Source organism: Musca domestica, unplaced genomic scaffold (genome assembly GCF_030504385.1).
Source record: "Musca domestica strain aabys unplaced genomic scaffold, Musca_domestica.polishedcontigs.V.1.1 9, whole genome shotgun sequence".
NCBI classification, from domain to species: domain Eukaryota; kingdom Metazoa; phylum Arthropoda; class Insecta; order Diptera; family Muscidae; genus Musca; species Musca domestica.
In genome coordinates this window covers 13,741,658-14,318,373 of record NW_026712435.1, presented here as the reverse complement: position 1 = coordinate 14,318,373, position 576,716 = coordinate 13,741,658, and the positions used below count along the sequence as shown (strand labels likewise).

Here is a 576,716-nt window from a genome sequence, read left to right as displayed (position 1 = left end):
CATTGCAAATTTTGGAGATGTTAAACAAATATGAGTTTTTTTCGTGTACCACACCCCTGCTTATAAAAATAGGACTTCCACGAACGAACCGGTTAAGCCTTCAGTCATATGGGTAATGAGGTTGAATATAATTTGACGCGACCAAAATGTACCTCATTGAAACAAAAGTTAAAATCCTAGGTGTCTTTAGTCGAAATCCGTATCAGCACATTTGGGATCGATATAACTCTCGAGAGGGCCATTCGATATCTCCAAATTTGGTAGCAAATATAGGTATAGTTCGAAGGTGGGATATCTTGATCCACTCTTCTAGAAAATAATAATGACACACTTAAAGTGTGCAATAGATTTCTCCGCTGATTCTTATACTTTCCATAAAAAACTTAAAATTTTCGAAAAATATCATATCTTTTATACCTATAACAGACAAAAATATTTGTACGTTTGGTTGTTCCTTTGTAATTTAAAGACTCAAAAACCGCTGAACAGATTTTCTTGAAAATGTCCAAATATAATGTAGCATCTCCTGAAAGTAACACAGGCCGTATACATTTATGAAATTTCATTTGGAACTGGAGATATAGCATCAGAATTGAAAGTACCTCCAAAAATTTTAGATTTTGTATGCACATTTCTATTGATCGGTTATAGATACGGTCCTCATATTTGGATTGTGTAACGAAATTTGGCACACAAATTGATTTGCAAAATTGTATTGAAATCACTTCAGGGTTAGATACAGCACCCCGATATATTTTCCTCCAATTTTAGTATTTAATGCACCAAAATTTGGAATGTGTGTTGAAATTTGGTTTGAAAATTTATTTGATATATTGTATTGAAATCGGCTCATACTTTGATGTAGCCTCTACACATATTTTCGATCGATTTCATATTTTAGCCGATTTGGTGTATTTTATGTACCAAAAACGATATGTATGTCAAATTTCAATGTCGTTGGAAGTGTGTGACAGAACTTGGTCCATAATTCTAACTGTAAAAAGAGTACACAACAACTTAATTGAGACTACGATTACTACGGGGAAAGTATGTAGGTTCATATGTATTGCTACCACAAATCTCACTAAAATCTGAAAAATGCGGTTAAACTTTTAAAAATTCCAGTCTCCTGTACACTTTTGCATTTCCTATGAAAATTAATAAATCACAAGGACAAACTCTTCGTGTACACGCACCAAATCTAGTACGTTTTTATACCCTTGGTACATTGTAATATTATTGTCGAACAATCGAGTTCGGAGAAAGGTAACATCGGTCCACTCCTTCTGGTACCTCCCCCACAGAAACTCAACATTATCAAAGAAAATAATTTACTGCACAGAAAGATAAAGGATAATTCGATTTTACTCCAACTTTGCAAATCTTAATATTTGCGTCGGTGCTACGTCAGGTGCGAAAATGGACAATATCCGCCCACTCCATCAAGTACCTCCTACACAAAGGGTCAATTTTGAATAATTACAACTCTTATAAATGTGATGTAAGAGTCCGATTGCCTTTAAATTGCACATCACAATATTTTCATTAACCCAAGGTCCGGTGTGAAGATGGAATATATCGGCCCACTCCCCCAGAAAGAGTCAAAATTTGAATATTCATGAAGATTATAAATAACGAAATTAACATCCGATTCCATTCAGACTTGGCACATCTCAATATTTCCATAAACACAAGACATGTTATAAAAGTGGTAGATATTCGACCATTCCTTCTGGTGCCTCCTCCACAAAGGGTTACAATTTTGAATAACCAAAACGATCATAAAATCCGAAATAAGCATCCGGTTCTCATGGTATTTTTATTAAACCAAGGTCTGACGTGAAGATGGGATATATCGTTCCACTCCTTCCGGTACCTCCCCTACAAAGGGTCAAAATTTTGAGTATCCATGAAGTTCATAAAACGCAAAATTAACAGCCCATTCAGACTTGATACATCTCAATATTTCCATCAACACAAGATCTTTTATAAAGAAGGTGAAGATCGGACCATTTCTTCTGGGACCCCACATAGGGTTCGATGCCAATATTTTTATCTGTATTAGATGAAGTATGAAAATTTAATACTTCTGTCCGCTATATCTGTTACCTTACGCTTATTTCCACTTTTTCCAAAAAATTTGCACATATCTCATATAAAGTATTCGATATAGTCCAAATCTGGCACGATGTAATATTTATATCAGTCTTAGGTCAGATATGAGTTGGTCAATATTGTCCAATTGCTTCGGAACCTCCCCCAGAAAGTGTCAACAGTTTGAATAATCATAACTCAAGGCATTTGTCGGCAAAACCGACTTTCTGTTTACATTACAATAAATACGTCTTTTTTAACCCTACAACACTATGTGTTAGGGGTCAACAATTATGTAACACCTCGAAATATATGTTTCCCACATAGGAAAGTATATGTGGATCTTCCTATCTATGTATGTCCATCCGTCCGTCTGTCCATGTTAATTTGTAATCACTCTACAGGTCGCAATTATAGCCCGATCTTCACGAAATTTAAAATGGAGGTGGGTCTAGGGCCAGAATAGCTAGCTCTTGGAGATGATCGCATAAAATTTAGGTTGAAATGGACCAACAACTGGAAAATTTCATGATTTTGCAGTTGCTCTACAGGTCGCAATTATAGACCAATCGACACGGAAGTTAGCATGGGGCTAAAGTTTAGGGCTGGGCAGAAGCTTTCTAATTTTGAAGCCTTTTCCAAGTCATCGGGTAATATTTAGCATTAACATTAACAAAAGTTAATGTTTCCATTAAACCGCGAATATTTTTAATCCCGGCGGTAAGGTCAATTCTGGTCATTACGTAGATGCCGATAATAATTATATCGGATATATATGACGAAATATATACAATGCATTTATACAAAAGAAGGGGATGTTAGCTAGAATGCTTATATCTCAAGAATGGCCGGACCGATTTTGAGAAATTTTGTAAGTTTAGAATGCCCTTTTGGCATAAAAGTATAAAATCTGAAAAAATCGCATAAAAAGATGTCAATAATGATGTTAATATAGATTTTGTAGTATTTTGTGACATTTTTTTATTTTTGATCGCATGCGTTTGTTTCAATTTGACCTAGAATAATATTGAAGTGAAAATTTTGTAATACTTTTTCATCTTACAACACCAAATGGACCAACAACTAAAAATGTTCCTGATTTTGCAGCAACGTCACAAATATTAGCCAAAGGACAGCGGGTTGAATGGACCACAACTTTTGCGTGAAAAATACCAACATTACCTACACAAAAGGCGAAATACACAAAAGCCGAACTTCTGGCTTTCGCCGAAGAATATAGCCAAATATCGTAGACAAGCAAATCATATAGATGAGTCTAAATTTGCTTTTGGAGATGATCGCAAAATATTTAGGTTTAAATGAACCAAAAACAGAAAAGATGTCCTGATCACACAATTGAAACCAATCAACAAGCCTGAGAAGAGAGTTAATGCCAGGGAAGAATTCTAGCATTTTGGATGACCATTGGATTATATTTAGCTGTAAAATGGACCACATTAACTAACAGCACGACGGAGTGCTTAAATATTGGGCAAATGTCCCTGGTGCATTATTTCAAAAGCGGAATCTTCCAAAATGGATTTTGACATAAGGGGGCTTCTAAAATATTGTAGTGTTGTAGGGTATCACATGGTCGGTCTCGCACGACTATAGCCTTTGCATGCTTGTTAATTCTTGCATTTGTTTTTCTTTTTTTAAACTAAGAAATATTTGTATATTAAAGTTTGAATGCATATGTATATGTTTATATATTAGGTTCTTAAATAAACGTCAGTTGAAAAATCCCCAAAGAGGGTATATTTTAACATATGATCAAATTTTGAGAATATACATATGTCGGTAAACCTAACTTTTAAATTTTAACATTGTTGATTAGATTCCCAAGAACTTTACATTTAAATAAAATAAGATATGTTCGCTTATTTTTATTTAAACAAAAATAAGTTTAAGGTCATAAAAGGAGCTTATAGCTGAAGTTTTAGATCGTCAATAAGGTTGTGGTCTTAGCTATTTGAAACAATATTTGTGGTGAATTTTGAACTTTTCAACAATGTCTCTTATCGATTTTCTCGGCATTCCTCCGCCACCAATAAAAGTTAATCTCCACTAACAGTGAAGCTTTGACTCACAACCATATCCAACCCATTAAAAATAACAGAGCGTTCACATGTATGCACCATGCAATACCCATTGGCTTCAAAGCGAGCACCAAACCCCCCCAAACAACCAACCCATGATCAACAATACAATTGTGCTGGGGCCAACTGCTATGGTCTGACGCTATGTCCGCTGTTAATTTAGTAAAAACCCAACGAGCATAACTTCATTCAGTCGCTAGCTTTGAATCTCTCAGAACTGTTGGCTGCTCTGTTTATTGTTCACTCTCAATATTCGATAGAAATGACTGCCTTAGAACTTCGAGCACCAAACGTACTAAGATAGTCTATCAGTTAGTCAGAGTTTCTCGTAACTAGTGGAGGTGCTGATTAAGTGCGATTCGTTTTGTCGTTTGTTTTTTTTTTTCTCGTTTTCGTTGTGGCGGTCTTCTTGAGTGTTAGGAAAACGTTTTGTTTTTGCAAATCAAACAAATAAACAAAAATATTTTGTTTTGTGAAACTGAAATCTAACCAAAATTGGAATATTCCCATAAAGAGAACCTCGTTTCTGAAGATAATTGATTTGTGATCGATAAGAGCGCTATTAAGACATCAAAAAAATAAATAAATAATACGTAATATAGCCATAATCAGTGAAGAATTATCTGGAATCGGTCATAGAGAAATTTTGTCCAGTTTCAATGCTTATTTGGTAATTTCGAAGAAATCTGCATTCTGTCATCTTGGATAGTTAGTCATTGCTGCATTCATTTACAGTTCGTGAACATTGAAATTCCAAAAATCTTGAGTAAGTAGCAGAAGAAAACTTTTAAATAAAAAATCGAAAAAAAACTCAAACCAAAACTTACCTCAACTTTGTGAATTATTAACTCCAAGCATTACACAAAATTGTTCTTCCATATGACTGACTGCCCATCCAAAATGCAAAGGGTGCACAGTGGTATCAGAAGCCGTCAATAATAAAATATTTTTGTAATAAGATAATATATCATGTAGTACATATGTATAGGATTGATAAGCTATAATTCCAAAAGTTTTTATCTATGTCCGTCCGTCTGTTGATAGAGTCAATATTTTATCACCCTCCACCATAAAAAGGTGGATGTTTGGTATTAAAAATGAATTATATTGATCAACCTTGAGGTATAACCCCTATATAATCTGACAATTGTGGTACTCTCTAGGATGGTTTACTTTTTGCAAAAAAATATTTATATCCTGACCCACTTTTCGGTGTAGCCCCCATATTAGGGTGCCTCTTGATTTTTTCAAATTTTGGAGCTTTCTGCTTTAACTTCGATAAAAATCTATATATTTATAAAGAATAGTGAAATAACTGACAGATGAAGAATCAACGCCCACACAAAACGGCAGAAGCTATAAATTTTGGGAAGGGGCAGTCTTGCTGGGTAGGCGTTTAAAAAGTTTACGAAAAGTGCAAAAATGTACTAAAAATTTAATACTTTGTATTGGACAAACCGAATTAGACAAATTTGGAATGAGAGCCATTGACGCATTGCAGGATTGATGTACTAAAGGGTTTTCGGAAATTCGAAAATAGTACTGAGCCTCTAAAATTACATCATTTGGTATTATGTGAACGGATATTGTCAAAAACTTGAAATTTGGATAAAGATAAAATTCAGAAATTTAATATTAGATTACTGAGTCTATATGTGTTTGGTATTGTGGAAATGTGGCCTATGTTTGTATGAAAAGTACTAAATTGTACTAAATTTGAAATTGAATGAAGGGGTAGGGCTGAAATCTTACATGTGCACAAAAAGTACTAAATAGTATTATATTTGGTATAGGGTGAAGACATAGTGTTTGAAACCTGAAATTTGATATAAGGATCTCTGTTCATGAGCAGCCTGGTCATAAGGAGCTGGTTTCGGAAATGTGTACTATAATTGTACAAAAAGTACTAAATGGTACTATATGTGTTATTGGGTGAAGGGATAGGGAAAAAATCTCAAATTGGATATTTAGATTACTGATTTTATCTGTGTTTGAGATTTGACGGTATTTTGAAAACGTGATCTATATTTGTATGAAACGTACTAAATGGTACTAAATTTGGAGTTGGATGGAGGGATAGGGCTGGATTCCTCAAATTTGGTGTGGGTTCCTAGAATTGAGATGGTTCCGAAAATGTGTACTACAAGTGCAAGTATAGTACTAAATAGTACTGCATTTGGTACAATTTTTCAGTGGGTGAACATATAGTGCTTGAAACCTAATATTTGGTATTAGGGTCGCTGTTCGAAAAAAGTACTGAATGCTACTATTTTTGGTATTAGGTGAAAGGATAGAGATAAAATTCTGAATTCTGTTTGGGATTTGACGTATTTTGAAAATGCGTCCTTTATTTTTATGAACAATACTAAATGATACTAAATTTGGAATTAGATGAAGGGATAGGGCTAAAATCCTCAAATTTGATGTGGAAGTCTCTATAGAATTGAGATGTGGAGGTGGTTTTGGAAATGTGTACTACAAGTGCACGTAAAGTACTAAATAGTACTATATTTGATACAAGTTGCTAATGGGTGAACAGATAGTGCTTGAAACCTGAAATTTGGTGTAATGTTCGCTGTTCATGTGTAGCATGGACATATGGAGGTTGTTTTGGAAAATTGTACGAAAAGTTCTAAATGGTAGTAAATTTGGTATTGGTTGAGAAGATAGGACTGGAATCTTCAATTTGAGGTTGAGGTTGGTATCTGGAATCGAGATGTGGAAGTGGTTTTGGAAATGTGTACCATTATTGTACGAAAAGTACAAAATAGTACAAAACTTGGTATTGAGTGAAGGGATAAAGACGGAACAGTGAAATATCAGATATCGATAACTGTTGGCGTCTAGGATTGAGATATGGAACGATTTTGCAAAAGAGTACTAAAATTATACGAAAATTACTAAATGTTACTAAATTCGGTATTGGGTTAAGGAATAGAGATTAAATTCTGAAAGGGGATAATTAGATTACTGATGGTATCTGTGTTAGAGATTTAAAGGTGGTTTCGGAAATGCTTCCTTTATTTGTGAGAAAAGTTCTAAATGGTGATAAATTTGATATTGGGTGAGGAGATAGGACTGGAATCTTAAATTTAAGGTTGAGGTATCTGTTTTGTTTTTGGAAATGTGCACTATTATTGTACGAAAAGTACTAAATAGTACCAAACTTGGTATTGAGTGAAGGGATAAAGACGAAACACTGAAATTTTATCTTTCGATAACTATTGGCGTCTAGGATTGAGATATGGAACGGTTTTGCAAAAGAGTACAAAAATTATACGAAAAATACTAAATGTTACTGAATTTGGTAGTGGGTGAAGGGAATCCCGAAAATTTAATCGGATGCCAGTGTTGGTGTCTGTGGTTGCGAAAATGATCTGTTTTTTGGCTAAATGGTACTAAATTTGGTAATGGGGGAAAATTAAAGTGCTGGAATTCCGAAATTTGATTGGTATCTGGTGTTGAGACTTGGTGGTGGTTTTACAAATGCGTACTATTATTGTCCGAAAAGCACTAAATCGTGCTAATTTTGCCTTCTTCTTGGTATCGAGGTTGGAGAGATATAGATTGTTTTGGATATGCGTACTAAATGTTACATAATTTGGTATTGGGTGAAGGAATAGAGCGGAAATTCTGAAATTTTATATTGTTGGCGTCTGGGGTTAAGAGAAGGAGTTGTTTGTGGATACGCGTATAATAATTGTACTAAATTTTGTACATTATTGTTCGAAAAATACGAAATGCTACGAAATTCGGTTCTGGGTGATAGGATAGAGTTGAAAATCTGAAATTTGATATTGAAGTTACTGTTGGTTTCTATGCCTTACATATGTATACGTTGAAACAGCTTTGAACAGAAAAATTGGATGTGGAACCATGATGCAATGGTATTACTTATATCCTCCTCGGTTAACTTCAAAATGAACAATTTTGAATTTTTTTGGTGTAAAAAGTTCGACATATGATTTTTTTATTAAAAAATTTTGTCAAACTGAACAAATTGTGCATTTTCAGTACTTAAAGACATGAATTGTTCGAGCATATCTAAAATTTAGATGAGCTGACATTCATAAATAGGCTTATTCATCAAACCATTCAACGGAACAATAAATTTTTCCTCTGAAAATGTGGTGGAAACTAAACACCAAACAGGTTGTATAGTATTCACATCCCATCATTTTTTAAAAAAATCTTTCACTTTTTGAGAACGGCATGTAAAAATTTAGCATTCTCTGTTGAGCTGTTAATTACCACTGTCTCAATTGATTCTCAAGTAGGGCGTCGTTTGCGACTGCTCAAGCTTTTGTGAACGTGATGAATCTGGGAGGGAGGAATTTCACGGAAAGGCCTTCAAAAAAGTTTCATATTCAGTTTATTGTCTGTAAATGAGTGCATACAAAACATGACAACACACCATTGTACATTTACATATGTACGTATTAATGGATCTACAAATGTACATACACACATATATATCTGTCTTGAAAGAGGTTATCAAGATAAATGTAAATTGGTTTATTATGGGGAGAAGCAATGGTAGATTACTTTGAGTAGAACAAATATTGAATTGGGCGAAGAAGATCGTCGTGACAACACAAGACCACCCAACCAACCAAGCGAACTATGAAACATCTGTTTGAAACCTATTCAACTTTCTCAATAGATTTTAAAATTTGTCATCATCACCCATCAGCAGGCAGCCGGCAATAAACGAAACCATTGAACTTTGCATTTATTTGTTTCTGTAAAAAGTTAAAATATATTTGTGAATTCTTATCGAATTTTCGTTTCGTTTTATTTTATTTTTTGATTTGTTTATTTTTGAAAGTGATAGTCTTTGTTATTGTTGTCATCGCCGCCGCCGCCGCCGTTTGCTAGTTAAGCTCTTTTGTGTCCCCAGCTTTCGATCGACAAGCAATACAATCGATCAAAGTGGCACATGATGCCATTCTATACCGTCTTTGGCGGGTTGTACTTTCGGTCATTGTTTATTGTGTATGCATATCAGTCAGACAGTCAGTCAGTTAGTCGTGGCGTCGTCATTTAGCCACTCAGTTTGGAACGTTATCGAAAGACGTCACATATTCTGATACCTGTGATTCATTCATCCATTCATTCGCTCATTCCAATGAAGTTTTTGTTTTGCACATTTCTTTTTATGGTCGTATCAAACATTGGAGTTTACAAAATGGAAAATAAAATTACACGTTTTAAGTAAAACATAGTGGTTGTCCAATCTGTGGCACTTGTAAGCGAGTAAGAAGACTTATGGAATTTAATACAATACGCAATGAAAAATAATAATTCGATTTAAATCGGCTGATAAATATCTTTAATTTGGAGCTGTTTATTTTAGTTATGAAGCGCAAATAGCTATGAAAATGTCTCTAGAATCTTAATATTTTCAAAATAGAATGTACCAATCTGGGGCGCAATATTAAACAGTAAACCTTTGCTTGTCATTTTGCAAAATTTGTCTCAAAAGCAATAAGAACCCTAAAGTCAAATTAACTCAAAGCGGCAGATTACACTGTGTAACAAAAAAATAATCAAGGCGAAAATGCAGCAGATTATGAAAGCAAAGCTAAAAAAGAAGTCACTTGTATCGGCATTTCGAATGTTTACATCGCAAAGGAACCTACATAGAGAGGGCTAGTGCCCCATCCTCTGCCACACTTTTGGCAATTTTCGGATTAACATTCCTCGTAAACTGTACATTTTAGGTACATAGTGTCTTCGGCAATATTGCAGATAAAACCAGTAAGGAAAAGTCGGGCAGGACCGACTATATGATACCCTACACTACTTTGCATATTTAGTAGAACTAACGTAACAAAAGAATTTATTTCAAGTAGATCATACCATCTATCAACATTTGGCTTTAGGACAGTTATAGTATGCCATAGGGTTGCATCATATCACTTGGAAAAGGATTATATTGAAAAAAGTAAAAAAGCAAGTAAAAGCAGTTAAAAACCCTCCACCATTTTTAACGATTTAAAAAAAGTTAAAAAAAAATAAAATCCATTAAAACTTCTGTTAAAATCTTTAAAATACCTAATATCGGAAGGTACCGATATATGGGGGATATGCGATATTGAGGAACTATATGCACAAATTATATGGGGGCTATACGATATCGTGGACCTATATAGATAATTATCTTTCAAGGGATAAAGTACCCATAAGGCACTCCTTGTGTGGATTTTCAGACCATTACATTAGAAACTGTGGCTAAAATCATGAAAATACCGAATATCGGGGGGTACCGTTATATGGGGGCTAAACGATATCATGCACCTATATAGATAATTCTCTTCTAAGGGATAAAGTACTCATAAGAGACTCCTTGTGTGGAACTTCAGACAATTCCATTGAAGAATGTGACTAAAATGATCAAAATACCGAATATCGGGGGATACAGTTATATGGGGACTATACGATATCGTGGACCGATATAGCCCATCTTCGAACTTGACCTGCCTGCAGACAAAAGAGAGATCTGTGCAAAATTTTAGCTTTCTATCTTATTTCGTTTTGACTGTAGCGTGATTTCAACAGAGGGACAGATAGACGGGCGGACAGGGCTAAATCGTCTTAGAATTTTACGCTGATCAGGAATATATATATACTTTGTTGGGTCTAAAATGATATCGTACGTACGTCCCGAAATTCACTCCATTTGGGCTGATATTAGTCATTATGTGCACAATAATCATGAAATCGGATTAAGGATATTTCCGAGCTCTATAAGATATCTGGTACCAAATATCATTGTTGTCGAATGCATATTACGAATGTGAGGGACTTAAACATCAAATCCGATGAAACATATATACGGTAGCTTATATCTGAACCGATTTTCTCCAAATTCGATGTACTTGCTTCCAGACTGAATTCGATCGGATATGCCAAAATACAGGTGATTTGGGCTGATATTGGCTATTTGGTGCACAATTAACCCGAAATCGGTTGAGGATATATATGGAAGCTATATCCAAATCTGAACCGATTATCACCAATTTCAATAGGGTTCGTCCTTGGGTCAAATAAATATTGTGTGCTAAATTTCATCTCAATTGCATAATAAATGCGACCTGCATTGTGTTCACAAAAATACATGGACGGACGGACGGACGGACAGACAGACGGACTGACATGCATAAATCGAGTCAGAAAGTGATTCTATGAAGATCCTCAAAAGTAAATATGGGTCTTTCTCGCTTCCTTCTCCATGTTACAAAGATATAATACCGTTACCGCTATGTTGTGTGGTGTATAAATACGAGGAATATGTTGGTTGGGAATATTGATTGGGAAAAATGGAATGAACCGCACAACAAATAAAATCAGGGCTGTACCAAAAGCTGGAAAGGGACCTATATATAAACATAGCGAAATTTACAACATATCCAAATCTGAAGCAATCTCGATAACATTTTGCAAAAGTATTTCTGAAGTGTATTTATTAGATTTCCTCGAATATTGTTGTTACGGAGTGCACATTACGGCTGTGTAGGAGAAATTTGTCAAATCGGATGAAGAATATACATGGGAGCTATAGCTCTATCTGAACCGATTTTCAGTCAGATGCTTATTGAAAATTATTCAAACATTTTGACCAGTTGTGACAGAAGTACCCAAGGAGTGGGCCAATATATACCATCTTCACACCAGATCTTGTGTCGCTAGAAATATTGAGATGTGTGAAATTCGAAGATAATTGAGCGTTTATTTCACATTTTATAAGAATTAAAATAAAAATATTGACCCTTTGTGGGGTAGGTACTCGATGGACTGGGCCGATATTTTCCATTTTCTCACCTGACCTAGGACTGATAACAAATATTAAGATTTGCAAAGTTTAAACAAAATCGGATGTGCCTTTTACTTCTATTAAGACAATTATTTTATTTGAGAACATTGACCTTTTGTGGGAAAGGTAGCAGAAGGAGTGGGTTGATATTGCCCATCTCGGAACTAGAACTAAGTTTGATAATAATAGTACGATGTACCAAATTTGGACAAAATCGGATACTTCCATCGGGAATTATCGTACACACCAGGGGCCGTTTCTTCGAGGAGGCACCTTTTGACCGTATCAAATGATTTATACCATCTCTTACCATATGGCTGAGGGGATACAATCGAAATCCACTTCTTCGTATAGCCCTCATATAGGGCTACATCCCCATATTCGGTATTTTGATGATTTCAGCAACATTATTCACCGACATTTTTTCAAATTTTGTATTTGAAGTTTGTAATGGGTACTGCAGCCTGTGACAGAAAATTGCCTATCGCTAAATTCATCAAAATTACATAAAGCCACCACACAAGTATCGCTACATGGGGGCTATATGGAATTTTGAGGAATTTGGCGACATTATTCACCACAATAAAGACATGGACCTGCATAGGCAATTTTCTGTCACAGACTGTAATACCTATTACGAACTGCAAATCCAAAATTTGAAACAATTTAGGTGAATTATGAAGCTAAAATTATCAAAATACCCAATACAAGGGGGTTCACCTGAATTGTTTAAAATTTCGTATTTGAAGTTCGTAAAGGGTACTGCAGCCTGTGAAAGACAATTGCAATATAGCTGTAACTGCCAAAATTTGGTATTTTAATATTTTAGCAGTAGTTTTCAAAGGATTTTTTTTTTTGAATATTTGCAAACTTCTTCCAAATAGTGAACGATATTCAAAGTTCGGCACGGCCGAACTCATTGCTTTTTTACTTGCTGAAATTGCATTAGATAATTTCATTGGAAACTTTTTTGTAACTTTATTTTAAGAAGCGTAGTTAGCTCATTTCCAATATGATCAACAATTACCAAATATATTATTTAAGTAGTCAAAAAATTACATATAGATTTTTTAATCACTTGATCACGTAACGAAAACAAAAATATGTATGACAACGAACCAGAAATTGCATAAGATCATCATTATATTAATAATAATAATAATATTTTTTTTTAATAATTTGACTACATATTCAAAATAATGTCATCGCTTTCTCCATATTTACTGCAATAAAATTCTTTTGATTTTTGTTTTTTTTTTTTTAATTTCTATGCGTGGGATGATATCACAACACAACTCAATATTACCTCATACAAATACTAAATTTTGGAAGTTCAATTTTATTACTCGATAAATAACAACAAAACAGGATTTTACACATTGAGTGTATGTATAGCGGACAAAGTGCAATAACAACATTGATGGCCAACATCTGCAATAATTGAAGACAAGTTTTTAATGCCACACAAACGAAGAAAACAACATAAAAATATCTCCTCGTAGGCCGAACAAGTTGAACTTGAAAAATAGTTGTTTTGCATTTTTCTGCCTCTTTGCTTCCTAGTACCCTAGCAAGCATTTGGTAGTTCCCTTATTGCAACAAGTTTGTCCAGCTCAGACTTCTAGATTACCCATCTATCTCACACATGTGTAAACAGAACTAATAGTTTGTTGTTGAAGAGCAGAGTTGCCATATTCAAAGTTTTCACACGAAAACCGGTCGAAAAGATATAATGTCTAAGTTGGTCAATTAAAACGGAAATGCTTTTTTTTAGCCTTTAAATTTAAAGCAGACTTTAAATTAATTGTTTGTCATGATATTAAGTCATATTAGCCTATGTTTTGATTTAAGAAGTTTTGAAGCTTATATCAACATTTCCAAATAGATTTGAAGGAATATTCTTGTTTCTGTTGTCCTAGTGATGCGAATATGAAAAATTGTTAGATTTGAAAGACTGATGTCAAATTTAGGCTACACAAAATATCAATTCCCGTAGGTACAATGACCCACAGGTCAAATTTGAAAATTCTAGCTTAACTTCTTCGCATTTAGTACTACTGGTACCAGATTTAGTACCCAAATGTGTGAATCTTTTATTCAAATTTCACAAATCACGTTAATGCCGTACGATAAAACTATATTCCGACTTGTAGAATTTAAAATGAAATACTATAATATTTTGTACAAACCATATTGTGTACAGTACCATATTCAAAATACTCCATCTTATCTAATTTTTGGCACAAATAGTGTGAAATGGCAAGACTCAGATGCTAAGATTACAAATTTTTGGATACACATTTTACCACATTTCAAAATGCAGTATTTTAGTACATTTCAGTATTTAGTACTTTTAAGTACAAAATTCCACAGACACAGCAGTTTATGTCCCCATAAGTGACCCATGAAAAATTTAGGACTTCCATCAATTCAACGGAGGTACCGTTTTATGAGGGATATACGAAAACGTAGTACCCATTACGACCTCTAAATTGAAATACCAAATATCGGAAGGAATCTGGGGTCTATACGAAAACGTGGAGCTCAAAATGGTTCGAAAGATAGCGTGATTACAGGAGACAGACGGACAGGCAGACATTGCTAGATCGTCTTAGAATTTTACGCTGAATATTTCGAGGAGTTACAAACGGAAAGACAAAACCAATATAACCTCCATAGAATGGTGGAGGATATAAAAAATTCAGTTAAAAATAACGCTAAAATTATTTATATACCGTAGCGGATGGATGTACCAAACGGTTTTTGGAAATTCGAAAATAAAAGTTATGATAACTTCCAAAATGGTACTAAACATCTTAAATGGTACCACTTGGTATTATTTGAACAAATAGAGCTAAAACCCTGAAATTCGGTGTGAAAGTAAGTTTGATATACGAAACTGTTTTGAAAATGTACAATGAGTGTGTGAACTGTACAGAATTTGAAACAGTTTGGTTTAGACCGAACAGATGAAGCAGGAATTTGGAAATTTTGTATCGTCGTCTCTGCTGGTGATGTTGATAAAGAGGTGGTTTTGGAAACGAGCTCTACAAGTGCACGAAAAGTACTATTTATAACTATACTTTGTACGATTTGGTATTGGGTGTACAAATAGTGCTTGAAATCTGAAATATGATATTAGCGTCGTTGTTCATGTCATGCCTGGACATATGAAGGTTGTTTCGAAAATGTGTACTATAAATGTACGAAAAGTACTGAATCATACAATATTTGGTATTAGGTGAAGGGACAGAGAAAAAATTCTGAAATTTGATATTAAGATTTCTGTCTGTATCTCTATTTGAGATTTGGCGGTGATTTGAAAATGCTTCTTATTTTTGTACGAAAAGCTTTAAATGGCACTAAATAAGCAATTGCTGGAATCCTCAAAATAGATTCTGAGGTCTCTGTTGGTTTCTGGTACTAAGATATGGAGGTGGTTCAGAAATGTGTGCTATAATTGTACGAAAAGTTCTAAATGGTACAAAATTTGGTATAAGGTGAAGGAATAGAGCTGAAATAGTTTCCTGAAATTTTATATCAAGGTCACTGCTGGTACCTGGGATTTAAATATAGAGGTGGTTTTGGAAATGTGATAGATAGAGTTGAAATCCTGAAATTTGATATGGCTGTCACAGTTGGTGCCTGTGGTTAGGAAAAGGTGCTGGTTTTGGAATGCGTACTATAAACATACGAAAAGTGCAAAATGTCACAAAATGTGCCGTTGGGTGTTGGGATAGTGATGAAATTCTGAAATTTGAGGTCACTGTTGATATCTGGAATTGAGATATGAAGGTGCTTTTGGAAATGTGTACTATAATTGTACGAGAAGTACAATATTTGATATTGGATGAAAAAGTAGATATAATTGGATATAGATAAGAAGAGCTGTATAACGAAGGTATATAAAAATCTGAACCGATATCGAAAAAATTGGCAGGGATATTTTCGAGCTGAATCTGATGTCGGGTATCAAATATCCTTGTTGTGGCGTACATATTACGCATGCCAGGGACTTAAGACCCCAAATCGAATGAAACACATATATGGCACCTATAGGTATATCTGAACCGATTTTTCACCAAATTTGAAGTACTTGTTTCTAGGATGAATTCAGTCGGAATTGCTGAAATTCAGTTCATTTGGGCTGATATTAGTCTTTTGGTGCACAATGAACGTGATATCGGATAAAGATATCTATGGATATCGGATGTGCCAAAGTTCATATCATTTGGACTGATATTGGCCACCAAATTAACCCGAAATGGGTTGAAGATATATATGGGTGCTATATCCAAATCATAACCGATCTTTACAAAATTCGAAACACTTATTTCAGAGCTTTATCTGACATTTGGTACCAAAGATCATTATTGCGGAGTGCATATTATTCTTGTGTTGGACTTTAAACCCCAAATCGGATAAAACATATATATTAGAGCTATAGCTATATCTGAACCGACTTACATTAAAATTTGATTTACTGATTTCTAGGATGAATTCAGTCGGAATTACCAAAATTCCGTCCGATTGGGCTGGCATTAGCCATTTGGTACACAATAAACCTGATATCTGATAAAGATATATATGGGAGCTATATCCTAATCTAAACCGATCTCGAAAAAAATTGTCAAAATGTAGTTCATTTTGACTGATATTGATCATTTGGCGATACCGATACCATTCTATGATACCGATTCTCATCAATTACAATAGGGTTCGTCCTTGGGCCAAACAAATACTGTTTGCAAATGTTCACCTCAATCGGATAATAAATGCGATCTGCATTTTGTTTACAAAAATACATGGACAGATGGACGGACGGACTGACATGCATAAATCGACTTAGAAAGTGATTCTTTGAAGAACCTCAAAAGCAACTATGGGTCTATCTCGCTTCCTTCTCCATGTTACAAACAATTGCACAAAGACATAATATGTGGTGTAGAGTATTAAAACAGGAAAGTCTGAAAATTTAGTACAATGTATGAAGTTTTGATTAAAAATTTTGTCAAACTTAACCAATTGTGAATTTTGAGTACTAAAAAGGCCTAACACGAAGGTGGACTTTTTGCTGACGAAGCAGCTGGCACTTGCTAGTCCCATATATAAAATTAGAAGACTACTGCTTTGAAATAATTGATTTTTTTTTTAACGAAAAATATAAATTATGTGATATTCGTTTGGGGCTACTTTCAGAAATAGAAATGCGCATTGGCAACTCCGGCAAATAGTTTGTATAATTGCTAAGCGGCAAAATCGTGTCTTAAACACAATGTTAATATGCATAAATTATTAACAATTTTGTTCGAAAATGAATGAAAACAAAACACGGCGTACGAGCAGAGCGTTTGTCGTAAAGTTCGTTGTAGGCGTTAATTTAGAATTTTCCGCATTCGGTGTTGTTTGTTGTGTTTCTTTCATTCAATTAATAAAAAACCGCCAACATGTTGTAATTGTTTATATAACGCCAGTCTTTGGACGGACATTTGAGAATTGATATTTGTAGATGTGAAACTCGTCGTTGGCGAAGACAACACGGTTACAATCATTGATTAATACATTCATTCGTATAATTACAAAAACAACGCAGAACGTTTCAGTCTCGTGTAAATATTTTTATAAATTTCATTTGAAATTTAATTGACAATATTTGCACAGCATTTAGCGAATCTAGAACAAACTGTGGCGTATGTGTGTGTATGCGCGTGAGGTTTCGCGTGAGATGCACCAAAACTGATTAGGCGATTGATTGAACGACCGGTTTGGATCAAAGCAACTTTTTTTTGTTGACTTGCAGCATTCCGGTTTGGGCATTTGGCATTTTCGTCGATAACAATTTATGGCTGTTATTATTTTTATAGCATATTTCTTTTGTTTCTCATCACAAACCTGCTTAAAACATGACCAACCCCACAGAATGAATTATTATGACGTTTATTTCATTTGTTTCAGAAAAAAAATATCGAAAAAAAAAACTGTGAGACGCGTTTAAATATTGCATAATTTCAATTAATACCCCATTAGCAAGTTTTTTTTTTATAAAAATAACTTGTTTATTGTATTATGAATATGAGGAAAATTTCAATTATTGGTGGTCTTTTAAGAACTGCTCGCGGCCATTTTTTGAAGTTTGACATTAAAATAAATCCTCATAAAGTAGGTTACCCAGAAAAAAAGCAAGCCTTTAAAAACTCGTTGAAGAACCCGTAAAAGCAAATCAGCTGTTCTCAGTGGGTGGTCTATCTTCTTGCACAAAACATATAAGTCCACTCCAATCCACCCCTGATTTTCGAAAGGTTTGGTCGTAACTTTCTACTATATAATTTGACATTTTCGCATTTCGCATCTTCTGGGAGGAATTGCTCCTGCTTTTTCTAAAAATAAATATTTTGGGCGACTGTTGCAGAAGTCATTATTCAGAATATACCATAAAAGAAGTGGAATTTAATGAATACAACATCTAAATATAACCCGCAAAAACTTTTGCGATCTCTGCCTAGTTACTTCTTTATATATGGTCTAGCAAAACGATTTGGTCGTAATATATACTTTATAACAATAATAGTTGGTACAGGATATCAGTACAGCCTAGGATTAATACTGTGTTCTAATACATTTGTTCTAAATTTTTCGGAATTAGATATAGTTCCAATATATAATTCCTTTCGATATGAAGTTAATGGTGCACCAGCCATGCTTCTTTTTTCCGTTAAGATAAATTTTGGATTATGCGATCGAGTTACGACTAGAATAAATGAAATGTGCTATAATTCAGGTTAATATATAGGTTCCATATAAAATACTAGCAAGTGCCCGCTACCGCTAAAATACTAGCAAGTGCTCGTCAGCGAAAAGTCTACCCTAAAATTGTCGATTTATTCAAATATTTCGCTTTAGACATTTTTATGCCCTCCACCATAGTATGGAAAGTATATTAAGTGGTAGACCCTACAAAGTATTTATATTCTTGAACAGCATAAAATTCGGTGTCCGTCCGTCTGTCTGTCTGTCTGTCTGTCCTTCTGTGGAAATCACTGTAGTTTCCGACAATAAAAGAAGTAGGTTGACACAATTTTACTCACATGTATGTCAGATCTGCAGGTCTTCTGTTATTAAAAATGTGCTATATAGGTCCACGTTATGGTATAGCCCTCATATAACTTTACCGACAGATTTTAGGTATTTTGGGTGGTTTAGTCACAATTTTATTTCGAATTTGCTATACCTTGGCTGCATGTGTTCCCATTATGTACGAAACATTCTTGCATAAAACTGTCCATATCCGTCCAAGTAGTTCCCATATAACTATACCTCCAGATATTCGGCATCTAAATGATTTGTGTCACACTTTTTAACGGGAATGTGTCAAATTTGGAATTTGAAGTTCCTAATGGGTACTACAACCAATGACCGAAAATTGAGTATGTAGGTTCACGCCTTCGTATAGCCCCCATATAACGGTATACCGTATATTCGGTATTTGGTCGATTATAGCGACATTATTCACCGGAATTGTTTCAAGTTTCGTATTTGAATTTCCCATTTTGCTATAACAAAAATTTCATATACATGCCCACGCCTTCGTATTTTTATGATATATATTTTTCAACGGAATTTTTTCCAATTGGTGGGGGGTTTTAAAAGATCGGCCTGGCCGAACTTAGTTGTTTTTTACATGTTTGTACCAAATATGTTTGTTCTGCTTTTTAATCAAAACTTCATACATCGTACTATATTTTCAGAATTTTAAAGTTTTATATATTATTCAAATTTTTCCTCTTTCCGAAAGAATAATAGGGCACTTTTTACCTTTTACAACAAAAAGTCTACAAAATCCTTCGTTTCGAAATTTACCAAGGATGATTTCTTATTAACTTTATTTTGGCTTAAGGTCAATTGAAAAACATCAGTGTTTTATTTTTATAATTTTGATTTTTATTTTCCGATATTTCGACTGTCTTCGACAGTCATCTTCAGGGAAAAAAACTACAAATATACAAAACAATTAACAATTGGGATAACAATAATAACACACAATTTTACTTTTTATTGAGAAAAGCAACAGTCTTGTTTCACCGTCTATGCTAAACTACATTTTTGTCTGTCTATGCTTTTGAACTAAGTTCCTATAAATGTGTGCACAGTGGTCAGTATCAGTTTTATAGTTCATTCTAACATCTGTTGGTATGTTTCTAATATTTAACATTTCTAGAGTAAAACGTCTTTTATAATTATTTTCTTGTGTCAGTATTTCAACGTCTTTAAAATTTGGTTTATGGCCAGTCATCGTGCAATGTGCCGCAAGCGCCGTCTTTTGTTCTAGTGGTTTGTCCGTTTTTTGATCTGACTTATGTCCAGATAGTCTAGTCTTAAGTTTGCTTTTTGTTGTACCAACATATACCTTCTGGCATATGTTAGTTTCGTCCCCTGCACATTTTATCTTATATACTACATTGCACTTATCTTCTTTTTTTATTTTCGATTTTGTTTTGCTAAATAAAGAGTTGACGTTATTCTTCGATTTAAAGGCTAATTGATACTTGTCCTTATTATAAATGTTGGAGTTGCAGAATCGCTCCGAAAGTCCAGATATGTATGTAACTGGCTTGTATAATTTTTCCATTGTATCCCTCGTTTTGATTTTGTTATTGTTTTTTGCGCCTTTTAAAAGATCGTCAATAGTGTTATTCGGGAAGTCGTTGTTTTGAAGGATATTACGTATTCGCTGTTCGTTTTTTTGTTGAAATCTTTCGTCGCTTATGCTATGTACCCTTTTAATAAAATTTACGGCTGTATTTATTTTTATTCGTCTTGGATGTTTTGCATAATAGTTGATAAGTCGTCCTGAAGCTGTCGTTTTTTGATACCAATCAAGGATCAGTTCATTGCCTTGTCTAATTATAAGGGCGTCCAAGTATGCTAGCCTTCCTTGTTCTTCGCTTTCGTGGGTAAATTGCACATTTCTATCATAGGAGTTTAAAACATTTAAAGTATTGTCAATTTTCGTTTTCTTTACAATGCAAAATAGGTCGTCAACATATTTAATCAATATTTTTGGCTTTGTCATCATTTTTCCAATTGTAGCGTCCAATAACTCCTCCATTACGATATCCGCAATAATCGGTGACGCCGGAGATCCCATAGGAAGTCCTTTTTTCTGTTCATACACCTTGTCATCATACATAAAATATCTTGATTCTTTTATACAAAGAGTCAGTATTTCTATGAAAAGGTCCTTCGGAATATGTGTATGTGTTTTAATAATGTCCCATTTTTCTGTTATTGTCTTCAAAGCTAAATGTATAGGTATGCTGGGAAATAGCGATACAACGTCAAATGATAATAAGAAATAGAAATACTGACTCTTTGTATAAAAGAATCAAGATATTTTATGTATGATGACAAGGTGTATGAACAGAAAAAAGGACTTCCTATGGGATCTCCGGCGTCACCGATTATTGCGGATATCGTAATGGAGGAGTTATTGGACGCTACAATTGGAAAAATGATGACAAAGCCAAAAATATTGATTAAATATGTTGACGACCTATTTTGCATTGTAAAGAAAACGAAAATTGACAATACTTTAAATGTTTTAAACTCCTATGATAGAAATGTGCAATTTACCCTCGAAAGCGAAGAACAAGGAAGGCTAGCATACTTGGACGCCCTTATAATTAGACAAGGCAATGAACTGATCCTTGATTGGTATCAAAAACCGACAGCTTCAGGACGACTTACCAACTATTATTCAAAACATCCAAGACGAATAAAAATAAATACAGCCGTAAATTTTATTAAAAGGGTACATAGCATAAGCGACGAAAGATTTCAACAAAAAAACGAACAGCGAATACGTAATATCCTTCAAAACAACGACTTCCCGAATAACACTATTGACGATCTTATAAAAGGCGCAAAACACAATAACAAAATCAAAACGAGGGATACAATGGAAAAATTATACAAGCCAGTTACATACATATCTGGACTTTCGGAGCGATTCTGCAACTCCAACATTTATAATAAGGACAAGTATCAATTAGCCTTTAAATCGAAGAATAACGTCAACTCTTTATTTAGCAAAACAAAATCGAAAATAAAAAAAGAAGATAAGTGCAATGTAGTATATAAGATAAAATGTGCAGGGGACGAAACTAACATATGCCAGAAGGTATATGTTGGTACAACAAAAAGCAAACTTAAGACTAGACTATCTGGACATAAGTCAGATCAAAAAACGGACAAACCACTAGAACAAAAGACGGCGCTTGCGGCACATTGCACGATGACTGGCCATAAACCAAATTTTAAAGACGTTGAAATACTGACACAAGAAAATAATTATAAAAGACGTTTTACTCTAGAAATGTTAAATATTAGAAACATACCAACAGATGTTAGAATGAACTATAAAACTGATACTGACCACTGTGCACACATTTATAGGAACTTAGTTCAAAAGCATAGACAGACAAAAATGTAGTTTAGCATAGACGGTGAAACAAGACTGTTGCTTTTCTCAATAAAAAGTAAAATTGTGTGTTATTATTGTTATCCCAATTGTTAATTGTTTTGTATATTTGTAGTTTTTTTCCCTGAAGATGACTGTCGAAGACAGTCGAAAATAAAAATCAAAATTATAAAAATAAAACACTGATGTTTTTCAATTGACCTTAAGCCAAAATAAAGTTAATAAGAAACAATATACAGGTCAACAATAAAAAACAACAAGGATGATTTTAGTAAAACTATTCCACAATGGAACCACATTCAATTTTCCTGTCCAAAACTGTTACAGCCTCTCCCTATGTAAACACTAAAAACCAACAGCGACCTCAATATCAAATTTCAGAATTCCATCTCTATTCCAAAACCCAATGGCACATTTTGTGCAACTCGCACTCTTCGTACGTTATAGCTCGTATTTTTTTAGAACCAACTCCTCTCAAATACGGATACGAAAAGTGATATCCACATCAAATTTCAGCCAATACCATATTTAGTACTTTTCGTATTTCCAAACCACCACAATTCTGAAATTTGGAAAAGGAGTCACTGATGGAGAGCAGGATAGAAGCACCAAAGGGTTATTGGAAATTCGAACTTTAAATTTAGGAAATGTTTTAAAATGTTACTGAACATCTAAAACATTTAGTGCCTCTTTACCTCGGCTCTACTTCTAACCTTGATTTCCATTCCAAATTTCAAGTTTTGCTCTAACCGTTTACATAATACCAAATAGAAGCAAATGTAGTATATTTTAGTACTTTTCGTACACTTATAGTGAGAGGGTTTTTTGAAATCCTTTGGTACATCTATCATACACGGCTCTCATTCTAAATTTAAGAGTACTAGCTCTACTCCTTCCTCAAATACAACGGGTTTCATATTTAGTGCCATTTAATTCATTTCGTACTATTCTAGAACAAATTTCAAAAATCCATCTTTATCTTCCAAATTCGGACCAAGAGTGAAACCCATCCAAAATTTCTAGTTCGCAATGGATACCACAGTCTGTAGCAGAAAACTGGGTATGCAATTTCACGCCTTCGTGTATTCCCCACATAACGGTTAATCCCTATATTCGGTATTTTTTTGTTTTTGTCACATTTTTTACCAGCATTTTTTTTAGTTTCGTGTTTGAATATTGTAATGGCCTATGACAAAACTCACCTATGCAGGTCCACGTTTTCGTTAAATATATTAACTCCCTATGTTCGGTGTTTTTATACCCACCACCATAGTATGGAGGGTATATTAAGTTTGTCATTCCGTTTGTAACACCTCGAAATATACATTTTAGACCCCACAAAGTATATATATTCCTGATCAGCATAAATTCTATGTCGATACAACCATGCCCGTCCGTCTGTGGAAAACACTCTAGCTTTCGAACGAAATGAAGTGAGTTGATAAAAATTTACTCAAATGTGTATTATGTCTGCAGCACTTTTGGTATTGAAAATGAGCCATGTAGGTCGACGTCTTCGTGTAGCCGCCATTTAACAATACCTCCCAATATGCGGTATTTTGATGATTCTAGCGACATTATTTACCAGAATTGTTTCAAAATTGGTACTTGAAGTTCGTAATCGATACTACAGAATAAGAGAGAAAATGGGACATGTAGGTCCACGTCTTCGTATAGCCCCGTAACGGTTCCCCGCGATATTCGGTATTTTGATGATTTTAGCGACATTATTTACCGGAGTTATTTCAAATTTAGTATTTAAAGTTCGTAATGAATACTGCAGCCTATGACAGAAAATTATCTGTGCAGGTCCACGTCTTCGTATAGGCCCCATATAACAGTACCCCCGATATTCGGTATTTTGATGATTTTAGCGACATTATTTTCCGGAATTGTTTCATGTTAACATTTGATGTTCATAATGGATACTACAGCCTATGTCAGAAAATTGTGACAAAAGTTGCGTATGCAGGTCCACGTCGTCGTATAGACCCTAATATTTTTTTTGAAAATTGCCAAATTTGTACCATTTTGTGGAGGGTATTCAAAGTTCGGCCCGGCCGAAATTATTGCTTTTTTACTTATTTTTATTATCTTCCTGGTATGCTTCATTTTCCCCCCATCTAACAATTCCCACAGTAGACCACATTTCTTGCATTGCCCCCACTGGAAGAACGCCTATTAGAAGATTAAGTGGAATCAATTAATTTTAATTTTACTTTGTATTGGGACACCTTGCCATGTGATGTTTTATGGCACTTGAATATCATTATCGATACACTTTCAATTGTTGTTATTTTTAATTAAATATCAAGTTATTATCAATCGGATAGAAAAAAAAACTCGACATAGATTGTGAACACCCAGCCGAATATGGATCTGTCGTCATTTCGGTCAACTGTTTTCTGGCACAGAAATAACTACAGTAATAAAAATAATTATAACAACAATTTCATGTTTTTTTTTTTGTATGTACGAAGATTGTGATCGTTAAGGTGGTGTTGGTGATTAGAATGCGGATGGAATCGATAACGATGGCGATGTAAATTGCCCACAAAAAAAGAAACCACAAATTGTTATAAAAATAATTTCCTGTAAAAGTGCATTGTAGTGCTACATTGTTGTTGTCGTTATCGATGTAATTATAAATTTACTTAGTAAATTAATCGAATAAAGGGTTGTTGGTTGAACATTCCAAAATTGGCAAAGTGGGTTTTCCCACATCAAAGATGTTTCATAGTTTTGTTTAGTTCCACATCACTTTTAACTTGTCTCGATTGGGGTTTCTTTGTTGGCAATGAAATTTTTCACTTTTTAAGAATACATGACACAATTGTGGGTAATTGTTTTGTGGTAAATGCTCAAAAGGGCATCCATTGTGTAGGTTTTCCAAACAGAAATAATATTATTTTCCAGTAGTAGTTTTTTGCGTATTTTTTCTATATGACGTTGCTTTACGAATTGTATGTATTCTTGATAAACGTTAAATTCTGAGACGATTTACTCATGTCTGTGCTTAGTAATCACCTAAAACACGAAAACTTGGCTCAAGATCGTATTATGTCCGGTATTTTCAATGCTTTGGAATTTAAGGATCCCAATGAGATCTCAAACTCTTTACAAACTAATTTTAATTTTACCGTTTTATGGGGAATATTAACGCACCGACCGATTTTAGGTATTTTGAAGGTGTTCGAATGTAATTTTCTAGAATTTAATCTTTGAGGTTCTTATTCAATATTTGAAGGTATTGACCCCATTTTGCAACGGAATAAGCTATAATTCCACACAAAAATCAACAGTATTGGCTAAAATTTAGTATTTGAGGTTCTCATAGAATGCATTATCTGTGTTTGAAAAGCTTAAATATTACACTGTGCGATAAAATCCATTTTCAAACCCTCCGTCATAGTATGGCTTATATTAAGTTTGTGATTCCGTTTGTAACACCTCGAAATATACATTTAGAACCCAAAAAGTATATATATTCTTGGTCAGCATAAAATTCTATATCGATTTAGCGATGTCCGTCTGCGGAAGTCTCTTTAACTTCCGAACGAAATGAAGTAGGTTGATCAAATTTTTCGGTATTGAAAATGGGTCATGTAGGTCCACGTTTTGGTATAGCCCCCATATAACGGTACCTCCCGATATTCGTTATTTTGATGATTTTAGCGACGTTATTCACCGAAATTGTTGCGAATTTGGTATTTAAAGTTCGTAATGGATACTACAGCCTATGACAGAAAATTGTCTGTGCAGGTCCACGCCTTCGTATAGCCCCCATATAACCGCACCTCCCGATATTCGGTATTGTGATGATTTTAGCAACATTATTAACCGGAATTGTTGCATGATTTGGTATTTAAAGTTCACAATGAATACTACAGCCAATGACAGAAAATTGTCTGTGCAGGTCCACGTTTTGGTATATCCCTCTTAAATGGTATAGTTCTTAATATAACGGCTACGTTCGGTAATTTTAACATTTTAACAGAATATTTAAAGATTTTTTTTTGAGAATTTCCAAATTCGTTCCAAATGGTGGAGGGTATTCAAAGATCTGAAAAGATCGCCTTTCGAAAATATTCAATATGTTGAAAAGTTTTCGTACACAATACATGAAGATTTTCAACTCAGCTAATTTTAGTGTCAAGGGAACTGGGCTGGAAGAACTCTTTTCTATTGAGAACACAAACTGCCAAGTTATAGCTAAATTATACATGCCTTTAGGAGCACTCCTGGGCTTAGAAAAATAAAATAGATCCTGCTTTGCATGTTTTCTAGAGAGACTAAATTCCTCGCAAAATCGAGCAGATTTTACTATTGCCGAGTACTCTCATAGTTTTTGTCATGCCATAGAAAGTATATTAATTTTCTCTGTCCAAAACTTCAAACGAAACAAAGTCAAACTCATTGAAGAGCATTGTCGCCCAACTGTACATAAAAGGAAATATGTTGTAACTTGTGTTATTTTTATACAACTCCTGGTTTTTGCTGTGTTTCTCTTCTTTGCTTTTTTACACGGTCCACCCACAATCCACAGCAACATCCAATTCCGTTTACAACTTAACACACACACACGAAGATACAAATCACCAAAATTTTATACACTCGATCTTATTCTTAGAGTAAACTTACTCTGTCTCGATTTTACTCTGTTTCGAGTATTTCGATTCCCACTCTAATTTTTGCAAACACAAGTAAGTTTCACATAAACAAAAGAGCGCAGAGTAAAACGCTTGCGAGCAAAATTCACTCGGGAGTAAAAACAAACCATTCTGCTCTCTGAATTTATCAAATCACTGACTAATGTTAATGACGGGTGCTATAAAATTCCAAAAAAAAATCCACTTTAAGTTGATGATTCAATACCAGGTCAAAGGTTAATTCCCAACAGCAAAGCTTAACACCACAAGGTGGTCAGGGTATTATATCTTTGTGCATTTGCTTGTAACAGGCAAAAGGAAACGAGATATATCCATAGTTCCTTTTGATGATCTGCATTGAATCACATTCTGAGTTGATTTATGCATGTCCGTCCGTCCAAAGTACAGTTCGCATTTATTGCCCAATCCAGATGAAATTTTGCATAAACCATTTGCTTGGCCCAAGTACGAACCCTTTTGAAATTGGAGATGTAACTCCTATAAATATCTTCGTCCGATTTGCCTTTTATTGTGCACCAAACGTGTAATTTCAGCAAAATGTAATTTATGCAAAATTTGATCGAAATCAGTTCAGATATAGCTATAGCTCCCATATATATTGTTCATCCGATTTGTTATTTTTGTCCTCCGCAGCCGTAATATGCACTCTGTAACAACAATATTTGGAGAAATATATCAAATACAGCTCAGAAATACCTTTGCTAAATTTTATCGAGATCGGTTTAGATTTGGATATAGCTCTCATATATAACTTCGTCCGATTTACCTTTGATTGTGCACCAAACGTTTAATATTTGCCCAAATGGGATGGAATTTGGCAATTACGACCGAACTGAGTCTAGAAGCTAGTATATCAAATTTTGTGAAGATCGGTTCAGATATAGCTATAGCTCCCATATATATTGTTCATCCGATTTGTTATATTTGTTACCCGCAGCCGCAATATGCACTCCGTAACAACGACATTCAGGGAAATATATCAAATACAGCTCAGAAATATCTTTGCCAAATTTTATCGAGATCGGTTAAGATTTGGATATAGCTGCCATATATATCTTTATCCGATTTCAAATTAATTGTGCACCAAATGGGCAATACAAGTCCGAATTTAAAAGATACAAATGCTTCGGCATATTTAGTTCTTTGAACTTTAAATTATAATTATAACCATAGCGTGTATGATTGAATTCTCCCATAAAAAATTTTAATTGTTATGTGGAGCTCTACTAAATTAGCCAAGTGGTGTAGGGTATCATACAGTCGGTCCCGCCTGACTTTAGGACTTTCTTTACCGGTTTTAGACTACTCCATTACGAAAATGGAATACATTCTTTAAAAGGGCAATAAAATAACCAATAACTTAAAAAATGGGCAGTCTATAAACGCCATTATATCGTGTTTTGCGTAAGGAGCCAGTTTACACTGTTAACTGAAGGCGGTCGTTATCAAGAATGTCGCTTATTTGCTGATTGTGTCCTTGAAATGTATAAAAAGGTCCGAAAATCTATCGGAAAAACGTCTTAACTTAGCAGTCTCATTTTTCTATCAGTGACTACGTAAACATTTAAAAAGTAACATCTGTGATTTGGTAAAACCAAAAGTTATTGTTGAGAAGCCTCTCCATCATAGTGATGCGCTTTTTGGTCCAGCAGGATTGTTGGACCAGCCCAGTATTGGTTTAAGATCTCAAAGATGAAATTCGTGGACATAGGGTAACCAATTTTCCATTCAGCTTGTTTTGAAAAACAAATGTATACTAGCAAGTAGCCGCTACTTTGTCAGCAAAAAGTCCACACTCAATTTTTAGATTCGTTCCAAAAGTTCGTGTTAGGCCTTTTTAGACCCTCCACCATACATAGTGTGGATGGTATATTAAGTTCTTCATTCCGTCCGTGTGTTGTAATCACACTAGAGTCAAAACGAATAAAGATAGGAAGCTAAAATTTTGCACAGATCCCTCTTTTGTGTGCAGGCAGGTCAAGTTCGGGGATGGGTTATATCGGTCCGCGATATCGTATGACTCCCATATAACGGTAACCAATTTTTTCAATGAAATTGTCTGAAAATCCACGCAAAGACATCTTTCTATGCACTTTACCCTCTGGAATGGATAATTGTGTTAATAGGTCCACGATATCGTATAGACCCCATACAACGGTATTCTGAATTTTTATGATATGGACATTATTCACCGAAGATGTTTCAATTTTTGTATTTACAGTTCGTAATGGGGTTTTTACTGGTTTTTAATTAGTTAAATTCTGATTTTACAGCTAAAATAGATTTTCCATTACTTGGGTGCAGTGAGTATTTAATACATATTCCCCGATCGACGAGAAAATGCTACATTTTTCCAAAGTGTGATTTTAACTCACAATAGACTGTGTGAAGTTACTTTCTACAAATCGATATGCCCTATATCCCCTTTTAATAGAGTTTTTACTTTCTTCTATATATGTCACAGAGTGACAAAAAATTACTACATCATTCGGATATTAATTCTCTTATTGATTCCCAACAAAAATTGTTCACACAATTTTCACTTGCTCAACCCATTCTTTAATCAAAACACGAATTGTCACAATTAACATGAAATATTTCTACACTTCAACAACAAGTAGTAAAAATTTTAATTAAAAACCGCTAAGGCTTTTGGCGTAACGAAACCAAAAACAATTCTCACAGGTTACAATCACCGACAGACTGCCAGCCAGCCAGCCACTCTTTTGATATATATGACGACGATGCCGTTTATTGCCGGTACGCCGACTGACATACATATTTGTGCGTCTTTTGCCATGAGCCGACGCCAAAGAGGGTGACTGGGTTATTGTGTGTTTTGGTTTTGAGGTTTTCGTTTTTTTTTTTTTGTTTTTGTTTTTTTGCTAAGGTGCAATTGCGAAAATTAAAGTTCATTAATAGACAGAAAAAAAGCCGCAATTTAAACGAAAACAATTTTTACGATATTTTGATTGGTGTGTTTTTGTGTCGTTTCTTTCTTTCTAGAAATAGTGTTTATCATTCTAACGGTGTACCGGCATTTTTAATAAGTCCTAACGGAGGAACCAAACCCAACAAACAACATTTATAACCGAAGATAGGAAATACAAATGCTAAACAACAACTACAACACTTTTTTGGAAGCCCTCATAATTTAAGCTGATTAAAAGACCGGAATACAGACGAAAGAACACCAATCAAACACCATCACGCAGACATCTTAGACTCTAACTAAGCGGAAACAAAAACATCGTTCAGCACAATCCGAAAATCGCATGAAATAAATTATTACAGCAAGTCATTAAGTGATTATCGCCGTCATTGTTTTCTTATTTGACCGACAAAAAAGAAGAAAACGTCAAGAGAAGAGGTAGAAGAAGAAGAAGAAGGCGGACGAATAAACCAAGTCTGAGAGGAACGTGTGAAATGCTAACGAATCGTCTTCATCATGACAGCCTTTAAGTTAACCGAAGTGAAAGCTGACATCTTCCAAATTCCCCAGTCGTATTCGTTGGCCTTTAGCAGCACCGCTGATTTCTATGCCGAAAAGGGCAAATTAGCATGGAAGGTCGGAGTGATTTTTGGCCAGTACGATGAACTTAGTAGCCAGTACATTACGAGTGGTAACGTTGCCGTTTTGGAGGATCATGCCCGTTTTATCTATCTACTGGTGACCAAAGATAACATGTACCACAAGAGTAGCTATGGCGATGTGGAGGCATCGCTGATATGTCTGCGACATCATATGGTAAGTTCATACACACACTTATATATAATGAATATATAATCCCTCCACCCTTCTATGGAGGGTATATTAACTTCCGTTCCGTTTGTAACTCCCCCAAAAATGCATAATAGACCCTACAAAGTATATATATTTTGGATCAGCGTAAAATTCTAAGACGATCTAGCGTTGTCCGTCCGTCTGCCTGTCTGTTGTTATCACACTTTCGTTGTCATCTTTCGAACGAATTGAGATAGAAGGCTAAAATTTTGCACACATACAGGGTTGCCCATATTCGACGGACCTTTGGGCCCTTTGGGCCCATTCCAATCGACGAGGCTTGTCCGCAGGCAACATTCTTTGCGTCAATTGAATTTTGTACGGGAACAAATGCAAATCAATGCGAATAATCCGTTGTAAAGTGGACCGAAACATGCCCAACTGCTAAGAACGGCGTTTTTGGGATGTTCTTGGGGACCTCTCAACACTGGCTCGTACGGCAGCGATATTCTCGGCCGATCGCCTTGGTCGACTTTTATATGGCCTCTTTGGATTAGAAAGAGCCTTACCAGTTGAAAATTTTTCGTATAAACGCTTAATGGTGTTCATAGAAGGCGCACTTCTCACACTTTTTAATGTTTTAAAAGCACGTTGAGTTTTCACAATTGACTTCTTCTGTTGAATGTAAATTTCAACTATTTCAGAGCGCTCGCGTGACGTGTATTGGTTCATGGTAAAAATCTGCTTGGACTGACGCTTCAAACGCGGTATGTCATTAAGCGATGTGACATCTCTGTCAAAAGTTATGGCGTTGCCAGATGGGTCCGTCGAATATGGCAACCCTGTACATAGTTTACCAGTAGGCAGGTTACATGGGCCATGTCGGTTCACGTTTTCGTATAGCCCCCATATAACGGTACGTCCCGATATTCGGTATTTTCATGCTTGTAACGACATTATTTACCGGAATTATTTCGAATTTCGTATTTGAAGTTCGTAAAGCGTACTACAGCCTATGACAAAAGTTTTTATATACAGGTCCACGTCTTCGTATAGTCCCCATATAACGGTACCTCCTGATAGTCGGTATTTCGACGATTTCAGCAACATTATTTACCGGAATCCTTTCAAATTTCGTATTGAAAGATCTTAATGGGTACTACAACTTATAGCAAAACAATTCGTATGCCGGTCCACATCTTCGTATAGCCTCCATACGACGGTGCCTCTCCATACTCCGTATTTTCATTATTTTTGCGACATTATTTGCCGTAATTGTAATAAGTTTCGTATTTGAAGTTCGTAATGGGCACTACAGCCTATAACAAAAAAGTTAGTGTGCAGGTCCACGTCTTCGTATAGTCCCCATATAACGATTTTCATTTGTGTGTTAGTTTTCGGAATATTTTTTGAAATTTTTCAATTTCCTTCGAAATGGTGGAGAGTATTAAAAGTTCGGCCCGGCCGAACTTAGCTGCTTTTTTACTTGTTAATATTCGAACAAATGGAATTGATTTCGGGACATCCGAGCGAATTAAGCTCAAATGAGTGAAAATTCAAATCCAGTGAAAATTGGTTCAGACTTTGCCACAGCTTTTATAAATATTTTAGTCTTGTTTAAGGTTTTAAATCCCTCACATGCGTAATATGCACTCCACAAGAAATATGTTTGGTACCGGATAACTTATGGAGCTCAAAAATACCTATGTAAATGTTTATAGAGATGGGATCCGATATAGGATATAGCTCCCATACATACCTTTATGAATTTTGAAACATCCGACCGAAAAAGTATTTCAAATTTGGTGCTTAAGTCCCTCACATGCGTAATATGCACTCCACGACAATGATGATACCGGGCATGAGATACTGCTCGAAAATACATCATGCGAATTCTAATTCGAGCTGCTAAACATGCATAATGGTGTAAGATATCACATAGTCGGCCGCGCCCGAACATTCCTAATATAGGTTCACTACTTTAATATAGATTCCCTATATCCTCGCCATGTTTCGGGCATTTTAAAGGTACCAGTCAGCAATAATAGACAGGAACGATTCAAACCCAGACCAAATTGTTCAAAATAGGCACAACATCTAAGTATCAGTACACAAAATATTTATAAATGATTTGTGCCAATATTGACATATTTATCTTTTTATATCCTCAGCTATATGGCTAAAGAGGGAGTATATCATTAGATACGGCCAAAACGTGCGTCATCGGAATAATGGTTACAGACCCTAGGTCTCTTTGCATCAAAACCGTTTCAGGACGTTTGGAGACGATCTAAGGGTGTCCGTCGGTCTGCCTGTCTGTCTGGCTGGTTGGTGCACACGATAATTCTCGAAGAGAGTATCTGAGTCGATCCAAAGTTGGTACATGGTCATATTATTGTCAAACTTAGATCGAGTTCGGAGATGGGCAGTATCGGACTATTTCCCACAAATATGTTCAAAAAAAATTTGTTCACCTCATAAAGGATCATCCAATTTTGTTCAAAATTTGCAAAACCTAATATTTGTGTTAGTGTCGGGTCGGGTGTGAAAATGGACAATATCGGTTAAATCTATAAAGTAATGGCCGACTCCTTCGGTACCATCCCAATAAAGGGAACACATTTTGAACAATCAAGTCAAAGTATATTTTATTATAAGACATAAGCAGAGGGTATATATCTGTCCACAAAACCAAAACATACAGGGTCCACGTTTAGTTATAGCCCCCATATATAGGTACCTCGCTATATTCGGTATTTTAATGATATTACTGACATTATTTACCGGATTTGTTTTAAATTTCGTATTTGAAGTTCCTAAGGGGTACTTCTGTATATGACAGAAAATTGTCTGTGCAAGTCCACGTCTTCGTATAGCCCCCATATATCGGTACCTCCCTGTATTCGGTTTTAGCGATATTATTCACCGTAATTGTTTCATATTTCGTATTTGAAGTTTGTAATGGGTACTATAGTCTATGAAAAAATTGTCTATGCATGTCTAGGTCTTCGTATAGTCCCCATATAACCGTACCTCCCCATATTCGGTATTTTCTTGATTTCAGCGACATTATTTTGTATTTGAAGTTCCTAATGGGCACAACAGTCTATGACAAAAAATTGTCTATAGGGTAAGTGTACCAGTAGTCGGCACTTTTAGGATTTTCGCGCTTTTAATCCCTCACCATTATGAGTGGAATATTTCAATTATTATAAAGTTAATTTATTCAGATTCGAAATTTTGTATAGTTTTTGCAATAATAAATAAAGTTTTAATAACTTTTTATTAAATTTCATAAATTTGTAGTTTTATTAAAACAATGTTTTTTTGCCAGTAGTCGGCACCACTTGCCAATTATCGGTATGGCATTTTCCAACAGTCGGCATACCAATTTTTTTGTAAGAATAATTAATAATAATAAATTAATTAATTAAAATATAATATTTTTGTTTAGTTAAACTGATTCGACGTCTTTATGGTACTTTTCTTAAGAATATGAATTGTTGAGGACCTTCACAGACAAAAATTTAATTTTTATTAGAAGAATTCATATTTTCTTAGCAAAATTGTGCACAAAGATAGCGGACAATATATTTGAAGTAAACAAAATACATTTAGTCATAATAGTTTCATTTGTTTGGGCTTAAAAATAAAAAGTGCCGACTACTGGGACATGCCGAACTTAGGCACACTTACCTTACATGTGCAGGTCTTCGTATAGCCCCTGAATATCGGTTCCTCCTTATTCAGCGGAATTGTTTCAAATTTCGTATTTGAATATTGTCATGGCCTATGACAAAAAAATGTTATGCAGGTCCACGTCTTCGAAAAGCCTCCAATATATAAGGTAACTCCCTATATTAGGAATCTGAAATTTTGAAAATATCTCAATTTGTTTCTAATGGTGAAGGGTATTCAAAGTTCGGCCAGGGCGATCTTATTGTTTTTTTACTTGTTTTTTTTTTTTTTTTTTTTTTTTGGAAACAATTTTTTTATCCCTATATACAAATATTTAGAGATTGCAACTAAAAAGAATATCAATAATTTTATTTAATATATATTTTTAGCAAAATCATGGGGTTCACAAAGTCGCCATGCCCCGGATCTGTTGCGGCAGTGATGGTTTGGAATGGCCACAAATCAAGAAAATGATCTCAAGAATTTTTGCACAAGAATACAATACGGAAATTATGATTTGTAATTATCGACCGGCAAAGGTAAGTTCTATCAAAATCGTTGTCTTCGTTTTTGTCATAATCTGTAGTTGCTGAGTTTATTCACATTTATAGATCACAACACCCAGATGCCGTTTCACTGAGCAAAGGGGTAATAATGTGTCGGCACCGGATAACTGTGCAGTGGTTCACACTATCAGTGCAGATTTTGCCATGTGTCCCGGTATTGGTGTCCAGTTCAATTGCAAAAACACCCGTGTCACAGAACAACTGAGACAGGATAAGCACACCGGCAATGTGGCAGTACTGAAAGATCAAAATCGTTATGTCTACAATTTAGTGACCAAAGAACGGAATCATGAGCGCGGAACATATGTGGCATTGTTTTATGCTCTAATTGCTACCAGAGATCATATGGTAACTAAGACAATATAATAATTATATTTTCATGTGGCATATATAATTTGGAATTTGTTTGAATTTTAGCGTAAAAATGGTGTCACCAAATTGGCCATACCACGCCTGGGTTGTGGCATAGATCGCCTGGATTGGTTGCGTGTTCGAGACATTTTGGAAATTGTCTTTGTTGAGGATGCTGTTGAAATTAGAACATATGCCCATGAGCCTTTGGTGTCTATGGCCAGTCGTGAATCCTTGCACATGCATTGTATGTCCTGTAAGAGGGCTTTCTGACACGGGCGCAAAGCGTCGAAGCCGCTGCCGCAGAAAAAGCCACCCATTTGGAAATAATGTGTTGTTAAAGCTTTAAAACAAACTTTACTAAAATAGAATTAGAAATCTCACTTTTTTTGTGGCAAATGAAATTGGATTGTCATCATCAAGGTGAATATTAGCTTTGGATATTATGATCATCACAGACCTGGTCATAATTGGAACGAAAAACAGTCCACGTCAAAGTCATAGCTGGAAAGTTTTAATGGCATCACATCAGCCACCGTGAAAAATGATGGCGGGGATGCATGACAATCAAAATGATGTCACTTGTTTATATCTTTTTTCGCACCTGTAACCATTTTCCATTGTATTATTGTAATTAACTTATACAAAAACAAAAAAAAAAGACAAAAAAAAAACGGAAAAATAAAACTTCGTATATATTTATGTTTGTTTTTTGTGAATAATAAATATGTATTTAGTTGTAAACAAATTAAAAACGTAGGACACTTTTTGCCGTATTTGATTTCATTCAACTGTGATGCAGTGGAAGCGCTAAGACAACAACAACAGTTTTATGACCACATTTAATTGCTTACAGTGGCAAAGATGACACGAAATGTTTTGAATAGATAATAACGGCATGACGTTGCTGTTTAAACCAATACTATGTACTTTTTTGGGATTTCAAATATTTGTGCAATTGTTTGTAAAATAACTATATGATTTGTTTTGGTAACAAGTAAAAAAAAATCTGTTTAAAAAATTCTGTTTAAATTTTTAAGAATACCGAATATAGCCGTTTATTGGGGTCTGTACGACGTGGACCTACAAAGGCATTGTTTGTCATAAGCCATTACCATATTCAAATTCGATAAATTGATATATACGGTGAATAATGTAGCTAAAATCATCAAAATATCGTATATAGGGAGGTACCGTTATATCGGAGCTGTGTGAAGACCTGGACCACCCCGACAATTTTCTGTCAGAAGCTGTAGCATCCATTACGAAGTTTAAATACGATATCTCAAACAATGTCGGTGGGTATTGTACCTAAAATCAAAATACCGAATATAGGGAGGTACTGATATATGGGGCCTATACGAAGACCTGGACCTGCGCAGACAAATTTGAAACAATTCAGGTGAATAATGTCGCTAAACTCATCAAAATACCGAATATAGAGAGGTACAGGGGGTTATACGAAGACGTGGACCAGCACAGACAATTTTCTGTCTTAGGCTGTAGTATCCATTACGAACTTCAAATACCAAATTTGAAACAATTCCGGTGAATAATGTCGCTAAAATCATTAAAATACCGAATATCGGGGGGTACCGTTATATGGGGGCTATTTGAAAACGTGGATCTACATGGCCCATTTACGAACCTGTCTACTGGCAAAATAAACATGTGTGCAAAATTTTAGCCTTCTATCTCAATTCGTTCGAAAGATAGCGTGATTACAACAGACTGACAGACGGACATCGTTAAATTAGAATTAGACTTAGAATTTTACGCTGATCAAGAATATATACTTTGTTGGGTCTGACATGAGTATTTCGAGGAGTTACAAACGGAAGGCAAAGTTAATATACCCTCCATAGTATGATGGAGGGTATAAAAAGCAGTAATTTCGGTCGGATCGAACTTTGAATACCCTCCACCATTTGGAACGAAAAAAAATGTTTTCCAATAAATAAAATTTGTCAAAAAGTCTGTTAAAATCTAAAAAATGCCGAATATAGCTGTTTTGACTCTAGCGTCATAACAACAGACGGACGGCTGGACATGGCTAAATCGTCTTAGAATTTTACGCTGATAAAGAATAAATACACTTTGGTGTATATAAAAATTATTATTGACGAACTTAATATACCCTCCATAACATGTATGATGGAGGGTATAAAAAAGTAGACTACAAGTTTTAACAAGATGAAATTGCTAATAATTCCCCAAGTTGAAATCTTAAAAAAGTCATTTTGACAGCAAGGGCTGTTCGAAAACCCGAATTTGTATTCAATATTTTCCAGAATGATTTTTATTGGAGGAATACAGCAACAATTTTGATTTAATACTAAAATGAAAAAAAAAAATAACATGCAAGGATAATTTACTCTGCAAAAAATTGGGATCTATATGATCAGAATATCCCATTTAAAGGTAATATTAACAGCCTGTCTCCACCATTGACGCTAGGTTGAAAATAAAGGGTCATTCCACAAAAAAAAAAAAAAAAAATGAGTGTGTGTGTTTGTACGTAGTTATGGTTGCAACAATTGTTTATGAGAGCAATGGCTAGTTAACGGAGTTTCCGGCTGGGAGGATGGGATACATTTCAATTTCAAGTTTTTAGTTCTTGCAATGTCAGCCCAATCTATGAAATATGTCAGAATTTGAAACAAGTAAAAAAAATGTATGTTCGACCGGGCCGAACTTTGAATACCCTCCAGCATTTGATACAAATTTAACAATAAAATAAACAAAAAAATAACATCCGTTAAAAATTCTGTTAATATCTTGAAAATACCTAATATAGCCCTACATTAGAGTCTATACGACTACGTGGACCTGCATAGGAAACTTTTGTCATAAGCTATTACAATATTCAAATGCAAAACTTGAAAGAAAAAAATCTGTTTATAATGTAGCTAAGATCATCAAAACACCGAGTATGGGAAGGTACCGTGGTGGTTATAAAACGTGGATCTATACAGACAATTTTCTGTCAAATGCTGTAGTATTCATTACGAACTTCAAATGCGAAATTTGAAACAATTCCGGTAAATAATGTCGCTAAAATCATGAAAATACCGAATATCGGGGGGTACCGTTATATGGGTGCTATACGAAGACGTGGGCCTACATGGCCCACATTCAATACCAAAAGTCCTGCAGATATAGTACACATTTGAGTAAAATTTTATCAACCTACTTCATTTCGTTCGGAAGCTAGATTGATTCGCTATATCGACATAGAATTTTATGCTGATGAAGAATATATATACATACTTTGTGGGGTCTAAAATGTATATTTCGAGGTGTTACAAACGGAATGACAAACTTAATATACCCTCCATACTATGGTGGAGGGTATAAAAAATGTGATGAAAATGTTCGATTATTTAGCACACATCAATATTTCTACCACCTCTGTGTTTAGTATGTAGGGAAACTGACTGAGGGTATATGTACATCTGCCGGCGAAACCGACTAACTTTCTTTAAATTGTTATTCTTGATACTGTTAGCTTAAATATAATGCAGAAACAAAATTAAATTTATATCAATTTGACACCAAATTCCAACAAAATTGATAATGACTACAATTTTCAGGTGTCACAAAATATCTTATAAAAATCATATTTTTCATTTATTTTACCAGAAAGTCCTCCCAAAAAGGTACTTTAAGGTTAATTAAATTGTCGTTTTAAAAAATAGGGACTAATTATTATACCTTGGGGGAGTTTTTCAAAAAAAAAAAAAATGCAGCAGAAAATATATCGAGGTTATGGTCGCGCAGCAAATTTTCCATTGTATCGATTTTGGTTCGATATTTTTGGTAAATTTTACATGCAAATGTGTTTTTTTTTTTTTGGAGGGGTCCACGGAATTGGTTTCGAGTAGTAACCTTACAAGTCTAAGGCCAATGGGAAATTGGCCACTATACATAGTATGGATGGCATGTTAAGTTTGTCGTTCCGTTTGTAACTTATCGAAATAATAATTATAGACCCAGCAAAGTATATATATTCTTGATCAGAGTAAAATTATAAGACGATTTACCCCCATCCGGCCGTCCGTGTGTTGTGTCCAAATTAAGATATGAAGCTAAAATTTGGCACAGATTAGTCTTTTGTCTGCAGGCAGATCAAGTTCGAAGATGGGCTATATCAGTTCACGAAATCATATAGCCCACATACAGCGGTACCTAGCGATATTCGGTATTTTCATGGTTTTATCCACATTTTCAATGGAGTTGACTTAAAATCCACACCAGGAGTTTCTTCTGAGTACTTTGCCCCCTGGAAAAGAATTGTTTATATAGGATTATATAGGTCCATATAACGGTAACCTCCGTTATTCGGTATTTTGATGATTGTAGCCAAATTTTTCAATGGAATTGTCTGAAAATCCACACAAGGAGTGGAAGAGAATTGTCTATATAGGTCCATTATATCGTATATCCCCCATATAACGGTATTCGATATTTTGGTGATTTTATCGACATTTTTACCGAAAATGTTTCAAATCTCGTAATGGGTACTACAGCATATGATAAAAAATTGCTTATGCAGGTCCACGTCTGCATTTAGCCCACATATAACGGCACCTCCTGATATTCTGTATTTTGATGATTTTAGCCAAATTTTTCAATGAATTGTCTTAAAATCCACACCAGGAGATCCTTCTGAGTACTTTGCCCCCTGGTCTTTTTTGACCGGAATTGTTTCAAATTTCGTATTGAAAGTTTGAAGGTCGTATTGAGTACTACAAACTGTGACGGAAAATTGTCTATGCAGGTCCACGTCTGTGTATAGCCCACAGAGACCGGTATCTCCTTTTATTCGGTATTTTGAAGATATTAGAGATATTATTCACTGTGATTGTTTCAAGTTTGATGATACTAGCGACATTTTTACGGAAATTGTTTAAAATGTCTTATCTTAGTTCGTAAAGGCTACTACAGCCTCTGACAAAAAAAATTACTTATGCAGGACCACGTCTTCGTACAGCCCCTATATAACGGTTTTCCTTTGAGTGGCATTTTCCGACGGAATTTTTTGAAAATTCTTCAAATTCCTTCAAAATGGTAAAGGATATTAAAAGTTTGGCCCGGTCGAACTTAGCTTCTTTTTAACTTATAATTGAATTTTTTGTGAATTTTATACTTTCCCTGCCGTTTTCTATCTTACTTGATTTATTGTTTGATTTTATTTGGCAAACCATGATTAACCTTGAGAAAGATGTGTTGCCAGAAATCATTCGAAATTTTCAAGTACACCAACAATATCCCTATGAACCATTACAGGTAAGTATTATTTAACAACTCTGTAATATTATATCTCTGTGTAAAAGATTTTAAACATATAAATCTTATTTGATATTTGTTTAATTGGCCAACTATCAGCAGAATTGTAACGTTTGAAAGCAATGCAACTAGTCAATTTCGACATATTCCATAGTTGATATAAATAAACGGAGGTAGTAACCATTTCCACAGAGAGATATATAAATAATTGCAAGCAATGTTAGACAGCTTGGTTTTAATTCTAATCCTGGCATTGATCGAAGGTAGTAAGTCCTTCCTAACTGAGGTAAAGCCATCGCACCGACTTCTGCGGAGATTTTATTAAATCCGAATCTACATTTTGCAGCGCACTTACGACATGAAAGTCGTGGCAATGTATTCCTCTAGACCCGATCTTTTCTCCTTTACCGACTGGAAGGTGGAACGTGTTAGCCGCGGAGTCTTTGCATTTTTCGGTAAATATACAGTAAATATGACAGTCGAAGTCGGCGATTGTAATGAGGTGAAATGAATGTTGCAATTTATTGGAACAACAATGACATTCTCTTTAAAAATAATCTCTCTTACAGATCGAAGTCCTTACATATCGCAGTGAAAATGGTGTTAGAGATTTTCGCCTATTACCATTCAAAGTCGAACGCCAGCATATTTTTGATTATATGAGTGGTTTCTATAGAACGTATGTAATGAATACCATCAAAACATGTTCAACCATGCCAGTTTTTGAGGGACGATTTCAGCCACCATTCGAAAAGAGAGACTACGTTTTAGATAAATGTCAGTTCAATTTGGATGATTATCCATATGTGCCAGAAGGTTTCTACAAAGTTGCTCTAATTGGTTATGGCGATGTAAGCTGGTCAATGAATTTTACAGGGCACATAAATGTGTGGTAAAATTATATCAGAAGTTAACTCCAAACCAATTATAGTCTTATGTAATAATAATTCTAGAATATTTGAAAAAAATTAAAATGAAAAAAGGAATCAGGTAACTTCCAACAGAAAATTGCCGGATGTGTACTTTTATTTGGTTTAAAACTATTGAGCAAAAGTAAGTTACACGGAAATTTAGTATCTTCTTTAAAATAAAAATTAGACAATATTTCATTGATGACATTTTTAAATTTTTTTAAAAATACTTATGTAAGTTTTTTTATTACTCGAATCGTTTTGAATTTAGACTTATTTTTTTTATTTTTTTTTTTTTGGGATGTAACTTCGATAGCCACAGTTAACAGTGCAGTATTAATTTGGGAGTTTTTTATAGACAGCATAATTTTCGAGAAGTGAGTATATTTTTCTTTAGTTATTTACATAAAAATCTAGTTTTTAAAAAATTAAATATAGAGAGGTACATTGATATAGGGGCTATACGAAAACGTGGTGGACCTCTGTAGGCAATTTTCTGTTACAGAAGGTGGTACCCATTACCAACTCCAAATACAAAATTTTAAACAATTCCGTAAAATAATGTGACATAAATCACCAATCTGGTGATGGATTTATGTGGGGACAAGAAACAACTTGGATCTTTATGGGCTGTTCTCTGCAAGGATATTTCCTACATACTGGGAACACAAAAATGCCAATTTACAGCAATTTCGATAGAAAATGTTGACTAGAAAATCCAAACCACATTAATTCTGCCGGTACAGTAATATGGGGCCTAGCCCAAAAATTCTATGAACCTCAAGTACTTCTGAATAAATGTTTATCAACCTATTTCATTTCCTTCGGAAGATAGATTAACTGACTGACCGAGAATCAACGCCCAGACAAAATGGCTGAAACAAGATTCCTGAAAATTTCTACGCATCGTAAGCGTGTAATGAGGCTGGATTTTTGCAAATTCGTACTTAAAGGTTACTAAAAGTGCTAAAATGTACTAAAAGTTGAATACTTTGTAGTGGACAAATGCAATGAGATAAATTTCTGAAATTTGAAATTATGAAAAGTGGCACTAAACTTCTTCTTCATTTTGTATTATGAAAACCGATAGAGCTAAAAACTTGAAATCTGGAATGAGGAAGGTTGGTAATTTTATATATAAAGGTTTTGGAAATGTGTACTATAACAGTTCGGGTATAATTGGGTATTGAGTGAAGGGATAGCTGAAATCCCGAAATTTGATATTGACATCTCTGTTGGTATCTGGGATTGAGATATGGGAATGTACACTGTAATTGTTCGAAAAGTACTAAATTCGGTATTGGGCTAAGGACAAGAGTTGAAATTCTGAAATTTGATGTGGTGTCTGCGTTGAAAAAATGGAGGTGCTTTTGGGAATGTGTAATATAATTGTCTGAAAAGTACAAAGTGGTACTAAATTGGGAATTGCATTAAGGAATAAAGCTGGAATCCCGAAATTTGACATTAAGGTCTCTGTTGGAATTGAGATAAGGAGATGGTTTTGGAAATGTACACTATAATTGTACGAAAAGTATTAAACAGTACAAAATTTGGTATATATGATTGGATTTGGTATATGGACTAAAGTTGATTTGGATATAAGTGTTGGTGTCTGTGTTCATGGTTTTGAAACATTTTGCTATTATTTTTTGAAAAGTACTAAGTGGTACTAAATTGGGTATTGGGCGAAGGAATGAAGTTAAAACCCGAAATTGAATATCAAAGTCACTGTTTTTATCCGATTGTGCGAAAAGTACTAAAAGCTACTAAATTTGGTACTGTGTGAAGGGATGGTGCTGAGATTTGAAAATTTGATAGTTAAGTCGCTATTGCTTCCTATGGTTTACATATGGAGATATTGAAATAGTTTTAGACAGAAAATATGGATTCGACTCCATTGTGCAATGGTTTTACTAATATTCTCATCGGTAAACTTCAAAATGAAAGATTTTGAAGATTATTTGTTGTGAACAGAAAACATTTTCATATTATTCTTTCTGAAAAAAGAAAAACTTGAACTTTGAAGGTCTGAAAATTTAATACAATGTATGAAGTTTTGATTGAAAAATTTCGTCGAACTGAAGAAACTATGCATTTTGAGTATTTAAATGGGCTAACAGAAACTGTTGAAGCGAATCTAAACTTTTAAGGTGGACTTTTCGCTGACGAAGTAACGGACACTCGCTAGTACTTCATAAAACAATAACAGTATAAGAGCCTACACAACATTTTACAGTAGGAAGAGGTGATATTTTTTGCTCGGAAACACTTGCAATTAATACATACATATTTTCAGATATCAACATTTTCTAATGATGGGAATGGGGAGGGGATTAAATATTAATGAGATCGTACGTTTCCAATTTTAGGATACCCTACATCACTTAGTTGTAAGGGTATTATGTCTTTGAGCATTTGTTTGTAACATGAAGAAGGAAACTTAATTTTTGAGTCGATTTATGCATGTCAGTCCGTCCGTCCGTCTGTCCATGTATTGCACAAATTCCAGGTCGCATTTATTATCCGATTGAGATGAAACTTACCAAACAATATTTTTTTGGCCCAAGGACGAACGCTATTGAAATTGGTGATAATCGATTCAGATTTGGATATAACTCCCATACTCCCATAGCTTCATCCTATTTCGGGTTAATTGTGCACCAAACGACCAATATCAGTCCAAATGATCTGAGTTTTGGCACATCCGACCGATTTACGTTTGGAAGCAAGTACATCAAATTTGGAGAAAATCGGTTCAGATATAGCTATAGCTCTCATATATATGTTTCATCCGATTTGTTGCTTATGTCCCCCACATTCGTAATATGCATTCGACAATAATGATATTTGGTATTAGATATCATATTGAGCTTGGAAATACCTTAGCCAAAATGGAGTGAATATCGGGAACTTGGCTCCGATATTTTTTTAATATAATCCTTCTCGAAGTGATATAATGCACTCTATAGCTATGTTATTTGGTACAAAAGATAAAACTATCTCCGTCAAATTTAGTGAAAATCGATTCAGAGTTGCATATGCCTCCCATATATTAGTTGCCTCTGAAGCCAAATTATAACTGCCCTAAAGCCAAATGTTGATAGGTGGTATGATCTGCTTCAAATATTTTTTTTTTATTACGGAAGCTCTACAAAATATGCATAGTGGTGGTGTAGGGTATCATATAGTCGACCCGCCCGACTTTTGATTTTTCCTTACTGATTTTATTTTATTAATATGCTTATTTATATTGATCTTGCGCCTAAGAATATGCTACGATATTATTGAACACAAGGCCTACGTTAATGTTAAAACTAAACATCTGCCACGATAGTGTTGTTATTTCCACACAATATTTAAAATACAAATCGTGTGAAACACAGGAATCTACCCAAAAGGATATAATATACATTATTTTACCAATTGAACGGGTGAAATAAAAATGTGGAGTCGGCTGAAATGCAAAAATCGTTCTCGTTCTATGGAAATCACAGAAAGAAACAATGTATGTTGCAAATAAATTTAAGCCCTGTACCATGACGTGGGGTGTTAAAACTGAGGTGTAGTTTAGATTTTACTCATTGAACTACTGCTATTTTTGCTCTTGGTCACAGTTTGGTAGGTACACAAATCTACTCGAAAATAAGGCGCTACGTTGCTGTTTTGAAAGTAGTTATTTACGCCAAAGTATACTTAATAAATTCAATACTTTCTCACGACATTTTCTTTCGGGTTTTGACTAATAGAGACTAATTTGAGTTTCTAGTAGTCCAGCTAGTTTAATTTCTACATAAATTTGCTTCAAGCAATAGCAAGTATTGAAGAAACTTAATTGAAAAACACACAAAAAAGTAGCACCATTTGGTAGGACATAATTAAATAAATGAAAAAAAGCCGTCGAAAAAATACCTTTAAAATGAAACCGTTTTATTACAGCTATACGAAGACGTGGATTTGCTCAATAATTTTCTGCCGATTCGGAACTTCAAATACGAAATTTTAAAGAAATTCCAGTGAATAATGTCGCTAAAAACATAAAAATACCGGTACCGTTAGATATGGGCTATACGAAGATGTGGACCTGCTGTGCGAAGAAGTGGTCCATTTACGCAAAATGTTAGCTCTCCACCTCAATTCGTTCGAAAGATAGTGTGATTACAACGGAGAATCACAGATAAACTTAGATAGACTTAGACTTAGAATTTTACACTGATCCAGAATATATATACTTTGTAGGTCTAACATAAGTATTTCGAGGAGTTATCAGCGGAATGACAATGTTAATGTACCTTCCATAGTATGGTGGAGGATATAAAATTCTCTAAAAATATAAAATATTGCATATTTAAAATGTTGAATTTTCTTATTTCAACCTTCACATCAACAACACTGCCTCAATTTAATTAAGTTCATTACAGCTTTCTTGTCAATGCAATTAAATAAATTGCGACAGTATTTTCTTTTAATTAAATGGAAAGGCATTCCCTTAAGTAATAAATAAACCAAATAAGAAACATTCTAAGTTATTAATCTTGTGACAAAATAGTAAAACGCACACACTTACAATGACAGTATAAAAAGGGTTAGTGAGGGCCATATAGTATTTCATTATTAGTGAATATGACAATTTAGAGAATAGTCATAATTTCCTTGACACTTACATTCGTGTGTGCCTTCCCCGACCCTAAAAAGGAAATATTTCTATTCTTTCTTAGGTATTCGAATGGGACGCGTGCAATTCTAGCATATTAGCGTCTTAGCAAGTGTTGACATAATTTCCGTTTCCTTTAGATTCTTTTGTAGATATTTTTCAACCCTTTTGAAAGGAAACAAAAGCATCCGTCGGAGAAAGGGGTTAATCCGGCATAGATGTTGTAAAAAATGACTTGAAGTTAGTAAAAAAATATAAGACAATACGCTTATGACACATCGAATGGGATACGGTTTACAAATCGAAGGGATTTGTATAAAAGTATGTTATGGCTAATGATGATCTTAAAAAAATGAAACTGTGCAAAGCAGATTGATGAGGTTGGAAGCGATTAAAGAAAGTACGGTCATTAGTACGATGCGACTTAAGTATTAAAGCGTAACAAATTTATCAGGAAAGTGTATTCGTGTACTGTTAGTTTCTGAAATATAGAAAATTTCTAGTCGAACTATTTTTTGTTGGAAGTTTAAGCGCTCAAGCGGTTCCAAAAAGGGGTATTTATAATTCTTTTTTTCAATATGATTAAAAACTTCCTTTAAACGGGATCCCAGAAAGTTCAAATATAAAACATAAAATAAAATGTAAACCTGTAAGGAAAGATTAAAAGTCGGCGGGCCGACTATAAGGGTATCATATAGTCGGCCCGCCGACTTTTAATCTTTCCTTACAGGTTTACATTTTATTTTATGTATTATATTTGGACTTTCTGGGATCCCGTTTAAAGGAAGTTTTTAATCATATTAAAAAAAACACCACTGTGCGTATTTAGTAGAGCTCACGTAACAAAAAAAGTTTATATTGGGAATTTATGTGAAGTTGATCAACTGTGAACCAAATAACATTGCTGTATAGTGCATGACATGACTTCGATATGAATTATATGAAAACAAGTTAAAAAGAAGTAAGTTCGGCCGGGCCGAACTTTTAATCCCCTCCACCATTTGCAACGAATTTGGAAATTTTCAAAAAATAAAATCCTTAAAAAATAGCCGTTATATTGGGGTCTATACGACGTGGACATACATAGACAACTCTCTGTCATAAGCCATTACCATATTCAAATTCGAAACTTGAAATAAACGGTGAATAATGTAGCTGAAATCATCAAAAGATCGTATATAAGGAGGTGCCGTTATATTGGAGCTGTGCGAAGACCTGGACCAGCATAGACAATTTTCTGTCACAGGCCGAACATCAAATACCACATCTCAAACAATTTCTGTGGGTATTGTACCTAAAATCGTCAAAATACCGAATACCGAGACAATTTTCTGTCTTAGGGTGTAGTATCCTTTTTGAACTTTAAATACCAAATTTGAAACAATTCCCACGAATAATGTCGCTAAAATCATCAAAATACCGAATATCGGGAGGTACCATTATATGGGGGCTATACGAAGACATGGACTTGCACAGACATTTTTCTATCTTAGAGTGTAGTATTCATAACGAATTTCAAATACCAATTTTGAAACAATTCCGGTGAATAATGTCGCTAAAATCATGAAAATACCGAATATAGGGAGGTACCGTTATATTGGGGCTATACGAAGACGTCGACCTCCACAGAAAATGTTCTGTCTTAGGGTGTAGTATCCATTTTAAACTTCGAATACCAAATTTTAAATTATTTCCGGGAAAAAGGTCGCTAAAATCATCAAAATACCGAATATCGGGAGGTACCGCTATATGGGAGCTATACGAAGACATGGACTTGCACAGACAATTTTCTATCTTAGGGTGTAGTATCCATTTGGAACTTCAAATACCAAATTTGAAACAATTCCGGTGAATAATGTCGCTAAAATCATCAAAATACCTAATATAGGGAGGTACCGTTATATGGGGGCTATATGAAAACGTGGGCCTACATGGCACATTTACGAACTTAACCTGCCTACTGGAAAAATAAACATGTGTGCAAAATTTTAGCCATCTATCTCAATTCATTCGAAATATAGCGTGATTACAACAGACAGACAGACAGACGGACATCGCTAAATCGACTTAGAATTTTACGCTGATCAAGAATATATATACTTTGTTGGGTCCGACATGAGTATTTCGAGGAGTTACAAACGGAATGACAAAGTTAATTTACCCTCCATAGTATGGTGGAGGGTATAAAATATTTATCGGAGCTGTAGATATACCGGACCGCGTTTCATCAAATGGTAAAATTCAATTGAATATAAAAAACTCTATTCAATTTGGGCTGATATTACATATATAGTGAGCAATAACCGAAAAATCGGATGAAGATGTATATCGAATCTAAACCGATCTCGATGCATTGCGGCTGGTACTCGGAATATCATCGTCATCAAAAAAAATGGTTCGACGTCGCTGTGACTCTGCCCTCTCAAAGTGGGTACGGAATTTTTTCATCGCTTCCTTAAATTTTTTGTCTTTGGACTATCTCCGTCCATAATCGCAGTGTGTTGTGAGATGTAGATAACAATTTCAAAACTTATCTTAAACACGTATTTGTTATTATATTTATATATTTTCTTTCTTAAATTACTTTTTGGCTAATACCGTCGTTGTCTAAAAGAACAAAAAAAGAAAACAAAACAATGAAACACACAAACGGTCTAAATGATAGAGGAATATTAAGTTATAGACCTTCTACATAAAGCCTCTCCGAAATAATGTTTTAATTTATTCGAAATACTTCTTAAGACCACTGACATGTACTGTACGCATGTCCTTTTCGTTCGCCCTGACCACCACAATTACTGGTGATTTAAATTTTTCCACCACATATGGGCCCCCATATTTCGGGGCCAGTTTCGCCGCAAAGTTATCGATGGCTCTTGATTGGGGGTGCAATCTAATAAGAACCTTTTCCCCAATTTTTGGTTTCCATGCCCGATGTCGGAGATTGTAGTGTCGTTTCTGATTTTGTGCTGCTTTGGCTAGATTTCGTCGGACTATTATAAATATTTCCCTTAATTCCAGTGCTCGGTCTTCAGGTAAAACTATTCTGGCACCTGTTCCAGTTGTAACTTGGTCGTATAAGGCCTGTGGTAGTCTAGGTTCACGGCCTTGTGTTAGAAATGCCGGGGAATATCCTGTGGATTCGGAGGCACTAGTATTAATAGCCAACATAATTTCAGGCAACGCGTCGTCCCATTTATTATGATGTTGCCGGGATACTTGCGCAATCATAGTCTTAACAGTTCTGTTAGTTCTTTCAGTAGGGTTCTCTTGGGGAGTATATGGCGCTGTTAGCTGGTGTTTTATGCCCATTTCCTTCAAGAATTTCTCCCACTTTGCACTGGTAAACTGGGCGCCATTATCCGTAATAATCATCTTTGGTACGCCATACCGGGAAACTATCCTCTCTCGACAACCTTTGATTAGACCATCCGTTGTGGCTTTTCTAAGGGGTATTAGTTCTGTCCATTTCGAGAAACGATCCATAATTACCAACAGCATCGAGTTTCCGTGAGTCGACCGCGGAAGAGGTCCCACGAAATCCGCACATATTGTGGCCCATGGTTCCTCGGGGACTCGAGTTAACATTTCGCCAGCCGGTTGTTGTTGGCTTGATTTATATTTTTGGCACAATGCACATTTTCGTACATATCGTTTTATATCCTGGAACATACCCGGCCAGAAGTATCGGTTAGCCACTTTGTGACTAGTTTTCCGCATGCCCAGGTGACCACCGGCGAGACTATCGTGATTTTCCTCTAGTACCCTCTCCCTGGATGTGATTGGTACACACAACTTCCACGGAGGGCAGTCGTCGTCGTTTGCTTGCCGAGGTAAATGCCGATATACGTGGTCATCAATAAGGGTATAATCCGGATATTTTTTTGGATTCTTTACGATACCTTCCTTCAATTTGTCTATCCAAGGACATCCATTCTGACTTTCCTTGATGGTAGCTAATTCCAAAATCTCCACTGGTTGCCTCGAGAGTGTGTCTGCTACAACATTTTGTTTTCCTCTACGGTATTTCACAACGAAGGAATATTGTTGGAGCTCGAGGGCCCATCGTGCCAATCTTCCTGAAGGACTCTCTATTGAGTTCAACCATTTAAGCGCGAGGTGATCCGTAATTACAATAAATTGGTAGCCCTCCAAAAATGGGCGCATTTGCCTTATGCCCCAAATTATAGCGAGACACTCTTTTTCGGTAGCCGAATAGTTCTTCTCAGCCCCGTTTAAGTGTCTGCTGGCATACGCTATCACCCGCTCCTCTCCCTCTAATTCTTGAGTGAGGACTGCTCCTAATCCATAATTACTGGCATCTGTCTGGAGGGTAAATGGTTGGGTGAAATCTGGACATGCCAATACGGGGGCCTCGGTTAATTTCGCCTTAAGTGTTTCGAATGCCATTTGTTGTTCCTGTCCCCATTTCCAATGCTTACCCTTCTTTAATAGGCTGGTTAGTGGCTGTGAGATTGTTGCAAATTGTGGAACAAATCTTCTATACCACGATGCAACTCCGAGGAAGCGCCGTACTTCCTTTACTGACGTCGGGGATTTCATTCCTTTGATGGCCGCCACCTTGTCCGGATCAGTTTTGATACCATCCCCGCTAACTACGTGGCCCAAATACTTTATCTCCTTGAAAAACTCGCATTTGTCCATGTTAATTTTAAGGTTAGCGGCCCGGAGTCGGACAAATACATTCCTCAAATTTGTAAGATGCTCCTCGAATGTTCTTCCTATGACTATAATGTCATCCAAATACGCAAAAGCATTTGGTTCCATTTCCGGCCCGATGACACTATCTAGGGCTCGCTGGAAAGTTGCTGGTGCCGAGTGCAATCCAAACGGCATAACCTTCCATTGGTAGAGTCCTTTCCCGGCGACTGCAAACGCAGTATACTTTCGACTTTTCGTTCGTAGAGTTCCGGTTCGTAGAGTGTCACGCTGAGTCCGGCACAATAAATCGTAGTGGGGAATCGCTTGAAAAATTCCAGACCAATGATGATATCTTCTTTGAATTTGGGCATTATTAGGAATGGCATTTCTGTACTTTGACTTCCAAAAATTACGTGGAGCGTAATTGACTTGGTAATATTAACAGCGGTCCCATCTGCAAGAATAACATTTGTTTGGTGTCGATTATACACTGGATTTTGCTTCAATTCTTCGGCTAACTCCTTTTTTATAATACAACTTGTGGCCCCCGTGTCCACTGTAGCGGTTACTAGTCGTCCTTCAAGGACCATTGTGGCGGTTAGTCGGTTTGCCTCGCAATTAAATGAAGTTTTGTAATTTCTTTTTGAGACCGGCTCTTCCGTAGCCCAATAATTTCTTTCTATTCGGTGAGAGTTAGGTTTTGAATAATCTGTATTTCGATTGAAGTTCTGGTAATGGCGTGGTGGTTCATGTCGGACGGTATTTGGAATACTTTCCATGTCATCTGCTAGCTTAATCAATTCCGACAAGGAGTTAAAGTCTTTGCGTCTTATGTACCACTGGTATTCTGCTAGGAAAATTTCTAAAAACACGTTCCAGCTTTTGTTCTTCCGTCATTTCCGCGTGTTGCATTAGCTTCTGGATGGCCAAGACGTACTCCTTGAAAAATTCCTTGGGTCTTTGTACTCTTTTTCTGATTTCGTCATCTAGTTTTTCAAAATATCTTGGAGGTAAAAAGAAATTTAGGAAATCTCTCTTGAATTCTTTCCAGCTTATCCAGTGTCCGTTATTGTTCCTCAGCCATATGAGAGCCTTATCCTGAAAGAGTTCCGGCATAGTTTTTATAAGATGGTTTAATTCTACTCCGTAAATTAGCGCTAGTTCTTCTATGCGTTCTATAAACTCTATAGGATCCCTGCCCTGGTTAAATTTGATGTTCCACTTATGTATTTGATCAAGCAGGTTGACTGAACGCTGAATCGGACTATGCTCCGTTCCAGGAAGGTTAGCTAACGGAGGAACGTTCTCGGTTTTCAGCGTTGATTCTTGGCTTTGCCGGTCTTCACTGGTCACTTTAGTTGGATCCATGGTTTGATAAACGGGGTAGGTTGATTTCTCAGCTTTTACTGGCGATTTATTGATTGTATCACTTGGGGAAATAGTAATCATCGGCAGTTTTGACGGAGAGCGGAAAGTTGATGTGGATGGAATGTTCCCGTTTTCATTTTTATTTTGCAATTCATGCAATCTTTTCCTTGTTGCTTCGTCGTGATCTTGATTTAAGAACTTCGCCCATCGCTTACGAAGATCGTCCACTCTCCCAGTAGAATCTAGTTGAAATTCCAAAAGATACGCCACTAGATCTTCTTGTTTCAAGGTGTATGCCCAGGATACTCGTAACATCTTTACTATTTTGTAATTCGGTTTTCCTTTGTTTTTTTTCACGAATTTATTTATTTTTACACCACGGAATGTTTATCACTGTCTCTAAAGTCTTGCTTCTTCTAGGTGTCAATATTTTATTTTTTTCTCATTTAACACGTTTATAGATATTGTTGTTTTTTCTCTCTCTTAAGGTCCCTGCTCGGGCGCCATTGTGACGACATGTTTTCACTTTGAAGCTGGGATAGTTCAACGGAGGGCCAGGGTCGTCACAAGAATTTATTTATGTTGTGGGACATATAAGAGAGGAAGACTGTTTATTTTTTTATCAACGTTATAAAATTTATTGATTTCACTAAATTATTCATTTCACACATTTGTAGTTTTGATAACACACAACACACTGTAGCAGCACGGCGAGGACGACACCCGAATATTTGCGGTAGCGGCAGTCCGATGACAGCAAACGAAGATCGTCGATAGCTAGGCAAGGCAGCAGCCCGATGACGACGCACGCAGAATGACGGCAGCAAAGCACAGCGGCAGCCCGATGACAGCACTCGAAGGTTGGCAGCAGCTAGGCACAGCGGTAGCCCGATGACAGCAAACGAAGATCGTCGATAGCTAGGCAAGGCAGCAGCCCGATGACGACGCACGCAGAATGACGGCAGCAAAGCACAGCGGCAGCCCGATGACAGCACTCGAAGGTTGGCAGCAGCTAGGCACAGCGGTAGCCCGATGACAGCACACGAAGAATAACGGCAGCCCGATGGCAGCACACGAAGGTTGGCAGCAGCTAGGCACAGCGGCAGCCCGATGACAGCACGAGTCGAGGGAACGTTTAAAACCCCACTCAACCCTACCGACTGCTCTCACTGCGGTCTGAGAGAGGAGGGAACGTTAAAACCCCGCTCCACTCAACAGCCGAGACACTCACACAAACCTTAGAGCCGAGGGAACGTTAAAACCCCACTCAACTCTAAAGCCCACACCAACATATGTCTGGAGAGGGAGGGAACGTTAAAACCCCACTCCACTCAACAGCCGAGACACACACACAAAAACCTTAGAGCCAAGGGAATGTTAAAAACCCCACTTAACTCTCTAGACTACACAAACTAACTAAATTTACTGCCAAGGGAACGTTAAAAACCCCACTTAGCACAACAGCCATCCACAGAAGACTGTCCCCATTGTGTCGATTTCGCCTCCTTTTATACTGTTTCAGTGGCTCGATGTCGACTGATTATATTTTGACGCCGTACGGATCTCATCGTCGTTATTCAGGGTTAGTCTATCATATGACCACTAGGGGGATCAGTTTGACCGTTAATTTCAAAAACAAAACCGAATACCATAAATTTCATATATTTTCTTTAAATAACTAGTAATTCAATTATTGTGTCACATAACATAAAACATGATTCCAAATAAAATATTAATACATTTATAATTCAAATATTTTATTTAATTTTGTGGCCCAAAAACGAGGTTCCGACTTTTGGCCCGTCACAATATGTCTTCATCCAAATAGAAGGGATTTGGTGAAACTAGATTCCCATATATCTATTGCTCCGATATATACTTTTTATACCACCACCACCTCCACCACATATATAGTGTGGAGGATACATTAAGTTCGTCATTCCGTTTGTAACTCATCGTAATAATAATTTTAGACCCAACAAAATATATATATTCTAGATGAGCGTAAAATTCGAAGACGATTTAGTTCCGTCCGTCCGTCCGTTGTATCACGTTAGATTCAAAACAAATAAAGATTGAAAGCTCACATTTTGCACCGATCGTTCTTTTGTCTGCAGGCAGGTCAAGTTCGAAGATGGGCTATATCGGTCCACGATGTCTTATATCGGGGCTATAAGACATCGGTATTTTGAAAATTTTAACCACGTTTTTCAATGGAATTGTCTGGAATTCTCCATATGGAGTTCTTCGTGACTACTTTACCGCCTTGAAAAAGATATCGGATAGCCCCCATATAACGGTGCACACGATATTCGATTCGATGATTTAAGCCACATTTTTTTAATCAAATTTTCTGAAATTCTACACAAGGAGTTCTCCGTGAGTACTTTATCTCCTGATAGAAAATTGTCTATAAAGGTCCACGATATCGTATAGCCCCCCTTAAATGGTGCCCCCGATACTGGGTATTTTAATGATTTCAGCCACATTTTTCAATGGAATTGGCTTAAAATCCACACAAGGAGTTCCTTCTGAGTACTTAGCCCTCCGAAAGGGGAGCCCGAGAGGGGGTCCAAGATATCGTATATCCAAGATTTTCGCGACATTATTAACCGGAATTGCGTCAAATTTCGTAGAACAGTGTTGGTTTTTTGTTCGGGATACCATAGTATTTTGTTGTTGCAAAATGGTCAGGCTTAATCCCTTTATTGTTGTTTTTATAAAAACAAACGTTTGTTTAATGGTGGAGAACTGTTTTACCAGGGGGTATACAGGGAATACCTAGGTTTCGGAAAGATCCACCACTTCCCATCAGTTCCCTTGTTTTTTGTCTGGGATATTCTCCACAGAAGTTATTTTAAAAATAATAAAATATCTTCTGGGGAGTTTGTAATGGGTACTACAACCTATAACGGAAAATTGTCTATGCAGGTACACGTTTTAATATAGCCCCCATACAATGGTACCTTTCTTTATTCGGTATTTTGATGATATTAGCGACATCATTTACCGGAATTGTTTCGAGTTTCGTATTTGAAGTTCGGAATCGTTACTGCAGCCTATGACAAAAATAAATATCCAGCTTCGTATAGCCCCCATAAAAGTTTTCATTTGAGCGGTGTTTTTCAATGGATTTTTTTTTTTTTGAAATTTTTCAAGTTCTTTCCGAATGGTGGAGGGTATAAAAAGTTCGGCCCGACTGAACTTAGCTGCTTTTTACTTGTTAAAATATAATCCTTCTCGTTGTCATATTATGCACCCTATAGAAATGTTATTTAGTACAAGGGGTACAAATGCATCCGCCACATTTGGTGGAAGTCGATTCAGGGTTGCATATACATCCCATATATAACTTCTCTCTGATTCCAAATTATAATTGCTCAAAAGCTATAATACGCATTCGAAATAGGTTCATAATTGATATGATGCACTTCACATTAATTCCCAATATAAACGTTTAATAATAATAACGGGTAGCACTACAAAATATGCATAGTGATGTGGTCAGCCCCGTCTGACTTTTGACCTTTCTGTACTGTTTTTTATGTAATTTTTAAAACTTAATCCCAATTTTTAAAATTGTTGTTATATATTACTTCCGGAAATAATTCAAAATAAGCCATATCAAAGAAAGCATAAATATATGTCTGCGTCCGGTTTCTTTAAATACCCCAAATCTTTCTAAATACCAACACGTTTCAAATATACAACACAATGCCAATTTCAAATGGAATATTTTTTCTTCTAAAGGGCGAATTGCATTCCGCTCAGACATGCAACTGATGGAAAGCCTTCAAACACATGAAGAAGGATGTAATCAATCTTTCTTTCAATTCCACCCCTTTGTTGTATCCAGTCTGACGATATGTGAGCTGATTTTGTATTATTCTTCTTTTCTACAGGCCAACAACACTTGTTTCCATTTGTCATGTCAGTTGTGGGCCCAATGTTGTTGTGATTTACAATTATTACATTTTAATTTATTGTTAGCGATTTGTAAAATTATTTCAAATTTGTCATTTTCAAATGGAATCAATACGCGTCAATTTGAAATATCCGCTTTTAGTTGGACCTTTTGTGTTGTGTCATTAAAGCCATTTGCTGTTGCTGTTCCTGTTACATTATTTTAAAACATTTGTCAATGATTTCAAATATGGGTGCCGGGTTTCTTTAAAATGTAACAAATATCGTTCGAATTGATTGGTGTTGGATGGAATTGATTCCATCTGTCCAACATTAAGGGAAGACGTGATTTGTTTTATCTATATGAAGAATTTGATATAAGATGATAATTAAAATGTTGTCACTTTGATTCTAAATAAAAGTTTTTCAATAACGACTTTGGTTAACTTGATGTGAATAGCAAAAAAGGAAAGATGTTACACTTGAGATTAAATAGTAGGCCAACGGGAAAAGGTGAAACTGAATAAAAAATATATTAACAGAAGTAATAACTCAGAAGATTATTAAAGTATAGCCAATACTAAAAGAAAAACAAGTAAAAAAAACAGCTAAGTTCGTCCGGGCCGAACTTTTAATACCCTCCACAATTTGAAAGAAACCTGAAAAACTTAAAAAAATCGTCGAAAATACGGTTTAAATAAAAACCGTTATATGGGGACTAAACGAAGACGTGGACATGCATAAGTAATTAATTATTGTGGAGGGTATATTAAGCTTGTCACTCCGTTTGTAACACCTCGAAATATACATTTTAGACCCCACAAAGTATATATATTCTTGATCAGCATAAAATTCTATATCGATTTAGCAATGTCCGTCCGTCTGTCCGTCTGTGGAAATCACTCAAGCTTCCGAACGAAATGAAGTAGGTTGATATAATTTTACTCAAATGTGTATTATGTCTGCAGGACTTTTGGTATTGAAAGTGGGCCATGTTTTTTTCACGTCTTCGTATAGCCCCCATATAACGGTACCTCCCGATATGCGGTGTTTTGATGATTTTAGCGACAATATTCACCGATTGTTCCAAATTTGGTATTTAAAGTTCGTAATAGATACTACAGCTTAAGACTGAAAATGGGCCATGTACGTCCACGTCTTCGCATAGCCCTCATATAACGGTACCACCCGATATTCGGTATTTTGATGGTTTTTGCGACATTATTTACTGGAATTGTTTCAAATTTGTTATTTGAAGTTCGTAATGTATTACATCCTATGACAGAAAATGAGCCATATAGGTCCTCGTATAGCCCCCATATAAACGTACCTCCCCATATTCGGCATTTTTATGATTTTTGCCACATTTTCAACAGATTTGTCTAAAAATTGGCATTTGTAGGTCATAATGGGTTCTAGCTTGTGTGGCGAAACATTGTGTGTATACGTCCACGTTTTGATATAGTCCCATTATAACGGTACCTCCCGATATTCGGTATTTTGATGATTTTTGCCACGGATTTCTCTAAAAATGAGTCTTTGTAGGTAATAAAGAGTTCTAGCTCGTGTGGCGAAACATTGTAAAGGTCCACGTTTTGTTATAGCCCCCATATAACGGTACCTCCCGATATTCGGTATTTTCATGATTTTTTTAAAATTATTTCACGGATTTGTTTAAAAAGTGGTATATGCAGGTCATAATGGTTTCTAGCTCGTGTGGCGAAACATTGTACGTATACGTTTTGGTATAGCCCCCATATAACGGTACCTGCCGATATTCGATATTTTGATGATTTTAGCAACATTATCTACCAAAATTGTACCAAATTTCGCATTTTCAGTTTCTAATGGGTGCTTTAGTCTATGACAGAAAATTGTCTATGCAGGTCCAGGTCAGGCCAGGTCGTTCGTTTGATGATTTTAGCGACATTATTCACAGGAATTCATTCAAATTTCGTATTTCAAGTTCGTAATAGGTACTACAGCCTGACAGAAAATTGTCTGGGGGAGGTGCACGTCTTCGCATAGCCCCAATATAACGGTACCTCCCTATATTCAGAATTTTGATGATTTTAGCTACATTATTCACCGATTATTTTTATTTAGGTTTCACATTTCAATATTGTAGTGGTTTATGACAAAAATTGCCTATGCAGGTCCACGTCGTCGTATAGACCCTAATAAATTCGGTATTTTTAAGAATTTAACAGAATTTTTTACGAATTTTTTTTCCTGAAAATTGCCAAAATCGCTCCGAATTGTGGAGGGTATTCAAAAATTGGCTCGGCCGGAATTACAGGTTTTTCTAGTTTTTTTTTTTTTCAAGTTTCGAATTTGAATATTGTAATGACTTATGACCATGCAAGTCCACGTCGTCGTATAGACCCTAATTCATAATTCTTTTATTCGGTTTAGCTGACTCCACATGCCTAATTTAAACATCCAACAGAAGACCAGCCAAACCAAGCGGTATGTTTTAAAAATTCTTCTGGTTTCTCGAATTTCGTCAACCTTTCACCTTAAGTTAGTGTATCTTTAATATTTAGCATTACAAAGATTTTTATTGGAATCTTTCATGAACTGTTCTCTCCCTGCCATCGAACAATAAAAATCGTTTACAGATCATTTCCTTAAAAGACTACAAATGTTTCTTGCGTTGTGTAACAAATTAAATGGAAATTTGCATTTTCTTTAATTTATAACAGACCAATTTTAATTTATTTTTACATGAAAAAATGCTCACTCAAACGGGACAAAAAAAAAAAAAACAGAAAAAAAAAACAATACGACCAGCCAGAAAAGTGGACGATAAAAAATTACTTCGATGAAGGAATTTCAAATAAGACCGTAACTGAAACAAATAAAATAACATGCGACCCAAAACAATAAAAATTAGGCTGCTACAAAAGAAATGTTAATTTTTTCGAGAAAAAAAACCAAAAAGAAAAAAAAAACAAACATTAAAAACCATAAAAATAAGTTTCACACCTCCTCATCTGGGCTATTTACGGGAGTTAAGCAACCACCGCTCTAAAGGTCAGGGCAGACATAACACAGCCTCCGGGCTATAGAACTTTGTCTTGCAGGCAATGTAAACACCACCTGTTAGGGTAAAAAAAAATGCTCTTTTTGTTCGAAATTTCTTTCGCATCCAATACAAAAAAAAAAAGAAAAAAAACGACAAAAAATGTGTTAAAAATCATCGACACAAAGAAGAGGGAGAAAATGTATTATTTTCATTTAAATTTGCATAAAAAGTGAATGAAATTAGTCGCCCTCAGGCATTCATTTCATGCCATTGTTTTTCATTTGAACATTTTCACTGCTGACTTTTTCCTGTAGGCAAATTTTCCATGGGGTCGGAAAAACAACATTGTCGTTGTTATGGATTTTAAATGGAAGGGTTGCAGTGGGATGTCGAAAATTATGGTTATTGAACATTTTACAAAAGTGGACATATTTTCACGTGTTTTTAATGGGTTCAATATTGCGAACTGATGGAAAAGGACGATTTTCCTCCGTCTGCGATACGCCCTACTTGGCTTTGGAAAAGAAAACAACACCTGTGGGAGTAATAGAGCAGGCTACAGAAAATGCACTAATTACAGTTGTTGTCGCCGGCATTAAACAAAGCCAATTGTAAAGAAGTGACAAACAAAATGATCCGTTGCGGAAAAGGATTGAAATCATTCGAATCAGAATTACTGGGAATGCAAATTTTATGAATAAGGGATGGTGGTTGTCCAAAGAGATTTAAAAGTAACTCCGCTCTGTTGCACATTTGTTTTGCGTATCAACGGAAATGCATGGTAATGTTCAATGAGTTTAGGGTACCTAGGATAGGTCTGTTTTACACAGCTGTAATGAAAATCACTTTAAAAAACAAGTAAAAAAACATTAAGTTCGGCCGGGCCAAACTTTTAATACCCTCCACCTTAGGGTAAAAGAAACATTAGAAGAAATGTGGCAAAAACCAATAAAATGCCGATTATGGGGAGGTACCGTAATATGGGGGCTACACCAAAACGTGGAACTATAATTACAATGTTTCGCCACACGAAGTAGGACCCATTATGACCCACAAATACCAATTTTTAGACAAATCAGTGAAAAAAATGTGACAAAAACCATCAAAATACCGAATATCGGGAGGTACAGTTATATGGGGGCTATATCAAATCATGGACCCATGCAAGCAATGTTTCGCCACCGAAGCTTGAACCAATTATGACCAACAAATACCAATTTTCAGACAAATCCGTGAAAAAATTTTACAAAAATCATCAAATTACCGAATATCTGGAGATACCGTTATATGGGGACTATACCAAAACGTGGACCTATAATTACAATGTTTCGCCACACGAACTAGGACCCATTATGACCCACAAATACCAGTTTTTAGACAAATCAGTGAAAAAAATGTGGCAAAAGCCATCAAAATACCGAATATCGGCAGGTACCGTTATATGGGGGCTATACCAAATCATGTCATCATACATGGAGGTACCGTTATATGGGGCTATACCAAATTATGGACCCATACATGCAATGTTCCGCCACCGGAGCTGGAAACCATTATGACCCACAAATACCAATTTTTAGACAAAACCGTGAAAAAATGTGGTAAAAAAAACTAAAACACTGAATATCGGGAGGTACCTTTATATGGGATGTTACAAACGGAATGACAAAGTTAATATACCCTCCTTTCCAAGGTGGAGGGTATAAAAATAAAGTGGAAATAGGGAAGAAATAGATGCGGGAAAGTTAATTCCATCTTAACGTTTTGATGGCGTTTATGATACATAGGAGGTTTCTTCTTTACAAAAGAGGAAACTGTTTGATATAGCCTCTAAAAAACCCATTTTCAGCAGCAATTGGCATTTAAATATTTTGTGAGGAAAAAAAATTCGTTGCACATATTTTGGGCATAATCCATACTTGAACTATAGCTTCACCGCAACATTTTTTGGAGCCGCATCAATAAACCAGTCGAATAAACCATTTTAAGCTAATCAGCACAATCAGGAATTTCATTATACCCTCAGTGATATGGCTAGAGAGGGTATATATCATTTGATATTAGTTGAAATAACGGTTTAAGACCCTAGGTCTCTTTGGACCAAATCCGTTTCAGAACATTTGGACTCGATCTAGCGATTTCCGTCTGTCTGTCTGGCTGGCTGGTGCGCACAATAACTCTCGAAGGGAGTATCCGATTTGGTGCAAACTTGATACATGGTACATCAGATGAGCAATATCGGTGCACTCCTTCTGGTACCTCCCCACAAAAGGTCGACATTTTCAAAAAGAATACTTTCTACACAGAAATAGGAAGGATAATCCGATTTTTCTCCAAATTTACAAATCCTAATATTTACGGTAGAGATCGGACCATTAATTCTGGTACCTCCCCAACAAAGGGTGAAAGTTTTAAATAACCGAAACGTTTATAAGATCCGAAATAAGCACCAGTATCTGTTTATATTTCACATATACAAACATTTTTGCTAACACAAGATCTGTTATGAAGAAGGGATATATCGGTCCTCTCCTTCTTGTACCTCCCCCACAAACATTTTGAATATACATGAAGCTCATAAAAAGCGAAATCTACATCCGATTCCATTCCAGACTTGGAACATCTCAATATTTTCATCAACACAAGATCTGTTATAAATATTGTAGAGATCGCACCATTTCTTTTTCTTCATGCCCCACATAGGGTTCAAGATTTTGAAAAACAAAACGCTCAAAGAAAGCGAAATAAGCATACAACTTTCCTCAAATTTCACACACATTTTTGCTAATACAAAATCTGTTGTGAAGATGATATATATCTGCGAATCCCTTCTGATACCTCAGCCACAAAGGGTCACAATTTTCAATATATTTTACTATTCATAAATTTCGAAACAACTCAGCGATTCTTTACAACTTGCTATATCTAAATATATGTCTCTCAACCAGAATCCTGAGATGAATATGAAATTTATGATTTCCGATAAATTGGATATAATAATTGTTCGATTTAATTATAATTTTGGCCATACCAATATTTTTATCTGTATTAGATGAAGCATGAAAATGGTATATTTCGGTCGACTATATCTGGTACCTCACGCACATTTTAACATTTTCTAAAAATTATCAAATAGCTCATGTAAAGTGAAGGAAGTCACCAATATAGTCCAAACCTGGCACGCCTCAACATTTATATCATATTTATTTAGGTCCGATACGAAATAAACAATATTGGCCCATTCTTTTAAAACCCCTCCATAGAGTACCAAGAGTTTGAATTATCATAACAAAAGTCAAAATATTTTGAAATAATCGAATATTAGCTGAGGGTATACTTGTACTTAAAAAACTAGTACAGAAAGGCCAAAAGTCGGCCGGGTCAACTTTATGACCACTTTGCTTATTTAGTGGAGCTATCCATAACAAATAAACGTTTCTATGAGGAATTTATGAGAATTAAATCATATCAAATACGATCGTTTTTGAATGGGTATTATGGCTTCAAATCAGCTATAATTTAAAGCGACTAATTTATGGGAAGAGTATCCCCATCTTAATTTCTACTAAATTTAACAGAAGCATTTGTGTCTAAACTAATATTCATCAAAATCCATCCTATTTAAACTGATATTAGGCTTTTTAGGCACAATAAACGTGAAATCAGATAAAAATATATATGGGAGCTATATTAAAAGCTGAACCGATCACTATAAAATTAACAGAAGTATATGTATACTATATCTTATAGCTAACATCAAATAAAGTTGCGTAGAGAGCATTTTACGGGTGTGAGGACTTAAATTCAAAATCGGATGAAGTATATATATAGGACCTATAGCTATGTCTCAACCGATTTTCATCGAATTTGATACACTTTCATACAGGCTAAATTCGAAACATGAAATTGAAAGATATATCTAAGCTGTATTTGATATAATTTCCCGAATAACTTTATTACGGAGTGGATATTACGGCTTTGGAGTAAAAAATTCAACAAATCGGATGTCTTAACTGATTTCCAACAAATTTGACATACTTATTTCTAGGCTGAATTTGGTCAAATGTACCAAATTGCATCCAGTTTATACGAATATTGCACATATGGTGCACAATAAAATACAAATCGGACGCAAATGTATATGAAAGCTGTATCCAAATTTTGACCGATTATCTCTATTTTCAATAGGGTGCGTCTTTGGGACAAGCAAATAATATGTGCAAAATTTCATCTTGATTTGGAAATAAAAGTGATCTGTACTTTGAACGGACGGACGGTTAGTCAGAAAGGCATGCATTAATCGACTCAGAATGTGATTCTATGCAGATCATCAAAAGGAACTATGGACCTATCTCGCTTCCATCTCTATTTTACCAACAAATGCACAAAGTAAGGGTATAACAAGTAAAAAAGCTGTAAGTTCGGCCGGGCCGAAATTAAATACTCTTCGCCATTTGGAACGAATTTGGCACTTTTGAAAAAAATAAAATCATTTAAAAATTCAGTTAAAATCTTAAAAATAATGTGGCCTTTATATTATGGTCTATACGACGACTTTTATCATAAGCTATTACAATATTCAAATGAACAAAAATCGGTGAATAATGTAGCTATAATCATCAAAATACAGAATACATAGACAATTTTCTGACATAGGCTGTAGAATCCATTACGAACTTCAAATTTGGCATTTGAAACAATTTCGGTGAATAATGTCGCTAAAATCATCAAAATACCGAATATTGGGAGGTACCGTTATATGGGGACTATACGAAGACGTGGACCTGCACAGACAATTTTCTGCCTTAGGCTGTAGTATCCATTGCGAACTTCAAATGCCAAAATAATGTCGCTTAAATCACCAAAACACCGAAAAATGGGAGGTACCATTATATGGGGGCTATACCAAAACGTGGACCTACATCACCCATTTTCAATACCAAAAGTCCTGTATACATGGTACACATTTGAGTAAAGTTTTATAAACCTACTTCATTTTGTTCGGAAGCTAGAGTGATTTCCACAGACGGAAAGACGGATGGACATCGCTAAATCGACATAGAATTTTATGCTGATCAGGATTATATATACTTTGTGGGGTCGAAAAAGTATATTTCGAGGTGTGTCAAACGGAATGACAAACTTAACATACCCTCCATACTATGGTATACAAATAAGAAGCCACTTCAATAAATTATATTAAATTTGTATTAATTTCTCAGTTCAAATTGTGTGCAACTAAAACTTGTAAATTCAATATTAAACTTCATCTTTTAATGAACATCGCTAAACTTGCAAACTTTAACGTAATAACGAGGTTTAGGTGTACACCGGGAGGATATTATTTTCCATTGATAAAACACCAGACATTGTCCTAAAGCAACAATGCCATATTCTCATACATTATGTAGTATAGGACACATTTTTATGATTGCATGTCTGTTAGTAATTCCAAAGAAGATTTTTAACCTCTCACCCTAATTTGATTTGGCCATATTCATTTTAAAAAACTAAGTTGAGTCTATGACTATGTAATAGCATGACTATTACAGAAGAATATCGATCATATCTATTACAAATACTATGTAGTTGTAAAATACTCTATAGTTGCCTGAATAATTCGAACAACGGTCATAACAGAGAAAGAGTAGTCCTAAAGCCCTTACACTAATATTTTATTCTTAAAAGTAATTCCTAACTGAAAATTCCAACTTCGCAGTTTCTTCATAATTTCACATATTTTCATTTTTTACTTCATTATTTCACATATTTTTATTTTTACTGCTCCGCTAAACTGCTTACTTATTAAAAAATTAGAAAAAAAGCCTGTAATCACTTTATGTACTAAGTATTCTCAATTACTTACCCCAGGCAGCAAATAACATGAACATTCTATGCCGAATGGAATTTTGAAAATTTCCCCTTTTTTGCCAACCATCGACCAGACATTCTTCGAAGAAATATTTAAGGATAATAATGTCGGATTAATATGATTTACACCAAATTGGAATGTTCATTTGTAGTGGAGTTGCATTCATTTGCTTCTTCATTAGAAGGGCACACGACTCCACAACCAGCCATCCAACTTTGCGACCAAACCGAAAAGTAATAAAGAGTAATCACATGCCAGTGTCTACCGAGGAATTTCTTTCAAAGTTATATCTTTCTTGTCTTTATTAATTCCAGACATTCGGTGAAGTACTTTTGCGGCTGTTGGTGGTTGTATGCGTTCTAGTATTGAAAAGGGGGAGGTGTAGCGCAAAAGAAGAGGGCAATATTTCTCCGCTGTTTGTAGTAATAATGATATATTGACTTTAGATTACTTTAACGTCGAACTGAAATGACATAAACGTAAATAAGCTTAAAAATAATATTTGACAGCTAGACAAAATTAAAAGTATTCGTGTTATATGTCAACGAAAACAAAATCAGATCACACGAAGAAAAATTAATTTATTAATATACAAACAGACTATTGAGCAAAATAAACGAATGTGTGTTTGGAAAATTTAACAAGATTTATTAGATGTATAGATAATGTTATGTGAATGTTATTGAAATTATTGAGGTGTATATTTGCCAACCTTTTTAGGTGGTGTCGAGAGACATACATTCCTTTTGTTGAAACTTTAGATGTGAACTTTATATATTTTTATACCTTCAACCTTGAATAGAAGGGTATGTTAGCTTTGTTGTTGTTGTTATAGCAGTAGTACATGCATGTGTTTGCGTTCTGCTTATCTGGTTCCAGCTCCAGGTTCAGAAATTCGACTACTTTAATGGGCTGTAGCCAGAGATCTTCTGGAGTGAGTTGGATAGGTTTGGCTGTGCAATTAAAGAGGTGTAGCGTATTGTGCGGGCCTGTATCGCACGCCGGGAAGGCGCACATCTTCATCAATTGGCGCCCAATACGAACTGAGACGACTACATCATCCTGAACGTAATTGCGCCAAAACTACCCTGGTTTGTCTAATGGATGGGGGCTGGACTTCGAGGACGGCATTCACTTTATAACTGCTAATAGCATCCGCGACTGCATTGGTATGAATGCCACTCAGGCCTGCCTGATAGGCTTCTTGATCTAGAGGTTCTCTCTTGTAGCGCTGGACCTCCCTCTCTAGATTATGTATGTCCTTCCTGACACGCCTGGGTGGGGGAGATTTATCCACCATATGATGGTTGGGATGAATCTCACGGTAACACCCAAGCAGGTACTGAAACAAAAGGGAAGGAAGATATGGCGTCTATATCAAAACGTGGACCGATATATCTCATTTTCAATACCAACCATCCTAGACATAATAAAAATTGCTGTGCCAAGTTTTGATGATCTACGTAAAATAATGTGTTTTGTATCGGGATTTCAACAGACAGACAGACGGACATCGTTAAATAAACTTAGAATTTTATGCCGATTATGAATATACATACTTTATGGGGTCTACGACGAATATTTATAACAAATGGAATAACAAAGCTAACATGTACAAACATGTAAACATGTCCGTCTGTCTGTCTGTTGAAATCCCGATACATCCCACATTATTTTACGTAGATCATCAAAACTTGGCACAGCAATTTATATTATGTCTATGATGGTTGGTATTGAAATATAGGCATCATGTAACGCTCCCTCCCGATATATGGTACTTTCATGATTTTCTACACACTTTTGCTAGGATTTGCCTAAAAATTGGTATTTGTAGGTCGAAATGCATTCGAGCTCCGGTGCCGGAACATTGTATATATAGGTCCACGATTTCGTATAGCCCCATATGACTGTACCCACCGATATTATTTTTGATAATCGTAGTCACATTTACCCACGAAATTGTTTCAAATTTGGTATTTAAGACTCGTAATAGATAACAATCCTTGTAGTATAATGTTGTCTATTTAGATTCCTATTATGCTATGGGCCCCATATAACGACTTCACCCACCTTATGATACCCTCCACCGTCTGTGGAAATAACTCTAGCTTCCGAACGATTTGAAGTAGATTGATAAAATTTTTCTCAAATGTATGTTATGTTTGCAGGACTTTTGGTACTGAAAATGGGCCACGTTTTGGTATTGCCCCCATATAACGGTACCCCCCGATATTCGGTATTTTGGTGATTTTAGCGACATTATTTACAGGTATTGTTTCAAATTTAGCATTTGAAGTTCGTAATGGGTACTACAGCCTATGACAGAAAATTGTCTGTGCAGTTCCACGTCTTCGTATAGTCCCCATATAACGGTACCTCCTGATTTTTGGTATTTTAATGATTTTAGCGACATTATTCACCGGAATTATTGGTATTTAAAGTTCGTAATGGATACTACAGCCTAAGACAGAAAACTGTCTGTGCAGATCCACGTCTTCGAAAAGCCCCCATACAACGGTACCTTCCTATATTGGGTATTTTAATGATTTTAGCGACTTTATTCACCGGATTTTTTTTTTTAAATTAATATAATGGATACTACAGCCTATGACAGAAAATTGTCTGTGCAGGTCCACGTCTTCGTATGTTGATGATATTAGCTAAATTATTGGCGATTTTTTTAAGTTTCGCATTTAAATATTTCAATGGCTTATGACAAATGTTACCTATGCAGGTCCATGTCGTCGTCGTCGTATAGATATAACAGCTACAGTCGGTATTTTTAAGATTTTACTAGAATTTTTAACGGATTTTATTGTTTTTGAGAATTGCCAAATTCGTTCCAAATGTTAGAGGGTATTCAAAGTTTGGCCCGGCCGAACTTACAGCTTTTTTACTTTTTTTCTAATAAGTAAAAAAATGTTATTTTTTAATGGCAAATTTTGAAAATATATTTCGTTTCAACTTAACAAAACACTAACATGGGGCGGTACCAAAAAATTTTGGCTTTTAAAAAATTTGGGTTTTATGAAACCATTGCAAAAAAATCCATTGAGAGTACCGTTATATGGAAACTGGGACCTATCTAGATAATGTTCTTTCAAAGGCTTCTGTACCTATGAACGGCATATCCATTAAGAAATGCTGTTAAAAGCATTGAATATCGACGAATATGTTATATCCAACCATAAATTTCCTTCCATAGGAATTAATACCTGTTAAGAACTTCAGTGGCCGAAAAAGTGGTCATCGCAGTGGCCGAGAAATGGCTCGTGAGCTGAACATATCGCAATATTCCATTCGGCAAATATTGAAAAATGAGCTCGGGGTAAAGCCATTAAAATTCCAAAAAGTGCATGAACTTAAACCCAACAGAAAGAAAATAGACTCAAAAGAGCTAAAGAATTGCTTCGCCTGTAACTGCCGAAAGTGGTGAACTGCCGAATTTCGTTTTCTCCTATGAGAAAACATTGGCTGTCCAGCAGTTTGTAAACAAACAAAATGATCGTGTTTACTTGCCAAAGATGTCAGCTAAAAATGTGCATCTTCGGTTGGCCACCAGAACTCAAGCGCAGGCCATGGTGATGGTGTGGGCCGCCATAACAGCCGATGGTCGCTCTCCGCTCGTACAATCGACCGTGGCATCAGAATAAATGCCGAATATTATCGCGAAAATATTCTGGAGGGCAACATTTCCAACAGGACTCAGCACCATCGCACTCAGCACGCGCCACCCAAAATGGTTATAAAATGAGGTTCCAGCCCACAATGGCCACCAAAATCTCCGTATACCAATCCGTTGGACTTTTGTGTTGGGGTATTTTGGAAAGCAATATTGGCACTAAAAAGTACCAAAGTGTCGATCACCTCAAGCATGCTCTTCGTCGGAAATGGGCCAAAATACCGTAGAGCAATATTCGAGCAGTGTGCCAAAGGTGACCAATTCGAACAAATTTAAACTTATTCTAAAATTTGATGCTATTTCCGACTTTTTTGCTTTCATTCCATAAACTTAAAAAAAAATGTAAAAATTATGGCTTTTGACTTCGTTGCAGTTTTTTTTATCTCAGCCTGTATAACAATTTTGAATAGAATCACTGACTTGTTTCGTAATTATGAGATACATAAGTATTCAAAATTATGAGCTTTTGTGTGGGTCAAAATGCTTTTGTACGCTTGCAAATAATATACTAAGCTGTCACTGAAATAATTTTAATGCTTAGAAAATTTTACAAATTATATTGAAATCGGTTAAGATTTGGATATAGCTCCCAAGTATATTTTTGGCTGACTTCACATATTTGATGCACCAAATACGATATGTATGTCTGATTTCAATAAAGTTTGGAATAAGTGACGGAATTTAGTACAACAAAAAATGCCAAATTGAATTGAAATCGGTTGAGGTTCGGATATAGCTCCCATATAAATTTTCTGCCGATTTCACATATTTGATGCATCCAACACTATATATGTGTCTGATTCCAATGAAATTTGGAATAAGTTACGGAATTTGTGATATAATATTGAAATCCGTTGATATTCGGATATATAGGGTTGCTCATATTCGACGGACCCATCTGGCAACGCCATAACTTTTGACAGAGATGTCACATCGCTTAATGACATACCGCGTTTGAAGCGTCAGTCCAAGCAGATTTTTACCATGAACCAATACACGCGAGCGCTCTGAAATTTACATTCAACAGAAGAAATCAATTGTAAAAACTCAACGTCAAAGACCATATAAGGGCCATATAAAAGTCGACCAAGGCGATCAGCCGAGAATATCGCTGCCGAACGAGCCAGTGTTGAGAGGTTCCCAAGAACATCCCAAAAACGCCGTTCTCAGCAGTTGGGCATGGCTCGGTCCACTTTACAACGGATTATTCGCATTGATTTGCGTTTGTTCCCGTACAAAATTCAATTGACGCAAAGAATGTTGCCTGCGGACAAGCCTCGTCGATTGGAATGGGCCCAAAGGGCCCAAAGGTCGTCGAATATGGGCAACCCTGTAGCTCCCATAATCAATATCAAAACGTGTGTTGGAATTTGGTATAAAAATTAACTTTCCAAATCCACGCATGGTTATTGCTATAAAAATAATAAATCCGAAGAAGAAACGATGAAACTCTTCGTTTATGCGGACTAAAATTGGCATGTTCCTGCTTTTGTCATGGTCAGATGTGCCTGGTAGACCGAGTGATTTGTTTGTTTTCGCATTAAACAATAATTACGTTTTTTAACTTTTTTGAATTTATTTTATATTTTTTTAAACCCCAAATATACTTGTGTATAAAATTTTGAATGCATATATAATCAAAAGGGGCAGCGAAGCGCACCGGGTTTTTTTTTTTTTTTTTTTTTTTTTTTTCTCGATCGTTCCCATCGCCACACTTTCCCGCCCCTGCCGACCGAGGGGGCCACCTCCCCATAACGAAGGGAGCGCGTACACCCTATAGTCCGAAATATAGGGGGTTAGTAGGCTAGGGGAAACCGGCTACAGTAATTATCAGCCGGCTAAACAATAAAGTACATTAATATACACAATACAGACATATAGACTACAACAAAACTAAAATCCAATTAATTATTTCTGGCAACTGTTTCTACATTTTAAGAACACAAGATAGATTTTTTTATAACATGCAAGGGTTCAGATAAAGACATTATATTGTATAGTTTGTTATATTCATCACATAAAGACCGCAGAGGATTACATAGTTCGTAATTAGATTTTGCTATTGTCAATTTAAGAGGCAAGTAGTTTCGCGTGCTACGCGAAGGGACATTAAAGTTTATTTCGCTTAAGAGAAATTCAGATTGAATTTGCCCGCGCAAGAGTTTTATTATGAAAATGCATCTTAGCATTTGACGCCTTTTGTGAAGTGACGGAAGATCTATAAGTTTTAAGCGATTTTCATAAGGTGGAAGAGCTTCATTCGAATTCCATCCTAAGCCTCTAAGAGCAAACAGAAGAAATTGAATCTGTACAGATTCTATCTTGTCAGAATATAATTTATAGAAGGGACTCCAAAGTACACAACCATACTCCAAAGTTGGTCGAACAAGACTAATGAATAAACGTTTAGTAACATAAGGATCATCAAATTCTTTAGACCAACGTTTTATAAATCCAAGCAACGACTTGGCTTTATTAACACAAGAATCTATATGTAAATTGAAGCTAAGTTTTCTATCCAGAATTACACCCAGATCTACAAAGGAGTCTACATTATCCAATTTATATGAGCCAATAAAATAGTCACTTTTAACAGGCTGGGATCTATAGAAAGATAGCTTTTTACACTTTTTTAAATTTAATGACATCCCATTTTCACTACACCAATTCACAAGACAATTTAAATCGCATTGAAGATTATTTAATTGGTTATAAGACTCGAGATTAGAATATAATTTAACATCATCAGCAAACATCAAAATTTTAGAGCGACGAATAACAGATGGAAGGTCATTTAAGTAAAGTACGAAAAGTAGTGGACCTAAATGACTACCTTGAGGAACTCCTGAGTTTACATTTATATTATTAGAAAGAATATCTTTAAATGATACTTTTTGGGTACGTTTCTGTAAATATGTCAATATCCATGATAAGAGTATTGTAGGAAACCCCATGGAATCAAGTTTATAAATTAATAATTCATGTGCAACGGTATCAAATGCTTTACTGAAATCTGTATAAATAACATCAGTTTGACACTTATTTGAAAAACCATTGTGCACTTGACAAGTAAGTTCTAATAAATTCGTCAAAGTAGATCTAGCTCTAACAAAACCATGTTGTTGAGGTGATATTACAGGTGAGACAAAATGAGTTATTCTACGTGTGACCAAAAGCTCAAAAAGTTTGGGAATAGCACTTAGTTTTGCTATGCCTCTATAATTTTCAATAACACATCTACTATTGGATTTATGTAAAGGAATAATATAACTAGAACGCCAAAATAGAGGAAAGTAACCTAATGTCAATGAGTCATTAAAAATTGTCGTTAGTGGTCTATAAAGTTCATGAGCACATGAGATTAAAATAGATGTTGGTACACCATCAGGACCTGGTGAGTTAGAATATTTCAATGATAATAAACCGTTTAATACGTCAGTCTCCGTGAATGTGATACGAGGGAACTGATTTAGCTTATTAACATTATAAGGGTAAGTAGTAAAATTTGAGGTAAATTTAGAGTAGGTATTCTGAAAGAATTCTGCAAACATATTTGCGATTTCTTTAGGGTCACATGATTCTTTACTCCCGAGCTTCATGTTTCTAGGATATTCCCGGACTTTTCTCTTTGAATTCACGAATTTGTAAAAATATTTTGGATTTCGGTTTAAGTTAACTCTCACTCTTATTAGATAATTAGAATAACATTTAGTATTTTGAATGTTGTAGATATTTCTGGCTATAGTGTAATTACTAAAGTTTATCGTTGTACAGCATTTTTTAAATTTTTTAAATAGTCTACTTTTTACATTTCGCAACCGTCTCAGATGTGGGGTAAACCAAGGTGGGCCCATATCTGAGCACAAGATTTGGACAGGAACTGAGACTTTAAATGCATCATTAAGTTTATTATAGAAACACGAGACTCGAGAATCAATGTTACCTTCACAGACCCAATTAATATTGGATAATGTAGTACGTAGCTGATCCACATTTGTCTTACTAAAGTTAAACTTTCGTGTTTTAGAAGACGATAATGTCTTAATCATAGGAATATTTTTTAGTTCAAGGTTTATCGATAGAGTAGGGTGATACAAGTCTTCAGGCTCGGAGAAAGGAGAAATTCTACATACGGAAGAGTTTGTAGTCGATGAAAACACTAAGTCCAAGAGTTTACCTCTCGCATTATAGATGTTATTTATTTGATACAGACATTGATCAGAAATGTTTTCCCAGAACTGTAACATATCAGAGGATAATTCTGAGGATGAAATGGGTACATAATCAACATTGTTATCACCTGGGACCCAAGTTAAACTGGGCAAATTAAAATCACCAAAGCAAATCAATTCTGAATTTAAAGGCCGACACGTTGAAACTTCTTTTATTAGGTCTGAATGTTTAAGATAAATATCTACATTTGAATTTGGAGCAATATAAGAGCACGTAAGAATAAACGTATTATTTAAATAATTTAGCTTAACACAAACAAATTCTATATTAGGACATTCTGTAAGCAAAATGCGCTCCGAGGCAATAGAATTGTGGACGGCAATGAATACTCCTCCACCAACTTTATTCAATCTGTCTTTCCGGTAAATTTGGTACTGATCAGACAAAATCTCAGTGTCACGTATGCCTGGTTTGAGCCAAGTTTCCGTGAAAACGAGAATTTTGAAATCACAGCAAAAGGATTTTAAATAAATATTTTTCAGTTTAGAATTAAGGCCCCTTACATTTTGGTAAAGAATAGATAGAGAATTGATTAGTTTTTTGAGACCGGCACACTTGAAGGGATCTTGACAGGTTTATTAGCATTAGTTTTCTCTCTAAACACAAATTCCTTTACAAGAACACCATCTGGCCAAAAAGATCTATTTAACAATGTATCAAACATATCATGAGGCACGATTATTTTGAACGATGATATATCTCGTGGTAATGACGAATTAAATTTAATAATTCTACAGTCATTATCACCCAGGTTTTGCACTTTAGATTTTAAGTAATTAGATATGTTATTTATAGTTGTATTGGAATGTAATCTAGATATAAAAATACTTTTCCTGGGAGCAACTACAACTAGTTCATTACTACTCCCAGATTGACAAGGACCAATTACAGTTTTTGCGGATGAATTAGGAGCTGAAGCATCAACATTTGAAATAGGATTAACAACTATTGATGGTACAGTCGGACTTAGAGGACCTAAGGGCATTATGGGTACGGATTCAGAAGATGGAGTTTCAATCGTTGAGAATTCATTAAGACTTGAAACTTGACTTGAAACGATTGGCAAGGGTGAACACAGCGCCGGTGGCGCCAAATGGCTTTCCGACGGTAAAGACTCAGCAGCATTGCGTGGCGGAGCCACAACTGGTGTGTTTAGGGATATTAAATTAACACCGGAAGCAATAGCTGAGAATTTTTTACGTTTCGGTGAACCATCTGCGTATTCAAATTTTATAAACATTTTTTCAAAATTTTCAAGTTTGGAAGTAACGACACTAAACTCTTTCTTCATGGCAGCTAATTCAATTTTAGATTCCTTGAATAGACGATAAAAATCTACTTCAAGGGACCTACAATTGTCACATGACCAGCGAAGCCCATATTTGCGATCAGTTATGATATCAAAATGCTTACCATTAAAACCTAAGCATTTCAAATGTTCATGCTTCTCGCACAACCAACAAGTCAACAAGCGTTCTTTTAGACTTGTAATTTTGCAGTCTTTATTTAAACATTCCATTATCAAAGAATAATTTTTTTAATATATATATATTTTTTTTGAAGGGTTATATAAGGGTTAAAATTTATTGTGGGTTAAAGAGTTAGTAAGGCTTAAATAGTTACCGCCTGAAAGTATGCTCTGAAATCTGAAAACTAGTAAATATAAGAACAAGTAAACACAGAACGATAAGATGACAAACGTCAAAATGATGAACAAAACAAAATAATCACTGAAAGCGAACTCAGACAGACACAAAATTAAAATCAATATTCTGTAAAAACTAGCGCGTTTTACAACAGACTATCACAAACCACTTAACTGGCAAAATTAGATTTAACAAATTTTTAGAAACTTCACCGGGAAAAATCACAATTAACACAAAATATATTAAAATTATTTTAACACTTTGTTAGACACAAAAATAGCACGACTAGACACTTCAAGAGTTGCCAGTGTTTTTTTGGGTTCATCTTGTGTACTTATATTCGTCACTGCAAATATTTTTTCGGCAGTTGTGGTAAAAGCGAGAGCACAAGTAAATATAAATGCATGTTTGGATTTGTTCGGAATTTATTTATGTGCCAATATACGTGCCCATATATTCATCGTTCTTAATTCGAATTACAATTTCAGTAATTTGTAAAAGAAAACCACACAATCATATTAAATACAATAGCATTAAAATTATCATTTCATTTTTCATGTAAATGTTGCAGCATACGTATATTGTTTTGTATATAAGTATACAAAACCAAAAATTCTGCTTATTGTATTAAGTATTTCGTTTCGGTTGTTTGCAAATTAATTCAATTTTAAAATTATTCCAAAAACTTTTCATTACTAATTATACTCTTCTCATGAAAACAAATACTCGACACTGCCAACAGGGCATCATCGAACTGTAACGAGAAGATGATGATTATGTGTTCCGTAAGGAAGGGTAAACTAATTTGAGTGTATGTTTGTAAGAATCTGCCCGGGAGACAAACCTCGACTTCATTTGCATAGTCAATTAGTTTAGGTAGAATTTCGATTTTGATTTGGTTGCATATATTTCGGTATGGCCTCACATTGCGGAAGAGGATGTTTCAACAATCGAAAATACATTACAAATTCAGAAAGTGTTCCAAAAACAATTGAATTAATTCTTTGCCGTATTTGTGTAGGTATTTCTTTTCATTCAAATAATTATTCCAGCTTTAATTAAAGGCTGGTAGTATTTAACTTTGATTTAAAATAATAACAATTTATTTTGTAGCAAGTATATTGCTATATATGTTGCAAGAACTATCTGGATGCAAATACTATGTAAGTTAGATAAATAAATTTGGTTATTATATGTTTTAAGCATTTGAGTTGAATTCCGCTGAAATAACAAAACGAAATAACAAAAAAAAACAGGTTAGAAAGCAGTAAGTTCGGCCGGCCGAACTTTGAATACTCTCCACCATTTGAACGAATTTGAAAATTAAAAAAAAAAAAAATAAAACCCGTAAAAATTCTGTTAAAATCTTACAAATACCAAATATAGCCGTTACATTGGGGTCTATACGACGTGGACCTACATTGGCATTGTTGTCATAAGCCATTACTATATTCAAATTCGAAACTTGAAATAAACGGTGAATAATGTAGCTAGGAGGTAGGGAGGTATCGTTACATCGGAGCTATACGAAGACCTTGGCTTGTATAGACAATTTTCTGTCCCAGCCTGTAGCATCCATTACAAACTTCAAATATAACATCTCAAACAATTTCGGTGAATATTGTACCTAAAATCGTCAAAATACCCAATATAGGTAGGTACTCATATATGCGGCCTATACCAAGACCTGGACCTGCATAGACAACTCTTTGTCATAGGCTGTAGTATCCATTACGAACTTCAAATGCCAAAATTGAAACAATTCCGGTGAATAATGCCTCTAAAGTCATCAAAATACCGAATATCGGGAGGTACTGTTATATGAGAGCTATACGAAGACGTGGACCTGAACAGACAATCTCCTATCATAGTCTGTAGCATCCATTACAAACATCAAATACCAAATTTAAAACAATTCCGGTGAATAATGTCGCTAAAATCAGGAAAATAACGAATATTGGGATGTACCGTTATATGGGGGCAATACGAAAACGTGGACCTGCACAGACAATCTCCTGTCATAGGCTGTAGCATCCATTACGATCTTCAAAAACACATTTGAAACATTTCTGGTAAATAATGTCGCTAAAATCATCAAAAGACCGAATATCGGGAGGTACCGTTTTATGGGGGCTATATGAAAACGTGGACCTGCCTGCCTACTGGCAAAATAAACATGTTTGCAAAATGTTAGCCTTCTAACTTGATTCGTTCGAAAGATAGCGTGATTACTACAGACAGACAGACGGTCATAGCTAAATCGACATAGAATTTTACGCTGATCAAAAATATATATACTTTGTTGGGTCTTACATGAGTATTTCGAGAAGTTACAAATAGAATGACAAAATTAATATACCCTCATAGTATGGTGGAGGGTATAAAAACGAGTCAGTCAAGCTATTTTTATACTCTCCACCTTGGAAAGGAGGGTATATTAACTTTGTCATTCCGTTTGCAAAATCCCTAAATATTCGTCATAGACCCCATAAAAAATATATATCCATAATCAGCTTAAAATTCTAAGTCGATTTAACGATGTCCGCCTGTCTGTCTGTTGAAATCACGATACAACCCACCATATTTGACGTAGAGCGTCAAAATTTAGGATGGTTGGTAGGAAAATGAGATATATCGGTCCACGTTTTGGTATAGTCCCCATGTTTATATAAACATGTTTCATTTACCCTAAGATGGAGCGTATTAAAAGTTCGGCGGGGCTGAACCTAATGTTTCGTTTACTTCTTAAAATTCATGGTGTTGTTTTTACATCTGTCTGTACTCAGCCAAACATATCTTGCAAATTTTGAGTCATTGATTCCAACCTTAAGAACTTTAATTTGATATTTAGGGTCAAGGTACTAGTATTGAGGTCGCTTACTATCAAATCATAATACCTAGTACTGCATTTATAGAAATATACCTTGTCAAATTAAACTTCAATGAAAACAGGTTACCATCTTTGATTTTGTGTACATATATAAAAAGGTGTAAACATATGATTGCTCTAGGTTACCTTTTCAATTCTACCAATGTTAAGAACTTTCAGTATGTGAAAAGCAAAAAAAAATTGGTTCAGCAAAGTATCTTTTATGATATGTCAGAATTGTAAACAAGAAAATATTCCTTAACATTCAAAATTGGAGACATGACCTATAAGTTTGCTGTCAAAATACATATTGTGATTTGATATTTAAAGAGAGTTAAATCATAATAGTGCAAAAGCTACTCAGTTTATTGTCAAGTCATTGTCAAAAATAGTCTGCCAGGCCGACTTATGTAGGTTTTGATTTGAAGAATTGCCGACAGATGTATATCCTTAGCCTATGACCGTTTAATAACATATATTTTGAATTGCTTTGTGGAGGAGAATATAAGTCTGATATAAATTCCATATCGACATCAGATCTCTAAATAGAAATATTGTTTCGCAAGTTATTAGAGATATAAGTATTGAAAATGTGGGAAAAGAACCAGGAAGGGGTGCGCCAATATCTATCATCTTTATACTATATCTTGGGAAAAGTGAGCGTTTTAATTATTCAAAATGTTTACCCATTTTGGAGGGTACGAGAAGTAGTTTGGCGACATATTCTATCATCACGTCAGATCTTGAGTTAATAGAAATATGAGGATGTGCCAAGTTTAAAAGGAATCGCAAGCTCATTTCGCGTTTTATAAGCTTCATGATTATTCCAAATGTAGACCCTTTGTGGAAGAGGTATCAGAAGGAGTGGAGCGATATTGATCATTTTCGCACCTGAGCTAAGACTTATAAATATATTAGGATTTGCAAAGTTTTCACAAAAATCAGTAACTTCGAAACCAATAATTTGTGTATAAAAACGAGTAAAAAAACATTAAGTTCGGTGGGGCCCAACTTTTAATACCCTCCACCTAAGGATAAAGGAAACATCAGAACCCATTATGACCCACCAATACCAATTTTTCATGGGAAAATGTGCCTATACAAAAATGTGGACCTATACATACTATGTTTCGTCAAAGGAGCTAGAACCCATAAGGACCCACAAATACCAATTTTTACACAAATCCGCGAAGAAATGTGGCGAAAACCATGAAAATACCGAATATCGGAAGGTACCGTTATATGGGAGCTATACCAAAGCGTGGACCTTTATACACAACTAGCTGAACCCGGTGCGCTTTGCCACCCCTTTTGATTTGATATATGCATTCAAAATTTTATTTACGAATATATGTTGGATAAAGAAAAACAAATTTAAAAAAAAAAAAATATTGCACTAATTTAATGCGTTAATAAACAAAATCATTACAAAAGCAGTAACATGACATGCATACACGTAGGGTTTGGCCTTCGGATTTATTTATTTCATAGCAAATACCAAGCGTGCAGGAAACTGCAATTTTTTTAAGTAGAGTGGCATTTCTATTGCAATTAGTGAATTCGAGATAGCAACATACTTCGCCGTAATAAGCGTATTTCAAATAAATTGTTGTGTTGTTTTTTAGTGTTAGCCTAAGGCGTTGTGGGTCAATGGTTCTTATTAAAATCATATCCCAATCTGATCCGATTTAAATATAATTTTAAAAAAATTACTTTTACACCAAACTTCGCCACACCTTTCATATTTAATTGAAATTGGTGCGTCAAATATGTGAAATCGGCCGAGAATAAATATATGGGAGATATATCCAAATCTTAACTAATTTCCAATTAATTTATCACATTTATTATTATAACCAAATTCCGCCACACATTCTGAATTTCATTGGAATCGGCCATATATATCGTGTTTGGTGCATAATATGTATGAAATCGGCCGAAATATATATGTTAGCTATATCCAAACCTCAACTGATTTCAATATAATTTGGCAATTTTTGCTGGTGCCAGATTTTGTCTCTCTCGCTTTGGGTGCATCAAATATGTGAAATCGGCTGAGTATATATATGGGAGCTATAATCACACCTGAGCGTATTTGAATATAATTTCTCAAATTTATTTTTGTACCAAATTTAGCCACTCATGCCGAATTTCATTGGAATCGGAAATACGTATCGTGTTTTGTGCATCAAATATGTGAAATCGGCGGAAAATATATATGGGAGCCATATCCAAATCTGAACCGATTTTAATACAATTTGACTAAGTTATTTTCTAATCAAAATCCCGTTACATATTCCAAATTTCTTTGGAATCGAACATACATATCGTGTATGGTGCATAAAATACATGAAATCGGTCGAAAATATATATGAGAGCTATATCCAAATCTGAACCGATTTAAATATAATTTGACAAATGTATATTTGTTTTAATTTCCGCTACACATTCCAAATTTCATTGAAATTGGGGATACATAGCGTGTTTGGTGCATGAAATCGGCCGAAAATATATATGGGAGCTATATCCAAATCTGAACCGATTTAAATATAATTTGACAAATGTATATTTGTTTTAATTTCCGCTACACATTCCAAATTTCATTGAAATTGGGGATACATAGCGTGTTTGGTGCATCAAATGCTTGAAATCGGCCGAAAATATATATGGGAGCTATATCCAAATCTGAACCGATTACAATATAATTTGGCAAACTTATTTTTGTTCCAAATTCCGTTACGTATTCCAAATTTGGAGACTGTATATAAAATCTAAATTTTTGGGAGGTACCTCCGATTCTGATGCTATATCCCCAGTTCCAAGTGGAAATTCATAAATGTATATAGCCCATGTTACTTTCAGGCGATGTTGCAGTATATATGGAAATTTTCAAGAAAATCTATTCAGCGGTTTTCGAGTCCATAAATTACAAACAAACAAACAAACAAACATACAAACATTTTCCTCTTTTTTAGATATAGAAGAAGATGTTTCGCCGTACGAAAAATGTGGCGTTACGTGATACTGGTAGCGTAGCCCGACGTCAAGGAAGTGAACGGAAGTAAGCAACAACATCAGCAGAAATGGTTCGAAAAGTAAAGAAGCGATTTGATCGAAACCCACATTGCAGTGGCCGAAAAATAGCACGTGAGCTGAACATATCGCAATATTCTATTCGGAAAATATTGAAAAATGAGCTCGTGGTAAATCTATTGAAATTCCAAAAAGTGCAAGAACATACACCGCAACAGAAAGAAAATATATTCAAAAGAGCTAAAGAGTTGCTTTGCTTGGTCGAAAGTGGTGAACTGCCGAATTTGGTTTTCTCCGATGAGAACACATTCGTTGTCCAGCAGTTTGTAAACAAACAAAATTATCGTGTTTACTTGCCAAAGGAGTCGGTTGGGCACCAGAACTCAAGCGCCGGCCATGGTGACGGTGTGGGCCGCCATAACAGCCGATGGTCGCTCTCCACTCGTATTAATCGACCGCGGCATCATAATAAATGCCGAATATTATCGCGAAAATATTCTGTAGGGTGTATTATTGCCTTGGGCACCCAAACATTTTGGCTGCAGACCTTGGATATTCCAACAGGACTCAGCATTATCGCACTCAGCACGCGCCACCCAACAATGGTTACAAAATGAGGTTCCTCGCTTTTTTTCCAGTGCACAATGGGCACTAAAATCTCCGGATACCAATCCGTTGGACTATTGTGTCCAGAACCAAAGTGTCGATCACCTTAAGCAAGCGCTTCGCCGGGCCAAAATACCGCGGAGCAACATTCATTGGCCATTTGAAGACCATATTTCGTGCCAAAGGTGACCAATTCGAACAAATCTATACTTATTCTAAAATTTGATGCTATTTCCGACATTTTTTGCTTTCAAAAAATAAAAGTAAAAATTATGGCGTTTGACTTTGTTGCGGTTTTTTAACTCTCCCTCTATATATAACTACATTTTATGTTGATTTTTATTTATAAACACTTTTTTTTCACATTATTTCTCTTTGCAAAGTTGCCAGGCTTAAATATAAATGTTTCATAACCTTTCGTTAGTGCATAACCTACGATAGACATTCACCCAGATATGTAAGAGTGTCCTTCTAATTTGTTTATCTGACAGATGAAAACACATGTTGATTTGAAAATCTAATGAAAATTTATTGCCAACTTGGGGTTCACTGAGCAAATGTTATGTGCCACAGAGAAGAGGGACAATTAAATTTAATTTGTTATGTCGTTGTTTTGTGGTTAATATATCATGACCACAAACATGCTACTGATGTTGCTCTCAGGCGCACATATGTTTGAGTGTGTGTGACACAACCAATGTATGTGAGGACTTGTAGTCCATAATTCACACTTGTTACAAGGCTTGACTAATTCCAAAGGAGTGGGATAAGCTATGGATGTAGAGGACTAATAATTTACATCAAAAGTAGACAATATTCTCTAAGATGGAATAGAATGTGGGATTTTAAACAATAATGTCATGAACAACATAGAGTCAGAGTTTTTAAACATTTTGATAAAAAACAGTAAAGAAAGTCTTAAAGTCGGGCGGGGCCGACTTTATGGTACCACTATGCTAATTTAGTAGAGCTCATACACATACACAATCATACACGCGATGATTATAATTATAATTTAAAGTTCAAAGGACCTAATATGCCGAAGCATTTGTATATTTTAAATTTGGACTTGTATTGCCCATTTGGTGCACAATTAATTCGAAATCGGATTAAAATATATATGGGAGCTATATTCAAATCGGAACCGATCTCGGTAAAATTTGGCAAAGATATTTCTGAGCTGTATTTGATATATTTCCCTGAATATCGTTGTTACGGAGTGCAAATTACGGCTGTGGATAACGAATACAAAAAATCGGATGAACAGTAGATATGGGAGCTATAGCTATATCTGAACCTATCTTCACCAAATTTGACATACTAACTTCTAGACTCAATTCGGTCGTAAGTTCCAAATTTCATCCAATTTGGGCAAATATTAGACGTTTGGTGCACAATCAAAAGTAAACCGGACGAAGTTATAAATGGGAGCTATATCCTAATTTGAACCGATCTTGATAAAATTTAGCAAATGTATTTCTGAGATGTTTTTGGTATATTTCCCCAAATATTGTTGTTACAGAGTGATTATTACGGCTGCGGAGGACAACAATAACAAATCGGATGAACAATATATATGGGAACTATAGCTATATCTGAACCGATTTCGATCAAATTTGGCATACTTATTCAATCTGATCGTACTTGCAAAATTCCATACTATTCGGATTGATATTACAGGTTTGATGCACAATAAAAGAAAATCGGACGAAGATATATATGGGAGCTATATCTAAATTTTGAACGATTATCTCCAATTTCATGTGGATAGGGCAATAAATGCGAACTGTACTTTGTTTACAAAAATACATGGACAGACGGACGGACGGACGGACATGCATAAATCGACTCAGAATGTGATTCTATGCAGATCATCAAAAGGAACTATGGATCTATCTCGTTTCCTTTTGCCTGTTACAAACAAATTCACAAAGACATAATACCCTGACCACCTTGTGGTGTAGGGTATAAAAACATAAAGCCTAAACTGTATACATAAATATTTATATTCACTTCTGAACGAATATTTACAATTTGCCAATTTATAATATAGATCAAACTTTAAATAACTGGGAAGAGCAAAATTTCCAAGTAGAAAAAATCATGTGAGGTACAGATATTTCCTTATTATTCATTGAAGAAAAAAATTACGTTCACCAATACAGCTAAGGGATGAAATTCACCCCACCCTGTTTTTTGAAAATAAAAACATGCATTCTATGCCCCTTTGAAGATGAGACAAATTGCGAATTGTTTAAAATGAAATAAATGGTGTAAAAAATTTTCAAATTTTTTATTGCTTCCCTGTTTTGATGGGCACGCTTATTGTCATGCCATTGTTATTGCGATTTTTAAGTGTTAACAAAACATTTTGTTCTAATGTTGTCATGGTGGCTGCCAAACAACACAAAAATCGTCAATAAACAACAACTGTCGCCAAAAGATACAAGCATCGGGTAGTTGCTCTCGTCTCTAATCGCTATCCTGTTTTTTACTCGTATGAGTCGAAGCGTATTGTCTTATCATATGCATGATAATGACTGTTAAATTTAAAATTGGATACCCTACCATGGGCATTGTTTGAAGACAGTCAAAGAAAGGTTTGCGAAATATTAAACTTTAAAGTGGCTGTCTATGGTAATCACTTTATCTTCTGAAAAAATGAAGTAGGAAACGGAATATACAGGGTGAGATAAAAAAACTCAACAAAGTGAACCTTGGAAGGGAGGGTATATTAACTTTGTCATTCCGTTTGTAACATGTCTAATTATTCGTCGTAGACCCCATAATGTACATATATTCATATTCAGCAAAAAATTCTAAGTCGATTTAACGATGTCCGTCTGTCTGTCTGTTGAAATCACGATACAGCCCACATTATTTGATGCAGAGCACCAAAATTTTAGTTCGGCCCGGCAGAACTTAATGTTTTTTACTTGTTTTTATTTTTTTTTTTTTTTCTAATTTTATTGAATGGATTAAATTTTATTGATGAATTATTTAATTGAATGAAAAATGTCGGAAATAGCATCGAATTTTAAAATAAGTATAGATTTGTTCCAATTGGTCACCATTGGCTCGAATTATGGTCTTCAAACGGCCAATGAAACCATCACACGCTGCCTGAATGTTGCTCTGCGGTATTTTGGTCCATTCCCGCGAAGCGCTTGATTGAAGTGATAGACACTTTGATATTTTTTCGTGCCAATCTTACTTTCCAAAATACTTCAGACATAATAGTTCAAGGGATTGGTATCCGGAGATTTTTGTTCGCGGGAAATGAAGCGAGGAACCTTATTTTGTAACCATTCTTGGGTGGCGCGTGCGATGGTGCTGAGTCCTGTTGGAATGTCCAAGGTCTGCGGCCAAAATGTTTGCGTGCCCAAGGCTTTAATACACCCTCCAGAATATTTTCGCACGGTCGATTAATACGAGGGGAGAGCGACCATCGGCTGTTATGGCGGTTCACACCATCACTATGGCCGGCGCTTGAGTTCTGGTGGCCAACCATTTTCAGCTGACCTCTTAGGCAAGTAAACACGATCATTTTGTTTGTTTTCCAACTGCTGGACAACGAATGTTTACTCATCGGAGAAAACAAAATTCTGCAGTTCACCACTTTCGGCCAAGCGAAGTACCACTATAGCTCTGTTGAGTCTATTTTCTTTCTGTTGCGGTGTAAGTTCTTGCACTTTTTGGAATTTTAATGGCTTTAACCCGAGATTATTTTTCAATATTTGCCGAATGGAATATTGCGATATGTTCAGCTCACGAACCATGTTTCGGTCAATGCGAAGCGGATTTCTATTAAGTCGCTTTTTTACTTTTTGAACCATTTCAGCTGATGTTGCTGTTTTCTTCCGTTTACTTCCTTGTCGGGCTACGCTACCATTATCACGGTAACGAGCGATGGTGCGAGACACAAACAATTTCAAAAGCTTCATTTAAATGCTGGAGTGCTCTAACGATAGCCACTTGTGGTTTTCCAGCCAAATATAAAGAAATCATACTATCACGCTTAAATTCCATCACGAATAACTTTTTTTCTGAAAATTCTCACCAAAATGCTTTTGTACGCTTGTAAACAATATACAATAGGTATCACTGGAATAACTTTAACAACAGTGGCTGAGAAATAACAGCAGTCTGAAGTTGGTTGCAGTTTTTGTATCCTTCACCATAGTATGGAGGGTATATTAAACATTTTAGACACCACAAAGAACATATGTTTTTGATCAGCATAAAATTCTATGTCGATTTAGCAATGTCCGCCTATCCGTCTGTGGAAATCGGTCCGGCCAAGCTTACAGCTTTTTTACTTGTTTCATCTTACCCTGTATTTTCGGCCCCGCCTGATTACCTTCCCTTACTGGTTTAATCTTGAAAATTATTGACTGTTTCTTTTTTAGTGATGGCGAACATACATATGTACTTTATGAGGACCAGATGTTGCAAACCGACTGATAAATTCTATATACTCACTATTGTTCGTTACGAACACTTAACTCTCCATTTTTACTCATATGTATGATGTAGGGTACTGAATCATAATAACCAAACTGTGCGTTATTTACGGTTTGTCAAACAGCATAAAATCGTTAAAAACACAACTTGTACGAAACAAAAAATTCAAAGTTCAAAATCACGAACGTTAAAAATGACTACGAATTTATCAAATGCCAGGCCTTCGCAAACATTCTCCAAAGCTATTGATTGCAATGCTACCCATGCCTCTAGCATATGAAAGGATAAATTGATGGAACAGTCAGTCACTCTGTCAGACGGGCAGCCAGTCACCCAGTCGTTTATTGCTTCAACATGATTGTGCCAATTTCACGCCTCTTTTGTTTATGTTTAGCAATATTTTATTGCAAAAAGCTCTACCTTCCTTCCGGTGAATGGAAGAAAATTTAAATAAAATTGCAATTTTTAACATATTGCGTTTTCGTTTACAATTTTTCTCTCGCTGCTCTTTCAAAGGATAATAGATGATACTTGTGTTGAGGCGCTAGAGTGTGATGATGGTGGTGGATAAATAAAATGAAATGAGCTGTGAGTTTGCGAGATTGCAAGTTGCTATTTATTTTTATACCCTCCAGCATATTAAGTTTGTCATTCCGTTTGTAAAACCTCGAAATATACATTTTAGACTCCACAAAATGTGTATATTCTTCAGCAGCATAAAATTCTATGTCGATATAGCGATGTCCGTGCGTCTGTGGAAATCAATCTAGCTTCCGAACGAAATGAAATAGGTAGATTAAATGTTAATCTGCAGGGCTTTTGGTATTGAAAATGGGCCATGTAGATCCACGTATTGTTATAGCCCCCTCCGGATATTTGGTATTTTGATGATTTTAGCGACATTATTCCCCGGAATTGTTTCAAATTTGGTATATGAGATTCGTGATGGTTACTACAGCCTATAACAGAAAATTGTCTGTGCTGGTCCCCGTCTTCGTATAGCCCCCATATAACGATACCTCCCAAAATTCGGTATTTTGATGATTTTAGCATCATTATTCACCGGAATTGTGTAAATTACGTATTTAGAGTTCGTAATGGAAACTACAGTCTATGACAGAAAATTGTCTATGCAGGTCCAGGTCTTCGTATAGGCCCCATATATCAGTACATCCCTATATTCGGTATGTTAACGAGTTTAGGTACAATACCCACCGAAATTGTTTGAGATGTCGTATTTGACCTTCGTAATGGATGATATAGCCTGTGACAGAAAATTGTCTATGCTGGTCCAGGTCTTCGCACAGCTCCGATATAACGGTACGGTTTTTGATGATTTTAGATATATTATTCACCGTTTATTTCAAGTTTTGAATTTTAATATGGTAATGGCTTATAAAAAACAAGCCTATGTAGATCCACGTCGTATAGACCCCAATATAACGGCTATATTCGCTATTTTTAAAATTTTAACAGAATTTTTAACGGATTTTATTTTTTGAAAATTTCCAAATTCGTCCCAAATGGTGGAGGGCATTAAAAGATCGGCCTTGCCGAACTTACGGATTTTTAACTTGTTTTCTTCTCTGTAGTATTCTCCATAGAATACTGCAGCCTAAAGCAGAAAATTGACTGTGCAGGTCCACATTTTGTTATAGCCCCCATATAATAGCTTTTTTACTCGTTTTTTTTTTCTTCTCCAACTTTATTCACTACCCACGCAAGTAATGGCATCACATACACTCTACGTTTCCACTACACCACCAATATATTCCGGACTCGTTAGTTAAGCTCCTCATTAGAGTTTCGTGTGTTCTGTCTTTGTTGGTGTTGTTGCATTTTGTGTGTGTCTCTTTTATAGATGTTTGGCAATGGTAAGGGTAATTATTTTACATCCTTTTACTTTCCATCCCTTTAATACTTTTTTTCTTCTTCCTTCTTGCCATGCACATCGTTTGTTGTTGGTATTTATGAATGGTAGATGTTGGTAATATAATCCCAGTTCCGTCCTTTTGTATTCATACATTTGTTCTATTTCAGTGTGATATTCCTTGAAATATGCGAAAAACTGACCAAGCCATAATTAATCCTAAACAACAGTCCATTTAACTGGTTGGAAGGTTTTCACAAGGCTACGACAATGTTCAGTGTGCACAGTGGTTCCAGACTATGATAAAAGTTGAAAACCATTATGAAAAATTAATGTCTTCTATTTTTTGAATGGGGTAATTTTTATTGATCATTAAAGACTTTATAGCCTAATATGAATCAGCCTTGAAACACAAAGCAAACTTCATCATGTCGAAAACATGATGGTCGCAGTCGCAATAGTACAAATGCAAATATTTGAAATTACATATCATATGTAGATGTATTCCCTTGAAGTTTTATTAAATGGTGTTTTGGTGGTTACAATTTAGTAGAAAGTCCACAGATTTAAATTCAGTTCATATTCCAGATCCAAATTTGCCTAGCGATTAATAGTTTTCTTTAGATAGCATGGTTTTTGAAAGAGTATACAAATTATACGGCAGTTTCACTTCACAAATCCATTTACCGACTTTGTAAATTTTTTAAAAGAATTTCGAATTCCAACGGTGGTCATACTTTAATTTGTGCAGAAGGTTTGCATCTACCAATACTGAAGTTTATTTTAGTTGCATTATTTTATGCAAAACACAATAATTTCGGCCAGGCCGAACTTTAAACAGCCTCCACCATTTAGAAGAAATTGGCGGATTTTCCAAAAACAAAACCAGTAAAGAAAGAGTTAAAGTCGGGCGGGGCCGACTTTATGATACCCTACACCACTTTGCTAATTAAGTAGAGCTCCACATAACAATTAAAAGTTTTTATGGGAGAATTCAATCATACACGCTATGATTATAATTATAATTTAAAGTTCAAAAGATTAAATATGCAGAAGCAAGCACAAATAATTTGAAATCGGGTAAAGATATATATGGGAGCTATATCCAAACCTGAACCGATCTCGATAAAATTTGGCAAAGATATTTTTGAGCTGTATTTGATACATTTCCCTGAATATCGTTGTTACGGAGTGCATATTACGGCTGTGGGTAACAAATATAACAAATCGGAGGAACAATATATATGTAAGCTATAGCTATATCTGAACCGATCTTCACCAAATTTGACATACTAGCTTCTAGACTCGGTCGTAAGTGCCAAATTTCATCCAATTTGGACAAATATTAGACGTTTGGTGCACAATAAAAGGTAAATCGGACGAAGTTATATATGGGAGCTATATCCAAATCTGAACCGATCTCGATAAAATTTAGCAAATGTATTTTTGAGCTGTATTTGATATATTTCCCCAAATATTGTTGTTGCATAGTGCATATTACGGCTGCGGTGGACAAAAATAACAAATCGGATGAACAATATATATGGGAGCTATAGCTATATCTGAACCGATTTCGATCAAATTTGGCATACATATTTTCGGGCCTAATTTGGGTGTATTTGCAAAATTCCATACAATTCGGGCTGATATTACACGTTTGGTGCACAATAAAAGGCAAATCGGACGAAGATATATATGGGAGCTATATCTAAATTTTGGCCGATTATCTCCAATTTCAATAGGGTTCGTCCTTGGGCCAAAGAAAAGATCTTTGCAAAATTTCATCTGGATCGGGCAATAAATGCGACCTGTACTTTGTTTACAAAATTACATGGACGGACGGACGGACGGACGGACATGCATAAATCGACTCAGAATGTGATTCTATGCAGATCATCAAAAGGAACTATGGGTCTATTTTGTTTCCTTCTGCCTGTTACATCCGGTGAATAATGTCGCTAAAATCATCAGAATACCGAATATAGCGAGGTACCGCTAAATCTGGGGGTACAGTTATAGGCAGGCTATACAACAAACGTGCACCTATACATGGTGAGATGAAAAAACTGCAACCAACTTCAGACTGCTCTCATTTCTAAGCTACTCGTCCGACAGCTGCTAAGATTAATCCAGTGACAGCTCATTATATTGTTTACAAGCGTACAAAAGCATTTTGGTGAGAATTTTTCCGAAAAAAAGTTATCCGTGATGGAATTTAACCGTGATAGTGTGATTTCTTTATATTTGGCTGGAAAACCACAAGTGGCTATCGTTAGAGCACTCCAGCATTTAAATGTGAATAAATCTTTTGTGTCTCGCGCCATCACTCAGGAAGTGGACGGAAGAAAACAGCAACATCAGCGAATGGCGAGAAGCGACTTGATCTTGACAAAGAAGCGTCGCAGTGGCCAAATAATGGCAAATATTTAAAAATGAGTTCAGGGTAAAGCCATTGAAATTCCAAAAAGTGCAAGAACTTACACCGCAACAGAAAGAAAATAGACTCAAAAGAGCTAAACAGTTGCTTCGCTTGGCCGAAAGTGGTGAACTGCCGAATTTGGGTTTCTCCGATGAGAAAACATTCCTTGTCCAGCAGTTTGTAAACAAACAAAATGATCGTGTTTGCCAAAGAGGTCAGCTGAAAATGTACACCTTCGGTTGGCCAACATAACTCAAGCGCCGGCCATGGCGATGGTGCCGGCCGCCATAACAGCCGATGGTCGCTCTCCATTCGTATTAATCGACCGTTCGTATCGATCGCGAAAATATTCTGGAGGATGTATTAAAGCCTTGGGCACGCAAACATTTTGGCCGCAGACCTTGGACATTCCAACTGGACTCGGCATCATCGCACTCAGCACGCGCCACACAAGAATGATTACAAAATGAGGTTCCTCGCTTCATTTCCAGTGCACAATGGCCACCAAAACCTCCGGATACCAATACCAATGTTAGACTATTGTAGCTGGAGTATTTTGGAAAGCATTGTTGGCACTAAAAAATACCAAAGTGTCGATCATCTCAAGCAAGCGTTCGCCGGGAATGGGCCAAAATACCGCAGAGCAACTTTCGGGACATCGTGTGACGGTTTCATTGGCCGTTTGAAGGCCATACTTCATGCCAAAGGTGTCCTATTCGAACAAATCTAAACTTATTCTAAAATTTGATGCTATTTCCGACAATTTTTGCAAAAAAATTGTAAAAATTCTTTGTTGCAGTTTTTTTTATCTCACCCTGTATGTGTCCAAATTTTTGAAAAACTCCCCATATAACTGTGCTTCCTGATATTCGGTATTGTCCTTTCAATGGAATCTTCTCTGGCATATAATTGGATGTAGAGGTCCACTTTTCGTATAACCCCACATACGATTTCCCCGCATTTTCCCTCGCAACACTGTGCAAAACAATTAATGAATTTCCCACATTGTTGATTTGATGGCAACATACATACATACAGGTTCATACATTATTCATTACATGTGTCAATGGATTTGCACCCACCCTGCACCCATCGACGCTGATTGTGATTGTTTTCCCTTTCACAAAGAAAAAATCGTTTAATTTTCTCATTTTTAATTTCTCTTATTTTGCCGTTGATTTGCACTTTTTTTATTCGGAGCTGATGAACTTTTTTTTTGGGATTTTCTTATATCGATAACGAGCTTCCTGCTTAGCTATGAGTTTCTTTGTGTTTTCCCTTTTATCCTTTTTTGTTCGTTGTTTTAGCTTTATTTAGACATCAAGTGCTTGTTTTATTTCTGCTTCATCAGCTCAATTTGATTTGTTATCGTGTTCAATAATGGCCAAAAACAGTCATTAGAAGATACGTGAAATAGGTTATAATAATGTTATACGATTTTGATGTGTGAAATTTATATTAATAAAAGGAAGATGCCCAGACTAAACGGCTAAATGTAGAATATTGAAATTTTGGGTGAGGGTCACTCGTACTAGAACGGTACAAAAAGTACTAAAAAATACTGAATATGGTACCCTATGTATTTGACGAACAAGTAAAACTAGAACTAAAAATTTGGAATGAGGAAGTTTTGGAAATTCGCTCTAAAAGTATACAAGAAGTACTTAAATGTACTATACTTGATACCATTTCGTATCATGTGAACGGTTGGATCTAAAAATTTGAAATTTGGAATGGGAATCAAGGTTGAGAAGTAGGGTCGATGTATTTTTGGAAGTGTGTACTCATGTATACTAAAAATACTAAACGGTACTAAATTCGGTACAATTCGAATTTAGAGGAACTGATACAACTGGAATCCTGAAATTTGAAATTAACATTACTGGCGGACAGTCCGATTGAGATATGAAAATAGTTTTCGAAATTTTTTCTTATGTGCTCGAAATGTACTAAATGGTACTAAATTTGGTACAATTCGCTGAAACTTGGAAATAAGATTACTATTGTATTGTTGGACTGACGTATGTAGGTAGTTTTGGAAAATCATACTTATGTCAACTGAATGTTAAATTTGGATTAAGGCGGACCAATATAGCTGGTGTCCTGAAATTTGGAAATAAGATTACTGATGTAGGAAGTTTTTGGCATTTGTTCTTATATGTTTAGCATAAAAGCCAGAAGTTCCCATTTTGTTGTGTATTTTGTATATCGCCTGTAAGTTATTTTCAGCGTTTAGTAGTCCATTCAACCCGCTGTCGTGAAGATCGGAAGATAATTGCAATCTGTATATAATAACCCCAACCTGTGTTGTAAGCTGAAAAAATATTACAAAATTTATATTTCAATGTTATAAGTCAAATTGAAAAAATCGCATGCGATAAAAAATATGAAAAAATAAAAAAACTAACAAAATTCTATAAAGTCTATTGGTCAATTTCAACCCCTAAATATTATGCGATCATCTCCAAAAACAATAGACTTATATTCTAGCCTTAGCCCCTCCTTGAAGATGGGGCTATAATTGCGACCTGTAGCGTGATTACAAATTAACTTGGATAGAAGGACTGACGGACATACATAGCTAGATCGACTCAGCTCGGCGAGATAGGAAGATCCATATATACTTCCCTATGTGGGAAACCAATATTTCGAGGTGTTACATAATTTTTGGCTTATAATTACCCCAATACATAGTGTTGTAGGGTATAATGATAGATTCATTTAAAATGTCACACATCCCACTAGGCTTACTAAAACAAGATCTGATGTGAAGGTGTAATATATAGGACCACTCCTTCTGGTATCTTACTCACACAGTGTCAAAATTTTAAATAATTGTATCTCTAATAAAATGCGAAATAAGCATCCGATCGTCTGCAAATTTCACACATCTCAATATGTTTGATGAAACAAGATCTTGTGGTGAATATAGAATATATATGAGCACTTCTTCTGGCACCTTCCACACAAAAGATCGACGTTTTTAATAAAAGTCTTTGTTATAAAGTGCGAAATAAGCATCCGATTGTCTTAAAATTTCACATATCTGGTACTTCCTCCACAACGGGGCACAAGTTGGAATAACCCTAACTATTTATCTAAAAAGTTCTCACAACCAAAGATTTTATATTAATATGCAATTTATCGGTCCACTCCTTCCGGTACCGGTCTCACAAGGGATCAGTATTTTTAAATAATTATAACACATATAAAATCGAAACAATTCAGTCAAGCTTCGTGTATAGATATTTCGGATCACTCCTTCTGGATAAACTTTTGACCAACAATTATTTCTATAGAATTGTGATTAAGTGTTCGATTTCCATTAAAATTTGCAGATCTCAATATTTATAAATCGGAAATGGCGCACATTTGATCATTTTTCACATATCTCGTATAAAGTACAAGAAGTAGTCGATATAGGCCAAATCTGATACGAAATGGACAGTTTTGGCCAACCCTTTCATAGCCCCCCATAAAGGGTCAAAGGCTTGACAAATCATAACGCAAGTCAATATATACGTATACAAACTGAGATTGGCTGAGGGTATATGTCTGTAGGCAAAACCATGATGCCGTGATTCACCAAAACAGACTGTCTCATCTTAAACGGATTCCGCTTATTTTGACATATAAATTGTTTATAGTATTAAGTGATATATAACCGTCAAGTTCGGAGCATAACAAAAATGTGCAAATCTTTTAAGGATTTGTTTTTTTTTTTTTTTTTTCATCCAAAATAAATCGCTTAAAGTTAATCTTTAAAATACAATGATCTATTTCTTGTGATTGTACCATGATTTAAAGAAGTTCTTCGAAGAATGTACATCGATTGCCGAATAATGATATGTAATGGATTTTATTATCCTCGTATCCATTGCCATTAAAGACCAACTCCTCCCAACATAGTCCTGTTTAGTTTAGTCGATGTCAATGTTGTTTTGCTTGACAATACGAACAATCCTGATTGGCCTTCATAGAAATGCAACAGTCCATAGAGAATGCCGTTGATAATCGTTTTATTATGCATTCATGTGTAAGTAAACGAAGTTAAATTGACAAAAATGTATTTTTTTCCATATCTTCGACACTATTTCTATTCCCCCTATAACAATATTCAATTGCAGATAATATCATTCACATCGAAATGAAGATCAGAGTTCCAAATGAATGCCCTTTTAACATTCAATGTTATGGCACCATTGAAGATGACAATCACTGAAATTCTATTGAAATTATCAGATTGAGTGAGAAACGCTTTTGCATTGCACAAAGGACTTCGTTGAAGGACATACGAAACAATTTTAAGATGTTGTCTACAAACAAAAGAATGTATTCTGTCATTATGTGAACCATAAAGATGGTTGTGCTTTGTATTAGGTATTTCTCTGTAAATAGTAAAAGCTATTATTCCTTGAGTATATATGTTAGTATGTATATGTGTAAGTATGTGTTAAAGATATGTTTCCTAATGGACAGTGTTTGAGTGTTTGCCACATGCCTTGAAATGGCTTAAATGCATTATGAAACTAACATCACTAATGGATTTCCTAAAGAAGCACTATTAAAAGTATTTTAAGAAATGCATAAAATGCATAAAACCATTTCCCAAAATACTCATAACAAAGTTATGTTTTATAGTTCACATCTTTGTGGCATATCTTTGCCGTACTTTCAACAAAAACAAAAAAAAATAAAAGTCTGTTCAGATTTTCCTTTAGAAAATAAACCAAAAACTTTACATTAACAATGATAAGAAAGCATAACTTGTGTGTAAGTAAAAAAATGTAAATGTTACACCACCTTAATTCAAAAGTCATATTAAGGGTGCATACGAGGGTGGAATCAACGGCAATGGGAATAATATTCACGGTATGTGAAAAATCCACATTGATTTATATACTTTTAATACAATCAAATTTATTTTTCAATATTTGGCTAAAAGTGCTAAGTCGTGTGTAAAAACTTTCCAACCATCTTCTTCTATAGCCATAAAAGAGGAAAATGTTTTACCTTTGATTGTTTGTAATTGATGAACTCCAAGACTGCTGAACAGATTTTCTTAAAAATTTCCAAACATTCTTTGGCATTGCCTAAAAGTAACGAAGGTTATATACATTTCTGAAATTCCACTTGGCACTGGAAATATAGCATCAGAATCGGAGATACCTTTAAAAAAATTAGAATTAATAAGCTATTTATCGATGACAAACATATTCTACAAATTTGGAATGTGTAACGAAATTTGGAACAATAAGTAAAAAAGCAGTACGTTCGGCCGGGCCGAACTTTGAATACCATCCACCATTTGGATCGAATTTGGAAATTTACAAAAATATAACATTCGCCAAAAATTCTGTTAAAATTTTTAAAATACCGTATATAGCCGATAAGTTGGGGTCCATACGAAGACGTGGACCTACATAGGAAATTTTTGTGATAAGCCATTACAATATTAAAATGCTAAACTTGAAAAAAAACGTGAATGATGTAGCTAAAATCATCGAAATACCGAACATAGGGAGGTACTGATATATGGGGCTTGTATGAAGACATGGTTCTGCATAGACAATTTTCTGTCATAGACAGTAGTTCCAATTACTAATTCTAAATACGAAATTTGAAACAACTCCGGTGAATGATGTCGCTAAAATTATCAAAATACCGAATAAGTTACCGAGTTTGATTAAAATGTTTTTTTGCCAGTAGTCGGCACCACTTGTCAATTGTCGGTATGACATGTTCCAACAGTTGGCATTCAAATTTTTTGTAAGGATAATTAATAATAATAAAAAACAAGTAAGCAAAAGCTATAGTCGTGCGGGGCCGACTATGTGATACCCTACAACACTACAATATGTTAAAAGCCCCCTTATACCTAAATCCATTTTGAAAGATTTCGCCTTTGAAATTATGTCACGGATAAATTTAATCTAATGGTCAACCAAAATACTAGACTTCTTCGATGTCCTTAACATTCTTCTCAGGCATGTCGATTGGCTTCAATTGTGTAATCAGGAATATTTTTCTGTTTTTGGTTCATTTGAACCCCTAACTATTTTGCGATCATCTCCAAAAGTAAAAGGCCCCTCTGTATCTCCAAATTTAGACTCATCTACATGATTTGCTTGTCTACGACGTTTGTATGGTATTTTTTCACACAAAAGTAGTGGTCCATTCTACCCGCTGTTCTAAACTTTAACTTCATACGAGATTTCGTGTCCTTTGGATTCTATTTGTGACCTTTATAACGGCTACAAAATCAGGAACATTTTTAGTTGTTGGTCCATTTCAACCCCTAAATATATTGCGGACATCCTTGAAAACAATAGGCCTAACCCTTCTGAGCCTAACCCTACCTTTTTTCGTGAGGATAATTGTAATCTATATATAATAACCACAACTTGTGTTGTAAAATGAAAAAATATTATAAAATTTATTCTCAATATTATAAGTCAAAATGAAAAAATCGCATGCGATATAAAATATGAAAAAATAAAAAAAGTCACAAAATACAACAAAATCCATATTAACATCATTATTGACATCTTTTTATGCGATTTTTTTAGATTTTATTCTTTTACGCCAAGAGGGCATTCTGAATTGACTAAATTTGTCAAAATCGGTCCAGCCATTCTTGAGGTATAAGCATTTTAGCTAACATCCCCTTCCTTTGTATATATGTATTGTATATATTCCGCTATATATATCCGATATATTTACTATCGGTATCTACGTAACGGTCAGAATGGACCTGTTCGTCTTTTTATAATTTTGCCGCGATTAAAAATATTCGCGGTTTAATGGAAATTCGACTTTTATTTAACATAAATGTTATGGCCTTTTTCACCCACTAAATATTACCCGATGACCATCAAAATTGGAAGGCTTCTGCCCAGCCATAAGTTTTAGAATCATACCAACTTCCGCTTCGATTGGTCTATAATTGCGACCTGTAGAGCAGCTGCAAAATCAGGAAATTTTTCAGTTTTTGGTCCATTTCAACCCCTAGATATTATGCGATCATCTCCAAAAGCAATAGGGTTCTATTCTGTCACTATCCCCACCACCATTCTCAATTTCGTGAAGATCGGGCCATAATTGCGACCTGTAGAGTGATTACAAATTAACGGACGGACATACATAGCTAGATCGACTCAGCTTGGCGAGCCAGGAAGATCCATATATACTTTCCTATGTGGGAAACCAAAATTTCGAGGTGTTACATAATTTTTGGCCCAATCAAACTAATAATACCCCAACACATAGTGTTGTAGGGTATAATTAATTTATTAAAATATTATATTTTTGTTCACGCACAAACATTTCACAGACAAAAATTTAATTTTTATTAGAATAAATCATCTATTCTTAGCGAAATTGTACACAAAGATAGCTGACAGTTAATTCGAAGCTAACAAAAATTTCTGTTTACATAAAGTCATAATTTTTTTATTTATTTGAGCCGACAACTGGAAAATGCCGAACTTAGGCAAACTTACCCTATTCACTTATTTTCTGATTGACATGAAATTTACCACAAATCATTTGTGATTATGAGGGGTCAGGAGTGTTTAACCCTTCTTTGCATGATTTTTTCTATTTTGATGAAATTAAGCTGGGTGATGTAGTTCATGATCTAAGTTACAGGAAAAATATTAAATAAATATTTGTTTATATATACGGGCAAAATTATGTATAATTATGAAATTTCAAAATTAAAACCTAACTCTGAAAAATTTCGCCCTAGCCATTTCTTGAGCTGACCATCAGCAATAGTTGGAATTCTGCAATTGTTTACCTAATTCTCATCTATGGTCTATTGCGCTAATCTCCCTCTCTCTCTCTTTATAGTATAGAAAATGTTTACAAGAGTTTCTGATATGTTACAATCCGATAAGACATATTTGTTGCTCGCATATTTATATTTTATCCAATTTCAAATTTAAATCATATTGTGGACTTCGCCATATTTTTTTTTCTTTCCATGAAAAATGCAAATATATTTACATGTTCTTGTTACCCATACCTCGTACATGGACATAATAAGGACATTTGCCAACAATTACCAGAGAAAAAGGATTTCATTAGCATAAAAAGTCATTATAATTTTTGGATAAAGCCGAGAATGGGCAATGCTCTAACAGTGTGGCTTTGTGTCCTGTTGTATCATCATTGTGTCCCGCATGTGGTAAATTAACTCAAACACACGTATGAACATGTACTGCGTTGAATGTGTTGTATCCCCCACTCACTCACACACAAGCACACACACACGCTTACGACAATGTCCCATTGCAGGAAGAACAATAATAAAAACAATAATAATAATAATAATAATTATGTCTCTTTAAAAGTATCCTTGGTCGGATTGTTCTAAACCATGTCTAATGTGTTTATCGTAATATTTTGTATGAAATATGACATATTTTATGACTTTACACATGTAGAACTTTGGTTGGTATTTGGCATCCCCACAGGAAAAAGTCATTCCTTCGCCGGCATAAGGGAAAGGGTTCGGATTAGATGATGTTTATCTCTTATTTAAATTGCTATTTGTGTAATTTGAGTATAATTGTTTTTTAAAATGGAACAGCGCACATGAATATGTAAAATCCTGTTCATGGATATTTTGTTTAAATTTTTGGCTGAAATATATATTAAACACTTAGAAAATTTAAAGCACTATTGTGTCAGAATAAGCAAGTAAAGAAACAGTTAAGTTCAGCTGGACCGAACTTTGAATACTCATAAATTCGTACTGTCAAGGCTATATTATACATTGTTTCTGAGATGCAAAATCTACCCTTTTCCTATAATTTAAAAGATTTTTATTTACTAATAATTCTGAAATATATTTACAACATCAACATATCAAATGCCAAACTTTAGATAATTTCATTGAAAAGGTGCATTAAGTCTTCAAGCTACCGAATACCGGAAATGATATATGACCGGTAGGGAATTTATTGGGGCCGATTTTATGATACCCTACACCACTTTGTTAATTTAGTTGAGCTCCACATAACAATTAAAAGTTTTTATGGGAGAATTCAATCATACACGCTATGATTATAATTATAATTTAAAATTCAAAGGACTAAATATGCCGAAGCATTTGTATCTTTTAAATTCGGACTTGTATTGCCCATTTGGTGCAAAATTAATTTGAAATCGGATAAAAATATATATGGGAACTATATCCAAATCTGAACCGATCTCGATAAAATTTGGCAAAGATATTTCTGAGCTGTATTTCATGTATTTCCCTGAATATCGTTGTTGCGGAGTGCATATTACGGCTAAACAATAAATATGGGAGCTATAGCTATATCTGAACCGATTTCAATCAAATTTGGCATACTTATTTTCAGGCCTAATTTGGTTGTGTGTGCAAAATTCCTTACTATTCGGGCTATATTACATGTTTGGTGCACAATAAAAGGCAAATCGGACGAAGATATATATGTGAGCTATATCTAAATTTTTACCGATTATCTCCAATTTCAATAGGGTTCGTCCTTGGGCCAAACAAATGTTGTTTGGAAAATGTCATCTCAATCGGATAATAAGTCCGACCTGCATTTTGTTCACAAAAATACATGGACAGACGGACGGACTGACATGCATAAATCAACTCAGAAAGTGATTCTATGCAGATCATGAAATGGAACTCTGGGTCTATCTTTTGCCTGTTACAAACAAATGCACAAAGACATAATACCCTGACCACCTTGTGGTGTAGGGTATAAAGAAGAATTATGAAAATACAGGATACTTGGAGCTAATTTTACATAACATTTATACGATACTAGCTGAACCCGGTTCGCTTCGCTAGCCCTGTTGCTTTTAAATGCATTCAAATTTTTATATGCGAATATTTTGTTATTTTAAGTCGGACGAAAATATATATATATATATATATATATATATATATATATATATATATATATATATATATATATATATATATATATATATATATATATATATATATACTATACCTAAATCTAAACAGATTTCTACTACATTTCAAATTGTACTAAATTTGGAAGAATTTGGTTTAGGTTGAACTGATGAAGCGAGAATTTTTATTGGGGTCCCTGTTGATAGTAGGTTTTTAATAAAAAGGTGGTTTTCGAGCTATACTTGGTACAATTTGGTATAGGGTGAACAGATAGTGCTTAAAATCTGAAATTTGGTATTGGGGTCGCTGTTCATGGATAGTCTGGACATATGGAGGTGGTTTCGTAAATATGTACTATAATTGGACGAAAAGTACTGAATGGTAATATATTTCTGTATTGGATGAAGGGGTAGAGATAAAAATTCTGAAATTTCATAATTAGATTACTGATGATATCTCTGTTTGAGATTTGGCGGTAGTTTGGAAAAGTGTCCTATATTTCTACGAAAAGTACTAAATGCTACTACATTTGGTATTAGGTTATGGGATGGGAATTCTCAATGTTGATATTGAGGTCTCTGGAATTAAGATGTGGAGGTGGTTTTGGTGTACTATAATTGTACGAAAAGTACTGAATAGTACCAAATTCGGTTTTGGCTGAAGGGATAGAGCTGGAATCCTGAAATATGATATGGATGTCACTGTTGGTGTCTGTGTTTGAGAAAAAAACTGGTTTTGGATATGCGTACCATAATTGTACTAAATGGTACACAATTTGGCAATAGGGGCAATTCCAGACTGAGTTTTTTGTTGGTATCTGGTGGTGGTTTTGCGAATGCGTACTATAATTTTCGAGAAGTACTAAATGGTACTAATTATGCCCTCCACCTTGGAAATGAGGGTATATTAACTTTGACATTCCGTTTGTAACATCCTTAAATATTCGTCGTAGACCCCACATAGTATATATATTCATAATCAGCATAGAATTCTAAGTCGATTTAACAATGCCCGTCTATCTGTCTGTCCTCTGTCTATCTGTACTCTGTCTGTCTGTCAGATAAATCCTACATTATTTGACGTAGAATGCCAACATTTAGCAGAACAATTTGTATTGTGCCTAGGATGGTTGGTATTGACGGTTGGTATCACGTTTTGGTACAGACTCCATATAACGGTACCTCCCGATATTCGGTTTTTTGATTATTTTTGGCACATTTTTTCGTGGATTTGTCTAAAAATTGGTATTTGATGGTCATAATGGGTTCAAGTTCCGTTGGCGAAACATTGCATGTATAGGTCCACCGTGTGGTATAGCCCCCATATAACGGCACCTCCCGATACTCGGTATGTTGATGGTTTTTGCTACATTTTTTCACTGATTTGTCTGAAAATTGGTATTTGTAGGACATAATGGATCCTAGTTCGTGTGGCGGAACATTGTAAGTATAGGTCTATGTTTTGGTATAGTCCTCATATAACGGTACCTCCCGATATCCGGTATTTTGATTATTTTTGCCACATTTTTCGCGAACCAAGTTTTTGTATAGTCCCATATAGCCGCATTTCCAGATATTCGGTATTTTAATGATTTTTGGCACATTTTACCATGAATATGCCTACAAATTTGTATTTGTGGGTCATAATGAGCTCTAATGTTTCCTTTACCCAAAGTGGAGGGTATTAAAAGTATTTCCCGGCCGAACTTAATGTTTTTATACTTGTTTTGTATTACAGGTGGTGTCTAGGTTGGAGAGATGTATATTGTTTTGGATATACGAACTAAATGTATCTAAGTTTGTTATTGGGTGTGGAGATAGTGCTGAAATTTAATATTGAGGTTATTGTTGGTTTCTAGGGACGTTGAACAGTTTTGGATAGAAGAATTGGATGTGGGTCCACTGTGCAATTTTTCTACTAATATCCTCCTCAGTACACTTCAAAATGAAGGATTTGTAAGACTTTTTACTTTGTAATAGGTAAACATATATAACATTGAAAGTTTAACAACACAGTTCGATGAAGTTTCGATCAAAAATTTTTTGTCAAACTGAACAAATTGTGCTCTTTGAGTACTGAGAAGGCCTAACGAATTCTGAAACGAATATATAATTTTAAGGTAGACTTTTCTCTGATCATTTAGCGGGCACTTTCTTCTATAATATAATCAACCCATAGTGTTGTAGTGTATCAAAAGCATAAGCACCGCCATAAACTCTAAATTGAAATTGTAGGACATTTTATGTGTTTGAACAAGATTTGGAAATTTATTTTTATCGATTTTAACTATTTAAAGCGGATTAATTGAACGACATTTTCTATGCCTGCCTTAATCTTACTGTTAATACTTAAGACTTGAAAAAATGCATCAAATCTTACTCTCTAGGTAGGCAAACAAAGCTCATTTACGAATTTCACATGATTTCAAACATAAGAGTTTTTTGAAAACTTTCATTCAACAGATGATGGGAGTTCATGGCCCCCCATCAAATAGTAATAAAATAAAAACATTTTTAAATATTTATAGATTAGACCAATAAATTTCCATTACCTTTATCATAATTGCACCCCAAAAACTTTATTATTCCGAAATATTACACCGAACCCACAATTGTAGTATATCTCAAAGGCAATAAAATTACAATAACTTGTCCCCACAACCCATTACTTATTTCATCCTCCACATCCCTGTTCAACCCCTTTTTTTACCGCAAAAGGGTCAAGGAAATTTTCAAAAACCAAAGAATATTAAGTTACCACCACAGAGCAGTAATAAATCTTTGGCCACGATAAGGACAAAGACTATTGTGCACACCAGAACAAGGGATCCTAGTCTAACCAAGGAGGCATTAAATTGAGACCCCAAATAGAATTTTTAAAAATATTGCAAAGCACACAAATCGTGGCAACAAATCTCAATTTCGTTACCAAGGAGTGTCTCCCTAAAAATCCAATAAATTTGCACTGACTACTCGATCTGATATTCCAAACTAATTCATGGCCATTGGAATTTGTCCCAGTGATGCCATTTTCTTATCTTAATGACTTTACAATTGTTACAGACAGGGTGAAGCGGCATTTTTTTCTTTGTGGCCAATTTGTTGCATGAAGTTCCAAATTGTTTTATTATGCCAAATAATTGTTCTGCCACAACATTTGTTAGTGAATAATTAATTTAAATTGCCAGCAATGCGACCGACAAATGTTAAATGGGAATGAGAAGTTAATCTACTGCCTTAGTTCAACAATCAAGGCGATTTTGTAGGGGTTGAGAAGGGGGGAAGTTAATCATTGGCCATAAATTTGAAATGTAAATTTATGTTTTGTTTTTTGTTTTTGACCAAATTTATTATTTTTGAAATAAACAAATCTACATATAAATAGAAAACTGGAATGAAAAACTATCTCTCTCAGTGGCACTATTTTGAATATTTCTAAATTCAGACAAATTTATTTGCTTTAAATGGATGCCGTTCAAAGGAGTATGACAGATTTGAACCTTATATACATGCCGGTCAAGGGCTTAGGATACAAAACACTTTGATTGATAAATAATTATTTCAAAACACTCCGAACATATACATGGTGAGATGAAAAAACTACCACCAACTTCAGACTGCTGTCAATTCTAAGCCACTCATCCGAAAGCTGTTAAAATTATTCCAGTGACAACTCATTATATTGTTTATAATCGTACAAAAGCATTTTGGTGAGAATTTTCCAGAAATAAAGTTATTCGTAATGGAATTCAAGCGTGATAGTGTGATTTCTTTATATTTGGCTGGAAAAACACAAGTGGCTATCGTTAGAGAACTCCAGCATTTAAATGTGAATAAATTTTTTGTGTCTCGTATCATCGCTCGTTACCGTGATACTGGTAGCGTAGCCCGACGTCAAGGAAGTGGACGTAAGAAAACAGCAACATTAGCAGAAATGGTTCAAAAAGTAAAAAAGCGACTTGATCGTGTCGCAGTGGCCAAAAATGGGTGGTGAGCTGAAAATATTTCAATATTCCATTCGGCAAATAATGAAAAATGAGCTCTGGGTAAATTGCAAAAGGTGCAAGAACTTACACCGCAACAGAAAGGAAATAGACTCAAAAGAGCTAAAGAGTTGTTTCGCTTGGACGAAAGTGGTGAACTGCCGAATTTGGTTTTCTCCGATGAGAAAACATTCGTTTTCTCTTGCCAAAGAGGTCAGCTGAAAATGTGCACTTTCGGTTGGACACCAGAACTCAAGCACCGGCCATGGTGATAGTGTGGGCCGCCATAACAGCCGATGGTCGCTCTCCGCTCGTAATAATCGACCGTGGCGAAAATATTCTTGCGCACGCACTCAGCACATGCCACCTAGGAATGGTTACAAAATGACGTCCTTGGCTTCATTTCCAGCGCATAATGGTCACCAAAATCTCCCGATACCAATCCGTTGAACTATTGTGTCTGAAGTATTTTGGAAAGCAAGGTTGGCACTAAAAAATACCAAAGTGTCGATCATCTCAAGTAAGCGTTTCGCCGGGAATAGGCCAGAACAACATTCGCGCAGCGTGAAATGGTTTAATTGCCCGTTTGAAGGCCATAATTCGTGCCAAAGGTGAACTTTTCGAAAAAATCTAAACTTATTTTAAAATTTAATGCTATTTCCGACATTTTTATACCCTCCACTATACTATGGAGGGTATATTAATTTTGTCATTCCGTTTGTAGCTCCTCGAAATACTCATGTCAGACCCAACAAAATATATATATTCTTGATCAGCGTAAAATTCTAAGACGATTTAGCCATGTCCACCTGTCTGTCCGTCTGTCTGTTGAAATCACGCTATCTTTCGCACGAATGGAGGTAGAAGGCTAAAATTTTGCACACATGTATATTTTGCCAGCAGGCAGGTTAAGTTCGTAAATGGTCCAAGTTCTCATATAGCCCCCATATAACGGTACCCCCCGATATTCGGTATTTTGATTATTTGAGCGACATTATTTACCGGAAACGTTTTAAATTTGGTATTTGAAGTTCGTAATGGATACAACATCCTAATAGCCCCCATATAACGGTACCTCTCGATATTCGGTATTTTGATGATTTTAGCGGTATTCGGTGTTTTGATGATTGTAGCGACATTATTTACCGGGATTGTTTCACATTTCGCATGTGAAGTTCGTAATGGATACTTCAGCCCATGCCAGAAAATTGTCTGTGCAGGTCTACGTTTTCGTATAGCTCCCATATAACGGTACCCCTTATATTCGGTATTTTGATGATTTTAGCTACATTATAAACAGATTTTTCTTGAAGTTTCGCATTTAAATATTGTAATAATTTATGACAAAAGTTGCCTATGCAGGTCTACGTCGTCGTATAGAAATTCGGTATTTTAAGATTTTAACGGATTTTGTTGTTGCAAAATCGTCAGGCAAAATCCCATTATTGTTGTTTTTATAAAAATAACGTTTGTTTATGAGTTTGTTTTTAACGGATTTTACTTTTTTTTATTTATTTATTTATTTATTTTTTTTTTTTGGAAATTGCCAAATTTGTACCAAATGGTGGAAGGTTTTAAAAGTTCAGTCCGGCCGAAATTACAGCTTTTTTACTTGTTTTCTTTCATTCAATATAATCTAAGAAAAGTAAAAATTATGTTGTTGCAGTTTTTATACCCTCCACCTTGGAATAGAGGGTCTGTCTGCTGAAATCACGATACAGTTGCCGAAAATCGAGTTGTACCCCTACATGGTTGCTATATGAAAACATAGACTGAGTGTATACATCTGTCGATAAAACAGACTTTTACTTTGCATATGGTTTCTGACAAACTTGTCCTATTTTGTAATATTTGCACCATTCATTCGTATCTTAGCTCAAAAAAATTTTTTTTCACACACGACAACTGCATAAAGTTCTTCCTGCTAAAGCCTAAGAGCTAACTGTTCATGCAATCACACATATATTGAACAATTTCCATAGCAATGACAGGTTATCTCAAATGGTTTTCAGTTCGGTCGGTGTTCTATTACTCTACGAAATAATTGATTGAATTTGGTCGCTACATTTTCGCATGGGAATACCCTGTGGTCATAATAAACGAAAAATAGGAAATTCTGGTGTTGGATTCACTTTTCACCATTTATTTCAATTTGTTGCGGCTCACATCAATTTGTGTCAATTTGTAACACGACTCTTTGCCCTTCTCAACTTTCGGTATTTTTTGCCTCAGCAGTAATCGAAAGCATTCGAATAACTTTTAATGATGTGTGATGCAAAGTTGACACTTGTGTAACACCCTCAGACCATGTACATATGTGTAAATGTATGCATTTGGGATGAATGTCTGGTCTAGTCAACTGTCTATCGCAATACAAAGGATTATTAATGTGTTATTACAAAAGTGTACCAAAGAATGCAAGTGTATTTATAACAAAAATGCGGTTATAAAAGCATAGAAAATTTGTCCTAAAAACATAAGTTATTGACTTCAACTTTAAAATATTTATAATAATGACTATGCTAAGGGATTTTTCAGCAGGAGTTTTTCTATACTAATCCATTATGAAAATGGAAGAATACATTTGGTAAAGAGGCAATGAAATTACCAAAAATTCGTAAAAATATTGACATTCTATATAGTGTTTTGCGTCAATTGACAAAGAACTGAAGCTGGGCCACGTTGCTGGGTTGTGTATTGTGTCCTTGAAATGTATAAAAGGCCCGAAAATCTATCGGAAAAACATCTTAACAGCCTCATTTTTCTATCGGTGACTATGTATACATGGAAGAAGAAGAAGACATGAGAAGCCTGTCCATCCTAGTGATGCGCTTTCTGGTCCAGCAGACTGTTGGACCAGCCCAGTATTGGTTTTAGATCTCAAAGATGAAATTCGTGGACATAGGGTAACCAATTTGCCATTCGGTTATGCAAAATAATTTATTTCTTAACGGCATTCCTTCCTCTTTATTACAAAATAAACATTCGATCATTTATCTCAAATTTGCCTGTTTTGAAAAACAAATGTATACTAGCAAGTACCCGCTACTTTATCAGCAAAAAGTCCACACTCAATTTTTAGATTCGTTCCAAAAGTTCGTGTTAGGCCTTTTTTATCCTCCATAGTATGGATGGTATATTAAGTTCGTCATTCCGTCCGTCTGTTGTAATCACGCTAGAGTCAAAACGAATAAAGATAGGAAGCTAAAATTTTGCACAGATCAGTCTTTTGTCTGCAAGCAGTTCAAGTTCGAACATGGGCTATATCGGTCCACGATATCATATGACTCCTATATAACGGCGACCATTTTTTCAATGAAATTATCTGAAAATCCACGCAAAGAGTTCTTTCTATGCACTTTACCCTCTGAAATGGAGAATTGTCTAAATAGGTCCACGATATCATATAGCCCCCATACAACGGTACCCCCCGATATTCTGATTTTTTATGATTGGGACATTATTCACCGAAGTTGTTTCAAATTTTGTATTTATAATTCTTAACGGGTACCATAGCTTATTAAAACAAGTAAAAAAGCAGTAAGTTCGGCCGGGCCGAACTTTGAATACCCTCCACCATTTGGGACGAATTAGAAAATTTTCAAAAAAATAAAATCCATTAAAAATTCTTTTAAAATCTTTAAAATATCTAATATAGGAATGTGCCGATATATGGGGGGATGTGCGATATTGTGGACCTATAAAGACAAATCTATGTCTGCGTGTAAAGTACTCACAAGGAACTCCTTGTGTGGATTTTCAGATAATTCCATTCGGAAAAGTGGCTAAAATCATCAAAATACCGAATATAGGGGAGTACCGTTTTATGGGGGGATATACAATATTGTGGACCTATATAGACAATTCCGTTTCAGGGGTAAAGTGATTACAAAGAACTCCGTGTGTGGATTTTCAGGCAATACGATTGGAAAATGTGGCTAAAATCATCAAAATACCGAATATCGTTAACCTATATAGAGAATTCTCTGTCGGGGGTAAAGTGCTCACAAAGAACCCCTTGTGTACAAAGAGCCCCTTGTGACCATTCCGTTGAAAAATATGGCTAAAAACATCTAAATAACGAATATCGGGGGTACCGTTATATGAGGGCTATACGATATCGTGGACCTATATAGATAATTCTCTGCCGACCCACAAGGAACTCCTTGTGTGGATTTTCAGACAATTCCGATGAAAAATGTGAGTAAAATCATAAAAATACCGAATATCGGGGAGTACCGTTATATGGGGGATATACGATATCGTGGACCTGTATAGACAATTCTCTCTCAGGGGGTAAAGTACTCACAAAGAACTACTTGTGTGGAATTTCAGACAATTTCATTGAAAAATGTGTATAAAATCATCAATATACCAAATATCTGGGGTTCCGTTATATGGGGGCTATACGATATCGTGGACCTATATAGATAATTCTCTGCCGAGGTATAAAGTACCCACAAGGAACTCCTTGTGTGGATTTTCAAACAATTCCGTTGAAAAATGTGGGTAAAATCATCAAAATACCGAATATCGGAGGGTACCGTTATATGGGGGCTATACGATATCGTGAACCTATATGAACAATTCTCTGCCGAGGTATAAAGTACCTACAAGGAACTCCTTTTGTGGATTTTCAGACAATTCCGTTGAAAAATGTGGGTAAAATCATCAAAATACCGAATATCGGGGGGTACCGTTATATTGGGGCTATACGATATCGTGGACCGATATAGCCCATCTTCGAACTTGACCTGCCTGCAGACAAAAGAGAGATCTGTGCAAAATTTTAGCTTCCTATCTTAATTCGTTTAGACTGTAGCGTGATTACAACAGACGGACAGACGGACAGACGGACAGGGCTAAATCGTCTTAGAATTTTACGCTGATCAAGAATATATATATACTTTGTTGGGTCTAAAATGATTATTTCGATGAGTTACAAACGGAATGACGAGATTAATATACCCTCCATACCTTTTTTGGTGGAGGGTATAAAAATTGCGTATGCGGCCCCACCTCTTCTGGGAGCTATACTCCCATATAACGGTACCTCCCAATTTTCGGTATTTTGACAATTTTAGGTACAATATTCACCGAAATCGTTAGAAATTTCGTATTTGAAGTTCCTTATAGGTACTACATTTGAATATTCTAATGGCCTATGACAAAAGTTATTTATGCAGGTTCACGTCTTCGGTATTTTTAAGATTTTCGGCCCGGCCGAACTTACTACGTTTTTTATTAGTTCCTACTCAAAATGCTAAATTTATTTATTTTTATCAATACTTTATACACGTACTAAATTTTCAGGCTTCCAAAGTTTTATTTTTTATTGAAACTTTTTTTTTTCGAAAAAATTATAACGAAATGTTTACCTTTTACATCAAAAAGTCTTTAGAATTTTTCATTTTGAAGTTTATCGACAATGTGCACAATGAAGCCACATCACATTTCTTCATATGTAAACCCAAGAAACCAAAATTGATCAAATTTCAGAATTCCAGCTCTATCCATTCACCCAAAACCAAATTTAGTAACATTTAGTACGCATATACAAAACAATCTGCATCCTAAACACCAACAGTGATCCAAAATTAGAACCACTTAGCACTTTTCCAACAATCTAGTGCGAATTTGCCAAATCACCACCACATCTCAATCCCAGATACCAACATAGACCTTAATTTCGGAATTCCAAATCTATCCCTTTACCCAATTAAGTACCACTTAGTACTTTTCAACCAATGATAGTACACATTTCCAAAACGACCTTCATATCTTAATCACAGATACCAAGAGTGATATCTACAGGGTGAGATAAAAAAAACTGTAACAAAGTCAAACGCCACAATTTTTATTTATTTTTTTTTAAATTTTATTGAATGAAAGCAAAAAATGTCTGCAATAGCATTAAATTTTAGAATAACTTTACATTTGTTCGAATTGGTTACCTTTGGCACGAATTATGGCCTTCAAACGGCCAATGAAACCGTCACACGCTGCCCGAATGTTGGTCTGCGGTATTTTGGTCCATTCCCAGCGAAACGCTTGCTTGAGGTGATCGACACTTTGGTATTTTTTAGTGTCAACCTTGCTTTCCAAAATTCTCCAGACACAATAGTCCAACGGATTGATATGCGCTGGAAATGAAGCGAGGAACCTCATTTCCTAACCATTCTTGAGTGGCGTGTTTTGAGTCCTGTTGGAATGTCCAAGGTCTGCGGCCAAAATTTTTGCGTGCCCAAGACTTTAATACACCCTCCAGAATATTTTCGCGATAATATTCAGCATTTATTCTGATCGGCTGTTATGGCGGCCCACACCATCAACATGTCCGGCGCTTGAGTTCTGGTGGCCAACCGAAGGTGCACACTTTCAGTTGACCTCTTTGGCAAGTAACCACGATTATTTTGTTTGTTTACAATCTGCTGGGCAACGAATGTTTTCTCATCGGAAAAAACCAAGTTCGGCAGTTCACAACTTTCGGCCAAGCGATGCAGCTGTTTAGCTCTTTTGATTCTATTTTCTTTTTATTGCGGTGTATGTTCTTGCACTTTTTGGAATTTCAATGGCTTTACCCCGAGCACATTTTTCAATATTTGCCGAATGGAATATTCCGATATATTCAGCTCACGAACCATTTTTCGGTCACTGCGAAGCGGATTTCGATCAATTCGTTTTTAATTTTCGAACCATTTCTGCTGATGTTGCTATTTTCCTCCGTCCACTTCCATGACGTCGGGCTACGCCAGTATTAGGGAAACGAGCGATGGTACGATGGAACACATTTAAATGCTGGAGTGCTCTAACGATAGCCACTTGTGGTTTTCCAGCCGAACATAAAAAAATCACACTATCACGCTTGAATTCCATCACGAATAACTTTTTTTCTGGAAATTCAAAATGTTTTTGTACGCTTGTAAGAAATATAATAAGCTGTCACTGGAATAATTTTAACAGCTGTCGGACGAGTGGCTTAGAAATGACAGCAGTCTGCATTTGGTTGCAGTTTTTTCATCTCACCCTGTATTTCCACATTTTTCAAAAAATTGCACATATCGTATATAAAGCATAGGAAGTAGTATTCACACATTTTCCAAAAAATTACACAATTATAGTTATAACTCAAGGCTGGGGTGTACATCTGTCGGCAAAACCGACTGATACTATTTAGCTTGTTACTTTTCGAGATTATTACACATACGATAAGAGCATATACCGGTTTATCCATATTAATCAATTTTTGATAAAGCCTCCATATAACTTAACCTCCACAGAGGATACAAGTCCTCTATGAGCTAGCTTTATAAAAAATATAGATATTTTTCAATAATTTTTCTAATTTTAAGCATAATTTTGGCGATGACTGTCCATCGGCCCATGTATATAAAGTACAAGTCGCATTTATTGTCCAATGGACAGGAAATTTTGAACAGTTTATTTGGTTGGTACAAGGTCGAATTGGCGATAATCCAAATCTGATGAAGTTTACACTTTACTGAATTTAGCTTAGAAACTCGTTTGCAAAATTTGGTGAAAATCTATTTAGGTATAGCAATAGCACAATTATAAATGTTCCATTCAATTTAATATTTAAGTTCACCATAGCCGTAATATACACTCCATTATTATAATATTTGGTACATGATACAGCCTGTCTATACCTTCGCCAAATTTTGCATACATAGATAGATGTCAATTTGGATATAGTTCCCATATATATCTAAGTCCGACTTCAAATTTATTTTTTGCCAAAAAAATGGAAAACGTTTCAGATAAAGCTACAGTACCCATATATATGTTTCATATTTAGGCCCTCCATGTTCGTAATATGAAGTCCATAATAATAAAATTCGTTGCAGGGTATGAGATAGATCCTAAAAATATATTTGTCAAACTTTGTAGAGATCGGTTTAGATTTGGATATAAACGATACACCAATCACGCTACATTTGTCCAAAGAGTTTGAATTTTGGGATCACACGATGAAGTTCCAAATGCTATTAAGTCCAAGACGTTTTAAATATAGCTGTAGCTCTGATATATTTCATGCAACTTTAATTGAAATCATCTCAGGCATAACATGCACTCAAAAACAATAATAATTGGTACAAGAGGTCACATACAACTTTAAAATGCTCTAGTCAAATTTAGTGGATATCGATGGAGACACAACTTCCCTGTGTTAGATCCATTTCAATAACATTTGAATAACCGTAGAACGCAAACACTAACGATGACTTATTTCACATAAACTCCCAATGTAAACTTTTATTTGTTACGGGTCGAGAGAAATCGCCTAAGGCCAATTCCCACATATGAAGTAGAAAATGTGATTCCCAACACAACAACACAATTTCACCTCATTGTCCCAAAATCTGAAAATAACATTCATCCAACATTATTGGCCACAAATCACATATGAATACCGTTGAAAAGGAAACCATGCATAACGTCGTATGTGAAAAATCACAGATAGAAATTAGCTATGAAACAAAGTCGATGAAGCATACCAGAATTGCCGATTCCACATAAGGCCAATCAATCTGAATGCAAAATTTCACAACAATAGTTTCTAATGACAGGAAAATCCTAATCAAACATTTCAACGTCATGACAAAAGCAAGGCGAGAAGTAAAAGTTCAAATAATACAAAACTTGAAACATTGTTATTTCTCGTCCTCAAAGAAAATACGTATTTTTCCAGTCAATATTAAGATATTCACTGCTGCTCTGGTGGTGGTGGTCGTGGTGAAATCAATTCGTAAACTCAAACAAGTGAGTCGGTAGTGTGTGGCTGTCAGTGTGTAACAATCAGCTTCATTTAACTTTCACTGGAATTGAGTTATTCCCATACCCGTCCATCGACCAGCCAACCACCACACTCCCTCAAAAGTTTCTTGTTTCGTTTTGCTCCTGTCGGCTGTCATTCAATACTGTCTGTTTTCATTGCCGTTCCGACGACACATGCCTGTTGACAGGAGTTACACAGTTAATTGAGGAAGCTTTGGGATGTCACACCACAAACATGACCACAGATATTGTTCAAACATCAATGAGTCGTGACCCCCAAACCGTGTCAGCGCCGTGCGTATTTATGTTTGTGATTAGTGGGAGTTGCCCCCTGTAATTGCAAAAGAAATTTTACGATAATACGAAAACAAAATAACATCGAACAGTCTGAAATTAAAGTAACTTCCTGAAAAAGGCTGTCACTTTTGAAAGAAAGAACGGCGGATGGGAGGAAATTTCATAGGTGAAAGTGCGTTTTGGATGTGAATGCTAGTGTGCCACAATAAGTTAAACCATATTAAAATGTTGAATTTCCAAGTTATAGTTTTTAGCCGTCTAAGGACATGAAATTATGATTTTAAAGTTATTTTTAATGCTAAATTCATTTTATAAATTGTTAATTGAATCGAGATATTTCATCATTATCAAAATGTCAATATAACAATTTAAAAAGTATCAGTCGGTATTGCCGACAGGTATACAGCTGTTTGTTTATTAAAATATATTTTGACTTGCGTTATAATTATTCCAACCGCGGTCCCTTCAAGGGAGAGATAAGGACTGGACCAATATTGTCCATTCGTTTTATATAGACACTAGCTGAACCATACTCATGTCAGGCCCAACAATGTCTATATATTCTTGATCAGAGTAAAATTTTAAGTCGATTTAGCTATGTCCGTCTGCCTTTCTATGTGTCTCTCTGTCTGTTGTAATCAAGCTATCTTTGGGACGAATGGAGACAGCATGCTAAAATTTTGCACACATGCGTTTTTTGCCAGTAGGAAGGTTCAAATTGGCCATGTCGGTCCAGGATTTCGCATAGACCCATATAACGGAACCGCCCTATGTTCGGTATTTTGATGATTTTAGCGACATTGTTTACCGTAAGTATTTCAAATTTGAAATGAAATGACAAAAAAATTACCTATGCAGGTCCAAGTCTAATTCAAAATTCGTATTTGAAGTTCGGAATAGGGGGGTTAATCTATATATATAAAAATCAATTGTTGTCTGTTGGTAACGAAATCAATTGAAAATAGCTGGACCGATTTGCATAATTTTTTTTACAAACGTTTTTCATACTCCGAGTTAGGTTTTTAAAGAAAACCACGCCTCTTTTTACGTCCACTATTTCGATGTATCTAAAATCCTTATATTTCCAAAATAAACAAGATATTAGTTTAAAAATTATTACACGAGATACTGTTGACCTTCCCTCCAACCCTAAGTATTTGTTTGGGGGCTAAGGAACTGACCACTCATACTTTTTAATCTATAGATCTATATATATAAATGAAAGTTGTGTTAGTTACTACGCTTACAACTTAAGAACCGCTGAACTGATTTTAATGATTCATACAAATTCGGAATTGTTTCTTATCCGAAAAGTATAATATCCAAAAAATCGCGTAAAAATGTGATATATTAACATTTTCATTTTGACTTTTCAAATGTACAATAGTAATGTTTTGTTTTGCATGATTTTTTCCATTTTGACTTACTTTTTTCTAATGTACATTTGTAGTGTTGTTTATATTTTATTTTTGAATTCGAATATTAATAGCAATTTATTTAGTTGACTTGATTTCTTGAGAACTGAAATTGATGGCGGGTTACATGGAACTGTAGTACCGAATTATGTGGTGGCGAAACGGAATAGATGATACCGAAATTATTTAATGCGGTCACACCAAAGTTAAAAGATAATTACTTTTTCAAAATCGTAAAAAAATCACGAAAAAAGAGATCTCATTGCAACAATTCTCAAAACGGGAAAAATATCGAAAAAAATTTCCAATGGAATTGAATTTTAAAATAAAAGTACATTCTATTGACAAACTTTGTAAGGATCTTTAAACAGTTGCTGTAAAAAATCAGCGAACAAGTTGAAGATTTTTTCAATTTGTTATTCTTCTTTTGTCATTTTTTTTTCAATTTGTATTATCATATTGAATTCAGTGGATTTTTTGTGAACAAAATAAAGAATAATTTTTCACTATATACAATTTTTCACCAAAAAAATGAAATAAGTGCGACATACGATGGTAACTGACATCTACCTTTCAACTACAGGGCCGACATCGTGCTTCAGCTGGAAGATGCACAGACATTTAAACAAACAAAAATGACCGAAAAAGACTAATGGGGCTTATTTCAAAGCGTGGCCCTACTTCTTTCATGTGACAATAATCCGTCCAATGAGAGCTCAAAATGCAAAAATTTTTGGGAGTACAATCAGTAAAATACCAAATATAAAGGGTGCCAAATAGTAGAGCGGATGGGACTTTTAGTAAGAAAATGATTTCTATCCTTCCAAAAATTCTTCCTGAACATTTAAGATACCTTAAATCGCTTTTACAGGTCATGATATAGATCATAAATAACCATCGTATGATTTAAGCCATTTTTGGAGTCTTCGACACTTTCATCTATTTTTGGCCCTTATTTGGCATCTTTGTTTCTAACTGGGTAGAGAACCTCTTCGCATAAAATTTTCGGAGTAGGGCCCATATTGGTCTTGACCACTAAAAAATTGTATTTATGCTACCCTGGGGTAAGGAACCATCGTACAGATAATTGCCACATAGAAATTTATTCATGTAAAGTCCCCACATTGGAGTATCCCAAAGTCCACTTTCACATCTAATGTGTGGTCAGAAAAGAAAAATTTGTATTCTATTGAATTTGTAACCCCCAAGAGAATATTGGTTAGGAACGTAGATTTGGGATATACTTCTATATGAAATAAATTGTGAAAACATGAACAAATTACAAATATAAGAAAGTAGCACGGGACCGAATATTTGTTGAATCGTCATTGAATTATACTATGATGAAAAATATGGACTTTATGGGGTCTCCAATTTACAATTTAAATGACAAATAAAATTAGTTCCAGTATTACGGTAATGGGTGTAAAATAGTAATTATATTTGACTATTCTGTAATCAGTCTGACCTCAATTATGAGGTGGATAAAACTATTTTGCAACAACAAAAAATTTTTTTATTTATTTAAATCACGTGATTTTTTTTTTCAGTTTGGCATGTTATGTTGTTCTGCTATATTTTCGATTTGGCCTCAATTTGTCATCTTGGATTATAAGGGGTGAAGAAAGTTTTCAATGTAGGTCGATGTTTCGCATTTTACCATATTTCAATGGATTTGGCTAAAAATGTGTATTTCGGGGTGAAAATTTTACACAAAAATTTGAACATATCTACAAATTTTAGAATTTTTTCCATGTAATGGTACCCCCTCAAGTCCACCTTTTGGCGGACAAACAGACCGACATGGTTAGGGGGACTTTGAGGACTCTAATACACAATCTGAGGTGCTGATGGGTTTAAAAAAGTAATTAACTTTGGCTATTCTTAAATCAATTTACCCCTTAATTATTAGTTGTACAAAGTACAGTAAATTCCAAATTACTGCTCATTTGACTAAAAATTAAAAACTAATCGACCAGTACGTGAACATTTATAACATTCATATCTTTGAATAATTATGCTTTGACAAATATGCATAATAGACAAAAACTACGGGCCGGCAACGCGGACCGAGCCAGCTAGTTTCATGGCTATTCAACACTTTTACTCGTTGTTGGGGTGGTACCAGAAAGTGAAACCCATATTCACAACAGATCTTGTATGGATAAATATATTAGGATGTATGAACTTTGAAGACAAACGGACTCTTATTAAGAGTTAAGAGTTATAATTATTCCAAATTTTGACCATCTCTGGGGAAGGTACTTATTTTTTTCTTTTTCTTAATATTTGGTTTTGCAAAAGTTGAACAAAATTTAATAATCCTTTCTTGTTCTATGAGATAAATTATTGTCTATGTAAATTTTGACCTTTCGTGTGTGAGGTACCAGAAGGAGCAGACCGATATTGATCATCTCCAATGTACCAAGTTTGGATCCAATCGGATACTCCTTTCGAGAGTTATCGTGCGCACCAGCCAGCCAGGCAAACAGACAGATGGAGATCCATATATCGACTCCAAATGTCCTGAAACGGATTTGGTTCAAAGAGACCTAGAGTCTAAAACCGTTATTTCTTAGTGGCACGTTTTGACAGTAACAAAAAATGTGTCAAGGGAAAAAGTCAGAATTGCGGGTTGCAATTGCATTCTGGTTTGGACAGGAACCAACTTTGGTCTTCAATTCAAAATCAAAAGAAAATATTGAATATTCTGCAACATTATTTATAAGCACAATATGCTTAAATTTTCTCAAGTTAATTTAAAAACTTAATATCCAATGTATGAAAGATTAAATATTATGTATATAAAACTCCACATATAAATATTTATGCATTTAAATAGGGTTTGTCGATTGTTTTAGGACATTTAGGGTCAATCTAGGGTTGTCCGTACGTCTGTCTGGCTGGTGCTCATCGTAATATTATTATTAAACTTATATCGAGATGGGAGATTGGCAATATCGGTCCACTTCTTTTTATGAATTCAACCGCCCCTTCCAAATTTTTATAGAAAATTATTTACCTCATAGAACAAGAAAGAATCATACGATTCTTATCAAACTTTGAAAATTTTAATATTTGTGTCTGTGTTAGGCCAGGTGCAAAAAAAGAGCAATATAGACCTACTGCTTCCAGTTCCTCCCTCACATAGGGTCATTGCTTATAAAATTTGTAATAAGAATCCACTTTTCTTGAAATTTCTAAGTTTGGTATGAAGATGCGTTCGGTCGGACCAATCCTTCTGGTACCTAAGCTACAAAAGGGGTTTAAAATTCTAAATAAATGTTTTGCTCCTTCCACTATTTTTACCAGTATCCGATGAAAAAAAAACATCGGTCCTCTATATTTAGCACCTCATTCACATTACAACAGTTTCCAAAAGTTCTCACAAATCTCATAAAAAGTGATAATATTGGCGCACTGCTTCGGAGCCTCTCCCATAAAGGCTCAACATTTAGTGTAATCATAACGCAAGTCAAAATATATTTCAATAGACGAACTTTAGCAAAACCGATTATATTTTCAACAAATCTTAATTTATCTTTATTATCAAATTTTCATGTTGATATCTGGTGAAATTAAGATGTTGCAGCGTTTTTAATAAAAACAAGTGAAAAAGCTGTAAGTTCGGCCGGGCCGAACTTTTAATACCCTCCACCATTTGGTACAAATTTGGCAATTTCCAAAAAATAAAATCCATTAAAAATTCTGTTAAAATCTTAATAATACCGAATGCTTATACGACGACGTGGGCCTGCATAGGCAACTTTTGTCATAAGTTATTACAATATTTAAATGCGAAACTTGAAGAAAAATCTGATTATAATGTAGCTAAAATCATCAAAATACCGAATATGGGGGGTACCGTTATATGGGGGCTACACGAAGACGTGAATATGCACAGACAATTTTCTGGCATGGGCTGAAGTATCCATTACGAACTTCACATGCGAAATGTGAAACAATCCCGGTAAATAATGTCGCTAAAATCATCAAAATAACGAATAACGGGAGGTACCGTTATATGGGGGCTATATGATAACTTGGACCTACATAGCCCATTTACGAACTTAACCTGCCTACTGGCAAAATATACATGTGTGCAAAATTTTAGCCTTCTATCTCAATTTGTTCGAAAGATAGCGTGATTACAACAGACAGACGGACAGACAGACAGACGGACATGGCTAAATCGTCTTAGAATTTTACGCTGATCAAGAATATATATACTTTGTTGGGTCTGACATGAGTATTTCGAGGAGTTACAAACGGAATGACAAAATTAATATACCCTCCATAGTATGGTAGAGGGTATAAAAACGGCATATTTAGTTTTTAATCAACCTAAATAGTTCAAGTTTCGACTTTTATTTAGAGCTGTTGTCTAGAGACCTCTTCGCCATTAATAATCTATTTAGTTGTATTTACTTTTATGTAATAATATTTTTTATTTCGGAAGTCAAATTTTAATCGATAACTTAAAATGCGATTTAACGTTTGAAGAGATTTTTGGAAAACATTAAAATTATCAATTTTTTCCCAAAATAATAATCTTTGATAAATTTCTCGAATATAACATCGCTAAAATCATGAAAATATCGATTTTTCTTCTTCAAAATATTAATTTTGACGAACCAGTTTCTTACTGTTTAGGGAGAACCAAAGCAAGGTTTATTTAAAATGTCACACGGTAAGGTCAGCCGTTGCAGCCATTTGCTGTCAAAATACAACATTTTGATTAAACAGAAGTAGAAATATCTAGTTTCTGACCAAAAATATATACATTTAAAACATTAAACAAAAAATAAGTAAAAAAGCCGCTAAGTTCGGCCGAGACGTACCTTTATACTCTCCACCATTTTGAAGGAACATGAAATTTTTCAAAAAAAAAAAAAACAAGTAAAAAAGCTGTATGTTCGGCCGGGCCGAACTTTTAATACCCTTCACCATTTGGTACAAATTTGGCAATTTCCAAAAAATAAAATCCGTTAAAAATTCTGTTAAAATCTTAAGAATACCGAGTGCTTACCGAGGGCTATTCGACGTGGGCCTGCATAGGCATATTTTGTCATAAGTTATTACAATAATTTAAATGTGAAACTTGAAGAAAAATCTGTTTATAATGTAGTTAAAATCATTAAAATACCGAATATGGGGGGGGGGGGTACCGTTATAAGGGGGCTATTCGAAAACGTGGACCTGCACAGACAATTTTCTGGCATGGGCTGAAGTGAGTATTTCGAGGAGTTACAAACGAAATGACAAAATTAATATACTCTCCATAGTATGGTGGAGGGTATAAAAAATCCATAGAGAAATACCTCTCAAATGAAACCCGTTATATGGGGGTCGTGGTTTTTCATACGACATTTTTTGTTATAGGCTGTATTACTGATTCCGAACTTATGAATGCCGCTAAAATCATCAAAATATCGAATATCGGGATGTACCGTTGTATGGGAGCTATGCGAAAACGTGGACCTGCATAGTAATGCCGATAAAATACCGAATATCGGGCTGTACCGTTATATGGGCGCTATACGAAGACGTACACCCGCATAATAAATTTTTTTGTAATAGGTTGTAGCATCCATTACGAACTTTAACTACGAAATTTGAAACAATTCCACTAAAAAGTGTCGCTAAAATCATCAAAATACCCAATATCAGGAGGTATAGTTATATGTGGGCTATACTGTAGTACCTATCACGAACTTTAAATACGAAATTTAAAACAATTCCGGTAAATAATGTCGTTATATGGGGGCTATATAGCCCATTTGCAATGCCAAAAGTCCTGCCGAACAAACACACATCTGAGTTAACTTTTATCAACCTACTTCAATTCGTTCGGAAGCTAGAGTGATTTCCACAGACGTATAGACATACAGACAGACGGAGATCGCTTAATCGACATAGAATTTTATGCAGATCAAGAATATATATACTTTGTGGGGTCTACAATTTATATTTGGAGGTGTTACAACCTGAATAAAGAAATGTAAAGTTTCGGAAATATTTCTATGTATTTTCTTGATGGATTCTAAGCAGAAAAATGCAGTTAAATTTGATCAGGTAAACGACAAAGAATGCAGAGCCGGACATGCATATTTCAAATAATTTTGCCTCCTTAATTCTACCATGAGCATTTCTTTAATTTTCTTCCAAAAAAGCCAAAAGTACCTTAATTTACTCACATATATTTTTATCTCTAAACATTTTATTGCCAAAGTCTTATTAGTTCTTTTTTACGAACTGTTTTGCCAGCTAATCACCCATTACAGTCATTTGGGGGAAATTTAATTTCATTATTTCACCAGCTATAAAGTTTTCAGGTTTCTTCTTCATCTTCTGTTGGTTACTTTTAAGAAATGCTGTTTTCTTATTCCCCGTGTTAATCGTAATAATTACAAATGGAAGTAATTTCTTTTTATTATAAGTGAACGACACGCATACATACACACGCATATATATGACAACTTTCGTGGCACACATGAAAGGATGCTGTTCAAAGACGGGATAACATAAAACCGAATCCCTGCTATCTCCCATATGCGTGGATGATGGCAAGATTATTCATGAGCTGAAATGCAAATTGTCTTTTGGTCTGTTGCAGCAGTAACGTGGGTCCTGATAAAGGGTGGATGGATGGCTGCGTGCCTGCGGAGGACTCGTGCGTGCCATAAAATATGTCATATATTAACAATAATTCCAATGAATCCATTTGCACACCATGCTGTGTGGGTCGTTGAGCTTGGAACATAGTCGCCCACCTTTATGTCTAAATTAGCATTGGAACTATCTTTATGAGTAGAGTTTAATTATATTTGGTGGTTATAAAGATATTCACATGCGGATATACTTACATATGTATGCCAACCTTCATTTACTTCTACATTGTAATCAATGAAAACTTGTGACTCGTTTTAAATAACATCACATAAATGGTTGGAAATTATGTAGTCTGCGTTAGTGTTACTACGTACTTTAAATTAAACAAGTGAAAAATCAGTAATTTCGGCCGGAGCAAACTTTGAATACGCTCCAACATTTGGATGAAATTTGCAAATTAAATTAAATTAAAAATTCTGTTAAAACCGTATATTAGGGTCTATACGACGACGTGGGCCTGCATGGGCAACTTTTGTCATAAGCTATTACAATATTCAACTGCCTAACTTGAAAAACATTCTGTTTATAATGTCGCTAAAATCATAAAAGGTACCATCAAAGGAGGTACCATGTGGATTATAAAACATGGACCCCCACAGAAAATTTTCTGGCATAGGCTGTAGTATCCATTACGAACTTCAAATACCAAATTTGAAATAATTCCAGTAAATTATGTTGCTAAGATAGTCAAAATACCGAATATCTGGAGGTAGCGTTATATGGGGGCTATACGAAGACGTGGACCGGCACATACAATTTTAATTCATAGGCTGTAGTATCCATTACGAACTTCAAATATCAAATTTGAAACAATTCCGGTGAATAGTGTCGCTAAAATCATAAAAGTACCGAATATCTGGAGGTACCGTTATATGGGTAGACGTGGACTTGCATAGACAATTTTCTGGCATAGTCTGTAGTATCCATTACGAACTTCAAATAGCAAATTTGAAACAATTCCGGTGAATAATGTCGCTAAAATTATCAAAGATCCGAATATCTGGAGGTACCGTTATGTGGGGGCTATACGAAGACGTGGACCTACATGGACCATTTTCTAAACCAAAAGTCCTGCACTGAACACTTTTTACTAAATTTTTATCACGAAATGAAGTAAGTTCGGGAGCTAGATTGATTTCCACAGACGGATAGACAGAATTTTATGCTGATATATAGAATATATATACTTTGTGGGGTCTAAAATGTATATTTCGAGGTGTTACAAACGGAATGACAAGTTTAATATACCCTCCAAACTATGCGGGAGAGTATAAAAAACAACTTAAAAAGTATCAGTCGTTTTTGCCGACAGATGTACACCCTTAGCCAATGTTTGATTACTTAAATATATTTTGACTTCTGTCCTGATTATTCAAATTTTGACCGTCTATGGAGTAGACTCCAATGGAATGGACCAATATTATTCATTTCGTATCGGACCTAAATAAATAAGTATTGCGACGAGCAAGTTTTTGACTATATTCCTTCATATGAGATAAGAGTATGTGATCATTTTTAGAAAATGTTAAAATGTGCATGAGGGTCGACGGACCCACCTGGCAACGCCATAACTTTTGACAGAGATGTCACATCGCTTAATGACATACCGCGTTTAAAGCGTCAGTCCAAGTAGATTTTTACCATGAACCAATACACGCCACGCGAGCGCTCTGAAATAGTTGAAATTTACATTTAACAGAAGAAGTCAATTGTAAAAAAAAAATGTGAGAAGTGCGCCTTCTAAGAATACCATTAAGCGTTTCGACTGCTAAGGCTCTTTCTAATCCGAAGAGGCCATATAAAAGTCGACCAAGGCGATCGGCCGAGAATATCGCTGCCGTACGGGCCAGTGTTGAGAGGTCCCCAAGAACATCCCAAAAACGCCGTTCTCAGCAGTTGGGCATGGCTCGACCACTTTACAACGGATTATTCGCATTGATTTGCACAATTGACGCAAAGAATGTTGCCTGCGGACAAGCCTCGTCGATTGGAATGGGCCCATGGGTCCGTCGAATATGGGCAACCCTGTATATTCGAACGAAGTATTTTATACATCATCTTGTACAGCTAAAAATATTGGTATGGGCAAAATTACAAGAAAATCCAAGATCATTTATATCCAATTTTATGCGAAATCATAAAATCCATGTTCATTCCAGGTTTCTGGTTCAGGGAAATATTTAGATATAGCAAGTTGTAATGAATCGCTGACTTGTTTCGCTAGTTATGACAGTTTAAATAATTTAAAATTGTGACCCTTTGTTGGTGAGATACCAGAAGGGGTTCGCAGATATTTATTATCTTCACAACAGATCTTGGGTTAGCAAAAATATTTTTGTCTAAAATTTGAAGAGAGTTGGATGCTTATTTCACTTTCTTTTAGCGTTTTGTTTTTCAAAATCTTTAACCTTATGTGAGGGAGGTACCAGAAGAAATGGTGCGATATCTACCATATTTATAACAGATCTTGTGTTGATGGAAATATTAAGATGTACTAAATCTGAATGGAATCAGATGTTAATTTCACGTCTTATGAGCATCATGGATATTCAAAATGTTGACCCTTTGTGTGGGAGGTGCCAAAAGGAGCGGACCGATATATAAAATATTCACAGCAGGTCTTGTGTTAGTAGAAATAATGGGATGTGTGAAATATGAAATGAACCGAATGCTTCTTTCGGATTTTATAATCGTTTTCGTTATCCAAAACTTTGATCCTTTGTGGGGGAGGTACCAGAAGAAATCGTCAGATCTTGTGTTGATAGAAATATTGAGATGTACCAAGCCTGAATGGAATCAGATGTTAATTTCGCATTTTATGAGCTTGATGGATATTCGAAATTTTGACCCTTTGTGGAGGGGTACCAGAAGGAGCCACCTTAACACCAGACCTTGGCTTAATAAAATTATTGGGATGTGGGAAATTTGAAGACAATCGGACTCTTACATCACAGTTTATAAGAGTTGTATTTTTTTCAAAATTTTGACCCTTTGTGCGGGAGGTACTTGATGGAGTGGGTCGATATTGTCCATTTTCGCACCTGACTTAGCATTTGCAAAGTTGGAGCAAAATTGAATAATTATTTCTCTTTCTGTGCAGTAAATTTTTTTCATTGAAAATTTTAATATTTTGTGGGGGAGGTACCAGAAGGAGTAGACCGATATTGCCTATCTCCGAACTCGATCTAAGTTTGATAATAATATTACGATGTACCAAATTTGGATCAAATCGGATACTCCCTTTGAGAGTTATCATGCGAACGGACAGCGCTAGATCGACTCCAAATGTCTTGAAACGGATTTGGTCCAAAGAGACCTAGGGTCAAAAAAAAACCTTATTTCGATGAGGCCATATTAAATTATATATACCCTCTCTGTCCATATGGTTGAGGGTATAACTATCCTGAGGGTATAAAAACAGTTGAAAATACTGCAAAATCATGAAAATACCGAACATACGAAGAGGTGGACCTATATATGTATGCAATTCTTATCACAGGTCATTGCGATTTTCAAATACTAAATTTGAAACAATTTCGGTGGATCATTAAAATAACGAATTTAGGGACATACCGTTTATATAAGGCCTATACGAAGACCAGACCTGCATATACAATTTTCTGCCATAGACTGTAGTATCCATTAAGATCTTCAAATACGAATTTGTAAACAATTCCGGTGAATAATGTCGCTAAAATCATCGAAATACCGAATATACTGAGGTACCGTTATATGAGTTATATGAGGGCTATAAAAAGACCTGGATCTGTATAAGCAATTTTCTGTCGTAGGAACTTCACATTCCCAATTTGAAACGTTTCCGGTGACACAATTCATCAAAATACCGAATGTTTATAGGTACAGTTATATGGGGACTATATTAAAACTTGGACATATATTGACAGTTTAACACAAGGATGTTTCTTGTACAATGGGAACACATGCTGCTAATTTACACATTTCGGGTTAAAATTGTGACTAAAACACCCAAAAAATCTTTAGTCTGTCAGTACAGTTATATGGTGGCAATACCAAAACGTAGACCTATGTATTCAATTTTCAATACCGACAGTCCTGCAGACCTAACACACATCTGAGTGAAATTGTGTCAACCTACTTCATTTCGTTCGGAAGCTAGAGCGATTTCCACAAACGGGCGGGGGACGGACGGATATCGATTAATCGACATAGAATTTTATGCTGATCAAAATAAATATATACTTTATGGGGTCTAAAATTTATATTTTGAGGTGTTACGAACGGAATGACAAACTTAATATGCCCTCTATGCTATGGTTTATACCCTCCAAAAAATTAGAATAATTTTTTATTCGATTTGAATTTCATATTTACAATACTTTATATGTAAGTATGTTTCAAAAAGCACAAAGTAGTGATTTAAGTTAAAACGACAAAACACTTTAAAATACTTCTTCACAACGTTTGCCAACAACGCGAAGAAAGTTGCGACAAAGGTCATCAAGCTAATCCCATAAACATTAAAGGTGAGAAGAGGGCAATAAAAAATGTCGATTACCATAAAAACTCATTTGTTCTCAAACTCCCTGTTGGCATCGAACAAGTAAAAGCTGCTACACAATGTTGGTAAGCTTGTAAAAAAAGTTTACAAACATTAAAAACAAATAAAGATTAATTACTTTTCAAAAGGTGATGCGGCAGACAGTGGGCTATTGATGAGTGGAATTTTGATATAAGGAACGATTTGAAGTTAATCTAATAAAATATTGAAGCAACGATGAGAGTGAGTAAAAACTCTGATCAGATACTAAAAACTCCGAAACCACCATATGGCAATCACAAATTTGAAAGAATCAAAGGATTTTAAAGTCGACCGGGCTACATTTGAGACAAAATGAAGATAAAACAAGCTTTCAATTTTCATATTTTGTTAGCTTGTAGTTAGTGATTAATGTTACAAACTTGTGGTACTTGCATCGTACTACACTCTTAAATTCTACTTTTCTTAAGCGATTAATATATTATCATTGTCTGTATTTGACACTGTTTATATTAAGTTTTATCATTCCATTTCTAACTCCTTGAAATACTCATTTTAGACCCAACAAAGTACATATAATCTTGATAAGCGTTAAATTCTATATCGGTATAGCGACGTCCGTCCGTCTGTTGTAATCACACTACCTTTCAAACGAATTGAGATAGAAGTCTAAATTTTTGCACATATGTGTATTTTGTCAGTAGGCAGGCTAAATTTGTAAAGTTCGTAACCCCATTTAACTGTACCTCCTCATATTCGGTATTTTACAAATTTTAACCACATTTTTTAGACGGAATAATTTTTAATTCCGTTCATAGATTTGATAATGGATTCTACCTCTTGTGGCAATATATTGTCTATATAGGCCCATGTTTCCCTATAGCCCTCATATCACGGTACATCTCGATATTGATGAGATTTTGACGATTTAAATTTCTCTTTCTAACAGAGTTGTTAAAGATTGGATAGTAATTTGTAATGGATTCTACCTTCAGTGGCAGAACATTGTCTATATAAGTCACGTTTTCTTATAGCCCTCATATACAGCACATCCTGATATTCGGTATTTGGATGATTATGGCAACATTTTCAAACAGAATTGCTTAAAATTTGGTACTTAGAGTTTGAAATGGGTTATATTTCATATGACCGATCATTGCTTATATAGCCATATTAAATTATATATACCCTCTCTGTCCATATGGTTGAGGGTATAACTATCCTGAGGGTATAAAAACAGTTGAAAATACTGCAAAATCATGAAAATACCGAACATACGAAGAGGTGGACCTATATATGTATGCAATTCTTATCACAGGTCATTGCGATTTTCAAATACTAAATTTGAAACAATTTCGGTGGATCATTAAAATAACGAATTTAGGGACATACCGTTTATATAAGGCCTATACGAAGACCAGACCTGCATATACAATTTTCTGCCATAGACTGTAGTATCCATTAAGATCTTCAAATACGAATTTGTAAACAATTCCGGTGAATAATGTCGCTAAAATCATCGAAATACCGAATATACTGAGGTACCGTTATATGAGTTATATGAGGGCTATAAAAAGACCTGGATCTGTATAAGCAATTTTCTGTCGTAGGAACTTCACATTCCCAATTTGAAACGTTTCCGGTGACACAATTCATCAAAATACCGAATGTTTATAGGTACAGTTATATGGGGACTATATTAAAACTTGGACATATATTGACAGTTTAACACAAGGATGTTTCTTGTACAATGGGAACACATGCTGCTAATTTACACATTTCGGGTTAAAATTGTGACTAAAACACCCAAAAAATCTTTAGTCTGTCAGTACAGTTATATGGTGGCAATACCAAAACGTAGACCTATGTATTCAATTTTCAATACCGACAGTCCTGCAGACCTAACACACATCTGAGTGAAATTGTGTCAACCTACTTCATTTCGTTCGGAAGCTAGAGCGATTTCCACAAACGGGCGGGGGACGGACGGATATCGATTAATCGACATAGAATTTTATGCTGATCAAAAATAAATATATACTTTATGGGGTCTAAAATTTATATTTTGAGGTGTTACGAACGGAATGACAAACTTAATATGCCCTCTATGCTATGGTTTATACCCTCCAAAAAATTAGAATAATTTTTTATTCGATTTGAATTTCATATTTACAATACTTTATATGTAAGTATGTTTCAAAAAGCACAAAGTAGTGATTTAAGTTAAAACGACAAAACACTTTAAAATACTTCTTCACAACGTTTGCCAACAACGCGAAGAAAGTTGCGACAAAGGTCATCAAGCTAATCCCATAAACATTAAAGGTGAGAAGAGGGCAATAAAAAATGTCGATTACCATAAAAAACTCATTTGTTCTCAAACTCCCTGTTGGCATCGAACAAGTAAAAGCTGCTACACAATGTTGGTAAGCTTGTAAAAAAAGTTTACAAACATTAAAAACAAATAAAGATTAATTACTTTTCAAAAGGTGATGCGGCAGACAGTGGGCTATTGATGAGTGGAATTTTGATATAAGGAACGATTTGAAGTTAATCTAATAAAATATTGAAGCAACGATGAGAGTGAGTAAAAACTCTGATCAGATACTAAAAACTCCGAAACCACCATATGGCAATCACAAATTTGAAAGAATCAAAGGATTTTAAAGTCGACCGGGCTACATTTGAGACAAAATGAAGATAAAACAAGCTTTCAATTTTCATATTTTGTTAGCTTGTAGTTAGTGATTAATGTTACAAACTTGTGGTACTTGCATCGTACTACACTCTTAAATTCTACTTTTCTTAAGCGATTAATATATTATCATTGTCTGTATTTGACACTGTTTATATTAAGTTTTATCATTCCATTTCTAACTCCTTGAAATACTCATTTTAGACCCAACAAAGTACATATAATCTTGATAAGCGTTAAATTCTATATCGGTATAGCGACGTCCGTCCGTCTGTTGTAATCACACTACCTTTCAAACGAATTGAGATAGAAGTCTAAATTTTTGCACATATGTGTATTTTGTCAGTAGGCAGGCTAAATTTGTAAAGTTCGTAACCCCATTTAACTGTACCTCCTCATATTCGGTATTTTACAAATTTTAACCACATTTTTTAGACGGAATAATTTTTAATTCCGTTCATAGATTTGATAATGGATTCTACCTCTTGTGGCAATATATTGTCTATATAGGCCCATGTTTCCCTATAGCCCTCATATCACGGTACATCTCGATATTGATGAGATTTTGACGATTTAAATTTCTCTTTCTAACAGAGTTGTTAAAGATTGGATAGTAATTTGTAATGGATTCTACCTTCAGTGGCAGAACATTGTCTATATAAGTCACGTTTTCTTATAGCCCTCATATACAGCACATCCTGATATTCGGTATTTGGATGATTATGGCAACATTTTCAAACAGAATTGCTTAAAATTTGGTACTTAGAGTTTGAAATGGGTTATATTTCATATGACCGATCATTGCTTATATAGGTTCACATTTTGGTATAGCCCCCCATTTTTCAGTACTTCCATATATTGGGAATTCTTATGATTATAGCCCACATATTACAGTACATCCCGAAATTTGTTATTTGGATGATTATGGCAACATTTCCAAACGGATTTGTTGGAAATTTAGTACTAAGAGTTCGCAATGGGTTATATCTCATATGACAGATCATTGCCTATATAGGTTCATATTTTGCTTTAGCCCCCCATTTTTCAGTACTTCCATATATTGGGAAATGCGGTAAGTTTTGGTTAAAATGCGGTAAGGTTTGTTATGGATTTTATCACTCATAAGGCGGTGCCTCCGAATATTTGGTATTTTAGACACATTTTTTAGGAGATTTTTTATATCCTCAGTCATAACATTTGATACGGCCGGAACGTACCTCATTGAAATTACATTTTAAGACGCTTTGGATCAAATCCGTCTGAGAAGATTAGAAGTCTATTTAAAGGTATCTGTCCCTTTTTCTCTCTGGCTGGCTGGAGCGCACCATAACTCTCGAAGGGTCCAAACTTGGAACATCGTAATATTATTATCAAATATCGTAATATTATTGTCAAAATTAGATCGAGTTCGGAGATGGGCAATATCGGTCTTCTGCTTCTTGTACCTCCCCCTCAAAATTTAACATCTTCATAGACAGAGAATATTATTAAAATATAGAAAATGCTAATATTTTCATTAGCATCAGATACCTTTCAAACTCGGCACTAGATATGTTGTAAAGAAGGTAGATTTCGGCCTGCTCCTTCTGGTACCTTCCCCACAAACATTTGGAACAAGCATCTTAAAATGCGAAATGGACATCCGATTCTCTTCAAATTTCACACATCCCAATATTTTCACATCTAGTGTGTAAATGATAGATATCAGCCCACTCTATCTGGTATCTCCTCCACAAAGAGTCACAATTTTCAATACTTATATTTCTCAAAAGTTGCGAAACAAGTCAGCGATTCTTTGCAACTTGGTATATCTAAATATTTCTTTCAACCAGAGATCTAATGTGAATATGGAATTTATAGGTCAACTCTTTCTGGTAAAAACAACACCCCCTCCCCCAAAAGGATCAAACTTGAAGTAAATTTTCGATCTTCTTTAAATTTTTCACATCCCAGCGTTTTTATTTGATATTCAACGAAGAGGAATACATCGGTACTCTATATCTTAAGTTATATCTGAATCGATTTTTTAAAGTCTGAATACGGCTTTAATGTCTAAAATCCGTTCAATAATTTTCATATATTTTTCCAATGTGCTCTTTCTCAATTCAGTTTTCAGCTTTCCGGTATATGCTCGAGTTTTCGCAATATTTGCGTAAAACCGCAATTATTATATAAATAGATTAATAGAAAACCATTAAAAAAGCAGTAAGTTCGGCCGGACCGAACCATACACCATTTGGACGAATTTGGAAATTTTCAAAAAATAAAAGCCGTTAATAATGCTGTTAAAATCTTTAAAAATACCGAATATAGCCGTTATATTGCGGTTTATACGACGTGGACCTACATCAAATTCGAAACTTGAAATAAACGGTGATTAACGTAGCTAAAATCGTCAAAATACCGTATATAGGGATGTACCGTTATATCAGAGCTATACGAAGACCTGGACCTGCATAAACAATTTTCTGTCACAGGCTGTAGCATCCATTACAAACTTCAAATACGACATCTCAAACAATTTCGGTGAGTATTGTATCTAAAATCGTCAAAATACCGAATATAGGGAGGTATTTCCCTGTAGGAAGACCAAGACCTGCATAGAAAATTATCTGTCACAGACTGTAGTATTCATTATGAACTTTAAATACCAAATTTGAAACAATTCTGTCACTAAAATCATCAAATATAGGGAGGTACCGTTATATGGGGGCTATACGAAGATGTGGACCCGCACAGAAAATTTTCGTTGCAGAATTTTACGTTGATCAAGAATATATATACTTTATTGGGTCTGACATGAGTGTTTCGAGTTAATATACCCTCCATAGTATGGTGGAGGGTATAAAAATAGCTCAAAAATCAGAATATTGTTTTGATTTGGAAATTATGAATTCTTAGTTTCAAAGATCAGAAAAATTGTAGTATATTTGTTCCATATGGTCCACAATGTTCTGCAATTATATAAATTTTTTATTCCTTCCGACACAAGTCTAAAATTTTCTATGGATCTCTATGTATTATTTTTAACAACTCCAATCTGCCATATTAACATTGTTTTTAATTATCGCTAATTTTAGATGCAAACTTTAAAATGAGTTTTTCTTAAAACAGGCAAATTGCTTATGGAACATTTAATCGGGACACGGACGACACTTGGGAGCGATCATCAAAAGTAATAACAGATGTAAAATTGGTAGAGCTCCCTTCTCACATTGTAGTGTATATCATAAACTTACTCATATTAACGTACATATCTATTTTTTTGTAAACACAAAATACATTAAGTCCAAATTAAATTTCTACATTATTAAATATTTAAGAAATCTACTAAAGTTCAAGAACAAAAAGTATATGTCATTGAGTTTATATCTTCCATTACAGATGTTTTTCAGTTTGTAAAAATAAAATTGCCAGTTTTCTTATTTACCAGAAAAAGACAAGAGCACAAACTCAGTTTATTTTGTCATTTATTTCCAATGATATAAAGTCTGTCAAAACAACGAAAAAAAGAAAACACGAACGAAATAAAACAAAATAAAAAAACTATTATCGTAAAAATGCTTTATGGTGCAACAAAAAGAAGAACAAAAACCACCTAGAATACGAAGAACAAAGAATAATAAACTATATTCGAGTGAAACGGCTTCCAAGGATATTTGTTATGGACCAATATTTTTTCTGTAGTTGTATGAAGATGAAGAAAGAGACAACTATAGTTCATGCTACAAATGAAAACAGGCATCAAAAGGAAGTTCAAAAGTCCTTTGGATGTTTTGTAGCTACTACAAAACTACATAAAGCAACCCCCATTAGTGGTGACATAATGTTTGGTTGGTAAAATGGGCGGAGCTTTGCTCAGATGAGAGTAAGTGAATAGACAGCATTGTTACTGACAATATATTCAGCTCATAAAATTCATTGCTTTTTGTTATGTTTTATTCTCGTTTTAATGGCAATGAGTCTTTTTTCGCCACATATAAACTTGGGTATATATGTACATGGCATTCTATGTATGTGTGCATGGAAAGAAAACAGTCAATAAGTCACATAACGCCCATTATCACTTACTTTTTGCTTTGCTAAATGTTTTCCATTATCCTGTTTCTTCTCAGTTACATATGCCTTTTCCTTCCAACAAAACATAATAAATAATGGGTAGAAAGAAAAAAAAACAAAGTCATCCTTTGTCATTGCTCATCAAACATAGCTCATATATTGAACTGATAAAGTACCTAATTTGAAAAAAAAAAAACACAAAACAAAACCTTAAACCTGAAAAACATTTACTGGACATTTGGTTTGAAATGATTTCTATGTGCTGGGAATATTAAAAACAAAAGTTTTTGTTGTGTTAGCAAAATTGACCTTTTTGTGTCAGGTTCACTTCGATCTCTATTATTTCTCTGGTTATTTTCGAGAACTCATATGACATATTGATTTTTAACATTTATCATAAACAAAAAAATAATCCTTGACCTAGATCACATATTTTTAAATTATTGAGGTATAGATTACAATTAAAAACAAGTCAAAAAGTATCAGTCGATTTTGCAGACAGCCAATGTCCTTTTATTTAGACATATTTGACAGACGTTATGATTATTGAAACAGTTGGCCATTTATGTGGGTGGTTTCGAAGGAGTTGTCCACCTCGTATCTGATTTAAGTCTGATATAAAAATTGTAAGCTTTTGCGGCGGAGGTTATATATTATATTATATACCAGATCTTGTGTTAGTAAAAATATTGAGATATGTCAAATTTGAAAAGAATCGGATAGTTATTTGGCGGGTTATGAGAGTAATAATTGTTAATCAATTTTTTTTGTGGGAGAGGTAGGAGTTAGAGTAGGCCGATAAATTCCATATTCACATCAGATTCCTAGTTGAAAAAAATATTAAGACATGCCAATTTGAAAAGAATCGCTGACTTATTTCGCAAGTTATGAGAGAGAACATGAGAAGTTTTGAAGGAATCAGATGCTTATTACGCATTTTATGAGCATTTTGGTTTTTCAAAATTAAAATTGTACTAGAAAATCGGGCCGATATATACAATCTTCACAACAGATCTTATGTTAATAGAAATATGTGTGAAACATGCCTCTTAATCGGCCTCTTAGTTCATATATTATAAAATTGAGCCAATTTGTCTATTTTCGCACTTGACCTAGCACTGATGTGAATATTGGGATTTGCAAAATTTGAACAAAATTGGATGATCGTTTCTTGTTTTGTTAGGTAAACAATTTTCTATTAAAATTTTGATCATTTGTCGGGGAGGTAGCATAAGGACTCGACCGATATTGCCCATCTCCGAACTCGATCTAAGTTGGACAAAAATATTAGGATGTGCCCAGTTTGGACCAAATGGGATACTCCCTTCGTGTTATCCTGCGCATCAGTCAAGCAGAGAGACGGACGAATGGACGGACACCTCTAGATCAACTTCAAATGTCCTGAAACGGATTTGAAGAGACCTAGAGTCTTACAAATCTGGGAAATATAGATCCATAACAGCCAACAAATCAAAATACCAATATAGGGAAGGACCGATATATGTTCGCTATTATTACAAGTAAAAAAGCAGCTAAGTTCGGTCGGGCTGAACTTTTAATACCCTCCACCATTTTGAAAGATCTTGAAAATTTTTCAAAAAAAAAAAAATCCGTGGAAAAATACTACTTAAATGAAAACCTATACGTACACGTGCACCTGTATAAATAATTTTTTGTTATAGGCTGTAGTACCGATTCTGAACTTTATATACGACATTTTAAATAATTCTGTTGAATAATGTTGCTAATACCATCAAATTTTTGAAACAATTCCGGTGAATAATGTTGCTAATATAATCAAAATATGGAATATCGGGGGGGGGGGGGGTACCGTTATATGGGCGTGGATCTATATAGACAATTTTCTTCCATGGGGTAAAGTACCCAGAAGAAACTCCTTGTGTGGATTTTCAGACAATTCCATTGAAAAAAGTGGTTACAATCACCAAAATAGCGAATACCTGGAAGTACCGTTATATGGGGGCTATACGATATCGTAGACCTATATAGACAATTCTCTTCCAAAGGGGAAAAGTACTCAGAACGAACTCCTTGCGCGGTTTTTCAGACAATTCCATTGAAAAAAATTGGTTACAATCACCAAAATACCGAAGGGCAAATTAGAAGATAGGACATTTAAGGTAAATTTCCAACCGATATCGTTAGAAAATTTCCTTGAAATTTTTAATTAGGTTATGATTAATTTTCAACAACTATGTCTCGAAAATAAAATCTAATTTGTTTTTTTTTTCTGTCATTGTCAAGTTATTATAAAAGTACACATTTGGTTATATATTATCATAAAATCATTATTAAAACATAATTTTGATAATATATCAAACATCATCATGGGGGCAAAAAATTTATACTCTATGTTATCATAGTAGAAACCCATATTGAAAATGCCGTATAATTCCTTTGAAACATGTCGCTTTCGGGAACTACTCTCATTCCAGATTTTCAATAATTTATGCAACTTACCCGCTCGTCGTCTTCATCAATTCTGAATTCATATTAAAATTTCACGGTGTCTAAAGATGGATTTTCAGATTCAGGTTCCTTTTCATGGTGTAACAACAAATATTTGGGGGCATTTAGGGAGACCAACATGCCACCAGTCTAGTTATATATATATCGATAAAATGTAAATTTCCCCGTATATCTTGAAACTGTTTCTTTCTTAAACTTTTTCTCGAAATGATATGCAAGCCAACACAATATTCAATTTTTGAATTTCAAATATTTTTAGAATATTTGTCATATTTTCAACAATATACTTGGCATACTTGGTTGTCATGAAATTGTCATTATTTTATTTCTTCTCTTTTCATTTCATTTCATTTGGTCAAGATATATAAATAACAACACCAATAAAAACATTACAAGCTCAATTTACTTTTGGGGCAATGTTCTGTAAAACCAAATTCTCTAGAGACTGCGGCTTTTCTGGCCAAACACCAACAATAAATGACATACGACCGGCACACGCAATGCTAGTGAATTGGTTGGTTGGGACCAACCTTCGGCCACTCATAAATTGTGGTGGTCATCTTCAATTTTCGCAAAAAAAAAAAAAAAAAAAAAAAAAAACAACATTCAATGGACAGATGTTTACATCGTAAAATGGTTTATTATGACAATAAAAATGGTCATCCTAGATATATGGTTTGGTATCGGATGCTTGACGCAGTATGGTCTCAGGTGGGATCCATTTATTTAACACCATCAATTTATGATTATTTTCTAGATATTGTTTGTTTTTATAAATAAAAATGAAAATATTGCAATGTTATTGAATGAGTTATTTACCGTAAGGAAAGGTCAAAAGTCGGGCATGGCCGACTATATGATACCCTACACCACAATGTGTAATTAGTAGAGCTTACCTAACATATGAACCAAATAGCATTGACGTATAGTACATGATATGACTTCGATAAGGATTATATTAAAATATATTTATGGGAGCAATAGATATGCCGGAGCGGGATTCACCAAATGAATATGAACAAGTAAAAAAGCTGTAATTTCGGTCGGGCCGAAATTTGAATACCCTCCACCATTTGAAACGAATTAGAAAATCTTCAAAAAATAAAATCCATTAAAAATTATTTTAAAATCTTCAAAATACGATATTGTGGAACTCCTTGTGTGGATTTTCAGATAATTCCATTGAAAAATGTGGCTAACATCATCAAAATACCGAATATCGGGGGGTACCGTTATATAGGTGCTATACGATATCGTTAACCTATATAGAGAATTCTCTGTCAGGGGGTAAAGTGCTCACAAAGAACCCCTTTTGTACAATTTCGGAAAATTCCATTGAAATATGTGGCTAAAATCATCAAAGTACCGAATATCGGGGGTACCGTTATATGGGGGCTATACGATATCGTTGACCTGTGTAGATAATTCTTTTCCAAAGGATTAAGTACTCACAATGAACTCCTCATGTGGAATCTCAGACAATTCCATTGAAAAATGTGGCTAACATCATCAAAATACCGAATATCGGGGGTACCGTTATATGGGGGCTATACGATATCGAGGACCGATATAGCCCATCTTCGAACTTGACCTGCCTGCAGACAAATGAGAGATCTGTGCAAAACTTTCGCTTCTTCTCTTAATTCGTTTAGACTGTAGCGTGATTACAACAGACGGAAAGACGGACGGAGAGGGCTAAGGAAGTCGAGGAAGTGGACGGAAGAAACCAGCAACATTAGCAGAAATGGTTCGAAAAGTAAACCCGCGTCGTAGTGGCCGAAAAATGTCTCGTGAACTGAACATATCGCAATATTCCATTCGGCTAATATTGAAAAATGAGCTCGGGTAAAGCCATTGAAATTCCAAAAAGTGAAAGACCTTACATCGCAATAGAAAGAAAATAGACTCAAAAGAGCTAAAGAGTTGCTTCGCTTGGCCGAAAGTGAACTGCCGAATTTGGTTTTCTCCGATGGGAAAACATTCGTTGTTCAGCAGTTTGTAAACAAACAAAATTATAGTGTTTACCTGCCAAAGAGGTCAGCTGAAAATGTGTACCTTCGGTTGGCCACCAGAACTCAAGCGCCGGCCATGGTGATGGTGTGGGCCGCCATAACAGCCGATGGTCGCTCTTTGCTCGTATTAATCGACCGTGGCATCAGAATAAAGGCCGAATATTATCGCGAAAATATTCTGGAGGTTGTATTAATGCCTTGTATTAAAGCATGCAAACATTTCGACCGCAGACCGCCACCCAAGAATTTTTACAAAATGAGGTTCCTCGCTTCATTTCCAGTGCACAATAGCCACCAAAATCTCCGGATACCAATCCGTTTGACTATTCTGTCTGGAGTATTTTGGAAAGCAAGGTTGGCACTAAAAATACCAAAGTGTCGATTACCTCAAGCAAGCGCTTCGCCGGAAATGGGCCAAATACCGCAGAGCAAAATTCGGGGAGCGTGTGACGGTTTCATTGGCCATAATTCGTGCCAAAGGTGACCAATTCGAACAAATCTAAAGTTATTCTAAAAGTTGATGCTTTTTCCGACATTTTTTGCTTTCATTCAATAAAATTTAAAAAAATGTAAAAATTATGGCGTTTGACTTTGTTGCAGTTTTTTTTTATCTCACCCCGTATTTCAAGAGAATAAATACTAATTCCATCAAAAACATTACATTCCAACAAGTGCTCTTTAAAACGCCACTAATTTCTTGTAAGGACATATGTTCAAACATCCTTTTAGGAACAAATTATTTATTGCTTTGCATTGGAGATACCACCGATGATTCCCTCATCTTGAATGCATACCGTTGACCGTTTTAAAGCAAACCTAATGATTGTCAACAAATGTCGAGCTTAATCAATGGTTTGTACTTGCAAACCACCCAACGGCAACATCGAACTGCCGTATGTTAAATCAGACAATTCAGACACACAATGAAACCACTAATTTGTTGCATTTGTGTAAATTAAATTACTGTTTACACTCGTAGACAAAAACAACAATGAAATCCACTTGATTACGTTCGAAAAGTGAAGGGACGGGACAGGACAACAACCCTTAAATGGTGCATCATGTCAAAAAAACCTCACATATTGAAAAAGAATTCATACCCGACCCCAGTGACTACAACATTTGGAATGAGAGTAAGTGTTGAACGTGGCACACAAAACGACAACAAAACGGCCATTCCATTGTCAGGCGAATCTTTTTGTTGCTCAAAATTATACAATTTTTGAAAAGTGTAAAACAACAAAAAAGGGGTTTTGACTTTCTCTGTTGACATTAGGTCAAATTGCCTTTAATCGAATTAGGCGGCTGCTGTCACCATCACCCAGGGAAATTCTGAAACAACAAACCCTGCTGGTGTGTGCGTCAATGTGCCTTTGTTTTAATGCGATTTTAAAATTTTACACAAATTACACAGCATGACACGGGAAACATTGTGAAAAGAAGGGCAATTTTCAAGAGCAGTCAAAAAGGGTTGTTTTGTGAATACCTTCCTTGATCACTGCCGGTTTCGCTTGTCTGAACAATACAAACAATCTTATTTGAACAACCAAAAACACAGAGAGACTGGCAAAAGATTTATATGTTATAGAAGCCAACGAAAGTTAAGTCTACCGGATCATGTGGATTGTAAATAGAATTAAGCGTATTTGCATATGGTCAGTTGGGGTAGATTAAGGGCTAGAGATGACCCCCAAACCATGAGGTGTTTGTATATTATTTATGTGATTTGATACTTGGAAACCCCTCGATACCTAGTAGGTTAAAAATAATGGGGTATTCCTTAAACAAAATTGCAAAGAAAATAGCTCTATTTTATACCCTTCACCATAGTATGGAGGCTTTACTATGTTTTTCATTCCGATTGTAACACCTAAATATAAATTTTAGACCCCACCAAGTATATATATATTCTTGATCAGAAATTATAAGCGTGAGTTTGTTTGACCTATTTTCCAATATATTTAAAAATACGAGTTTTTTGAGCTTTAGGACATTTTTTTATTTTTTTCATTTTTGATTTCCAAAATTTCGCAATTGTATAAATTGCATCTTCAGCATAAAATTCTATGTCGATTAAACGATGTCTGTCCGTTTGGCTGTCTGTCCGTCTGTGAAAGTCACTTTAGCTTCCGAACGAAATGAAGTAGTTGGGTAAAATTTTACTTAGATGTGTGTTAGGTCTGCAGGACAGGGTTAAGGGTTTTTGGGTGTTTTAGTCAACATCTTATTTAATAACATGCTGCAAATGGGCAGTATGTGTTCCCATTATGTAAGAAACATTCTTGCATAGAACTGTCAATATAGGTCGGTGTTTAAGTATAGTCCATTTTAACTATACCAGTAGATATTTGGTATTTTAATTATATGCGAGTTAAATAATTTAAATAAAACAACTTTTGGTTTTTCAATATTAAATAATATTTTTATTTTATGCGGTTTACAACCTTATATTCCGAGAAGAATATTTCACATTGGTTTGATACAAATATTTCGTATCATAACTAGTCTAACACTTTTCACCAAAAATGTTTCAGACTTGGAATTTGAAGTTCCTAATGGGTCGTATATCCTACGACAGAATAGTTCATATACAGGTCCAGGTCTTCGTGTATATTTTTTTTCAAGTTTCGCATTTGAAACTTTTTGCACGTCGTCGTTTAGACTCTTAATGATGGCTACATTTGATATTTTTCAGATTTTAACAGAATTTTTTAAATTCTAAGTCGATTTAACGCTGTCCGTCTGTCTGCCTGTCTGTCCGTCTGTCTGTTGAAATCACGGTACAGGCCACATTATTTGACGTAGAGCTTCCAAATTTAGCAGAATAATTTGAATTGAGTATAGGATGGATGGTATTGAGAATGAGATATGTCGGTCCACGTTTTGGTATAGTCCCCATATAATGGTACCTCCCGATATTCGGTATTTTGATGATTTTTGTCCCATTTTTTTACGGATTTGTCTAAAAATTGGAATTAGTTGGTCATAATAGGTTCTAGCTCCGTTGGCGAAACATTGTATGTACATGTCCACGTTTTTATATATCCCTATATAGCGGTGCCTCCCGATATTCGGTATTTTGATGATTTTTGCCACATTTTCCCACGAATATGTCTAAAAATTGGTATTTGTGGGTCATAATTGGTTCTAATGTTTCCATTGTCCTAAGGTGGAGGGTATTGAATGTTCGGCCCGGCCGAACTTGCAGCTTTTTACTTGTTTTTTTTTTTGAAAATTCATTCCAAATTGTGGAGGATATTCATAGTTCAGCCTTGACGAACTTACTGCTTTTATACTTGTTATTTTTCGGTATTTTAAAGGCTTTTACCCAAAATTTTCAACCAACTCAGCTGGAATTAGATATTTAGGGATCTCAGTAGATACTCTTCGCAATGTAGGTCCACTTTGTAGTATAGCCAGGATATGGCACAGGATATTATGTCTTTGTGCATTTGTTTTGTAACATGCAGGACCAAACGAAATAGACCCATAGTTCCTTTTGATGATCTTCACAGAATGACATTCTGAGTAGAATTGTGTATGTCTGTCCATCTGTCCCTCCATCAGTTCGTCTGCCCACCCTTCTGTCAATGTATTTTTGTAAACTAAAAACAGGCCGCAATTATCTGATTGATATGAAATTTTCCACAAATCATTTATTTGGCTCAAGGACGAACCCTATTGAAATTGGTGATAATCGGATCAGTTTTGGATATAGCTAACATATATAGTGTCGTCCGATTCCATAAGTATTGTGTCCAAATGGAATGATTTTTATCGCATCTACATGAATTCAGTCCAGAAGCAAGCACTTCAAATTTGTTGAAAATCGGTTAAGATATAGCTATAGCTCCCATACATATGTTTTATCTGATCATTCGTAACATGCAATCCACAATAATAATATTTGGTACCTTGAAGCAAATACGACATTTGCTGAAACTTGGTTCCCATATATCTATTGCTCCGATATATATTTGCATACCCTCCACCGTGAAAAGGAGGGTGTATTAACTTTGTCATTCTGTTTGTAACATCCTTAAAAGTCGAACGATGTCCGTCTTTCAATTGTAAACGCGATACAGCCCACATTATTTAACATAGAGCTTCAAAATTTGACAGAACAATTTTTATTGTGTCTGCGGTTGTTGGTATTGAAAAAGACATATATCGGTTCACGTTTTAAAACGGTACCTCCCGATATTCATTATTTTGATTTTCGAAACATTTTTTAATGAAATTGTCTAAAAATTGGTATTTGTAGGTCATAACGGGTTCTAGCTCTGTTGGGGAAACATTGTATGTATAGGTTCACGTTTTTGTATGGGCCCCTCCCGATATTCGATTTTTGATTTGTAGGTCATAATGGGTTCTAATCTCCGTTCGGCCCGGCCGAACTTAATAACTTAACTAACTTTTAATATAATCCTTCTCGAAGTCATATTATGCATTCTATAGCAATGTTGTTTGGTACGAGAAGTACAAGTGCCGTCAAATTTGTTGGAAATGGATTAAGAGTATGGTATAAGTCCAATGTATTAGTACCCTCCGATTCCAAATTATAACTGCCCTAAAGCTATAAAACGCTTTCAAGAAAGATTAATAGCTGCTACGATCCTCTTCACATTAATTCCCTATATAAACGTTTATTTGCAACGTGTAGCGCTACTAAATATGCATATTGGTGTGGGGTATCACACAGACGGCCCGCCCAACTTTGAACTTTCTTTACAGGTTTTAGTAAGATTAATTCCTTTTTAAAACATTTTAAATATAGACAGATTTCTTTCAATTTGGAAGTGAAAATAACCTTTCGATTGCCTGAGAGAACCGAACATTAAAAAATATTTTACAAAATATCTTTTTTGAAATGGAAAGTAATTACATTATGAATAGTATTATGAACACATTAAGTCTAAATTTAACATTTAAAACATCTAGTCAACTAAAAAAATCTAAGCATTGTTAGACCATGAAAACACAGTTCTAACATATTTTTGCATTGGCCACAAAGGCTACACGACATTCACACACACACACACGTTATTTTAAACGAAATTATGCAAATTAGATTTATTTGAAACTCAGTGCTTCATAATTTCAACAACAACCCTCCCAAAATTTATGGCTCAATGCACGCCCATAATAACAAAGAACTTGCTGTAATGTGATTGTTGTTTTTGTTATTATTATTTTAATTTGCCCTTTTGTAGTCGGCATTATAACTTTCTGCTAATTTTGAATACTGGTGTTGAAAGCTGTCAGTCAGTCCAATCCTCCCTTACAAATGCTTCATTTGTTCAATAGATTCAACGCTTTTGTTTGGCCTTTTTTTGTGTAACCCGCAGTCCTATTGTTGCTCTGTTCTGAAAAATATGATTTCATTATGGTTTTGTAAGAGAGAAATGACAGAAGTAATTGGAGAACTGTCGATGATGTTGATGGCCAAATAATAACCGCAGGTGTTTTCCAATATTTACATGATTGGCTCATTGTGCCCCAATGCCTCCGAGTTATTAGATTAATTTGACACTTATGTTTTAGATTCGGTGCAATAGTACCGTAACATAGAAATGTATTAAGAGGGAGTTTTCTTTAGAAAGTATGAAAAACAAGAGTATAGAAAACAGCAAATCTTATAAATATCTTAAGCTTAAATTTTCATAATGGTTCTAGGTAGACTTTATTTTTTAACCGGCAAAATTGACGTTAAGTTCAGCTAGGAAGAGGTGTTTATACACTGCACCCTGCGAAATATTGACTTATGGTCATCCTCAAAATCCTTAAAATTTGTATGTTACTAATAAGAAACCGAAAAAATAAATAAAAAACAAGTAAAAAACATTAAGTTCGGCCGGGCCGAACTTTTAATACCCTCCACCTTAGGTTAATGGAAACTCTAGAACCAATTATGACCCACAAATACCAATTTTTAGACATATTCGTGGGAAACTGTGGCAAAAATCATCAAAATACCGAATATCGGGATGTTACGATATATGGGGACTATACTAAAACGTGGACCGATATATTTCATTTTCAATACCAACCATCCTTAACACAATAAAAATTATTCTGCTAATTTTTGACGCTCTACGCCAAATAATGTGGGCTGTATCTTGGTTTCAACAGACATACGGACAGACGGACATCGTTAAATCGTCTTAGAATTGTATGCTGATTATGAATATATATACATTATGGGGTCTACGATGAATATTTACAAACGGAATGACAAAGTTAATATACCCTCCTTTCCAAGGTAGAGGGTATAAAAATCTTTAAAAATTCTTTTAAAATCTTAAAAATATCGAATGCAGGAAGTTACCGTAGAACTGCCTAAGCAGTTTTCTGTCAAAGGCTGTAATACCAATTACAAAGTGCAAATACGAAATTTGAAACAATTCCGGTAAATAACGACCCTAATAAATAATGATCCGAAATACCGAATATCGGGAGGTGCCGATATATGGAGGCTATACGAAGACCTGGACCTGCATAGAAAATTTCAAACAATATCGATGAATAATGTATCTAAAATCATCAAAATACCAAATTTATGGAGGTACTGTTATATGGGAGCTATACAAGTCGTGGACCTGCATAGCCAATTCCGGTGAACAATGTCGCTAAAATCATCAAAATACTGAATATAGGTACAGTTATATATGGGCTATACCTAAACGTTGACTTATATAGCCCATTTTCAATACCAAAATTCCTGCAGGCAAAACACACATTTGAGTAAAATTTTACTACTTCAATTCGTTCGAAAGCTAGATTGATTTCCACAGATGGACAGACAGACAGGCGAATGGTCTTCATTAAATCGACATAGAATTTTATGCTGATCAAGAACATATATACTTCGTGGGGTCAAAAATGTATATTTCGAGATGTTACAAACGGAATGACAAACTTAATATACCCTCCATACTATGGTGGAGGGTATGAAAACGTCGCCTAATCAACCCACATGTAGCAGATGTATTTTCAAGAAAAAATCTAGGTTCCAGATGTTGCCTAGCACCAAGAAAATCATGATGTTCTTTACACGGTGCCCACCTGACCGTCAGCAATTCTATGCAGTCCCAACAAGGCTTATTTTCATATAAACCGTTAGAACGATGAATATCCAGGTGCTATATTGCCTGATCTAAATGGGTAAAGTAATAGTTTAAAGAACTTCAACAATTTTATCACACTTCGTCTTGGATTTCAGGACCTTTATTCAATACAAAATTTAAAAAATTATTTTTTTGGCACTGTTTTGACGAATTCACGTCCATGAAAGGCTGACAGCAATATATTATATCAAAAATGCCTACACCACCAAACTCAACCACCCAAAGCCCTTCAAATTCAGTTCTAAAGTCAATTTTCCAATCGATTATAGCGAAACAATCATACAAATCGACAATTTATGCCAATGCCAGATGACAATAAATCTTAATCCAACTACGAAGAGGAAAAATAAATGTATTTGTGGAACAATAACACAAAAACAACAGCAACAAAATAAATGTTCGTTTCCACCAAGGTCTTGGAATCCACGAGGCTATTTTGCTGAAAAAAAAACAAACTAAGATTTATAGCCCAGAACCTGTTGTACGTCATGTGGAGTGGTTGTCCGTACATCCGTTCGTACAACCCAAATTATTGTTGTTATTGACAATTTGCCTTAAACATGTGGGTTTGCAACATATGTACAATGAACATGAGGGACGGGAAGCGTTTCTTTTACACCAGATGATTTATACACCAAAAAAGTATATCGACATTTTCGATTTGAAATGCAACCAGAAAAGGGATTGAACATGGCAGAAAGCCAGCGAAAAACAAAAGGGTTAAACATTGTGGGGTGAGGAGTAATGATTGCCTTGTGTTGGTGGTGGATTTTCTTATGCGGAAGTGTTCCAATTTAAATTAACAGAGATTAGCTTCTTGGGCCCACACTGTGGCAAGTGTGAAAAGGATATTTTTGATTTATATTTCTCATTAGGTTTACTACATCCCCCCGCTCCTGGAATGGAAACAAAAACCAATATTGATGATAATGAGCCATACTTGAACTTAGAATTGCAAAAGTTTTTATTAAAGGTTATTGATCTCCCCTTTTTTTTGAGGGAAAGACATTTTCTAACCCCTGTTTCTAATAATGGGAAAATAAAATTTACACTTTAAGCGTTAAAAGAAAAACTCTTTGTTTGTTATTTTTTTATCCACTTGATATAAGATCTTAAATACAATTCCCTCGACACCATGCCATGCCAAGTTGTCCATCACAGTTATTTCTCCTCATCATTATTTGCATAAAATATCCTTTATTTCCGTCTTCTTTTTCCTCTTTCCATTCAAATGGACTAACAAATAGACCCCCAGACAGTTGGCGAAGAGAATAACACCAAATCATTTTGCATATGTGTAGGTTTCCACAGTCCCCGGACAGTGGGCTGAAATCATTGATGTAATTTGAGGGATATACAAAGATTTCCAGATAAACTACATACGAAGTCCAGTGTTAACCCTTCGTAGCAAACTATTTTTTACTTTGCAGACATACAGGCGACGTTTCATTATTTGACCAATGCAATGGATTCAATGTTTAGTACCTTTTAGTACATTTAGTGCTCTTCTAGTTCGTACTTAAATAAATCAGCCCTATCTCACACCAACATTAGTTTACATGCAAAATTTCCATAAAATCAGTAATCAGTGCTATACAAATTTCCTAAAATAATTCCAAATATCAGGATTGCAGCCCTATCGGTTCGCCACAATTCCCATTTAACCAAATTTAGCAACATTTAGAAGACATAAATACAAATTTCCATATCAATCAACATCATACAATTCAATAGAAATCTTGTTTCCAAATTTCAGGATTCCAACTCTACCGATTCTCGTAAAATTTAAATTAAACCAAATTAATTACCATTAAGCACAAATAAGTATGAATTTTTAAAACTCCTACATATCTTAGTCCATCAATGCATCTTATTTCCAAATGTCAGCATTCCAACTCTATCTATCGTACCAGTTAGTACAAATACGAATTTTCAAAGCTCTTACATACCTCGGTCCCTCAATGCAATAGTTATTTTATTTCCAAATTTCAGCATTTCAGCTCTATCGATTCATCCAAATCGTAATTGTACCAAATTTAGTACCATTTAGTACTTTCTGTTCACATAAGTACAAATTTCGAAACTACTTCCATATTCCAATCCTACACCCCGCCAGTAATGTTAATTTCAAATTTCAGGATTCCAGCCCCATCCGTTCATCCAAATTCAAATTCTACCAATTTTAGTACCATTTAGTACTTTTCATATACACGAGATCACATTTGCAAAACTACCTACTTACATCGTCCCTACTCCCCAACCTTGATTCCCACTCTAAATTTCAAGTTTTTAGCTCTAACCGTTCACATGATACGAAATGGTACCATATGTTATACATTTTAGTATTTCTCGTACACTTGTAGTGCGAATTTTCGAACACACATTTAAGAGTTCTAAATCTACTGGTTCATCAAATGCAAAGGATACCATATTTAGTAATTTTCGTACCATTCTAGTAAACATTTCCAAAAACCCAGCCTTATCTGACACCCTCACCCAAAATAGCTTCAGCCGTTTCGTCTGGGTGTTGATCATTAAGTCAATCTGCCAACTAATTACTTTACTCTTTTATTAATGTAGGTAATCCAATCCCAGGAAAAAATCTCATAACCAAATGATGAGTTTAGAAAGTAAGTTTTAGAACCAGTAACTACTTACAAAATTAATAGGCGATATTCGATTTTTTTCAAACGCACACAACGGTAAGTATGCTCTTTTCGTTTTTAATATTTTTAAGGATAACTCAATAATCCCAAAACTACGCTGATCGTGGTTGAATTAAAATTCGGACAATTAAGGTGGAAAATGGGGTTGAAATCTGTGGCATCGAAAATCAGGAGGTACCAAATAGTTTACAAATATTGAGAATTTACGAGCGCAGTTCGGAAGTTTCTTAGCCTAGCACAAAAATCGCGGTATAAACAGAAAAAACTTAAGTGTTTTGGAAACTTCCATCTCTGTTATGAGCATATGTTAATTATATTATAACTTTGTCGCTCCGTTTGTAAGTCCTCAAATTACTCATGTCAGATCCAACAAAGTATATATATTCTTGATCAGCATAAAATTCTAAATCGATTTAGCGATGTCCGTCTGTCTGTCTGCTGTAATCACGCTATCTTTCGAACGAATTGAGATAGAAGTCTAAAATTTTACACACATGTTTATTTCGCCAATAGGCAGGTTTAGTTTGTAAATGCCATGTAGGTCCACGTTTTCATATAGGTCCCGTACAACGGTACCTATCGATATTTGGTATTTTAGCAACAATGCCTATGTAGGTCCACGTCGTATAGACCCCAATATAACGGCTTTATTCGGTATTTTTAAGATTTTAACAGAATTTTTAACGGATTTTTTTTTTTGGAAATTTCCAAATTTGTTCCAAATGGTGGAGGGTATTCAAAATTCGGTCCGGCCGAACTTGCTGCCTTTTAACTTGTTTTTGTCTCGATCTGGCAACTCCTTCATATAGAAACAGGTGTTCAAAAAGACGCATCCGAATTCAAAAAGACAATGAACAAATTAGAAATGCGTGCTGATATTAAATATCAGACAAGAAATTCATAATGATATGGCGAATGTGTTAGGTGAAAGTGCTCCTTCATATTCAACAATAAAAATTTGGGTTTCTGAATTTAAACGTGGTCCTACAAGCATTGAAGATGAACCACGTAGTGAACGTCCAAAAACAGCAACAAAAACATAAATTGTAGCCAAAGTACATGATATGCAATTATATGATCGACCAATAAAAGTGCGTGAAATTGCTAATATCATGGGAATCTCAAATGATTGATTTTGCATGAAGAACTACAGATGACAGATGACTTACTGCAAGATGGGTGCCGCATTTGTCAACAGACGATCAAAAACGCATTAGAATGAACATTTCTCAAGCTTGTTTGCATCGATTTTAAGCGTCGTTTCATAACTGTTGAAGAGGTATGGATCCACCACTATACTCCAGAGACAAAAGAACAATCCAAACAAAACAGGCAAAGGCAAAAAAAATTCAATCGGCTGGTAAGGTTATGGCAACGGTTTTTTGGACTTCAAAGGTATTTTATTGATTGACTATCTTCAAAAGGGTAAAACAATAAATTCAGAGTATTACTAGTATTGCAACCTTTGGGTCAATTAAATGTACAAATTCGTCCTGGCTTACAATGGCTTAAAACACAAAAAAATATTTTTCATCAAGACAACGCAACAGCACACAAGAGTTTTTTAACAACTAAACTTTAACTAAAATCAACGAATTAAAGTACTAGTTGCTTGAAAACCCACCTTATGCTCCTGATTTAGCTCCCAGAGACTTTTACTTGTTCACAATTTAAAAAAAAATCCTTGCTGGCAAGCGTTGTACCGTTGTAGTGGTTGTAAACCACTATTTTGAAGACCTTGAGGAAATCTTTTTATACCCTACACCACATAGTGGTAAGGGTATTATGTCTTTGTGCATTTGTTTGTAACAGGCAAAAGGAAACGAGATAGACCCATAGTTCCTTTTGATGATCTGCATAGAATCACATTCTAAGTCGATTTATGCATGTCCGTCCGTCCGTCTGTCCGTCCGTCCGTCCGTCTGTCCGTCCGTCTGTCCGTCCGTCTGTCCATGTATTTTTGTAAACAAAGTACAGTTCGCATTTATTGCCCTATCCAGATGAAATTTTGTACAAATCATTTGTTTGGCCCAAGGACGAACCCTATTGAAATTGGAGATAATCGGTCAAAATTTAGATATAGCTCCAATATATATCTCCGTCCGATTTGCCTTTAATTAGCCACCAAACGTGTAATATCAGCCCGAATAGTATGGAATTTTGCACATACAACCAAATTAGGCTTAAAAATAAGTATGCCAAATTTGATCGGAATCGGTTCAGATATAGGTATAGCACCCATATATATTGTTCATCCGATTTGTTATTTTTGTCCCCCCGCAGACGTAATATGCACTCTGTAACAACAATATTTGGGGAAATATATTAGATACAGCTCAGAAATACATTTGCTAAATTTTATCGAGATCGGTTCAGATTTGGATATAGCTCCCATATATAACTTCGTTCTATTTACCTTTTATTGTGCACGAAACGTCTGATATTGGGATGAAATGGGATGGAAATTTGGCACTTACGACCGAATTGAAAGTAGAAGCTAGTATGTCAAATTTGGTGAAGATCGGTTCAGATATAGCTATAGCTCCCATATATACTGTTCATCCGATTTGTTATATTTGTTACCCACAGCCATAATATGCACTTCGTAACAACGTTATTCAGGGAAATATATCAAATACAGCTCAGAAATATCTTTGCCAAATTTTATCGAGATCGGTTCCGATTTGGATATAGCTCCCATATATATCTTTATCCGATTTCAAATTAATTGTGCACCAAATGGGCAATACAAGTCCGAGTTTAAAAGATACAAATGCTTCGGCATATTTAGTCCTTTGAACTTTAAATTATAATTATAATCATAGCGTGTATGAGTGAATTCTCTCATAAAAACTTTTTATTGTAGAGCGGAGCTCTACTAAATTAGCAAAGTGGTGTAGGGTATCATAAAGTTGGCCCGCCCGACTTTAAGACTTTCTTTACTGGTTTAATCAAGGCATAGAATTGCTAGAAAAGCGTTGGACTAAGTGTATTGAAGTTTCAGGAGATTTTATTGAAAAATAAAAATATTTTTGAAAAACTAACTCTCTTTCATTGATATGCTAAGAAGTTTCCGAACCGCTCTCGTAATGGAGGTTACTCTTGGCATTTTGGTTTGAGATCAGGGTTGGGAAGTCGAAGCAGGAGTTCGAGCCGTACAATTTTGCTTGAATCGGAGCATAGACTCCCCAAAAACTAATAGCATGAGCTTGCTTTACGCTCTATCATATATCTTATCTGACTTTAAAATTTACGCTGATCAAAATATATATATTCATATGAAGCCATCAACAATTTGGAATATCCGACAATGTTTCCATATTTCAGTGATTTCAGCATCTTCAAATTTCTGTCAGTAATATTTTTTTCTACGCCCACTGTCAAATATCATCTTCCCAATACCTCAATAATTTTAAAGAAATAATTCCCTTACATTTTTCTTTGCATTCAAAGTCAAAGTCAAATGCTTCCAGGCAATGATAAATTGTTCACATATCAACAATGATTGCCTGGACAATGATTTGAAGGATTTGCGTCCATTTTTTTTTCATCTTCTATTATTTGTCTAAGAAATAAAAAAGAAAGAAAAAGGTCACATTACACAATGATTCGTCCGCCTTGAAAGGCATTAGCATCGCAAAGGGCGGAAAATGGACAACGTCGTTTTGCCAAGTCATGATGTGCAAATTTGAGATCCTTTTTCAGTGCCCTTTGGGACACGGAAGACTATTAAGTTTGATGAATGTTGAATGTTGTTACGGTCAAGTGCATTGGGTATGCCCTGTATTTGGTACTTGGATACAAAAGGCGCGGGCCTTGGGTAGTGAATAAATTGCTCAACTGTGTTAAATTTGCATAAATTGAAATAGGATTAGGAAAGGGCCAAAATGTAGAAATGTTGTTGTGTAATAAAAAGTAATACGTCGTTGTATAAATCAAACCAGTAAGAATTAAAGACATGCGACTACTCACATGACACCCTACACCACATTGAATGTCTGAATTACTTACAGGTGGGAAATGGAAAGCTACGACACATTTCAAACTATTTGATTTAAATGTGAACGAAAAGTACTAAATATTGTAACATTGTCATATAGAGATGTAGATTCTCAATGTTAAATAAAAGAACAAGATATACAAACAGAATTAAAACCAGTAAAGAAGGTCTTAAAGTCGGGCGGGGCCAACTTTATGATACCCTACACCACTTTGCTAATTTAGTAGAGCTCCGCGTAACAATAAAAAGTTTTTATGAGAGAATTCTCTCATAAATTTCCATCCCATTTCATCCCAATATCAGACGTTTCGTGCACAATAAAAGGTAAATCGAACGAAGTTATATATGGGAGCTATATCCAAATCTGAACCGATCTCGATAAAATTTAGCAAATGTATTTCTGAGCTGTATCTAATATATTTCCCCAAATATTGTTGTTACAGAGTGCATATTACGTCTGCGGGGGGACAAAAATAACAAATCGGATGAACAATATATATGGGTGCTATACCTATATCTGAACCGATTCCGATCAAATTTGGCATACTTATTTTTAAGCCTAATTTGGTTGTATGTGCAAAATTCCATACTATTCGGGCTGATATTACACGTTTGGTGGCTAATTAAAGGCAAATCGGACGGAGATATATATGGGAGCTATATCTAAATTTTGACCGATTATCTCCAATTTCAATAGGGTTCGTCCTTGGGCCAAACAAATGATTTGTACAAAATTTCATCTGGATAGGGCAATAAATGCGAACTGTACTTTGTTTACAAAAATACATGGACAGACGGACAGACGGACGGACAGACGGACGGACGGACGGACATGCATAAATCGACTTAGAATGTGATTCTATGCAGATCATCAAAAGGAACTATGGGTCTATCTCGTTTCCTTTTGCCTGTTACAAACAAATGCACAAAGACATAATACCCTTACCACTATGTGGTGTAGGGTATAAAAATGTGGTCCAAAATGATAAAAAAATGCTAATATTGTGATTGTGCAAATAAAAGGGATTGTTACAAAAGGCAACTAAACTTTGGTTTTCGGCCCTGAATTTTGGTAGGGTACTTTGTTAATGGTAGACCTAATGGTCCAAAAAATGTCCTCTAGAATTCAAGTTATCAGGACACAAAAAGTATTAAATGCAATGAACGAATGGCTCTTTAAATCGGTTTTGAGTCGAGCGTTCGAAAAGTAAAAAACTGAACTAAATATTGTTGTTATCAGGTGAACCAGTAGAGCGTACATTTTTATACCCTACACCACAAGGTGGTCAGGGTATTATGTCTTTGTGCATTTGTTTGTAACAGGCAAAAGGAAACGAGATAGACCCATAGTTCCTTTTGATGATCTGCATAGAATCACATTCTGAGTCGATTTATGCATGTCCGTCCGTCTGTCCATGTATTTTTGTAAACAAAGTACAGTTCGCATTTATTACCCTATCCAGATGAAATTTTGCACAAATCATTTGTTTGGCCCAAGGACGAACCCTATTGAAATTGGATATAATCGGTCAAAATTTAGATATAGCTCCCATATATATCTTCGTCCGATTTGACTTTTATTGTGCACAAAACGTGTAATATCAGCCCGAATAGTATGGAATTTTGCACATACAACCAAATTAGTCCTGAAAATAAGTATGCCAAATTTTATCGAAATCGGTTCAGATATAGCTATAGCTCCCATATATATTGCTTATTCGATTTGTTACAATATTTGGACAACAATATTTGGAGAAATATATCAAATGCAGCAAAGAAATACATTTGCTAAATTTCATCGGTTCAGATTTGGATATAGCTTCCATATATAACTTCGTCCGATTTACTTTTTATTGTGCACCAAACGTCTAATATTTATCCAAATGAGATGGAATTTGGCGCCTACGACCGAATTGAGTCTAGAAGCTAGTATGTCAAATTTAGTAAGGATCGCTTCAAATATAGCTATAGCTCCCATATATACTGTTCATCCGATTTGTTATATTTGTTACCCACAGCCGTAATACGGGTTGCCCATATTCGACGGACCCATCTGGCAACGCCATAACTTTTGACAGAGATGTCACATCGCTCAATGACATACCGCGTTTGAAGCGTCAGTCCAAGCAGATTTTTATCATGAACCAATACATGCCACGCGAGCGCTCTGAAATAGTTGAAATTTGCAAGAAGTCAATTGTGAAAACTCAACGTGATTTTAAAACATTAAAAAATGTGAGAAGTGCGCCTTCTAAGAACACCATTAAGCGTTTATACGAAAAATTTTCGACTGGTAAGGCTCTTTCTAATCCGAAGAGGCCATATAAAAGTCGACCAAGGCGATCGGCCGAGAATATCGTTGCTGTACGAGCCAGTGTTGAGAGGTCCCCAAGAACATCCCAAAACGCCGTTCTCAGCAGTTGGGCATGGCTCGGTCCACTTTACAACGGATTATTCGCATTGATTTGCATTTGTTGCCGTACAAAATTCAATTGACGCAAAGAATGTTGCCTGCGGTCAAGCCTCGTCGATTGGAATGGGCCCAAAGGGCCCAAAGGTCCGTCGAATATGGGCAACCCTGTATGCACTCCGTAACAACGATATTCAGGGAATATATTAAATACAGCTCAGAAATATCTTAAAATCGGCCCCGCCCGAGTTGAGTTTTGAGTTGAGATAAAGTGGAGCTTTCAGAATTTCATACCATATGTTTAGGAATTGAGAGGTCAGTCTTGGCGCGTAGGAATATTGTAGGGCTTCTTTTTTGGGGATAGTACGAGAAGTACTAAAATGTCCTGAAATTTTTTTGTATTGGACAAATGGAATAAGCTAGAATTCTGAAATTTGGAATGCAAGTCACTGATGGAGTGCAGAATAGATGCACCCAAGGATTTTTAGAATTTCGAACTTTTAAGTTACGATGAGTTTTAAAATGGTACAAAACTTCTACAATGGTACCATCTGGTATTATGTGAACGAATAGAGCTAAAACCTTAAAATTTGATATGAGAATCAAGTTTGCAAAGTAAGTTTGATGTATGAAGGTAGTTTTTGAAACATGTACAAAGTCCGAACTGTACTAAATGGTACTAAATTGTAACAGTTTGGTTTAGGGTGAACGGATAAAGCTTAAATTTTGAAATTATGTATTACAATACCTGTTGGTAGTAGGTTAGTGATAAAGAGGTGGTTTTGGAAATGTACACGAAAAGTACTAAATAGCACTATGATGTCATTAGATGAAAGAATAGAGCTGAAATCCTGAAAATTGATATATACGTCACTGTTGGTGTCAGTGGTTAAAATTTGGAAGTGGTTTTAAAAATGTGTACTATAATCGTATAAAAAGTACTGAATTGTACTATGTTTGTTATTTGGTAAAGGGATAAAGCTGATATTCTTGAATTTAAATTACAGATTATATCTTTGTTTGGAATTTAGCTGTTATTTGGAAATGCGTCCTATGTTGGTACGAAAAGTACTAAATGTTACTAAATTAGGTATTGAGGGCTGGGATCACGAAATTTAATATTTAGGTTGGTGTTGGTATCTGTGATTGAGATATGGTGGTAGTTTTGAAAATGTGTAGTACAAGTGTACGAAAAGTACTAAATAGTAATATAATTGGTACAATTTTGCATTGGATGAACAGATAGTCCTTGAAATCTGAAATTTGGTATTTGGGTCGCTCTTAATATGTAGCCTGCATATATGAAGGTGGTTTCGGAAATGTGTACCATAATTGTACTAAAAGTATTGAATTTTGGTATAGGTATTGGGTGAAGGATGGAGATACAATTTGGAAATTTGATATTTATATTACTGGTGGTATCTATGTTTCAGATTAGGTGGACATGCGACCTATATTTGTACGAAGGTACTAAATGTTACTAAATTTGGTATTGAGGGCTGGAATCCTGAAATTTAATATTGAGGTTGGTGTTGGTATCTGGGATTGAGATATGGTGGTAGATTTAGAAGTGCGTACTATAATTGTGCGAAAAGTAGTAAGTAGTACTAAACTAATTGGATATATGGTGAAGTGATAGAGCTGCAATCCCAATATTTGATATTGAGGTCTCTGTTGGTATCTGGGATTGAGATATGGTGGTGTCTTTGGAAATGTGAACTATAATTGTTCCAAAATCCTAAATGCTACAAAATTTGGTATTAATTGAATGTATAGTACTAAAATCCTGAAATTTGATGTTCTGGTCTATGTTGGTATCTGGTGGTGGTTTTGCAAATTCGAACTATAATTGTTCAAAAAGTACTAAATTGTTAGATAACTGTTGGTGTCTATTATGGAGAAATTTAAATTTGGTATTGGGTGAAGGGTGAAGGGATAGAGCTGAAATTCTGAAATTTGATTTTGTGGTCACTGTTGGCTTCAAGGGTTTACATATTAAGACGGTGAAATAGTTGGACTGAAAAATTGCATGTGGGACCATTGTGCAATGCTCCTCCGTTAACTACAAAATGAACGATGTTGAAGACTTTTTGGTTTAAAAATAAATATTTCCCTATTATTTTTTCCGAAAGTGGAAAAACTTCAATAACATACAAAACCTTGAAAGTCTGAAAATTTAGTACGATGTACGAAGTTTTGAAAAAAAAAAATTATCAAACTGAACAAATTGTGCATTTTGAGCAATGAAAAAGCCTAACCCGAATATTAAAACGTTGTGGCCATAAAAAATCACAATTATGTTTGTACGTAATTAGCATAATGAGTTTATTTTCGTTTTTTCATATCGTAAAATCAGTTATACATAAATGCGTATATATGTCACGATGAACGAGTTTCTGTCGAGTTTAAAAGTTGTTGAACATTAGTTTTGCCCCAAAATAATTTAACCTTTAATAGCTAAATTATTTCACTAATGCGCCTAATAGTGCCGTTTCATCACAACTGCCAATGGGTGAGCGAAATAGATATCAAAATGAAAATATATCCAACCGTGTGGCTAGGCTCTGTGTATAAATATATTTTTCCACGTGCCATTTAAATGTGAGCGACATTAAATTCAATTTTCGTTTAATAAACTGCTTCTCCTTACAGCGAGATTTTACCATAGAATTGCATCATCTGCACATAGATGTTTTCAATCGGACTCTAGTAAAATCGGTCACTTACCATCTTCATGGTACGAAAATAATCTATGTCGATTTTACATTATCCAGAAACCTTTATGATTTCGGCCTTAAAGCATCTGTGGATATGATTAGGAAAGACAATCGAAACATGAATGTTTTCAAAGTGGACACCCGTGGTTGTGATGCCCTGAAGAGTTCCCACGATAAAATGAATTTGCTAAAGGTTATATTTCGAGAAATATTCCGTGTCAGCAATATACCTAGGAAATGTCCAATTCTTGCGGTGAGTATTTTTAATGTAGGAATTGCAGATCGCATTATCAAGACCTCTCTCGATCGGTTACTCTTGGTGAATAAATATTCGATCCAGATATTTTATACCCCCAACCATATGCCTAGTTATTACCACAGCTATATAGCTAGAGAGGGTATATATCATTTGATGCGGTCAAAAAGATCTTCATCGAAATAACGGTTTTAGACCCTAGGTCTCTTTGGACCAAATCCGTTACAGGACATTTAGAGTCGATCTAGCGATGTCCGTCCGCCTGTCTGGCTAGCTGGTGCGCATGATAACTCTCGAAAGGAGTATCCGATTTGGTCTAAACTTGGCAATATCCGTCCACTCCTTTAGGTACCTCCCCCACCAAGGGTCAAAATTTTCAAAGGAAATATTTTACAGCACAGAAAGAGAAGGGATAATCCGATTTTGCTCCAACTTTGCAAAACCTAATATTTGCGTCAGTGCTAGGTCAAATGCGAAAATGAACAATATCGGTCCTCTCCATCACGTACCTCCCCCACAAAGGGTAAAAATTTTGAATGTTCATGAAGCTCATAAATTACAATATTTTTATAAACCCAATATCTGGTGTGGTACCGCCAGCACAAAATTTTGAATATCCATTAACTTCATACATATTATTAAAAATTAATATCCGATTCCATTCAGACTTGGTACATCTCAATATTTCTATTAACACAAAGTCTGTTATAAAGATAATAGAGATCGGACCATTCCTTCTGGTACCTCTCCCACAAATGGTCAAAGTATTGAATTGCCAAAGCGAACGTAAAATCCGAAAAAGCATCAGGTTCACTTTATGATTCGCACATCCCATTATTTCTACTAACACAAGATCTGCTGAGAAGATGGGATATATCCGGTACTTCCTTCTCAAAGGGTAAACATTTTTAATATCCATGGATCTCATAAAGCGCGAAATCAATATCCGATTCCGTTCAGACTTGGTACATCTCAATATTTCCATCAACACAAGACCTGTTACAAAGATGGTAGAGATCGTAGCAATCGTATCTACTTACAAAACAACCCGAATATCGTGTGTAACTGTTATGTGGGGTTATACGAAAACGTGGACCTCTACATCCAATTATATGCCAGAGAAGATTCCATTGAAAGGACAATACCGAATATCAGGAGGTACAGTTATATGGGGACTACTTCAAAAATTTGGACGTATACATGGTGAGATAAAAAAACTGCAACAAAGTCAAACGCCATATTTGTTTACATTTTTTCTTTAAAATTTATTGAACGAAAGCAAAAAATGTCAGAAATATCATCAAATTTTAGAATAAGTTTAGATTTGTTCGAATAGGTCACCTTTGGCATGAATTATGGCCTTCAAACGGCCAATGAAACCGCCAAACGCTGCCCGAAAGTTGCTCCGCGGTATTTTGGCCCATTCCCGGCAAAGCGCTTGCTTTAGGTGATCGACACTTTGGTACTTTTTAGTGACAATCTTGCTTTCCAAAATACTCCAGACACAATAGTCCAACGGATTTGTATCCAGATTTTGGTGGCCATTGTGCCATTCCATTCTTTGGTGGCGCGTGTTGAGTCCTGTTGGAGTGTCCAAGGTTTGCGGCCAAAATGTTTGGGTGTCCAAGTCTTTAATACACACTCCAGAGTATTTTCGCGATAATATTCGACATTTATTGTGATGCCACGATCGATTAATACGAGCATAGAGCGACCATCGGCTGTTATAGCGGCCCACATTATCACCATGGCCGGCGCTTGAGTTTTGGTTGCCAACCGAAGTGCACATTTTCAGCTGACCTCTTTGGCAAGTAAACATGATCATTCTGTTTGCTTACAAACTGCTGGACAACGAATGTTTTCTCATCGGAGAAAACCAAATTCGGCAGTTCCCCACTTTCGGTCAAGCGAAGCAACACTTTAGCTCTTTTTGTTGCGATGTAAGTTTATGCACTTTTTGGAATTTCAATGGATTTACCCCGAGCTTATTTTTCAATATTTGCCGAATGGAATATTACCATATGTTCAGCTCACGAGCCATATTTCGGCCACTGCGACGCTGGTTTCCATCAAGTCGCTTCTTTACTTTTCGAACAACTTGTGCTGATGTTGCTGTTTTCTTCCGTCCACTTCCTTGACGTCGGTCGAGCTACGCTACTAGTATCACGGTAACGAGCAATGGTACGAGACACAAAAGATTTATTCACATTTAAATGCTGGAGTGCTCTAACGATAGCCACTTGCGGTTTTCCAGCCAAATATAAAGAAATCACACTATCACGCTTGAATTCCATCACGAATAACTTTTTTTCTGGAAAATTCTCACCAAAATGCTTTTGTTCTCTTGCAAACAGTATAATGAGCTGTCACTGGAATAATTTTAACAGCTGTCAGACGAATGGCTTAGAAATAACAGCAGCCTGAAGTTGGTTGCAGTTTTCTCATCTCACCATGTATACACCATAATAATTTTATCCAACATAGAACGAGTTCGAATGTGAGCTATATCCATTCGCTCCGACTGGATCTCACCCACAATACATCCTTATATATCCGGTCGGATGTAAATATATAAAATAACACACAAAAGTTCATAATTTGCAATAACCTTAAATAAAATGTAAAATGGGTCCAACTACACAGATCTTAAAAATTCTGGCGGTCCTCACACAAAAATAACAAAAGTTATTGATACACAAATTCAGAAAAAACAAAGGTCCCATACAAAACGAATGCTGTGTCTACCCAGTAATTATTTTATCATGGTTGTATATATACTTTCATCATATAATGTTATAAATATTGTTTATTGATTAAAGTTTATTATTTAAAGTTTATAATATTTAACGAAACGCAAAAAATTTAACAATTTGAGCAAATTTTCAAACTAATATTTTTTTTTTTCTATTTTACTTTCAGAACAAGAAGTACTTTATAAACAATTACACCGTAAATGATGATGACTTTCCACCGATATTTCCTAGTCTTGAATTCCGAATAAAAATTGATATTATTGTTGATAAAGATGCGATAGCTACAGCGGTTATAAAAGGACGTATTCGTAAATAGTGAAATTGTAAACAGCAGTTGTATTAGTCACAACAACATAATGTTACTAATTATTACCATTAAAAGATACATTATCTGTAAAGCATCACAGTTTTGCTTTACCATTTACGACATAGGCACTTCTCAAACAATAAAGATCCATTCATATTACATTTTTTTTGTAAAACACAGGTAAGACCAGACTATGCAGGTGAGTAAGATACCCATCAAAAACGTCAATTGACGTTTCCCAAACAATTTTTTTAGAATCCACTTTTCTATTTTTTATTTTTCCGCTGCTGGTATTTTTATTTTTCCGCTGCTGGTATTTTACTCTCAACCTACAATCTATACTACACACTGTGCTGCTTTTGCAACCATTAAACATTGTTTAAATTCCTATTTTTTTTTGTTTACCAATATCAAGTCTAGAACTCACAAGCTTCGTGTTTTTGATGACTAATTTCTTAGCAATAAGAAAAATATGTCCTTGTGTAATATTTTAAAAAAATAACTTATCATTTCCATCCTAATTGCAGAATGTAATTTCTTTACATTAACTTTTAATGGGTTCCTGGCTCATACAGCTTCCCAGCATCTCCTGAGTAATTATCTAACTTTATGTTATTAATTTCACATATGCCGTAATAGAGAGGACAAGTTCCCCCTCTTACACATTTTTTTGAAATTTTCGGATTAAGATTTCTTGCAATCCGTTAATTTTAGTATTCGAGGAATATTAAATAATATTGCACTGATAACAAAGTGGTCGTTTTCTGAAAGTGGTCGGGATCGTACCAAGTCGAAATTTTCTATAACATTTTTTTGTAATAAAATTCGTCAAAAGTCTAAATCTCACCTAAACAAAAACAAGTAAAAAACTGTAAGTTCGGCCGCCCCAAACTTTGAATACCCTCCACAATTTCTAACAAATTTGGCAATTAAAAAAAAAATAATAATAAAATCCGTTAAAAATTCTGGTAAAATTTTAAAAATACCGAATGTAGCCGTTATATTAGGGTCTATATGACGACGTGGGCCTGTCGAGGCAATTTTTGTCATAAGCCATTACTTTATTCAAATGCGAAAAAAACTCGGTGAATAATGTAGCTAAATTATCAAAATACCAAATATAGGGAGGTACCATTATATGGGGCCATACCAAAACGAGGACCTTCACAGACAATTTTCTATCATAGGCTGCTTCAAATACCAAATTTGAAACAATTCCGGTGAATTATGTCGCTAAAATCATCAAAATACCGAATATCGGAAGGTACCGTTATATGAGGGCTATATGAAGACGTCGACCTGCACTGAAAATTTTCTGTCATAGACTGTAGTATTCATTATGAACTTCAAATACCAAAATCGAAAGAATTCCGCTAAAATCATCAAAATACCGAATATCAGGAGGTACCGTTATATGGGGGCTATACGAAGACGTGGACCTGCACAGACAGACCTGTAGTATCCATTACCAACTTCAAATACCAAATTTGAAACCATTCCGGCCAATAATGTAGCTAAGATCATCAAAATACCGAATATCAGGAGGTACCGTTATATGGAGGCCATACCAAAGCGTGGACCTACATGACCCATTTTCAATACCAAAAGTTCTGTAGACATAATATACATTTGAATAAAATTTTATGAACCTACTTCATTTCGTTCGGAAGCTAGAGTGATTTCCACAGACGGACAGACGTTCGGACGGACATCGCTAAATGGACATAAAATTTTATGCTGATCAAGAATATATATACTTTGTGGGGTCTAAAATGTATATTTCGAGGTGTTACAAACGGAATGATAAACTTAATATACATTCCATACTATGGTGGAGGGTATAATAAGAAAAGGTTAAGTTAGGCCGGACCGAACTTTGAATACCCTCCAGCAAAAATACCGAATATTAGGAGTCATATTTAGTCCTATACGAAAACGTGGACCTGCATATGAAATTCTGGTCATCGGCCATTACGATATTCAAATATGAAATTCAACATCATCAACATGCCGAATATAGGTAGGTACCGTTATATGGGGGCTATATGAAGACCTGGACCTACATATGCAATTTTCTGTCATAGGCCATGGTACCCATTAGGAACCTTAAATACAAAAGTTGATGCAATTCCGGTGAATTATGTCGCTAGAATTATCCAAATACCGAATATAGGAAGGTACCGTAATATTAGGGCTATACGAAGACATTTAACTTCATAAGGAATTTTCTTTCAAATCATTAGTACGCAAACTTAATATACCCTCCATACTATGGTGGAGATTATAAAAACTACACAAAAATTTAATTGAGGGTATGAATTTTACTGAAATTGCAACAGAAATGCCTTTCAACTTCAAAAGATAGCAGTTTCCTGCACGCTTGGCATTTGCTATGAAATTAATAAATCCGAAGGACAACCGCTTCGTGTATGCGGACTAAATTTGGCATGTTCCTGCTTTTCTCATGGTCAGCTATTCCTGGCATGTTCACGCGTTGGAAGACCGAGCTATTTGTTTGTTTACGCATTAAAGTGTTACAATAATAACGTTTTTAAAATTTTTGAATTTGTTTTATTCATATTTTTAATCAACAAATATTCATATATAAAATTTAGAATGCATATAAAAGCGAAAGGTGTAGCGAAGCGTGTCGGGTTCCGCTAGTATTCTTTATGAAATTGCACTATAATTCATCAGGGAAAATAAATCTCAATTTCCACTGCATATCAAAAAATATATGCATCAGTGTCCCAAAAATTGGCAGAAAAATTGCTTATATCGTTCCCCTTCTGGAGGTATCTGTAAATGGTTACATTCTCAAGGCAACAATTCTAGTTACAGGAAATTCTAGTTTGGAAATTCGAACGTAAGTCATTGGCTGGCATCCTAGTACAAATTATGGGCGAGTTTGAAGCCGGTCAACTAATATGGAGAGGTCCTGTTGTATGGAGGCTATAGTGAACCTATATAGTTACAATGTTCTACTACCAGAGGTAAAATTACATATTACATTACATACTCTTAGTAGTAAAACTTGAAACAATTCTGTGGAAAAATGTGGCTAAAGCACTTAAAATACCAAATATGTCCTTCAGATCTGATGCATAAAAATTAGATTATTTGACGGAATTTCGATGTTAAGAAGGGAATATTATAGTGAACTCATGTGAAATTCTGATGTTTTCCTAATAATTATTACATCTTTCAATGTGTTTATTGATCTTCTATCAAATGAACTAGGTCTTCCGTCGTGTCTTCGGCACTGTGAACAGTGGGTGTCAAAGAATTAACTTCTACGATTTGAGGTCACGAAAATGCGAAAATGTTGCAGAAACCATCAAAATACCGAATATAGGGAAATTCCGTTAAATGTGTGCTATATATGTGTGGACCGATATATCTCATTTTCAATACCAACCATCCAAGACACGATACAAAGATTGTGTCAAATTAAAGCTCTACGTAAAATAACAGGTAGACAAATAAAGGGACGAAAATTTTTAAATCAACTTAGAATTTTTATGTATATTCTTCATGAGTTCTACGACAATGCTTAGGGACATTACAAACGGAAAGAAAAAATTGATATACCCTCCTTTTCGATGTGGTATATCAAATAACAATTAAAAACGCCGGTCAGTCGGGCGGAACTTTCACTATCCTCTATCATTTGGAATTAAACAGAAAAATTAAAAAAAAAATCGTAGAAAAATACCGTTAAAATGAACACTGTATAGTGAAATCGTATCATGTGGCCTGTATCGTGATTTCAACAGGCAGACAGACGAAGAGTCGGACATTGTTAAATCAACTTAGAATTTTATGCTGATCATGAATATATATTCCTTATGAGTTCTACGACTAATGTTAAGCGATATTACAAACGGAAAAACAAAATTAATATACCCTCCTTTTCAATGTAGTATATCAAATAACAAGTATCAAATAACAATGTAGTATATCAAATAACAAAACAAAAATCGTAGAAGAATACAGTGTAAATGAGAAGTTAATATACCCTCCTTTCTAATGTGGAGAGTATAAAAATTACTTATGAAGGTCCTCGTCCTTGTATAGCGACCATATAACGGTACCTCCCGATATTCGACATTTCTTTCTTTCTTTCTTTATTCAACTCATACTTAATACTAAAACCTCCAAGGCCAATTAATTGTATTAATAAGGTACTCAATAACAAGTAGAAAAATTCAAAATAACTTATAATTAACTATAACATTATTATTTGGGGGCTAAATCAAAACGTGGAGCGATATATCTTAATTTCAATACCAACTATCCTAGACACAATAAAAACTATTGTGCCAAATTTCAAAGCTTTACGAGAATAAATGTGGGCTGTACCACAGACAGAGGGACAGCCAGAAGGACATCTTCAATTGGACTTTGAATTGTATGCTGATCCTGAATATATATACTTCATGGGGTCTACGACAAATATTTAGAGGTGTTACAAACGGAATGACAACTTTAATGTATCCTCTATATTATGGTGGAAGGTATAAAATTATCATGTTTTGTTTGCGCATTCATAAAAATTGTCCATCCGGTTTGGACAATGTTAAATAATTTTGAGCAAATTTGAAGGAAAATATGGCAGACTTCACAAACATTGATTTGAAATTTTGAGCTATTAAAAAGTAAAAAAGCTGTAAGTTCGGCCGGGCCGAACTTTGAATACCCTCCACCATTTGGAAGAATTTGGCAATTCTCAATAATACAATAAAATCCGTTAAAATCTTAGAAATAACGAATGTAGCCGTTATCAATACGACGACATGGTCCTGCATAGGTAATTTTTTTCATAAGCCACTACAATATTAAAATGGGAAATTTAGAAAAAACCAGTAAAGAAAGTCTTAAAGTCGGGCGGGGCCGACTCGGTCATAAGTGCCAAATTTCACCCCATTTGGAGACGTTCGGTGCACAATAAAAGGTAAATCGGACGAAGTTATATATGGGAGCTATATCGAAATCTGAACCGATCTCGATAAAATTTAGCAAATGTATTTCTGAGCTGTATTTGATATATTTCCCCAAATATTGTTGTTACAGAGTGCATATTACGGCTGCGGAGGACAAAACTAACAAATCAGATGAACAATATATATGGGAGCTATAGCTATATCTGAACCGATTTCGATCAAATTTGGCATACTTATTTTGAGGTCTAATCTGATCGTATGTGCAAAATTCCATACTATTCGGACTGATATTACACGTTTGGTGCACAATAAAAAGGAAATCGGACGAAGATATATATGGGAGCTATATCTAAATTTTAACCGATTATCTCCAATTTCAATAGGGTTCGTCCTTGGGCCAAACAAATGATTTGTGCAAAATTTCATCTGGATAGGTCAATAAATGCGAACTGTACTTTGTTTACAAAAATACATGGACAGACGGACGGACGGACAGACGGACATGCATAAATCGACTCAGTATGTGATTCTATGCAGATCATCAAAAGGAAGTATGGGTCTATCTCGTTTCCTTTTGCCTGTTACAAACAAATGCACAAAGACATAATACCCTGACCACCTAGTGGTGTAGGGTATAAAAAGTAAAAAAGCGGTAAGTTCGGCCGAGCCGAACTTTGAATACCCTCCACCATTTGGTACAAATTTAACAATTTTCAAAAAAATAAAATCCTCTAAAAATTCTGTTAAAATCTTAAAAATACCGAATGTAGCCGTATATTAGGGTCTATGCGACGACTTAAACCTGCATAGGCAACTTTTGTCACAAGCTATTACAATATTCAAATGCGAAACTTGAAAAAAAACTGTTTATAATGTAGCTAAAATCATCAAAATACCGAATATAGGGAGGTACCATGGGGGTTATGAATGGACCTGCCCAGACAATTTTCTGTCATAGGCTGTAGTATCCATTACGAACTTCAATTACAAAATTTTAAATAATTCCGGTAAATAATGTCGCTAATATCATCAAAATACCGATTATCGGAAGGTACCATTATATGGAGGCTATACGAAGGCACACAAACAATTTTCGGTCTTAGGATTTAGCATTCATTGCGAACTTCAAATACTAAATTTGAAACAATTCCGGTAAATAATGTCGCTAAAATCATCAAAATACCGAATATAGGGAGGTTCCTTTTTATGGGGCCATACGAAGACGTTGACCTGCACAGACAGTTTTCTGTCTTAGGCTGTAGTATCCATTACGAACTTCAAATAGCAAATTCTAAACAATTCCGGTGAATAATGTCGCCAAAATCATCAAAATACCGAATATCGGGTGGTACCGTTATATGGGGGCTATACGAAAACGTGGACCTGCACAGACAATTTTCTGCCTTAGGCTGTAATATTCATTACGAACTTTAAACACCAAATTTAAAATAGAGTTACAAACGGAATGACAAAGTTAATATACCCTCCATAGGTGGAGGGTATAACAATGTTTGGTCAAAAATATCATATTTTACCAATATTTTATGGTACTTTTGTTACTCAATTTTGTTTATTCTACTGACTAATGCGTCAATACATGCTGAGTTTAGTTCGGTGTTTTCCAATATCTTAAAATTACAATCAGTTGTTCATAAATACGTATGAATATGTTTACCACACATACTGCTATTGAAACTGAAATCATAGTATGTCGAGTTTTTTAGAGTTTGAATTGTGGTTTGGCCTGAAAATAATTTTACCATTAATAGCTTTAATAACTTAACTTTTACAAACTAATAAATCCGCTTTATCACAACTGAATAAATTAACGAAAATAAATGAAAATTATATATAACATCTATAGCCGTGCGTCTGAGGGTATAAATTTATATTTTTTCATGTGTCATTTAAATCGATTATTAAAAGGCGATTACTTATTTAGTTCAAATTATAAAAGTACCCAAACGACAACAATTTTTTTCATGATTCGTTTGTTTCAAAACTAACATTTACTTTGTGTTGTTGGTTCAGAACTATCAGAATCAGTTCACTCTTCTGATATGTATTCGCCCAATGCTTTTTGTACATTACTCGTTCTTTGTCCATGTCTCCTCCTGCTAGAAGCTAAGGTAATATAACCGAACTTAAATTCAATTTTCATGTAATAACCTGCCTTTCTTTACAGCGAGATTTTACAATAGATCTATATACTCTGAACATAAGTGTTGCAGATCGGACTCTAGTAAAATCGGCCAATTACCACCTTTATGGTACGAAAATAATCTATCTCGATTTTATATTAACCAGAAGCCTTAATGATTTCGGCCTCAAGGCATCTGTCGATATGATAAGGAAAGATAATCGCTACATGAATGTGTTTAAAATGGACACCCATGGTTGTGATGCCCTGAAGAGTTCCCACGATAAAATGAATTTGCTAAAGGTTATTTTTCGAGAAATATTCCGTGTCAGCAATATACCCAGGAAATGTCCAATTGCTGCGGTGAGTATTTTTAAGCACTCAAAACACTATTTGCAGAGTGTATTATCTTATTTGATTTGGCCAAACATTCGAAATGGTGGTTCAAGACCCACTATGTTTTACATCTAACTTCATATTTCGACTGAGTCGGTCTATCTATGCATTTCCGAAATGTACATGCGGTTAGAGCTTTTGTCATAATAGAATGGAGATGATCTCAAAATATTTAAGGGATAAAATGAAAAACTAAATTTCCGTTGAACCCCGAAGTCACGAATATATGCTCAATTCATTGATGCTGATAACGTTAACGGATATTATCAGATTATTATACCCCCCACCTTGAAAAGGAGGAGTATATTAACTTTGTCATTCCGTTTGTAACATCCCAAATATATACTTTATAAATATATATACTCATAATTAGCATAAAATTCTAAGTCGATTTCACGATGTCCGTCTGTCTGATTTTTGCCACATTTTTTCACGAATTTGTCTAAAAATCCCCTTCAAGGTAGAGGCTATAAAAATTTTAAAATCGAAAAAGTCCTTTTTTGGGTTTCCACGAAATATATACCAAATTATAGTTGAATTTAGGAAAACTTCTCCTAGAGCAGGAAATTTCAAGCTACGGAATATATCTGGATCCAGGAAAGATTTGGAAAGTGTAGAGTGTAAGATATAATTTGGTATTTATTTTATTGGCCTCCTTCAATGGGACCTTTTTCGATAAATTGGTGGTTTTATAAAAAATCTAAAAAACCGAATATCAGGGGTACAGTTATATGGGGAATATACGATATCGTAGATATCCCCCCTTCCAGTACAAGTACTCACAAAGAACTCCTTGTAAAAAGGTTCAGAAAACTCCAGTGAAAAATGTAGCTATAATCATCGAAATACCGAAGATGAACAGATGGACGGACGTCTTAGAATTTTACGCTGATCAAAAATAAGTTACAAACGCAAAAAACGAATTTAATATACCCTCCATACTATGTATGGTGGAGGGTATAAAAATGGTCACATAAATTCTCAATATAAAGGATTATTTGTTATAGATGGTTCTATTAAATACACATAGTGGCGTAGGGTATCATAAAATCTTCCCCGCCCAACTTTTGTTCTTTATTGTTTTTATAAATTCGTAATCTTTTGAATTCCGTAGACTCTAAGAAATACACAATCAGTATAATTTTAGAACGTTATATACAATGTTTAGTATTGCTGTTGTTAATTTGGTCTTTTCCAGAACTGCAAGAATGTAAAAATGTTTACTACGATAACCCATTTTCCCTTTATGATATCGAAAAAATAGAAAAAAATTAGTAGATTCTTGCAGTATCTGAAACAGAGCAATTTTTTTTAATGTAGCTAAAAATATATACATTTGTTGAAACTTTGAGTCAATTAACAAATATTTTTGTTTATAATTTTTCTTTCAGAACAAAAAGTACTTTATCAACAATTTCACCCTAAGGGAAGACGACTTTCCACCAATATTTCCGAGCCTAGAATTCCAAATGAAAATTGAAATAAGTGTTGATAGGGATGAGAAGGCTACCGGGATTATAAAAGGACGCATCCGTAAATAGTAAAATTTTAAACAATAATTTTAAATGTCACACCAACAGAGTTAATAATTATTGTCATAAAAATACATTCTTTTTAAAGCATCACATTCACTTTACGAATTACGACATACATAATGTACACACTCCCCCAGCCCCATAAGATATCTCTCAAACAGTAAGAAAGTCCTTTCATATGATAACGTTTTGTAATAAGCTGCAAAGACCGGAATTTAACTATTTACCGGGATTCATCTAGGTACACAGCAGAGATCTATGGGATCATGAAAGCGACAACTTATTAAATCTATGGAGAATGAAATAACTGAACCGCTGACTATTTACGAACCGATGAGACAAAAAATAATTAAAACTAGTAAAAAAACTGTATATTCGGCCGGGTCGAACTTTGAATACCCTTTCTTCATTTAAAATCCGTTAAAAATTCTGTTCAAATCTTAGCTGTAATATAAGGGTCTGTACGACGACATGGACCTACATAGGTAACTTTTGTTATAAGCCATTAAAATATTCAAATGCGAAACCTTAAAAAAATCGGTGAATAATGTAGCAGCCATCATCAAAATACCGAATATCGGGAGGTACCGTTATATGGTGGCTATACGAAGACGTGGACCTGCACAGACAATTTTCTGACTTAGGCTGTAGTATCCGTTACGAACTTCAAATACCAAATTTAAAACAAATCCGGTGTATAATATCGCTAAAATCATCAAAATGCTGAATATCAGGAGGCACCGTTACATGGGGACTATACGAAGACGTGGACCTGCACAGACAATTTTCTGTCATAGGCTGTAGTATCCATTATGAACTTCAAATACCAAATTTGAAACAAATCCGGTGAATAATGTCGCTAAAATCAACAAAGTATCGAGTATCGGGAGGTACCGTTGTATGGGGGCTATACGAAGACGTGGACCCAAAGTACCGAATATCGAGAGGTACCGTTATATAGGGGCTATACGAAGACGTGGACCTGTACAGACAATTTCTTGTCTTTGACTGTAATATCCATTTCGAACTTCAAATGCCAAATTTGAAACAATTCTGATTAATAAAGTCGTTAAAATCATCATAATACCGAATATCGGTAGGTACCGTTATATAGGGCTATACCAAAACGTGGACCTACATGGCCCATTTTCAATACCAAAAGTCCTGCAGACATAATATAGATATGAGTAAAATTTTATCAACCTACTTCACTTCTTTCGGAAGCTAGGGTGATTTCCACAGACGGACTGACATCGCTAAATGGACATAGAATTTTATGTTGATCAAGAATATATATACTCTGTGGGGTCTAAAATGTATATTTCGAGGTGTTACCCTCCTGGAGGGTATAAAAAGAAGCATCTAAGAAAAAAGTCAAAGTAGAATGCAAGTTAATCTTTTCTTAAAAATAAGCAAAACAAACTTTTGGGAATTGACACTATATAAGAATATCCTCGATGGAAATGATTTAGAAGATTTATAACCGATTCGGATTTAAAGCGTTATTTGGACTTCTTTGTAGGCACTTAATCTTAACAAAAAAGTTGTAAAGGTTTTGTTAATTTTAACATTTCTTGGTAAATGTGGATGAAAATAATTTCACATTATGGTCCCATGTATAATTTTTTCGTAAATAGAATTTCATTATCCCTTTTGTTCTAAAATAACTAAAATGCGTTGGACGAATAGAAATTACGAATCCCTGCTTAATCAATGAAATTAACATAAATTTTGCGTTTAATGTAAGCATGGTCGATGTTAATTGTTCCAAACTAATGATTTTGAAATGCGACAACCCGCCCAGTGTGAGCAATATATGAATTGTATCATGAATCCCCCAAGCGGCCAATAGTCTACACAATATTTTAGCAAATACACCAACCTTAATATTGTAACAGTTTCCCTTTCATATAGTAATCTATTACATTAAATTTAGATACTCCACAAGACTTTCAATTCTGTTAGAAAATAAGAGAAAAAGGTTTCTGGCTTTACTTAATAGAGATATGAAAATTCCAATTGAAGCCATTTTATTAGTCCCAACTCTGACTGCAAGCCATTCGAGTACATGCAGACTCCTAGATAATGGCGTTAGAACCTATTTATTTTCTATCCTCATGTAAAGTCGTCGGGAAGTTGCAGGTTGCACACAATAATTAATTATGATATTTAAATGCAAAAGAAAAACAACCACCATTTCAAACAAGTTTAGTATTTGACTCTATAGTCCAGTCGAAATAGACATTTTAAATTGTAAACAGAGCTGAATTTTGAAATGAAAATGTCAAAAATCTCATGTGTATTCGGGTCAAAGGTATTCGGGTCAAAGGTCAGCATTTTTAATTATACCCTAAAAGACTATGTGTTGGAGGTATTATAAGTTTGATTGGATCAAAAATGATGTAACGAGTCGAAATATTGATCCCCGACATAGGAAACTATATAATGATCTTCCTAGCTGAGTCGATCTAGCTATGTATGTCCGTTCGTCTGTTCATAGTGGGTGAAATAGACCATAACTTTTATGTAAGAAAATACGAAAATTTCCAGCAGCATTTAAATGTAAATAAATAATAACTCGGCAAATATTAACAGGTTAAAAAGCAGTAAGTTCGACCGGGCCGAACTTTGAATGCCCTCCAACATTTGGAACGAATTTGGAAATTTCCAAAAAATATAGTCCGCTAAAAAATCTGTTAAAATCTTAAAAATACCGAATATAGCCGTTATATTGGGATCTATACGACGTGGACCTACATAGGCATTGTTTGTTATAAGACATTACCATATTATAAACGGTGAATAATGTAGCATCATCAAAATACCGTACATAGGGAGGTAGTGTTGTATCGAAGCTATACGAAGACCTGGACCTGCATAGAAAATTTTCTGTCACATGCTGTAGGATCCATTACGATCTTCAATACGAGATCTCAAACAATTTCGGTGAGTATTGTACCTAAAATCGCCAAAATACCGAATATAGGGAGGTACTGATATATGGGGCCTATACGAAGACCTGGACCTCCATAGAGAATTTTGTGTCACAGACTGTAGTATCCATTACGAACTTCAAATGCCAAATTTGAAACAATTCCGGTGAATAATGTCGCTAAAATCATCAAAATACCGAATATCGGGTGGTACCGTTATATGGGGGCTATACGCAGACGTGGACATGCAGAGACAATTTTCTGTCCTAGGCTGTAGTATCCACTTCGAACATCAAATACAAAATTTGAAACAATTCCGGTAAATAATGTCGCTAAAATCATCAAAATACCGAATATCGGGAGGTACCGTTATATGGGGGCTATATGAAAACGTGGACCTACATGACCCATTTACGAACTTAACCTGCCTACTGGCAAAATAAACATGTGTGCAAAATTTTAAAAGCCATTGAAATTGAAATTTCAAAATGTGCAAGAACTTACAGCGCAACAGAAAGAAAATAGACTCAAAGAGCTAAAGAGTTGTTTCGCTTGGCCGAAAGTGGTGAACTGCAAAATTGGTTTTCGCCGATGAGAAAACATTCGTTGTCCAGCAGTTTGTAAACAAACAAAATGATTGTGTTTTTATTCGCCAAAGAGGTCAGATGAAAATGTGCACCTTCGGTTGGTCACCAGAACTCAAGCGACGGCCATGGTAATGGTGTGGGCCGTCATAACAGCCGATGGTCGCCTTCCGCTAGTATTAATCGACCGTGGAATCAGATTAAATGCCGAATATTATCGCGAAAATATTCTGGAGGGTGTATTAAAGCCTTGGGCACGCAAATATTTTGGCCGCAGACCTTGGACATTCCAACAGGACTCAGTGCCATTGCATTCAGCACGCGCCACCCAAGAATGGTTACAAAATGAGGTTCCTCGCTTCATTTCCAGCGCACAATAGCCAAAAAATTTCAGATACCAATCCGTTGGACTATTTTGTCTGGAGTATTTTGAAAGCAAGGTTGGCACTAAAAAAATCCAAAGTATAGATCACCTCAAGCAAGCGTTTCGCCAGGAATGGCTCAAAATACCGCAGAGCAACATTCGGGCAGCGTGTGACGGTTTCATTGGCCGTTTGAAGGCCATAATTCGTGCCAAAGGTGACCAATTCAAACAAATCTAAACTTATTTTAAAATTTTAATTTGGAGTGGCCCATTTCTCAACTCGATTCAAGTTTGACAAAAATATTACAATGCACCAAGATAGAATGAAATATAAAACTTCCTTCGGGACACTCGTACACGCATCGGGACGGACATGACTGAATCGACACAAAAAATCTTGAAACGGATGTCGTCCAAAGAGACATGATGTTTAAAACCACCGTTTCATTGAACAACACCTTGGACGTATCAAATGATGTATACCCTCCTCTGCAGTAAATATTAGTAGCCAATTATAAAATCGGCAAACGAAACAAAAACAAATCTGAAATTAAATTTTTTTCGCACTTTTTTCTTGTAACATCGCGAAAACTTTTTTTTAACTTTCAACACACAACTGTCCACAATTGTTTTTGATTTCACATCATTTAGTAAAATTTTGTAACAATTGTTACAAAATATCAACTAAATAAGAGCACTTAATTATAAAACAAATGAAACAATTAATATGCATTAATCGTGTATGAATCAAAATATTCTACTCAAATTTAGCCATTTTTATCCCAATTATCAAAAACCAAAAAAAAATTACAAGGTGCTGGAAACCATTATAATTGCATTTTATTGTCATACTAGGTTTAGACTTCATAATAATTTTCGAACACGTCCATTGATTGTTACTTTCGCAACCGTTTGATTCGCAATCAAAATATCAAAATGTAATTGCCATGTTATTGTGGGTGTAAACACTGGGAAATCATCATCTCTTATTGTGTAATTGTTGATAGAATATAATGTGTCCTGAAAATGAAAAAAAGAAGAAATTGAATTATTAGTTGCGCAATATACCAAAGACGTAGAAGTATAAAGGTAGGACAAGACAGAGTCAAAATATGACAATCCTGTGAAAACACCTCAATTGTTATAATATCATAACAATGTTAACTGATTTAAACCGCTAAGGCAATACGCAAATTTTTAAAAAGGTCTACAGCATATAATTTTAAAACCGTATTTTTCATTTTTTTTTATTATACCCTCCACCATAGTATGGAGCATGCTACAATAAAATCAAGGTAGGGCTTTGATACCATATGATTTTAATTTTTTAATTTTTTTGGCTTAATATGTCAACTATATTTGTTTATATATATTTGTTTTCTTTTCAACAACAAAAAATTGTTCACAAAATATTCAAATTCGGGTGTTTTCAAAATGTTTATTTTGACGTATGAATCGACAATATCTACAGTTTTTGTAGCGAAATAAACCTTTGGAGATATATAGAACATGATTTTGAAAAGAAATGTTGACCTTTCATTCAGTTTTCGCGGTTTTCAATTATTTGTTCAAAATAAATGCAACAAGATGTTTGATTTTCTATAGTTTTGATACTAATTCTGACATTACAATAACGAACGAAATAAATAACTGAACGAAATAAAATAGGTTGATTAAATTTTACTCAAATATGTGTTATGTATGCAGGACTTTTGGTATTGAAAATGGGTGATGTAGGTCCACGTGTTGGTATAGCCCCCATATAACGGTAACTCCCGATATTCGGTACTTTGATGATTTTAGCGACATTATTCACCGGAAACGTTTCATAATTTGGTATTTGAAGTTCGTAATGGGTACTACAGCCTATGACAGAAACTTGTCTGTGCAGGTCCATGTTTAGATATAGCCCCATATAATAATACCTCCCTATTTTCGGTATTTTCGTGATTTGAGCGACATTATTTACCGGAAATGTTTCAAATTTCGTGTTTGAAGTTTGTAATGGATACTACAGCCTATGACAAAAATGCAGGTCCATGTCTTCGTATAGCCCCCATATAACGGTACCTCCCGATATTTGGTATTTTTAATCATTTTAGCGACATTATTCACCGGAATTGTTTCAAATTTAGTATTTGAAGTTGGTTATGGATACTACAGCCTATGACAGAAAATTGTCTGTGCAGGTCTTCGTTTTAGTTTAGCCCCATATAATAGTACCTTCCTATATTCGCTATTTTGATGATTTTGCTGATGCAGATCCACGTCGTCGTATAGACCCTAATATAACGGCTACATTCGGTATTTTTAAGATTTTAGGAGAATTTTGAACGGATTTTATTTTTTTATCGTCAAATTCGTTCCAAATGGTGGAGGGTATTCAAAGTTCGGCCCGGCCGAAATTATAGCTTTTTTACTTGTTTTGAAATATATTTCGACCTTGGACGGACGGACATGGCATGGGTATGTACCAGAAGGAGTAGACCAATATGGCCCATCTCTGAACTCGATCTAAGATCTAAGACCAACGGAAAGAGCTATGATGAAATTTGGAACCAAAGCCATTGATGGAGTGCAGGATAGAACACTATGTAAACGGACAGAGCTAAAAACTTAAAATTGGTATCTGAACCAAGAATGATTGATATATGAAGGTGATTTTGGAAATGTTAGTACACATTTGATACTAAATTTGGAACAGTTTGGCTTAGGGTGAAGATGGAATTTTGAAATTATGTATTAGGGTCCCTGTTGGTGGTTGGTGTGTGTTAAATATATGGTTGGTTGGTATTGGGTGGACAGACAGTGCTTGAAATCTGCAATTTGGTATTGGGGTGGCTTGTAGATTGGACATATGTAGGTGGTTTCATAAATATGTACTATAATTGTACGAAAAGTACTGAATGGTACTATATTTGGCATTGGGTGAAGGGATAGAGATAAAATTCAGTAATTGGATATTTAGATTAATGATGGTAACTGTGTTTGAGATTTGGCGGTGGTTTGGAAATGCGTCCTACATTTGTATGAAAGTACTGAATGGCATTTGGTATTGGGTGAAGGTATAAGGCTGGAATCCTCAAATTTGATATTAAGGTATCTGGTCTCTCTATTGGTATCTGGAATTAAGGTATGGAGATGGTTTTGGAAATGTGTACTATAATTGTACAAAAAGTACTAAATATTAATATATGTATTTGGCATTGGGTGAAGGGACAGAGATAAAATTCTGAAATTTGATATATATATTTGATGCTATAATTGTGCTAAATGGTACTAAATTTGGTAGTGAGAGAAATTAAAGAGCTAAAATCGGGAACTCTGATATTAAGGTCACTGTTGGCATTTGAGCTTGAGATATAAAGATTGTTTTGAAAATGTGTACGATAATTGTACGAAATGAACTTAATAGTACAAAATTTGGTTTGAAGCATTGTACTGGAATCCTGAAATTTGAAATAGATGTCACTGTTGGTATCTGTGTTTGACATTTGGCGGTGTTTTGGAAATGCGCCCTATATTTGTACGAAAAGTACTAAATGTTACTAAGTTTGGTGTTGAAATTTGATATTTAGATAACTTTTGGTATCTGAGGTTAAGATTTGGCGGTGGGCTTGGAAATGCGTACTATAGTTATTGGAAAAATACTAAATTAAACTAATTGTGGTATTGGGTTAAGGGATAGAACTGAACCCGTGAAATTTTAAATTGCGATAACTGTTGGTGGCTAGGATTGCGATATGGGACGGATTTGGAAATGAGTACTAAAATTACACGAAATGCACTAAATGTTACAAAATTTGGTATAAAGTGAATATATAGAGCTGGAATCCTGAAATTTGAATCTGGAATTGAGATATGGAGGAGGTTTTGCAAATTTGTACTATAGTTGTTCAAAACATACTGAATTGTACTAATTTTGGATCGCTGTTGGTGTCTAGGATAAGAGAGATGTAGATTTTTTTGGATATGCGTATTAAATGTTACTAGATGTGAAGGAATAGAGCAGAAGTTCTGAAATTACCTTGAGATCACTGTTGGTTCCTTTGGTTTACATATGTAGAAGTTAAAATAGTTTTGGCCAGACAAATTGAATGTGCGTACATTGTGCAATGGTTTTATTAATTCCGTAGCCGTATGTATACGACGACGTGGACCTGCATAGGCAACTTTTGTCATAAACCATTACAATATTTAAATGCGAACGTGAAAAATAAATTCGGTGAATACTGTAGCTAAAATCATCAAAATACCGAACATAGGGAGGTACCATTATATGGGGGCTATACCAAACCGTGAACCTGCACAGATAATTTTCTGTCATAGTCTGTAGTATCCATTACGAACTTCAAATACCAAATTTGAAACATTTCCGGTGAATGATGTCGCTAAAATCATCAAAATACCGAATATCGGGATGTGCTGTTATATGGAGGCTACACGAAGGCGTGGACCTGCACAGACAATTTTCTGTCTTAGGCTGTAGTATCCATTACGAACTTCAAATGCCAAATTTGAAACAATTCCGGTGAATAATACCGCTTAAATCATTAAAATACCGAAAGTCCGGAGGTACCGTTATATGGGGGCTATACGAAGACGTGAACCTCCGCAGACAATTTTCTGTCTTAGGTTGTAGTATTTATTACGAATTTCAAATAATAAATTCGAAACAATTCCGGTTAATAATGTCGCTTAAATCCCCACAATATCGAAAATAAGGAGGTAATTATATTGGAGTCTATATCAAAACGTGGACCTACATGGCCCATTTTTAATACCAAAAGTCCTGCAGACATAATATACATTTGAGTAAAATTTTGTCAACCTATTTCATTTCGTTCGGAAACTAGAGTGATTTGCACAGACGGACAGACGAATTTTATGCTGATGTGGGGTCTACAATGTATATTTTCAGGTGTTAGAAACGGAATGACAAACTTAATATACCCTCCATACTATGGTGGAGGGTATAAAAAGGTCCAACTCGAACTCTTGCAATGAATTTTGAAACGTAAATATGTTTGAGGCGTTTATTATTCGAGACTTGCTTACCTTTAAGAGTGGACATTTCTTTGGCACATTAGCGACACGAAAAACTTCTCGAGCTACGATTTTTAATAGATTTGCCCTTTGCGTTTGACTCAGGGTCTTACATCCCGGCAATGTTATGTTGAGGACATTCACCTGATGATTGCTTTGCTTTAGCGCAAACATTGTCATTTTCATGTCGAAATCCTGGACATTCTTCTTGGTAACAAAGTCAATGTAGAGCACCTTGTTACCGTAAATGATACAATGATATGATTTCAGCAAATCCTGATCAAAGACTGTCATTTTGGCATCTACCATTTCCACTGTAAAATTGCGCTGTTAAAGGTGTTAAAATTCATTAGAAAAGATGTTAATAGGAAAATATCAATCACTTACTTTACAATTTATTAGATGCATAGCCATGAATATAACACAAAATGTTAATACCACTTGATCCATATTCTTCGCTGTTGCACTTGACAATTCCGAAATACAAATTCGATACATTTAGATTTGTAGGTATATTTTATATTGTAAATGACTTTATTATACAATTTGCCTATTAGATTGCCTATAATATGGATTCGAATTCTAGAATTCTAATAAATAATGAGCAATTAATGGTTATTTGTTTAACTTCATTGTAAATGCCAAAAATGTTTGTTGTGAGTGTTTCAAAATTAGATATCGGTGCAATATATATTTGCAACGTACTTAATTCGTTGCAAAAAATACCAATTGATATTGGCATATTTTTGCTTGAAGGGACAAAATTAGAAACAAGTAAAAAAAGCAGTAAGTTCGGTCGGGCTGAATACCCTCCACCATTTGGAACGAATTAGGAAATGTTCAAAAAAAAAAAAAAATAAATAAATAAAATCCATTAAATATTCTGTTAAAATCTTAAAAATACTCAATATTGTAAGGTGTCGATATATTGGGGGGATATACGATATTGTGGACCTATATAGACAAATCTATGTCTGGGGGTAAAGTACTCACAATGAATTTCTTGTGTGGAATTTCAGACAATTCCATTGAAAAATGTGGCTAAAATCATCAAAATACCGAATATCGGGGGGTCCCGTTACATGGGGCTATGCGATATCGTGGACCTATACAGACAATTCTCTTTCAAGGGGTAAAGTGCTCACAAGGAACTCCTTGTGTGAAATTTCAGACAATTCAGTTGCAAAATGTGGCTAAATCATCAAAATACCGAATATCGAGAGGTGCCGTTACATGGGGCTATACGATATCGTGGACCTATACGGACAATTCTAATTCAGGGGGTAAAGTGCTCACAATGAACTCCTTTTGTGAAATTTCAAACAATTCCATTGAAAAATGTGGCTAAAATCATCAAAATACCGAATACTAGGGTACCGTTATTTTTGGGGCTATACGATATCGTGCACCTATATAGACAATTCTCTTTCAGGGGGTAAAGTGCTCACAAAGGACTCATTGTGTAGAGTTTCAGACAATTCCCTTAAAAAATGTGGCTAAAATCATCAAAATACCGAATATCGGGGTGTACCGTTATGTGGGGGCTATACGATATCGTGGGCCTATATAGACAATTCTCTTTCAGGGAATAAAGTGCTCAAAAACGACTCCTTGTGTAGAATTTCAGACAATTCCCTTAAAAAAACAACAGACGGACGGACTGAGGGTATGTATGGTTGAGGGTATAAAAATGTATGATATTGGAGTAAATATATTTCAGATCAAAATATGACTCGAAAGAGTTCGATTAGACCAGGTTTTTGGCTATTCGAAATTGATGGGTAGGAAAAGCACCAAAAGGTACGAAACATTGTATAAATAAATTTTTGTATGTAGTTTCGTTAAGTTTTTGCTAAATCCTACTAAAAGCGTACAAAATGCACATTATATGGGTAAAAAAGAAACCCGTGGAAATATAAACCTGAAAAATTGGTATGAGAGTTTGTCTTGGTGTGGACAGCAATTTGTAGATTTGGCAAAATAACGTAACAGACCTGTTGGGTAGGGGGGTTATTCATGGTATGCGGACCTGCCATTAAACAAGGAAATCCATGCGAAAAGTTCTGTCATTTCCAAGTCACTCGCCCGACAGTTGTTAAAATTATTCCAGTGACAGCTCATTCTATTGTTTACAAGCGTACAAAAGCATTTTGGTGAGAATTTTCCAGAAAAAAAAAATATTCGTGATGGAATTCAAGCGCGATAGTGTGATTTCTTTATATTTGGCTGGAAAACCGCAAGTGGCTATCGTTAGATAACCCCAGCATTTAAATGTGAAAAAATCTTTTGTGTCTCGTGAGCTGAACAGTAAAGCCATTGAAATTCCAAAAAATGCAAGAACTTACACCGCAACAGAAAGAAAATAGAAAAGAGCTTGGCTGGGCCGAAAGTGGTGAGCTGCCGAATTTGGTTTTCTCCGATGAGAAAACATTCGTTGTCCCGTAGTTTGTAAACAGCTGAAGGTCGCTCTCCGCTCGTATTAATCGACCGTGGCATCAGAATAAATACCGAATATTATTCCGAAAATATTCTGGAGGGTGTATTAAAGCCTTGGCAGCAGACCTTGGACATTCCAAAAGGACTCAGCACCTTCACACTCAGCACGCGCCACCCAAGAATGGTTACAAAATGAGTTTCCTCGCTTCATTTCCAGCGCACAATGGCCACCAAATCTCCGGATACCTATCCGTTGGACTATTGTGTCTGGGGTATTTGGGAAAGAAAGGTTGGTACTAATAATACCAAAGTGTCGATCACCTCAAGCAAGCGATTCGCCGGGAATGGGCCAAAATACCGCAGAGCAACATTCGGGCAGCGAGTGACGGCTTCATTGGCCGTTTGGTGACCAATTCGAACAAATCTAAACTTATTCTAAAATTTGATGCTATTTCTGACATTTTTGCTTCCGTTCAATAAAATTTAAAAAATAAATGTAAATATTTTTCCGTTTAACTTTGTTGCAGTTTTTTATCTCACCCTGTATATGGGAGCTATATCCAAATCTGAACCGAACTTGATAAAGTTTGGCATAGGTATTGCCGAGCTCTATGAGATATATAGTACCAAATATCATTGTTGTCGAATGCATATTACTAATGTGAGGTACTTAAACACCAAACCGGATGAAACATATACATGGGAGCTATAGCTATATCTGAACCGATTCTCTCCGAATTCAATGTACTTGCTTCTAGACTGAATTCGGTCGGATGTACCAAAATTTTGGCCATTTGGTACACAAAATAATTCAAAATCGTTTGAAGATATATATGGGAGCTATATCTAAATCTGATCCGATTCTCACCAATTTCAGTAGGGTCCGTTTTGGCCAAACAAATATTTTTTGAAATATTTTATCTCAATCGGATAATAAATGCGGCCTGCATTTTGTTCACAAAAATACATGGACAGACGCATAAGTCAACTCAGAAACTGATTCTATGAAGATCCTCAAAAGTAATTATCGGTCCATATCGCTTCCTTCTCCATGTTACAAACAAATGCACAAAGACATAATACCCTTACGTGGGGGTATAAAAAAATAGAAAATGGGCGAGAAAGAAAGTTGTGTAAAAAATGTGAATTTCATAATGAACACCTTCAGCGATACCATTTTTAAGTCGTAACAAGTTAAAAAGCAGTAAGCTCGGCCGGGCCGAACTGTGAATACCCTCCACCATTTGGAACGAATTTGGAGATTTTTAAAAAATAAAATGCGTTAAAAATCTGTTAAATCGTTAAAAAAGCCGAATATATCCGTTATATTAGGGTCTATACAACGTGGACCTAAATAGGTTTTGTTTGTCATGAGCCATTACCATATTCAAATTCGAAAGTTGAAATGAACATTGAATAATGAAGCTAAACTCATAAAAATGCCGTATATAGGGAGGTACCGTTACATCGGAGCTATACGAAGACCTGGACCTACATAGACAATTTTCTGTCACAGGCTGTAGCATCTATTACGAACCTCAAATACGACATCTCAAACAATTCGGTGAGTATTGTACCTAAAATCGACATAATACCGAATATAGGGAGATATTGATATATGGGGTCTATACGAAGACCTAGACAATTTTCTGTCACAGACTGTAGTTCCCATTACGAACTCTAAAGACGTAATTTGAAACAATTCCGGCGAATAATGTCGCTAAAATTATCAAAATGCCGAATATAGGGAGGTACCGTTATATCGGGGCTATACGAAGACGTAGTATCCATTTCGAACTTCAATTGAAACAATTCCGGTGCATAATGTCGCTAAAATCATCAAAATGCCGAATATATGAAGGTACCGTTATATCGGGGCTATACGAAGACGTAGACCTGCACAGACAATTTTCTGTATTAGGCTGTAGTATCCATTTCGAACTTCAAATACCAAATTTGAAACAATTCAGGTGACCTTTATATGGGGGCTATATGAAAACTTGAACCTACATGGCCCATTTAACCATACTGGCAAAATAAACATATGTGCAAAATTTTAGCCTTCTATCTCAATTCGTTCGAAAGATGCGTGATTATAACAGACAGACGGACATAGAATTTTACGCTGATCAAGAATATATATACTTTGTTGGGTCTGACATGAGTATTTCGAAGAGTTACAAACGGAATGACAAAGTCAATATACCCTTCATAGTATGGTGGAGGGCATAAAAATAACTCATTTTCTTCTCCTTTTATAAATATTAGGATGGCACATCATATTCAGTGTACATTTGTCGTGGTCTTATGATTTGCATAAAAGTTAATTTTTTAATATTTCGGCCCATAAAAATTTTACCCAAATCGAAAAAATTTTCGAATATTTTGCCAACTTTTCGTCAAGTCTTCACTGTTTATAAAAATGTAAAACTGAAACCCTCTATTTCAAATGGTTAAGGTGAGTCCCACGATAACACCTAACATCTGGTACTGCAATGTAAGCAACTGATTACTAAATAGGTGCTCAGATTCCCATTCCCTTAATAAAAGACATTTCAAAATTGATTTCCAGTTTGTTTGTTTTATTTAAAATTAAAATGATTTTTTGAAATATTTTGTAGTTTTTATACTTTTTGTTGTTTTTAAACTTATATAGGGATATAATATAGATGAATTTATAGTAACGTTACGAATTAGATTTAAAGAAGACGATAGTTAAACTAAAAAAAAAAGAAATAGAAAGCGATAAGGGCCACATAAATAATATACAAAAGATTGGATTGGATGTGTTTTAGAATACTTAAGAGTAAAATGAAAATTTCTTCTATACAAAAAGGATAACTGTTTGTTGAATAGTTAATCCGTACACAAGTTATTAACAAATATAGAAAATACACTAATAACTTTAGAAACCTCAATTAAAGAACTAGAAATCTATTAAACAAAGTAGAAGAACGTGAAAGCAATAGTTCCATTGAAGAATTTAAGAACGTAAATTACGATAAATATATGTATTTTGTTTTTAATATTTGAAAATAAACTAAAGTAACATATGCCATAACTATGTGTAGAGGGCTGCGTTAAAAAAAAAGAATAGAATCCACAAAAGATTTCTAAAACTGAATGTTGTTTCAAGTAAAAATCCGCAAATGATTGAAATACGATTTGCGGTTCTCCAAAATGTCTGTCTTACTTTTCTCCATGTGGAGCTTGCTCTTGCGAAATTTGGTATGCAAGCTTAGGTTCGGAAGGCTTAAAGCCATCAACCATCCTAAGCTGTTAATGGTGTTCTTCAACACTTTTAAGCTTCTTTCAAAATGATTCTAAGCTGGCCTAGTCTGTGAGGCAGCAATACCTCCTCTTCTATTTCTTCAATTCTTCACGATTTAATAAAATAGCTTAATTATAGCTTTTATTTTAGTTGCTCTAAACATTAAACACAAAAACAAAAAAATTTAAATTCTCATTTCATTAAAAAAATATATATTCCTAAAACTGTTTCTTAAAACCTGCATCTTATAAACTGCTTATAACTTCTGTTGCTGCTGCTGCGTAAAAATGTTCTCCTGCTCTTGTGTTTGTTATTAGCTTGAACGCGCCTGCGGTTCTTTTGTTTTAACTCTCTAAAATCTATCATAACCTTGATTATTATTTAAGATACATATCTAAAAAACAAATACGTAGAGACGCGTTTGGGCTGGGCTCTCATATTTTTTGCGGATATCACGCAAAAATAGCCCCTCATCCTTTATCTGGTGTTGTTGATGTTGTTCTTTACTGCTGTTGCAGCGCTTAATCTCTGTTCTGTCTCAAATGTGATTTGTCTGATAGTCTGAATGCCCTATACGTGGTGGAATGAATCCGTGGGATTCCTTATACAAGGGACCTTAAGCTTAACATAATCCCTAACCTTATAGAGACCTTAGTAATGCATGCAAATCAAAGGGTACAATCGGGTATGACCTTTGCTGCCAGTGGCGCTGCATAAACCCTTCAAATGGGTGGAGGTCCTCGTACGTAACGCAATTGTGGTGTAAAACTCATGGACAAGTTGTTAATGTTGTCACAACAATTTGGCTGCATAAGACAGGCGGCACAGAACACCGTGAACAAGGCCAACTGCATTGGTACTGCCACACGAGCTATACGCCAGGCCCAGCCACGTTTTGATTTGGAATTCAATTCATCGTCGGAAGAATCCAAATCGTAATTGGAATTATCATCGGAGGGATCATCATCACCATCGGGTGTGGTGGAGGTCATTTGCAAGGCATTGCTTTGGGCCATATCAGCCGAAACAACGGCATTTGTGGGAGCAGTGGCCGAACTACGGCGATTTTTACGTTTACGTCTACTCACTGCCGAGTTTGACGACATAACACCATCACCAATAGCAGTCACTTGGATTTTACCTTCCAAGCCATTCAAATGACCGTTGCCGTTTTGGTGTCGTCCCTTAAGGCAGCCATTGGCATGTTTCAATTGTTGTGCTGTTGTAGAATCAGTTTGATCTTTCTTCTCTGCGGTCACATGGTCCTGGGCTTGTTGTTTCTTGCATTGGTGAGAAGCTGCTGTTCTCACAATTAAATCTCTGCAAGTATTCTGAAGACTCTTTAGGTCATTTTCGGCAGATTCCATGCGAGCTGCAATTGATTTCATGGCCTCGCTGCCAGGAGCCAAGGCAGATTCCAATTGTTTGGCCAAACGTCTCAGGACACCCAGGCGGCGTTCACGTTCTGATAGGCCTCCATCAGAGGTGGCACCACCATCTGAAATGCCCGAATCCGAAAGAGAACCGTTGGATGCGGTAAATTTCGCAATGTAAAGTACATGGTTGGGATCCAAGTAATCTTGGACGGCCGTTAACTGTAAAGTGGAGAGAAAGAGTTTTCATTAATTAAACAATAAATGGAAAGGGGCACAGCAGAATATAATTACCTGTTCCTGGCTGACGTTGACTTTTTCGGACAAAAGTTTAGCCACCAGTTTAACGTTTTGGGCCAATTCCCCTGGAGTGGCTTGACCAGTTTTTAATGCACCCTCCAAACCTTGCAGAGTACCACGATCTTGACCCAAAGCCAATTGGAATTCCGAGAGGCCACACTCCAATTGACGCCATGCCGTCAAGGAAGAGGTTAGTACTTCCAATTGTGAATTTATTCTGTTGAGAAAAAAAAATAATGAGATGAGATAAATGTTTTTACAAGAAATCAGTCTTTGATACCTTGAATCCGCTTCATCCCAGGCTGTGTACATATCGCTTACTTCATCTTTTAAATGTTTGTGGAATTCATTTTCCGATGTTATCAAGGATTGTAAATCCCAATTCTTTTCATTGGCAATTGTTTGAGTTGTTGTACAGGTACCGACACTGCTGGATGATGCCATCATTCCCGAGGCAGTGGTGTGGGTTTCAACTTGATTGCCATTACTATCGGTGACAGTTATCATGGTTGTTTTGTTTGTTGTAACTGCTATTGTTGATTTTGTTGCAGTTGTTGCTGTTGTTGTACTATCAGGTTCTGTTTGTTCTGTGACAGTGGATGAGGATGCTGTAATGCCGCCGATCTTCTGTTTGTGTTCGGACTCAATTTCGTCTTTTTCCTCCAACAGTTCAATGCTACCCAAGTTGGCAGCGGCTTCTTTCAATTGTTGTTCGACAACTGCGTTTTGTAAACGTCGCTCCTGTTTTGTCAACCAACTGTGGACGGAGGCATTCAATTTTAACATATGTGTACGATATGTCTGCAATTGGGTTTTCTCATTCTGTTGGGATGAAAAGAAATGTAAGAAAAGGTTAAATGACAATACTGAATTTTATTTCAAATGGATGTTCGTAAATCCGTATAAGTCCGTCGTATAATGGAGTAGTAACATAACTGACTGTCTGACTGACCGAGAATTAAAGCCCAGACGAAACGACTGAAGCTAGATTCTTGAAATTTTGCACTAGGTTTAATCTTGGCGTGTGATAGGACTGGGTTTGGAAATTCATACTAAAAGGTTACGAAGAGTACTAAAATGTTCAGAAAATTGAATTTCTTTTGTTGGAAAAAACGAAATGAGCTAAAATTCTGAAATTTGGAATGAGAAGCACTGATGGAGGGCAGAATAGATGTACTAAAGGGTTTTGGGAATTTGAACATTAAGGTTACGAAAAGTTCTAAAATGTTACTAAACTTCTAAAATGGTACCATTTGGTACTATGTGAATGGCTAAAAACTTAAAATTAAAGGTGGTTTTGAAAATGTTTACTAAGTGAGCAAACTGTACTAAATGGTACTTAACTTGGAACACTAAGGTTTAGAGGGAAAGGATGGATTTAGAATTTCGATGTTTTAGTATTAGGATCCCTATTGGTGGCAGGTGTGAGAATTACAGGGTGAGATGAAAAAAACTGCAACCAACTTCAGACTGCTGCCATTTCAAAACCACTCGTCCGACAGCTGTTAAAATTTTTGAGTGACAGCTCATTATATTGTTTACAAGCATAAAAAAGCATTTTGGTGCAAATTTTCCAGAAAAAAAATTTTTCGTGATGGAATTCAAGCGTGATGGTGTGATTTCTTTATATTTGGCTGGAAAACCACAAGTGGCTATCGTTAGAGCACTCTAGCATTTAAATGTGAATAATTCTTTTGTGTCTCGTACCATCGGGTAGCCCGACGTCAAGGAAGTGGGCGGAAAAAACAGCAACATCAGCAGCAATGATTCAAAAATGGTTGATCGAAACCCGCGTCACAGTGGCCGAAAAATGGCTCGTGAGCTAAACATATCGCGATATTCCATTCGGCAATTATTAAAAAATGAACTCGGGGTAAAGCCATTGAAATTCCAAAAAGTGAAAGAACTTACACCGCAACAGAAAGAAAATAGACTCAAAAGAGCCATCGCTTAGCCCGACGTCAAGAAAATGGACGGATCAGCAGAAATGGTTCGAAAAGTAAAGAAACGACTTGATCGAAACCCGCGTCGCAGTGGCCGAAAATGGAAATGGCTCGTGAGCTGAACATATCGCATTATTCCATTCGGCAAATATTGAAAAATGAGCTCGGGGTAAAGCCATTGAAATCCAAAAAGTGCAAGAACTTACACCGCAACAGAAAGTAAATAGACTCAAAAGAGCTAAAGAGCTGCTTCGCTTGGCCGAAAGAGGTGAACTGCCGAATTTGGTTTTGTCCGATGAGAAAACAATCGTTGTGCAGCAGTTTGTAAACGAACAAAATAATCCTTGAATATGTGCACCTTCGGTTGGCCACCAGAACTTAAGCGCCGGGCACGGTGAGGTGATGTGGGCCGCCATAACAGCCAATGGTCGCTCTCCGCTCGTATTAATTGACCGTGGCATCAGAATAAATGCCGAATATTATTGCGAAATTATTCTGAAGGGTGTATTAAAGCCTTGGGCACGCAAACATTTTGCCCGCAGCCCTTGGACATTCCAACAGTACTCAGCACCATTGCACTCAGCACGCGACACCCAAGAATGGTTACAAAATGAGGTTCCTCGTTTCATTTCCAGCGCACAATGGCCACCAAAATCTCCGGATACCAATCCGTTGGACTATTGTGTCTGGAGTATTTTGGAAAGCAAGGTTAGAACTAAAATTTACCAAAGTGTCGATCACCTCAAGCAAGCGCTTCCCGAGAATGAGCCAAAATACCGCAGAGCAACATTCGGGCAGCGTGTGACGATTTCATTGGCCTTTTGAAGGCCATAATTCGTGCAAAAGGTGACCAATTCGAACAAATCTAAACTTATTCTAAAATTTGATGAAATTTCCAACATTTTTTGCTTTCATTCAATAAAATTTAAAAAAAAATGTAAACAATTATGACGTTTGACTTTGTTGTAGATTTTTTTATCCCACCCAGTAAGAGCATGCTATCAGTCTTCAAAATATGGAACTAATTAGACCATTCATTGTAGATCTTTATTAATTTATTAGACTTGTCTAGAAAATAGTATTCAAATACCAAGGCCACGAAGATGAAACTAATGACTTTCAAGCTTTTAAGAAATACTCCTCATTGTTTCTTTAGAATTCTAGCTTCAAAATAGCATCATGGTATTCGTATCTAGCCACTTTATTATTTAATTGTTTATTTTCGCAAAACCTATTTCTGAATATCGCACTACCGCTCCAATCAATAACTACTCCGCACATTTTTATTGCAAAAATTCCCTCATGTTCCAATTACTGTAATTTGCTGTTAAGTTTGTTTGTTCTGTTTCCTTTTGTTTTGCTTTTCCGTCCGCTTTGATTGAACTACTTCATAAGTTAAGTGGATCTTACCTTCAGAGCTTCGATGGCAATTTGAATGGATGGTTCTGTGTCTAACTGTTCATATGATGATTTATTGCCCAAACGATTTAGAGCATGCTTCAAGACAATCATGTCTTCTTGCATTTTACGAGCAGCGGCTGCATTTTCGCTCCAACCTAATAAATCCTCCCAGGCGGCTAATAAATCTGCAAATAAATGGATTGGAAGAGAAACAGAAAATAGAATGGGAAAATTAGTGGAAATTGTATAAGTTGGGGAAAAACAACAACAACATCTAATACAAATACATACACAAATACAAATACGAAAAAAGTGAACTATATTATTTCAATTAAAACTAAAAGTACAACGTAATGCGAAAGGTAACTCTGGACCTTTCCTTTTTCTTGTTTTAGCTGTCTTGTTGTGTGTGTCTTGGTTTAAAACAGAAAATAGGCCCTTTCTATTTTCTTTTGTTTTTACAATTTTAAGCCTACATTTGTTTGTATTTCTAAATAAAGGTTAATTTATTTTTTTCTTGTTATTGCTTAGGATTTCAAACACGCATTGCTTGTAAACCGACACATAGATGAAAAAATACATAGGCAATGTAGAAAATGTTTTTGTTGCCAAATCGATTTTATCCGCTTCAATCCATACCAAATCGATATGTTGTTTGCCAAGAAATTGTTGAGTTCATTGAGAGAAAGGGCTTTGTAATATAAGCAAAAAAACTGAAAAAACTTATGTACACCCGAAGAAATAAGCGGATTTTTTTAGCTGCCCACATCAAACATTTTATTTTATATAATATTATTAATAATCATAATTTTGGTAAACATTATAAGTTTCACATTTTCCAACGTAATTTTTATACCCTTCACCATGCTATAGAGGGTATACTAACTTTGTTATTACGTTTGTAACTCCTCGAAATATTAATAATAGACCCTACAAAGTATATATATTCTGGATCAGCGTAAAATTCTAAGACGATCTGGCTATGTCCGTCGGTCTGTCTGTCCATCTGTCTGTTGTAATCACGCTATCTTTCGAACGAATTGAGATAAAAGGCTAAAATTTAGCATACATGCATAGTTTAGCAGTAGGCAGGTTAAGTTCGTAAATGGACCATGTCGGTCCACGTTTTCGTATAGCCCCCATACAAAGGTACCTCCCGATATTCGGTATTTTCATGATTTCAGCGACATTAACTACCGGAATCGTTTCAAATTTCGAATTGGGAGATTTTAATGGTTATAACAACCTATGGAAAAATATTTCGTATGCAGGTCCACGTCTTCGTATAGCCCCTATATAACGGTACCTCCCGATATTCGGTATTTTCATGATTTTAGCGACATTATTTACCGGAATTATTTCAAATTTCGTATTTGAAGTTCGTAATGGGTGCTACAACCTATGAAAAAAAATTTTGTACGCATATCCACGTCTTCGTATAGCCCGCATAAAACGGTACCTCCCGATATTCAGTATTTTCATGATTTTAGCGATAGTATTTACCGGAATTATTTCAAATTTCATATTTTACGTTCGTAATGGGTACTACAGCTTATGACAAAAATTTTTGTATGCAGGTCCACGTCTTCGTATAGCCCCCATATAATGGTACCTCCCGATATTCGGTATTTTAGCGACATTATTTACCGGAATTATTGCAAATTTCGTATTTGAAGTTCGTAAGGTGTGCTACAGCCTATGACAAAAAGTTTTGTATTCGGCTCCCATATGACCGATACACGTTATTTTAATGATTTGTGCGACATTATTCACCGGAATTGTTTCAAATTTGGTATTTGAAGTTCGTACTGGGCAATACAGCTTATGACAAAAAATTTCGTAAGCACGGTTCAGGTCTTCGTATAGTCTCCATATAACAGTTTTCATTTAAGTGGTAGTTTACGGAAGTTTTTTTGAAATTTTTCAAGTTCCTTACAAAATGGTGAGGGTATTGTGTAACATCAGTCCAAATGGTATGGAATATTGCACATACGACCAAATTAAGCCTGGAAACAAGTATTCCAAATTTGATCGATTCAGATATAGCTATAGCTCCCATATATATTGTTCATCCGATTTGTTATTTTTATACTCCGCAGCGGTAATATGCACTCCGCAACAATGATATTCGGGGAAATATATAAAATACGGCTCAGAAATACCTTTGATAAATTTTATCGAGATCGTATCAGATTTGGATATAGCTCCCATATATGTATTTATCCGATTTCAAGTTAATTGTACGTCAATGTAATATAAGCCCGAAATGATAACTTGAGTTCAAGTAAAGGCTAAAACTCGCACTAGTTCGAGCGAGAGTACTCCTACGAGCAAGAAAGCGAATATGCTCTATTTTTCTATGTCACTCAAATAGGAGCGGATAAGTTTTATTAGTTTTCGAGCTAGAGTAAAATCCGTGCAAGTTCTACTCTTGCCGAATACTCTTTTGGATTTTCAACCCACCGCCAATCAGTGACAATTAATTGTTTTACTCAATTTTACTCTTATTCTTTTTCGAGCATTTTAACTCACACTTTTATTTTTTCAAACCGAATTATCTCGCGAGCACTCCCATATAAAGTAATAGATACACAATTCGTACTCCTCGAACATGTCCGCTGGCGAGTAAAAACGAGCAAATCTGAGCTATGAAAATATTTACTTTTGGTCTATATATGTCTTAAAAAGCTCCGCGGTATTGAAGTTCTAATTACAAAAAAAATAAAATAAAAAATTTTTTTACTCTGATGTACTTTCAATATATGTTAAAAATAAAATCTATTCTTCAGAGTATCTTGGAATGGAATTAAATCGGAAAAGATCATAAATATAAAAGTAATCGGTGGCCTTATGAGACACATTGCAAAGTATTTTCTCATAAAAAAATATATTTTTTAGCTTAACTTTATTTACCAAAAGTGTAAAATGTGAAGAAGTTTGAGGGAAAATCAGTCAGGAAATCGATTCAAGTGACCTTAATGCTTTTCAGTACCCGAAGCATAAAAAATGCAGTGCATACAGCCTTTGCTTGCACTGGTGAGTGACCAGCATCTTAGGAAGTAAAAACTTTACTGGGTATGAATACCACAACTGCAGTTCAACAAATACATATACATTTTTTTATTTTATTGTTATTATTATTATTTTTTTTTTTTTGTTTTTGGAAAATCGAAATTTTATCTTACCCTTCATTACACTTTCCATGGAAATTGCATGTTAATGATTCATTTTTCACAATCAATTGTTTTTTTTTTTTTTTTGTTATGAAAAAAATATATTAATTTTTCCCCATTTTTTGTGCATGATAAAAACAACAATAAAATAAATATTACACACAAAGAAAAACAAAAAACCGAAACACATGAAGAAGCAACGAAAAAGGTGTGTAAATTGGGGAAGTAAATTTTTGTGTTCGTTGGTTTGTTCATTCGCAGTAACTTTGTTTGTTTTTATCGCATGAATAAAATAAAAACAAATAAACAAAACATATGAATTTTTGCATTTGTTAAGCTGTGTGGCGAAATTTCAGCCATAAACAAACGGTTTATTTCGACTCCATGCCATTATCGTTGGCTGATAAAGGGAGTGTTGTTACATTGAAGTACTACTATTATTGATGGTGTATGTCACCGACTATCACCCGATGACGATGATGTTTGATGATGGCGGTGATTATAATGTTAATGTCGCTAGCCATATTGTGCCTAAGCTCAATACATTAAAGCTCTCTTTATTTTTTCGAATACATTTTTCCATAAAATTGCTATTATTGTTGTTGTCGTTTTTTTGCTTTGCTTTTGTTGTTATTGTTGTTCAATACAACATTTCCATTAAAGTCAATTAGCAATTCAAGTGCAATGAACTTTATTATTTGTTGTAATAAATCCAATAGGGAAAACTACATAAAGTAAGAGAAGAAGTGAAACGAAAGTAATCGTGGTCGACTTATTTCAATTTGCTTTGAATTATTAGAGATTGTTAAAATGATCAAATCTAATTAGAAATGCCAAAAATCAATTGCAGGCCAGACACAGCGTGTAACAGTGGCGCCCAATGTCGTGCCGAAGTTGTTTGTCATTGGGAAAGAAACTCAAAAAATGTCTATTGACAGAAATTCTGGTATCAGTGTAAATACATCTTATTCTGCCAAAAATACTTTATATTGTAATTATTTTCACAAAATGGTTATATTAGGGAAATTCCACAAAAAAAAAACATGAATGCATAATAGAAATATCAAATCGAGCTTTAATATTTCTGAAACCATTTAACCTTCAAAATGTACATTTGGCACCCAACAGGAGGGGAAATCGATAAAACATATATATGGTAGCTATAGCTATATCTGAACCGATTTTCACCAAATGTTTCTAAGATGAATTCCGTCGGAAGTACCAAATTCAGTCCATTTGGTGCACAATAAACCTAAAATCGGATAAAGATATTTGTATGGGAGCTATATCCAAATCTGAACTGATCGTGACAAAATTTTAGGTACTTATTTCTGAGCTGTACCTGATATCTGGTATCAAAGATCATTGTTGTAGGGTGCATATTACGCCTGTGAGGGACTTAAAACCCAAAATCGGATAAAACACATGTATGGGAGCTATAGCTATATCCGAACCGACTTTCACCAAATTTGATGTACTTGCTTTTAGGCCGAATTCGGTAGAATGTGCCTAAAATGCAGGTCATTTGGACTAATCCGATGGAACATATATATGGGAGCTATATCCAAATCTGAACCGATCTGTACAAAATTTTAGCCACTTGTTTCGAACTTTATCTGATATTTGGTACCAAAGATCATTGCTGTGGAATGCATATTACGCTTGTGAGGGACTTTAAACCCAAAATCGGATAAAACACATGTATGGGAGCTATAGCTATATCCGAACCGATTTTCACCAAATTTGATGTACTTGCTTTTAGACCGAATTCGGTAGAATGTGCCTAAAATGCAGGTCATTTGGACTAATACTGGCCATGTGGGGCACAATCGTTTTAAGATATATATGGGAGCTATATCTAAATTCGAACCGATCCTCCGCCAATTTCAACAGGGTTCGTCCTTGGGCCAAGCGAATATTGTTAGGAAAATTTCATCTCAATCGGATAAAAAATTCGACCTGCATTTTGTTCTCAAAAATATATGAACAGCAAGAAGGACTGACATGCATAAATCGACTCAGAAAGTGATTCTATGAATATCCTCAAAAGTAGCTATACGTCTATCTCGCTTCTTTCTCCATGATACAAACAAATGCACAAAGTCGTAATATCCTTACCACAATGTCGTGTAGGGTATACAAATTGATTTGCAAATTTGGCGCCCAACGTGGAAAGTTCTTATAGTTTCTTTTCTGTGATCATAGTTTTTAAGGCGTAGGTTACAATAAATTGAATTTGTAAAATTTCTGAGACATAAGGACATGATTTTTTGTGAATCTTCAATAACAATTAAATTTTGGAACAAGTCATTTGTATAGCCACCTCTTAGACAACTCACAACTCCACTGCTCAAAAAATCGAATATTTTTGAGAGAATTACGGATTCTTTTATTAAATTTGCTAGATCGGTTCACAGTTTACTTACATTTACAATCACATTGTAATATTTGGTACAAAAATGCCAAAATTCAAGCCCAATAGAGTGAAATGTGTACATATGGCACCCAACGTGAAAATAAAGCGTTAATATTTTTTGTTTTAGTTGTAAGTTATAAACCATCGCATTCATTGCAGATTTATGAGATGTAAGGAAGTGTATTTTTGAACCTTTTTTTCAATTATTTTTTTTCTCAGTCAACAGACCAAAAATTCCAATATTCGGTACAGAAAAGTTTTCTCTACATTGAGTTATGAACAGTTTAAATCGGTACCTTATTTGACACTAAATAGTAGAATCAAGTGGGTGGCAAATTACGTGATTAAAATTTAACTTCTAGCCAAAAACAGAAAAACTAAAGACACTTCTGCTGCGTGTTTTGTATAATTGATGAATTTCACTAGATCTGGGCCAAATTATAGAGATAGAATAAATAATAAAGTAGGGCTTCAGCATACAAATGAGAAGCTCTTTTGTAAAGCCGACATAACTAAATACAAAGCAGGGAAATAAAGACATAATTAGTCAGGCAGTTAAAAGTAATCAACCAAGCACCAAAATGCAACAAGTTACGCAGTTCTAACGGCTCAAGTTTCCAAAAAAATCTATTCTTTACTTGAGATTCTTACCTTGTTTTAGAAAACGCTCAACCTGTTTTAATAAACCCAAAGAGGAAGGGTGGGTTTTCCTCGTTCCTCGTTATCACAGGTTAAAACGTAACAGCAGGTAGATGAAAAAATACTCTATTGTTTGTGTTTGGTCTTTCAGTGAACACGTATTTAAATGGGTATTTCTATTTTCAATTTTTGTAAGATTTAAGGTTTTCAGAGAAAAATTATTTAAATGGGCATTTCTTCTCTTTTATTTTTATGAAATATTTAAGTTTCTTATTTAAGATTCACTTATTTCGACTTTCACCATAATTAACTAACAACAACTCATTTAACGTCAAACAATTTTAAATTTAAATAAACCCATTATTCATTATCACTTGGAAAATTTCACACAAAAATGCAGCAATTAACAAGACCTCCTCAAGATGCCATAACCGCCTGAAGACTGATAAACTATGAAGGCGCATATTACGCAAAAAAGTAATAACTCGTCATATAAAAATCAGCAGTGCGCATGCGTGAAATGTTTACACTATTACAGAGAAACCAATGTTAAAAAAAATTAACTGGTAAATAAGTCGTTTTTTTATGAATTACACCAAGCGACTTTTTTTGGATTTCAAACGATGCTAAGAGACTTTAGGCGTTAAACATATTTCACGATCTTTTGCGTTTTTTTTTTTGTTTTTCCAAGATTTTATTTAATATTTTTCTTCAGTTCGTCCATGCGTAAGGATAACAACTGTAGCAATAAAAAAATATTCAACCACCACACACTGAACGCTTGAAGAGTTGCAACTAAACTGGTTGCAGGTATTTCCATGCAACCACAATCAAGGCAACATACACTTGGCTTGGCATGATCGGGTACAGCTGATTGCTGAAGTGGAAACAAAACGACGCAGTAACCACCATAGCCTGATGGCGACGCCGCCGCCATAGTCAGGTAATAGTGGGCTGAATATCTGACTGCTGCATTGAATTTGGAAAAGAAAAAAAAATCTAGTCGATCAGAGGGGTTTGGAAAATGTGTTTTTGTTTAGTGCATTCAATGTTTTTTTTTTTTTTGGGATGAATGCATCTAAGCAACGGTTAACAAAAAATAAAACACATAAACCAAGAGCGTAGCAAGGCAAGGCAAATACTAAGCGTGGTTGTGCCGACAGTGGTCAGTCAGATATTAGGAATTCTGAAAATTGAAGCATGCCAATGGAAATGGAGTAAGGCAAGCGCCTTTTAAAGACAGGACAAATTTTCAAAACTGAGCTAAACAACATTTCTAGCTCAGATAGTTCTTTATATATGAACATAACTCTAAAATTAGAAAAATACTCAACAATGTCGGCTAATTTGTAACAAAATATCCTGGATATCCTGAAATCTAGCATTATATTTAACAATATATTTTTTGAATCCATTATACTATTATCTCTGGTATATTGTCAAAAACCACTATTATATCCTGATAGTCCTTCATAATGTTTAAAAAAAAATCCACCATTTTATCCCGATGAAAAGTTGTCTTTAAAAGTCAGGACATAATCCTTAAAAATATGTTGTTTTAAAGATTGGCTTCTGTTGATTCTAAAACAAAAAAATATTAATTATAAGGACATTCTATATTGTGTCGCAAATATAGAATGTCCTTATAATTATACCCTCAGACATATGGCTAGAAAGGGTTGGGTTTTAGACCCAAGGTCTCTTTGATCAAATCTGTTTTAGGGCATTTGGAGTCGATCTAGCGATGTCCGTCCGCACAATAACTCTTGAAGAGAGTATCCGATTTGGTACAAACTTGATACATCGTAATATTATTATCAAACTAAGATCGAGTTCGAAGATGGACAATATCGGTCCACTCCTTGTGGTACCTCCCCCAAAAACGGTACAAATTTTCAAAAAAAAAAAAAAAAGAATTTAATGCAGAGAGTGATAGGATAATCCGATCTTGCTCCAACTTTTCAAATCCTAATATTTGCATCCGTGCTAGGTCAGGTGCGAAAATGGACAATATCAGTCTACTCTATCAAGTACCTCCCCACAAAGGGTCAACATTTTGAATTATTATTACTCTTATAAAACGTAATGTAAGAGTTAGACTGTCTTCAAATTACACACATCCCATTATTTCTACTAACACAAGGTCTGCTGTGAAGATGGGATATATTGTTCCACGCCTTCTGGTACCTCCCTACAAAGGGTCCAAGTTTTGAATAACCAAAACGATCATAAAATCCGAAATAAGTTTCCGGTTCTTTTTAAATTACAGACATCACAACCTAAGGTCTGGTGTAAAAATGGGATATATAGGTCCACTCCTTCTGGTACCTCCCCCACGAAGGGTAAAAATTCTAAATACCTATGAAGCTCATAAAACGCGAAATTAAAATCCAATTCCATTCAGACTAGGTACATCTCAGTATTTCCATCAATACAAGATCTGTTATATAGAGATCGGAATATTTCTTCTGGTACCTTCCCCACAAAAGGTCCAAGTTTTGAACAACCAAAACTATCATAAAATCCGAAATAAGTTTCCGGTTCTCTTCAAATTAAACACATAACAATATTTCTGTTAACCCAAGGTCTGGGGTGAAAATGGGATATATTGGCCCACTCCTTCTGATAACCTGCCCCACGAAGGGTCACAAATTTGAATATCTATGAAGATCATAAAACGCGAAATTAAAATCCAATTCCATTCAGACTTGGTACATCTCAATATTCCCATCAACACAAGATCTATTATAAATATGGTAGAGATCGGACCATTTTTTCAGGTACCTTCCCTATATAGGATTCAAGACTTTGAAAAAGAAGAAAACAAATTTCAAATTTCACACATTCAAACATTTTTCCTAACGCAAGTTCTGTTGTGGAGATGATATACAAGGTGGCGCAAAAGTAATTCTCCTTTCATAAAATGCTATAAATTTTAAGATTGGCCCCTAATGTCTTAATCTGCGATCTCCTTGTTGTATCTCACCCTCAAAGGGTCACAATTTTCAATACTTTTTTCTTTACAACAACCAGAAACCTGAGTTGAATGTGGAATTTATGATTTCGCATAAAATTGGATATAAATGTTCAATTTTCTTGCAATTTTACCCATATTTATTTAGTTCCTATACGAAATGGACAATATTGGCCCATTCTTTCGGAACCCAAACCATAGAGGGTCAAAAATGTAAATAACCATAACAGAATAAATAATCGAATATTGGCTGAGGGTACACATCTGTCGGCAAACCGACTGATACTTTTTAACTTGTTAATATCCTCCTCGGTTAACTTCAAAATTAAAGATTTTTTTTGGTGTCAAAGCACCAAAATCATTCAATTTCTATTATCCTTTCAAAAAGGAATTTTGATTAAAAAATCAAGAATTATATTTTTAAAATTTTGAGATTATGCAGTGATAGCTTTTAACATTTTTATAAAAGTATATGATTTACAGTTGTCTTAAAAACTCCAATATTTTATTAAAAATTCCAATAAAAAAATCCAAAACTAAAATTTTGATACAACTACTAAAAAGGACGATTTTAGCTGTCATAAAATCGAAGACTAGATTTCTTCATTCGACTACTTTTAAAAATGTTTAGCTTTTATCCCATGTGAAAATTTTTCCACATACCTTTGAACCACTGTCCAATAAAAGTTGAAATAGCTCCATGCTAAATATAACGAATAGCTGAGTGGCAAAGGCATTAAGAAAAGCCGAGTAGTAAGTACATCATCAATAGGCGGCGGTGGGCATTCATGCAGAATAAATACCTACTGTCAGTTTAGACTTCATTGCATTATTCAAAACTATTGCTCGCTATGCCAAAGATAGGGAGAAATAGAGAGTTGGTTTTGATTTCCGCAGGCGGGAAATTTATTTACATTAGTCTTGAGAGTGACATCTTGGAAAAAATGAACTGCTTAATTTTATGAGTTGAAGAGAAGTAGAATATGTTTTCCCACCAAAAAATATGATATATGTAGAGAGAAAACTTTGTCCATGGTAATTTATTAAATATTTAATAATTGACAACAATTGAAATGTATGATTAATAATTTCATTACACACACTCAACAAAATCAGACACTAAACAAGCTCTAATGGCCGCTAAGCCAATTCATTTGTAACAGTCTGCCAGTGGCTAACAGAAAAACACCTTAACATGATTTTTATTTGATAGCCGAGTGACTCCTGTTCGTTTATTTGCCAATGGCTGTTCAGTTGGCCGTTCGCTCATGGAATGAGGCGATAAAATGCTGTTGCTGCATGGGAGGCAATGCAGACACACGGCCATTGCATACACATGCAATTATTTTGGCTTATAGCCATATTTAGCCATAAACATTGTCTGCGGCATTGCAACAAGTTGGCCTTCATATCTCTATGTCTTGTTGTCGCTATTACTTAATTTTTTCTTCTGCCATACAAGCTGTTTATGTGATTAAGTATTTGTTTTGTCTACACTCCTTTAAGTGCGAGAAAAAAACAACAAAAAATAATAATATTGAAAAATAGTTTTCATATGGTTTTTTCATCCATGGAACCAGATTTTGAAATTACCCCGCCCAAGTGCTTCAAGTAACAACATATTTTCTTAAAATTTGTAAGAAAAAAATTATGATTTTCACTCCAAAGAGAAAATTAAATAATTTCACTACGCACAGACAGGTTTACAACGAAAAAAAATGCATTCGCATTTCATCGATACGTGCATTGCACGCGGAAATTAATTCCAAGACCATTAAACAACACGACTGTTTCATGGCCAAAAAAATGAAAAATGGGTTTGGGTTTGGCATGGCTCAATACACCTCTACATTGTACTACTGTGTAATAAATTGTTGTTAAACCAAGACCCTGAATCTGAGAAACCAAAATGCAATTGCGATTTTAAATAATTTTAACGTCAATATGCAACAAGACAAACCCACACTTTGTGGTTGGCTCCAATATTGATTGGTGGTTAAATTATTCAAAATTTGTATGTATGGGAAGAATCTAAATTTTAAATTACAATCTTAAAGGTTTTGGGTGACATTTGAAATCCAAGCAAAAACAAATTATATTAGCTAAGCGGCTTTCAATAAAGTTTTATGAAAGCTTTTTGTTGTAATCTAGAACTTAATTGCCTGCGAATCTAATTAGATGTATCGTTGAAGTAAAATCTGTATGAGTATGATGTCACGGTTTGAAGCAGCAATAATTGTTAGCGATTTGTACAGTTTCAGCGGAAAGTACGATTTCAGTTTTTTACTTGTTTTCTCATCCAACTTTTTTGCATTAAGCAAATGTTATTTCGACAACTCAAAATCTATTACAAAATTCGATTAAAAATTGTCTACAAAACTGTAGCTCACAATGTCGAAATGGAATCATATGGAGGCTATACTAACTTGAATCTGTCAAGACAAATATACAGGGTGAGATGAAAAAAACTGCAACCAACTTCAGACTGCTGTCATTTCTAAGCCACTCGTCCGACAGCATTTAACATTCTTCCAGTGACATCTCATTATAGTAGTTCACAACCGTACAAAAGCATTTTGGTGAGAATTTTCCAGAAAAAAAAAAAATTATTCGTGATGGAATTCAAGCGAGATAGTGTGATTAGCTGGAAAACCACAAGTGGCTATCGTTAGAGCACTCCAGCATTTAAATGTGAATAAATCTTTTGTGTCTCGTACCATCGCTCGTTACCGTGGTACTGGTAGCGTAGCCCGACGCCAAGGAAGTGGATGGAAGAAAACAGCAACATCAGCAGAAATGGTTGGAAAAGTAAAGAAGCAACTTGATAGAAACCCGCGTCGCGGTGGTCGAAAAATGGCTCGTGAGCTGAACATATCGCAATATTCCATTCGGCAAATATTGAAAAATGAGTTCGGGGTACAAAAAGTACAAGAACTTACACCGCAACAGAAAGAAAATAGACCAAAAGAGCTAAAGAGTTGCTTCGCATGGCCGAAAGTGATGAACTGCTGAATTTGGTTTTCTCCAATGAGAAAACATTCGTTCTCCAGCAGTTTGTAAACAAACAATATGATCTTGTTTACTTGCCAAAGAGGTTAGCTGAAAATGTGCACCTTCGGTTGGCCACCAGAACTCAAGCCCCGGACATGGTGATGGCGTGGGCCGCCATAATAGCCGATGGTAGCTTTCCGTTCGCATTAATCGACAGTGGCATCAGAATAAATGCCGAATATTATCGCGAAAATATTCTGGAGGGTGTATTAAAGCCTTGGGCACGCAAACATTTTGGCCGCAGACCTTGGACATTCCAACGGGACTCAGCACGCGCCACCCAAGAATGGTTACAAAATGAAGTTCCTCGCTTCATTTCCAGCGCACAATGACCACCAAAATCTCCGGATACCAATCCGTTGGACTATTGTGTCTGGAGTATTTTGGAATGCAAGGTTGGCACTAAAAAATGCCAAAGTGTCGATGACCTCAAGCAAGCGCTTCGCCGGGAATGGGCCAAAATACCGCAGAGTAACATTCGGGTAGCGTGTGACGATTTCATTGGTCGTTTAAAAGCCATAATTCATGCTAAAGTGACCAATTCGAACAAATCTATACTTATTCTAAAATGTGATGCTAATTTAAAACATACGGAATTTATTATACCCTCAGCCATATGGTAAGAGAGGGTATATATCAATTGATATGGTCAAAAAGTGCCTCATCGAAATAAAGGTTTTAGACCTCTATTAAGACCAAATCCGTTTCAGGATATTTGGAGTCGATCTAGTGACGTCTGTCTGTCTGCCGGGCTATTTGGCTGGTAACTCGATAACTCTCGAAGGGAGTATCCAATTAAACTTAGATCGTGTTTGGAGATGTGGCGATATCGGTTCACCCCTGCTGGTACCTCCCGCACAAAAGGTCGAAAGGATCATCCAATTTTCCTCCAACTTTGCAAATCTCAATATTTGCATCAGTGCTAGTTCGAGTGAGAAAATGGGCAATATCGGTCTACTCCATCAAGTACCTCCCCACAAAAGGTCAACATTTTGAATAATTTTATTTGTCATAACTTGCGAAACAAGTCAGCTATTCCTAACAACTTGCAATATCTAAATATTTCTCTCAACCAGAAACATGAATATGGAATTTATGATTTCGCATAAATTTGGATATAAATGTTCGATTTCCTTGTAATTTTCCACAACCCATATTTTTATCTGCATTAGATGAAGTGTGCAAATGGAATACTGCCGTCGTCTTTATCTGGGTACCTCAGACACATTTTAAAATTTTCTAAAATTGTCCACATATCTCATATAAAGTGAAGGGAGTATTCGATATAATTCTAAACTGACACGTCGTAATATTTATATCATTTTTATTTAGGTCCGATACGAAATGGACAATATTGGTCAATTCCTTCGGAACCTACTCCATAAAGGGTCAACAATTTAAATAATCATAACAAAAGTCAAAATATATTTAAATAATCGAACATTGACTGAGGCTATACATCTGTCGGCAAATTCGACTGATACTTTTTAACTTGTTTTTATTTCGTCTAGACATAAAATTTTGTAAGACAGTGTAACGTCTACCAATACCTTAAAGATAAATAGTTTTTTTTCACTTTTAAGTGATTATGTGATTTTTTGTTGTTGTAAAACTCGGCGCCAATTATGACAAAACTAGATTGTACAAATAGGGTTATTACAAGCAATAAATTAACCGAAACCGGTCTATAAATGACGACATAAAACTGAAAACGAAATTCATTGGCATTTTTTTTTTTCATTTAAACTAAAAATCTAGTTTAAGAATTTGTCTGCGAATGAGAGTGAAAAGGAATATCAAAAAATTTCGAAATCTAGATGAATATTTTAAGCAGGTTTTAAAATCGTTTTTTTTTCAGAATTGAAATTTAATTCAATTTGAAAAGTTGATTTTCAGATAATTTACAAAGAAAAAAACGCAAATAACCACAACTGAATGATCGATTACATTTAAGAAATGTATATATGAATGTAGGTATGGCGGTATGTACATATGTATCAGTAGCAATCATGTACACTTGAAATGACTATTATAAATGATAAACAAAACTATGGTGACCTTGACTTTTTGACTTTGCCTTAAAATAACTTTGACTAAAGCACGACTTTGTTTTCAAAGCAAACAAACATAACAATCCCAAAAATTAAAAAAAAATGAAACGAAAACAAAAATAACTGATAAAAAGAAGCGAAACTTCCGTCCTTTTGAAGAACTACAACAACAAACAAGCGTTTACGTTATTAATAATTATAACTTAACAAAACCATTTATTTAAATAATTCTCACTTAGTTGATTATTGGCGTTAAGTTTATCATCAACGATTTGGCAAAACGCAAGCCAGACTCCAGTTTACGTACGGTATACGTCATTTTTAAAATCAGCTAATGATTTTTTTTTTTTTTTTTTTGATTTGAAGCAGATGTGGTATTTAACAATACAATGGCAAATATACTTATTTAATTATGCAAATTTTGGGCCATAAACAAAATAAAAATGTGTCGAAAAAATATGAATGAAAATTGTTGAGCTCTTTAACGACATGGCAAAATTTCCTTGCCTAAAGAACTCTATAAGAGAAGAAGTTTTCACGAAACAGGGGATAACATGCTTTGAAATATTGGCTTGTTATTTTTAAAGGGTGAGCAATAAGAGGTTAATTTTCTTAAAACAAGGCTTGGCTTAGCTTTGACAATGGCATTTACAAGGTTTGAAATTTAAAATACGTTTAAATATATATATTTTTTTTTGAAGCGATTTCTCCGATAGTTGACCATTCACAAGAAATTAGAAGTAAGTGTTCCGTAGTCCGTGATTGGTGAATTTTTACGGAGACCCGGATAAAAATTTGTAGGAAATGTACTTATAGCTTATTTTCAAAAACCTTGAAGTAACAGGGTGAGACAAAAAAACCTACAACAAAGTCAAACACCATAATTTTTACATTTTATTAAATGAAAGCAAAAAATTTCGGAAATAGCATAAAATTTTAGAATAAGTTTAGATTTGTCACCTTTGCCACCAATTACGGTGAGATGAACAAACTGCAACCAATTTCAGACTGCTGTCTTTTCAAAGCCACTCGTCCGACAGCTGTTAAAATTATTCCAGTGACAGCTCATTATATTGTTTACAAGCGTACCAGAGCATTTTGGTGAGAATTTTCCAGAAAAAAACTTATTCGTGATGGAATTCAAGCGTTATAGTGTGATTTCTTTATATTTGACTGGAAATCCACAAGTGGCTATCGTAAGAGCACTTCAGAATTTAAATTTGAATAAATCTTTTGTCATCACTCGTTACCGTGATACCGGTAGCGTAGCCCGACGTCAAGGAAGTGGACGAAAGAAAACAGCAACATCAGCAGAAATGGTTCGAAAAGTAAAGAAGCGAAAAATGGAAATGGCAAGTGAGCTGAACATATCGCAATATTCCATTCGGCAAATATTGAAAAATAATTGAAATTCTAAAAAGTGCAAGAACTTACACCGCAACACCGAAAGAAAATAGACACAAAAGAGCTAAAGAGTTGCTTCGCTTCGCCGAACGTGGTGAACTACCGAATTTGGTTTTCTCCGATGAGAAAACATTCGTTGTCCAGCAGTTTGTAAACAAATAAAATGATCGTGTTTACTTGCCAAAGAGGTTAGCTGAAAATTTGCACCTTCGGTTGGCCACCAGAATTCAAGCGCCGGCCATGATGATAGTAGGGGCCGCCATAACAGTCGATGGTCGCTCTCCGCTCGTATTAATTGACCGTGGCATCAGAATAAATGCCGAATATTATCGCGAAAATATTCTTGAGGTTGTATTTAAGCCTTTGGCACGCAAACATTTTGGCCGCAGCCCTTGCACATTCCAACAGGACTCAGCACCATCGAACGCGCCGCCCAAGAATGGTTACAAAATGAGGTTCCTCGCTTCATTTCCAGCGCACAATGGCCACCAAAATCTCTGGATACCATTCTGTTGGACTATTGTGTCTGGAGTATTTTTGAAGGCAAGGTTGGCACTAAAAAATACCAAAGTGTCGATCACCCCAAGCAAGTGCTTCGCCGGAAATGGGCCAAAATACCACAGAGCAACATTCGGGCAGCGTGTGACGGTTTCATTGGCTGTTTGAAGGCCATAATTCGAGCCAAAGGTGACCGATTCGAACAAATCTAAACTTATTCCGAAATTTGATGCTATTTCCGACATTTTTGCATTCATTCAATAAAATTAAAAAAAAAAAAATGTAAAAATTATGGCTTTTGACTTCGTTTCGGTTTTTTATCTCTCCCTGTAAATTCGAGTTAACGAAAGCTTCATCGCTTAGATTCGAGGAAAATTTGTAAATGTATAATAAAACTAAAATTACAATGTCTTGGATTTTTTAAACTTTGTTTTTTATTTTAAACTCATTTAAGTCAGTCGTTTTTGCTTTTTAATATTTTTCCACTTAAAAATACATCACACACCTACATTTATTTTTTGGTAAAACAAATATGTAAGAACGATTATCAGAGAACCATACGATTTTGTTCTTCATATTTAACAATGACCTCGTCACACTTTCTTCGGTGTGTGCAAGCTTTGTGTTTCTGCTAATTTCACTTTTTATTGCATTTTTTATTTATTTATTCAACATGACCAGAAACTGTTACATATTTATTTTTATATGATTATTTGCTTATTGGTTGTAGTGACTTTGAGTCACGCAAATATTTTGCAGTAACAAAGAAATCCTCAGAAAAAAAGGAATTCATATAAATATTTGGATGAAAAATATGTTGATTCGATATAATTCGGGGAATTGAAATGTGGATGTAAAAGTGTGCCCTCATTTGTTGGTTAAAAAATATATACGTTTATCAAAAATTAATACTAATTAAGCAAACTATAAAAAAGTTCAACCTTTAAGGTAAAATTACACCTTATATGACTGAGAATGGCAAATGAAACATTCGGTAGATGTCTTTATGTGGGGAGAAAGAGATTTCATCTGAACACAGAAATTCAAAAACTACAACATTCGATCTATCGAAAATCAGGCGGAATCAATAAATCAATAAACTATTCCAATTTCACTGCTAAATAATGGAAAATCATTTGTGTAACGACTTAATAGTTTTCCTTCATTACCATGGGTCAATAACGTCGGTATGTCTAAGTCTGTATATGGTTAACCATTTTCTGCGATGGCTGTTTTTTTTAACATTACTAGCACCGCCCATAATCCATTGTGTGACGTATTTGTTAATTTAACCGTTATTTGTACTGCCGCATTGGCTTTTACTTTGAGTCCCATACCTGTGGTCAGTTGTTATGTGTCGCCCCCCAGACATCCATATTTTATGGATTGACATTTTTGAGTCTACAATAATTGGAAGTTACTGTAATTAGTGCTGTTGTTTTGTTGTTGCTGTTGTTGACTTATCTATAAACAATGCTATTTAATAAATGAAATTAACGGCAATTTTTTCGATTTAGGCTTGCCTACCGAAGTTATTTTAAAACAGAAAATACCAAAGCATTCAATTGGGGGCAAGGGTTGGGACTAATGGTATCCAAATGAAATAATTGCCTACATCTATAAAGGTTAAATGCATGCCGTGAAGAGAAAGAACCAGCCAAAATAAATGTTACAAATACATAAGGTTAATGTAATATGCATTTTAATTTTTTTTAGATTCACGATTTCCCATTTTTTTTTATTTATTTATTTATTTTTTTTTTTTTTTTGTTTTTGGAAAATATATTCAGGAAATTTTCTGATCCTAAAAATAGAAGAAAATGTTGAATTTGCCATGTCTACAAAAGTTAACTACATACCGTAAGGAGAAAGAGCCAGCCAAAATTAGTGTTATAAATAAATAAATAAGGTTAGTATTTACATTTTAATTTTTGGGAGTTCAGGATTTTCTATTTTTTTTTTTTTTTTGGGAAATTTATTCAGGAAAGTTCCGGATCTTAAAAATTGAAGGAAATTATATTTTTTTTATTGTAGATTTGATACCCATAAAATTGGGGAAGAATATGGTATATGTTTATCGATGACCTAGTACTCTATCAAAATATAGCGAAGTCTTCTTCTATGCGGATAAGAAATGTCAAATTGTCTATTTTATATCGCCTTACTTTTTGTATTCCATTTATAATAATTATAATTTCTTTTATGCCGTTTTGGAGATCCAAAAAATAAACATTTTACGACGCTTTGAAGAAGATTTTTTTTGTCCAGCTGATTAAGATCTGAATATAGTGGTATGCTTATTCTGGAAATGTATTTGGTTTTTTATCTGATAGTGATTTTTCATCTTTAAATGTTATCTCGCATAATTTTGATAAACTGAAAAACATCATACATTTTATAAATATTTAAACAATTTTTACAAAAAAAAAAAAAAAAAAAAAAAAAAAATACCTCTGCAATCATTGCGTTTTGAAGCAGTACTAAAATCTTCGTTCTTCTCTTATTATCTTATGTTTGGTTATCATTTATGTATGTACGTATTTGCATGTTAAAAGATAGTATGCAGACCATAAAATGAAATAGACCATACGAGATAGATGTACACACATAACCCCCTGATGTGAATGACTTCATAAACTTGTAAAAACTCAAGAATTTATCACAATGGTGTATTGAAAAGGAAATGCTATTCCATTTAACTGATTTGTTTTACGGTATAAATAACGCATAAACAGGTTAATCTTCTCATAGACTCTTCTATATCCATTTGTCTACGTGTTATCTTCTACAAAAATTGAGATGTAAAGCTAATATAGAAAGGTTAGTATAGCCCCCGTTGTGGTATAGCCCCATATAACTGAACCGACAAATTCATTTTATTTTGGGTTTTTGTCACAATTTTATACCGAAGTCCCTGTAAATTGGCAGTATATGTTCCTATTATTTAAGAAACATCCTGGCATAGAACTGGCAATATAAGTCTCAGCTTTTTAAAGTCCCCATATAACCGTAACATAGAATCACTTTCTGAGTCGATTTATGCATCCGTCCGTCCGTTGTGAACAAAATGCAGGTCGCCCAAGGACGAACCCTATTGAAATTGATGATAATCGGATCAGATATAGAGATAACTCCAATATATCTTCAACCGATTTTGGGTTAATTGTGCACCAATATAAGTTCCAATGACCTGAATTTTGGTATATCCCACCGAATTAAATCTAGAAGCTAGTACATCAAATTGTGAGAAAATCGGTTGAGATCTAGCTATAGCTCCCATATATATTTTCCATGCGATTTGGGGTTTAAGTCCCTCACATGCGTAATATGCACTTCACAAGACTGATTTTTTGGTAGCGGACATCAGATACTGCTCGAAAATATATCTGTCAAATGTTATCGAGATCGGTTCAGATTTAGTTATAGCTCCCATATATATATAACTAATGTCTGGTATTTGAAGTTCTTAATGTGAAGTAATTCTGTGAAGGTCTCCGTATAGCCTCCATATAACGGTGCCCCTCGATGTTCGGTATTTTGCTGATTTGTGTCACACTTTCCACTTGAATTTTTCCAAATTTTGTATTTACTATTTTGGTAATACAGCCCATGAGATAAAATTTCATATGTAGGTCCAGGTTTTCGTATAACCATCCTATATTTGGTATTATGATGATTTTAGCTATATTATTCACCGGAATCGTTTCAAATTTCTTGATGAAGTTCTTGATTCTGTCCTGTGACAGAAAATTGCCTGTGCAGGACCACATCTTCGATAACTCCCTATATTCGGTATTTATTAAAAAAAACATTATTTTTAAGCTACTGGTAAATCAGAAGATAGCTTGGTTATTCGGTTCTATATGTAATCCTAGGTTAATGAAAAAATAAGGAATTGTGTTTATAAGACGAGATTCTGTTGGAAACTTAGTTAAATTTTTTGCAATTTCGAAAGACTTATGCGATTGAAATGAAGGTACATCTTATTTCTTTTAAGGATGGAAAATTCATATAATATAAATTGTTTCGTCTTTGACATTTTTTGCCGATGCTGCTGACGAAACCTTAATTTTTGGAATGAATTAAATAATTTTCAATTTATTTTCAGCCCTACATTCAAAATAGGAAATTGTGCGTTTCACAAGTGAATTTACGTCAGCAGATGCTTTATACAAAGTTTCTATCCAAGAGTTTCGTGCAGTGAAACAAAACCCGCTGGAGCAATAACCCAATACACAATTTTGGAAAAATGCATTAATGGTATAATGGGAAGTGATTCATAACCCCATATTACAATACTTTACATAGATATTCAAATTAATGTGTATACATATGTGTAATGTATTCATTCAGATGTATGAATACCAAATAATTATAAATAACCAACGTAAACAATTATCTACTCTTGCGAAATTCGGGTAACACCTGATACAAAAAAAGATTCAAAAATAAAAGTTACCTGGCATTGAAGCGGAACGGGAAGTTGCTGATGATGAATTCGAGCTCGACGACCAAAGACATTCGGCGAGTTCAGTTTGAACGGCAACATCAAGTTTAAGTACCATTTTTATTGTTGTTTTTTTTTTTTTTTTCTTTTTTTAATTACTGTATTTGCTTATGACAAAATTATTACTGAGATTTTTAAGCGTTTTCACGTTTTAAATATTGGAAAAAATATAACACTTGATAAGTCGTGCAATTTAACCACAACTTTTCAGGTAAAATTACTGGAAAAACATAACAATTTAACACTGCAATGCGGTTTATTTTAAAAATTTGATTTTATTTTATTTATATTTCTTTGTATTGTATTTTTCTTTGTACGCACACCGGTCTCAACACACCGGAGAACATTTAACACTCGAGGCAAAATGTTCACCCAACCGCTTGTCTAGAGGCTGAACAACAAGGATGACCATGTGCTTACACATTTGCATTTTGTTCAGGGGGAGAGCTTTTTTACGGTTCTCTAATTACATTTCTATCGTCATTATTGAGAAATACTTTTTCTCTATTTGTTTGAGATTTTATGAGCTAGAGAGAGTGAGAGCGAGTCGTTACATTGTTATTCTCTATTCCACGCACTTTCACGAAGAGCAAAGTATAATTACCAATAGAGAAAAAAAAAAACATGAAATTGAGTTCAAGTTGAGAACATTGACCCATATTTGAAGTAATTCTCCTCCACCATCACCACCACCTCCTTTTCACGAGGGAACAACCCCAGACTCTGTTTTGTTGCAACAATGAAACACAAAGAAGAAATTTTGTTGGTAAATGTACAACGACTTCTTCTTCTTTCGTCTGTCTGTTGGCTGGTAAACAAAAACACGTTCATCCCCACACCTCCTCCCCTCATTTGATTTGCAATGTGACGAAAAACAGACACTTGTAAATGAAACGTTTTATACTAAGAAAAATAAAATTAAAAGTGAATAATAAAATCAAAGCGAAAAAAAACTACAACAAATACTATTGATGTTTTCATTTGTCTATTGAGAGAGGTACTCGCATTTTGGGATTAGTACTAATGTGTGCTATTTAGAGGCCACTTCTTATCATAGTTTCTTTATTCATTCTTCCTTCAATTGCCCTACACGATGCTACATGAAACTTCGGATCTGTGTTGCAATGTGGAATTTCGGAATATTGATGTTTTTACAAACAAAATGGCGAGGTTCGTTAAAAGACCTATTGAAAGACCTGTTGAATGTGTATCATGTTGAAAACAGCGGAGTCTTTTTCATGCAGAAGGACTGTAAATTACATTTTAACCCAAAGAATGCTAGTCGAAGGCCAGCTGGCTGACTTTGTTTATATAAGACCGGTAAAATTTGCTCTATTCCCGAAGTCTTGAAAATCCAACAAAAATTTAACACCTTGCATCAATGGATGTTAAATACCTCGTCGCAAAGAATTTCACAAGAGGTTCACGTTTTGTCAACACTTCCATGAAACGATACCGGCTTATTTTAGGTATTCTGTAGGTTCCAACAACTTAAAAATCGAAATGTCTGTTATTTACATTTTTGGGTTCTCAGTGGATTGAAAGGTTTTAAAACTATTCAATGAAGGTTAGCCTTGGGTTAGCTTCCATATAATGGCGCCAAATTGAGATTTCAGCCATACAGAGTTCTACATTGGATTTTCCTGTGAAAAATTTTGACTTATGCATTTTAGGTCCTCACCGACCTCTAAAATCGAATTGGCTGTAATATAGCAAATTATGTTCTCTCCTCAAAAATCTCTCTTCTCAATGTAAAGGGTCACGTCTTCCCATATGACGCAGATTCCTATAGATTTTATGAGTTTTCAAGTTCTCAGTAACAATCGACGACCGATTTCACTATTATTTATATTTTCTTCATGGTTGAGGGCATAATTTACGCCATTTGTGTTCGTTTTGAATTTTATTCTCAAATAATGATATTTGAAAAACAAATCTTTTGTAACATAGTGTAGCTACTTCTTTATGTCTTGAATGAGAACATTTGTCTATTTTGCAGTGTGTCAAAGGCGAATGTCAAAGAAAAATGAAATACTAAAACAGAGAGATGAAATCATCACTATCACAAATGGCATTAATATTTTTTTAGGAATATGTTTAATTAATAATTCATTTTAAAATGACACAAAATTATTGAACACTTTTATAATTAATTATTTATGAGAGTGAGAAATGTCATTGTAATTCACATCACAATGAAATCTCTGACTTTCTTTCACTCTCTCTTTCTCTCTTTTCTCTCACTCACTCTCCTAGTGGAACTTGAGGGAATTTCTCTTGAATTTTCTTTCATTATAAAAAAATCAAAAAGCATCCCCTTTCGCTCTCTAAACATTTATTTATGCACATCGACTATTTCTTGAAGTTTTTTTCTGAAATGTTATGAATGAACTGTTTTACCACTTATTTTGTATAAATATCACAGTCATTCAAGGAATTTCTTAAGTAACTATTTAGGTATTTTTGTTGTTGTTTTTGTACAATTTCTATTTCATTATTCGTTTCATGTTTTCATTTCTGAGATTCTTTGGTTAGGAAGGGAAGTAGATAATAAGAATTCTAGTAATTTATCCGGCAATGATACGTCATTTAATGACCGTTACACTTTTGTTTCGAAATTGACACGACAGTTAAAACATGTTCCGCCGAAATAACAACAACCGTTGTCTTTGCGTGTTGTTTTATTACTGAAATTCAACGAGAAAACAAAAAAGTTTTGTTGTTTCACCAACAGCCCGACTGCTCGACAGATTGTTGGCACGGCCAACCAGCTAAGCACCACTGGGCATTGCCAAAGAAGAGCATAAAGAGTAGCAGTCATAGAAATGTTTTTGCACGTTGTGCTTGGAATTTAAGCGGCACGCACAGCTATTCTTAAATATGGTCATGGGCTATGCCAAATGAAGGGAACGAATCAGGCTTGGGGAAATTGTGTTCTTAAAGAAAAGTGATGATTTTTGCATATGGCAAGCGATATGTGTTTTTGGAAGTATTATTCATACCTACCTTTGTCTGTCATTTTCCATTAAAATGCATTTGTTCACCTAATCCTCTTGTTCTCAAACAAGTTTTCAATATTTTTCATGTCAGACAACGGTCACAACAAAAACATGTGATTACTAATTACAATAACAATTGACCTCTACGACGTCATCTAACCGAAAATACTTCAAATACCTAATGCAAAAGCTTAACTCACACAAAAGAAAAAACAATAAAGAATGACGACAACAACACGAAACAAAATTGGGGAACGCATTAAAATAATTCAATGACTTCAGACAATCATCTGAAAAAGGCAACCAGCCAGCAAGTCAGCCATTCATACACCACAACACAATGAGATTTTGATGAGAATTGAATAAAACAAAAACACGTTGTTCAACTTTTTAAGCTTTTGTTAATTTGTCTTTTTTCAAACTAGCGCCAAAAGTCTCCCCTAAAAACCATTAATCAAGTTCAACTTAAAACAAAAGAGAGGAGTATAGCACACACAAAAAAAGAGAACAACAATAATATTCTTGGAGAGATACAAACAAAACGGGCGCCAAAACCCTCCTCTCCAATCCAAAAAAAAAAAAAAAAAACATAACAAAAAGTTCAACTTCTACAAAGAGAAAGCACACATAATTTTGTGAAAGAGAATCAAAGTACTGTTAGCAACAGTGTTACAGACACAACAAATGAAGTCAAAATTGGGGATAACCCTCCCGCTAAAAGAGAGCGTGTTACCAACCCCATCTCTTTCATTTCCAAATGGTAGACAAACAATAAGAGAACATAAAAAAACAATAAAAAAACATAACAGAAAGCTATTACAGTTAACAGCAATGTACACTACAGCTAAATTGATTGTTTACACCCGAAGCTTTTTTTAATTATTTACATCTTTGGACGAATGGGGCTTTGTTTAGATTTTTTTATAAATTGTGTTTTGAATTTGAATGAGATTTGGTAGATTTAATAAATTTAAAACAAAACAAACCATATGTAAACATACTCAGTGAAGCAAAACACTTAACGGGTTTGCATATATTTGAAATTTATTTAAATCATTTTTTTTACATATTGCTGCTGGGCTTCGAATCTTTTGAGACATGCCGCCAAGTGTTTATATATGTTCAATAAAGGGTGACTCGTTTAGCACTTGCTTTTTTTAAATAATGCTAAATTAAAAATTGATTATGCATGTCAGTCCGTCTGTGTGTCCGTCCGTCTGTCCATGAATTCTTGGGAACAAAAGCAGGTCGCATTTATTATCCGATTGAGATGAAATTTGCCAAACAATATTTGTTTGGCCCAAGGACGAACCCTATTGCAATTGGTGATATCGGATCAGATTTAGATATAGCTCCCATATATCTTCAACCGATTTCGGGTAAATTGTGCACCAAATGGCCAATATAAGTCCAAAAGACCTGAATTTTGCCACATACGACCGAATTCAGTCTAGAAGCAAGTACAACAAATTTAGTGAAAATCGGCTCAGATATAGCTATAGCTCCCATATATATCTTCAACCGATTTCGATTTCGATTGTGCACCAAATGGTCAATATAACACCAAATGACCTTCTAGACTGAATTCGGTTGGATGGTCCAAAATATCGAACCGAATTCAGTCTAGAAGCAAGTTCAGATATAGCTATAGCTTCCATATATATGTTTCATCCGATTTGGTGTTTAAGTCCCTCAAATTCGTAATATTCACTCGACAACAATAATATTTGGTACCAGATATCTTATAGAGCTCGGAAATACCTTTGCCAAATTTTATCGAGAACGGCTAAGATTTAGATATAGCTCCCATATATATCCTTAATGCAATTTTAGGTTTATTGTGCAAATAATGGCTAATATCAGCCCAAGTGGAGTGAATTTCGGGACGTACGTTTCCATTTTGTGGAACTCGGCTCTGATATATATTTTTTTAATATAATCCTTCTCATGCACTCCATAGCAATGTTATTTGGTATAAAAGATTAAATTGTCTCCGTCAAATTTAGTGAAAATCGATTGAGAATCGGATATGCCTTCCATATATTAGTTCCCTCTGAAATCAAACTATAAATGCTCAAATGTTGATTGGTGTTATGATCTACTTCAAATAAATTACGGGAGCTCTACTAAATATGCATAGTGGTGTAGGGTATCATATAGTCGGCCCCGCCCGACTTTTGACTTTTCCTTACTGGTTTTTAATTTAACGTTTAAATTATAATAATTTACCAAAAAAAATTTTATCCGATTTTCAGTTTAAAAGTGTGATGAATCCATTCTGAAACACGGCTGTTTTTTGCTAAATTTTACTGAAAGCTGTTCGATAGAATTTTTCAATATTCGTATGCGTCTGTACAAGTTACTGAGTATTTTGGCACACACACTCTTTGTAATGATTTTGTAAAAATTATTCCAATTTATTGGGTTATTGTACACCCCAATTATAGACCTAATTTAGAACACCTATTTAAATGCTAACATTAGGGAATACTTCTATTACTGTAAATAATAAAATTGAACTTGAACCTTAATCTACATACGAAAAATACAATGTTGTTTAGAAAGCAACATCTAAATGTGTCACCCTTTACAAATTTGAAAATAAACATTAGGATGGAACGAGTAAAATTTGCGGCATTAAAAATGAAACGGCTATTTCAAACTCAACATAAATATCTTGCATAATTTATGACGATGTGTACCCTTGTCTCGAGCTACGAGCAGGTAATTTCATGAAGTTGTGCCTTTTTTGATGAAGGACGAATTTATATCTATATCGTGTTTCATTTAATATACGCACAGGATTTAGCAATCAATAAATTCCAATTAAATCTTAATGTTATACAGCCTACTGTGCATATAACCTAGCATGGTTGAATCTTTTGTTTTTGTAATTTTGAAACAACTACCTTTGAAGTAACAAGATAACCACGTCATCTCAAGTAAAAGACGACCACGTTTTCTTAAGGTTGAAAACTACCAGAAAGAACATTAAAACTTTATTTCCTAATTTTTTCAGAACATGCTAATATTAAGCAGCAAAATATTTAATGTATTTTTGCTATGATGGGAATAGCGTATTTATTATTTATAAATATATTCGCAAAGTGACGTAAGATTGTATGTCATATTCAAAAATTATTTAGTTTGTCAAGTCCATTAATAGATATAAACAAACAATTTGAAGGTCAAGTCATTTTGATTTGAGGAAACAAATATATAAAAAAAAAAAAACAAAATGGTTCTAGCGTCACGATGAGATCTGTGAATTTTCCTTATGGTATTGTTTGCAAATTCTCGAAAAATAAAATGTAATAAATACAAAAATATTATTTAGCTAGTAAAACTCTCTATATGTGAATTGGGAATGCGCAGCAATGTAAAGTTTAATCTATAGATAATAAAAATTCACGCGTGTGAATAAATCTTTTGTGTCTCGTACCATCGCTCGTTACCGTGATACTGGTAGCGTAGCCCGACGTCAAGGAAGTGGACGGAAGAAAACAGCAACATCAGCAGAAATGGTTCGAAAAGTAAAGCAGTGACTTGATCGAAACCCGCGTCGCAGTGGCCGAAAAATGGAAATGACTCGTGAGCTGAACATATTTCAATATTCTATTCGGCAAATATTGAAAAATGGTCTTTGGGTAAAGCCATTGAAATTCTGTTGCAGTGCAAGAACTTATACCGCAAAAAAGAAAATAGACTCAAAAGAGCTAAAGAGTTGCTTCGCTTGGCCGAAAGTGGTGAACTGCCGAATTTGGTTTTCTCCGATGAGAAAACATTCGTTGTCCAGCAGTTTGTTAACAAACTAAATGATCGTGTTTACCTGCCAAAGAGGTCAGCTGAAAATGTGCACCTTCGGTTGGCCACCAGAACTCAAGCGCCGGCCATGGCGATGGTGTGTGCCGCCATAACAGCCGATAGTCGCTGTCCGCTCGTATTATAAGAATAAATGCCAAATATTATCTGGAACATATTCTGGAGGGCGTATTAAAGCCTTGGACACGCAAACATTATGGCCGCAGACCTTGGACATTCCAACAGGACTCAGCACCATCGCACATAACACGCGCCACTCAAGAATGGTTACAAAATGAGGCTTCATTTCCAGCGCACAATGGCCACCAAAATCTCCGGATGCCAATCCGTTGGACTACTGTGTCTGGAGTATTTTGGAGAGCAAGGTTGGCACTAAAAAATACCAAAGTGTCGATCAACTCAAGCAAGCGCTTCGCCGGGAATGGGACAAAATACCGCAGAGCAACATTCGGGCAGTGTGTGATGGTTTCATTGGCCGTTTGAAGACCATAATTCGTGCCAAATGTCACCAATTCGAAAAAAATCTAAACTTATACTAAAATTTGATGCTATTTCCGACATATTTGCTTTTATTCCATAAAATTTAAAAAATAAATTATGGCGTTTGACTTTGTTGCAGATTTTTTATCTCACCCTGTATATTTTTACAGCACTCATAGAGTAACAAAAAATATAACCTGCTAACCATAAACCATCTGGACAATCTTCCCAGTAACATTCAGTAAACTACGAGCCCAAAACTGTCAAAATATTTTTAAGATATCGCTGAAAAATTCATTCACTCATTTAATTCTCAGTAACAACTTTATCGGGAAGAAAGACACACACAATATTCTGTAAAAGTTAGTCATAAAATTAGCAATGGGAAACAGATTCCTTCCCGTACAAAGGGAAAATCATATAAGACACCACAAGAAGGATTCTACTGAAGCATAAAAAATCTTTCGACTTTAATTAATTAGATTTCTTTTACAGATATAGTTTCCATTACATATCTGTAAGTTACTAAACATAGGCTAAACACTTATAAATTAAAAATCTGCTAAAGTATGAATAGTTCTTCATGTTAGTTCCAATCAGTTTTTCTGTATAAACAATTAAGTGAATATTTTTGAAAAATTAATTTTCATTAAAATATTGCTCAAACATGAGATACATAAAAACTAATACAAATACTGATATAAACATAAGTATACAAATACTGATATAAATAAATATATCAACATTATTAGAAACTACAATACAATGTGAGCCCATTACCTTTCTATAGACGTAATTAAGAATTTTTCTAAAATCAATCTACCAATAGATGAATTTACAAAACATTTTTAATTATTTTTTTTAGAAACACTACTACAAACACGCCATCAACAATATAAAGGGATGTTTACTACATTTTTCTATATTCAAAAGTGTATGAAATAAAAAAAGTCTTTGAGTTTTGCTTAGTTTTTGCTAAGTGTAAGGCACAATTTATTTATAATTGTTTTTTTTTTTATAATTATTGTGTAATATTTTTTTATAATTTTTGTTAACAATTTAGAATTGATAATAATATAAATTTTCAAAACATTATATTCAAGCTTCAGTCAAAATAAACCATTATATAAATTATATATTTCTTAGAAAGAATTAAAAAAAACTGAATAACTCTAGAACAGAACAAAGTAAATGTTGTGAATGATCTAATCAAAACATTATTTATCATTCAATTTCATTGAAAAAATATAAAGCCTTTGCAAAAAAATTTTATATATCACAAAATTTATTTTTGGAATATTTAGTTATTTGGATAATAAATTCCTTCCATTCTCCTTATAATAAACTTCGTAAATATACCAAAGCCTTTTCCAATTGTGTCAAACGACAATTGGCCAATTCATAAAGCTGACGCAGGGTATTGAGAAAAAACTTATACAAAGTAAAATGTTCTAAGAAATTGCTTATATCCAATATGAAGTCTATGACACGGGCTATAAAGCGGGTAATGGGCGCACATTGGCAATTGAGATGTATGTAAACGGTCAACTCACCTTTAGAATGGGTAACACATTGTGAGGACAGCACCGAGCTGGAGGGACCTTTTAAAACCGATTCCAAACAGCGTATATTATCACGGCAAGTATTGATAATTTCAGTCTAAAAAAAACAAAAATAATTTATTAATATTATTATTAAAAAAAAAAATAAATACACAAGCTTACATAATCCTCTGGCCTCAAGAGATGACAACGAATTTTCAAGGCCTTTGTGTCGTCCAAACGATTTTGTGATTGATGCAATAAATTGCGTATTTCCTTTTCATCATCACTATCATCGCCCGATGATGATGAGGTGGCTGGTATAAGTTTTATGCATTTTTCCAAATTACGTGATGAACGTCTACGTTCGTCGGCCTTACGACGTCTTTGTGACGTATCACTTTCTGAGGTACGCCTCAACGATTGGGCGGAATGACTCATGCCGAATTCCAATTTACGTGTAGCCGAATCCAATTTATGCTGTTGGAAATTGAAACGTTCCGAATTTTTCGGTGTCAATGCCTGGGTAGAGGAGGAGAGCGCAGCAATTGTGGGACTCTTGGGATTTGGATAGTCCAAGGATTCTGAAAATATGGAAATAATTATTTTTAACGAAAAGGGAAATTACGTTTATTTAATAACATAAAAAATAATATTCTCCAAAGAAATTAAATGAAAAACACTAATAACAAAACTACAACTCATTAACCATTGGGAAGACATTCTGTGAAAATTGCAGGTTATCAGGCGAACCTAACAAAACCAATAGCCGCCTTAATGGGCCCGAATCGACAGCGATGTGCAGAACATCTGCCCAACTTGTGGCACAGACCCACATGACACGCTACTTCGCTGTCCAGCCAAACATAGTCACCTAACTCCAGCCTCGTTGTGGACCCAAACAGTACAGGTTGCATCCTTTTTGAGACTGGACTTGGAGGCAGAACCCAATTGAGAGGAGCCAGAATGTACACATCAGTATAAGCTGTTACAACAACAACAACTTTACAATGAAGAACAAAACTATGATATATTCCGTTTTTTGTTACTCTTCTATTGAACTTAAGACTGTCACGATTTTTACAAATAAGGATTTTTGGGCCAATAAGAAACTATACTTCTACAGTTTCTTAGTATAGTTTCTTACGCCTTGATAAAAATGCATCTCTCTTTCCATAAATGAGATCTTTTTTACAAAATAAAAATAACTGGGATTAAACATGCTTATTTTGAAATAAGAAACTATAAAAAGGCATAAATAGGTAGTTTATCTTTATAGGATTTTATTAAACTAAGGATTTCTGTTGTTACTTTAAAATTAAAAAAAAAACACAGTTTCTCATATTTGACATCGAACAGATTTCGAACGAAATAACTTTGGGTATGCACACTTTAAATTGATGGAAATTATAATTCAAGCGTTCGATATTTAGTAGTTTAAACCGAAATGTTCATTTAGATCTACCGAACATATAACTATTGAAATTAATTTCGAAGGAACTAGTTTGCTATTGAAAGCGATCATATCATGATATCTTCGGTGTAATTCTGTTATTTATTATTCGAAAAAGGCTTTACATTTTCATGGACATTCCTAAAAATGTCTACTATTACAATGTATTCAACGAATTCCATTTTCACTTTAATGCAGATGAAATTTGCACAGCTCAATTTGTTCTCCTCATGGCCAGATCACCCTCCTAACTTTCCTTTATGCTTTCATTTTATGTACACTCACACAGACACCCACAAGAGCATATTTTTCACTTAATTTTTTGCAATTTTTTTTAGGTTTTCAATATTTTCTTTTTTTTGCGTTATGATAAACAGAGTGGTGGCGGTGGTTGTGTTACCTTGACAAGATTTACGTCTGATTTCTAGATTTTTGCGACGTCTTTCGTATTCCAATTCAAGTGCTCTACGTCGTCTGGCATGATCCACACTACTGACAATTGTGTCTTGTGTTATGACAATTTTCGTCTCATTTTGTTGCAATGAATCCATGCGCGGTGGTGAGAGTGAATCCAAATTGTTGGCAGCCGACAATGAAGAGCAACAATCCGATTGCGAGTCAATGAAATTGCTACAAACCAGGAAAAAAAGAATAATTTTTAATTAAATATTAATTGAAAAAAAAAACTAAATAAATTATGTCACTAAAGCCACTTTGTCGAAATATATCATCTTCTTGGCTAAAGGCTCTTGCGTGGCGTTGTGAACTTACCGATAGTCATCACCAAATTCCAATAATTTGCGTGCAGCATCCGAATCAAAACCTTCGGAATAATTTTCCGAATTATATTTCTCTTGATAATTATCCCAGGCTGTCTCCGAGAAACTGCTATGGTGATCTTCTGTGCCCGTAGTGTACTCTATGGAATTTCAAAAGAGAGAAACAAATATTAATAATGATACTTAAAAGAAAAATCGTATATATAAAGGAATATATACAATGTGGGAAAGGGGTGACCGAGGGGAGGCAATATCGCATGCACTACACAGAGGAAAGTTTTTTCTAGCAGAATGTTTGTTGTCATTAGATATACACATATGTAGAATATAAACATTTGCAAAATTTCTAGTAGTTTAGCATGCTGTGAGAATAGTTCAGGGTTCGGATATTATCGTTTGTATACATAAAAGTAGAAGCTTATCGCAGTAATGGAGAAACATTTGTTTATTTAGTAGCGAATAGTTTATGACTACCATGCCACGTAGTTGTATAAGTGGAGGAAAGTGTTTGTTTATTTAGTGTAGAATAACTTATGGCGATTTATACCGTATAAAAAAGTGTAAAATAAAACTATTTACGATCTGCACAATAAGGAAATATCAAAACTTTGGTTAAGTTCCAGAATAAAAAAAAAAATGCAGGAGTTCACAGTATATTAATGTAAATTGAAAACAGTGAAACCCTTGAATTGAAAACACAAACAACGAAGACCTTTCAGATTTTTGTTTTCTGATTTGCATGTAACATATGGATAAAGCTTTGTAAGTCAGATGTAGTCTAAATTTATAACAATAGCTTGGTACCTATCTTTGGTGTCACTATACAAATTTTCCTCAAAAAAGAAGTTATGGCTAGTATACACATATTGTTAGAGTCCTATGTAAAGTTACTTTTTCTACATTCACATTTTCTACATTATTATAGCATTTTTATAGGCGCCCCACACAATTTGTTACCTGAAAGGAAATGCTTTATAATATAGTACATATTAATGTATTCATATTATAAGTGTAATATAAATATTATGTATGTATATTATATAGTGTTTCGTTGAAATTTAAAAATTGTTTGGTGCGCCCAAAAGTCTGCTACAAATGTGTTTCGAAAAAACACTACATATGACTCTAAAATTAGTCTGTACTTGTACAAAGAAAATGTTCCCAAATGTTTATAATTTAAAACAAGTAAAAATGCGATATGTTCGGCCGGGCCGAACTTTAAATAGCCTTCACCATTTGGAACGAATTTGGAAATTGTCAAAAAAAAAAGTCCGTAAAAAATGGTTAAAATCGTAAAAATACTGAATATAGACTTTATATTGGACGTGGACGTGCAGCTGCATAGGCAACTTTTGTCAAAAGCCATTACAATATTCAAATACGAAACTTGCAATAAACGGTGAATAATGTAGCTAAAATCATCAAAATACCGAATATAGGGAGGTAACGTTATATCGAGGATATACGAGGGCCTTGACCTGCATAGACAATTTTCTGTCACAGGTTGTAGTACCCGTTAGGAACTACAAATACGAAATTTCAAACAATTTCTCTGAATATTGTTCCTAAAATCCCAAAAGGTTAACGAGTACCATTTGGAATATTAACCTGAAGATATTCCGTTTTATATTTAATTGACCTAGAATAAATGTGGGATGTTTCATTCTGTTGAAACGACTAGAAGATGTACAATTTTTTCTCCCGAATTGATATGTTTAACGTTTGTTGTTTGTTTTGCCTACGACAGATAATCTTGTGACTATTTATTCTTCTGACTGAGGAAAGTTGTTATTTCCGATGGATATATTAGAAAAATAGACCTCTCTGTCTGAATGATGCACATTCAACGAATGTTTTATATTCAATATAGGATCATTTCATTATTCTCAATCAGTTTATGGAAGAAAGCATATAGCAAATTTGGTATGAGAAAGAACATTGTCTATTCATAACGTTGTACTGTGGAATTTAGTAGAGAATTCTAACTGCAACAAAAATTATTTGAATATTAATCTAAAAAACATGGAACAAATTTAAATAGAAAATCATAATAAAATCGGAATTTTAACTACACATGGTTATAATTATAAATAAATCTAAGTACATTAGTAGTCTTTAGAGCAAAAAAAATAATATTTACAGTTTACAAATCATTCTAAATTTTAATTTAAAAATAATATTCCTAAAATAAATAACATGCGCATCTAGCAAAATCTGTATGGTATCTACTAGAGTCTGCCACAATATTTTATAATACCTCTTTGTTTAAGTGTATGCGGAACAGGAGTGACAGCTTGAAAAGTGAAATTATAAATGTGATTGAGTAAACCTGTATTTTGTGGACATATTTAAAAAAAAAATCACAACTCCCGTATGGAAATAAGAATTATACTAACCAAAAATAATTGAAAGGAAATGAAAGTAAAAAAAGAAATCCAAACTACTAAACTTATAACAAATTTCAGGTAACTTTATAACAACTCAAAACTTGAGAACTAAACATGGCTAAAGTCCCTATTAATCTGGGGAGTCCGTTTAAAAATACAAAACTCAATACGAAAAAACAAGAACCAAAAAGAACTCATTAAATTTAAAAGTCAAACGATACAAACAAAAAAAAAACAGAACACTTGTTTAAACTAAATGAAAACAAACGAAAATAATCGAACAATAAAAAAAGAAAAACACACACAAAACGAGATCGTCCAACACTTGCACACACCTCTGCTTAAGGCATGTGCAGGTAGTTTTCCTCGATGGTGGTGTGCCATGCGGCAAACTCACAGTTTGACAGTCGATGAAATGGCTGTTGTGAACTTACCTCCTTGCAATTCTTCATCATTCATGTATGTGGCCAACTTGGCCAAAGAACCCAAACGAGCTTCGTTGGTCATGTAGGCCGTGGTGAAGGAGCCCACACGGAAATTAGGTTTCATCAAATGATTTTCCTCCTCGCCACTTTCGGCATTTGAAGCTGCGACATTTGTTGCTCCTGGAGGACAATTGTTAATCAATTGTTCCGAGTTGCTAGCAATGTTACCATTGCTGTTGCTGCTGCTATTTTGCAATTGCAACAATGCTTGGGTGATTTCTGCCATTTGTTGAGGTGTCATTGACTCACAAGACGATAGAATCATGTTATTGTTGTTGGCGTTGCTATTACTATATTTATTCAATTCTGTCTGTTCCAGATTATCTTCTGAGTTGGTGTCAGACTTTTTGCCATTTGCTGTGTAGCTAAGCTTCTTCTTGCGTGTCTTGCGTCGCTTTAGTGAACCCTTGCTGTCATAGCTCTTAACTTGAGCCGCTGTCGAAGAGGTGCGTGGTCTGCCTGGCGACAATGAGTCCAATGCCGATTCGCTTATGGAGTGTGAAGCCAAACCAGATTGAACATTGCTTATGGTGCAGACTTTGGCAGCCACTTGTTTGGCATCGGTGGTCAATTGAGATAGGCAAGATACCGACCAGGGTCTTTCGGATTTGCGACGCGATTGTTGGCGTTTAGTGACCTTTACATTCAAGCTTTGATTACTGCCTGGCACAACCATGGGCTCAGCTGAGCCGCCCATACGCTCGGTGGAATTGCCATAAGAATTGGTGCTTGTTTGCATACATGTTGCAATGGATTCAGTGAAACCTTCCGAAGTGTCATCGGAGCAGTGTTGGGGTATTGAATCAGTTTCAGAAGCCTCCCCTGATGCCTCACAGTCATCGGTGCGCGAGGGACTTGCCGCCACACTTGAGGGTGAAATCATCAGCTGATGATCCTGTGGGGACTTTAATTGAACAGGTGTGGTGGGTTGGTGTTCGAGCCATTCCTAAACCAAAAACAAAAGCAGATTAAAAATATTGGAAAACACCAAAACAACATTGACTCATACCTGTACTCTCTTTATGGGACCCGGCATGATACTAACTTCACGTTTTTTAATCGTTGACGATATCTGCACCAGACCGCCACAATTGATGGAATGCTTTTGCTTGGTTGGTGTTTTCAAAGCTTCGTCACGTACTAAATGCTCTGCTTCGAGTACCAACTGTTTGATGGATTCGTGCGATACTTTACCCTGTAGTTGTTGTTGGTTATGTTGTTATTTCGATGATGATTTTCGTTATTGTTTCAGCGTTGTTGTTGTTGTGTTGTTGGCGAGGATGATGAGAGCATGCATACGACGACGACGGCGAACGTAATAAAATCCGACAACAAGAGGCAACAAACCAAACCGTAGCGGCAACAAGACATGATTGAATGGTTGGACATGGAACGAGACGAATAGAAAAAAGAGAGCAAAATAGAAATTAATACACATGAGAATAAAACAGTAAAACAAGTAGACAATAATAAATGATAGATAAAAACATACAAAGAAAAAAAAAAAAACAACAACATAATAATAACAACAATGACGTTTAGCCAGTCAGCCAGCCAACCAGACATCAAGCCGGGTTGGGCTTCATCATCAAAAACAATAACAGAAAAGAAGTGTCCATAAAACAATAAAACCACCTCAAATAAACCCGGTCAATTATGACAGCTTAAAAAATGTACCCTACATGATGGTAGCATGAGGCAACAACACCTGGCTGTAACGTGGTCTACTGCACCAACGGTATGTTGTATGTATGTAACGAAAGTGGCTACAATAAAACAAAAGAAACAGCTGGACATAGATCTTTCAAGTTCAAATTTTGTTTAACGGTAGAAACAACTGTGGACAGATACAAAAGTAGCGCAAAGATATATACATATGTACGTACACATGGAAAGTGTGAGAGAGGGAGAGTGTGTTCATTTCACGTGTTTTCTAATTGAGATGAGTTGGATGTTTTTTCACTGAGACAATTAATTAGAAAATTAGCTTCTCAGAGTAAAATATATAACAGCCGATCTTGTGTTGCTCAATAATTTGGAAATGTATGTTTAATAATTAGGGTGTATGATACTGATTTGTATAAGTTATTAGAAAATTTTGTTCAAAAATTAATTAAATGAGTGCGAGTAAGGAGAGCAATTTCGACAGCGGAGTTACTGAGAGTTTACTGGGAAGTTTTTCTCAGTAAAAGTGTTTCATTGACGTTGTGAAAATGTTTTTAAATTGCAGGCGATTATTAAAATCTTTTAATTTTTTTTCATATACAGGATAGGATGAAAAAACTGCAACCAACTTCAGACTGCTGTCATTTCTAAGCCACTCGTCCGACAGCTGTTAAAATTATTCCAGTGACAGCTCATTATATTGTTTACAAGCGTATAAAAGCATTTTGGTGAGATTTTTCCAGAAAAAAAGTTATTCGTAATGGAATTCAAGCGTGATTTCGTTATATGTGGCTGGAAAGCCACAAGTGACCATCGCTAGAGCACTGCAGCATTTTAATGTGAATAAGTCTTTTGTGTCTCGTACCATCGCTCGTTACCGTGATACTGGTAGCGTAGCCCGACGTCGAGGAAGTGAACGGAAGAAAACAGCAACATCAGCAGAAATGGTTCAAAAAGTATAGAAGCGACTTGATCGAAACCCGCGTCGCAGTGGCTGAAAAATGGCTCGGAGCTTAACATATCGCAATATTCCATTCGGCAAATATTGAAATATGAGCACGGGGTAAAGCTATTGAAATTTCAAAAAGTGCAAGAACTTACACCGCAACAGAAAGAAAATTGACTCAAAAGAGCTAAAGAGTAGCTTCGCTTGGCCGAAGGTGATAAACTGCCGAATTTGGTTTTCTCCGATGAGAAAACATTCGTTGTCCAGCTGTTTGTAAACAAACAAAATTATCGTGTTTACTTGCCAAAGAGGTCAGCTGAAAATGTGCACCTTCGGTTGGCCACCAGAACTCAAGTGTTGGCCATGGTGATGGTGTGGGACAACATAACAGCCGATGGTGGCTCTCCGCTCGTATTAATCGACCGTGGATGCAGAATATTATCGTGAAAATATTCTGGAGGGTGTATTAAAGCCTTGGGGTACGCAAACATTTTGGCCGCAGACCTTGAACATTCCAGCAGGATTCAACAACAAAATGAGGTTCCTCGCTTCATTTCCTGCGCACAATGGCAACCAAAATCTCCGGATACCAATCCGTTTGACTATTGTGTCTGGAGTATTTTGGAAAGCAAGGTTGGCACTTAAAAATACCAAAGTGTCGATCACCTCAAGCAAGCGCTTCCCCGGGAATGGACCAAACTACCGCAGAGCAATTCGGGCAGCGTGTGACGGTTTCATTGGCCGTTTTAAGGACATAATTCGTGCCAAAGGTGACCAATTCGAACAAATCTAAAATTATTCTAAAATTTGATGCTGTTTCCGACATTTTTTGCGTTCATTCAATAAAATTTAAAAAAATGTAAAATCTATGGCGTTTGACTTTGTTGCAGTTTTTTTATCTCACCCTGTAACTAGCATTGAATATAACACTTAAAACATAAAATAACTTTTTTTAAATTTGATTTTATTTTCTTTATGATTTAACAAGTAAAAAAGGTGTAAGTTTGGCCGGCCCAAAAATTGGAACGAATTTGGCAATTTAAAAAAAAAAATGCACAGAAAATTTTCTGTCTTAGACTGCAGTACCCATTACGAACTTCAAATACCAAAATTTTAAACAATTCTGGGGAAAAATGTCGCTAAATCATCAAAATACCAAATATCGGGAGGTAACGTTATATGGGGGGCTATATACAAATTATGTCCTGCAGACATAAAATACATTTGAGTAAAATTCTTTTTTACTTATTTTCCGCAGACCCTACTTTATAGGGTCTAAAATATATATTTCCATGGTGGTAATTGGTACTGTTAATTGATTTTCAGACGAAAGCATTGCATGCCTATATTGAATCATCCTCATATGCAAAAAAAATGTTACTTAAAATATTTCTCAATGCTTATCGGTCAAATAAAATTGGCGATAAAATTCAAAGAACTCTGATAATATTCAAATCGACCCGATAAAGTGGCCACAATGCATATTGTAGGGTTCTAGAATTTCTATCCAAATTCTGTTATACACTTATATTTGTATATATGCGAATGTACGCCGTAGAATTATAAAAACAAACAATTGTTTTATTTTAATTTCAATTTATTGGGAAAATAAAAAAACTTTAGTGGTTCTCTTCAACATTTCTTATCTGTGACGACGAAGATGGTCTTTGTTTTCAATTGGAAACAATGAAACTTTGCTGTTGTTAGCATGGGCAGGGAGAAATAAAAATCGATCTCATTGGAATGCCATAAAACGGTTCTCCAATATGATCCTTACAAAAGGAATTTGAAATAAGTAGTGATGCAGAAAATTCCTCTCTCTCTCTCTCCCTGTGTATTTGCTCTCATAAATACAAATTTCATTCTTAATTTATTAAAGTGCATATGTCCGACTTTATACCTTCCTGCACTTCTCTGTTATCGCATATGAGCAAATTAATAACCCAATTCAAGTGAGACTGGCATTCGCCTTTGTTGGCACGTAGAATAGCCGGCAAAATGTTTTCAAAGACACAATCGAACACATACCCCACCATATCGTTTGGATGGTGAATGGACGGACACTGATAAAAGTCTAAAATGACTTCCATACCATTCAAAACAAACTCGATTCACTTGATTACTATCAACTTCACCCTCATCGTCTGTCATCCACATTTCCATGGAATCCCAGAGATGATGTCAGGCTAGAGTGTCTTATCAGTAATTAAAGAGTGTGAATTGTGCTCTATTCTAAAATCCCTCGATGACTTCTTGACGTGTTTACGGTTGGTTTTCTTTGACACTTATTGTTTGTTGTTGTGTTTTTAGTTTTGCTCTGTATTTTTTGTTGTTTTCCCAATGGAGATAATGAAATTTTAATTATTTACCAATTTGATAAATTTGCAAATTTTTTTACCGTTGTTTGCTTGCAAAGTTCTTACTGGCGCGCTATAAAAAAGGAGCGGGGGAAAGGGAATTTATTTAATGATTATTATTTCATTTCTTTATTGTTATTAGTAGCACGGGTCTGAGACTTTCGGGAGTTTTCAAAAATGATGACCTCATTTGCTGTTCTATTTTTAAAACTGCAAATTATTGATTTTGAAACGATAAACGTAAGCAAATGAAAGAAAATGTATTATTGAGTTGTTAAGTTGTAAAATGTGTTTAATTATACTGCGGTAACAAATGTTCAATAAGAAGCTGGATTTTTCATATCACACTTGTAGTACCTAAGAAAAGACCTCAAAAGATGGAGGTACTTAAAAATTGCAGAGAATCAATATTCTTGCATAGGGAGCATAGCAAAAAGTTGTTTTATTATACAGGGTGAGAGAAAAAAAAACTGCAACAAAGTCAAACGCCATAATTTTTACATTTTTTTTAAATGTCGGAAATAGCATTAAACTTTAGAATAAGTTTAGATTTGTTCGAATTTGCCACCTTTGACACGAATTATGGCCTTCAAACGGCCAACGAAACCGTCATACGCTGCCCGAATGTTGTACTGCGTTGTTTTGGCCCATTCCCGGCGAAGCGCTTTCTTGAGGTGATCGACACTTTGGCATTTATTAGTGCCAACCTTGCTTTACAAATTACTCCAGACACAATAGTCCATCGTATTGGTATCCGGAGATTTTGGTGGCCATTGTGCACTGGAATAGAAGCGAGGAACCTCATTTTGTAACCATTCTTGGGTACGCGTGCTAAGTGCGATGGAATATCCAAGGTCTGCGGCCAAAATGTTTGCGTGCCCAAGGCTTTAATACACCCTCCAGAATAATTTCGCGATAATATTCGGCATTTATTCTGATGCCACGGTCAATTAATACGAGCGGAGAGCGACCATCGGCTGTTATGGCGGCCCAAATCATCACCAATGCCGGCGCTTGAGTTCTGGCGGCCAATCGAAGGTGCATATTTTCAGCTGTCCTCTTTGGCAAGTAAACACGAACATTTTGTTTGTTTACAAACTGGTGGACAAGTATTTTTTTTACATCGGAGAAAACCAAATTCGGCAGTTCACCACTTCCGGCCAACCGAAGAAACTCCTTAGCTCTTTTGAGTCTATTTTCTTTCTGTTGAAATTTGAAATTTCAATGTCTTTACCCCGAGCTCACTTTTCAATGCTCACGAGTCATTTTTCGGCCACTGCGACGCAGATTTCGATCAAGTCGCTTCTTTAATTTTCGAACCATTTCTGCTGATGTTGCTGTTTTCTTTCGTCCACTTCCTTGATATCGGGCTATGCTACAAGTACCAAGGTAACCAGCGATGGTACGAGACACAAAAGATTTATTCACATTTAAATGCTGGAGTGCTCTAACGATGGCCACTTGTGGCTTTCAAGCCAAATATAAAGAAATCACACTATCACGCTTGAATTCCATCACGAATAACTTTTTTTCCGGAAAATGCTCACCAAAATGCTTTTGTACGCTTGTAAACAATATAATGAGCTGTCACTGGAATAATTTTAACAGCTGACGGACGAGTGGCTTAGAAATGACAGCAGTTTGAAGTTGGTTGCAGTTTTTTCATTTCACCCTGTAAACTTGTTCACCATTTTTCATTTGCTTTTCACAAAAAACAAACTTTCCAACTAAAACCGGGGTCTTTGGGCTTCTTCACTAAAAAGGGCATTATCGCCACATGACCTTTCCAGCCAAACAACTTCAATACCGTTAATTGTAACTGATATCAGAACTCGAATAATAAAACAAATGCAAACAGTTAATTTCTAGAGCTAGTCATCCAGTTAGTCATTCGACTTAAAGTAAATGCAAGTAAAATGCATGTTAAAAAAATTGACTCATTAAAAAAAAATGATAATAAAAAACTAGAATAAACAACAATAAAAATTTAACTAAACTAAAAAAGTAAAGAATAATAAAAATCAAATAAAAAACCAGAACAAAGCCAACAAAACACATGTAAATTAAATAAAATTACAAATTAGATGAAATTATTTGGAGCGAGACGTCAGTTAGAGTTTGTTTTTTTTTTCTTTTTTCAAAAGTTCAGCAATAATGCGGATCGACCGACCGACCCTCTTTCACAATTCTTTGGTTTTTTGTTTCGTTTGTTATTTGCCATTGACGAAAATCAAAACGGAAATGTACAAAACTAATGATGGTGCTTTAATTTTAAGCTACTGGACAAAAAAGCCATAAAATTTAGGAATACAAAAGTAACAACAAAAAACATGTGAAAAATCATAAATCAAATGGGAGGAGTTGAAAAAAAACGGAGTGTTATTACACATGGCTACAAAATCGAAAATATTGAAAAGAATTTAATAATGATTTTTCTAAAAGGGCTTAGCCAATAAAAATTGTAAATTAATAGAAGGAGTTGAACAAACTCCTAGAGTTTTTACACAGGACTACAAAATCGGAAATATTGAAAAGAATTTAACAAAGAATTTTCAATATTTGTTTACTTGACATATTGTTACTTTATGTCGTTATATCTACCCAGCGAAACAAACTTTCCGAGTTCGGTTCGACTTGGAACCGAAAGTCTTTAACCCATTATTTGGTAATGCACGGGTTTTGCTGTCGTGACAGATGTTGTACATGGATATGTTTCTTGTCGCCTCACAGTGATTCGGAATCGTTTTCACCACGGGACAATGTTCTTTTGTTATTTAAAAAAATGAGTTTTTAGAGTTAACATTTTGGGGGGAGAGGGGGGAAAGATTTAATTTAGCTCCCATCAAAAACGATGAAAATATATGTACTTATATTAGAGCGACATCGAAAAATTGAGTTTGCTCTATTATTTTCTGCTACCAGAGATATGGGTATCATACGTCGCTAACATTTACAGCCGTATTCTAAATCTATATTTTGAAAGTTTTCGTGTTTTTCATATTTTTATACCCTCCACCATACATAGTATGGAGGATATATGAGTTCGTCATTCCGTTTGTAACTCATTGAAATAATAAAATTTAAACCCGTCTGTCCTTCGTTGTAATCACGCTACAGTCAAAACGAATAAAGATATGAAGCTAAAACTTTCGTATATCCCCCATATAACGTTACCTCCCAATATTCGGTATTTAGATGATTTTAGGTACAATATTCACTGCAATTGTTTGAAATTTCGTATTTAAAGTTCCTAATAGGCACTACAGCCTGCGAAAGAAAATTGTCTATACAGGTCCAGGTCTTCGTATAGCCCCGATATAACGGTACCTCACCATATTCGGTATTTTGGTGGTTTTAGCTATATTATTCACCGGATTTTTTAAGAATTTGAATATTGTAATAGCTTATGACAAAAGTTGCCTATGTAGGTCCACGTCATCGTATAGACCCCAATATAACGGCTATATTCGATATTTTTAAGATTTTAACAGAATTTTTAACGGATTTAATTATTTTGAAAATTTCCAAATTCATACCAAAGTTCGGTCCAAAATTTTGAGAAATGTCGATGACAACCGATTTCAACATAACTTACTTTTTTTCATGGAGGAGGGTACAAAAGTATTGTTCACTCTATAGTTGTTTTATTTTTTGTAAGAGTCGATTTTATTGGACAAAACAAAGTTCTTTGCCATCCCTCATGTCATTTTAATGGCACTTAATTCGAATATTGATTTTCTTGTAGCACAATGTAATTATGTCATTCTAAGTGAAAAACATATCACATGCTGATGATATCATTTTCAAATCGAATATATTTATATGTGTCTCTACAAATTTAATTGAAAACATATGGTAATTTGTGAAAGGAGCTAATTATGAAGTATTTTCTATAATTAACATCGAATGATAAAAATAAATAATTTCAAATCTTAAATAAACGTTTTTGAAGGACAAATTTTATTGCAACTTGCAAAAAATAAAATTCCTTTCAAGGCCAATATATGCCCGGCAAAAATGATTATTTTGGCAAAAGTTTTCAAATGAAAAATGTTATAAAGAACATATATTGGCTTTAATTCAGTCCCCTACTTTTAATATTTATTATTCAAAAAAAAAATATATATATATAATAAAATATAAGCAGTATAGGTTAAGGCGTTTTTTTTTTGAACATTCAACACTTAATTTCACATTAACTTTACACCGCAATTTTGTTAAACATGTCTTGTTCGAATTGTAGTTTAATAAACTATTATGGCCTGTTGAGGCAAGTTTCTTTCCGATCTTGATAATTAAAAGTGGAAAAAAGCGCAATGCGTCTCTGCTTGTTAAAACGGAAACAATTTATTTTATTTAACAAAAACTTGGTCTATTTCACAGCCGCATAAAAGTAAAGCAGAAAAAAGAGGAAAACATTGATATGTGCAAGACCAATGAAACCTCTGTAACTGACTAACAACAACACAACAAAATAAGATAACAATCATTTTACGAAAATAATAAACCCTCTAAGAGAGAAAGAAAAAAAAAACGAAATACAAAACTCTGTACACAGCAAATAATGTGGCAGTAAATTTAGATATTTTGGAGGAAAGCTTAAAAGAGGATCTCTTAAAAAAAACAGTAAGGAAAAGTTAAAAGTCGGGCGGGGCCGACTACCCTACACCACTATCCATATTTAGTAGATCTCCCGTAACAAAAGAATTTATTTGAAGTAGATCACACCACCAATCAACATTTGGCTTTAGAGCAGTTATTGTTTGGTTTCAGAGGGAACAAATCTATGGGAGGCATATCCAATTCTGAATTAATTTTCACTAAAATTGAGGGAGACATTTTAATCTTTTATACCAAATAACATTGGTATAGAGTGTATAAGAAGGATTATATTAAAAAAAATATATAGGAGCCGAGTTCCACAAAATGGAAACGTACGTCCCGAAATTCACTCCATTTGGGCTGATATTAGCCATTATTTGCACAATAAACCTGAAATTGGATTAAGGATATTTAGGAGATATATTCAATTCTTAGCCGATCTCATTAAAATTTGGAAAAGGTATTTCAGAGCCCTATATGATATCTGGTACCAAATATCATTGTTTTCGGATGGATATTACGAATTTAAGGGACTTAAACACCAAATCGGATGAAAGATATATATGGGAGCTATAGCTATATCTGAAATTTGATGTACTTGATCCTAGTCTGAATTCGATTGGATGTGCCAAAATTCAGGACTTTTGAGCAGATATTGGCCATTTGGTGCACAATTAACCCGAAATCGGTTGAAGATATATATGGAAGCTATATCCAAATCTAAACTGATCTCGATAAAATTTGGCAGAGGTATTTCTGGGTTGCATCTGATATCTGATACCAAACATCATTCTTTAAACACCAAATCGGATGAAACATATTTATGGGAGCTATAGCTGAACCAATTTTCTCCGAATTCGATGTACTTGCTTCTAGACTTAATTCGGTCGGATGTACCAAAATTCAGGACTCTTAGACTGATATTGGCCATCTGGTGCACCATTAACCGGTGAAGATATATATGGGAGCTATATCCAAAACTGAACCGATCTTGATAAAATTTGGCAGAGGTATTTCTGGGCTGTATCCGATATCTTATACCAAACATCATTCTTGTGGGGTGCATATTACCAATGTGGGGGACTTAAACACCAAATCGGATGAAACCCATTATGGGAGCTATAGCTATAACGGAACCAATTTTCTCCGAATTCGATGTACTTGCTTCTAGACTGAATTGATCGGATGTGCCAATATTCAGGACTTTTGGACTGATATTGGCCACTTGGTGCACAATTAACCCGAAATCGGATAAAAATATATATATGGGAGCTATATCCAAATCTGAACCGATCTTGATAAAATTTGGCAAAAGTATTTCTGGGATGTATCTGATGTCTGATACCAAACATCATTCTTGTGGAGTGCATATTACGCATGTCAGAGACTTAAAACCCCATATCGGATGAAACATATATATGGGAGCTATAGCTATATTTGAACCGATTTTCTCCAAATTTGATGTACTTGCTTCTAGACTGAATATGGCTGTATGTTCAGGTCATTTGGACTTATATGGGCCATTTGGTGCACAATTAACCCAAAATCGGTCTAAGATACTTATATGGCAGCTATATCTAAATTTGAACCGATTTTCACCAATTTCAATAGGGTTCGTCCTGGGCCCAAACAAATATTGTTTGGAAAATATCATAACAATCGGATCATAAATGCGACCTGCATTTTATTCACAAAAATACATGGACAGACAGACTGACATGCATAAATCGACTCAGAAAGTGATTCTATAAAGATCCTCAAAAGTAACTATGAATCTGTCTCAGACATAATACCCTTACCGGGGTATAAACAAAATTGGTCATAGATCGGACATGTTATAAATTAATCATAAACTCGTTTGCCGATATATCTATTAGTATCTACTGAAACATTCTAATTAACATTCAATATCTTTCCAGTTTCTTTTCCTGAAAAATGTGTTCAATACAATATTCCCCTAGATTTGAGCCCAAGTACCTCTATATTCAAATTTACCTCTATTCTCCCAGTGTATTTTCAAAAATCACCCATTTTTACGCAGAGCTATAAAATAACAAAAACAACTACATATTTTCGTCAAGTTTTTGCTTTTCTTGTTTTTACCAAAAAAAAAAAAAAAAAACATCAACAGACAAACTTTAAAACACAAACAAGTAACCAAACAAGAAGAAAATAATAAAAAAACAAGATTGGGCGTTTGTGATAATTAATGACAATTATTACAAACTTCAAACTAAAAAAAAACGATGTCGACACACACACACACACTCGCAACTAAAAAGTCCTCCGACCAAACGGCGGCCGGCATATCAACTAAACGTTAGTAAAACGCCTTAAGTAAATGCCTTGCTTGCTAAACACAGACATTGGTCAGAAGCGACTTAACTTGGCCAATTAACGCAAAACATAAACGACAAAAAGCGACATTGTCTGTCTGGTGGTGGTACAAATAAACACACAAACATACATACATTCAAATTTAAATGACAACCACAAAGCATGATGACGCGCGGTCGACAATCACAAAGATTTCAAATCAAACAACAGCAACAACAACAACACAGAACGCCAATGGAGAGTGCACAAACTGTAACTAAATCTCAATTAACTCCAATTTAAAGCTTACACTTTGCTGAATATACCCAAGCTTTGTCACCGCCGCCTTGCAGAGCAAGGCTCCTTGTGCTAACATCTAGGCACGAAAAAAGACGAAGGAAAACAAAAATAGAAAAAACACCACCAGCAACAACAAAGTAATGACATTGAGCTAAAGTGAAAACAGGAAAGTCTACACAGGATAGACAATTTGTTTTTGGGGAGACATAAATGTTGACCAGGGCATTTTGGTGTTAAATGCTGGCCAAGCAGCAGATGAATATATTTTTTTATGTCTAAACCATAAATCTCAATGGTCACCTAAATAAAGACAGACAGACAGACGGACAGCCACCGCCGACAGATGGGTGGCCCGCCGGATGAAAATGAATGAAAAGAAAATAAACATGCTAAAGAAAGTTAAGTGAATGACTGAATACTGAAAAGAAGAAATATTCAATTTTAAATGCGAGTGAAAGAATGCAATATCGAAAACGACCTTCAAAGAGAATCTGTTCATTTTCTGTTAAATAAAAGAAGAGGTCTTCTATGTTTAGAAGAAATTTTTGTAAATGTAGAAGAAATCTTCTACGTATAGAAGAGATCTTCTAGTGACAGCATCTTGGTGAGAATTTTCCAGAAAAAAAAAGTTATTCCTGATGGAATTCAAACGTGATAGTGTGATTTTTCTATATTTGGCTGGAAAATCACAAGTGGCTATCGTTAGAGCACTCCAGCATTTAAATGTGAATAAATCTTTTGTGTGTCGTACCATCGCTCGTTACAGTGATACTGATAGCGTAGCCCGATGTCAAGGAAGTGAATGCAAGAAAACAGTCACGTCACTAGAAATTGTTCGAAAGGTAAGGAAGTGACTTGATCGAAGCCCGCGTCGCAGTGGTCGAAAAATGGCTCGTGAGCTGAACATATCGCAATATTCCATTCGGCAAATTTTGAAAAATGAGCTCGGGGTAAAGCCATTGAAATTCCAAAAAGTTACACAGCAACAGAAAAAAATAGACTCAAAAGAGCTAAAGAGTTGCTTTGCTTGGCCCTAGTTAATTGCCGAATTTGGGTTTCTCCGATGAGAAAACATTCGATGTCCAGCAGTTTGTAAACAAACAAAATGATCGTGTTTACTAGCCAAAGAGGTCAGCTGAAAATGTGCACCTTCGGTTGGCCACCAGAACTCAAGCGGCGGCCATGGTGATTGTGTGGGCCGTCATAACAGCCGATGGTCATTCTCCGACCGTGGCATCAGAATAAATGCTGAATATTATCGCGAAAATATTCTCGAATGTGTTTTAAGGCCTTGTGCCGCAGACCTTGGACTTTCCAGGACAGGAATTAGCACCATCGCACTCAGCACGCACCAACGAAGAAGGGTTACAAAATGAGGTTTCTCGCTTCATTTCCAGCGCACAATGACCACCAAAATCTCCGGATACCAATCCGTTGGACTATTGTGTCTGGAGTATTTTGGAAAGCAAAGTTGGCACTAAAAAATACCAATGTGTCGATCACCTCAAGTAAGCACTTCGCCGGGAATGGGCCAAAATACCGCAGAGCAACATTCGGGAAGAGTATGACGGTTTGATTGGCCGTTTGAAGGCCATAATTCGTGACAAAGGTGACCAACCAATTCGAACAAATTTAAACTTATTCTAAAATTTGATCCTATTACCGACATTTTTTGCTTTCATTCATTAAAAAAATGTAAAAATATGGCATTTGACTTTGTTGCAGCTTTTTTATCTCACCCTGTAGAATACTTCTTGTATACATAGAAGACTTCTTCTACACATAGAAGACTTCTTCTATACATAGAAGACCTCTTCCATTTTATGTACACAAAAGGTGTTATTTATATGCAAGCTGTCTTCAGTGTTTATAAGAGTTCAACTTTGTGTAGAAGAGTTCTTTTTCCTGTAGACGAGGTCAAGGCCTTTTACGTTTCAAATGAAAAACATGAATGTATTTTCGCGATATCAACAATTATATATTTATAACTTTCCAAAAAACAATCCTCGCATGCAAAAATTAAAAACCAAAATATTTACTTTTCAGATTTGTTTATTCCAATTTGATTACCAACAAAAAAATCTAACACTTGACTCATTATTTTCATTATGCTTTGTGTTGAGGTTTTGATGGCTTTTTGTAATAAACCAGATTAGATGATGTCTATTTTCAATACAGCACTCTGACGTAGTTGTATAATTTAGACATTTGATTTTGGCAGGCCAACAAACCATCAGGCAAGGTAGGCAGGCAGGCAGGCATCTGCTGTTGCCGCTATTCGAAGAGATACAACACAAAACACCATTTTAGATATGAGCTTGTGCTAAATGCGAATACAACAACGTCGTGTAAAAACGCAAATATTTTTTCACTTTAAAATTTATTTACACGAACTCATTCGTAGCAACAGCTAATCGCGAAAAAATAAGTATTTGTTAGTTATGTTTTTTTTCTCTCTCGTTGAGCAAATAAATTTTAACAAAAATGTTAAGCTTAATTGTTATTTTACACGCAAAAATTCGATAGATTAGTTGATTTGTTTGGCTGTTTTTGTTTGGCTCACCTCCTCAACCAGCTGTTGTTAGATGTTGATATTAACATATATGTATATAAAATTGTGGATCTGAATGGAAATGGAGGAGAGTGGTATTAGAGATGTCTATTGGAATATTTTATTGTAAAGAAACCGAGAACGAAATGTTGGGAGGGAACCATATAATTTGGTTTGGATCAAACCAGAACAAGGCTCATAAATTATAGAAGCATATGCCAGCTGAGAAGATTCTATTGGAGGATGCCTCTACTTATAGAAACTACTAAAAGGCTGGCTGGATAAATAATTCGACTGCTAACTAGCACAAAAACCTAGCTTTTATTATCGTCAGAATTCAGTATGTAGACAAAGAACCATTGTTTTTTATGCCCTCCGTCATAGAGCTACAGACGGAATGACCAGCTTAATATACATGATGTGTATATTATATAGACCACAAAGAAAGTCACCTCCCGATATTTGGTGTTTTTGTGACTGTAGCCACACAATCAAATGGAATTGTTTGGAAGTTGATATGTGGCTTTCCAAATGACAATTATCTCCTTTGGCAAAAAAGTTTTTATATAGATCCATGTTTTCTTATCTATAACAATACCTCCGGATATTCGGTAGATTGTGGTCAAAAAAATAGCAAGGGAATAGTTTTAAATTTGGTATTTGGAGCTTGTAATGTAATGTAACTTATCGAAATAATAATTTTACACCTAACAAAGTATATATATTCTTAATCAACATATAATTCTAAGACAATTTAGCCATATCCCCCTGTTGCAGTCATGCTAGAGTCAAAACGAATAACGATAGGCATGTCAAGTTCGAAGATGACCTATATTTGTTCACGATATCATATAGCCCCCATATAACGGCACGCCCGATATTCGGTATTTTGATGGTTGTAGCCAATTTTGTTTTCAATGAAATTGTCTGAATATCCACACTTAGAGTTCCTTCTGAGTACTTTACACCCTGGAAGAGTATTGTCTATATAGGTCCACGATATCGTATGAGCCCCATATACCTCTAATCCTTATATTCAGTATTTTGATAATTTTTAGCTACAATTTTCAATGGAATTGTTTGAATATCCACACAAGAAGTCCTTTACCCCTCTGGAAGAAAATTGTCTATATATATATCCATATAATGGTACCTCCGAATATTCCGTATTTTGATGATTTTAGCGATATTATTCACAGGAGTTGTATCAAATTTCGTATTTGGGGTCGTAATGACAAATGACAAAAAAGTATGTATGGTGGCCCACGTCTTCGTAAAAACCCCATATATCTGTACCTCCCTATTATCGGTATTTTTTGCGATTTTAGGTACAACATCAACCAAAATTGTTCGAAATTTCGTATTTGAAGTTACTAGTAGGTACTACAGCCTGTGATGGAAAATTGTCTTTACACATCCAGGTCTTCGTATAGGCCCCATATATCTGTACCTCACCATGTTCAGTATTTTGACGATTTTAGGTACAATATTCACCGAAATTGTTTCAAAATTTCATATTTGAAGTTTCTATAAAGGTCAAGGTTTTCGTATAGGCCCCATGTATCGGTACTTCTCTATATTCGGTATTTTGACGATTTTAGGTACAATATTCACCAAAATTGTTTGAAATTTCGTATTTGAAGTTCCTAATAGGTATTACAGGCTGTGACATGAAAGTGTCTATGCAGGTACAGGTCTTTGTATAGCCCCTATATAACGGTACCTCCTTTGATCATTGATCATTTTTGATCATTTTAGCTTAATTATTCATCGGATTTTTTTCTAGTTTCATATTTGAATATTGTAATGCAGGTCCACGTCTTCGTTTAGACCACAAATATAACTATTTTATTCGGTATTTTTAGGATTCTAACAGATTTTATTATTATTATTTTTTTTTTTTTTTGAAAAATTTCATATTTTCCAAATGGTAGAGGGTATTGAAAATTCGGCCTGGCAGAACTTGCTGCTTTTTTACTTGTTCATTATAAAAGTCCACCTTTTTCAGTCGTCCCATATAAATAATATATGCTGCTTGAATACTGATTTCGAAACTTAATGAAGTATTTTCAAATCGGAGCTATAAGGGAATATGTTTTTCTTCTGCTGTATGTTACCTTTCACAATAAATATCATCGATATAGAGTCAGCTGAAATATAAATATGAGCCCATAGCCATTTCTGAATAGATTTGATTAAAACTTTGTAGACTTAATTTCTTGTCAAAACTGGATAATTGCGGAATCGGTCAGCAACCATGGCTAGTCAAACCTACCATATAAATTGTTACAACGATCAAAAGGCCGTTTAATCTCACCACAGAAGAACCCTAAGTAGGTTTTATGTATAGAGACCTTCTATCAATCAAAGACCCCTAAGAGACCGTCTATCCATAGAAAAATACCTATAGCAGAAATCCTATCAAATTTAAAAAGTTATACTTTCCAAAGTAGAGGTCTTCTATCCATAAAAGACTTTTAGGAGGTCATCTATGCATAAAAACAGTTTTTCTGTATATAGAAGAAATTTAAGAAGACTTTTATCCTTTGAAAAAACTTTAAGAAGTCTTCTACACGTATATGACCATGAACGACGATCGAGAGGTCTTCAAGCGGATCATTTTAACCATATGAGGCTTTTATTGGGTATTCTACCCATATAAGACCGGTAAAGAGTCCTCTTTTATAAAATTATTTCAGAAGTTCCTATTTAGAGAAAATATTTCACATGTCTTCTATGCGTAGAAAACAATTAGGAGGTCTATTCACTGAATATATCCAAGAGATTTTAAGATTTCTGCTTCCTATCAAAGGTTTCACCAAGTATTCTATGAAAAGATAACTTTTTCTATGGAATAGTAGATGACATTAGATAGAGTTCATTTTTGGATTTTCTAATTGAAACCCGTTGTAATTGTTTTCCGGACGGACAACCCTACTTATTAAACATTTCACTCAGAGTACTACAAACATCGCCACAAATAAAAATAATAATAATCGTAACACCTCATTTATGTTGTTGTTATTCGTGGTGGTGTAGTGATTGTTGTTGGCACATCATAACCAATGAACACGAAAAGATGAAACGCGATAACCGAAACCAGAAATCCGATTTTTTTATTATTTCTGTACAATCGAATGAATAACTGAATGTGAAAATGGCACCAGGTTTTTTAATTGTATCAAAAAAAAAAAATCACTTGCCTCGTTGAGATAGATGTTACAGCAGATGACAATAATTTGTTTTGGTGTTTGTGATGTTTTTTTTTAATTAGTTGGATTGAGTATTTGATTAATAATTTATTCCAGTAAATATTTGATCAAAATAGATTTTTTTATTTTTAAACAATGAAACATGACATTCTTTGAAGATTTTTTTCCATTAAATTTTCACTTTGCAATTTTTGTTGGGTTTTCTCTCACTTTAGAAAAAAAAACGTAATGAGTTTTTCTTTCGTATCTATTAAATTTCTGCGATACTTTATTGCCTTTGTTTTGATTTTTCCAAGAAATTCTCTTCTCTTCTTGACGAAACACAAATTTGTTTTGGCGTTTTGCTTTTGGAGAATTTTGTTCCGTCTTCTAGCCAGCGTTTTCTGAACTGAACACACAAATTCAACAAGTTGCGATATATTCCGTCCAGTTTTCAGCCTGTCAATTCGTTCTGTACCTGTGTACTCAACGACGATAAAATAAACGAATTTTTCTTTGCCATTGTTTTCTGTTTTTTCCATATGCCTTGCCTTGCCTTTTTTCCATTTCATTTCATTTGGTTCGTTTATTTAAGCGATAAGATAATAACAATAATAATATTATAACAAATGGTTATAACAACAACAACACCAACGAATTCAAATATCAAACACCTAGTGGTTGTTGTTGGATATGTGAAAAACTACAACAACTGATATAAAAATCGATTGAATGTTTTCATATTGTTGTTGTTGGGGTTTCTTTGTGTTTCACATATGTATGTGTGTGGTAGTTATGGTGTGTCTGCGCTGTTTGTTGTTTTATTTTTTTATAAAATCACTTATTTTGCCGATACCCATCAACGAGGAATCATATCATTTTGGTTATTTTTATGCTTCAAGTTTGTTGATCTAATAATGTTTGGCTAGTCAGCATAGTGCCATTAATCTGTGTGTTGTTATTGTTTTACATTACAATTTCCAAATTTTTTGTAAAAAAAAAAAAACAACCGATGGTACACTGTTCTACAGAGAGAAATGGAAAAGTGAAAAAATGGAATGTAGGGAGCCGAATAAACCATTTAAAGTTGGTGTAAACCAGCTACCTCATGCGTTATCAGTAGATTACATATAATGGGTTATCCCTTAAAGTACAAAGCAAAAGTATTTAAACATTACCAAGTAATGAGTCATGTCAGCCAAATTGGTCGTATACGACTACCGAAGGTTATGAGTTCGGCATTCGACGTCGGCAAACGTAGAAACAGTTGTTCAAGTAAAAGCAAGGGGTGAAATGTGTTTAACTACGAATTATAAGGTTGCGAGTTCAATACCAGCAGTGGAAAAGCAAAGAGGGCAATTTTTGATTCCCAAAATATAATAGTTTTTTGACTTATAGTCGCAAAAAAATCCTATTCTATGTGACATGTCCTTGTAAACATAATGGTAGTTTCGATTGCCAAAATTCACAAGGAAACCCATTATTTGGTAATAAGAATTATTGCTGGGATAAATTTAAAATAATTTTTTCTTTCCAAAGTCTTTTCATGTTACAAAAGTAAACTGGCATGGCAGAACATATTTAGAACAGATTGTTAAGCAAAGACAAATAATGTGAGTAATATGTAAAGCTACTACATTGATGATAAGCATTTTTATAACATACTTTAAGGCGCTTTATAGTATATATTAATATACACATAGTTTAAGTGCAATATACTATCTATATTAATATATTTATAGTGTAAGTGTAATATAAATATACAGGGTGAGATGAAAAAAAGGGCCACTCGTCCGACAGCTGTTAAAATTATCAAGTGACAGCTCATTATATTGTTTACAAGCGTACTTAAGTATTTTGGTGAGAATTTTCCAGAAAAAAAGAAAGTTATTCGTGATGGAAATCAAGCGAGATAGTGTGATTTCTTTATATTTGCCTGGAAAACCACAAAAGGCTAGAGTGCTAGAGCACTCCAGCATTTAAATGTGAATAAATCTTTTGTGTCTCGCACCATCGCTCGTTACCGTAATACTGGTAGCGTAGCCCGACGTCAAGGAAGTGGACGGAAGAAAACAGCAACGTCAGCAGAAATGGTTAGAAAAGTAAAGAAGCGACTTGATCGAAAACCCGCATCGCTCGTGAGCTGAACATATCGCAATATTTCATTCGGCAAATCTTGAAAAATGAGCTCGGGGTAAAGCCATTGAAATCTCCGGATACCAATCCGTTGGATTATTGTATTTTGGAAATCAAGGTTGGCAATAAAAATACCAAAGTGTCGATCACTTCATTTCCAGCGCCCAATGGCCACCAAAATCTCCGGATACCAATCCGTTGGATTATTGTATTTTGGAAATCAAGGTTGGCAATAAAAATACCAAAGTGTCGATCACCTCAAGCAAGCGCTTCGCCAGGATTGGGCCAAAATACTGTAGAGCAACATTCGGGCAGCGTGTGACGGTTTCATTGGTCGTTTGAAGGCCACAATTCGTGCCAAAGGTGACCAATTCGAAGAAATCTAAACTTATTCTAAAGTTTGATGCTATTTCCGACATTTAGTGCTTTCATTCAATAAAATTAAAAAAAAAATGTAAAAATTATGGCGTTTGACTTTGTTGCAGTTTTTTCATCTCACCCTGTATTAGTATTATTATTATTTTTATTATTATTATTATTATTATTATTATTATTATTATTATTATTATTATTATTATTATTATTATTATTATTATTATTATCATTATTATCATTATTATTTTTATTATTATTATTATTATTTTTTTTTTTTTCTATAATTTATTTTTGTTTCAATGCTACAACTTGTAGTCCAGTGTTAAATTTCAATGAAACATCATTTGTTTATGTTCAACATCTTTAACATTGAACGCCTGTTTGCAATTACTGTTTATCTTTTCTAAAGTGGTGATTTATGTTTTTTTTTTCTTATTTTTTGATCAGTGATAATGTCTAAAAATAATTAAACATTTATAAATTGCTTTGTTGTATATAAGACCCTCATGCTTTTGACGCCTAACAAAATTAGCTTTGCAATTTTTTAATTAACTTGAAGCGAGCATATTATTTTATCAACTAACAATGCGTAATGGCAATTGTAAAAAAGGCGAATGAACTTTGGTCTTACGTCATGAGGAAATGCTCGCCTAAAAATAGGCAACAATTTTATGTTTTTTTTTGCAAATTTCGCAGAATTAAATATCATAATGACGTAACTAAGGCAGAATTTTCTGCCCATCAAAAATATATATCTTATGATATCTTAGAAGAAGAAGATTTCCGAATAGAATCACAAACTTTAATATGCCCTTCATCTATTGTTAGGAATGACCAAGGCAGGTTATTCATTGCATACTTTTGGGATCCTAAAAATATTAAAAATCAACACAAAATACAAGATTGCAAAGATTTTTTTACGTCACGAGGAAATGCTCGCCTAAAGATAGGCAATATTTTTATGTTTTTTTTTTTTTTTTTTTTTTGCAAATTTCACTGAATTAAATACCAGAATGACGTAACTAAGCAAGAATTTCCTGCCGAACTAAAATATATATTTTATGATATCTTAGAAGAAGATTTGCGAATAGAATGACAAACCTTCATCTAATGTTGGGGATGACTAAGGCAGGTTATTCATTGCATACTTTTGGGATCCTTAAAAAATTTAGAAACCAACACAAAATACAAGATTGCAAAATCGAAAATTGATTGCAAAAATTGGATTTGTATACTTTTCCTCTTCGACTTGTAGACATCAAAAGTCGAGTCACAACTCGTACCTCAATTAAAAATACTATATTACAATTAAATATAACCATGTCTGATTGATTTGACCTTTTGAAACCGCTTGCGAAAACTCGGAGAAATTGGGGCTATGTATTTCGAATATCTGTTTTTAAAATATCTGATATTCTCAAATGGTGTCTATACCATAACGAGGAAATGCAATCGGGTTTTAAAACAAATTACTTAAAATTGCATACAGTTATCACTGAAATATGTTATATTTTTTATATATATCCCCCCAAAAGTATGCATTAAATTCTCACATTTAAAATAACATCGTATTAATCACCAACTTGTTACTCATATTTCGTATAAAAAAGTAGTCCAACACTTTTTCCCATAATTTAAATAATTTTACAATCATACGAAATTTATTATGACCATATTTAAGTATTAAGTATTCATAATAATCATTAATGGGATTATTTTAACAATCGTTATACGCGTTAACAATCCAAATTTAAACATCACTTCCAAGCTCAGACCAATAATGTATGCCACACCACCACCAAACAATTAACCAAAAAAAACCAAAAACGACTTTAAACGGCTTTTTGATAAAAGCGCATTACATGGAATAATAAAAGTGAACATTTAACGCCTGTGGCGTGTTTACAGGTTTTGAATTAACAAAAAAAATTATTTATTTTTCACGACCTGTCTACATTTCACGATGATAAATGTTTGGCTAATTTCCATATTTGGTTCAAAACTTCAGTAAAAAAGCACTACACATATGAAGCCGACCGACTGACGTGATATGTCTCATCCACACGCAATAACGGCAAAGAGTGGGGCGCATGGCGAAAATCGAATCATTTACGAATCTGCACACGCATTTAAATGGTTTTTATGTGATTTGTATATGAAATGATTGCGATTTGGTTTTTGAGATTTTTATCATTTTCCTATTTTTTTTTTTTTTTGGTTTTGCTGGTCACTGGCGACAACATAGCCAGCCAGCTAATCGCCGTAATGACGTTCAAGCTGTGACGTTATGAATTGTGTTAAGAAAGGGGTATAACTCTTTTATCATTAATCTATGATAAAGTTTCCCGTCGTTGCACAATCTAAAAAATATCACCATAATTTAAAGTGACTTTAAATTAATTTTCCCCTGCTCGAAAGTGGTGTCAATTGAAGGATGTGTTGAAAATCATAGAAAATAAGTGGATCAAATAAGAAATCAATTTTGAGAAAAAAAAAATACGTCTTGTCATATTTTCTGCCAATTTTTTAAGAAAAGTGTTGAGATAGATTAATGGAACTATATCTACCCAATTGTGTTTCCCATATTCTCGAATGCAAACGAAATGTTAATACGTTTTTTCGTCGACACTTATAATAGGTGAGATGAGAAAACTGCAATCAACTTCAGACCGCTGTCATTTTTAATCCACTCGTCCGACAGCTGTTAAAATTATTCCAGTGACAGCTCATTATATTGACAGTGACAGCTCATTATATATTGCATTTTGGTGAGAATTTTCCAAAAAAAAAGTTATTCGTGATGGAAATCAAGCGTGATAGTATGATTTTTTTATATTTGGCTGGAAAACCACAAGTGGCTATCGTTAGAGCACTCCAGCATTTAAATGTGAATAAAACTCATGTGTCTTATACTATCGCTCGTTACCGTGATACTGGTAGCGTAGCCCGACGTCAAGGAAGTGGACGGAAGAAAACAGCAACATCAGCAGAAATGGTTCGAAAAGTAAAGAAGCGACTTGATCGAAACCCGCGTCGCAGTGGCCATTCGGCAAATATTGAAAATTGTGCTCGGGTTAAAGCCATTGAAATTCCGAAAGTGTAAGAACTTACACCGCAATAGAAAGAAAATAGACTGCAAAGAGCTAAAGAGTTGCTTCGCTTGGCCGAATTTGGTGAATTGCCGAATTTGGTTTTCTCCGATGAGAAAACATTCGTTGTCCAGCAGTTTGTAAACAAACAAAATGATCGTGTTTACTTGCCAAAGAGGTCGGTTGGCCACCAGAACTCAAGCGCCGGCAATGGTGATAGTGTGAGCCGCCATAACAGCCGATGGTCGCTCTCCGCTCGTAATAATCGACCGTGGCATCAGAATAAATACCGAATATTATCGCGAAAATACTCTGGAGGGTGTATTAAAGCCTTAGGCACGCAAACATTTTGGCCGCAGACCTTGGACATTCCAACAGGACTCAGCACCATCGCACTCAGCACGCACCACCCAAGAATGGTTACAAAATCAGGTTCCTCGCTTTATTTCCAGCGCACAATGGCCACCAAAATCTCCGGATACCAATCCGTTGGACTATTGTGTCTGGAGTATTTTGGAAGGCAAGATTGGCACTAAAAAATACCAAAGTGTCGATCACCTTAGAGCAACATTCGGGCTGCGTGTGACGGTTACATTGGCCGTTTGAAGGCCATAATTCGTGCCAAAGCCGACCAATTCCAACAAATCTAAACTAATTCTAAATTTTGATGCTATTTCCGACATTTTTTCTTTCATTCAATAAAATTTAAAAAAAAACTTAAAAACTATGGAGTTAAACGCCGTTGTTGTTTTTTTTATCTCATTCTGTATATGCTGGCGCCAGTAAAACTTAAATCCCTTATTAGTATGCCCGTAACGTATTAGCATATCAATGACGGATTAGCATAATTGAATATAACACAATATCTAATAAAATTCAATATGGGGCAGTTTTCGTTGATGGGAATAAAATGAATGAAATTTCAAAAATGCAATTCAGGCTTTTTAAAATTTTGTTATTTCACTTCAAACCCAAAAAAGTGTCATTTATTTAACAATTTTTGTTCCATCTAGATTGTACCTCACTTCTCATTCAAATTACCACAGGAATCTACAATTACGGGCTAAATGCTTTTTACTACTTTAGAATACTTTTCTCTTCGCAATATCGACAATAACAGAAACCATACAGCAGAAGTATCGCATAACCAATTATGGAGTTAATAAATCATTAAACATCAACAGCATTCACAAATAATGATCACTTTGCATGTTAGACATTCTTAAACTATAATTGAATTTACACGTATTTCTATACGAAAAAAAAAAACAATGAAGAAGAACACGAAGATGAAGAAGATTTCACCTTGTCAGACAACTGTCATTTTACCACAACAAATCAATGTCAATGTCTGTTTTTCCACCCAAAAAGGAAAAAAAATAGCAGCCACATTAAATTAAATATTTTTTCTGCAACACAGCTGCGGGTGGGAGGAGCTCTGCCGGCATACAATGTATGCTGGGGCTGGCTGTATGCGTTGAGAAAATTAAGCGTTTGTGGCCATTAAACTCTCATGGTGGTCGGATGTCTTTGTGTTATTTTTCCCGGCAGATTTTTTAGTGCTTCCTTCATTTTTCAATGGCAAAAAAAAATTTTTTTTTTCTCTCAACTAGACTGTGGTCAAGTTTAGGGGATGTTTGTGGATCTGATGGACCCTCAAAAATGTTCTCAGAAATTTACAATTGTGCGTATCGTAGTCATTCGGCATATTTCAAAAAATTAGTAAAGAAGAGCATAGAATGTATTCCAAGGGAACTGATGAGGATTGATGGCTCTTTCCGAAGCCAAAGTATTCCTTGCTTTACCTCTTGGTAAACATTACCATCTCTCACCACTAATAGACAAACAATGCAACAATAATGGGATTAAACCTGACTATTTGCGATAACAAAATACTATGGTATCCTGAACAAACGTGCCAACATTGTGCTATTTTTGAACATTTATCTAAGCCAACATTACATGTTCGAATCATATGTAAAGTTACTATTCCTACATTTAAGTTAGGCATTTTTATAGCATACTTTGAGGCGTTTTACAATTATTTTTGCTTGAGGGGAATATATTAAATAAATATTAATAAATTCATAGTATAAGTGTTACATAAATATAGTAACTATATATTATATAGTATTTTACGGTATTTATATATAGTACAGGGTGAGATGAAAAAACTGCAACCAACTTCAGACTGCTGTCATTTCTGAGCAACTCGTCCAACAGCTGTTAAAATTATTTCAGTGACAGCTCTTTATATTGTTTACAAGGGTACAAAATCATTTTTGTGAGAATTTTTCAGAAACCAACCACAAGCGGCTATGGTTAGACCACTCCAGCATTTAAATGTGAATAAATTTTTTTGTGTCTCGTACCATCTCTCGTTAGCGTAGCCCGACGTCAAGGAAATGGACGGAAGAAAACAGCAACATCAGCAGAAATGGTTCGAAAAGTAAAGGAGCGACTTGATCGAAATCCACGTCGCAGTTGCCAAAAAAATGGCTCATGAGCTGAAAATATCGCAATATTCCATTCGGCAAATATTGAAAAAATTAGCTCAGGGTAAAGCCAATGAAATTCCAAAAAGTGCAAGAAGATACACCTCAACAGAAGGAAAATAGATTCAAAAGACCTAAATAGTTGCTTCGCTTGACCGAAAGTGGTGAACTGGTGAACTGCCGAATTTAGTTTCTCCGAGAGAAAGCATTTGTTGTCCAGCAGTTTGTAAACAAACAAAAAGAAGAGGTCAGCTGGAAATGTGCACCTTCGGTTGGCCACCAGAACTCAAGCGACGGGCACGGTGATGGTGTGGGCCGCCATAACAGCCGATGGTCGCTCTCCGCTCGTATTAATCGACCGTGGAATATAGCCGAATATTATAATATTCTGGAGGGTGTATTAAAGCCTTGGGCACACAAACATTTTGGCCGCCAAGAATGGTTTCAAAAAACAGGTTCCTCGCTTCATTTCCAGCGCGCAATGGCCACCAAAATCTCCGGATACCAATCCGTTGAACTATTGTGTCTGGAGTATTTTTGAAAGCAAGGTTGGCACTAAAAAATACCAAAGTGTCGATCACCTCAAGCAAGCGCCTCGCCGGGAATGGGCCAAAATACCACAGAGCAATTCGGGCAGCGTGTTACGGTTTCATTGGCCGTTTGAAGGTCATAATTCGTGCGAAAGGTGACCAATTCGAAGAAATCTAGAATTATTGTAATATTTGATGCTACTTCCGAAATTTTTTGCTTTCATTCAATAAAATGTAAAAAAATGTAAAAAATTATGGCGTTTGACTTTGTTGGAGTTTTTTTTTATCTCGCCCTGTATATATAGAAATTTTTGAAGAAATCGGAAATAATTTTGCATTTTATTAAGGTTACGATTACCTAAAACCTAACCTTTGTGGGGGAGTTACCAGAAACAATGGACTGATATTATCCATTTTTACGCCACACAAATTTCCTTTGGGTTGTCTGTTATCGTGCTCCGAGCGAATTTAAAAAATTTAAAATTTGTATATCCAGAGCCTTTTTTTTTTCCAATATCCTTAATTTTCTTTACAAATCTAAGAAAGGGGGAATCGAATTTGTTATCTATTTTCATATGCTGATTTGCAATCTCTAAACCATTAAAGCCGATCACCGCTCGCTCTCCTACAAACATAATTTAATGCCACTAGCTGTTTGTATATTCATTCATTTTTATTGTCTTTTGACAAACATTTGAGCATTTCGTGCCTAACAAACGATCTCGGCATGATTTGAAGTTTAGACAAATGTACCGCCGCCTCTACGCATATTTTTCATTTTCAATAGATTTTCCAATTTTTTTTTTTGTTTTTGGCGCACAGATTTTTGGCCAGTCAACATGGGAAATCATGTAACGCAGTGGTGGGATATCTCGTTTTCATCATCAGCCACACGCAGGCGTGCACAAACCATACTTCCCCAATGGAATTTAAAATAATTGCCAAGCCAATGAAGCCAAGAGGAAAAAAAACAAAACATCAAATTCGTGTGGGTAATTGCCACTTTGGATGATGGTGGCCGAAAAAAAAAAAACAAAATCAAAGCACAGTAGAAATAGATTACAACAACAAATCATGTAATTTCTGGTGTAATACAACACGCATGCAACACTGTTTGCAGCGTGGCTCAGGGACAAGCAACTGCCAATTTCAAACTGGTCAACAAAAACAATAGCAACAACAATTATAAGTTATGCATACCAAAGAGTGTTTTATTTTTTGTTGTTGTTTTTATGAAATTTTCTTTGCTATGATATGCCGTCATACGTTGCGAAGTTATGAACTAACTGACAAGTTGCGTTTATGTTGCTCTGACACTTGTTACCTTAAATATTGGCGACGCAATGCACTGAACGCATGGCGAATTTTGAATGGCATTGCAGCCTAAAACGCCATTCCGTTTAGGTTTTCTTTCTTCACGTCCACGAGAGACGGACGGATGGGTCGACAGACAAACATACATATGTCACTGCCAAGGTGAATTTATGACTTTTTGTAGGCTTGTTTTGGGTTGTAACTTTTCGCGTGTTTTTTTTTTTTTTTTTTCTTTTTTAGTTTTTCTTTGGCTAGCAGGAGAGTTCCCTCTAGCTCAAATGTCGCGTGAGTTGAATTTTTATAATCTATTTATGATTTGATGACTTTTTACGCCCACTAATCTATGACAATGTCAGGTTATTTGTCTGTATTACGTGCGTAGATATTACGCTTGATTGCAGGATTTAGTTCGTTGTAAAAGTATTGAAAGTTTTGTTTTTGAAAATGCTCTGCGGTAATTGTGGGGTTCATTTGCCTTTGGAATATTAAGTTTTCAACTTGAAGAATATTGAATACCAAAATAAGGGACGCATATTGTAATTCAATTTGCGGAAATAATTTTTCTAGGCATCAACCATGGTAAATAAAGAAGGTAAAGTCAGTTGGAAAATTGCAATATTTCAATAAATTAACACTAAACCACAAATGGGACTCAAACGAAGGTGGTGTGTGTTTTGTATATTGGTAAATTCAAAAAAGTCAAAAGTTGGGGGTCCGACTATATGATACCTATTCAGTAGAGCTTCCGTATCGGATCAAGGATATATATATAGGAGCTATAACCAAATCTGAACCGATCTCGATAAAATTTGGCAAAGGTATCTCCGAGCTTTATAAGATATCTGGTACCAAATATCATTCAAATTTGATATACTTGCTTCTACACTGAATTCGGTCGGATGTGCCAAAATTCAGGTCATTTGGACTGATATTGGCCATTTGGTGCACAATTAACCTGAAATCGGTTGAAAGTATATATGGGAGATCTGAACCGATCTTGATAAAATTTAGCAGAGGTATTTCTGGGTTGTATTTGATATCTGGTATATATATATATATGGGAGTTATAGCTATATCTGAACCGATTTTCACTAAATTTGCTTCTAGACTGAATTCGGTTAGATGTGCCACAATTCAGGGCATTTGGACTGATATTGGCCATTTGGTGTACAATTAACCCGAAATCGGTTGAAGATATATATGGGAGCTATATCTAAATTTTTAACCGATTCTTAACAATTTCAGTAGGATTCGTCCTTGGGCCAATAAAATATTGTTTGGAAAATTTCATCTCGAGGGATAATAAATGCGACCTGCATTTTGTTCACAAAAATACATGGACAAACGGACGGACAGACGGACTGACATGCATAAATCGGATCAGAAAGTGGGTATATCTCGCTTCCTTCTCCATGTTACAAACAAATGCACAAAGGCATAACACCCTTACCACTATGTGGTGGAGTCAAAGGAAACAAAAATTAAGCGGGCTTAATAAAAATCCAAGAAACCGATGAAATTTATGGGGATACTTAATTATTAAGTGTTTTGCAGTTCAAGAATGTTTTTGTTCCATTGAAATATCTCCCATTTTCGTAGCATACTTTAAGGCGCTTCCCAAAATTTTTAAACTAAAATGAAACGCTTTATAGTATAGCAAAAACAATTATATTTCGGGCATATGTATAGTTCAAATAAATTAAATGTGTCTATTTAGTTTGAAAATTGTTGTGAGACCCTAAAAATATGCTATAAAATACTAAATATAAAATATGAAAAAGTCACTTCACGTATGAATCTAAAATGATGTGTCAACCGGCCCTTAACCAAATAACCTTAGCTGAAAAAGTGAATGACTGAACCAAATAGCAAAGACAGTGAATCTCGGTCGAACTCGAGTGTGAGCACTCCTGGGAGTAGAACAAAATTCCAGAAATTGGAAAATAGAACAGTGTTGCAAAATAGTCAGACTTAATCCCATTATTGTTGTTTTTATATGCAAAATATATTTTTGCCCAGATACTGATCGAATATATAACATGAAATACTGGCTGAACGTCAAGTTTTACCTAGTACTCAAATCGGAACAGACACTCAAGAATTTTTCGAAGTGATCTTCAGGTTTTCCAAATTATTTTTCGTTAAAACTTTCTTTCATAATAAACACCTTTACCTACTCCGAATAATGTTTTGAAACCTCTCGAAAAGTTTCCATTCATTGTTTTTAAATACTCTTTAATTGTTGTTTTTTTATTTTTGTACTTACCTTGGTGGGTGAAATGGTGGAGGTGCTTGTATTAGTCGATGTTTGCGAAATGCTTGATTTTGCCGGCGAACGGGGCGGCAAACGTTTGCCAACATTTACGCCATGCAATTGTTGGCCATAGAGTAGCTGCTGCTGGGCCGATGCAGTTGTGGGTGAATTGAACTGGCCTTGGTTATGCTGGTGGTGGTACTGGTGATTGTCATTGGCTTTGACATTGATATTGGAAATTTCTGCACGTGTATAAAAGCGTATATTTTCCTTTGATAAAAAAATGAATAGAAAAAGAAAACAAAAATTGGATTAAAGGTTGAAACTTAAAAATTATAGACTTTTCTCTTTTCGATAAACCAGTTCTTGGGAGGTCGCAAAGGCAATTTGTATTTGAATACTTTCAAAAACTCTATTTCAATTTCACAAAATGGCAAAGAAAACCCCAAACAGACAATTTACTCTGCAAAACTATAACAATGTTCACTGGAAGCTATCTACCCGCCATACCGGCCTCCTCTGCCTTATGTTTTCATCGCAATTTCTTCGACAAAACTTTACATGATTTCCGCTTATTATTTTTCTTTTAATATGACTATCTGAAAACTTAAATCATGATCAATGATTTTAGTCGCTTTTCTTTTCTTTCGCCCGGCATCATGCAGTTGCAGTTGTGATTGCAGTTGCAGTTGCATATGGCAAAGGAAATCATTTGTTAATTTGTGAACGTTTACCACCACCATCCATTCATCCATTAGCCATTAATATGGATCAGGTTTAGTTAGGCAACGACGTTCGTTACACTTCACTTCACATCGGTGATGATTTATGGTAGCATATTTTAATAATGATTTTTCACCAAGACCTTGGAAAGCTCATATTGAAAGAAATTTGTGACTTTAATTAAAATTCACACGCACTTTATTAGAGGGTATTTTAGAGGAGTCTCATTGGTCATGAGCTTTATGTTCAGAAATAATAAAAACAAGTTAAAAAGTATTAGTCAGATTTGTCGATAGATGTATACCCTTAGCCAAAATTCGATTATTTTAATATATTTTGACTTCTGTTATGATTATTCAAATTGTTGACCCTTTAAGGGGTAGGTTGTAAGGGAATGGACCAATAGTGTCCATTTCGTATCGGACCTAAACAAATATGATATACATATTTCGACACGCCAGGTTTGGACTACAACAACTTCTTCCTTCACTTCATATGAGATATGTGAACAATTTTAGAAGATTTTAAAATGTCGAACATTTATATCCAATTTTATACGAAATCATAAATAAATTCTATATTCATCTCAGGTTTCTGGTTGAGTGAAATATTTAGAATCGATGACTTGTTTCGCAAGTTATAACAGTTAAATGTACTGAAAATTATGAACCTTTGTGGATGAGGTACCAGGAGGGGTTTCGGATAGATATCATCTTCACAACATATCTCACGTTACATATTTGGGTATGTGAAATTTGAAAAGAGTTGAATTCTTATTTCGCTTTTTTGAGCGTTTTGTTTTTCAAAATCGTGAACTCTATATGGGAGAGGTACCAGAAGAAATGCACCGATCTATACCATCTTTATAACATATCTTTTGTTGATGGAAATATTGAGATGTACTAAGTCTGAATGGAATCGGAATTTAATTTCGTGTTTTATGAGATTCATGGATATTACAATTTTTGACCATTTGTGGGGGAGGTACCAGAAGGAGAGGGCCGATATAACCGATCTTCACAGTAGACCTTGGGTTAATAGGAATATTGTGATGTGTGAAATATGAAGGCAGCCGGATGCTTATTTCGGGTTTTATGATCGTTTTGGTTATTCAATATTTTGACCCTTTGTGGGGGAAGTACCAGATGAAATGGTCCGATCTCTATCATATTTATAATATATCTTTTGTTGATGGAAATATTGAGATGTACCAAGTCTGAATGAAATCGGATATTAATTTAGCGATTTATGAGTTTCACGAATATTCAAAATTTTGACCCTTTGTGGGTTAGATACCAGAAGGAGTGGACCGATATATTCCATGTTCACACCAGATCTTGGGTCAATAAAAATATTGCGATGTGTGAAATATGAAGGGAGCCGGATGCTTATTTCGGATTTTATAATAGTTTTGGTTATTCAAAATTTTGACCCGTTGTGGGGGAGGTACCAGAAGGAATAGTCCGAGATCTACCATTTTTATAAAAGATCTGGTATGGATGGAAATATTGAGATGTACCAAGTCTAAGTGGAATCGGATGATAATTTTGCGATTTATGAGCTTCATGGGTATTAAAAATTTTGACCCTTTGTGGTAGAGGTACCAATAGGAGTGCACCGTCATATTCCATCTTCACACCAGACCTTGGGTTAATAAAAATATTTTTATGTGTGTAACTTGAAGATAATCTGACTGTTAGATCACATTTTGTAAGAGTTGCAATTATTCAAAATGTTGACTCTTTGTGGGGGAGGTACTTGATGGGGCGGACTTACATTGTCCATTTTTGTAAAGTTGGAGCAAAATCGGATTGTCCTTTCTCTGTCTGTGCATGAAAAATATTTTTTTTTGAAAATTTAGACCTGTTTTGGGGGAGGTACCAGAAGTAGTGGACCGATATTGCCCATCTTCGACCTCGATCTAAATTTGACAATAATATTATTTGGATCAAATCGGATATTCCCATCGAGAGTTATCGTGCGCACCAGCCAGCCAGATAGACGGATGGACGGACATGGCTAGATCGACTCCAAATGTCCTGAAACGGATTTGGCCCAAAGAGAAGTAGGGTTTAATACAGCTATGTGCCGCCTCGAACGAAAAAGTATAGACAAAACACACGTATTCTCTCTCGAGTTTCATTTGCCGTTGATTTGGCAAGAGGGTCTCTCACTGCTGAACTTTAAAATTATGTAAAAATTTACAAGCGATGTAAAGATTTTATGGTTCTCTAACAATCTGATCTACTCGTTATTGTCTCACAAAAAGGACAATATCAGGACACATTATCTGAACACTCTATTTGCAATGGCACAGTTAGGGTGTAATTTTTTCATTGGAATGACAATGGGGGGTTCTTGCCTAGTGAGGCCAAACCTAGCACTTTTCTTTAGACTCAACAAAATTTCTCCACAATTTGGGTTAAATTCCTGTGTGTGGAACCTCTTCTTGATTGATATAAACTGTCGGTTAGGTATTTCCCATATTCTCTTTAAGAAAAAACAAAAAAAGAAACACAAACCAATAACTCATTGATTTCAAGACGGGAGATGTTTCAAAGTCAAGTAAAAGAAGCAATGACACCGTTAACTGAAATGCGGTCTCCCAAGGTATTTGGATTAAGTTATTTGAAAAATGCCACACTACCAACAACCGAACGAGGCAATCAAAGGCCATTGCCGTAGCCAGCCATTTCTCACCTAAGCGTTGGTCGGCACAACAGCAATTTCATTTGGTTGGATGGTTGGTTATTTCTTTGATTGCTTTGGTTAATGATTGGTTGGTTTGTGGCTTCGTTTGATTATTTTCTTTTTTTGTTTTTTCTTTTTACTTACCTTTTCCAGATTTCCATTGACAGCATCATCGGAAAATGAAGAATTTCTGTTATGCGGCTGTGTCGTTGGGGATGAGGATGATGCTGTGGTTGGTACTAAGCCAATGGTGGTGTTGATGTTCGCTTTGTGGCGAGAATTTGTGCTGACACAATTGTTGTTGTTGCTGCTGCTGATAGTATGTTGCATTGTTGATGTTGGCGATTTGGCGCTTTTGTTGTTGTTGTATTGGTGATGGCCACTGCCATTGCCATGATTATTATTGTTATTGATTTGTAATTCCATTTCTTGGCGTTGATGATACTTGGGACGAATTTTTGTGGCACTTGTTTTGATTGAGACTCCAGTTGTGGTGGTAGTGGTAGCTTCCGTCAACATATCATTCGATGAACAAGAACTACTGGTAATGGAACTGGAACTGGCAGAAGAACTGCTTGAAGACTCCTTGACAGTGGAGTTATTAGGTTCGGCTGTGGCGTTGACAATCACGTCCGTATCTTGAACTGTTGTCGTAGCTGTCGCTGATTGTAAATGTAAGGTAGTTGCTGTTGTTGTTGTTGCTACAGCTTCTTTGTTTTCTTTATCGGAATCAGCGTCACCATATATGGCGCAACCCAATGAGGCGGCTACTGTGGCCGCCACAACAGCCGTGGACGTTGAAGATGATACGGTACTGGATTGTATGCTACCAGGAGGCTGAGGAGAAGGATGGGCGCTTGTAATGGCCAAATGATCGTAGCTATACAGCTCAGAGGATACCGCTGAAATACCACGCGAAATATGATCGGAATTTAAACTTTCAATATCCACAACGTCAACTGATCTCGGCTGGTGTTGTTGCGTTGAGGCGGTGTATAGCCAACCTTCGTCGTCCGAAGAGACCTCAGCCGATTTCTGAAGCTGTTGTTCATAGGCAGCAAACAGCGACGATCCAATGAAAATATTTGAAATTTAATATATATAGAAAAAAAAGAAATTAGTTTAAACCAATAGTAAATCGGGAGGTATATGAGAAGCTGTGGGTTTAGAGGAAGCGAAATAGACGAGTAGATGAATATGATTTTTTATACATTTTTATGGAACTTATAATAAATTCAATTAAAGAATTAAATTATTAATTAGTAAAATAAGCCTTAAATCTAAAGTAGAGTTAGTGACCTTTTAAATGAACAATTATGACAAACATCATGGAAAATCGCATCTGAAAGATGTATCTCCAACAACAAACATGATTTTATACAGAAACTACAAATTGTTAAAAAAAAGTTTATAACAACTAATCAGTAAAAGCGTTTTCCTTCAAGACTATGTGCCATGAAAATCCATAAAAAAGAAGCAGCAGCATGACCATGAGAATTTGACATTGGAAAATCACAGAAGAAAAAAAAAACGCAAAAACATCTTCTAAGCCTACTTCTTTGTCTTGTGCGGCATCTTCCAAGCGGCCATCACTCTTGGCATTCGCCTATGATTAATTACATTTCATTGCAAACGAAAATAATGAAATAAGAAAACCAACAGACAAATGAGTGACCAAAGCCTAGTCTTTAACGGCCAGCCAGACATTCGTGCAATTTGATGATATTTTCTTTTTTCCTTTCTTTCGTTGAAATCTCGACATTTGCCATATCTTGAGATGGCAATCGTTATTCACAAAAGACAAAAAACAATCATTTAAACATTTGTGAATATTTCTCCAGTTGATTGTGAATTTCAATTCCCCAAACCATTAACTTTAAAAACAAATATCATTATGAATGAATTTTTATTAAAATTGATAATTGCCAATTAATTTAATGGTGAAGAGTGTTTAAATTTAATTTTCAAATCAAATATCTATGGTATTTTTCTCTTTTCGTTTTATGACTTTGCGAGAAAATCAAATTAAATTGGGATTTTTTTTTCACTCTTAACAGCGAAAAAAAAAAAACGAAAATCGCACAATTGTTGTATTTTTTATCAATTTAAATTAATTACATGGGTTTGGGATTTTTATACCGTTTCAAATTTGAAAGTTAAGTTTATGCAAAATTAATTTCAAGTGAAGTTTTCTTTTCTATACTCAAGCAAATAGAAACCAATAAAGGTTTAAAAAAAAATCTAAAGATGATTTTGAAATTAAAATTGGTCAGGACGATGTCCATTTTTTTTTTGGTAAAATTGCCCTCAATTACACTGTGTTACAAAATTCGATTTTTTTCAATAATAACAGGAAAATCCAGCAGATTATGAAACGGAAAGTAGCCTAAATCAGGGATATGCATAACTAAATTGAGAGTGTATGAGTGCAACTGAAAATTCACCATTAAAAATCGCTATGCCTAAATAGAGAGGTTAAGATTTGCTCTCTTCCATATTATTATACCCTCAGTCATATGGCTAGAGAGGGTATATATCACTTGATACGACCAAAGCGTGTCTCATCAAAATAACGGTTTTAGACCCTATGTCTCTCTATCACCAAATCCGTTTCAGGACATTTGGAGTCGATGTAGCGATGTCCGTCCTTCCATCCGCCTGTCTATAACTCTCGAAAGGAGTACCCGATTTGTTTCAAACTTAGTACATCGTAATATTATTGTCAAACTTAGATCGAGTTCGGAGATGGGCGATATCTGTCCACTACTTCTGGTACCTCCCCCACAAAATGTCAACATTTTCAAGAAAATAATTTACTGCACAAAAAGGGGGAAGGATAATGATTCCATACAGACTTGACACATCTTAATATTTCCATCAACACAAGATATGTTATAAGGATGGTATAGATCGGACCATTGCTTTTGGTACCTCCCCCACAAAGGGTCAAAGTCTTGAATAACAAAAATGATCCGAAAAAATCCGAAATAGGCATCTGGTTCTCCTTTAATTACACACATAACAATATTTTTGCTAACGCAAGATCTGGTGTGAAGATGGAATATATCGGTCCACTTCTTCAATACAAGATCTTTTTTAAAGATGATGGACATCGGACCATTTCCTCCCCACAAATGTTTTGAATGTTTTGAATAAGAAATACGAAAAACCCCAAATAAGCATCCGACTCTCTTCAAATTACACCCATCACAGTATTTTTAATAACCAAAGATCTGGTGTGAAGATTGGATATATATGGGATACATCTGATTTCATCAGACTTGGTACATCTCAAAATTTCCATCAACACAAGATCTGTTACAAGGATGGTAGAGATCGAACCATTTGTTCTCCCACACATAGGGTTTCGGATTTTGAAAAACAAAACGCTCTCAAAAAGAGAAATAAGCATCCTATTCTAGCAACCTATTTAATTAATCGAACATTGACTGAGGGTATGCGTTTGTCGGCCCAAACGACTAACACCTTTTAAGGTTTTCTTTTTTTTAATAACATTTTCCCTTCTCGATTTGGTGAGGTTTAGAGTTTTGGTGTCTTCTGGGATTATTAGTAGAATTTTATGATACAAAATTTTGTAGAATATTTTGACTTGCTACGATTCCATTTAAAAACAGTTTTTAGGCATATTTAAAAAATGCCAAAAAAACACTTTGCTGTCCCGCTTAAGGGTTAAAATGTTCGACCAAAGTAATTGATTTCAGTAATATTGCCGAAGACACTGTATACCTAAAATTCACAGATATCAAGGATTTCTATTCCGAAAACTTCAAAGAATATGGAAGAGTGGAGAATTTTCCCGATGTAAAGTTTAAGACGTCTTCTATTTTTATCTTTCAAAATTTGGGGGTTATTTCCTGTTGTTATTTTTTTTTTTTTGTGGTACCAAAATTTTTTTCAACTAAGAATTGGAAACGTACAAAATAAGTTGAATGGGCTTGAATGCATCGTGTGGCAAAACTGAACTGAAATTCACCTAAACCGCTTGAGGCAACTACGGCGTTTTATAGCATATTTTTAAGCGCATCCAAGCAATTTTCATGCTAACATGAGATATACTATATTTCTATTATAAATGAATTTATTCCACAACACTAAATGTTTTTTAGTTTAAATTTTGAGAGAAGCGGAAAAATAATGTTAAAGAGCCTTATTATTTAGCAATTAGTGTTTTTGGTCGGTTTTGTAGTTCGAAATAGATACTCTGTGCCACCTTTACTAATTACTTTGTAATCGGTCTATCAATTGTTTGCCGAGAATGAGTTATTTGAAACAGATGAAAAAAAAAAAACAGACGAAATTATTTGTCAACCGTAGGTTTAACCTTTCCATTTCGTATATAAAAAACATTTCGTAAACAAACTATTCGAACAAATGTATAATCTGATTTCCTTACTTTATTATTATTTATTATAAATTAATATTATTAATTATTATTTATTATTAAAAAGGAATATTTAACCTCTTGGAAAAAGAAATGCAAATGACCATCTCTACTTTATTTATTTTTGAATTACTTCATTTTATTTTAAAAATTGAAAATATTTAATTGATAGTTTTTGTTTTCGTTTTTTTTTTCTTTCTGGGAATGATTTCCTGTCAAGCTGGGTTAGTAGATCAATGTATCAGTTAAAAAAAAATATAATACATCAAACGAAATATAAAAAACAACAAATAAATCAAAAGAAAATTATGTTAATAAATTATATCATGCAATATCAAAAAAATACAAATACAAACATAATGACCCATTATTACAAAAATAAAAATCCAACACACAAAAAAGATTACAGATAAAACAAAAAACTATAATAACCGACAATTGCCAGAGGAATATCTTGACAGAAGAAACCTTGCCAAAGAAGCCAAACACCAACCACATTTCAGACAAATAAATGAATGAAATAGTTTTTTTTTCACTTTATTTCTAGGGACATGAATCAAGAAAAAAATTAGAGGCCCAACATAAAAAGTTACAACGGCAAAAACACAAATTATATGACAAAATGCGAATGTTCCACAACCAGGTACCGGGTGATGAATCTTACCACAAAACCAGGAAATACAAACTAAAACCTCAATATACCACACAACACACACACACACACAATAATACTGATGATGATTATGATAATAACGATGACGATGATGATGACGAAAAAACGAATAAAAAACTATGTAAATGTAAGACATTGCCATCACACAATACAGCAACGACTACGACGTAGATGACAAAAAACCAACAGATGAATGATAAAATATGGAGCATATGCGTCATCATTTCAGTGTCACATAGTGCCAAACCAACGGCAGGGACACACCAAAATGAGACCGAGATCCGATCCACACCAAGTACCAATAATAGCTGCAGCATTGCCAATATAAACCAGAGAGAGAGAGAGAGAGATCTCTAGAGAGAATAGACGACAATGCCACAGGGATATAGATGTGAGTACAGATATGATGGGTGGTATTATTTATTTAAGAAACACAAATGTCTATGATTTAAGATCTAGCCCCATAACCAATAGGCTCAAAATATAGAGGGAGAAATAAATAAAAAATGGCATTGAATATTGTTTCCATACAATAGGGTGGTGTGTCATTGATATTTAAAATTTCGTGTAAGAAGGTAGAAATTATGAAGTAATTATTACGATATTATTATATATTTATATAAAAATCGACTTTTCATTGATTTTGATTAAAGGCCGGTCAGGAAACTTCGATAGACAACAATTTTACAATGAATAGATTTTACGCTGTTGAGATTTGAAATCCTTTAAATTAAAAGTCTACATGTATAGCTACTTAAGGCTAGATTCCACATCGTGTTAGAGTCACATGTAAAGTGATTTTTTAACATTTGTTAGATTACCAATTTTGAAGTAGACTTTTAGGCGCGCCCAACAAATTTTAAACTTAAACGAAACGCTATACTTTTTGAAATATATACTGTACAATGCAATATAACAAACATATATTATATTGCACATACAGGGTGAGATGAAAAAAACTGCAACCAACTTCAGCTACAGCTGTTATAATTATTCCAGTGACAGCTCATTATATTGTTTACAATTCTACAAAAGCAATTTGGAGAGAATCTTCCAGAAAAAAAGTTATTCGTGATGGAATTCAAGCGCGATAGTGTGATTTCTATATATATTTGGCTTGAAAACCACAGGTGGCTATTTAAATGTGAATAAATCTTTTGTGTCTCGTACCATCGCTCGTTACCGTGCTACTTGTACGTAGCCCGACGTCAAGGAAGTGGACGGAAGAAAACAGCTACATCAGCAGATATAGTTTGAAAAGTAAAGAAGCGACTTGATCGAAACCCGCGTCGCCGTGGCCGAAAAATGGCTCGTGAGCTGAACATATCGCAATATTCCATTCGGCAAATATTGAAAAATGAGCTCGGGGTTAAGCCACTGAAATTCCAAAAAGTGCAAGAACTTACACCGCAACAGAAAGAAAATAGACTCAAAAGAGCTAACGAGTTGCATCGCTTGGTCGAAAGTGGTGAACTGCCGAATATGGTTTTTTCCGATGAGAAAACATTCGTTGTCCAGCAGTTTGTAAACAAACAAAATGATCGTGTCAGCTGAAAATGTGCACCTTCGGCTGGCCACCAGAACTCAAGCACTGACCATGGTGATGGCGTGAGCCGCCATAACAGCCGATGTTCGCTCTCCGCTCGTATTAGTCGGCGTGGCGTCAGAACAAATGCCGAATATTATCGCGAAAATATTCTGGAGGGTGTATCAAAGCCTTGGACACGCAAAACATTTTGGCCGCAGGCTTTGGACATTCCAACAGAGACTCAGCACCATCACACTCAGCAAGCGACACCCAAGAATGGTTACAAAATGGGGTTCCTCGCACAATGGCCACTAAAATCTCCAGATACCAATCCGTTGGAGTATTGTGTCTGGAGTATTTTGGAAAGCAAGGTTGGCAGTAAAAAATACCAAAGTGTTGATCATCTCAAGCAAGCGCTTCGCCGGGAATGGGCCAAAATACGGCAGAGCAACATTCGGGCAGCGTGTGACGGTTTCATTGGCCGTTTGAAGGCCATAGTTCGTACCAAAGGTGACCAATTCGAACAAATCTAAACTTATCCTAAGATTTGATGCTATTTCCGACATTTTTTGCTTTTATTCAATAAAATTTAAAAAAATGTAAAAATTATGGCGTTTGACTTTGTTGCAAGTTTTTATCCCACCCAGTATATGATTCAACCGATTTTAATATTTAGTAGGCTTTCTTAAAATCGTAATATACACTCTATAGCAATGAGATTTTTTGGAGGTGTTTTATTTTTATGGCCTTCATTTGTAGATGTATATAAACATTTTTATGTATATAAACAGTTTGATATGTATATAAACAATTGTGTATCGGCAACAGCTGATGATACTGAGATTTTTTTAGAAAATCCAGTTATTGGATTTACTAATTAATAAAATTGCTCTCTTTGCTCGCTTGTGAGTTAGAGAACAACATTTTCTATTAATTTGTATTAATTTATATAAATTATTGACTTATCGTACACACCTAATATCACCACCACATAACCATCACCTTAAAGTAGGAAACAATATATTTTGCCGTTACATTTGTGAGATGATCGCGGATGTGATTTGTTTGCAATAGTTTCTCACAGTACTACTCTTCTCTTTCCATCTTTTCTTCTTCTGCTACAACAACCACTACTTACATCACTTGCGTGTGAGGAGGCGGCCGATGATGAGAGTGCTGCTCCACCACGACGACATCGTCCACCACCAACAACAATGTTGCCATTATCATCTTCATCATGGTTCGCCATATCGCCATCTTCTCTAACGACACCACCACCGCCGCCACCACCAACAACAACATCATGGACATCATCACCGCAATTACTGTTGCTGTAGTTGGTCTCGTTGTCAGTGTCCAAATGCTTAAAATAGAAAATGGCACAATTTTTCGATTTGCGATTTGAGCGATTGAATTTTGAAATATCAGCGGCATGATGGTGTTCGTAGTGTTTGCGCAACACTGTCGGCGATTTGTTGTTCAGCTTATGGTGTTGATGATGATGATGGTGGTGGGATGCCTTTGTGCCATTGTGACTATTATTGGGCGAGATAATGGCAATGTTTTTCTGCTTCATGGTTAGACCCGAAGAAGTTCCGCCAATACCAGCGATGCCAATACCACCGCCGCCACAGCTGCCATTGGCAAGATTGTTCTGCTGATGGTGTTGTTGATTGCCGATGTTGTTGTCGCTGGCCGCCGATGATGTCGATAACTTGTGTTGCATGGCGGTGTCGACGACAATGCCGTTGGTAGAACTTGAATTACTGTTGCTACCGTTTATCGAACAACCGGACAAAGCACCTGAGGATGAGGACGACGACGATGAACCAGACGAGGTGGAGGAGGAGTTGGTTGCTGCTGAACCTGTTGTCATGCCATTTTGTGTAATTGCCATAAGGGTTAATCTCTGGTGATTGTGGAGCTGTAGCTGTTGCTGATGCAAAACTTTCAGCTGCTGCTGCTGATGCGCCAAATGCAAACGATCGTTAGCCACCATTGTTGTTGCGTTCACCAATAAATCGGTTGCCTTAGTTTGCATGGCATGTATTTCACAACTTTCTAGTTCAGTGGTGTTATTTTCAATTGCCGGCTTCAGCACCGCTTCGCCGTTTGCATCTGTATCGGTACCAGTACCAGTACCACAAGCCAAAGTCGATGTTTTTGCTGTTGCACTCTTTGTAATTGTATTGCTAAGAGCGTATCGTTTTGCTTGGTTTTGTGAAAAACTACCGTTTGCAATGAGGTATTTATAGGTCGTTGTTAACAATCCCTTGCCACTGCCACCACATCCAACATTAGCCGTGGTGGCACGCTGATTACGTATACGTTGCTGGATTGTCTCTAAATCGGAACTTTCTGAATCTGCTTCGAAATCGGTTAAACTTAGATTAGTTTTGTAACGATTGCCAGCCGCAGAAGATCGTCCACCTGTGGAGCGGTCAAAGGTGACTAGAAGTTTTGTATAGCCGCGTTGTTTACGCGGATGCTGTTGCGTTTGATGCGGAAAATCGATTTCGTCTATATCTGTATCAAGATATTCTTCATCATCATCGTTGTAGTCTTCCTCTCCTTCGTCGTCACCTTCGTCTTCAAAGTCAAGCTAGACAGACATTGATGGGGGAAGGAAATATAATTTGATGTGTTTTGCAAATAATATAATGTTATAAAAATATATATATTTGTATATATCGAATATGTGTGGCGAAAAGGATTTGAAAGGAGGATGTGGAAATCTAAAATGGTATTGGATTTTCCTAAAACGCTACGAAGGAGCAAATGAAACAGAGTTGCTTTGTAAAGGATATATTGTAGATCGGTGCTTCAAAAATAGTTGCATACTTTTTGGCTTATATGGAAATGTCGAAATCAGACCAATGTATGATAGGTATGTTTAGAAGTGACACCATGTGACATTTCAGATTTATAGCCAAATCTATAGGTTTTAAAATCTCTAAAAATTGGGTACAAGTACAAATGCAGTATTAATTAATGCCAAAATCGAATTTCGATTCTTCTATTGCAGGTTTTTGGTCGAGTCGTTATTTTTTCATATGAGCCTAAAAGTATGCACTTAGTCATGAACTTTACTTTTCCCATCTGTGAACCATACTCAGTAAAGGGCATTTAAAGTAATATATATACATAATATTATACTAAATGTATATCTCGAGTTAAGTAGAAATGGAACTGGTCAACAGAATCTACGGTTCCAACTTGTCACCAATTTGTAAAGGCTAGATTACACATGATGTTAGAGTCACATGTAAAGTGACTTTTTGCACAATTAACTGCAGCATTTTTATAGCATACTTAAGGAGCTCGCACATTTATATCCATTTTTGTGCGAAATCATAAATTGCGATAAATTCCGTATTCATCTCAGATTTCTGGTTGAGAGAAATATTTTTATTAAATAAATATTTATTCAGATATATATCATCTTCATAACAAATCTTGTGTTACCAAAAATGTTTGGATGTGTGAAATCTGAAGGGAGTTGGATGCTTATTTCGCTCTCTTTAAGCGTTTTGGTTTTCAAAATCTTGAACTCTTTGTGTGGGAGATACCAGAAGAATAATTCGATCTCTACCACCTGTATAACAGATATTATGTTAATGGAAATTTTGAGATGTACCAAGTTTAATTGGAATTTCGCGTTTTATAATATTCATGGATATCCAATATGTTGGTGCCAGAAGAAGTGAACCGACATACCCCACATTCACAGAAGATCTTGTGTTAGTAGAAATAATGGGATGTGTGAAAAATGAAGAGAACCGGATGCTTATTTCGCATTTTATGATTGTTTTGCTTATTGAAAACTTTAACCCTTTGTGGGGAGGTACCAGAAGCAATGGTCTGATATAGAGTTGATAGTAATATTGAGATGTGCCAAATATGAATGGAATCGTGTATTATTTAGGCATTTTATGAGCTTCATGAATATTCAAAAATTTGACGCTTTGTGGGGGAGGTAGCAGAAGGAGTGGACCGATATATTCCATCTTCACGCCAGACCTTGGGTTAACAAAAATATTGTTATGTGTGTAATTTAAAGAGAACCAGGTGTCTATTTCGGATTTTATGATTTTATTGGTATTTCAAAGCTTTGACCCTTTGTGGGGGAGGTACCAGAAGGAATGGTCCGATTTCTACCATCTATATAATAATTTGTAGATAATCGGACTCTTACATCAGATTTTATAAGACTTATGATTATTCAAAATTTTGATCATTTGGGGGGGAGGTACATGATGAAGTAGACCGATTTGTCCATTTTCGCACCTGACCTAGCACTGATGCCGGTATTAGGATTCACAAAGTTGGAGCAAAATCGGATTATCTTTTCTCTTTCTATGCAGTAAAATATTTATTTTTTTTTTTGAAAATTTCGACCTTTTATGGGAAAGCTACCAGACGGTACCATCTCTCAAAGGTACCAGAAGGTACCATCTATAAGTTTGATAGTAATATAATGATGTACCAAGTTAAGATCAAATTGAATACTCCCTTCGAGAGTTATCGTGCGCACCAGCCTGACAGACGGGCGGATGGGCATCGCTAGATCGTTTCCAAATGTCCTGAAACGGATTTGGTCCAAAGAGATCAAAGATCTAAAACCGTTATTTCGATGAGGCACGTTTTGACCGTATCAAATGATATATACCCTTCTCTAGCCATATGGCTGAGTGTATAATAAAATACATATTTATTTATGGAAATATATCGTTTATATTCGATTAAAATTTATGGAGTCTTTTGTTTTAAAAATTTAAATGGATTATTTAGAGGTCTTGAAGGAAATAAGTACTTAAAACTATAATTTTCTCCAGTGTCTTGCTTTACTATAATTGTTATACCTTTACTATACTTTCAAGTTTCGCATTTTTTTTTGGGAGCTCCTTAAAGCATGCTACAAAATTCTAAAATATAAAATATGAAGAAAAAAACACTTGACATATGTCCCTAACATAATGTGTAATCGGTTCTCAAGCAAACAATTTACTTCAATTTTCCTTTTTTTCCATAACTTCAAATAGTTACATTCTTTTATTTTTTTTTTTCAATTAATCTATATTAACGATCTCCTTTAAATTATTTATGGCAACTCTGTTTCATGCTCACGCTCCAATATACAATATACATGGGACATTTTCCGCCGCTTATAGATATGTATTGCTGTTTCCAATTCGCGTGACAATTTGTAAATACGAATTCCTCGATCGACCGACATACAAAACATATGCCACGTTTTTGTGTGCGGGCAGCATGGGGTAAAACATGTGGAACAATCGATAAACCGTTAGCCAGGAAAAAAAATTATCCTAAACGCCGAAAGGCAAACAAGTGTTGCCAACTTTTTGTTGTTTTTTGTTTTGTTTGGCAAACAACAAAACCCTTCTAAAATTTAAATTTCCTATTTTTTTGGTTAGGTTAGTTTTTTAGTACAAAAAATACAAATAAATAATACAAATACAACAACATTACATCATTTCTTGTTAAAATGGCTTACAATCCAAATAAGTACAAATCATAGAAAAAAGTTGACAATACTTCTTTTGCATGCATTTCATGTGTTTTTTTTTGGTTTATTGGAGGCAGGCAGATAAAACTTAAATAGATTTTCAGCACACTGGCTGGCAGGCAGGCAGCCAGGTCGGCATGCAGGCAAATATAATGCCAGGCATGACACAATTTGTTTTTCAGACCAATGCAAAATGCAAAAATGCACAACCACCAAATAAATGACAATCTCAAAGAGCTTTAATGCATTGCCATTATTTGTGGGACTTCTTTCTGCTGGTTGGCTGGCTGGCTGACTGGTTGGCACATCTCATCTTGCTGGGCTTACTTACTGATTTTCACGAGGAGATTTCATAGCCAGCCAGCATTTAGTATTGTCTATGATCAATGTAACTGCCAAAGGAGACAGACAGCCAGCCAGCCAAACAAACATACAAACGGACGGACGGACAATATACATACGATTGCAAATATATTTATAGGAATTATGCTGGTTATAGATTAAGGTTAGGAAGAGCGAGAGAGTGAGTGGGAGTTAGAGAGGAGTTGAAGTTTGGTAATAGGAAAAGGAAAAAAACAAGACATAAATAAATTACATTTCGGAGGATCTGTTTGCTATTTTTTGTGTCTCACAACAACATTGCTGCTGTACAATATGGGTTATAACAAAATGTAACACGAATGCAACATCATTCAGGTTCGGTTACGAAATCTTACCTTAGTTTGAATACAATCACGTGAAGCCTTTTGAAGAAGATGTACCTGGTGATGGTTACGCTGTAACTGCTGCTGCGACGGATGATGATGAGACGACACAATGTTTAATGTTGGCTTTTCCTCGTCGATGTCGATGTCACTGGTGTTGCTGGAACACCGCTGATGTATTCGATGATGTTGATGGCTAATGTCGCTGTTGCAATTGTCTGAATGTAGTTGTTGCTGCTGCAGCTGCTGTTGCAAATCTTCGTTATATGACAGTGAATTATGTCTTATGTCACTTTCCAAATCGGAAGCTAAATCATTTAAATCATCTTCAGTGGCGCCATCAACAGCATTATGATCATCCAAATTGTCATCTGATGTACTGTCATCAATCGAATCATCAATATCTTCGCTATCTAAGTCTTCATTAGTTAAATTGTCCTGCAATTAAAAAAAAATAATGATAGAAAATCATTAGTTTTTAATGGCCAAGTTTAAGAATGATAAACTTCTAATAAAGCCTTCGATTCCAGAATTTTTTTATTTATTTATATTTTTATTAGAAAATTTTGGAAACATAAGAAAGAAGTCCAAAAATGTCCCAATTTTAACAAGTACGGAAAAGTCAAAAGTCGGGCGAGTACCCGACTAAATGATATCCTATACCACTATGCAGCTCCCGTAACAAAAGAATTTATTTGATGTAGATCATACCACCTTTAGCCATATTTGCACAAAAACCTGAAATCGGATTGAGGATACATATGGGAGCTATAAATCTTGAAATCTTTGCCGTTCTTGATAAAATTTGGCAAAGTAATTTCGGAGCTCTATAAGAATTTATTTGAAGTAGATCATACCTCCTTCAGCCATTGTTGCACAAAAAAACTGACATCGGATAAAGGATACATATGGGAGCTATATACCAAAAAAATGGCAAAGGTATTTCCGAGCTCTATAAGATATCTGGTACATCATTGTTTTCGACTATATATTACGAATATGAGGGACTTAAAAACCAAATCGGATGAAACATATATATGTGAGCTAAGCTATATCTGAACCAATTTTCACCAGATTTGAAGTACTTGCTTCTAGACTGAATTCGGTTGGGTGTACCAAAATTCAGGCCATTTAGACTTATATTGGTCATTTGGTGCAACATTAGAGAGGTACGAGAAGGGATGGGCCAATCTGCGGTTGAGGGAAATATTTAGATATACCAAGCTTAAAAAAAGAATCGTTATGCGATATATTAATATTAAAAATTATGACCCTTTGTGGAGAAGGTACCAGAAGATGTGGGCGATAACTTTGATCTTTACACCAGATCGAGCTTTGGAGAAAATATTGAGATATGTGATGACTTTTTGTTATTTGATTGTTAACCCCTTTGTGGTGGAGGTACCAGAAGAAATGTTCCGAAATGTGCTATCCACTCCAGATCTTATGTTAATTAGAAATATCGGGATGTGTGAAATTTGAAAAGAATGGGATGCTTGTTTCGCAATTTATGACAGTTATAATTATTCAACCAGTAAAGAAAGTCCTAAAGTCGGGTGGGACCGACTTTATGATACCCTACACCACTTTGCTAATTTAGTAGAGATACACATAACAATTAAAAGTTTTTATGGGAGAATACAATCATACACGCTATCATTATAATTATAACTTAAAGTTCGAAGGACTAAATATCCGAAACATTTGTATCTTTTAAATTCGGAATTGTATTGCCCATTTGGATAAAGATATATATGGGAGCTATATCCAAATCTGAACCGATCTCCATAAAATTAGGCAAAGATATTTCTGAGCTGTATTTGATATATTTCCCTGAATATCGTTGTTACGGAGTGCATATTACGGCGGCGGTGGACAAAAATAACAAATCGGATGAACAATATATATGGGAGCTATAGCTATATCTGAACCGATTTCCATCAAATATGGCATACTAGCTTCTAGACTTAATTCGGTCGTAAGTGCCAAATTCCATCCCATTTGGACAAATATTAGACGTTTGGTGCACAATAAAAGGTAAATCGGACGAAGTTATATATGGGAGCTATATCCAAATCTGAACCGACCTCGATAAAATTTAGCAAATATATTTCTGAGCTGCATTTGATATATTTCCCCAAAAATTGTTGTTGCAGAGTGCACATTACGACGGCGGTGGACAAAAATAACAAATCGGATGAACATTATATATGGGAGCTATAGCTATATCTGAACCGATTTCCATCAAATTTGGCACACATATTTTCAGACCTAATTTGGGTGTATATGTAAAATTCCATACAATTCGGGCTGATATTACACGTTTGGTGTGCAATAAAAGGCAAATCGGACGAAGATATATATGGGAGCTATATCTAAATTTTGACCGATTATTTCCAATTTCAATAGGGTTCGTCCTTGGGCCAAACAAATGATCTTTGCAAAATTTCATCTGGATCGGGCAATAAATGCGACCTGTACTTTGTTTACAAAAATACATGGACAGACGGACGGACATGCATAAATCGACTCAGAATGTGATTCTATGCAGATCATCAAAAGGAACTATGGGTCTATATCGTTTCCTTCTGCCTGTTACAAACAAATGCACAAAGACATAATACCCTGACCACCTTGTGGTGTAGGGTATAAAAATCTGATCCGATGTGTGGAGGTACCAGATGGCGTGGTCCGATATATTCCATTTTCACACTAGATCTTGTGTTGGCAGAAGGGATGTGCCGAGTTTGAAAGCAATCGGATGCTCATTTCGTGTTTTATGAGGTTCAAGGTTATTCAAAATTTTGACCCGTTGGGGGATGATACCAGAAGGCGTGGTCCGATATATTTCATCTTAACACTATATCTGGTGTTGGTAGAAATATTGGGATGAGCCGAGTTTGAAAGCAATCGGATACTCATTTCTCGTTTTATGAGCTTCATGGTTATTCAAAATTTTGACCCATTGAGGGGGAGGTACCAGAAGGAGTGGTCCGTCCAATTCGTTCTTTATACCAGATTTTGTATTGGTAGAAATATTGAGATGTGCGAAATTTAAAGACAATCGGATTCTCATTTCACATTTTACAAGAGTTATAATTATCTAAAATGTTGACCCTTTGTGTGGGAGGTACTTGTTGGAGTGGATCGATATTGTCCATTTTTGTACCTGACCTAGCGCTGATAAAAATATTAGGATTTGCTAGATTCCCACAAACTTCCTCTTTTTCTATATGATAATTTCAAAAATGTTGACCTTTTGTATGGGAGGTACCAGAAGGAGTAGACCGATATTACTCATCTCCGAAATCGATCTATATTTGACAATAATATTACGATGTACCAAGTTTGGACCGAATCGGATACTCCCTTCGAGATTTATCGTGCGCACCAGCCAGCCAGACAGACATACAGACGGACGTACGGACAACCGTAGATCGATTCCAAATGTCCTGTAACGGATTTGGTCCAAAGAGACTTAGGGTCTAAAACCCTTATTTCGATGAGTCACATTTTAGCCGTATTAAATGTGGCCATAAGCCTGAGGGCATAAAAATAGCAGCATTAAGCTATTCCCAGATTATATATTGAGACTTCATAAAAAATTATATTCGTCCAACTTGACTTACATTTGCCTATTTTTCTTCTCAAAAAACATGTGCTTTCAATGACATCATTAAAAATAAATAAACTAAAATTTGTATTTTAAATATTTTCCTTAATTCTCTTCAGCATTTTATTTTTTTTTCTAATTTTTTTGTAATTTTTTGAAACATTAATCAAAAGTTTTTGACGCATCATGACAAATTCTAAACAAAATCACAGACAAAAAAAAAAAACACGCGCAAACACAACAACTTTGCTGAAAAACTTTTGAAATTTCCATCCACACAAAATCTCTTTAATGGCCCTTAAAAAAAGCAGACTGACCTTCAGTTTTCTTTTCTTACACCGAGACGTGGCAAAGTGTGAGATGTTGAAATATGGGAAAAACTTAGTCATTTCCATGCCTTGCCTATGTGTGTATATGTGTTTAGCTAATTGGAATCTGAGAGAGACTTCCGAATGTTTTTTTTTTTTTTCTTAATTACAATGAAAAATGTTATTTACGTGTTCGTCCATCATCTTTGACTTTTAAGGCTTAACAAAAAATTTGCTAAGCATCTCAATTGAAACATAAAATTTATGGTAAATAAATTGTGGACTATGAATTTATTTTTGTTATTCATTGAAAAAAAGAATCGCCTTCTGTCGACTGCCAATGAAAAATCTTTATGAAGTATACAAATTGCTGTGCTAGCGGATAATCTCAAGGCTAAACGGTATTAACAGAATATTTGGTGAATGTTTTAATATTTTTTATGTTAATTATTAGTATTTTTTATATGGACATAAAAATAATGAATGTATATAGCTTTATATATTAGAAATTTTCTGTAAACTAAGATCCCATAGATTTTTATAGTTACACTGATAATAAGAAGTCTTCTTATGCCCTCCACCATACATGGTATGGAAATAATTTTTAGACACATATTCTTGATCAGCGTAAAATTCTAAGACGATTTAGCTCTGTCCGTCTGTTGTAATCACGCTAAAGTCTAAATGAATGAATATCAGTCTTTTGTCTACAGGCAGGTCAAGTTCGAAGATGGGCTATATCGGCCCACGATATTGTATGGCCCCCCATTTAAGGGTAATAAACTTCCCATTTCTAGTATATTTGAGTTTTCAATGATATTTCTGAAAATTTCTAAAAGGAATTCCTTCTGAGTATTTACCCCTTGGATGAGTATTGTTGATATAGGTCTACGATATCGTACATCCCCCATATAACGGTACCTCCCTATATTCGGTATTTTGATGGGATTAGCTACATTTTACAATGGAATGGACTAAAAATCCATACTAGAAGTTCTTTGTAGGCACTTTACCCCCTGGAAGAGAAATGTCTATAAAGGTCCACGATATAGTATGACCCACATACAACGGTACCCCCGATATTTTGACGATTTTAGGGACATTATTCATCGGAGTTATTTCAATTTTTGTATTTAGAATTCGTAATACTGCAACCTATGACAAAAATAGTGTATGCAGGTCCTCGTCTTCATATAGCCTACATAAGACCGTGCCTACCAACATTCGGTATTTTAAAGATTTTAGAAGATTATTCACAGAAGTTGCTTCAAATTTCGTGTTTAGATCGTAATGGAACCTACATTCTATGCCAGAAAATTGCCTATGCAGGTACCTACCAATATTCGGTATTTTGATGAGTTTAGCAACATTTCATAATGGAATCGTCTAAAAATCCATAAAAGAAGTTCCTTCTAAGAAATGGAATAGAAATGTCAACATAGGTCCACAATATCGTATAGCCCACATACAACGTTACCCCCCCTCCCCACACATTCGATATTTTCACAACTTTAGGGACATTATTCACCGGAATTGTTTCAAAAAATATTACATATGCAGGCCCACGTCTTCGTATAACTCCCATATTACGGTACCTCCCTATATTCGGTATTTTGAAGATTTTAAAAGATTATTCACGGGAGTTGTTTCAAATTTCGTGTTTAGATTTCGTAATGGAACCTATGACAGGCCCACGTCTTCGTATAGTCTGCCAATATTCTGTATTTTGATGATTTTAGCTAAATTATTCACCAGAGTTGTTTCAAATTTCCTATTTAGAGTTCGTAATGGAACTAACAGTCTATGACAGAAAATTGTCTATGCAGGTCCAGTTTTCTTTCGTATAGCCCCCATATATCGGTACCTCCCTATATTCGGTGTTTTTATGATTTTAGCTACATTATCCACCAGATTTTGTGTTTCAAATTTCGTATTTGAATATTGTAATTGCTTATTACAAAAGTTGCCTACGCAGGTCCACGTCTTCGTATAGACCCCAATTCGGGTCGAAATTTTAATACCTTAAAAACCACCATTTGGAACGACTTCAGAAATGTCCAAAAAATAATATCCGTTAAAAATTATGTTAAAATCTTAAAAATACCGATTATTATATACCGGATATTATTTTTTTGAAAACTTCCATAGTCGTTCCAAATGGTGGAGGGTATTCAAATTTCGACCCGGCCGAACTTGCTGCTTTTTTCTTGTTTATTTCTGTGTAATGTATTGATATATTTGATATTTATTTTTACTCTTAAGTGTTTACCAATGTCAACAATATTCCCAAATTTTAATTTACGTCCTCCCTCTCCTTACTTCATCGGATTCCTTCACGAAACTTAAGTATACCCTAAATTATTTGATTTTCAAATAGTATAATTTCACAATATTTTGGAACCCATATTAATTCTCAATTCCATATTTGAATTCCACGATTGAAATCAATCTCATGATTTGTGTATGATCTCAAATTAATTATCGTTATCTCTTGTACAACATGACAGTTGACACTCGATAAAAATACAATGTTTACCAATATTGGCTTGAAACTTTTAAAACCTCAACAACTTCAAATGGAGCTTCGGGCCAACAGCAGCGCTCAATCGTACGTGGGTGTGGTGGGTGTTGTGTTGTATCTGGGGTTTTCTTATATTCTCACTCCCTTTCATAAAACTATCAACATTTATGGCACGTTTCCAGCGTCGCATATCAGCCAAATGTCATATTATTTTGACATTTAGATATTTCAATTTCATTTCAAATGCTACCATTTGGGTTACTACTGCCGCTGCTAAAACTATTTGTGCTTTTTGGAGTGTGGCAAAAATAATTTATTGTTCATGAAATGACGGTTATCAGTATTAAACTGTCAAATAATAATAACAATAAAATAATAACTGCGGTACACACACACGACAAATAAACTGTCAACTTATGACAATGTAAAACAGTTTTCACACCATGTTATTAATGTGAGGTGCCAACTTTTGTGCGACAACGTGTTGTCAATGCAAAATAAGTAAGGAATAGAAGTCGGGCGGGTCTGAAGACATCTCAACTTAGAAGAGGTTCTTCGAATAGCAAAATCAAATTTAATATTGAATGTTTTGTATGCTTTAATTTGTAGGTCCAGGGTATATGCTTGTGAGTAAACGATTAAATTTGAATCAACAATATCACATAGGTTATATAGCCATTGAAAGGAGAAAATATATATAAAATACTTATAAACTGCAAATGGTACTTGGGTATAAAATAAATGCTATAAATGATGATATCGAGTATCCATGTTAAACAAAATATCAATATCTTTATCAAATTTACCCCAGGTTCCCACACCAATTATTTTTCTGAGCCACAATAAGTTAAAAATGTCCACAAAAATAAGAAAAACGTATTTTTAACAAAGATAACAAAGGCGGAGTCGTAGTCGGAGCCAGAAAACGAGTCCGACCAATATTTTAATACTGTACACCAGTATTACCCAATGTATAAGTCGTGCGAACCACTGGAAAAAAATGTGTGGGACGAATTAGAATCTTTAGCTACACACAACGGAAAAAGCAAATACGGCATCTAAGTTTATAAAATTTCTGCCCCAGACATTTCAAAAAGCTCAAGTTTTAAATGCGTAATATTAGGCTGTTTATTTGTAAGTAGCGAGTTACGGTAACCACCTGTCAAGATACAAGGCTCACGCTACCTTATTATACCCTTAGGCATATGGCTACAGAGGGTATATATCATATGATACGGCCAAAACGTGCCAGATCGAAATAACGGTTATAGACTCTAACCCTCTTTGGATAAAATCCACACCATAAAGTACCTCCCCCACAAAAGGTCAAAATTTCAAATAATTACAACTCCAAAAAATGTGACATTTTCTTCAAATTTCACACATTAACATATTTTTATTTATCCGAGATCTGGTATGAAGATGGGTAAAGATCGGACAATTTTTTCTGGTACCTCGCCCACACAGGGCCAAGATTTTGAATAACCACAACGTCATAAAATCCGAAAAAAGCATCCGATTCTCTTCAAATTTCACACATCCAAACATTTTTTCTAACGTCACCCCTTTTGGCATTTCACCAACAAAGGGTCACATTACGTATATCTATCATAACTTGTGAAACAAGTTATCGATTCTTTACTACTTGCTATATCTAAATATTTATCTCAACTAGAAACCTGATATGATATCCGATACGAAATGGACAATATTGGTCCATTCTTCGGAACCTACTCCATAGAGCTTCAACCCTTTGAATAATCATAACACAAGCCAAAACATATTTAAATAATCGAACATTGGGTGAGGGTATGCGAAACCTTTTCAATATCGGTATGCATTTTGCAGTCCGAAATTTTGAAATTTTAATTAGTAGCTCAAATTCTCGCAAAATTTCTTGATTACAGGTCAATGATTAAATCGGTTGTCTCTAATATTTTCTATCCTATTGTCAGTATGTTAACAGGTTTTCAGTACTACAAAGTTCCGTCTAGAAGACTAAGTTTATATACCTTGAAATCCTGTGTGGAAGATATAAAATTAAGGTTTTTTAAGAATAATTAATAATTATCGAAAAATTTAGATTTATCCAAAGCAGAACCGGAGTCGACTCAAAAGTCGGAGTCATAGTCTGATTAAAAACAGCTCGAATCCGCAACCCTGATTCATTCAAGAAAAGATATGCCAAAGCGACCTAAAAATTCAAATTTTTAAACTTGTCATTCCGTTTGTAACCACACGGAATGATCATATTAGGCCCAATCAGCGCAAAATTCTAAGTCGATTTAGCATTTGACCGGTTAAGTCGTAAATGACCCATGTTGGTCCACGTTTTCGTACAGCCCCCATATAACAGTACCTTCCAATATTCGGCATTTTCTTGATTTTAGCGACATTATCTATCGAGATTACTTCAAATTTCGTATTTAAAGTTCTTAATGGGTACTACGTATTCATGTCCATGTTTTCGTATAGCCCCGATATAACGATACCTCCCGATATTCCGTATTTTGATGAATTTTGCGATATTATTCACCGAAATTGTTTCAAATTTCATATCGATTTCGATCGAAATGGTTACTACAACCTATAACAGTTTACACTTAAGCAATATTTTTTGACAGATTTCTTTTTTTTTAATTTTTAAAATTCTTTCCAAATGGTGAAGGGTATTAAAAGTTCGTCCCGGCCGATGTTAGCTGCCTTTTTACTAGTTTATATGTATGGTTCTTTTTTTCTGAAATTTATATATGTTGTGTGTTCTTTTTATTATACAAAATGTTTGAATTTATTTTCAAAAAAATGGTTTTTGCAACACTTCCCTTTTTCCTTTTTTTGGCGAAATAAATCCTTCATGAAAATTTCAAATTTATTCATTTTTCGCATTTCTTATTTATTTTATCAAAAAATAAACCGAATTTTATCACCAAAATTAATTAGTATTAAGGGTTTTAATTTTCAAAATTTTCCATCATGCCAAAATAAATATTTGAAAGCATCCCTATGTTGAACTCAGGTAATTTTAGTTTTGTGGGTCAAACATGTAAGTATGTATGTTTGTATGTGTGGTTATCAGTGGCAGCTGGTTGCTCATTAAATGTTAATGTGGACAAGCCAAAGACGACATAGAATGCGGAAAAAGGTTGTTTTAATTTGTTTAAAACAAACGGAAATTCAAGACAATTTCACAAAAAATACCCACTGGCTTAACCAGGTAGTGGTAGCCGAAGTAGAGACATTGACCACCACCACTACCAACCAAGTCGGCAAGATTAAAAGGTTATGGGGACAAGAAATAGGGTTAACATCTTTTGAGATTTATTAAGGTGAGATTGGCTTCTTAAAGGTTGACAATTATGAAAGTTACAGAGCTCTTTCATTAGAAATTAAAAGCATTTTTAAATGTTTGTTTTATTTTTTGCAAAACTCCTCAAGTTCTTTTAAAGTTTAATGACCCAAACAAACAATTTGCAGATCTGTCTAAAGACCGCATTAAGTTTTTGTTGCTGTAATAATTTATGGTAGTATTATGCAGCATTTATTTTGTCATCAGAGGCCAAGACTAGCTCTCTGTGTGTGTGTTTGTGTAGGGGTAAGAAAAATGAAATGCCAAGGCTTTTCCATAATGTTGCGTGTGCACATGCGTACATCTGCTCTTGCCCGACTATTGTGTTTGGGCTGCAAACTGGCTAGGCTGGCATTTATCTTCCTACCTACCTACATACATACCTACCTAACTACATTTGCTTCTAGTCTCATGGCTGGAGTAGGTTTTTCTTTCGTTAGATTTTCCGTCTTAAGATGTAATAGAATTTCTTGTCATTGTCGGCTGACGACAACTTTTCTAAGCCGTTTGGCTTGGCAGCATGCGTGTGAGTGTGTATGGCTCGTTTTTTCTTGTTCTTGCTTAATTTTCCGTTTCACTCTGTGTCATTTTTCCTAAGAAGACATTTTCGTTTAATTGGTGGAAGATTTAAGACTCAATAGACGTGTTTAGCCAAGAGAACGTAGAGCAAGAAAAAAAACCGAGAGCTTTTGAAAATGACTTTACAACGTGCTTACATGTCACATCATGGAGATTACGAGCCAGCCAAACGACATTGCCACCGATGTGACTGGGGATGGCTTAGCTCAGCAGACTCTGGCCTACTCTAGTGGCTGGTCGCTGGCCATTTATTGAAGCATGTATCCTTAGTGCATTCGCTTTTGAAACTTATTCAAGATTGAATTGAGTGTGTTTTTCTTTTTCTCGTGCTGTTGTTGTCACATCCCATCTCTGATAAAGAACGAAGTAAGAGCATTTTCTTTAGCCTAAACGTGTTGAATGATTAACACCGTTTTTGTTGTTTCTTTTTTTTTTTTCATTGAAAATTTCTTAATAAAAATTACATGTTTATATTGTATCTGAAGATTGTGGCTTCTTAATGTACTGAAATAAACTCAGCACTTTTATGTAATTAAAAAGAAAAAACTAAATAAACGCAGCATTTACCAAGAAAATCTAGAAACAGAAGTAGAGGAGGAGGAGGAGGAAGAAAAGGAATGATGCCATGGCCATAACTAATTGTGAAAGCTGTTGACATTTAGAATGTGACCTACGGGCCACAGCGAGGTGGGTTTACATGTCCGATATAAACTGTAGGTTTTTATTGGGTAACCTAAAAAATGGCTCCAAGTCATTTAACATCTATTTTATGGTAGCTACCGGACAAGTTGGCCTCTTAAATGGTGTTAAGTGAATAAACTGTGATAAGATAAGTGCAACGACAGAGCTTTTAAATTATTCTATTCGAAACAGGATTGAAAGGTTTTCTTTTGTGATTTTTTCTTGAGGCTTGTTTTTTAATTATGTGCATTTAATGGAGGGTTGGTCAGATTGGAGCCAGGTATTTTAGGAATAAAAATACCTTAAAATGTAATATTATTTTGGAGAATAGGGAGTTGATTGAAATACATAGAAATAGAAATTCGCTTGAAAGTTTGATAGAGCTAAAAACTTGAAATTTGGTATGAGAATCAAGTTTGAAAAGTAGGTTTGGCATATGAAGGTGGTTTTGAAATTGGTACTAAATGGTACTAAAATTGGAAAGTTTGATTTAAGGTCAACGTAAGATACTAAATATGGTATTGGAGTTCCTGTTGGTGGTAGGTAGGTGATAAAGGGGTATTGTGTACTAAACGTGCTCGAAAAGTACTAAAAAGTACTATATTTGGTACAATTTGGTATTGGGTGAATAGATAGTGTTCTAAATCTGAAAATTGTATCTAAAATCGCTGTTCATGTTTAGCCTGGACATATGGAGATATTTTCGGAAATGTGTACTGTGTGGAGGGGTTTGATATAAAATTCTGAAATTTGATATATTGATTACTAATGGTATCTGTCTTTGAGATTTGGCGGTGGTTTACAAATGAGGCCTATACGAAAGTACTAAATGGAACTAAATTTGATATTGGATGAAAGGTTAGGTCTGGAATACTCAAATTTGACATTGTGGTCTCTGGAAATGAGATAAGGAGATGGTTTTAGAAATGTGTACCGTAATTGTACGAAAAGTACAAAATTGTACTAAATTTGCTTTTAGGTGAAGGGGCAGAAATAAATTCTGAAATTTTATATTTATTTTATTGATCATATCTGTGTTTGAGATTTGGCGGTGGTTCGGAAATGGTCCTATATTTGTACGAAAAGTACTAAATGGTACCAAATTTGCAATTGGCTGAAGGGATTGGGCTGAAATGCTCAAATTTGATATTGAGGTTCCAGTTGGTATCTGGAATTGAGATATGGAGGTGGTTTTGGAAATGTGTACCATAATTTTACGAAAAGTACTGAATGGTACTAAATTTAGTTATTGGGTAAAGGGGTAGAAACAATATTCTGAAACTTGATATTTAGATTACTGATCGTATCTCTGTTTCCGATTTGGAGGTGGTTTGGAAATGCGTCCTTGGGTCCGTGTACGAAAAGTACTAAATGGTACTAAATTTGGTATTGGGTGAAGGTATTGGGCTGCAATCCTCAAATTTGACATTGAGGTCTCTGTTGGTATCTGTGGTTGAGAGAAGGAGCTGGTTTTGGATATGCATACTATAATTGCACTAAATGGTACTAATTTCGAAGCTGAATCATGAAATTTGATATTAAGGTCACTGTTGGTATCTTATATTGAGATATGGTTTGATGATTGCTTTAAAAATGCGTACTTTCACTGTACGAATAGAACTAAATGCTACTAGATTTCGTATTGGGTGAAGGGTTAGAACCCTTGAATTGAATTCAAAACTGTTCGAAACCAAACAGATGGCTTTGATAATACGTACTATGAACGTACGAAAAGTGCAAAATATGTCGTTGGGTGTTGAGATAAAGAGAGTGAAATTTGGTATCGAGGTCACTGTGGATTTCTATGGTTCGCATATGGGGACCATTTCAACGGTTTTGGACAAAATAATTCGGTATGCGTCCATTGTACAACGGTTTTACTAATATCCTCCTCGGTAAACTTCAAAATGGAAGATATTGACGACTTTTTAGGGTAAAAGTTAAACATTTTCTATTTTTCTTTCAGAAAAGGAAAAACTTTTAGAAAGATGTATGATGTTTTTTCAAACTGAACAGTTGCAACGACTGAAAAATATTAAGGATGACTTTTCGCTGTCGAAGCAGTGGGCCCTTGCTAGTTAACTATATAACTATAGGTCAGGCGATTTTAAATATTTATGTATTTTCGCCATATTTTCAATTCAATTGGCAACAATAAAACAAATCAACAAATTTCATCACAAAAATAATTCAAATTCTGGACTATTTTTTTTTCATTTTTAATTCCAATACTGAAAAATAAAAATTGAAAGCATCCCAGTTTTAAATTCCGGTAATTTTCGTTCTGTGGTATTAAGGTATGTATGTTTGTTTGATTTGAGTTTGAAAATCTGCCAATTGTTATATAGGTTTGTATATCAAACAGAGGTGTTAATAAAATCGGAATTTCCGAAAGAAAAACAATGGCAAAGGTTTGTTTGCACATTTCAGAAAAAAATCAATAATTTCGGATTTGTTGACAAAAAAAAAATACAAGATAAATACAGACAAGCTAGAGCTCACAAATGCAAGCCTTATTTATGTAAGGCCTGGTTCAAATATAACTGCACCAATTTTTTTTTTTGAAATCCTTTTTGGTTGTTTTTAAATCCATCAGAAATATGTAGGTCCACTTGAGGAATTTTATTTCAATTTCAATTAAATTTTTTCCATATTAATTTTTACCCAAGCATCTTTTTTCTGAATGTCATTGCAATCCGAATTTATTTCATATTCCCATATGCAATTTTCACAGGCAATTTTCTTAGCTCTTTTGTATTTTTTTTTGCCAAATATTAATCACAAATATTCCACTCTCGATAGTTACATACCTAAATAATAAGTGTGTTGTGTTATCCAAAGTGCTTAATTTTCCATATTTTAAATATTTGAAACACAATATTATTTATATCTTCGAATGCATTTTTTCGTTTTGTATATAAATAATTTCCACTTGAAAGAATTTTTAATTTTTTTGTTGCTTTCCAAATTTCATTTCAAAACACAACACGAAATACTTCGACCGACCAACCGTCATAATTCACATATCGAATGGACGCTTTAAATTACAACGCAAAACTAATTTTAAAATTTCTTCGAACAAAAACAAAACCCCTTGTGCATGGTTGTCATCTGGCAAACATGCAGAGAGCGCAATGCTAACACGCACACACACACACACAGGTAGTCAGAGAAGCCTGCAGCAAGGACACACAGCACAAAAGGACAAGAGAAAAACAATACAGACGATCAGATTTTTTTTTATTTGGCCAGACTACTGGCGACTACCTACTTGAAGAAAGAAACGAAGAAAAAGGGGATGATGAAGAACGGTGGAAAAAATATCGTAAAGAAAGAATTTGTGGTTGAAATACATGGAAGAGTAACTGGTGATTAATCTAATAAGGAATCAGGAAAAAATCTCATAGGATGATGAAAAATCTCATAGAATAAAACTCAGACTTAGCAAAGGATCAAATCTTGACTAAATACAACCAAGGTTTGAAACTATGATGAATCCGAAGACAATCAATTGGTTTTTTTAAATGATAAGAACACAGTCTTTCAAATAATTATTTACACATAGGTAAATGTGACTGGTTCATTTTGTACTCTGCCTACAGATGGTATACATCATTTGTTATAGTAAAATCGTGCATCGTCGGAATAATGTATTAATAACCTAGGTTTTTTGGCCCAAATCCGTTTCAGAAAATTTGTAGTCGATCTAGGGATGTCTTATGTCTCGAAGAGAGCATCCAATTTGATCCAAACTTGGTACATCGTAATATTATTATCAAATTTAGATCGAGTTCGTTCAGGCACCTCCCCCACAAAACCTCAAAATCTTTACAGAAAATAATTAACCGTATAGAACAAGAAAGGATAACTTAATTTTCTGCAAACTTTGGAAATCTCAATAATTGTATCAGTGTCAGATCAGGTGCGAAAATGGACAAGATCGGTCCACTCCTTGTAATACCTCGCCCACAAAGGGTCCACACTTTGAGTAATTATAACTAATTTTAAAATTTGGAATAAGAGTCAGATTGTTTTCACATTTCGCACATCGCACATAGTTCTACCAATAGAAGAACAGGTGCATAGATGGTAGATATCAATCCACTCCTTCTGATACCTCCCCAAAAAAGGGGTCAAAATCAGTGAATCACTTAAAATTTCACGTATCCCAACATTTTTAATAGCAAAATATCAGGTGTGAATATGGAATATGTTGGACCACTCCTTCTGGTACCTCCCCCACAACGAGTCAAAATTGTTTATAATTACGTCTCTCATAAAATGCGAAATAAGCATCGGATTCTCTTCAAATTTCACACATTCCAATATTTTTAATAGCAAAAGAACTGGTGTGAAGATAAAATACATCGGTTCTCTCCTTCTGGTGTCTAACCCACAACGGGTCAAAAATTTTGAATAACAATGAAGCTCATTAAACTCGAAATTAGTTTTGGTTTACTTTTAATCTCCGCACATCCCAATATTTCTGTCAACACAAGATCAAGTGTGAATGTGGAATATGTCAGATCACTCCTTCTAGAACCTCCCCCACATAAAAACAAAATTTTGAACAATTACGTCTCTCATAAAATGCGAGACGTATTTTTATAAACACAAGATCTGGTTATATCAGTCCACTTCTTCTGATACTTCTCCCTCAAAGGGGTAAAATTTTTGAATAACCATGAAGCTTATAGAACGGGAGATGAGTATCTGATTACTTTCAAACTTGGCACATCCCAATATTTCTATCAATACAAGATCATGTGTAAATGGGGAACATATCTAACCACTCCTTCTAGGACCTCCCCCCACATGGGGTCAAAATTTTGAATAATTTCATTTCTCATAACATGCGAAATAAGCATCAGATTCTCTTCAAATTTCACACATCCAAACATTATTAATAGCAAAAGAACTGGCGTGAAAATGGGATACATCGGTATACGTCTTCTGGTACCGCCCCTACAAAGGGGGTCAAATTTTTGAATATCCATGAAGCTCATAAAACACGAAATGAGCATCCGATTATTTTCAAGCTTGCCACAACCCATTATTTCTATCAACAAAAGATCTGATTACTTGCAAACTCGGCATATTTCCACATTTCTATCAACACAAGACCTGTTATAAAGATGGTAGATAACGGCCCACTCCTTCTGGCACCTCCCCCAGAACGGGTAAACATTTTGAATAACTATGAAGCTCATAAAACGTGAAATTAGTATTTGAAAACTATAAAACTCGGCACATTCCAATATTTCTATCAGCACTAGATCAAATGTAAAGATGGAATATATCTGACAAATTCTTCTGATACATCCGTCAGAACGGGTTAAAAATTTGAATATAAATAATTACCAAAAAGAAGGAAGCGAAATAAGCTCACGATTCTCTTTAAATTTTGTCGTTTCTTTCAGCATTTTTTTTTCCAAAACAAACAGTATTCAAAAAGTTTGGCTTTAACAAGAATTGAGATTTTAAGGAATTAAGAATAAATTATGATTTTTGAATTAAAACCTTCTTGTAAAAGTCTGATATAATTTCACAAAGTTTAAAATTGCTTGATTAATTTCAGACTGCCCACAGCTATTTCTGGCATAACATAAGTATTTCCGAGGAGATTAATTTATACATGTGTATAACAAAGATACAGACCAGGAGAATTACAATTGAATTTAATAAAGAGAGGAAGAGAGAAAAATGAGATGGAAATTTAAGGCCTTTTTGGAATGCCATCCCGTCAATTATGAAATGAATACAGATCAGAATAAGTAGTTTAAAATCTTGGCTGGTTTCTCGTCCCATTTTTCCAGTAGATGGCGTGCTAATGATAGTTCACATGGTGATGCTGTATATACGGTTGTTGATAGGCCCAACGATTTGAAATTGTAGGTTTCTCCTTCATTTTTTATAATTATGTCCTACATTTTGTAAACCCCAATATAATTGTTTGGCATTGATAAAATTCGAAACCGATTTGCTTCTTTTACTGTTTTGCAGTACAATAAAACTCTGCATTACACCATTATTCAATTACATGTAAATACATGCCATTCATGCAATACATATAATTCATGTCAAACACGCAAAACAAAACTAGGTTACCAGTGTTTGACAGGAACCCAACAACGTACCCCAACAGGGCAAACCATTAAAATCACGTGAAAATTGCCTTTTCCCTTTTTAAGATCATGTTTTTTGTTTTGGCATACCATGTAAATTATCTTCTCGATTAGCCTGCATGATGGATGGACAGACAGACATATCAATCATCCCATTATCTTACAATGATTGTCAGATACAATCACGAAGGAAATCTAACATTCTAAGCTACGAAACAACAACAAAAAAAAAATGATTTCAACACGATATCAAATAAAAACAAAGCAATGTAGTACAAAATTTCCCTAGAGGTCATTTTCATGCAACACTTGCATTTATTTACAGCACTGGGCCATCAGAACGGTTTTGCAATTCAGTCGAATTTAGATAGGTTGGGATCTAGCTACACCACCAAGTGGAGTGGAGAAACAATGTTGCCACTTTAATGTGTTGGGTAATTTTGAAAAATCGCTAGCTGACGTTAGGGCATTGGTAGTCGTCGTAGTCAAGAACACGTAATTAATTTGTAACTTCCAAAGTGAGTTGGTGCACAGTGTGTAATTGTGTTACATTTCTCGGGGACATCACGAATCTCGTTAGTAATTTGGTTCGGAACAGTTGGTTTTCATGTAGGTCAACACAAGTGTTTTACGAATGGCATTTTGCCAAAATTAATCACTTTAGCCTTGCCAACAGAGACAACATAATCAGTTCAAATAAGGAAAGAATTTTCGAAAGATGAGATTTGAAAATCCATTAAATCCATTAAATCCGAAAAGTACTAAAATGTATTAAAAATGTATTGCTTTCTATTGGACAAACGAAATTAGCTAACATTTTGGAATCAGAGTCATTGATGGAGTGCAGGATAGATTTTTTTTTTTTTGGAAATTTTGAAAATTGAAATTTTAAGGTTACAAAAAGTTCCAAAATGGTACTAAACTTCTAAAAGGGTACTATTTGGAATTATGTGTACCTATAGAGCTAAAAACTTAAAATTTGGTATGAGAATCAAGGTTGGATAGTAAGTTTGTTATATGAAAGTGGTTTGGGAAATGTGTACGGAATGTGCGAACTGTACTAAATGGTACTAACTTTGGAACAATTTAGTTTAGGGTGAACGGATGAAGCTGGAAGTTTGAAATGTTGTATCGGGGTCCTTGGTGGTAGTTGGTTTATGATAAAGTGGTGCTTTTGGAAATGTGTTCTACAGGTGCACGAAATGTACTAAATAGTACTATATTTGGTACAATTGGGAATTAGGTGAACAAATAGTACTTGATAACCGAAATTTGGTATTAGCCATTTGTAGCCTAGACATATGAAGGTGGTATCGGAAATTATTATTGGTTAAAGACATAGATATAGGATTCTAGAATTTGATATCTATATTACTGATGGTATGGTATGTGTTGGAGATTTGGCGGTGGTTTGGAAATGTGTCCAATATTTGTACGAAAAGTACTAAATGGTACTATATTTGGCATTGGGTGAAGATATAAGGCTGGAATCTTCAAATTTTACATTGAGGTCTCTGTTGGTATCTGGAATTGGGATATAGAGGTGATTTTGAAAATCTGTGCTATACAGGGTGAGATGAAAAAACTGCAACCAACTTCAGACTTCTGTCATTTGTAAGCCACTCGTCCGACAGCTGTTAAAATCATTCCAGTGACAGCCCATTTACTGTACGCTTGTAAATGGGCATTTAGGTGAGAATTTCCCGGAAAAAAAGTTATTCGTAATGGAATTCAAGCGTGATAGTGTGATTTCTTTATATTTGGCTGGAAAACCACAAGTGGCTATTGTTAGAGCACTCCAGCTTTTAAATGTGAATAAATCTTTTGTGTCTCGTACCATCGCTTGTTACCGTGATACTGGTAGCGTAGCCCGACGTCAATGAAGTGGACGGAAGACAACAGCAACATCAGCAGAAATGGTTCGAAAAGTAAAGAAGCGACTTGATCGCAACCCGCGTCGCAGTGGCCGAAAAATGGAAATGGCTCGTGAGCTGAACATATCGCAATATTACATTCGGCAAATGTTGAAAAATGAGCTCGGGGTAAAGCCATTGATATTCCAAAAAAGTGGAAAAACTTACACCGCAAGAGATAGAACATAGACTTAAAAGAGCTAAAGAATTGCTTCGCTTTGCCGAAAGTGGTTAACTGACGAATTTGGATTTCTCCGATGAGAAAACATTCGTTGTCCAGCAGTTTGTAAATAAACAAAATGATCGTGTTTATTTGCAAAAGAGGTCAGCTGAAAATGTGCACATTCGGTTGGCCACCAGAACTCAACCGCCGGCCATGGTGATGGTGTAGGCCGCCATAGCAGCCGATAGTCACTCTCCGCTCGTATTAATCGACCGTGTCATCAGAATAAATGCCGAATATTATCGCGAAAATATTCTGGAGGGTGTATTAAACCCTTGGGCACGCAAACATTTTGGCCGCAGACCTTGGCATTCCAACAGGACTCAGCACCATCGCACTCAGCACGCGCCACACCAAGAGTTCAGCTAAAATTGTGCATCTTCGGTTGGCCACCAGAACTCAAGCGCCGGTCATGGTGATGGTGTGGGCCGCCATAACAGCCGATGGTCGCTCTCTGCTCATATTAATCGACCGTGGCATCATAAAAAATGCGAATATTATCGCGAACATATTCTGGAGGGTGTATTAAAGCCTTGGGCACGCAAATATTTTGGTCGCAGACCTTGGACATTCCAACAGGATTCAGCACCATCGCACTCAGTACGCGCCACCCAAGTATGATTACAAAATGAGTTTCCTCACTTCATTTCCAGTGCACAATGGCCACCAAAATTTCCGGATACTAATCCGTTGGAATATTGTGTCTGGAGTATTTTGGAAAGCAATGTTGGCACTAAAAAAATACCAAAGTGTCGATCACCTCAAGCAAGCGCTTCGGCGGGAATGGGCCAAAATGGGCCGCAGTGCAACATTCGGGCAGCGTGTGACGGTTTCATTGACCGTTTGAAGGCCATAATTCGTGCCAAATTGACCAATTCGAACAAATCTGAACTTATTTTAAAATTTGATGCTATTTCCGACATTTTTTGGCTTTCATTCAATAAAATTTAAATTAATTTATTTTTTTTTTATTTGTGTTTGCGATTTGGAGGTGGTTTGAAAATACGTCCTATATTTGTACGAAAAGTACTAAATTAGGTGTTGGGTGAAGAGCTAGGGCTGGAGTCCTCAAATGTAATATCGATGTCTATGTTGGTGTCTGCAGTCAGATATGGAGGTGGTTTTGGAAATGTGTACTAGAATTGGTATTGCAAAGTTACAATATCGCATTGTTTCCCAAGCGTTTACTTCAATGTAGCTTACATCATATTCCATGCCAACTTCAAAATTAAATGTCTTACAATTATCACTCCCGAACTCGTCAAAAAGCGAAAAATTACATAAAGCGGAAACAATTAATTCGATTCTTAATATCAACTTGACATTTTTTCACAGAAACCCCACATTTACTCTTGGAGTCATTTTCTTTGTTTTTTTCTAAGCAATTCTTATGGCATCACTCATTCATTCATTCATGCATTCCCAACCCAGCAATCACTAAACTGGTGGCATTACATCACCGTGATAATACACGAATGAAAAAAACAACTCACAAAATTGTTCACGGCAATGGTGACAACAACCAGAAATGAATGAGGCAGACGTTGTTGCTGGTAATCATCATTATTTCATTTTCATTTGGTGGCACACAAAAGATAATCACCAGCATGGCATCTTGGCTTGGCAGCATCGCATCTATGTGTCGAGTAATAACCGACTAACTAGCTAGCTAGCTGGCAAGGTAGTATGACAAATTTAAGGTGTTGTCAACTCGATGTATTTGGGGGGAGGGGGACATTAAAAACACCTTAACTCCAACTTCAGATAGGTTTTTTTTTATTGCCAGATAAAAATTTTGACACCTGTTGTTGTTTCGACTCCATCAGCCAAGTGATGCATAGATGGAACGCTTTTTTTGTAAATCAGGTAATGGTGGCAATAGTGGCAGTTGTTATTTTTTCCGCCGGCAACAAAAATTGGTTAATCCCACCATTGGCGTAAAATGAAAAACAATTATTTTTGTTAACAATGGTAACTGCTGTAACACTTACAGACACACATACATTCATACAACAACCCCATCAACATTGTTATTATTCATAATTTTTTTTTATAATTTAAAGGAGGAAGGGGGATGGTGATGGAAGCAGTTTTGTCGAAAAAAACCTAGGTGCGGTTAATATTGTTACTACAAAAGTGTTTGCATGGAAGGAAGCAGGGCGAGCCGAATGGAAGTGTTTTACTTTGCCAAAAATCATCAATGACATTTTGATGAGACCTGTTGCCTTGCCCAGTTGTTTAGAAGTTTGAAAGCTTTTAATTGAATTGGCGTTGTAATTATTAATAATTGGAGGAAAATTATTATAAATATAAATTATTTAAAATGTTGAAAAAGCAAAACCAAACTCATGGTTTTGAGTTAAATAAAAGATGATTGTTGGGAATAGGTCGATTGGGGAGGGTGAGATCGTGTACAAAAGCCACAAAGAGAAAAACAGCAGAAGGGGTTCGATCACCTGTTCTTCAACGTTTAGTTTAAGTTCCTATTGTTCCGAAGGCGGCAAGTTCTTTAAGTTCTTTTTAATCCGAGGGCGGCAACCCATTCATATGCAACTGCTTGCGCACACACACAACGACGAATTTGAGAATAACTATCACTCTCTCCATAATCATCGTTTGTAAAATCCTTGCATCATCGACAGCTCAACAGAGACTGAATTGATGGTTGTTCTATCTTTGCTGTTTGTTACTTTCTTCGTTTTTTTAACGAACAGCTCGCCGCCAAGCCCGGTTTTACTCCCATTCGAAAATGAGTCAACCATACTCTCTTTTATTTGAGAGGTATGCTTGATTTCTTTCATTCAGTTGCGGAAATATTCTCTCTGGAACTTGAGCATTTCTGAGGTCTGAATGGAACAAATAAAAAAAAATCTTCTTTTTATAATGAAAATAGGCTCGCATAAAGTGAGAAGTCGTGAGAGCATTCCATTTGAAGAATCAAATATTTGGGTCTCAATTTGCTATTTATCTTTTGCGTTCAAAAAATAATAGCTAATTTTGGAAATTATTTATGTATATCTTTTTTTATGTATATATTTTAAATATGGATTTTAATGGATGGATGGATTGATAAGACTAGTAAGGATTTTTTTTTTGGCAGCAGATGAAAGATATATTCGAAGTTTGGTACGAGGTTTTTTTCCGCTTTGGAACTTAATCCAATTTTGTTTGAAAATTTTAGACCGACAGACACCTCGCTTCATAGGAAGGCTGATTTCGATAAAAGTTTACGATACTAAACATTTAGACCACACCGCGTACTGCCTTGGAGAAAATGTGTTAGTTTAAGAAACACTTGAAGACAAGATGTTAATTTACAGAACTTGTAAAAAAACTGTAACCAACTTTAGACTGCTGTCATTTCTAAGCCACTCGTCCGACAGCTGTTAAAATTATTCCAGTGACAGCTCATTATATTCTATACAAGCGTACAAAAGAATTTTGGTGAGAATTTTCCAAAAAAAAAAAGTTATTCGTGACTATCGTTAGAGCACTCCAGCATTTAAATTTGAATAAATCTTTTGTAGCTCGTACCGGGATACTGGTAGCGTAGCCCGACGTCAAGGAAGTGGACTGAAGAAAACATCAACATCAGCAGAAATGGTTCGAAATGTAAAGAAGCGACTGAATCGAAGCCCGCGTCGCAGTAGCCGAAAAATTGCTCTAGAGCTGAACATATCGCAATATTCCATTCGGCAAATATTGGAAAATGAGCTCGGGGTAAAGCCATTAAAATTCCAAATAGTGCAAGAACTTACACCGCAACATAAAGAAAATAGACTCAAAAGAGCTAGCAAGTTGCTTCGTTTGGTCGAAAGTGGTGAACTGCCGAATTTGGTTTTCTCCGATGAGAAAACATTCGTTGTCCAGTAGTTTGTAAACAAACAAAATGATCATCTTTACTTGCCAAAGAGGTCAGCTGAAAATGTGCACCTTCGGTTGGCCACCAGAACTCAAGCACCGGTCATGGTGATGGTGTGGGCCGCCATAACAGCCGATGGTCGCTCTCCGCTCGTATTAATCGACCGTGACATCAGAATAAATGCCTAATATTATAATCGCGAAAATATTCTGGAGGGTGTATTAAAGCCTTGGGCACGCAAACATTTTGGCTGTAGACCTTGGACATTTCAACAGGACTCAGTACCATCGGACTCAGCACGCGCCACCCAAGAATGGTTACAAAATGTGGTTCCTCGCTTCATTTCCAGCGCACAATGGCCACCAAAATCTCCGCTTACCAATCCGTGTGACGGTTTCATTAGCCGTTTGGAGGCCATAATTCGTGCCAAAGGCGACCAATTTGAACAAATTTAAACTTATTCTAAAATTTGATGCTATTTCCGACATTTTTTGCTTTCATTCAATAAATTAAAAAAAAAATGTAAAAATTATGGTGTTTGACTTTGTTGCAGTTTTTATCTCACCCTGTAGAGCGAAGTTAACAATTCCCTCTTTTACCAAGCAAGGAATACAACAAAGATTTATAAGCTGTCAACAATGTAATAAGATCCTAGGTTTATCATAGATATTTTTCATAGATGTCATCTGTTCAAAAATTAACAACAAAAGGAAATAAATAAAATTAAAACTCCTTGAATGATTAAGTTATCGTTGGGCGCCAAATAATCAATCAATTCCCTAATACCAAAGTCACAAACTAACCACAATATGTAAGGAAACAAAATTAATGTACATTTTTAATGTAAAAACTCAAACTGCCTTTTCCCTCCACCCTCTGCCCCAACACAAATCTAACCCTTTTCTTAGACAAATAACAATTTAATCTATATTATATTGCTTTCGCTTTTTTAGTTATGTTTTTTTTTGCCGTGCGGTCATTTGACCAAGTAAATGGCGTTTATAAGGTTTCTTCATCATCACCAACAACATCATCTATATACTGGCTGTGAGTGCCTATCTTTCTGGGGGGATTTTATAAATTGTACAGGTTAAAACTGAAAGCATAGTTTTGTTACATTTTACACGATTTTTCCACTTAGCGGATAAGTGTCTAGTCTTTTTGTTTTTTTTTTTCGACGTCTGTCCCATCTACCCTGATTTACCTAATTATGCAATTTCTTGTGAACAAAACGAACTACTTTCCCTTTAAGTTAACAAGCCAATAACAACAGCAAAAACAACAACTTGGACAATTCTCTCCAGGGGGAATATCTAAGAGCCTAATAATGCCATTACAAAAAAAAAAAGCAAAAGAAAAAGAAAAAGAAAAAAATAACCCCCAATGATTTGTCCGCATTGAAGTTGTTGCTGTTGCTTGTAGGTCTCTTTAAATCTCCCGCCTTTTCCATGGTGTAGTTCCTTGCATTGTAAGCGACGGGCTAGTTAGTTGTTGTTCGCTTACAACAAATCTTCAATAAATATCTTGATCGACAATTGACCAAACACCACAAGACAGCTGAATCAGACAGTTGGACGAACAATTACGATTAAAACCAATGAAGAAAGACCAACCATCGAAACAACAGAAATAGACTTTGGGAAAAAAAACAGCTCAGACAGCCGAAACTTCCGTGTTAAATACGCGCCACCATGTGAAATCCAAGTTGTGGGCCTTTCTATGGTTCCTCCTCCTTGAATGTAGCAAAAATATAAACGAAAACTGATTTCTTCATAGCGGTGTTGAATTACAACTTTTACACTGTAACATAATTAAATTTTTAACATACACACTTTGTGTTGTTGTTGTTGTTTTTGGGTAACTTTTTTTATTGGGAACTCAATTTGTGTTTTTTTCTTATTTTGGGGGTATAACAATTCGCCGCCACACACTCAGAAAAAAAGATCCAGTTCGTCAAAAAATAATGATTGTTATAAAATCATTAAATTGAAGTTTTGTAGTAGTTGTTGCATTTGCATTAAATTTGCTATTAAATTACTTAACATTTGTAGTGGCCGCCTGGTGGGAGTCTTATGGCCGTAGTCTGCAAGCTTTTGCCGTTAATGACTCCTACACCCATTCAAATTGTATTAGACAATGCTTGTTGTGCTCCTTTGTATTTAGCAAATTGGGGAAGTCTTTTTCGAAAAATCTATTGCCACTATTGTTGAGAAAGTTTCTAAAAGTAATGTTAATGAATCTCAGCAGTTTATAAGGAGGATGTATGCTATAAACTTTGATAGATCTGTAATAATAAATACCTTATCTGTATATGTATTGAAAAGAGTAGTGAAATAACTGACAGACTGATTGGAATAAACTTCCAGACAAAAAGGGGTGGAACTAGAATCTTGAAATTTTGCTCGAGGGTCAGTCTTGCGGCGTAGGCGTGTGTAAGGCTGTGTTTCTGGAAATTGGTACGAATAGTACTAAAATATACTACAAATGTGATACTTTATATTGGGCTTCTGTTTGCCCAGAATTCCTAAATTTGGAATCAGAGTCACTGATGGAATGTTGGGTTTCTGGAAATTGGTACTAAAACGAAAAGTACTTAAATGTACTAAAAATGTGATACTTTATATTGGGCAAACAGAATAGGCTAAAATTCTTAAATTTGGAATCAGAGTCACTGATGGAATGCAGGGTAGATGTACCAAAGGGTTTTTGCAAAGTCGAACTTTTAGATAAATGGTACTAAACATCTAAAATAGTACTATTTGGTACAGAATTAACGGATGGAGCTAAAAACTATAAATTCGGTATGAGAGGCAAGGTTGGAAAGAATGTTTAATATGAGAACTGTACTAAATGTTACAAATTTTGGAACCGTTTGGTTGTGGGGTGAAAGGATGTAGCTAAAATTTGGGAATTTGGTATTGGGGTCCCAGTTGGGGGTAATTTTGCGATATACAGGGTGAGATGAAAGAACTGCAACCAACTTCAGACTGCTGTCATTTTAAGCCACTTGTCCGACAGCTGTTCAAATTATTCCATTTACAGCTCATTATGTTGTTTACAAGCGTACAAACCCATTTTAGTGAGAATTTTCCATAAAAGAATTTATTCGTGATGGAATTCAAGCGTGATAGTGTGATTTCTTTATATTTGGCTGGAAAATCACAAGTGGCTATCGTTAGAGCACTCCAGCATTTAAATGTGAATAAATCTTTTGTGACTCGTACCATCGCTTGTTACCGTGATACTGGTAGCGTAGTCCCACGTCAAGGAAGTGGACGGAAGAAAACAGCAACATCAGCAGAAATGGTTCGAAAAGTAATAAAGCGACTTGATCGAAACCCGCTTCGCAGTGGCCCAAAAATGGCTCGTGCGCCAAAAATTCGGCATATATTGAAAATTGAGCTCGGGGTAAAGCGATTGAAATTCCAAAAAGTGCAAGAACTAACACCGGAACAGAATGAAAATAGACTCAAAAAAGCTAACGAGTTGCTTCTTGCTTGGCCGAAAGTGGTGAACTGCCGAATTTGATTTTCTCCGATAAGCAGTTTGTAAACAAGCAAAATGTTCGTGTTTACTTTCCAAAGAGGTCAGCTGAAAATGTGCACCTTCCGTTGGCCACAAGAACCCAAGCGCCGGCCATGGTGATGGTGTGGGCCGCCATAACAGCCGATGGTCGCTTTCCGCTCGTGTTAATCGACAGTGGCATCAGAATAAATGCCGAATATTGTAGCGAAAATATTCTGGAGAGTGTATTAAAGCCTTGGACAGGCAAACATTTTGGCCGCAGACTTTGGACATTCCACCATCGCACTCAGCACGCGCATCCAAAGAATGGTTACAAAATGAGGTTCTTCGCTTCATTTCCAGCGCACAATGACCACCAAAATCTCCGGATACCAATCCGTTGGACTGTTGTGTCTGGAGTATTTGGGAAAGCAAGGTTGGCACTAAAAAATACCAAAGTGTTGATCACCTCAAGCAAGCGCTTCGCCGGGAAGGGGCTAAAATACCGCTGAGCAACATTCGGGCAGCGTGTGACGGTTTCATTGGCCGTTTGAAGGCCGTAATTCGTGCCAAAGGTGGCCAATTCGAACAAATCTAAACTTATTCTAAAATTTGATTCTATTTCCGACATTTTTCGCTTTCATTCAATAAAATTTGAAAAAAAGTAAAAATTATGGCGTTTGATTTTGTTGCTTTATTTAACCCTGTAGTAACAATTATTAAATTTTAATTTTTATAGAAGAATTACGACAGATTCTACCAACATTCTAATTATTTAAACAATTAATTCACCATTGGTTGTGCTATCCAATAAATTTTCTCTTGGTTTTATAAATTTCAAATGAATTTGCATTTTGATATAGATTTGCATTAAATTTAAGGTATTGGCGCCCAACGTATATATTCCAGAATTTGATTGTGTTTTAAATTAACAAAATAGAATATCTGCTAAAAATTTTGTATTACATGGTACTGCTTTTATTTTTTAACATATCAATAAAATACATTAATATTAAATTATATTTATCAAAAAATCCTGCAGGCTAGTCTATTTCAAAATTCATTTGTCCACATTTATTGAAATCCATTTTATGAACATTACCTCGTGCATTTCAATGAACTTTTTTTCTTAAACATATATTAATTAACGAAGAAAACTTTATTTTCCATTTTCCCAACATGATTTACTAATTTACTTTGGGCAAATGTTAATATGTAAGTAGGTAGGTACATATATACACATGTATGCATGTGTATATGTATGTACCAAATTACCAGCAAAGCTCAAACAAAACCTGTCAAATTATGTCCATTAAATTTGATGGTAGTAAATCATTATAATTACCCTCAAAAGTCATGAAAGAAGAAACAAAAAACACATAAACCAAAAATATATATTTTTTAAAACGACAAAATGACCAGAAAATAAAACTAAACAAAAGGCCCCTTCATATTTGACGATGGAAAGTGTCAGTCAATTGTCAAAAAAATGAAGAAAAAAAATATCAACCAAAAAATAGTTGGTCCATTACAAAATTATGAATTACAAATGGACATTAAAGATCGCTAAAAATGGCATTTTGTGATTTTTCGATGGCAAAATATCGCGGCAGAGAAATCTCCAGATCAAATCACATTTGTAAGGATCATTAATTAACCAAAGGAGGCTGAATACCTGGCTGACAACAAAGGTTGTAAAACCGAAATATTTTTCTTTCTTTCTTACAACAGAAAAATATGACGGTGGGCAAAAGTTCAGTGACAAGACAGACAATTGTTGCTGTTGTTGTAACACAAAACGGACATTTATAATAACATGACAGATTTTAAATGTCAATTTGTGATGCCGGGAAATCTTTTCCGTGTATTTTTTTAAAGGCAAATAAATGTTGCTTGCCCATACAAGAGCAGTTTAACAGCAAACTCAGGAGTTAAACATTTTAGCCCTCAGATTTACCAATGGCCGGCCAAGTAAATAAACTAAACATTCAAACAGACATTTTAAACAAATCGATGGACAAGAGGTATAAACAACAGTCGAAGGATTGAATGGACATAGCAATTTACAATGTGTTTAGCCATGTAAATAAGGAAAATCGCATTAAGCTACCACTAAAAAGAAACAAAAATATCCAAGAAAAAAAAAAAAAAAAAAAAACAACAACAACAACAAAACTCAACCACCAAAATGTACGACTTGTAAACAAATTTCAAAACCAATGTTTGATTTTTTTATACCCTCCACCATAGTATGGAGGGTATATTAAGTTTGTCATTCCGCTTGAACACCTCCAAATATACATTTTAGACCCCACAAAGTATATATATTGTTGATAAGCATAAAATTTATATTTACCGGAATTGTTTTAAAATTGGTATTTGAAGTCCATAATGGATACTACAGCCTATGACAGAAAATTGTCTGTGCAGGTCCACGTCTTCGAATAGCTCCCAAATAACGGTACCTCCCGATATTCGGTATTTTGATGATTTTAGCGACATTATTTAGCGGAATTATTTAAAATTTTGTATTTGAAGTCTGTAATGGATACTACAGCCTTTACCAGAAAATTTTCTGTGACAAAAGTTGCGTATGCAGGTCCACGTCGTCGTATAGACCCTAATCGGTATTTTTTAAAATTTTAACAGAATTTTTAATTTATTTTAATTTTTTGAAAATTGCCAAATTGGTACCAAATGTTGGAGGGTATTCAAAGTTCGGACAGGCCGAACTTACAGATTTTTTACTTGTTTTTACTGCATTGTTGTTTTTGTGTGCTTAGAAGAGTAGTAAAAACCCCCAAAAAATCGAATCGAATAAAATCAGTGCAATTTTGAAAGTAAAAGTTGCAAATTTATATGTGTACATTGGTGAACTGCGCAAATAACAAGGAAAAAACTACTATTGGATTAAAAAAAAAAAAAAAAAACATCCAACTACATCTTGTAAAATAAACATATTCGGAAATACAAAAAAAGAGTCGAACATCTAAAAAAATCAATGGATGTTCACAAAATGCAGCATTTTTGTGGTGTTACATTTTTACTTCTATGTTTCTGTGCTCTATTTTGCTCATCATAAATTTGTAGATCACCATGTACGACACGAAAAACACAAGCGAACACTGCAGAAGGTAAATTGCAAATATCCAGCAAAAGCTTGGAAGCTGTACGAGCCAAATAACCCATTAAAAGATAAAGGTAAACAAACCACCTTCTGCATATCCGGTTGGTTTAAAAATACAAAGTAAAAGAACTTATTTTTCTTATTACCAAGTAATGAGTAGCCCTGAAAGTTTCGAGTTCGAAAATTTAAAATTGTGATGAATTGAAAGGAGTATAACGCCAGGGAAAATCACTACATCGCTGCTATCCTACATTTTAGTTCAGTTGGGCAGACCAATTACTGATGGCACGGACAGATTAACAATGAGGAGGGGTGGGGGAGGTGTTGGTAGATTCTGTGGTGAAATGGACATGGGATATTTGTACAAAATTACCATATGAACAATTAAATAGGCTTTAAGTTCGGCCACACCGAACTTTTTATGCCCTCCACAAATACGTATATCAGAGAAAAACTAAATAATGAAAAGAGTAAAATATGTTAACTTAGAATATTAATTTGTTTTTATTAAAATAAGAAAAAAAAAAATAACCCAAATAGCGAGACCCATATTGTCATCCAATTTGGTTGGAAATTGTGACAGAATCCTCAAAAATACCAAAATACCATCGAAAATCTGGAGGTACCGTTGTATGGGGCTATACCTAAACGTGGACTCTATCATGATTTCGATAGACACACTGACGGACAGACAGACGGACATCGCAAAGTCGCCTTATCATTTAATTCTGATCAGGAGTATATTTACTCTTGAGGTCCCCGACGAATATTTCGAGATGTTGTAAACGGGTCACTCATATCAATAACGAAGTCGTACTTGTAGCTTGTGAATTAGCTCGGCAGTCTGCCAAGATAAAATGAGAGGCTTCAGCTAAAACGCCTCTTTGCTATTTCATTGACACACTCAATAAGTTCTATAAGAAGGAAGCTACATGACAGTAGAGTGAGGATTGTGGATGAAAGTACCCAGCGAACAAAACTGTCGGAGTCCGGTTCGACTGCTAACCGAAAGTCGGAGGAAACTTTCGATTTTGGTTACGAGTTCTGTCCGACTTGTTGACGTGATGTCGGGCCGAAGAGCCGGATAAAAGACTAAATGTTAAGCCGACTTTTGGACCGGGTTCACAAGGATATTCCCAGAAGATTTGGAATGGAATTAGAGTTGTCGTAACGAATTCGAATTGAACTCAGAAATAATATTGAGCTCATAAAAACTAACTTCTTAAAAAACTAACATTTTTGTCACCAACGATTGAAAATCGGGTTTCCCCGACGGCATTTATTTTATCCACAATGTATAAGCACAAAAACCCTGTCAAAGAGCGAGAGAGAGAGGGGGGCGCAATACAATAAGAAAAACAATAATTCAGACAAATTGCTCATGATTCAGACTTACGCTACGGTTAGACGCATCGGAAAAAACTTCAGACTTTGAGCTGACGCGTGGACGCCCGACATTTTCTTCGTTGGGTAACTAGAACAAGTTGGCCGATACCAACAATTCTGAAATTCTATCCAAACATTCTCTCAGTCAGACTTAAATCAGCATAACTTTGTTGGCCATAACTGACTACAGCTGTAGCAGATCCATGGCTAGAAAATGGGAGAGTGCCGACTATAGATGTTGCGAGCATTATACGGTGGAGGAGGAGGAGGAGGAGTTAGAAACCAATGATCATTCCTCTCCCAACTTCAAAATCGGAGGCTCAGGCTACATCGTCCTTCTGAGGTATAACCTCTTTCACAACTTAACTGTGTAGATCCTACAGACTTGGTTTTCTTCTCAAAAGGCCTCAAATACCTGTGAATAGGCCTGCCGCATTTGCATACCCTCCACCATAGTATGTAGATTTACGATGTCTGTCCATCTGTGGCAATCACTCTAGCTTCCGAACGAATTGAAGTAGGTTAATAAAATTTTACTCAGATGTGTGTTTGGTCTGTAGGACTTTTGGTATTGAAATGAGGTATATATGTCCACGTTTTGGTATAGACCCCATATAAAATTTATGTATTTGCGTCATTATCCACCTGAATTTTTTCAAGGTTCCTATTCAAATATTGTAGCGTAAACAAAGTACAGGTCGCAAATTCATTTTCGAATTCAGACAAAATTTTTCACAGCTTATTTGCAAGTTTTGTTAAAATTGGTGATAGTTGGATCAAATTTGGATATAGCTCCATATCATATCGGCATATCGGTTCAGTTTTAGATATAGCTCCTATATAAGTTTCATCCGATTTTGGGTTTAAGTTCCTCAATCCACAACAATGAAATTTCAAACCAGATATCAGATACACCCCAGAAATACATCTGCCAAATGTCATCATTATCGGTTCAGATTTGGATGTAGCTCCCATATATATCTTTATCTGATTTAACGGTAATTGTGTACCAAATGGTTAATATCAGCTCCAAAGGAGTGGATTATGGCACATACGACCGTATTCAGCTAGAAGCAAATCCTTCAAAGTTGGGGAAGATATAGCTATAGCTCCCATACATATGTTTCATTCGATTTGGTGTATATAAGTCCCTCATATTCGCAATATGCACTCGGCAACAATGTTATTTGGTCCGTTCAATCCGCTCGCTCTATACTGGTATAATGCCCTTTTGCCACTTCATACGAATTTGAAAATTCTAGGAATTCAATAATCTGTGACAAATAATAACAAAAAAAAAAAACTTTTCCATATTTTAACCAATTTTGGCCCCACTGTGCTATTTTAACGGTCACTGACAACGTACTTCCCAAAAGCATAAAAAAGAAGGACAATCATCATGAGACTGACGCTCATGCAATTGAGTAAAAGTGCCAACATTTGGCAAACATATGTAACAACATTGGGGTTACATTTGGCGATTGCTATCAGTTTCTTTTAAAGTTGGCCCCTTTGTATGAATGGTGATCTGGACATTCGATTGGTTGGCTGGATGGTTGGTCTGAAGACCGACTGAATGACCAGCTAGCTGTCAGTTATAATATTTTGTAAAGATATAAAATAGCTGAAAATAGCATTTTATTTCTAGTGTTGCTGTTGTTGTTGTTGCTGCTGTTTACAACTCCCAACTGAAATGTTCGATTTGTTGTTTATTGATGCAAAAATAAAATTTAAGAAAAGGAAAGAAAGAAACTTTGCAAAATAATAAACTTTATGGTTCAAAGATATTTTTGTGGCATTGTTTTTCCACTGTTTGAGGGTTATTGTTTAGGTTCATAAATTACAAGGAACAAAACCACAGACAGACGGATGGTGAACAGCAATCAACTAATTGTGTTTATTTGTTTTTTCAATAAAAATTTCTTGGTTTTTTTCTTTTTTCTAGGAAAATTGAATTGCTGCTGCCGCTACTGTTTGAGTCACACGCTTGTAATATTAGACAACCAAACAGGAAGAATTTTGAACTAATACATATTAAATACAACGTAAACAAATGTTTATGCAAATGACCTGTCTGCCATTACAAGACATCAATGTCTTTAAACATGAATAATAATAACAAGTAAAAAAGCAGTAAGTTCGGCCGGGCCGAACTTTGAATACCCTCCACCATTTGGAACGAATTAAAAAATATTCAAAAAAATAATATCGGAAGTTGCCGATACATGGGGGGATATACGCTATTGTGGACCTGTATAGACAAATCTATGTCTGGGGGTAAAGTACTCACAAGGAACAATTCTCTCTCAGGGAGTAAAGTATTCACAAGGAACTACTTGTGTGAATTTTCAGACAATTCCATTGAAAAATGTGGCTAACATCATCAAAATACCGAATATCGGGGGTACCGTTATATGGGGGCTATACGATATCGTGGACCGATATAGCCCATCTTCGAACTTGACCTGCCTGCAGACAAAAGAGAGATCTGTGAAAAATTTTAGCTTCCTATCTTAATTCGTTTAGACTGTAGCGTGATTACAACAGAACAGAATTTTACGCTGATCAAGAATATATATACTTTGTTGGGTCTAAAATGATTATTTCGATGAGTTACAAACGGAATGACGAACTTAATATACCCTCCATACTTTTTTGGTGGAGGGTATAAAAATAATGGTTGGGGATTGGTTAGTGGCATTCTGTTACAAACTGAGGAAATCTATAATCGATTCCATTGGGTATCAGAAAAAATGTTCAATAACTTTTTTAAAAAAAGAATAAGTTAAAAAAATTAAATGGTATTTTTATTAATTTTTTCAATAAAAATAAAATTGAAAAGTGTAAAAATGTTATATTTAAAATTCAAGAAACTCGCCCTTATCGCTTCTGCCCAAAATGTCCCACTGTATACTGATAGATTGACATTGCATGATCAAACACTTAACTATCCGGCCTTCGGTGCCACAGACAATCTCTCCATCTATTTTTCAATGCAACAGCCAACTGGCCAGACTATGTCAGCCTAGTCAACCGCAACATTACGACAAAACTTTACAATGTTTGATGTCCGTAGAGGCAAACAAAATTAGTACTTGTTCCCAACTTTTTTTTTTGGATTCATTGTCACCTTTTTTGGTTCGAATGAAAGAAAAAAAGAGTGTTTGGGTGAGTGTGTGCGACGAGAGTACATTGTTGCAAGTTTTCCCCTCCAAGTTTTTCTTCTCATTTTCTTTCCAGCAGCCATAGTGTGTGCCTTCGATTTTCAAGTTCAAGTTGATAATTTATCTTTCCAGTGTCGAATGCAAGCATGGAGTGAAAGATTTTCCCTTTAACGTTTTATTTTTGTATGATTTTTCATAGAAGGGGGAAAAATAATAATTATGAGAAAAATGCACCAACTTTGGAGGGGTGTTACAAATCTAAAATTTGTGATAGAAAGCATTTGGAGAACTATTTAAAAAATTTAAATTGTATGGCCTATAAAAAAAGTTGACTAGGTCAGGAACTTTCGCGCTTTTAATCATAATATCCTTTAAGGGATTATTTTTAAGCACTATAGTATGTAGGATAAAAGTTTCTTGCCATATTTTTCAATTGTCTGAAATCTGATATGAGTTGCAAGTAACGGTCGATATAGGTCCGAGTTGTGAATCAGACTTTACAGGGTTGCCCATATTCGACGGACCTATCTGGCAACGCCATAACTTTTGACAGAGATGTTACATCGCTTAATGACATACCGCGTTTGAAGCGTCAGTCCAAGTAGATTTTTACCATGAACCAATACACGCCACGGGAGCGCTCTGAAATAGTTGAAATTAACATTCAACAGAAGAAGTCAATTGTGAAAACTCAACGTGCTTTTAAAACATTAAAAAATGTGAGAAGTGCGCCTTCTAAAGAACACCATTAAGCGTTTATACGAAACATTTTCGAGTGGTAAGGCTCTTTCTAATCCGAAGAGGCCATATAAAAGTCGACCAAGGCGATCGGCCGAGAATATCGCTGCCGTACGAGCCAGTGTTGAGAGGTCCCCAAGAACATCCCAAAAACGCCGTTCTCAGCAGTTGGGCATGGCTCGGTCCACTTTACAACGGATTATTCGCATTGATTTGCATTTGTTCCCGCACAAAATTCATTGACGCAAAGAAGGTTGCCTGCGAACAAGCCTCGTCGATTGGAATGGGCCCAAAGGTCCGTCGAATATGTGCAACTTGCAATTTGACAAAAAATGGTCTAAGGATCATATCCTACTTTTTGATAATGCACCATATAATAGTACCCGATGATATCTGTTCTTTTTTTAAGATTTTATACTTTTTTTACTGCCGTAATGCCTGAGCTTTGCCAATTTTCAATCTGAAAGAGTATTTTTCATTTGGCATTTGTCCTTCTCTCCTTCCATTCGTGATTCTAGCCCAAAAATATTGCCCGTTTTCTTCTTCCGCTTCCGCTTTCACTGGCATTGGCAATTTAAAATGGAAGCCTCGAATAATGAATCTGAACACCCTATATATTTTGGTACTGAGAATTTTTGTCCACCAATAAACTATGTTTTTGACCAAGGTTCGCGATACATATTCAGGGTGGCCCTGTCGTTCGGCACCTCGAATTGTACATTTCTGATATTTTCTGTGCATTCGACATATATATTTTTTTTTTGCAGGTTGGACCCCCTGAAATGTTTTCGAAATGCATTTTTAGTACTTCCCTGGCCACAGTAAAATTTCGCAATGCGATCTGAATGTTGTTCTTCGTACAAAATTGTACAGGAACTCTTTGATCCATTTTTTGAACCTGACTGTTCCAAAGGGCTAGCAACACATAAATTGATTTTTGATTAATCGATTTGTATACCCTACGCGATACTGTAGTACAGGGTATTATGTGAGAATCACATTCTGAGTCGATTTATGGACATGCATGTATTTTTCTGATCAAAATGCAGGTCACATTTATAGTCCGATTTAGATCAAATATTACAAATGTTATTTATTCGACCCAAGGATAAATCCTATTGAAATGGGGTCAGTCCTGAATAAAGTCTGGCAATTTTCGGTGAATATTGGTTCTGAATTTCATAAGTATTGTGCACCAAATGCGTAATATCAGTACGAATCGAATGAATTTTAGAATACCGGACCGGATGTTTAGACTTGCTACATTTGCCACGAATGTCGGTTCATATTTAGATATAGTTCATTGTATATGTCTTCATCCGGTTTAAATTTTATAGAGATTCAAATGGTTAATATTTGCCCAAATAGAGTGGATTTTGGCACATACGACCAATTCAACCCAGAAGAAAGTACTTCTAATTTGGTGAAAATCGGTTAAGATAGGGCTATAGCTCCCATATATATAGCTCATCCTATTTGGTGTTTAGGTCCCTCACTTCCGTAATATGTTGTCTACAACAAGGATATTTAGTACGAGACATCAAATACAGCTCATAAATACCTCTGTCAAATTTTGTTGTGATAAGTTCAGAGTTGGATATAGTCACCATACATACAGCTCCGTCCGATTTGTATTTTATGTTTCATTAAATTATCAATATCAGCCTAAATGAAGTAGATTTTGGCATATCCGATTGAAATCGGTTAATATAGGGCTATAGCTCCCAAATGTATTGTTCATCCAATTTGAATTTTAGGTTCTTCACTTCCGTAATATGTTGTCTATAACAATAATATTTGGTACCGGATATCGGATACAGCTCAGAAATACCTCTGCCAATTTTTATCGAGATCGGTCCAGATTTGGATATAGCTCCTATATTTATCTTCGTCCGATTTCACGGTTATTGTACACCAAATGGCTAATATCAGCCTAAATCGAGTGAATTTTGGCATTTCCGGCCAAGTGCTTGGTAAAAATCGATTCAGATATAGCTATAGGTCCCATATATATATGTTTTATCCAATTTGGAATTTAAGTCTCCCATTTTCGTAACATGTTGTCTACAACAATGATATTTGACACCAGACATCTGATACAGCTCAGAAATACCTCGGTCAAATTTTATCGTGATCGGTTCAGATTTGGATATAGGCTCCATATACATATATCCATCCGATTTTCCATATATATGTTTCATACGATTTTCCATTTAAGTCCCTCATTTTTCGTAATACTCTACAACAACTTCAGATACAGCTTAGAAATACATCTGCAATTTTTTATCGAGATTGTATATAGCTCCCATATATATTTTTTACCGATAACAGGTTTATTGTGCGCCAAATGGTCAATATCCGGCCAAATTTCGGCAAATCCATTTGAATTCATCCAAGGAGCAAGTACTTCAAATTTGGTGAAAATCGGTTCAGATATAGATATAGCTATATATTTTTCACCCGATTAGCCCAAATTAGATGGATTTTTTTAACATTCAACTGATTTTTTCCAAATACTCCAAGATGTGTAACGCTGCGGCGAATATTAATTTAGGAAAAGTGTCCCACTTCTAATCGATCATAATTAATAATAATTAATTCCAAGGGTCTTGATTGTTGTACTTACCACCGATGAACTTTTCTTCCTCAGCAATCCGTCCAGCCACAATTGTACCTCAAATGCTTTCAAATATAGCAAATGATAACGATTTTGCAAACGTTCCAAACTCACTTCCGATTTACGGGAATGTGATGAGCCCGCTGCTGCGGTATTGGATGAGCAATTGTGGTGATTGGTGTTGGCTAAATTTGTACCAGTCGGCGATGAGGGAGGTGGTATTTTGTTGGACTCAGTCGAGCAGCAGACAATGCCCGATGATGTTGTGGCCGTGTCGTCAGTAGAAGATAATGACGAATTTGTTTGTTCCGCAATTAAGCTGGTATCGGAATCTTGGTGCTGTTGCTGCTGTTGTTGCAAATGTAATTGTTGCTGCTGTTGTTGTTGTTCCTTTTCGGAGGCTGCTCTAATACAGGCACTTACTATTCGAGCATGTGATACTATTTCATGGTATAACACCTGGAAAAAACAAGAGAAAAAGAAACAAAAAACGACATTAGATATGGCAAAATTGTATTTTTTCGGCGAGAGATAAAGAAAAAAAAAAAGAAGTAGTGAAAATTAATGCATTAATTTTAACTGTGAATGGATGATGTTGTTTGAGTCAAAATGCTATTTTATTGAACAATAAAGTTGCATTAAAATTTAAAGAAAAAATCAAAACAAAAAAAAAAAAAAAATGGAAAGAAAAATTAAACTACACAAATAGAAAGTGGAACGAACTTTATGCAGAAATTTCATTTTGCCCAGATACTCCATGGATCTGAGACTGAAAATACAAAATTTTCATTGTTATTTGAGATGAGCTTTTTCATTTGCATTGTTTTTTTTTTTTTTTTTTTTTTTTTTCATGAAGTCTAGGCGAACAGTGACACACAGGCGAAACAGAATGCATCTGAAAATAAGTTAGTCCGAAAAAAAAATAACCTCTAAAAAAATTATATGGAGTGTGGGTTTTGTTGTATACGGTGAAAAATTACTATAATCCATAATGAACCGTTCCCTGGTGCACGTACTCCATGTATTCTCTATGTCTAAATAATAGACAGATGGGAAGGCGGAACTAAAATACACAAAAAATAGAGTGCAGCAAGCGACCCCGAGACGACACCGCCATCATCATCATCATCACCAGCACCAGCGTTACCGCCACACATAATTGGATGGGAGAGACACATTAAGGCCTCCAAACAATTACATTCAATTTTAGAGTTTTATAACGAATAACCAGCAATAATAATGACAACACCAACAACGACGACGACGACGACGTCAGCACAACGCTCGATCTACGCATAAACCATTTTTTATATGATCTGCCAGCTAGACACAGCCCACATATTTATATAATAGTAATAAAAACAATAACAACAAAAACAGAGTTAATAGGAGGAGAAGGAGAAGAAAAGTCTCTAGATACTAGATTATCCTAAACCAGCACCATTAACATCAGAGTTCTTCCTCTTCTACTTCACCCTCTTGACATTTTGTTCAGCCACAAGTATCTCTGTTTTACCATCCTCCATCATAACAATCATGATCAGAATTGTTCTGCAAAACTTCCCCATTCAAAAACTCCATCACTGCCACCATTCGTTAGTTCTATAACGAAACTGGAAAGGGCCACGCATTTTATTGAAGTCTGGCAGGCAGTCTAACGTGGTACAGCAATATGACTGCTGAAAATATGAACATCATCACATCCATCCCATGGCAATTACTTTGAAAATTGCCCACAATATTTTTGCTAAATAAAGTTTTATATTTTTCTCTGCCGATAAATATCTCGACGAAAAGGGTCAAAGTTATGAGGAAATTTGAGATAAAAATATTTAATTGGATTAAATTGGAATAAATATCATTGGAATATTATTAGAAAATGATAATATTGGCAGGACAGAAACTGTGATCTAGAAGGGGCAGGAAGGCTTTGATGATGACGGAAACTGGTGACAAATGGAGCAAACATCATTAAATTTAATAAATATTAAGGTAACAGCAAAAAGTATGATATAAACGCCATTTAGTATAATTATAAGACGCATATCCAAAATCATCTCCTCTCTCAATCGTAGATACCAAAAGTGACATCCACTTTTAATATCAGGGTACAGGGTACACATTTCCAAAACCATCCGTATATCTTAAGCGCAGACACCAACAGTGACATCTATATTAAATTTGAGTATTTCAGCCCTATTCTTTCATCCAATATCCAATTTAGTACTACTTAGTACTTCTCGTACAATTATAGTACACATTTCCAATACCACCGCCATACGTTAACCACAGACACAAACAGTGACATCTATGTAAAATTTCAGCTCTATTTCTTTACTCAGTACCAAATTTAGTAGCATTTAGCACTTTTCGTACAAATATAGTACGTATTTCCAAATCATCGCCAAATCTCAAACACAGATACCATTAGTGATCTAAATATCAAATTTTAGAATTTTATATCTATCCCTTCATCTAATAACCAATTTAGTACCACTTAGTACTTTTCGTCTAGATACCAACAGAGACCTTAATACCAAATTTAGTACCATTTAGTACTTTTCGTACAAATGTAAGACGAATTTCCAAACCATCGCCAAATCTCAAACACAGATACCATCAGTAAACTAAATATCAAATTTCAGAACTTTATCTCCAATACCAAATCTGGTACCACTTAGTATTTTTCGTACAATTATAGTACACATTTATAGGACACATTTTCAAAACCGCCGACAAATCTAAAAAATAGAAATCAGCTGTAATCTAAATATCAAATTTCAGAATTTTATCTCTATACCTTCACCCAATACCTAATTTAGTACCACTTAGTACTTTTCGTACAATTGTAGTACTCATTGCCAAATTACCTTTATATGTCCAGGATACACATGAACAGCGACACTAATAGCAAATCTCAGATTTCAAGCACTATCTTTGTACTTTTCGTGCACTTGTAGAACAGATTTCCAAAACCATATCTTTATCACAAACCTACAACCAACGGGGACCCTAATACAAAATTTTAAAATTTTACCTTCATCGGTTCACCCTAAACAAAAATTTAGTACCATTAAATGCTGTTCGTACACTTAGTACAGATATTTCCAGAACGACCTTTTCGTACACTTAGTACAGATATTTCAAACTTATTTTGGTATCATTTTAGAAGTTTTAAAGCCTTTTTAAGAACTTTTCGTAACCTTAAAGTACAAATTTCCAAACATCTTAACTGCATTCCAACCGTGACATTCACTCAAAAATTTTCCCAAAATTTTATTACTTTTCGTATACTTTAGGTACGAATTTTCAAAAACCCAACCTTATCACACGCCTACGCACCTAAAATTGACCCTCGTGCAAAATTTCAATATTCTAACTTCAGCCATTTCGTATATACATGTATGTCATTCCCAAGCTACTCGTCTGACAGCTGTTAAAATTATTATTATTAATGAAACTTCTTCGTGATGGAATTCAAGTGTGATTTCATTATATTTGGCTACAAAACCACGAGTGGCTATCGTTAGAGCACTCCAACTTTTAGATGTGAATAAATCTTTTGTGTCTCGTACCATGGCTCGTTACCGTGATATTGGTAGCGTAGACCGACGTCAAGGAAGTGGACGGAAGAAAACAGCAACATCAGCAGAAATGGTTCGAAGAGTAAAGAAACGACTGGATCGAAACCCGCGTCGCAGTGGCCAAAAATGACTCGTGAGCTGAACATATCGCAATATTTCATTCGGCAAATATTGAAAAATTAGCTACGGGTAAAGCCATTGAATTTCCAAAAAGTGCAAGAACTTACACCGCAACAGAAAGAAAATAGACTCAAAAGAGCTAAAGAGTTGCTTCGCTTGGCCGAAAGTGGTGAACTGCCGAATTTGGTTTTCTCCGAAGAGAAAACATTCGTTGTCCAGCAGTTTGTAAACAAACAAAATGATCGTGTTTACTTGCCAAAGAAGTCAGCTGAAAATGTGCACCTTCGGTTGGCCACCAGAACTCAAGCGTCGGCCATGGTGATGGTGTGGGCCGCCATAACAGCCGATGGTCGCTCTCCGCCCGTATTAATCGTCCGTGGCATCAGAATAAATGCCGAATATTATCGCGAAAATATCCTGGACGGTGTATTAAAGCCTTGGGCTCGCAAACATTTTGGCCGCAAACCTTGGACAATCCAATAGGACTCAGCACCATCGCACTCAGCACGCGCCACCCAAGAATGGTTACAAAATGAGTTTCCTCGCTTCATGACCACTAAAATCTCCGGATACCAATCCGTTGGACTATTGTGTCTGGAGTATTTTGGAAATCAAGGTTTGCACTAAAAAAATACCAAAGAAAAAATTCACAACAAGCAAGCGCTTTGCCGGGAATGGTCCAAAATACCGACATTCGGGCAGCGTGTGACGGTTTTATTGGCTGTTTGAAGGCCATAATTCGTGCCAAAGGTGACCAATTCGAACAAATCTAAACTTATTCTAAATTTTGATGCTATTTCCGACATTGTTGGCTTTCGTTCAACAAAATTTTAAAAAATGTAAAAATTATGGCGTTTGATTTTTTTGCAGTTTAAAAGAATTATATACAAAATCTAAAATCAAAATCGATTTTAGTAGATTTTTTGTTGGGATTGGTGAGGCACACATGGCCTATTTCTTTTTGTTGGGTCCTTCTCCGAAAATTCTTATTCTAAACCACTAATAACAGTGTTATATAATATACCAGCAACTCTTGAATGCTGTTGACCTGTCTCCACATCATAATAGATTGATCCCTGGTCATTTCAAACACAAATCTTTCTGCAAATTTTCAAGCACAACTTATGTAACACTGGGAATTGGTAAATCCTCCATCACACTTGTTGCACAAATATTCGATTATTTCTAACAATATATCATTAATTTTTATTGATGACAAGCAAAAGTTCAACAAAACAACCACAGAAATGTCAATATCCACCCATTGATGCTGTCAGTTTGTTTGGCAACTCAATCAATTGCAACAGCAGACAGGCGGCCGGGCCATATCTGCGGCTCCATCTGCCGGTAGAAAACTTTTGATGGAGAGCGTGTCTCTGACGTACCCTTTCATGCCTCTAAATCAAATTAATTATCACATGAACTCTTGTGATGGGAAAAAACCAAAAAGAGATTAAAGATCAATCCTTTGGCGTCAGAGGGGGAAAATACACAACAAGTTAGGCAGGAAAAAACAAACCGAAAAACTTGCAAAACACATTGCCAAACATCAAGCGAAAATTGAGGGAGTGTTGGGATGAGTTATTAATGTAACCTTAACAACCAGAAATTGTCAAAATCAACAACACAACAGACCCCCGATTCGATTCCATGCCTTGTACACAATGAAAAACGGTTATGAAGTAAACGTCATCATTCATATCGTTTTTGCCAAGCACATGTCAATAGTTGGCTTATACCATTCATTTGTTGTAATGGTTGTTGTTGCAGCTGTCGATATCTCTTGGTCTGTCTATATATCCTCATAGTAATTTTTTATTTATAAAATCTTGATAAGTCACCCGCCAAAATGTTTTTTTTTTTTTGGATAAAAAAATGGCAAAAAATCACAAACACTGCACCGCTCTTCACCGGCAAAAGGGAAATAGACAAAAGTTAAACACCAGTTCCAAGGGGCCAAAGTAGGAGTCAACGTCACAGGGATTTGTTTAGACAATGCATGAAAACATTTCGATTTGTTTTCTTCTTTTGTTGTGTTTTTTGTTGTTGCTTTTGTAAATAATGATGTTTGCAATATTTTGTTTTCTTATCTTCGCATATTTCACGCCGCCTCCTATTCGCAAAACAATTGAATTTTGTTTAACTTTATGGCGTGTTTCTTTTCATTTTGTAAACATTTATTTTTTTTCTCGTTTTAATGCGAGACAAAGAGATTTATATGGGGGAAGATGACAACAACAACAACAAAAATATCGTTAACTTTACGTCATACAATGGAATCTTCCAAAAACAGAGATATACACCGGAAGAAAATTAAGGGGAGCTTAATACGATATCTGTAAAATCTAAGGAAATTTAGTAAAAATCGTACTTTTTGATACTAAAAGTACCTAGATAGGGTAAGTCGGCATGTCCCAGTAGTCGGCACTTTTTATTCTTAAGCCCAAATAAATGAAACTATTATAACTAAATGTATTTTGTTTACTCCAAATATATTGTCAGCTATCTTTGTGCACAATTTCGCTAAGAAAAGATGATTTATTCTAATAAAAATTAAATTTTTGTCTGTGAAGGTCGTCAACAATTCATATTCTTAAGAAAAGTACAATAAAGACGTCGAATCAGTTCAACTCAACAAAAATATTATATTTTAATGAATTAATTTATTATTATTATTATTAATTATTCTTACAAAAAAATTGGTATGCCGACTGTTGGAATATGCCATACCGACAATTAGCAAGTGGTGCCGACTACTGGCAAAAAGCATTGTTTTAATAAAACTACAAATTTATGAAATTTAATAAAAAGTTATTAAAACTTCATTTATTATTGCAAAAACTATACAAAATTTCGAATCTGAATAAATTAACTCTGCAATAATTGGAAAGTTCCACTCAGAATGGTCAGCGATTAAAAACGCGGAAATCCTAAAAGTGCCGACTACTGGTACACTTACCCTATACTAAATTTGAAGAAGTAGAGCGAAAATTTGTGGACTTAGCATGGGGTCACTTCAACTGTATAGGGGTGACAAGCAGAAGTACAGGGTGAGATAAAAAACTGCAACAAATTTAAACGCCATAATTTTTACATTTTTTTTTAAATTTATTGAATTATCAGAAATAGTAACAAATTTTAGAATAAGTTTAGATTCGTTCGAATTTTAGCACATCCGACCGAATTCAGCCTAGAAGCCGTTACATCAAATTTGGAGAAAATCGGTTCAGATACAGCTATAGCTCCGATTTAAGTCCCTCACATTCGTAATATGCGCTCCACAACTATGATATTTGGAACCAGACATCGTATAGTGCTCGGAATCCGCGGTATTTTGACCCATTCCCGGCGAACCGATTGCTTGAGATGATCGACACTTTGGTATTTTTTTAGTGCCAACCTTGCTTTCCAAAATACTCCGGACACAATAGTCAAACGGATTGGTATCCGAAAACTTTGGTGGATATTGTGCGCTGGAAATGAAGCGAGGAACCTAATTTTGTAACCATTGTCCAAGGTCTGCGGCCAAAATGCTTGAGTACCCAAGGCTTAAATACACCCTCCAGAATATTTTTTAATACGAGCGGGGAGCGACCATCGGCTGTTATGGCGACCCACACCATCACCATAATGGCCGGCGCTTGAGTTCTGGTGGCCAACCGAAGGTGCACGTTTTCAGCTGACCTCTTTGGCAAGTAAACACGATCATTATGTTTGTTTACAAACAGCTGAACAACGAATGTTTTCTCATCGGAAAAAAACCAAATTCGGCAGTTCACCACTTTCGCTCAAGCGAAGCAACTCTTTAGCTCTTTTGAGTCTATTTTCTTTCTGTTGCGGTGTAAGTTCTTGCACTTTTTGGAATTTCAATGGTTTTACCCCGAGCTCATTTTTCAATATTTGCCGAATGGAATATTGCGATATGTTCAGCTCAAGAGCCATTTCAATTTTTCGACCACTGCGACGCGGGTTTCGATCAAGTGGCTTCTTTACTTCCGAACCATTTTTGCTGATGTTGCTGTTTTCTTCCGTCCACTTCCTTGACATCGGGCTACGCTACCAGTATCACGGTAACGAGCGATGGTACGAGACACAAACGATTTATTCACATTTAAATGCTGGAGTGCTCTAACAATAGCCACTTGTGGTTTTCCCGCCAAATAGAAAGAAATCACACTATCACGTTTGAATTAAATCCGAATAACTTTTTTTCTGGAAAATTCTCACCAAAATGCTTTTGTATGCTTGTAAACAATATAATGAGCTGTCACTGGAATAATTTTAACAGCTGTCGGACGAGTGGTTTAGATATGACAGCAGTCTGAAGTTGGTTGCAGTTTTTTTCATCTCACCCTGTATTGTAGTCTTAATCAGTTTTTCTTCTCAGATTTAATATCTGTCTATCATTTCACTACTGTAAACGCTCTTTAAAATTAAAAACTAAAGTGACTATGTGAATGTTTTCCCTCAACTTTTCTCTCAGTGTATTCTCTTTGTTTAATGATCATATTAACAATGCTTATAATCACAAAACGCATTTATCTTTTATTACCACTGCTAAAGATTTTGTTGTTTCTCTTTTTGTCTACATTTCAATCGTTAGGACTATTTATTTTGTGACTTGGTTTGACCATTTTGACGTTCAGGTCTGTCCATTTGTTGTGGATGGCTGGCTGGCCGGGCCATTAAGATGGGTGTTCAACTTTTGAACTCTTGCATCATAGTCAAGAAACGAAGAAAAAGAAGATGGCTGACCAGCGACATGGACATACATTACAGACATTTCTTACTTGTTGCTACAGGTTCTCATGGAATGACCAGCAACTAGTGAGACTGGTCGGCCAGTCATCAAATGATGTCCTTAAAATTTCAAAACATCAACTAAAGTTATAAAGTTATATTTTGGCTTCGAAGGGGATTGTTTCAAACTGATTATGAGGATTTACTATGATATATTTCCATAAAAATAATAATCAGATTCCGGGAAATGCAGAAATGCCTTTGAGGTGCGAGTGATAAACAATACTTAATTTTCCATGAAAAAAGGTCCAAACAATGTCAGAATAGTAACCACTTCATGTGGAGCCATGTGTACGTCCCTCTTTCCTTCCTTTCTTGTTATTCTTCATTTTCGATTTTTTTCAAATTCAATTTAAACTTTAATTAGCCCAATCGCTTGACTACACCCATCACAACAACACCCCAGAAACAATGTCGAGGTCAATTAATCAAAGTTCGCTAATTTTCTTTTTCTCTTTTCATTCAAACCGTTACGATGAATTCGAATCTGCCATTGTTGGGCTAGATAAATTCTAAATTGAAATCATCAATTAATTTTATTTTAGTTTTATAAAAAAGTACGATTCTTTGTGATTTCAAATTAGAATGAAGACTAATAGAAATTGAAGAAAAAAAATAAACATTTCATTTTGCGCGCAAATGAGTATAGCCGGCGCGCCGACAGTCGCAACCCAAAATAACAAATAAGTGTAGACTAGAATGGAATGAAACCAAAATAAAGAACAGAAAAACATTTGAATTCGTCATTTTGTAACGATATTTTGAAGATGAGTCAACGAACCACTCACAAATCATTTTCTTTTTGTTTCTTTTAAAAAAAAACCCAGACCTATGGAAAGAAATGAAGTAGAACGAGAGAGAGATACATGTGAGAGGATAAATTGCCAAGGGAGAAAAATTATTTGAATTGTTGTTCTCACAAGTGATGCTCGTCTTAGGGGCAACGCATGTTTCACAGTGATACTCATTTAGCGTTTTATTGGATTTCAGACGTTTCATTTAAATGTTATTAAATTTAAAATTCAATAAAAATTTCGGAAAAACCTACAACAAAATTGGCAGTTCCTCGAATTTTTAAACGAAGAGTGGAGTTATGGATTTTTTTACCGAGTCGTTCGATGGCTTTTAAAGCCGCTTTGTCGCTTGCAATCAATACTTCTGTCTTTAATACAGCAAAGATTTGCGTATGCAAATTCTATCGAACTTGAATGAAGGAAAGAGACACAATATTTCCAAACAATCTGCGCCTTCCCTTAGAAACTGTCTGCCGACTAGAGGCAAATTGACAAGAAAATAGGTAACACGTCAAACATTGTTGTAAAAGGTAATAATCGGCTTAGCCTATATATATCTTCGGCCGATATTACTTATTGTACATCAAATGAGTAATTATACCCTCAGACATATGACTACAGAGGATATATATCATTTGATGCGACCAAAACGTGCCTCATCGAAATAAAGGTTTTAGACCCTAGGTCTCTTTGGGCCAAATTAGTTTCAGGACATTTAGAGTCGATCTAAGGATGTAAGCCCATCCGTCCGCCTGCCTGACTGGCTGGTATGCACGATAACTTTCGAAGGGAGTATTCAATTTGGTCCGAACTTGGTACATCGTAATATTATTAAACTTAGATCGAGTTAGGAGATGGACAATATCGGCCCACTCCTTCTGGTACCTCCTCCACAAAAGGTCGACATTTTCAAATAAACATTTTTCTTTGCAAATCATAATATTGCCATCAGTTCTTGTTCAGGTGCAAAAATGGACAATATCTGCCCACTCTATCAAGTACCTACCCCACAAATGGTCGAAGTTTTGAATAATTACAACTCTTATAAAATGTGAAACAAGACAAGATCTGGTGTAAAGATGGGATACATCGGTCCACTTCTTTTGGTACCTCTCCCACAACGAGTCAAAATTTCGAATAACTATGAAGCTCATCAAACGCTTAATATGTATCCGATTCCTTTCAAATTCGGCACATTTCAATATTTTTATTAACTAGACATCTGGCGTTAAGATGGAATATCTCGAACAAGTTATTCTGATACCTTCCTAACAACTGGTGAAAATTTTTAATAACTTTGAAACTCATAAAACGCAAAAAACGCTTCCGATTCTCTTCAAATTCCATATATCTCAATATTCCTATTAAAACAATATTTGCTATGAAGATTGGATGTGGCGGTCCATTCCTTTTGGTACCTCCCCCACAACGGGTCAAAATTTTAAATAATTTTATTTCTCATAAATACGAAATTAGGAACCGATTCTCGTCAAATTTCACACATCGTAATATTTTTTCTAACATAAAATCTTTTGTGAATATGATAGGTATCGGCCCACTCCTTCTGGATATCTGAATATTTAAAATGCTCATAAAATGCGAAATGACGTCTGATTGTTTTGAAACTGGGTGTGAGGATGGAACATATCGAACCACTCCTTCTATTACCTCCCCCACAATGGGCTCAAATGTTTGAAAAACAAAACGCTCAAAAGTGCTAAACAAGAATCTGACTCTATTCAAATTTCACATATTTCAATATTTTTTTATTTTAACACAAAATATGGTGGTAAAAATTAAAGTATTATTCGCATAATATTGGAAATACATGTTCAATTTTCTTTACATTATACACGTTCCAATATGCTTTATCAGTATTAGAAGAAGTTGAATTCTTCGGTCGACTGTATGTTGTAACTCACGCAAATATCAATATATTCCAAAAATTATCACATATCTCATATAACGTGAAGAAAGTACTCAATGTAGTACAAATTTGGCACGTTGTAATATTTATGTTACAATTATGACAGATACAAAACTGACAATATTGCCCCACTTCTTCGAAACTGCCCTCAGAAAGGGCCAACATTTTGAATAATCATAATACAAGTCAAAATATGTTCTAATAAACTGGCATAGGCTGAGGATATACATCTGTCGGCAAACCGACCGATACTTTTTAACTTGTGGTTTTTTCTTCTAATATTGACATCACCAGTGCAATTAGAGAGCAACCGATACATTTGAAACACATGTCGACTCTCTCTTGGCTGATATGTGCGTTTTGCGACAACTCATATCTGTGGCGCAAATGTTTCATTTCAAAATTTACGCACACATCAGCGATTTGCCAATCTAATGCCAGAACACGCACACACACACTGACTATTCGGCAAATGTCCGACGACCACGAAATATAGCCGCTGTGAATTTCCATCTAACGCATAGTCTATCTGTCTGTCTGTCATGTGTTGTTTGTTAATTTTAGTATTTATTTTAGCACAAAAATCAAGAAGAAGCGAAATTCTGAAACAACTAAAGAGGCCTAATAAAAATAGCCATCATTAAGTAGGTATGAAATATTTCGGTTCTTTCGTTTTACGAAATTTGACGAAAATAGAAAAACGAATTGCTAGCCATTTCATGATTTCCATGTGCAAAAGTAGTGAAGAAGAAGAAGAAGAAGCAGCAAACTTTAGATAAATTCCTAAGATTTTGTCATCATTAGAGTGGCGGATTTCTTCTAAGAAAAAGAGGTCAATGGAATTGCGTTTCGTGAAATTGTGGACAAGGGCTTGGAAAAGTTTAATAATCATGCCAATAAAGATATACTTATGTTTTATGCTTTTCTATTTCGAAACCAATAGTTTGTTTTTCATTTTTGCATTAGTATCTGTTCGTTAAGAAAAGAAAATGAAATAAATTGGCTTGCATGTGTTTCTGCAATCATGTATGGTTATAGCTCCAATATCTCAACCTATTTTCCTTTTGCTCACAACAAAAGTCATAATTCTAAATGGCCGCTCAATAACGGTGCTGACTATAAATGCTCTGCAAATCATTTCACTCACTATCACAGTCTCTTAATTCATAAAGCAAAGCTCTATTTAGGACCCAATTTCAATTTCCTAAGGATACATTTGCATATCGATGTCGTTTGCCAGCCAGCCATCCAGCCATCCAGCCAGCCAGCCATCCAGCCAGCCATCCAGCCATCCAGCCAGCAAAGCAACCAAACCACCAGCCAAAATTCACTTAGCCACGTCCTCATTAGATTCCATTCAATTTACTCTTTTTACAGTCTTGACAGAAAAAAATCCGCGCGATTTTATTTTGGAATATTTGTTCCACTGCACTGCTTAACTCTGACTCTGTCCTTATGTTGATTAGTCACGAGTTTGATTCGTTCCCCAAACAACACTCGCCAAACGAAATTCAATTCACAAACAATTGGCTTAACTTTCAAAGAACTTGAAAAATCGTGCTTCGGAGCAAAAAAAAAATAGAAAAATAAAAAAACTGAAACTAAACTGTATTGAAGTTAGACTCTCTTTAGGTGTGGTATGTTTTAGTTGTAAATCAATGGAAACAAACGACAAAAACAACAAAAAACTAGCCAAAAAGTAACAAAATCCAAAGAGAAAGGAAAATATGTTTGCCATTGCAGGTAAATTTGTTGTTCCTGTTGAAAAAAAAAAACAGACACAGAATAAACATTTCAAATGCTTGGCACAAAGAAATCATATTTAGAATGCAAATCTTTTTTTTTTTAGATATTTTATGGATTTTTAGGGCAACCTGAGACGAATTTATAAGGCCCTACATTAACGGAGATACTAACGAGGGCATAGTTGTATTAGCAAATTTTAAAATAGAAGTGGGAATATGGTTGTTTTGAGGTTTAGGCAATTGATATACCATCGGTGTCATGCTTATTGTCATACTTTTTGAGATATATGTCATTTGGTAAGGTTTTCCGGTATATTATGTCCGATTTTTGTGTCCGTTTTCCGATATTTACTCTTATTTTCGTGATACCCACTAAAAAATCTACATGAGAATTCTAGAGAAAAAATCTTCTAAAAATCCTAGAACACACCCTAAAGGACTTCTGTAGAGGGAAGAACTCCTACAGGTTTTCTATGGAAGATAGAATCTTTTCTGAAGGAAATCGATGAAGAGAAGGGGACATCTATGGAGGGAAAAAAGGAATTCTATCTAACTCAGACCTTTTAAAAGTATTCTATAGAAAAATAATACTTATTGTTTCTAAAGAAGTTATTCTATAGAGAGTATCCCGTTTTTAATTACTTTATGGGGTGAAAACTTTCAAAGCCATTTGTTTATGCTCTTCTATGTTAAGAAGATCCTATATGTAGGGAAGACCTTGTAAAGACTAGATTGTCTTAAGATTTTCTGGAAAGAAGACCTTACATGGGGAGGAGATCATCTTAAAGGGTTCCATGGAGAAAAACCCTAATAAAGGGTTTCAATGGAAAGAATATACTCACTATGGAAAGACCTTCTAATGGCATTCTATGGAGAGTAAACCTTATTTAGGTATTTTATGGGATGAAGATTTTTTTAAGATCTATCAAAAAAAGATCCTATTGAGTCCTTCTATGGAGAGAACATTTGCTAAATGTCTTCCATGTGGAGAAGACCTTGTTTAGGTCTTATATAGACAAAAAATCTTTTAATTGACTTCTGTAGAGGAAAAAACCTTCCAACAGTTCTCTTTGTAGAGAAGATTTTTCAATAGTCTAACATGGCCTTCTTGAGAGAATACATCACCTAAATGTTTTTAGTGGGGAGAATATCTTCTAAAGATTTTATATGGAAAGAAGACCAAACAAAGGTCATCTATGGGAAGAAAACCTTCTTAAGGCATTTTATGGAGAGAATACATTCAAAAGGTTTTCTACGGAGAGAATATCATCTAAAGATCTTTTATTAAGAAAATTCTCCCCAGGGACTTGTATTTTGAGAAGACTTCCTTCAGATCGCCTATGCAGAGAAGGTTTCTTCAAGTTTGCTAATGGAGATAGCCCTATAAAGGTCTCTATGAAAAAAGTATTCGGAAAGGTATATGAAAATATTCAATGGAGATACAATCTAAAAGAATCCCAGGAAAAGGAATAAAAATATTTCAAATATAGAAGACGTGCCTAAAAAGACAGTGTAAAGACAATGTAAATATCATCCAAACTTCTTCAGTATTTTCGCTCAAACCAACAACATCTTCTGATTCGACTTTTTTCGATTATAAGTGTTCTATAAAGAAAATGTAGAAAAGACCTTCCAATAGTTTTACAAGGCGAGAATATCTTCCATAGGTCTACTTTGGGAAATAAATCTTCTAAATATCTTTGGTAGAAAGAATATTTTCTAAAAGGATTTTTTATGAAAATCAGACCTAATAAAGTTCATATACAGGGTTACCCATATTCGACGGACCCATCTGGCAACGCCATAACTTTTGACAGAGATGTCACATAGCTTAATGACATACCGCGTTTGAAGCGTCACTCCAAGCAGATTTTTACCATGAACCAATACACGCCACGCGAGCGCTCTGAAATAGTTGAAATTTACATTCAACAGAAGAAGTCAATTGTGAAAACTCAACGTGCTTTTAAAACATTAAAAAATGTGAGAAGTGCGCCTTCTAAGAACACCATTAAGCGTTTATACGAAAAATTTTCGACTGGTAAGGCTCTTTCTAATCCGAAGAGGCCATATAAAAGTCGACCAAGGCGATCGGCCGAGAATATCGCTGCCGTACGAGCCAGTGTTGAGAGGTCCCCAAGAACATCCCAAAAACGCCGTTCTCAGCAGTTGGGCATGGCTCGGTCCACTTTACAACGGATTATTCGCATTGATTTGCATTTGTTCCCGTAGAAAATTCAATTGACGCAAAGAATGTTGCCTGCGGACAAGCCTCGTCGATTGGAATGGGCCCAAAAAAAAAAAAAAAAAAAAAAAACATGGGTCCGTCGAATATGGGCAACCCTGTATGGAAAGACTTTATTAAGCTATTTTTTGGAGATAACATTTTCAAAAGGAGAGAATATTATGTAAAGATCTTATATTGAGAAAACTCTTCTTAAGCTCTTCTATCGAGAGCAGACTTCATGCAGATATACAAAGAAGATTTTTTAAAGTTTCCTGGAGAATGGAGATGGTATATGGTCTCTATGAGAAAATAACTTTTAAAAAAGATAAGATCACGTAAAAGAATCCGACGAAAAACCCTAAAACTATTTCAAATATACAGACGTGCTTAAGGGTTTCAATGAAAATAAGTAAAAAATAAACTAAGAACTTTCAATACCCTCCACCATTTGAAAGGAACTTGAAAAACTCCAAAAAACAAACCTGAGAAAAATACCGGTTGAATGTAAACCGATATGTGGGAGCTATATGAAGACGTAGACCTGCGTAAGTTATTTTTTGTTATAGGCTGTAGTACCGTTTTCGAACTTCAAATACTAAACAAAACATTTGAAACAATTCCGGTGAATAATATCGCCAAAATCATCAAAATACTGAATATTGGGAGGTATCGTTATATGTTGGCTAAACGAAGATCTGGACCTGCAAAGACCTGGTCATAGGCTGTATTACCCATTACAAACATTAAATACGAAATTTAAACAATTCCGTTGTAAAATGTCTTTAAAATCGTAAAAATATCGAATATTGTGAGGTACCGTTGTATGGGGGCTATACGAACGGGTGGTCCTGCATAAATAATTTGTTGTTATAAGCAGTAGTACCCGTTAAGATCTTCAAATATTTTAAAAATTTGAAAAAAATCTTGTAAAAAATGTCCTCCCCGAATATTGGGAGGAAGCTTATATGGGGACTATACAAAAACGTGGACCGACATGTGCCATTGACGAATTTACCCTGCCTTTTGACAAAATATACATGTGTGCGAAATTTTTGTCTTTTATCTCAACTTCTACGAGAGATGCGTAATTTCAAAAAAGAGATGGACAAAGGGACATCGCTAAATCGACAGAAAATTTTATATAATTTGTGGAATATATCTACTTTATGGGGTCTATCATGAGTATATCGTGGAGTTACAAACGCAATGACATTATTTTTGTTTTCTCCTAAAGTCCTTCAGTGTTTTCTCTCAAAGCAAACATATCTTCTGATTTGATTTTTTCGAAGATAAGCGGTATAAAAGGTCTTCTTTTCAAAAAATGTCTTTTATGAAGACAAGTTTTATAATGGATGAAGATGAATGGATAACAGCGAAATTGCCAATTTCCAAATAACTGTCATTGGAAGGGTGCATAGCTGATTCTAATACTCCAACCCCGAAACAGACTTATCTTTCTCAATTGTAAACCATTTTTTTGCATTTTACTGCACTTTAATGACAAATGGACATGAACCAACAAACAAGTTGTTAAGCAAAACAACCAGAAAAAAGAAATAAGCCAGCATAAAACAAAAGTCCCGACCAAAAAAAAAAAAAACCTAAAATAGCAAAAAAACAACTCAACCCAACATTTCTATTTATTAGTTTCAGTGGACACCCCTGGAAAAAAATGCTGCGCCATAATAAAGTGCTCAAACTCAACTTCAGCTAAACATGTATTGGATTTGAAGGCTATTGTCTTGCGGCTAAATAACATTTTCCAAATTTTCCAAAACACAGAAAAAACGGGAGACAAAAAAGTTAGTGTTGGTTAGACAACCAAAAAAAAAACAAGACCTCAGCAAGGTTGTTTGGTGTTGAGGTACAAGGTATTTAGCAGGAGAGTACCAAGGTGTTAGTGCATACACATGCCAAAGAGGCGAAAGAAACGAGTCATTTACATGGTTGGAGTTTGACAACCCACCATTTGGCAACAACAACAACAACACCAGCACTAGCAACCATTCACCTTCCAGTTTAGAGCCCTAAAGTAGACACAACAACAGCATAAAATCTAAAGTCTCAGCATATTTAGTTTGTTATCGTTCCATCACGAATAAGCATTACAAATATTTGCTTAGCAGTTTTCTTTTTGATAATAACTATTTCTTCTTCTGCCTTCACTTTCAAAACAAACAACGCCAAGATGAAACAGTAGCAGTTTTAGAAACTAATTTCCCATGCATTTCCGTTTCCGACGAATCATCAAGTTTGGAGAGTCAACATTACAACATAATGTGTGCAAAGCTTATGGCCACGATGATGATTAAACTCCAACGCCACCAGCAGAGCCAGAGACGACACTTGACTTGAGTATTGTCAACTATTCCCTCAAACCTAAAACTTAATGTCATTCAAATAACATTTCCCTACAGGGGGTTTTTGGAAAAAAGAAAGAAAACTACAGTGAAACTGTTCAAATCAATTGGTTCTCTTTCAAATAGAGTAATTATTTGAAGTGTATACGTAATTGAGAAAATTTTGGGGAATAAGGAATAGTTACAATAGGTAACATTATCTGAAGACCGAGTAAATGCAACATCAATGGATTATTTTTAAGAAATAATTAATGACATCATATTTCTCGGTTTGTTATGAATCCTATATGTCTAAAGTGGAGGTGTCAGTCCTTCTAGATAACAAAAATCGAAGGCCTAGAAATCTGGGCCGACAGATGTATACCCTCAGCTCATGTCAGTTATTATTAAAATATATTTTGACTTAGCTTGCCGTAGGAGTGGACCAATATTATCCATTTCTAATTTGACCTAACTATGATATGAATATACAAAGTGCCGGATTTAGGCTATATTGACTTCACTTTATATAAAATATGTGATAAATTTTTGAAAATGTTGCAATATATCCGATATAGTGGACCAGATATACTGATAAATATGCAAAATTTACCATTTAACAATTTTATGAGAATAATTTTTAATCAGAAATTTAACGTTTTGTGGCGGAGGTATGAGAAGGTGCCGGTAAATTCCATATTTACGACAGCTATCGCTGACTTGTTTGCAAGTTATCGCAAACTGTTTCGCTGACTTGTTTGCAAGTTATGAGAGATATAAATTTTTAAAATTTGACCGTTTATACAAAGATATCAGACTGGGTGGGCCAATATCTACCTCCGATCTTGTGTTGATAGCAATATTGGGATACATGCCATTTGAGGAAAATCGGATGCTTATTTCGCACTTTATGAGAGATACAGTTATTAAAAAATGTTAACCCTTATGGGTTAGGAACAAGAAGTAGTGATTCGCCATATTCTAACTTCATACCAGACCTTGAGTCATCAAAACTGTTGGGATGCGTGCATTTTATGAGATATATGTTTATTCCAAATTTTAACCCGTTGTGAGGGTGGAACCAAGAGGAATTGTACAATCTCTACCATCTTTAAGACAAATTTTGTGCTGATAGAAATATTGAGATGTACCAAGTCAGAATTCAAAATTTTGACCCTTTGCGGGGAAAATACCATAATTAGTGGACCTATATATTCCATATTCACACCAGACCAACGGTTAATATTGTGATGTTTGTAATTTGAAGACAATCGGACTCATACAAATATTATAATTTTCAAAATCGGGAAAAATCGGATTGCCATTGAAATTCCAAAAAATGATCGTGTTTATTTGCAAAAGAGGTCAGCTGAAAATGTGCACCTTCGATGTTCCACCAGAACTCCAGCGCCGGTCATGGTGATGGTGTGGGCCGCCATAATAGCCGATGGTCGCTCTCCGCTCGTATTAATCGACCGCGGCATCAGAATAAATGCCAAATATTATCGCGAAAATATTCTGGAGGGTGTATTAGAGCCTTGGCCCCAAACATTTTGGCCGCAGACCTTGGAAATTCCAACAGGACTCAGCACACGCCACCTAAAAATGGTTACGAAATGAGTTTCCTCGCTTCATTTCCAGCGCACAATGGCCACCGAATTCTCCGGATACCAATCCGTTGGACTATTGGGTCTGGAGTATTTTGGAAAGCAAGGTTGGCTCCAAAAAAAAAAACAAAGTGTCGATCACCTCAAGCAAGCGCTTCGCTGGGAATGGGCCGAAATACCGCAGATCAATATTCGGGCAGCGTGTAATGGTTTCATTGGCCGTTTGAAGGCCATAATTCGTGGTAAAGGTGACCAATTCGAACAAATCTAAACTTTTTCTAAAATTAGATGCTTTTTCCGATATTTTTGCTTTCATTCAATAAAATTAAAAAAAAAAAAATGTAAATAATATTGCGTTTGAGTTTATTGCAGTTTTCTTATGTCATCCTGTACGTTCTATGTGGGCTATACGATATCGTGGACCTATATGGAAATTCCTCTTCTAATGGGTAAAGCGCTTAGAAATAACTTCTAGTATGGCTTTTTAGGCAATTCCATTGAAATATGTAGCTTCAATTATCAAAATACGGAATATCGGGAGGTACCGTTATATGGGGGAGATACGATATCGGGGACCTATGTATACACCTCTCTTGCAGGTAGTAAAGTACTCACAAGGAACTCCTTGTGTGAATTTTCAGACAATTCCATTGAAAAATGTAGCTTCAATCATCAAAACGTCGAATTCGAGGGGTACCGTTAAATGGGGGTATATACGAGATCGTAGGCCTATATAGACAATTCTCTTTCAGGGGATAAAGTACTCACAAGGAACTCCTTGTGTAGAATTTCAGTCAATTTCATTGAAAAATTCCCTAAAATCATCAAAATGGCGAATATCGGGGGTACCGGGGCCATTCGATATTGTGGACCGATATAGCCCATCTGCCCAAAATTTTAGATTCCTATCTTAGTATATACTTTGTTGGATCTAAAATTATTATTTCGATGAGTTACTAACGGAATGACGAACTTAATATAACCTCCATATTCTGTATGGTGAAGGGTATTAAAATATTACTTCGGATTTCGAAGATATTTTCTACGAAATTGAAGTTTTTTTTTAACCCAGAGTGTACCGAATTAGTTCCATTATGAAAAATTGTCTACGGAAACAATGCAAATAGTTATGCATTTTTCCGCCAAGGCAGAACACTGTGAAAAAGTTTACATTTTATTTGTAATAGGTATATATTTTTGTCTCCCTCTTCTCCTTCTCTCCTGTACCCATGGCAACTTCGTTGCATACTCGGCACAACAAGTGGCAGTGTGATAACATTTAACCCTTTCGGTAAACAAATTCCTCCCAGTAAAACAACCAATCGCATAGGTCGTGCTGCAGTCCATGATGAACGGAATGGTGTTGGGTTTTGTCTGTTCAGCCAAATGTAATGATGCTGCTGCCGCTGCTGATGGCACTGTGATGTCTGAGGATGTTGTCCGTGGCTGGGATTTCGTGTGGGTGAAAGAAATTATGCATGTAAAAATAATGCAAGTTTCATTGCCTCCAAGCGTTCGCAAGAGATAATCGGTGATAAGCGTTCGTCGTACATTTAAATGAATGAATAAAATTGATTATTGGTCTGTGAGGCGAGAAGGAAAACGCCAAAACGATTTTTTTAGTATTTCTGTTTGGAGGAAAGAAGACACTTTCTATTCGGTGGAAGCATAAGAAGGAAAACTGTTTTTCGAAACACAATGTTTTGAATATGTAATGTAAGGTGGTTGGGGAGATGGTGGTGTTTTGTTTTCTGTTTTGCAAATGCACTTCCTTTTTGTCGTTTCAAATGTTGGTTTGTCTGGCTTCCTTTCCTGTGGCATTAAGTCAAGGGTGAATCTTGATGATAATTTGTCATGACACTAAATGGCATGTGAGACAACAACTGAAGCTGCCATTTGTGGGGGGGAGGTGGTTGTAAGAGATGAATGACACCTGTTTGGCCGGCCGACAATGTTTTTTTTTTTCAAGGATTTGTTTTCCTTTTATGGCAAGTTTCTGGCGACCGAAGGAGTAAAAGTTACTGCCGAGATATGATTTCTCAACTCATCAAGAAAAAGTGAAGGTATTTCAAATTGGCCTAAAAAACTCACAACAGACATGGAATGGCATCACAACATCCGCATTAATTTATAAATCATGGCAAAGAGTTCCAATGAATCTTCTGCAGTTTTTTTTTTTCTCGTTTTATTTTGGTATGGCATAGCTGTGTGCGAGTTCTTGATTTATACTTTTTTCACTTAACAAATTGACGCCATGCAACAAACAGCATCATACTGTCAGTGGCAGAGATTGCCGCCACAAAAGCATCACGACCAAAAAGTGAAGGCGAAGACAAGCCGCTAAGACATATAGAAGAAACAGAACAATAGGGAAAGTTTTCTGCATTTTCATCATGATCATCATCTTCTGTTTATTTTGCCACGGAATGAACAAAACTAATTCCCAATTGGAAGGTGAAGAAGCTTCCATTCAAAAAAAAAAAAAAAAAAATCAAACAAACAAAAAGAACCCGCCATGCCTATGTGGTACTGGAGCATGCAACAAATGGTGGCTGCTGCAACCATGCCACAGCCATATGGCTGAAAGAATGAAGAATTTTCTCCATACTAATAATAATTGCACAAAGCATATGTATGTATGTATGTATGTATGTATCTACGTTCACTCCAGTGAAGATTTATGTGAGAAATTCTAAGGCTATAATGAAAAGGAAGTCATTGGCAGCATTCCATTGTTGTTTTTTCTCTCTCTCTCTTTTTCATCCGGCAAATGAAAATTCATGATATAGACAAACAAACCAACCATCCGACAAGCAGACAGAAGCAGAGTCAATGAAAGTTCTTCGTTTGGTGTCTTGTGTCTGGCACTGGTGTGTCATTTAAATTAACACCATTCCCAAACAAATTGAAATAACTCAGGAAGACAACAGCAACAGCAACAACAACAACTTTTGTCATAGGTGAATGTGACACCACACCATGCAACGACGACGACGTCGACGACACTTGGGCCACCAGGTGAGTGTTGTTAATAAACTTCATTTAGCATGTTGGCGTCTTCATTTCGACTTATCTTCTGGTCTTTCGCTTTTATTTTGTCCAGCCAAACGAGTGCTGTTTGTGGGCCACTATTCAACCCAGAATCTCAAACAATAGCTGCCAGTGCAACGCTCATTTGCTATGCTAGTGACATAAACTGGCAACTAACGATCTGTGGCCGGAGAAGGCCATCGGGATCGTATTTCAAAACAAAACAGCCAACCGAGGTGTGTTTTAAAATTACAAATGAAGTGAGTTTTAAGACTGAAGGATGTTGGAGGGAGTGAGGGGCTAAAACTAAATGTTTTGTTTGAGTTTCATTTGGAAGTGTAAAAAATTACATTCAATGGTTAAATGTCATACCTAGCGAAGAATATCATTAGTTGTTTTATATACCCTCCACGGTATCCTCCTCGAAATACTCATGTCAGATTCAACAAAGTATATATATATATATATATATATACATATATATATATATATATATATATATATATATATATATCCTTGATCACCGTAAATTTCTAAGTCGATTTAGCGATGTCCGCCTGTTTGTCTGTCTGTCTGTTCATCTGTCTTGTTGTAAGGCTAAAATTTTGCACACATGTTTATTTTGTCAGTTGGCAGGTTAAGTTCGTAAATGGACCATGTAGGTCCACGTTTTCATATAGCCTCCATATAACGGTATCTCCCAATATTCGGTATTTTGATGATTTTAGCGATATTATTCACCGGAATTGTTTCAAATTACGTATTTAGAGTTCGTAATGGGAACTACAGCCTGCGACAGAAAATTGTCTATGCAGGACCAGGTTTTCGTATAGGTCCCATATATCAGTACCTCCCTATATTCAATATTTTGACGACTTTTTTGGTACAATACCCACCGAAATTGTTGGAGATGTCGTATTTGAAGTTCGTAAAGGATGCTACAGCCTGTGACAGAAAATTGTCTATGCAGGTCCAGGTCTTCGTATAGCTCCGATATAACGGTACCTCCCAAATATACCGTATACACCCCAATATAACGGCTATATTCGGTATTTTGAAGATTTTAACTGAATTTTTCAAGGTTTTATTTTTTGAAAATTTCCAAATTCGTTCTAAATGGTGGAGGGTATTCAAGGTTCGGTCTAACTTTAACGGTCGAACTTATTGTTTTTTCACATGTTTTTTTTTTTTTTTTTTTTGGGAAATTGAGGAAAATTAATTAAAATTAAGATATAACACAATTTTGGGAGTATGGAACATTGATTGCAGTAATGAAGGTCCTTATTGAATGTGTCAAAGAATACCTATGTAGGAAAAGTGTTTTGAGGGATTTGTTTTCCATATATGGAAATTTTCGGGCGAAAGGAGTAAAGGTTACATTGAGTGATCTTGTCGGTATGGAATGGCAACTATATTTCGATAGTCGAGGTCCTTATGGAGTATGTCAAAAAATTGGAAGGAATACTCAGAGATCGGTTCGACTTCTAACCAACAGTAGGAAGAAACTTCCGTTTTCGGATGCGAATTTCGTCCAACTTCGGAGCGAAAGTTATATGTAGTGGTTGACGTGTTGTGGGACGAAGTGTCGAATGAAAGTCTGATGTTTTAGGCGAATTTGGATCAAATTCCCATGGCTATCCATGGGAAATTCGAAAGGGAAATTAGAGCTGTCGGAGCGATTTCGGAACAAACTCGGAGATAATATCGTTTACATTTCTGATTTTTTTTCGACTTTTTAACCGGTTTAAGTTCGGAAGAATCACAGACTGATATAAGATGTAAATATAAAAAATTTGGGAGTATGAAAAAATGTCATGAATACATGTGTAGCCTGGAAATATGTTTTGCAGAATTTTGTGGAGACTTTCTGGTGACCAAAGGGGTAAAAGTTACCGTGAGTGATCTTGCCGGTGTGAATGGAAAACGTATTCCGAGGTCCTTATGGAGAATGGTGAAAAATTGGAAGGAAATTTTTACTTTCAAAGATCAACTGATGCATTTCTCTTTCCCGCTCTCTCTCTCTCTCTCTCTCTCTCTAACTGTCGCATCATCAAAGACCACGATAATCAGTTGAATCTGTGATCTAATCATGTCATAGAGAGAGAGAGACAGTTTTTACAAAGTCATAGAACGGCACGGGCAATATAAACTTATAAATATACTTGATATTAGTTTACTTTCCCTGCAAGAATTTTAGTATTTCCTTCATATTTTTTTAAGGCTATAGTACCCTTTACCATCTTCAAATATGAAATTTAAAACAATTCCGGTGAATAAAGTACCTAAAATCCTCAAAATACCGAATGTAGGGAGGTATCGTTATATGGGGGTTATACGAAGACGAGGACCTTCATACGCGATTTTTTGTTATAGGTTGTAGTACCCATTACGAGCTTCAAATACGAAATTTGAAACAATTCCGGTTAATAATGTCGCTAAAATCCCCGAAATACCGAATGTAGGGAGGTATCGTTATATGGGGGTTATACGAAGACGAGGACCTGCATACGCGATTTTTTGTTGTAGGTTGTAGTACCTATAACCAACTTTAAATTCAACATTATAAACAATTCCGGTCGAAAATATACCTAAAATCATAAAAATACCGAATAATGGGAGATACCGTTATATAGGGGCTACATGGTCAAATTACGAACTGAACTAGTGGCAAATACACATGTGTGTACATTTTTAGGCTTCTATCTCAATTCGTTCGAAAAATAGAGTTAAGAAGACGGACAGACATGCGGAAATCGCTATATCGACTTAGAATTTTCCGCTGATCAAGAATATATATATATACCCTTTTTGGGTCTAACATGTTTAAGTTTATATACCCTGCAAAGTATGGTGGTGGGTATACAAATTAGTCGAATGGTAGAATTTCCAATTTTGCTTAAAAAAAACACTGAATAATATAAAATAAAAGTAAAAATTTTGAAGAAAATTGTCAGCTGTTGCCACATGAATCCATTGCCAACAACAAATACCACCATATTATATTTTAATTTTAAATTTGCATTTTTCATTAGATTTTCTCAGTAAATGATAACAAAGACAAAGATAAGAAAGCTTGGCAATAGATACCCGGCGATGTGCCAAAAATGCATTGGAAAAATTACAGAGATCTGTTATGCTGAAGTTGCGAAAAAAGCGGGGGAAACCTACAAAAAAGCATGCGAAATTATAGCTATAGACTCAAAAATCTATTCCAGATTAGAGTGTACATTTGTACATTTGGTCGATAAATATCAACGAAATCCCTATAAAAACGTCATGACTGTTAAATATCGTGACACGATACTCTGTTTACTACCACGGTCATCTACTGGATCAAAATAATAATGAAATGTCCCATTTTTATGCATTCATGTATTATATGTCTTTGAAGATAATTCCACTGGGAAAGTCATGGTACATAGCGCCATCTGTTGGTAACTGTTAAAAAGTATTTATTGGAGAGAGAGTTTTTGTGGTAAACATACTCCTAGGTGACAGAAAAGTACGGAGCAACAGTTTATAGTTATATAACTGAACAAGGACTTCTTATAAAGGTTATAATAGTTAACAAATATATTTCTACAGTCTGGAACAAATCTTCTGAACTGCACTACAATAAGGCTTTTCAGAGGGGTGCATGCGTAGCTCAATCAGCAATGCCGCTGTCAAGATTCAAATTTTATTACCACACCCACTCTCCAAATAGATCGTGAGGTGCCACTTGTCGTACTTCTTAATAGGCTGTTTGCATTGTTGGGAACTCTCTTATTTGTTTTGCATTTAAATCTCTACAAACAAAAATATTTGTTTGTTTTTCTTCTTCCGCCGACATGTTTCTTTTGTAATAAATTTTACAAGTTTTTCCACTATCCAAAATTAGTAGTATTAGTTATGGAGTTACTTTCTATGTTTCTTTGTCGTCGTCTCCGTTAAAGAACATTGACATAATCACCATCATGTCAAGGTGTCACGTTCGACGACGAAAATAGAGTAGAGTAGCCGTTCTCTTTCCATTTTCACACAATTTTTTTTCAGGTTTTCAGTTCAGGTAATACGAGAGTCATTCATTCATATTTGCTTTTCTTAATTTTCACTGCATCCGGCATTTAACACAATGAGCTGACATCGAAATTTCATTTTCATTTGAAGTTTTGGAGTTTTAAAAACAAACACACACACGCACACCATAATAAATAAAAGAAATTCTTCAAACGAAAGTGTGATAATTTGTTGTTGTTGGTTTTTTTATTTTCAATGAAACTTTTTTGTTAACAATGCATAATTAGATTTGAATTGGTAAAATTATTAAAAGCGAAAGTTTTATTTTTTTGGAAAAGGGGTATTATGGGGTACTACATTCTCTGATCCAGAACCGGCAAGAATCTACTAATTTTGATTTTTTTCGATGTCATAAAATATAAATCGGTTATCGTAGTAATATTTTAACATTCTTTTTGGTTTGGAAAAATGTGTAACTCTCTCACAAATCGTCAAATTCAATTAATCGACGAAACTAAATAAAGACCATACATGGACAACGAAATTTGAACTGCAAAAGTAAAGCCAGGCCAGGCATTTTAATATTTTACTTTATGAATTAATTATATTTTCAGTTTAGAATCGATCTGATTAACCTCTAAAGCTAATATATTTCAAATATGTTGGATGAGACCTATTTATATAGAAAATTTATAAAACAAGTAAAAAAGCAGTAAGTTCGGCCGGGCCGATCTTTGATAGCCCTCCACCATTTGGAACTAATTTGGAAATTTTCAAAAAAAAAAAACAAAGAGTAAATAAAAAAGAGTAAATAAATAAATAAATAAAATCAGTTAAAAATTCTGTTAAAATCTTAAAAATACCAAATATAGCCGTTATATTGGGATCTATACGACGACGTGGACCTGCAAAAAAAATCTGGTGAATAATGTAGCTAAAATCATCAAAATACCGATTAATAGGGAGGGTAACCTTATATCGGGGCTATACAAAGACCTGGATCTGAATAGACAATTTTCTGTCATAGGCTGTAGCATCCATTTCGAACTTCAAATACCAAATTTGAAACAACTCCGATGAATATTGTCGCTAAAATCATCGAAATACCGAATATCGGGAGGTACGAAGACCTGGACCTGCATAGACAATTTTCTGTCACAGACTGTAGTTCCCATTACGAACTCTAAATACATAATTTGAAACTTCTCCGGTGAATAATAACGCTAAAATCATCAAAATACCGAATATTGGGAGGTACCGTTATATGGGGGATATACGAGGACTTGGGCCAGCATACGCAATTTTTTGTCATAGGGTGCAGAATTCTAAATACAAGATTTGAAACACCTCCGATGAATAAAGTTCCTTAAATGGTAAAAAAAATCGAAAATCTGAGGGGGGGAAGGGGTACTGTTGTATGTGGGATATACGATATCGTAGAGATTTTTCTTCTAGGTGGAAAAGTGCTTAGAAAGAACTTCTGGTATGGAATCTTATGCAATTCCATACAAATGTAGCTAAAATGATTAAAATACCGAATATAGGGAGGTATCGTTATAGAAGACTTGGACCTGCATAGACAATTTTCTGTCACAGGCTGTAGTGTACCCAGTATTTTATCATTGATTAGGAGCATGAATTATCATTACACACAGCGAAATAAAGAAAATCAGAAAAATAACTGTTACAGAATACCGCCATCTTTGCCCACAGGGTTGGGATTACTACACTTTTGATCGACAGACAAATAAGTCAATTTAACTTCCCCCAACAAACAAAATCAAATCCAGTCTTGCCTAAAGTGAATAATAGCAATAAATAGTGATGATTGATGGTGTTAACAGAAAAGTTACCAGAAGCTAAAATTTAAATTGAACAGACATTGACCTCAACGTTGCAACCACATCAAAGGCATTCACAAAACCATGAAAGAGATGCCTCAAAGCCATGACCCACCAAAACTTCCCAAAGTTTTGCTAAAAAACAAAAAAAAAACACAACAACCTCCATAACTGACCTCTAGCCATGACCAAAATACCTATCGTTTTGCAAACGGATGCAAAGGTATTCACCCTCAAAGAAAACATTTTTAGGAATTTTATTTATTGTGCGAAAAAAAAAATAAAAAGAAGAAATTATATTGAAAAAATGTACACTTAAAAAAATAATAGCACATTAGCTTTCCAATAAAGTCCTGGAGTAGCAATTCGTTCATATTGAGTAATATTGCCCAGTTCTGTATTTTTTTTTTAAACAATTTTTGAAAAAAAAACATTTTAACAGGATTTAGTCAACTCGGATACAAGTTTACATAGATGCGGTAAAGAAATTTTGTAAGGAAACTTTGGCTTTTGACTATGGCGCCCAACGTAATAATTTGCTTAACCAAAATGTTAATTTTCTCCTATTTCTTTATTTAATTCAAAATATGCTAGAATGTTTCACTTAGGTTTTTAACAGCTATATATCATCTGCATTTGGCCGCTTATTTGTAGATTGAAACTACATATCCTACAATAGGGGGGATTACATTTTTTAACATTTTATTATTAAAAAATTTCACGATGGGAAAATGCAAACAAATTTTAAGACTATAGGTTTTACGAGGGTTATTATTAAAAAATGACATTTTGAAGGGAGGAACGAGTATCATTGGACCGACCAATGCTGTAAACAATGAATTTTTACATAGGGTAGCAGCTCTCCGAAATACTCGAGGATGTTGAAAAAATTCGATTTCGCACGAATAAGAGCGAGCTCATTTTAGAGTGGGAACAATCGCCCGAAATCGAGCACATTAAGATTTAATTAAAGTTTTTTAACATTCTATTATTAAAAAAAAGCTATCAAAATCTAATCCTGTTTAATTGGGATATGCGAAACTGCGAGGGTTATTATTAAAAATTGGCCTTTTGATGGGAGGTATGAGAAGCATTGGACCAATGCTCTTTCCTGACCTAAGTCTAATATAAATATTACCTCGAAAAAAATTTTTATTGCATATGGTACCATATTCCGAGAGCGAGCACTCTTGGCTGTAGAGAAAAAATCGAATTCGTTTGAATAAGGGCGAGCGAAACAATGTTTTATTACATAGGGTGCTAGATCTCCGAAATACTCGCACTTTTGGGTGTAGAGAAAAATTCGATTTCGCTCGAATAAGAGCCAGCTCATTTAAGAGTCGGAACAAACGTCCGAAATCGTTTTCACACCTGAGCTAAGTTATGTTAAAAATACAACGATGTGGCAAGTTCCAACTTCATGGAGTACTCCCTTCGCTCAACATGAGGTTTTGATGTTTTCTATTAATTTATTTTATGAAAAATAAAAATAAAATGATTCTATTAACCTTAAGCCCCGACTTGTATCTCTAATGGAGACCTAAAAAGTCGACGCAAACTGAATCACCTTTATCTATACCTGTAATACGCTTAAATTTGTTATATATTTTTTTTAACTCGACGCAAATGAAACGACATATATCGGTACGACGCAATTCGGGACTCTAGTGTAGCACCCTGGAATGGACAAGAGAACCTTCTCCGATATCGAATCGAGTTCAATTCTATTGGTGACTTTTCGAACTTAATTTTTATCACAGATTTCAAACGACGTGATAGGATACAATTTAGGGACTAAGCATAGTGTGGAACGTTTTTGATTTCAAATCGTATAATATTCTAAGTTAAACATTCAAGAACTCCCATTTTTAAACTGTGATCAGTCAACGTTAAAAAAATTGATGTTAAACAAGGAAACCTGTCTATTTTGACCAGAGTACAAATAAATTTTATTATAACCAAACATATACTTCGAAATACAGATCCTATAGATTTCCAGTTATTTTGATCGTCGGATTTCTAGAAAAAAGATTAAGATAGCCTTGAAATCTCTTATCAAAACAACGCAATATAAAATATTTGTTTGCAGTTAAAGTAATCCAGAAATATACGATTTTGAGATCCGTTTTTAAACCCAAGAATCTTTTCTAAGAATTCAACCCATTATTTTAATTGAATATAAACCCTTTTTGGTGTTATCCTATCGAAAAAAAGTGAAAAACCTTAGGATTCAAGGTAAATTTTCCGAAACTGGTGCCCAAAGTAATAATTAGTATTTCGAATTTGCAGCCACCAGTTTCAAAAACTATAATAATCCTAGGATCCTTTTAAAAAATGGCGCCCAACGTAAACTGTAATGTCCCAAATTAGTTTACTTTGATGTCTATTTTAGAAAATAGTGTAAGCGAAAAACGTCAGCAATCCTTAGAAATGTACTATTTGAGATCTGTTTTTAAATTCAAGAATCTTATCTAAAAAATCAACCCATTGTTACAATTTAAACCAAGTTCTTTCTAGTGTTTCCTGTCGAAAAAAAACTAAATTATCTTTGGATCCAAATTAAAAATTCCAAAAATGGCGCCCAACGTAACAATGTTCTTCTGTTCAAAAACTAGAAACATTTTAGGATCCAAGGTAAACTTTCCAAAAATGGCGCCCAACGTAACATCTTATGTTCCAAATTAAATTTCTTTACCTTAAACAAAATTTCCTACAGTGTGTCTATTTTACAAAACAGTGTAACCGAAAAAGGTCAACAATCCTCAGAAATGTACGATTTTGAGATCAGTTTTCAATTCTTTCTTATCTAAAAATTCAACACATTGTTTTAATTTAAACCAAATTCTTTCTAGTGTTATCCTGTCGAAAAACTAAAAAGTCTTAGGATCAAAGTTAAACACTCCAACAATGGCGCCCAACGTAATAATGTATATTTCAAATTTGTTGCCAACCGTCTAATTTCTGATATTTTTCTTTTCAAAAACTATAAACATCTTAGGATGCAAGTTAAACTTTCCAAAAATGGCGCCCAATATAATCTCCTTGATTCCACATTAGTTTGCTTTACTTTAAGAAACATTTCTTACAGTGTATCAACTGTCGTTCAAAAGGGGCGCGTGTCAGACAGCCAAATTGCGAATTGCTGATTTTTATTAACCTTTTTCGGAAGAAATAAGGAAAACAAAGCGTTAAATTTATTTCCATCCAACCGGCATGGTGTAAAACATGTCGGATGCCAGGTGAGACTGGACAACAAACGATACACCTGATGTTCGCTTGATGGTTTGCAATGATGATGGTGTTGGTGGTGCAGTTTGGCATGGATCATAATCAACTCTAAATGTCTTTTATCAGAGTGTATTGTTGATCATTTATGAGCTTTAGCGTGTCTCGGGCAATCAGTATGGAGTATGTCCCACAAAAATCACCATCAGACAACGAAAAACACCTGTTCCAGCGTACACACACACACACACACACCATTACCCCTGAAAATAGAGATGCAACCACAGTGACCAGTTTTTGTTCCCAGCTTATCTTGGTTTCCTTTTGTCTCTCTCTGTCTCTCACATCTTAACGGTTGATGGTCAGACTAAGGTTACACTTGTGATTGTTGGCTGCTGGCTGAGTTAATTTTGGGAAATTGATTTGCGGAACTCCCCGATGATGTTGAGAGTTTAACTACCAAATATCATGTAATAGCCAAATTGGAAAAGGACTTCCAATTTCCCCTTGGTGTTGGGTATATCTGTGTGTATGTATATTTCTCGATACTTATTATATCAGAAAGGTCTTATCGCTTAAAGAGAGTTTGGCAGAAAGTAAAAGTCCATCAAAAAACCGCCAAGTGCATGGACAATCAATGGACGTTTGGATGGATGAGCGACGACAAAAGGCAAAGACGAAGACGAAGAAACGTGCTGGCTGGCACTGATGACCAAAAGATAACTGAGAAAATCAACCAGCATTCGGTAGTTGTTGACTTGTTTTTCTTTTGGGCTGCCTTTATTTCTTAATGATTTTCAGAAGTGCCAGTTGCCTGTATTCGGCAGCCGTATCTATTAAAACGTGATTTGCTACTAGCATTTTATTATTTTCCACTTACTCTCTTTGGCCAAAAAATTACTTGAAAAGCTTACCTGAAAAGAAACAAAGAAAAAAAAAACAGAGTCATGAGAGTTTCGAAAATAAAAAAACGGAGAAAAACACCATCAATAAATGGCGTTATAATTTAAGCTCATTAGTGGCACTAACTTCTTGGCCAGCAAAAAAACACGAGCACCAAGTAGTTAACAAACACATAACGTACAAGAAACGAAAAACTTCCAACTCCGCCATTACTCATTTGAAGTCTCTCACCTTCGCTGGAGTTTTAGAAAGGAAGTCTCGCTTGATTAAGCGTTTTATTATGAGGTCATTATGTGTAAGCAACAACATTGTCTGCTTTTGGAGGGAATTTTCCAGCATTTTTCTTGCCATAATCAATTTGTTAGACATGAAGTGCTTGTGGCCATTAACATGAAAAGTCAGCAAAGTGTCAAGAAGTGTGCTAAAAAAACAGTACAGTACAGGGTGAGATAAAAAAACTGCAACAAATTCAAACGCCTTAATTTTTACATTTTTTTAAATTTTATTAAATGAAGACAAAAAATGTCGGAAATAGCATCAAATATTGGAATAAGTTTAGATTTGCTCGAATTGGCCACCTTTGGTACGAATTATGGCCAAGGTCTGCGGCCAAAATGTTTGCATGACCAAGGCTTTAATACACTCTCCAGAATATTTTCACGATAATATTCGGCATTTATTCTGATGCCACGGTCGATTAATACGAGCAGAGAGCGACCATTGGCTGTTATGGCGGCCCACACCATCACCATGGCCGGCGCTTGAGTTCTGGTGGTCAATCGAAGGTGCACACTTTCAGTTGACCTCTATGGCAAGTACACACGATCATTTTGATTGTTTTCAAACAGCTGGACAACGAATATTTTCTTATCGGAGAAAACCAAAATTCGGCCGTTCACCATTTTTGGCCAAGCGAAGCAACTCCTTAGCTCTTTTAAGCCTATTTTCTTTCTGTTGCGGTGTAAGTTCTTGCACTTTTTTAAATTTCAATGGCTCATTTTTAACATTTGCCGAATGGAATTTTGCGATATGTTCAGCTCACGAGCCATTTTTCGGCTACTGCGACGCGGGTTTCAATCAAGTCGCTTTTTTACTTTTCGAACCATTTTTGCTGATGTTGCTGTTTTCTTGCGTCGGGCTACGCTACCAGTATCACGGTAGCAAGCGATGGTACGAGACAGTTTTTGCAGTTTTTTCATCTCACCCTGTACATAGTTATGTCAGAGGAATTAAGGATGAATGAGATTTTCACTTTCATTAAACTGGCTGGAAAATATTTTCAAGGAAAAAATTATAAAAAAAAATTATTTGTATAATAACTGCATTACTCATGTTCTACAACAACCGGAAACAAACCCGCTCTATGACACCGACAAAGAAAAACAGTACTATCATAAGAGCAGCCAGTTGAGAAGCGTAAAAATATACGCAACATGTGAATTTCCTTCTTCCTTTTCTTCATCGTTTCCTTAGTCATGAAAATGACCGTTTTTTTTTGCTTGCAAATTAAGTAAATAAATGACTGACATTTCATCAAAAGACAAAAAGCGTTCTTCATTCGACAAAGGGCATCAGTTTACAACGAAAACAAAGCACATGCGACATGCGTATTCACCCTGACACAATGACCATTTTATTGGGGCAGAAGTGCAGGGGGAAAATGACCATAGCTAGGCAGTTTTTTTTTGTAAACTGCAACAACAGCTCACATGAACATACCCACACATACGTGTATAGCTTGGCAAATGGCCTTAGATTGTGGTTTAACCTAAGTCTATTTGCTTTGTGGTTAGTCGGTGTGAAGATGATGTTGTTGGTGGCTGGACAGACGAATGAGAAATAAACGAACGAAACAACGAACGCTTGGACATTCTCTTGTTTGACCTCTTGGTTAATTTGCAACTGCATAACGTTCACAGCGTTAATAAACTTCAAAAGTTGTACATGAGCGTAAACAATAGGTCTGTCCGATTACCTTTTCTGCAAGAATTGTTGAACATACCTTCTTTCAAAGAGATTAATATAGTTTTATTAACTCTTGTACAAAAACTTCAATTTGTGTGGAATAAAAGGAAACAACGTGCCAGATTTCGACTATCGACTACTTCCCATCAAACACTTGGAAGTGAGTCTCTCACTCCCTGTTCTAAACGCCACTTCTGCGACGCTTCTCGTCTGGTAAATGTCCGATAGTTGTACATTGAAATGACAAAACTACTGTTGTCTACTTTTTATCGTCAAGAAGTTACTACCCATTGGCTCCAAGGAAGGTAAAGAAGGTGTTGCGAGTGCAGACACTATTTGATTGACTTCAAACGGATAAATCAGTGATAGTTTACAATTATTTACGAATTGAACAGAAATAAGACTTTATTCTCTCTGATGATTATATGAAACTGTGGTGCAGTTCCAGTTTTAAATTAGGTGCTTAATGCACTTTAAAAAACTAAAAATAAGAATACAAAAATTATATTGAATGAAAAAAAAATATATGGAAATCTAAAATGACCCAATTTTGCTTGGTCAAAACTAAAGCAACTTTTTTATTTTAAAATAATTAAATTTTGGGTAGTAGTCGATAGCATCCATTATTTTTGATGCCAGCTACACCCCTACAAAGCATTGAATCTATAGCACGATGAATTTGATCCTTGGGTATGCTCTTCCAGGTACCCTGAATTCTTTGGAATATTTTGTGTTTATTTCTTTCCAAATCTCGCTTGATCTTCCTGTCTACGATACTCCAAAGGTTTTCTATGGGGTTTAGGTCAGTTGATTGTGCCGGCCATGACAAAACACCGAATTTTGGCTCCCGCAACCAATCTTTCACAAGTTTTGATGCATGTTTGGGATCATTGTCATGCATAAACACCCAAAATAAGCCGAATATTTTCCTCAGCGGAAGGTAACAACGTGATGTTCAACACATCTTTGTAAACAAACCGATCCATAACTTCCTTTATTCCATATATAGGTCCAAGTACATATAAAGAAAAACATAGCCACACCATTTTTAACCATCCCTCATGCTTCACTGTACCTTTGCATTACTGCGGCTTGAGTCTTTAATTTTTTTGGTCTTCTCACCGTAAAATTTTTCATGTCTGAGCCTTTAATATTAAACGCAGACTCATCCCAGAATTTGTTAATAAAAAAATATAGAGATGTGTGAAATTTGAAAAGAATCGGATGCTTACTTCGCATTTCCTTACAGATACAAATATTCAAAACATTGACACCTTGTGTGAAGAAGAATTTGAAGACTATCGAACCCTTATTGACATTTTATGAGAGTTATAATTATTCAAATATTTGCCTCTTTGTGGGGGAGATACTTGACGGTGTGGGTCGATATTGCCCATTTTCGCACTAGACCTAGCAATGATACAAATATTGGGATATTTAAAGTGTACTCAAATTTGGATAAACCACCATTCGTCATCTGTATGGTAAATTATGTTTTGCGAAAATGTTGACTTTTGTGGGGGAGGAACCAGAATGCCCAGTCGGCCAATATTGCCCACTTCTGAATACGATCTGAGTTTGATAATAATATTACAATGTACCAAGTTTGGAACAAATTGGATACTCCCTTCGAGAATTATTGTGCTCAGCAGCCAGATAATATATATCCCTCTGTAGCCATATAGCTGAGGATATAAAAATATCACATGATAAATTTAAAAAAGCAAATGTGTTTCATGTCCCATTTTCATAGAGCAAGAATCAAGCCCCACACATTAATTTCACTTTTTTTAAATTTTAATTTGTTATAGCTCCGAAATGCTCAGTGTAAGTCGAATATGGCACAAAAAATCCCCGGATCTCTTACATTATATTCTGTTGTTTTTCAAACAAGAGTAACTCGCCAGTGCTTCCACTTAAAATAAAAACGTGGAGTAAGCTTTGTGTAAAATGCCAACTCTTCGAGCACTCCCGTCCGCGATTATGTTTCGCCAACGAGAAAAAAAGAGCAAAAACCACTCTCACATAAATTCAAAACTTCCACTATAACCATAGACAAATAAATGTATCGACTAAAAAGTTGTCTCATCTATTATCATCGAAAAAAGTGCTTCAATAGATGCCGTTCATGCTGTGAGAGAGCATAAGTCTATTCACTCAATTCTCTCAAATTACAATATATTGAATATTTTTATGATTTATTTTTGTTTAACGATTGAAAATAAAACAGAGACTTTGTTTACATTTATAGTACCCGACCATGTCGTGAAATATAAAAATATAGAACTTAAATAGCAGAAAAATTAATAAATTGTTTTCGAAGTCGAGTGACTTCACTAGCCCTGAGTGACTTCACTGGCCCACGATCAACCATAGTGACATCTGCCGTAAGGGGTAAATTTTAAAACTTTTTAGTCTATACATTTATTTGTCTATGCTATAACCGAAATATTGAAATGGGAGAGCCACCTTTTATGTTCTCTCACATGTGTTAGTCTCTCACCACATTGCAATGATGTGTGCATAGGGAGAGAATTTCGATTGTTGGGAATATGCCTTCCTGCATTAGCCCGATGTTGGCCTAGGGTCAATATATTTCGTTGTATTACCAACATTGTAGTGTAGGATGGGGAATAAAAATGTATGTGCCTGTATATTTATACAAAATAACAATAAAATGTTAGTTTTTTATTGTTATTTTTGTATTTTTTTTCCGGACTGTAATTTAATTCTTGCTAACAACCAAACTGCAAGTATGCAATGTTATTAAAATATGGGGTAGTAGATACCGGTCGCTTGGCTGTCCGGTCGGTCATTTATTGTTTAGCATTGCTGTAATTATTTTGTTTGTTTTTTTTTTTTTTTTATTTGTGGGGTAATTAAACTTTACAATTGTGTTTGTTGTTGGTGTTTTTCAAGGACTGCTGTAATATAAGATGTTTATTTGCTATGTATGTGTTGTTTTAACTTCTCTGTTGGTAAAACTGTTTTTTTTTTTTCATTTTTGTTATTTGCTTTATTTATTCATTGTATATTGTGAAATTTGATATACTGAGTGACACAGATTCTGGCCAGATTTTTTTGTTTCTTTATGGTGTGTTCCTAAGGCCAAACAAAGGTTTTCAACTGGGAAAGGTAGCAATTGTGTTGGGGCACATTTCGTTGCAAGAGGTGTGTTGGTGTGTGTTTTTTTTTTTTTTTTTTGCTTTTTTATATTTATAATGTATATGTGAAACACGTGATATGCTTTGTTGAGGTGTATATATGTGTTACTTATAAAAATATAACTAAATGTACATTCTGCATTGATCCTGATAGTTCTGAAAACAAGTTTCTCATGGCAAAAATGAAAGGAATTTCATTGAAAAAATTCCTGATGAAATTGAGAACATTGTCTTAAAAAGGTATAATGTTTCATTGTTTCATTTTGCTAGATTCTTTTGTTTGTCTTTTCAGGAGTTTTTAAGCTAAATTGAAGAAAATTTTGCAATTGGGCGCCAAGATTTTTTTTTGAGTTGTAAAAATATTGTTACGAGCAGATAATTGACATTCTTAGCAGATCTCATGGACGGAAAATGTCAAAATGAAAGTTATAGTTAAAAAAAACTAGTTAAATATAATCAGTCGGTATTGCTATTATGACATGATTATTCAAATTGTTGACCCTCTATGAAGTAGGTTCCGAAGGAATCGGATAATATTGTCCTTTTCGTACCGGACCTAAATAAATAACATTGCGACGTGCCAGGTTTGGACTACATTGGTGACTTCGTTCACCTTATGTGAGATATGTGATATTTATTAGAAAAAAATGTGCGTGAGATCCCATATATAGCCCACCGAACTATCTTATACTTCATCTAGTCAAGTAAAAAATATAGGTATGAACAAAACTACAAGAAAATCGAACATTCAAATCCAATTTTATGAGAAACCATAAATTTCGTATTCATCTCAGGTTTCTGGTTGAGATAAATAGTTAGATATAGCAAGTTATGACAGATAAAAGCATTGTAAATTGTAAACCTTTGTGGTTGAGGTACCAGAAGGTATTCGATATATATCATCTTCCCAACAGATCTTGTGTTAGCAAAAATGTCTTATTAAAAATGCTTATTTCTGCTTTAATGCTTTATTTCAAAACTTAAACCCTATTTGGGGGAGGTACCAGAACTTAAACCCTATTTTGGGGAGGTACCGTCTTTAAAACAGATCGTGTGTTGATGGAAATATTGAGATTTGTCCAGTCTGAACTGAATCGGACTTTAATTTCGCGTTTTATGAGCTTCATGGATATTCAAAATTTTGACCCTTTGTGGAAGAGGCATCAGCTGGAGTGGACTGATATATTCCATCTTCACAAGAGATCTTGTGTTAGTAGAAATAATGGGATGTGCGGATTTTATAATCGCTTTGGTTATTCAAAACTTTGACCCTTTGGTTGGGGGAGGTATCAGAAGGAATGATCTGATCTTTCCCGTCTTTATAACAAAGCTTGTGTTGATACAAATATTGAGATGTGCCAAGTCTAAGTGGAATCTGATGCTAATTTCGCGTTTTATGAAATTCATGGATATTCAAAATTATAACCCTTTGTGAGGGAGGTACCAAAAGGAGACAGACGATATATTCCATCTTCACACCAGAACTTGGGCTAATAAAAATATGGTGCTGTGTGTAATTTGAAAACAATCGAACTCCTACATCACATTTTACAAAAGTTATAATTATTCAAAATGTTGACCCTTTGTGGCGGAGGTACTTGATCGGGTGGACCGCAATTCTCAATTTTCTTACCTGTCCAAGAACCGATGCAAATGTTAGAATTTGTAAAGTAGGAGCAAAATCGGATTATCGTTTCTCTTTCTGAGCAGAAAACATATTGTTTTAAAGTTTCGACCTTTTGTGGGGGAGGTACCAGAAGGAGTGGACCGATATTGCCCATCTCCGAATTCGATCTTAGTTAGATAATAATATTACGATGTACCAAGTTTGAATCAAATCGGATACTCCCTTCGAGAGCTATCGTGCGCACCAGCCAGACAGACGCACGGACGGATGGACATCGCTAGATCAACTCCAAATGTCCTGAAACGGATTTGGTCCAATGAAACCTAGGGTCTAAACCGTTGTTTCGATAAGGCACGCTTTGGCCGTATCAAATGATATACAGGGAGGGATAAAAAAACTGCAACAAAGTCAAACGCCATAATTTTTAATTGTTTTTCCATAACCATCGGCTGTTATGGCGTCCCACACCATCACCATGGCCAGCGCTTTAGTTCCTGTGGCCCACTTCTGTTGCGGTGTAAGTTCTTGTACTTTTTGGAATTTCAATGGTTTTACCCCGAGGTTATTTTTTAATATTTGCCGAATGGAATATTGCGATATGTTCAGCTCACGAGCCATTTTCTGCCATTTTCGTTTCGATCAAGTCGCTTCTTTACTTTTGGAGCCATTTCTGCTGATGTTGTTGTTTTCTACCGTCCACTTCCTTGACGTCGGTCTACGCTACCAGTATCACGGTAACGAGCAATGGTACGACGCTCAAAAGATTTATTCACATTTAAATGCTGGAGTGTTCTTGTGGTTTTCCAGCCAAATATAAAGAAATCACACTATCACGCTTGAATTCCATCACGAATAACTTTTTTTCTGGAAATGTTTCACCAAAATGCTTTTGTACACTTGTAAACAATATAGTGAGCTGTCACTGGAATAATTTTAATAGTTGTAGGACCAGTGGCTTAGAAATGACAGCAGTCTGAAGTTGTTTGCAGTTTTTTATCTCACCCTGTATACCCTCTGTAACCACATAGCTGAGGGTATGATAAGAAAATAAATAAATTTCCGAATAAAAAAATAAAAAATTAATACATTTTTAAGAAAGTAAATAAATGATTCTTAATTTTGATCATCAATGTTTCCAAGGAATTCGTTATGCCCAAATTAAAAAATAATTATGGTATAAAATTATTAAAAAAACGACCACACAACAAGCTGCTGACTTTTTAATGCCTGTGGAAATTTTAGAAAAAAAAATCTCATTTAAGTGAAATCAAAACAATAACTTATCATGTGCTGACGAATACAAAATAAAATCCATCAAATAACCATAAACATATTCATCATCATCATCTGCACAAAATAGCTGCAGACACATAGTTGTGGCATTTTCTCATATTTATACCCGATGGCAGACCAAATAAATAAACATCTGTTTAATGCATTGAATGGGAGTACATTTGGAAACCATGACAATGGCAATTTACGGGCGGCGCATCATTAGCGAGAACTGGCAAATGCATCAGGTGCGGTGTTTTAATGCTGATAGCATTGATGATGATGATGAATCATTTTTTTTTCTGTGGGCATAGGCAGCCAAATGAACATTAAGCTTAATGAGCAACTTCTGCATTGGCGAAGAGTACACCCAAGTCCATTCACCAAATATGATTTGAAACCTTTAACTCTGGTCCAATAACAAATGTTTTACAATCGCCACCCTTTTCTTGTTTATACGCACTCTTATGAAAAATTTTCTCTCAGAGGAAAGTGCTAAGCCTGGATTTTTTTTTTTTCAATTTCTTTACCAGATTCTTTGAAATCTAAAGGAAATTTTGTCTTGCAACCAAACGGAGCACACACAAAACTCCCATTAAAATGGGCTTGGCCTAGGTTTAAGAGTTTAATTCCATTGCTTGCTTGGCCTAATGAGCTTTACCTGTTCCAATGCACTTGCCATTAGTAATGGTCATGCTTGGCAAAACACTTTTACCGCTAGCTTCGCATTGATTTAATTAAGTTTTTGCCACCGTTATGGTTTTCAATTGAAGGAAATACCATCCGTTGGATTGCCTTTTCGTATTTCAGCTATTTGGCGTTATGACGATGATAATGGCGGAGTGAGTGGTGGAGCGGCCAAAAATGGTAATGGTGATGGCCACGCTTTATAGGAGTTGAGTTGGGCGCGTTAATGTCTGGCGTTTGAATTTCTGTTTTTTTTTTCTGTTAGCCTTAATTGGCATTATGGCAAGGAAAAGTGTAAAATTTTCCTTAATGGCCATCAAATGAAAATTTATATCTATGGAATAATAACAAAAGAAATCTAAGGATATTTAATAGATGGGGGTAATCAAGACTTTGATTTACTGAGCAGAAAAACATGTGACGTTATCAGACATGACAAAAAAGGGAGAGCATTTTCAGACGGATCTTCGTCCGGAAAAAAGTATGAAAAGAGGGGAGCTCATTTGAGCTCTTCTAAAACAGAGGAGCTCTTCCATGGCAGAGGAGCTCATTTGAGCTCTTCTATAGCAGAAGAGCTCATTTGAGCTCTTCTATAGGCAGAAGAGCTCATTTGAGCTCTTCTATAGGCAGAAGAGCTCATTTGAGCTCTTCTATAGGTAGAAGTGCTCATTTGAGCTCTTCTATAGGCAGAGGAGCTCATTTGAGCTCTTCTATAGGCAGAGGAGCATATTTGAGCTCTTCTATAGGCAGAGGAGCACATTTGAGCTCTTCTATAGGCAGAAGAGCTCATTTGAGCTCTTCTATAGGTAGAAGTGCTCATTTGAGCTCTTCTATAGGTAGAAGTGCTCATTTGAGCTCTTCTATAGGCAGAGGAGCTCATTTGAGCTCTTCTATAGGCAGAGGAGCACATTTGAGCTCTTCTATAGGCAGAGGAGCACATTTGAGCTCTTCTATAGGCAGAGGAGCACATTTGAGCTCTTCTATAGGCAAAGGAGCTCATTTGAGCTCTTCTATAGGCAGAGGAGCTCATTTGAGCTCTTCTATAGGCAGATGAGCTCATTTGAGCTCTTCTATGGTCGAGGAGCTCATTTGAGCTCTTCTATAGGCGAGGAGCTCATTTGAGCTCTTCTATGGGCGAGGAGCTCATTTGAGCTCTTCTATGGGCGAGGAGCTCATTTGAGCTCTTCTATGGGCGAGGAGCTCATTTGAGCTCTTCTATGGGCGAGGAGCTCATTTAAGCTCTTCTATGGGCGAGGAGCTCATTTAAGCTCTTCTATGGGCGAGGAGCTCATTTGAGCTCTTCTATAGCAGAGGAGCTCAGTTGAGCTCATCTATAGGCGAGGAGCTCAGTTGAGCTCATCTATAGGCGAGGAGCTCAGTTGAGCCCATCTATAGGCGAGGAGCTCAGTTGAGCCCATCTATAGGCGAGGAGCTCATTTGAGCTCTTCTGTAGGCGAGGAGCTCATTTGAGCTCTTCTATGGGCGAGGAGCTCATTTGAGCTCTTCTATGGGCGAGGAGCTCATTTGAGCTCTTCTATGGGCGAGGAGCTCATTTGAGCTCTTCTATGGGCGAGGAGCTCATTTGAGCTCTTCTATGGGCGAGGAGCTCATTTGAGCTCTTCTATGGGCGAGGAGCTCATTTGAGCTCTTCTATGGGCGAGGAGCTCATTTGAGCTCTTCTGTGGGCGAGGAGCTCATTTGAGCTCTTCTATGGGCGAGGAGCTCATTTGAGCTCTTCTAAGGGCGAGGAGCTCATTTGAGCTCTTCTATGGGCGAGGAGCTCATTTGAGCTCTTCTATGGGCGAGGAGCTCATTTGAGCTCATCTATAGGCAGAAGAGCTCATTTGAGCTCTTTATTAGCCGAGGAGCTCATTTGAGCTCATCTCTAGCAGAGGAGCTCATTTGAGCTCTTCTGGAGCAGAGAAACTCATTTGAGCTCTTCTATAGCAGAGGAGGTCGTTTGAGATTTTCTAGAGTAAAGAAACAGAGGAGCTCTTCTATAGCAGAGAAACTGATATGTCCTCTTCTGTAACAGGGGATTTCATTTGAGTTATTCTAAGCAGAAGTACAATTCATGTAGAGGATTTAAATTATATAAGCCTTCTTTCATATTTGAGTTCTTCGATATTTTGATATTGCAAATAAAAAATATTTACATTTTTCAATTAATTTGAAAACCACTTCCTCTAACATGTCTGCTTATTCAAAATTTGTCTTTGTGCATTTCAACGTCTGTGGTTGTATGCAAATTTCCTGATCGATAACAAAAATCCAATTACTTTTCTCAACTAAATATTTATATATGCTTCTTTACGATTTCAAATATAAAGTTAATCGCTTTTTGCATTTTTTTTATGAAAATATTGAATTTTCCAAAAAATAATTGACAAAATTCCCACTTGCACTTGCTGTAAAAATCGGCAGACAAAAAAAAATCCATCTCAGTTGCATGTTTATGATGGTCCAGACAATGGAGCCGCACCAAACTACCAATATTTGCTTCGAATCAAATGGCATACAGTCATGCATGGCAAATAGACAAACCGTATGTGAGACAGCCGGCTGAGTATGTTCGCATTAAATAAACAATAACTTTTATATGAATATGATTTTTCTGGTGGGATTTTATGACAATTTGCTCTATAATTGCACCGAACGGTTATTAGTTGAAATGGGAGAGGGAAAAAGGACCCTAGTTGTGTCGTGAGTGGTTTTGTCAACACCTTCACTTTAGGGGGACCCCATATTCCCAAAGTTCGAACACAACTTCCCACCAATTGGAGTCAGAAAGTCGGTCGCCGTAGTCGTTGTACTTTCTATACAACAACAGCAGCAAAACAAATGCCTGGTATCGAAATATAAACAAAACCCCAGATGGCACGATCTGATGAAGCAACAGGAAAACCAGCGCACACACGTGTTTTATTTTTGGGGGAATAGTAAGGGTGTTGATTGGCCATACTGACCTGGGCAAACACAGTCATTGATATTGCTTCTGGTGTGGTCATCTGTAGCAATGTTTCTTCCCCGGGTCGGTTTGTGTTGCAACATTTAATTTTAGTTTGCATGAGAAATTCAAAAGTTTTGCACACAGCTGACCATTAGAAATCATGTGTGTGTGTCTAATTTGAAAGTAAAAAAAGAAATATTGAAAATTTACACTGTTTCCAAAATAAATAGAAAATATTTAGGCTCCAATAAAACAAAATACTTAAATAAAATCATTGATCTAAAAGTGAGCCTAAAAAAGTTATTGTGTGGTAAAAAAGGCCCAATTTTTTTTTATTTAATTGAAGGCCTGCAAAGGGTCTTTTGAAAATATATTGAAATGAAGTATATGAAAAAGAAAACAATAGAAAAAAAACTATTACAAAAAGTGAAAAAAAATTCAGCTGACGTCTTTTTTCGGCTTTTGATGCAGAAAATATCAGAAACTAGTTCTGGAACCTGAATTCAATCATTTTTGTAGTTGAACTTTGTTAGATGGTCGCCAGTAAAGTCGACCTCACTTCAGCACGTCTAAGACAGCTTTATTTGAAACCCTAGCTGAGCTCTTCTGTGAAAATGGACGACGAATTGGGCTCTCTTTTGTAAAGGAAATTATTAGAGCTCTATGTTATAAAAGAATATATCATTAGAGCTCTTCTACGTAAAGAGACCACAATTATGATCTTATAAAACAACTCTCAGGCGAACTCTTCAATATTAGAAGACTTTTATAAACTGAGATTTTGAGAAAAAATATCAGAGTTTCTCTATAAATGCTTCTTCGTTGAGCTTCTTCCATATAATAATACCTCATTTAAGTTCCTCTTTTAAAGAATAACCCCATTTTAGATTTTTTTAAACAACACCTCATTTTTGCTCTCTTATAAAAGAAGACCATGGTGGTTGAGCTATTTTATAAATATGTCATGTTAGCTCTTCTCTATAAGAAGAAAAATGCTTCCTTATATATGGACTTCATTTAAAAAAGGTGTCACTTGAGCAATTCTATAGGAAACCCCCTTGTTTGGGCTCTCCTATAGGATAAGACCTTGCTTGGGCTCCCCTATAAGAGAAGATCTCGCTTGGACTCTCCTATAGAAGAAGATCTCGCTTGGGCTCCCCTAAGGAAAAGATTTCACCTGGGCTCTCCTATAGGAGAACACCTTCCTTTGGCTCTCCTATAGGAGAACACCTTCCTTGGGCTCTCCTATAGTAGAACACCTTCTTTGGGCTCTCCTATAGGAGAACCACCTTCCTTGGGCTCTCCTATAAGAGAACACCTTCCTTGGGCTCTCCTATAGGAGAACACCTCCCTTGGGCTCCCCTAAGGAGAAGATTTCGCCTGGGTTCTCCAATAGGAGAACATCTCCCTTGGGCTCTCCTGTAGGAGAACAGTTCCCTTGGGCTCTCCTATAGGAGAACACCTTCCTTGGGCTCTCCTATAGGAGATCTCCTTCCTTGGGCTCTCCTATAGGAGAACACCTTCCTAGGGCTCTCCTATAGGAGAACACCTTCCTTGGGCTCTCCTATAGGAGAAAACCTTCCTTGGGCTCTCCTATAGGAGAACACCTTCCTTGGGCTCTCCTATAGGAGAACACCTTCCTTGGGCTCTCCTATAGGAGAACACCTTCCTTGGGCTCTCCCATAGGAGAACACCTCCCTTGGGATCTCCTATAGGAGAACATCTCCCTTGGGCTCTCCTATAGGAGAAGATCTCCCTTGGGCTCTCCTATAGGAGAAGATCTCCCTTGGGCTCTCCTATAGGAGAACACCTCTCTTGGGCTCTCCTATAGGTGAAGACCTCCCTCGGGCTCTCCTATAGGTGAAGACCTCCCTTGGGCTCTCCTATAGGTGAAGACCTCCCTTGGGCTCTCCTATAGGTGAAGACGTCCCTTGGGGTCTCCTATAAGTGAAGACCTCCCTTGGGATTTCCTATAGGAGAAGATCTCCCTTGGGATCTCCTATAGGAGAACACCTCCCTTGGGATCTCCTATAGGAGAACATCTCCCTTGGGATCTCCTATAGGAGAACATCTCCCTTTTGGCTCTCCTATAAAACAAGACGTCGCTTAAGCTCTTCAATAAAAGAAGACTTCGATTGAGCTATTCCATGAAAAAAATCTTGTTTGAAGTCTTCTATGAATGAAGACTTTTCTTGAGAAAAGACACACAGTTGAGATTATAAAGAAGAGAAGACATACCTCTCAAGAAAAATCTCCATTCATAAAAGAGCTCAAACAAAGACTTCTTTTATAGAAGAGCTCAAAAAAGAACTTCTTTCATAGAAGAGCTAAAAAGACGTCTTCTTTTATGGAAGAGGTCAACGTTGAGACTATGAAGAGGTTTGGTTGGGTTGAAAAGAGGGGCCAAGCAATTCGCCGCATGCCCTGTTGGGCATACACATGAAGAGGTTAAGGAAGGCTTTATTTAAGGAAGCCTTTATTAGGGCTCTCCAATAACATATCTATCTATTGACAGTAGAAAACAGTAGAGTCCTTCTAGAGAAGAAAAAAAAGCTCGATAAATATTGTTAGTAGAAAGCAGCGCATGCAATATTTCGAGTAGAGAGTGAAACTCGTACGAAATCGTTCGAGAGCATTCATGCGAGTTGAAAAAAAATCGAATATATTACTTTTTTCCTACGCTAAACGATGAGAAGCGATTGCTCTTTTCTTTTTACTTTTGAGTGGAAGTAAATACACTCGAAATCGAGCAAATTCTACTCTTGCTGAGTAATCGTTTAGTTTTTGTAATACCATAGTTTTTTTGTAATTATAGGAATTTTCTCAACCCACATCTCACATTCATTCAACCTTGTCCCAGTCAACACATGTAGCAATTTTTCTCCACACTCCGAATAAAGTCTTATTTTTTTTAAAAAGAAAGTAAAAGTAATTCCCAAACATTTTTCGTTCGCGAGCAAAATCGAGCAATCGGAGCTCTGGCTCAACGTTAAGCATGAGGTTAATACGGCGAGTTTTCTTTTTTTACTTCGTGGCGTATGACTTTCGCCAATACTCATACGCAACTTAATATAGGCAATGTCAAAGTATTTGGTGTTTCAAAGAGAGTCGTGCAGAGAGTCGCAATATTGTAATCTTCCAATTTCCTTACTCTCTCAATACCTTGTTTTACAATGGATCAGATTGTGTATGTGGGTGAATAGAGAATTTTGCTGGTATAAAATTTGAGTGGTGCGGTAGTTTTTTTAGATTCGATTTGTACAAATTCGGATTCGGTTCTATATTTTAAATTTCAAACATTTGGCTGGAGTGATATTTGTCTACTGTCAATGGTGTTACAACATTCGCTAATATTCATAAACTTTTGGTCATATTTCTATATATAAATAATACTTATTTATATTGCATATATTTTTTTAATATTTTATTTCATTAGTTATGGGAGATTTTGAATGCATACCGTGCCATGCCATGACGAGAGAGAGAGATATGGTGTCTTTCCCGAAAACTCCTGTTATGTAAACGCAAATATCAATATTGAAGTGGACTTGCGATTGCAGCATCGCATCGGTTCCTGCTGCATTGAAAAACGATGAGAAAATAAAAAAATAAACCGCTTTTTATGGTGGGTTTTGGGGAAATGTGTTACAAAATATCACCAATTATAATTTGGTTAGATTTGCAGCCGTCGTTGTTGTTATTGTTGTTGCTGCTGGAAATTTGCGATTTTTTCACATGCTCACAGCTTCTGCGCACTCGCACAATATTTTTGTTGTTTTTATATTTTATTTCTTCATATATTTTATTTTGTGAACTTTTTTTTTTGTTTTTGTTACTACAACAAAGTGAAAGTTGGAAGGTTCAACATTTGTTGGCTTTGGCGACTGTAACTGCCTTTGGTGGTCGTGGTGGTCGTCATCAGCGTGCCTTAGATTATTGCTCATTTTGTTGCATTTGTTTCGACACTATTTGTATGCAACAACAACAGCAACAACACCACAAAAACTATATTCACTTTTATTTTCATTTGGCCACAATCAAAACCAAGTCAACAACCCAGCCAATAATGACAGCTTGGAAGGAAAGAAGATGCGAAGAAGTCAGAAAACAACTGTTTATGAAATTGTAATGAAAAATTATAAAACACACGCAATCTGTTAAAAAAATGCAAAAAATTGTAATGTTGGTGGTAATGAAGCCAAGCCAGCCAGCCAGCCAGTCTGACAGGCAATGAACAAAGTCAGGCAGCCTTTGGCACTGAAATCATGACTTGGGAATAAATATTTATTTCCATGATGACGTCGTTGTCTGTTTTTTTTTATTTTTTAATGATGAGGTGTGTTCGATTGATGTTGTTTGATGCTGCAGTGTGTTTTGGAGATATTAAAAAAAGTCGACTACTACGCATTACTCATATTTTCTGTTGTTAAAATTACAAAGCAATTAATTTTTTTCTTCCGTTCGTAACGACAAAAAGAGGTAATTCTTTAATTTGTCTGGGTGGGAGATTCTTTGGCTGCGTGTCAGACTTAAGGGGTACAATTTAATTTGACTTTTTTTAAGGAGTCATGCGAGTATATATTTCGCCAGTGAAGTTTGCGTTCCAACTACTTACGTAATTAAAAAATAAATTTATCTTCATCTTCATAATGGAGAGCAACTTACCTAAAAAGAGAAAATAATGAAAAGAAAGTAAAAATTAGTAAAAAAATAACAAATTTCGTTGAAATGAAAGACATGTAAAGATTAAGAAGGTTTATAGTGAAAAAAGGTACGAAAAGCAGTTCTGAATATATAATAATAATAGGATTTCATAAAAAGGCCAAAAATTAAAAAAAAAAAAAAATGTTATGTACCGCTATGCAATCTGCAATGGCGAGGAGCCATAACCTAAGATCTTGATTCGAATTTCCGTGCCGTAAATTAAAAAAACCCTACTTAGGACCGTGTCAGTATCAGAATATAACAAGGTATAGCCCACCGAAGGACAAAAATCTTTAAAGTACCAAATAAATGGGTAATAATGGTGTATGGAATCTATTCCAAAATTGAATTTAGGACGAGAAGGAATTCAAACGAATAATATTTACGAATATCAAGTTTAAAAAATAAGCTAGGATTTTTAAACAAATAAAAACGCCCAGTACTATGGGGCTTTTGTGAAATATTTTTTAATAATTTTCGGTAAAGAATTTCGTACCCCATACGAAATTGTAGACATAGACTGGACGCTTTCTGTAGGGAAGGTTTATATCCTCTGAGGACCTGGATCGCCAAATTACAGCCTTTTTAGTTGGAATGTGTTAATAAAAACCTTAAAATTCTTTAAATCGACAGGCAACCTCAAAATTGCATTTTGAAACCATTAAAATGTTTATGCAAAATGCAGAAGATACGTAAAAAATAACCATCTCTTCGGAGAGATCCAGGGCACCATGTTCCCCAGCATTCATCTCTAAGGGTACCAATATAGCTCGATATGAATACCAAATATATCAGATATGCTTCAGATATATATGTCAAATGTATTAGATATATTCTTTAAAAATACCACTTTTTGCTCCCCAATGAGAGGAAATATCTACCATAAAATAACACATTTTTGATCTTCCGTGAAAAAATAAATTAATTTGGGATCTTCTTTGAGAGAATACTTCATTGGAGCTCTTTTCTAGGAAAGCTCTCTTCTATACAAAAAAAATCAATTGTGTTTTTTAACTCCTCATTTGAGCTCTATATAATTAAAGAAGACCTCAGAAGCTGTCTGCTATAAAAAATCTCATTTCTCGAACCAAACAAGCCCTAAATTTTTTTTTCTACAAAACAAATACGAAACCTCTTCTATAAAACACTATGAGCCTTTGTATGAAAGAGAAGACCTCCATTGAGATTTTCTGCAAGAGAAGATCTCAATTAAGCTCTTCTGCAAGAGAAACCTCCTATTAAGCTCATCTGAAAGAAAATACCTCTATTGAGCTATTTTGCAAGAGAAGATCTCCATTGATATATTATACGAGAGATTCTATAACAGAGCACTACTGAGCATTTCTACGAGAACCGTTCTCCATTGAGCTTTTGTATATGAAGACCTGAATTGCGCTCTTTTATGAGAGAATACATCTAAGAAGTTCTTCTACAAGAGAATACCTCTTTTGAGTTCTTCTACAAAAGAATATCCATTTTGAGCTCTTCTACAAGATAATAGCACTTTTGTGCTCTTCTACAAGAGAAAAAATCTATTGAGCTCCTCTACAAGAGAGGACCCCTATTGAGCTCTTCTACAAAAGAGGACCTATATTGAGCTCCTCTACAAGAGAGAAGTCTTATTCAGGAGGAGACTTCTATCTTACATAAGAAGACCTTTATTGAGGCCTTTCTATAAAAAAAAGTCCAGTATTGAGCTTTTCTACAAGAGAAGACCTTTATTGATGTACTCCATAGAAGACCTCTATTAAGGTCTTCCGTAGGAGAAGACCTCTATTGAGGTCATCCTACAAGAGATGAAATTTATTGAGGTCTTCCTACAGGAGAAGACTTTTATTGAGGTCTTCCCACTGAAGAAGTCATTTATTTAGGTCTTCCTACTGAAGTAGACCTCCATTGAGCTTTCCACAAGAGAGTCCTACTATCTCTATGGAACCCTTCTACACGAGAAGACCTCTAGTGAGCTCTCCTACAAGAGAAGCAATCCATTGCGATCTTTTACAAGGTAAGACCTCGAATGATCTCTCCTACAGATGAATGCATCTATTGAGGTCTTTAACAGGAGAATAACTTTATTAATATCTTCCTATTGTCCTCTTTAACAATTGGAGACCTCTAGTGAGCTCTTCTACAAGAGAAGTCCTATATTAAGCTCTTTCAAAACATAATACCTATATTGAGCTGTTTTGCCATGGAAGACCTGTAATGATCTCTTCTACAGGAGAGTACCTCTTTTGAGTTCTTCTACAAGATGATACTTATGTTGTGCCCATTTACCAGGCAAATACCTAATGAGATTTTCCACAAGACAAGTTCCGCTACGAAGAAGGCCTCTATTGAACTCTTTTACGAGAAAAGTTAATTGGGATTATTTTATGAAAAATTTATTATTTATTATGTGGCAGAAAACCTTTACTTAGCACATCTATGAAGAATACCTCTTTTGAGCTCCATTCTAATTTGAGTTCTTCCATGAAAAAAATCTCATTTGTGATCTTCAATAAAAATAATACTTGTTTTAAGTCTTTCTAGAAAATAAAACCTAATTTTTGCTCTCTTTCATAAGAGAGGATCTCATCCAGGAGAAAAGACCTCTTTTGAGGTCTTATATAAAATATAACGACAATTGATATTTTTCATAAAAGTGGCCCTAATAGAGATCTCATAAAAAAAGAAGATTCAATTTTTTTTTTAAATGAGGACCTCTTTGTAAAAAACAGAATGTCACATATCTCACAAATTTCGCAAATATATGTTTAAGACAATTCCTTTACTATTCGCATTTCAAGGAATCTTGTTTAACACCCACTTCTGTTTCTATTATCCTAACCTCAACGTGTCAGTTCTAAAGAAAATCTTGTCAAGCGATGATTTATACACCACTTTGGGGTTAACAGCAGACAAAAAAAAACGCCACCAACATCTTGACACCGAAATCGCGTTGCAATGACTTTCGTTCCAAATTTTAGACATTTCCACATAAATTTCAAGTATTTTCAATACAAAGAGCACAATACAAAGAGGATAAACGACAAACTAGACTAGAGAGACAACAATGTCAATAGAGTAGAAAGAAAAAATGCCACAGAGAAAAGGACAAATTTATGAGAAAATGCATTGAACAATGAAATGTGCATGATAGCTGGTTGAGTTGTGGGCTTGAATCCGACCATAATCTATTGACATTTGAAGTGTCTTAATGTAACTCTTTGTATCTCTCAGAATAATGTACTTCTCCGATGAACCCTTCGCTATGGTTTGTGGTCTCATAATAGAGAAATAAAATCCATTAATATGGAAATGTTTTCTTTTCATTTCCCGGGAAATGTGTTGGCATCATTTTCCACATTTGATGCTTGTGTGTGTGTGTGTGTGTGTGTGTGTGAGTGTGAGTGTCTTTGGTATTAGAATAGAAATAATTTAGCCTTGAACTGTAAAATATTCTCACATATTTTACATCTGTTTTATATTTTCCCCTCATTTAGATATGTGTTGTTGTTGCTGCTGCTGTCGAACAAAAACAATTAATAAATTAAGAAAACAAATAAATTAATGTTGAAATCTATTATCCCTCCCCTTTCTTCTGTCATGCCTTTGGTGTTTTTGTTGTTGCTCCACACAATAGGAATGCACTGCCTGAAACGAATTGATTTTTTTCGAGTTTTCTTGTATTATGACCTAATGGCTTTTGAATTTGAGCGAATATGATTTACATGGTGGTAATGGGTGAAGAACAGTGTATTAAAATATTATAAAAGTTCACTAATAAATTGAAATTCATTTTTTCTTAAGATATCCGTTCTTGCCTGCCAGAAGCTAGAGTTCTGCTAGATTTCAACAAAGTCAAACGCCAAAATTTTTACATTTTTTTAATTTTTTGAATAGCATTGAATGAAAAGATTAGATTTGTTCGAATTGGTCAGCTTTAGCACGAATTATGGCCTTCAAACGGCCAATCATGCCCGAATGTTGCTCTGCGGTATTTTGGCTTATTCCCGGCGAAGCGCTTGCTTGAGGTGATCGACACTTTGGTATTTTTTAGTGCCAACCTTGCTTTCCAAAATACTCCAGAAACAATAGTTCAACGGATTGGTATCCGGAGATTTTGGTGGCCATTGTGAGCTGGATATAAAGCGAGGAACCTCATTTTGTAACTATTCTTTGGTGGCGCGTGCTGAGTGCGATGGTTCTGAGTCCTGTTGTTATGTCCAAGGTCTGCGGTCAAAATGTTTGTGTGCCCAAGGCTTTAATACATCCTCCAGAATATTTTCGCGATAATATTCCTCATTTATTCTGATGCCACGATCGATTAATACGAGCGGAGAGCGACCATCGGCTGTTATGGCGGCCCAAACCAACACCATGACCGGCGCTTGAGTTCTGGTGGCCAACGGAAGGTGCGCATTTTCAGCTGACCTCTTTGGCAAGTAAACCGATCATTTTGTTTGTTTACAAACTGCTGGACAACGAATGTTTTATCATCGGAGAAAGCAAAATTTGGCAGTTCACAGCTCTTTAGCTCTTTTGAGTCTATTTTCTTTCCGTTGCGGTGTAAGTTCTTGCACTTTTTGGAATTTCAATGGCTTTAGCCCGAGCTAATTTTTCAATATTTGCCGAATGGAATATTGCGATACGTTCAGCTCACTGGCCATTTTTCGGCTACTGCGACGCGGGTTTCGATCAAGTCGCTTCTTTACTTTTCGAACCATTTCTGCTGATGTTGCTTCCGTCCACTTCCTTGAAGTCGGGCTACGCTACCAGTATTGCGGTAACGAGCGATGGTACGAGACACAAAAGATTTATTCACATTTAAATGCTGGAATGCTCTGACGTTAGCCACTTGTGGTTTTCCAGCCAAATATAAAAAAATTCACAATATCACGCTTGAATTCCATTACGAATAATTTTTTTTCTGGAAAATTCTCATCAAAATGCTTTTGTACGCTTGTAAACAATATAATGAGCTGTCACTTGAATAATTTTAACAGCTGTCGGACGAGTGGTTTGGATATGACAGCAGTCTGAAGTTGGTTGCAGTTTTTTCATCTCACCCTGTACTTGCCCCTTTTTCATGTGTATTCTAACCACAGAGCCGGTGGCAGGAAACTGTTATACATTCTTTAAAATCCATATTGAAATGCATATGCATCGAATATTCTTCATCTATTTTTTCAATGCATGTTTATTTTACTTCGTATACTGCTAATCATTGAGCGGGATTGAATTGTGAAAATAATAAAGGGGACTTTTGATGATGTTCATATGTTCACAAATACCACACCGCTTAAGAAACAATTCTATATTTCAGCAACCTGCTTATATTTATAAAGCTGATGTATTTTTCAATTTTATTTCCATAACTTGTTGTAAATTGCTACATTGCCATTTTTTCACATTTCTATTCTATTGTTTTAAAATTGAAAAATATACACGATTTCTCCATGTGAAATCGAATTGTTTCGGTGACATATTTGCCATTGTCTATGGGCTCTCATGGCAAACACTACCTCCTGCTAATTATTCCACTGTCGATGACAACATTTTTATTTGAATAAAAATAAAATTAATCTTGGATATCATAAATATGAACTCATACTATGTTACTCCTCAGATAAATCTGCGAGAATATAATAACTATGAATTAGAAGGCCTTAGATATATCAGCAAGAAAATATAAGTTATGAATGGGGAATTTTGCAATTTATCAGGTAGCGCTCTAGATGTAGGAATGTTTTTGGCAATGTAATTGGATATCTTTTGGATAAAGTTGGGTAGTTTTGGAAAGACAATTAAAAGAGTTCACTCGGCAAATTGGCATTAATCCTCGAACAGCGGGGTGTGATGGGCTGCATAATCGATCGGCATATATTATTTTTATACCCTCCACAATACTATGGTGTGGCGTTTATTTTGCCAGTAGGCAAGTTCGTAAATGGTCCATGTAGGTCTACGTTTTCATATACCCCCATATAACGGTACCCCCCGATATTCGGTATTTTGATAATTTTAGCGACATTATTCACCGGAATTGTTTCAAATTTGGTACTTGAAGTTCGAAATAGATTTTACAGCCTAAGACAGAAAATTGTCGGTGCAGGTCCACGTCTTCGTATAGCCCCCATATAATGGTACCTCCCGATATTCGGTATTTTGATAATTTTAGCGACATTATTCACCGGAATTGTTTCAAATTTGGTATTTGAAGTTCGAAATGGATTTTACAGCCTAAGACAGAAAATTATCTATGCAGGTCCACATATAATGGTATCTCCCGATATTCGGTATTTTGATGATTTTAACGTCATTTATCACCGGAGTAGTTTCAAATTACGTATTTAGAGTTCGCAATGGGAACTACAGTCTGTGACCGAAAATTTTGTATGCAGGTCCAGTTCTTCGTATAGGCCCCATATATCAGTACTTCCCTATATTCGTTATTTTGACGATTTTAGGTACAATACCCACCGAAATTGTTTGAGATGTCGTATATTTGAAGTTCGTAATGAATGCTACAGTCTGTGACAGAAAATTGTCTATGCAGGTCCAGGTCTTCGTAAAGCTCTGATATAACGGTACTTCCCGATATTCGGTATTTTGATGATTTTAGCTACATTATTCACCGTTTATTTCAAGTTTCGATTTTGAATGAATGGTAATGGCTTATGACAAACAAAGCCTATGTAGGTCCACGTAGTATAGATCGAAATATAACGGCTATTTTTAATATTTTAACGGATTTTAATTTTTGAAAATTTCCAAATTCGTTCCAAATGGTAGAGGGTATTCAAAGTCCGGCCCGGACTACAGTCGGAACCGACTGTATTCGAACGTTTGCCTCGTCGATACCTGGGCGCCTCGATGAGCAGAAGGCTTAGTTGTCAAGTCTTTACCATGATAAGGAGGCTATGTCATGGTGGGCATCGTCGCCTCCACAGTCCAAAATTCTTTATGGAGAACAACAACAAGACCAAACTCTGACCCAATTTTAACTGCCTTATTGGAGGCAAAGACCCAGGATGCGGTCTCGGACATGAATACAAATGCGGGTAGGAACTTGACCCTGTTAACTTACCGAGACGTTGTATGTGAGAACATACAAAAACAGACTAAAGAGCTGTCCGACCTTATTGAAAAGACTAAAATCCTGAGGCTCAGCAAGGCTAATGGATAGAGCTAAATCGTACCAGAATTTTACGCCGATCAAGAGTATATATGACTTTATTAGGTCTAAAATTATTATTTCGATGAGTTACAAATGGAATGGCGAACTTAATATACCCTATTGGAAAGGGATTTATTCGCAAAATTAACCGGTTTTGAATTAACCCCCCATTAAATACTCGATCCCCATTTGGAGGTACTTTTAAAAAAGATCTACAAATGTTTTTTCCTTCCCAAAAATTTTAAGTTTGACATAAATATAATTTCGTAAATGGCAGAAAATTATTTCATATATATGCCAGATTTTTTATATTTCCTGTATATTGCGCATCTATCGATCTAAGTCCAACCGATTTAGATATAAGTTAAGTTTTTTGATATGATTTCGACCCTGACGTTTGTGCATGGTTCCATCAATATACAGGATTTCAACCGACTCTCAAACTGCTGCACCAATTTTCTTGAAAACCCTCGAAACCACTTAAAATCGTAACAGAATCGTAATGAAATGCATCCCTTAAAAATTTTTTACAGCTTCCAGGAATATCTGAATTGCAAAACCAAGTTAACATTTCTTTTTTTTTTTTGTTTTTGCATTATTAGTCCATAAAATTAAATATCACCTTTAACATTTACATCTTGACATGCCAACTTGCAATGGATTTGCTGGCGGATGTTCATCCATACAGAGCAAGTCTGTCGTCTGTCCGTTTTCGAAATGATTGACAAACCATGAAATTAAAATCTCTTTTGTTCCAATAACAATAACAACAACAGCTACAGTTACAGTTAAAAGCAGCCATAGGAAAGAAGCGAACAAAATTGAGATCCATATCATTACGATTACCACCAGAGAAAAAGGTCCAAGCCACAAAACATGGAGCTGGAGCGAGCAGCTGGAGCAAAGGCAACAGCTACAATTTTCATCTGCTCGTAAACCCCACAAAGCAAGCCACCAAGCCACAGTGACAGGGAGACAAACCAAAAAATCACCCAACAAAATCGCCGTCATTGTTCGTCAGGGGTGTTCCAGAAGAGGCATCAGAAGAAGGGAAAGAAAGAAAAAACAAAACAACAGTATCATCACCAGACGACAGCCAACACCAATAACACAAAAGCGATCACCATCATTCTTATGGCAATCATGGATATCTTTGAGTACTAACATGGCTTGGTATCTTCTTCATCATCATCGTCATGATCATCAACATTATTGTCATCTACATCATCATGGCGAAAATGCTTGGATGGTGGATGGATTGGCTGGATGGATATCGACAGTGCCATGCTCATCGTGCTCGCCACCATCTCCCCGGCCCCATCTTCACATTATGGTTTTTGGTAGTTATTTTACATTGTTTCATTTTCAATTTATGGTTTCATATCGTGTGGCGACACAAACTTGTTGCTGTTGTTGTCTTTTGTTTAGTTTGGATCTTCTTGCTGCCACAACTTACCACTGTTGCCTCGGGTGCTCTGTCTATATCTTTTCTCTCCACCTTAGACTGGCACTGCCGTCGAACAATTAAAGGATTTTGTACTTACACCAAGAGATTGTGTCTCCTCATTGGAATTGAATGGCACTTTCAATTGGGGAAAAAGGGTTTGTTTTTTACCAATACCCCACACATATCACCAACCAGCAGTAAACACACACACACACAAACAACTCCAACTGAAATTGTTCAACATTTTTATGGTTTCTATAAAAAATGAAGGGAACAATGTTTAAACTGTCTGAAATAACTGTGGTTTTCTCGTGGAGAGGTTTTTATGGCAATTTCAGAGAATTTTAAATATTAAACCAGGTTAAATGCCAACAAAGCAATCTGAAGACATCTCGGTTCTACTTGACTTTCAAAGTGGCCTCGTGAACCACAAAGTGACCACATTCACATTTGTCTGAAATGTTGTTGTTTTTATTTTGTTTTTATAGGAATGATATTGAAACTCGACCAGGGTCATTGGGGGACAATTGAAATGTTCATTGGTTTCATGTTTCGGAAGGGTAAGTATACAGCAATAAAATTCTACAAAGCTGAACTCCAAAGCTCCTGTGGTCAATCTGCAACATACCAATGGACAAACTATATCATTTGTATTGAAACGTTCTTAAGAGCCATAACCCCCGTTTAAAGTTGGTAAAGTAGGTTCAATGGTTGTCTAGGTCAAATTTACATGGAACCGTAGGCATTAGTCGGCATTTCACCTCCAGATTACAACAATTATTAAAAAAATAAAGTAATTAAATCAAAAGGAAAGTCAGCAAATTTGGCCGAGAAAAAAAATAGTAGCATGATTTCTAACTAACCAACAATATGCCAATGCAGAGGGCAAGTAAGCTAAAAATTATAAAATTTATAAAATTTTGCAAGACAAAATAACTTAGGTAGGTAAGCACTTTCCACTACAAAATCTAAGGTCTCTAACTCGATTCTTCGCACCATAAACAAAGGACAAAAAAACGGTAGATATTTCTGACGCTCATATAAGTCGTTATACAACAATTAATGTTAGTAACAGACACAGAGTGCATGGTGAGTCCAACTACCAAAAAAGTTCAACTTTTAGATCAGACAAATAAAATAACAAAAAAAAAAAAAAAACACATACCCTCCACCAATTGGAAGGAAGTTGAAAAACGCAAAAAAAAAATCATAGACTGTAGTACCCATTAGGATCATCAAATACGAAAATTAAAATAATTCCGTTGAATAATCTAGCTCATATTATCAAAATAACGAAATTCCGGCGAATAATATGACTAAAATGTTCAAAATATCGAATATCAGGTGATATCGCCATATGGGGGCTATACGAAGACCTGGGCCTGCATAAGTAATTTTTTGTTATAGGTTGTAATACCCATTACGAGTTTCTACTAAGAAGTTTCAAACACTTCAATGAACAATGTCGCTAAAATCATGAAAATCCCGAAAATAGGGAGCAACCATTGAATGGGGGCTATACGAAAACGTGGAAATATACCCTCCATACTATGGTGGAGGGTATAAAAATGAACTGTGGTGAAATTTGACACTCATTAAACTCTAGTGTTCTGGTGGTCATCTTAAAAAGGAGGAAAGATGTTGCTTTGAATTTAGTTACTGGAGGCAAAATGTAATTAATAGACCGATTATTTGATAATGAGCTTTTCTGCGATTTACCAACTTCAAATTAGCGGATATGTTGACTTTTAGGGATATTTTTACTAGTTTTGTATTTACGATCTCTCTCTCTCTCAGCAAAGTAGTTCTCTCTTATCCAGCTTCTTTACTAGTTTTACCGTTGAGGTAGCACTTTTAAAAACATTTCCAAAAAGTGTCGAAATCCAGTATTAGAGCGGTGTGTTATTCCTATTAGACACTTGTAATAACAACATTGGAAATATTATTTCAATAGCGAATGTCGGGAAGTACCGCTCTATGGGATCCATACGAAAACTTGTATTAATATAGCCAAGTTTGTACCTGTGGTGATTTCATTTTCAAGAAATTCCATTGCAAATGTGGCTAACATTATCATGAGCTTCCATCAAAATGGGGCTACCTGAAAACGCGGACCTGTAAGTCAGACTAGAAATAAAAATTATTCAATTTTGACTGCGGGTAAAAATATTATTTTTTATGTTCTTTGTCTTTTAGGATTTTTAAGAATTGGACACTATACCGAGAATCCGGAATTCTGAAATAGAGATAAAAAACTTCCAAAATCCATACACATATAAAATTGTAAATAAGTGATTGATTGCCTCATCAACATCTAGGCCCTAGATAGATATTGGGGTGTGCGATAAGTTGGGGTTTTTTCGAAATGCGTACTAAAAGGTACTCTGTTTTTGGGCTACAATTCTGCACTTTACTTTATTGTTTATTATTTTATGGGAAGCAGGTGTTGATGCTGCTATGGGATAAGGATGGCAAATTAGGAGCTAGAATTCTAAAAAGCTGCATCAGGGTTACTTCTCATCTAGACTAACTCTGTGTATATATATTACAACGTTCCTGAATTGGACTATATCGACTACTTCCTTTACTTTATGCGAGATATGAAATATTTTTTTTTATTATTTTATGAAATATGCGTGAGGACCAGATATTTTGGACCAAAGCATACCACTACATCTAATACTGATAAAAATATGCCGATGTGCAAAATTTAAAGAAAATCAGGAATTAATAACCAATTTGTTGGGAATAATCTGGTGTTTCGCACATTATGACAGATGTAAATATTGCAAACCGTGAACATTTGTGGGAGAGGTACCAGAAGGGGTAAGCCGATACCTATCATTTTCACACCGGAACTTGCGATAGGCAAAGAAATTTGAAAGAATCTGAAGCTTATTTCGCATTTTTTCGCCAGACCTTGCGTTAGTAAAAATATTGGAATGTCTTGAGGGGCTTTTATTTTACATTTTATAAGAGTTATAATTATTCCAAAATTAGACACTTTGTGGGGCAGGTGCCAGAAGGAGTTGTTCGATATATTCCGTCTTTACATCAGATCTTTGTGAAATTTTGAAGAAAATCGGACTCTTATTACATATTTTATAAAAATATAAAATATTGAGCCTTTGTGGGCGAGGTACTTGGTGGATTGGGCACAGCGATCTAGGAGCCCCCCCCCCCCTCTCTCTCTCTCTCTTTGAAGTCTTTGATATTTGAAAGACTTTAAAGATATCAAATATGCCAAAGTATGTGTAGAACCTTCGTCTTCTGGATACTGGTGTCTAAGGCAAACTAGATCAATGCTGCTCACATAAGTAGTGGTAAGATACACTCTCATCCTCCTTAATCAAAGGCAAACGAAAATAGAGAGAGAATAAGTGTGGTTTGTGTATACTATTTTGTTCGATGCTGCCCATAGTAGGGCTAGATGAATCTGCATCTTACCATGATCAGGAGTGCATTCTTGTAATATTGAAACGCATCTCAATTATGTAGCTTTGGGACATTAAACACGACTTTTGAAAAATCGGCTTTTGACATTGAAAAGTCTAAAAGACAAATTTGATCTTGCGTGTGGTATCGATTTGCGATCATAGAATTTTGACAGAATATGCATTATTTTACGCACCAAAAAGCAACAAAATCTATAAGTCGACTCTTCCTCTCGAAATTCGAAAACTTTTTTTGTACCTGTATGAAAAGACATAAAAATAAAAACCGATATCGGGTTGGTTGTATTTCGCTATATTTATCGTATGCAGATTTCATTTTCAAACCATCCTATTTTCCATGGGAAATTTCATAAATATAACATTGCTGGAACTATTTCTTCCTTTCTCAACGAGAAAGTATCATCAATATCTAATTGTTATGTAAAACAAAAAAAAATATCACAAAATTCGTGACTGAACTCTCACAGTTTCGGCTATTTGAAAACATAAATAACCGAAAGAAATTGGCAGCATCTTATTGGGATGCAGATGGATCATTATAAAAATATCAAATTTGAATCTGAAATTAAAGACTGGGGATTTTATGTTTTTGCTTTTTATTTAACTTCTTTTACATTGAGATCACATCTATGGCATTGTAGCGTTTTTTTTTTTGTTTTGCGCTGACTATGAACAATCGTGTCAAAGGTTATTATAACAGAAAAATCATCTGCTGCATCTCGAAAAACATGGCTGTCTTCTTCGTCATTTTTTGCATCTTTGGCCTGGCATCAATGCTGAGCACCAAATGATGCAGCAGCAACAACAATTTTGAACTCCTAGCCAAATGACAGCCAGTTGTGCCCCTACAAAGATTGTATTTCAATTTTGCAAAGTTGAGTGAGCAGCAGCAGCAGCGGCTAACTCTGATATTAAATGGAATGGATTGAATTGCGGCCATTATGGCCACATCTTTAGTTTTATGACGAGTCTTATTTTTTCCTTTTTTTAGTTTTTATTAGCTTCGTTTTATAGACAGACACTCCTCGCAATGTTGAGGTAACCATATGCCCAGATCCATTTGTTATTTGTTACCATATCTCTAGCCCAGATGCAGCAGTGTGAAATTGTGGCCCCGAAGAGCAGATGTAAAAATTTTGGTGGCAAAATATGACTTTTATAAAATCCATCAACACTCACAGCATGAGCTCCAGTTTGGCCGGGCAAATGACTGAAGTTTGAACTCCCCGAGCTTGTATGGCTAGAGCCATAGCTTCTGCTGATGCTGTGCTGCTGCTGTTCGGCATATCATAAACAATTGCATTTTTAATTATATAGCCGATTATAAATACAGTCATAAAGGTCAATTTTGTTATAATTTTCAATTTTTAACATTTCTGTTTTTTTTTTTCGCTAAGGCTGTTTATTGGTGGCAAGCCAGCCAGCCAACCAACCGTATTCAATGGCTGTGGCTGCTTGGCAAAATGTAATTTTATTGCTATATCAAAACAAAACTTAAATTTCAATCAACTTTCCCAAACAAAGCCAACTGTGAATTGGCCACCATTTGCGGTATTATTGCACCCCTAATAAAGCGTAATTTTTCCATTTTTTATTATTTTGCCAAAACTCAAAGCATCCATGTTAGGTTCATTTAATTTTATGAAAAGGTGTTAAAAAAACACGGCAACTTCCTTCATGTAAGAGTTAAGGAGGTGAAATAGAAATTTGCCAGGATTTATGAATGATCAACCACTACATCGAAAGCTAATTAAGCAAATGTTATGTAAAACCAAATTAAACCCATATTTTTCTCGACAGCTCCATCAATTGTAAAATATTTTTTATTTACGATATTCAATCCGCATTTTTTGGGGTGGTTTCATGACAAAAACACGACTTTTAATTAATTTTTTTCCACTTTCAATTTCTTGGCTGCCGGTATCTGCCTACCCTGCATGCTGCAAGTGGTGCTAAATTTACTATAAATTTTAATAAAAAAAAAAAACAATATTTTTGTTAAGAAAAATATAAAGATTAAGTATTTTAGATAAAATGCATAATTATTCAGGTAATTACATTTTTTTATTAATAAAACGTGAAACATTGAAATTGAGTGGCAATCATTTAAAGCAAAAAAAAAAAAGAAAAGATTGGTTCAACGAATTTAATGACTGGGGAGGAGGTCCACATAGCTGCACAGAATCATAAATATCAAATGGAATGAGTAAACCGGTAAGGAAAGGATAAAAATTCGGATAACGTCGACCGCATGATACCCTACACCACTATGCAAATTACCAGTTCTAACCGTGACAACTATATGCTTATATTTGGAATGTTTTAAATAAATCTTACCAACTATTATCGCTATTGCGGCTTTAGATCTGCTGAACATTGAAATCGAATAGAAAAAGTATATGCAAGCTGAACTGCAACAGCTCTCATTTAGGAACATCTCTCGATTTTTTTTTTGATTTTTTTTTCCCAAAGGTGGAGGTAGGTTTACCCTGATTCCGGCAAATTATTTTTTCTTGTGGGACGCATACCCAAATACCCGGATATTTGACCAAAAAAACCCGGGTCCGGATTAGACGCGGACATACTAAACCAATATGGACAATATGGCTATCATTTGAAAGTTAATGAAAATACCTATACAACAACTTTTTCAATAGGTATTTTCATTAGCTTTCAAATGGTACGGGTATCGCTTTGGTAGGTCCGGGTATAATCCTGGTCTTGGACCCGGATTTTCATGTTAAATATTCGGATATCCGGGTTCGTCCCCCAAGAAAAGAATACTTTCCCGTAATCAGGATGCAAATACCTACATCTGCAAAAAATGTCAACAAATCCGAGAGTTTTTACTTAACTAGAGTTAAACCCTGTATGTTAATGTAGCCGATTTCCACTTAATTTGACGGAGATATTTTTTCTGCTGCATATAACTTCTCGCAGCAAATGTCATTGCCATGGACGCTTATTTTGATATTAAGAAGGCTTCAGGTGATACACCCAACTAAAGTATGGCGGTCGTATGTGCCAATTTGAGCATTACTAGCAATAACAAATAAAAACCCTCCCAAAATAAGGACAACCATGTAAACTTCGCATTACCAGAAAGCTAACATGTAACAAGATATTTCTATAAAATTTACAAGGCAAAAAAAATTATCAAACCAACTGGAAAATGTGACCCAGGGTGAACTTGTCCGATAACAAAACCTAAGGATGCTAAAATTTTGCACACAATTTGTATTTTGGCAGTAGGCCAGGAGCCCCCATTTAACGATACCGCCCGATATTCGGTATTTTGATGATTTAAGCAACATTATTCATTGTTTCAAATTTTGTATTTGAAGATCTTAATAGGTACTACAGCCTACGACAAAAAATGGCATTTGTAGGTCCCTGTAACGGTCCCATATAACGATTGCTCCCAATATTCGGTATTTTTATGATTTTGGAGACATTTTAGCCCGGAATTGTTTCAAATTTCGTATTTGAAATGCGGAATCGGTACTACAGCGTATGAAAAAACTCCTGATGTTCGGTATTTTGATGATTTTAGAGACATTATTAATGAGAATTGATTCAAGTTTCATATTTGAAGTTCCTAATGGGTACTACAACCTATGACAAAAAATTGCGTATGCAGGTCTTCGTATACCCCCCATATAAGAGTATCTCCCGATATTTGATATCTTCAAATTTCGTATTGAAGTTCCCAATAGGTACAATAGCCTAGGATAGCCATATAACGATACCCCCGGATATTCGGTATTTAGATGATTTTGGAGATATTTTAGACCGGAATTGTTTGAATTTGTATTTGAAGTTTCTAATGGGTACTAAAGCCTATGACAATTGCGTATGCAGGTCCACGTCTTCGTATAGCCCCCATATAACGGTATCTCCCGAACTTGCTTCAAATTTCGTGTTTTAAATTCCTAATGTGTACTACAGCCTATGAATGCAACTCCACGTCTTCGTATGACCAACATATAACGTTACCTTACTATATTCGGTATTTCGATAATTTTAGCAATGTGATTAACCGGAATTGTTTCGAATTTCGTATTTGAAGTTTCTAATGTATACTACATCCCATGGCAAAAAATTGCCGTCTTCGTATAGCCCCATATAGCAATTTTGAACTTTTTGAAGGATTTTTTCCTTTTGAAAATTTTCAAGTTCCTTCCAAATGTTTATTAAGAGATTATTAAAAGTTCGGCTCGGCCGAATATAGATGCTTTTTACTTGTCTACCTTAGAAAATAAGCACTCATTTCCTATGGCATGCCCATGTTAGAATGCTGTTTTGTAAGTAGCTTTACTTGTGCAAAAATTTAGAAATTAAACTTATTATTTGGTAATGAGATTCTTTTGGTGGGTAAGTGTTGTTTTACTACATCTGTGTGCGATTTGTTTGAACCCGTAATACTAGGTTGTGTATTCGGATGTGCCATGCAGCCCCTTCTCATTACTTGGCGTGGTAAACATAGGTCGTATTGCCTTGTAATTCTTTAGGAAAAAACTCATAACTTTTTTGATTACTAGTAATGCATAGGGTATGTGTTTTTCATGCCTAGCAAATTTTTGCTAGGGCAAGAATACAGGGTTGTCCATATTCGACGGACCCATCTGGCAACGCCATAACTTTTGACAGAGATGTCACATCGCTTAATGACATACCGCGTTTGAAGCGTCAGTCCAATCAGCTTTTTCACCATGAACCAATACACGCCACGCGAGCGCTCTGAAATTTACACTTAACAGAAGAAGTAAATTGTGAAAACTCAACGTGCTTTTAAAATATTAAAAAATGTGAGAAGTGCGCCTTCTAAGAACACCATTAAGCGTTTATACGAAACAATTTCGACTGGTAGGGCTCTTTCTAATCCGAAGAGGCCATATAAAAGTCGACCAAGGCGATCGGCCGAGAATATCGCTGCCGCACGAGCCAGTGTTGAGAGGTCCCCAAGAACATCCCAAAAACGCCGTTATCAGCAGTTGTGCATGGCTCGGTCCACTTTACAACGGATTATTCGCATTGGTTTGCATTTGTTCCCGCACAAAATTCATTGACGCAAAGAATGTTGCCTGCGGACAAGCCTTGTCGATTGGAATGGGACCAACGAGTCATGGGTCCGTCGAATGTGGGAAACCCTGTACTTTAAGACTCGAATTTTAAACCTTTGAAATTTGCCCTCTATCCATCGATTTCCTCCAATCAAGTGAAAATCCTCTTTCGATATTTAATTCCTAATACAAAGTCGATTAAAATAAATTTTAATTTTAAATTTTTGGATGATAATTAAATCGATTTCTATGACCTTTGGTGGATATTATTTAAAGCAAAGAAAATTAAAACTCAAAACCGCTAAAACGATGCCTTCTTCTTGGAGCGGTCAGTCATGAACTTTGTGACTTACAAGAAAATATCGGATTTTTATTTGTTCAATACCAAAAGTTTTTTTTTTCAATTGCAAAGGTTATCTGATCAAAATTCAAGTTCCATGGCGCTATCTGGGATATTTCTCAAAAAAAATATACATCTAAAAAAAAACACATACACACACATGTAAAAGATTTTGGTATAGATTAGCAACATTGTTTATGATTCCAAAATATGTGCAATTAAATTAACTAAAATTGTCTGGAAACTCCATGATGAAGACATGAAATGTTGCGTGCTATAGGAATACATACACTTCCCTTTGGATAGCGGTATGAATGTTATTGAAGCGTTAATAAAAAATCAAAAAATAAATAAATAAAAAATAAAAAAAAATAAAATTAAACATTAAAATTAAAAGACGAAACAGAAGTAAAGGAATGGTACATAACTCACAACCACAATAAATAAAGTAAAAAAAATATGACGGGTCAAAGCAAAACTTTCCTAACAAATAATTCATAGAATTGACCTGCTTTAATAAAACACTGGTCCATATCCCATATCAATGATGGTTGCCATTATACTGCCTTAGGAACAACAAGCCCACTTATTTTCATAGCGAATGGCCACCCACGTATGCCGAATAGACGAATTTAGATACCAAAGAAACGAAATCAGCCCTCAAAAAAATGCCAGGGCCAAGTTTGCTAAGAAAATTGGAAAACAACAACAAGGCACACTTGCAACCCAAAATCAGCCATTCAGCCAATGTAAATCTGAATAACAAGAAAAAACATCAAAACCAAATCATTAATAATATTTTTTCTTCTTCTCGTTTGGGAGAGGGAAACAGGTGGGGGCAGAACATTGCAATATGATCGGCATAAATTTGTAACATTTAACTAAACGTTGGTGTATACACCACATTTGTATGGGTTAGCGAGAGACAGATACATCATTTATTGTTGAATACTTCCTTTGGTTGGCCTTAGGAGAGAGAGACCATGGAGGTGGTGCGGGCGCCTGCGCACCTTAACATAGTTGTAAATGTTAAAATATTAGAAAAATGTTTTCCATAGACATGGAAGATCAACAGAGCAGAAAGGAAAACAAAAGCTGAGGTTTTTTTTTCGGACCGCACCTTGAAATGTATCATCAAATCGAAATCAAAAATCCATAAAGTTGGCAAAGCAACCAAGCGACCAGAGTGTCCAAAAAAAATTGTTAGAGAACACTGGTTTTGGCAGAGGAAAAAGAAGATTTTTTTTCTCATAAAAACAATTTTAGATGATCAAATGGGGGATATAAATTGGTGTAAAATAGCAGAGAATCAGCCTGAGAATGATCTATATTCTTGATCAAACTCGGTTTTACTCTAGTTTATTAAAAACTCTCGGAATTTTCTAACGTTTTTCCAGAGGTAGGTATTTGCATTTCATGGGGGACGGACCCTGATGCCTGGATATTTGACCAGAAACTCCGGATTCGGATACCCGATTACTTGACCCAAAAATCCGTTTTCAAGGCCCGATTTAGACCCGGACCTACTAAACAGATGTGGACGATATATCTACTTGTTAGATAGGAATTTTTATTAGCTTTAAAATTATGTCTATATTATCCATATCGGTTCAGTGTAACTTGAGCCTTGGAATGTTGCTTGTGGGACGAATATCCGGCCATCCGGGTCCGTCCCCAAAGAAAAAATATTTTCCGGTATCAGGGTACAAATACTTATCTATGGAAAAAATCCGAGAGTTAGACCTCAAACTTATTAATTATTTAACGAATTGGTTTTTATACCCTCCACCGTAGTATGGAGGGTATATTAAGTTTGTCATTCCGTTTGTAACACCACGAAATATACAATTTAGACCCCACAAAGTATATATATTCGTGATCAGCATAAAATTCTATGTCGATTTAGCAATGTCCGACCGTCTGTCCATCTGTGGAAATCACTCTGGGGTCTGAACGAATTGAAGTAGATTCATAAAATTTTACTCAAATGTATATTATGCCTGCAGGACTTTTGGTATTGAAAATGGGCCATATAGGTCCACGTTTTGGTATAGCACCCAATATAACGGTACCTCCCGTTATTAGGTATTTTGATTATTTTTGCGACAATATTCATCGGAATTGTTTCAAATTTAGTATTTGAAGTTCGAAATGGATACTACAGCTTATGACAGAAAATTGTCTGTGCAGGTTCACGTCTCCGTATAGCCCCCACACAACGGTACCTCCGATATTCGGCATTTTCATGATTTTAGCGACATTATTCATCGGAATTATTTAAAATTTGATATTTGAAGTTCGTGATGGATACTACAGCCTAAGACAGAAAATTGTCTGTGCAGGTCCACGTTTTGGTATAGGCTCCATTTTACGGTTCCTCCCGATATTCGGTATTTTGATGATTTTTGCGACAATATTCATCGGAATTGTTTCAAATTTAGTATTTGAAGTTCGGAATGGAACTAGAACCTATGACAGAAAATTGCCTGTGCAGGTCCACGTTTTGTTATAGCCCCCATATAACGCTACCTCCCCATATTCGGTATTTTCATGATTTTAGCGACATTATTCACCGGAATTGTTTCAAATTTGGTATCTGAAGTTCGTAGTAGATACTACAGCTTATGATAGAAAATTGTCTATGCAGGTCCACGTATTCGTATAGCTCCCATATAACGGTACCTCCCGATATTCGGTATTTTCATGATTTTAGCGACATTATTCACCGGAATTGTTTCAAATTTGGTATCTGAAGTTCGTAGTGGATACTACAGCTTATGATATAAAATTGTCTATGCAGGTCCACGTATTCGTATAGCTCCCATATAACGGTACGCCCCGATATTCGGTATTTGGATGATTTTAGCTACATTATTCACCAGAATTGTTTCAAATTTGGTATTTGATGTTCGTAGTGGATACTACAGCCTATGTCAAAAAATTATCTGTGCAGGTCCACGACTTCGTATAGCCCCCAGGTACCGTTACCTCCGATATATGAGGTATGATGTATTTTCATGATTTTAGCGACATTATTCGCCGATTTATTTTTAAGTTTCGCATTTGAATATTATAACGGCTCATGACAGAAGTTACCTATGCAAGTCCATGTCGTCGTATAGACCCTAATGTAACAGCTACGTTCGGTATTTTTAAGATTTTAACAGAATTTTTAACGGGTTTTATTGTTTTTGAGAATTGCCAAATTCGTTCCAAATGGTGGAGGGTATCCAAATTTCGGCCCGGCCTAACTTACAGCTTTTTTACTTGTTTTATTCTGAAAATATATTACAGAGATTCCACCAAGGGTTAAATCCTCAATTTTTATAATCCTCAAATGAAAAGTCTTATATTTGAAATACTAACATTTCACTATCGTTCATTTTAATATTCCACTGTAAATTTAGAAAATAAATACATATTCAGACACAGCTAAGACTTTAAATTTTCCTTTAATAAAAAATACTACCTGGATGGATAAATGAATGGCTAAGAGTATCGGATGGATGGATGTATCGATGAATGGGGTAGTGGTATTTTTGTTTACAGTCGTTGATCTTGTTGTTTTCCTCCTCTTTTTGTTTTCTAGAGAAGAAAACCAATTCAAGATCATCTCGATTAAAATGTTAAACGTAACATATTTTTACTAATTTCCGTAGATTGGCATGGCAATTGAAGGAAACTAGTCCAAAGCATTGTCGACTACAGCCATAACTAATGGCTTATCGTTAGATCTATCGATTATTAGCTATCTCCCCATCTGCAAATGAAAAGGTTTTACTTCTAAGGCTGCAAGTCAGACAACAAAACGTTTCTCTTTGTTTCTCCCATTGCCACAAAGACAATTTACGAAGCAGATTGTGGTTGTTTTTTAGTCAACGATTTGGAATTTCGTTGGAGTTTTTTATTTTCTTTTTGCGGGGGGAAGGGGAAATCTTTTCATAGCTGATGAATTGATTACAAATTGAAGCATATGCCACAAATATTTTGAGTTTTTGTTTTTGGTGTAACATTTTCATAGCGGGTCTATGGCAATTTGGAGCGACGGAAAATGGATCTTTAGAATATTATCTCGATCTTGGAGCGAAAATAATGTTTCAATATTTGCTTATCGGATATCTCCATTTAAACTTAATTAAATTTGTTATTTTTATTTAAAAATAAAGGGTGAGATGAAAAAAATGAAACCAACTTCAGACTGCTGTCATTTCTAAGCCACTCGTCCGACAGCTGTTAAAATTATTCCAGTGACAGCTCATTATGTTGTTTACAAGAGTACAAAAGCTTTTTGGTGAGAATTTTCCACAAAAAAGTTATTCGTGATGGAATTCAAGCGTAATAGTGTGATTTCTTTATATTCGGCGGGAAAACCACAAGTGGCTATTGTTAGAGCACTCCAGCATTTAAATGTGAATAAATCTTTTGTGTCTCGTACCATCTCTAATGATACTGGTGGCGTAGCCTGACGTCAAGGAACTGGACGTAAGAAAACAGCAACATCAGCAGAAATTTTTCGAAAATTTAAGAAGCGACTTGATCGAAACCCGCGTCGAAGTGGCCGAAAAATGGAAATGACTCGTGAGCTGAGCATATCGCAATATTCCATTCGGCAAATATTGAAAAATGAGTTCGGGGTAAAGCCATTGAAATTCCAAAAAGTGCAAAAACTTACACCGCAAGAGAAAGAAAATAGACTCAAAAGGGCTAAAGAGTTGCTTCGCTTGGCCGAAAGAGGTGAACTTCCGAATTGGGTTTTCTCCGATGAGAAAACATTCGTTGCCCAGCAGTTTGTAAACAAAAACGAAATGATCGTGTTTACTTGTCAAAGAGATCAGCTGAAAATGTGCACCTTCGGTTGGCCACCAGAACTCGAGCGCGGGCCATGGTGATGTTGTGGGCCGCCATAACAGCCGATGGTCGCTCTCTGCTCGTATTAATCGATCGTGGCATCTGAATAAATGCCGAATATTATCGGGAAAATATTGTGGAGGCTGTATTAAAGCCTTGGGCAGCCAAACATTTTGTCCTCAGGCCTTGGACATACTACCTACAGGACTCAGCACCATCGCACCCGGCCACCCAAGAATGGTTACAAAATGAGGTTCCTCGCTTCATTTCCGGTACACAATGGCCACCAAAGTCTCCGGATACCAATCCGTTGGACTATTGTGTCTGGAGTATTTTGGAAAGCAAGGTTGGCACTAAAAAATACCAAAGTGTCGATCACCTCAAGCAAGCGTTCCTCCGGGTATGGGCCAAAATACCAGAGCGCAATATTTGGGCAGTGTATGACGGTTTTATTGGCCGTTTGAAGGCCATAATTCGTGCCAAAGGTGACCAATTCGAACAAATCTTAACTTATTATAAAATTTGATGCGGTTTACGATATTTTTTGCTTTCATTCGTTTGACGTTTGACTTTGTTGCAGTTTTTTATCTCACCCTGTATATATTCAAATATTTAGAGAATATTAGGCAATCTGTTTATGGGAAACCATCATTAAAATTTATTATTTTTATTTTAAATAATAAATATTATTATTATTATTATTATTATTATTATTATTATTATTATTATTATTTTTATTTTTACATTATATTTATTATATAATAAATATTCCTATCTTACCTAGTATAATGATATTTATTTGAAATCACCAAGGAATCAAACTTACCTGAAAATAAAAAAAAAATGAAAGAAAATTAGTATTTTTGAAATTTCTATAAACAATTTAAAGAAAACAAACTTTCATTCCTAACAATTTTCGTATTTTGGAAATCTTCAACATTTATTTAAAATGTTGGCATTGAAGCAAATCCATTTTCCCTCCCGTAACTTTCAATGCCGACAAGATATAAACACACACATATAAACATATGTGTTAGATATTGCTGTTGTTTGAATTTTTTTCGTCGTCCCATGTTCCAGACTCAAATTTCTTTATAAATTACTTTAGATTAATATTTTATTGTAGCTTGTCTTGTCTTGGTTTTTTTTTGTTTCTTACCAAAGAAAACAAAAAAGAATTATTATTTAGAAAGTTGCATTAAACGCCCACAAATTTGTTCAAATCTAACAAAAACATGAACAACAACAAAAGAAAGAAAGAAAAAAAAACAAAAACATTGAAATAGAAAAAAGTGCAATCAGTACAATTTATCCCGTTCCATAATCAAACTCATATACATACAGGCATATGTAGGTATGTTCATTCGATCATTTATGTTTAGGAGAGGGGATTTTGTGATGAACATTGATTTGGTGTGCCAGAGCCAGTGGCAACCAACTCTTGGAGGATATATGTACGGCTAATGCTGCAGATGGGAGTGTTCGAAATTGACTTTTTCTAAGGTAATGTTTTTAATTATTAATACTTATGTTTACAATCAAAATACTCTTTTTTCAATAATTGTAATAGAAAAATTAAAAAAAAAAAAACTATTTGAGATTGCCTCCAGCACCAGCTTTGCTGATTGCCTTTGTGAAACTGAACCTTGAATGCAAATCTGCCATTTCAATTTGCCAAGAAATGCAAATGCCACTGAAATAACGAAGCATTGGAAAAAATAGCTTTCAAAATCGTGATTTAAACAAAACATCATTAATCGATTGATCGAATGCCAGGAATATGTAAATGATGAATTTTAGAATTGAAATATATACAAACAAACATACAATACAGAGTGAGATAAAAAAGCTGCAACAAAGTCAAATGCCATAATTTTTAAATTTGTATACCCCCCCATCATAGTATGGAGGGTATATTAAGTTTGTCATTCCGTTTGTAACACCTAGAAATATACATTTTAGACCCCACAAGGTATATATCTTCTTGATCAGTATAAAATTCTATATCGATTTAGCGATGTCCGTCCGTCTGTGGAAATCACTCTAGCTTCCGAACGAATTAAAGTAAATTCATGAAATTTTACTCAAATGTATATTATTTCTGCAGGACTTTTGGTGTTGAAAATGGGCCATGTAGGTCCACGTTTTGGTATAGCCACCATAACGGTACCTCCTGATATTCCGTTTTTTATGATTTTTGCGACAATATTCATCGAAATTGTTTCAAATTTGGTATTTGAAGTTCGTAATGGATACTACAGCCTAAAACAGAAAAATATTCTGTGTCTTCATATAGCCCCCATAGAATAGGTGATCGACACTTTGGTATTTTCTAGTGCCAACCTTGCTTTCCAAAATACTCCAAACACAATAGTCCAACAGATTATTATCCGGAGATTTTGGTGACCATTGTGCGCAGGAAATGAAGCGAGGAACCTCAATTTGTAACCATTCTTGGATGGCGCGTGCTGAGTGCAAAGGTGCTGATTCCTGTTGGAATGTCCAAGGTTTGCGGCCAAAAGGTTTGCGTGCACAAGACTTTAATACACCCTCCAGAATATTTTCGCCATAATATTCGGCATTTATTTTGATGCCACGTCGATTAATATGAGATGAGCTGTTATGGCGGCCCACACCATCACCAAGGTGCACATTTTCAGCTGACCTCTTTGGCAAGAAAATGCGATCATTTTGTTGGTTTACAAACTGTTGGACAACGAATGTTTTCTCATCGGAGAAAACCAAATTCGGCAGTTCAACACTTTCCGCCAAGCGAAGCAACTCTTTAGCTCTTTTGAGCCTATTTAAGTTCTTGCACTTTTTGGAATTTCTATGGCTTTACCCCGAGCTCATTTTTCAATATTTGCCGAATGGAATATTGCGATATGTTCAGCTCACGAGCCATTTTTCGGTCACTGCGACACGGGTTTCGATCAAGTTGCTTCTTTATTTTTCGAAGCATTTCTGCTGATGTTGCTGTTTTCTTCCGTCCAGTTCCTTGACGTCAGGCTACGCCACCAGTATCATTAGAGATGGTACGAGACACAAAAGATTTATTCACATTTAAATGCTGGAGTGCTCTAACAATAGCCACTTGTGGTTTTCCCGCCGAATATAAAGAAATCACACTATTACGCTTGAATTCCATCACGAATAACTTTTTTGTGGAAAATTCTCACCAAAAAGCTTTTGTACTCTTGTAAACAACATAATGAGCTGTCACTGGAATAATTTTAACAGCTGTCGGACGAGTGGCTTAGAAATGACAGTCTGAAGTTGGATGCAGTTTTTTCATCTCACCCTGTGCATACTTCTGCAAGGCAAGGCAAAATATTTTGAAGTTTTAAAGAATGGCAAACTGTGAAAATCGAAACTGTGAGTATAAAGAAAAATATTCAAGTTTGCAAATGAGTAATAAGAAATAAATGAATAAAAACATATTTTTATTATATTATTTATTATATAATATATATTATTTATTATATTAACGACTGATTGAAAAATACACAATGTGAAAAACAAGGTTTAATGTTTGAAACAACTTTCCCTTGGATGAATTACAACGGGGCACTTAAAACAAATCTTCAACATGCAGTCATACCTCTCAACTGCCTCACCTTTACTTCTTTAGCAGTACCCCAATGATGATTAAATCATAAAAAATCCCTCACATTCCGAAAGCCTAAATGAACCACATGGTAATGGATTGCTTTCAATGGCTAATTAATTAAGACAAACCCTTTAATATCCAAAATAAGAGGTGGAGACCTAACAAAAACTAACAGTTCATGACAGTCCCACACCTTTAATTTAGAGGTTCGAACAAAATTGAACAATTTGGTAATCATTGGAAATTTCGTAATGTTTGTCTAAGTCGTTCCACCACCACCTCCGACTTCTGAAATCAATTCTTATGAAATCGAAAAATACAACATTTTCAACAAATTGTGATTCTTAGTATTGGCTGATTGAAGTGTGCCTCAAGCCTAATTTTTGGGTTGAAAACCACAGCATGTAACATAAAAGCGACAGCAGCAGCGGCGGCAACAACAACCTACATGCAACATGTTTTTTCCCATCGATAACAAAAACCCCAGCAAACTTCCAATTTGTTTAGTGCCACACATCTCATGTTGTGCTGTTGTAATTATTTTAAATAAAGATTTCGATAAGTGAGTCAGCCATGTCTACACCTATTCGTGTTGTGGATAGACAGGTGAATAAGTTTGAGGAAATTTTTTGGTTGGGAATGGCATAATTTACACGAAGAACAAAATATGTGTGATTTAGAATATTTTTTAAGAGGGAATTCCCTGTGGTAAATCGAAATAATATTTATAATGTTTAGTAGGACCATCGGCTAATGAATATATAGACAACCGCAAGTTAGTTTTGTCTTTTTATGCTGGTGGCTCCCAGCATAGTCGACCTACTCGACTTCGTGCATAGTCGACCTACTCGACTTCGAAAACACATTTCGGAATTTTTTTCAAGAACTTCACTTGATTATTCGATGACGTCTCTTAATTTATATTTGAATCTGCAATAGGTTTTAACAGTCAATTATCCTTCAGTTGTTGGTATTTTTAACATTTCAGATTTAAGTGACTCACTCATACCCCTCATACGACATAGACGACATCTGCTGATCCGATTTTTTTCGAAGATATACGGTGGGAGCATTGCTTCGTCTATATTTTCATTAGTTGATGGTATGACAGGCCCACTATAAGTGCTGATTAACTATCCATTGCATCAGTACTTTGTTAAACTCGAGCATGTTCGTTGGAAGTGTATTTTTACTGATTTTTTTCTATTATAACCGTAGAGAGAAATTTCACATTTTTTCTGGTCAAAACACAAACTAACCTTAGATTTATTCGAAAATATTTAAGAATGAGAGAGGGAGTGAAAGAGCGCAGATGAAATGAGAGTGAGAGAGAAGTAGTAGGAGTGATTTTGTACGAAAAAATACGCATACACAGAAATACAACAACTGTATAAAGAAAACTAAAAGAGTGCTCGGCAAGAGTTGGATCTATTCGATTTTGAATGAATTTTGCTCGCACTCAAAAAAGAGGAAAATAGACTCACTCATATTCGAGCAACATCAAAAATTGTGTTTGCTCGACAAGAGCAGAATCTGGTCGATTTTGAACGAATTTGCTCCCACTCAAAAACGAAAAAAAGGGTTGCTCATATTCGAGCGACATCAAAAAATCGATTTTTTCTGCTCCCAGGAGCGCACTCGCTCGAATTCGAATGAGTTTCTCCACAAATTCGAGCGAGTTTTCCGAAGACCTGCTTTCAGCACTACTACTGATGACGACTTCATACTCTCCGGATTACCTTCTAGCCAAAAATGTAAACATTTATTCCCACAAAAAAAAAATACAAGTAAAACAAAGTGGTTTCATCAACTTCAGCTCTGGGGTTCTAAAAATAGAAGGACTGCGTTTTTTACCCTCCACCAAGTTTTTATATAACAGTACCGGCAGATGTAAGGTCTCTGGATGTTTTAGTCACAATTTCAACCAGAATTTGCGGTTAATTGACAGTTTGTGTTGCCAGCATGTAGGCAACATCCTTAGCAGTTCTATGCCTACATAGAACCAGGTTTTGCACCTGTACCTGCAGATATTCGGTATTTTTGTGTCACAATTTTCACCAGAAATGATTCAAATTTGGAATTTGAAGTTCCTAATGGGTACTAGAGCCTATGACGGACAATTTATGTACTACAGTCAATGAAGAAAATTACCAAAGCAGGCCTACGTATGGCCGCCATATGTCGGTACCTTCCTATATTCGGTATTTTTATTATTTTAGCGACATATCCACCGGAATTGTGTCAAATTTCGTATTTGAATCTCCTGACTGGTACTATAGCCTATGACTGTACCTGTACTTCCAGATATTGGGTATTTTGATGATTTGTGTCACAGTTTTCACCCGAAATGTTTCAAATTTGTAATTTGAAGTTGTTGATGGGTACTACAGCCTATGACGAAAAATTTAGGTACTACAGCATATGACGGAATATATATGACGGTACCTCCCTATATTCGAAGTTTTGAGATTTTAGCGACACTTTTCACCCGAACTGTATACGAAGGTCCACGACTTCGTATAGGCCGTAATAAAACGGTAACTCCCCATATTTGGTATTTTTATTATTTTCCACCGGATTTTTTTTTTTGGTGGAGGGTGTTAAAATTTCGGACCGGCTGAACTTACTGTTTTTTTTTAATTTTTTGAACTGATTTATTGTTCTTTAGTGTCAGTTCGGTAATTACTTATTTCCATGTTACGATAAGGGCTTAGGACGCTGTTTGGTAGACATCGGTGCCAAAAATTTCCAAAATAACCCATTATTGGACAGTGTGAATGACCCTGAGAACGTAAGAATAACTTTTTTTGTTGAATTCTTAATTGTGGAGGACTGAAATGAAAGATCTCTGGGAGAATTTTTGAAAGTACAGAAAGTACCTTTGCTTCTATTAATATTTAGGGGAAAAGGGCTTAATAATAACAAATTTCTAGGAAAATATTGCAATTCTATTTTGTAATAACAAAAAAATAAATAACAGGAATCTCAGATTATGACAGGGATATTTTCCCCAGAAATAAAATATTTTATTTTCACACATGGTATCTTTATCCTTTCCGGGTAGAAAACGGCCTAACGATCTGCTACCCTATGTGTCCTGTTTATGAAAAATAAAAAAAAAACAATTTGAACAATTAAATTAACAATAGCACAACGAAAGAAAAATGCCACATGAAATTAATAATTGTTTTTAACCACCTACTGTTTATATTGGCAAATGTCATAAAACATTGTCTGGCAGCCAACAACAACCCCTTGGCCGAATAAAACCAACCGCAAACCAGCCACCCAACCATCCAGCCAACCACTTATGGTTTCCTGTCATTGGAAATTGCGTGAAAATTCTTTTGTTGTCGTTGTTATATTTCCTCAACATTGGCTATTAAACTGTCGACAAAACATGAAAGGAATTTTGTAGCCCTGTTATTTTCCTGCCCCCTACCCCCCACACCAGACGATGAAGAGGAAACCTTTGAAACCGGCTACTGTTGGCCGGCCGGCCGCTGTTGTTATTGTTATTGTCATTATTGAACAACAATTGTTGTTTGTATCAAATGAATGTGTTCCAATTCGTTGATTTTCCACCGCTTAACGTTGAAAATAACGCGTAATGTTTTCCATTTCCATTATATCTGTCTCTTCGTGCGTACGTCCCTCCACCTCTGTGGCCAATTGAATGAAAAGCGATTTTCAGTTATAATGATTTTCCAAAGTTTTCATTCATGACAGCAGTTGTTTGCCGCTAATGTTTTTATTGTTTCTTTATTTTTTTTTTGCTGCTGTGGATAATGACTCTGTCGTTGCGTTTCCCTCAAAACAACAGTAGAGGGGGGCGGGGGAGGAGAACAAAATAGAAGTAATGAATGACATTGGTGTAATGATGATGGATAATGTGAAAATATTGAAAATTCAATATCTTGCAGTCGGTAGTTGTCATCGGAGTAGTATACCCAGCTGACAGCCAGGCAAACAGAGAGAGAGAGGGAGATACACCACCATACACACATATGTGGCAATCACGCATTTATGCGTGGAAGGCATTTACCTTCTAAGGTGTGAGCATTTTGTAGTGCCACCAACAAAAGTGTTGCTGTTTGGTGTTGATTGTTGCACCAAACATGTGGCGTTGGGTGCCGGTTCCACGATTGTTGTTAACTCTCCCACCAAACAACCAGTTAGTTATAAATGATATTATGGTAATTGTCATGGCCAATTTTTCTTTTTGTTATTGCTTGCGAAGCACCTTTACAGTTCGAAATTAAATCAGCTTAAGTGAGCAATGAAAAAAAGTTATTACAGAGATATATGACTTTAGATATTTTCCCCCTACCATCAAACTTGGCTAACCGTATTATGGCCATAATTTATCAATGTTGCCGCTGTTGGCAGGTAAGTTGGTTGGTCGGTCGGTCGGTCGGTCCATTGGTTGCCTGATTGTTTAGGTGTTAAACATTTATATGAAATGTCACTCTGGCTTGATATGGGTTTGATGTTCATTTGTCAAAATAAAAAACCACAATGGGCACCAAAGTTTGACCCAAATGTGGTGTGATGGTGTCACTCAGAATGGTCATTTTGTCAAAATTTATTTTTTTCATTTTATTTAAATTAACAATGGTTTGTGGTAATGGTGGTCATTAATTCAAAAATTGCTTACATTTATAAAAACTTGGTTTTGACATAAAAAAAACTTTTTTTTAGCAAAAATTAGAATTCTATGCGCACAATGAAGGAAAATACCACTCCTGAAAACTATGAGTTCTTTTGTGAGCATAAAATAAAAAAACAATCTATCTATAGCACAGAAGATCGGCCAAAAGAATGAATTCTCTTTATAAATGATCTGAGGAAGGTCTGGAATTAAGTAATCTGTCAATGTGGGTTTTCTTTGAATAGAACCCTTCAAAATGGTTTCTATCTATATAAAATCTTCCACAATATCTCCCATTATTATTCTATTCTCATAAGAATTGAATTTATTCAAAAATTCGGACAATTAAAAAACAGGAGGACTGGTGGCTCTTTCCGAAGTAAACATTACAACTTTCTGCACGAATACACAAACGTTGTTCTTATAAAAACAACAATAATGGGATTAAACCTGATTATTTTGCAACAACATAATACTACGGTATCAAGAAAAAACAAGCCAACACTGTTCCAAAAAGAAAAAGTTTCCGGAGGAATTGGCCAATATTTTCGATTTCGTATCTGATTTAAATCAAACAAAAATATTACGACGTGCCAGATTTGCCCTACTTCGACTACTTTCTTCGTCGGTGTGGTAACGGAAAGAGTGGGTAGAAAAAGTCCATATGCACAGCAGATGATTGATTGACAGAAATATTTAGATAAACGGACATGTTACAAGAGATATAAGTTTTGCAAATTGGGATTCTTTGTGGGGGATGTACCAGATACCTGTCAACTTCACACCATAACTTGTGTGTGAAATTTGAAGATAATCGGATATATATTTTGGGCTTGTTATGAGCGTTCTATTATTTAAAAATTTGACGCCTTTGTGGGGCAGGGACCAGAAAAAGTGGGCCGATATCCACCATCTTCACACCAGAACTTGTGCTAATTAAAATATTGGGATGTGCCGAGTTTAAAAGGAATCGGATACTTATTTTGCGTTTTATGAGAGTTATAATTATTCAAAATTTTGACCCGTTGTGGGAAGGTACCACAGTCTCATATTTTTCAATTTTGGAATGTGTGAAATTTAAAAATAATCGGTTGCTCATTTCTCATTTTATAATCGTTTTAGTTATTCAAAAATTTGACGCCTTTGTGGGGGAGGTACCAGAAGGAGTGGACCGATAAATGCCATCTTTACACTACATCTTGAGTTGGGAAAAATATTGGGATCTATATTTTGTGGGGGAGGTACAGGGTTGCCCATATTCGACGGACCCATCTGGCAACGCCATAACTTTTGACAGAGATGTCACATCGCTTAATGACATACCGCGTTTGAAGCGTCAGTCCAAGCAGATTTTTACCATGAACCAATACACGCCACGCGAGCGCTCTGAAATAGTTGAAATTTACAAGAAGTCAATTGTGAAAACTCAACGTGCTTTTAAAACATTAAAAAATGTGAGAAGTGCGCCTTCTAAGAACACCATTAAGCGTTTATACGAAAAATTTTCGACTGGTAAGGCTCTTTCTAATCCGAAGAGGCCATATAAAAGTCGACCAAGGCGATCGGCCGAGAATATCGCTGCCGTACGAGCCAGTGTTGAGAGGTCCCCAAGAACATCCCAAAAACGCCGTTCTCAGCAGTTGGGCATGGCTCGGTCCACTTTACAACGGATTATTCGCATTGATTTTCATTTGTTCCCGTACAAAATTCAATTGACGCAAAGAATGTTGCCTGCGGACAAGCCTCGTCGATTGGAATGGGCCCAAAGAGTCATGGGTCCGTCGAATATGGGCAACCCTGTACTTGATGAAGTGGGTCGTTATTGCCCATTTGCGCACCTGAGTTAGCACTAACAAAATTATAAGGATTTGCAAAGTTAGAGCAAAATCGGATTATCGTTTCTCTTTCTGCGCAGAAAATATATTTTTTGAAAATTTCTATCTTTTGTAGGGGAGGTACCAGAAAAAGAGAGCCCATCTCTGAACTCGATCTAAGTTTGATAATAATATTATGATGTACCAAGTCTGGACAAAATCGAATATTTAATTCGAGAATTATCGTGCGCACCAGCCAGATAGACAGGAAGACGGACGTGCACCACTAGATGGACTCCAAATGTCCTGAAACAGATTTTGTCCAATGAGACCTAATGTCTAAAATCGTTATTTCGATGAGGCACGTTTTGGCCGTACCATATGATGCATACCTTCTGTAGCCATATGGATGAGGATATAATGTTATGTCTGTGTTAGAATAAGAGGTTAAGATTTTGAGGTGTGGTTGTTACTCATGTAAAAAAGCATTTACTTAACCCATTACTTGTAATGAGATTGTTTGGCGGTTAGATGTTTGGTAAGATTTTTTGCTGTAAGAATACACAAAAAAATTGTAGGCACTTAGTACGAATAATACATAATATAAAAAACTAACTCTTCAGTAACCATAAGGTTAAAGTGGTTGGTTCTTCAAAAAAATTATACGACAAAATACCTTATTTTACTCATAACCGAGACACAGAGTGAGCGTGTCAGTCTATAAAACCGAGGGTTACGTTAAGAAGAACACTTGCAACAAACGATTTTTTATTTTTATTATTTATTTATTTATTTTTTTTTTAATATTTTTCTTCCAGTGAAAAAAGCAGTGTTACGGGAATCTCCCAAGCGCTAAGTTCCACAAGATTGTAAACAACAAATACTTGGTTTAGAAAATTCAGTTTATTCAATATCCAGTTGTATTTGTATGTTGAAATTCCTAATTGAGGAATAATTATAAATTAAATACATAAAAGTAAATTCAGTTTTTAGATGTTTTTAGTTACTTTTTAGTTTGAAACAAAGCGCGAAAACTTATTATATTTTTTGTACAAATTGAATTCAACGTTAAAGTAATGTTGTATTCTACACTTAGAAACACGTTGGTTTTATAACCTTAAAAAAGATTTAATTAATAGTGATTGAGATTACAATAATTCGATAACTATCAAAATTTGGCAATAGTTCAACAATTGGCCGTGGCGCTAACAGCATGTTGCAATGTAGTTTATCACTTAGGCGACAGTGGCGCTAACACCCCGCCGCAGTATGGCAAGAAAGTTTCGCAGCCCTACTCCCTATTTGAAGCCACGTCGAGTAGAGCTAATCTTGCTACTGGTCTCTCTAGCACACCCCTTGATGTCATAATTTTCGCTCTTCGAACCTGGCCGTCAGCTGCAACTGTTGTTTCCAAAATTTTTCCCCTTGGCCAAACATTTCTCGGGAACGAAGGGTCAACCACAACAACCAAATCGCCTTTACTTAAGGGTTTACTATTTTCAAACCACTTGGTTCGACATGTTAGAGACGGTAAATACTCCGACAGCCATCTTTTCCAAAATTGTTGGGCATACAGTTGGGATTGCAACCAGCTATTCTTAACCACCACACTGGAGTCTTCAAAATCTGCTAATGGTTTCATTCCATCTGAACTCCCTAGCAGTAGATGGTTAGGCGTTAGTGCCTCTTGAGTTTCGTTGTCTATTGGCACGTAAGTAAGCGGGCGAGAGTTTACAATATTTTCAACTTCTGCCATCATACTGCGTATGGTTTCATCATTGACTGATCTCGTCGGCATTATTTTATAAAAAACTGTTTTAATAGATCGTACCATGCGTTCCCACGCCCCGCCCATGTGTGGGGCAGCAGGCGGAATGAAATTCCATTTACTTGTGGCAGTTGTGAAATTGCGAACAAATTCGTTTCCGTCAACTTCTTTTACGGCAGCGCGTAGCTCCTTTTCTGCTCCAACAAAGTTGGTCGCATTATCGCTGAAGAATTCCCTTGGCGTACCACGTCTGGCTATGAAATTCCGTATTGCTAAAATACAAGAACTGGTGGTTAGAGAATGTACTATCTCAATGTGCACAGCTCGTATAGTTAGACAGGTAAACAATGCGCCATATCTTTTCTCCTTGTGCCGATTGACAGTTACCAAAATTGGGCCAAAAAAGTCCAGGCCCGTAAATGTAAAGGGTGCAACATGTGCCGACAGTCTAGCCCTTGGAAGTCTTGCCATTTGTGGATATGTTGGTTCTGCCTTACTAACTTTGCACATTTGACATTTTCGTATAACTTTTCTATACGTAGTTCTTAAGCGAGGCACATAATATTGTTGTCGAATTTCATTTATGGCGGTCTCGTGATTTCCATGATGGTATTTTGCGTGAAAGTGAAGTAATATTAGCTCGGTGATGTAGTGTTGTTTTGGCATAATTGCTGGGTGTTTAAATTCATCTGGAACATCGGCGTGTTCTATTCGGCTATCAATACGTAAAACTTCCTTGTCGTCTAAAAAAGGAGAGAGCTTATAAAGAGAGCTACTTTTGCTAATTTTACCACCACCTTTCATCGTTGTTATTTCATTGAAATATTTGTCCATTTGAGCTTGCTTAATGAGAATGATCTCCGCCGTTTTTAGTTCGCATTGAGATATGTTATTTGGCTCGGAACTCTTTTTAAGTTTGTTTATGAAATGTATGGCATAGGCAACCGACCTAAGCGCTCTGCGCCACTGAGAAAAGCGCTCAATTGTAACCAAGTGGTGAATTTCTTTAACATGAAACAAATTTTGTTTAAGTTCACTGTCAATATTAGCATTTATGCCAGTATGTATCGGCCACAGACTTGGGTCTTCTTTCAAAAAACTTGGACCATTTTGCCATCTACTGTGATTAGATAAGTCAGGCCCACGTTTGGACCACTTTGTAGCTTCGTCTGCCACGTTTAATTTGCCGGAAATCCATCGCCAGTCATCTAAATCAGTCGTGTCGAGAATTTCGCTTACCCGAAAAGCCACGAATTGATGGTACTTCTTTTGATCTGATTTTAACCAACTAATGACAGTTTTAGAATCGGACCAAAATGTCATTCGGCTAAGTTTTATGGTTGTACTCTTTTTGATACTATTGGCAAAACGTGACGCAATTACTGCTGCCATTAATTCCAAACGTGGAATGGAGGCTACTCTAAGTGGGGCAACTCTGGTTTTTGAACCCACAAGTGATACGACGACGTCGATACCATTCGAAATTCTGAAATAGGAAACTGCTGCATAGCCATTTTCGCTGGCATCAGCGAATGTATGCAGTTGTACAGTCAACATCGTGATAATCACTAAAATATTGGAGGTAACACCGCGGTATTGAAATGTTTTCAATTTCCGGTAAAAATGATAGCCATTTAGTCCACTTCGCTAAATGATGGGGCTGTAATTGTTCATCCCACGTTACGTCGCTCCTCCATACATCCTGAAGTATTATTTTTAGGTACATCAAATAGTGTCCAATGAGACCTAAAGGATCATATATTGACATCAAAATTCTTAATATTTCCCGTTTTGAGGGGATTTTATTTTCTGTCAATATATTGTTGGCAATATTTAGCGAAAGTTTAAACGTAAAAGTGTCGTCTATTGGTTTCCAAAAAACACCAAGAACTTTCTCTACTATAATTTCGTTTCCGAGATTAAGGCTCTTATGTTGTTGACTATTGATACCATTTATTGCAGCTAAAACACTTTTGTTATTACACATCCAGTTTCTGATATTAAAGCCAGCCGTTCCGTGAATATATTTAACATTTTTGGCTAAGGTAATTGCTTCTTCAACTGTGTCAACTGAATCTAAATAGTCATCGACATAATGGTTGTTTTTTATAGCCGCTGCCGCTGTAGGATATTTTCCCTTAAATTTATCGGCATTAGTATTTTTAATGTACTGCGATATGCATGGTGAACATGACGCTCCGAAAATCATCACGTTCATAACATAAACGTCAGGTTCTCCTTCGCTCTCTGTACGCCATAGAAATCGCTGGGCATTACGATCTTCTTCCCTTATAAACACCTGGTGAAACATCTGCTCTATATCACCACAAATGGCGATAGCTTTTTCACGAAAACGAATGAGAATTGATGGAAGCGAACCCAACATATCTGGACCTTTCATCAGCATATCGTTTAAAGAAATGCCATGGGCTTTCGCAGCTGCATCCCAAACGATTCTGGTTTTCCCAGGCTTGTTTTTATTAAAAACTGGGAAAATTGGTAAATACCAAACCTTTTTCTCTTTCCTTGACTGGTCGCGATAATTTTCTGTCTTGGTTATAAAGCCTTTTGAAATATATTCAGAAATTGTTTTATTGAAAATATCATTCAAATTACGGTCATTTTTTAATTTTTTCTCTAAACATTTAAACCTTTTCAGTGCCATATCGTAACTCTTTGGCATTTGTACATTGTCGTCTCGCCACAACAAAGAGGTTTCGTAGTGTCCATCTGCTCTTTGTATAGTACACTTCTCTAAGATGGACATGGCTTTTTCGTCGTCCTTACTCATTATTGTTTTTGCACCATCTACACCGGCAGTTTCCAAAGAGTAAAACGTTTTCATTAAATCCGATAGAATCTTATTATTGCATTCATCCGAATGGCAGTGATGGTGTTCTATAAACTTATTTCCCGTTGCACCGTACACTAACCACCCAAGACGGGTCCGAATTGCCACAGGTTCGTTGATATTTCCTTCTTTTATATTGTTGTAAACGCATAGGTTAGAATTGTTTAGACCAATCAATAATCGTGGAGTGGCATCAACGTAACCGTTTACAGGTAATCCAGTCAGATAAGGAAAATCTTGCACAAGAGTTTTAAAGTCAAGAGTTTGCCTCGGTAAAGAAAGATGTTTCACTGTTCGAACTTCTATTGTATGAACTTTTTTGTTGGGACCTGCCACACTTAAGCAAAGTCTACGAGAACTGTTTTCATTTCGTTCGACGTTACCAGTCCATTTAAGACATAAAGGTTCATTGGTTCCGGAAAGATTTAGGTCGTTGACGATCTGTTCATCTATTAAACTGGTTGAAGAACCGTCGTCGATAAACGCAAATGTTTCTATAAATTTATTTCCATTGCCATATATTATTACCGGAATAACTTTAAATAAATTGTTACAGCCCAATGCTTTGTGCGTATTGCAACTCTGGTTTTCACTGTTTTGCATTGAAACTTTATTTTTATTTGAATCCTCCATGTTTGACATTTCTCTTTTGTCCGTCTTTTCCGTTGGTTTATGCAATAGATAATGATGTTTATACTGACAATTATCAACACCACATACGTTGTTACGATAACATTTGCCAAAATGTTTTCGTAAACATTGTTTACACAGATTAAATTCTCTTACGATATTCCATTTATTTGTCCTATCCATTCTCTTAAATTTCTCGCAGTTGGCAACGTTGTTGCAGTTATTACTGCACACGATGCATATCTTTCTGCTCTGTTCAGTGTGAGTGTGTACATATGCCTTTCTCTGCCTATTACGTGAGAGACTCTCTGCGGCAGAGCTAGAACTGCTGTCAATATTTACGCTGCTGGCAGAAACACCAATGTCAAAAATCCATGCGGAGAATTCCGCTATGTTGACTTTTCTATTTTGTTTTGATAAATTCATTTTGTATGTACCCCATTGAATTTGGAAATAAGAAGGCAATTTGGCAATTAATTCCTGTAGTAATGATGGATTATTCAGCTCATCAAGAAGATTGCAGGCTTCTATTGTGGCATGTAGACCTTTAACTTGTACGGCAAATGAGGTGAGTGTATCCAACTTATTTACGTTGACTGCCGGCAATGATTTTATTTTTTGTTTCAGGGAATGGAGGATCTTTTCTGGCTGTCCATACAATAATTTTAGTGTTGAAATTGCGGCTGGCACACAGGACGGGTGGATTAAAATGTGCTGAACAGATTTCAAAGCATCTCCTTGCAACGCCTTTTGCAGACGGATTAAGTTCTCAGCATCAGTTAAGCCACATACCTCCGTAGACCAATCGAATGTGGAACTGAAAAGAGGCCATCCTTCTGGATTGCCAGTAAATATGGGTAGATCTTTAGGAACAGTTTGTCTCGATGTTATTTGCTGATGAGTGAGGTTTGAAGGTATGGTACTGTTTTGAGCTGACGAACCTGATGGACGGAAAGTGTAATTCGCCGGTGGCCTCTGAGTGCCGTTGGGTGGAAAATCTGTTGTTGGTGGAAGGAAGGGGTAATTAGCAGATGCTTCTAAAGTGACGTTAGATGGAAAAGCTGTTGTTGTTGTTTGTGTTGTTGGAATTTCTGCTCTATTAATAAAAGTGGTTGCATTATTATATGATGTTGAATGTAAAGATGGATGGGCTATTTTATTTTGGAAGTGTGTTACTGGCGTGGTTATAGGCACATTATTTTTTGTAAGTTGTGCTGCTCGACCTTGATTTGAAGTGGAGACTGCGAACGTTACATTAGTATTTTCTACGGAACAATTTGGTCCGTTAAGCGGTGGCACTGCACTTTGATTTATTTCTGGTATGTTATGAGGATTGGGTTGATTGTTCAGCCATTCGTGTACGGAATTTATGTCTACGGAGCTACGATCATCCCTATCTTCTTCTTCTTGCTGCAACAATTGATACTTTTGCCTTAAGAATTCGGAATCTCTTTCTTTAGCTAGTTGCCTTTCTTCTTCGAGGCGCTGCATTTCTAATTCTTTTCTTCGGATAGTGGAGCCTTGTGAAACGCTGGAGGCTTTGCTGCGATGACTTCTGACAGATTTTGAAGAGCTTGAAGACAGATTTATGTTGGCACAATTATGGCATGTGCAAGGTTCATTATCACTGTTTACGGTAACACAATTTAGGTGATAAATCTTTTGGCATTTGTGACAAAGTGCACGCTGATCCGAGAGGGGGTTATTACAAACGGAACAGTTTTCTGTTGATGGCGAGTTGGTGTTGGAGGCAATATGGTGTTGAGGCGGTTGACCCTGTAAAGAAGAATTATCCATTTTTAGGACTTACAAATTTGGCCGGCTGGATGTGTTTTCTTTGGGTTAACCGTATCCTGGTTGTCTTATTCCACTGCTTTGGGGTTAGGTTTTGGAACGAGGTGCTTCTTATAAAAAGAATTTCAATTTGTTACGGGAATCTCCCAAGCGCTAAGTTCCACAAGATTGTAAACAACAAATACTTGGTTTAGAAAATTCAGTTTATTCAATATCCAGTTGTATTTGTATGTTGAAATTCCTAATTGAGGAATAATTATAAATTAAATACATAAAAGTAAATTCAGTTTTTAGATGTTTTTAGTTACTTTTTAGTTTGAAACAAAGCGCGAAAACTTATTATATTTTTTGTACAAATTGAATTCAACGTTAAAGTAATGTTGTATTCTACACTTAGAAACACGTTGGTTTTATAACCTTAAAAAAGATTTAATTAATAGTGATTGAGATTACAATAATTCGATAACTATCAAAATTTGGCAATAGTTCAACAATTGGCCGTGGCGCTAACAGCATGTTGCAATGTAGTTTATCACTTAGGCGACAGTGGCGCTAACAAGCAGCATGTTTGGAGTTACATAGCACTTACAAAATAATTGGTCATTAGGCCGATTTGTAAGAAGTTACGCTGCCATCATTTGGTTAGTGAACCCATTATTTGGTAATTACTCTTTTTACAGATTCCAAAAAGGGGAATGTTTATGGGCCACCCGTGGTCTTATTAAAAACATTTTTTAAGAGGACATATCCTGCTACTAAATTCTGGTTGCCTTCTTCCAAAGCTAAATATTTAAAAAATCAAACACTAATCGACCTTCATTTCAAAAAAAAAAAATAATAATAATAATAAATAAATAAATAAAATAAAAAAATAAATAAATAAATTTTAAAACTATTTTACATTTCCTTCCTCCTTTGTATTATCTTATTTTTCTTTGGAAATTTCATAGGAAAAAAACATTTGCCAAATTTTGTGGAACAAATTCGTGCTCCAGCCATGTGTTCATCATTTAAGATTGCCATTCTGTCATCTCGTTCCAATTGTGACATTTTCTTTTTTATTTTGTGCACTTTGTCCATCATCCGGGCTGGCATGTCGTGCTGCTCTGGTAATGTGTAGTGTGGACAAGTGAACAAAATAATTCCTATTATTAAGTTTTCATTCATGGAAAATGGAAATGAAAATGGTGATGGTGGAGCTGTGGAAATGCTTGTAAGCCAGCGACCATATGGGTGAAAAAAATAACTCCATACAATGTCAGCTTTGTCCATTGCAGTCTCAAGACTCCTGAACTGAACGCCCACCACCTAATGCCACACGCCTTTCTTCTAGCGGTAAGTAAATCGCCAACATATTTCATGCTGGCACTTTTAAATTCGGAAATAATAGCTGCTTGCTATGAACAATAATAGCGCAGTAACAAATTTAAACAATTTTAAATAAAATGATAATAGATCCATGTCATGACTGCTCCACGCTAGCTGGATAGCTGGATGGCTGGCTGACTGCGGCTTGCAGTTCAGACTGGTGTTAAAATGAAACATGGAAACCATGGTTGTTGGGTTAACGCCTCTCATTTAGCATCGCAAAAAAAATGTATTACAACAAATACAATAAAACATAAAAGCGCGTGAAAAAATGTTATAATTTTCTTTTTTTGCATTGTAAATAATTTGTGTAATAAACCAAGGATAGGGGAATAGAAGGGGTGGGGTGGGAAGGGGAAGCAATGCAACAGCCGCTGCAGTCAAACATAATTTAAAACAACTTAAGACTTGCAAAGAGTGGAAGAAAAAAAGCGGAAGTTCTTTTTTTGTTGCAGCACTGCGATTGGGCGCCAAGAAAACTCACCACCAGCTCCAGCCACAACAAAAACAATGCAAATGAATATGCAAAATGTCGTTGTAAAGGAAGTCATCGATTCGTTATGTTTTTCCACTGCCATGGAATGTGCCTTCCTTACAACATGGCTAGCTGGATGTCTGCCTGCCTGCCTGACGTTTGGTAAGTGTTATAGCCGAACCCTGATATCTTCCCCCTGCTCGAGTAAAAGTGATTGGTAACGCACGAAAACACAATGGCAGGGGGGTTTTCCACACTTAAAATTTACTTTTGTAATTTTGCATCTTTGTTTTGTTTTTGTTGTTTTCCCCGTCTTTTTGTGGCTTCTGTGTTGATCTTTGCTCTTCTTGGTCAAGTTGGTGTGGCGATAAAGGAGGCAGCTGTTTTGCTGGCTAACTGGCTGGCCTTAGGTTCGATGAGTCGTACTGCACATTCATGCAACCCACTACCAGCCCAGGCATGTTGTCGATGATGACTAGTGTTATTGCCGGCCTAAGTATATTTGTCCATGTGTCCACACTTCAAAGCCAAACACTTATGTGCCCCTATGCAATTTTTATGGACATTTTTAACAAATTGTTTGCTTTGTCAGGGTCACCAGTGTTACCATCATCCAAAACCGCCAGACAGACAGACAGACAGAGACAGAAATTAACTCAACTGCCAAGCAGGCAATGGTCATCATTGGGTTTTTTTCTTTTCTCTCCAGCTAAATTTAATATACAATAAATAAGTTAAGTGTAAGGTCACACCAAGTGGTTGGAGGCTCTCGAGAGAAGATTATAGTCTGAGCCATGTATGGGCCCGCAGACTTCTATTTTTATCTAGGATACTCATAGCCAGCCAACTCCTACTCTACTCCATACCAAAAGCATTAAATGGACAAAGACTCTCGCTTAAGATGAGACACATGAATGATGGTGAAACTGATGATGGTCTTAGGTTTGGTGCTCCCCCCACATCACTTTCCTAGAAGATCTTTAATTTGTTAAATGTTTTGTTTAAAAGACACAACAATTTATAATAATTTAACCCATTGGTGTCAGATATCTTTCTTTATTCATTTTTTTTTTGCTTGTGCTTGGTTTCGCCTGTCATTCGAGGGGAGGTTGGTTGGATATTCAAATTAATGACATTTAATGTTGTGTGCAAACCAAAAAAAAAATTTTTTGGATTTTTTCGTCTTCATAAAAAAATATGACAGAAAGTGAAATTATTTTCTCTTCCTAATATCAGAGAAATTTTTGTTATGGCAAAGCCAAGCACTAAATTGGATATGATTTTATGGTACTTTTTTTCTTTAAATGATGTTGGTCAAAATAAATGATGTAGAGCCTGTAAGCACTCATGTGTGAGGGCCGTTTTTTAGTTGGGCCAAATGAAGAAAAGATTTTCTTAAAAAAAATATGTAGACTACTTATAAGGTGAAATGTATGTATTTCCCTCAAACAATGTCATTACCAAATAATGGCTTATTGAAGCTTTTTTAATTTTTAAGAATATCTACTTATGAACCAATAATCCGCTAATCCCTACCTGTAAGATAGAAATTTCATTGGAAGAAAGTAATCGAGAAAGTATGGGAAATAAAAAATTGGATTTTTTTAACTTCGCAACACTTCACAACAATGCAGCAATTCCCAGCAAACCAAGCCGTCCGAGTTTAACCCGAGTTCGAGTCCGACAAAAATAGTTATTTCGGATGGGTGTTCGGTCCAACTTCTTACGACCTAAATGGTCGGGTTAAAATCTTAAAATGTTGTCAAGTTTCTAATCAAAGTTGGAACGAACTCTCAAAGATATTCATGGGTAATTCCGAAGGAAATTACACTTGCCAGACCTAAATCGAAAGTAATATTGTATGGATTTCTAATTTTTTCCTTTTTCCAGAGCACCTTCGCTCTGAATTTGGAAGAAAGGTGTATGAAAATGTAGTGAAGTAATGTCTAAGGTATTTACAAAGTTTTAGTAGACTTTTGGAATTCAAAGGAAAGAAATTATAATCTTATTGCCTACTTTTCTAACAAATTCGCCCCTATATGTAAAGGCATAAAAATATACGCGCTATATTTCTTGTGGTTGTTTACAACAAAAGTTTTCACAAAAGAAGAAGAGGATTTTTTTCAAAATTTTCTTCCAGTGAAAAACAGCATATTTAGATTGGAATTTAAAAAATTATGGGTTATTGGCTGATTTGTAAGTAGCTACGCAGCCGTTATTTAGTTAGTGAACCCATTATTTGGTAAGTACTTTTTTTGCCAAAAAGGGGAATGCTAATGAGCAATTCATTGCCTTCACCCGTGGTCTCATTAAAAACATATTTCTTTATTTGGAGGATATGTAATCTATCCTGCCACTAAACATTGGTTGCCTATTCCAAATTAAAAAATTTAATAAATAAACAACTAATTGACCTTTATTAAAAAAAAAAAATAAATAAATAAATAATCAGAAAACTATCCGCAGACATTTTGCAGACATTCTTCCTTCCATTCTCTTATTTTTCTTTGGAAATTTCATAGGGAAAATTTTGCCGAAAAAGAGAAAAAAAAATTCTACAACAAGGGAAAAAAGCCTCATATAAATGGCTCACATTTCGGACATACGTCGAACAAAACTTCAGATTTTGAACATAGTTTCGTCCGACATTTGGTTTGTCCGGATCATCCAATTAACTTAAATTTTTGGATCACGCATCCACATGCAGTCTAGACCAAAGGCATCTATAATTAGTTCAGATCAATTTTTATATGACTTTAGCATCCACATATGTTACATACGATTTAATATTTAAGCCGGGGATTGGCCGGGTTACGGCACTTGACTTCAGTTTGATATAAATATTACGAGTCTCGTATTTTCAACCCAATTTACAAATTCTTACAATTTGTTTGAAATTAAATTTATTTTTTAAATATTTTGAATTTTTGTGGAGGAAGTACCAGAAGGAGTTTTTCAATATGGACTGACAGAAATGTTGGAATAGTATAGAATATCGGTGATTCATTAAATATTTTAAAGAATTATGTTTATTTCGAAAGTTCGACCCTCTTTGGGGGAGGCGCTAGAAGAAATGGTAAAGAAGTTTTAAATCCTTTGTCGAGGAGGTACCAGAAGGAGTGAACCGATATCTGTCATCTTTACGCCAAATCTTGGGTAAAATGAAATATTTAGACGTACCGAATTTGAAAGGAATCGGATGGTAATTTCTCGTTTTTATAAGCGATATAATTATTAAAAATTGTGACCCCTTTGTGGGGGGAGTACAGGAAGGGGTAGTCCGATCATCATGATCTTAACGCCAGACCTTGTGTTAATAAAAATATTGGGATGTGTGAAATTTCAGAGAAGCGGATATATATTTGGCGCGTTTTGTAATTCATACCAGAAGGAGTGATGCTGATATAGTCCATCTTCACACCAAAACTGACACAAATATTGGAATGTGCCGAGTTTAAAAGGAATCGCATACTCATTTCGCGTTTTATGAGAGTTACAATTATTCCAAATTTTGACCTCTTGTGGGGAGGTACCAGAAGGGGTGGTCCGAAATATTTCATTTTCACACCAGAGCTTGTGTTGAATGAAATATTTAAATGTTTGTGTTTTATAAGCTTTATAATTATTCCAAAATTTAACGCCTTGTGGGGGAAGTGCCAGATGGAGTGGTCCGTTCTATCCTTTGTGGGGGCGGTACTAGAAGAAGTGGATCGATATTGCCCATCTCCGAACTCGAATTAATTTTGTCAATAATATTACAATGTACCAAGTTTAGATCAAATCGACCAGCCAGAGACACGGGTGGACACTCCTAGATCGACTCCAAATATACTGAAATGGACTTGGACCAAGGAGGCCAGGGTATAAAACTGTTATTTCAATAAACCACGTTTGGCCACATCATAGATATGCACCCTCTGTAGCCATATTGCTTAGGGTATAAGAGCGTATTATTTTCAAGCCACTGGAAAAGAAAAGGGGCATTTGTTGTCATTACCTTTAAATGGACCAGTTGGCTCATATGGCTTCAAAATCATTACTGGATAGGGTGGCGGCCAACTTTTTTAGTTTCTTCTGTTAGTGAGGGTCCACAAATGCAACCTTAAGTTCTGTATTTGAACATGTACCCTTTCCCAGCGGAAAAATCCCATAACCAAAAATAATTTATTTAAGTAAAATTTGGCTCCAGTAACTACTTACAGAACAGCATCCTAACCCCTTTTTTTAACACGGATGAGTGATAGTAAGTAAAAGTCTACCAAGCTGCCGCCAAGAGCTAAAAAAAAATATTATGAAACAAGTAGTCGATCCATTTTCAGTATAGTTCGAGTTGAGACTTGAACTAGCGCCCTTATGTTTTGTAGTCGAACGTGTTTATTCCTTGCCGATGTTACTCATTACTTGAAATGGCAAAATTAAGTTTTTTTTTTCTTGAAAATTCTAGAGGAATAACTCATTATTTTTTAGCGTACTGGTGATGCGGGTGGTATGTAGTTGTCAGTATTTTTGGGATACTGGGACAATGCAGAGGGTATGTGGTTTTTATACCCTCCAACATATGGTAATGCGTATATAAACACCGTTTGTACTCATGTCAGACCCAATAAAGTATATAAATTCTGAATCGGAGTAATATTCTAAATCAATGTAACGTCTGTCTTTTGTAATCGCGCTATATTTCGAACAAATTGAAATAGAAGGCTGAATTTTTGCACACATCAGTATTATGCCAGAAGGTCATGTCTTCCACATTTTCATATTGCTCCAATGTAACGGTACCTCCCAATATTCGGTATTTTGATGATTTTAGCGGCTTTTACCGGAATTGTTTCAAATTTCGTATTCAAAATTCGTAACAAAAAGTCATGTATGCAGGTCCACGTCTTCGTATAGCCCCATATAACGATACCTCCCTATAATCGGTATTTTAATGATTTAACGACATTATAGACCGGAATTGTTTCAAATTTCATAATTGAAGTTAGTAGAAGGTTCTACAGCCTATGACAAAATTACCTATGAAGCAACACGTCTTCGTATAGCCTCCATATAAGGGGTTTCATTTGAAAAGTATTTTTACTGCATTTTTTTTTTGTTTTTTTTTTTTTTTTTTATATTTTTCAAGTTTCTTCAAAATTGTGAAGGGTGTGAAAATTTCGGTTCGGCCGAACTTATTTGCGTTTTTACTTGTTATTACTAAACCTTTTTTCATGTGAAATTCGAAATATTGACAAAAAATATACAAATGGAACAATTCGAATTACAATTGGAATACTCGAATTACAACTGAAATAGTTCGATTTACAAATGGAATAATTCGAATTTGAAATGCAAGAAATCAAATTACAATTGGAAATACTAATGATTTGTTACGAATTAAATCAAAAAATTTTCGAATTACAACCGAAAAATGTGTAGTGAGGATGAAAGTGACACATATGACTACAAAATTTTTGCTGGGCTTTGTTATCGTTACTCTTTTTTGTCAAGGAGAAAATAAGTTGATTTACTTTTAATTAATTTAAGGAAAATGTTTTTATCCACTCTCGAAATCAAATTTTCTCTCATTGGATATAGCGATAACATGAATTATTCTTTACAAATGCCCTGGTGTATTCCCCAGTAAATAGAACTGGGCTTAGACTTGGTCAAACTGAAAACTCTTTAGTTTTCCATTAAAATTTATTTTTAAGTTGGTAGCTAGGTTAGTTTATCTTTCCCACGTTTTAGTTACAGATTGCGTATTGTCCTGCCAACATTTGCGGTCGGTTGGCATTTCATTATTGAAGCCTAGTCATTTAATTACAGCTTATTGGGGCTCATAAAATTTCCTTTTTTTGTTTGAAGTTGGCAGCAAGTAGTAGTTTTCACCAAAACTTGTCAGACGCTCGCAATGAAGGTAAAAGTGTTTGCTGCCACGTTTTTTTTTTTTTTTTTTTTTTTTTTTTTGCAAATAACAGATACTGGCAGACTTTCTGACTGGAAGATTCGCGCGTCCGCCGGTTGTTCGGTTTGGTTGTCTTGCCATGGTTGTTGTCACAAAATTTAATGTCACAACGGATTCACCTTTTCATTAATTTTTTACGATTACCAATAAATTTGCCTGTAAGGATTATGGGAAGCAGTTGTGCTGATGTTGTTTTGGTAGCACCATTAACTTGGTGTGATGTTTCTCATGGCCGTGTTACAACAATGTTGTTGTAGTTGCATTGAAATTACATATGTATATATGTTTGTTGGTTGGTTGGTTGGATGGCCTGTATGTTATGATCCAACTGGGAAGACATGCATAAATTATGTAAGTGAAAAGTTTCTGTTGAGCTTGATTTCTGCTTTCCTTCTTATTTCGTTTTTTTTTGCTGGCATTGTTTTTGGTAATCAAATTTATTGAGGGTAGGCTGTAATAAGGATGTAACCATGATCATTATTTTCTTGTGAAAACGTGTGTATGGGGATTTGGGTCTTTGCAACCTGCTGGCAAGCAAGGTTGCTGGACTTTTAATTAGCCTTAACAATGATGACACGATCGGTTTGGTGACTTTCTTTTCTAAAGAAAGTAAAAGTTATGAGAAAAAAATGTCATCTGACAAAATTATGTGACTTTTACAACAAAAAGGGATATTTCAGCTTACGGAAATGTGTAACCTGAAAAGAGGCGTGCCTTTCAGTTGTCCATCAACCATATCAGAGTTGTAACAGTTTTAACAATTTTGAAATGTAAATTTTTCTTTTACTCTCCACTGAATGTTTGAGTGGTCCTCACTGGTTTCGCAAAATAATGAAACAGTTCAAAGATTTCTGTTGCTGTTGTTTTTGCGCGAAGTGATGATAGCCAAATCATTTCCTTATATGTTGCAAACAATTTTTTTCTATAAAATTATTGCTGGCAGTTTTTCTTGTTGTTGTTTTCTTTGTGTGTTGAAAGCTTCCACATTTCTATCAAAGAAAATGAATAAAAAAAAAACACAACAAGAAACGCATGGAAGTTTACTTTAGTGAAGCGAAACAAAAACATGGAAATTGTAACAGCTTGGGGTTTTACTGGCATATACAGAGTGACAGTGTTTTGAAATCATTTGTAAAAAAAAACTTCTATTAAAAGTAAACAAAGGTAACTATGGCCGGGCCGAACTTTGAATACCCTCCACCATTTCAAAGGATTTTGGCAACTTTCAAAAAAAAAAAAAAAAATCCATTCAAAATTCTGTTAAAATCTTAAAAATACCGAATGTAGCCGTTATATTAGGGTCTATACGACGACGTGAGCCTGCATAGGCAACATTTGTTATAAGCTATTACAATATTCAAATGCAAAACTTGAAAAAATAAATCGGTGAATAATGTAGTTAAAATCATCAAAATACCGAATATATATAGAGGTACCATTGTATGGGGGGCTATACCAAAACGGGGACCTGCACAGACAATTTTCTGTCATAGGCTGTAGTATCCATTACGAACTTCAAATACCAAATTTTAAACATTTCCGGTGAATGTTGTCGCTTAAATAACCAAAATACCGAATATCGGGAGGTGTCGTTATATGGAGGCTATACGAATGCGTGGACCTACATAGACAATTTTCTGTCATAGGCTGTAGTATCCATTACGAACTTAAAATACCAAATTTCCGGTGAATGATGTCGCTAAAATCTTCAAAATACAGAATGTCGGGAGGTACCATTTTATGAAGGCTATACCAAAATGTGGACCTACATGGCCCATTTTCAATACCAAAAGTCCTGCAAACATAATATACATTTTAGTACAATTTTATCAACCTACTTCATTTCATTCGGAAGCTAGACATAGAATTTTATGCTGGTCAAGAATATATATATACTTTGTGGGGTAGAATATATATATATACTTTCGAGGTGTTCTAAACGGAATGACAAACTTAATATACTATGGTGTAGGGTATAAAAATAATTCAGTTGAAATACCCACTGCGAACTCAAAATTTCGAATTTAAAATAATTCAGGGTGAGATAAAAAAAATGCAACTATAATTTTTACATTTTTACAAAAAATGTCAGAAATAGCATCAAATTTTAGAATAAGTTTAGATTTGTTCGAATTGGTCACCTTTGGCACGAATTATGGCCTTCAAACGGCCAATGAAACTGTCACAGGCTGCCCGAATGTTGCTCTGCGGTATTTTGGCCCGGCGAAGCGCTTGCTTGAGGTGATAGACACTTTTGTATGGTTTAGTGCCAACCTTGCTTTCCAAAGTACTCCAGACACAATAGTCCAACGGATTGGCATCCGGAGATTTTGGTGACCATTGTGCGCTGAAATCTCATTTTGTAACCATTCTTGGGTGGCGCGTGCTGGGTGCGATGGTGCTGAGTCCTGTTGGAATGTCCAAGCTATGCGGCCAAAATGTTTGCGTGCACAAGGCTTTAATACACCCTCCAGAATATTTTCGCGATAATATTCGACATTTATTCTGACGCCACGGTCGATTAACACGAGCGGAGAGCGGGCCAAAATGTTTGCGTGCCCAAGGCTTTAATACACCCTCCAGAATATTTTCTGCTGATGCTGTTGTTCTATCCCCTCCACATCCTTGGCGTCGGGCTACGCCAGTATCACAGTAACGAGCGATGGTGTTAGTGGAAATATTGGAATGTGTGAAGTTTGAAGAGGATCAAATGGCTTTTCGGCATTTTCTTAGCGTTTTATCTTCACAATTTTACCCTTTAGTGGGGGAGTTATCAGAAGGATCGAACCGACATATCCCATCTTCATCCCAGATCTAGCGTTAATAAAAAAATGGTTTGTGCCAAATTTGAAGATGATCGGACTCTTATTTCACATATTATAAGAAAGGATCCTTCGATTTTGTTCAGACTTTGCAGCATTTGCATATTTGCTAGGAAAGGTGCGAAAATTTACAATATTGACCCACTCCATCCCATAGTACCCACACAAAGGATCAACATTTTGAATAATTCTTCAAATTTAAAATATCGCAATATTTTTATTATCACAAGATCTGCGGTGAAGATAAGATATAACGGTTCGTTCTTTCAGGAACCTCCTTCGCAAGAGTAAGCATTTTGAATAATCATAACTCCTATAAAATGTAAAAAAATCGCCGATCGCCTTCCAATTTTGCACATTCCATTATTTCTTTCAACATAAGATCTTGTGTGAAGATGGACAATGCATCAAGTACCTCCCCCCAAAAGGGTTAACATTTTTAATAATTATAACTCTTATAAAATATGAAATGAGAACGCGATCGTCTTTCAAATTTAATTAACACAAGATTTGGGGTGAAGATGAGATATATCGGTTCGTTCCTTCTGGTACCCCCTTCTCAAATCACAAAGAGATTATTTTTTTTTTTTAAATGCAGAAGAGGCATCCGATGCTCTTCAAACTTCACACATTCCAAAGTTCCCACTAATACAAAATCCGGTGCTAATATGAGATATATCGGTCCACTCCCACTGGTGGAGAGGGGTGTAAATTTTGAATAGCAATAGGCTTATAAAATGAGAAATAAGCATCAGAGTCTCAAGGCTGAGGGTAAACATATGTCGGCAAACCCGACTAATACTATTTTACTTATTTTTATTTTCTTTAAAATTCATGCAGTTTGCAAACCACTGTGCCACCTCCCAGCCTCCCCATTTTTCATGAACTACTTTGTATGTTTTTTTCCACTTAACAACTTTATTGCAGTTCAATTATTTTCTTTCGAGCAGTTTTGTATGAAACTGTTGTTTTTCAATTTTCTGCATAGTTTCGGTTTTCAAAAAGAGTTTTTTTTTATTTTTTACTTTTGTTTTGCCAAATGATCTCAATCTTGATTGAGGAGGATTGAAATTGTTGTTGAAAAGCCTCAGCCAGCCCCAAGCAACGCCAGCATTGTTGCTGGTGATACACTTGCAAACTAACCGACCACAGGCATTCGATGAGGGGTTGCAGCTAGCCGTCCGTTTCTGCTGAGATTTTATTGTTCCAAAGCTCTAGGGGGTAACTATCAATAATCCACCTCAAAATAAATTCCGTCATTTCTTTGCGCCTGTCTGTCGGCCTGTTGTTTGTTTGCGAAAATGTTTTGCATAAAAGTGTGCCGAATTTTCCATGGCACCAAAGAAAAAAGCCTGCCTAGCCATTGCAAATCACCGAACCAGCAAATAAATTTGTTTTTAATTTTGTTTTAACACATAAAATTAGGTTTATTGTGTAAGTTTTGTCAGTGGTGTTGCCAATTTCCAAGCAGATTTAACTGATTGAGAGCTGAGAGGTGTTAAGCTGAAAAATCGTAAAACAGGAACTGTTAATGCAAATTGCTGGAGTGTTTTGTTTCAAAAGCCACTTTTATGCCAGGCATGTGGTTAGGAGATTTTTCGAAATAAGATAAAACGCTTGCAAATCGTTAAGTGATTAATTTGAAACATGGTTGAGCAAAACTCCGCCCCACAACTGTAATTAGGTACGTTTATTATATCCTCCAACATAGTATGGAGGGTTTGTCATTCCGTTTGTAACACCTCGAAATATACATTTTAGACCCCACAAAGTATATATCCTTGATCAGCATAAAATCCTATGTCGAAATAGAAATGTCCGTCCGTCTGTCCGTCTATCCGTCTGTGGAAATCACTCTAGCTTCCGAACGAAATGAAGTAAGTTGATAAAAATTCACTCAAATGTGTATAATGTCTGCAGTACTTTTGGTATTGAAAATGGGCCATGTAGGTCCACGTTTTAGTATAGCCCCCATATAACGGTACCTCGGGATATTCAGTATTTTGATGATTTTAGCGACATTATTTACCAGAATTGTTTCAAATTCCGCATTTGAGGTTCGTAATTGATACTACAGCCTATGACAGGAAATTGTCTGTGCAGGTCCAAGTCTACGTCTAGCCCCCATATAAGGGTACCCCCAATATTCGGTATTTCGATGATTTTAACGACATTATGTACCGAAATTATTTCAAATTTTGTATTTGAAGTTCGTAATGGATACTACAGCCTATGCCAAAAAATTGTCTGCGCAGATCCACGTATTATAACCCTCAGGGTACCTCTCTAAATTCGGTATTTTGATGATTTTAGCTACATTATAAACTGATTTTTTCAAGTTTCGCATTTGAATATTGCAATAGCTTATGACAAAGGTTGCCTATGCAGGTCCACGTCGTTGTATAAACCCTTATATACGGCTACATTTGGTAATTTTAAGATTTTAACAGGATTTTTAACGGTTTTTTTTTTTTTTTTGAAAATTGCCAAATTTGTACCAAATGGTGGAGAGTTTACAAAGTTCTGCCAGGCCGGATAGCATTTTTATTTTTTTTTTTATAAAAATAACTTAAAAAATAATTTTTACAAAAAAAAATGATTTTTTTAACATCACATTAAGGTAATATATTTAAAATATATTTCAATGGCGAAGCACGTGAATGTTGTCAGTATAAGAGACAAAAAAAAAAATCGAACATTGGCACAGAAGTTCGTAAATTGTCATATTGTAAAGATTTTGTAAACGCCTTCGAAAAACTATTTAATACCATGACAGTAATGCGAAACATATAAATATTCTACTTTTCCAAAGAACCCCAGTTCATTAAAAAAACGAAAACTCTACTGACAGCAAGTCATTGAAAACCTGTCAAATTACAACAAATGCCACAACTAAATACCACGGACAGAGCTGTTCAAACCGCATTTGCCATGCCATTGTTTAAAGGCACCTTAGCTTAGCATTATTATTTGTGGCCTGTAATTTATGTGATTCCGAACCGATAATGACAAAATACCACTGTCATAGAATTTCGAAGTGGAGGGGGTTTGTTGGGTAATTTTTTTGTTGCTGAACGTTTGAAACACGACAGTTATGACAATCGCCAAAAAAAAAAAAAACGGAAAACAATTTGGTATTGGGAGCGGTATATATTACGACAGCCAAATACGTTTTGGAATTCTAACCAAACCACCAAAAAGAAGCACGTGTCTTTTACTCAATGGAAAATCAAAATTAGTTTTATTTGGAGAGGAAAAATTAGTTGCTACTTCAAGAACACCCCTCTAGAGGTGGACTGAGTTTTTAGAGATTTTTAGATTTTCAAAAAAAAAAATAAATAAAATTAATTGGTATTCGTGTTTGTTATCAATGTGCCCGAATCATGATTGCTGTGCATTTTCCCCTTCAGATGAGGTAACACCATTATACAATGACTTTATTCAAACTACTCCAGCTGTTTTAAGTTTTTTTTTTCAGATTGCCAACCCTAGTTTGTTTATAATTATTGTTTTACTATCTGTCATCGTTAATGTTGACTTTTCATAATTAACCCTCTTGCAACGTGCGGCATGCCACAAAGTGTTGGGCTCAGCCAAAAAATGGGACATGTTTTTGTGACCTAAATAGATTATGAACAACATAAAACAAATATTTGTTTTTCATCGTCATTCCGCCAGCGTCATGGATAGATGTTATTTGTCATTTTCAGCTTAAATCAATAAATGGGTCACCAAATTATAACTCTTTTTCCAAATTTATGGCTCCACAGCCGATACGGAGTTTATCTAAGGAGGAGTGAGAGGAACCAACAAAAGATAACAGTTTTGATAGATCCCATCCAATCTAAAATCGTTATTTATGATTGGGTTGAGATTGATTTTGTATACCCTTAGTCTTATTGTTAGAGAAAGAAAGAGAGAGAGAGAGAGAGTAACTATCATTTGATACGACAAAAATGTGTCACAACGAAAAATACGGTATTAGACCCAATTGGATATTTTGTTTAAAAAATAAACATGGCTGGATCGACTTCAAAAGTTCTGAACTGGACTTCGTTTCATCTAAAGGGAGTACAAAAGAGAACTGTTTTAATCGTTCCTGCGAATGAGTATTCAATTTGTTCCAAACATTTTTATGAATAATAAATAACATATAAAGCCAGCAGGGTAACAAACCTAAGTGAATTACCAAAATAGGAATTTACGGCATCTTTCTTCTTGTTTTCCTTCTCCCAAAAAGAGACATTTTTTATAATTATGACTTTCATAAAAAGTGGACTGTGTTACTGGTCTCTCCTAAATAGTAAAACAATTTCTAAAGCTGAAATTAAGGAACTAAGTAATTTTGGTGGTGTATAGCCCTTTATGAACTTATGAACTCTCTCTTGGTCATTAGAGAGTGGTCCAGAATCAGATTCACGTACTCGTATTATGCTACTTTTCGATATTTGGTATTTTAATGATTGTAACTAAATTTTTCTTCAGATTTGTTTGAAATTTGGTATTTGAACTTCCAAAATTCAATAAACACATATATTCCTACAACCCCTATTTGAAGCTACTCAGTGGAAATGGAGTAGACAACAGGTCTCACCTTCTTTGACAGATAATAAAATGTTGTATTTACAGTTCGTAATGGGTGGTACGCCCCCCTTAACAAAATTACCTGTACGGTCCGATTATTTGAAAGCTCTTAAAACTGGTATGTGCAGATGAAAAACCTGCAACCAATTACAGACTGCTGTCATTTCTAAGACACTCGTCTAACAGCTGTTGAAATTATTCCAGTGACAGCTTGTTATATTGTTTACAAGCGTACAAAAGCATTTTGGTGAGAATTTTCCAGGAAAAAAGTTATTCGTGATGGAATTCAAGCGTGAGGGTGTGATTTCTTTATATTTGGCTGGAAAATCACAAGTGGCTATCGTTAGAGCACTCCAGCATTCAAAATAAATCTTTTGTGTTTCGTACCATCGCTCGTTGCCGTGATACTGGTAGCGTAGCCCGACGTCAAGGAAGTGGACGGAAGAAAACAGCAACATCAGCAGAAATGGTTTGAAAAGTAATGAAGCGATTTGATCGAAACCGCGTCGCAGTGCCCGAAAAATGGCTCGTGAACTGAAGAACATATCGAAATATTCCATGCGGCAAATATTGAAAAATAAGCCCGGGGTAAATCCATTGAAATTCCAAAAAGTGCAAGAACTTGCAATGCAACAGAAAGAAAATAGACTCAAAAGAGCTAAAGAGTTGCTTCGCTTGGACGAAAGTGGTGAACTGCCGAATTTGGTATTCTCCGATGAGAAAACATTCGCTGTCCAACAGTTTGTAAACAAACAAAATGATCGTATTTACTTGCCAAAGAAGTCAGCTGAAAATGTGCACATCGTATTTGTCGACCATGATATCAGAATAAATGCCGAATATTATGGCGAAAATATTCTTGAGGGTGTATTAAAGCCTTGGGCACGCAAAAAAATTGGCTCCAGACCTTGGACATTCCAATAGGACTCAGCATCATCGTACTCAGCACGCGCCACCCAAGAATGGTTACAAAATGAGGTTCCCCGTTTCATTTCCAGCGCACAATGGCCATCAAAATCTCCGGATACTGATCTCTTGGACTATTGTGTCTGGAGTATTGTGGAATGCAAGGTTGGCACTAAAAAATACCAAAGTGTCGATCACCTCAAGCAAGCGCTTCGCCGGGAATGGGCCAAAATACCGCAGAGCAACATTTGGGCAGCGTGTGACGGTTTCATTAGCCGTTTGATGGCCATAATTCGTGCCAAAGGTGACCAATTCGAACAAATCTAAACTTATTCTAAAATTTGATGCTATTCCAACATTTTTTTGCATTCAATAAATTTATAAAAAAAAATGTAAAAACTATGGCGTTTGACTTTCTTGTAGTTTTTTTTATCTCACCCTGTATTTAAGAGAGTCCAGTAAAGGCATCATCCAGACCAAAAAAAAGGCTCGAGGCATTATAACAATAATTTTGACCCGTTGTGGGGGTGGTACCAGAAGGAGTGGTCCGACACACTCCATCTTCACACCTGTTCTTAGGTTGATAGAAATATTGGTTCGAAAAATTCAAACATAATTGGATCATCATTTCGCATTTTATAAGCTTTTTGGATATTCAAAATATTGACCCTTTTATGAGGGAGGTATCAGAAGGAGTGGATCGATCTTCACACCGGATCTTATGCTAGTAGAAATATTACGATGTTATAAGAGTTTTAAATATTCAAAAATTTGAACCATCGTGGGGGAGGTGTATGATAGAGTGGGTCGATATTGCTAATTTTGAAACCTGACGTAGCACTGATATAAATATTGGGATTTGCGAAATTGGGAAAATTGGATGATCCTTTGTTGTTTTATGCGCATAATTATTTTCTGTGAAAATTGTTACCCTTTGTGGGGGAGGTACCAAAGGGGTAGACCGATATTGCCCATCTCCGAACTCGATCTAAGATTGACATTAATATTACGATATGCCAAATTTGAATCGAATCGGACACTCCCTTCGAGTGTTATCATTCGCACCAGCCAGAGAGACAGGCAGACAGATCGACTCCAAATGCCCTGAAATGGATTTGGCCCAAAGAGACCTAGGGTCTAAAACCGTTATTTCGATGAGGCACGTTTTGGCCGTACAAATTAAAGCTAAATCCTATTCTAATAAACTTCAGAAACCGTCAGTCTCAACTCAGCTGGAAATCATTTTCAAAAACATCCTCGAGTATCCCCCCAAAAAAGCCCAACTGGATGGTTCAAATTTCCTCCCATCTCTTAAGACTTATTGACGTGCCTTTTACATCTGGCATTCATTCTTTTATAGCACATAACTTCTTCATAAAACTGCTGACCGCCACAAAAGTTCTGACTGTCCTTAGGACCATTATCGTGACCATTGACGTAGGTTTTTTCGAAGCGTGATTTATATACCTTTATCTGTCATGGCATGGCGATTTCATGAATAATTTCTTGACCATAATTTCATGCCATTTATTATCACAAAACCCAGCCGCTTATTGCCAAGCGATTTTTTCCTTGGCAGGTCATTTTGGACATTTGAAAAATAATTAAAGATCATAAATAAAATGACTGTGTTTCTTTTTCGCACAGCATATTCGAGAGTCCAGGGGAACCAAAACCAAGAAAAAAATATAGACACAATGGGTCAAGAAGTCAACAAACATATGGCAGGAACAAAACAAAAAATTAAATGTCTGCAATGTACGCTACATGGAGTTATGGAAAATCGCAAGAGCGAAACAAAAAAAGAAAAACGAATGCCAAACATGTGTGTTTTGCCTAAATGGCAAATAGCATAAAACTCATAAAAATTGCACAAGTACATACGATTTTTTGGGTTTTTGGCGGGAACGTTATATGCAGATAGCTGAGGCGGCGGCAACAGGCCACAATTGCCTGCCACATTTAAAAACGTATAAATATTACCCAGTAAATGGACAAATGAATGGCTAATAACAGCTAAAATGGTCATGTGAATGACCAACACCACCACCACCACATCCTAACCCCAGCGGGCAAAAAAAAAAACCGACACAAAACGATATGCCTTAAAGGGGAGGTCGACATATCAAAACCTAACAAAAGCGTTACATTCAAATGCTCAAAAAAATCACACATTTAATAAAAGGATTTTTCGATTTTCCGTTCAAATATTTTTTTGATTTTCAAATATCTTTAGCGCTGAACAAACATAAAATTGAAAATCAAACAAAAAAAACCAACGCCTTTTTCTTGGACAAAAGGCAACACAAATGGGCGGACAGTTTAACAGACAGTTGGACAGACAAATGAGCGGACAGACGCCGGCGAACAATGCTTTTTGAACTGACTGACCACTAGTGGCCCATCGTATGTGGCATTTTGTTATTTGAATGTTCATGGCGTCTCTTAAAATGCAGTTCACTTTTTTTTTGTTTCTCCTCTCTATTTTTTTGGTATTTCAAGCAAAGAAACCTTTTATTTTGAAATTTATTGAAAAATAATAAAAAAAATACGAAAACTGCCAATCATATCTAAAATAACACTAAATACAACAACATTCCTAACAAATCAAAGCGCTGTGATCTTAAGAGTGTCTGGCGGTTTTTTTCTGTAAATAAAATATGTGTGGCACAATTCATGGTAATGCTTGGGAAATCAAGCGTTAAATTTTTATTGATTTCTTGTCAAGCATTCAATTTTGGAAAATATTAAAATCTGGGAAAAGGAAAGGAAAATGCTGCTGGAATTTAGAATGAAATATTTAAAATATTTGAACGAACATTTTGAAGTTTATCAGTCATATGGCTACAGAGGGTATATATAATTTAAACGTCCAAAACATGCCTCATTAAAATAACGGTTCTAGACCCCAGACTGTTTTGGACCAAATCCATTTCAGGATATTTGGAGTCGACAACTCTCGAAGGGAGCATCCGATTTGAATGAAGTAGTCGATATAGCCCAAATCTTAGCCCACATTTATATCAGACTTAGGTCAGATACGAAATGGACAACATTGGTCCACCCCTTTGGAATCACACCCCATAAAGTGTCAACAGTTTGAATAATCTTAACACAAGTCAACATATACAGGGTAAGATGAAAAACTGCAACAAAATTCAGACTGCTGTCATTTCTAAGCCATTCCTCCGACAGCTGTTCAAATTATTCCAGTGACAGCTCATTATATTGTTTACAAGCGTACAAAAGCATTTTGCTGAGAATTTTCCAGAAAAAAAGTTATTCGTGATGGAATTCAAGCGTGATAGTCTGATTTCTTTATATTTGGCTGGAAAACCAAAGTGGCTATCGTTAGAGCACTCCAGCATTTAAATGTGAATAAATCATTTGTGTCTCGTACCATCGCCCGTTACAGTGATACTGGTAGCGTAGCCCAACGTCAAGCAAGTGGACGGAAGAAAACAGCAATATCAGCAGAAATGGTTCGAAAAAGTAAAGAAGCGATTTGATCGAAACCCGCGTCGCAGTGGCCAAAAAATGGCTCGTGAATGAACATATCGCAATATTCCATTCGGCAAATATTGAAAAATGAGTTCGGGGTAAAGACACTGAAATTCCAAAAAGTGGAAAAACTTACACCGCAACAGAAAGAAAATAGACTCAAAAGGGCTAAAGAGTTGCTTCGCTTGGCCGAAAATGGTGAACTGCCGAATTTGGGTTTCTCCGATGAGAAAACATTCGTTGTCCAGCAGTTTGTAAACAAATAAATTGATCGTGTTTACTTGCCAAAGAGGTCAGCTGAAAATGTGCACCTTCCGTTGGTCATCAGAACTTAAGCACCGGCCATGGTGATGGTGTTGGCCGCTCGTATTAATCTGGCATCAGAATAAATGCCTTGCATCATTTCCAGCGCACAATGGCCACCAAAATCTCCGGATACCAATCCGTTGGACTATTGTGTCTGGAGCAACATTCGGGCAGAGTGTGACGGTTTCATTGGCCGTTTGAAGGCCATAATTCGTGCCACAGGTGACCAATTCGAACAAATCTAAACTTATTCTAAAATTTGAAGCTATTACCGACATTTCTCATTCAATTCAATAAAATTCATTCACCTCCATAACATGGAGGGTATATTAAGTTTGTCATTCCATTTGTAACTTATTGAAATAATCAATTTACGACCAACTGATGTCTGTATTCGATATTCTGATTCTGAAGTCTTTTCATAATTTTTTTTTAACGGAATTGTCAAAAATTTTTTATTTGAAGCTCTTAATGGATGTCTAACTGCCTTACATTTTTTTGTTTTGATATACGCCTTCATTTTGAGTTTGTACATATCCACTATGATATGTAGGTTATGTAGGTTAGGTTATCAAGAGTTCAGCCCGGCCGAACTTACTACTTTTTTGCATGTGCAATTTGAGTACATTATTAAAATATATTGGAAAATATATGGTCACTTTTAGAGACTCCAATTATAGAAAACGTATGAAAATTATTCCTTGCACGGGAAACGAAAAATTATTCTATCCCCCTATTAACACTGCTTGTGCAGCTAAACCCAAATTTTTCTAGACTTCTCATAAATTTTAGGCATCTTTAAAAAAATTGGGACTTATACAGTTGAGAGATTTTTATGGTGGTCCTTTTAAAGTTCTTTTCAGAAGAAAAGGGTAACTTTAAACAAAATTTCAAGATGGTCCCATTTCAATTTGATTTTTGGAAGGCCTATGGCAAATTTTGAAAATCTGTAGGATTCTTTTTAGAAATTTGCTGAAATGTATTTCGAACAGCAAAACTTTTAATGGCCCAGGGATCAATTTTTAATAACTGTTTTAACTAATAGGCCATCTCAAGTTAATTCAGTCACATTGCATACAATGGGTTTCAATGAAAAACGTGGGAAATTGCCTATGTCCAATAACTTACTTAAAGTTGGGCGAACATTGCCATGGGCTTAATACATTATGGGCTTTATTTTATATCGCCATCCCTAGCTGTTAAAAATGCAGTAAAAGTTTAAAACCCTTTTTTCATTGCAAAATAGAAAACTTTAAATCACTTTCCTTTGCAATGCCACGCTTTCAATAGTCAATGTTAATTTTTTCACACACACACACACACAAATACTTATACATACAAGTGGTCGAAAAAACGTGCTTGCAGCAAAAAAGAAAAATCGTAACCACAAGTTGTAACAACGACAGCCACACCAACAATAAAATGGAAATGAAATTTAAGAGTTGGAAAAATGCTGACAACATTTAACAGCTTTATTTTATTGGATGGCCACAACATCTTACCCCCAAAGTCCCCCCCTCACCAATAGCATTGCAGAAAAAAACGACGTTGTCGAATGCCATAATATTTGTCAACGAGTTGAAAGAAATGAAAAAAATAAATGAAAATAAAAATCTTTTATTTTTCCAGCGCCGATTTCTGTTAAACAATTTTCATGTAATTTAAGTATGTTGATGTGATAAAATTCAATATATTTATCGATGCATATATCGCGGCGATTACAGCGCTTAAGTAAGGAATACAATTTCCACTTGTAACTGTTTCTGCATTTCATTGCACAAAATGGCCAATGGCATTTTTCCTACCAAACAGCAACATCAAACAAAGGCGGCAAGGATAAAACAACAAATAGAAAAAAAAAACAACAACGATTTGGGAAAATATGTCTTAAATTACTTACGCTTTACATGTAAGGCGTCTAATAATGTTGTCTCTGACTTTATTTGGTCAGCCAGCCAGCCAGTCATCAGCCGGTGTGGTACTTACCTAAAACGAAAGAAAAACAACAAAAGTAAATTAAAAATTAATAAAATGTATGGCTGAGATTAAGTGGTTGACTAAAAATGCCAGGCTAATTAATAAGGGTAAGAGTGCCACTGGCTGGCTACCGGGGTATTTCACTGCAACTATTTGACAACGACTACCGAAAAACTGTGGACGGCCATGGCCTGTAATCGGTTTGACAAATAGTCGATAATTATTACCTAAATTGTGGTTATTTGTAAAGTTAACAGGAATTGGAAGTGATTGGATATTGCCAAACGTGAGAAGATTTATTGTCAGCAATTAGTTTTTATGATTTTTGGTTCAGCTGGAAAATTGCTTAAAATAATGGAGACATGTGTTGATGATGGTATTTTGTGGTTTTATGGAACCCCTTACATTATCAGTTATGGTGTTATGAAAGACTCACTACCCAACCTACTCCAAAGTAAGGGATAAAATGTGTTTAAAAAAATAAATACTTCCGTCATATTCTGTCATAACAACCATCACATTGCAAAGCTACCAAATAACCACATTACAAAGTAATGGGTAAAGGTGGAACAGAGTGGGCGCATCTATTTTTATACCCTCCACCATTATATGCAGGGTATATTAACTTTGTCATTCCATTCTCCTTGACTTAACCTTGTCATTCCATTTATAAATCCTCGAAATATTCATGATCGACCTTACAAAGTATATATATTCTAGATCAGCGTAAAATTCTAAGTCGATTTAGCGATGTCAGGATGTCTGTCTGTTGTAATTACGCTATCTTTCGAACGAATTGAGATAGAAGACTAACGTTGGCCTACGCTTTTGTATAACCTCTATATAACGATTCCTCCCAATATTCGATATTTTGTTGAGTTAAGGACATTATTTACCGGAATTGTTTCAAATTTCGTATTTGGAGATCGCAGATCCAGATCTTGTGTTGGAAGAGATATTGAAATGTTTAACATTTAAAGAGAATCGGATGCGTATTTACAATTTTATGAGCGTTCTGCTATGCAAAATTTTAACCCCTTTGTGGGGGAGGTATCAGAAGGAGCAGGACAATATTTTCCCTTTCTGACCAGATCCTGTTCGACTTGAAACATTAGAATGCTTGAAGTTTAAAATAAATCAGATTCTTATTTCGTATTTTATGAAAGTTTGGGTCATTCCAAATTTGGACCCGTTGTGGGGTAGGTACCAAAAGGAGTGGTCCTACACAATCCATCTATACAATCCATCTTGTGTTGATAGAAGTATTGGGCTATGATGAGTTTCAAAGGAATCGGATGCTCTTTTCGCATTTTATGAGACTCATGGCTATTCAACATTTTGTCCCGTTGTGGGGGAGGTACTAGAATGGGTGGACCGATATATTCCATCTTCACACCAGATCTCGTGTTAATAAAAATATTATGTGTGAAATTTGAATCCGACTCTCATTTAGCTTTTTTTGAGATTTTGGTATACTTACACCAGATCTTATGCTGACATAAATATTTCGATGTCTCGAGTTTGAAAGGATTCGGATGTTCATTTCGCGTTTTATGAGCCTCATGACTATTCAAAATTTTGACTTGTTGTGGGGGAAGTGCTATGAAGAGTGGACCGGTATATCCCATCTTCACTCCAGATCTTGAGTTAATACAAATATTGGTATTTATGAAATTTGAAGACAATCGGAATTTTATTTCACATTATATACGATTTATAATTATTCCAAATTTGGACCCTTTGTAGGGGGAGGTACTTAATGGAGTGGGCCGATGTTGTCTATTTTTATACCTGACCTAACACTGACACAAATATTACGATTTACAAAATTTTGCACGAAAGTGAATGGTACTTTCTTTTTCTATGAGGTACCTCATGACTATTCAAAATTCTGACCTATTGTGGGGGAAGTACTAGGAGGAGTGGACCGATATATTTCATTTTCACACCAAATCTTATGCTGATATATATATTTGGGTGACTCGAGTTTGAGAGGATTCGAATGGTCATTTGGCGAATGGACCGAAGTGAATAGTTCTTTCTTTTTCTATGAGGTACCTCATGGCTATTTAAAATTTTGACCAGATGTGGGAGAGATACCGCAAGGAGTGCGCCCCTGATCATTAAAATATTTGAATATGTGAAATTTGAAGAGAATCGGACTGTTATTTCGCGATATCTAAGAGTTATAATTATTCCAAATGTGGACCCTTTGTGAGGGAGGTACTTGATGGACTGCACCGATTTTGTCCACTTTCACACATGAGCTAGCACTGATAAAAACATAACGATTTGCAAAGTTGGAAAAGTTGCATAACGATTTGCAAATGGAAATGTTTTTTTCTCTTTCTATGAGGTAAATTGTAAATTTAGACCTTATGTGGTACCAGAAGGTGTGGACCGATACATCCCATCCTTAAAACAGGCGTTGTTTTAGTAAAAATATTGGGATGTGTGAAATTTGAAGGCAATCAGAGGTTTATTTCGCATTTTGCGAGAAATATTCAAAATTTTGACATTTTATGGGGGAGGTGGTCCAATATTGTCCATTTTCGGGGATAATCTAGCACTGACAGAAATATTGGGATTTTGAAAATTTGCACAAAATTTAATGGCCCTTCCTCTTTATATGAGGTAAATTATTATCTTCGAGCATTTTGACCTTATGTGGGGGAGGTACTAGATGGAGGAGACAAATATTGGCCATTTCCGAACTCGGTCTGTGTTTGACAATAATATTACGATGTATCAAGTTTGCACCAAATTGGTGCTCTTTTCGAGAGTTATCATGCACACCAGCCACCAAGTCAGAAGGACGGACGAACACATCTAGATCGACGCCAAATGTCATGAAACGGATTTGGTATAAAGAAACCTAGGGTCAACAACCGTTATTTCGATGAGGCACGTTTTGGTCATATCAAATGATATACCCCCATTAGACATATGGTGGAGGGTATAAAATAGGACTTGACAAAATGTATTTCATTTGGCTAAATGTAATTGAGCTACATTTTTAACAGTATTTTGGGTACGACTTTCTAGAAAAAAACCTTAAAAGTAATAGATTTTTTCTAAATGTAGGTCATCCATTTTGATGAACTACTGTAGGTCTCCGAAACATCGTTAAAAAGTTTCTAAAAATTATATAAAATGTCATTGTCTTTCTTTGTTTTTCTCTTTTGTTTCAAAATTTCATGTTGAACATGTCTTGAACATTGAGTTCAAGGGAAATTATTAACAACCATCGTCGCCGTCATCATCATCGCCATCATCATCATCGTCAACAACATGAAATGACAAGACGAAAGACGCCAAAAAGATCTCTGGCCAAACTAATGATTAAGAAAATTTGATAGCATTTTGACATATGCTAATAAAGCCAGCGGACAGACTACAACAAACGAACACAGTCTTGCCTTGTTTACAACATTAATTATTGTCAGATTTTGAAAATGTCAATAAAAATTAGTTAATACAAATTAAATGTAAATGAATATCAAAGATCCAAAAAACAAAAAAAAACGAAAAGAAACACGTTAGTACACCAAAATACATAGCATCAAACTCCATTAGACGGTGATCAAAGCTAAGAAATATAGAAAAACTCAAAGGAGAAAAACAAAACACACAGCTCCTAATAATTGCCGCAAGAAACAGCGAAAAGAAAAAACAACAACACAATGAACAATAATAACAATCATTGGGCAAAATAACTTAATTATAGCCAAAAACGGAATACATGGAGGGCTGCAAATTGTCGTGAACTATTCATTAGTTTTGTTTTATTGACATAGATTTATGGCCAGGGCTTAGAAGACAAAAGAGGGATTTTTGCTAAAAAAAAAAAAAAAAAAAAAAAACAAAAACAAAAATACTAAAAGACTTGTGCAAGAGAGGGGCTGATGTTTGAGGAGTTTTAAGTTGTCAAAATTTAGACACATTTTCTGTCTTAAAGACCTAGGTTTAAAGTAAGCCGGGTACTAAAAGGGGGTTACATAAAATTATATATTATTATCTATCCATCAACGACACGATGAGGTTTGAAACCCTTAATGTTGAAAATTAATAAAATAAAATAATAAATGGCTCAATAACTTGGTATATAATACTAACCCTTTTTATTTACATTGAACTTGGATTTTTACCTAATTTTGGGCAGAAGTCTTCTTTACAAAAAAAGACTGTACAATAAAAAGAAAAAAATGTTTCAGTATTCTTATCCATTATTTCTCTATTTTGATTGTTTGATACCCTCAATGCTTTTCCGCCATAAACGAGGTTGCTTTTGAAGAAAGAGATTAGCTTCACTCTGTGTGATTACAATTAAGCGATTGCTTTATTAAGTCAATGACTTTTGTCTTTGTTTATTCGCTTTGGCTTGGGGAAGGAATTAATCTTAAGAGGTGTTGTGTTTTACAAATTCTTCTTTTTTTTTCTTTTTTCTTTGTTTCTACTTCAAGTCAAATTAATGGACATGTTTGTTTTAATTTTGAACCACTAGAAAAGCCAGTCAACAACGTTTGTTTATTAGTGGAGAACGATGTGCGGTTGTAAGATTTAGGAGATTTTCCAAAAGAATTTTAGTTTTTTTTTTTTTTTAAATTCTTTGGTTCCTCTTCTATTGAGCTTACGATCCGTCACTTGGGTAAAAAAAAAAGTTTTTTGTCATAGGAGTTATTTTTAAAATAACCTGGGGAGAATATCCCACACTAAAAACAAGGGGACTGATGAGGATTAATGGCTCTTTCCGAAACCTAGGTATTCCCTGCATTACCCACTTGTAAACATTACAATCGTTCTCCACTAATAAACAAAGGTTGTTTTTATAAAAACAACCACAAATGGATTCAGCCTGACCATTTTGCAATAACAAAATACTATGGTATCCCGAACAAACAAACCAACACTGTTCAATTTTTTTTGGTTATTTTTATACCCTCCAAGATAGAATGGAGGGTATACAGGGTGAGATGAAAAACTGCAACCAACTTCAGACTGCTGTCATTTCTAAGCCTCTAGTCCGACAACTGTTAAAATTATTCCAGTGACAACTTGTTATATTGTTTACAAGCGTACAAAAGCATTTTGGTAAGAATTTTCCAGAAAAAAAATTATTTGTGATCGAATTCAAGCGTGATAGTGTAATTTCTGTATATTTGGTTGGAAAACCAAAAGTGGCTATCGTTAGAGCACTCTAGCATTGAAATGTGAATAAATCTTTTGTGTCTCGTGATACTGGTAGCGTAGCCCTACGTCAAGGAAGTGGACGGAAGAAAACAGCATCATCAGCAGAAATGGTTTGAAACGTAAAGAAGCGACTTGACCGAAACCCGCGTCGCAGTGGCCGAAAAAAAGAAATGGCTCGTGTGCTGAACATATCGCAATGTTCCATTCGGCAAATATGGAAAAATGAGCTCGGGGTAAAGCCATTGAAATTCCAAAAAGTGCAAGAACTTATACCGCAGCCGAAAGAAAATAGACTCAAAAGAGGTAAAAAGTTGCTTCACTTGGCCCAAAGTGGTGAACTGGCGAATTTGGTTTTCTCCAATGAGAAAACATTCGTTGTTCAGCAGTTTGTAAACAAACAAAATGATCGTGTTTACTTGCCAAAGAGGTCAGCTGAAAATGTGCACCTTCCGTAAAGCAAAAAATGTCTGAAATAGCATAACATTTTAGAATAAGTTTAGATTTGTTCGAATTGGTCACCTATGCAAAAATTATGGCCGTCACACGCTACCCGAATATTGCTCTGCAGTATTTTGCCCCATTCCCGGCGAAGCGCTTGCTTGAGGTGATCAACACTTTGGTTTCTTTTATTCATTGATTTGATTGATTTTGGCAGTTTACGACACAATACCGCCCTGCTGGGAGTTTTGCCAACATCTTTTTGAAATAAAGTCCCCCGGACTCCATCGTAATTTTTGCTTTTCCTAATTTTGAATTTTTAAATTTCTCCATCACTCCTTGTTTTCTCTGTTTTTAATTACATTTTTTTTCTACACAATTTTCACTTATGATGTGTGTTCGGTGTGGTATTACATGAATTGTCAGTTATTTTGTTTTCATTCAGAAATTTGTGGTTTTTAATTAAAAAGTAAATAATACACTTTTCATTACGGCTAACTGAGGGTAGCAGTCAGCAATTTGCAGTTTTAGAAAACCACAACATTTGTATTTGAGTTCCCGGTATGCGTTGTGGCGGCGAACAATTATTGTTTCATGTTAATGTTATATATTCACATTTGTTTTTTTTTTTTTTTCTTTTTTTTTGGGAAAAGCTTCCGTGTTTAGTTATATAAATATGAATAAAAAAAAATAACAATGATAAAAAATTAAAACAGAGGTAGATTAAACTTAAACTTAAATTGCGGTTTCTGATAATGGGTCTCATCAAAACCCATGAAATAATTTAACTCGCGGATTATTGCTATTGATTTATGGGAAAAAAATTAAAAAATTTATTGGAAACAATCAAACTTCATTTGAAATAGATGAAATATCTTTCAACAATTAAACATTTGAATTGCAACGAGGCAAGTTATTTTTAAAACCAAATGTAAAAAATCCACTGTCAAAATTAACATTTTCTTTGAATGCCACCAATTAATTATTGAAAGTCAAAGTCATTAAACTTTTTCTGTTTTTTTTTTCTCTCGCATTTCATTTACTTTTGTTTTGAAATTTATTTTGAAAAAACGAAAAAAAAAAAATAACAGCAAAAATATCTGCAATAATCGCTTGGTTATGCATTTTGCGATTATCAGTTAAAAATGTTTGTTTGGATCTACACCTTTTGAATGTAGATTTGCCAATTAAATTGGAAATTATTGCTGATTAAACAATGCAAACCATAATGCCAGCCACAACAATGAAAACATAAAATAAACAGCACTGTTTTTCCCTTGTTGTTAATGCTGTGGCTTGTTAAAAAAATCCATGAACTCGTACAAATATTAACGCATGTCGAAGAAAGACGATGAAAATGAAAAGAAAGTATTTACAAATTTTCCCAAAATAAAAATTGTAAAAATTGTAATTACAACAATGAATGAAGATATGATGAGTTCAGATTTTGAAATCATACATAATTATGTGTTACGTTAAAAAAAATTGTTAAATAATGAATTAACATTTTTTATTAATTCCAAATTACATTTTCATTTCTAGACCCGCAAACGAGGCTAGTTCGCATCAATCGTAAAAAATATCCAGAGCTCTAAAACTCTCTCCAATTCGAATAAAGAGTGAAATCGTAGACAAATGAAAATAGACACCCACCGCATATCATCGAAAAAATTCGGATCAGCATATGTCGCCTATTGTCGTTTCAGGGGTATAAGTAAAAATATTGAAATTATTCAAAACTAAAATGTTTCAAATATCAACATCTGAAGGATATTTGACAGTTCAAACGTATTCCGAAAAAAAAATATATGTGTAAAATACGGAGATAATCAAGTGAAGCTCTCGAAAAGCAATGAAATGTGTTTTCGAAGTCGAGTAGGTCGACAAAACTAACTTTTCGTTTTCTTTATATTCATTTGTCTATGGCGAAACTCACTCCTGCTTTGCTCGTTTTCGTGTGAGAGTAAAATTGGTACTATTTTGTTCGCCCTCGAGTGAAAAACAAATGCTCCAACAGTACGAGATTTACAAGAATTTTAATTTCCCCATTTTTTATTTGTTTTATGTGGAGCGCAAAAAGGCTCGACATTAAGTAAGAATTTACTCTAAGAGTGGAATGGAATAAAAAATATTTTTTTTTATTTTTTTGTTGAGTAAGTCCGTGTAAAACTCGTACACGTTGAGTACTTCCACGGCATAACCACATATACTTTAGTCAGGGACTCAACCAGAACGAACACCAATTGGTAGCACTACTCAACCACTACCAACACAAAATCGTTGATTGTGTATGTTTCACAGACGTGAACAGCGAGTGAGTAACTCTCCCTCTCTCAGTAAACATTGTGTGTGCTAATTCCTTGAGAAATGAAAAATCATTAAATCAACGGACATCCCAGTGCATTTCCCATGGGCGGTATGTTCTTATAAAAACATTTAACTTAACTAATTCACGCCAGGGTGTCGTGGTGTAGCTGGCCTCAGAGGTAATTTCTGCAGAGAAGCTGGCCAATAGTGGCCACTACTGTTGAGTAGCTGTACTTAGAATTCTCCAGTGTAGATAAGCTGGCCTCAGACACTACTGTTGTATAGTATGCACCATCAGAGGCAACTACGTGTAGAGTAGCTGCCCAGAGAGGCCAGCGGCTATAGAGTAACTGGCTTCAGAAGAGACCGGCTATAGAGTAGCTGGCCTCAAAGATCAACTATTGCGGAAAAGCTGGCCTCAGAGGCTACCTGTTGCGGGCTTATAAGAAATTTCTGCTCAGTAGCTGGCTAGTGAGGCCACTTGCTGTATATGTGCTGAAGTCAGAGGCCGAAGGTGCCCACCAGAATCTACTTACATAGTAACATCCTAACCCATTACTTTAATGTAGGCATGTCATCGGTAGTAAAAATTTACCAAACTACCACCATCAAGCAATAACTGTCATTTCATTATACCCTCAGCCATATGGCTAGTTATACCCATATGGTATTTGATACGGCCAAAACGTGTCCAATCTAAATAACGGTTTTAGACTTTAGGTCTCTTTGGACCAAATCCGTTTCAGGACATTTGGAGTCGATCTAGCTATGTTCGTCCGTCCGTCTGTCTGGTTGGCTGGCTGGTGCGCAAGATAACTCTCGAAGAGAGTATCCGATTTGGCCCAAACTTGGTATATCGTATTATTGTTATCGAACTTAGATCGAGTTCGGAGATGGGGAATATTGGACCTCTTTTCTAGTACCTCCCCCAAAAAATTTTCAAATATAATGTCTTGCTTCTTTGAAAGAGAAATGATCATTCGATTTTACTCCAACTTGGTGCTAGGTTCGGTGTGAAAATTAACAATATCGGTCAACTCCATGAAGTACACCCCCCCCCACAAAGGGTCAAAATTTTGAATAATTATAAGTCTTATAAAATGTGATGTAAGAGTCCGATTATCTTCAAATTTCACAAATCCCAATAATTTTTTTAATCCAAGGTCAAGTTAGGAGATGGGCACTATCGGTCCACTCCTTCTGGTACCTCCCACACAAAATGTCAAAATGTTCAAAGAAACTAATTTATTGCACAGAAAGGGAAGCAATAATCCAATTTTGCTCCAACCTCCCCTACAAAGGGTCAACATTTTGAATAATTATAACTCTTATAAAATGTGATGTAAGAGTCCGATTATCTTCAAATTACACACATCGCAATATTTTTATTAACCCAAGTTCTGGTGTGAATATGGAATATATCGGTTCACTCCTCCTGGAACCTCCTACACAAAGGGTCAAAATTTTGAATATCCACGAAGCTCATAAAACGCGAAATTAACATCCGATTCCATTCAGACTTGGAAAATCTCAATATTTCCACCAACACAAGATCTGTTATAAAGATGGTATATATCGGACCATTTCTTCTTGCACCTCACCCACAAAGAGTCAAAGTTTTGAATAACCAAAACGATTATAAAATCCGAAATAAGCATCCGGTTCTCTGTAATAACACACTTTACAATATTTTTATCAATCTAATGTCTGCTGTGATGCTGGAATATATCGGCCCACACCTTCTGGGATGAGATATTCTGCCTATGTGGCTTCCAATTTTTCCTTTTTGATGAACTAATCCTCAGGCAATGTTGTTTCAATCCCCCAAAGTAACTGCAATTATTTAGCATTTTATTTTGTTGCTGAAAATCTATTCCGAAAATTCTTTGAAAAAGCCTGGGAAATTTTCATCTGTCATTAAATCATTGCAATTGAATTGTTCATTATTCGATTTTGGTTTTCTGTTTTGTTTTTTTGTATTTCCTTGGAGCGTTCTTTGGTTAAGTTTGCCGTCTGGTGTTCAAGAACTTTATGCTTGAATGCAACCAACCAAATACAAAGTGCCTCATTGCCATTTTAGTTTTTGTTAGAGAATGCAACAAAAACAAAGAGGCACCACAAAAGTTATGCGAAGTCATGCGTTACAACCAGAAACAAGACCCTTGCCATATATCGACTAAAAAAAAGTTGGAAAATAAAAAACCTCCAAGAAAAATTGAAAAATCACTTGAAACACGCAATGTGCACTATTCGCAAGTTACTGACTTTGGTTTGGGGGTTTCTACTTCGTCGATGGAATTCAGGCAATGGTAAAGTAATAATACCAAATTGTACACCAACAACAAAAGGTTGCAAAAACAAAAATATCAAACCATTGAGAAAACAAAAAAAAAATCAGGTGAATGGCTTTAAGATATGGTTGGAAGAAAAATAAAATCAATAATGAGGACGTCGGAACTATGGCCACCAAGTCGAATGAGAAAAAATAAGAAAAACTTTAATTATTTGCGATTTGTTGCACTCCACAAATCGTAATTATAGTTAATGTCGGCAAAAATTGCTGTTAATGAATGAACAAGATCTGATAAAACCAAAAAAGAATACAAAATAAAAAATAGGGGGAAAGAGGGGTGTGATACCTAAAAAATCACTGCTTGCCATTTAAATCTGAAAATAAAAACCAAAGAGATACTAGACAAATAGATTGCCATCTAGATTTCGATGTTAAATGTCATATTAATTACAAATGTAGAGGTCATAAAAAAGAGTTATTGAGAAAAGTAGGTTATTTATATTTGTTGTATATTTGGAGGTTCCAGGGGGTATCCGATTTGGAGTATATAGGTAAAACATGAATTTTCTTAAAAATATCGAAAATACAGGGTGAGATGAAAGAACTGCAACCAACTTCACACTACTGTCATTTCTAAGCCACTAGTCCGACATCTGTTGAAATTATTGCAGTGACAGCGTACGAGCGTACAAAAGCATTCCGGGGGGAATTTTCCAGAAAAAAAGTTATTCGTGATAGAATTCAAGTGTGATAGTGTTATATTTGGCTGGAAAACCACAAGTGGCTATCGTTAGAGCACTCCATGCAAACATTTTGGCCGAAGTCCTTGGACATTCCAACAGGACTCAGCACCATCGCACTTAGCACGCGCCACCCAAGAATGGTTACGAAATGAGGTTCCTCGCTTCATTTCCAGCGCACAATGGCCACAAAAATCTCCGGATATCAATCCATTGGACTATTGTGTCTGGAGTATTTTGGAAAGCAAGGTTCGCACTAAAAAATACCAAAGTGTCGATGACCTCAAGCAAACGCTTCGCCGGTAATGGGCCAAAATATCGCAGAGCAACATTCGTGCAGCGTGTAAAGGCCATAATTCGTGTCAAAGGTGACTAATTCGATCAAATCTAAACTTATTCTAAAATTTGATGCTATTTCCGATATTTGTTGCTTTCATTCATTAAAATTTAAAAAAATTAAAAATTATGGCGTATGGCTCTGTTGCAGTTTTTTTATCTCCCCCTGTATTCCATCTTCACAGTAGTTCTTGTATCTGTATAAATAATAGGATGTGTTAAATATAAAGAGAACCATATGCCTATTTCGGATTTTATGATGGTTTTGGTTATTAAAAACTTTGACCCTTTGTGGGGGAGGTACCAGAAGGGATGGTCCGATCTCTACCATCTTTAAAACATATCTTGTGTTGATGGAAATATTGAGATGTGCCAAGTTTGTATGGAATAGGATGTTAATATTACTTGTTATGAGCTTCATGGCCATTCAAAATTTTGATCTTTTGTGGAGGAGGTACCAGAAGCAGTGGACCGATATATTCCATCTTCCCACAAGTCCGAAGGTTAACAAAAATATTGTGATGTCTGAAATTTGAAGACAATCGGACTCTTATGTCACAGAGTTATAATTATTCAAAATGTTGACCATATCTGGGGGAGGTCCTTGATGAAGTGGGCCGATATTGTAAATTTTCTCACATGATCTACCACCGATGCAAATATTAGGACTTGCTAAGTTGGATCAAAATCGGTTGATTCTTTCTTTTTCTGTGCAGTCAAAAATTTGTGTTTTAAATTTCGGCCTTTTGTGGGGGAGTTACCAGAAGAAGCTGACCGATATTATTCATCGCTGAACTCAATCTAAGTTTGATAATAACATTACGATGTACCAAGTATGTACCAAATCGGATACTCCCTTCGAGAGTTATCGTGCGCACCAGGCATACATCCAGGCGAACCGACGGACATCGCTAGATCGACTCCAAATGTCCTGAGTTAGTTATATTGATGAGACATGTTTTGGCCGTATCAAATGATATATACCCTCACTTAACCCTGTCAATAGGAATATATTTGCCTTCTTGTGCAGGTAAAGGATTTAAAACATCTTGCCTTTTTTACATACCAGCCCAAAATGTGCAGCTACGCAAAATATGTTTGATTACATAACCAAATAGTACTTCCTTTTTTTATGATTTATAAAAGTCATAGATTTAGCTAATTGTTTATGAGATTTTGTAACAATTTGTTTTAATTGTTGTTGGTTTATTTTCCATAACATTTTCCCTCACATTTTTTTGCATAACACTGAACGCACAAAATATGAACATAACCATTAATTCAAGTCATTTGATTACAAAACAGCCAGCTCATAAGCTTTATCAACAGCCACGACTAAATTTGCAATTAAAACTCCGCGCGAAAAAAAACAGTCGCTGAATAAAAAATTCTAAACTCACAAAAAGTGGCCAACTGTGGTGGCTGCCGTTCAGAAATAAAGTAATCAACGCATGAACAAAACGAAAGAAAAAAATCAACAGCAGCAGCAACAAACCATCAACAAAGTGAGTGACTGACTGCCTGCCTGACACGTTTTATGTTGCTGATGTTAATTGTTGCTCGCCGAGGAACTCCGACCGAACCGAATTAATGGAATGGAAAATTGCGATTAGAACTTAAGCGAAAAAGAAACAAAACCAGAGTTGTCCAGCAAAATGCCATGACGAAGCGAAAAAGAAAACTGCAAATTTAAAAAAATAATGTATATGACACGCCAGTCAGATGAATAATTATGGCTTGACTGCGGTCAGACAAAACAATGAAAATGGTGAAGTTGGTCGGTCTGGTTGATTGGCCTGAAGAGAGTTTTTGAGTGGCTACTGGTTTATGTTGAATATGTGAAGAAGCAAAAACCGAAAAAGGCGATTTTTTGTACCCCTCACTGCATTGAACACCATTTATAGTTGCGAGATAATGCCGCGTACTAGAAGGGTTCAAAAAGGTACTAAATATGGCTTATATTTGATTGGGCTAACGGATATAGCTAGAATTCGGAAAATTGGAATGAGGGAGTCACTTGTATTAATGTTTTTAGGAAATTCGACCATTAAGTGCACGAAAAGTACTAAAAACTACTAATTCGATACTATATATTTTTTTTAATGGATAAAGGCAAAATCTTGAAAAGTTGGAAGGCATGTCTTATATGAGGAGGTGGTTTGGAAATGCGTATTTAAGTGCAACAATCGCACCAAAAGGTTTATAGATCACTGTAACGTTTAAATAAGAAGATGGATTTGGAAATGTGTAATATATTGTGTACGAAAAGTACTAAACGGTAACAAATTTGGTTGCAATGTAGCAAAAGAGCTAGAATTGGGTATTTTGGTATTAAGGATCACAGAGAGAGTATGACCTTTAGATAATTTGATGATTCCGGAAATGTGTACTATAACGTGTACGAAAAGTAGTAAATTTTGTACAGAGTGTAATATACAATAGGTACTAAATTGTACAAAACTTGGTGTATAGTAAAAGGTGAAGAATTTTACATTTTGGTATTAAAATCGTTGTGAGGGCTTAGCGGAGGTTGATTTGGAAATTCGTACTACATAGTGTACGAAAAGTTCAAAATGCGGTATAAAATGTAGAAATAGACCTTGAATGTTACAATTTTATGTAAGTAACCACTAAGATTAAAAGAAGGATTATACGAAAAGTACTAAAAACTACTAAATTTCGTATAAAGTGTAGGTGTGGGACTGGAAATAGAAATTTTAGTAGAAGGGTATAAATATTTCCCATTTTCGCAAATGTAGTAGCGGGCATATGCTAGTTTACGTATAAAGTTACACAGGGTATTTGATACGGCCAAAGTACTAAAAGGTACTAAAATTGGTATAAAGTGTAGGTATGGGATTGGAAATAGAAATTTTAGTATAAGGGTATAAATATTTCCCATTTTTGTAAACGGAGTAGCTGGCATATCCAAATTCACGAATAAAGTAAAACCGACCTGACGATGCAGTCGGATGTTAATAATAGGGTCCGACACATGCTATTTTTTATACCCTCAGTCATACCATATATATACCTCAGGATATTTAATACGGCCAAATGGTGCCTCATCGAAATAACAGTTTCAAATTCTAGGTCCATTCGGAACAAATCCGTTTTAACACATTTCGAGTCGATCTAGGGTTGTTCGTCCGTCTGTCTGGCTGGTGCGCTCGATAACTCTCGATGGGAGTATCCGATTTGGTCCAAACTTTGTACATCGTAATATTATTATCAAACTTAGATCGAGTTCGGAGATGGGCAATATCGGTCCACTCTTTCTGGTACCTCCCCCACAAAATGTCGAAATATTCAGATAAAAATATTTTAATGCACCGAAAGAGAAAGGATAATAAAATTTGTTTCCAACTTTGCAAATCCTAGTATTTGCATCAGTGCTTGGCCAGGTGAGAAGATGGACAATATCGGTCTACTCCAACAAGTACCTCCCCCACAAAGGGTCAAAATTTTGATTAATTATAATTTTTGTAAAATGTGAAATAATAGTTAGATTGTCTTCAAATTATTATTACAAAATTATTATTAACCCACGATCTGGTGTGAAGATGGGATATATCGAAAATTCCTTCTGGGGCCTCTTCCACAAAGGGTCAAAATGTTGAACAACCATGAAGCTCATAAAACGCGATACAAGCATCCGAATATTTTGAAACTCGACACATCCTAATACTTCCATCCACACAAGATCAGATGTGAAGAAGCAATATATCGGTCAATTCCTTCTGGTACCTCCCCCACAAAGGGTCAAAATTTTGAATATTCATGTAGCTCATAAAACGCGAAATAAAAATCCGACATCTCAATATTCCTATTAACCCAATATATGTTATAAAGATGGCAGAGATCGGACAATTCCTTCAGGCACCTCCCCCACAAAGGGCCAAATTTTTCACAGAAAATAATTTACCTTATAGAACAAGAAATTATCAACCGATTTTCTGCCAATTTTGCAAATCCAAATATTTCCACCTGTGCTAGGTCAGGTGTGAAAATGGACAATATAACTCTTATACAATGTTAAATAAGGGTCTTATTATCTTCAAATTTCACATATCCAAATATTTGTACTAAAACAGTATATTCTGTGAATATAGAATGTGTCGTACACCTCCTTCTGGTACCTCCCCCACAAAGGGGTCAACATATGGTATTATCATGAAGCTCATAAAACGCCAAATGGGCATCCGATTTTTTTCAAACTTGGCACATCCCAAAGTATCTATCAACACAATATCTGGTGAGAAGATAGAATATGTTGGACCACTTCTTCTTGTACCTCCCCTACAAAGGGTAACAATTTTGAATAACGAAAACGCTCATAAACCGAGCAATAATTATCCGATTCATTTCAAATCTTACACATCCCAATATTTTTGCTAGCATAAGGTCTGCTGTGAAGGTAATTGATATTGGTCCACACCTTCTGGTACCTCCCCCACAAAGGGTCACAATTTTCGATACTCTCATAACCAATATCTTATAATTTACGAAACAAATCACTTATTCTTTATACATCCGAATATTTCTCTCAACCATAGATCTGATGTGAATATCGGGTTTATCAGCCCACTCCTTCTCGTACCTCCCCCACAAAAGTCTGAAATTATGATTAACAATTATTTGGAAAAATTGGAAATAAATTTTCGTTTTTTTACAAAAAATTGTCAGATCCTAATATTTTTATTAGTTTTAGACGAAGTGGAATACCTCGGTCCATTATATCTGGTAACTCAGGGAAATTCTAACGTTTTCCAAAAATCATCACATATCTCATATAAAGTGAAGGAAGTAGTCGATATAATTCAAATCCGGCACGTTGCAATATTTATAACAGATATAGGTTAGATACGACATGGAGAATATAGAGCCACTTCTTCGCAACCTAAATTTGTTATTAGTTACACATACAAATTCCAAATACTAGAAATAGTGCAGGGTATGCAGGGTGATCCCCAACGCATGTAAGGGAGAATCGTTTGTGTCCATATCTCTTCTGTCCTGTAGTGGGATTCTCTAACTCATTTTTTGAGTTACCGACAAAAATTGGGAAACTTTTAAAGCCAAAATTTTGACATAAAAAATAAGTTATGGTTGACAACATTGGTATCTATCGGTAGGTCTTACCGCCAAAATTCGTAAATTACCGAAATTTTAAGCGTTTTAATTTTAACAACTTTTGTTGATAACTCAAAAATTGAATTGAATGCCATTTCTGATCCTTATCTAGAGTCGTTTGTTGGGGATTTAGGGAACTTGAAGTTAAATCTTCAAAAAAAGAAAAAATTTTCCACTCGATTTAATTTCTTGATTCCGAATTCCGATAATTTTGTAGATTCCGAAAAGGGGTCCAAACTTCCAGCTGCATAAATCGACCCACATATAATTCGAACAATCGCATTTGTGACATCATTGCCTTGCAACAAAACCCTGTAATCAGCTTTCCCAACCCTTTTTTAATAAGACCACACCAAAGTAATCCCAAAAGCAATATTCGGACTATCCATAGAATTTATGACACTTATCTTATCACTACGACTAGATAATTTTAGCCAACCAGTAATGGTTCGCTCACCCTGGACAAGTCGTTTCCATCGTCCGTGCATTTGGGAAAGGTCAGTAATTTCTTAGCCAAGTTAAATGTTATGGACATTTATTAGCCTTTAAACTGTTCGCATTTTACAACAACAACAATAGAAAAATAAAACAAAGTCTCAGAGGGATCGTCATTGTTTAAATGCAACGTGAAGTACACTATTTCGAAAATGATTAAATTGCATGTCATAATTTCCTGTAAACGTAATATAACGGAAATTACTGTTTTGAAAGGAACATCGGAGCAGCAAGGAACATTGGAGCAGCAAACAGAACGCTCCTTCGATGATGTAACCAGCTTTGCCTTCAACAGAACATTTGAAATTGAGGTGCGACCGACCAAGAAAAACGGGCAAGTGTGCAGCAGATGATGATGAGCGAATAAACGTTTAAATGCTTTTTATTAAATTAAATGTTGCTAACCAGCAGCAACACGTCAAAATTTAACAACAGCAGCAGAACCAAACGTTTGTAATGAAAAGTGCAGCAGCGATAATGGCAAAAATACAGCTACAACAACAGCCGGCAGTCTGGCGTGCAAGAAATCATCGCCATCATCGTCGTTCGTACGTTGCTTTAAGCCAATGACCCACGCAAAAACAAAAACTCACACACACACAAACGATACAATAACAATCCTCTCTCAGTGTTTGAGGAAAAATTCGCCAAGAATATGAGGCTCAAGAAGTTTCCTACAAAGCGTGTGTGTATGAGGATCAAGTTATTGGTTGCCTGGGTTGTTGTAATGTTGCAACGTGAAATGTTTGCGGTTGTCATCACCATCGCCGATGCAGCAGCAACACAGATTTGGGGGCAAAACAAACAAAACCCGATTTTTATGTTGCTGCATTTTTTTTTTTCATCGATACTTTTTTGGGAGGTTAGTGGAGTCAATGCAACTACCAACCAAGCAACCAACCAACAAAACAAACATGCCATCATGCAACCCAAACACATGCGACATTAGCAACAAGAACAACATTGCCGAATGATATGTAGTAACCCAATCACCACCACTTGGAAAGAAGGAAGGCTGGCTATTAGTGTTTTACAGAACCCCTCAATTTTACATTTATGTAATTTAAATTATTCACAAATAAAAAACAAGTTAAAAAGCAGTAAGTTCGGCCGGGCCGAACTTTGAATACCCTCCACCATTTGGAACGAATTTAGAAATTTTCAAAAAATAAAATCCTTAAAAAAATCTGTTACAATTTTAAAAATACCGAAGATAGTAGTTACATTGGGGTGTATACGACGTGGACCTACATAGGCATTGTATGTCATAAGCCATTACCATATTCAAATTCGAAACTTGAAATAAACGGTCAATAATGTAGCTAAAATCATCAAAATATCGTACATAGGGAGGTACCGTTATATGGGAGCTGTGCGAAGACCTGGACCAGCATTGACAATTTTCTGTCACAGGCTGTAGCATCCATTACGAACTTCAAATACAACATCTCAAACAATTTCGGTGAGTATTGTATCTAAAATCGTCAAAATACCGAATATAGGGAGGTACTGATATATGGAGCCTATACGAAGACCTGGACCTGCATAGACAATTTTCTGTCATAGGCTGTAGTATCTATTACGAACTTCAAATACCAAATTTGAAACAATTCCGTTGAATAATGTCGCTAAATTCATCAAAATACCGAATATCGGGGGGTACCGTTATATGGGGGCTATACTAAAACGTAGACCTACATGGCCAATATTTAATACCAAAAGTCCTGCAGACATAATGTACATTTGAGTAAAATGTTATCAACCTACTTTATTTCGTTTGGAAGCTAGAGTGATTTTCACAGATGGACGGAAGGACAGAGGGACAAACAAACGGGCATCGCTAAACGACATAAAAAAAGAATGTATATATTCTGTGGGATCTAATGTATATTTCGAAGTGCTACAAAGGGAATGACAAACTTAATATACCCTCCATACTATGGTGGAGGGTATAACAGAACAGAATATGGGTTTAAAAGGGGCATAGAAAGGAATGATGGATTTTAAAAGAAAATTCCACCCATTAACTTACCACAGATAAGGAATATTGACAATTTGCACTTACCTGCAAGAAGAAAAACAAAAAACAAGATGGTTAGAAGGATATAAACTAAAAAGGGTATGATAGGTATTAAATAAAATGTTTAATTCGAATTTATAGCAAAACTTGATATGTCATGTTAATTATTAAATAAATAAAAAAATGGTAATTAGTTTTGATGCAAAGTTCAGGGAACCTTAAACTTGCCTACCTGCACAAAGTTTATGCAGATAAATGTGATGTTGCTAACGTGAATATATATGAAGATATTATACCACCTCATACGTCACTCTTGTTTCATACGTTTCTAACAACCTCTACAACCAAGTGATTAAATTTAGTTGTTAATTTAGGTTCGCAAAAAGTTCCTTTTTGCTGCATTTTGTGCAGCTAGACGCAAAAATTTCAGACAAGTTTAAAGAAAATGTGCACAGAATCGTGGCACCCAATTACTTAAATGCAGCTACAGAATTAGTAATAAAAAAACAGTTATTGAATAAAAATTTAAAGAATGGTTAGAAAAGGCCAAAAGTAATGCAGGTAAACACGAACTACTGTGCAAGGTGAGATGAAAAATTTGCAATCATCTTCAGACGGCTGTCATTTCTAAGTCACTCGTCCGACAGCTGTTAAAATTATTCCAGTGACAGCTCATTATATTGTTTACAAGCGTACAAAAGCATTTTGGTGAGCATTTTCCAGAAAAAAAAACTTATTCGTGATGGAATTCAAGCGTGATAGTGTGATTTCTTTATATTTGGCTGGAAAATCACAAGTGGCTATCGTTAGAGCACTCCAGCGTTTAAATGTGAATGAATCTTTTGTGTCTCGTACCATCGCTCGTTACCGTGATACTGGTAACGTAGCCCGACGTCAAGGAAGTGGACGGAAGAAAACAGCAACCTCAGCAGAAATGGTTCAAAAATTAAAGAAGCGACTTGATCGAAACCCGTGTCGCAGTGGCCGAAAATGGCTCGTGAGCTGAACATATCGCAATATACCATTCGGCAAATATTGAAAAATTAGCTATTTTTTTTAGGTAAAGCCATTGAAATTCCAAAAAGTGTAAGAACTTAAACCGCAACGGAAAGAAAATAGACTCAGAAGGGCTAAAGAGTTGCTTCGCTTGGCCGAAAGTGGTGAACTGGCGAATTTGGTTTTCTCCGATTAGAAAACATTCGTTGTCCAGCAGTATGTAAACAAACAAAATGATCGTGTTTACTTGCCAAAGAGGTCAGCTGAAAATGTGCACCTTCGGTTGTCCATCGGATCTCGAGCGCCGGCCATGGTGATGGTGTGGGCCGCCATAACAGCCGATGGTCGCTCTCCGCTCGTATTAAACGACCGTGGCATCAGAATAAATGCCGAATATTATTGCGAAAATATTCTGGAGGATGTTTTAAAGCCTTGGGCACGCAAACATTTTGACCTCATACCTTGAACATTCCAACAGGACTCAGCACCATCGCACTCAGCACGCGCCACCCAAGAATGATTAAAAAATGAAGTTCCTCTCTTCATATCCAGCGCACAATGGCCACCAAAATCTCCGGATACCAATCCGTTGGACAATTGTGTCTGACGTGTTTTAGAGAGCAAGGTTGGCACTAAAAAATACCAAAGTGCCGATCATCTCAAGCAAGCGCTTCGCCGGGAATGGACCAAAATAACGCAGAGCAACATTCGGGCAGAGTGTGGTGGTTTCATTGGCCGTTTGAATACCACAATTCATGCCAAAGGGAAGCAATTCGAACGAATCTAAACTTATTCTAAAATTTGATTGAAAAAATCCGCAATTTTTGCCTATACCTCATATGTTAATTTTGGGGCATACCATCTGCTTTTCAATATTTCCGAAATATTTCTTCTGGATTTTATTGATATGTTGTTAAACAGTTTTCATTTTTTATTAAACTTCAATTTATTGGCATTTCCAGTGAAACAAAAACTTAAGAATGTGGAGATCTTCGCCCACATAAAACCGAGTTCGTAAACAGCTGATTCTATTCCATTTATAGAATTTATTCTATTGAATATTTCATATGCCTTTATTTTGCAATAAATCATTTTCGATTTTGCATTTTATTTGCAGCTAAAAGTTTATTAAACTCTCATCGAGCACATTTTTTTCAAGCTGCATAAAACTCGTTTCTTGAATTTTAGCCAAAAAAAACCTCGAGTTTTTTTTGGGACTTTTATTTTGATTTTGTTTATAACGAAACGAGTTTTGCCAGAATGTTTTGTTTTGGGACAATCTACTTAAGGAACACAATAATAATAATAATAATAACAACAACAACGATAATACCAACAAGTAAAGACAATTCTTCCCGGCTTTAGCACGAGTTGTTCCTGACAAGGCTACAAACCAAGCAGAGAAGGAAGATAACCGCATGGCAGGTAGAGTAGGTTGATTATGTGACCCACAGGGGCGAAAATGTAAAACCAAGACGAAAAATGTGAAGGAGAAGAAGAATATGCATGTTTAAGACCAGTCGAGAGCGACAGCCTGATGGTAAGCCAGCCAGCCATTAGAATCGCCTGTCTGAGCTGGCAGTTGAAGGTAGTTATATAAGGTGAAGATCTTCTTAACCAAATATTCCGAAAAAAAGAGACGACAACCAGAAAATGAGTAACAAAAAAATACACTCGTCGTCGCCTTATTAAGGCCGGCTATAAAGAAGATAAAGTTCTGGTGATAAACAACCTCCAAAAACGAAAAAAAAGAAAGAAAGAAAAAAAAAACAACAAACACCACCAAGGCAACAGCTCAATGAGGCATGGCCAAGATAACCGGCAACAAATGGGAATGTGCAACAGGCACGAATCCCAAAAAGCCAAAAATGTGGGTATGACAAACACACATACAAGAAGTCAGACAGCGGGCCAAACAGACAGTTGCCATGGACGCCTGAATGCACACGGTAGTTGGGAGAACGTAATGTGTGTCTGTGTGTTTTGTACTGGAATACTTAAAAAGATGACTGCTTGACTTAGACAAAACAAATAGACGACGATAACGATAGGTTTTTTTTTTTTTTTTTTTTGGAAGAGGTGATCTTCGGCCGTGGGGGAACTGACACGGAGAAAATACAGCAATTCAACAAAATAAACAATACATTAACAAAATATGCTTGTTAAAGATATAAACATTTTGGTTGGTGTGCTGCTTGCATGTGCAGCATGTGGTTGTTGTTGTTGTATAGAATGTTTATAAACAATAGACTGAAAAAGAAAAAAAAAAAACAAAATTAATAATAATTGTTTGGCTAAGAACCCCAAGAACATGAAACACTTCAAACCATTTGCGAGTGGGTAGCCAAGAAAGGGCACATGCCACAAGTGTCTGTGACTTTGAACTTAGAGACATCAAAGGTTAGGTTAAGTTTCTTTTTTCGTGTTTTTTCTATTCTATTTTTGTTTGTTTGTCATAAACCCAAGATAATCTTTATTATGCCACCATAATCATCAACATCTTAGGTCGCGAGTTAAAATTAAAGAAAAATAAAGTAATAAAGCCCTGATGAAATTTTGGAAAGAAGCTAGTCAAAAGAATTTGGTTCTTAAGAAAAATTTGGAAAAAAAAATAATTGTTATAATAATTATAATAATTGTAATTTGAAATGTTTGCATTATTAAGTCGAAGGTAATTTGTTGATTGATATCTGATAATTTGTACACCCTCAGCCATATGGCTACAGAGGGTATATGACATTTGATACGACCAAAACGTGCACAATAGAAATAACGGGATTGGACCTCAAGTACCTCTGGACTAAATTCGTTTCAGGACATTTGGAGTACATCCGTCCGGGTGTCCGTCTGTCTGGCTGGTGCCAACGATTACTCTCGAATGGAGTATCCGATTTTGTCCAAACTTGGTACATCGTAATATTATTGTCAAAGTTAGATCGATTTCGGACAAAAGTTCTAAATTTTCACAAAAAATAAATTTCCGTACAGAAAAAGAAGTGAATATCCTGTATATCTGTCTGTAATATCTGTAATTTTGTGCAAACTTTTCAAATCACCATATTTGTATCAGTGCTATATCAGCTGGGAAAATGGACAATATCGACAATATCCTTCTGTAACCTCCCTCATGAAGAGTCAACATTTTGAATAATTTTAACTCTTCTAAAATATGAAATAAGCATCCGATTATCTTCAAATTTCACATATCCCTATATTTTTATTAACACAAGATGTGGTCTGACGATGGAATATAATGGTCGAATCCTTCTGGTACCTCCCACACAAAGGGTCAACATTTTCAATAACCATGAAGCTCATACAATTTGAAATAAGCATCCGATACATTCAAAACTTCGTACATTTTATTATTTCTTCTAACACAAGATGTGTTGTGAAGATGGGATATATCGGCTCACTCCTTCAGATACCTCCACCACAACGGGTCAACATTTTTTATAACCAAAACGTTAAAAAAAGAGAAGTAAGCATCCGATTCCCTTCCAATTTCACACATCCCAATATTTCTATTAACACAAGATCTGGTGTGTAGATGACAGATATCGTTCGACCCCTTCTGGTACCTCCTTCACAAAAGGTCACAATTTTCAACACTTATATCTCTCATAATTTGCGAAACAAGTCAGCGATTTTTTAAATCTTGGCAACTAGAGAACGGATGTGAGTATGGAATTCATCGGCTTTCTCCTTCTGTCACCTCCTCCCACAAAAAGTTTAAATTTTGATTAAAAAATATTCCATAAACTTGGAAAAAAATTAGATTTTCTTTAAATTTTGCTCATACAATTTTTTTTTCAGAAATACTTCGGTCCACAATATCTGATACCTCACACACATTTCTACATTTTCCAAGAGTTATTACATATCTCATGTAAATGTGGAACATTTATATCAGACTTAGTTCACTCCTTTATAACCTCCCCCATAAAAAGGCAACAGTTCGAATAATCATAACACAAGTCAAAATATATTTAAATAAAGAAACATTGGATGAGGGTATACATCTTGCGGCAAAATCGACAGATACTTTTTAACTTGTTTCTTTCGAGTTGAGCGTATGACATAAGGAAATGACCTAAGGAAATAGCATTGAAAATTGGAATCTAGCAAAGTTCCAAGCATCTACCACTGTTTTAGTTTTTTGTGTAGGAGCTATGAAGATAATTTTGCAGGGCCAATTTCTAGAAGAGTGAGCTACAATAATATTTTCAAAAAGGATGTCGCAAAAACCGTCACCATTCTTTAAATTTGTAGTTGGAGTTAAATCAAAATACTTGGATATAAACTAAAAAAACAAATAATAATAATGAAAAAGCAGTTCGGTCGGACCAAAGGAAGGAATTCGAAAAATTTCACAAAACAAAAAATCTGCTGAAAAAATACTGCTATAATCATAAAAACACTGAATATAGGAATTTTCTATTCTATTGGGGCCTATACGAAGATGTGGACCTGTATGAGCAATTTTTGTTATAGGCTATTACGATATTCAGATACGAAATTTTAAACAATTTCGGAGAATAACACTAAATTTGAAACAAATCCGGAAATTATGTCGCTGAAATCATCAAAATACCGAATATCGGGAGGTACCATTATCTGGGGGCTATACGAAGACGTGGACATGCATACAAAAGTTTCTGTCATAGGCTGTAATACCCATTACGAACTTCAAATACGAAACTGTAAAAAAATTTCGCTAAAATCATGAAAATACCTAATATTGGGAGGTACCGTTATATGGGGGGCTTTACAGTGACGTGAACCAAATTTTTTTGTCATGGGTTGTAGTACGCATTAAGATCTTCCAATACGAAATTTGAGACGATTCCGGTGAATAATGTTGCTGAAATCCTCAAAATACCGAATATTGGGGGGTACCCTTATATAAGGGGGGTGGGCTTTACGAAAACGTGGACCTGCATACGATATTTTTTGCATATTTTGCATACATAGGCTGTAGTGCCCATTAAGATCTTCCAATACGGAATTTGAAACGTTTCCGTTGAATAATGTTCCTGAAATCATCAAAATACCGAATATCGGGAGGTACCTTTATATGGGGTGGCTTTACGAAGACGTGGACCCATTACGAACTTCAAATACGAAATTTGAAATAATTCCAGTAAAATATGTCATTAATATTATGAAAGAACCGAATATCGGGTGGTACCGTTATATAGGGGCTATACGAAAACATGAACCGACATGGCCCATTTACGAACTTAACCTGCCTACTGGTAATCTATGCATGTATGCAAAATTTTAGCCTTCTATCTCAATTCGTTCGGAATAAAGCTTAATTAAATCTTACGGACAGACAGACGGAAATCGTCTTAGAATTTTACGCTGTTCCAGAATATATATTTTTTGTAGAGTCTATTATGAATATTTCTAGGAGTTACAAACGGAATGACAAAGTATACCCTCCATAGAATGATGGAGGGTATAAAAAGGACCAAAAAGACCCCTTTGTTGACTCGCTTGAGGGTTAAAATTATTCTTCGCATTTTTATCTGAAATATTGCCGAAGATACCATGTACCCAAAATGCACGGATTCCAAAGAATCTTAATGCGAACACTTTCAAAAGTGAGGAAGAGGGTGGAACTTGCTCTCTTTATTGGGTTACTTTCCGATTTAAATTTTCCATTTTCAGGTCTACTTTCATAATCTGCTGAATTTCCCCGTAATTATTTTCTTTGTGTTGCCCAGTGTTATTTACAACCTACTAGGAATGTCAGAACGTATCAGCTTCTAAATTTTTGCTGAGACGTCTCTAATTTTTTCCACAAATTTTTCGTCAGAATGCATATTGTGAATTCGTTGACTAATCTAGTCCAGGGCCTCAATTCTTGTTGTATGGAGATGTAAAATAAAAATTTCTATAAAGGAAAGAAATGTCGAATGAAAAATGTTATAAAGGAAACATTTTTCATTTCATATTTTTATAGAAAAAGTATCAACATTTTTTTGCATTTTAACTAATTTTTAAATAGTTTTAAAATTCGTCAAGAGGCTTAAATACATTTATTTATAAAAAAAAAAAAAAAAAAAAAAAAAAAAATTGCCACCAAGTTGCTCGAGGGGAAATAACTAATTAAGCGTAGCTAACTGCTTTTATCATTTTTTATTAAGAGTTCTGAATTGTCTTAACAACAGCAACAACTTCCAGTTCTTGGTCTGAACACCACTCCGTTAGTTACACGAAAAAAATACACAAACAAAAACATAAACTTTACAAAACGTAAAGTTCCACACTGAACCATATGTTACCAATTGCCTATTTTTTGTTTTGCTCCAAAAGAGACCCTGATTGTTAATAGTCTAATGTGGGGAGGGGTAGGGAAGGGTGCTGCGTCATTTTAATGAGATTTTAACCTGTAGAATAAATGAGTTTCTTGTTGTGGCATTTCCTCTTGCCACAATGCAATGCAAACGCGAACACCACATTGCCAATGTTTTGCCTTTTTCTTACCAACTGCTGCTGCTGCTTCTGCTGGCTGCTTGGCTGGCTGTTGTAGTGACAACTTTTTATGACCAACAAACTTTACATTCTGTCGTAAACAGTCTACAGTGAAACAGAAAAATGAGAAAAAAATCCGGCTTTTGACTGGCTGGTTCATATGTTTCCCGTTGCTTTTTGCTGGGGAGACGGGGTGGAAGGGGGGGGGGGGAAGGTGCATGCATGCACAAGGGGGCATTGTGTCATTCCTATAGTCAACGACTTGGTGGTGCTTGGTTTCTGGTTTGTCCCAAGTCCAAGTCCATTTTAATGTTTTCTGTTTTCCAAAGCGTGCATCATCATGCCTTGCATTTAAGAATTGTTGTTGGTTTTTTGCTGGGTTTGACCAAATGTAATTGCTGTTGTTGTGTCCATCCTCATATCAGTCTGGCGGTTTGTTGGTTACTTTGTGCGTCGCTCTATGGCGGAGTTTTGTTTTTTCTTGTCTTTTTCAAGTGGCCAGTCTAACATGGCCTGGCCTGTTGCCTGCTGTTGCCTGCTGTTGTTATCCAAAGTGGTACTTGTTTGCCTTGGTTTGGTAATAATCGTCCACTTCGTTTTTTTGTTGTTGTTGCTTCTTCATGGATTCTTTGTAACTTGGTTTTTTATTCTTTGTCCAAAAACTTTTATTCTTTTCGACTTCATCCTTTCTTTCTTTGTTTTTATTTATTTGTTTTGTTTTGTTTGGCTCTTTGGTTTTCTGATTGGATTTGTTGTCATTTACGCTTCGATTCGAGTTGCTTGTTGTTGGTGTTGTTGTCGATGCCTCAAGAATATCTTCATTGGATGCCAGGGTTTCTTTCGTTACTAGGCTTTCAAGGCAGCCTGTCTGTATGTCTTTCGTCTTAAAATTCCTCTTTATCCGCCGTCTTGCTGTTTTTGCATGTCTTCTGGGGCAATTGCCGCCTGGCCATCCAATAATGATGACCAGATAATAATCAGATCTTTACGAATTTAAAAACCTTTACAAATCGCGCTCAAAACATAATGAAGCCGTAGCAAAACTGATGATTAATGAATGGGTTTTTTTGTTTTTCGCTCTTTTGAAGTTCAAAAGGGCGTTGGTTTTTTTTTTGGTATATTTATTTTGTTGAATAGCTTAGGAGGTATTAGGGAAAACGTGTAATTTTCGATTTAGAGTTCCGAAAAAATTCTCACGTTTTTTATGGGGGAATTTTACGCTTTAGAATTGATTATAGTTCCGCAACAATGAGGCGGATATTGAAAACTTGGTTAGAAAAATATAAAGCTCGAAAATATATGAAATTGATCAGTAACAGGGAAGTATGTAGGGGTGGAGGGCGGTGGTACGGAATCTTCGCAAGTGGCTAGCTTTCTGAAAAATGTTTGTTCATTTTTCATGGATTTCTATTTTTTTGCAGGTATGTTCTCCCCTCGACGTAATGGTATTTCTGTCATGCCCAAGTATTATGACCCATGTAGAAAGGCTATCACTCTCTCCCCATATGTCCTGTGGGAGAGTGATATTTAATCATATCAAACCCCAAATCGTATATAGTCTAGACCAGCGACGATCAGAGCACACATTTGCAGATGATAAATTGTGATAGTAGTAGGCCAATACCCGAAAGACCACCGTTACACGTATAAATGGTGTGAAGTAAAAAATTTAACAGATATTCATCCGTTAAATAGCCGATCTGCATAAGAAAGTATATTTTTTGGCCATCCCTGGTCTAGACGAAATGCTATTTAGAATATACGGAATCGGTTGAGATTTATTTGAGGCCCTCTTCATGACATTTTAGTAACAGTCACCAAAAAAATGGATGGGGCAAGTTCCCCCCTCTTCTACACTTTTAGAAATTTTCAGATTAAGATTCCTCGATATCCGTACATTTTAGGTAAACAGTGTCTTCGGCAATAATGCAGATAAAAATACGGGGAATATTTTGATCAGAAATGTTAATCCTCGTGCGAGTCATCAAAGGGATCTTTTTGGCCCCTCTCTCTCTCTCTCTCTCTCTGTCTTCCTCTTAATCAACCTTTTCAAAAACCCGAGTAAAAATCTTCTACTTCTACTCCAAATTGTTCATCAATATTACATTTAATAACAATTCACTGAAAAAACTTTCCCACTTATAGTTTGCATTTCGAAAACTTTATTTCATTAAAATTGCAGGCCATATGTTTTGAATTTATTTCCAAAATACCCCTATAAATAAGGTTAATTGTTGTGGTAGTTTCATTCAGATAAATTCCGCACACCGCAATCCGCAAAATATCCATTTTACCCCCATGCATTGGCCAAAACAACAAGTAGCAGCAGCAGTGTCCTTTAAAGCTGTGCGAAATCAAACATCTGCCGATTTGCGTGCAATCAATCTGCTGTATAATTTCCGGAAATATTTACAATTCATTGAGGGTATATTCAGTGGCACGACACAACAACAACAAAACAAAAAAGGACAAAAGGGGAGATGTAGAAGCAAAACAAAAATAGCAAAAACAAAAAAAAAATAACACAACAATTAAATGGTATTGGCAACCCTGGGATAATCCTCGGCCAAAATGAAAAATGTTTGTCAACTGATTCCGACACAAAAACAGGATGTGGCTACCACACACACACATACTTCATTAAAACTTGTGGCAGTGTTAAACTGAAATAAAGTGTCCCCGCTTTACAAAACATTTATCAGAAATAATCAGATCAGCTCTTCTCCATGACTGACCACTGACACTGACAGAAGCAACGGATAAATGTTAAAGCCTGACATTTTACGGACCAACGGTGCCAACGAATACCATTGGAAATATGCTAATAAATTAACACAATTATGGAGAAATAAAAAAAAAAACAAATAAAACTAGTTTTATTTTTCTCTCCCTCTCTCTTTTCTTCAAGAAAACTGGGGGGAAAACAGAATTAACTTAAAATTAGTTACGCTCTCATCCCAGACAAATGTCTGGTTGATTTCCTCGAAATTCTCGAAGCCATCACCACAGTCAGTTAATGGCAATCAACAAACAAACTAATTAAGAGTTTACGCTTTAATTTCAGCAAAACGAAATTTTAGAAATTAAGTTGGAACATTTATTCAATGACCCCCTGGCAGAACATGGAGAAAATAAAATAAATATAGTAGAAAAAATTAAAAAAAAGACATTTGGAAATAAGAGGAATAGAGGGAAATCAAAAGAATTAGACCATGCTGTGCTTGAACATTAGCAATTAATTGCTGTGAATGACTTGAAACAAATGCTTTCATGGCATTTTTTTAAATATGTTTAGAAAAGCAAATTTGTTGCAAAAAATAGTTTATATCAACATAAAAAATATTATAACGGATTTATAATAATATAATAATATATCTCTCGTTTCCATTTATTTTCAAATACTAATCATTAACTGCTCTACTCTTGATTTCGGAAACTTGGATCTAAAGATTGCTGAGAGAACTTAACTAATTGAGAAAACATACAGGGTGAGATGAAAAAACTGCAAGCAACTTCAGACTGCTGTCATTTCTAAGCCACTCGTCCGACAGCTGTTAAAATTATTCCAGTGAAAGCTCATTATATAGTTTACAGGCGTACAAAAGCATTTTGGTGAGAATTTTCCAGAAAAAAAAAAGTTATTCGTGATGGAATTCAAGCCTGATAGTGTGATTTCTTTATATTTGGCTGGAAAACTACAAGTGGCTATCGTTAGAGCACTCCAGTATTTAAATGTGAATACATCTTTTGCGTCTCGTACCATCGCTCGTTACCGTGATACTGGTAGCCCGTACCCCGACGTCAAGGAAGTGGACGGAAGAAAACAGCAACATCAGCAGAAATGGTTCGAAAAGTAAAGAAGCGACTTGATCGAAACCCACGTCGCAGTGGCCGAAAAATGGGTGGTGAGCTGAACATATCGCAATATTCCATTCGGCAAATATTGAAAAATGAGCTCGGGGTAAAGCCATTGGAATTCCAAAAAGTACGAGAACTTACACCGCAACAGAATGAAAATAGACTCAGAAGAGATAAAGAGCTGCTTCGCTTGGCCAGCCGAAAGTGGTGAACTGTCGTATTTGGTTTTCTCCGATGAGAAAACATTCGTTGTTCAGTAGTTTGTAAACAAACAAAATGATTGTGTTTACTTGCCAAAGAGGTCCGCTGAAAATGTGCACCTTTGGTTGGCCACCAACTCAACTCAAGCGCCGGCCATGGTGATGGTATGGGCCGCCATAACAGCCGATGGTCGCTCTCCGCTCGTATTAATCGACCGTGGCATCAGAATAAATGCCGAATATTATCGCGAAAATATTCTGGAGGGTGTATTAAAGCCTTGGCCACGCAAACATTTTGGCCGCAGACCTTGGACATTCCAACAGGATTCAGCACCATCGCACTCAACACGCGCCACCCAAGAATTGTTACAAAATGAGGTTCCTCGGTTCATTTCCAGTGCACAATGGCCACCAAAATCTCCCGATACCAATCCGTTGGACTATTGTGTCTGGAGTATTTTGGAAAGCAAGGTTGGCACTGAAAATTACAAAGTGTCGATCACCCCAAGCAGGCGCTTCGCCGGGAATGGGCCAAAATACCGTCGAGCAACATTCGGGCAGTGTGTGTCGGTTTCATTGGCCGTTTGAGGGCCATAATTCGTGCCAAAGGTGACCAATTCGAACAAATCTAAACGTATTCTAAAATTTGATGCTATTTCCGACATTTTTTGCTTTCATTTAATAAAATTAAAGAAAAAATGAAAAAATTATGGCGTTTGACTTTGTTGCAGTTTTTTTATCTCACCCTGTATATATGGGAGCTATAGCTATATCTGAACCGATTTTCACCAAATTTGATGTACTTGCTTCTAGACTGAATTGGGCAGGATGTGCCAAAATTCGGGTCATTTGGACTGATATTGGTCATTACATAATAAACACAAACTCGGTTGGAGGTATATATGGGGGCTCTATTTAAATTTGAACTGATTCTCACCAATTTCAATAGGGTTCGTCCTTAGGCCAAACAAACACTGTTTGGAAAATTTCATCTCAATCGCATAATAAAAGTGGATGATCATTTCTTGTTCTAGACGGTTAGTTCTTTTCGATAATAATTTTTGCCTTTTGTGGGAGAGGTGCCAGAAGGAGTAGACCGATATGGACCATTTCCGAACTCGATCTAAGTTTGACAATAATATTACGATGTACCTAGTTTGGATCAAATCAAGAGTTATCGTGCTCACAGCCAGTCAGATAGACATACGGAAGGATGGATGGTTGTGCACTCCCAGATGGACTTCAAATATATTGAAACGGATTTGGTCCAAAGAGACCTAGGTTCTAAAACCGTTATTTCGTTTTGGTCGCATTGAATGATATATACCTTCTGCAGCCATACGGATGAGGGATATAATGACATTAAAATCACTCCCGAGTGAGGACCGAAAAAGCAAAAAAACAATCTTAAAAATTGAAAATAAAAAACTTTGAAACAAAATTCTTTCAACAAAAAAAAAAAGTGAAAAATCCCTCAAATATAATCCAATTTGAATGTATTATTTTCAAAATCAATGGTTTTTTTTTTCCAAAAAAAAATTAAAATAATCGTTTACCGAATCGTTTACTAACCATTGACTTACTTTTTGTGGTCAAAAGAATGTTTTACAAAGTTTTTTGTTTTGAATTTTTAAGTTTTTTTTTTATATTGAATTTTTATGATTTTTATATTCTGTAAACGATTATTTTACAAAAAAAAGAAAAAAGTAAAATAATGATTTATATTAGACATTGAAATTGTGAAAAATAAAACACTAGTATTTATTATTTTCGTTCAAATTTAATTATAAGTTGGTGATTTTTTTTTTTCTTTCTCATATTAGGTAAACGATTATTTTACAAAAAAATAAATAAATAAAATAATAATTTATATTAGACATTGAAATTGTGAAAAATAAAACAATTGTATTTATTATTTTCGTTTAAATTTAATTATAATTTTGTGCAATTTTTTTATTTATTTATATTTTTTATTTAAATTGATTTATAAACTTCAGAAGTGGATTGTGAAAAATAAATAAATGGGATTTTTTTTTATTTTTCACAATCCGCTTCTGAAGTTTATAAATCAATTTAAATGAAAAATATAAATAAATAAAAAAATTGCACAAAATTAAAATTAAATTTAAATGAAAATAATAAACACAAGTGTTTATTTTTCACAATTTCAATGTCTAATATAAATTATTATTATTATTTTTTTTTTTGTAAAATAATCGTTTACCGAATATAAAAAACTTAAAAATTCAAAATAAAAAAAAAATCTTAAAAATTCAAAATAAAAAACTTTGAATAAAATTCTTTCGACCACAAAAAGTGGGTCAATGGTAAGTACATTTTTTTTATTTTTTCTATGATTTTAATTTTTATATACACCACTTACCTTTTTCTAAATTTCATTGGAATAAAACAAAATCCACAAATATCTGGTGATGTGATCAAATCTTGACAATAATCCTCAGTTTAAATGCGAGAGGAAATTAAAAATTAAATGCAGCTTTTCTTATAAAAAAAACACTATTTTTTATTAATCCAATTCTTTATTTATCGAAGAAAAAAATCTACTGACATTAGGCACACTTCAATACGAAAAAAAATGTTAAAATGCGGATGTGAGATTTCAGATTTCCGAGATGAACACAATAGAGCGAGGGTAGGGGCAGCTAATAACTGCAGTATAATCTCACAAAGCTTTGGTCTTGGACAAAAGCTTAAGATTCTTTAGAAGACACGGGAATGTTTGTTTTGGTTTCTATAAAATTTCATTTAAGAGTTGAACTCAGGGAATATGGTAGTTGTTTTTTTTTTCAATTTTGTTTTGTGGTTTTGCTTAAATGCATCAAAGTCATAAATCCTTTAAATGTAGTCATATATTTTTTGTTGTTGTTTTTGTTTTCTCTCTTTATTTTAATACGGCTAATGGCGGAATAAATCTCGCGGTTTCTGTTTCTGTTTTTTGAGATGAGGAAGTCGCCTATGCCGCCATGATCATTGCAAACTGCTGGTTATGGTGGTGGCAGTGGATTGTGGCCTCCATAAAGCAGGAATCATAAAAAGCAATGCTGAATAACAACAAGAGCAAAGGAGAATCCAACAAGAACTCAGAAATACAACGGAATTCTCATACACTTATATATTTTTTATGTTTTCCTTTTTTTTTTTTTTGTTAATTTTTATTTCATCGCCATTCAGACGCGTTTTTTGTTGTGGCCGAACAGCGAATTGTAAGGCATCGGGCAAAAAGAAGATGCGAATTGTTTGCTTGATTATTTTATAATGGAGTGTTTTATGGCTATATTTTTTGCGGCTATATTTTTTTGCGGCTTTCTTCTTTCCCAGAATATTTGCTGAACTAAATATGCTGGCAATGGTGATGGTGGTGGTGTTATTATGAAGTTTTGCTTCGCTTTTCGCGTTGTTGTTGTTCTTGTTAGGATTTCAATGTGTTTTCGTCTTCCTGTACTTTGCGAATTTTGTTGTGAACACCAAAAAGTAAATGCGAATGCCAACAGAAAAGGCAGATGAGGATCATGGAACAAAACTGTATCCCCCCTTAAGGCAATTGGCGGTGGTGGTGGTCCGGAGTGATATTTTGTCATATATTTTTTTAGTTTAAAGGCACAATTTATTTATTTTTTTGTTGTATTTAAAATTATGTATAAATATTCAAAAATATTTTAGAATTTAATTTTTATTTTATTTTTATAAAATATATTTTTTGTATTATATTTTTTTGCACGATTTTCAATATTTTGCATTCATATAAAAATGTAAATATACATATATTTTTAATTGTTAAAATATTTCTTTATTATTTTCAATTTGTTGATGTTAAATATTTTGAAATATATATTTTAGATATATATGAAAAATCATATATTTTCAGTTATAAACTTTAAATTTTGTTTTTTTTTTTTTTTTTATTTTTAAACCGCATACACACAACGCGTTCTTTTGCAATAGACGTTTTGAGTTTGCTGTTTTTTACCCGGTGTATACGACACGACACAACTTTACATGTGAAGAGTTCGCGTGTTACTAAAGTATCTGTACACAGAACAGATACATTTGTTTGCTGTGGTATCTCACAAATACATAGCGCTTTGTCTCTGATGGATGATCCATAACAAGCGGCAAGCGTTTTCAATTGCAACACGAACTTATACGAATGGCAAACAAGCATGAAACAGAAATCCGATTGGAATTGTTGCCATGTATGTTGCAAAAGTATAGAAAACATGTTGACAGGAATTTATAGATATGTTGCGGAAGATATAATGAATTGTGTTGCACAACAGTAGTCCATAAAAAGATAAAATGTTGCAGATAAATTTAAAGCAACAGCTATAATGGGAGTGTTTTGTTTCTTTTACAAAAAGAATCTGAAATCTGAAATTCAGAATTCTGTGTGGATTATATTTTCCTATGAACTACTATTCTGAAATGTTTAGTTCTCCATTTCAAAAATATAAGCCTTAACAGTTTTTTTCCTAACAAATTTAGTAAAATATCAATATTCCTCACGGTAAAAGGTATTTTATATTCTGCCTGGCAGAATTAAACTTTATTATACCCTCAGCCACATGACTACAGAGGGTATATTTCATTTGATACGGCCAAAACGTGTCTCAACGAAATAACGGTATTAGATCCTAGGTATCTTTGGACTAAATCGGTTTCAGCACATTTGTAACCGATCTAGGGGTGTCCGTCTGTACATTTGCCTCTCTAGCTGGTGCAGACGATAACTCTCGAAGGGGGGTATCCAATTTGATCCAAACTTGGTACATTGTAATATTATTATCAAAATTAGATCTAGTTAGGAGATGGACAACATCGGTGAACTTCTTCTAGTACATCCCCCACAAAAGATTAAGATTTTCAAAGAAAATAATTTACTGCATAGACAGAGAAAGGATACTCAGAAACGTAGCAAATACTAATATTTGCATCAGTTCTAGGTCAGGTGCGAAAATCGACAATAACGGTTCACTCCATCAAGTAACTCTCCCACAATGGATCAACATTTGGAATAGCCATAAAACTCGCGAAACGCTAAATGGGCATCCAAAATCCTGTCAAACTCGACACATCTCAATATTTCTGTCAACACAAGGATCTGTTGTGATGATGGTAGATATCGATGAACTCCTGGTACCTCCCACACAAAGGGTCAACATTCAGAATATCCACGAAGCTCATAAAACGCGAAATTAAACATCCGTTTACATACAGACTTGGCACATATCAATATTTCTATCAACACAAGATTTGTTATGAAGATGATAGAGATTGGACCATTCTTTCTGATACCCCCACAAATGGTCAAAATTTTGAATAACCAAAATTAATCCGAAATAAGCATCAGGTTATCTTCATATTTCACACATCCCATTATTTCTACTTACACAATATCTGGTGGGAAGATGGTAGATATCGATCCACTCCTTCTGATAACTCCCCGACAAAGGGTCAAAATTTTGAATATCCATGAAGCTCATAAAACGCGAAATTAATATCCGATTACATACAGACTTGGCAAATCTCAATATTTCTACTAACGCAAGATATGTTTTGAAGGTGGTAGATATTGGCCCACTTTTTCTGGTACCTCCCACACCAAGGGTTGAATAATAAAATAATTGAAAGTAAATGCTTATAAAATCCAAAATAAGCCTCCGGTTCTGTTCATCTTTCACACATCCCATTATTTTTACTAACTCAATATCTGGTGTGCAGATGGGATATATCGGAATATTCCTCCCCACAAAGGGTCAACAGTTTGAATAACCAAAACGATCACAAAATGAGAATTGAGCTTTCAATTCTCTTAAAATTTTACACATCTCAATATTTCTACTAAGACAAGATTTGGTGTGAAGATAGAATATATAGATCCACTCATTCTGGCAACTTCACCACAAAGGGTCAAAATTTAGAATATTTTTAAATTTTATAAAATGTGAACTAAAAGTCTAATTATTTCCAAAAATTTATATATATTTTTATTTACGCCAGATCTGGAGCGAAGATGGGATAACCGGTTCACTCCTTCTGGTACCTCCCCGAAAATGGGTCAAATTTTTGAATAACTAAAACAATCATAAAATTCGAAACTTTCATCTAATTCATTCTAAGCTTCACACATTCTAATATTTCCAGAAAATTATAGTTTTGCTGTTACTTTTTAGGTGGTTTCAAGTTAAATCCGTTGCATTTAAGGCTTCGTCGTTTCGACATAATTTGCCTTTAAAGGGGTGCATTGTACAGCGTACCATTCTAGGGTTAAGTAAGCTGAGATTAGTAATTTCCGGCGGATAGTCCATAAATTTCCCTCCCGGTACAAATATGAAAATAATGAAAATGGAAACTGGTATAATATGTGCTATTTAAAATTTGCAAAAATAGCAGCAATATAATTACATCGACTTAAATGTAGATGGCGCTTCACAAGCTTTCTATCCTATTTGGAAAAACTTTTTTTGAATTCTTTGTTTCTGGAATTAAATCTAGACTCTCTAGGTTGGATTATAAGCACTGCGATTATCATACAATTGCAATTAATCCCCATCCTTTATTAGTAGGACAAAGTCGATAAATTTAAAAAAAATTTATACAAATAATATTTTTTTGATACGTAATTAAAATAGATTTTTTTGTCTTTGGAGACTTATGGCGAAATTTTATGAAGAATTTTGTATCTCTGACGCAATCCTTCTGAAATGATGTTTTGTGGGAAATTTTTCTATACGATATGTTTTTCATAATTATATACTCCTGGCGTTTTGGGTAAGATTTAGAATTTTAATGTATTCTGGGCGAATTTCGTTCAATTTAGATATTAATTGATTTATTTTTATTTTTTTTTATTTTTATTTATTTGAAAAAGAATACTAAAAATGCACTTCTTTAGACTCTCGCCTGGTGGTTGCACTTGTCCCCCAAAATAATTCATATATTGTAAATTTTTAGCTATTTCTATTATAGCTATTTTCTCAATCTACTAAATTTTTCCCAAAATTTAAAAAAAAATAAAATTGAATTTTGTTTCTTTATCCTACACTGAATCATCAAGATGGCTATTGTGTGCCATTGCAACAAAACTTCAATGTTTCTGCAACATGTTGCTATTAAATCCCATTAATTACCACAACATTTATTTTACAGCCCAAACTCTGTTAACCAACAGAATGATCATGTTTACATTAAAACTTCAGTAGCTTGTTTATGTTATTCTCTCACTGTTTTGTACACCACAAAATTCAATTCTTTTTCGTACCCATATAGTTATGACAAGTAGAGTCTTAGATAGGCAGCAACCACATACCTACCTCTACATAATTCCTTGCTACCAAAAGTGCTAAATGTTTGGAAAATCATTTTTCACACAGAAATGCTAGAGCCTAGCAAAAATAACAACAACAAAGCGTCTTAGAATGAATGCTAAATGTTCAAATTGAAAGAGGTGAAAGGTCAGCGACTTTGCCACTCCAAAGCTAATACAGAAACAGCAACAAAATTAATAAACGCTAAATGCAAAAGGTGTCAATTAGAATAATAAGTACAAAGAGAATGTACATGAGGGAACAGTGATTAGGAAAGGAAAATAAATAAATAAATATATAAATAAAGTTTGTAGAATACAATACACGATTCGGAATAATTGTTTTTAATTTTATGACATATTTCAAATTTTAAGACATACAAGGGGGTATAAAAAGAAGAGGATCTAAAAATGCCATATCTCAAGTTTAGTCAAACATTGATGTATATTTCTTTTAAAGAGAATCGCTGACTCGCATGTTATAAGGGTTTTAAGTAACCAAAATGTTGACCACTTGTGGGAGAGGGGTCAGAAGGAGTGGTCCGATATTCCATATTTACAACGGATCAACGGATCTTGCGTCTTGAGTAGACCATGTCGATTCCAATTAAAAATTTTGACCCGTTGTGGGGGGAGGTTCCAGAAGGAGTGGCCCGGTATATACCATATCTGCACCAGATCTTAAGGTGATAGAAATATCCATATGTGCGAACTTCGAAACAATCGGACTATTTCATATTTTATATGTGTTATAAGTATTCAAAAATTTTGAACATTTGTGGCGGATAAACTTGATGGTGTGGTCCTATATATTTCATTTTAACACTAGATGTTGTGTCGGTAAAAATTTGGGATGTGGTGAGTTTGAATGAAATCGGATATTCATTTCCCGTTTTATCAGCTTCATGGTTATTCAAAATTTTGATCCCTTGTGGGAGGACACCAGAAGATGTGGGCCGATATCTCCCACCTTCACATCAAATCATGTGTTAGTAAAACAAGTTAAAGAGTATCATTCGGAACAGCAAATGTTCGATTATTTAAATATATTTTGACTATTTTGATTTATGATTATTTAAAATGTTGGCCCTCTATTGAATAGGTTCCGCAGGAATGAGCCAATATCGTCCAATTCATATCGGACCTAAATAAATATGATATAAATATTGCGACGTGCCACGTTTAGAATATATTGTTTACTTTCTTCACGTTATACAGGGTGAGATGAAAAAACTGCAACCAACTTCAGACTGCTGTCATTTCTAAGCCACTGGTCCGACAGCTGTTAAAATTATTCCAGTGACAACTCATTATATTGTTTACAAGCGTACAAAAGCATTTTGGTGAGAATTTTCCAGAACAAAAGTTATTCGTGATGGAATTCAAGCGCGATAATTTGATTTATTTATATTTGGCTGGAAAACCACAAGTGGCTATCGTTAGAGTACTCCAGCATTTAAATGTGAATAAATGTTTTGTGTCTCGCACCATCGCTCGTTAACGTGATGCTGGTAGCGTAGCCCGACATCAAGGAAGTGGACGGAAGATAACAGCAAGAAATGGTTCAAAAAGTAAAGAAGGGACTTGATCGAAACCCGCGTCGCAGTGGCCGAATGGCTCGTGAGCTGAACATATCGCAATATTCCATTGGGTAAGTATTGAAAAATGAGCTCGGGGTAAAGCCATTGGAATTCCAAAAAGTGCAAGAACTTACACCGCAACAGAATGAAAATAGACTCAAAAGAGCTAAAGAGTTGTTTCGCTTGGCCGAAAGTGGTGAACTACCGAATTTGGTTTTTTTCCGATGAGAAAACATTCTTTGTCCAGCAGTTTGTAAACAAACAACATGATCGTGTGCCAAAGAGGTCAGCTGAAAATGTGCACCTTCGTTTGGCCATCAGAAGGTGGCCATGGTGATGGTGTGGTCCGCCATAACAGCCGATGGTCGGTCACCGTTTTTATCGACCGTGGCATCAGAATAAATTCCGAATATTATCGGGAAAATATTCTAGAGGGTGTATTAAAGTCTTGTGCACGCAAACATTTTGGCCGCAGACCTTGGGCATTCCAACAGGACTCAGCACCATCGCACTCCGCACGCGCCACCCAAGATTGGTAACAAACTGAGGTCGCTTCATTTCCAGCGCACATTGGCAACCAAAATCTCCGGATACCAATCCGTTGAACTATTGTGTCTGGAGTATTTTGGAAAGCAAGGTTGGCACTAAAAAATTCCAAAGTGTCAATCACCTCAAGCAAGCGCCTCGCCGGGAATGGGCCAAAATACCGCAGAGGAACATTCGGTCAGAGTGTGAAGGTTTCATTGGCCGTTTGAAGGCCATAATTGTTGCCAAAGGTGACCAATTCGAACAAATCTAAACTTATTCTAAAATTTGATGCTATTTCCGAAATTTTTTGCTTTCATTCAATAAAATTTACAAAAAAAAAATGTAAAAATTATTGCGTTTGACTTTGTTTCAGTTTTTTTTTTTAACTCCACCTGGCATCCCAACTAGAACGCAATTTCTAAATTTGATGTCATTCGAAGTGTAATTGTTTAATTTTTCAACAATTGTTATTGTTTGCTGGTAGAAGCTACGAGGTTAGGAAAATGGAGCTCTAAACATTTTCCCAAAATGGTGACAGCTTTGCGGCTACAGTTCGCAAATTGCAGTTCTGAAGTCTTACTTCTTCACCTCTCTCACCCACTTTTAAAAAATACTATGACCAAGAAAAAATCGATCTACGTTCAAAAGTACCTAATTGCAGAATTTGTTGTTGCATTTCAATATTACTTAACCAAGTCACAACACCATTTATATTCGACAATTATTACAAAAAAACAGATATCTCCAACTTTATATCAAAACATTATTGGCCCATGTAATGAAATAAATTAATTTAAAAAAAATGCCAAATGTCTAACAAAAATGCAATTGGATAATTTTGAAACTTGGAAATATTTGCTATAAATAGACCATATTTTGTTACCATTTGTCAGCGTGGCCGGCATTTTTTACTGCGAAAAGATGAGCACATTGTAAAAAAGCATAACAATTTTATTTTCCATCCTGACATGGCTGGATGGTAGAAATTCGTTTCTAACAGAGGTGGATGAATGACCTACTACTTTTCGGTGTTTTTATTAAGTAAATCATTTTGCACAGCGCACCTTTGACATTAAGGCCGTTGATGTAAGCTCTTCCAGACCAGACGTTTTCTCCTTTGCCGACTGGAAGGTTGAGCGAGTTAGCCGTGGAGTTTTTGCCTTTTCGGGCAAATATACCCTGAATACAACCGTTGAGGAAGGTGATGGCAATGAGGTAAATTAAAAACGTATTTTGTTACTTTAAAAATTTTTAATTGATATATCCTTCAGATTGAAGTCCTAACTTTTCGCAGTGACAATGGTGTCAGAGATTTTCGCCCCTTGCCCTTTAAAATCGAACGTCAACATATTTATGATTACATGAATGGTTTCTACAAATTGAATGTAATGAATACGGTCAAAACATGTTCAAACATGCCCGCTTTTGAGGGCCGCTTTAGCCCACCAATGGAATAGAAAAATTACGTTTTGGAAAAATGTCAATTCGATATGGATGATTATCCAAACGTTATGGAGGGATCCTATAAGATCAGTCTAATTGGCTATGGCATAGCTCATTGGAATATGAATTTTACCGGGCATTTAAGTTGATGGCGAGAATATTTTTTAATATTCAGTGGATGTTAAATTAAAAAAAAAATAAAAAATAAATACTTTTTCTTTGCTTCGGAGATTTGCCGTTTTTCTGGGATTGAATGGTTCGAAATGGTAGAAAATATTATTCTATTAGGCATTTTATCTAAATAACCTGTAAAATTCGGTTGTAAACAGGTAAAAAAGCGGCCAAGATTGGCCCTCCATATTTTCAAGAACATCAAAAATTTCAAACAAAAAAGTTCCGTTGAAAAATAGTGTTTACATGAAAACCGTTAAAAGGGGACTTTACGAAGAAGTGGACCTACCTACATAAGTAATTTTTTGTCATAGGCTGTAGAACAGATTCCGAACTTCAAATACGAAATTTGGAAAAATTCCGTAACATGGGGACCTTACGAAGACGTAGACCTGCATAAATTATTTTCTGCCATAGTTTGGAGTACCGGTTCCAAACTTTAAATGCGAAATTTGAAACAATTCCGGTGAATTATGTCGCTGAAATAATTAAAATACCGAATATTGGGTGGTATAGTTAACTGGGTAGCAATACGAAAGCGTGGACCGACATGCTTCATTTACGAGCTTAACCTACTGTCTACTGGCAAAATATTCAATTCGTGTTTACAACAGATTTTTTGCACTGATCCAATATATATATATATATATATATATATATATATATATATATATATATATATATATATATATATATATATATATATATATATATATATATGTATATATATATATATATATATATATATATATATATATATATATATATATATATATATATATATATTGATATATACACATATATATATATATATATATATATATATATATACCAACGGATTGGTATCCGGAGATTTTGGTGGCCATTGTGCGCTGGAAATGAAGCGATGAACCTAATTTTGTAACCCTTCTAGGGTGGCGCGTGCTGAGTGCGATAGTGCTGAGGCCTGTTGTCCTGGAATGTCCAAGGTCTGCGGCCTAAACGTTTGCGTGCCCAAGGCTTTAATACACCCTGCAAAATATTTTCGCGATAATATTCGGCATTTATTCTGATATCACTGTCGATTAATACGAGCGGAAAGCGACCATCGGCTGTTTGGCGGCCCACAGCATCACCATTGCTGGCGCTTATGTTCTGGTGGCCAACCGAAGATGCACATTTCCAACTGACCTCTTTGGCAAGTAAACACCTCATCATTTTGTTTGTTTACAAACTGCTGGACAACGAATGTTTTCTCATAGGAGAAAACCAAATTCGGTAGTTCACCACTTTCGGCCAAGCGAAGCAATTTTTAGCTCTTTTGAGTCTATTTTCTTTCAGTTGCGGTGTAAGTTCTTACACTTTTTGGAATTCCAATGGCTTTACCCCGAGCTCATTTTTTAATATTCGCCGAATGGAATATTGCGATTTGTTCAGCTCACGAGCCATTTTTTCGGCCACTGCAATGCGGGTTTCGATCAAGTCGCTTCTTTACTTTTCGAACCATTTCTGTTGATGTTGCTGTTTTCTTCCATCCATTTCCTTGACGTCGGGCTATGGTACCAGTATCATGGCAAGGAGCGATGGTACGAGACACAAAATATTTATTTACATTTAAATACTGGAGTGCTCTAACGATAGCCACTTGTGGTTTTCCAGCCAATTATAAAGAAATCACACTATCACGCTTGTATTCCATCACGAATAACTTTTTTCTGGAAAATTCTCACCAAAATGCTTTCGTACGCTTGTAAACAATATAATGAGCTGTCACTGGAAGAATTTTAACAGCTGTCAGACGTGTGGCTTAGAAATGACAGCAGTCGGAAGTTGGTTGCCGTTTTTTCATCTCACCCTGTATATATACATATTAGAGTTCAGATGAGAAATGTATAACATTGGTCCTTTTCTCTTTCGACATCTCCTCCATAAAGGGTTAACATTTTGAGTAATCACAATGAGGCTGATCATAATCATGCTGAGGGTATACATCTGTCGGTAAAACCGACTGATACTTTTTAAGTTTTTAAAATGCGATTTAGTATTTAGTGATTTGAGGAAAAAGAATGCCAATTTTTCCTAATGTTTCCTACACCTCGACATTTGCCAATATAATTCATACCAAACTCCCAAACCACTGTTAATATTAATTATCAAGAGAAAATATAATGTTCTACGAATCCAGGAAGTAAAACTCTCACAAAATGAAACCTCCTCCAAGAATGATACATACCTGCGAATTTCCCAACAGTTGGAGGTGTTAATGAACAATTCTTATTCAAAAAACACAAGTATTCAAAAATAACCAAGGTTTTCAAAAAAAGTTAAATTTACATAAAAGTAGAGATTATGAATTTTCTCCTACAAATACCCCCACCTTCTCTTTGGTCACTCTCCCTCCATGATAAATGGGTGTTGACCATATTTCTCATTTCTCAAATCTGTCAAAAACTATTAATTTAATTTTAATATGCGATAAAAAAAGTAAACATAACAATTAACTGTGTTGTTTTTGTTTTTTGTTGTTATTGCAAGAGGAAAAGAGGGTGGTGATCATAAATTAAAAAGCCATAGCCATGACTTGTGGCCAAAACCATCAACAACACCACAAGCCCAACTCAAGCAAGAGCCAAGATTTTTTTTTATGTAAAATTATGTAAATTTCCAATGAACGATCCGTTGTACAGCAGCAGCAGCCTCAGTATATTGTCGTATTCGTGGCACACACACATGCATTGTTTCTGTGTTATTATTTCATTTCCTATTGTTTATAAAGCTGTAAACCATATCAAAACATAATTTTCAATGGGCTTAAAAAAGCTTATGGTGTTTTTTTTTTCTCCTTACATTTTAACAAGATAAGTAAGAGACTTATCTTAACCGGCCAGCCGTGGGTACCAAAACATCGAAGGAGAGAAAGAAAACCCATAAACCATGTTAAACACCTAAGGCTGGAAAGGGCTGCTCCAAAATCCTAATTTGTGTGTTGGAATATTTTAAGCTTGAGCTGCGCAATGGATCTCATCGAAGAAGAAAGTTTCAAAATTGAAACAACCTCGCATATCAGAAGACAAGATAACATTTCGGATGTTACAACGTTATGGAATCTGTCAAAATGTCAAGATGCATTTAAAATAAAATAAATAACCCTATAATCAGTTGAAAGGTTAAATTCATTGGAATTTATGTTTGGTCTGTGCCCAGTGTCAGCCAAACTGTATTCGTAAAGATCCATGCCAGGCCTTATATGCTGGGACAGCAGCGAAGACATTTTGTAACACAGGCAGACAGTTGTTATTAAAACATGTCAAAATCCGCAACATTTTAGGCCTGGAGATTGACAGTGAAATTTCAAAGGGAAATTTAAAAAAAAAAACTTTTAAAATTAGCTCAAATAATTTTCCTCCCCATTTACTGGGCCACACAACGTCTTGGGTGCACTTAGCCCAATTCCCAGTGAGCTCCGAAACAACGATGATGATTTTTCCATTAATTCAACATATTCCAAGAGATGTTTTCCTTTTGTTAATTTACAATTCAAGACAAAACGCCAAAGAGTCGAAGGAAGTCAAAAGCATGTCGATCTTTATTGCCATTGTCATTACATCCCAGCCATGCATTGCAATGACTAAGGCATCAAAACAGAAAAAAAAACATCTAGGCAAATCTAAAGCTTTCTTTTCCAATAAATTCTAAATGCCCGATCGAGCTGATGCAAACAAACAGGCATCACACTGCCACCACCACCACCGCCATCTATGGCTGCTTGCAAAGAGACACAGACAGTTTGTCGACCGATCCATTGTTGTTGGTTGGTATAAACATTTTGGTGAAACATGAACAAGAATGTCTATCTTCCGGGCCTAGATAAGAGAAATATTTAAAATTGTTTTTAATACCAGAGCTCAGATTTGCTCTATTTTAATCGCGAGTACTCGAAAAGTACAAGTTTTATCGACGTTAACTCTCCACTCGTTTGTTTTATGTGGGAGTGCTAATCTGGACCTAGATAAGAGAAATATTTAAATTTGTTTTTAATAACAGAACTAAAATTTGCTCGTTTTTAATCACGAGTACCCGAAGAGTGCATGTTTCAACGAAGTATCCTCACCTCTCTTTTATTTTATGGGAGAGCGCTCTCGCGAGTTACTTTGCACCTAGATAAGATAAATATTTAAATTTGTTTTATGTGGGAGCGCTATCGCGGATGAGTTAGTCCTAGTAGAGGATTTAAAATAAGAGTTTGCTCTAAGAGCAAAATCGATCGGGAAATATTATGTAGGTTAATGATTTGCGTGCATGCGTGTGTGTGCGTGTAGTCGTAAAAACAGGTTACACAGATGGAAAGTGGAACCAGGGGCCTTTGGATTTTGTGTGCAAAAACAACAACGCTATAATAACACTTTGCGACAAATTTCAATTTTTCAACAATTGCGGAAAAAATCCAGCAAATTATGGAAGTAGAACAGAAGACATTTAAAAGTTTACATCGCAAAATAACCTAATAGAAGGGGGCAAGTTCCACCCTCTTCAACACTCTTGGAAATTTCCCCATTAAGATTCGTCGGAATCCATGCCTTCTAGGTACATAGTGTCTTCGCCAAGATTGCAGTTAAAACCAGTAAAGAAAGTCTTAAAGTCGGGCGGGGTCGACTTTATGATACCCTACACCACTTTGCTAATTTAGTTGAGCTCCGCATAACAATTAAAAGTTTTTATGGGAGAATTCAATCATACACGCAATGATTATAATTATAATCTTTTAAATTCGGACTTGTATTACCCATTTGGTGCAAAATTAATTTGAAATCGGATAAAGATGTATATGGAAGCTATATCAAAATCGGAACCGATCTCGATAAAATTTGGCAAAGATATTTCTGAGCTGTATTTGATATATTTCCTTGAATAATTGTAAATAATTGTAATTGTAATTGTTATGCGCAGCTCTACTAAATTAGCAAAGTGGTGTAGGGTATCATAAAGTCTGCCCCGACCGACTTTAAGGCTTTCTTTACTGGTTTTATATGCAATATTGCCAAAGATACAATATACCTAAAATGCATGGATTTCGAGGAATCGTAATCCGAACATTTCTAAAAGTGTGATAGAGGGGGTATCTTGCCTAATCTATTTTTATATAGCTGCCTCTATATGAAGCCTCTTCATGATATGCATTTTAACGAAATTCTTAGTTTCTCTTCTCGGATCGTCTAGCTACAATTTTGTCATTAGAATTTATTGGAAATCAAAAAAATGAAATTAATTGTATCACTACCTAATCTCAGATTATACCACAACACCATTGCAATTAAAAATTATTTAAACAAATCACAAGATTATTTATCTGTGAGAAAGATAGAAAGCAGACGACTCCAACTAAATATTTTAATTTTATTGGCCAGTGAAATGCAACGAATCAAATGTGAAATAGCAATGCAACCGAATATTTTTAAAAACTAAAAAACTAAATTCCAAATTGGTATAAATAAACCCAATTTATATTCATTCGTAAGCAGTGTAAAGCCATTTCGACGGATAAATAAACAAATTAAGCATGTCAAAAAGGTTACTTATTTTTATCATCCTCACATGGCCCGAAGGTAATAACTCCTTTCTAACAGAGGTAATTGGAACGTCAATTCATTTGTGATAATATTTTAAAGCTATCAAATCCTTCTCGCAGCGCACCTTTGACATTCAAGCCGTTGAAGTAAGTTCCTCCAGGCCGGATCTTTTTTCCTTTACCGACTGGAAGGTTGAACGTGTTAGCCGTGGAGTTTTTGCCTTTTAGGGAAAATATACAGTCAATATGACTGTTGAAGAAGGTGACTCGAATGAGGTGAATTGCATTTCGTAAACGTTAAATAAAATCTAGATTTCCGATTTGAATCTATGAAATCGACACTGTATTTGTTATATTTCAACTATTTTTTAAAAAATAATAATTTTTAATTCTTTTCATGTATCGCAGGTCGAGGTACTGTCATATCGCAGTGACAATGGCGTCAGAGATTTTCGCCCATTGCCATTTAAATTTGAACGTCAACATATATTTAACTACATGAATGGTTTCTATAAAATGTACGTGATGAACAGCATTCGGAACTGTTCAACTATGCCCGTTTTTGAGGGACGCTTTAAGCCACCATTTGAGAAGAGAACCTACGTTTTGGAGAAATGTCAATTTGCTTTGGATGATTTTCCCAACGTTGTGGATGGTTTTTATAAAGCCGCTCTAATTGGATATGGCGAAGCTCATTGGTCTATGAATTTCACGGGGCAGTTAAGTTGATGCGGAAAATATTTCGTTGACTTTAAAATGCTGATTTGAAATTGAAGAAACAAAAAAAAAAAATAATGTATCCAACATTTGATAAATATTAAATAAAAACCATACATACTTCTTTAATTCATGTCATGCTCTGCTGGCATGACAGTGCATGTGTGACAGTACATGTGCATGCAAAGGAGTATTTAAGTCAGTATGTGTAAGTAAAAATGTCTAAACAAAATAAATAATAAAAATAATATAAAACAGTAGTTTTTTACAAACAATTATTGAAAATTATCCCTATTTGGTTATTAATTAATGTTTCAATCATACCAAAGAGAATAAGAGACAATAACGCTAGAATTCCAATACAGGAAGCGATGAAAAAAACTGCAACCAATTTCAAACTGCTGACATTTCTAAGCCACTCATCCAACAGCTGTTAAAATTATTCCATTGACAGCTCATTATATTGTTTACAAGCGTACAAAAGCATTTTGATGAGAATTTGCCAGAAAAAAAGTAATTCGTTCTGGAATACAAGCGTGATAGTGTGATTTCTTTATAATTGGCTGGAAAACCACAAGTGGCTATCGTTGGAGCACTCCAGCATTTAAATGTGAATACATTGTTTGTGTCTCGTACCATCGCTCGTTACCGTGATACTGGTAGCGTAGCCCGACGTCAAGAAAGTGGACGGAAGAAAACAGCAACATCAGCAGAAATGGTTCGAAAAGTAAAGAAGCTACTTGATCGAAACCCGCGTCGCAGTGGCCGAAAAATGGCTCGTGAGCTGAACATATCGCAATATTCCATTCGGCAAATATTGAAAAATGAGCTCGGGGTAAAGCCATTGAAATTCCAAAAAGTGCAAGAACTTACACCGCAACAGAAAGAAAATAGACTCAAAAGTGCTAAGGGTTGCTTCGCTTGGCCGAAAATGGTGAACTGCCGAATTTGGTTTTCTTCGCTGAGAATACATTCGTTGTCCAGCAGTTTGTAAACAAACTAAATTATCGTGTTTACTTGTCAAAGAGGTCAGCTGAAAATGTGCACCTTCGGTTGGCCACAAGAACTCAAGAGCCGGCCTTGGTGATGGTGTGGGCCGCTATAACAGCCGATGGTCGCTCTCCACTTGTATTAATCGTCCGTGGCATCAGAATAAATGCCGAATATTATTGCGAAAATATTCTGGAGGGTGTATTAAAGTCTTCGGCGCGCAAACATTTTGGCCGCAGACCTTGGGCATTCCAACAGGACTCAGCACGCGCTACCCAAGAATGATTACAAAATGTGGTTCCTCACTTCAATTATAGCGCACCATGGCCACCAAAATTTCCGGATACGGGATACCGGATACCAATCCGTTGGACTATAGTGTCTGGAATATTTTGGAAAGCAAGGTTGGCACTAAAAAATACCAAAGTGTCGATCACCTCAAGCAAGCGCTTCGCCGGGAATGGGCCAAAATACAGGAGAGCAAAATTCGGGCAGCGTGTGACGGTTTCATTGGCCGGTTGAAGGCTATAATTCGTGGCCAAGGTGATCAATTCGATCAAATCTAAACTTATTCTAAAATTTAATGCTATTTCCGACATTTTTTGCATTTTCATTCAATAAAATTTAAAAAAAAATGTAAAAATTATAGCATTTGTCTTTGATGCATTTTTTTTTATCTCACCCTATATATGGGAGCTATATCTAAATGTAAACCGATCTTAATAAAATTTTAACCTCGTATTGTTAGGCTGTACCTGATATCTGGTACAACATATCATTCTGGTGTAAGAAAGAGAAAGGATGATTCGATTTTGCTCCAACTTTGCAAGTCCTAATATTTCCATCAGCGCTAGGTTATGTGCGAAAAGAGACAATATCGGTCCACTCTTTCCGCTACCTCCCCCACAAAGGGCCAACTTTGAATAATTACAAATCTTATAAAATGTGACTTAAGAGTCCGATTGTCTTCAAATTTCACACATCGCAATGTTTATATTAACCCAAGGTCTGGTATTAAGATGGAATATATCGGTCCACTCCTTCTGGTACCTTCCCCACAAAAGGTCAAAATTTTGAAATGTACATCTCAATATTTCCGGAACCATGGAATAAAATTTATGATTTCGCATAAAATTGAATTAAAATGTTTTTTTTTTTTTTTTTTTTTTTTTTTTTTTTTTTTTTTTTTGTAGTTTTGGCTTATTATTTTTATCTGTTTTAAATGAAGTATGAAAATGGAACATTTTTATCAACTATTCCTGGTACCTGACGCACATCATCTAAAAATATTTCATACAAACTAAAGGAAGTAACCAATAGAGTCGAAACCTGACATGTCGCAATATTTATATCATATTTATTTAGGTCTTATACGAAATGGACAATATTAGTCCATTGCTGCGGAACCTACTCCATAGACGGACAAAAATTTGAATAATCAAAACAAAAGTCAAAATATATTTAAATAATCGAATATTGGCTGAGGGTATACATCTGTCGGCAATACCGACCGACTTTTTAACCTGTTTTTTTTTTTCGAAAACTTCGACCATTTGTGGAGGAGGTACCGAAAGGAGTGGACCGATATTGCCCATCTCCGAACTCGATCTAAGTTTGACAAAAATATTACGATGTACCAAGTTTGGATCAAATCGTATACTCACCCCGAGAGTTATCGTGCGCACCAGTCAGCCAGACAGACGGACGGACGGACATCACTAGATCTAGACTCCAAATGTCCTGAAATGGATTTGGTCAAATGAAATCTAGGGTCTAAAACCGTTATTTCGATAGGGCACGCCTTGGCGTTATCAAATGATATACACCCTCTCTAGCCATATGGCTGAGGGTATAACTAGCCATATGACTGAGTTCTATGATCTCCACATGAACATTTGAACATGTAAAGTAAGATTCGTTGAAAAATATAAATTATAATTAAAACTCAGTTGTGCCACGATACAATTATTAACATTTATTCGATGGCCCCAGTTGCCAGTAAGTAAAGGGTGTCTTTTTAAGCCAGATAGAACTGTGAATTGTAAAAAGTAACACAAAAAATTAAATTTTGATGAAACTTTTTTTTTTTTGTTTCAGTATACTCTGACAAATCATCATGAATAGACTCACGCCTGAACAACGCTACGAAATTATCTAAATTTACTTTAAAAATCAGTCGTCGATTCGCGCAACTTATAGACGACTTCGTCATTTGTATGGCGAACATAATCATTTGACTGAACGGCTTTGTTAATAAGCAAAATTGCCGCGTATGGAGTGAGACCAGACCCTACAGACTCCATTACATCCAGAAAAATGCACCATATGATGCGGTTTTCACGCTGGTGGCATCATCGGACCTTATTTCTTCAAAAAATGAGGCCGGAGCTCGCGTTACGGTCAATGGAGATCGTTACCGCACCATGATCAATGTTTCTTTGTTTAAAAATAAGGATGACATTGATCCGGAGGAGATGTGGTTTCAACAGGTTGGCGCTACGTGCCATACGGCGAAAGCAACCATCGATTTATTGAAATCATGAAGTTGGACCTGTCAATTGGCCTCCAAGGTCGTGCGATTTGACACCTCTCGATTATTTCCAGTGGGACTTTGTGAAGTCACTGGTTTATGCTGATAAACCAGCAACAATTGACGCCTTGGAGGCCAGCATTGTTCGTGTTATTCGTGCTCGAAATAGTGGTCAAAAATTTGACGTCCAAAATGCACTTCGTCAAGAAGAGCCGCGGTGCCCATATGCCCGAAATCATTTTCAAATGTTAATGTCACATATTGATCTTTCGAATAAAGAAAAATTTGATTAAAATTTAATTTTTTGTGTTATTTTTTACAATTTCAAGTTCTATCGGCCTTAAAATTTTTATTTATCCAAGTCACAATACTATTTAACTGTGACGAAGTTTAAAATCAGATAACTCCACCTTTACATTTTTATTGATCATAAAAAAACCCCCAATGTTTCTTGACAATGCAATCGGGCAGTTTTGAAGCCGGAAATCTATTTTCAGAACTGATATAAATAAACAACATTTGATTTTCATTCGTCAGTGGCATGCTTTTTAGTGGAAAGATTATCACATTCTTTAAAGAAATATGTCGAATAATATAGTTTTGATTCTCATCCTGGCATGTCTCGAAGGTAATAAATCCTTCCAAACAGAAGCAAGTGACACGCCAATTCACCTCACCCCACCTCACCTCATCTGCATGAACATTTTAAACTCACCACAGCGCACGTTCGATATTAAAGCGGTTGAGGCAAGTTCTTCTAGACCAGACCTTGTCTCCTTTGCCGACTGGAAGGTTGAGCGCATTAGCCGTGGAGTTTTCGGCTTTTCGGGCAACTGTACACTTAATATGACAATTCTGGAAGGTGACTCCAATGAGGTAAATACCAAAAACAAAAGATAAATTTATATATATATTTTTACACATTAGAAAATAATTCAAATAATTTTATTACAATTATTGTGAGGTCTTGCAGGCCGAAATTCTAACATATCATAGTGAGAACGGAGTCAGAGATTTTCGCTCCTTGCCTTTTAAAATCGAACGTCAACATATCTATAATTACATGAATAATTATTATAAGCCATATGTAATGAACTCCTTCAAGACCTGTTCGACTTTGCCCGTTTTTGAGGGAAGCTTTCAGCCACCGCTCGAAAAGAGAACCTACGTTTTTGAAAGATGTCAATTTAATGTGGACGATTTTCCAATTCTGTCAGAAGGCTTTTATAAAATCGATGTAATCGGTTATGGTGAATTGAATTGGTCTATAAATTTTACCGGACAATTGAATTATGGCATTTTTTGAAAGATTTAATTTTTTAATTTAATAAAAATTAAATAAAATTGTTTTATTTTTTTTTTTTTTTGAGTTTCTCATTTGAGTTTACCATGTTAAAATAAGGAATAAAGATGCTGTTTAGCAAAATGCACGCAACCGCCCTAGAGTTTTTCTAAATTAAAGCTCCCACCTCAATAGGTCCTGCTTGCATCTGCAGGGTGAGACCAAAAAAAAAAAAAAAAAATAAAAGAATAAACTGCAACCAATTTCAGACTGCTGTCATTTTCAAGGCACTCGTCCGACAGCTTTTAAAATTATTCCAGTGACAGCTCATTATATTGTTTACAAGCGTACAAAAGCATTTTGGTGAGAATTTTCCAGAAAAAAATGTTATCCGTGATGGAATTCAAGCGTGATAGTGTGATTTCTTGGCATTTGGCTGGAAACCCACAAGTGGCTATAGTTAGAGCACTCCAGCATTTAAATGTGAATAAATCATTTGTGTCTCGTATCGTCGCTCGATATCGTGATAATAGAAGCGTAGCCCGGACGAAAAAAAAAACATCAACATCAGCAGAAATGGTTCGAAAAGTAAAGAAGCGATTTGATCGAAACCCGCGTCGCAATAGCCGAAAATGGAAATGGCTCGTGGGCGGAACATATCGCTATATTTCATTCGGCAAATATTGAAAAATGAGCTCGGGGTAAAGCCAGTGAAATTCCAAAATGTTCAAGAACTTCCACCTCAAGAGAAAGAAAATAGACTCAAAAGAGTTAAGGAGTTGCTTCGCTTGGCCGAAAGTGGTGAACTGCTGAATTTGGTTTTCTCCGATGAGAAAACATTCGTTGCCCAGCAGTTTGTAAACAAACAAAGAGGTCAAAATGTGGTCAGAGGTGAAAATGTGCTTCTTCGGTTGGCCACCAGAACTCAAGCGCCGGCCATGGTGATGGCATGAACCGCCATAACAACCGATGGTCGCTCTCCGCTCGTATTAATCGACCGTGGCATCAGAATAAATGCCGAGTATTATCGCGAAAATATTCTGGAGGGTGTATTAAGGCCTTGGGCAAGCAAACATTTTGGCAGCAGATCTTGGACATTCCAACAGGACTCAGCACCATCGCACTCAGCACGCGCCACCCAAGAATTGTTACAAAATGAGGTTTCTTTCTTCGTTTCCAGCGCATAATGGCCACCGAAATCTCCGGATACTAATCCGTTGGACTATTGTGTCGGGAGTATTTTGGAAAGCAAGGTTGGCACTAAAAAAATACGAAAGTGTCGATCACCTCAAGCAAGCGTTTCACTGGGAAAGGGACAAAATACCGCAGAGCAACATTCGGGCTGCGTGTGACGATTTCATTGGCTGTTTGAAGGCCATAATTCGTGGCAAAGCTGACCAATTCGAACAAATCTAAACTTATTCTAAAATTTGATGCTATTTCCGACATTTTTTCTGTCAGTCAGTAAAACGTAAAAAAATAAATAAATAAAAATTATGGCGTTTGACTTTGTTGCAGTTTTTTTTTATCTCACCCTGTATGTACATGGCAGACATTACGGATTTTTTTTTTTTTTTTTTTTTTTTTTTTTGTTGAAAATGTATAGATTTTTCTGATAGGAGGATTAATTTTGCACCACCTTGTATATTCTTGATCAACATAAAATTCTATGTCGATTTTGTAATGTCCGCCTGTCTATGAAAATCTCTCTAGCTTCCGAACAAAATGATTTAGGTTATGAAAATTTTACTCAGATGTGCGTTAGGATTGCAGGACTTTTTTGCTATATAGGTCCACGTTTTGGTATAGCCCCTATATAACTGTACCGATGGATTTAAGGTTTCTTTTTTTGGTGTCTTAGTCACAATTTGCTGTAAATTGCATCCTTGCGTAGAACTGCCTATATAGGTCTTAGCTTTGGTATAGTCCTAGATATTCGGTATTTTGATGATTTGTGTTGCACTTTTCACCGGAAATGTTTCAAATTTGGTATTTGAAGTTTTAATGGGAACTACATCCCAGAACAGTCTAAAATTTATTTGGTGGAGGGCATAGCAATGATATACGTTTCGAAATAATGCCTGTGTAAAGAAGGTACCCCCTGATTTTAGTTATTGTGAGGTCCATATTTTTCAATTGGCCAGTTTTTGTTGGATAGTTCTCTTTTGCCTATTTCTGTGTTAACTACTCTTATTTCCCCTTGCTTATTAAACCACCCCCAAATGCCAATGTATGGATTCACTGATTCCTGCTGAAAATCCAATATATGGCTGGCATATATTTTTCTGCCACCGGAAAATGAATCTGTGCATTATAACAGCCTATGGCTAGAGATACTGTTGCGGCGGCTGTTGCTGCTGCTGTTGTTGGCGTTATTTGCCCGTTCGCAAACAAAACGGTGATCAATGTTTTAAAGCTTGAGGTTTTATTAAAAAAATGCTTCTTCTTCTTCGTTATTTTTGCCATAGATGCTGTCGGGCAATACTGAAATCATTGTTTATAATTTATGAAATGGAAAACTCATTTGTTATGATGATGGTGGCAGTCTTCCTTGTGGGGACCTGGTTTAATTTTTATCAGCTGGGCAGGAATGGAAGAAGCTTTAGAGTTAGAAGAAGAAAAAAAAACACAATCTTGGAGATGCATGGGCAATCGGGACAAAAAATAGCTCATACGTAAAGGAAGAATATTCAAGTATGGGTAAATTGAAAATTGCCTGCCGCTCATCCAGTCAAGAAGGCAGCCAGCCAACCAGCCAACCAGTCAAGTTATTCAGTGAGCAGTCTTTATTTTTATTTTCTGTATTTAGAATCTGAAAGTTGTTGGGGCAACAACTTTTACTCAAAACGGCAGCAAACAATGACTGGCGGAAAAATGGGTCGAGAATATGATTCAATAGATACACAATGCAAGAGTAAATCTATAATAGCGTCAAAGCAAAACCAAACGGCCACAGATTGCCTATAAAAATAACCACACAACAAAAACTATCATAAATTTCCACTTTCCATAAATTTTGCTAAATAACAAACAGCACAAGCGTGGCAAACGGAGGAAAAGACACAAAATAAAGCAAAAGCAACCAGTCAAAACAAAATGATATGGAATCACACAAAAGAGTTTTGTCTTCGTATTGGAGATGAAATTGTTGCCACTGCCAATGCAGCTGCTCTCCGATGCACTCACTCGCACTCGCACTCCATGATGACCACAGATAGTAATGATGAGCAGAGGAGCAATGTCATCATTAGGCCTGGAAGGAAATTGGATTCCTTAGACGCCATCATTGATGATGTTGGATCAATTGTTCGATTAATGATTGTTGTACTGGTTGTTGTTGTTGTCGTTGTTGTTGTGGATGCTGCTGCTGCTGCAGCAACAATTATTCTTCGTTTGTTGTTTTTTGGCTTTTCATATCGATCAATAATTATTTGTCATATAGTGATCATCAGCAGAAGAAAATCAACAATAATAACAACAACAACGACCAAAAAAAAAACCTGGCGAAACTTGTGGGTGGTGAAAGTTTGAAGTGCGGCAACCGTTCACGTTTTTTGTCACGGATAATGTGATGATGACAATCATCTGTTGTGACGTGCTACGGGGCGACGTGATGTTAAATGTGCCGCTGGTGGTAAGGAAGGCCGGGCAGGCGGCAGATGGTAGGCAATTGATGCTCCCACCACAGCATCTGTAGCAGTAGTAGTGTCGCTTGGGTACGTGAGTATAATTTCAACACCATTTTCGACATGAAAATCATAGATACATTAATTAATGATTTTTTTGTTGCTGCTGTTGTTGTTGTTGTTGTCATTGACGATGATTAACGAAATCAGCCAACAGAGATACATGGCAAAAACATTAAAAGCGACACGATCAAATCAAAATTAACAGGAAACAATTAAAAAAAAAAGCTGTAAGTTTGGCCGGACCGAACTTTGAAGACCCTTCACCATTTGGAACGAATCTGGCAATTTTCAAAAAAATAAAATCCTTTAAAAATTCTATTAAAATCTTAAAAATAGTGAATGTAGCCGTTATATTAGGGTCTATACAACGACCCTGCATAGGGAACGTTTGTCCTGAGCCATAACAATATTCAAGTGCGAAACTTGAATAATGTCGCTAAAATCATCTAAATACAGAATATAGGGAGATACCGTTATATTGGATCTATACGAAGATCAAAGCCCTGAAACGGATTTGATCCAAAGAGACAATTTGGGTGAGGCGCGTTTTGGCCGTATCAAATGATGTATACCATCGGTAGCCATATGACTGAGCTTATAACGAGGATTGGAATTTATATTCCGAACATTTAAATCTGTCTTTCTCTCAGTACCTCTAATATCCAACACCGCATAGTTGTGAAATAGAAAATTGCTAACAATGGCAATTTGATAACGAATTGGAATTCATTAAACATTCATTTCTTTTAACAAATTCAAATTTTTTTTTCGCATATTACCGTTTCAATTGTGACCAAGAACTGCCAAATATGGCCGTAATGTTGTTATATCAACGCTTAAATACCGAAATTTAAGTGAATCTAACAACTGTTTTACCACGTTCACCAGCACACACAATTTTCTGTCTAAGGCTGTAGTGTCCATTACGAACATCAAATACCAAATTTGAAACAATTCCGGTGAATAATGTCGCTAAAATCATCAAAATACCTAATATCGGGAGGTACCGTTGTATGGGGGATTTACACTGACGTGAGCCTGCACAGAAAATTTATCCACTACGAACTTCAAATACGAAATTCGACATAATTCCGGCAAATAATGTCACAAGAATCATGAAAATTCCGAATATCGGAAGGAACCCTTATATGGGGGCTATACGAAGACGTGAACTTACTTACAATATTTTTTGTCATAGGCTGTAGTACTCATTAGGATCTTTCAATACGAAACTTGAAACGATTCCAGTGAATAATGTTGCTGAAATCATCAATATACCGAATATCTAGAGGTACCGTTATATGGGGGTTGTACGAAGACTTGGACCAAATTTTTGTCTAAGCTATAGTACCCATTACAAACTTCAAATACGAAATTTGGTCGCTAAAATCATGAAAATACCGAATATCGCGAGGAACCGTTATTTGGGGGTTATACGAAAACGTGGACCAACATTGTCCATTTACGAACTTAACCTGCTTACCGGTAAATTATGTTTGTATGCTAAATTTTAGCGTTCTACCTCAATTCGTTCGAAAGATAGCGTGATTACAACAGACAGACGGACAGACATAGACGGACATCGCTTGATCGTCTTAGAATTTTAGGATCGCAGCGGTTCAGGAAACCGAGCTCAATGAAAATTGCAACCTACAACGTTGAGGAAAGATAGCACCCGAGGTGGAGTTGGAGAACTCGTGTTCCAATTGCACAACTCTATCCAGTACAGACCTTTCTTGCCTGAGATTGACTCTAGTGACCCGTGCGTAGCGGTCAAGTGTGGAACCGCATATGCCCGCGTTAAATGCCCAATGTCAGTATACTTCTGATGGGCAACAACCATCTGGTGCTAGGGGATTTCAATGCTCATCATGAATTATGGCATTCCGTCCTAAGCGCTGATTGAGCAATTTGTTAGCCCCACAGTGAATGAGGACGCACCATCACCAGAATAAGAAGAGACTGTCACCGCTCAACGGACATCTCCATCGTGTCCTCAGGTCTGGTAAAAAACATAACCTGGCAATCACTCTCTTTAGTATCAGATCATCATCGTTGCCATCAACAGACCTTCCGACTTCATAGACTCTAAATACCGCAAAAATTTAGAGAATGTACAAATCGCAGCTTCAGAGAACTGCCCAAGCCTTCCGATGTTCGGGTAGCGAAAAGGATTTTCCGAGACATCATCAAAACCGCAGCCGTTCGCTATATACCTGTCCGAATACCCAAAATAATATTAATTTTTCCAGCTGAGGCATCGGGACTAGCAAATGAGCGTTATGATTTACATCGTTCCAATCCCAATAATCCGAGAATCACTGAATTGACAGTGAAAGTCAACCGGCTAGTACAGGAGCATAAGAGGACAAAGTGGTTAGACCATCTGAAGTGTTGTAATGTTGGAACCAATATGATGTTGCTGTAGGAAACGGTTAAATTGCTCTCGAACTCTGGGAAAAAGGGCAATGGGACTTTTGTCACTTTTAACGACGTAACAGTGCGCTGGTTATTCTAAGCGATAATATGTTTAGCACCCGAGAGCGATAGGGCGAAGCGAAGAGTAGTACGTCGTATTAGATCTCTTCCTGCCGAGAAGGCACTACCACAGTCACCCAAATCGTTGGATCCAGACGGAGTATCAGTGGTAATGTTGAAAAAACTCGTTACGCTGGGAGTTGATTACCTGAAAAAAGTTCTCAACCTGTCGCTTGTCACCCACGTGGTTCCTGATGTGGCCAGGTACTGGAGTCAAGCTACTGAAGTCAAGCACCGATGCCAGCAAATGCTAAATTTCGCTTTTGTCGCCAGTAGCAAAGACTTTCGAAGCTTTACTCCTCTCCAGCATCAGAAGATGCTATCCAGTTGCCAATCATCAACATGGATTCCGTCCACAACATATCGCCACAACATCATTACACGTCATATCCATACATATCAATCGAGGATTAAACCAGAGCAAGCCGTGTCATAGAACAGTGTTGGTAGCCCTTGATATAGTCAACCACGTCACACTGTTAGAGGTTGTAGAGAGAACTATATGTGTGGACACCAGTCGCTCATGGAATTCCGGAACAAGAAGTTCAAACCCCGTATAGTGAATCAGACAGATCCCCAAGATGGGGTGATATCTGAAGAACTGTTTAACCTCTAGCTTTCCGGAACACCTCGCCCTCAAAACGGCATAGAGATTTAACGTATGCAGATGATTGTACGGTAATGGCGTCGGGCCCGCTGTTGATGACTATGTGTAAGATTGAACACCTATCACGCGGATCTTGCCGCCTACTTCCACGTGAGGAATATGAAATTATACGCCAGTAAATAACGACCACACTCTTTACCACATAGTCAGCGCAGATGAGAACAGAGCTGAGAGAGAGCAACTACAACAACATCCTAAGGGTCACATTCGACAGCATGTCCGCGCAAGCAACAGCTATCTGTAACAAAATGTATAGTAGGAACAAGGCCCTCAAGTCGCTAGCCGGCAGCACGGCCGGGGGTGCGGACAAGAAGACCTTATGACGGAATTGGTCGGTCTGTGGTCAGCTATGCGGCCCCGGTGTGGCCTGCGAATATAAGTGCTACGCAGTGGTAGAATATCCAGAATGCTGCCCAGAGAATTGTGACAGGGTGCCTCCTCATTACACCAATGAACCATCTACATGAGAAGGCGAAGGTCCCTTTCGTGCGTCAGCACGAATGCTTATTATGATTTTATAATCATTTTGGTTATTCAAAACTTTGACCCTTTGTGGGGGAGGTGCCAGAGAATGGTCCGATCTCTACCATCTTTGTAACAGATCTTGTGTTGATAGAAATATTGAGATATGCCAAGTCTATATGGAATCGGATGTTGATTTCGCATTTTATGAGCGTCGTGGATATTCAACATTTGTGGGGGTGGTACCAGAAGGAGTCAACCGATATATTCCATCTTCACACCAGATATATTCCATCTTCACAAATATTGCGATGTATGTAGTTTGAAGAAAATCGGACTTTACATCACAATATAGAACAGTTATAATTATTCAAAATGTTGACCTTTTGTGGGGGAGGAATTTGATGGAGTGGACCGATATTGTCCATTTTCGCACCCAAGCTAGCACTGTTACCAATATTGGGATTTATAAAATTCGAACAAAATTGGATGATATTTTCTTGTTCTATGAGATAAATTATTTTCTGTGAATATGTATGACCTTTTGTGGGGGAGGTACCAGCAGGAGTGGACCGATGTCGTCCATCTAAGTTTGACAATAATATTACGATATACCAAGTTTGGATCACAACGAATAATCCCTTCGGGATGCTTACCAGCCAGACAGACAGCAGACGGACGGACACCCCACGATCGACTCCCAAAGTCCTGAAACGGATTTGATCCAAAGAGACAATTTGGGTGTGGCGCGTTTTGGCCGTATCAAATGATATATACCATCGGTAGCCATATGACTGAGCTTATAACGGGGATTGGAATTTATATTTCGAACATTTAAATCTTTCTTTCTCTAAGTACCTCTAATATCCAACACCGCATAGTTGTGAAATAGAAAATTGCTAACAATGGCAATTTGATAACGAATTTGAATTCATTAAACATTCATTTCTTTTAACAAATTCAAATTTTTTTTCTCGCATATTACCGTTTCAATTGTGACCAAGAACTGCCAAATATGGCCATAATGTTGTTATATCAACGCTTAAATACCGAAATTTAAGTGAATCTAACAACTGTTTTACCACTCCAAAAATTACACCGCAAAAAAAAACGCGAAGGAGAGAAAGAAACAAAGGCAGCAACAATCACTTGGTACCACCACCGCCACCGCTGCCGCAGCCGCTAACAACATTGTCGCCACCAACCCAATAACATTAGCAACAAAATAACAATTGTTTTAAACAAGTCTAAAAAGTCTTAACGCATAAACACTTTAGGCCAAAAATGGCAATTACAAAACATTTGTTGCAAATGTGGTCGGGAGGTTCGTTCCATTTGCCATTGTTAGCCACCAAAATGCTGCAGCATTATGCAAGGTGATGGCGGTGGTGGTGGTGGAGGCGTTGGTAATAATGCCCAGTGCCTTCTGCAAATGGACGGACATCGATTTTGGCCATAACTTTTGGAGGAATGGCCCCATGTTGCTGGCGCTCGCTCTGTTTGTCCAACAGTGACGCTGAACAATGAAACAAATGTTCCAGCAGCTGTTTTAACGTCTTACTACAGCAAAACCTCTGACCACGTTGTGCTTGTACTTGGAAATCTTCCCGCTTATGGCGTTTAATACCCTGCCTCAAAAGCAGTCGCAATGTTGTCGCTGGCATTTTTCATTGTTGAAATAGATTTGTTACAGAAAATAAAATTAAATAATCTCTTCGTTGTGGACTTCCTTTTTAACGCACTTCTTTCGCCACTCGAATGTTTGCTTTCTTTAGCTGTTGGCGAATATTACGATCACGTGAAATTACATGGACATTTATGTACGACGAAGAAGAAGAAGGAGGAGAAAAGTAGGCGCGCATGTGCTGCCACCACCGTCTCTTTAGATAACACCTAAAATGTGAGTTTTATCGCACATTTTTGTGAAGTGATGCCATGGCCAAAAAAAAAAAAAACACGAAAAAAAAGGAGGAAGGCCTAAAATATGTTTATTTCCTTCCTATGGTATTGAAAAAATGAAAGTTATTTGTGTTTTTGGTCAAAGGCCTTTTGCTTGGGTTGCAAGGCTTTGGGTTCAACAAAAACTAAGATTTGTAGAAAAAAAAAAAAACACAAGGTATTACCAGATTTAATTATATGTTAAATATTGCGTAATAAATTTAACATGTAGATGGAGCCACACTCAAAGATTCTTTTACTTTCTCCTAATAAAACAGAAAGATAAACATATAAAAATTAAACCAATTTAAGTTCAAAGCAAACTCAATTCATTAAATTATCGAACGACGATGTCTCGAGTAAAGGACAGTAGCAAGAGCTAATGGCTTGATAGGCTAAGTGTTGGAAACCCGAGCGGCATCCTTGTGAGCGGCATCGAAATTGACCGGTGGGTAAATAAATTGGGTAAAAATGGGAAAATTCCCATGTTGGGTGTTAGCTATTTTTATACCCTCAGTTAGAGGCTAGAGAGGGTATATGTCATTTGATACGGCCAAAACGTAAAATAACAGTTTTAGACCCTAGGTCTCTTTGGACCAAATCCGTTTCAGGACATTTAGAGTCGATGTACGGTTGTCCTTCTATATGGCCGGCTGGTGCACATGATATTTTAGGGCAGAAAATGGACGATATTGGAGTCCTCCTAAATAGATTCTTTTCTGTATATTGTCCAATGAAAAATGTAATTTCTTTGGTTGGACTACCCTAGAATGGTTTTAAACTGCATTTATATTTCGCTGTTGGCCTGTCTTCTTTGGAGCCTCCTCCGTTCATTCTGGAACTCTCGAGTAGAGTATTTGATTTGGTGCAAACTTGGTACATCGTAATTTTATTGTCAAACTTGGATTGAGTTCGGTGATTGGCAACATGTGCCCACTCCTTCTGGCACCTCCCCCACAAAAGGAAATTTCAAATAAATAATTTACCCCATAGAAAGAGAGAGGATCATTCCTAACATTTTTGTCAGTGCGAAAACGGACAATATCAAGTACCTCCTCGTTACGGCTCAACATTTTGAATAATTATGTCTCACATAGAATTATGGCAAAACTCTACCAACAAGGTATAGGATATAAAAACACCGAGATGACAGTCGCTGGTCGAAACTGGGATGTGGTTGTTTCGGGTCAATCCGATATGGTATAACCGGCTGCTGTGTGGTCGTAACGGTGACTGATCCGAAGACAATTTGTGGGCCACCCCAAGAGCGATAGGTCAAAGTGAGAAGTGCTACATCGTATCAGATCTTTTTCCGCCGAACAGACACCACCACAGTTTAGGATGGATGATGTTGCAAATGTCATCTGAAATGCTAAGTCATCCAAGGAGTTAGGCCTGGAGTTAAGTACTTGCAGAAGTTCCCGAAGCCTGGAAAATGTGGGTGGCCTCGCTATAGAGGTCTACTAAGAATGCCAGCAAAGGCGAATCATACTGGCCAATTTCGCTTTTATCGCCCCAGCATCATTTGCCAACCATCAATAACATTGCACGCCAATCCACACATATTAGTCGAGGATTAAACTAGAACAAGCCGTGTCATAGAACAGTGTTGGTGGCCCTTGACCTATCAAAAGCCGCACTGTTTGGGGTTGTAGAGAAACTGCTCTCCGGCCAAGTTTGAAACGTTGGATAATCAACTATATGAGTGGACGCCAGTCGTACGTAAAATTCGGGAAAAAGAAGTCCAAACCTTGTAGAATGAAACAGGGAGTTTCCCTAGGTGGGATGATATCTCCGAAACTGTTTAACCTCTAACTTTTCGGAAATCCTCGCCCTCCAAACGGCATAGAAATCATTACATATGCAGATGATTGAGCGAACATGGCGTCGGGCCCCGGTGTCGGTGACATATGTGTAATTTTTAATACCATGTCGCGGAGATTGCCGCCTACTTACAGGCGAGAAATATGAAAATATCCAGCACTAAATCAACGGCCACACTCTACCAAATGGTCTGCGGAAATATAATTATAATGCCGACAACGAACTACCCCAATATTCTAGGGGTCACATTCGACAGCATGTTCAAGTCGTCCGCGCAAACCTCAGCTATCTGCGACAATTAATTACAGTATGAATGACATTCTCGTAGTCAACCCCCCGCTCGATTTCACTCTTTGAGTAGACTTTTACTCTATTTGAAATATTTTGACTCTCAGTCTTATTTCTCAAACAGGAGTATTCGTAAGCCCTCCAACATATAGGAAGAGAGTGCAAACGTGCACTTTCGAGCATTCCCACTCGCGAGTACTTTTCATTTGCGAGTAAAATTGAACAAATCTGAGCTCTTGTAATTACCGTGTAGTCAAAAAATTTATAAGGTTATACTAAGCCGTATTGCTTTTCGCCATATTTTAGAGATGATTGTTATTCCCCTTCCAAAAGGTCGTGTTCGGTATCCAAAAAAGATCAGAGGCATTTAAGCCATATTAAATTTTGTGCAATTCAGTGCTACAGTGCAAATCCAAACCGGCAAAAAAACAAAACAAAAAACTAGTAAAAAAGCAGTGAGTTCGGCCGTGCCGAACTTTGAATACCCTCCACCTTTTGGAACGAATTTGGAAATTTTCGAAAAATATAACATTCGCCAAAATTTCTGTTAACATCTTAACAATACCGAATATAGCCGTTATATTACGGTCTGTGCGACGTCGACCTACATTGGCATTTGTTTGTCATAAGCCATTACCATATTTAAATTCGAAACTTAAAATAAACGGTGAATAATGTAGCTAAAATAATCGAATTCCGTTATATCGGAGCTATACGAAGACCTGGACCAGTATAGACAATTTTCTGTCCCAGGCTTGAGCTTCCATTACGAACCTCAAATACGACATCTCAAACAATTTCGGTGAGTATTGTACCTAAAATCGTCAAAATACCGAATATAGGGAGGTACTGATGTATGGGGTCTATACAAAGACCTGGTCCTGCATAGACAATTTTCTGTCACAGACTTTAGTTCCCATTACGAACTCTAAATGCGTAATTTGAAACTACTACGGTAAATAATGACGCTAAAATCATCAAAATACCGAATATCGGGAGGTACCGTTAAATGGGGGCTATACGAAGACGTGGGCCTGCACACCATATAAGATTTGACATCCAATTTATGATATTTTGAGTGTCCAAGTCATGCTTTCCAACCTATGTTACATTTTGAAATAATTTTGAATTAGCCTACAACTGCAGACCAATAATTTGTATGTTAAACATCCTGGTAATATTTCCCAAACGATATGGCTTACATTTAAATATTCTCAAATCTGGAGGGTATATAGAGGCATTTTTACATTTTTATTTTTCATCCTTTGATGTTTTTCTACTCAATCGACCTTTTCCTTTTCTAGCCATGGTCTTCATTTTACTTAATCAAATTTTTGTCTTGTTCTTCATCCCATCTTTCTACGAGAAATGAGATCATTGAATTTGGATCACTTAACAGCAGCGATTGGCAAAAGAAATTGAATTGTTTCTATCGATTGGATGATCTCCATCATCTTTTGCATCTTCGTCATTATTTTCTATTACCCCAGTTTTTCTACTTATTCAAAATCTATTTCTTTCTTAGCTATCTAATGGACAATATCGGCAAAATAAAAATACATAAATATAAATTGAACAGCAACAACAACAATATTTCAGATTCAGTCACAACAATACCCTGGCAGATCAACGCTAAGGTAGACATAAGCATGCCATCATATCCCACAAAACGTATTTAGTTCATCCAATCTGGGGAGAGCTTAGTAAGTTTTCTTCTTCGTCTTCTTTTGTTGGCAACGCAACAAACTAAGCTTTAGTTTAGAAGAAGAAGAAGAAGAAATTATTTATCAGATAAACCATGAAATAAAGTTTTGTTTGTAGGTCATCACCATCACCATGGTGGTGGCTTACGACAGTTGACCGACGACCGCCATAAGAGTTGACTCTTCAGTGGTGTGTGTGTGTATGTGTGTGCAAAGGAAATGGGTTGTGTACAATGGCGCGATTTACAATCTTTAATATGGAGATTTGAGGAAATTTATTTCCATGGTAAGGCCATAAGCTAGATTGAAAATAAGGCGGCCAATAATAACCAAATTATTGATTTATTGAGTTGTTTATGGGGGTAAGACGTCATAATACTGAAGCTTAGCCATGTTGTGGAGGTGGAAGAAGAAGAAGAAGGGATATCTTAATAATGTGGCTAATTAAAAAGCCAGCTAATATCGAATGGCATAGACCAACATTGTGTGGCTTTCCAAATCATCCAATTTTAAAGGAAAGTAATCGAAATAAAATCGCAGTTAATAAAAACTCATATAAATTTACTTACGATTCAACCAAATGTTATAAAAAATACAGAATAATAACATACCTGAAAATAAAAAAAAATAAAATATGTTAATTATTAATTCATGTTCACTACACTTCCAGTTGGTTCTTAACAACAAAACACCAATATTCAAATAAAACAAGTTAAAACAAGTAAAAAAGCTGTAAGTTCGGCCGGGCCGCACTTTGAATACCTTCCACCATTTGGAACGAATTTGACAAATCTCAAAAAAATAATATCTGTTATAATCTTAGAAATACCGAATGTAGCCGTTATATTAGGGTCAATACGACGACATGGACCTGCAGAGGTAATATTTTTCATAAGCCATTACAATATTCAAATACGAAACTTAGAGAAAAAATCGGTGAATAATGTAGCTACAGTCATCAAAATACCGATTATCGGGAGGTAACGTTATATGGTGCCTATACGATTTAGTATTCATTGCGAACTTCAAATACCAAATTTTAAACAATTCCGGTGAATAAAGTCGCTAAAATCTTCAAAATACCAAATATCGGGGGTACCTTTATATGGGGGCCATACAAACCTTGGACCTGCACTAACAGTTTTCTGTCTTAGGCTGTAATATCCATTACGAACCTCAATTAGCAAATTTGTAACAATTCCGGTGAATAATGTTGCTAAAATCATCAAAATACCGAATATAGGGAGGTACCGTTATATACGAAGACGTGGACCTGCATAGACAATTTTCCTCCTGTAGTATTCATTACGAACTTTAAACACCAAATTTAAAACAATTCCGGTGAATAATGTCGCTAAAATCATCAAAATACCGAATATCGGGAGGTACCGTTATATGGGGGCTAAATGATAACGTGGACCTACATGGCCCATTTACGAACTTAACCTGCCTAGTGGCAAATGTACATGTGTGCAAAATTTTAGCCTTCTATCTCAATTCGTTCGAAAGATAGCGTGATTACAACAGACAGAGAGACGGACAGACAGACAGACGGACATTGCTAAATCGTCTTAGAATTTTACGCTGATCAAGAATATATATACTTTGTTGGGTCTGACATTAGTATTTCGAGAAGTTACAAACGGAATGACAAAATTAATATACCCTCCATAGTATGGTGGAGGGTATAAAAATATCAGTCGGTTTTTCCGACAGATGTATACTCTTAGCCAATGTTCGATTATTTAAATATAATTTGACTTCTGTTATGATTGTTTAAATTGTTCTCCCTGTATGGAGTAGGTTCCGAAAGAATGAGCCAATTTTGTCCATTTCGTAACGGACCTAAATGGATATGATATAAATATTACAACATGCTAGGTTTCGACTATATTGGTTACTCGCTGACTTGTTTCAGAAGTTACGACAGATAATAGCATTGAAATGGTGACACTTAGTTGGTGAGGTACCAGAATGAGTTCGCAGATATACAGAGTGAGATAAAAAGCTGCAACAAGGTCAAACGCCATAATTTTTACATTTTTTTTTTCAATTTTCATGAATGAAAGCAAAAAATATCGGAAATAGCAAAAAATTTTAGAATAAGTTTAGATTTTTTCGAATTGGTTACCTTTGGCACGAATCCTTCAAACGGCCAATGAAACCGTCATACGAAACTTAAAACAATTCCGGCGAATAATGTCGCTAACATCACCAAAATATCGAATTTAGGGCTGTATTGTTATATGGAAACTATACGAAGACCTGGACCAGCATAGTCAATTTTCTGATATAGCTTGCAGTACCAAATTTTATATAATTCCGCTGAATAATTTCGCTAAAATCACCAATGTACCTAATTTAGGGAGGTATCGTTATATGAGGGATATATGAAGACGTGGACCTGCACAGACAAGTTTCTGTCATAGGCTGTAGTACCCATTACGAACTTCAAATACCAAATTTTAAACAATTCCAGTGAATAATATACCAAAAATCCTCAAAATACCGAACATAGGGAGGTACGTCAATTCGGAAAATAATATCCCGAAAATCATCAAAATACCGAATATAGGGAGGTACCGTTATATGGGGATATACCGAAACGTGGACATCACTCTAGCCCATTTTCAATACCAAAAGTCCTGCAGAACAAACACACATCTGAGTAAAATGTTATCAACCTTCTTCAATTCGTTCGGAAGCTTGTGTGATTCCCACCTTTTTAACCCTCAAGCGGTCTTTTTATCCATTTTCAAAATATAATTAAAAATTCCCTCTAAACGAAATCGTAGCAGTAATAATAGTCTGAATATTTTTTGTCACAAAATTTCACTACTAGTCGCCGAATATATCAAAAGTCTAAATCTTACCTGAATGCCAGAAATTCATAAATACTTAAGCCACATTTTAGAGCTAAAGCCGAACTTCATGTAAGTTTATGCTGCTACAAAACATAACTTCAAAAGGATGATGCCAAGGGCAAAGGAGCTTCCCATTTGGTTCCACAAACCAAATTTTATGTTTGTTTCAGGCACCAACTCGACAAAAAAGTCCGAGAAAAATTGATCAAAAACTAGACAATAGGCATTGATGCAAATATTTTTTGATATCCGATAGAAATAGAGATTTCTTTTCCTTGGTGACTTATAGTGAAAATTGATGAAGAATATATTTGTCTCGGACGTCATTTTTTTAAAATTGTTTTTTGTAATCTCACACAAGGTACGGCTTAAACCTGATATACATATACAGATGGGTGAGATAAAAAACTGCAACAAAGTCAAACGCCATAATTTTTACATTTTTTTCAATTTTATTGAATAAAAGCAAAAAAATGTCGGAAATAGCATCAAATTTTAGAAAAACTTCAGGTTTTTTCGAATTGGTTATCTTTGGCATGAATTATGGCCTTTAAACGGCCAACGAAACCTCAACACGCTGCCCGAATGTTGCTCTCCGGTACCATGGCCATTCCCGGCGAAACGCTTACTTGAGGTGATCGAGACTTTGGAATTTTTAAGTGCCAACCTTACTCTCCAAAATAATCCAGACAGCAAAATAATCCAAAATAATCCATTAGCATCCGGAGATTTTGGTGGTCATTGTGCGCTGGAAATGAAGCGAGATACCTCATTTTGTAACCATTCTTGGGTAACGCGTGCTGAGTGCGATGGTGTTGAGTCCTGTTGGAATGTCCAATGTCTGCGTGCTCAAGGCTTTAATACACCCTCCACAATATTTTCGCTATAATATTCGGCATTTATTCTGATGCCACGGTCGATTAATACGAGCGGAGAGCGACCATCGGCTGTTATGGCGGCCCACTCCATCACCATGGCCGGCACTTGAGTTCTGGTGGCCAACCGAAGGTGCACATTTTCAGCTGACCACTTTGGTAAGTAAACAGGATCATTTTGTTTGTTTACAAACTGCTGGTCAACGAATGTTTTCTCATTGGAGAAAACCAAATTCGGCAGATCACCACTTTTGGCCAAGCGAAGGATGTCTTTAGCTCTTTTCAGTCTATTTTCTTTCGGTTGCGGTGCAAGTTCTTGCTGTTTTTGGAATTTCAATGACTTTACCCCGAGCTCATTTTTCAATATTTGCCGAATGAAATATTCCGATATGTTCAGCTTACTAGCCATTTTTCGGCCACTGCGACGCGGATTTAGATCAAGTCGCTTCTTTACTTTTCGAACCATTTTTGCTGATGTTGCTGTTTTCTTGTGTGCACTTCCTTGACGTCGGACTGCGCTACCAGTATCACGGTAACGAGCGATGGTACGGTACACAAAAGATTTATTTACATTTTAATGCTGGAGTGCTCAATCGATAGCCTCTTGTGGCTTTCCAGCCAAATATAAATAAATCGCACTATCACGCTTCAATTCCATCACGAATAACTTTTTTCTGGAAAATTCTCACCAAAATGCTTTTGTACGTTTGTAAACAATATAATGAGCTGTCACTGGAATAATTTTAACAGCTGTCGTACGAGTGGCTTAGAAATGACAGCAGTCTGAAGTTGGCTGCAGTTTTTTCATCTCACCCTGTATATAGACTATAAGTTATTGAAAGAAGGCGGACAGTTTCCGGTTTATTATATGAGGAATTCAGTTTCCTTAACAAAATTCCCTGTTTTACTATGATCTGAGGTCCGGTGAGAACGACTTCATTCTCTAAGAATTGATATCTGATATTTGCAAACGCTAGGCATTGACAGAGAAAGTGCTCCAATGTTTCATTATCTTCCCCACATGCCCTGCATGTGCTGTTATCTGAATTTTCTATCTTGAGCTTGTAGGCCCAGGTCACCCGTGAGTATGGCTGCAAGCCCACTAATCTCTAAAGGTTCTTCGTTTTTACCTCATTGTGGTCTCTCCATAAGATTTTTGTGGTTTTCGCTACGTCTTCATTGTTTCATAGGGATATGTGGGCGTTTTTCGTCCATGTCTTTAACTGTTGCTAATTTCCTGCCTGTTGTCTCTGGTAGGAATTAATATTTCACGTAAGCAGCTACTATTGTGTCATGTAAATGTCTGATGGTATGCCACGTGACCTTTTTTTATCCATTTGTCCGTTGTCTTGAGTCTTAGCAGCAACGGCCTTTTTATACCTCATCTGAATATCTACATATATCATATAAAATTGCTCTAAAACCCTATTTGGTATTGTCCTCATTGCACCCCGAATGCTCAAACAGCACATTCGTTGGACATTACTTAATATTTTGGTATTACATTTTTTATCCATAGCTCTCCACCAGACTACTGATGGATATTTTAGAATAGGTCTAATTACGCTTTAAATAAGCAGTGTGTTATCTCCGAATTTAAACCCCATTTTGAGCTTATAGCACTCTTACACGTTGCACAGCACCTTTCCTATCTAGAACAACATCCAGATATTTAACCTCATTGGAAATTGAGAAACGCCCTTTTATACAAGGTGGTCAGGGTATTATGTGTTTGTGCATTTGTTTGTAACAGACAAAGGGAAACGAGATAGACCCATAGTTCCTTTTGATGATCTGCATAGAATCACATTCTGAGTCGATTTATGCATGTCCGTCCGTTCGCCTGTCTGTCTGTCCATGTATTTTTGTAAACAAAATACAGTTCGCATTTATTGCCCGATCCAGATGAAATTTTGCACAAATCATTTGTTTGGCCCAAGGAAATAATCGGTTAAAATTTAGATATAGCTCCCATTTATATCTTCGTCCGATTTCAGCCCGAATAGTATGGAATTTTGCACATACAACCAAATTAGGCCTGAAAATAAGTATGCCAAATATATAACTTCGTCCGATTTCACTTTTATTGTGGACCAAACGTCTAATATTTGCCCAATCGAGACCGAATTGAGTCTAGAAGCTAATATGTCAAATGTGGTGAAGATCGGTTCAGATATAGCTATAGCTCCCATATATATTGTATATCCGATTTGTTATATTTGTTACCCACAGCCATAATATGCACTCCTTAACAACGATATTCAGGGAAATATATCAAATACAGCTCAGAAATATATTTGCCGACTTTAAGACTTTCTTTACTGGTTTAACTTGTAGAACTGCTAAATACGCCAAGTACGCTTTTGTCCCTTACTTACTGGTTTTTTATTTTATTATAGAATTTGGTGTGTGAATTTGATGACTTATTAGGCAATTTAACGATTTTACGTAATGCCTAATTACACAGTTGCGATCATGAAAATAACGCCAAAAGGAAATACAGTAATCTTAAGCGTGTGTGTGTATGTGTGCTACTTTTTCAGCATCGATTTGAAAGCCTAATTTTTTATTAAGCCATTAAAAAGTAATTTCCTTTGGGTACATACTCTTGTTCCAAGTAATGTTAGTTTTGGCCTTAATTATTTGAGGTTACAACTTTATAATGGCAACATATTCATCATTGAAGTGATACGTATCTTAAATTACTTTTAATTTCAGTTGAACTTTATTTGGGTTTAAAGGCACAACATCATACCCGGTTGTGGCCTAGTATGAAATGAATCAACATTGACCCACAGAGAATAGAAAAATGGTGTTATTCCATTCGTGCTACCTTTAAATAAAAACTGTAACAATATGTTCTTCAATTTCTCTTTCATTGTTCTTCAACTTGAAAACAAAAGTTCATATAGAAAGTGAAAATATTTTTCTTATCCATATATTGTCTTTATTATTTTGGTAAAAAGCCACAATTGTTTTTTTTTTTTTCTAACTTTAAAGTGCAACTAACGTGGGGCAACAGTAGCCCTCTCCCAAACTCTCTGACGACGGATTGTGTAATCCCCAAGAAAAACATATGTAATGAGATGGCTACTTTCTGCCGTTGCTGTACTTCCTCCCAGCAGCCATGCATTCATTGGTTGGTGGTGTTACCCTAAGTGAAATTTTACAGATTAACTTGAACTTCTTTCTCAAATGAAGTTGAGTACTGGACCAAACCCATATGTACCACACCATGCCTTTGCATCGGTAAGTGTGCTTGTGCCAGTTGTTTAAATGCATAATGATCAGTCAGCATCATTGTTGCAGACTAAAACAACAATAGCCACAACAACAAACAACAACAACCCGAAATGGCTATTGTTGTTGGTCAGTTTGAGGCATATTTTATTGGTTGGTTGGTCGGTCGGTTGAATGAATAGATTGATAGATTGGCTCAGTTTGAAACGTGAGGGTGCATTTTATTTATTGTGCAATAAAGATTCCATTCAGTTTGGGACTTAACTTCCCCTTCCCCCGTCTCCACTTCAAAATAAGAAAAATATTCATAAATGGAAAAATTGGTAATAGCTGAACTCAAAAAAAAAACCCGAAAAATATAGGTAATAATAACAAATGTAACATTAAGACCCATGAGCTGCTGTGGTTACTCCTCCCTGCCACACAGATGGGGCATGACTTCGCATTTGCGTTTGCCCCGTTAGATGTTAATGTTATGTTAAGCAGCGTATTGAATGTCTGTTATTTAACGATGTTAATCACAGTGGTGTAAAATAAAAGAACTTTTTTAAGACTTTTTTCTATTTTTAGGTAATTATCATACACCGAACTATCCAAAACTCCAAAATAAAACCGGGCCGATCTTTGAATAGAAAAACAAGAATTTGGAATTAAAAAATACGTGGAAAAGCACTGTTAAAAATCATAAAAATATAGAATATAGGAAGTTGCCGTTATATAGGGTTCAAAGACTTGGACATGCATAGGCAAGTTTTCTCATAGGCCATTATAATATTCAAATACGAAACTTGAAACAATTCCGGTGAATAATATCCCCAACATGATCAAAATATCGAATTTAGGGAGGTACAGTTATATGAGGGCCTGTACAGGCAATTTTTTCTGCTATACCTTGCAGTACTTTTTACGAACTTTAAATACATTTGAAGCAATTCCGGTGAATAATGTTGCTAAAATCATCAATGTACCGCATTTAGGGAGGTATCGTTACATGGGGGCTATACGAAGACCTGGACCAGCATAGTCAATTTTCAGATATAGCTTGCAGTACCCATTAGAAACATCAAATTTGAAACAATTCCGGCGAATACTAAAAATCATCAAAAATACCGAAAATAAAAAACATAAATAGCCCATTTTAAATACCAAAAGTAAGAGTAAAATGTTATCAACCTTTTCAATTCCTTCGGAAGCTAGAGTGATTCCCACCTTTTTAAGCCTCAAGCGGTCTTTTTTATCCATTTTCAAAATGCAAATAAAAACTACCTTTAAAGGAAATCCTAGCAAGTAATAATAGTCTGAATATTTTTTTGTCACCAAATTCAACTACAGGTCTCCGAATATATCAAAAGTCTAAATCTTACCTGCATGCCAGAAATTCATAAATACTTAAGCCACATTTCAGAGTTTATGTAAGTTTGTGCTGCTACAAAACATAACTTTAAAAGGATGATACCAATGGCCAATGAAACCGTCACACGCTACCCGAATGTTGCCCTGCGGTATTTTGGCCCATTCCCGACGAAGCGCTTGCTTGAGGTGATCGACACTTTGGACACAATAGTCCAACGGATTGGTATCAGGATTGGTATCATTGATATCATTTCCATTGGTTGGCACAATGGCAACCAATGGAAATGAAGCGAGGAACCTCATTTTGTAACCATTCTTGGGTGGCCCGTGCTGAGTCTGTTGGAATGTCCAAGCTCTGCGGCCAAAATGTTTGCGTGCCCAAGGCTTTAATACACTCTCCAGAATATTTTCGCGATAATATTCCGCATTTATTCTGATGCCACGGTCGATTAATACGAGTGGAGAGCGACCATCGGCTGTTATGGCGGCCCACACCTTGACGTCGAGCTACGCTGCCAGTATCACGGTAACGTGCGATGGTACGAGACACAAAAGATCTATTCACATTTAAATGCTGGAGTAATCTAACGATAACCACTTGTGGTTTTCCAGCCAAATATAAAGAGATCACACTATCACGCTTGAATTCCATCACGAATAAGTTTTTTTTTTTTTCTGGAAAATTCTCACCAAAATGCTTTTGTACGCTTGTAAACAATATAATGAACTGTCACTGGAATAGTTTTACCAGCTGTCGGACGAGTGGCTAAGAAATGACAGCAGTCTGAAGTTGGTTGGAATTTTTTCACCTCATCCTGTATAACTGTTTTTGGGACATTGTTCACCGGAATTGTCTCAAATTTCGTTATGATAGTTTGTAATGGGTACTACAGCCTGTGACAGAAAATTGTCTATGCAGGTCCCCGTCTTCGTATAGACCCTGAAATAACGGTAACTTCCTATATTCGCTATTTTTAATATTTTGACCAAATTTACAACGGATTCTATTTTTTTTTATTTATTTTTTTTTTTCGAAAATTTCCGAGTTCATTCCAAATGGTGGAGGGTATTCAAAGTTCGGTCCGGCAGAACTTACTGCTCTTTATCTTGTTTAATCTAGTTATTAGCTATTAGACAGACAAATGGATATCGTTAAATCGACTTAGAATTCGATCCACGAATATATGTATTTTATGGGGGGCTCAGAATGATAAATACATGGTGGCGCAAAAATAATCTTTCTATCCGGAAATGCTATAAATTTTACGATTGGCCACTAATGTCTTAATTACAGCCAAAAAAAAAATCGGAAGTTTACTTTTGCGCCACCTTGTACATGCATATGTACTTGACAGACATTCCGATGTTTTTTGGCCGTCTTGTTATACCCTCAGCCATATGGCTACAGAGGGTATATATCATTTGATACGGTCAAAACGTGCCTAGTCGAAATAACGGTTTTAGACCCCAGGTCTCTTTGGACCAAATCCGTTTCAGAACATTTGTAGTCGATCTATCGATGTCCGTCCGTCCGTCGGTCTGGCTGGCTGGTGCGCACGATAACTCTCGAAGGGAGTATCCGATTTGGTCCGAACTTGATACATCGTAATATTTTTGTCAAACTTAGATCGACTTCGGAGATGGGCAATATCGGTCCACTCCTTCTGGTACCTCCCCCACAAAAGTTCGGAATTTTCAAAAAATATATTTTTTGAACAGAAAGAGAAAGGATACTCCGATTTTGCTCCAACTTTGCAAATCCTAATAGTTGAGTCAGTGCTAGGTCTGGTGTAAAAATGGACAATATTGGTCCACTCTATCAAGTACCTCCCCCACAAAGGGTCAAAATTTTGAATAATAACAACTCTTATAAAATGTGAAGTAAGGGTCCGATTGTCTTCAAATTTCACACATCCCAATATTTATATTAACCCAAGGTCTAGTTTTAATCGATTTTGCGTCAGTGCTAGGTCTGGTGCGAAAATGGTGCGAAACAACTCAGCGATTCGTTACCAATTGCTATAACTAAATATATGTCTCTCAACCAGAATCCTGAGATGAATATGGAATTTAAGATTCCCCATAAATTGAATATAAATGTTCGATTTTCTTATATATTTATATCATATTTATTCAGGTTCGTTATGAAATGAACAATATTGACCCATTCGTTCAAGCCCCACTCCATAGAGGATCAAGAGTTTGAAATTTCATAACAGAACTCAAAATATTTATAAATAATCGAACATTGGCTGAGGGTATAAATCTGTCGGCAAAACCGACCGATACTTTTTTACTTGTTTTATATACTTCTTTCTTTCAAAGGTGGAGGATAGACATATATTTTTACCTATTCCAATATTCCACATACTCCCTCGATATTTTGGAGGGCTCACATAGAAATTCACACTACTACAGATTTATTTAATTTATTGACCCCACAGTAATTGATTTCGTTATCATGATGCATGTTTCACATTTGTTGTTTTCTGTCTGCTCTGTGCCATGTAATTTTTTTCAGTTTCTTTCATTTAATTCGAATCGAATGAAAAATAATATTTATATGATTTGAAAGTGAAAACGCATCAGACATTAACTTAATCGGACAATAAACAATATTGAGTGAATATACAGGAAATATTTGAGCATTAATGTCGATTCCTTTCCTCAAGCACACACACACACTCACACATACACACGCTCAGGACAGGCAGCATGTAGTGTGAACAATGCCACCCCAACTTGGAACAACAACAACAACTAACCAAGAAAGAAGCAAAATTAAATTTTCCAAAAAAATAAAACATCGCCCAACTATGCCGCAAATCAAATGATCAGTTAATGGCTAAAATAACGGTTAATTGTTACAACAAATGCAATCAGCAATTGGCTGTTGGTTGGTCAGCAAGTTGGACTGCCAACAATTGTGTTGTCCCAGAAAAAATATCTGTTTGTACGCCACGTCCCCCAACATTCATATCAAACATTTGAGATTCATAATAAGTCATTCAATTCAATGGATTTGTTGTAGATCGCCGATCGTTAGCGGGAGTTGTTGTTAATGTTTGCCAGTCTTGTTCGTCGCCATGTATCCGTCCATCAGAGTCCAGTTGTAATTTGTATGTGCGCGGTGGATTCACATGAATTTTTAATATTTTTATTATTGCATAGCGAAATGTGGGGAGGGTTGCGGTGTTTTTTGTGGGCAGTTGTTTTATACTATCCATCACATCATTGCCGCTTTTTATTTTTGAAAACCACTTGTTTCTTTTGCTTAATTCCGACATTTTGCTCCACACCACAATGTGTTGAGTTGAAAAACGCTTCCAGATAAACAAAACAAAAACATATCCCCCAAAAAAATGCTCTGAAAATTATGGCGGCGGTGCAAAAGTGTTGAAATTTAATGATCGATTTGACGATTACTCGTCGTACTCTCATCGCCCGGCAAATGCATTCGTAAACTAACAGTCTGTCTTGTTGTCGTCACTTATTTGCCTGGTCGGTTTTGTTGGCAACATTGGTAGAAACATTTTTTTGATTAATAAACATTTTTATTTATTACTATTACCCAATATTATCTCAGTTTTGTAAAGTAATGTAAAATATGGCGTGAAAGTTGATATTTAGCAATTTAATGCAATGAAATTAAGGGATATTCAATCGATTTAAGAAAGGCGTTTAATATTTTTGAAATTAATGAAATGTAAATGGTGTTCAATGTGAAATGAAACAGATTTTAATGAAGCAATAAAAAAAATAAAAGTTGATAAATTTTTGCTGTAGACTTGAAACAACCCTTGACTACAAATCATAAAGTTGCGAGTTTAGGACCATCAGCGGGCAAAGTATTAAACAAGGATATTGATAAAATGGAACATCTATCATCGGTCCGGCGAAACGGCTGAAGCTAGAATCCTGAAATTTTACACTAGGGCCAATTTTGAGTTGGATTTTCGAAATTTGTACTAAAAGGGTAAGAAAAGTACAAAAATGTAGTAAAAAATATAGAATACTTTGTATTGGGCAGACGGAATAAACTAGAGTTCTGAAATTTGGAATGAGAGTCACGGATGGAGGCCAGGATAGATGTACCAAATGGTTTTTGGAAATTCGAACTTTAAGAACTTTAAGAAATTCGAACTTGGACAAACGGAATAAGTGAGATTTCTGAAATTCGGAATGAGAGTCACTGATGGAGTCCAGGATAGATGAACCAAAGGGTTTTTGGAAATTCGAACTTTAAGAAAAGGATATGAATAGTTCTAAAATGGTATTAAATTCCTAAAAAGGTACCATTTGGTATTCTTTGAACCAATAGAGTTAAAAACTTGAAATTAGGCATGCGAATCAAGGTTGGAAAGGAAGCTTGATGGGTACTAATTGCGCGAACTGTACTAAATGGTACTAAATTTGGAATAGTTGGGTTTAGGGACAACGGATGAATCTGGAATTTTAAAATTTTGTATTGCAGGAACGTTTGTGATAAAGATATGGTTTTGGAAATATATACTAAAAGTGCACGAAAAGTACTAAATAGTACTATATGTGGTATAATTTTGGTATTGGGTGAATAGGTAGTGCTGTAGTTTAGAAATACGTCCAATTTTTGTACGAAAAGTACTAAATTGGGCTCTGTGGCACTAAATTAGGAATTTAGTGAAGGGATAGGGCTGGAGCCCCTAAAGGTGATATTTACGTCTCTGTTTGTATCTGTGTTTAAGATATGGAACTAGATTTGGAAATAAGTACCATAATTATACTAAATTGTACTGAATTTGATATTGGGTGAAGGAATAGAGCTGGAGAATCCTGAAATTTGATATAGATGTCGCCGTTGGTGTCTGAAGTTGAGTAAAAGAGGTGGTTTTGGAAAGACAACAAAACACCCAACGACATGGGAAAAACTTGAATAAAATATAAAACCTTGAGAGTCTGAAAATTTGATACGAAGTTTTGATACAAAAAATGAAAAAAATGCGCATTTTAAGTACAAAAAAGGTGTAAGGCCTTTTCTGGAAATAATCTTCGTTGGAAAGTATGTAAAAAAATTAAGATGGACTTCTCGCTGACGAAGTAGCTGGCACTTTCTAGTTAACTTTATATATTTAAAGCAAATGCATTTTCAATATATTTGAAAGAGAATAACTAGTAATTTTGGGCGCCATGTCGGTGTAGAAATTATGAATTGGTAAATTGATTAGTAAGTAGTTACGATTGTTAAAAACTGATGATTCGATTTGATAAACGAAATCTTAAAACCGCTTAAAAGTCTGTTTAGAGATATAAAACATAATGTTCGCTCTTTCTTCTTAACGAAACAAAAATATAAAAACCTCATATTCAGAGAAGGGAGCACCCGATATAAGTCGAATTTGGGAGTATTTTAATTCTTAGATTAGACTTAGGCCAGGTGCGAAAATAGACAATATAAAATCACTCCTTTTAGCACCTTCCCCACTAAAGGTAAATATTTTGAATAACTCTCGTAATCCTTATAAAACTTTCTTCAAATTCATCACATCCCAATATGTTGGGCTATGTTAAAGCAAGTGTGAAAATCGAATACATCGGACCACCCTTTCTGGATCCACCATTTCTGGTACCTCCCATAAAGAAGTTTTTACACAAAAAAGCTTATATTAAACGAAGGGTGTAGCCATCATATTCGTAATAATTAGATGATAGATAGGCCTGAATCGAAAATGGAGAATATTGACCCTCTCATTTCTCCACATCCCACACTAAATTTGAACATATTTGAATAATAATAACCATCCTAAAGTGAAAAAGTCAAAATCGGATTTTCTTCCAGTTTTCCGTATCTCAATATTTTTGCCAATGTTGGAGCTTCTTTGGAAATGTGGCATACTCTTTTTGGACCTTCCACACAAAACATATATCGAGTATACGATGTAGTGCAAACGTGGTCTATGGTAATATTTTATTTATATTTTCCATTTATTATTAGATTTTCTTTGGATATCCTAATTAGACGTCATAAAATCTCGTATGAATCTAACAAATAACCATCATATCCTTCATGAAATACGAATTTTTTCCCCAGTGCTCTTTAAACTTATATATGAATATTTTCAATATATGAATATTTTCAAAAATTCCATATGCCGTTTGAATACATTTTTGCTTGAATTTCGTCCTGCTAACAACGTATGCAGAACATTAAAAATTAATACAACTCAATTTTCCATTGAAAACTAAACTAGGAAGAGGTAATATTTTCCCCATTAACGAATTGTGATTCTCCAAAATCGCATTGCCATTGCAATTTATGATGGTGTTTATAAATTATACATTTGCCAATATAATCATGACTTCGTTATGAGCTGCTAACGAGTGTTAAAAGCCTTAAGGCAGTTTCAAACATTACTCACGCCCAAGTTGAAGATCAACGCCTTCGAATGAAGAAAATTGGAGAAAATTAAATAAATCGGGCAATTACAAAGCAAAAATCCCGCTAACTGATGGCATAGAAGAAATCATTGTCAAGAAGATTTTCAAATAGCATCCTTGAGCTCGCAAAACATCATTCGAGCGGGTAACAACTTAACACAATTTGCGTGGTGCAAAATGCTGAATAATGAATGTATGGAGAAATAATAAACTTTCTTTTGAATTACATGCGCCCCCTGCCTCCCACACACTCTCCTCCCTATGTTTCAGCAGCAGCAGCAACAATAATAAATTTAATTGAGTAACCGTTAACTTTTGGATGAATATTTTATTTTCCTTAAAGTTGTGATTCTTTTTAAATTGTGCTAAATACATGCAACAACAAAATGAAAAAATGAAAGAAAGATTTATTTCATTCACAAAAGCAACAACAACATCTTGTAACAGAGAAGAAAGCAGGCATTAACACCGCGGAACCAAACGCACCCACACTCATTGTCATTTTAATGCAGTTGCCTTGTTTCTCGCTCTCTCTACTTTTTTTGGCTTAAAGCCCAAAGACACAACGTTTTGAGATAAAACCAACGAATGCATCTGATTACCAGCCAACAAACCAACCATCTGACAAAGTAGTTGCTTCCAAAGAGCAGGAGAAAAGAATAATTAGAAATGTTTAGTCCGCATTTAAAGTACCAGGAATTGTGTGCAAACCAACCATCCAGGCCACCACACCATACATTATACCATTAACAGTGTCCTCCTCCACAACGTGAGAAAGAGGCCATAATGATTCGTTCCATGAATTCATAAAAACCCCATACATTTGTATGTCTGTCCGATCTTATCCTGTTCTCCTGAAGTCAAAATAGAAAAAACAAAATAATAAAGCAACAGCACCGAAATTGCTGTTATCCCCAAACAGATGTAACCTTATTTATCGGACCATGTAGAAATTTTGAAACTACAAAAAGGTGTTTACAACGAACGCTAGCCGGCCGGCTGTTTAATTTACAAAAAAAAAAAAGAATATCACAGTTATTCCGGCTAGCATGTTGTTGATTATCAAAGGCCTAATTTCCAGTAGGTCACTAGGCACATTTCAGTCCCAAAAAAATATTGGAGAGTTAATGAAATCAAGAAAAACAAACTATAAGAAAAGAAAAACTCTCTAAACCCCCGCTTGTATGGGTTTCATTTTTTAAGGGAGATTTTTTAAGGAATGATTGACCCCCGCTTGTATGGATTTAGTTTTTAAGGGAGATTTTTTCTACCGAATGAGTTCATGGATGATCTGTAATTGTTGATTTTGTAAAAAACATTTTCAGAAACATTAAAGTTACAATCCTAAACCATCAGAGCTATAGGTTTTTAAAGATTTTTTCAATGAACCATCAGAATCGTATGACCAAATCGTAGGACAATTTAAATATTTCGAAAGTCAAATGAGTAAAAATCATAAAAAAAATATAAAAATCTCATATTCAGAGAAGGGAATACCCGAAATAAGCCAAATTTGAGAGTATGTTAATTCTAAGATTAGACTTAGATTAGGTGCGAAAATGAATAATATAGAATCACTCTTTTTGGCACCTCCCCCACTAAGGTTACATATTTTGTAATCGTTGTCCAACCTTCTTCAAATCTATCATATCCCAATATTTTGTCCTACGTTGCAGCATGTGTGAAATTTGATCCTTTCTGGGTCCCCATTTCTAGGAGCTCCTATAAAGAAGTTGTTACAAAAATATTTCGAAAGTCATCAGACCCATAACTTTCATTTTTTAAAAGATTCTTAGGACTATCAGAGTAAAAATCATAGAAAAATATAAAAATCTCATGTTCAGAGAAGGGAGTACCCGTTGTAAGTCAAATTTGGGAGTATGTTAATTCTAAACTTAGACTTAGGTCAGGTACAAAAATGGACAATATAAAATCGCTCCTTCAGCACCTCCCCCTCTAAAGATAGATATTTTGAATAACTCTTGTAATCGTTATCCAACCTCCTTCAAATCTATCACATCCCAATATTTTGTCCTATGTTACAGCATGTGTGAAATTTGACCCTTTCTGGGTCCCCCATTTCTAGGACCTTCTATAAAGAAGTTCTTACAATAAACAACGCCAAATCAGACATAGGTCTGGGTCGAAAATGGGAAATCTTGGTCCTCTCATTTTTCCACATCCCACTGGAAACATTTTTTAAAAATAGTAACCCCTTAAAGTTTTTTTTTTTATTTATAAATTTTTTGCAATTAAAAAAATAAACAAATAAATGAAGCACCTCATGCAAGAACCATCCATGAAATTATATAGAAATACTAGCAAGTGCCCCCTACTTCGTCAGCGAAGAGACCATCTCATAATTTAAATTCGTTCCAACAGTTCGTGTTAGGCCTTTTTAATACTCCAAATGCACATTTTATTGAGTTCAACAAAAAATTTTAATCAAAACTTCATGCATCGTGTAACGTTTTCAGACTTTCAAGGTTTTATAACAGGTGAGCGAAAGTAGTCCTCCTAGAATGCAGAGAATGCTAAAAAAAATTACGATTCGAAATGTCTGTCAGTTTGGCTGTAATTAAGGCATTGGGGGCCAATTGTAAAATTTATATCATTTTCTGAGGAGGATTACTTTTGCGCCTCCCTGTATATCATTCATAATTTTCCTTTTTCGGAAAGATAAAGAGGAAAATGTTTAGCTTTGACACTAAAAAGTCTTCACAATATATATATTTGGAAAACCATAACATAATGGACCAAAATCTTTATCGTCTCCATATGTAAATCCTACAATCCAACAAGGATATCAAAAATAAATTTCGGAATGTCGGTTTTATCCCTTATCCCCAATACCAAATTTAGTAAAATTTAGTACGCATATCCGAAACAATCTTCATCTCTTCATATTAGACACTAAAATGATTCAAAATTAATACAACTTAGTACTTTTCGAGCAATTATAGTACCACCATCGATCGCCTTGGTCGACTTTTATATGGCCTCTTCGGATTAGAAAAAGCCTTACCAGTCGAAAATTTTTCGTATAAACGCTCAATGGTGTTCTTAGAAGACGCACTTCTCACATTTTTTAATGTTTTAAAAGCACGTTGAGTTTTCACAATTGACTTCTTGTAAATTTCAACTATTTCAGAGCGCTCGCGTGGCGTGTATTGGTTCATGGTAAAAATCTGCTTGGACTGACGCTTCAAACGCGGTTTGTCATTAAGCGATGTGACATCTCTGTCAAAAGTTATGGCGTTGCCAGATGGGTCCGTCGAATATGGGCAACCCTGTACATTAACTCAATATCAAATTTAATTACATTTAGTACTTTTCGTCTGATTTTAATACTCAATCCTAGACACCAACAGTAATCACAATATAATATTTCACAGTTTCAGCCCTATCCCTTCATCCAATACCCAAGTACGCATTTCTGAACCCACCTCCAAATCTCAACCTCAGATACCAACAGTTATCTAAATATTAAATTTCAGGACTTTATCTCTATTTCTCCACCCTAAACAAAATATAATACCATTCAGTACTTTTCGTACAATCATAGTTTGCATTTCTGATACCACCTCCATATGTCCAGGCTACATATAAACAGCGATCAACACACCAAATTTCAAACTGCAAGCAATATCTGTTCACCCAATACCAAATTGTACCAAATATTGTTCTATTTAGTACAATTCGTACTCTTATAGTACACATTTCCAAAATCATCCCTCCATCAGAAACCTGCAATCATCAGTAATCCAATAAAAAATTTCAAAATTCCAGCTTCATCCGTAAACCCTTAACATCAATATAAAATCATATATAAAATTCCCATTCCAACCTTAACCTTATCATCATCAGTGACTCTCATTTTAAATTTCAGAATTTTAGCTCTCTCCGTTTCTTCAATTTTTAGTACATTTTAGTATTTTTCGAACCTTTTTTCATACCGAATTTCCAAATAGGGACAAGAGCCGTTATTTTTTATAAATGCTCTGTCAAGAATAGGCAGATCAGAAATACTTGGTATTTATTTATTTTATTTATTTATTATTATTATTATTTTTTTTTTGTCAAAAATTTATTTCAAAGACTATCATTTTAAAGACTTTAATTATAAGGCGATTTTGAGATTTCCGCCTTTCTGTCTATTGAAATCACGATAGTGTCCAACTCAATTAATCTAAAGCTTTGAACTATATAACTGTACATCCAAATTTTCGATATTTTCAAGGTTTCTGCCATAATTTTCAACCAAATTAGATGAAACTTTACATTTGGGGTTCTTAGTAGGTCTGTTCTCTCCCAAAATATTCGCTAATGTCTATAGCTCCCATACCTCCCTATTTGCAGCATTTTGAAGGTTTCTGCCACAATTTCAAACCAGTAGACTCTTGGTCTTTTTGGACCAAATCCGTTTCAGAATATTTGGAGAGTCAAAAGTTTGAATATCCATGAAGCTCATAAAACGTGATATTAACATTCGATTCCATTCAGACTCAATATTTCTATCAACACAAGATCTGTTATAAAGAGTCAAAGAGTCAAAGTTTTAAATAACTAAAACGATCATAAAATGGGAAATAAGCATCCAAGATGAGATATATCAATCCACTCCTTCTAATACCTTCCCCCACCAAGAGTCAACATTTTGAATATCCATTCAAACTTGGTACATCTCAATATTTCCATCAACACAAAGTGGTACAGATAGGATCATTTCGTCTGGTACCTCCCTCACACAGGGTTGACGATATTGAAAAACAAAATGGGCAAAGAGAGCGTAATAAGCATCCTACTCTCCTCAAATTTCACAGACCAAATATTTTTGCTAACGCGAAATCTGTTGTGAAACACTTTTTGAAAGCAGAGAAATATTGCGATTTTTTTTTTCTTATATCAGCTAAATCTTTTCCAAGTAGAGTTTTTTTCCACAATTTTCAATTATTTGTCATAATCTCCATATTTGAAAAAATCGGGAGCAAAATAAATCAAATCATTTTTGTTCAGATTAATACATTTATGCATTTGAGAGGGGGGTCTTCATCGCCTAATCAAAAAAAAAAAAAAAAAAAAAGCAATATTTTATAATAATTTTTCTCTTTTGGTTCCCATGAAGAAATGTTAACATGAGACCACTTCAAAAATTACGTTATTGGGTCAGTAGTTTTGTGAAGCTTAAAATATGTTCTCAAGTTGCTCTCATCCATCCATTCACTTTGTCAACACACAATTAATTGCTTGACAAAAGAACCTAACAACTATGTTCTGCGGATTATTAACCCAAGAGCACTTGAGAACATGAAAAGGAAAGAATATGGAGACAGAATCATTTCTGAAACAAGTAAAAAAGCTGTAAGTTCGGCCGGGCCGAACTTTTAATACCCTCCACCATTTGGTACAAATTTGGCAATTTCCAAAAAATAAAACCCGTTAAAAATTCTGTTAAAATCTTAAAAATACCGAATGCTTATACGATGACGTGGGCCTGCATAGGCAACTTTTGTCATAAATTATTACAATATTTAAATGCGAAACTTGACGAAAAATCTGTTTATAATGTAGCTAAAATCGTCAAAATACCGAATATGGGGGCTATACGAAGACGTGGACCTGCAAAGACAATTTTCTGGCATGGGCTGAAGTATCCATTACGAACTTCACATACGAAATTTGAAACAATCCCTGTAAATAACGTCGCTAAAATCATTAAAATACCGAATATCGGGGGGTACCGTTATATGGGGGCTATATGAAGACGTGGACCTACATGGCTCATCCTTTGACTTTGGATGAAGTATCCATTACGAACTTCAAATACCAAATTTGAAACGATTCCGGTAAACAATGTCGCTAAAATCATCAAGATACCGAATATCGGGGGGTACCGTTATATGGGGGCTACAGGAAGACGTGGACCTGCACAGATAATTTTCTGTCTTAGGCTGTAGCATCCATTACAAACTTCAAATGCCAAATTTGAAATAATTCCAGTGAATAATGTCGCTAAAATCATCAAAATACCGAATATCAAAATACCGTTATATGGGGGCTATATGATAACTTGGACCTACATGGCCCATTTACGAACTTAACCTGCCTACTGGGAAAAAATACATGTGTGCAAAATTTTAGCCTTCTATCTCAATTTGTTCGAAAGATAGCGTGATTACAACAGACAGGCAGACAGACAGACAGACAGACAGACGGACAGACAGACAGACAGACAGACAGACAGACAGACAGACAGACAGACAGACGGACATGGCTAAATCGTCTTAGAATTTTACGCTGATCAAGAATATATATACTTTGTTGGGTCTGACATGAATATTTCGAGGAGTTACAAACGGAATGACAAAATTAATATACCCTCCATAGTATGGTGGAGGGTATAAAAAACAGACAAACGTCTATTGGATGGCTCAGTTGATAGCTCCCACATCACCTTTAAATTTGTAGAAGAGAGCATCATATGTTGTGCTTGGGAAACTGAGTGACTCTATAGAATATATTAATTTAGAAAGTTAAAATGTCCCAAGATAATGGAGTAGCTCATTATGGATATGGAGTTTTTTTTTTTTCTTCGTACCATACACTTCCTTAAACTTCCTTTTTTTTTGAATATTATATCCTATTACTTTCAAAAATATGCTAAATTCAAAAAAATCATAATTACATTATGAATAACAAGTGGGAGTTTACCACTTTCCATATCTTAATCGTGCCTTGCAGAGCAGCAGCTACTTTGCATTTCACCTGGCTGTAAAATAGAGTTCAACTAAAACGTTGTTTTTGTTTTTTTGGTTTAGTTTGGTTTGGTGTCATTAGAAAACGATTTCCAATAATTTGAGACAGTTGTTCAATTTGAATTTCTGTACTTGGTTTTGTTTTTTGTCCGATTCGATTCGTTTCAGAAAAAAAAATTTCCATAAGACAAACATGGTAATTATGCACGCTTGAATGGACAATTTAACAAGTGTAGCCTGCCTTTTCCCCCACCCCCAATACAATTGGTTTTGGAAATTGTAAGGTTTTTTGTCGCTGTTTCCAATTTAGAAAAAAAACAAAAGTCTGTTGTTTTCTTCTGTGAACATCTAATAAGAGTTCAGGTCTTTCGATATAAATTTGAATATACGTATATACGAGAAGGAAAGTTCCGTTTTTTTTCTCTCAAAATTATGAATACCATAAAAATGAATACCTTTTGGTGTGTGTGTGTGTGGGGCAACATCAACTAAGACATTTGGCAATGCCAAACCATTGCTGCCCCGTTATGGTGAATTTTTGGGAGGAAAACCAAACAACAAAAAACAATATTTTTGGCCACAAAAAATAACGATGCACTAAATGACAGTAACAGCAGCCTTATTACGACTAAACAGATCTTTTTCAGATGCTGATTTTAATGTCTAACTTTTGGTGGCTGTTTGTTGCTGGTGGCAGTAATGCTCCTTTTTTGAAACTTCTCCGACCAAAAACACAAAACGTTGAAATCGTAGTTCGAGAGTGACCGTTGTTATGTTGTTAGTATTTTTTTTAGTTGGTAAAGTGCACAATCTAACAAAACGAAACATCATGTAATAGCCCGTATTCATAAAATGGCTTAATGCCTAACTTCTACAATTGTGAACGAACAACAACGACATCGGCGAGGACAAGAAAAATCCCCCCAAAAATTCGAAATCGTGGCAAAGTCAAGTGGCACAACAATGACTGGCCCGTGCTTTATATTTCAAAAAACTATCAACAAAAACCAAAATAAAAAATAGCACTTGAACGAGGTTGGCTAAATTAGAGTCGAGTATTGTCATTTAATCAATAATGCAAACTCTATATAGATGTAATTTCTCGTAATGGATCTTATACAGGGTGAGATAAAAACAAATAAAAAAGTATCGGTCGGTTTTACCGACAGATATTTACCAGCCAATGTTTGATTATTTAAAAATATTTTAACATCTGTTATGAATTTTTAAACTCTTGATTGGGTTTTGAAAGAATGGGTCAATATTGTCCATTCCATATCGGACCTAAAAAAATATGATATAAATATTATTATGAACATATAAGAAACTCGAACATTTATATCCAATTTATGGGAAATCTTAAATTCCATATTCATCTCAGGATTCTGGTTGAGAGACATATATTTAGATATAGCAAGTTGTAAATAATCGCTGAGTTGTTTCGCAATTTATGACAGATAAAAGTATTGAAAATTGTGTCCTTTTGTGGGTGAGGTACCAGAAGGGGTTCGCAGATATATAACATCTTCACAACAGATCTTTTGTTAGCAAAAATGTTTGTATGTGTGAAATTTGAGGAGAGTTGTATTCTTATTTCGCTTTCTTTTAGCGTTTTGTTTTTCAAAATCTTGAACCCTATGTAGAGCAGGAAGGAAAAGAAATGGTCCCATCTCTACCATCTTTATAACAGATCTTGTGTTGATGGAAATATTTTAGATGTACCATGTCTGGAATGGAATCGGATGTTGATTGCGCTTTTTATGAGCTTCAATGTATTCAAAGCGTTTGTGAGGGAGGTACCAGGAGGAGCGGACCGATATAGTCAATTTTTGCACCAGACGTTGTTCTTTCTGTGCAAAAATATGATTTTTTTCAAAATGTCGACCATTCGTGGGGGAGGTATCAGAAGGAGTGGACCGATATATTCCATCTTAACACCAGACCTTGGGTTAATATAAATATTGGGATGTGTGAAATTCGAAGACAATCGGACTCTAACATCACAATTTATGAGAGTTGTAATTATTTTGACCATTTGATTTTCACACCAGACCTAGCACTGACGCAAATATAAGGATGTGCAAAATTGGATCAAAATCGGATTATCCTCTCACATTCTGTGCAAAAAGTACTTTTTTTTGAAAATTTAGACCTTTTGTGGGGGAGGTACCAGAAGGAGTGGACCGATATTGCCCATCTCCGAACTCGATCTAAGTTTGATAAAAATAATACGATGTACCAAGTTTGGACCAAATCAGATACTCCCTTCTCTCCCGTCTATCTGGCTGGCTGTTGCGGACGGACGGACGGACATCGCTAGATCGACTTCAAATGTTCTGAAACGGATTTGGTCCAAAGAGACCTAGAGTCTAAATCCGTTATTCCGAGTGGACACGGAATAGTAGAATAAGGTTAGATTTGTTCGAATTGGTCAACTTTGGCACGAATTATGGCCTTCAAACGACCAATGAAAACGTCACACGCGGCCCGAATGTTGCTCTGCGGTATTTTGGCCAATTCCCGGCGAAGCGCTTGCTTGAGGTGATCCACACTTTGGTATTTTTAGTGCCAACCTTGCTTTCCAAAATACTTCAGACGGTTTTTTTTTTGGTATACGGAGATTTTGTTGGCCATTGTGCGCTGGAAATGACCGCCACCGATGGAGCGATGGTACAAGACACAAAAGATTTATTCACATTTAAATGCTGAAGTGCTCTAACGATAGCCATTTGTGGTTTTCCTGCCAAATATAAAATCTCACTATCACGCTTGAATTCCGTCACGAATAACTTTTTTCTGGAAAATTCTCACCAAAATGCTTTTGTATGCTTGTAAACAATATAATGAGCTGGCACTGGAATAATTTTAACAACTGTCGGACGACTGGCTTAGAAATGACAGTTTTTCCAGTTTTTTCATCTCACCCTGTACATAGAACTATATTCAGAATGCGTCAATTGAAAAATCTGCCATAGCCGTTTTTCAAGAAACACTTCACTTTAGAATGACCGCTGTATTTTCAAATGAGCGGTATTCCATCAAGTCAGGCCTGTTTTTGCATTCAGCATTATTTCATGATATTTAAAATAATTCATTGCAATTAAAATGACGTAAATTCTGCTAAAATCACAAACCATCACGAATAACTTTTTTTTTCTGGAAAATTCTCACCAAAATGCTTTTGTATGCTTGTAAACAATATAATGAGCTGTCACTGGAATAATTTTAACAGCTGTCGGAAGACTGGCTTAGAAATGACAGCAGTCTGAAGTTGGTTGCAGTTTTTTCATCTCACCTGGTATATTATGTTACAAGCCTCATTGTGATTTTTAATAATTTCCCAAGCCATTTAAACTGCTACCATTTTTGATGCAACTTTACTTCTGTCCGTTTAGTATTTTTGCTTTTGTTGGCTAAATATCTATATTTTTCATTATTGTTGTTGCTGCTGCTGCATTAACGGTTGTTTCTTTTTTTATAGTTATACTTTTGTCAGAAAAATGATCACTAAATTGTAGCTGCCAAAAAACAGAGCAACAATAGCTAAATGCCCGGCCAAATGGCTGGCCATGCAGCAGCAGCAGCAGTACAACAGTACAGCCCATAAACAAAAACAGTCTACATTTGTTCATAACGTCATCGTCATCGTCGGTCTGTTGTCCACCTTCACTTTTTAATTCTGTTCGAAAATAGTTTTTTGTCCCGGAGTTACACAAAAGCTTAAGTTTTTGTTACATTTCTAATAACTTTTCCAGACAATATCAACGAGAGAGATCGAGAAGTACAGCAGCACGAGCACCACCAAAAACCAAAAACAAAATCTCGTGCTGTTTATTTGTTTTTTGGACATCCTTGATTTTCGAACTAAAAATGGTCACCACATTAAATAGATAAATATATTTTGTTTTTAATGTTTTCATTTTTTTTCAGTTTTTTTTTGTTTCTGTTTTTTTTCTATTTTGGCCATTTAAATATGACACTGTGTACGTGCTTTTATGAAAAACACACACACACACACTGAAATTTGCCAACAAGAAACCCCTTTCACTTGTTGTACTGAATCGTAATCGTATTCATGGAAATCGCCTGCAAAACAAAGAAAAGCCATAATCTCTTATCAATGATTAGAAGATCTTCTATGGAAAAAATCGATCGCTTTTCATTGTTTTAATTTTTGTTGAAATTTTCGATTACAATGAAAGTCTGACAAAATCTAAAATTAAGTTGCATTTTTGGTTTACATTGAACACAACATTTTTAGGTGATAACAATTTGCAATAACACACTGACAGTGGGTTATAATTTTAGTAGAATTTAAATATCATAAAATGATGCTGCAAAAACAAGCGTGACTTTATAAAATAATGCTCATTTGAAATTCTGTGATAATGGGCATTTTACAATCTTTTTCAATTGATGCATTCTGAAGTTCCTTGTAGGAGTATCCAGCTCTGGCTGGTTCATATCTCTGCTATGATAACTATACATGTCAAGGCTAAATACAGCTACATGAATGATGACGCTAATGTAAAGAGTTTACAATAAAAGGAAAGTGGGAAAATACCATATACTGTTCACAAAAAAGAAAGCAGAAAGTTCAGTCGGGCCGAACTTTGAATACCCTCCACCATTTGGAACGAATTTGGAAATTTTCAATAAATAAAATCCGTTAAAAATTCTGTTAAAATCTTTAAAATAACGAATATAGCCGTTATATTGGGGTCTAGACGACGTGGACCTACATAGACAATTTTCTGTCACAGGCTGTAGCATCCATTACGAACTTCAAATACGACATCTCAAATAATTTCAGTGAGTATTGTACCTAAAATCGTCAACATACCGAATATAGGGAGGTACTGATATATGGGACCTATACGAAGACCTGGACCTGCATAGACAATTTTCTGTCACAAACTAAAGTTCCCATTACAAACTCTAAATACTTAATTTAAAACTACTCTGGTGAATAATGACGCTAAAATCATGAAAATACCGAATATTGGGAGGTACCGTTATATAGGGGCTATACGAAGACGTGGACCTGCACAGACAATTTTCTGTCATAGTTTGTAGTATCCATTTCGAAATTCAAATAGCAAATTTGAAACAATTCAGGTGAATAATGTCGCTAAAATCATCAAAATACCGAATATCGGGAGGTACCGGACAGACATCGACTTAGAATTTTACGCTGATTAAGAATATATATACTTTGTTGGATCTGACCTGAGTACTTCGAGGAGTTACAAACCGAATGACGAAGTTAACATACCCTCCATAGTATGGTGGAGGGTATAAAATGGCTGCTCGTTTTCTCGATAGCATCACGAATTCCATTTTTGTGTTGTTTGTGGTTTTGAATCGACGTGGGCTATTGGCAAAGATCTATCGAAATACCGAAATACCAGGAAACTCAAATATAACATCTCTTGTTGGAAAACAAAATATTCAGTATACATTTCTAAATAAAAACACAGTAGATGATTTCAGGAAGATTAGAACCTATATTTTTGCATTTTTGAGAACCAGCATTTAAATGTGAATAAATCTTTTCTGTCTCGTGCCATCGCTCGTTACTGTGATACTGGTAGCGTAGCCCGAGGTCAAGGAAGTGGACGGAAGAAAACAACAACATCAGCAAGAATGGTTTGAAAAGTAAAGAAGCGACTTGATCGAAACCCGCGTCACAATGGCCTAAATGGCTCGTGATCTGAACATATCGCAATATTCCATTCGGCAAATATTAAAAAATGAGCTCGGGATAAAGCCATTGAAATTCCAAAAATTGTAAGAACTTGCACCGCAACAAAAAGAAAGTAGACTCAAAACAACTAAAGAGTAGCTTCGCTTGGCCGAAAGTGGTGAACTGCTGAATTTAGTTTTCTCCGATGAGAAATCATTCATTGTCCAGCAGTTTGTAAACAAACAAAATGATCCTGTTTACTTGCCAAAGAAGTCAGCTGCAAATTTGCACTTTCCGTTGGCCACCAGAACTCAAGCTCCGGCCATGGTGATGGTGTGGGCCGCTATAACAGACGATGGTCGCTCTCCGCTCGTATTAATAGACCTTGGTATCAGAATAAATGCCGAATATTATCGCGAAAATATTCTGGAGGGTGTATTAAAGCCTTGGGCACGCAAACATTTTTGGCGCAGACCTTGGTTATTCCATCAGGACTCAAAACCATCGCACTCAGCACGCGCCACCCAAGAATGAGGTTCCTCGCTTCATTTCCAGCGCACAATGGCCACCAAAATCTCCGGATACCAATCCGTTGGACTATTGTGTCAGGAGTATTTTGGAAAGCAAGGTTGGCACTAAAAAATACCAAAGTGTCGATCACCTCAAGCAAGCGCTTCGCCGGAAATGGGTTAAAATACCGCAGAGCAACATTCGGGCAGCGTGTGACGGTTTCATTGGCCGTTTGAAGGCCATAATTCGTGCCAAAGGTGACCAATTCGAACAAATCTAAACTTATTCTAAAATTTGATGATATTTCCGACATTTTTTGCTTTCATTCAATGAAATTAAAAAAAAAATGTCAAAATTATGGCGTTTAACTTTGTTGCTGTTTTTTTATCTCACCCTGTATATTTTCATAATCAGCATAAAATTCCAAGTCGATTTAATAATGTCCGTCTGTATGTTGAAATCACGATACACTCCACATTATTTGAGGTAGTGCTTCAAAATTTGGCCGAACAATTTGTATTGTATTTAGGAATGGTATAGCTTTGGTGTAGCCGCCATATAACGGTACCGGTATTAAGGCCTGTTTATATACAATCCTCTTGATTTTTCTATTGTTTTTAATTTTCCACACATGATGAAGAAAAAGCCCTTCTTCTTACAGAAAAAAATTGCTTGTTGAGCTTACGATCTCATCACTTGGGTAAAAAATGTTTTTTTGTCATAGAAGTTATTTTTAAAATAACTTCTGGGGAGAATATATCAGACAAAAAACAAGGGAAATGATGAGGATTGGTGGCTCTTTCCGAAACCTAGGTATTCCCTGCCTCACCCCCTGGTAAATATTACCATCGTTCTCCACTAATAAACAAACGTTGTTTTTATAAAAACAACAATAAAGGGATTAAGTCTGACCATTTTGCAACAACAAAATACTATGGTATCCCGAACAAACAAGCCAACACTGTTCTGAAAAAAATTGGCTTTAGAAATTGCTCAGATGGTTGTTTTTTTAATTTTAGAACAATTTCACCCAAAACTTACTTTCCTTAAGAAAATCGTATTTCAGTGCAAATCTCATATTCCGAACTCACTTTCATGCCGGCGAACGAATCTTATCTTAAAAAATTTTCCAAACATTTTTGTTGTTCTCATTTTTTGTTTTCTTCATTTTCAACTTTGAAGTTAATTGTTTTCTTTATGTTTCTGCCGCAGCCGCTGCCGCCTTTGTTCTTTTGACTTAGTGATCTAAATTGTGCACATCCAAGAGGCAAGTGTGTGTCTCTGTGTCAGTTTTCTTTTCTTAAACAACGGTGAAAATTCTCAACTGTATGACATGCAATCTGCGATAAAGTTTTGACTCTTGAAAACTGGGGAAACTGAAGTTGAAGTTGAACAGATGATAATGAAAATCTTGCAAAGAAAGCAAAGCAATGATGAACGTTTTACTTTCGCACTCATTCGCACTGAAAATGGGCGATAATATGAAGCAGACAACACCTGGCTGGACCAACAACACTTTGGTGGTTTATGTTCTTCGGGGTGGTTCAATTTCAGTTGGAGAGAAGGAATATAGTTTAAATTTTAGAACTAAAGGAAAGTGACTTTCAGCCACAAAAAAACATATTGGATGAAGCCAAAACTAAAAAATGTGAAAAATTTAACCGAGTTAATGTGGTAATTAATCACTTCGACGACAGCGTGAAATCTAAAAGATGTATAAATACATGTCAAATTTCCAAGTATTTTAATTGGATTTTTTAATTAATATAAAATTTCTAAACTAACATTACATAAATGTGAGTCGTTATAAATTGTATTTAGATGCTGTGAATTAACCCAAATTTGTTTGCAAAAAAATCGATAATTATCCATGAATTAAATATAAAAAATAACTTGCGTGGAATATGTTTGTTAATAATCAATGATTTAGCAATTTTTTTCTGTCGCAAAATCCAAATGTGTAAAAAGTACAGTATATTAATGGAATATATTTTTTCTGAGAGTTTTTTATATATATTTTTTTAATTTTTTTAGGAGTTTAGGTGTGTTCTGAAACTCTTAGTAAAATTTTATGACAAACAATTTTGTAGAATAGTTTGATGTGTAGTACAGGGGTAGGCAAAGAGTATCCCATGGGACGTCTGTGTGTTTACCAACACAATTGTAAAAAATAAATTGTTTTCAATTTTCTGTCAAAATGGTTTTGGTGGAATATTTAGTTTTATTCGAGCAGTCGATAAGGAAGGTGCTGACGGCTATTTTTTGAATACACCATTAGAAATATTGGGGTACATAAATATAATTTTGATTTGAGAAAAAGGTGTGACAAAGATGGACATAGACTATTTGTGTGATTTGCTCATACAAAAAATATATATTTTATGATAGTGAATGAGAAAGGTTCTAAATATCGTTTCTGGACCACTTATTTATAATTTTTCCTTAAAGCATTATCTCAATACCTTAAATATTTTTTACGTCATTCGTAGTATATATTCCCTTCCAAAATTATTTATAGTTTATTTAATTGTGTAAATATAAAAGCGATTATTTTTTAGTCAAAATAGGAATATCTACGAACAAAAATTTTCGAAGACTCTTCAAAAAATATTTTTTAAAAAATCCACGTCTCGAAGGCTCTTCAAACAATATCCTTTAACACGCCACGTTTCGAAGTCCTTCGAAAAATATTTTTTAAAAAATCCATGCTCTTGAAAAAATATCCTTTCTCGAAGGTTCTTCACGAAATATTTTTTAAAAAATCCATGCTCTTCAAAAAATATTCTTTAAAAAGTCCACGAAACGAGGGTTCACAAAAAATATTTTTTAAAAAATCCATGCTCTTCAAAAAATATTTTCTCTCGAAGGTTCTTCACAAAATATTTTTAAAAAATCCATGCTGTTCAAAAAATATTCTTAAAACAAATCCACGAAACGAAGGTCCTTCAAAAAATATCTGTTAAAAAAATCCACGAAACGAAGGTTCTTCAAAAAATGTTTTTTAAAAAATCCATGCTCTTCAAAAAATATTCTTTAAAAAATCCACGAAACGAAGGTCCTTCAAAAAATCTGTTAAAAAATCCACGTCTAGAAGGTTCTTCAAAAAATATTTTTTAAAAAAATATTTGTTGAAAAATCCACGTCTCGAAGGTTCTTCAAAAAATATTTTTTAAAAAATCCATGCTCTTCAAAAAATATTCTTAAAACAATCCACGTCTCGAAGGTTCTTCAAAAAATATTTTTTATAAAATCCATGCTTTTCAAAAAATATTCGTTAAAAAGTCCACGCCTTGAAGGTTTTTCAAAAAATATTTGTTAAAAAATTCACGTTTCGAAATCTCTTCAAAAAATATTCTTTAAAAAATCCACTTCTCGAAGTATCTTTATTAAATATGAAAACAAATATAAAAATTAAAAAAAAAAACTAACAAAATATTTCTCACTGTGTAGAGAGAGGCAAAGAAACACTTGAAATATTTTTAATGTCAAAACACATACAATCAAAAAATAATTTTGAATATCTCTCATGGGCCTCAATTCTTATTCTATGAAAATGTGAAATGAAAATTGAAAAAAGGAAAGAAATGTCAAACGAAAAATTTTATAAAGGAAATATGTTTCATTTCATATTTTTTTTTTAAGGGCCTGGGCCTCAAATCTTGTTCTATGAAAATGTGAAATGAAAACTTTTATAGAGGAAAGATATGTCAAATGAAAAATTTTATAAGGGAAATATTTTTCATTTCATATTTTCATAGAACAAGAATCAAGGCCCTGTACGGCAGTGTGGGTCAACTGCGGAAGTCACTATATACATAAAATGCATGGAAAAAATGGGCGTAAACTTTCAAAACGCCAATACTCGTGTCTCAGGTTTTTAGATTTACTTTGATAATTGCAATTTTAATGCATTTACAAATAAGTAAAAAAACAGTTTTATACCCTCCACCATTTGGAAGAAAATTGAAAAATTTGAAAACAATTCCTTAAAAAAATACCGCTCAAATGGAAACCGTGGACATGCATAGACAATTTTCCTTCATAGATCGTAACACCCATTGCGAACTTTAAATACGAAATTTGAAACAATTCCGGTTAATAATATCGCGAAAATCATTAAAATACCGAATATCGGGAGGTATTGTTATATGGGAGCTATACGATGCATATACAATTTTTCGTCATAAGTTGGGTACTTCAACGAACGTACTTTAAATATCAAATCTGAAACAATTCCGGTGAACAATGTCGCAAAAATCATGAAAATATCAAATACCTGGGGTAATCTTATATGGGTGTTATACTAAAACGAGGTGCTATACTATGTACGCAATTCTCTTCCAAGGGGTAATGTACTCAGAAGGAACTCGTTGTACAGAATTTCAGACAATTTATTTGAAAAATTTGGCTTCAATTATCAAAATACCGAATATCGGGAAGAACCGTTACATAGGGGATATATGATATCGTGGATTTATATAGACATTTCTCTTTCGGGGGGTAATGTACTCACAAGAACTCCTTTCGTATATTTAAAGAAAATTCCATTGAAAATTTTGGCTGAAATCATGAAAATACCGAATATCAGGAGGTACCGTTATATTGGAGATATACGATATCGAGGACCTAAATAGACAATTCTCTCAGAAGGAACTCCTTGTGTGGAATTTCAGACAATTCCATTATGAAATGTGGTTACAATCATCAAAATACCGATTATCGGGAGGTACAGACATTGTTAGGTCTAAAATTATTATCTCCATGAGTTGCAAACGGAATGACGACCTTAATATACCCTCCATACTATATATGGTGGAGGGTATAAAAATGTGAGAAATGGCAACCTGTTGGTGTGCAACCTGAACCCACGGCTCCCCCGCTTTCGTCCCAAGCTAATGTCACTAATTTGTTAGTACTTAATACGATCAAAACGCCACAGGGCAATTAATTCGCTATAAGATCCATATATTTCTATAAACTCTTATCTCTCTTAGAGCGCACAAAAACATTGGCTAACAGGCATGCATTTGTCAATTTTGGATTTTTTCATATATATATTCTAAAATTTGGATATCTTACTGAATTGTTAGCATTTGTTACATTTTCGATATGGAACAGTTTAATATTGTAATTTTGATTCAAAAATTTGGAAAGAGTAAATTATAAATTTTTAGCAAGTTCGTGTCTGAATGTAATTTTTAAAATTTAAATTAAAACCAAAATTTATTTTCTACTTACCGAATGTTCAGTTAAATGTTTTTGCAGTTCCGCACACGACAGCATGGTAGCCTCGGACAAAGACGGGGCACTTTCCAATTTATGTTCCATGTCTCGCAGCCATTTGCGTAATTCTTTGGGATCTTCACAAGAACCAACACTAGGAATACTCTCTTCGAGCATCTGAAACAAGAAAGTCAAAATAAAATATTTAAGGTTAAAATTAGAAACAAAAGAATTTGGACTTAATTTAGAGGCCCCATCTATGCAATTTCAGATACATTATTTTCAGTTGCCATAACTTTATGGCAATGGAAATTACAATGCCTCAAAGTAGGCAATACTTTTTGGGCATTAAACTCTTATTTAAATTCACCTTGGCATCTAAGACAACAACCTCAACATATGCAATTGTTGAATTTATAGTCGCCTATTCACCACACCTATTAACACTCACCTTCAAACATGTTTCCGTTGTGTTATTTAATCCACTTGTGGCACCCTCTATTTCACATCTGGCCTCTTTGCACGAATCCAAAAGATTCGTGTCCATGATGTAATTGTAATTCGTCTGTATGGCAGCCCACAGGTCATCTTTACCGGAACCAATGCCCAGCGTGGCAGCACTGCTATGTAGGGATGACGAGCTATGGCCGCTGCCCCACGAATAGCGATTGTGATTGTTGTTACTACTGCCGCTGTTGCCACCTCCGCCACCATAATTTTTACTGGCTCTTTGCATTTGACCCAATTGATTGGTTAGATTGCGATCGGTATTTTTCTGAAAAAAAAAAATTGGAAACGTATTTTTTAAAAAAAAAAATGCGAATTGAATATTTGGAATATACAATCAAAGATGAAAAACTCGTCTTTTGAAAAACAAAATTAAGAGATATTTCCAAAACATGATAAGGGTGTTGCTGGTATTTTTTTAATATTAATAGTTGGCACACAATCATCTGAAACCTTTTACATATATTGAAGTAAATATAAACTCTATTTCCTAGATGTATTTCCAGTCCAGTCCAATGGTTAAAAAAAACATGATATATATTTACAATTGAAAGTGACACTTGACATATAAATCGGCAGAATTATTATTTTTATACCCTCCCCTATTGTATGGAGGGTTTATTAAGTTTGTCATTCCGTTTGTAACACCTCGAAATATACATTTTAGACCCTACAAAGTATATATATTTTTGATCAGCATAAAATTCTATGTCGATTTAGCGATATCCGTCTGTGGAAATCACTCTAGCTTGCGAACGAATTGAAGTAAATCGATAAAATTTTACTCAAATGTATGTTATGTCTGGAGGACTTTTGGTATTGAAAATGTGGCATGTAGGTCCACGTTTTGGTATAGCCCCCATATAACGATACCCCCGATATTCGGTATTTTGATGATTTTAGCGACATTATTTACCGGAATGGTTTCAAATTTGGTATTTGAAGTTCGTAATGGATACTACAGCCTAAAACAGAAAATTGTCTGTGCAGGTCCACGTCTTCGTATAGCCCCCATATAGCGGTACCTCCCGATATTCGATATTCTGATGATTTTAGCTACATTATTACCGATTTTTTTAAGTTTCGCATTTGAATATTACAATGGCTTATGCCAAATGTTACCTATGCAGATCCATGACGTTGTATAGACCCTAATATAATAGCTACATTCGGTATTTTTAAGATTTTAACAGAATTTTTTACGGATTTTATTGTTTTTGAGAATTGCCAAATTCGTTCCAAATGGTGGAGGGTATTCAAAGTTCGGCCCGGCCGAACTTACAGCTTTTTTACTTGTTAGATATATCAATGATAACGAATTTAAATGGACCTTCAAAAAAAACTTTTTTTGATTTATTTAAGATTTGTCCTAGCGAAAGTTGAGGACCTATAATTCTGAAATTTGGAATGAGAGTCATTGATGGAGTGCAAAACAGATGCACCAAAGTCGAACTTAAAGGTTAAGAAAATTTCTAAAATGGTACTTAACTTCTAAAATGGTACCATCTGGTATTATGCGAACGGATAGAGGTGAAAACTTAAAATTTGGTATGAGAAACAAGTAAGTTTGATATATGCAGGTGGTTTTGGAAATGTGTACTTAGTGTGCGAACTGTACTAAACGGTACTAAATTTGGAACATTTTGGTTTAGGGTGAGCGGATTAAGTTGGAATTTTGAAATGTGGTCTCTATTGGTTGTCGATTTGTGATAATGAGGTAGTTTTGGAAATGTGTATAAGTGCACGAAAAGTACTAAATAGAACTATACATATTTGGTACAATTTGCTATTGGGTGAACATATAGTGCTTGAAATCTTGAAATTTGTTATTGGGGACGCTGATCATGTGTTGCATGGGCATATGGAGGTGGTTTCGGGAATGTGTACTATAATTGTACGAGAAGTACTGAATGGTACTATATTTTGTATTGGGTAAAGGGATAGAGATAAAATTCTGAAAATTAATATTAAGATTGCTGATGGTTATGTGGGATTGAGATATATTTGTACGAAAAGTACTAAATGGTACTAAACTTGGTATTGGGTGAAGGAATAGAGCTGAAATCCTGAAATTTGAATGTCACTGTTGGTGTCTATTAAAGGGCTGCAAATGTGACAATTTTCTCTCTTTATGCCATGGAGAAAAAACGCTCGTCATGTTGTGCCCTGTTTGATCAAACACATAACAGTACGTGACATCCAACTAAATGCTCGATGTCTCGTCATGTCGGTCACACTCAAACCCATCGTCATAACATGTAATGACCAATAAAAGAGAATGTTGAATAGTGTGTCAGGCAAAAATGTTCTATCAAAAAAACAACAACAATTATGAAACAATTGCCAACGAAAAAGACACATACGTGATGAATGCAAAGCGCAATCGCTACCTGCTTTTCCGATATGTGAAAAAATATTTTTTTTGCAATAAAGAATTTCTTGGCGAATAATTGGTCTACACAAAATTTTCATTTCGTGGTTATTGTTAATCCTTATTAAAAAAAAACAATAACCCCCTGAAAAATGTTCTTATTTTGATTATAATTTCATAAATGTTTGCCTCCGGTATTGAGGTGTAAATGAGAATGAGTGCTACTGTAATTCACGTAACAACACTATATACTTCCATTGTTCAATTCTGTGCATATTCTGTTATTGAATGAGAGTCAAATCTCCGCCCACAAACTTTAATTTTAAAAGAACACTATATGTAGATAGAAAATAGGCAAACAATATTTACCTCTTTTTTATGACCAACATTTTATGATAATCACCAATAAATTGGAATTGTTCATAATATATATAATTTTTCTATTCATTTGTTGATGTCTATGCACATTTTGTTATTGAACTCTATTTTATATTTACGCGGTGTTTGTTACTTCAAAATTACAGCACACACAAAAACACATCCTCACCGTCGAAAGTAACACACACACACTCTCTCAATTTAAGCACACGTACACAAATGACACACAATTTGACGATGACACGGTTCGATGTCATCGTTGACACCCTGCATTTTTCGAGAACACCATGCAAATATTCGAGTAAGCTATGCCACGATCGAACCTTAGACAATGGCACACATGAATCAAAATGGGGGATGTTGTTGGTTGTCATTGCTTTTCAAATACATAGCGCATGATTGAGTAGACAAAGTCAGTGTGTCGAAAAAAGCATAATTCATATAATTCGTCTTGTGCAGGCCTTTAGTGTCTATAGCTGCGAGAAGGAGGTCGTTTTGGAAATACGTACTATATACGTACGGCTTTTGGGATAGAAATGGAATTCTGAAATTTGGTATCGAGGTCATTGTTGATTTCTAGGCTTTACATATGAAGACTTTGAAATAGATGCGAACAGAAAAATTGGATGTAGGTCCATTGTGCAATGATTTTAATAATATCTCTCTGATGTTTAAGACTTTTTGGTGCAGACGGTAAAAATGTTCCTATTATACTTTCCCAAAAAGGAGAAACTTGAATAATATATTAAATTTTTTTGATTTGAAATCAGATTTTTTTTCATTTAAGAGAAATTCGCAAAAAAAATAAGTTGACGTTTTGTTCCATACAAAAATTTTCAAATTCATTACCCAGAAATATTTATTGAAATTTCAACAGAAATTCAAAATATATAAAATATTTATCGATATTAATTTAAAAAAAAAAATAAATACACAAAAATTTGGCATAACAAGAGTACCAATTTATTCAGGTGGTTTCAACCATGATTTTTTTATAGAAAAATGTATTTTTGGCAACTCTAACGATTGTGGAAAATTGAAAACGTTTTGTTTGTACAGTGGATTTTTTTAGATAGTCTAGACATGTAATGGCAAAGATGCAAAGCAGAGACACAAAATATACGAATATAAGACTTTACGTTGTCAAAACGGACGGAGAGATGGCGCTAAAGTCGCACCATATATTCATCTCAAAAAAAATATGATTTTCTCCATTTACTGATCACCGAAAAGAAAAAATATAAATCCGTATGTGAAGTAAAAATAAAATTAGACTTCGAAAAATAAAATTATACTCTAAAATTAATCCGTACGGTTCCAGAGCCACCTGGTTGTCAAAACTGCCATTCTTTTATGAAAATGTATTTTGTAACGTCCATAAAGTTGCATGTCTTTACTATAAGCAAAGACGAAAACCAAACGTCATTAAATACAAAACAATGTTGCCAATATAATTACATCAAAATAACGTTAGAATGATCGTAGAGAATGACTGAAAAATAAAATCTTAAAGATTCCAATACACTATGTTGTTAATTTCACAATTTCAAATGTGAATGTTTTTATGGAACCGAGCCAGTCAGAAATGCATTTTCAAAGCATTTTCACTGGGAAATATGATAATTTTCAAGGAAATTATTTTGCCGACCTATGTGATGTAGATGCAAATACATACATGCAAACCAAGCACCTGAAAAGCTGCAACTTTTAGTCTCAAAGTCCAGATTTACACAAACCAATTATAATTGAGAAGAAGATGGGTCCTCACTTACACCGCCTCTCTCATCACCAAAACAGGTCATCATTACTCCAATGTATATTGGGAGTAATGATGACCCAGTAACCAAGTTTTTGAAAAGTATTTGAAACTTCTTCCATGAAACTTCCAACACAATTTATTGACAATTTTGAAAAAAAAAACGACCGAAAAAAATAATTTGGCTGCTCACAACGTCAAGTTTTATGATATAATATTAAAATGAACCTGTGCCAGCAAAACCAAACAACCTACCAACCAACCGTGATTACAATCATCAATGGCTGGAAAATTAGTTACAACAACAAATGTGAACAACCCACAGGAGACGTGCTCGATTAAAAATCATCAACATCGCCATATCAACAACAGCAACAAATAAAGAAAAAACTCCTCTTCTATGAAAAAGGTTCCTTCAAGATAGCGGTAAATTTGTATCTAACGAATTAAATGGCTCTTAACGAAACACGATGCATCAGCAACAGCAGTAATAGCAACAACAACAACAACAACGAAACATTATCGATTACAAATTAAAAACATTACAGCCTATCTACTGCCTGCCATCACCGTCACCATCATCTCGATCGCTGCTGTCAACGTCATAGTCGCTTGCTGTCATAGCCAACGACATCGATTCAATGGCTATATGGTGGCGTTGATATTGTCTCCAACCGGCCTCTTATCAACGCGTCACCACCACCAACCATCAGCACCAATACTTTTGCGCGATGATCTCAATGCATTTTTACTTGTTCAAGATCATAAATGCGCGTTGCGCTTGTCACACTTGTTTTCCGGAAAAGAAATGCAAGGCTGCCGGGGGAGGGAGAGTAGTTGCTTGAAAATGAACAGTGGTTTGGGATTCAATAAACAAGTGTCATCCATAGGGGATAGATGGATTTGTATATAGACAGCTAAAAACCTCTTTACCAAATAATGGGATTGTAAGGTACAGTTTGGCTATAAATGGAAGAACTTCTCTAGTTTTTTCTTTCACATGGAGAAGATCATCTGTAAGTCTTGAGTGGATAGAAGACTTTCGATAGGGCTGGACCGACTGCAGGTGGACAGAAGACCTTCCGTAGGTCTTTTGTGGGCCAAATACTTTCTCAAGGTCTAATATGGATAGATGGACTTTAGTTAGCGTCCTGTGAAGGAAAGACATTCTGTGGGCGGAACACCTTATGTAGGTCTCCTGTGGACCAAATACCTTCTCAAGGCCTCATATGGACAGAAGGACTTCAGTTAGTGTCCTGTGAACAGAAGACCTTCTGTAAGTCTTTTGTGGGCCAAATACCTTCTCAAGTTCTACTATGGACAGAATGGCTTCAGCTAGTCTCCTGTGGACAGAAGACCTGCTGTAGGTCTCTTGTGTACAGAAGTCCTACTGTAGGTCTGCTGAGAACACACGACCCTCTGTAGGTCACTTGTGAACAGAATACTTTCTGTAGGTCTCCTGTGGGCCAAATACATTCTCACGGTCTTATGTGGATAGATGACCATATGTAGGTCTCCTGTGGACCAACGACCTTCTCAGGGTCTCCTGTGAACAGAATATCTTCTGTAAGTCTCCTGTGGGATAAAGACCTTCTCAAGGTCTCCTATGTACAGAAGGGCTTCAGTTAGTCTCCTGTGGACAGAAGACCTTCTGTAGGTCTCTTGTGGGCCAAATACCTTCTCAAGGTCTCTTATGGACAGAAGGGCTGTAGATCTTCTGTGAACAGAAGATTTTCTGTAGGTCTCCTGTGGACAGAGACCTTCTGCAGGTCTCCTGTGAACAAAAGACCGTCTGCAGATCTCCTAAGAACACAGAGTGTCTGTAGGTCTCTTGAAAACACAATCCCGTCTGTAGGTCTCCTGTGGGCCAAAGACCTTATCAAGGTCTCCTATGGACAGAAGGGCTTCAGTTAGTTTTCTGGGGGCCAAAGATCTTCTCTAGATCTCATGTTAACAGAATACCATTTGTAGGTCTCCTGTGGGTCAAATACCTTCTCAAGGTCTTTTATGGACAGAAGGGCTTCTGTAGGTCTCCTTTGGACAGAAGACCTTCTGCAGGTCTACTGTGGACAGAAGGACTTCTGCTGGTCTCCTGTGGACAGAGGACCTTCTGTAAGTCTCCTGTGGACAGAGGACCCTCTGTAGGTCTCCTAAGAACACAAGACCTTCTGTAGGTCTCTTGTGGGCCAAGGTCTCTTATGGACAGAAAGGCTTCAGTAAATCTCCTGTGGACTGAAGTCCAGCCGTAGATCTCTTGTGAACAGAAGATCTTCTGTAGGTCTCTTGTGGACCAATTATTTTCTGTAAGTCTCCGTTGGTCAGAAGACCTTATGTAGGTCTCCTGAGTACAAGGTACCAAAGAGCTTCCAAAGATAGAATAGCCTCAGTTAGTGTTCTACAACACCTTCTGCAGCTGTTGTATCTTTTAAATACTCCCTATCGATGTTCCTCAGCTGAACGCCTCTGTCTCTCTCTCCCTCTCTCCATTATATATTCTCTCATTCCCTTCTCAAAATTTCCCAATGCTTTCATTCAGACCACTGTATATATTGCCGCCAGCATTAGATGTGACGAATGCGATGCAGACCTGAGATAATTATATCTCTCTGTGCGTGTGTGTGGATGTAATGCTTTGCAATAGCAGAGCGGATAAGATGTACATGGTTGAAATAAAATTCAACAGCAGCAGCCGTAAGCATGTGTAAAATAAAATGGACAAGATTTTATTGACAAGTTTTGCAAGTTATCTCTGTCGGACATTGCTGGCCGATGTGACTGCAAAACATTCTGTAATGCTGCCTGGCTGTTGCTGGCTGCTGGCGTAAAGTTGCCAAGTTAAGACACTTTTCAATCTGGAGCTTAGCTGGTCACCGGTATTGGACGCCTGCCTATGAATGAATGATTCCTGTTTGGAGTTGTTGTTATTTTCCTGCGTGTGTGCGATTGAAACTGTGGTGGACGACAATGTTACTGTGGCCATTGGCCATATGGAATCAAGAATCCTTCAAGAATCAACATTTAATGCCAATGTTGTTGTTGTTGCTGCTGATATTGTTGCAAAAAAATGCAGCTGAAACATATCTAGCTGGCCGTTTACATGCCATGTGGACTGGTTTAGTTTTTTCTACTTTTTTTCTCTCTCTCTCTCTCTTGACTCAATAAAAGGTAACTGGTTCTCCAACAAAAGGCGACACAAGTGTTATTGTTGGTGTTAGCTTCTAGCTTGGCTTGGTGTCAGTTTGGTATGTGGCCCGGAAAAAAGCTATCGATGTGCCTATTTTTCTATTACAACACCAATTACGATTTATGATGAGCACCATTAGCAATGCTCCCCTACAGCGCGATGAGAGTGACTGTGGTGCAAATGATGCCGGGACACGATATAATTCTTGTTCTTCTTGCAAAATTGTCAACTTGGCAATTGCTTGTTTGTCTTCTGGTTTTATGGAATATAATCAAATTTTATAGTTTCTGTTAGCAAATACTAATGGGAACATTTAATCCGAATATAATAGTTGTAAATATAAAAAATGACTGCGTCTCCCAATTGTCTGAGGCTCCGGCATGGTCGAGTGGGAGAAGAAATTTTATTATTATAACTATGAGTTTTATTACGAAATATGGCATGATTTGGAGCCAAAAATAGTATAATTATATTAGAAATGGCATGGAGAATCGCATTTGGACATCTTTTAAATAGCGACATCTCAAGCATTGTTTTTATTATACCCTCCAGCATACTATGGATTAACATTGTCATCCTTTTTTTAACTCCTCGATAGATAGAAGGCTAAAATTTTATTCACATGTGTATTTTGCCATTAGGCAGGTTAAGTTCGTAAATGGGTCATGTAGGTCCACGTCTTCGTATAGGCCCCATATAACGGTACCTCGCCATATTGATGATTTTAGCGACATTTTTTACCGAATTTGTTTCAAAGTTTGTATTTAAAGTTCGTAATGAACAGACGGGCTTCAGTTAGTCTCCACTGGATAGAATACCTTCTGTAGATCTCTTGTGAAATGATCTTCTGTAGGCCTCTTGTGGACAGAATAATTTCTATAAGTATCCTTTGGATAGAAGACCTTGTTTTGGTATCAACGAAATTTCTATTTCTATAAAATTTCTGGTATACATTTTTTCAGAATGTCCGTAAAAATAAATCTTAAAATGTATTTAGCAAAGACATAAACCGAGAGGTAAGGTAAAGAGGTTCTGAAATTTCGGGAGGGAAATTTAAGAAATTTAATTTAAATTGTAAGAAAATTTACGACTCTGTGATTTTCCGAATTTTTTGAATCTAAATCATTGAAGTAAAGGAAAAGGAACAAACAATAAAAAAATTGGCCTTTTTCGGAAAGAATAATATCAAAATGTTTACCCTGTTCTTTAAAATCTTTCGTTTGAAGTTTTCCAAGGAAGCATTGAGTTAAACCCTTGCACCATGGTTCCACATTCAATTTTTCTGGACAAAACCATTTCAATGTCTCCATATGTAAAACCTAGAAACCAATAGTGACCTCAATGTAAAATTGCAGAATTTTTAGCTCTATTCCTTCACCCGAAACCAAATTTAGTAACCTCCAGTACTCATATCCAAACATGATCTACCTCCATATCTTAAAAACAGACAGCAACAGCGACATTTATATTCAACTTTATTCCTTTACTCAATACCAAATGTAGTGCTATTAAGTAATTTGCGTGCACTTGTAGCAAATATTTTCCAAATCAAGTTCATATCTCAATTGCAGATACCAACAGGGACTCCATATCGAATTTCGTGCTTCCAGCTCCATCCCTTCCACACTAAGCTCTTTTCGAATAATCATAGTGTGTATCTTCAAAACAATTTCCATATTTCCACCTCAGATACCAACATTGACTACAATATCAAATTTCAGCACTGCTATTTACCCCCCCCCCCCCCCCCCCAATTTCCAAATTTCGTACCATATAGTAAAATTATTGTACGCATTTCCAAAACCAACACTTTCTCCCAACCACAGGTACTAACAGTGGCATCCATATCAAATTTTAAGCTCTATTTCTTTACCCAGTATACAAGTACCATTTAGTACTTTTCGTACAATTATAGCACGCATTTCCAAAACCACCTCCATATCTCAATTGTCAATTCAAATGTCAAGTTTTCATATCTTTAATTTTCCCCTTTACCAAATTTATTACTTTTTGTACAATTATAGTACACATTTCCGTCCAGGCTACACATGAACAGCGATCCCAATACCAAATTTAAGATTTCATGCACTATCTGTTCACCCAACACGAAATTGTACCAAATATTGTACTACTTAGTAACTTTCGTGCACTTCTAGTATACATTTCCAAAACCCAGCTTCATATATCAAGCTTGTCCTCCAACCTTGATTCAAATTAAGGCTTTGGTACCATTTCAGAACTTTTCGTACGCTTTCGGTACAAATAAAAAGTTACAGAATATGCTTACTTACATATCCTATCGTATATATAATTATTTTTCAAAATTTTGGACCGTTTGTGGATTGAGCCAGTAGCTATACGACGTTTGAGGAAAATCGGCAACTCGAATTTAATTAGAGTTTGAGTTATTTAAAGTTTTGATCTTGACTATTGACCACTTTCACACCTAACCTAAATCTGCTGATACGGAAATTAATATTTCTTTGCATTTGAAGAAATGGTTTCCATCCGCCCTTTTGCCCATGTGTTTTTTGTAAAAAAATCGCAGTTATCATGTTTGCCTTAAGTACGTCCGATTTGCAAGTTTAATGTACCTAAAAAAGGTGGATTTTAAAGATATGACTAAAATTTATGAACATTTGATGAAAATCGGTTTGATATCTCCCATATATAAGTTTCATTCTTTTGGACATTTAAGCTCTACAAATCAGAAACATATCAGATACAGCTTAGAAATAACTTTGATACGACAACCGTGCTACATACAGGGTTGCCCATATTCGACGGACCTTTGGGCCCTTTGGGCCCATTCCAATCGACGAGTCTTGTCCGCAGGCAACATTCTTTGCGTCAATTGAATTTTGTACGGGAACAAATGCAAATCAATGCGAATAATCCGTTGTAAAGTGGACCGAGCCATGCCCAACTGCTGAGAACGGCGTTTTTGGGATGTTCTTGGGGACCTCTCAACACTGGCTCGTACGGCTGCGATATTCTCGGCCGATCGCCTTGGTCGACTTTTATATGGCCTCATTCGATTTTATATTTAATCAAACCCATAAATTGGCTCTAAAGCAATGGTACGATACGAGTGGTCGCATACAGAGGAAAAATTTTCCATTAAATTTAGTGGAAATCGATTCAGATTAAGATAGCACCCACATACATTATTTTCATCCGAATTTAAAAGTACAACCGTTCTAAGCCCGTAATACGCATTCTATTCGACTATAGGTTGGTATGATTAACTTAAGTTAAGCTTATGCCGTAAACGGACGATGAGAAGTAAATCTCCTGAATATTTCATATGTTAATACATAATTCCGAGTTTTGAAAATTGTAGTGATAAATAAATAGATTTCATCTTATCATGAATCAGAAACCAGAAACAGAAGAATTTGGCCACTACTTTTAAAGTGAAATCGCAAGCACTTTTGCTACCAAAAATTTTGATACCTTCCCACGCAGCCGTGCATGTGAGTTATACCACAACGAAATATCGCTTAATGTTTTCATTTTCAATCTCGGAAATCAGAAATAACAAAAAAAAACAAAAACCGAACGTCATGGTCGCCATATCACTTCACCATCATCTTAACTGAGAGTGTAGATACAGTAATTGACTGAAATTAACACTTAATAAACAATCGAACTGTCACACTGACAATTGCAACAAATGGGTTGTAGGCATGTAATAATAACCGATCGCAGTGTCGTACGTATGCACGTGTGTGTGTGCAGGCGACGACAATGCCTTTTTGCCTCCAACAAATTCACTCTCTAATGAATCCTAATGGGACCGACCGACTGCTGATGACGACAACAGCCAGCGACGGCTGCAGCATAACGATTATGCAATGCAATCAATTGTCACCCAAAAACATTAAAAAGTCAAGCAATTTTTACTTCATTTTTCTGTGTGGCTGTGTGTGTGAGTGTTTTTTATAAAACGTTTGTTTTTCCAATTTCCCACACATGCCGTACTGGGATTTTGTTGTTCGTCGAAGCATGCATTTCTGTATGAATCGAAAACCTGAAAACGTATCACAAAAATCATTGAGATTGAAACAAAGTGAAAAAACAGGAATTATCATTGGAAAATTAATGCGGTCGGGGGAGACGGGCGGACGGAGGCATTGAATGAGAAGCTGCTCGATCGAAGTAGGAGATGCAAAACAATGTTGGCGCCAGAGAACTTCAACAAGCCACAGGCAAACGTAAGCCACATAGATAAGCACAAGTGTTTTGGGTGTCAAGCCTTTTGAGTGCAAGTATTTTTTTATACACGAGTATTTTTTCACAACTTAACAACAACAGTTGTTTGATGTTAAGATCACCGCTAGAGTATGAGAGAGTAAAAAGTGTACAAACTCACAAGTGGACGTGTGCGATTTGTCAATTGGCAAATTATACTCACTTCTTGTTGTGTTGTATACTCATTGAACATGAGGGTTGTGTGTGTGTGCTATTGTTTGTAGTATTGCATATGATTCTGTACAAGACTAGGAAAAGAGCATAAGTATATTAAAAAAAAAAAGAAAAATGCTTCTTTTAAACTTAAATTTTTTCCAGTCCAAAATTTATTTATTTTTTTTTTTATTTTAACAAACAAACTTATAAAAAATATTCTTTTTATTTAAAAATGTAATTATATATCTAATTTACAAAAATTTTTGTAAAAGGAATTTAAAAATAACAAGCTGTCGACAGTTTGTTGCCCAATCCTGTTTCTCTTTTCAGTTATTATATTTCCAGCTAGGGAAAATGTCCTTTCCGATGCAGCGCTACTTGCAGGTATTGATAATAACGACAAAGCCAGTTTAGATAGTTTAGGATACTTTTTTGAATTAAGATTCCACCATTCCATAACTTTAAAATCTTCGCTTAAAATAACTATTTCTTTACGATAAAATTCAAATTCATCGCTTGGACACACTGGTGGCTCACGACTATTGTTCTGAGTTAATTGCGGGAAAAAGAAACTTGTCGTTGAAATGTCTTTTGAATGGGATGTTAAATCTATACTGTTGTGGCTATTGGAGTCCGACTGGTTAAGCTGAGTTGCGGATAATTCGTTAAAGGAACTCATGCGGTTTATTAATTCCAAATCTTCCATTTTGGATAAGCAAAATTCTTTAATTTGTGCCACTTTCTCTTGTTGCATATGCAAGGCGGGCGGATAGAAAAAAAATGCTGTGTAGTGCCATATGCTTAAATTTTCTTCCCATATTATTCTTACATTTTTTATAATGTTCACTTTCAATTTTGCTATATCTGCAACGTCGCCAACGTCAGGTGAACATATTTCTTTTACTTTTAAAATGGAAGGCACAACAAAACACAGAGATGGTGAACTGCATGTTTGTAATTCTTTAAAAATTCTTTCGAACCCATCGAGGATGTTGACCATTGTTTGAATTATCGACTTATTTATATGAACAATTCTCTGTGTCTCTCCCGCCTCACTTAATATTTGAATCACGCTTTCCCAGTTGTCGAGAATAGATCGAAGCATCGTGTATGTGGAATTCCACCGTGTAGGGCACTCACTTTTTAAAGAACTTCGAAGTCTGTGCTGCAGATTGGCTTTCTTGAAATATTTTACAATATTTTTGCAAGCAAGAATAGGCACATTGAGTTCAGGTGTCTCCTCAAATGAATTTTCCAACACGTTTGAAAGCAAATGGCTGCTGCAGTTAATTCTGATATTATTTGCCAATGATTTTACGACATTGGCTCCTCTATCTGTCACAAATTTTATACTACTCAAGTCTTCGACGTTGAATTGTAAAAAAATGGCTTTAAGCTTCTTATAAATATTTTCTGCTGTGGATCTTTCAAAATCTAAGGACTTTAAACCTAAAATTAGATCTCGCAGTTCATTGTTTTCATGGTAGTGTAACGTTACTCCCAAAAAATTCCGTTTTATATAATTATCGGTCCACAAATCTATCGTTGCTGATGCACCATCTTTCTCTACAGCAGACTTAATTTCTCGACTAATCAGAGCTTTTTTTTCTTTTGCATCCGAAGTTACCTTTCTCGATAGCGTTATTGGACTTGGTAACAATTCCTCAACGTTGACATGTTCACCATATTCGGCTCCAACTTTAATAAAAAATTTTATCATATCGATAAAGCCGGATCCAGAGACGGCCGAAAAAGGCCGACAATCTCGTACCACCCATTGTGCACATTTTTCAATTGCTTCCTTTTTGCAATCAGCTGAAACAGTTTTTAATTCTCGGGATTGCTTTAGAGAGGCACAGCATTTATGACGACATAAGTTTGATGTCTGCCTAGTTGTGTATTTTAAAACTTTTTCGCATTTTCGGCAAAACACCCACCCTTCCACCAATGTATCGTCTTCTTTCTGTATATCCGCTAAAACGTTCCAAATAAAACTTGTTCCTTTATGTCGCGGAGTAATTTTATATAATCCTTGGTTGATTTTTGCTTTCACTTCCAAATTGTCCATTTTCTGCATCTAATCTCTACTACTGCTTAAACTCTTTTGAGGATGAACAGTAAATCACATTTATTATTCAAAACTAAAAAACTCAAAATAACGGTAAAATTATTGTGCTCAAATCGGAACATTTTGCTGTGAAACTCAAAAACATGTGTAAAACACACTCAAGTGCATAAGCCACTTGTTAGCAAAACAAGTTGTTACTTCTCCGTTCTGATCGTTGTGCTTTCGCTCTCCAAAAGCATAAGGCAGGCGACTGAGTAACAACAAGTAACAACACTTGATGTGCTGAGAGCAAGAGAGTAAGACAAAAAATTTAACTGAGTGCGCAGAACGACACGACAAAACATACCCGAGTGTCGATGAATCAATGAATTTTTTGTTCAAGTGGCAAAGCACAATTGTACTCATAAGTAGCAAGTGGCGCATAAGTATCAAAATAAGCCACTTGTTGTTGTTCTCTGGTTGGCGCTAGTCTTCAGAATTGCGGCGACTGCAAGCCAGAGGGGAATGGAGGGCAACTGAGTCCGGCTTAATGTTTCGTTGCTTTTTTACTCCTGTCTGCTTTGCTTATGAGCTGTTGCTTTGAAGTTGTCTTTGCCACAAAACATCCATAAATTAATCGAGCTGTAACATTAAATATAGTTTGTAACCGGCAATGTCTGTTAGTGATGTAAAATCGGTAGGGTAGTCGGTTACGGGTTGTAGTATGTTATTAAATGTAAAGTGGTGGAACTTTGGAAGACTAACCAGAATTTATTTATTTATTTTTTTTTTTGGCAGGGAATGAACGGCAAATCTTTGCTGCCTTTGCTGCAACATTTCACGTTGCTCCAAACAAACCCGGGTTTTGTTGTTTTTCATTGCAGAATAAACGGGTAATCATTCCAAGTCAAGTTGCAATCTGTTGAATTTTACTTCATCCATTTTTATACCCTCAGCCATATGGCTAGAGAGGGTATATATCAATTGATACGGTCAAAACTTGGCTCATCGAAAAAATGGGTTTAGTCCCTAGGTCTCTTTGGACCAAATCCGTTTCAGGACATTTGGAATCGATCTAGCGATGCCCACCCGTCCGTCTGGCTGCTGCGCACGATAACTCTCGAAGGGAGTATTCGATTTGGTCCAAACTTGGTACATCGTAATGTTATTATCAAACTTAGATCGAGTTCGGAGATTGGCAATATCGGTCCACACCTTCTAAAAAATCCCCCACAAATGTTCAACCAAAAAAAATATTTTAATACTTCAACTTTGCGAAACCTAATATTTGCATCATTACTAGATCAGGTGCGAAAATGGGCAGTATCGGTCCACTCCATCAAATACCTCCCCCACAAAGGGACAAAATTTTGAATAATTATAACTCTTATATAATGTGATGTAAGAATCCGATTGTCTTCAAATTACACACATCGCAATATTTTTATTAACCCAAGGTCAGGTGTGAAGATGGAATATATCGGTCCACGTCTTCTGGTACCTCCCCCACAAAGAGTCAAAATTTTGAATATCCATGAAGCTCATAAAACTCGAAGTTACCATCCGATTCCATTCAGACTTGGCACATCTCGATATTTTCATCAACACAAGATCTGTTACCTTTTGGTACCTCCCAAAGGGTCAAAATTTTAAATAACTAAAACGGTCATAAAACCCGAAATAAGCATCCGCTTATCTTCATATTTCACACGTTCCATTATTTCTATTAACACAAGATCTGCTGAGAAGATGGGATATATATTGGTTCACTCCTTCTGGTACCTTCTCACAAAGGTCCAAAGTGTTGAAGCAAGTCGATCCCGACACCGACATCTCCTCCAAGGCCATGAGCATCATGAACAGTTTCGTCAACGATAAGCGCTCCGTCTATTGTTGCCCGGTGAATTGGCTAAGCACACCGTCAGTGAAGGTACCAAGGCTGTTACTAAATACACCAGCTCCAAGTAAATGTCTTGATATTTTTCATTCTGCGTCGAAATACTACCTTAAAAGGCCCTTTTCAGGGCCACAAACAACATTTCAAAAGATATCATATTTTGTTGAAACCCCTTGAATATTCGATTTCATTCAGACCTGGCACATCTCAATATTTCCATCAACACAAGATCTGTTACCTTTGGTACATCCCCCACAAAGGGTTAAAGTTTTAAATAACTAAAACGATTATGAAACTCGGAATAAGCATCCGCTTATCTTCATATTTCACACGTTATTTCTATTAACACAGGATCTGTTGTGAAGATGGGATATATGGGTTCACTTCCTCTGGTATCTCCCCACAAAGGTTCAAAACTTTGAATATCCATGAAGCTCATAAAACGCGAAATTAACATCCGATTTCATTCAGACTTGGCACATCTCAATATTTCCATCAACACAAGATCTATTATAAATATGGTAGAGATCGGACTTTTTCTTCTAGTACCTCCCCCACAAAAGGTCAAAGTTTTGAAAACTTTAAATATCCATGAAGCTCATTAAGCAGAAAATTAACATCCGATTTCATTCAAACTCGGTACATCTTAATATTTCCATCAACACAAGATCTGTTATAAAGATGATATAGAACGGACCACTTCTTCTGGTACCTCCCCCACATAGGGTTCAGGATTTTGAAAAACGAAATGCTCAAGAAAGAGTTATAAGCACCCATCTCTCTTCAAATTTCACACACACAAACATTTTTGCTAACACAAGATCTGTTGTGAAGGTGGTATATATCTGCGAACCCTTCTGGTACCTCACCCACAAAGGGTCCAAATTTTAAATACTTGTATCTGTCATAACTTGCGAACCAAGTCAGCGATTCTTTACAACTTGCTATATCTAAATATTTCTCTCAACCACAAACCCGAGATTAATATGGAATTTATGATTCCGCATAAAAGTGGATGTATATTTTATCTATATAAAATGAAGTATGACAACTCAAAAAGCAGCCGGGGCTAATCTTGAATACCCTCCACCATTTGGAGGGAATTTGCATATTAAAGAATACTGTTAAAAATGGGGTCTATACGAAAACGTGGACCTGCATAGGCATGTTTTGTCATAGGAAACTTGAAAAAATCCGGTGAATAATGTCGCAAAAACATGAAAATACCGAATATAGGGAGGTGCCGATATATGGGGCTATAAGATTTGGACCTGCATGGGCAATTTTATGTCAAAGGCTGAAGTACCCATTACGAACTGCAAATACGAAATATGAAACAATTCCGGTGAATAATGTCGCTACTATTTCGCGGTACTATTAAATGGGTGCTATACCAAAACCAGGACCTCTATAGCTCATTTTCAATACAAAAAGTCCTGCAGACCAAACATTTATCTGAGTAAAATTTTATTAACCTACTTCAATTCATCCATACGCTAGAGTCATATTTTAATAATCGAACATTGGCTGAGGTTATACATCTGTCGGCAAACCCGACTTTTTAATTTGTTGTTATTTACAAACCTCATTCAAGTTTCTGGCTTAGTAATTCATTCATTTATTTCTGTGCTCATAATCAACATCATATATTCTGTAGTTTTTCTTCGATCGTTTCGGCCTGCATTACCTAACTTCGGGGAGGACGTTTCCCCTTTTTCGTAGTTACTTTATGAACTGTTAGAGACTATATTTTTCGCACACACACACAGACACACCAGTATTTTCACTCCCCCTTGTAGTTACATATTTCGTTGATTGAGTTTAGTACAGAGACTATGGCTATGGGAATGAATTTACTATCGAACAACTTTAAAATAAATGGCCACCCTCCAAAGCTCTCCTCCCCTCTGCTAAATGCAACATAGTTACGAATTAATAAATCATTAATACGCAGCATTCATTTAACCGCACTCAGAGGCGTTGTTGTTGTTGTTTGTCTTTAAAACTTTAACGTCCACCGACCATAATCAACGCAAGCAAAGACAAGCAGCGCCTTTTTTGAAAAAAAAAAAAAAACAAAGGTGGAAAACTATGAAAAACCCCGGCAACTAGCACCAGGGACCAACAATAGCCTATCACCAGCATTGTTAGCTATTATGCATTATTTTTATTAATTTTTCATGGGATGATAGCAACGAGGTTAGACTAAACAGGTGTAGACAATTCAGAACTTGAAGCAAAGTCATTAAATGCTAAAAAATTCGACCAAATGTGTAACGCGATATAATTTTGGTAATAGTTAAAGATGATGGTATGTGTAAGCAATGTTGCTTTATATCACATTTATATGACTATAGAGTGGGGAATGTAATTCAAAAAGTATTGGCAATGAAGTATAGGGGACCAGGGCTCAAACTCGAAACAATCGACTGCGGAAAGATAAAATCAGTCACATAATTACACTGTGTAACACAAAAAATAATTACGAGGAAAAATTCAGCAGCATAGCTAAAAAAAGAAGAAAGCTACCATCGCAAAGTAACCTAGATAGAGGGTTCCCTCCTCTCCCTCCCTCCTAAATAGAGGGTTCCTTCCTCTTCCATACTTTTGGAAATTTTCAGATAAAGATTTCTCGGAATCCGTGCATTTTAAGCATAAATTGTCTTCGGTAATATAGCAAATACAAATACGAGGAATATTTTGGTAGGAACTTTTAATCCTCAACAAAGGGTCCTTTTATTAAAAGTCAAAATATTCTACAAAACATCTTTACAATACAATCTACACAATAAGTACTCAAAATACAAATATTGGCGAAATTAAATAAAACCAGTAAAAAAGCCGCTAAGTTCTGCCGTGCCGAACTTTTAATACCCTCCACCATTTTTAAGGATCTTAAATAATTATTTTGAAGAAAATGCCACTTAAATGAAAATCGTTATATGGGGGATATACGAAGACGTGGTGGACCTGCATAAGTAATTTTCTGTCATAGGCTGTAATATCGATTCTGAACTTCAAATACAAATTTTGAAACAATTCTAGTGAAAAATGACCTTTGTATGAGGACTATACCAAGACGTTGACCTGCATGAGTAATTTTCTGTCATAGGCTGTAGTATCGATTCCGAACTTCAAATACGAATTTCGAAACAATTCCCGTGAATAATGTTGCTTATATCATTAAAATACCGGATAAAGGGAGGTACTGTTGTGTGTGGGCTATACGAAGACGTGGACCTGCATAGACAATTTTCTGGCATAGGTTGTAGTACTTCTTACGATCTTCAAACTTTAAATACGAAATTCGAAACAATTCCACTCAAAACTGTCGTTAAAATCATCAAAATACCGAATATCGGGGGGTACCGTTATATGGAGGCTATACGATATCATGGATCTATATAGACAATCTTCTTCCATGGGGTAAAGTACTCAGAAGGTACTCCTTGTGTGGGTTTTCAGACAATTCTATAGGGAAATATGGCTACAATCTTAAAAATACCGAATATCGGGAGGTACCGTTACATGGGGGATATACGATATCGTGGACCAACATATATTGACAGTTCTCTTACAGGTGTTAAAGTACTCAGAAGGAAAGGAGTGCAGAATTTTAGACAATTCCATTGAAAAATCATTAAATACCGAAAATCGGGGGAACCGTTATATGGGGGCCATACGATGTAGTGGACCGATATAGCCCATCTTCGAACTTGACCTGCCTGCACACAAAAGACTGATCTACATTACAGCAGACGGACGGACGGAAAGTGCTAAATCGTCTTAGATGAGATGAAAAACTGCAACAAACTTCAGACTGCTGTCATTTCTAAGCCACTTGTCCGACAGCTATTAAAATTATTCCAGTGACAGCTCATTTTATTGTTTACAAGCGTAAAAAAAGCGTTTTGTTGAGAATTTTCCAGAAAAAAAGTTATTCGTGATGGAATTCAAGCGCGAAAGTTTGATTTCTTTATATCTTTTGTGTCTCGTACCATCGCTCGTTACCGTGATACTGGTAGCGTAGCCCAACGTCAAGGAAGTGGACGGAAGAAGACAGCAACACCAGAAGAAATGGTTCGAAAAGTAAAGAAGCGACTTGATTGAAACCCGCGTCGAAAAATGGTTCGTAAGCTGAACATATCGCAATATTCCATTCGGAAAATATTGAAAAATGAGCTCGGGGTAAAGCCATTGAAATTCCAAGAAGTGCAAGAACTTACACCGCAACAGAAAGAAAATAGACTCAAAAGAGCTAAAGAGTTGCTTCGCTTGGCCGAAAGTGGTGAACTGTCGAATTTGGCTTTCTCCGATGAGAAAAGATTCGTTGTCCAGCAGTTTGTAAACAAACAAAATTATCGTGTTTACTTGCCAAAGAGGTCAGCTGAAAATGTGCACCTTCGGTTGGCCACCAGAACTGAAGCGCCGGCCATGGCGATGGTATGGGCCGTTATAACAACGGATGGTCGCTCTCCGCTCGTATTAATCGGCCATGGCATCAAAATAAATTTCGAATATTATCGCGAAAATATTCTGGAGGGTCTATTAAAGCCTTGGGCACGCAAACATTTTGGCCCCAGACCTTGGACATTCCAACAGGACTCAGCACCATCGCACTCAGCACGCGCCACCCACGAGTGTTTACAAAATGAGGTTCCTCGCTTCATTTCCAGCACACAATGGCCACCAAAATCTCCGGATGCCAATCCGTTGGACTATTGTGCTGGAGTATTTTGGAAAGCAAGGTTGGCATTAAAAAATGGCAAAGTGTCGATCACCTCAAGCAAGCGCTTTGCCGGGAATGGGCCCAAATACCGCAGAGCAACGTTCGGGCAGCGTGTGACGGTTTCATTGGCCGTTTGAAGGCCATAATTCGTGCCAAAGGTGACCAATTCGAACAAATTTAAACTTATTCTAAAATGTTGTTGTTGCAAAATGGTCAGGCTTTATCCCTTTTATTCTTGTTTTTATAATAACAACGTTTGATGCTATTTCCGACATTTTGTGCTTTCATTCAATAAAATTTTAAAAAAATGTAAAAGTTATGGCGTTTGATTTTATTGCAGTTTTTTTATATCACCCTGTATGTGATTTTATTGTACTAGTAGTATTTTTATCGTACATGCCAAAAAAATAATGATCTTTCGATCTAACGAGATATGAATAATGAGAGTGAGAGATTCGTACCAGAGGACCAATATTTTCTATCTTCACTCCCGAATTAAGTCTGATAGAAATATCTCCATGTACCATATTTGGAGTATGTATTGGATTCTCGACTCGTATGACTTTTTTCGAAAATATTGAATTTTTGTACAGAAGATATCAGAAAGAAAGAGAGAGATTAAAGAGAGAGATCAGAGAGAGACAAAAATATTGGAATGTGAAAATTTGGAAAAAGAAATAGGACACTTTAAGGAAATTATTGTTATTCGAAATATTTTGAAATATTTCAATGAAATTAAAAGATTAAATATGTTTGATTCAAAGTTCCATAATTCACATCGAATGCAAAAATAGTTCCTCTACAGAGGTTAAGAGATTGCAGTCGAACCAATGTTGTGAGCAACAAATATTTTCCCAAGCCCTCTTCCCCGTATCACCACACACATTTCCTTAGACTCATTTCCAACTTACTTTCATTAATTCGCTCATGGAAAAAATACAACCACCTCCCCTGTAACTTCAAGGTTTCCCCCGAACAATACAAAACTAAAAGTAACTCCCCCATTCGACTTACCTTCAAACTATTGTAAGGCCTTTCCACCTTCAATTTAGCGTTAATGCCATCACGATTCTCCTGTTGCTCATCTGGTGGCAATGAAGTCATCGATAGCGAAGTTTTTATATTAGATAACGATGACGATGAATCATGACCGCGGCCATGCATGTTGTGACCGCCGTCAAGACATTTCGAAGATTTATTGCGTTTCTTTTTCTTCTGGTGCTGTGGCAGGGATGCCGAGGCCGCAGCCAATAGAATTGATTTATTTTCATTTGGTTTTTGAGGAGTTACAAATTGATTAGATGTATGGGAGGCGGACGCCGAGGCCGATGCCGAGGAGGATGAAGTTGCTGATGTGACAGAGGATACCAAAGAAGATGCAATGCCGGCAGAAGGATCTGCGGCAGTGGCCAAGTTGCTTGCGGTATCTTGTTCATCTTTATTGTCGTCATCGTCAGCATCATTAGCTGAGTTAGATGCAGCAATTGGTAACGGTGCTGTTGTTGTTGTAGTTGTAGTTGCATTAAAATAAGTCGATGCCGAAGACAAGGCAATTGCTACTGCAGCTGTGGCAGAATTCTCTTGCATACCTTCGTTGGTCTCTTCGGACATCATGGCCGCTAGTAGATCAGTCTCTTGGTTGCTCGTATCATTTGAAGCCATTGCAGCCACTGCAATAAGGCTCGGTGCTGAGGTGCTGGAGGGTATTGTTTTTGTTGGTGTTGGAGTTGTTAAATTGCAATTCTCCATATTTTCACTAGAAGTCAAATGAACATTTGACTGTTCGTTGTTTTCATTGGCAGGAATATCATCCATCTGGCCATCCATTTCTATTGCTGCTTTATAAGGTTTAGAGTTTTGACATATCTGCCTTGTGTTTGTGCTTCGTTACTGAAATGGAAAATTGAAGGGAAAATCAATTATTAAATTAAATTTCGTATTATCGTTTGTTATTTACAGCGGAAATGAATTAATATATTCGGAAGAAGCCTGCAATTGGCGAGTGACACGTTTAGAATAAATGTTGAATTTTAATTAGAAAAAAAAGTAAAAAAAGGAAACGACAGTTAAAAATGGCTCGACAATAAAACAAACGAACACCTTACAACATGTTTGAGGTGGCAACAAAAATCATATTAAATGCATTCATTGTTCCGTGCCATAAACAGAACAGAGCTGGCCATCAAGAAGGGGGAATAGAACGAAAAAAGTGGAAAATAAACAACATTTCAATTTCACTTTTGAGTTGATGTCTTCATGAACACTCTGGCTTATCTTATCTTTTCTTTGGTAACTCAGTTACCAGCAAAAGCACGATTTTTTAGAGATTTTGTTTTCACTCTGATACTAATACTAATGTAAGGTGATGTTGTTGTTGTAGTAGAACTTACAATTTAATTAATCGATAAGAAATGAAGTGTTAACAAAACTATATCAGTTAGATGGTCGCACAGTGGGTCAAATAGTACTATATTTTAGTTGCTGTTCATTGGCACCAAACTATAATTGGAAATGAATGGGTAATTCCGCCCAAATAAAATAGAAAGATGGCTTAGGGTACTGGAAGTTTGGCACGTAGCATCTTATGGAATATTTGAACTAGGTAATAATTTAGCACAAAGATTGCTGGAATAATTTAAGGCTTCATTTTAAAATGTAAAACTATTTAATGTTTTCGTTTAGTTGTTATTACGAAGTGGTCATTTTTTTATAATTAGCTATTTTTTTTTTATTCATGCGAGGTCTATGCTATCTTGGGGCGGGGTGGTGTGTACGAGAAGCAGTGAATCGATATTTTCCATCACTCCTAAATTATGTTTGATATAAATTCTAAGTTTAGACTATATAGAGTACCCGAGATTCGTTGTATGTGTGATATATGACCTTTTTTCGAAATTTTTATACTTTGTGGGAGATTTTTTGAAAATCGAATACGGAAGCTAATATTGTTAAAAAATTTCACCTTTTTATCGCTCCTGACCTAAGTTTGACAAAAATAATATTACAACGGACCAAGTTTGCCTATATGAGATACTCGATTCATTTTATACATAAGATTTTCTCGACCTTTTTGAACGTTTGTGTGGGAGGTTCCCATTAGGTTTATCATATATCTTCCATTTGACCACAATATACAATATAGACACAAAAATATTAGGTTTTAAAAATGTTGAAAAAAAACGGTAGCTAATTTTTATCCCCTCCGCCTTGGAAAAGAGGGTACATTAAATTTGTCATTCCGTTTGTAACATCTCCAAATATTCGTTGTAGACCCCATAAAGTAGTATACAGGGTGAAATGAAAAAAACTGCAACCAACTTCAGACTGCTGTAATTTCTAAGCCTCTCGTCTGACAACTGTTTAAATTATTCCAGTGATAGCTCATTATATTGTTTACAAGCGTACAAAAGAAAAGAAAAAAAGTTATTCGCGATGGAATTCAATTCGCGATGGAATATATTTGGCTGGAAAACCTCAAGTGGCTATCGTTTGAGCACTCCAGCATTTAAATGTGAATAAATCTTTTGTGTCTCGTAGCATCGCTTGTTACCGTGATACTGGTAGCGTAGCCCGACGTCAAGGAAGTGGACGGAAGAAAACAGCAACATCAGCAGAAATGGTTCCAAAAGTAAAGAAGCGACTTGATTGAAACCCGCGTCGCAGTGGTCGAAAAATGGTTCGTAAGCTGAAAATATCGCAATATTCCATTCGGCAAATATTGAAAAATGAGCTCGAGGTAAAGCCATTGAAATTCCAAAAAGCGCAAGAACTTACACCGCAACAGAAAGAAAGTAGACTCAAAAGAGCTAAAGAGTTGCTTCGCTTGGCCGAAAGTGGTGAACTGCCGAATTTGGTTTTCTCCGATGAGAAAACATTCGTTGTCCAGCAGTTTGTAAACAAACAAAATGATCGTGTTTACTTGCCATAGAGGTCAGCTGAAAATGTGCACCTTGTGATGGTGTGGTACGTTCGTATTAATCGACCGTGGCATCAGAATAAATACCGAATATTTTCGCGAAAATATTCTGGAGGCCTTGGACATTCCAACAAGACTCAGCACCATCGCACTCAGCGCTCGCCAGCCAATAATAGTTACAAAAAGAGGTTTCTCGCTCCATTCCCAGAGCACAATGACCACTAAAATCTCCGGATACCAATCCGTTGGACTATTGTGTCTGAGGTATTTTGGAAAGCACGGTTGGCACAAAAAAATAAAATACCAAAGTGTCGATCACCTCAAGCAAGCGCTTCGCCGGCAATGGGCCAAAATACCGCAGAACAAAATTTGAGTGGACGGTTTCATTTTCAACAAATCTAAACTTATTCTAAAATTTTATGCTATTTCCGACTTTTTTGGTATCATTCAATAAAACTATGGCGTTTGACTTTGTTGCAGTTTTTTATCTCACCCTGTAGAAACATGATCGGCATACAATTCTAAGTCTATTTAACGATGTTCGCCTGTTTGTATGTCTCTATGTTGAAATCAGGATACAGTCCAGCTTTAAAATACAGTCGAACTTTGGAATTCGGCACAATAGTTATTTTATCTAGAATGGTTGGCATTAAAATTGAGAGATATGACATTAAAGTTGAGATGGTCTGCTGTCGAAAACGAGAATATTATACTCGAAGTTTGGTGAAAATATGACAAAGTACCAAATTTGGGTTAAATCGGGTAATCTATTCCGAATATGCAACGCACGCCAGACAGGCGGACATAGCTAAATCAACTCCAAATAGCTGGGAACGGAATTCATTTAAATGTACCTTTGGATTTTTTTTATAAAAAAAAAAAAAATTGAAAAAAATTGAAAATTCAAGATAAAGAAAATTAATTATATCCTCAACAATTTCAAAACTTGATTTTTAGCGCAAACCCCTAAATCTGGAGGAATGGAGGATGTACCAAAAATTGACCTATATTAAATATTTTTGCGAAGGTTAAAACACTCACTAAAAACCCTAAATGTCCAATTGTAGCTGATTTGATTGGAAATGGAGGTCCAAAATCAGGAGGTATCGTTACATTGAATATTTTTTGCAAGGAGTTCAACTACCCACTGAGAACCCGAAATACCAAATAACTTGAAAATTGGACCTATACCCTCGAAATCAGGAGGTACCGTTATATGAGGATCTTAGAACCCGAAATACTAAATAATAATTGCTGATTTGTTTCGAAAATTGGACCTATACCCTCGAAATCAGGAGGTACCGTTATATGAGGATCTTAGGGGATTGCAAATATATATGCCAGATTTTGTCATTTTGAAAATTCATTTATCTTGAAAATTGTAGCCCCTATTTTAAATTCGACAGATGGATGAATGGAGAGACGGAGACGGCATCGGCATATAATTTTTTGCTGATCACGAATGTATGTACTTTTTGGGGCCTCCAAAGATTTTGAGGTGTTAAAATGTAACCGTCATCTTATAGCAAAGGATAATATAATCTTTCTATCCAAGAATCTAGAGATTTTGAAATTTTTCATACCAACATTTACGAGCTGAATTCGTACGAAGCGTTTTCTGAAGACATTAAATCCCCTAAACAAAAATCAAAAAAATCAATTTAAATGCATGTTTTGTATTCCTCCTCTACAATATCCTAAATTGTTTGAAGTAAAAGTATGTTGAGGTTTATATGAAGCTTTCTTGGATCGAATTTGATATTTGTTGTTTCCAATATTATTTACGTACATAATTTACCCCAATTCTAATATTCGTCCTCCCACAACATATTCCTTCACTCCCAAAAAGATGTTAGTACCACGTCCCTGATTCAAGTATAGATTGCTTGTTTTGAAACAAAGCGAAAAAGAACAAAACAAAAAACCCTTTCGAATTATTCACTAGCTGCTGCTCCATTCGTTTAAAGTTTAATGGCGAAATTTGTTGTTTTGTGTTTTGTTTGTCAGACGACCACCTTTTGTTGTTTTTGTTATTGCATCGCGTTTTTTTCCTTTTCTTTATTGTTAATGGTTGTCTTTAGAGAAACTCAAGCGTTGCAAATAAAAGTTCTTAAATTACACTTTAAGTGTGGCGAGGAAAAAACACTGGAATAGGGAGACAAACTCAACGAAAGCCCCAACAACAACACAAAACAAAGTTACCAAATGACGATCAACTAGCCACTGTCACCACCGCCGCCGCGCCATCGGTTCGCCCTAAATACTTAAGACGTAAATAAGCACTTTATGACAGGGGTCTTAGCAGGGCTTTAGTGAGTTGTTTGTTTGTGTGCCTTGAAGGTGTTGTTTTATGCCGTTAAGAAAACCACTCCCACCCATTGTGGTCTGTCTGTGGCAAAGTCACCGCCACATAACCCGTTCGCCGTCCAAGGAGAGAGATAGAGGGGAAGGGGGATAATATGCAAATGATATTTACCATGAATTAGCACACAGACATTAGAAAATATCTAGTTTAGAAGCCCAAAGGGGAGAATTGTTCATGCTGGCTAGACCTGGCTAGGCAAAACGATTAAATCCAACAAACCGCCATTTGAGGACAAGAACAAAACCATTAGCTGCGGCATGGAGGCACATCAATAAAATTTCTTTAGTTGGTGTTGACTTCATTCGCACAAAGAACTGCAAGCAAAAAAAAAAAAAAAAGAAATTGCAAAATTCTATTTATTACAGGAATTGGCGCTAAGGTGAAAATGGCATGAATTAAGCAGTCGTAGTGCAATAATTCTGCAAATTTACCTTGGGCTTTGCGGCTGTTACAAATGTCCAAAAAAATGCATAAAAGGTCGCAAAAGCAATTCTTCTTGTTAAAAGTTTTAAATTGAAAATGATTTCCGAATATTTATTTTCCATTGGCATTTAAAGCCTGAGTAGAGAAAAACATTTTTTTTCCGAAATTCAAAAACAAGTAAATATTTTGATATTGAATACCTTTGATATTTATAAAGTAAACCAGTTACCGCTACTTCCCCTTAAAGGCTATTAACTATTTCAGAAAGAATAAAAGGAAAATGTTTGCCTTTCACACAAAAAAAGGCTTCAAAATCTTTCATTTCGAAGTTTACCGAGGAGGATATTAGTAAAACCATTGCACAATGGGCCCACATTCAAGTTTCTGTCCAAATCCAATTTAGTGTTATTTAGTACTTTTCGTACAAATATAGTACTCTTTTCCAAAAGCACCTTCATATCTTAACCACAGACACCAACAGTGATATCCATTTCAAATTTCACGATTTCAGCTCTATATTTTTACTCAATATCAAATTTGGTACTATTTAGTACCTCTCGTAAAATTATAGTACACATTTCCAAAACCACCTCCATATCTCATTCAGGATTTCAGCTCCATTCCTTCACCCAATTCCAAATTTAGTACCATTCAGTACTTTTAGTACAATTATAGTACACATTTTCAAACCACCTACACAATTCCAATTCCTCAATTCCATATACCAAGAGAGATCTCAATATCAAATTTGAGGATGCCAACCCTATCCTTTCATCCAATAACAAATTTCCAAAACCCCTCCATATCTCAAACACAGATACCAAGAGAAACCTTAAAATCAAATTTGAGGATGCCAGCCTTATCCCTTCACCCAATAACAAATTTAGTACTATTTGATACCTTTCGTATAAATATGGGACGCATTTCCAAACCACCGCCAAATCTCACACACAGATACCCTCAGTAATCTCAATATCAAATTGTCACCCCAATATGAAAATAGTACTTTTTGTACAATGAAAGTAGACATTTCCGAAATCACCTCCATACGTTCAGGCTACACATGAACAGCAACCCCAATACCAAATTTCAGATTTCAAGCAATATCTGTTCATCCAACACCAAATTGTACCAAATACAGTACCATTTAGTACTTTTCGTGCACCTGTAGAACACTTTTCTTCTCTTTATCACAAACCTCCTTCCAACAGGGACCCCAATATGAAATTTGAAAATTCCAGCTTCATCCGTCCACCCTAAAACAAACTATTCCAAGTTTAGTACCATTTAGTACAGTCCACACACTTAGTAAACATTTTCAAAAACACCTACATATATTAGACTTACTTTCCAGCCTAGTTTCTTATACCAAATTTTTAGCACTATCCATTCAAATAATACCAAATGGTACCATTTTGGAAGTTGAGTACCATTTTAGAACTAGGCGTAACCTTAAAGTTGAAAATTCCAAAAACCCCTTAATACATCTATCCTGCACTGAAGAGGTTTTCTACCCCCTTATAAATCAAGATGATCAACAAGGACCAAACCAATGGAAAAATGTGGCCAAGACCCCGGAAATAGCAGAAAGCGGGGGAATAAATTCGTACGTGGTCCCATATCGATCATTTTTTGCAAAGTATGAGTTCTTCTTACTATGAACTGTAATTACCAAGATTTGTCGAAATAAGTATGAAGAATAGGGTAAAAAAATCTTGGGACCGGAGTGCAACCTTCCTCCCTTACATTTAGCTCTACCCGTTCACATAATATCAAATGGTACCAATTTAGAAGTTTAGAACCATTTAAGAACTTTTCGCAACCTTAAAGTTCGAATTTCCAAAAACCCATTGGAACATCTATCCTGCACTCTATCAGCGATTCTTATCCTAAATTTGGATATTTAAAAATCTAATACTGCCTTTGAGAGTTATCGTGCACACAGACAGACGCTCATGGATCGGCTCTAAATAACTTAAAGATGATTTCATCCAAAGAGACCTAGATTCGAAAACCACTATCTCGGCCTATATCGGCCCGCAGAAAACACCCCCACAGAAGTTCAAAATTTAGCCAAAAACAAAATATTGAGCGAAGAAGGTATATATCGAATACCGTCTTTACTCAATATTTTTCTTTCAAACTTGGCAAATTTTAACATTTAGATAAGAAATAGGTCTGGAGCCGAAATGAGCAACATTGATCCACTTCTTTTGATACCTCCTAAAAATTATGAATAATAATAACTGTACAAATATGTGAAATCGGAGTCCGGAGTTCTCAAATATTTCCAAATAATTTCATATTGAGCGAGGATGTCCGATCCATATTTTCAGCTCCCAATATTTTGTTTTTCTTCACTGTAGGTAGTGTGAAAATGAAATCCACTCCTATTTGATACCTCCCCTCCCACAAAAGTTAAAAAAATTTAAAAAATATCAAACATGTCTCATTTGGAACGAATTAGGTATCCAATACCTGATACATTTTTTAATAGTCTTAGGTCAGAAACGATCATGGAAAATACTGAACCACTGCTTCTCGTACCAACCCACCCCAAAAGTTAAAAATTTTTAATAGTAACTAAGAAAATTCTTATATTCCAAATTAGACGGCATTAGATCTGGAATAAAGTTGACAAATAATAGTCATAATTTAGAAAGTTTTAAAAATTCTGGGATTGCTACACAGAAGTAAATAATTGTAACCTGCAGAGCGCTTCCATGCAAAATATTTAGAGATTAGTTCATTGCCCAGCGAACCAAATGTCGGATGTCCGACGCGTTTTCTAAAGTATGATTTTGTTCCAATGCTTCCGACAGACACAGATCCGAATTCTGAGCAATTTTTCTGAAGTATTTTTTTCTTTTTGTCGAGATGAAGTGTGTTTCTCTCTCTCTCTTTCTCTCTCTCTTTTTGAGAGGTTTTCGATAATACATCCACCACTCCATTTAACTTTTGCTCAGAAGTCGCATCGAATACACATCCGAAATCTGAAGTTTCTTTCGACTTTCGCGGTTCGAAGTCGCACCGACCGCGGACAATTTGGTTCGCTAAGTGAATAAAAATAATGATTGTAAGACAGAAGAACGGACCCACAAAGCTAGATGGACTCAGCTCGTCGATATACAAATATCAGTTTACCCCATGGTGGGTCTAGGACCAATATTTCAAGGTATTCAAACTTTTTCGACAAAATAGAGTAGTGTAGGGAACAAATACATGTTTTGAAAATATAAACAATTTTTTATAAAATGTGTTTTTTTCCTTTTTATTATTTTATTATTGTCACTGGTATTAGCCATTTTGCCAAGTTTCCCATTGCCACCAGAAAACAAAATGACATGCCACCAACTACACAACAGACAGGCAATTCAGTCAAAGTAAAGTAAAGATACGTATCCAGCCAGATAGCTAGCTGGATGGATAGGCATGTGAGCCATGTAAAATGCATTAAGGCATATGTCGCTATCGTTGTCGTCGGCGTCTCGGCGGTGGCACAGCAATATTCCACACCACCAACCGGCAGTCCCAAAACAAAACAAGTAAAAAAGCTGTAAGTTAGGCCGGGTTGAACTTTGAATACCCTCCACCATTTGGAACGAATTTGGCAATTCTCAAAAACAATAACATCCGTTAAAAATTCTGTTAAAATCTTAAAAATATCGAATGAAGTTGTTACCTTAGGCTCTATACGACGACATGAACCTGCGCAGGTAACATTTGTCATAAGCCATTACAATATTCAAATGCGAAACTTAAAAAAAATCGGTTATAATGTCAATAAAATCAAAATACCGAATATCGAGAGGTACCGTTATATGGGGGCTACACTAGCACGTGGACCTGCACAGACAATTTTCTGTCGTAGGCTGTAGTATCCATTACGAACTTTAAATACCAAATTTAAAACAATTCCGGTGAATAAAATCGCAAAAATCATCGAAATACTGAATATCGGAAGGTACAGTTATATGGGGGCTCTACGAAGACGTAGACCTGCACAGACAAGTTTCTGTCTTAGGCTGTAGTATCCATTATGAACTTCAAATATCAAATTTGAAACTATTCCGGTGAAAAATAACGCTAAAATCATCAAAATACCGAATATCGGGAGGTACCGTTATATCGGGGCTTTACGAAGAGGCGGACCTGCACAGACAATTTTCTGCCTTAAGCTCTAGTATCCATTACGAACTTCAAATACCAAATTTGAAACAATTCCGGTGAAAAATGTCGCTAAAATCATCCAAGTACCGAATATCGGAAGGTACAGTTATATGGGGGCTCTAGGAAGACGTGGACCTGCACAGACAATTTTCTGTCTTAGGCTGTAGTATCCATTACGAACTTCAAATACCAAATTTGAAACTATTCCGGTGAAAAATGTCGCTAAAATCATCAAAATACCGAATAACTGGAGGTACCGTTATATGGGGGCTTTACGAAGAGTTGGACCTGCACAGACAATTTTCTGTCTTAGGCTGTAGTATCCATTATGAACTTCAAATACCAAATTTGAAACAATTCCGGTAAAAAATGTCGCTAAAATCATCTAATTACCGAATATCAGGAGGTACAGTTATATGGGGGCTCTACGAAGACGTGGACCTGCACAGACAATTTTCTGTCTTAGGCTTGTAGTATTCATTACGAATTTCAAATACCAATTTTGAAACAATTCCGGTGAAAAATGTCGCTAAAATCATCCAAACACCGAATATCGGGAGGTGCAGTTATGTGGGGGCTAGAATGATTTCCACAGACGGACAGAAATCGCATAGAATTTTATGCTGATCAAGAATATATATACTTTGTGGGGTCTAAAATGTGTATTTCGAGGTGTTACAAACGGAATGACAAACTTAATATACCCTCTATACTCTGGTGGAGGGTATAAAAAGAACATTTATGTTCGACAAGCAGACCATAATGGAGGAATCGGCGGGCACGGACCGAAGTGTGAGTCTAACGTATATGAATATTTTATACATAATTCTTTTGTTTCATTTTAATATTCATGTGGATGTATTAGTGAGTGTGTGTGTGTCAAACTTTAAAAGGATTTGAATTTGACTAGAGTTATAGTAAGCGATTGATATAAACGTTTTTTGCCATATTCCCTTATTGCTGTTGTTACTTTGTAGCCACATGACAAGCGGCTATGGAAATTGGTCTTACAGTTGAGTCATATGTGAATGAACAATGGACGTATAGATGGATGTCTACCGGCCTGTCTGTCTTTTATTTCGTACCCATATGCAAACGTACACACATGTGTGCCATATCAGATGGATGGATTGTTGGTTGTTATGGTGTGTGTGTGTGTGTGTGAGCGACTGTTTTTTTATTATTGCTGAACATGCCTAACACACAGAATGGTTTTTTCAATTAAGTAATAAATTTTGCACAAAATGAATAAATCAAATTAATTTTAGATTCAGTTTTATTCTGTCCGGATAGAGGTAGGGGAGACATAACAAAGCCATGTGTATGTTGCCACATATCTACACAGGCATTAAATGTCATGCTTTTTTTAAATTAAAATAAAATGCAATGCAAATTAACATTTTGGAAACTATAGTGAGTCAATTTTTTATACCCCACATCATATAGTGGTAAGGGTATTATGTCTTTGTGCATGTGTTTGTAACATGGAGAAGGAAACGAGATAGACCCATAGTTAATTTTGAGGATCTTCATAGAATCACTTTCTGAGTCGATTTATGCATGTCAGTCTGTTTGTCCATGTTCTTTTGTGAACAAAATGCAGGTCGCATTCATTATCCGATTGAGATGAAATTTTCCAAACAATATTTGTTTGGCCCAAGGACGAACCCATATATATTTTCAACCGATTTCGGGTTAATTGTGCTCCACCAGTCCAAATGATCTGGATTTGGGCACATCCGACCAAATTCAGTCCGGAAGCAAGTACATGGAATTTGGTAAAAATCAGTTCAGATATAGCTATAGCTCCCATAGATATGATTCATCCGATTTGGTCTTCCAGTCCTTCACATTCAATATGCACTCCACAAGACTGATATTTGGCAATAGATATCAGATACAGCCCAGAAATACCTATTGTGTACCAAATGACTGATATTAGTCCAAATGTCCTTAATTTTTGCACATCCCACCGAATCCAGTCTAGATGCAAGTACATCAAATTTGGAGAAAATCGGTTCAAATATAGCTATAGCTCTCATATGTATGTTTTATCCGATTTGGGGTTTAAAGTTTCACAACAATGATCTTTGTTATAAGTGTATCAAGTTTTGCCAAGATCGGTTCAGATTTGGATATACCTCCTATATATATCTCCAACCGTTTTTGGGTTAATTGTGCACCAAATATCCAATGTCAGTCCAAATGACCTGTATTTTAACATATCCAACGGAATTCAGCCGGTACATCAAATTTGGAGTAAATCGGTTCAGATACAGCCATAGCTCCCGTATATATGTTTCATTCGATTTGGTTTTCAAGTCCCTCACATTCGTAATATGTGCTCCACATCAATGATATTTGGAACCAGATATCTTATAGAGCTCAGAATCTGCGGTATTTTGGCCCATACCCGGCGAAGCGCTAGCTTGAGGTGATCGACATTTTTTAGTGCCAATCTTGCTTTCCAAAATACTCCAGACCAAATAGTCCAACGGATTGGTATCCGAAGATTTTGGTGGCCATTGTGCGCTGGAAATGAAGCGAGGAAACTCATTTTGTAACCATTCTTGGGTGGCGCGTGCTGAGTCCTGTTGGAATTTCCAAGCTCTGCGGCCCAAATGTTTGCGTGCGCAAGGCTCCATAATATTTTCGCGATAATATTCGACATTTATTCTGATGCCACGGTCGAATAATACGAGCGGAGAGCGACCATCGGCTGTTATGGCGGCCCACACTAACACCATGGCTGGCGCTTGAGTTCCGGTGGCCAACCGAAGGTACACATTTTCATCTGTCCTCTTTGGCTTGTAAAACACGATAATTTTGTTTGTTTACAAACTGCTGGACAACGAATGTTTTCTCATCGGAGAAAACTAAATTCGGCAGTTCACCACTTTCAACCAAGCGAAGCAAGCTCTTTTGAGTCATTTTCGCCCACTGCGACGCGGATTTCGATCAAGTCGCTTCTTTACTTTTCGAACCATTTCCGCTGATGTTGTTGTTTTCTCCCGTCCATTTCCTTGACGTCGGGCTACGTGCTACCAGTTTCACGGTAACGAGCGATGGTACGAGACACAAAAGGTTTATTCACATTTAAATGCTGGAGTGCTCTACCGATAGCCACTTGTGCTTTTCCAGCCAAATATAAAGAAATCACACTATTACGCTTGAATTTCATCACGAATGACTTTTGTTCTGGGAAATTCCCACCAAAATGCTTTTATACGCTTGTAAACAATATAATGAGTTGTCACTGGAATAATTTTATCAGCTGTCGGTCGAGTGGCTTAGAAATGGCAGCAGTCTGAAGTTGGTTGTCCGTGAAGATTATGACACGGTACCAAAGAATGAATTATCCTCATTCAAATGACAGACAAGAAAGCCTCCGAGAGTACTTACCAAATATATGGAACATATGATCCAACAGAATTTCGGATTTAGGAATTTCCAAATTTTCTGAAAATTTCTTTGCCCAAAGAAGTGGAATTAAGTGGAATTTGTTGTTGTAAAATGGTCAGGCTTTATCCCTTTATTGTTGTTTTTATAAAAACAACGTTTGTTTATTAGTGGAGAACGATGGTAATTTTTACCAGGGGGTAAACAGGGAATACCTAGGTTTCGGAAAGAGCCACCAATCCTCATCAGTTCCCCTCTTTTTTTTGTTTGGGACATTCTCCCCAGAAGTTATTTTAAAAAATAATTTCTATGACAAAAAACATTTTTTACCCAAGTGACGAGATCGTAAGCTCAATAGAAGAGGAACCAAAGAATTAAATAAAACTAAATTTTTTTTGGAAAATCTTCTAAATCTTACAACCGCACTTATAAACATTTACATCTTTCTCCACTTGTTATGCTTCATGTAAATGTAAATGTTTAAAAGTGCGGTTGTAAGAACAAACAAGCCAACACTGTTCTATTAATTAGTATTTTGTTTAATTTTCTAATTAATTAACATCTTTTTAATTAATTAATATTTTTTAAATAATTAAATTTTAATTTTATTTTTTTTTTAATTCTTTTTAAATTTTAATTATTATATCTTAATTGATAAATCTTTATGTTTATTTAACCCTTTTATTTTTTTTTTTTTGTGATCAATTTATTCTGCCTTGAATTTCCATACCAATTACTCTTTCTCACACACCATCTCCCTCTCTCTCTCTCTCTCTGGGTCTCTGTTTAGTTACCCTATCGAATCCGAGTACAACTTGGTGGTTTGGGTCTTTGTTATAAAGATTTTTTAAACTTATCTTAACGGTCAAAATGTTTTGGCCCTTCTTAAAATCAAATCTTTTAGGAAGTTTAAAAAAATGTTTCCACCAAAAGTAGAAATCTCCATGACCATAAAATCTTACTCTAGTAAGCTAAATTTGTTATTATTACATTTTGTTTTTAGATTAGACCTTCAATCCATTTGATGTCTTACACTCATACTATAAACATATATGTATGTACATTAATAAAAGGAAATCTCAGCAATTAACAATCGTTTTTAATTAAAACAATCTGCGACAAAATGCCACCCTCTTAAAACAAACGTCATTATGTATTTTGCCAACAAACATAGACAAACAAGTCTGCACCTTATGAGGCCAAACAAAAAATAATAAAAAAATAAATTCCCAATGAAGGAGAAAATAGCAGCAACAACTAAAAATAGCTTTTAAGTCCATGCATACATTTAATTTCAGCAGATAGATATGCCAAGGCAAACGTAATGCATCCGATTAGTCTTAACCCCCGCATATGTTTTGCGTTGTCATTTAATGAATTGTTAAGTGTCTTGCGACATGTTATTGCACCGGCAGCTATGACGCCTTCCTTTTGGGGTGCTTGCTCCTTATCCTCCGCCGCGATCAATGGCACAAATGCCTCCGTTAGCCTCGGAGGCATCTGTGAATTGGACGACGTTATGTTACGACCAGACAAAACATATCACGCGCGTCCTCGAAGTTACGATTTCGTTGTGACGCCGTTTAGCCAGCCAAACTATTTGGAACAATAACAACAATAATAATGCGAATATGGCGACAATGTTTTGTCAGCGACCAAAAAAAAGAAAACAAAGTGTCATTAATGACACACGACGCGGTAACAAAATGGCAAACTATCAAAATAGCAGTAAAACATTAACCACATGTTTTGCCTCCACAAACGCAAAGATACAGAGAGCCGCTGTTGCCATCAACAACCAACCAACCAGCCAGCCAACCATCATCGTCATCACCAACAACCAAACGCTGCTGCTGGTGTTTGTCATTGGCTTTATTTGATGTCGGATCATAACAACACACAACACCAACAATATTGCCCGTTAAGGTATTTGTATTTGGTTTGAAGCCACCACTCAATGTCTTCGCTTAAACAGCAATTTTTAGAGCAACAGCATTGTCACCTTCATGTCATTTGCAAAGATTAGAAAATGTTGTCGGAGTATTTTAAAAACAACAACTTCAATAAAAAATTACAATTTTTGTTAAAAACGAATTTAACGATATTTTGTCAATAGTCAATTGGACTAAAATAGCAGGAGGAGGTGTGGGAGAGCTAATGTTGTTAAATTGTATGGCCTTGTGTAAAGCGTGTGAATTGTTTGAAGAAAAAAATTCTATTGGATTTGTTTAATCGGCTTAAGAGTAGAACATTGTATTGAACGGAACGAAATAATTGCTTAATTCAGTGACTTCATTGTCTAGAATTTCCCAAAATTTGAAGGAGCTTCATTGACAATCGCAATAAAATATGGGAAGCAAAAAAAAAAAAAAATAAAATAAATTTTCGACTGATAAGGCTCTTTCTAATCCGAAGAGGTCATATAAAAGTCGACCAAGGTGATCGGTCGAGAATATCGCTGCCGTACGAGCCAGTGTTGAGAGGTCCCCAAGAACATCCCAAAAACGCCGTTCTCAGCAGTTGGGCATGGCTCGGTCCACTTTACAACGGATTATTCGCATTGATTTGCATTTGTTCCCGTACAAAATTCAATTGACGCAAAGAATGTTGCCTGTGGATAAGCCTCGTCGATTGGAATGGGCCCAAACGGCCCAAAGGTCCGTCGAATATGGGCAACCCTATATATACTACATCAGCGAAAAGTCCACCCTAGAGTTTTAGATTTTTTACAACAGCCAAATGGCTATAGAGGTTATATATCATTTGATACGGACAAAATGTGCCTTATCGAAACAATGGTTTTAGACCCTAGGTCTCTTTGAACCAAACCCGTTTCACGACATTTGGAGTCGATCTAGCGATGTCCTCCGTCCCTCTTGCTGGTGCGCACGACAACTCTTGAAGGGAGTATCCGATTTGATCCAAACATGGCACATCGTAATATTATTGTCAAACTTAGATCGAGTTCGAAGATGTCCAATATCGGTCCACTTCTTCTGGTACCTCCCCCACAAGATGTCAAAGAAAATAATTTACTGCACAGAAAGAGAAAGGATAATCCGATTTTGCTCCATCTTTCCGAATCGTAATATTTACATCAATGCTAGGTCAGTCAGGTGCGAAAATATCGGCTCACTCCATCAAGTACCTCCTCCACAAAGGATTAAAATTTGGAATAATTATAAAATGTGAATAAGTCCGATTTTTTCTTTAAATTTCGCACAACCCAATATTACTATTAACACAAGATCGGATATGAAGATGAAATATATCGGTCCACTCCTTATATTACCTCCCAAAATATGAATAATTATGACTTTCATAAAATGCAAAATACGCATTAGATTTTCCTCAAATTTCGAACATCCCAATATTTTTACTAACACAAGATCTTGAGTAAAGATGGAATGTGTCGGACAATTCCTTCTGATACCTCCCTCACATAGGGGTCAACATTTCAAATGATTAAAACGCTCATAACAGATAAGCTTCTGATTATCTTCTGAAGATGATGCATATCGGCCTACCACTTCTAGTGCCTCCCCCAAAGGGGTCACAATTTTAAATTCCCCTTAACTTGCGAAAAAGTTAGCGATTCTTTTCAAACTTTCTCTTAACCAGAGATTTGATGCTAATATGGAATTTATCCAGCCATTACTTCTAGTACCTCCCCACAATGTTTACATTTTTAGATTGATGCTAGATGTCGGATTTTCTTTAAATTTTGCACATCCTAATATTTATATGCTCAGGCATATGGCTAGAGAGGTTATACATCATTTGATACGGCTAAAACATGGCTAATCGAAATAACGGTTTTAAACCCTAGGTTTGTTTGGACCAAATCCGTTTCCGCTCGTCGAAGACACTATCCGGTTTGGTCCAAACTTGGTACATCGTAATACTATTATCAAACATAGATCGATCTCGGAGATGACCAATATCGGTCCACTCCTTCTGTTACCTCCCCCGCAAAAGGTCGAAATTTACAACAATAATTTTTTTGTGGCAAAATGGTCAGGCTTAATCTCTTTATTGTTGTTTTTTATAAAAACAACGTTTGTTTATTAGTGGAGAACGATGGCAATGTTTACCAGAGGGAATACCTAGGTTTCGGAAAGAGCCACCAATCCTCATGAGTTCCCTTGTTTTTTGTCTGGGATATTCTCCCCAGAAGTTATTTTAAAAATATCTTCTACTTTTACTGCACAGAAAGAGAAAGGCTATTTCGATTTTGCTCCAACATTGCAAATCCTAATATTTGCATCAGTGCTAGGTCAGGTGGGAAAATGGACAATATGGGTCCACTCCTTCAGGTACCTTCCCCACAAATGGCCAAAATTTTGAAAAATTACAACTCTCATAAAATGTGATGTAAGAGTCCGATTGTCTTCAATTTTCACACATCCTAATATTAATATTATTCAAAGGTAAGGTGTAAAGATGGAATATATCGATCCACACCTTCAGATACCTCCCCCACAACGGGTCAACATTTTGAATATCCATGAAGCTCATAGAACGCGAAATTAACATTCGATTCCATTCAGACTTGGTACATCTCAAAATTTCCATCAACACAAGATCTGTTATAAAGATGGTAGAGATCGAACTATTACCTCTGGTATCCTCCCTCCCCACAAGGGGTCAACGTTTTGAATAACCAAAATGATCACAAAATCCAAAATAATCATCCGGTTCTGTTCATATTTCATACATCTCATTATTGCTACTAACACAGGATCTTCTGTGAAGATGGAATATTTCGCGGCAATCCTTGTGGTAGCTGCCCCACAAAGGTTCAGAATTTTGAAAAATCTGAAATAAGCATCCGGTTCTCTTCATATTTCACACGTCCCATTTTTTCTATTAACACAAGATCTGCTGTTATGAGGGGAGATATCGGTCCACTCCTTTTTTTTTTTTTTTTTTTTTTGATACCGGGAATACCTCTTGTGACAGACTTTCCCTTTTTAGTTTAGCATAAATTTCTCCCAAATAACATTTTTCCTTATCATTGGTATGGTGTAAAGATGAAATATATCGGTCCACACCTTCTGATACCTCCCCCACAACGGGTCAACATTTTGAATATCCATGAAGCTCATAGAACGCGAAATTAACATTCGATTCCATTTAGACTTGGTACATCTCAAAATTTCCATCAACACATGATCTGTTAGAAAGATGGTAGAGATCGGACTTTTACTTCTGGTATCCTCCCTCCCCACAAGGGGTCAAAGTTTTGAATAACCAAAATGTTCACAAAATCCAAAATAAGCATCCGGTTCTCTTCTTATTTCATACATCTCATTATATCTACTAATACAGGATCTTCTGTGAAGATGGAATATATCGGAACAATCCTTTTGGTACCCGCCCCACAAAGGTTCAGAATTTTGAAAAATCAAAACGATCACAAAATCCGAAATAAGCATCCGGTTCTCTTCATATTTCACACATCCCATTTTTTCTATTAACACAAGATCTACTGTTAAGATGTGAAATATCGGTCCAATCCTTCTTTTTTTGATACCGGGAATACCTCTTGTGACAAACTTTTTCAAAAGTTCCCCTTTTCAGTTTAGCATAAATTTCTCCCAAATAACATTTTTCCTTATCATTGCAAATGAAACTCCCAGGTGATGAAACTTATGGCTATCTTAACTTGGTTTCACTAAATCAATGCGCTGGCCATAAATTAATCATGAGTTTCATATCGGTTTTTGTTTTGGTTTCTGCTCGGCAAATGTCTATAACAAACATTTTATAACCATAACAGAGGAATTTCGCAAATATTTCGACTACTCCTTGTGGCAGGCAATCCTTGTTGTTTGTTTTTGTTTTTTTTTTTTTTTTTGCCTGCAACCGAAGTGTATTTGCACCACTTTCTAATTTGTAATGCAAATTAGTTTAACGTCGTTTTTATTTATTTATTTTTTTTTTTTTTGCTTCCCGGTTGGCTTGCTAATTTCGAATGAAACACTGGCAAGGCTCTCGAAAAGATTTTTTTAAACAAAATCAAGTTGAAACATTTTGGCCAGGCAACAATGTCTTAACTATGAAATATTTAGACTCAAATACTGCGATTAGACAACAGCCTTTAAACAGCCGAGTAAGCGGCTAAACATTAACATACAAGGTTGATCGAGGCCAACGAGGCAAAGGAATAGGCAAATGTGGCCAAAGGAACAGTCATCATCACCATGGTTAGCAAGCAACAGCAGTCGGAAAAAGACTCTTGTAGCACACATGATCCGCACATGAATGGCTTTGAGTAAATGGACAGACTCCAGGCAACACCAACACCACCAGACATCAGCGAATCAGCCAAAATAACAAGCAACCAGGCCAAACAATCAATGCAGACAACCAAAAAGCCAAAACCACCACCACCACCAACACACTTCACAGACATTTAGTCTTGTTTTGCTTTTTTGCTGGTGATTGGTAATTAACGCTTTGTCGTCTGGAGGTTATTCAATATCAATCTGCTCAACGACCACTAAACAACAAGCCACAAACAAATAACCCCCACCGAATCGGAGTATTGCTTCTGCAGCCATCCCTGCCGCCCGGTGCAGCTCAGTGATCCGTTTTGCCATATCTGTTACTCCCGAAAAAAAACCCAGGGAAAAAACTTTCGCCCATTTCACTTTCCTGCAAAAGAAATGAAAAATGAAAAGATGAAAATGAATTTGCTCTAAATTAGAGAAAATTTGACATTGTCAACTAGGAAATTGCTGCGATTTGCAATGACAATTTGCATTTTCTGTTGTGTGTATGTGGAGGAGGACGTCCATAAATAGCTAAGTAGGAGTCGACCAAGATCTTTAGGGGAAGAGGGTGTTATGTTTTGTGATTTTTTTTTTTTGGTAACAGGCAAAAGAAAGCAATGATATACTAACTTGGAAGCTACATGAGCCAAATAACACATTACACGGCAATGTCTGCATTACCAGGACTTATCCGGACGTGCCCAGAAGAAAAATGGTAGTCATTTGTGCCACTTTTTGCATTACAAGCAATGAGAGCTGTACACCCTCAGTCATGCAATGAGACAAACAAATAAATTTAAATTAGCAAAGACGCAAAAAAAAGTAATTTTTCTCAAGTTCAGAAAGGATTTATGAAGAGGTAGAAAGAGAGAGAGAGAAAGAGGTAGTAAAAAAGAGAAAATTTAAATTAGAACGAATTTGGCAAATTTTCAAAAAAAAAAAAAAAACGTTAAAAATTCTGTTAAAATTATAAAATAGCGAATGTAGCCGTTATATTAGGGTCAATACGACGACATGGACCTGCATAGGGAACTTTTGTCATAAGTCATTACAATATTCAAATGCGAAACTTGAAAAAAAATCGGTGAGTAGTGTAGCTAAAATCATCAAAATACCGAATATAGGGAGGTACCATTATATGGGGGGCTATACCAAAACGTGGACCTGCACAGACAATTTTCTGTCATAGGCTGCATTATCCATAACGAACTTCAAATACCAATTTTGAAACAATTCCGGTGAATAATGTCACTAAAAACAAAACGAGAATCAGTCTTGATGCGTAGGTGTATTTTTTGGAAATTCGAGGGTATAAGAGTACGAAAAGTATTAAAAAGGAACTAAAAATTTTATGCCTTGTATCGGACAAACGGAATGGACTAGAATTCTAAAATTTGGAATGAGAATCACTGATGCAGTGCAGGATAGAGGTTACGAAAAATTCTAAAATGGTACTAGACTTCTAAAATGATACCATTTGGAATTATGTAAACGGGTAGAGCTAAAAACTTGAAATTTAGAATGAGAATCGCGGTTGAAACGTAAGTTTAACGTATGAAGACCGTCTTCGAAATATGTACTAAGTGTGCGAACTGTACAAAAATGGTACTAAATTTAGAACAGTTTGGACATTTTGTATTGATGTCCCTGTTGGTGGTAGTTTTGTGATAAAAATATGGTTTTGGACATGTGTACTGGCCTTGTAGTACTACCGAAAAGTACTAAATAGTACTATATTAGGTACAATTTGGTATTTAGGTGAACAGATGGAGCTTGAAATCTGAAATTTGGTATTTGAAATATGAAATTTCGGAAATATGTACTACTATAATTGTACGAAAAGTAATGAAAGGTACTATATTTTTTATTGCGTGAAGGGATAGACTTAAAATTCAGAAATTTGATGTTTACTGATTGTATACGTTTTGGATATTTGGCGTTGGTTTGGAAATGCGTCCTATATTGGTACGAAAAGTACTTAATGGTACTTAGTTTAGTATTTGGTGAAGGGATATGTCCGGAATCCTCAAATTTGATATTGAGCCCTCTGTTGGTGTCTAGAAATGAGATATGAAGGTTGTTTTAGAAATGTGTACCATAATTGTACGCTAAGTACTAAATGGTGCCAAATTTGGCATTGGGCGAAGGGACAGAGATAAATTTCTGAAATTTGATATTTAGAATTGGCGGTGGTTTGGAAATTCGCCCAGTACTCTTTACGAAAAAAGCGGAAAAAATCAAGTCTGAAAGCTGCGTACGATGTCTGAAGTTTTGATTAAAAAATGTTGTTGAACTGTTCTGTTATGATTATGAAATATGTTGACCCGTTATGTGAAAGATATCGAAGACGTTATTCCACATCTGACCTAAGTCTAATAGAACAAGTTAAAAAGTTTCGGTCGGTTTTGCCGACAGATGTATACCCTCAGCCAATGTTCGATTATTTTAAAATCTTTTGACTTCTGGTTTGATTGATCAAATGTTTAAACCTTTATGCAGTTGGTTCCGAAGGAATAGGCCAATATTGACCATTTCGTGTCGGACCTAAATAAATATGATATAAATATTGCGACGTGCTAGGTTTGGACTGTGTTGTGTTAATGGAAATTTTGGGATGTACCAAGTCATGAATAGAATCGGATGTCAATTTAGCTTTTTTAAGCTTCATGGATTTTCAAAATTTTGAGCCTTTGTGGGGGAGGTACCAAAATGAGTGGACCGATATATCCCATGTTCACAACGGATCTTTTGTTAGTGGAAATAATGGGATGTGTGAAATATAAAGAGAGTCTGATTTCGGTTTTATAAATGTTTTGGTTATTCAAAACTTTGATCCCTTGTGGGGGAGATACCAGAAGGAGTGGACCGATATATTCCATCTTAACAGCAGATCTTTGGTTTAGGAAAATATTGGAATGTGTGAAATTTTAAGACAGTCGGATTCTAACATCACATTATATTTATTCAAAATGTTTACCCTTTGTGGGGGAGGTACTTGATGGAGTGGACCGATAATGTCCATTTTCACACCTGACCTAGCACTGACGCAAATATTAGGGTTTGCAAAGTTGGAGCAAAATCGGATTATCCTTCCTCTTTCTGTGCATAAAAAAATATATTTTTTTTTTTTTTTGAAAATTTCGACCTTTTGTGGGGGAGGTACTTGATGAAGTGGACCGATATTGTCCATTTTCACACCTGACCTAGCACTGACGTAAATATTAGGATATGCAAAGTTGGAAGAAAAGCGCATTATCAAATCGGATACTCCCTTCGAGAGTTATCGTGCGCACCAGCCAGCCAGACAGACAGACGGACGGACGGACGGACATCGCTAGATCGACTCCAAATGTTCTGAAACGGATTTGGTCCAAAGAGACCTAGGGTCTAAAACCGTTATTTCCATTAGACACGTTTTGACCGTATCAAATGATATATACCATCTGTAGCCATATGGCTGATGGAATATATGGAAACTTTTGTGAGAAACATCAGTAGTAGTGGGTCCCAACTAGATCTATGGTTGGTAGATGTATGAAGATTTCACGATTCAAAATGTTGACCGTTTCATTTTGGGAGGTGAGTGAACGTATTTCGTCCAAATTTTCAACTGACTTAAGGCTCATTCAAATATTAAGATGTGCAAAGCTTAACCGAAATTTGATACGCCTATTTTACGTTTATTTTATTTATTTATTTTTTTATTTTTTCGAAAAATTCGACCTTTTGTCCTTTCCATTGTATTAGAAATCCATTTTTAATAAGGATTTTCATGACGAAATTTAGTTCAGTATTTACTAGTCAGTCAGAATATAATGCCTCTACATTTTGCTTTGGAAACTAAGCTCTAAATTAAATTTATTTGTTAAAAATTTATCAAATATTCTAGAAAAAAAAAAAAAAAAAAACACATCCATAATTCATAAAACATTAAATGCTTCAACATTCTTTCCAACGAATCAAATCAATATTGCGCAGTGGGAAATTGTTAAAAAATTGATTTGAGTGAGTAGATTGTGTTTTTGTTGTTGTTGTAAACTGATAATTTGTACTTGTGCGATAAGTTTATGGCGGTATCTCGTGTGTTGAGGTTGTATTCTATTTTTATTAAACATTGAATTTCGTTTTCTTGTTAAAACGTTTCATTAATATTTTGCTCAGTGTTTCCACCACCACGTTTTGGCCATAAAAAACAAAATGTTAACAACAAGTTAGAGTATTAGTAGTTGTTGCAATCGTATTTGGTCAACATGTTAGCAATTATGTTTTATTCAATTGTTGTCCGTCATGAAATCATAGGCGAAATTTTAGATTACAAAAAAAAAAAATACATTTATTAAATTGTTAGTTTTTGGGGTTTCCATTAAATGAACCATATCCGCCTACAATTATAGAACAACATTTGAGTATTTTCTGAGAAATCTTCAGCTGTTTTTTTTTTGTTAATTTAGAAAAATGTGTCTGATTATCAGTGATGACCCCAAATGGACTCGATCGAAGAGTATTTATAAAATACATAGCAGGTCTATGAGATGTTCAATAAAAGATGTTAACCGGTCTCCTGCAGGAAGAAGTGTTAATATAAATTTTACAATATTTTCTAAAGGTATGTGTTTTCTGTGATATTTTTTGAGGCTTTCCATGTAAGAAAGAAAAATTAATATTAGGGTGGAGCGATTGGGAGCGTTGCGTTTCTGATTCTTGGGGTTGTACTGACCAAAAATAAAGTCCACTAGGTCATATGTGAATTTCGAGCCCGCCAAGGCAAGAACTTCCAAAATAAATAATCCAATGTTTTTGTAATATTTTAGAGAGTTCTTAATTATGGTCTTGGCGGTCTGATACTTTGTTAATGTTGTGTAAGCAAAAATATTTAATAAAAAAATCAGGTTTTACGAAGTCTAGGTCTTCGACCATAATGGTCTTGTTGGAAACGAGAAGTCACACAACCTAGATCCCTTTTTTACTATGTACTCCTTAGAAGTTATTGAAGAGGTCTTGAAAGAATAGAATATTTTCAGAAAGTCTTGTGTGGATAAAATACCTTCAACTACTCCTGGAATTGGGACTTTCGACTGATTTAAAAAATCGCCCACTACTCATTACAAATCTGCTTATAACCTGTTTCTGAGGTGTATCTGACATATGGATAATATTGTTATGGAGTGCATATTACGCATGCGCGGGACTTAAAACACCAAATGGGATGAAACATATATATATAGAGGCTATAGCTATATCTGAATCGATTTTCACCAGCATTAATGTACTTGATTCTAGACTGAATACGGTCGGATGTGCCAAAATGCAGGTCATTTGGACTGATATTGGCATTTGGTGCACAAAAACCTGAAATCGGATAAAGATATATATGGGAGCTATATCCCAATCTGAACCGATCTCGATAAAATTTGACACAGGTAATTTTGAGCTCTATAAGTTATCTGGTACCAAAGATCATTGTTGTGGAGTGCATATTACGCATGTGAAAGACTTAAAACCCCAAATCGGATGAAATATATATATGGGAGCTATAGCTATATCTCTACTTGGCTCTAGGATGAATTCTGACGGAATGGCCGAAATTCATTTCATCTCGGCTGATATAACCCATTTGGTGCACAATAAACATAATATCGGATAAAGATATATATATGGGAGCTATATCCAAATCTGATCCGATATGAAGCAATGAAAGTTCACAGAGGTTTTTCTGGGCTGTATCAGATATCTGGTACCAAAGATCATTGCTGCGGAGGGCATACTACGCATCTGAGGGACATAAAACCCCAAATCGGATGAAACATATATACAGGGTGAGATGAAAAATCTGCAACCAACTTCAGATTGCTGCCATTTCTAAACCACTCGCTCGACAGCTGTTAAAATTATTCGAACGACAGCTCATTATATTGTTTACAAGCGTACAAAAGCATTTTGGTGAGAATTTTCCAGAAAAAAAGTTATTTGTGATGGAATTCAAACGTGAAAGTGTGATTCGCAATATTCCATTCGGCAAATATCGAAAAATGAGCTCGGGCTAAAGCCATTGAAATTCCAAAAAGTGCAAGAACTTACACCGCAACGGAAAGAAAATAGACTCAAAAGAGCTAAAGAGTTGCTTCGCTTGGTCGAAGGTGGTGAACCGCCGAATTTGGTTTTCTCCAATGAGAAAACATTCGTTGTCCCGCAGTTTGTAAGCAAACAGAATGATTGTGTTTACTTGCCAAAGGGGTTAGCTGAAAATGTGCTACACCAGAACTCAAGCGCCGGCCATGGTGATGGCGTGGGCCGCCATAACAGCCGACGGTCGCTCTCCGCTCGTATTAATCGACCGTGGCTTCAGAATAAATACCGAATATTATCGCGAAAATATTCTGGAGGGTGTATTAAAGCCTTGGGAACGCAAACATTTTGGCCGGACACGCGCCACCTAAAAATGGTTACAAAATGAGGTTCCTCGCTTCATTTCCAGCGCACAATGGCCAACAAAATCTCCAATCTACCAATCCGTTGGACTATTGTGTCTGGAGTATTTTGGAAAGCAAGGTTGGCACTAAAAAATACCAAAGGGTCGATCACCTCAAGCAAGCGGCACGCCGGGAATGGGCCAAAATACCGCAGAGCAACATTCGGGCAGCGTGTGATGGTTCCATTGGCCGTTTGAAGGGCATAATTCGTGCCAAATTTAAAATTATTCTAAAATTTGATGCTATTTCCGACATTTTTTGCTTTCATTCAATAAAATTAAAAAAAAAAAATGTAAAAATTATGTCGTTTGACTTTGTTGCAGTTTTTTTTATCTCAACCTTGATATGAATGACTTCAGTGAGTATTAAATGGCCTCAAATAATCCTTTCCTGTCTCAAACAAATTCCTTTTTCATTTCTAATTTAATTTTTTTTTCTTCTTCCTGGGGAAATTTATTGCAATGTCTTTGTAGCAAAATAATTGCTACTAAAATTTATCTGCTAAACATTTTGAAGACAGCAAATTTCCTACATTTATTAGCCATAAATTCTTCAAAGAAAGCGAAACTTTTAAACGATTTTTTTTTTTTTGTTGGAAATTTTGCAACTTACCTTTAGTTCAGTTGAGGTTTTGAGCAGCAGCAGCAACAGCAGTCGCAAAGGAATTGTCCATTAATTGTGGCAAATGCTGTGAGATGTTGTCTGATGTAGATATGAATGCCACAATATGTGGCAATAAGGCACTTCAAAAAATAAAGACTTTGTTTGAAAATAAAAAACTAATAGCACGTGTTCGACAACGCAAGATCATTGGCAAAGCTGGACACAATTTATCTCTCTTTTGTTGTTGTTGTTGTTTTGCTTGGTGGAAAAGTTGATACGCACACCAGATGATCTTAAAGTTGGCTGCTGGGACTATTTTTATGATTTCCACACACGATTGCCAACAAGGAAAAAGAGGATCAATGTGATGACGATGGCCAACGGATATGTACAAATGTTTATGCAAAACCGAATAGTTAAATGAATTTTGTAAATAAATTTGTTGTTGTTATTACTAGTTTGACGTTGCAGCGATATCTTGTCTCGTCTCTGCCAATGCCTGGATGATTCCACGTTCCTAATGGTAATGATGATGTTTGCCAAGGAATGTTTTTTTTATAATTCCGTTTTTTATTGTTTGCCAAATGAAAGGCAAATAATATTGATGTTGTTATTGTTGTTTTATTTGTTGCTTTGTTAATAAATATTTAAAATATTGCCAACATTTATTTATTTCTTTTTTTTTTTTTTAAAAAAAAAAACGTGTATTACAAATTCACTTTAACACTCCACAAATGGGGAAATTTGAGCACAAAAACACTGACAAACAAAATTGAAAGGAATCTGAAAAGAAAAAAGAAGAAGAAGAAGAGAAAAGGATGTTATAATAGATTCGATTTCAAAAAATTAGGAATTTAAGAAAAAATACTATAGAAGCGATTTTTGAATAGGAGAGCCAACATTTGGCCACAACTCCATTTGCATATTGTAATTTTGGGTGAGGATAACTCTTGGTCCGAAAAAGTCAGATAAGGCTGGGTTTTTTGGAAATTCGTACTATAACGGTACGACTAGTATTAAAAGGTACTAACTCTTAATTTTGGAATGGGGTCACTGATGCAGTGTATGATAGATGTACCAACGGGTTCTTACAAATTCACACCATAAGTTTAGGAAAAGTACAAAAATGTACTAAATTTGGTACCAATTCGTATCATGTGAGCGGTTAGAGTTAAAAACTTGAAATTTGGAATGGGAATCAATGTTGAGGAGCAGAGTCCTGCACTCCATCAGTGACTCTCATTCCAAATTTCAGAAATCCAGCTCCGTCGGCTCGTCACAATTTCAATTTGTACCAAATTTAGTACCATTTGCTTCACATAAGTACGAATTTCCAATGATTAATTTATACCACAATCCTACACTCCCACAATTTTCTTAATTTAAAATTTCAGAATTCTACCCCTATCTGTTTTGGTACTCATGAATACAAAAAGTACTATAGGGTACTAAATTTAGTGCAACTTGAATTTGGAGGAACGAATGGAGCTGGCAACCTGAAATTTGAAATTAACATTATTGACGGTGTTTAGGTTTGGGATACGGAAGTAGTTTTCGAAATGTGTGCCCATGTGCACGAAAAGTATTAAATGGTACTAAATTTGGTACAATTTCGATTTGGGTGAACCGATAGAGCAGGAATTGTGAAATTTAGAAATAAGATTGCTATTGAATAGTAGGACTGAGGTAAGTAGGTAGTTTGAGAAATTCGTACAAATGTGTTCTAAATGGTACTAAATTTTGTACAATTTAAATTTTGGGTGAACTGGTAGAGTTAGAAATTTGATATTTGAAAATAAGATTTCTATTGGACTGTATTATGTAGGTAGTTATGAAAAATTTTACTTAAGTGTTAAAGGGTTAAACTTTGGTAATTCGTACTTATATGTACTAAATTTGATTTAGGTGAACAGATAGATAGTGGTGGAATCCTGAAATTTGGAATTTAGATTACGGTGGGAGTGTAGGATTGTGGTATAAATTAATCATTGTAAATTCGTACTTATGTGTACCAAATAGTACTAAATTTGATACAAATTGGAATTGGGAGGAACCGATGGTGCTGGAATTCTGAAATTTGGAATGAGAGTCGATCATGGAGCGCAGGATAAATGTACGAAAGGATTATTGGAAATTCGAACGTTAAGATTACGAAAAGTTCTAAAATATTGGCTTGGAAACGCGTCCTATATTTGTACGAAATGTACTAATGAAGAATACAGCTGGAATTCTCAAATTTGATATTGAGATCTCCGTTAGTATCTATAATTGAGAAGTGGAAGTGACTTTGGAAATCTTTTCTACAAGTGTACGAAAAGTGCTAAATAGTACTATTTTTGGTACAGTTTGCTATTGGGTGAACATATAGTGCTTGAAATCTGATATTTGGCATTAGGGTCGCTTTTCATGTATACCCTGGACATATAAAGGTGGTTTTCGAAAATGTGTACTTTAATTGTACGAAGAGTACTAAATTTGGTATTGGATGAAGGAATAGAACTGAAATTCCGAAATTTGATACTTAGATTTAGATTAGATATTAGATTGTGTTTGAAATTTGGCGGTGGCTTCGAAATGCGGCTATATTTGTACGATAAGTACTAAATGGTACTAAATTTGGTATTGAGTAAAGGAATAGAGCTGATATGCTGAAATTTGATAATGAGGTCTCTTTTGGAATCTGGAATTGAGATATAGAGATGGTTTTGGAAATGTGTACCATAACTGTACGAAAATTCATAAACTGTACCTTATTTGGTACTGGGTGAAAGGATAGGTCTGGAATACTCAAATTTGATATTGAAGTCTCTGTTGATATCTGGAATTGTAATATGGAGGTGGTTTTGAAAATATGTACTATAACTGTACGAAAAGTACTAAATGGTACTATATTTGGTATTGGGTGAAAGGATAGGGCTGGAATACTCAAATTTGATATTGAAGTCTTTGTTGGTATCTGTGTTGAGTTCTAGTAGTGGTTTTGCAAATGCGTACTATAATTATGCGAAATGTACTAAATAGTACTAAATTTAAATGTTGATGTCTAGGATAGAGAGATGAAGATTGTTTTGGATATGCGTACTAAATGCTTCTAAATTTGGAATTGGGTGAATGGATTGAGCTGAAATTTAGAAATTTTATATTGATGTTGCTGTTGGTTTCTAGATGGATCCGTTTTTCAATGGTTTTACTAATATCCTTCTCGGTAAACTTCAAAATTAATGATTCTGAAGATTTTTTCTGTAAAAGTTAAAGATTTTTCTATTATTCTTTCCGAAAAAGAAAAAACTTAAGTAATATATTAAACTTTGAAAGTCAAAAAATTAATTCATAGATTTAAAAATCTTGCTAAACTCCAATTTGGACTTTTCGGTGACGAAGTAGCGGCCACTTTCTAGTCCATCAATAAAAGACACACTGAAATCTTAAAATATCTTTTGAAGGTCTTGTAGGGATGGGACTTCTAAAGACCATTTGAAGGGATCCTAAAGGCAGATGATCGTTTAAAAATCTTAAAAAATTAATCAAAAAAAATTATAAATAGGTAGCATATATTGCGGATGAAAAAACACTCTTGAAAGTCTTCTATAAACAAAAAAACACTTGAAGGTCTTTTATGGGCTTTGTATGCCTTCCACCATCTGAAAATTTGATTTGCTCTCCTCAAAATACATAAAATGTAGAATCTCCGTTATAAAGGGGGTTAATCTGTACTAAAAAAATATTGGCAGAAGTTAAATTACCCTCTGAGAACCCGAAATTGAAATTATATCTGAAATTGAAGCAGAAACAAAAAACCAGGAAACACAGTTATATACGGGACCTATGCCAAAAATTTGACCTGCATTGTATATTTCCTGTGAGAAATTGAACTAAGCACTGAGAAACCCAAATGACAAATTGCAGCTAATTTGGTTCCAAAGTGGTTCAGATACTTTCAAAATACCGAATCAGGTCGGAATACTCCAAAAAGTTGACCTACATCCAATATTTTCTTCGAGAAGCTAAGAAGAATAATTTACGGCAGATTTAGTCGAAATTTGGGACCAAACCGGAAAATCAGTGTTTGCCGTTACAAGGAGTAGTAGGAGTAAAATGAAAGTGGTTTGGGTCTTTGCTACTACAATTTACAATTTATTTCCATGCAAATATTTTCGAGAGATTTCCTCTGACATTTCCGAATTACCTCACAATTGAGATTTGTATTAACTTATGATGATTTTCATTTCCTTCAGAAATGTTGATAAGCAATTGAATCATAATCTGGACATTACAAAGTTGCAAAGATTGTTATACTTCAGAGGAAATATTATGCCAGCCACCCACCCACACACACACACATTTACTGTCTGGCATTCATTTTCAGCGGCTCATGACAAGTCCATAAATTATGATCCAAAGTGCTGGGGTAGAAAATAAAGGAAATCAATAACAAACGAACAAACAACAAATACAAACTCATTAAAATAGCCAATGGCCAGAAAAAATGTAAGCTTTTCATTTTCCGTTGTTTCTTTTTTCTGGGAAATCTCAACTACGCTCTTGGTATTTCCTTAAGCCAAACTATAAATTTGAATGTAACGCACTTAGCCAACGACAGACAATGGACCGGGACCACCTTAGGCAACTCTTTTTCTTTTTGTGATTACAACAACATTTAATGGAAATTAGTTTAGGTTTTCATCAATTTTATTTACACTAAAAATCTCGGCATCCTCTTCGTCCTCCTCCGTTCTCTGTCATTGATTTGTTTGTTTATCCAATTGATTGGTAGGTGGCTCTATCGATCAACTCTGGCCATAACAATTTGACACAACAACTAAACCAGGAGGTTAGTTGCATGCAACAAAGTTCGAATGATGAGAAACGGGTGGGGAGAAGAAGCCGAAGACGTTGAAGAAATGAAAGAAAAATCGCCAATAAGATCATTGAAGTCATTTCAAATTGCATTTCATAATGAAAAATTATTATGAGACGATTGGCAAAAAAGCCACAGCTATAAGATGTTGTTGTTGCTGGCTATATTAGAAAATATGAGACAATAGCCATCATCATCATCATCATCGAGCAACAACAACAGGATCGCAAAATATTGGCACAACATCAAAATAATATTTATTACCGTTATTAACCTTTTCGAACTCTCACTCGTCAGATCACTTACCGGCCAAAAACAAAAAAAAAGCAAAACAGGGCGACGACAATCATAATAGACATCAATGATGACGATGATGGTGGTGGTGGCGAAGACCACTACAGACCCCCAACCTACCAGTCAACCACAAAGAAAGGCGTCAAGACCACAACACAGACTGTGGTAGCAGGAAATAAATATGAGAATGCATCTTCTTTTTAATAAAAAATAGCTAAGTATGAAAAGAAGCGAATCAGATATTCATCAGAATGACGTCGAAGGGTTCAAAAATATAGACTTGGTTCTAAAGATTATCTTGATCGCAGATTTTAAATTTCACACGAGAAAACCTTCACAACTGTCTTACTTATTTGGGCGCTTAGTGCTTTGTGATCATGGTATGCATAAATTAAAATCCTGGCATATAGCCTGACTTTAGAAACATTTGTTAGTTTCAATTCAGCGAAATAACAAAAGGATTTCTGAGCTCATATTTTTATAACCTCAGTCGATTTGATCTAACTTAGATCGAGTTCCCAGAGGGGCAATATCGATCCACATCCACAAAAGTTCATAATTTGCAAAGAATATAATTTACCACATAGAAAGAAAAAGGATCATTTGATTTTGTGCAAATACCAATATTTTTGCAAGTGCAAGGCAAGGTACGAAAATGGAAACACATGCCATGCGATATATCGGAAGATGAGACATATCGGTCTACTCATTTTGGTGCGTCTCCCACCAAGGTAACAAATTTCTTATAACCCAAACCATCATAGAATGCGAATTTAGCATGCAATTCAATATTTTTACTAAAGCTAGATCTGATGTGAAGATGAAATATACGAGTCGAAATTTAGAATAACCCAAACTCTTATAAAATACGAATTAAACATACGATTCATCCTAAGCTTTACACATTCCAATATTTACACTAACACAAGATCTGATGTAAATGTGGCATATATCGGCTCAAAGGGTCCAATTTTTCAATAATTGTATCTCTCATAACGTGCGAAACAAATCTGCGATTCTTTATCAAAACATTTCTCTCTTCTTTACCAATGTGTTTGCCCCATTCCGCTAAATAATGAAGAAGAGATAAATTGCAACATGAAAGAGAGATACAATAAGGAAAAGAGAGTGTTCTGCGATTCTTTATCAAAACATTTCTCTCTTCTTTACCAATGTGTTTGCCCCATTCCGCTAAATAATGAAGAAGAGATAAATTGCAACATGAAAGAGAGATACAATAAGGAAAAGAGAGTGTTCGGGAGAGAGAGATAAAAAGAGGAAAAGAGAGTGTTCGGGAGAGAGAAAGAGAGTGTTCGGGACAGAGAGAGAGAGAGTGATCGGATGTGAAATTTAAGGCATTTTATTAAAAGAGGGACATTCCTGTGCTGAGCAGCAGGCTGTTTACTCGGCTTAACTCTAGTTTAGTAAAAACTCTTCAATTTTTTCCAGTGGTAGGTATTTTTACCCTCATCCCGGGAAACTATTTTCTTGGGGGACGGACCCGTGACCCCGACTAGACCCGGATTCAATTACCCGATATAGACAATTTAAATATCGTTGGAAAGCTTACTACCTACCTAAGCTAAAATACCTATCCAACTGAAAACATAATTTTAATGAACTGGTAAGAATCGGGTTATGCGGAATGAAAGACCCATATATCTGGACCCGAAAAAGGTATTCGCACAAATTGTAGCATTCTGGAAAGGTAACAGTGTCAGCTATAATTTGGCATCAATTGGGCCTTTTTTGGACTTTTAGGGGGTTTTATAAAAAAACCGGGTCCAAAAAATCGATAATTTGACTATAACTTCCGAACCTTGGCCATTTACCCCATAATGTGAACACTTGTTGGATAGGTATTTTCATGAGGATACCTATATCTCTATATCGGGTAATTGGATCCGGGTCCAGGTTGGGTCTTGAACCCGGAATTGCGGGTCGAAAATCTGGGGTCCCGGGTCCACCCCAAGAAAAAATAGTTTCCCGGAATCAGGGTAAAAATACCTACCTCTGGGAAAATTTTCGAAAAAATCGAAGAGTTTTTTACTAAACAATAGTTGTTCCGTTTGCTCTCAGAGAACGCAATATTTTTCACACACAATTAGAGCCATAAAAACAACGTAATCAGAGCACAGATATGCTCATTTTCAGTCGAAAGCGAAACTTTCTTGAGAGCGGGATTGCTCGAAGAGTGAGAGATTTTTACGCAGTCTACTCTTTACTCTTTTGTTTTGTGTGGGAGCATTTCCGAGTTACCACCGTTTGAAAAATGAGAGTGGAAGCAAAGTTGCCCAAAATAGAGCAAGAGTGTAAACGAGTGGAGAAAATTATTTTGTTTTCCGATTTGTGGGTGTGTGTAATAGCAAAAAATGATCAAAAAATTAGCAAAATATTTTCTGTTTTTTTTTTTTTTTTTTTTTTTTTTTTTTGCAAATAAATGTTTGATATACAGTGAACATACAGATTTCTTTTCTTTAGGGGCTTATAGTAATATTGGATGACGACTATTTTTGTATTTTACGTCATCCTTATAAAATGATGCTTCATTTGAGACTTTTGCATAAACTCCCAAAAAGTATGGCTTTAGCCCTAAAATGTGTTTTTAATATATATGTATGGATTTATGTAAGTTGTAGGTAGAGTTTTAATGTCTTCTAGGCCCTACAGTTTTTTTTTATTTTTTTTTTTTTTTTTTTTGTTGACAAATAATTTTTTAGAAGAATTTGACTTTTAACGATCCTGTTTAAAATAAAAGTTTATCCATTAAAAAAAAGGATTAAAAATACCCTTTATTGGACCAAAATATTCTTAGTATTCTAATCTGCATTATTTCCGAAGACACTATATACGTAAAACACATGGATTTTGAGAAATCTTAATCCGAACATTTCCGAAAGTGTGGGGGAAAGATGTCCGTCAAGATAAAGTTTAAATTTAATTGATTTTTTCTCCGGTTCATAAGGGGTTAATAAAAAAAGAGAGAGAGAGAGAGAGAGAGATGTAGTAAACCACAGCGCACAACATGCCTATACTGGCTTAAGTGTATGTCCACCAGGACATGTGAAATGAAAAATCTCGAGGAGTACTTTCCGAATATATGGACGTTATAGGCAAAAATAATTTCAGACGTAGGTATCTTTCGAATTTTCTGAAAAAATATCGCTCAATTTGAGGAAATTACAGATAAAAGAGACCTGGGTTCGAGCTCGTAATTTGACATTCGATTAACCCTTTTTTGGTGGTGTATTGCCTCCCAACCAACAAAGATCCACAGACATCCTCTTTCAAAACAAATACATCACTGTGCGGATAACGTTTTTTTTTTTTTTTTCTTTTTTTTAGGACTCCACAAAAAGGTTTCATTAAACCTTTAACTGACCAAATATGATAAGATTCTTCTTCCTATAGCTTAAGTGGACCACAACGTCAACGGTTTTATCAAACAACAGTTTTACAACATCGCCCAACAACACAGAACTGGCAGAGAGTTGCCGCCATCGGCATGATGAAGCTCTGTCATTGTTTTGAGGATGAGGATGATGATGCGATGCGCGACTGTAGTAAAAAGGGGACAAGTTACAGCAACTTGAAACCTTTGCACCTAAAACGTTTTGTTGCCAGAGTTTTTTTTTTCTTTTCAATTTTTTTTTTTTTTGTTTGAAGCTATGGCAGAAAATCTCTGTCTGCAGCAATGAACGTGTGATTGATTAAATTGCGAAAAAATATCATTTATTGGTAATTTGTAAAACAACTTAACTGCCAAGTTGTTAACGGTCTGAGAAGACATCATACAAGCCAAGACCATGCCAATGACGATGATGATGGCAGCGTCAATGGTGTCAGCAGTCATGATTATGATGAGGCCATGACGGCTGTAATGATGATTATGATGCCGACGATAAAAAAATTTATGCAAAAACTAAGGAAAGCTCTCCGGAAAACGTACAGGAGAAGCAAAAACTATTCGCAAAAGGAAAAGTATTATCCACCATTTGCCAGCAGACGTTGTTATTTTTTTTTTTCTTCTGGTTTTTGTGTTGCCTTACACGCCAACAATCCATCATTATGACTCCTTTTCAATAAAAGTAAACGCCCACTTGTGGCGTTTGTTCGCTGTTTCCTACTGAGGTTGCTTGGAAGACAAAACGTTTTCGGTGCCTTCTCGCTTTCCTTGCCGCAAAGAAAGAAGAATGATGAACCAAAAACCTTGGAGTTGTTGTGTGGTTAAGACAATAAATGAGAAGAAGAATAAAAAAAAAAGAAAATAACGGATCAGTTATCAATTTTCAGCCAAAACCCAAAATGAAAAGACAAGAGGAAAAAAATAAAAGTGTATCTTTTTGAGCCTAGCAAAACCACAGAGTATTGGCAAATGAGTGTGTGTTTCTTGTTTGTGTAAAGGCCAAATTATGGTAATGCTCTAATAACCTTTTTCCACCAGCAACTTTTTGCGGCTACTGCTACCACCACCGCTGGCGTTAACAATGTTGTTGGTGTAATTACGGGTAATAAAGATTTTTTTTTTTTGGTTTCTTTCAACATTCCCCCGTTGCGTTCCAATTTCAATACAAACTGGCCCCAAAAACAAATTATCACATCTGCAAAGACACAATTGCGAGAAATGTAATTGAATCATTTTGTTTTCTCCAAAATAATACATGTTGTTTGGTAGGTGCTCGAGTGTGATGTGGTTCAAATCATATCACTTGAAAAATTTGATAATAACTAAGGCTGTTCAGCTCGTGACCATCAACCTGTTAAATTTGTATAATAAAGTCCCAGTGCCATGAATTTTGCTGTATTTTCTCAGGTTAATAACTGAGAATAAAAATAATTAAAAAGTATCGGTCGGTTTTGCCGATCTTCAGGCAATATATCTTTGGCTAAAGTTTGATCGCTGACTTGTTTCGCATGTTATAATTATCAAAAAGTCGACCTTATATTCACATCAGATCTCTGGTGGAGAAAACATTATTTAGATTAATAAAATTCCAGAAGAATCGCCGATTTGACGCATTGTGCGAGACATATTCACATCAGATCTCTGGTGGAGAAAAATGTTTAGATAAACGAAGTTTGAGAAAAAGCGCTGATTTGACCTTGTCTGCAGTGAACCGATATTTACGATCTTCCTAGACCTTGTGTTTATAGAAATATGGGGATGTGTGAAATTTGAAGACAATCGGATGCTTATTTCACATTTTATGAGAGATATAATTATTCAAAATTTTCACCCTATGTGGGGAAGGTGCCAAAAGAAGTGGCCCTTTTTCACACCAGATCCTATTTTAGAAGAAATATTTTAAAGTATAAGATACTGAATCCACATTTTATGATTGGTTATTCAAAATGCTGACCCTTTGTGGGGAAGGTACTAGAAGGAGAGGGCCGATATATCCCATCTTTACACCAGATCTTATGTAGATAGAAATATTAAGATGTGGCGAGTTTGAAGGGATTCAGATGCTTAATTCGCATTTTGCAAGTTCAGGTTTATTCAAAATTGTTGAGCTGTTTCGGGGGTGGTACTAGAAGGAGAGGACTGATATATGCCATGATTACACCAGATCTTGGGTTAATAAAAATATGGGAATGTGCGAAATTTGAAGACAATAGGACTCTCATTTTATAAGAGTTGACCCTAATGTTGACCCTTTGTGGGGGGCGACACTTGATGGAGTGCGCCGATATTGTCAATTTTCGCACCTGGCCTAGCCCTAACAAAATATTGGGATTTACAAAGATTGCATTAAATCGATTGATCGCATGGTAAATTATTTTCTTCGGAAATTTCGACCTTTTGTGGGGGTGGTAGCAGAAGGAGTGGACAGATGTTGTCCGTCTCCGAACTCGATCTACGTTTGACAATAATAATACGATATACCATGTTTGGATCATATCAGATTTTCCTTTCGAGACTAATTGTGCGCATTAGCCAGAAAGACGGACAGAGGGACGGACACCCCTAGATAGACTCAAAATGTCCTTAAACGGATTTGGACCAAAAGGAATTAGAGTCTCAAAACCGTAATTTCGATGAGGCACGTTTTGGCCATATCAAATGATATATACCCTCTGTAGCCATGTGGCAGAGGGTATACTCAGTTCAGATGTTAGAAGACGATCAACGAAAGATGTAGTTTGTCGTTGGGTCGTTTGCGAGCCCTGGTAATTCCAATTGCTTATTTTCCGAGGTTATGTGTTTAACCTATTTGGTAAAGCACGAAAATCACAATCACAACACTGAACTGTACTAACCCAGCAATTTTTACCGAGGGCTCTGAAATTCGATTTTTGGAGAATTCGTTATATTATTATTCAATCTAATCGATTTTTTATTTTATTTTATTTTTTTACAACATTAAACAGTTTTTTTTAAGAATTTTGAAGATTATCTGCAAAAGATTCTCTGAAAAACAATACCTTCAACTGTACAGGGTTAGATAAAAAAACTGCAACAAATTCAAACGCCATAATTTTTACATTTTTTCTAAATTTTATTGAATGAAAGCAAAAAATGTCGGAAATAGCATCAAATTTTAGAATAAGTTTAGATTTGCTCGAATTGGTCACCTTTGGCATGAATTATGAAATGAACCGTCACACGCTGCCCGAATGTTGCTCTTCGGTATTTTGGTGTATTCCCGGCGGAGCACTTGCTTGAGGTGATCGACAATTTGGTATTTTTTAGTGTCAACCTTGCTTTCCAAAATACTCCAGACACAATAGTTCAACGGATTGGTAACCGGAGATTTGCGCTGGAAATGAAGCGAGGAACCTCATTTTTTAACCATTTTTGGGTGGAATGTCCAAGGTCTGCGGCCAAAATGGCTTTAATACACCCTCCAGAATATTTTCGCGATAATATTCGGCATTTATTCTGATGCCATGGTCGATTAATACGAGCGGAGAGCGATCATCGGCAGTTACGGCGGCCCACATCATCACCATGGCCGGCGCTTGAGTTCGGGTGGCCAACCGAAGGTGCACATTTTCAGCTGACCTCTTTGGCAAGTAAACACGATCATTTTGTTTGTCTACAAACTGCTGGACAACGAATGTTTTCTCATCGGAGAAACTCAATTTCGGCAGTTCGCCACTTTCAGCGAAGCAACTCTTTAGCTCTTTTGAGTCTATTTTCTTTCTGTTGCGGTGTAAGTTCTTGCACTTTTTAGAATTTCAATGGCTTTACCCCGAGCTCATTTTTCAATATTTGCCAAATGGAATATTGCGATATGTTCAGCTCACAAGCCTTTTTTTGGCCACTTCGACGCGGGTTTCGATCAAGTCGCTTGTTTACTTTACGAACCATTTCTGCTGATGTTGCTGTTTTGTTCCATCCACTTTCTTGACGTCGGGCTACGGGCTACCAGTATCACGGTAACAAGCGATGGTTCGAGACACAAAAGATTTATTCACATTTAAATGCTGAAGTTCTCTAACGATTAGCACTTGTGGTTTTCCAGCCAAATATAAAGAAAATCACACTATTACGCCTGGAAAATTCTCACCAAAATACTTTTGTACGCTTGTAAAGAATATATTGAGCTGTCACTGGAATAATTTTAACAGCTGTCGGACGAGTGGCTTAGAAATGAAATATTCATATTTTATCCATTCACTTCGTTTCCCCTCCCGTCAATAATTTCCAATTTCTTTCAAGCATATAACTCGGTAATGTCATGAGGAAAAAATGCCTTTGTTTGGAAAAGCAGGAAAACGAAATTCACTTTCTAACAATGA

The 576,716-nt window shown here is 35.6% G+C and overlaps 6 protein-coding genes across 10 annotated transcripts; 4 read left to right on the top strand and 2 right to left on the bottom strand.

The window, feature by feature from the left end:
• Positions 1–4,495: 4,495 nt before the first annotated feature.
• LOC101890149 (uncharacterized) lies at positions 4,496–36,234 on the top strand. Its single transcript, XM_005184576.4, has 5 exons — positions 4,496–4,959; positions 30,163–30,904; positions 34,948–35,097; positions 35,170–35,472; positions 35,542–36,234. Exons 2-5 carry the CDS (start codon positions 30,605–30,607, stop codon positions 35,746–35,748), a joined length of 960 nt encoding a protein of 319 aa, XP_005184633.1. The 5' UTR covers positions 4,496–4,959; positions 30,163–30,604; the 3' UTR covers positions 35,749–36,234.
• Positions 36,235–41,122: 4,888 nt separating this feature from the next.
• Positions 41,123–41,660, top strand: LOC101890321 (uncharacterized). The gene is made up of 2 exons (XM_005184577.2): positions 41,123–41,266; positions 41,334–41,660. Exons 1-2 carry the CDS (start codon positions 41,123–41,125, stop codon positions 41,658–41,660), a joined length of 471 nt encoding a protein of 156 aa, XP_005184634.2.
• A 114,023-nt stretch (positions 41,661–155,683) lies between these two features.
• LOC131806945 (uncharacterized) lies at positions 155,684–159,073 on the top strand. Its single transcript, XM_059131903.1, has 2 exons — positions 155,684–155,995; positions 158,918–159,073. Exons 1-2 carry the CDS (start codon positions 155,837–155,839, stop codon positions 159,065–159,067), a joined length of 309 nt encoding a protein of 102 aa, XP_058987886.1. The 5' UTR covers positions 155,684–155,836; the 3' UTR covers positions 159,068–159,073.
• Positions 159,074–165,894: 6,821 nt separating this feature from the next.
• On the top strand, positions 165,895–168,159 carry LOC109613655 (uncharacterized). The gene is made up of 3 exons (XM_020038730.2): positions 165,895–166,130; positions 166,187–166,504; positions 167,929–168,159. Exons 1-3 carry the CDS (start codon positions 166,062–166,064, stop codon positions 168,076–168,078), a joined length of 537 nt encoding a protein of 178 aa, XP_019894289.1. The 5' UTR covers positions 165,895–166,061; the 3' UTR covers positions 168,079–168,159.
• Positions 168,160–172,787: 4,628 nt separating this feature from the next.
• Positions 172,788–177,309, bottom strand: LOC131806807 (uncharacterized). Its single transcript, XM_059131507.1, has 2 exons — positions 177,012–177,309; positions 172,788–172,973 (listed from the first exon to the last, which is right to left on the bottom strand). The coding sequence occupies exons 1-2, from the start codon at positions 177,306–177,308 to the stop codon at positions 172,818–172,820; spliced, it is 453 nt and encodes a 150-aa protein (XP_058987490.1). The 5' UTR covers position 177,309; the 3' UTR covers positions 172,788–172,817.
• A 4,689-nt stretch (positions 177,310–181,998) lies between these two features.
• Positions 181,999–564,504, bottom strand: LOC101897125 (klarsicht protein). 5 transcript variants are annotated; one of them, XM_059131582.1, is made up of 19 exons: positions 563,828–564,494; positions 537,209–538,084; positions 515,367–515,690; positions 514,931–515,092; positions 306,468–306,917; positions 268,764–269,189; positions 263,659–265,122; positions 256,062–256,958; positions 252,516–252,773; positions 223,392–223,577; positions 222,332–223,328; positions 219,503–219,650; positions 219,132–219,361; positions 217,462–217,862; positions 217,291–217,396; positions 187,733–187,908; positions 184,660–185,201; positions 184,374–184,596; positions 181,999–184,301 (listed from the first exon to the last, which is right to left on the bottom strand). In XM_059131582.1, the coding sequence occupies exons 2-19, from the start codon at positions 538,019–538,021 to the stop codon at positions 183,429–183,431; spliced, it is 8,676 nt and encodes a 2,891-aa protein (XP_058987565.1). In that variant the 5' UTR covers positions 538,022–538,084; positions 563,828–564,494; the 3' UTR covers positions 181,999–183,428. The 5 variants fall into 5 exon arrangements, with proteins under 5 accessions (XP_058987565.1, XP_058987566.1, XP_058987568.1 ...); XM_059131583.1 differs by lacking the exon at positions 263,659–265,122 and having other exon boundaries at positions 563,828–564,486; XM_059131584.1 differs by lacking the exons at positions 181,999–184,301; positions 184,374–184,596; positions 184,660–185,201; positions 187,733–187,908 and adding an exon at positions 216,755–217,230 and having other exon boundaries at positions 563,828–564,504.
• Between the last annotated feature and the right edge of the window lie 12,212 nt (positions 564,505–576,716).

Coding starts and splice junctions, on each gene's coding strand:
- LOC101890149 (XM_005184576.4), top strand. CDS start 30,605: ATGACAGCCTTTAAGTTAACCGAAGTGAAAGCTGACATCTTCCAAATT. Junction 30,905..34,947: donor TATGTCTGCGACATCATATG/GTAAGTTCATAC, acceptor ATATATTTTTAG/CAAAATCATGGGGTTCACAA. Junction 35,098..35,169: donor GTAATTATCGACCGGCAAAG/GTAAGTTCTATC, acceptor TCACATTTATAG/ATCACAACACCCAGATGCCG.
- LOC101890321 (XM_005184577.2), top strand. CDS start 41,123: ATGAAAGTCGTGGCAATGTATTCCTCTAGACCCGATCTTTTCTCCTTT. Junction 41,267..41,333: donor AAGTCGGCGATTGTAATGAG/GTGAAATGAATG, acceptor TCTCTCTTACAG/ATCGAAGTCCTTACATATCG.
- LOC131806945 (XM_059131903.1), top strand. CDS start 155,837: ATGATTAGGAAAGACAATCGAAACATGAATGTTTTCAAAGTGGACACC. Junction 155,996..158,917: donor GGAAATGTCCAATTCTTGCG/GTGAGTATTTTT, acceptor TTTTACTTTCAG/AACAAGAAGTACTTTATAAA.
- LOC109613655 (XM_020038730.2), top strand. CDS start 166,062: ATGTATTCGCCCAATGCTTTTTGTACATTACTCGTTCTTTGTCCATGT. Junction 166,131..166,186: donor TCCTCCTGCTAGAAGCTAAG/GTAATATAACCG, acceptor CTTTCTTTACAG/CGAGATTTTACAATAGATCT. Junction 166,505..167,928: donor GGAAATGTCCAATTGCTGCG/GTGAGTATTTTT, acceptor TTTTTCTTTCAG/AACAAAAAGTACTTTATCAA.
- LOC131806807 (XM_059131507.1), bottom strand. CDS start 177,308: ATGGTAGATGCCAAAATGACAGTCTTTGATCAGGATTTGCTGAAATCA. Junction 172,974..177,011: donor AGAAATGTCCACTCTTAAAG/GTAAGCAAGTCT, acceptor TTTCATTTTCAG/GACACATTATATTCTATCAA.
- LOC101897125 (XM_059131582.1), bottom strand. CDS start 538,021: ATGGATGGCCAGATGGATGATATTCCTGCCAATGAAAACAACGAACAG. Junction 515,691..537,208: donor GGCCTTACAATAGTTTGAAG/GTAAGTCGAATG, acceptor TTTTTTTTTCAG/AAAAATACCGATCGCAATCT. Junction 187,909..217,290: donor ATGTGTTACCCATTCTAAAG/GTGAGTTGACCG, acceptor ATTTATTTGCAG/ATTTATTAGCCGCCTGGGAG.